The sequence below is a fragment of the Pleurodeles waltl genome, chromosome 7 (assembly GCF_031143425.1).
Source record: "Pleurodeles waltl isolate 20211129_DDA chromosome 7, aPleWal1.hap1.20221129, whole genome shotgun sequence".
In the NCBI taxonomy this organism is placed as follows: domain Eukaryota; kingdom Metazoa; phylum Chordata; class Amphibia; order Caudata; family Salamandridae; genus Pleurodeles; species Pleurodeles waltl.
The window spans coordinates 1,455,001,037-1,455,577,752 of record NC_090446.1 but is presented as its reverse complement, the minus strand read 5'-3'; the positions used below and the strand labels follow the sequence as shown (position 1 = coordinate 1,455,577,752).

The following is a 576,716-nucleotide window of genomic DNA, read 5'->3' as shown; positions in this document are numbered from 1 at the left end:
CACAGGAAGGCAGAGACAGGTCCATAAAGGAGACTGGGTGAGAAAAAAAGAAATGTATTCTCTGCTTAAAGACGAGAATTGATGTGGGGACACCAATTTGTTATCTAAATTACAGAGGGTTGCATGTTCCACTAGAAAATAACGAACACATCAATTTTCCAAATAGTTTCTATGAGCAAGTGCAGGTATGGGACCCCCTAAACCCTGCAGTAATGTTATGCCCCATGAAACATGGGTATAAAACTAGGTAACAGTGAGTGGATATTCATGCACTGGAGCAACAGCAAGGTACTTGAGTCAGAGAGTGAGTGCCCTGGTAACCATCTGGTCGAGACTATTTGTATGGATTTCGGGATATATGGATCCTAAGGGAGTAAATTCAGTGTTTGGCAGAGAAAAGATAGTGGGTCATCCCGAAAGAAACAGGTAGTCAGAGAAAAGCCATAACCTGAGGCTTGGAGACAGAAATGAGTCTCCAAAGTGTCTATCTATGTTCTAATGCACTGGGGCAGAAAGTCTCAAAGTCAATATAAACTGAAGTTCCAACCCACTGGTAATACTCTACTGGTGACTGTGCAATAGATATTCAGAGAAATGAGCATGAGATCTGTACTTGTTTCCAGTGGGTCTTTCTGTTTGAGATTGATATACTCAAGAGATATACATGGAGGAGAGAGAGCGTTGGAAAGAGACAGAGATGGAGAGGAGAGATAGAAAGAAGGAGGAGTAAGGTAAAATGAGAGGGGTGGGAACAAAAGGGAGCGAGGTAAGGAATAGAGATGGTCTAAAAAAAGGAGAGGATGTAAGGGAGATGGAGCGGTGAGGGAGGAAGAGAGGGAGTGATAAGGGAGAGAGATGGAGCGATGAATGAGGAGAAAGGGAAGAGAAAGCGTGAGGGCGAGAAAGAAGGAGCGCGTGGTGCAGGAGGAACACAGAGAAGGGGTGGTGAGGGTGGGGGAGAGGGGAAGGAAACAAATGACCATGAGAGAGTTAGAGAGAAAGGGTGTGAAGCAGGCGATGGGGTATGAGAGATAGAGTAAGACAATAGTAGAGGAAGAAGAGAGAAACAGGGAGGATGTAAATCTGTACTCCATTAGCATTGTTGTATTTCCTTCCATCTCTGCTTACTTAACTCTTTTGACCCTTTCCATTTCTCCACACTTCATACTTTTTTCCTATTACCCCTGTCGTTCACTAACCCATCATACACTGTTTTCCTACGTCTCTTATTTTCTATCCTTTAAATAGTCTCACCTGTCACTGTCTTAATATTTATGCCTTCCATCCAATCACTGCTGCCCTCTGTATCTTCTTTATTTCACCTTATTCTTATGTTCATTTCTACTCCTGCTCTCGTATCCTATCTTTGTCCATCTCTGTTCTCTTCCTATTGGTTCTCTAGTACATCTCTCACACCGTGTACCCTCCATCATTTCCAAACTTGCTGAGACACCTTCTGCTCTTCAACAGTGCCCCTGAATATCATATACTTCACCCTTTAATCATTTTGTTTCTCTCATTTCTTATTTTTGTTCACATCATCAGTCTCTTAAAGGTGTGCGCTGCCAAGCCATGGGACCTCAGCCGATCTCCGGCTTCCTGCTCTGGATCCTCCTCCAATGTGGTGAGTGACAAACTGAACGCAATGACTATTTGAGAATAGATCTTTCTACCTATCTGTGCACCCTGACCAGGTACAATTTCACACTTGGAACAATGTCTTGCAAACACGTTGTCTGAAGTTAATGTAGACTCCATTTGCATATAAATGAAAACTTTCTAGATGAACCACCTGCCCTTTTCCAATGTACGACCAGTCCCTCTGAGTCAACCAGTCATGTCCTCTCTTAAACTAAAATAGGTCAACTTGGATTATATTGTGTTCAACGCAATGCTCGGTCAACCAAATGCTGCATTGTCCCAAGCAATGATAGGTTATGCAAATTCATGCTCTTTCCCACGCTCTGATAGATCAGCTGAGTTGTGCCCTGACCCAACAAACGATAGGTCAACCTAAGTCATGCCCTGCACCAAGCAATGATGGGTCAGCAGAATCAGTCACCTGCTCCAAGCTATGATAGGTCAACTTGAATCAGCTGCCTCAAACTATTATAGGTCAACTAGCATCATGTTGTTTCCCACGTTTTGTTAGGTCAACAAGAATCATGCTCAGTCTATCCAATCAGTCTACCTGCTGTAGAACTACCCATATCCAAGGATTTGGAGGTGCTGTGAAGGAAGTTAGAACAACTTCTAGATGTGGAAAGGTGTATGGGATGCATCGCCACACATTAAGGCCCTCATTACAACTGGCAGTACTTTTCCCCATTTTATGACATTGGCCAATGTACCACTCCGTCTGCCACGGCGGTAACAGCTGCCGGGCTGGAGACTTCAGTCTCCAGCCAGGCGGCCGTCACTACCCCGCTCGCAGGATTATGGCGGTAGGCACTATCAGTGACAGGTAATTCCTTCCCTGTCACTAATAGGGGTCTTCCCTGCCCCCCCCCAGGTGTCCCTCCCGCCCCCTCCCCCTCCAGACCACCCCACCAAAGTACACGCACCATCATACACACTCATATACACACTCATACCCACATTCATCCACGCATGCATAAACCATTTACACACACATCCACACACACTGACATACATACAAGCACACACGCATTCACACAACACAACATACACGCACTCACACATCCATGCATGCACATACATACAACACACAACACACACCCACATTCACGCACACACAAACATTCACACACACCCCCACACACACACAAAACACCCCCCAGCCCCCTCCCCTGTCGGAGCACCCGACTTACATGATTTCAGAGGGTCCTCCGGCAGGAGATGGGATGGGCGCTGCCAGCAGCAGCATCCGCCAGCAGAACACCAGCAGGCCGTATCATGTATCATGATATGGTCTGCAGCAGTCTACTGGTGTTGCGCTGCTGCTGGCAGCAGCGCCACCTTACCACGATCCGCCGCCATTGCCTCAGCTGGAATTCCTCCATCCTTCTGGCGGAATTCCGGCTATGGTCATATTTTGGCAGACAGCTGGTAGCCACGGCGACGGTCTTTGGAGGCCGTCGCCGCGGTAGTAGGCGTTTTTTACTGCTAATGTTATAATGAGGGCCTAAGACTTCTGAAAGATCTTCAGTCATCAGACATCACACAAACATCACTCTTAAATGTTGACATGCATGGAATATGACAAGAATAATGCAGTAGAGAAATATTCCACAATGAATAGGCGAAATAAACAAGACACAAGCAGAAAAAGGAGAGGAAGACTGCCTGCCAAGTTAAATGTTAGGCCTTCATTATGAATACTGAATAAATCCTAATTGGCTGTTAACAGGAAACACCAGTGGAATCGGAATTACAAGTTATACTTTCGTTTTTGAAGTTCTTCCTGTCACTTTTTGCTTGGTAAAGGATGGATTCGCCGAGTAAAAACTGCCTGGAAAGTGGTAGGGAACATGCTACAATACACGTACAGACACCAATGCTAGTGTTAGGAATTTTGAGTATGGTTACCACATAAGTCCTTGTATTTATCAGGGGCACTCAAACCTTCTCCAATCTAGGAAACAGCCAAAGTTGCACCTCATTAAAATACACTACATCATGATGCAGTAAAAGTCACTTCTGAATCCAGATCTGGGTACCTCCCTATCACTCTTTGACTGTATCCCTGCCTTATTATTTTTAAGATTTAGGAAATACCCACCTACAGTAAAATGTGTATATTTTAATGTGAATTAAAAATTGCAAAAGGTGGGTAAGGTGGCAATTTAAATTATGTAATAAAAAAAACGAAGGCTCCAATTCACAAAGGTAAGCTTAAACCTGAAGTCTAAATTTGGACCTAAAGTATTTAGACATAAAGTCTAAGTTCAGACCTCAAGTCAAACTTTAGACCTGAAGTCTTAAGTTGAGACTTGGGGGCATATTTATACTCCGTTTGCGCCGAATTTGCGTCGTTTTTTTCGACGCAAAACTAACTCCATATTTATACTTTGGCGTTAGACGCGTCTAGCGCCAAAGTTCATGGAGTTAGCGTCATTTTTTTGCGTGAACACCTTCCTTGCGTTAATGATATGCAAGGTAGGCGTTCCCGTCTTAAAAAATGACTCTGATGCATATGCGTCGTATTTATACTCCCGGGCAAAAATGACGCCCGGGAGTGGGCGGGTCTAAAAAACCCGCATTAGCGCCGGATTTTAGCGCCTGGGTCAGGGCAGGCGTTAAGGGACCTGTGGGCTCAGAATGAGCCCAGAGGTGCCCTCCCCTGCCCCCAGGGACACCCCCTGCCACCCTTGCCCACCCCAGGAGGACACCCAAGGATGGAGGGACCCACCCCAGGGACATTAAGGTAAGTCCAGGTAAATATTTTTTTTTTTTTTTTTTTGTGGCATAGGGGGGCCTGATTTGTGCCCCCCTACATACCACTATGCCCAATGACCATGCCTAGGGGACAGAAGTCCCCTGGGCATGGCCATTGGGCAAGGGGGCATGACTCCTGTCTTTGCTAAGACAGGAGTAATTTCAATGGGGGATGGGCGTCGTAAAAAAATGGCGCAAATCGGGTTGTGGCGATTTTTTTGCCTCAGCCTGACTTGCACCATTTGTGGACGCCCATACGCCATTTTCCCCCTACGCCGGTGTACGTCGTTTTTTTCAACGCACACCAGACAGCGCCGGCGGCTAACGCCGGTTAACGTCATTGAATAAATACGGCGCCCGCATGGCGCTTCAGAATGGCGTTAGCCGGCGCTAATTTTTTTGGCGCAAAACTGCGTTGGTGCAGTTTTGCGTCAAAAAGTATAAATATGGCCCTTGACGTCCAACTTTAGACCTGAATTCTAAGTTTACACCTGAAGTATAGCTTTAGACCTGAAAGCTAACTTTAGACTTGCAGTCTAAGTTTAGACCTGAAGCTTAATCTTAGACTTCAGGTCTAAGTTTATCTTTGTGAATCAGGCCCTAAATATGATTTTATGCCTAAATTAAAAAAATGTTATTTTTTTGTCATAAACAACATGCATTTTTGTTATACATGTATTTTGTACCATTAAAAGATATTTGTATAGATCTTTAGAAAGTTAAAATAAATAAATAAATTTACTTTAGACCTGTCAGCTCTTGGTGTGGTTTCCCCTGTCTTTTTGGCTTCTGACCTCCTGTTCTGGATCTTGTGCTGAATTTCGTTTTTGCTGGCTTTAGGACTCTGGGTACTTTACCACTGCCGACCACTGCTAAAGTGCAAGTGCCCCCTGTCTAAATTATATTGGTGATTGGTTTATCCATGATTATCATATTGTATTTACTAGTAAGTCCCAAGTGTAGTGCACCATGGGTGCCCATGGCCTGTAAGTCAAATGCTACTAGTGAGCCTGAAGCACAGATTGTGCCACCCACATGAGTAGCCATGTGAACATGTTTCAGACCTGCCACTGAAGTGTCTGAGTGTGCAGTTTTAGCTGCCAGTTCAACCTGGCAAGTGCACCCACTTGCCAGGCCCAAGCCTTTCCTTTTACTATGTGTAAGTTGCCCCTAAGGTATGCCAAGGCAGCCCCATTGGCAGAGTGCAGTGTATTTAAAAGGTATGACATGTACTGGTGTGTTTTACATGTCCTGATAGTGAAATAGAGCTAAATTCGTTTTTCACTATTGCAAAGCCTATCTCTCCCATAGGGTAGCATGGGGATTGCCTTGAAATATCTTTTAAGAGTAATTTTCCATTGGGAGAAGATAGAGATCAGGAGTTTAGGGTCTCTGAACACAAAATTTTAAAATAACTCTTTGTTGAAGTTGGTTTTTAAATTGTAAGTTTGAAAATACCACTTTTAGAAAGGGAACAGGGTCAAGACTGAATTGCATATGGTGAGGTCCAAAGTTGGGTGGCATGGTGAGCAAAAGAATTGATGGATTAAAAACAGATCTGGGGGTGAATGTTTGATTGGTTCTGAATTCCATCCATCATTTGTGTTTGTTTACTTTTAGAAAGTGGCATTTACTTGCTAAACCGTTCTGTGCCTTTGCCTGGCTGTGGCATACACATCTGGGTCAGGATGAGAGTTGGGCTGTTTGTAAATTCCCTCAAGAGAGTCACACAAAGGGAGCTGGGTGTGCCTTGCATATCCTGATGGGTCGTCCTGGGCTAGAGTGGTGGGATGAGCTGACACTTGCACCTGAACAAGGCTTTGCCTGTCCTTACACAAAGCAGCCTCTAACCACCTGGTGTCTGGGGCCAGGGCAGCAAAAGCAGGGCCTTGTGCACTACAAAGACTTTCCTTTGAAGATTTCCTACTTTAAAGGCAGAAATGAGTATAAGTATTAGAACTCTGAGACCACAACTTTAGAATCCTTATGGACTATGGACAGTCTGCCAGGGAGAAGAGCTAGATGCTGTAGGAGGGACTGACACTCTGCCTGTTGCTTTGATGTACCATCGCCTGCCAGCCCTGCGGAGAGGAGGCCGCCGTGGAGCTGATGGTCTCCCCCCAGCCCTATTACAAGGTTTCCACTGGGCTGACCAGTGGAAACCTGAATCTGAGGTTTCCGCTGGTCAGCCCAGTGAAAACCATGTGGAGACATTGGCCTCAGCTTCTCAGGGAGCTGAGGCCAATGCCGTCACACAGAGGGTGCCCACAGCTCCCTCTGAATGTGCACTGTCTACCGTAGCAGACAGTGCACATTCCGAGAGTGCTAGGAAGTGGGGCCCCTGCACTGCCCACAACATGATCGTGGGCAGTGCAGGGGCCCCCCGTTCACCCCAAGCACTGGCTTTCTGCCAGCCTTTTCAAGTCGGGATCAGCACGGCGGTGCTGCATTAAGCACCACCATGGCTGAGCACAGCTGCAACTGCCTCCACACATTTGGGAACCTTGTTTCTGGCGGTGGCAGAGGTCCCCTGGTGGTCTAACCGCCAGGGTTGTACTTTGATGGTTCGATCACCAGGAGCACAGTGGTCTGACCGCCACCGTGAGTCTGGTGGTCTAAAGGACGCCAGACTCATAATCAGGCCCTTAGTCTTTGTGTATTGCTCCCAGACAGGGGGAAAAAGGCCTCTAGGTGTTGGCAGGATGGGCCGTCTCTGACTTGATGGGGGGAGGAGGAGTCACCTCCCTCACTTTCACATCACAAAGCCTCTGTCTGAGCACACTAACAAAGGGTTTGACACTAATCTGTTGTGATCCCAGGAAATCAGGGGCCGGAGCAGGAAGACAAGAAATTCTAAGAACCTCGGGTGGTGAAACCTTCAGGAACCTTCTCTTACTTCAAAGTGGACACCAGGTATAAATATTGGACCCTCAGACCCTAGTCTTCAGTACATATCTAAACCTGTGGAAGACTCTGATGAAGGACGGTTGCTCTGCTTTGCTGCAAAAAGAACTAACACTCTAATGCCCTGCTTCCCTCCTGCCTGAGTTAGAAGGACTGGACCTGCATCTTACACCACCACCACCAGAGTGACCCCAAGGTCTAGTTTCTGGCCTCCTGATCAGAGCCTCAGGGACAGAACAGGTTCCAATAACCCTGAACCTAGTACCTGGACTCTGCCAGCTGTGGGCCCTGCCCTCCAAAGTGGTGCCCCCCCAATCCTGGACCCGTGGAAGTGGGCCTGAAGGTGCTGTGCCAGACCAGCTGTAGTCCCAGTAGAAACACCATAGTGTGATGCATCGCCTTGCAAAACTCTACATCAGAACCGCTGCGCAACATGTGTTGGATGCAGAACTTTGCATTGCAGCCAGAACCACTGCTGTGTGACGCGTCCTCGATGCAGGCCTCTGCATCACAACTTCCTCATCAGGACTCCGCATTACATCCGCAATTTCTTCAGAAGCGGCCAGTGTGCAGCGCATCTTTGATGTAGGACTTTGAATCGCGGGACCCTCATCAATGGCATCCGTTGTGACGCAGGACCTGGCATTATAGCCCCACTGCTTCCGAGGACAGCTGCTGTGTGACCCATAGCCTCTGCTGCAAGACACAACTTCAATGTCGGTCTCCGAATCACTCCACGACCAGGATTTTAGGTGGGCCTAACTGGGTCCCAGTAGCCAGCTCATGCTTTGTGGTGGGCAGCCTGAACCTGTGACTTTGTCCTGTCCTAGCGTGACCAGATTACTACAGTTGGCGCTCTGTGCTTTTTGACACTATTTGTTATTTTGCCCTTAAATTATTTAATACATTTTGCTCTATTTTCCTAAACTGGTGTGGGATTTTCCTTGTGTTGTGTTTCATTTTATTATTGTTTAACTTGCTGAATAAACACATTGCCTCTAAGTTAAGACTGACTGCTCTATGCCAAGCTACCACACAATAATTTGGGGTTTGCTTGTGACTTCACCATGACAAGGAATGTGGTTGCTGCTTGCGTAAGATTTCAGCCCCCTCAACTAGTAACCCAATTTCTTACATTGGCCATGTCTGATGCTTGCCCCACTCCAGGTCTGAGGTGGATTAAATTACTACTATTTTGGGTCCTTGTTGACTGAAGTAACTTTACCCTTGTAAAGTTGGCTCCACTCCCCCGTTTCAGGGGTTGGAGACATGTAAGTCTACACTTTGTTATAAATTTACATTTTGAAACAGTTAATAGCCAAAAGTAGTGAATTAACTACGAAGAATACATTTTCATGTGTGGCATTATCCCATGTACATTTATCTTTGTGAATATCACTCTCACTATTCAGTCTTGCTAGCAGAACCTTAATCCATACCTTTGCTTTGCCTTTCTATTAACTCGACCATACTTAGATAAAACAAGTTTAAGGTACTGGGCCAGATTTATGTAACCTTTTCCTGACCTTTGCTAGCACAACTTTCAGGGTAGTTGCAAATTCAACAAGCATTGGCAATGCTGACAGGCCTGGCCATATTGAGCTGCATACTGCAAATGGACAGGCACACCTCTCACCTACTCTCACATGGTCACACCATTCAGCCAGTATTAACAAATATATTCTGTGCCTGATCCTGCACTCACTACCTCTGTACTCACACATTCACAAGGGCAAACTCTTCCCCCTGCATTCTCAGGGACATATCTCTGACCCTACAATCACACTGGTACATCGCCCACCCTTTAATCACACAGGCACACTTATCCCTGCACCTACAAGCGCATTTGTTTAATTATGCACCTCCAGGAGCACACCACTCTGCCATGCACTCCCAGAAGCATACCACTCCACCCATATGCGCAGGGGCACACTACCACTGCCTTTCACTCCAAGTGGCACATCGTTCGTCCTGCGCTCAGAGGGTCACATCACTACCTCCTCCTCTTACCTAAGAACACTTCTCCATCTACACTCACAGAGGCACATCTTTTACTTCACCCACATGGGCACAAAACTTACCCTGTATTCACAAATACTTCCTTCCTCCTTAGAGAAAGAACACTTAGGTATGGCTCTACATTTGCTATTATAATACTCGTCATCACCATCTGACCTCCACTTCCACCAACTGCGGTGAAAGATGGTAATAAAGGCATGGTGGTACTCTGTTTTTCGAGTTGCCCTGTGAATCGCCACCACACACTTACCCCTAATGCTCACCTATTGTGTAGGGTAAGGTAATGTTGAAGGCACTGATGGAGAAGTGGAACAAACACGCAAGTCTTGCCCACCCACCCAAGCCTAGTGCCTAAATCAGTAGCCTTGCCACCAAATCAATCTCTCTGTCTCTCTCTCACGCTCTCTCTCTGTCTCGCCCTCTCTCTCTCTCCACAAGTGCACAAGAATGCTTGATCTACTGCAGTGGTGGCTGGTAACATTTGAAGGTGGTGGGGCGTAAAAGTTGTAGCTGAGTGCACTGTTTCGTGTGAGCATAACGAACGAGCCCGATAGGTATAAGGGTGTTCTGGGAAGTTCTCCCTCCCCCGAGAAAATTTTGAAAAAGAGTGATAAATGGTGCATTTTCAAGCAAATTCGAGAAAGCAAGAAGGTTCATAAACCAATTGTGAAAGTGTAGTTATGACATCAATAAAGAGATTTCATACGATAATAATGTAGGTAGCTGCTTATTCAGTATAACCCCAGAACTTCATAATAAACATCAAGATAACAATGCTGAGTACCTCACAGATCTCTTTATTTATTGATATATCTTTAGAAATAAAATCTACTGAGGAAATACAAGCTATTTGTATTCGTCCAACTGGACACAGTGAGACAGCAAGGAATAAACATTAAAAGGTAGTAGGGCACTGTTTTCATCCTTGGCTTTCATCCCTTAACTGTTTGCCTCTGTTTCCCAGGTTGTTGATGTGTGCTGGACTCTTTTTTAGCTGTTTTTGTTACTCTGGGCACTTTACCACTGCTAACCAGTGCTAAAGTGCAAGTGCTCCTATACAAAATGTGTATGTAATTGGTTCATCCATGATTGGCATATTTGATTTACTAGTAAGTCCCTAGTACAGTGCACTAGAGCTGCACAGGGCATGTAAATCAAATGCGACTGGTGGGCCTGCAGCACTGGTTGTGCCACCCACATTAGTAGCTCTGTAAACATGGCTCAGACCTGCCACTGCAGTGTCTGTGCGTACAGTTTTAAACAGTATATTCGACATGGCAAGTGTACCCACTTGCCTGGCCTAAACCTTCAATTTTCTTACATGTAAGACACCCCTAAGGTAGGCCCTAGGTAGCCCCAAGGGCTGGGTGCAGTGTATGGTCAAGGTAGGACATACACTAATGTGTTTTATATGTCCTGACAGTAAAATACTGCTAAATTCATTTTTCACTGTTGCAAGGCTTGTCCCTCTCATAGGTTAACATGGGGGCTACCTTTCAATATTATTAGTGTAGATTCCCTTTGGGAGCAGATAGACATGTGGAGTTTGGGGTCTCTGAGCTCACAATTTAAAAATACATCTTTTAGTAAAGTTGATTTTAAGATTGTGCGTTTGAAAATGCCACTTTTAGAAGGTGAGCATTTTCTTGCTTAAACCATTTCTGTGACTCTGCCTGTTTGTGGATTCCCTGTCTGGGTCCGTTTGACAGTTGGGCTGGTTGCACCTCACACTAGACAGTGACACCAAGGGAGCTGGGGTGTAGTCTGCATTTCCTGATGAGCCATCTGTGCTAGGAGGGAGGGGAGGAGTGGACACGCACACCTGAAAGGGCTGTGCCTGCCCTCACACAATGCAGTCTACAACCCCCTGGTGTGTGTCCGGGGCCTGGCCTGGGCAAGGCAGGATTTCAGAAACAAGAGAGACTTTTCTTTGAAGTAGGCCTACTTCAAAGGGCAAGATGGGTAAAAGAAGGGAACCCAAAACCACAGACTTTAGAACACTTCTGGAAACCAAGAGGAACCTCTGCCTGGAGAAGAGCTGCAGAGCTGAGGAAGAAGAGCTGCCCTGCCTGTCACTGTGCTTGGTGGAGCTATCCTGCAGTTGCTGCTTCTGCCTGTGCTAGAGGACAAAGACTGGACTTTGTGTGCCTTCCATCTTGAGAAGAAATTTCCCAGGACTTGATTTAGAGCTTGCCTACTGTTGTTTGAAGTCTCAGGGACAGCAAAGACTTTTCCCTGCCAGCACCTGGAGCCTCTGCTGAGACTCCTACTCTGCCAAATGGTGCCCATCCAGTTCCTGGGGCCCTGAAAAGAGAAGCTGGTAGCCCAAGAGTGAGAATTCCACGCACTGACTGCCTTGCGGGGAAAAGATCGACGCAACTCCGATCTACGGCTGAAAAATCGACGACCTGCCAGCTTCACAGCTGAAAATTGATGCTCGCCTGCAACGCAACCGGAAGATCTACGCCCGCGGCTGGAGAAATGACACGCAGCATCGCTGATGGAGACCGGTGAGCTCTCAACCCGCGCTGCGCGTTTCTCGGATCATCATATGGCAGGATTTCTGACGCAAACATCGCTGTGCGTGCAAAAACGATGCAAGGCCTGCCCGGACCCGAGAGTGCAGATCGAATCGATGCATCGCTCTCCTGCGGAGAGAAGAAAGGACGTTCGCCAACTCGACTGAAGGAGAAACGACGCAAAGTCTTCCTCGTGAGTGATATCTACGCATCACAAGCCCTTTTTGCCGCTCCCTCGCCCGTGCATGGTTATTTTTGACACACCCAGGTACATTTCCACTCTAACAGCGTTAGCGTTATGTTTAAAACTACATGAAGACTCTTTTTGCTTTTTACTTGGTAACTTGACTTATGTATTGTGGATTTTTGTTGTTTTGGTCTTGTTTTGTTTAGGTAAATATTTTCTATTTTTTCTAAACCTGTGTTGTGTCATTTTGTAGTGTTTTCATTGAATTACTGTGTGTGTTGGTACAAATACTTTTCACCTAGCACTCTGAAGTTAAGCCTGCTGCGCGTACCAAGCTACCAAGGGGGTGAGCGGAGATTAGCTGAGGGTGATTCTCTTTTACCCTGACTAGAGTGAGGGTCCTTGCTTGGACAGGGGGTAACCTGACTGCCAACCAAAGACCCAATTTCTAACAGGCACCCTACAAGGCACTGTACATCTCATTGAGAGCAACCAACCATAACTTAAACATTAGACAGATTGAAGTCAGGCATATACCAGTGAACCTGTGAAAATGTCACACATAATCAATATGAAACCATGGCAGGTATGTAATGTTCACAAAATGTCATCTTTATAACTCTCTTCTGTCCATGTATTTATTTTAATGTATTTATTTGGAGCAGAGTTTACCACTGAAACGTACCCACGAGAACAGCCTTTATACATCGGATCTCGTGACCTCACTCAAAGGTGTGACAGGGACTAGTGGCTCCTATGGGCCACTGCGCCTAAAAACAGTTGGTGAAGGCTGACAAACACGTGCCAATTGTTCTCACAAAAGAGGCAGTCTCTCTCATTTTTAATTAAAAAGCTTCTTTCACTTTCTGCAAGCCAATGACAGGCGTGCTTCTCTTTCTTTCCGCAGAAAGGTCTCTCTTAAATCAATTGTATGCCTCGTGCTCCCATCTCAGCAGCGATTGGATGGCTCTGCACTTTGTGCACGCTGGTAAAGGGAATTTACAGCGTAATATTTAATCTCCTTGATTAAAAATACCCTAACACAGAAGTACTGTGAATCTTACAAGCGTCAACTCCAACAATCTAAATGTTCCTTGCTGTCTTTGGTGGGTAAAGGAATTACAGAACAGTTTAGTGTAATAAGGGGGCATGTGGAGTCTATTAGTTCCTGGAACACTCCCGCTCCCCTCCCCCCCCCACACACACACACACACACGAGTCATGCTAACAGTTTAAGTAGTGCTTAATTTGCAAATAAAAACGTGCTGGAGCCCTAAGCTCTCCTATGAAACACGAGGCTGCTGCATGCACGGAATACTCCGGCTGCGTAAACCTAAAGCCACCTCGGGCCTCTTTAAACCATTCACAGCCACTTCCTGCCCCTACAACTCACTCTAGCAGCTTTCTGCTTTCTCCCTTTGTGAAGATTTGTGTTTTTCTCTTTCTCCGTCTTTCCCATATGTATCTCTTTGCTCTACAGTAAATGCTTGAGACAAAGATATAAGCGCCGGCCCTCAAAAATAAATGCTGGTCATCCCTTCACCGGAAACCACCGGCTCAAATTAGGCAATGAGTTTAGGCATCCTTGATGAAATATGTGAAAGTTAACAGAATACAGGAGATGTGAATCGTCTAGCGCTGCCAGGAGCAGGGTGTAAAATTCAAACGCTGATGATGTGCCATCCTGGGTCTATTGATCAGGTTTGGAGCGCTCTGACCGTTTCTAGAAACATTTTGGCTATGGAAAGCATTGGGCTTCACATCGGACATTGACGCAGCCAAAACAAATGTACTGGAAGTTGCTCATCGTCTCTAAAAAATCAGGGATGCAGAATGATCTATTTCAATTAATTTGTTCACTGGAATGGCTGTTGCAATAATCATTCTAGGAACTTAGGTAGCTAGGATTTAAAGCTGTAATGGGTTCATGATTAGTATGGGAAGGTCATGCCTCCGAGACCCGTGGGTGTACTCACTTGTGCCTACCGCTTGCTGAAATTATAAAGCCTAACCCTCTGAGAAATGGTCGTTTTTGAATGCACTCCATGACAGTGCTTAATTTGTAAATAAAAACGTGCAGGTGTCGAAAGCTCTCCTCTGAAACACGTGGCTGTTGCATTCAGTGCTTAATTAGTAAATAAAAACGTGCTGGTGGCCAAAGAACTCCCCTGAAACACGTGGATGCTGAAATTAAAAGTGCGGACACAGAATACTAAAGCAGCGTAATCCTGAAGTCATCTCGGGCCTCCTGCAAACCATTTAAAGCCGCTCCCTGCACCTTAAAATCACTCTTGCAGCTTTCTGCTTTCTCGAATTTTGACGCTTTCTCGTTTTTCACTTACACCGTGTTTCCCATGTGTGTCTTTTGCTCGTAACAAGGGCTTGAGGCAGGAAAGTAAGCGCCGGCCCTCAAAAATAAACAAGAAGCACAAATTAAGCACTGGTTGCATTTAAATGTGCGAGCAGGGAACACTGAGGCAGTGTAATCCTAAAGCCACCTGGGGCCGCTGTAATCCATTTACAGCCACTCCCCCCCTTTAGCTCACTCTTGCAGCGTTCTGTTTTCTCCCATTGTGACGCCTTTTGTTTTTCTCTCCCTCCGTCTTTCCCGTATGTGTTTTTTGCTCGCTGGAAATGCTTGAGGCAGAAGAATAAGTGCCGGCCCTCAAAAATAAGTGCCGGTGCCCGGCACCGGAAACCACCTCCTCAAATGAAGCACTGCTCCATGATGTCTTTGGGTCGCTGAAAGGCTTGTAATCCCAATAGGAAATAGAACGCTGCCAACTACAAACCTCTGCCCGCAAAGCGCTAGTACCAACCATAAGCACTGCCTGCCTGCAAGCACAAAGTACAAAAGCGGAGTGGACAGGAGGACACTCGACACTGATTACATGTTTCAGGGGACAATCAACATTAATTCCACAGTAGAACGTCTCCCAGGGCTGTGTTTCCAGTTCTGTGGAAAGGAGACTTGACCACCAGTTTTTCCCACCCTCCCCCCAAACACTCGCTGAGCCATCTTCGTTGCCCCTATATACATAATAACAATAACAATATATATGTATTTATTTTACACAATTTATATTGTCCCACTGCCATCTACTTTTGCTCAGGGTGGTGTTAAAAGTGTCACTGACTGGTCCACTGAGTGTCCTCTCGACCCCATACTTGGGATTTTCGTTGTTTCGTTCATCGCACAAGCAGCACGAGTTAGGGTCACAGGTGTGGTCTATCTGACTCAGTCTGGCTCTGGTGCGCTGAGGTGGTTGGGGGGGAGAGACAGGGTGGCCGAGCAGCCCAGCAACGGTAGAAATGGCCAATCACTGTATGGCTTGACATAAGCCATTACAATGATTGGTCATGTTCCATAGGCAGAGCCTCCCACCACGCAGTGCCATATGCACGAGGCCTAGGCTGACTATGCCCAGCAACGCGTCACTGAGCCAATCCAGAAGCTGGTCCCTTGCTGTAAAACCACATGAGAGCAGCACCAGGATTGGCTTGAGTGGGCAAACTCATCGATCATTAGGAAACTGGGGTTCTGCGGTTTTGAGCAACCCCCGCTCCCTAATGTGCAGTAGAAAGAAGCCTCTAGTGCGCATGTCGGGCTGGCAGGAGAAAGGAAGCCATCCTAGATGCCATGGCCATGTTGTGTGTCTATCTAATTGAGGCCCCACCTACCTCCTTCAGAACTGCCACCGCACCCACAACTGGAAGGCTGACTGACATGAGTGGCGATTCGTGCTAATTTGAATGATAATGCTGATTTCAAATTTCTTCTTATAATTCATGTAGTATATATTTCCATGTAAAAGGTGGCCAAAATACCAGAGGGTCAACGCCCTAAGGCAGGAACCACCCTTGATCTACTGTGAAGGCGGCTGGAAGCCAGCCAGCATGATGTCTTTACCGGTGTTTGAGGGCTTCCCCTCCATGAGAAAACATTGAAAATGGGCCCGATTAGCATCCTGCCTTTCCACAACCCACTCATTGAACGGCTGGGTGCTTTTAGATTGCAATGACTAAGCTTACATTGTCACTGGTTTCTCATACTGGCACATGAGATAGTTCAAAAGGTCCAGCATCTGCTGATGTCCTTTGCCTGCATCCTGTAAGTCTCCGCGCCAAAAGCTGCGGTCCATGCGGCTCCTACTCGTCTCAATTACTGGCATGCGTGGCTTTTACATCAACTGCATTACTGTTGAGGACATTTCAAATGATTCTACTTGTTTCTTAGGTGTGGATATTCCTGGTGAGTATAGTGTTGTCTCCTGGTTCCAGTTGGTATTTTCCAGTAGCGGGATTCACACGTGTTCCTACTGGACAGATATAACATAATGGTTAAAACAAGACTCATATGGCTACAAACAATTTGTTCCTAGTCTGTTGGAATTTCTAACAAGAATGTATTAAACCGAGGCTGGAAACATTGTTATTAGGACTTCCACAGACAGGTACAAGCAATTCAGGCCCAGATTTACAAAGGTTTTGGATCAAGTTGGGTTTACTTTGGGTCAGGGAGGCATTCCAAGGGTTGAGCATAGCCGTTCTCGTGCACCCATCCATGGATTTTGATGCAAATCTATATCTACAAAAACTTGTCCACATGTGCCTGCCCGAGACTGGCATAAAGAAGAAAAATATCTTTATTTCTACTAGTTTTTTCTCTTTTCATGTGTGCTGCATTGTGTAGCACACAAACGTACAGGAAATAGCCCTAAAGCATAGTTTTTTGTGCAAGAATGAACTCCTTCCTGCACAAAAACTCTACAGTCCATAACACAGACACACTTGCACTATAGCACGAGGGTGCTTGCTTTTACACGACTGCAGTAAATGCACAAGCTCATGGAGAGACCAGAACTGTGCCAGTTCATTGTAAATGTGGCACAGTTCTGCTCTCTCCAGTTCACATTAAGCAGCACAATACAACTTCCCTTGCTTCCCAGCATTGCATGAACTCTTTCACATCTGGGCCTATATTTGTAGAGGGCACTGTGCACGACTTTACACTATAACATGCAAGAACTCCAGTTAGGACCAATGACATTATATGAATCAGGTGGCTGCTACTAGCAGCACTTTGTAGATTAACCTAGGCCATTAAGCGCTATATAAATAGTCCGCATGCAATGTTGTCCAAGATAACACCAGGCCACTAATTATGTGCAAGGTTGTATTTATTCACAATGCATTTTCTCACCAAAATAAGACATTACTCCACAACCATACAAACACTGCATCTAATTGAGGTCTGAAAATGTAAAGGTTAGAATCCCTGCACTTCCATTCAGTCCTTCATACAGACTTGATTGTCATTTTTTGGTAGAGCTATCAAATGTTATTTACAGCGGCACAAGACTGCCAGAATAGTTTCACAAGGAACGTGTTTATAATCTGCAATCTAAAACTACCTCCAGGTATGGGATTTTATCTAGTTTCTTCTAGGAAATGTCTCCATATGGCGCTAAAACATTTCAACTTGTTTTGCAAAAAAAATTATCTATTAATTTTCAGAAAATACTCGTTGTGTTGTCATGGAGGGACCCACGTCCTCTATACCCAAGCATTAAATAGCCTCAAACTTTACTCTATACTTATACAGCTATGAAAAAAACATTGTATTGGCAGTGCGATTACACTATTGAAATAAATAAGTTACATTCTTGTACATACCTCTTGGGTGTACTGGGTACCCCGGGCAATTGTTTTTCTCAAATTGAGAAAGACGCAAAAATACACAAGATGGATGGCAGTTGGGTAACGTAGACAAATGGTCCTTATTTGGTACCTGTACACACACCCCACCGTTACACGGCTCAGGCTCTCCATTTTGGCCTAGCACCCAGCATGTGAGCTCAAGTGATGTATTGGGCAACACAGGCCACAGGGTGATGGCTTTACTGCCTCCCAGCCCAGAGCCTTGCTGGACCATCCAGAACCCATTGTATCTCTGAATCTCTGAAAACAGAGCATAGATTGAAGACATTGTGCAAGGCCACAAGAACATTTCTATGCAATGAAAACGCATTTCTAATGAGGCACTTGGAGTAGGAGCCGTGCTTGTTTAGGCACTAGGGGCCATATTTATACTTTTTGACGCAAAACTGCGCTAACGCAGTTTTGCGTCAAAAAAATTAGCGCCGGCCAACGCCATTCTGAAGCGCCATGCGGGCGCCGTATTTAATCAATGACGTTAGCCGCCGGCGCTGCCTGGTGTGCGTGTAAAAAAACGAGGTACACCAGGCAGCGCCGGCGTAGGGGGATATGGGGCTTGGGCGTCAAGAAATGGGGCAAGTCAGGTTGAGGCAATTTTTTCGCCTCAACCCGATTTGCGCCATTTTTTTCGACTCCCAACCCCCATAGAAATGACTCCTGTCTTAGCAAAGACAGGAGTCATGCCCCCTTGCCCAATGGCAAAGCCCAGGGGACTTATGTCCCCTGGGCATGGTCATTGGGCATAGTGGCATGTAGGGGGGCACAAATCAGGCCCCCCTATGCCACAAAAAAAAATGAAAAAAAACACTTACCTGAACTTACCTTAATGTCCCTGGGATGGGTCCCTCCAGCCTTGGGTGTCCTCCTGGGGTGGGCAAGGGTGACAGGGGGTGTCCCTGGGGGCATGGGAGGGCACCTCTGGGCTCCTTCAGAGCCCACAGGTCCCTTAACGCCTGCCTTTTGCAGGCGCTAAAAAACGGCGCAAAAGCGGCCGTACGTCATTTCTTTTGACCCGCCCACTCCCGGGCGTGAATTTTGCCCGGGAGTATAAATCCGACGCACATGCCTCGGAGTCGATTTTTTAGACGTGAACGCCTACCTTGCATCTCATTAACGCAAAGTAGGTGTCCACGCTAAAAAATGACGCAAACTCCATGGACTTTGGCGCTAGACGCGTCTAACGCCAAAGTATAAATATGGAGTTAGTTTTGCCTCGAAATTGCGTCAAAAAAAACGACGCAATTCCGGCGCAAACGGAGTATAAATATGCCCCTATGAATCACATTAACTAGTAACACTCAAGTCAGAGACAGGATCCAACCCTAGGAACTGTAGATTTATCTACTGCTTAAGATGTTGGGTACAAATGGGTGATCGCAGTGGCAAAACGCAGCGTGATGGCCCCCCCTGCAGAATGTGATAAGGGGACCCTGAGGCTGCCAAATCTCACAGGTATTCATTGCCACTGGTCTTCATAGGGGCCTTCTGAACTTCCAAACCGCTTTGCTTATCCAGAGCATGGGAAGCCTAAAACAGACTTATTTAGAGTATTTTACGTGCTCTAAAAATGCTTTTTGCTATTGAGCAGATGTATTAATCTTCTAACCTATTTTCCCAGCTTGTGAGTCCAAGACAGCCTGAATTAGTTGACCCAGAACCAAAAAGATTACCCCTTTTGAATGCTGAGTTTGACTGTCTTCAGTGCCATAACACAATTTGATGACCGCAGAATGTGATGAGGGCCCCCTAAGTTTCCCATATCTCACAGATGTTCACTGACCTTGGTCTGATTGGTGTCCCCTGAAGGGTTTGGGGTTGTCTCAAGGGCTTGTGGCCCTCCAACGCCAAAGGGGCTGCAGGGGCTTGTATGAGCTCGGTCTCTCTTACTGATTGCTCTGGACCTTCAATGTGCAGTTCGAGAGATCACAGCTTAGCGCTGTACGTCTGTACTGACTAAAAGATTACTTCTATTCAAATTATACAAGTTGTGCTGGTGTGTGGTCTGGGTGCCTGTTGGACATCAGGGCCAGACTGAGGAACCAAAGGCAGCCCTGGCAAAAATGCTCATATCAGCCATCTTTCTTTGTCGCCTCCCGCAACTTCTCGCTTTCCATCCATCTATTCTCTCTCTCGTTCTCTCTCTATGTTGCCCATCCATCTCCCTCTTGAAGTCTCCTTGCGAATACTCAGGGAGCTGGGTAAAACAACAGTGACACCAGGAGTGGCCCCTAAACTATACACCTGCCTCCACAGGCCCCAGCCTTCTGGGGACATGCCTAATTGAATAAAAGGCCTGTTTGGCCTTAGCATGGCCAGGAGGAGGCAATTCAAATGCAGTGATAAACAACGTGTGTGTAACCCACATATGTTGGCTCATTCACCTTCTGAACACCAGCATGGTTATTTCTTGGGATGCTGCATCCTCCACACCCGCACACCCCTTTTTTTACAGCTCCTGTGGGTGGGAGCTGCCCCAACCTGGTTTGACCACAGAGAAGGGGTTGATTATTTACATGGTCACACCTCTGGTCTCACTATGATCCGGTTCAGGGAGGACCTGGCCCGGTAGTTTGTGCTTAGTTGTTCCCTATTGGACTAGGGTCGAGACTGGTTTACATTATGTCTGATTCCCAAATGAGGTGGCATGGTGGGCAAAAGAATAATCGGTTGGAGGGCTACCCCATGCGATTGCCGATAGTTGTAATTATTCCAAGCATTCCTCCCATCAGTTTTTGTGTGTTTGATGTAACTCCCTAAGGGGTAAACGCTATGCCCAGATCTGGCCCCGTGCTCACTGTGCCATGGGAACCAAGCTACACCCAACTGAATAGTCCCCATCAGGGTGAAATAAGTTCTAGGTTGCCAATATTGTGGTTTCAATAAGGACTTGGCCTGGCATTCAGGGTCGAGACTGATACGCAGATAGCTGGGTCCCACCTGAGGTCCATTGTGGGCAAAAAATACAACACACTGGAATGCTATCCAGAGCAGCTGTCAGTGGTAAGCCTTATTGCAAGCATTCCTCCTATCATTTTTGGGTGTTTGATTTACTGCCTTATGTGACCGTGGGAATGGCCAGACCTGGGTTCCAGGCTCACTGTGCCACTGCACTTACATACACCCTACTGAAGAGCCCAGATGAGGGTGAAACCAGTCTTGGATTGCTTGTGTTTCATTTCAGGAAAGACATGGCATGGTAGTTTAAGCTGGATTGTTCCTACTGGAGCAGGGTTGAGACTGATTTGCGTATGCCTGGGTCCAAACTGCTGGGCATAGTAGGCAAGAGAACAATGGGTTGCATTGCTACCCTGAGCAATTGTCAGTACATAGACGTATTGCAAGCATTCCTTCTATCACTTTATGTGCGTTTGATGTAATGCCCTAAGTGGCCAACAGTATGCCCAAACATAGGTCCTTTTGTAAAGGTGCCACTGGAAACAGTTACACTTGAATTAAGGTTTCAAGTCAGGGCAAAGCAGGTCATTGATTGCTTGTGATCCGGTTTAGGGAAGCTCTGGCCTTGCAGTTTGGACTGGTCACCCCTCTTTTGTTGGACAAGGGTCGAGATTGATTTACATATGTCCTGTCCAATCTCAGATGGCATGGTCGGCAAAAGAACGAAGGGTTGAAATGCTACCCTGCGCCATAGCCAGTGGTTAGACTTATTGCAAACATTCCTCTCATCACTTTTTGTGTGTTTTATGTAACACCCTAAGTGGCCAAGGCTATGCTCAGACATGCATCCATGCTCGCTGTGCCACTGGAACCAACCTATACCCAAGTGAAGAGATCCATTCAGGATGAAACTGGTCTAGGGTTGCTTTTGTTCTGGTTAAGGGAGGACCTGGCCTGGCATTCCTAGCTAGACTGTTTTAATTTGAGCAAGGATGAGACCTATTTGCTTATGGCTGGGTTCAACCTCAGGTGGCAGTTGCATAGTGGGCAAAAGAATAATATGTTGGATGATACCTTGAGCGACTTATTGCAAGCACACACAATATTTAAAAGTCCGCAACAGATTTTAAACTTATTGCAAGCATTCCTCCCATCACTTTTTCTATGTTTCACAACTCTTGGATAGGGGGTCATTCCAACCTTGGCGGTCGGTGTTAAAGCGGCGGCTAAACCGCCAACAGTCTGGCGGTAAAAAAAATGGAATTCCGACCCTGGCGGAAACCGCCAACAGAGACCGCCACTTCAACACACCGTCCGCCACGGCGGGACAAACAAACAGCGCGGCGGTCACCGCCAACAGACAGGCGAGAGTCAATGTACCGCCCACCCCATCAAAACCTACCAATCCACCACCTTTTCCGGGGCGGTAGCCCCGCCGATAAAAACACGGCGGAAGCAGCCATTTCGAACGGAAAACGCTCACCTCCATACACCACACGAGGAATCTGGGCAGCATGGAACCCGAACTCCACATCCTCCCAGCGATTGTCTTCCTGCTCCTCTACCAGGAGCACGAACGCCGGCGCAGAAGACAACGGTGAGTACTGCACCTACGACACAGGGGAGGGGGGAGGGAAAAAATTATGGGGACACACATACGCGACACACCCACCCCCACCCTCACCCACTACAACACACACATCAATGCATAGCAACAACTCAGAGTTACACCCCCCAAACCTCCCGGAAGAATGCAAAGACAAAAAGGAAATGATTCTAAACATTGGAATATATTGTATCACTGGCTTAAAAATATATCACACATCTAAAACCTTTACATACATAAATTTTAAAGTCCGATCATTGCAGCAGGCATTGTCCGTGGACCACTGGGCCCAAATCACATGGGCAAAGCCCACACAGGATACCTGACATCAACGGAGAGAACACTGCAGGGGCATCAGATAGCAAAACTACAGGCACCTCAGGGGGAAGGGAAGGGGCGCACCTCAGCCAGATGAGTCCACAACGCCAGATCCACGAGGGGCCTCCATGGCCACTGTTCCATCCTGGGGAGTGCAAAGCCACAGTCTCTCAAGTCTCTACAGTGGGTGGTTTGCCCACTGTTCCATCCTGGGGAGTGCAAAGCCACAGTCTCTCAAGTCTCTACAGTGGGTGGTTTGCCCACTGTTCCATCCTGGGGAGTGCAAAGCCACAGTCTCTCAAGTGGATAACAGTCTCCACTGGTTCTGGAGGGCGACTGGTGCCCAGAGTGCCTCGTGCAGCCCTGCCCGACACAGATGCGGGCCTGCCCCTTCCGCCAATGGGCCAGCGGTGCTTGAGACGGCCTTGCCCTGTTCAGCGGTGCTTGAGATGAAGGGCCCAGTTCAGCGGTGCTTGAGATGAAGGGCCCAGTTCAGCGGTGCTTGACACGGCGGTGCCCTGTTCAGCGCTGCTTGAGACGGCGGTGCCCAGTTCAGCGGTGCTTGAGACGGCGGTGCCCTGTTCAGCGGTGCTTGAGATGAAGGGCCCAGTTCAACGGTGCTTGAGTTGAAGGGCCCAGTTCAGCGGTGCTTGAGACGGCGGTGCCCAGTTCAGCGGTGCTTGAGATGAAGGGCCCAGTTCAGCGGTGCTTGACACGGCGGTGCCCAGTTCAGCGGTGCTTGAGACGGCGGTGCCCTGTTCAGCGGTGCTTGAGACGGCGGTGCCCTGTTCAGCGGTGCTTGAGATGAAGGGCCCAGTTCAGCGGTGCTTGAGTTGAAGGGCCCAGTTCAGCGGTGCTTGAGACGGCGGTGCCCAGTTCAGCGGTGCTTGAGATGAAGGGCCCAGTTCAGCGGTGCTTGAGACGGCGGTGCCCAGTTCAGCGGTGCTTGAGACGGCGGTGCCCTGTTCAGCGGTGCTTCAGATGAAGGGCCCAGTTCAGCGGTGCTTGAGATGAAGGGCCCAGTTCAGCAGTGCTTGAGACGGCGGTGCCCTGTTCAGCGGTGTTTGAGACGGCGGTGCCCAGTTCAGCGGTGCTTGAGACGGCGGTGCGCTGTTCAGCAGTGCTTGAGACGGCGGTGCACTGTTCAACGTGCTTGAGACGGCGGTGCCTTGTTCAGCGGTGCTTGAGATGAAGGGCCCAGTTCAGCGGTGCTTGAGATGAAGGGCCCAGTTCAGCGGTGCTTGAGATGAAGGGCCCAGTTCAGCGGTGCTTGAGACGGCGGTGCCCTGTTCAGCGGTGCTTGAGATGAAGGGCCCAGTTCAGCGGTGCTTGAGACGGCGGTGCCCAGTTCAGAAGTGCTTGAGACGGCGGTGCCCTGTTCAGCGGTGCTTGAGATGAAGGGCCCAGTTCAGCGGTGCATCGGATGAGTGTCCAGCTCAGCGGATCCGGCCATGGCATGGAGGTCATTCGCCACCTAACCTGTGGCTGGCGGTGCCTTCCTGCCCATCTGTCATGTGGCTGGCGGGGCCCTCCTGGGCTGCAGTACCGGGCCTGTGGGTGTCCTCCTGCCCACCTGGGATGGGGCTTGCGGGGCCCTCCTGGGCTGCAGTACCGGGCCTGTGGGTGTCCTCCTGCCCACCTGGGATGGGGCTGGCGGGGCCCTCCTGGCCAGCTGGGCTGCTGGCGGACTTGTCGGGCGTGCTGCCCTTCCCAGCCTTCCCTGTTTGCCTGTGGCCCTTCCCCACCTTTGGCGGTGTGCCAGGTGGCACCACACTTCCTGCCGGAGCCATGGTAGGGATTTTGGTCCCTGGTGTCTTCGGCCTCTCGCGCCGCCCACTGACAATCTTCGGATGTTTTACCGGGGTGGGCTGGCCGTGCCTTGGCTCCTTACTGAACTGGCTGCCCTTGAGGGTGGGGGACTCCACAGTCCATGGCACACTGTCTTTATAGGTCCCGCTTTTGTGGTGGCTGAGGTGCTGACTGGAGTCCTCTGAGATGGACGGGGTGGGGAGTTGTTGGAAAGAGGTCAAGTTTGGAAAGGAAAAGCATTTTAGGAACAGAGGGACGGGTAGGTGTAGTGGGTATGGGAGTGGAGGAAGAGGTTGTGGTTGTAGGAGTTTTCAGTCTGGTGTCTTTGGGTGCAGGTGCTTGGGCTGGATGCTGTCGTGAGGTGGATGGCTGTTGGGTGGGTGGCTGCCTGCGTTTGTGTAGCTTGGAAGAGGGGGTCACAGACACAGTGGGAGAGGACACAGGGGACGTGTAAATGGTAGTGGGGGTGGTGACTGCACGTGTGCAGGGGGGTTCTGGTGGGTGTGCTGGTGATGGACGTAGTGGCTGAAGATGTTGTGCATGCAGGTGTGAGTGGAGACGTGACAGGGAGGGAGGAGGGAGACGAGGAGGAGGGGGACACAGTGGAGGCAGTGGGTGTTGGTATGTCTGTATGTGGATGTTGCTTGTGTGAATGCTTGTGTGATGTGTGGTGCTTATGTCTGGATGAGCTTCCCTTGGGTGTTGAGGTGTGTGCAGGCTGGTCTGATGGTGTGTCTGGGATAGGCAGAGGTACAGGTGATAGGGTATGGGTGGAGGAAGTTGGAGGGGGGAGGCTAGAGACAGGGACAATTGCTGCCATCAGTGCTGAGGCCAGAGTGTTGAACGATCGCTGATGGGCAGCCTGACCAGAATGAATGCCCTCCAGGTATGCATTACTCTGGTGCACCTCCCTTTCTACACCCTGGATGGCATTCAAAAGGGTAGACTGCCCAACAATGAGCGTCCTTAGGAGGTCAATGACCTCCTCACTGAGGGCAGCAGGGGTGACAGGGGCAGGGCCTGAGGTGCCTGGGGCGAAGGAGATGCCCACCTTCCTGGGTGAGCGGGCACGGGCCAAACGCTGAGGGGCTGCTGGGAGGGCGGTGCTGGTGCGCTGGGTGGCGGCTGTACCTGTTGGTGCGGGGGGCACGGATGTTGCCGCCACCACAATGGAGCTCCCTTCAGAGGACGAGTCCGTGTCACTAATGTCTGCACGAGTCCCTGCTGTGGAGCTCCCCCCACCCTCCGTCCCACTGGTGTATTCGGAATCCATTGCATGGCCCTCCAGGGCCATGTGGGATGCAGCTCCCTCGTGCTCCGATGCCACTTCTCCTCCGCCTGATGATGCTAATGCACACATGAACAGGAAGACCACAAAAAAGAGGGGGGGGAGAAATAAAGACATGTTGAGTGCATGCATTGGCGACACCGTTGGAGGAGAGGACAGACACAGAAGCCCCCTGCACTACGCCGCGCACTTGGGGTCCACTACTCAATCCGTGGGACATGGCCTACAAGCCTATGGACGACAACTGCACACACAGATGACACAGGGCCATGGATAACTGTACTTGGCACCCTACAGAGGTGGGGGGTGGGGGCACAGGGCCATGCCTTTACGGAGGGGCCTAGCCTACAGAAATCGCCCTGGCCTAGGGATACCCACAGCCCTTCTCCCCCACCTAGACACCTCCACTGCGCGCAAAGTCAGCAGAATTAGGTTGTACTCACCCCCTTGTGTCTGCTGTGATGTCCTCACGCGCCCATCCCAATCGGGGTAGGCCACCGCCACGATCCGGGACATCTGGAGGGTCAAAGTACGACTGGCACCCCTCCCACGTTGGGAGGCCATCCCCAGCTGAGCCTCCGCCGTCTTCCTGCTCCAGCGTCGGATGTCCTCCCATCTCTTCTGGCAGTGGGTGCCCCGTCTGTGGTGGACCCCCAGGGCCCGGACGTCCTTGGCGATGGCACGCCAAATGTCTATCTTCTGGTGGGCGCTGACCTATGTGAAATGTACAGGGGGAGAAAAAGAGTCATCACCTTCTGCACCCTCAATGTGAGTGGCCCCCCATCCCTACCCTTGCCATGTGGCACATCCTGTCATCCGTCGTCTGATGCATGCCTCATTCGCTCCCCTCCCCACCATCTTTCATCCACCCAACTCAACACAGGCATTGGCCACAATGCATGGTCCCAGTGTACTTACCTGTTGGTCTGGAGGAAAGTAGAGTAGCGCATACTGGGGGAGGACCCCATCCACGAGTTTCTCCAATTCCTGAGCAGTGAAGGCAGGGGCCCTTTCCCCAGTGGCATGAGCCATTGTCTCTTCCAGACCGAGGTCACAGCAGCACTTGCAGTGTAGGTCCTCTCCTGTGGAAGATCAGGTATCGAGTGATTAAGCAGATAGAAAATGGCGGTCACGCCCGCGGCGGTGCGTACCGCAACCGCCGGCACACATCGTCATTAGCTCCTGAGACCCATAGGGTTCAATGTTAACCAATGCTGCTTTGCGTCGCGGTCTTCGACCGCCTACCGCCACGGTGTGCCACGCCAGCGCATTGACCTCACATCCCATTGTCACACTTCACAGGTTAGGCAGCCGCCATTTCAAGGGCCCACATGGCTTACTTTTAACTGCGTCACACATACCTAGGCCTTGCATCAACACTCCTACAAACCATTCAATGCATTGGGAATCGTTTTTTGTGCAAACAGTGGTTATGTACCTGTGGGCTGATTGACTCTGTGCTCGCTGTTGTCCTTCATAGGCACCGTCCTCTGGGACATGCGAGGAGATGGAGGAATCTTCCCGTGTACAGACCGCTGGTAGACCTGTCGACAATGGAGGAAAGACATGTCATACTGACATACAGGCTTGACCGAGCCACTATTCATGAACTGTGTGCCCAGCTGGAGCCAGACCTGATGTCACCCATCCGCCAACCCACTGGGATCCCACCTCTAGTGCAGGTGCTGTCAGTACTCCATTTCTTTGCAAGTGGGTCATTTCAAACAACAGTGACCATATCATCAGGGATGTCCCAGCCTATGTTTTCCAAGGTGTTGTCCAGAGTGTTGTCTGCCCTTCTGAAATACATGCGGAGCTACATTGTTTTCCCTGAGGTGGAGGATTTGCCTACAGTGAAAGGTGATTTCTATGCCCTTGGACATATCAGTTTGGGGGTTTGTGGGTGACGTGGGTGTGTGTTTTATATTGTGTTGGGTGTGTGGGAGTGGTGTTTGTATGTGTATCAGGTGTGTGTATTTGGAATTGTCCAATGTGGCTGTGTTTTGTAAGTGTGTGTGTATTTTGAGCGCAGCGGTGTGTACCGCCAATGGATTACCGCGGTTGAAAGACCGCTGCGTGGATTCGTGGGTCGTGATAGTGTGGGTGTATTTCTGTTGGCGTGACGGTGGAGGTTTGGTCATCGCCAGTTTCTCGCTGGCCTTTGGTGTGGCGGACTTTTGTGGATGTCTACATTTTGGCGGTTTGCCTTTTGTGGGTCAGAATGACCGTGGCGGTTTACCGCGGCCGCAGTGGTATTTTGGCATTCTTCTGACAGCGGTAAGCGGTTTTTACCGCCAAGGTTGGAATGACCACCATAGACTCTTCACAAGGGGAGAAGGGTTTTATCATCTAGGATTTAGGCAGAGAGGGTAATGACCCGATTTGAACACAGAGGTGAGAAAGGGATGAGTGAGAGGTCTTTACCTTTCTTTCTGCAGTTCACAGACTTCCTCATATCATTAATACAATTGTGGCAGTAGCAGCAATGAGTGATACTTTTAAAGTGAAACACATCCAGATGGATATTATTAAAGCACGTGGCAACTTTACTTAATTTCAACAACTGTATGCACTGGTCAGAAGTGTGAAATATGACTGTGGCATTTTCGAAGCTATTATAGCAGGATTAAATATTAAGCTACAGTGCAATAATTCTCATTGATACATCATCGGTGCATTGTGGGAGATGTATGCTATCATCTTGGGGTCATGTGACATTTGATTTAAAAACTCCTGGGTTGTGCACATCTTGAACCACTCACCTGTGATTAAGGCATTCCACCTAAACTCATCAGGATTTTTGCTCACTGCCAATTTTACTGAGAATAAATGCTTGGAAGTACTAAAACTGAGGCTTTGGCAATTTAGTTTTTGGATGGCACACAGAAATCTAAGGGCTTGATTTAGAGTTTGGTGATGGGGTTACCCAGTCACAAACGTGACTGATATCCCATCCACAGTATTACAATTCCATTATAGCCCATGGGACTTGTAATATGAAAGACGGGATATCTGTCAAGTTTGTGATAGAGGAACCCATCTGCCAAACTGTAAATCAGGCCCTTAATATGTCTTCAGTTTCTGAGCCTCAGCAGCGCATTACTGTACATGCGTAACATTACATTTCAATATTCCTCCCTTCATTAAAGGCTTTTCAAATTTAGACAAGAACACTCTAAATACATCCACACATCACAATCCCATCCACCTAAGATCAACAAACTCATCAAATAAAGGCCTTAACATAACCACATTCACAGTAAGCACAGATGACATAAATGACATCAGCTTTATGTCAGTATATCGAGCACAAAAATATTGTTCCAGAATATTGATTCTCTAAATATTGGGAAGGATTTACTACTCTTAATGCCACATCTCTATACATGAATATATATAGTTATAGATAGTAAATCTATAGTTAGGACCTAGTTTCCATAATAAATGCATTTTTTGTTTTGCTAACAACTTTGGTGCACTTTGACGACTCTTCATAACATTTTCAAAGCTAGTTTGCCACTCCCTTCAGCAGCTGTCTGGAAAGTTTCGGGGTGATTCGTCAAGTAGGAGCCAAGAAAAAGTTGGGGTCCCAAAACACATTTTCTCCATGCAATTTGTTATGGAGATTTTAGACACGACTACAGACCGAAGCACTGGATGGCATTACGCCAAATTTGGCAGAAAGCTAGATCTTGGTCCAGAAAGATCTCTTTTTCCAATCTGGTGCAGATCTGGTCAGTAGTTATAGAGTTATTAAAGAAAAAAAATGTATGTTTATCTAGAGACGCAGACCTGCTGCAGATCCTCCATGGATCTGGGTGGATTCATGGATCCAGGCATCAACATAAGTGCTCTGATTGGATGGCCATGGGTTGAGGTACCTGACCCCATGGGCACTGATGGTGGGGGGTGTGAGGGATCCCTCCTGGGCAAGAAATGTTTTCCTTTTGAGCTTGTGTTGATATATATATATAATCCTATTTAGGGGAAGTGTCAGGCAAACCTCAAATTAACCTATGCTCACCCTCGAGTAGCTTGGCACAGAGCAGTCAGGCTTAACTTAGAGGCAATGTGTAAAGTATTTGTGCAACACTTCATATAGTAAAACAGTGAAAACACCACACCTGGTTAGAAAACAGAACTTAATTTAATATATAAAACAAGACCAAAAGGACAAAAATCAAATAAGTGGAACTTGAGTTATGAATTTTTAAAGAATAAACTGTAAAATAGTGCTTAGAAGCAAGAAGTGCCAACCAGGGATATCTGGTTGTGCTAGACCGGGGCAAAGTCAAACGTTTAGGCTGACTGCAATGGAGCACAGGCCAGATACAGGGACCCAGTGAGATCTGCTGACCCAAAGTATCTTAAACCTGGTTGTGTCGCCGATTGCAGTCAAAGTGATGCACTGGTGTTGATCTTTGCAGTGGAGGAGATGCACTGACTTTCCCCACACAAGTAGAGAAGATGTGTGAAATATCTCCATGCAGCTGCAGCAATGTGGTGGCTGCTGTGGTGGTCTAAAGGTAATGCACCCATTCTGTTCCTGAAACAGAGTTGATAGTAGGTTGGTTGGAAGTCTTATAGGTCTCTGAGACTTCATATCAGGAGATCGGCCGGCTGGCCCTTGGAGTCACTTTGGGTTCTTAGTTGGGGAGATACAGGTCCAGTCATTCTCACAGCAAAGCAGGAGTTCACCCGAGTAGCAGTCCTTGTAGCAGCACAGCAGTCCTTTTTTCTTGACAGGGTATCCACATGCCCACATATGTATTGAAGAGGAGGGGTCTGATGCCCAGTTCTTATATTGAGTGGTGCCTTTGAAGTGGGGGAGACTTCAAAGAAGGGTTCTTGATGTGCACAGAGGCCCTCCTTTCCTGCCTTGTCTCCGGACTCACTAAAGGGTGATATACAGCCCTTTGTGTGGGGACAGGACACAGACTGTGTGACCAGCTCCTCCTTCCCATCCTCCCAGGATGGCCCATAAAACCCAGATGTCATCCAACCCAGACATGCAATCAGAGAAAGGCTGCAGGCACACAGGGCTAAGAGCAGGAAAATGCCAACTTTCTAAAAGTTACATTTTCAAAATTGTAATGAAAAATCCAGCTTTACCATTAAAGAGTCCTGTGCCCTCAGAAGACTGTTCTGCTGCTTGTAGAGCTTCTTTTTTACTTGAAATTAGGACCAACATGGTGACTCCAAGAGCTAGTCGGCTGGTCTCATGATCAGAGCCTAAGTGACAAAAAAGGCTCCAACTATTTTGAACTTACACCTGGACCCAACCTGACTGAGTCCCGACCCTCTAACTGATGCCACTCCAGTCATGGACTTTTCGAAGTGGTGCTAAAGGTGCCCAGATAGGCCAAGTCTGAAACTTGGGACTTGGAAAATATTCAGCCAAAAAGTACTCTGAGAACCGAAAGGAGACAGGAACCTAATGGCTCGCCGATCCGCCAAAGGTTGGTCCCCAGTTGGCCTGACTTTGCGGCAGCGTCCGCTGTGTTCTTCTCCACAGCAGCAAATCCTGTTCAGCAACTCCTTGAAGAAGGGGTATCTGGCCTTCTCGAGCCCTGAACATAACAATCTTCACCACAGCTTTGTCAAGTTGTCCTTTGTCAAAGGAGCTTTGTTCCTCGGGAACCACCAGCTGCTTTCCTCGCTGAACTTTAGCTTCTCAGACATTTTGCTACAAAAATTCCTCAATGGCTGAAGGTAAGTGGAGACTGGGCTCAATCCACTTTGTGTATCCCAGCCGTGTTTCATCGCAGTAGGCCATGACTTTCGACTTTGCTCTGGTTTCCTGTGAGTAGGTGCCTGCGGGTGGCGCTTTGATCTTTTAGGTGCTAGATTGCACTGAAAACTTTAAACATTCATAACTCTAGTTCTTCTGATTGGACTTTTGTTGTCAAAAAATGTATGACATTTTACAGTATTTTTCTTAATTGGTGTGGGTTGTTTCTTGTGTTGTGTTTTTACTTTATTATTGTTTAAGTATGCATAAATAAATTACACATTACCTCTAAGTTAAGCCTGACTCCTTTTGTGCCAAGCTACCAGAGGTTTAAGGACAAGGTAATTTAGTGACTTTTTAAGGTTCATCCAGACAAGGCCTATGTATGTTGCTTGAGAAGGTGACACTTACACCACCCGCAACCAAGAACCCAATTTCTCATTCACACAGTTGTGTGAACTAAAGTTATTTTAGGATATGCCTTGATTTGTTCTTTATAAATTATCCTAAGGATTCCATTCACAAATCTAAATGAATTATCTATGATGTTATGATGGGAATGCATCTCATACTTTCTTTCCTGTTTCTCCATCCAGGCGTTTCATCAGCAAATGACCTTGGCAGAGAGTTCATCACGGGCTTCATGCAGAACACAAATTCTACAAGAGGTGAAGACAGTCTGAAACTGATCATTACTACCTTCTCAGGCCCAACATTCGTCAGCATCAAGATCACCAACTCCCAAGTACAATGGACTGTCTATTTACAACAGGGGCAGACCCAGGTGGTGAGCGTCCCTCAAAGCTCTGAAATGATTGGAAGTGCCCGCTTTCCATCTAGCATCCTCATCAACAGTGACAACGACATCTCTGTGGTTTCTGTCAATGAAAAACCCCTCTCTGTAGGATCAGCTGCCCTTCTGCCAGTCCCACAGCTTGGCACTAAATACTATGTGGTGACCCCAACCGGGAAGCAAAAGTGTTCATATAAGGAGTTTGCAGTGATTAATTATGGGTTCAGGAACAAGATCATCATCAACTTCAAATGTCGGGTGATGTTTACTGGGGAGGTATTTTCTCCCAATAAAAAGCTTACAATCACGCTGGAGCCTTACCAAGCTCTGCAGCTACAGAGTGAAGACGACATGTCAGGCACCATGTTGATTTCAGAGAAGCCCATTGCAGTGCTTAGTGGTCACAGCTGCGTTGGACAGGACAACATGTGTGACCATGCATACGAACAGCTTCCGCCACTCTCAAACTGGGGAAAAGTCTTCCTTGTGCCGCCTTTGAAGGCCAAGCCCAATTCTGACTTTGCTTATGTTGTGGCCGCCCGTTGGAACACATACGTGACATACATATCTGGCCAGGCTAAGTACAGGAAGAAACTAGGTAGTGGTGAGGTTTTTGTAATAGAAGTCAAACCCTCAACTCCTATTTCTATTTCTGCCAGTGCAGTCATACAGGTCCTCTACTATCACACGGGTGATATGACACAGCCACTAGAGCACGGGTCATTTATCATCAGTCTGAAGGACACTTCTACATTCTGCACCTCCTACAGTGTCTATGGACTTGTGAACTTTGACAACTCAGCAGCCATTGTAGCGAAGACCTCAGCCACCAGCGAAATCACCTTAGACAATCAGCCACTCTCTAATATCCATTGGACACAGATTCTAGGGTCCCAGTATTCCTGGGGCTTGACCACCTTGGGCAACACACTTACCTCACACATCGTGGAGCATCCCAACACTGCATTTGCCCTCCTGAGCTTTGGAAATGCCTACCAGCGTGCTTACGGGACTTCAACCATCTGTACTCAAGGTATGTGTGGTAAACGATCAAGAAAAATCCAAGGGGTTCATATGTTTGAGGAGGTCATGGAAGGTGAAAACAGAAATGTATCTTTTACTGACCCTTTGGCAGTCTAATTCGTTTTTGAACAATGTCATAAGATTGATAAACAGGAGTGGTTGCAGAATGTATGCATTATTGTAATCTTCAACAGAGTCTGAAGAAGCACTAACATGCATCTTATAGTTTATCTATTCAGCCATTAGTGATTCGCACCAGGGTAACTAAGGTGCTTTGCCAATGGAGTTCAGATTTCATTGTTAAATCAGTTCTGTTTGAGGCTGTTTTGGGTGTATGGCTCTACAGAGTTGCCAATTGACGGACAGCATCCATAATTTGTATTTCAAATTGAACAACGATGTCTGCCATGGTCTTTACTGGATGCATGGAAGCCTTAGGAAGCATCAGTATCAGAGGTGGCTTAGTATTTGTTGTGAGAAGCCAGCTTGTTGGCCAGCTTTCGTATGAAGCTCATTTTTGATGAAGAAGCGAATGCTGATGCGGTCTGCCCAGTCAGGAGTGATGCCGATTGTTAGAAATGGGGTTTTTGGTTGGCAGTCAGGTTACTTCCTGTCCAAGCAAAAGCCCTCACTCTAGTCAGGGTAAGTCACACACTATCCAAGATTATCCTGTGCCCACCCTCTGGTAGCTTGGCACGAGCAGTCACGCTTAACTTAGAAGGCAATGTGTAAAGTATTTGTGCAATAAATCATACAATACCACCATATAGCACCACAAAAATACACCACACAGTGTTTAGAAAAATATATAATATTTATCAGGATAATTGTAGGTCAAAAAGAATAAAGTTGCAATGGAAAATTGTAGAGATATCACAGGGAAGTGATATAGAGTGTCTTAAGTCTTTAGAATGCAATACAGTGTCTTTCAAGCACAAAGTACCTGGTTTCTGGTGGAAAATCTCCTCAGAGGGCCACAGGAGAAGAGATGCGTGGAAAAAGGGGTGTGTGCGTCGATTTCTCCTCAGCACACACAGACTTGCGTCGGTCTTTTCCACGCGGGGAAGTCGGGCGTCGTTTTCCGGTGCGCAGACAGTCTCTTTTTGTGGATCGCGGGGATTACCAGATGTCCCGGGTCTGTACGTGGATTCTCCTGCTTGTTTTCCGGCTGCGCGTCGTTCTGCGGGGCTGCGCGTCGAAGTTTCGATCTCACGGTAAGCGTCGCGTCGATTTCACCTTGGAAGTCGGGCGGCGTTGTCCTTGCGAGGCCGTGCGTCGAAAGTTTGGTCTCACGGCAGGCGTCGCGTCGATTTCTCCTTGGAAGTCGGGCGGCGTTGTCCTTGCGAGGCCGTGCGTCAAAGTTTCGCACTCACGGTGGGTGTCGCGTCGATTTCTCCTGGAAAGTCGAGCGGCTTTGTCCTTGCGAGGTTGTGCGTCGAAGTCTCGATCGCCCCGAGGGCGTCGCGTCGATCAGCGTCGGTGTGCGGCGTTTTTCTCGCCGCGAAACAAGCTGTGCGTCGAAAGTTTCGGCGCACGGAGTGTCCAAGTGAAAGGAAGAAGTCTTTTTGGTCCTGAGACTTCAAGGAACAGGAGGCAAGCTCTATCCAAGCCCTTGGAGAGCACTTTCACAGCCAGACAAGAGTTCAGCAAGGCAGCAGGGCAACAGCAAGACAGCAGTCCTTTGTAGAAAGCAGACAGGTGAGTCCTTTGAGCAGCCAGGCAGTTCTTCTTGGCAGGATGTAGTTTCTGGTTCCGGTTTCTTCTCCAGCAAGTGTCTGATGAGGTAGGGCAGAGGCCCTGTTTTATACCCAAATGTGCCTTTGAAGTGGGGGAGACTTCAAAGAGTGGCTAAGAAGTGCACCAGGTCCCCTTTCAGTTCAATCCTGTCTGCCAGGGTCCCAGTAGGGGGTGTGGCAGTCCTTTGTGTGAGGGCAGGCCCTCCACCCTCCCAGCCCAGGAAGACCCATTCAAAATGCAGATGTATGCAAGTGAGGCTGAGTACCCTGTGTTTGGGGTGTGTCTGAGTGAATGCACAAGGAGCTGTCAACTAAACCTAGCCAGACGTGGATTGTAAGGCACAGAAGGATTTAAGTGCAAAGAAATGCTCACTTTCTAAAAGTGGCATTTCTAGAATAGTAATATTAAATCCGACTTCACCAGTCAGTAGGATTTGGTATTACCATTCTGGCCATACTAAATATGACCTCCCTGCTCCTTTCAGATCAGCAGCTGCCACTTCAACAGTGTATGAGGGCAGCCCCAATGTTAGCCTATGAAGGGAGCAGGTCTCCCAGTAGTGCAAAAACGAATTTAGGGGTTTTACACTACCAGGACATATAACTACACAGGTACATGTCCTGTCTTTTACCTACACAGCACCCTGCTCTAGGGGATACCCAGGGCACACATTAAGGGTGACTTATATGCAGAAAAAGGGGAGTTCTAGGCTTGGCAAGTACTTTTAAATGCCAAGTCGAGGTGGCAGTGAAACTGCACACACAGGCCTAGCAATGGTAGGCCTGGGACAAGGAAAAGGAGCTACTTAAGTGGGTGGCACAATCCGTGCTGCGGGTCCACTAGTAGCATTTAATCTATATGCCCTAGGCACCTGGAGTGCACATGACTGGGGACTTATAAGTAGATTAAATAGTTCAATCAGGTATGATCCAAAGTTACCATGTTTACAGAGAGAGAGCATATACACTTTATCACTGGTTAGCAGTGGTAAAGTGTGCAGAGTCTAAAAACCAGCAAAAACAGTATCCAAAAACGAGGAGGGAGGCAGGCAAAAAGTTAGGGGTGACTACCCTAAGGCTGTCAGGTCTAACATGTGTCCCCCCCAGCTGAAAGTGGGGAGAGCTACCCGACCTCCTGGGAGCTCTCATCGCTAAGGCGGAAGTACCTGGAGAGACCATCAGCATTGGCGTGGTCAACCCCTGGGCGATGTTCCACCGTAAAGTCCATCCCCTGTAGGGAAATGGACCACCTCAGAAGTTTTGGATTCTCACCCCTCATCTGCATGAGCCATCTGAGGGGCCTGTGGTCTGTCTGAACTAGGAAGTGAGTCCCAAACAGGTAGGGCCTCAGCTTCTTCAGGGCCCAGACCACAGCAAAAGCTTCTCTTTCAATAGCACTCCACCTCTGTTCCCGTGGTAATAGCCTTCTGCTAATAAAGACTACCGGTTGATCTTGGCCCTCCTCATTTAGCTGTGCTAGGACTGCCCCTATGCCATGCTCTGAAGCGTCTGTCTGCACGATAAATTCCTGGGAGTAGTCAGGGGCCTTGAGCACGGGGGCCGTGCACATGGCTTCCTTTAGGGCGTCAAAGGCTTTCTGACAAGCCTCTGTCCAATTCACCAACCTAGGTTGCTTCTTGGACGTGAGTTGTGTCAAGGGGGACACAATGGTACCATAGCCCTTGACAAACCTGCGGTAGTAGCCGGTGAGGCCTAAAAAGGCCCTCACCTCAGTCTGGGTTCGAGGTGGTTGCCAGGCCTTGATAGTTTCGATCTTGGCCTGGAGTGGCTGCACCTTGCCACCACCTACTAGGTGTCCCAAGTACACCACGGAACCCTGCCCAATCTGGCACTTACTAGCCTTGATGGTCAGGCCTGCCTGTTGCAGGGCCTGAAGCACCTCCTTGAGGTGGAGCAGGTGTTCCTCCCAGCTGGAACTGTAGACAGCTATGTCATCCAGGTAGGCTGCACAGAAGGCATCCTTGCCAGCCAGGACCCCGTTAACCAACCGTTGGAAGGTAGCGGGGGCATTTTTCAATCCAAACGGCATCACCCGGAACTGGTAATGGCCGTCTGGGGTGGAAAAGGCGGACCTTTCCTTAGCCCCCTCAGTCAGGGCGATCTGCCAGTACCCTGAAGTAAGATCAAACGTACTCAGGAACTGGGCAGCGCCTAGCCTGTCCACGAGCTCATCAGCTCAGGGGATGGGGTGAGCATCAGTCCGTGTGACTGAGTTGAGACCCCGGTAGTCCACGCAGAACCGGAGTTCTGGCTTCGCGCCTGGGGCAGTAGCCTTGGGGACCAACACCACTGGGCTGGCCCAGGGACTACTGGACTTCTCAATAACCCCTAGCGTCAACATCTTGGAGACCTCCTCCTTGATGCTGGCCTTCACCTTATCTGACAACCTGTAAATTTTGTTTTTCACAGGGAGACTGTCACCGGTGTCAATATCATGAACACAGAGGTGGGTCAGTCCCGGAGTAAGGGAGAAGAGGGGGGAGAACTGCTCTAACAGCTCATAGCAGTCTCCTTTCTGGTTTAGAGTCAGGGAGTCAGACAGAATGACCCCGCTTACGGACCCATCACCTTCTTGGGCAGAGAGGAGGTCAGGGAGAGGTTCACTCTCCTCTTCCATTCCTTCATCTGTGACCAGAAGCATGTTGATCTCCGACCTCTCAAAATGAGCTTTTAGTCGGTTCACGTGGAGCACCCTTAGGGGGTTCCTAGGGGTTTGGAGGTCCACTAGGTAAGTGGCCTCCCCTTTCCGCTCCTTTACTTCAAATGGGCCAGACCAGCGGTCCTGGAGAGCTCTGGGCTCTACTGGCTCCATTACCCACACTTTGTCTCCAGGTTGAAACTCTACCAGAGTGGCCTTCTGGTCATACCATTGTTTCATCACCTCTTGACTGGCCTCCAGGTTACTTTGGGCCTCTTTCCAGAAGCGGGTCATCTGATTGCGGAGGGCCAACATGTAGCTGACCACGTCCTGAGGGGGTGTCTTTGGAGAGTTCTCCAATCCCTCCTTGACAATGCTTAAGGGTCCCCTGACGGGATACCCATAGAGAAGCTCAAAGGGACTGAACCCTACCCCCCTCTGGGGGACCTCTCTGTAAGCAAAGAGAAGGCATGGTAAGAGGACGTCCCATTTACGCCTCATGGCCTCAGGGAGGCCACCAATCATGCCTTTCAGGGTCTTGTTGAATCTCTCCACAAGCCCATTAGACTGGGGGTGATAGGGTGTGGTGAACTTGTAGGTTACACCACACGCATCCCACAGATGCTTCATGTACGCGGACATGAAGTTAGTGCCTCTGTCAGACACTATCTCCTTGGGGAATCCCACACGGGTAAATATCCCCATCAGGGTTCTGGCTACCACCGATGCAGTTACGGTCCTCAGAGGGATTGCCTCTGGGTACCGGGTGGCATGGTCCACCAAAACCAGGATAAACCTGTTGCCTAAGGCAGTTTTGGGGTCCAAGGGGCCAACAATGTCGACGCCCACCCGTTCAAAGGGGGTGCCAACGACAGGAAGTGGAATCAGGGGGGTTTTAACCCTCTTTCCTGCTTTACCACTAGCCTGGCAGGTAGGACAAGCCCTGCAGAACTTGTCTGAGTGTGTCCTCATTTTGGGCCAGTGAAAGTGGTTGACAAGCCTGTTGAAGGTCTTGTCTTGTCCCAAATGTCCTGCCAGGGGAATGTCGTGAGCCAGACCCAGTAGGAAGGCTCGGTAACATTGGGGGACCACCAGCACACGTGCTGCCCCAAAGACCGGAACCCTAGGCTCACTGTAGAGGAGATCATTCTCCCAATATAGGTGGTGATTGCCAGAGGCGTCACCTGCTGCCTGGTTTAAGGCTTGTTTCCTCAACCCTTCTAGAGTGGGACACTCTTTCTGCGCCTGGCAGAATTCCTCCCTGGTGGGTCCACCCTCAACTTGCCAGCCAGCAAGCTCCGGTAAGTCACCTAGGGTGGCAATGTCTTCCCCAGTTGGCTCGGGAGTCTCCTCCTCAGGAGCCCCGTCAGCCACTGTGGGAACTTCTGGGGCCGGTTTCCCGCGCCCCTCGTCCCTCCTCTTGGCAGCTCCCTGGGCCATCGTTCCAGGCTCCAGGTGCCCTTGACTTCCCTCTCGGTCAGCCATGGACCGGGTGGTCATGCAGACCCACTCAGGTAACCCTAACATCTCCAGGTGAGATCTGAGCTCTACTTCTTTCCAAGCAGTATGCTCTAGATCATTGCCTAACAGACAATCTACAGGCATGGCAGGACTCACAGCTACTTTCAGAGTACCAGAGACCCCCCCCCACTCAAAGGGAACCCGAGCCACCGGTAGGTGACTCTCGCGGTTGTCAGCGACTATGACCTGGTGGAATGTATTCGGGATTATCTGCTCTGTGGACACCAGCTGACTCTTGATAGTAGTCATACTGGCTCCTGTGTCACGCAGAGCCTCCACCTTCTGCCCATCAATGAGGACCCACTGCCGGTACTTGGAAGTATTTTTAGGCATGTGGACCTTGGACATCATTTCTCCTTCTCCCAGGGACACTAGGGAAATCTCTACCTGCTCCCCAAAGCTAGTGGGGTCCATCTCCCCCCCGAGTGCTACACTAGTCAACCCAGGCGCCTGTCCGGTAGTGGACGGTGCCCTCTTGGGGCACTGTGGGTCGCCTTTGTAGTGACCATATTGGTAACACTCCATGCATTTGGGGCTAGATTTTCCTGACCTGTCAAATGTCCCTGGTTTCTTCCCAAATTTGGAAAAGGAAGGGTTGCCACCCCCTCCCTGGGAATTCTTTTGGGGGCCTTTAGAGAGTTCCTTATCTGTAAGTTTATCTCCCCCCTCTTTCTTCTGTTGGGAACCCTGACCACCTTTGTGGGAGTCCCCCCCAGGTACCTTTTTGGACACTCTGGTGCTAACCCAGAGGTCCGCCTCCTCAGCAAGCTTCCTGGGATCAGTCAGCTTACTATCCACTAGGTGCTGGCGCAAATCGGTATAAGTAACATTAAGCATATGCTCTCTCAGGATCAAGTCATATAAACCTTTATAATCTGCTACTTTGTTGCCCCGCACCCATCCATTCAGTGCCTTACTAGAGAAATCAAAGAAATCTACCCATGTTTGTGTGGATTGTTTGGTGCTGTCCCTGAACCTCTGACGGTATCCCTCAGGGGTCAGCCCAAACTTGGTAATTAAAGTGGCTTTCTGGAGTGGGTATGTGTTTTGATCCGGTGGATCCAATGTGAGAAGTGTGTCCCTCCCCAATGGCGGCACATAACCCCACATAGCTACCCCCCATTGCCCTTCAGGAACCTCATGAGCCCTTAGTGCAACTTCATAAGCAGCTAACCATTTATCTATGTCATCTCCCACCACAAAACTGGGCACCACATTTTTGGGTATACGAACCTTCTTTTCTCCAGCAGGTCCTGTCTGTATGCTGCCACCATTATTGCTGGATTCAGACTGTCTTGCCTTGATCTCCAGCTCCTTGAGACTCAGTTCATGAGCCAACAATAGTTTCTTTTCAGCCAACGCTCTTTCAGCTTCCACTTGTTTGGCTGTTCTTTCAGCTTCAATCTGTTTGGCTGCTCTTTCAGCCTCAGCTTGTTTGGCTTCTCTTTCTGCCCTCTTCTCCTCCTGTTGTGCCTCAATTTTCAGTTTCGCCATTTGCAATTGGAACTCCCTTTCTTCTCTCCTTTCCTCTGCGGTCAGGCTTTGCATGGAGACACTGCTCCCTGGTCTGGAAGGGTGCACAATTGCAGTGGTACCACCATCCATAGATAGTGGAAATCCTTCTGAGGGGCCATTTTCTGGCTCCTCTTCCTCATCATCCTCTAAATGGGCTTCTGCCCAGGCCCTCAGCGCCACTTGAAAGTCCTCCTTTCTGGAGGCCCCTTGGGTGGGTACCCTTAATGCCCTGCAGAATCCTCTTAGTTGTTTGACCGTGTATGTATCCAACTGGACTAGGTCAAAGTCCCCTGTCTGAGACCCAGTCAGAGACATGTTGAGTGAGGATTTAGTTTTTGAAAATTGTCAGGAAAAAAACGGATTTTCAAAAAGAGAAAAACACCAAGTTGACCTTCAACTGTGGGTATGTAGTGAAATACTTAGCTACTGTATGTCACTGCACAAATACAAGTCCTATCCTCACCGCTGATCACCAATGTTAGAAATGGGGTTTTTGGTTGGCAGTCAGGTTACTTCCTGTCCAAGCAAAAGCCCTCACTCTAGTCAGGGTAAGTCACACACTATCCAAGATTATCCTGTGCCCACCCTCTGGTAGCTTGGCACGAGCAGTCAGGCTTAACTTAGAAGGCAATGTGTAAAGTATTTGTGCAATAAATCATACAATACCACCATATAGCACCACAAAAATACACCACACAGTGTTTAGAAAAATATATAATATTTATCAGGATAATTGTAGGTCAAAAAGAATAAAGTTGCAATGGAAAATTGTAGAGATATCACAGGGAAGTGATATAGAGTGTCTTAAGTCTTTAGAATGCAATACAGTGTCTTTCAAGCACAAAGTACCTGGTTTCTGGTGGAAAATCTCCTCAGAGGGCCACAGGAGAAGAGATGCGTGGAAAAAGGGGTGTGTGCGTCGATTTCTCCTCAGCACACACAGACTTGCGTCGGTCTTTTCCACGCGGGGAAGTCGGGCGTCGTTTTCCGGCGCGCAGACAGTCTCTTTTTGTGGATCGCGGGGATTACCAGATGTCCCGGGTCTGTGCGTGGATTCTCCTGCTTGTTTTCCGGCTGCGCGTCGTTCTGCGGGGCTGCGCGTCGAAGTTTCGATCTCACGGTAAGCGTCGCGTCGATTTCACCTTGGAAGTCGGGCGGCGTTGTCCTTGCGAGGCCGTGCGTCGAAAGTTTGGTCTCACGGCAGGCGTCGCGTCGATTTCTCCTTGGAAGTCGGGCGGCGTTGTCCTTGCGAGGCCGTGCGTCAAAGTTTCGCACTCACGGTGGGTGTCGCGTCGATTTCTCCTGGAAAGTCGAGCGGCTTTGTCCTTGCGAGGTTGTGCGTCGAAGTCTCGATCGCCCCGAGGGCGTCGCGTCGATCAGCGTCGGTGTGCGGCGTTTTTCTCGCCGCGAAACAAGCTGTGCGTCGAAAGTTTCGGCGCACGGAGTGTCCAAGTGAAAGGAAGAAGTCTTTTTGGTCCTGAGACTTCAAGGAACAGGAGGCAAGCTCTATCCAAGCCCTTGGAGAGCACTTTCACAGCCAGACAAGAGTTCAGCAAGGCAGCAGGGCAACAGCAAGACAGCAGTCCTTTGTAGAAAGCAGACAGGTGAGTCCTTTGAGCAGCCAGGCAGTTCTTCTTGGCAGGATGTAGTTTCTGGTTCCGGTTTCTTCTCCAGCAAGTGTCTGATGAGGTAGGGCAGAGGCCCTGTTTTATACCCAAATGTGCCTTTGAAGTGGGGGAGACTTCAAAGAGTGGCTAAGAAGTGCACCAGGTCCCCTTTCAGTTCAATCCTGTCTGCCAGGGTCCCAGTAGGGGGTGTGGCAGTCCTTTGTGTGAGGGCAGGCCCTCCACCCTCCCAGCCCAGGAAGACCCATTCAAAATGCAGATGTATGCAAGTGAGGCTGAGTACCCTGTGTTTGGGGTGTGTCTGAGTGAATGCACAAGGAGCTGTCAACTAAACCTAGCCAGACGTGGATTGTAAGGCACAGAAGGATTTAAGTGCAAAGAAATGCTCACTTTCTAAAAGTGGCATTTCTAGAATAGTAATATTAAATCCGACTTCACCAGTCAGTAGGATTTGGTATTACCATTCTGGCCATACTAAATATGACCTCCCTGCTCCTTTCAGATCAGCAGCTGCCACTTCAACAGTGTATGAGGGCAGCCCCAATGTTAGCCTATGAAGGGAGCAGGTCTCCCAGTAGTGCAAAAACGAATTTAGGGGTTTTACACTACCAGGACATATAACTACACAGGTACATGTCCTGTCTTTTACCTACACAGCACCCTGCTCTAGGGGATACCCAGGGCACACATTAAGGGTGACTTATATGCAGAAAAAGGGGAGTTCTAGGCTTGGCAAGTACTTTTAAATGCCAAGTCGAGGTGGCAGTGAAACTGCACACACAGGCCTAGCAATGGTAGGCCTGGGACAAGGAAAAGGAGCTACTTAAGTGGGTGGCACAATCCGTGCTGCGGGTCCACTAGTAGCATTTAATCTATATGCCCTAGGCACCTGGAGTGCACATGACTGGGGACTTATAAGTAGATTAAATAGTTCAATCAGGTATGATCCAAAGTTACCATGTTTACAGAGAGAGAGCATATACACTTTATCACTGGTTAGCAGTGGTAAAGTGTGCAGAGTCTAAAAACCAGCAAAAACAGTATCCAAAAACGAGGAGGGAGGCAGGCAAAAAGTTAGGGGTGACTACCCTAAGGCTGTCAGGTCTAACACCGATAAACTCATTTTCTTAGCAACAGAAACAACCAAAGACCAAATATTCGTATTCCTCTTTTAGACAGTGGTAGACTCTTGGTTGTCCACTGTTGTTATCCTTGCATTAGGTTGGTTGATAGGTCACCTGCCCTGATGCTCATGCCCTGAAGGTGAATGGACACTTTGAGATTGTAAGGACATACTGTGCAAGGCAGTGAAGGTAGGCTGGGAAGGTACTGATGCATGTATTCAAGGCAGTAAATCTGCACAAATTAAACATCTGGAAAAGCTGGAGGTGCGCTTGATTAGCTGATAGTTAAATAAACTAAAAATGGCCTTTAGTTTTTCCTCATTCCTTCTTGTTGCACCCTTTGTTTAATAGCATTCCTCAAAAACAATACAATAATCAAGAGATATCGACTGTCAGTGAAGGAAGAATAACATATTGAGTCGAGAACTGAAGGAGTGCCTTGTTCAAGGGCAACAGCAAAAGCACGGCCACATGGGCAAATAAGCTGAGGAGGCTCCTGTTTGCCGATTCCAGTCCTGTATAGTTACGTGGAGATGAGTTGAGGGAGGGAGTCTGGCTGTATATAGCATTCAAGAATATCTGGGGAATAGAAGGGAGGGCTTATGAAGGGGGCGTGGGAGAGGGTAAGGAGTGCCCAGAATAGGTTGTAGGGCATCAGTATCCAAAGAAGGTAGTGACATATGATGATTAGCGAATAGAGAGGGCATAATGCTAGGGCCAACATAGGCCAGGGCCAGCAGTTGTGGGGTAAAGAGGTTAGTGGGCATGCACATCTCTATGTCAAGAGGCTATCATCTCAAGGGCTTACTGAGTACGCGGACGGTGAGGTTGGAGGAATAGATATGTGGTCCCTTGCCATGCTGATTTGTCTGCAAGCTTTTACGAGAACCATTTATGTAGGGCCACTTTATGAAGTTCCATGGTAGATTCTGTGTGTGTAGAAGATGTGGGTTGGCGCTGCTTGTTCTGAATCCTAGTTCCAGATTCCATGTACCAGCAGGGCACTATGTGCTCTAGTGCCTGTTGGGTACATCCTTGGGTTCCTTGCTCTGAATCGTAGTCCCAGTTCCCTGTACCAACAGGGTATTACTTGTTTCAGTGCCTGTTGGGTACAGCCTGCTCTTGATCTCTGTGTTCCTGACTTGATTTCTGAAGTCCTGTTTATAATTCCTTGTCTTGTTTGGTGTCCTGTACTCTGGTTATTCTTTCTGCTCTTGTTTTCTGTTCCATTCAAAATTTGGTCCATTGTCTATTGCAGTTCATATCCATTTACAGGGTGACCCCTGGCTTGGTCTCTGTTCTGATCAGGTAAGGGAAAGACTTCTGTAGTTGTGCTCAGGTCCTTTGGATTCTTACTTGTCTCAGTGTTGCTGCCAGTCTCTGTCCACTTTGTACTGAGTACAATAGTCTCTATACAGCAGGCCACTCTATGACATTGTTGTATGACTCTTGTTAAGAGCAAACTCCTGGTGTCAGTTCAAAGCCCTTTCCCAAAGCTACCAAGAGACCTCTTGTTCATATGTCAGTATGCCCCTACTTTGATCATACTTTGTTCTATCCCCTGTCCTGTGTTGTTTAGTGGCCACGGTTATACTTTAAGTAGCCTGGTATCACCTTGCCTTGTCTTCTTGCTAAGTGTTACCTTTGGAATCACTCAGTCCGGCCTTGGTTCCCTGACACTCCCAGTGCTGTGGTCACCCATCAGTGTGTGGGTATATACTTCAGGAACATCAGTGTCATTGTGAAGTAATGCCAAGTTGACTTAGGGTTCACATCATGTGGATGGAGCTGTTGCATGTGTGCCCATATGGCTACCCAATAGGTTTGGAGGCCCTACAATTCCACAGAATATGGTGTCTGTCACAGTATTCTTCTGAGCACCTCCAGCAGTTGCTGTGAGGTAGTAGTCTTGCCAGTGGAGCCTTTGCTGGGTTCAGTACCACCTGTGAAGGACTCTGAACTACAGGAATTTAAGTTGAGAGTCTTTGAGGACTCCGTCATGGCGCTGTAGCAGGGCCATCCAATCTTCCAGGGTGTACTCCCTGCAGAGGGCTGCCTGTCACATGGTGAGGGATTGATTGAGGGCAGGGCTTGACTGCACATTCTTTAGGAGGACTCTGTAAAGTACAGAGACTAGCTCCACAGCCCGACAGCCGGAGGCAGTTTAAAATGGATGAAGCAAGCAGCTCCAATGGGAGGGGACCCAGCCAGTACCAAACAGAGGCACTCTGTCAACTGGTGGTTTCTCCAGTAGTTTGACAGAGACAGGGCAAAATACGTCCTCAGGACTGCAAGTGAATTAAACATACTCTCATTGAGGATATGGTTGATGTGGAGCACACCATTTACACTGCATGTGGCCCAGTGGAATGACTTGTCGGTGATACAGAGGGCTGCGTTATGCCACACTGGTGCCATACTAAAGAGGCATTGGCCAAGGCCAAAGAGTTTATCAGCCACCTCCCACGCAGTGGATGTTGTTGTGAGAATGGTTTTGTCTCACCAAATGGAGTGTGATGGTGGTAGATAGCACAGGAGCAGTGAGCACAAGGGGCCAGATGTATCAAAGCTTTTTCCATTCGCAAACAGTGCGAATGCCCGTTTGCGAATGCAAAAAGCCCTTTCAGAATGTATCAAAGGCATTCTGAATGCAATTTTAAGGAATCGCTAAAATAGCGATTCCTTAAAATTGAGACCCTGTTTGGAGAGTCGCAAATTGCGACTCTCTAAATAAGAAATCACAAATAAGGAATCCTTATTTGCGATTTCTAAAGCACATGTATGAAGCAATTCCTTAATGCGAATTGGGCATTAAGGAATCGCTATTACCACCAAGTTGAACTTGGTGGTAACCATGTGCAAATTTTAAAAATGCATTTAAAAAAGAAATTTACATGTAAAGCACACATGCCCTTTTGGCATGTGTGCACCTTACATGTTTAAAAAAATGTTTTGGGGTGCAGCAGAGGGGGCCTTAGGCCCCCAGCACTCTGGACTTTGCATTTCCCTAAATTGCGAATTCCAGTTAGGAATTCGCAATTTGGGACATGCAAAATATTCGCAAATATGGGCCGACAGCCCATAGCTGCAATAGGGGGGCCGGTATCTCAATTTGCGATTCGGTAATAGCATTTGCGATTTTTTATAAATCGCTATTACCGAATCGCAAATATGATACAATGCATTTTGCGAATCAGAAATAGCGATTTCTTAAAAATCGCTATTTCCGATTCGCAAAAGGCTTTTTTCATACATCTGGCCCAAGGTGCCTTAAGATGGTGGTCAGTGCACAGATATCGATAGGGCTCCAGTTGGTAAAGGTGAAAAGCCAGGTTGCAAGAGGTCATGTGGGGCAAGCTGAGCCCCCAGAATCCGTGTCACTCCAGAGCACAGCAGCTTGCATTCTCTGGCAACGTCCACTAGAGGAGCGAACAGGGGACTCTCAAGGGCAGCATGCTGAAGATGTAGTACCTGTTTGCTACAGTTATCTTCACTGTTTGCACCTTGCCCAGAGGGAGAGGTTCAGGTGCTGACATTTAAGAAAATCAATTTTTTTGACTGTGCCTGAAGGGAGAAGAAATTGTCCTCCACCATCCACTGAAGGCCACAGTTCACTCGGATGCTGAGGTACCGGAGTCCTTTGATACCCCTTTCATGTCCTGGCTATGAAGGCGTGCTTTAGTGGTCCCCTTGGACATCTGGAGGGATTTGCACTTCACCCAGTTAATTTTGTAGAAACTATGATGAACATGGCCATCAATAGCAACAAATCAGGATGAAAGAGCAGGAGGAAAATCTCATTCACATAATGTAGCGCATTAACCATTGGTGCTCTAATGGTTATGCAGGTCACATCTGTTCGGTAGCAGATGGCCAGTAACAAGGGTTCCAGTAACAGAAGGAACATGAGAGGGGAAAGCGGACAGCCTTGTTGCGTGCCCCTATGGATCTAAAGCATGCTTGAGAGAAAGCCCCCACAAAGGACCTCCACCATGGTTGAAGTTGTATAGGAGTTGAACTCTGGAGATAAATTCATTTCCCAGTCCCACTTTGGCCATCACTCGAAAGAGGTTGGGCCACTCCACTTGATCAAATGCCTTCATGGCATCGAGGAAGAGTGCCAGTTTTGCTTCAGAGTCATCCTTAACATGCCACAAGACAGGGGCAATAGTCCATAGCTGGTCACATGAAGGGTGACCTGGGAAAAAGTCACCTTGGAATCCATGGATTAGTTGGGCGATAAAGATTCCCAGCCTCATCACCAAGATTTTGGCAAAGATCTTGGGGTACAGGTTGATCAGTGGGATCGGGCAGTAGCTGGTACAGTCTAATGGCTCATTGCCTTATTTAGAGATTACCAAAATGGTAGCCTTATTGTAAATCAATCCCAGGGAACTCTCTGTCATAGCCTCATTGTATGCTTGGGCCAAAGGGGGAGTGGTAGGGATCTGCCCATTCTGTAGAACTCCCCTGGGGAAACCATTGAGGTACTGGGTTTTTCAGAACCGGTACTGATCCGGTAACCCAGAGGTGCCAGGGTACACCCAAAGACCTCGGGTACTTTCCTGATTCAGACCACAGAAACTCAGAGTCTTCTAGGTGAAGTCAAAGATCGAATTTATTGGCTGCAACCAAGTAACAAGCGTCCTAGAAGTACAACAACACGGTTTGTATGTTCTCAGGAGACTGTGTGTCAATGCAAAGTCAGGTTTCCTTATATACAGTTTTTTAAGCTTCAGGCAAACATTCTTGACATTTTGGTTGGTCATTCACATGTTTTCACTACAAAGGAAAAAACAGTGTCATGATGAAACCTCATATTTCATGTCATCCAACCCATAATAAATTACCTGGCAAGGCCTAGTTTTTTACATCAGATAAGTGTGGACCCCCAATAAAAACGGGCACCTCCCCCTCGTAAAGTAAGAAGAAGAAAAGAGCAGGTGCAGGTGTGAGCAAGATTAGGCAGGGTGTGTGAGCGATAATAAGGGTTTTATGGCATGGTGTGCCTTGATGCTATCTGATTCGGCCACTGGGAGAGGGACTGACCAAACAGGTTTGGCCTGAGGCAATGGTTCCAGCTTGCCCAGGTCAGAGAAAAGTCAATCAAGGTGTACGTGTCCTTGGAATCAAATCTGACTGTATTATAAGCCTATGTGAGGGCAACTTTTAAAAATGGCTGCCGTGTATAAAATGGGAGCCACGAGTGCAGGACGAAAATGGCGATTTCGAGGTGAAAACGCTGCTGGAATTGAGCGAAAATGCTCATGCTTAGTGTACTAGTCATTATCGGTCTTTTGATACTAAAATCGTACTGCTGTGGCAAAGTAAATTACATGGGTCCAGAATTTTTAGAACCACACCGTCCTCACCCAGAGACTTACAGGTAAGCATAAATGATATGGTCTCCGCCACTTCCTCCTCTGTATTGCCTTCCTCCAGATAATGGCTCCTCTGCCATTAGGGAGGGGAAGCAGAGAGGCTCTAGGAAGCCTTCTATCTGCACTAGAGAGGTGGAAGAATCCGTGTGATTCAGTTCTGTATAAACCTTCTCAAAATGTTCCACTAAGTGCTGGGGGTGTGTCAGCAGAGCACTTGTCATGTCCTGAATGGGTGGGACCACCATCTGCGACTCTCACTGGCACAGATGAACAGCTAGCAGTCATCCAGCTTTTTCCCCCGGATCATATTTGCTGCGTCTCAGTTTCAGCACTTTCAGCCACACTGCTGAAGGAGGAGTTTAAGCGTGCTTTGGCCATCTCCAGTGCTCTGCAGTCGGCCATTGTCAGGGACGCTCTGTATTGAAGATGGAGGGCCTTTACCTCATCCCCCACAGTCTGGAGGTCTGCCTAAGTCTGACATTTAGCAACAGCGGAGTCTCACATAAGAATCCCCTTCAGAGTAACCTTCCCAGCAGTCCAAAGGGTTCTGTTTGATGCAACAGATCCGTCATTGTCCATCAGATAAGTATGAATGTGATCCCGTAGCGTATTTTTGCATTCAGGAAGGGCATACGCATAGACCCACAGCCACCACAGAGATGGGAGTGGTAATCGGAACAAGATCTATGTCCAGGCGTCCCATACCATGGTCTGTATTGATGCCTCCCAAATTGCGCAACTAAATACAAGTTTGAGTGCTATGTGGGCGGGAGAGCAAAATATATTACGTTTCTGCAATGTGCAACCGCCGCCACTCATCTACTAGGACACAATCCAATATAAGATCCCTGTGGGTGACTCCACATGGTCCAGTGTGGGGAGCAGGCCTGCCTGTGCAGCCAAGTACAGGTCCAGAGCCATATTTCTCTTACCACCCATAAGCAGGTTCGGTGCAGATGAAATTCAGGAGCATCTGTGAAAGCCTGGCCGAGAAGTCGAGTCTTATCTGCACTTGCGGCATAGATTCAAATGAGGACCGACATTCTGTCAGAATTACATATTTTCCCCAAGACCCAATGACCTTCCTTGTCCGTCCAAGTCTTGAACACTCTGCAGGGGACGTTGCGCAGATGAGGATAGCCACCCCACATTTCTTAGAGCAGCTGTGAGAGGGCGAGAATATTCCATCAGTTCTCACCTGACAACTACTATGAATGACTGTGCCCATCCAATCCCGTTTGAGTTTCAGGGACTCTTTAGGGGTCAGGTGTGTTTCTTGGAGCAGGGCAATGTCCACTCTGTTCTTTTGCAAGTTGTGCAGGACTTTTTTGAATTTGATGAAGTGTGACATGTCGTTGATGCTCAGTGTGACCTTCATGAAAGGGGAGGAAATCTTCTGACAGGTGCCTTTAATGGTGAGGTTAGTGGGTGGGGCTTCTCATGTGTTTGTGTTGAAACACTAGGTCAAACATTAAAGCTTCCCAGTGGGGAGGTTCGGATGAGGGAGGTTGGTGCTGATAGTGTAAATAGAGGTAATGACAAGTTAAAAAAAGAGGTAGGGAATTTCCTTCAGTGTCCTGAGCTAAGATCTGCACCCTTCAGCGCTCTTGTTAAGGAGAGGTAATTTTTGTAATAAAGGGGGGGGGGGAGTTTGCATCCCCGCAGTTTATGTCCAAGAGACAATGCGTTTGGCAGCTCAGGTTGGTGTCTCGTCTGTCTAACCTTAAGCTGCAGGCAGACTGGATGTTTGGGATGCAGGGCGGGGAAGAAAGAGGGCACCTGTAGCCTGAAATTTATGTTGGGGTATCCTGTTCTGCATGGGAAATTCTAGGTTTTGAGGGATAAGTTGACGGCTTAGCTTTGTCTGCTTAAAGGGAGCTGGGACTGTTCTAGGTATTACAAGAGGACAACAGAACACCAGTACAACATTGCATCAAAGGACATTCCACAAACCAGTATGGGACCTGCTCCAGTTCATCTCAGAAGTCAATGGTCTAGGGGATCGGCATACCCAGTCACTGCCAGGGAGCACAAGTTATATGCAGTCCATAGAGTAAAGGCGCAATGCCTCAGGAAAAGAGAGTCTTGTAGTGTGGGAGCATCCAAGACATCGCTGTTAAAAGTACAAGAATGAGATCGCTTAGGATTAGGCACTTTATCCATTCCAGGAGTGGGAATTGTTTGACAGGTGAGCTGGACTTGTCCCTTTCTCTGTCTCAGCTCAGAGCCTCCACCAGAGCCTCATGAAGACCTGCCTGGTCCAATTCCCAGTGCCGCAGTGCCAGAGTTTGGTGATGAGGTCTGCGTGAGTGGGGCAGGGACCAGGCCATCTCAACCATCAATGGGGCTTTGGTGGTATCTAAGAGGGCCTCCACACCCACTGAGGCCCCCTCATGGTCATCCAGGAATGACACTAGATTGACAGGGTCAGTGATGTCCATATTGTGTCCCTTCTGGTGACCAGCATCTGTGCTAAGTCGAGCAGGCCATATTTAAGCTCCTGATGCTGAAGTCTGCTTTGGAGGGTGAAAAACCTTTTGCACCGGATGTTGGTGGCCAGAGACTAACCTGCCATGATGGATATACCGTGACCATTGAGGAGTAGTGGGACTGGAGGGTGTTTTGCCACAAGGTTATTGGTTCTGGCCTGTTGATGTTGGAGAAGGCAAGCAATGATCGACAAGACTGCTGGTTGGGGGCTGTAAAACGAGACCTGACCCTTTGTGCTCTCTTGAAATCCAAGGGTTTAGGAAATCAAAGCAACAGCAATTTAGGCATCACATCTTTGCTTTCCATCCTGTCCGGACTCCTAAAAATACGAATATTGTGCCATTGCGATCTGTCTTTCAAACCTATGACCTCTTGTAGTAAGAAGTCTATATATCTTCCCCTATCCAGCAGGGTGGTGTGTTGCGTTTCAAGTTCCCATACACTGCGGTCCAGCGTGTCTAAGTGGGAATTTTAAGTGTTCACAGTCTGCTAGTGGCCTTATTCTTGGGAGTGTGGGGGAACCTGTGAAGGAGACAATGTCCAGGCATGCAAGGGATATCTTAGTCTATGACCTCCGCCATGTGAGTTGTTACCCCATGTCAATAGGCGGTTAGGTTTGTACAGGTCCATATCATGTGCATGAATTCTGCAGCTGCTTCTCCGCAAAGTGGACATTTAGCATCTATTACCTGAAAGTGTTTGTGGAGCCGTCAAGGGGTGAGGTAGGCCCTATGCAGTACGTAGAAGTATATTAGTTTAAATTGGGCGTTTCTAGATACCTTTGATGCTCTCTCTTATATCTGCTCCCAGGACTTCTCCGGTATCGGGATCCCCAATTTTGTCTCCCAGTTAATTCGCAGATCCTACAGGGGGCGTAATGCTCCCACATGGATTGCCCCATATTGGCACATTATTGCCTTGTATATACCTTCCGAGGTTATTATATAATTGCTGACTCCATGGGGCTGAGGTTCTATTTCCCCCGAATGCCAGTGCTTTTGGATAGCGTGAGTAACAGCACGATTTAGCAAAAAGTGACCTTGTGGGAGATCATATTTCTGCCGCAATACCTCAAACGGGAGCAGCCCCCCCATGTCTGTACAAGTCCCCCAGCCTTGTAGCCCTGCGTCTACCCAATCTCCATTGTGGGGCAACCATATTAACCATGTCATTGGTATGTCAGGTGAATAAGGTGTACCCGTGTCAGCTTTTTGGAGACATCTCTTCCAGCATTTGCATATGACGCAGTCCTCTGGGGTATCTGATTGATTTGGTCCAGTGAATTTTAATAGCGTTCCTGCCAATTGAGGGAGATGGGGACCGTTGAAGCCAAACCACCTGTTTGGAGTCGACGTCCTGCTATCCACTGGGTCAGCCATTGTAGTTGGGCCACCAGATAGCACAATTTGTAGTCTGAGACCGCCAGCCCCCCTTCGCCCTTGGTCTTTTTCATTGTGGTGAGGGCCACTCAGCGCCTCCCAGTCCCCCAAATGAACGCAGTGATCAGGGAATGTAACTCCCTAAAGACCGCGGCAGGTATCCATAGTGGCAGGACCCCAAAATAGTATAAGAGTCTCATCAGAGCCACCATATTGAGTAGTGCTATTCTCCCGCACACCGATAAAGGGAGTGTCTTCCAAAATTCTAGACTAGTTTTCAGTACTCTAGTGGCACTACCTACGTTACCTTCTAATAGATCAGCCCTAGTGTGATAGAATTTGACTCCCAGGTAGGTCATGTACCTAGGTTCCCAGGAAACATGTCCTAAGTCCTCTGGTGGATCGCAATCTGATGATAGTGGGTAGAGTTGTGATTTGTGCCAATTTACCCGTAGCCCTGATATGTTGCCAAATTGTTCTAGGAGCTTCTGAGCCCCCTTGAGTTCCGACACTGTGTCTCATAGAAACATAAGCAGATCCCCTGCATAAAACCCTACACGGTGAGTGGTGCCAGCGTGCTGTAATCCCCTCAGCAGCAGTCTCACTCCATCCAGTCTCAGGTGTTCTCTGAACCGCTTGTCTTGTCCTCCCTTTAGTGCCATATGGCAGTCTTCTCAGTCCTTATCTGGGTTTCTTTTAGGGGCTTCATATGATGTCCTCCGAGGACCCGAATGTTACTATCAGTAGTTCCACACTAGGTGCCGTCGAGGCTGCAGATTCCCCATCCGACTCTGAGTGTTGCACACCTTCCTCTGTCGCTGCAGATTGGGGGCTGGTCTCGCCTCTGCTCAAGGATGCCACGGCCGCAGTAGCTCTCAGGCTCTCTCTCTTCATCTCCTCCAAGGATGGCACTGCCTCACTACAATGGGGTCCCCCAGACCGTTGGCGCCGGCTCCGGGGTCGGTTCCCTCACTGTGTCTGATTATTGCCTGCTCCTGGTTGTCTATCTAGCCTCCTGCGGGGTCCAGTGTGCTCCCCGTCTTTCTGCCTGATTCAGCATGGCTGGGAAGAGTATAGCATAAGGGATGTTCAGTGATGGCAGTTGCTTCTTTATCTCCAAGAAAGTGGTCCCCAGTTTTTGCACATCTCGTGGAAAATCCGCAAAGATGGGGATCACACTGTTCTCCACCTTCATCTCTCCCCGTCTTCAGGCCTGCCCAAGATTATGGTCTCGATCTTTGTAGTGTAGCACTCTGCCCACTACTGGTCGCGGGGGCCCCCGGAGGCGGTGGTCTGGTCGCGGCTCTGTGAGCTCTCTCGAGGGCATAGAAAGGGGATAGGCCCTCTGGCGCCACCTCTGTGAAGATCCAGTTCTCCAGATATGAAGGCATGTCATTGCGCTCAACTTTTTTGGGCAATCCCACTATCCGGATATTGTTTTGGCGAGATCTATTTTCAGCATCTTCAGCGCAGACCGCGAGGGCCTTCACCTGCTGTTCCAAAGTAGTTAGTGGGTCTCCTGCTGCTGAGAGCGCAGGCTTAATGTCTACAACATCTCGCTCTGCCATCGTGATTCTCTCCGCTAGTCGTCTTTTATCTTCATGCAACAGGCCCACGTCTCTTGTCAGGCCGTCTATCTTGAACTCTAGGGCCTCTCTTGAGGCAGTGATGGCCTGCAGTATGTTTCACAATGACAGGTTTATAATCGGTCCCTCTGTAGATGCCACTTTTTCCATCCCTGTGTTGGGTGTCTCCGGGCATCCTGCCTGGGGCATATTATCTCCCGCTGTTTCCCTCTTCTTACTTGCTTTCCCCATGTTCATCGACGGGTGCAGTGAGTACTCCTGTGTAGAGTAATGCTGGAGGCAGCAAGGAGGGGCGACTCTCACAGTAGCTCTTCTCGGTCGCGCCCCACTCCCCCTGCCCTCTCCAGTTTGGATCAGCAATCTATGTGTCTATGTTGGCCACTTGCGCCTGTCAACTGCGGGGTAGCCATGAAGTCCTGTATCGGCACTCAATTAAAGCACAAATCTTAAAGGCTCTTGCTCATTCTGCTGCAACGCTGTCTCTTATGTTGGTGCTTACCAATCTTAGTTCAAGGCAGCGGTCTCTCCATTCTCCGGCAGGCTCCTCGCCCTCCTCTGCGGTTCCCCAGCTAATGGGCCTCAGAGCATCTAGGGAGGGGCCTGCTGCCCTTTGGTCAGCAGTACTTTCTGTCCCCCCTCTTCACTATTCACCCGTTCCGCATGCCGGCTCACCTCCGTTATTACTGGAGAAGCTGATTAGCGCTGCAGATGTTAAGCGCCGCAATGCAGTCTCTCATTGCCCTCGTTGTTGGCTTCCATCAGCTCGTTTAGGGCCTCAAGTCAAGCCTGGGGTGGGGGAGGAGTCGTCACTGAGTACCAGCCCCCCCTCCACTCGGGCTCCCCATCTCGATGCTGGCACCAGAAGAGGCACGGGGAGAGGGCGGTTGCCTCAGCCCAAGGCCATCCTCATTGCCTCTCAAGACCGGGCTCACTCTCCGTCTCTCATCAAGGCCTGGTGTGCTTATTTCTCCTCTCACCTGGTTCACAGTTGCGGCCACCCCGCCACCTCTGCCTGCGCTCTGCACCACTCCTGTGCTATTTCTAGCAGGGTAGGCCCCCGCCCGGACGCCGCCGTTCAATTCGGGCCACGTCCGCCATTTTGTTTACCGCTGCGTCCAGCCCTTCCCTCCGGCTTTAGTCGGATTCATGGCCTCCAGTTTCCCCCTTTCAAGTCGTGGCATACCCTCACTCTATTGAGGGGGTCAAAACTGCCACAGCTCTGGTTCTACAATATCAGGATGGGCTCGGATGAGGGAGTCCTGTGCCGGAGCTCTCTGCTTCTGCTCCCTACTCCATTGGCTCCAAGCCATGTCCCTGAGAGGGTGGCTACATTCGCAGAGATCTCCTTCAATAGGGCTTCAATATCTATTGCTAGTGCCTGGTGCAGAGGCTGTATGGTGAGGGTCAGGGGCTTATGGCGTGCCACCACTTCATTGAAGAGCAATTGGTGGGTCTCTGGCCTCTGCTTTGGCATAAATAAGACAACGAGCGCAGCTTGTTGGTGTCCTGAGGTGGGTGGATGAACGTGGCATCCCCAGAATCAGGAGTCTATAGTTAGTGGGGCTGGTGTAGGAGGACATTTGCCCACTAACAGGATGTGAGTGGAACCGAGCCAAGTGGGTGGGGGGCCTAGTCCAAGATCCAATGGCCTGGCCGGCTTATGCTGCAGGCTCTGGCAGAACCTTGCTGCAGCAGAGAGGTGTACACAAAGTGGCTAGTTGGCTCTCCAAGAGGGTCCCATGACCCAGTGTATCCCACCTGAGGCCACTGGGCACATAGTGCTCGGTCCCTCCATCTGATTACTACCCCACATGGATCTTAGAGCCGGCATGTTTCCAAGAGTGCCATGAGATGAAGTATAGGCCCCCTTGGAGGAGCCTAGTCTTCAATGTAGGCCCCACAAGGAGCAAGAGGGTGAGGAGAGAAGACAAGAAGAAATCAGCGCCTCTAATGGCTTATTCACTGGTTGTTGTCACACTTGTTTTTGCTAGTGGTGTGGGGTACTCTGTCTGGGGGAGGACTGCTTAGGGTGGAGGGAGTGGGCCTGGTCTCTCCTGAACTGTTTGTTGTGTTCAGGAGGACCTAGGCCCACAGTCCGAAAGCGCTGTTTGGGGGGTGTGCCAAGGCTGCTGGTCGTTCCCATGTGGGTGCAGATGAGGGTGTCAGAGCCTTGTTTCTGGTGGTGTTAATTGCAGCTTTGGTGTGAGAGAGACCAATCCTGGCTTTCGGGGGCAGGGAAGTGCTCCTCCAGGGCCCTGCACTCTCCTCACTCTCCCCACGCGATCTCTGTCAGTGGCCGGCTCCTAGCTCGGGAGACTTAGGCCCCGAGTCGTCGATTAGGGGTATGGCCAGGGTCACCGCTGTTGTCCAGGTGTGCATTGTGGGGCTGAACAACTGTCTCTGGTGGTACGACTCATCCACGTTGTGAAGGGAGCAAGTCCAGACCTCCAAGGGCAGACCAGCGCTTCTCCTGAGCCCCACACTTTCCTCACAGGATCACCGCCAGAAGCCTAATCCACAGCTGCCTGGTCATCTACTGTGGGAGGTTCCTAGGGTAGGTGGGGAGGCAGAAGTGTGGTGCATTGTCCTCACTGCTTGACCTCAGTAACACTGGCAGGGACCCCGGAAAATGGCATTTTGTGGGAGCCTCAGCAGCCTGCGGCCATCTTGGTCAGCACCTAAGTCCACCTCAAGATTTCCCATTCTTTATGGGTTGAACTATATTGTGGTAGTTGATCCTGTGGAGTTGATGCTGGTGGAGATCCTTATTTTGGCCATAACATTGCAACCCAAGCCCCCATCCCTGCTATTCTACTTTTAGAGAATACATTGTAGATGGATGGTCAGCAAACTGGGAATGTGAGCTATAGAGCAGTCACTGACTCAAGCCTCTTGGAAAGGAAGTAGGTATGAGCAGACACCTACAATCAGTTCATGAATGTGTACTGTCATACTGTCAGGTTTGCACTAGCCTGTCAATCTGGATCCAATAGGAGCGATGCTACTTCACATAACTTCCTTGAACTTCCTTGAACCCACTGATAACCATGCAAAGATTATGCTGATGAGTTGTTGACCCAGGGAAAGATAAATGAGAAAAAAGAGAGAAACAAAGATAACAATATCTTAACTCTGCCTGCTGTTACAACTGGGCTTAGTTAGTACTGCAGAACTATTACTATCTACAGCAAGAAATAACTAGTTTAGTATTGTATCATTTAAATCCCAATGTATTATACCTAATACGACAAATGATCTCCCTTGTAACATTCTCAATTTACCAACTATCTATGGGTGGTTGAGTATAGCATCACCATTGAAGGCTGATGGGAGTAATAACACCTGTTAAACTACAAGTTGAAACAAAATAAATAGTTATTTGCAATCATAACACTGAGATCATACAGAGTTTTATTTGCATTGTTATAAATTCCTAATCATCTAAAGCTATTTGCATTTATGTAAGCTGAAGGTTCATCTGTACCTTACTTTCTTCTAGTATAAATATGTTAAACGCTCTTTTTTTAAATGATGTAAGACATTATGCACAGTTAAGAGTTGGTACAGCCCACAGGTACAGATTGCAAGTAGGTTTTCAAACAGAGGCCTTCGAAGCAGGCTCCTTTCAGAAGACTGTTTCTCATCCGTGTTTTTTTCTTATCATGCTCATGGTAAGGAAACTGGCCTCACGAGTTCTGGAATAAAGTCCTGGACGTAGAGATTCAAGTCAGGGTAGGATGCAGCTCTTCCACTAGCCACGGATTAACCTAAAGCAGAGCTAGGGTAGAAAGTCTTCTTGCTGCCACACCCTGTAAAGATATTGCAATTCACCTCTGAGTTCAATGAACTGATAAAGGAACTTAGCCTTTGACCTTGTCCCTCTGTACGGTCAATGGTCATAGTTCTTTCTCCAGCTCAACTTCTGAGTGACTTTTAATATGCCTATAATGTACTGCACGGGGTTATTTATCCCATGTATTATTATTTGATTCCCAGCCATTTATAAAGTGCCAAAGGGTCAGGCAAGTGTTCTGAACACACCATTAGTGGTCCGACACCAATCTGTAAAAGTGGTCACACATCACTTCCTGTGCTCTTTTGCACAACAATTCTGCCACACTGCTTTGTGTAATAATATCCAAGATGGTTGAGGACATCTCAGGAGCCAAAGAACCATTAACGGCCTACAAACTTCCCTCGCTGCTGACCCGCTCAGTTCACAGGGATTCCATCCTCGTTTTCTGTTCCAACACTGGCAGCCAGCTTTTCTGAGCAATGGATGCCAGGAGTCTGCCAGAGAAAGCTGCCAGGCATAATACAACTCTCTCTGATGACTGGCAAATAACCAGAGGCATGCCCACGGCCACTACTGTCCCCTCTACTCCCTGTATGTTCCTTTGAAACTTGGGTACAGATGTTTTCCTTTAAGATAAAGCTGGACTCTCCAGGAAGAGGTTTGAAAAAAGATGTGAACAGGTCTTGGGTCTAACATCTATTTCATTGGGCCTCTGTAGATGGAGTAGGCACAAAATGTCCCAGCATCCACGAGTCACAAAAGGTAAATAGATAGCTCAAACGTGGTTATGAATTTGAGTAGCTTAGGCCACATTTCATGTGAGAAATATGTTTGACCTAAGAGCCAAGTAAGTAGTGAAGGCACAGTTCTATACACAACAACAAAGGGTCTGCAGCTAAAACTGCCACAGTGGTCATTGCAGCACACAGCTTGAAAGTCAAAGACGTCTTCCCATGCACGCCACTACTCCAGTCCTTACTGGAATTTGGAATGCTGATCCTGAAGAACCATGCTCTGTTATGGTCGACCCACTGAGACTTTAGCTGATTTTTAAAACGTCTTGCTTCCTTCATAGTTTCTTCTCCATCTCAAATCCATCAACCAGGTGTAATGAGGCCTTTGGTGGGTTGATGCTTGTTTACTGTGGCTGGAGCAAAACTGGGGAATGCAGTTCTAGAGACGCCAAGGGGGAATTTGACTCCAAGTAGTTCAGGAAATTACTTAAATATGCTGAGATATCAGTGGCGTAACAAAACATGAAGGCTCCCACCCCTTGCATTCTGGGCCCAGTCAGGCGCTAGTATGCCAGAGGTCAGCCATCTGTGCTCAGAGTGGGAGGTGGCCCCATGGAGCTCAGCCCCCCGGCACCACAGGAGCTGCCAGGGCTATTGTTACGCCCCTGCTAGATATAGCCAGTCACAAACAGTGGTAAGTACCAGACCTCTGGTTTATAGAATATTATGTTATGTAATGAAAACTTATAAAGCACATGTGCACCCAAAGGTTTCTTGGCGCTGTGGCAACCAGGAGGGAGAAGAGAGAGAGGACTCAGGCTAATCAAACGTTTGCTGAATGTTTCTGCCCGCTGACAAAGTGTGGAGCTGCTGATCGCTACACTCATATATAGTCTCCGGTGTCTAAACCTGGTAACAAAACATTCCGTACAATTAGGCTTAGTGACGAGGTGTCACTGATTGACATTCCGCCCTGGGCACTTCAGGGCTTAAAACTGAAGCACCCAGGTCCGAAGCAATCAGTGATGTTCCCCTTTGTCATGAGGGGGAGGACCTTGAGACACCTTTGCTAGGCTGAGGAGGTCACGCCCACAGGGCTGTGACTTCTTCAGCCCAGCAAAGTACAGCTCAGGCAGCCTGGTTCTGCACAAATAGTGCATATCTAGTTCCTGGCTGCCTAACCTGAAACTGAAGAGTGTCTGTCAGGCTGACCTTTGCTCTTGATGGGCAAAAGGTGGGAGGAGGGCGTGGCCCCTCAGCCCAAAGGAGGGACGCAGCTGGTTGATTTGTATACTGCACTAAGGGAGGATATGCAGGCGGTTGCGCAGGTCTGTAGTGTGTGGTCCCTAAGGTGCTTACACAAAGAGCAGGTCTTCAGCTTCTGGATGCAGTGGCATCTGATTTCTGTCAACTATTGTGAAGTTAGTGCTGAAATAGCTGTTGTCTCTTAGCATAAATGACAACCGCATGATACAAATAATATGACGGTTTCCTCTGCAGTGCTTACTGCTGCTCTCTTGCCATTTCCTCTGCCCTGCAAAATAGCATGTTACTATTACTCGACTTTATTTGACTCGGAAGGATGAAGGGCTGAAATACCTTTCTGGATTTTGTAAAGTGTGGTTTGGAATGTGCATGCACATCTCGGCAGGGAACCCAGAAAGCTCTAGCGCCGTTAGGATTCGAAAAACATCAATGTGCAATGCTCAGCATTCAAAAGGCCCTTCTGAAAGATTAAAATGCATGTGATGGAAAACAAAAACAGAGCATAGTATATTTTCTATATCAAATATGCGTTTATTACTAAATAGTGGTGCCTGAGCTTTCAACACATTCCCTTGTGTCTCTGTTTACTGAAAATCTTATAGTCAGATATGCTGGGAAAAGAGGCAGGCTGTCGTGTAGCACATTGGGTGGTGTGTTTTGATATGTAGCTCTTGTTTTACATATTTTCTCATAAAACTCTTTCCAGCAGCAAAAAAGGGGCCCTCCTGCAGCTTTGTGGCGTGCCAAAGCGAAGAGACGTGCATGATAATTAACGCCCGCCCGGTGTGTGTGGAGAACTGGGAAAGTGTCTGCACCGCGTGGGGAGACCCACATTACATCACCTTCGATGGGCGGAGATTTGACTTCCAGGGCACGTGCACCTACACCATGGTGCAGACATGCGGCAAAGACAGCACCCTCCCCACCTTCACTGTCCAGGCCAGGAACGAGAACCGAGGCTCGCGCCACGTGTCCTACATAGCTATGGTGACAACGCAAGTCTTCGAATACACCATCGCCATGGTGCGGTCCGAATACGGCCTCGTTCGGGTGAGGGTGAAACCGCCTTTTTCATTTCCACTGCTACCATTTCTGGGATTGCTTGCTGAATATTTTAAAAGACATCTTACTTGCATGTATGGCTGGAAGGAATAATATAATGAAGCACAGGGGTGTATTATTAGATGTGCAGTATCGGGTTTAAAGCGCCATATACCCATCGCCGGGGTGCGCTGTTCGAGGGTTTGGTTGCCACAGACATTTATTGTCATGTACCCTATGTGGGAGTCGTTGGCTCAGGGGTCTGACGTTTGCAGAGGGGTGCGCAATTCATGTTATGATGGATGTAGCGTGAGACGACACAGTCGCATGAGCACGGCCGGATTACCAAATAGGCAAAGTAAGCTCCGGCCTTTGGGCCCCATCTTTTTATGGGCACCGCCACAACAGATCAAAATAATAATCATTTGATTTTGAAAGAAAATTACAATGAAGCTTTCTGATATTGTTTCCAAAAGGTAAAAAACATGATTCAACTCAAAGAAACAAAACAACATTTTTACATTAAAGACTCTATGGAGTAAATACTGTATTAATATAAGGTACCCTTTAACAACTTAAAAAACATAAACCATAGACATCAGATTCACATAACAGTTTGTCTCTTAAAAGTTCATCTTCTGTCAGTTTGTAAAAAAGTTCAGTGCAACCTATCTACGTGTAATGTTTAGTTTTGTGTAATAAAGAGGTTTATTAAAATCGTTGGTTGGTAAGTATTAGGAGCAAATTCGTGAGGGGAAATCTTTGGCTGCCTAGGGGACTCCACAGGGTTTAATCAGTCACTACGCATGAGTGGATACTCCCCATTGTTATAGTGCATGCAGTTATTAATTTGAGATGTGTGTGTGTGTGTGTGTGTTTGGTGGGGGGGCGGAGGTGTATGTTTGGGGGGGAGGCAGCAGCACTCATTTTTGGCAACTGGCACTTATTTTTCCTATATCAAATTGTTACTGAATGCAAGAGAGGGAAAAACACACATATCCGAAAAACAGGGGAGAGAAAAGGACAAAACAATCACAAACAAAAAGCAGAATTCTTTAAATGTGAGAAAAAGAGGCAGGGAGTGCCTTGTAGTGAATTGAAGACTAGCAGTATTGGTATGCAGATCTTCTGAGCATGGCCTCCGACACCGGCAGTCTTTCTTTCACAAATTAAGCACTGGTGGCATGTATCCCATAGGAAGAGCCATCACAGTTGTAGATAAGTGGGTTCAAAAGTAATCTGTTATATGTCTACTAGGTACAGGGGCGCAAGCAGACCCAAACTTCGGGGGTGGGGGAGGTGGCTAGTACATCAAGCGACTACCACTTCACATAATACAGTAAGAGACATTCTTAGAGCCAGTATAAGAGCATACATTGCCAACATGTCAGCTCTTAATGTGCTAACACATGCAAACAGCATTCATGCATGCCTGTATTTTCACACATCAACACATTAAAGCCAGATCTACTGGCTTTGTCAATAGTTTCCACTTAGACACTAATCATTGCTGGAGCGTCTAGGGTATCCACCAGACCTGCAAGTGTCAGATGTCTGAAACGTGTTTCATACCACCAAATCTTGTGCCTATGTGCATGTCTGACACACAGAAAGGAAAGCCTTATAGTTAAGGTATGTTTTCTTACTAAAAGCAACATGAGACATGTAATAAACCAATGCTTTAGGAAACAAAGAAGATGTCTATGAGGGTGATCCCCAGATAAACACAAGAAAGTGCTCCTTCAGACTTTGACGATACTCTATTAAAGATGTGGAGCATTTACTGAGACAAAGAAAACTATATAGGGCTTCTATGTGAATGTCACAAAATAAGGAGTGTTCACAAACAGTCCAAAAGGAAGGAGCATTCACAGACTGGAATAAGCGGAATAGCTTTACAATGTGAAAACATGTCTAATTTACGTTGCTATAGCACAAACGTAGCTGGAGAGCAACAGAATATTATATATTATGTATCTCTTCCTCCACAGTATCTTTTTTCAATCCCTTCTCTATCACTCTCCTTCTCTCTCCAATGTTTTTCCTCCGGACTCTCTGTCAGAGATAGACCATGTCACAGACTAACCTCGGTGAGAAGCCCGTGGTAGTCCCTCAGATGAAAAGCTAGTCACTTGTATCTCGGTCCTCACAGAAGCTCAGATTGTAGATTGTTTTAAATAATATTGAAAGAGCTGAACTCTGCTTGTGAATTGGCTCAACAGAGTCTATGAGTCAACACAAATTATGCTGTGCAGGGGCTGAGCTCTATGTATACAGGGACTCTGCTCTGGTTCAATGCAAGAAATTAACTGTCTGTAATATCTCTGCTCCCTCTATGCAGGGGTTCAGCAATAGGTATGCAGGAATCAACTGTGGCATTTCGAGCAGAGAAGCTGACTCTGGAAACGGGGAAGGAAGTTCAAGTCTCAGCATCAGCTCAACTTCTTGTGATCCTGGGTAGATCACTTACACTTAATCTCAATGTGCCTAAAAAACTTATGTGACCTTGTGTAATGTAACTGGTGCTCATGTAACATGCCACACTACCACCAGGTCATGTTTGTGCTCTATAAAACTACAACAAAAGAAAAGGACAACATAATCTGTGAATGAGTTGTGCTCTGCAAGAGGATGAGGCCTGTTGATGACAGAGTCCCAATCTCTCTGCATGCGCAGGAACTATTTCTCTCTGTGCAGGAATTAATTCAAGTTTTATAGGTATTCAGCAGCATATCTAGAAGTGCAACTAACTTCAGTTTTGGTTTCCTCTACTTAAACAAACACTGAAACATAGTGCTTGATCCCAGGCACTTTTGATCCTAACATTATTACGTTGTGCAGCAGCACTCTGGACAGGTCATGCTTTGGCTGAGTTCACCTTGTCAAGTTCTAAGTAGGGGCCCTAGTGGAAATCTGGGAGGGTGGAACAAATCACATTTTCCTGTTGATGATGCTTGAAGAGCAAGGCCATTAGTTAACCATGATTTTGAGAAATTTCAGACAGAAAACCTTATTCATGTGCCTTTTGGAAAATAAATATGAGAATATTTAATTCTCAAAACTACATCTGATGGTCTCAGGCTACTTCATTGCTTCAGTGCTCAGATGGGGAATGTGGTTGTTTAGCATATTCACTCAGATGTCATCCTACTCAACCTCTGTGATTCCCTCACCTACATAAAATGTGAACTCGTGTCTCTGGCACTAATCTTAAGCTTTATAATTACCTATGCAGGCAGACATTCAAAAGAGGGGAGACATCTGGACTGTGTCTCAGAAGTAGGTGCATTAACACACAAGATTATAACTGCCGGGTTGAAGTTGACATAGGATAGTAAAAGGCAGGGGCAGCACTAGCTGACTACAAAAGTGAGTCAGCTTGAGAGACAGCAAGACCCAGAGGTTGGGCACCCAGGATGTGCTTCAATTGAGCCTTTGAAATTTGTCTGTGTGTTAGATTTGGAGAAAGATACCCTTTTCACCATGATTTTCAACCATCAACTACCACTTGCAGAGATGTCAAGGAGGCCTAATAGGTAAACCACACAAGAGCAGTGCGGTTTGGGGCACACCATGCTGCTGCACCAGAAAGCTTTGGTGGGTGCAGAGCCAGGTGCTGTCCATGCACAGTGACATGCCAATCTCTGCATGTTCAGCTACCCAATACTCAGGGCAAGAGACACACACAGCGTTTTATGAGATGGACGCTGAGACGTCAGAGCCGAGCAGCCTACGAAAAGGCACAGTGGAAAATTGCACTCCACGTGTGTCCTTAATATAATGCACAGGCCCTGCCCTACCCAAACTGAGCTATGTGGAATCATGAGGCAGAGGAGCACAATGACAGACGGCTCTCCTCTGCTGCCTGTGTACAGACTGTTAGAGTAAAATTAAAACAACTGTGACATGACATTATTACCAAGTCATGATGCTGACGCAAATACAGCCTTATAGGCCATTGGTGGCCTTCCTTCTGGGATAGAGCAGGTAGGCAAGAGCATTTTGCTCAGGGACTGTCTAAGGCACCATCTTTTAAAAGTCCCAGTCCCCATTGATTAGTGCTGGTGCCACCTACCAACACAAACCAAAGCAAACTAACTGCTGCCCAGACCCCTATTTACCAAAATCACTTTGCACACTTTTAGGACCAGGTTTACTAAGGACTTGCGTTGCCCTTTGTTAGAAATGGGGTTTTTGGTTGGCAGTCAGGTTACCCTCTGTCCAAGCAAGAACCCTCACTCTAGTCAGGGTAAGTCACACACAATCCAAAATTAGCCTGTGCCCACCCTCTGGTAGCTTGGCACGAGCAGTCAGGCTTAACTTAGAAGGCAATGTGTAAAGCACTTGGGCAATAAATCATACAATACCATAATATAGCACCACAAAAATACACCACACAGAGTTTAGAAAAATATATAATATTTATGTGGGTATTTGCAGGTCAAAACGATCAAAGATGCAACATGAATTTGTAAAGATATCACTAAAAAGTGATATAAGGTGTCTTAAGTCAAGTCTTTAAAAAGCAAACAAAGTCTCTTTCAAGCAAAAGGACCTGGTTTGGAGTGGAAAATCTCCGCAAAGGGCCGTAGAAGAAGAGATATGTGGAAAAATGGTGTGTGTGTCGATTTTTCCCCAGCACACACGGACTTGCGTCGTTATTTTTTACGCGGGGAAGTCGTGCATCGTTTTCGGGCACGCGGACAGTCTCTTTCTGTGGGTTGCAGGATTACCAGATGTCCCGGGGTCTGTGCGTGGATTTTTCGGCTTGCTTTCCGGCTGCGCGTCATTCCGTGAGGCTGTGCGTCGCAGTTTCGTTCTCACGGCAGGCGTTGCGTCGATTTCCTCTCTGGAAGTCGGGCGGCGTTGTCCTTGCGAGGCCGTGCGTCGAAGTTCCAGTCGCCCCGAAGGCATCACGTTGATCAGCGTCGATGTACGGCGATCTTCTCGCTGTAGAGCAAGCTGTGCGTCGAAATTTTTGGCGCACAAAGAATCCAAATGAAAAAGAGAAGTCTTTTTGGTCCTGAGACTTCAGGGAACAAGAGGCAAGCTCTATCCAAGCCCTTGGAGAGCACTTTTACAGCCAGACAAGGCAGCAGGGCAACAGCAAGGCTGCAGTCCTTTGTAGAAAGCAGTCAGGTGAGTCCTTTAGGAAGCCAGGCAGTTCTTCTTGGCAGGATGCAGGTTCTGGTTCAGGTTTCTTCTCCAGCAAGTGTCTGATGAGGTAGGGCAGAGGCCCTGTTTTATACTAAATTGTGCCTTTGAAGTGGGGGTGACCTCAAAGAGTGTCTAAGAAATGCACCAGGTCCCCTTTCAGTTCAATCCTGTCTGCCAGGGTCCCAGTAGGGGGTGTGGCAGTCCTTTGTGTGAGGGCAGGCCCTCCCCCCTCGCAGCGCAGGAAGACCCATTCAAAATGCAGATGTATGCAAGTGAGGCTGAGTACCCTGTGTTTTGGGTGTGTCTGAGTGAATGCACAAGGAGCTGTTAACTAAACCTAGCCAGACGTGGATTGAAAGGCACAGAAAGATTTAAGTGCAAGGAAATGCTCACTTTCTAAAAGTGGCATTTCTAGAATAGTAATATTAAATCCGACTTCACCAGTCAGCAGGATTTTGTATTACCATTCTGGCCATACTAAATATGACCTCACTGGTCCTTTCAGATCAGCAGCTGCCACTTCAACAATGTATGAGGGCAGCCTCAATTTTAGCCTATGAAGGGAGCAGGCCTCAGAGTAGTGTAAAAACGAATTTAGGAGTTTTACACTACCAGGACATATAAACTACACAGGTACATGTCCTGCCTTTTACCCACCCAGCACCCTGCCTTTTACCCACCCATGGATGTGTGCCCTAGGTGCCCTAGGAGGGGTTACCTAGGGCACACATTAGGGGTGACTTATATGTAGAAAAAGGGGAGTTGTAGGCTTGGCAAGTACTTTTAAATGCCAAGTCGAAGTGGCAGTGAAACTGCACACACAGGCCTTGCAATGGCAGGCCTGAGACAAGGTTAAGGGGCTACTGAAGTGGGTGGCACAACCAGTGCTGCAGGCCCACTAGTAGCATTTAATCTACAGGCCCTAGGCACATATAGTGCATTCTACTAGGGTCTTACCAGTAAATCAAATAGCCAATCATGGATAAACCAATCAATAGTACAATTTACACAGAGAGCATATGGACTTTAGCACTGGTTAGCAGTGGTAAAGTGCCCAGAGGTCAAAAGCCAACAGCAACAGGTCAGACAAAATAGGAGGAAGGAGGAAAAAGGTTTGGGGATGACCCTGTCAAAAAGCCAGGTCCAACACCCTTGCATGAAGCAAAGTGTTGCAAAGCAACACAATGCAAGTCCTTCAGTGATATTTACTAAATCACGCTGTGTGGTTAAATAAATCCAAAGTAAAGTATTCCATGAGTGACACAATCCCAGATTTACGAAGGTCTGTAAACTGGGATTCTGTTAAAATGGTGGTTCTTCTTGTCAGCAGTGATGTGGAATTTCTATCGCCCGACGCCGGACATCTTGTTTGGGGTCAAGGGCAACAAGTTTTTATGTTTACTTTGTCCTTGGGACAAGCAGGCCCAACCCTCTGCAGCACAAACCCTTTGGCTGCCTGTTTACAGAGAGTGGAACTCTCTACAGTTGAGGTAATGTGTTTCCAAAAGATGATGCTGTTCGAACTTGTATTTATGGTTCATTATTTGAAAACCTTCATTATTAGGGTGAGTGCTGTAAATAAATGTTTTAAGGTCACACTTCACTACTGACGTTGGTTCCAGTACAAATAAAAAAAACGTGTATACACATGTTTGAAAAGTTTAGGCTATGAGGCTAAGCATAATGCTCCCAGAATGCTCTCTGATTAGATGCAAATGAGGTGTCATTTAGTAAAATGTTTTGATGCATGCTAGTATTTCCCAAAAATATTTCTAATGGAAAATCAGTGTAACCATTTTCAACACGATTATGGGAAGCATGAAAATAAACAAACACTGACAAAGCCAACTGATCTGACATATTTTTCTAAGTCTTTTAGTTTCATCAATGCGTGTCTTGTTTTGACATGGCTTTTGTAACACTTTATTGTTGTGGGAGCTACCAGGCCCTCAACATTGTAACAAACACTGGCAAAAAAAATAATAAACGTTTTTGAACTCTAAAAGCACACATTGCCACCAGTGGCATAACAAAGGCCCCGCAGCCGCCCTCCAGGGGGGCCCTTCAGCACAGCACCTGCCCTGAGTGAGTCTGGAGAGGGGGCTCCTCCATGTTCTTTGCAAAGGGGCACCCTCCAGTTTCGTTACGTCCCTGATTGCCACTGTAGTTCCTGACACTGAACAAAACTACTTTGTGTGCCAATATGCTCCTTGTGGAAGAGAATAATGCGATCACTCACAGTAAAGCCAGCCGAAAGAGAGAGAAATAGAAGTTTAATAAAAACAAAATGTCTTTAACACCAGACCTAATTAGGGACCAAGACCCACATGTAGGTAGCTTTTTGCATGTCGCAAACAGCGACTTTCGCTGTTTGCGACGTGCAAAAAGCACATTGCGGTGCACAAACCCAGTTTTGCGATTCGGTAACCTGGTTACTGAATCGCAAAACAGGTTTGCGTCTCGCAATTAGGAAGGGGTGTTCTCTTCCTAATTGCGACTCGCAGTGCAATGTAGGATTGTTTTGCGAACGCGGGCGCAAACCAATCGCAGTTTGCACCCTTTTCAAATGGGTGCTAACACTTTCACAAAAGGGAAGGGGTCCCCCTGGGACCCCTTCCCCATTGTGAATGTCACTGTAAACATTTTTTCAGAGCAGGCAGTGGTCCGCACTGCCTGCTCTGAAAAAATGAAACGAAACGTTTAATTTTTCGTTTTTGTAATGCATCTCGTTTTCCTTTAAGGAAAACGGGCTGCATTACAAAAAAAAAAAACTGCTTTATTGAAAAGCAGTCACAGACATGGTGGTCTGCTGTCTCCAGCAGGCCACCATCCCTGTGAGGCCGCCATTTGCAAGGGGGTCGCAAATTGCGACCCACCTCATGATTATTCATGATGTGGGCATTTGCGAAGCCCTTGCGAATCACAGATTGTGTCAGGGACACCATCCTACATTCGGATTTGCGACTCGCAATTTGCGGGTCGCAAATCTGAACCTACCTACATGTGGCCCCAAATTCTTAAAGAAAGTCACAAAAGTGCACCCATGGTATATGTCGTACCCCTATAAAATATTTGTGAACTGTATTTTAGCATGGGTAAATACGCATGTGTAGATTTGCTCATGTGAAAATCTATTGAGCATTTGCAAGTTCATTTTCCCTCCAGCCACTTTCTTCCCAACCGTGGAAGAAGTTCTAATTCTGCCATTGTCAGGAGTAAATGTCCAACCTTTCTTATTATGGGAAAATATTAGAGAGAAGCTGGTGAAGATCTTTAAAACATGCAGGTTAGTAGGTTTGCAGACTCAAAGGCATTCCAGCCCTGGAACTATTGCTTACTGCTTCCTCCAGCCCCAGTATGCAGATCTGCAGAAAGGTGGAAAAATAAGGAAATTGCTACAGTAGGGATTGAAACTGCAAGTATTCAAGCCCTACTATGGTAGTAGCCCTGGCATAATCAGAGAGGCTATTATCAGAGCTCTTACATAATGAGATTGCTGCCATAATTTGGCGCCACACTACATGGCACCAAAGGGACAAGTAGATCTTTTTACAGGACAAGTAGATTTGAGAAGCAACCTGTCCCGTGGACAAGTAGATATTTTAATAAATTCCACACCCCTGTTGTCGTAGGCTTAATGAGGAGAAATATCTTTATTTTTCCATGTTACTTCCACTTTGTTTGTGTTTTGCATTATGCAGCACACATACAAAGAGGAAAATGTTTTTAAGGATTGTTTTTGTACAGCAAAGTATCCTTCTTGCACAAGCACAATCCTGCTCATAACACAAGCACCCTGCACCATGGCCCATGGGTGCCTGTGTTGATGCTAGGCACCAACAAGTGCTCCAGTGCTAGGAGACAGCAGAAATGTAGCACAGCTTTATAAATGTGGTACATCTCTGTTTCTCCCTTTCACACCACACAAAGCAGCAAGCTGTCTTGCTGCATTGCACGAAAGGTTAGTAAATCTGTCCCTTCCTTTTTAGCCAGTATTTAAATTTTTAGGAGCAAAATGAAGACCACCTCAATTGCCCCTCCAGCCCCTAACCCGTAAAAGAAAAATACTTTTGATACAAAAATCTGGACTGCCTAATGGACACTGAATCATTTCAATGCAACACAATTTAAAACATAAAAAAAAAAACTTTCTCCCCTTTTTTGAATTCATATAGCACTTGCTATTACATGCAATATAATGTGTGATTTGTGCCTTCTTTTTTTGGATGTACTTAGGCTAACAGTTGGTTGGGAACAGGGTATAGATTGCCTTTCAGTTGCAGATACTGTCTCATTCATCACAATGTTAATATGCAATCATTGTGTTGCTTTTCAAACAATGAGGAATGCTAAAGCACATGGCCTTGAAGAGCGAGAGCCCCCACCATGGGACCGAGAATTAGCATTTTTACAATCACTGGTGACCTTCACCCCTTCTTTGAAGACACTTTCCAGAAGAAAAGAAGCTGAATATGACTTTCTAAAGAAAATACAATGTTTCTGGAGCTGTGCTCTGCCCAGGAACACCCTGAAACAAAGCACCCACAAGCTGCAGCCCAGGCTGCAGCACACAACAGAAGCCCTTTTAGCCCAATGGGCGTTGCAAGCCTGATTAGTTACATAAGCCCGGTTGTAAAGGTACAGTCAAGCAGCATGAAAAGACTAAATAGAGATCCCTGGAGCATCAAAGACCAAGTCCTGGATGCAAAGTTAATCTGCTTCAGCATAAAATGCCTGGTAATATATGGCGAGATGGGATAGAACAAGTACATGGTGTGCATGGGGGTTTAAAGGATAAACAACTCATCCATTGGTGGTGAGATCTAGGTAATCCTACCCAAATACCTTCCTAAGTACATGCTTCTCACATCACAATGTTTGTATTCAAGGTTTAACAAAACCATGGTGATAATGATTATATATGTACATTATACAATGTATATATTATACAATTCTACAGTAAAGGAGAATCACCCTCAGTTAACTCCCGCTCACCCCCTTGGCAGCGTGGTACGAGCAGGCAAGCTTAACTTGAGAAGCCATGTCTAAAGTATTTGTAATAACACACACAGTAACTCAGTGCAAACACTACAAAAGGACACAACACAGGTTTAGAAAAATAGGTAATACTTATCTAAACAAAACAAGACCAAAATGACAAAAATCCAACATACACAATTCAAGATATGAATTTTAAAAAGAATAAGAGTCTTAACCCTTAGAAAACATGAGAACGCTGTTAGCGCACAAAAGTACCTGGGTAGCGTCACAATAAAGCCTCACATGCGAGTGTGCATAGGAAAAAGCCAGCGAATCGTTGATTTCTCACTCTCGAGTGAGAACGTGCGTCGTTGCTCTTCCGGTCTTGTTTGTGGGTGTTGTTTCTTCTCTCCTGCAAGAAAGCGATGCATCGATCCGGACGGGCACCTCGGGTCCAGGCAGGCTTTGCGTTGATTTTCCGCATCCAGCGATGTTGCGTTGAAATTCGGTCGCATGGTGTCCAGAAACCACACCGCAGGTGTTGCATGTTGTTTCGATCTTCCACACGCATTGCAGGTGGAGCGTCGATTTTAGCCGCGAGGCTGGTGGCGCACCGTTTATCAGCTGAGAGGTGGGTTGTGTGTCCGAAGATTCCCCGCATGGTGGTCTTTGCGTGGATTTTCAGTTGTTAGCTGCCAGCTTCACCTCTCAAGGGCCCAGGGACTGGATAGGGCACCACCTGGCAGTGCAGGAGTCTCAGCAGAGAGTCCAGGTGCTGGTAGGGGAATTCTTTGATGGCTCTGAAACTTCAACAACAGGAGCCAAGCTCAGTTCAAGCCCCTGGAGATTCTTCTCAAGCAAGAATGCACAACAAAGTCCAAGCTTTGTCTCCTTTCACAGGCAGAAGCAGCAACTGCAGGATAGCTCCCCAATCACAGTCACAGGCAGGGGCAGCACTTCTCCTCAGCTCTTCCACTCTTCTCCTTGGTAGAGGCTCCTCTTGATTCCAGAAGTGATCTGGTTTTCAGGGGATTTGGGTGCTCTTCTTATACCCCTTTCTGCCTTTGAAGTAGGCCTACTTCAAATAGAAGTCTCTGTTGTTTTCAAGATCCTGCCTTGCCCAGGCCAGGCCCCAGACACACACCAGGGTGTTGGAGACTGCATTGTGTGAGGGCAGGCACAGCCCTTTCAGGTGTAAGTGACCACTCCTCCCCTCCCCTCAACCCAGATGGCCCATCAGGATATGCAGGCTACAACCCAGCTCCCTTTGTGTCACTGTCTAGAGGAGAGGTGCAAACAGCCCAACTGTCAAGCTGACCCAGATAGGGAATCCACAAACAAGCAGAGTCACAGAATGGTTTGGGCAAGAAAATGCCTACTTTCTAAAAGTGGCATTTTCAAACACACAACCTGAAAACCAGCTTCACTAAAAGATGTATTTTTTAATGGTGAGTTCTTAGACCCCAAAATCCAGATGTCTATCTGCTCCCAAAGGGAATCTGAGCATTAATAATATTTAAAGGCAGCCCCCATGTTAACCTATGAGAGAGACAGGCCTTGCAACAGTGAAAACCAAATTTGGCAGTATTTCACTGTCAGGACATGTAAAACACATAAATACATGTCCCACCTTTAACATACACTGCACCCTGCCCATCGGCAGGGCCTACCTTAGGGGTGCCTTACATGTATAAAAAGGGAAGGTTTAGGCCTGGCAAGTGGGTACACTTGCCAAGTCGAATTGCCAGTTTAAAAATGCACTCACAGACACTGCAGTGGCAGGTCTGAGCCATGTTTAGAGGGATACTAATGTAGGTGGCACTAGTAGCATTTGAGTTACAGGCCATGGGCACCTCTAGTGCACTTTACTAGGGACTTACTAGTAAATCAAATATGCCAATCATGGATAAGCCAATGTACACATACAATTTATACAGGGAACACTTACACATTAGCACTGGTCAGCAGTGGTAAAGTGTCTAGAGCAAACAAAACAGCAAAAACAGAGTCCAGCACACAGAAACAATCTGGGAAGTAGAGGCAAAAAGTTAGAGGAGACCACGCCAATGATGCCAAGACTAACACCTTCTGATTTCACAGATCCTACTGGGAGTTGGGCCTGGTTACACAGCTGAAAGAGAAATATACAATTTTAATTTTCAAGTCCTGCATCATTAACAACCATCAACAGTAGGCATACTAGAATGTACTCTGATGATGTGTGCTGGGGTTTTGAGATGTATTGTAACATCATTCTCTTCATGGCCCCTTTAAACTATGTAAGGGATAGATCTTGCTTGGACAATAGCTCTCTCACCTCCAGTCAATCAAGTGCTCTGTATAAGCTATATACAAAATGACCAGCCAATTGTTCCTAGTTTTTCTTTCTTTAAAGGATTGCACAGTACCAGCGGCAGCCTTCACAATCTAGCAACCCTATGCTGCATTTAATAAATGCTCCATCGGCAGATCCCCAATCTGGTTTAAAGCCACATTCCAGAACAATTGTTTCATATGGAATGCAATTTCTCAGTGTAAGAATCCACTACAAAATAAGCACCCTACATTATTAAATCAGGATTAGAAAGATCTTTTGTTGCATTTGCCTTCGAGTTACCACTGTATTGCCTAATAAAAGGGGCCAAGGCAAAAGCCAAGGTAATACTACTGTATCTCTTGTTGCAACCATATGCCCCAAATTTGTAACTTACTGACAGGACATTCAAATTGGCACAACCAGCATGATGATCCACTCCCCATTGGATTGCCATAAAAAAATCAGCAGATCATCTACGAAAGCAAGTCTGGTACCATCTTGGCTCCGATGGAGGAGAGCATCTCCTTGCCCCATCCCCTTTCAAGAAATTGAAGTTGTGAAGAGAATACCATTCAAGATTGTAAAAAGCTTAACTCATGAATGATATCAGATTGTATAGCAGGGTACATAGCAATTTGAATATTTACTAGGTCACATAGCTACTGAAATCCAAATTCATAGCATTTTTTTAGACCAAGTTCAGTTGGTAGCACATCCCCATTTGAAAGTTACAATTTATAAATCACATTATATTTATTTTTGCAGGAAGTTAGTCTTGACGCAGAAAATGAACAAATAACCTGTAATCACGTTTTGCTTTGGAACCAGGCTAAACATGTATATCATTCACTCCTTACAATATCTGTACTCTGGGCAGGGTCTTGTTCCAAGAACAGTACCTTGCCACAGCCACATCCATAGCAAATTGGAAATGAAAATATCTATGTATTAAATAAACCTTATGGCTGAACCTGGCTGATTGGCTGCAGCTACTGCAAAAGTCAAAATACCAGATGTTCATGGCAAACAATTTGGGGGGAACATTGCAAAAGATAGATTTCCTTGCAATCCATATATACAGGTAGACTTTCATGAAAGTGGGGCAGCAGTGTAGTCCACAAGGCTACTGAGAAGTCCACATCTGGATGACAAAGTCCAGTGGGGGCAGAAGGGCGGAGCGACATAGAAAGCAAGAGGGAGAGAGGGAGAGAGAAATGGAGAAAGAGTGATTGGTAAAGAGAGAGAGAATGGTAGAGCGATGGGATAAGACTGAAAGAAAGGGTACAAGGGAGAAAGGCACCAATATTAACACAGACACTTGGAGAATAGAGAGCAAAGGAAGCAGGCCTGGTTGTGAAATGGGGTGTGAGTGAGAGTTTAGGGCGGTCGCTGAATGGAGAGCAGGTATAAGAGCTTGGTCTGTAACAACACTTGAAATAACTCAAGTAATTTATTTTTTGAGCAAGATAATATATCCTCAGCTGAAATATTGGAAACAAAGAGCTAGATAGCATAGGGCAGTCACTTTTGTACATGGCAGAGGAAGGAACATACTTACCAACCTTGCTTCTGCCATCTAAGGTAAATGAGTGACATGTTCTAATATTTTGATCTCCTAAGTAAAACCCAAGTGTGAAAACAAGGCAATTGTAGTGGATCAAAATCCCATACTTAAGTTGCAGGATCAGCAATGGGTTTCCCTCAAATACAAATTGCCCAGACTTAAATTCTTCCTGTAAGATGGAGTTTCTGTGTGATCACTTCCTGATTGCTCCATCAGAACAGTAGGTGAACTCCTATAAACTCACAATTGGCTGCCTGCTTTGCAGATCAAAATGCTTCTAAATTGTTGCTAAGGGCAAGAAAACATGTGCATAAGTTCTGTTAGTGGGAGTTAATGGGTTAGGAATATGGAGTTATACTATATATGCTGTAACATGTTTATTAGCTAAGTTTGCACCTAGAGCTTTCAAGAGGGGCATATTTGGCTAGGAACATGTATTTACATGGGACACGTTTGGAAGCCTCATCTGACTAATCCACGTTTATGCATAAAAACTCCCTGGAAATATGATTCTTTACTAAAGATAAATCTGTTAATGCGTGATGTGAACCTAGGAGCTCCACTAAATGTACACTCTAGGGCAGCTGTCTTAACCTATTGACTTCTGTGGAGCCCAGTGATTCGCCACTGGAAGTCGGGGACCCCAACCTAAGCAATTTCCATAAATACACAAAAATAAAGAAACAAGAAGTTTATTTATATGTTAGGTGATATGCCGACAAGGCAAAACAAACATTAAAAACCACTCCACAAAAATGAAATGCTGTGAAAGTTAATAATAACGTACATCTTAAGATTGATAATATAAACCGTTGTAAAGCTACTTAAAATGTCAGTTGAAAATGCAGTATTATAAAACATCAGTAAGTCTATCGACTCAGTCTACAAAATGTCACCAGAATTAGACAAGGAACGAGTAGAAAATTCAAAAAAACTTACAAAAGACAACTAATAAAGTGCATCCAATTTACTAGTGAGTCATTTATGTAGCTTAGTGCGAGGGGGTTGTGGGTGTTACACCCCCTAAAGAAAGTACACTGTAGTATATAGTTGGGTGCTTTCAGTCAGATATAGTGTGGGGTTTGTCGGATTTCGTCTGGAATTTTTAAGTACACACAGACAAAAACACACACATACTCACTCACTTTCTTGTCTCTGTTTCAAAGGTCTTAAAAATGTTGGTTAGTTTGATAGATATCGTCCTGTGAGTACTCCAAATAATACGTACTGTTTCTTGAGTCCACTCACGCCCAGCTTCTCGTATAATATATTTTAACAAGATATGCCAGAATGATTCTTGGGAAATTTGACGTTCACCCCCCAATTTTAGTGACCAAACTATGCCCTTGAAAAAATGTTACTTTAAATTCCATAATAAATAAATAAAAAACAGAAAAAATCACCAAATACTGGTTCTAATCTCATTTGGAGTATTGTCAACCACAACATATTAGCACAGTGCTTTCAACAATATTTTTGGGATATATAGGATATATTTCCTATATCAAGTAGATCAATTGATTAATCACAGCTTCTTAAAAATGTACTAATCAATAAGTAAGTCTTATGTTTTTGCATTTCTCCACCATTATTATTGATTTCTAAAATTCTCTATAAATAGGAAACAACATTTATTTTCCTATCAGATCCAAACATTGCACAAAATACAAGCAAATGAGAAAGGGTCAGTGCACTAGTTTGACAGACGGGGCAAACAATCACTCCTGAGTTCTTTGTTCCATGTTTATGGTTGATCATCCTGCATTTTATAAAAGCCAGAATCTGGTCCAGTCTTAACTTCTGCATCCACCTTCTTACACAACAAGATTTTATATGTTTTTTAAATAAGGTTGTAAAGCTGATGTATACAGTCTATGTCTAACAGGTGAGACAGTTGGTGTCTTGTACCATAGTCCTCAGAATCTTTTTAAGGAGAGACTACTTTAACTAGATAGTTTGTACTGATTGTTCACCTAGAATTGAAATTGTGTATATATCTAGATCTCCGGCTACATGCAAGGCCTTTACGTCAACTCTCCAGCCACGGGCAAGGCTTTTTTTTTATTGTAAATGTTGTTTAATTAGTTGCCTTAACAAGCTTTCCTAAGTCTTCAAGATATTAAGCCAATATTTCAATATGATTTGCTGGTACTTATAGCTAATGTTTGTTAGGTCCAGCTCTAGCCTTAATATGCTATTCACCGAACCTGTCATTAAACCAAGCCATTCTTTCCTAATGTTAATCTCTGTGATCTTGAGAACGTCTTATATTTTTTAAGGAATAATCTCACATACGTGCTGCAATAAATTACTTAATTTTGAATTGCAGGTCTCCCCGAATACTTCAACAGACTTACTAGTATCAAATTCATTTTTTAATGATCCTGTGTCCACTTTTCCTCTCAGTTCCTGTTGATCAGTGCGAGGTTTAATATTTTTAAAAAGCAGACCTAAATACCTGTTCTCTTTCACAGTTTTCAGTTGCTCTCCTTTACGCCACCCATTTCAGATTTGATTTCTGTTCAGAATATCATTGTTTTTATGGGTAAATCATTAGTACAGCAATAGTCTGAGAAAACGTTTAATTATCTCTGTAAACCTACTGTGGTTAGTTTGAATAAAATTGTATCATCTGGTAGAAAATACACAAAATGGTTTCACCTCCCAATTTTAGTGGAAACAAGCGAGCCAGTCTTAAAACTCCTGGGGCATTTGCTATAGAAATAAAGAGGAGAGGGGCTAAGATACAGTCTTACCTTAGCCCGTTAGATGTGTTGATTTTTCGAGATAAGGACCATACACCGTTGATAGATCAATATTTGCCACATAGAGAGATAGCTTTCTTTTAATAGTATATTCCTCAACTAGTACCTTCAGGGCAAAGCAGCCATCTGCTGTTGAATAGACTTTCCTAAAGCCTAATTGCGTCTTTAGTAGAACGTCTCTTTTTCAACCCATTCATCTAGAAACTGTAGCAGATGTTTAACATATATTTTGCTTGGTATAGCCTGTGATGTTTTCACAAAGTATTTATTTTGGACGTGTACATTAAATTATTTTGTAGATGGGAACCATCATGCTGCCTTTCCAAGGGTTTCATTATATTTATTATGAACAAAAAATCTGTAGTTAGGATTTCAGCCATTAAGTACAATTACCCACGTTTCCATAAGTGCTGGTGTTAAGGCACTCAGAACTGATTTATCTATAATAGACTCTAAATTTTGAACAGTCAACATCTGGGATTTGTTCATTATTGTTGTTATGTTTCCTTCCTGATGTATAATTATACTACTCCTCCTCTGTTTCTGCTCGATGTTTTACCCACAATACCTGAAATGGACTTGATTTTCCGGCGTTGGAGAGGCATGATTGGTTCAATCCATATTTTTGATTTCTCCGCCCAAGCAATCTTTCTAGGTTTTTTAGGAAGTCCTTCTTTATTGATTTATTAAATGTACCCTAGTAGCAGGCTCACTCTTTATGGTATCCCTCATGTTCCTATTAAGCTGTACTCTTGCTTTCTCTTTTTGTGACAGCAATTTCCGCTTTGATCTATTGACTTTGTTAACAGTTGCAGATGCGATATATCTAACAGTGCATATCAATTTTCCATATTTACCTATTAAACTTTTTGGGTTCATTTCCTTGTAGAAAATCAGGCGGTTGTGAATCATTTTGACCATTGCATTCTTTACATATGATGTCAATATAATCATTCAATTATTCTTGCAAAATATTTGGTGACTTTAATGCCATTATCCCTCATTTTCACTGAGTTGATTAAGTTAAATATGGGTAGGTATGCTTACTCTGCATTAAATCCCCAATCTCCATGTCACTTACCAGCTAGAAATTTCAGGAGAACATTGCTGCATAGTCTATAAAAGAAGACATACTTCCATTGTCATAAGGTATGTCTCACTGGTTCTTCCCCCAAAATCCATCCATTTATTATTGTAAGATTGAACATTTCTAATACTATATGCAATATTTTCCTTTCACGATCTCCCATTGTCTCACGTAGTATCTGTCCTGGTATGGACCAGTTCTTCTCTTTCTTCTGTTGGAACATATGTAAGGAACATGAACTTGGCATTTTTGTATTAAAATTTCCCAACAGCAGGATAGGAATTATTGTGTATTGGGCCCCTATATTTGAAATTGAATATAGCAGGGATTAAATTTGTTTCTCCTGAGAATTTGTTTTGGAGGTGCTTTGTAATCACAATTATTAGATCTATGCAGTTGGGTGCCATGTTCCCGATATTGAGATAGTAATGAAGTCAAAAGATTCTTCAAATATTCTCATGAGATACTAATGAAGTAAAAAGATTCTTCAAATATTCTCATGCTATTAAGAACTTTTTTATGGATGCTAAGAGCATCAACCCATCCACGTCTTTCCATGACTACCCTTTACCGGATTAATATTACGTATTAAGGAATCATTCATCAACACATCCTCTTTCTCCTATATTTCCTGCAGTGCTATAGTTGCAATGTCTTTCACACTTAGTGAAGACATAAGGGATTTCCAATTTCTTTTGTAACCAGCTATGTTCCAAGACATAATATGAGCAATATTATTATCAGGACCTCCACAGTAAGGATTTCGAGACCTGATGGACTAAATTTATTACTGCAGCAACTCACTCACAGTCTTGTGAATAGGTTGAAACATACTCATTAGTGTATTGTTAGACCTGGCAGGCTTATGGTGGTCATCCCCCAACTTTTTGCCTGCCTCCCTCCACTTTTCTGACAATGTTTTTGCTGGTTTTAGAACTCTGCATACTTTACCGCTGTCAACCAGTGCTACAGTGCATATGTTATTCCCAAGTGGCATATCTGATTTACTTGTAAGCCCCTAGTAAAGTGCAGTACATGGGCCCAGGGCTGTAAATTAAATGCTACTAGTGGGCCTGTAGCACTGATTGTGACACCCACGTAAGTAGCCCCTTAATCATGTCTCAGGCCTGCCATTGCAAGGCCTGTGTGTGCAGTTTCACTGCCACTTCGACTTGGCATTTAAAAGTACTTGGCAAGTTTTAAACTCCCCTTTTTCTACATGTAGGTCACCCCTAAGGTAGGCCAGAGGTAACCCATCGGACAGGGTGATATGTAGATAAAAGGCAGGACATATTACATGTGTGTTTTATATGTCCTGGTGGTGGAAAACTCCTAAATTTGATTCCACTATTGTGAGACCTGCTCCTTTAATTGGCTAGCATTAGGACTGCCCTCATATACTGTTTGAGTGGTAGATTCTGATCAGAAAGGGGAAACCAGGTCATGATTAGTATGGCCAGAATGGTAATAGAAAATCCTGCTTATTGATTAGGTTGGATTTTATATTACTATTTTAGAAATGCCACTTTTAGGAAATGAGCATTTCTCTGCACTTAAAAACCATCTGCGCCTTACAGCTTGTCTCCAATAAACATCTCGGCTGGACTGGCTGACAGCTTCCTTGTGCATTTCACCCAGACAACCACAAAACACAGGACACTCAGTCACACCTGCACTCATCTGCATACTGAATGGGTCGTCCTGGGCTGGAAGGGTGAAGGGCCTTACACTTACATGTCAAAGGCTAGTGGCCTACCCTCGCACAATGGACTGCCAAACCCCATACTGGGACCCTGGCAGACAGACCTGTACTGAAAGGGGAACTTGTGCACTTCAAAACCAATCTTTGAACTTTTCCCCAATTCAAAGGCAATTTTGGATATATATACTGAGTCCCCAACAAACTCAGACACTTCTGGATCTGAACCTACAACCTGTCAAGAGGAACTGCCTGGCTGCCCAAAGGACTCATCTGGACTGCTTTACTGAGAAGGACTGCTGCCCTGCTGTTGCCCTGCTGTCCTGCTGACTTTGCTGTGAAGTGCTCCCCTAGGGCTTGGATTGAGCTTGCCTCCTGTTTTCTGAAGTCTCAGGGCCAAAAAGACTTCATCTCTTCAGGAAATTCCTTGTGCGCCATAAATTAATGCACAGCCTGCCGGAAACGATGCACAGCCTGCCTTGCAATCAAGAAATCGTTGCACAGCTGAATCGGAACGATGCAGCCCGACTTCCAGAGTGGAAATTCTACACAGCACCTGCCTTCTGACAGAAAATTTGACGCACCGCCCTACCAGATCGACGTACAGCTGAACCGAAACGATGCAGCTGATTCCCCAATTAGAAAATTGTCACAGTGCCTGCTGTGCCGCAGAAAATTTGACGCATCGCCATCCCAGATCGATTCAACGCCTGTGACTTCTTCTAGCACGCCCAGGATTTCCCTTCATCATCCCTGGGTGCCAAAAAGATCCCTGCATCACAGTGAGGAACCAAGACTGCGCACCAAAAAATGACACAAGCCCCTTGTAGCATGGAAAGAAACTACGCATCATCTGTATTTTTCCACGCATCTCCTCTGCGGTCTCCATGTGTGTTATTTTTTATGCAAACCAGGTACTTTGTGTAATCAAGAGGCATCTGCTGATTTCTAAGATTTAAGACTCTTTTTAAACTTGTAAAAGTGATATTTCAACTAGTGCTTATTGAATCTTGATTGTTTTGACCTTATTTTAACCAGATAAATATCAACTATTTTTCTAATCCTGTGTGGTGTATTTTGGTGGTGTTTTCACTGTGCTACTGTATGATTTATTGCACAAATACTTTACACATTGCCTTCTAAGTTAAGCCTGACTGCTCAGTGCCAAGCTACCACAGAGTGGGCACAGGATCATTTGGATTGTGTGTGACTTACCCTGACTAGGATTGTGGTCCTTACTTGGACAGGAGTGCAGTTCTGCCAACTAGAGACCCCATTTCTAACATGTATAACTGGGTGTCTTGGTCAGATTTATTTAAAAAAGAACACATCAAATAAATACATAATTGTACTGCAAAGGTTGGAGCTTTTCAACATTTGGTTCTATTTCTAAAAGACTATTCAATTCAATTCATCCATGTTGGTTTTTGTTTTATTCATGGAAATTGTATTAAAAATAGTTGAACAATAAAAGGGAATTCAAGTTTAGATAAAAAGCACAGTTCTTGTTTCTTAGTCCTGCATCACTAAATATCATCACCAGTAAGCATTCTAGAACTCTACTTTGTTTGATGACGTGTGCTGGAGGTTTGAGATGTATTGTGACACCATTCACTGCATGATCCCTTTAAATAATTCAACGGATAGATCGTGCTTGGACAATGGCGCTCCCAAATCCAAGCAATCAAGTGCTTCATATAAATACTACAATAACCTACCAGTCAATTTTTCACTCCCTCTAGTGGTTCTTTTCTTACAAAGGATTGCAAAGTGTTAGCGGCTATCTCAGCAACCTAGCAACAAAGTGCTGCCAGTTGATAAATGCTCTAATAACAGGTCTGCAGTGTGATTTAAGGCCACACTCCAGACAAATTGGTGCAATCGATTTTTTTCTGTGAAAGATTACATTACAAAACAAGTCAATTTGATTCATTTGAGGACACAGGCCGTTCATACTAGATTCCATTTTCACTACCTGCGGTGCCCCAAAGAATTTGGCTAAGAACACCAACTTTTTAGCCACTAATTTCAGATTCCTCCTATTTACAGATAATTTCTACGTTTTCATTTTTCCATGTTGCTTTGTTTGTATTTATAATGTATCAATTTGATAATCGCATTTAACTTACTAGACAGTTGCTGACCCCTGAGGAAGCATCATGGACACCCAGCAATCCACAAACCACAGGTTAAGAACCGTTGTTCTAGGTTTGTGGATCACTAGTGATAACGTGTCCCGACCTAGCTAATTTATTTACACGGGGACTCGTTTTAGGCCAATTAATCTTTTGACCCTGATTGGGGACTCCTTAAGACGAGATAGCTATTTGGCATTTCAGTCAATAGATCAATCACTTTATCGGTATTCACAATAACGAATCGATTCGCCTTACCAATACCCTCCAATAAGACTGAAACACCATGACCTTTCAGCCAATAAATGATCACGCAACGCTAATAAAGGTTAAGATATTTATTCCCTATTAGTTACAATTCTAAGGTCATGTTTATTAGTCTCAATATCAATAAGCACATCAAAAGCATTATAATATGGCAACTTGAATAAGGCTTTATCAAAGCAAAAATCAGAAACATCAGAACAAAGCACAATGTCAACATGAATCAACTTTAGCAGAGTATCATTAGTATAGTATTCAACAAAGCAAAGATTCAGTCATTTGTCTATTTGCACCCAATATTAGTGAATTCCTTAACTAACCTCTAATTAGCATCAGCATGTTGGGCTTCATGCAAAACAATTTAGCAACACAAATTTAGAAAACATCTAACTATGGTCTCTATCAAAAGAGTAGTTGGTACCTAGAAAGAAAAGGCAAACAGACAATTACAATTCATTATCATATATTTACCCTCCGTAATGGGTCAGCATACAGAGTCAGTCTTCGTCCTCAGAACATCAGTCGATTCGCCATCAGCCAGAATAACCAGCAAATCTCGGCAAGTTCAGGAAAAAACTCTTCCCTCATAAGGAGAAGTGCGTTATAGGGCAAAGAGAGGATGAGGATGGTTTAGGGTATCAGCACAACAAATTCTTAAGGCAGGGTACCACAGCAAGAGTGTCCCTCAGTAAAAGGCATGTAATGGCTAGGTAATGGCGTCAAAGTGTTGAGGAAGAGTTCTGATTTCTCCTTGTGTCCCGTCGTTATATTAATCTTGTCTAACAAATTCCTAATTTCCAATTGGGCAATATTTGGTGCATCGTTATCTCTGTCCAATCATCCGTTGATCACCCTATTAGAATTTTCACCTACGACAGTTCTCATGCAGTTTATTGGTTCCTGTGATTGACGTCTTTAGTGGGTAGAATGTCAGGTAAGAAAAGTTACACTCGTTGCTCCAGTCAGTAGTTCCATTGTCTTTACCAGTTTAGGCAACCTTGTACCTGTTGCGAATTACACTGTTGCATTCGGCAAGAATGTCTCCTTGAGCAAGTCGGGTCTCATGAGAAAGAATTTACTACGGGTACACACACATCTCTAGCTTCTGGAAAAGTACAGTTTCACGCCCTTTAGGAAGACAGCACATTGCACATTAGAAAAACACAGTTTAATATGAGACCAGGCCGCTAGGCCCAGACCCTTGCTAACTAAGGCCTAGTGATTAATTCAGCAAAACCTTAATACAAAACTCATGATGCTAATACAGAATCATACATGAGTACATTATTAATTCATTATTAGTCAGTTTCATTAATCATCGTATATATTTGTCGCCACTCCCCGTGGGCACTTTTCAAACATGTGCATTAATATTTATTCTACCACGTTTTCTATTCAGCATCATTTATACATTATTTTGAAAGCTTTTCATGTTAATATTGAATATAAAAGCTACACTCCAACAATCCCTCCTCTGATGACTCTTGTCATCACACAAATCCTTTCTTTCAAAAAAATTTCTATTTCTAAATTCCGTCATCTCAATTTCTTCCCTTGGTTTTGCCTTATCATATTTTGCTCTGAACATTTTCTCCCTTTTCTTTTCTTCCCTCCTCGCATTACGTTTTGCCAATTTTGCATTCATTCTTTTACTAATTTTGCATGATAACCAAAATCCAAATAAACAAGCCAAAACAATCAATATTCCCTGTATTATTTTTGACAATATCCCATGCAAAATATTACTAAACCAGCTTCCCACTTTAGCAAGTCCCTTTTTAACCTTTTCCCAAACACCTGGTTCTTTCAGTTCCTTCAGATCTGTACTATCTCTTGTTAGGTTAGTAAGCATACTTCTAATCTCATTACTATTGTCAAGTATGTAGGCACAGCAGTGATGCTCATTAAGCATCTTACAGACTCCGCCATTCTTCGCTAAAAGAATGTCTAAAGCAAGCCTGTTTTGAAGAGTCATGGCCCTCTCCGCACCAAGTTCGGTATCCACCAGGAGAATAGCTCCTGTGAAATTTGTCAGCATGTTATCCACAATAGTAGACAACTTTCGAATCTTTATGGAGTTCAAAATAACTCCCGCTGAAGGAATTATTGCCCCAAATATGTCTCCTACTACACCAGCAGCAGTCTCTCTCTTTTCTCTAGTACGAAGTAATTCAGACACCCTCGGAAATTTCTTCAAGTCTTCTAGCTGATATATCTTTGGGAAATCTATCCCCAAATAACATGTCCCATACCATCCCTTTGGAAGACGGTAATAAGCATTAAGTCAGCATATATAATAGACCCCAGGGATCGCTGGATCCTGTCCATTTAAAATGAAAGTCCACTTATTCTGAAACAAGAACACATGCTTACATTCACTCGTTCCCACAAACACATTGTCATAATATGACTTAGGCCGGGTTATGCAAAGCTTACCTACATGTAGTGCATCTAAAGCTAATTTCCATTGTTCCCTAACTCCACTGTAACTTCCACTATTAATAAAGGATTGTTTCTGCAAGCCTTTCTCTAGTTTCCCCTTCAAAACCCTCCTTCTATCGTCAGTGTGATCTAGAAAGTTTTTCTCTACAGGTGTAAGCAAGCAAGTCAAATTTACTGCGGTGTGCATAAGATGTACTAATTGTCGACGTCGTTTCAAAGAACCCCTTGAACAACTTTATGGCATAATATTTAGCTACGCTATTCAAATCTTCTATGATAGGCACATAAGAGAAAACAAGATAGTGATTGGAGTAGAAATATTGTATTTCTTCCTGGTTATAGAACCGGGTTAGTAACAAAATACAACTTATCCCATAGGTTAAGGGTAAACTATGATAGGTAACTCCCTCTTGTACTGTAACAGGAATTTGTGTACACACATAACAGGCTTTCGCATCCATAGTATCAAAATATTCACTCAGCAAGCAATAGAAAACATTAGTAGACAGTTCTCCCTTTGTGTTAGTGCCTTCATGCAAATACTTCGTATCTTGCTCAAACCTCTCCCAAGGTGTTAGTGTAGCCGTCTCAGGAATTGTAGCATTGTTAGTCTCATTCTCATCCACCAATCGCATTTACACAAACAAAGCTATAATGAATATTACACATACAGCACCCAAAGCAACACCCAAATATTTACAACGCCTACTTCCCCCATGATCATCTCCTGTGCTAGGCATGATCTATAAAGAATCAGAAAGCAGAATGCTATAAGTGTAAACAACCAATTGAGGATGGTTTAAAACCCCTTTTCCCTTTTTCTTTTTTTTTCTTTTTTTTTTTTCTCGGCAATGTAAGCAAAGTCTCTCCTTGGCAAGTATTTACAGATTTTCATTCACTCCCACGATCCTTGTCAATTCGGTTAGCAGCTTGTCACAATCAGTTTTCAAAAGGTCAATTCATGTTAACAGTGGCACATCCGGTAACTTATCAGTCTCTTTTCTCAGCTTCTTTTAGCTCAATTTCAAATTAACACAATTTCTTTTCTTTGTAGCCAAACTCAGGTACCATAGTATTGACCTAGGACTTCTCGATCAAAACAAAATGCCAAGAATTCTTGTCGCCACTCAGCTGATGTTGCGTATGCCCATTCAGGACCTGTGTACCTTCTATTTGCTACTCTCTTTCTTTTCAACTTGAGCTCCCCCTGTAATTTTCCTTCGCTTAGGTCTTCCTTTCTTTGTTGTAACGACATCTTCTTCGATTGTCTCATCAACAACCACCTTTCCTTTTGTCACTTGCGATTCTGGCCACTTATCTCCCTTTAAAGTCCCTCTGTTGTCTAACTTTCAGAGTTGTAGCTCAATGCCCTCCTCTTGTTCTATGGTGTTTTCTCTTGCTGGACCTGCAATTGGCTCAGGAGGAGTCCGGGCACTCTGACTCTCTTCTGCCTCAACTCCCTCGCCTTCTGGGTCTGTCAGGGGCTCTACTTCAAACCCATATCCGTCTGCTTCTGGGAGAACCTCTCTTTGGGTCGGTCCTCCTGGCGCCTCAGTTGAGATAGGCTCACTGTCACTCCTCTAGGCCTCGTTTACTGTTTGAGTGACCAAGCCGTCCTCAACGGGCTCTGCTTCTGTCTCAGTTTCCCTTTGATTACTCTCCGGCCCTGAGACTTCCTTTTCTGCTGTTGTTACTTTCGACAATACCAAGTTCCTCATCAGTTGGACACGTCACCTTCCTTGTGTGACTGGCATAGATCCAGTTTGGAATTCCCGCACACTTCACAGCAGTAGTAGTCATCAGTATTACTTGATATGGCCCCTTCCAACGTGGCTCAAACACGACTTCCTCACGTGTTTCTTGATGACAACCCAGTCACCAGCTTTCAGGTTGTGACCTGGATCATTTATCGGTGGCAGTGTGGTAGCTTCCACCTGGTGAGAGAAAGAGCGGACCACGTCAGCCAGACCCTTGTAGTAGCCCAACACCATATCATCCGTGATATTCATAAGAGCGTTTGCAGGCACTGCGGGCAGTCTCATAGCTCGGCCCATGAGAATTTCATGAGGAGACAGTCCTGTTTTCTTGTTGGGTGTGTTTCTCATTGACATTAGCACTAAGGGCAACACATCAGGCCTTTTCAAATTTGTAGCTGCACACATTTTTGCCATTCTCGACTTCAGGGTACCATTCATCTGCTCCATTAATCCTGATGCTTCAAGGCGGTAACTACAATGCAACTTCTGTTCACTGTTCAATGCTGCACACAAGAGCTTAACCACCTCATTGTTGAAGTGACTTCCCCTATCTGATTCTAAAGAGATCGGAAACCCAAAACGCGGAATTAATTCCCTAATCAGCAGCTTTGCTACTGTGAGACTTTCATTTCTGCATGTAGCGTAAGCTTCAATCCAGTGACTAAAGATACACACAATCACCAACACGTATCTCAGACCTCCACACACAGGCATCTCAATAAAATCTAATTGCATTCTGCTAAATGGACCTCCTGCTCTCCCAATTTGGCTCAAATTCACCACTGTTCCTTTCCCCGCTTTCGTCTGTTGACAGATGATGCACCTGTGACAAATCACTTCTGCAGCTTGTCTGAATTTCGGGTTGAACCAATCAATCTTGAACAACCTGATCACGGCATCTCTCCCAATATGTGCCTGTCCATGGTAAAACCTTGCAAACTGTGACAGAAGACTGTTCGACAAATCCATTTTCCCCTCATCTGAAACCCACAAATCATCTGGTCTTTGTACACATTGCATCTTAAGCCAGGAGTGTTTCTCCTCTCTGCTGGCACAACCCTGCAACAATTTTAATTCCTCCAACTTGCCAACCACCCTTAATGCGTAACCTGTGCATGTCTCATTTCCTTCTTTCAGGTAACAATTCCCACTGATCCTTGAATGATATACAGTTCAATGCACAAAACATTGCGACTTGATCATCCGCATATCCATTTCACATTGACACAGTCTTGTGATTTCACATGAGCGCTGCATTTCTCCATGGCAATTTCAAGAGGTAACTGAATTGCGTGCAACAACTCCTTAATTCTTTCACCGCTTTTCACTGGAGAACCAGAGGAGGTCAGGAAACCCATCTGTGACCATAATTGGCCAGAGTCATGAACGATTCCAAGTCCATATCTGCTGTTGGTATAGCTAGTAACTTTCAGTTTGTCAGCGGCATGACAACCAATTCAGCCACTTGAGCAGAGTATACTCTTTCAAGCCAAGAGGCTTCTAGGATACCAGTGATTGCACACACAGCGTATCAGGCTCTCAGTACTCCTAATGAGTCTCTCAAACACTAGCCGTCAACAAAGATAATGTAATAATTTTCTTCCAATTGGGTATCTCGAATGTCAGGTCTCGGTTTGGTGCACAGTTCGGTTACCTCAAGACAATCGTGTTGTACATCATCAGCATCCTCAACTTCGGTATTTTCATTTGGAAGCAAAGTTGCTGGGTTCAACACAGTACATCTTTTCAGTGACACATTTGGTGACCCCAATATAATCGTTTCATATTTTGTCCGGGTCAGAAAAATCTCGACTGAATGTGGGACCATAACCGTTAAAGGGTGTCCCATCACTATACCTTCACATTGTGTGAGGCTTTGACCAGCTGCTGCAACGGCACGCAGACAACCCGGTAAGGCTGCTGCGACTGGGTCCAAAGTAGCTGAAAAATATGCTACTGGTCGGTTTGCACCTCCATGGACCTGTGTTAGGACAGACAAGGAACAAGAATCACGTTCATGACAAAACAGGACTAAAGGCTTCGTGCAATCAGGCATGCCTAAAGCTGGAGCCCTGCACATACACTCCCTCAACTCAATGAACGCCTTCATCTCTTTCTTGGACATAGTTATAATATCAGGGCCATCTTTAACTTCCTTAACAGTCAGTCTCGCCAGCTGCTTGGAGATAATTGAGAAATTAGGGATCCACTGACGACAGTAGCCCACCATTCCCAAAAACATCCTCATGTCTCTCTCTGTTGTTGGGGGACTCATCTGTAATATGGCAGTCACTCTTTCCTTAGAAATTTTTCTTGATCCCTTCTCAATTAGATGACCTAAGAATTTCACCTCTTTCTGACAATATTGCAGCTTCTTTGGGGACACCTTATGCCCATTCTTTCCCAAGTGGTTTAGTAAGGCAATGGTGTCATACTTGCAATCATCTCTAGTCTTGGATGCAATCAACAGGTCATCAATCTACTGCACTAGTGTCGACTGGAAAGGCAATTCCAATGACTCCAAGTCCTTCTTCAGGATTTGATTGAAGATGGAAGGTGACTCCGAAAACCCTTGAGGGATTCGACACCAACTGTAAACCTTGTCCAAGAATTTAAAACTGAAGAGAAATTGGCTGTCCTCGTGAAGAGGCAAAGAAAAGAACGCTTGGGACAAATCTACAACTGTGAACCACTCTGCATCGCATGGGACCTGAAACATAATCACAGCTGGATTTGGCACCACTGGGCACCACTTCACCAGTATGTCATTGATCTTTCTCAAGTCTTGAACGATTTGAACTTTCCCACAAGGCTTCCTCAGTCCCATTATAGGTGAATCACATGGGCTGTTCATTACTTCTTTCAGGACCCCTTGCTTCACAAAGTCTGCAATTATCTGTGTTACCTGTATGAGGACATCCTGCGCTATGTGGTACTGCGGTACCTGGGGACACACAGCATTTGGCTTCACATCAACTTTGATCGGTTCTACTCCTTTTATAAATCCCACTTCCTTTCCTGTCAAGTCCCACACTTTCTCTGTGACTGTCCCCTGCAGGTCTGCGGGCAAATCAGTCACTGTGAACATCGGGAAGAAGCTTATCAGAGGGTATTCCTCATCTGTTGTCTCCGTCTCAGGCTCTGAGACCTGACTATCATCCCCTTCATCGTCACTGTTTGTCTGCACCTCTATCCCTTCATTGGAACAAGTGATAGAACACCTTGTCTTACACAGTAAGTCTCTTCCCAGTAGGGACACCGGACTTGAGTCGCAAACCAAATCTGTGCAATCCCTTGAAGGTACCAATCTCAACCTGAACTGGATCTGTAATCGGGTTAGTCAGGAGCTGGTTTGCCACTCCTACTACCTTTATTGTATGTCCCGAAGGGGGCAATTTCGGAACCTCTGCACTTCTGACTGTAGAGCGTGTAGCTCCTGTCTCAACCAAGAAGGAAACCTTGTGACCCATCACTTTCCCTTGCACATAGGGCCCTCTCTGATCTACTTCTAGGGACGCTGCAAGTCTACACTCCTCATTATCTGAACTCTTATCCAACCAGTCATCGTTTATTCCATTCTCACCACGCAATAGGAACTGTTGTACTGCGTTATTTTGACTCATTCCTTGACCTGTGACCTGTTGAGGAAGCATCACCTGTTGCTGTCCCATTGGTGCTAAGGGCAACTGTATTTGCTGTCTAGGTACCATGGGAATCTGCTGTTGCATTTGCTGCATTTTCAGTGGTTGCACACGTGGCATCTGTACCTGTTGCATGGTTTGGAGACCCTGCATCTGACCCATATTATTCTGGAAGTTTGGATTTAGACCCCTCATTCTAGGTCCTTTAACATTTTGAAATGCATTGACATCATTGCCTTGTTGAACAACACCCTCCTGCACCATCATCGGGCACTCCCGCTTCCAGTGTCCGATGCCCGCACGCATTACATGGTAACACCTTCTTCATCCCCTGTACATCATTTTGAACTGTAACGGGATTTAAATCAGGACCACGGTTCACAAAACCTCCTCGACCTCTGCCTCTCTCTTGCGCCTGAAACATCCCGTTTCCTTGCGGCTGTTGCACCATCTGTTGTACTCCATTTCCCTGCATCCCTGCTTGCGCTGCCTTAATTTGCATCACCATCATTTTCTCCTTCAACTTTCTCTGCTTCAACTCAATCTCGTCACTACAGTATTTTGCATACTGCAACACCTCATCAATCGGCTTTGCTTGCCAACAGATCAAATGATTCTTAATCATCTGGCTAATCTCTGGCCTCAGCCCTTCAACAAACCTGAACACAAGGTGATTCATGTCTTTGGGCTCTATGACCTCTGTACCGCTGTAATGCTTGAATGCTTTCAACAACCTCTCATAGTAGGCATGTATCGACTCTTAAGCTTCCTGTGCCGTTCGATCAGTCTTCTGCCAATCAATATTCTGCGGCGACAACTTCTGCTTCAAAAACTCAATCACATTATAGTAGTACCTCATCACATCCGGAGATGGTGCTCCAGTAACCCTGTCCCTTACCGGTTCTGCGGTTGGCCAATCAACACTTCTCTTGCACTCAAGCCCCAAATAAGCAGGAACAATTATCTCAAACAGGTTATTCAGGTCTTCCCGGAGACACTTCGCAGGCTTCACAAACCTGTCTGTCTGCTGATATCACTCTATTGGCTTCTCCCTCCACCTGGGAAAGTCATTGTGAATGACAGAATGTCACCTCTAGACCATGGTACATGGACAAGAACCCCTCCAGCTGTTTCTCTCATGGGTAGCATTTTTATTTTACCGGTATCCGGTGCTGGCTTCGCCTGCTGCTGCTCCGAGCATTCACTCTTTCTTGTATCTCTTTTCTTTGCCCATCTGCCTTCCCACTTTTCTAGCGCTCCCCAAACTTGGGTGCTCAGCAGTATCTCTTTAAGGTGTGCCTTCATCCCAGTAGACCTCATGTGATCAAAATCCTTCGGCTTGAAGTCTAACCTGTAGCTCCTCTTCAGATGCTTAGTATTGTCTAAGTCTATGCCATATTTGTCTGCTACGTTTGCCAACCTCTGATGCACCTTGCTCACTTCTTTAGTTATTTTTGGGCACAAGTACCTAAATTCTGCTTCAGTGTAAGACTCTAGTCTGTTCACTCCCATGCGTCCTTCAACTAGTTCAGCTGCTTCCATGCCCAACCTCACAAAATTCAGGTACTTTTCATGGCCTCTGGAGGAACCCCTATCCGCCTGAAGTCTAACAGGGACCTCGACCTCTCTACCATCTGTTCCACTGGAGTCATCCCTTGAGAGCTCCCTACGAACCCTCTTCTTGTCATGTCCTGAGTCATTACTCTCTGATCACACACGCTAGGCTTGTCCTGCGCATACAGTGGTACTGGTGGACCAACTGTGATGGGTAAGGATATGGCGGCTGGTGCTGGCTTATTTCCCACAACCTGTGGAACATTTGCTCCCATGCTCTGAGTCATTATCTGTGCCGTAGCTAACTGCGGTCCTGTGACCGAAGTGTAACTCGGAACCCTCTGTTACTGCGGCTGGGGCAGTAAAAGTGGAGTTGGCTCAATCTGCACTAACTTTGGTCTCATATATGTCTGATCAGGCGGCACCATCAAGCTCGTAGTTGTTTCTAATATTGGGACATCAGGGTAGAGCCTCTGAACTGGTGGTGGCTGCAACTGCGTCTGCATCATTGGAGCAGTAGACACACTGACACTATTCTGTAGTGGAGCTGGTTTCGCAACTGTATTTACCTGTGCTGTATTCGCTGTTCCCTGGCTCTGTGTTGAGTTAATAGGACCTGCACTAGTACTTGGTCTATTATCATGCATGGCATATGGCGGTGGACGAACATGTAACAAATGATTAAGGAACTCATCATCATCTGAGTCATCTGCATCTGCCCAAGACCTTTTAGTCTCCTTTTCCTTGCTAGAACCCTTATCCGTTTTACAAGTGGCCTTTCTTCCTTGCGTGTCGGCTTCCTGAGTTATTGCCGGGAACATCCTGACTCCGTCTATTATCTCCCTTCTCCACATTCTGTGTTCACTATCCCACCTATCCTCCGCTAGTGTCTTTTCTGCTTTCCTCATTCTCCTCTCAAATTTTTGTTGCCGTTGTCGTATGGCCATCAGTTCCCAAATTGCTAAGGCCTTAAACTGTGCTGGTCTCGTAGGCGGCTTTTGCTCATTTAACGCCTTCCGCAAATTCTCTAAGATCATTATATTAAATGACCCGTTCTCTGGAAACGCTAAGCTCCCATCCTTTTCTGTTAATTTGCACCATTGCTTTAACCAAAGACATGGCGTGACTCCCTTCTGCTCCATTACGGCATAAGCCGGAGTATCCTCTGGTGGTGTAGGTACCCCCACACTCTCGGTAATGTACACATCTCCCCTTAAAGCGCTCCCTCGACCCTTGAAAAACTTAATTTTGGCGTCTTTTATTTCATTTATAACTGAATTAGGAAGTGACTTTAATTCCCAGAACACCCTTTGCCTACCTTCTCAACCAATTGCCTCTCACGGACGGCTACTACTCCGTGTGCGACTCTTCTCACTAACCGACCTCTCCCAGCGCGGCTCCAAAGACGTCACACTCACACACACACTGCTGCTGACAAAGTCTTGCGGCTAGTCTCCCTCACTCTCGATCCGCACAAACTAATGCAACCTATTGCGAGCACCAATAACTCAAATTTGCCGGTTCACTACAGGAAAGGTAACACAATTGCTTCAGAACTTTACAGAGATTTCACTTTAAGCCTCGGCCGCTACTCTCTCCTTCTCAGATCCCGCACACGCAAGCAGAATTTGACCCGCAAATTCTACTCTCGACTTGTCAATGGTTTGTCCTAGTGCACTTTAGAACTCGCCAAATCTCCATCGAAGTTTTCATTCACTCACATTGACTCAAGCTCGACTCGTCAACCACGCCTGATTGACCTATTAAACTGCGCAAATTACAACATAAACCAAGTGTCTCATACACCTATCAATATACTCTGGATTCTTAGACTACGCAGGGTCCGTACATCACCAACAAGCACATGGACAATTTTTGAGCACAAAGCGCCACACTCACATGAAGTTCGCTGACTTCCCTACTCTCATACTGTGGAGTACGCCTACTCCTACTAAAACATTACCTTGCCTAAAATACTCACAAACATCAAAATTCACCTGCGGTAGGCATAAGCTGTGCAAGATCAAGCCCTACGTTACTCACTCTATCACTAGAACGCCGAGAACATACCCAACTCACTTCGGCAGGCTCCGGGGTCCCGGGAAAGTCATTTGGGACTTAGGGGAACATCATCTTTCCAATTTGCATTATCGCAAAAACAACTCTAAAACAATGGTCCCTCGTATTAGGGCTCCAAAGGGCCGTAACCATTCTCTGCTACCAGTACTGATAACACATCCCGACCTAGCTAATTTATTTACACAGGGACTCGTTTTAGGCCAATGAATCTTTTGACCCTGATTGGGGACTGCTTAAGACGAGATAGCTATTTGGCATTTCAATCAATAGATCAATCACTTCATCAGTATTCACAATAACTAATCGATTCGCCTTACCAATACCCTCCAATAAGACTGAAACACCATGACCTTTCAGCCAATAAATGATCACGCAAAGCTAATAAAGGTTAAGATATTTATTCCCTATTAGTTACAATTCTAAGGTGATGTTTATTAGTCTCAATATCAACAAGCACATCAAAAGCATTATAATATGGCAATAAGACTTTATCAAAGCAAAAATCAGAAACATCAGAACAAAGCACGATGTCAACATGAATCAACTTTAGCAGAGTATCATTAGTATAGTATTCAACAAAGCAAAGATTCAGTCATTTGTCTATTTGCACCCACTATTAGTGAATTCCTTAACTAACCTCTAATTAGCATCAGCATGTTGGGCTTCATCCAAAACAATTTAGCAACACAAATTTAGAAAACATCTAACTATGGTCTCTATCAAAAGAGCGGTTGGTACCTAGAAAGAAAAGGCAAACAGACAATTACAATTCATTATCATATATTTACCCTCTGTAATGGGTCAGCATACAGAGTCAGCCTTCGTCCTCAGAACATCAGTTGATTCGCCATCAGCCAGGATAACCAGCAAATTTCGGCAAGTTCAGGAAAAAACTCTTCCCTCATAAGGAGAAGTGCGCTATAGGGCAAAGAGAGGATGAGGATTGTTGGACCTGGCTTTTTGACAGGGTCATCCCCAAACTTTTTGCCTCCTTCCTCCTATTTTTTCTGACCTGTTGTTGTTGGCTTTTGACCTCTGGGCACTTTACCACTGCTAACCAGTGCTAAATTGCATATGCTCTCTGTGTAAATGGTACTATTGATTGGTTTATCCATGATTGGCTATTTAATTTACTTATAAGTCCCTAGTAGAGTGCACTATATGTGCCTAGGGCCTGTAGATTAAATGCTGCTAGTGGGCATGCAGCACTGGTTGTGCCACCCACTTCAGTAGCCCCTTAACCCTGTCTCAGGCCTGATATTGCAAGGCCTGTGCGTGCAGTTTCACTGCCACTTCGACTTGGCATTTAAAAGTACTTGCCAAGCCTAGAACTCCCCTTTTTCTACATATAAGTCATCCCTAATGTGTGCCCTAGGTAACCCCTAGAGCAGGGTGCTGTGTAGGTAAAAGGCAGGACATGTACCTGTTTAGTTATATGTCCTGGTAGTGTAAAACTCCTAAATTCGTTTTTACACTACTGTGAGGCCTGCTCCCTTCATAGGCTAACATTGGGGCTGCCCTCATACACTGTTGAAGTGGCAGCTGCTGATCTTAAAGGAGCAGGAAGGTCATATTTAGTATGGCCAGAATGGTAATATAAAGTCCTGCTGACTGGTGAAGTCGGATTTAATATTACTATTCTAGAAATGCCACTTTTAGAAAGTGAGCATTTCTTTGCACTAAAATCTTGTTGTGCCCTTCAATCCACGTCTGGCTAGGTTTAGTTGACAGCTCCTTGTGCATTCACTCAGACACACCCCAAACACAGGGTACTCAGCCTCACTTGCATACATCTGCATTTTGAATGGGTCTTCCTGGGCTGGGAGGGTGGAGGGCCTGCCCTCACACAAAGGACTGCCACACCCCCTACTGGGACTCTGGCAGACAGGATTGAACTGAAAGGGGGCTTGGTGCATTTCTTAGACACTCTTTGAAGTCACCCCCACTTCAAAGGCACAACTTAGTATAAAACAGGGCCTCTGCCCTACCTCATCAGACACTTGCTGGAGAAGAAACCTGAACCAGAAACTACATCCTGCCAAGAAGAACTGCCTGGCTGCTCAAAGGACTCACCTGTCTGCTTTTCTACAAAGGACTGCTGCCTTGCTGAACTCTTGTCTGGCTGTAAAAGTGCTCTCCAGGGGCTTGGATAGAGCTTGCCTCCTGTTCCCTGAAGTCTCAGGACCAAAAAGACTCCTCTCTTCCACTTGGACGCTCCGTGCGTCGAACTTTTCGACGCACAGCTTGTTCCGCGGCAAGAAAAACGCCGCACACCGACGCTGATCGACGCAACGCCTTCGGGACGACCGAAACTTTGACGCACGGCCTCGCAAGGACAACGCCGCCCGACTCCCCAGGAGAAATCGACGCAACGCCTACCATGAGATCGAAACTTCGACGCGCAGCCCAGCAGAACGACGCGCAGCCGGAAAACAAGCAGGAAAATCCACGCACAGACCCAGGAGAGCTTCTACTCCCCGTTAACCACAGAAAGAGACTGTCCGCGCGCCGGAAAACGACGCACGACTCCCCGTGTGGAAAATAACGACGCAAGTCTGTGTGTGCTGAGGAGAAATCGACGCACACACCAGTTTTCCACGTATCTCTTCTCCTGTGGCCCTCTGAGGAGATTTTCCACCAGAAACCAGGTACTTGGTGTTTGAAAGAGACTTTGTTTGCTTTCTAAAGACTTAAGACACTTTATATCACTTTTCAGTGATATCTTTACAAATTCATATTGCAACTTTGATCGTTTTGACCTGAAAATACCCAGATAAATATTATATATTTTTCTAAACACTGTGTGGTGTATTTTTGTGGTGTTATACTATGGTGTTGTATGATCTATTGCACAAATGCTTTACGCATTGCCTTCTAAGTTAAGCCTGACTGCTTGTGCCAAGCTACCAGAGGGTGGGCACAGGCTGATTTTGGATTGTGTGTGACTTACCCTGACTAGAGTGAGGGTTCTTGCTTGGACAGAGGGCAACCTGACTGCCAACCAAAAACCCCATTTCTAACAAGGATGGTTTAGGGTATCAGCACAACAAAGTCTTAAGGCAGGGTACCACAGCAAGAGTGTCCCTCAGTAAAAGGCACGTAATGGCTAGGTAATGGCATCAAAGTGTCGAGGAAGAGTGCTGATTTCTCTTTGTGTCACACCGTTATATTAATCTTGTCTAACAAGTTCCTAATTTCCAATTAGGCAATATTTGGTGCATCGTTATCTCTGTCTAATAATCCGTTGATCACCTCATTAGAATTTTCACCTACGACAGTTCTCATGCAGTTTATTGGTTCCTGTGATTGACGTCTTTAGTGGGTAGAATGTCAGGTAAGAAAAGTTACACTTGTTGCTCCAGTCAGTAGTTCCATTGTCTTTACCAGTTTAGGTGACCTTGTACCTGTTGCGAATTACACTGTTGCATTCGGCAAGAATGTCTCCTTGAGCAAGTCGGGTCTCATGAGAAAGAATTTACTACGGTTACACACACACATCTCTAGCTTCTGGAAAAGTACAGTTTCACGTCCTTTAGGAAGACAGCACATTGCATGTTAGAAAAACACAGTTTAATATGAGACCAGGCTGCTAGGCCCAATTCAGCAAACCCTTAATACAAATTCATGATGCTAATACAGAATCATACATGAGTACATTATTAATTCATTAATCATCGTATACATTGGTGGCCACTCCCTGTGGGCACATTTCAAATGCGTGCATTAATATTTATTCTACCACGTTTTCTATTCAGCATCATTTATACATTATTTTGCAATCTTTTCATGTTAATATTGAATATAAAAGCTACACTCCAACACTAGAAAGGTACATAAGTGGTCAGGTGAACAATGTGATATATAGGATAAAACATTGTATCTTGTTCAGTCTTACATTAAGAGATTTGCAGGCTTCGAACATATGTTACAGACAAACATTCAATACATTTCATGATTGCATATTCTGAGACTATATTGCCTGACATCACCATTGGGTCTTTGGAACCATCAGGATACAGTGAATGTGCAAACTTCCCAGTGCAGATAGTGTTAGCATAGTCAGTGTTTTAATGCCAAGCTGTAACCTCAGTGGTAAGCCAGTGGTTATGGCGATAGTAAAATGTTTTGTAATCTTTTTTCACACTTTGCACTTATCCTATGAATGTTCTCAAGATAGTTTTTTCACACTTGATTTAAACTTTGTTCTGCTCAGGTGAATAATGTGAGGGGACCGCTACCCATCACCCTACGGGGTGGGACTCTGCAGATACACCAACGCGGCCAAAATGCTGTGCTGGAGACCTCCTACGGCCTTCAAGTGCTCTACGATTGGAAGTCCTACTTAATTGTGAGAATTCCCAGATTATTCCATGAGAATGTGTGTGGAATGTGTGGAAACAACAACCTGAACCCCAACGATGATTTCATGATACCATCGGGGAGGCAAGCTGATAATGCTGGACAGCTAGGGAGTAGCTGGAAGACGGGTGCTTCTGATGCATCTTGTAGTGATGACTGTAATGGGGCATGCCAGGTCTGTCCAGCTGAACGCACTATGAAATACGAGGCTCTGGAATTCTGTGGCCTACTAGCCGAAAGCACCACTGGGCCCTTCAGGCTCTGTAATACTCAGGTTGATCCTCAACCCTTTGTGAAGGGCTGTGCCTATGATCTGTGCATGAACAATGGATATCGGAATATTTTGTGCCAGACTTTCACAACCTATACTATTGCCTGCCAGAACCGAGGCATTCAGGTCTACGAGTGGAGAACTCTAACTGGCTGCAGTGAGTAATTTGTTTAATCTTGTTAATATTACAAGTTCATTACATCTGTTTGTCATGTGATTAGCTTTACAGAAGTTTTGTGAACCCTGGTTGACACCTGATTTTTGGTGAGTCTGTGGCATATAATATTCTCTCAAGGATCAGTTGGCACTGGTATGACTATATGTATCTATGAGTATATATGCTATTTCAACAGCGTAAACTTAATCAAAATGCACCAGTTATCTACAATGTGCAAGGCAAAGACACATTCTGTGTAGTATTAGAGGGATAGCTGCCTTCTAAGGGCAAACATTTGACTGTACTACAGCATAATGCAATGTCCTGTTATGTTGTTATGTTATATTATCAGTGTTTTATAGGGTGCTATCACCTGTGAAGGTATCCTGGTGCTTCATAGTTGATCTGTGAGGCCAGTCCTTGAGCGCTTATTCAAAGAGCTATGTCTTCAGGTTCTTGCAGAAATAAAGAAGCAAGGAGGAGGCTCTTGTGTTCTGGGAGATTCTTCCAGGCTTCAGGGACTAAGTATTAGAGGGCACAAACCCCTTCTCTTCTTTTGTGTATGCGTGGGGTGTGTGCTAGCGATAGGCTGGCAGAGCAGAGGTGTCTGAAAGGTTCATTCAGGTAGGCAGGGCCTGTGTTGTGGAGTGCTTTATCGGGTGAGGAGTCTGAAGTGTGTGCGCTTGTATATCAGGAGCCAGTAGACTTCCCTAAGGTGTGGCTTGATGTGGACTCGGCATTGGAAGTTTGAGGACAAGTCTGGCTGCTGAGATTTGGACATTTTACAGTCTTTTTGTGAGCTGGTTGGTTATTTATCTCTACGTGCAGGGTGTTCCTAAAGTCTAGGCTGCTAATGATGAGGGCTTGGGTGGTTGTTTTCCTGGTGTTGTCCAGCAGCTACTTGAAGATTTTTAAGCATCCTTAGGGTGATGAGGCAGGACAAGGATACTGTAGTGACTTGAGCGGCTATGTCAAGCTTGTTGTTTATCATGATTTCAAGGTTTCTTGCCTGTGAGCTATGCATGGTGGTGGGTCCCAGATGTGTGGGACACCGGGTCGAGTCCCATATTGAGGCTTCTTTCCTGAAAACCATAACTTCGGTCTTGTTGGAGTTGAGTTTAAGGCAGTTGGATTTCATCGAGGTGGACACTTTCGGTAAAGTTTGTGGTGAACTTTTTCCTAGTATTATGTGCTTTGACCAAATCAGTTGCCTGTTGTCAGTGTATGTGAGGATATTTATGTTATGAATCCAAACGTATGACGTCGACCGGTGGAGTCATGTAGATGTTGAAGAATGTCTGGCTGACTGAGAAGACTAAGGGACTCTGCAAATGAGTTTCTGTGCCTCAGAGGAGTAAGTGATGAAGGGCAGTGAGTAAGGAGCAGATCCACTCCAGTGTATGCCCCTGGATATATGCTTCGGGAAGTCCTTGGATCAGAATGTGGTGGGAGTCAGTGCCAAAGGCTACTGATAGGTCAAGGTGGATGAGGGCTGCGGTTTCTACCCATCGAGGATCATCTTGATGTCACCCATTGCTGCTTTGAGGGTGGAATCCATGCTGTTGTTTGGTCTAAATCCTTATTGTGTTGCTTCTAGAAGATAGGGGTTGGCCAGGTGGTTGCAGAAGCACTTATTACTGGCTTATTCCAAGACCTTGGTTGTGTAAGAAAGTAATTGGCAGGCTTAGTTGGGTCAGCTTAGGATTCCTTTAGGAGGGTGTTGACATCTGCATGTTTCCATGATTCTGTAAAGGTAGCTGTACTGATGTAGGTGTTGAGGATGGGAGTGAGGGCCTCACTGATAGAGATCGCTCCTTTTGTCGAAGGTGTGATGGTCAAGGATCTGTTGGGGCCTTGGAGTGTATTGTCTTCATAATTACTTTGGTTTCCTCTCTGCTGATGCTGTCTCATGTGGTGATTGTGTTGTCTTTGTTCATCATCGGGAGACTTCTGATGAGAGCCATGGGGTCTGGTTGTAGGGCAAATTTGCTATATATGGTTGTCACCTTGTTGCAAAAGAAATTTGAATGATCAACACACAGATCCTGGTTTGGGCTGATGTTGCAGGTGGAACAATAGGTGTGTTGAAATCCTAGACCATAGCAAAGATGTCTTTGCTACTCCTGGAGCTGGTGTTTATTTGTTCAACTAGGGCCTTCCTCTTAGTTTCTCGGATTAGCTGGCGGTACCTTCTCTAGGCTATTTTCCTGATCTAGGTTGCTACCTATGTATGTGGCATATGACACAGAGCAGCTGCTAGATTCCTTAATGTGGAATTGTGGTCCCTGGTAACATTTGATGAGCTCTAAAAAAAAGTATTTTGGCAACCCCTGGAATCTTGATATCTAAAGAGGAAGGTGGAGATCTACAGGAGATGCTAGTGCAATTTAGATTTCATCACGTTATACATATTATACTACCGTAGAATCGGTTTATGCTTCAGAGCACATTCTCAACCGACACACACACACACTATAACAAAGGCCTAGATTTACAATCGTCCATGCAATGCAGCGCTGCATACAAGATTGCAATGCTGTATTGCTAAACAGAGGAAAAATAGCCCCAACATCATATTTACCAACAGTTGCATGCAAATGATGTCATCAGACAAGCTTGAGCTAAAACCTCAATTTTAGCACAATACTAGGCCTTGTACAGGAACACAATGGTGACACAGTGTTGCCTTGCATGACATTTGTACTTGAGGTAAAACCCCCAGTCAAATAAAGACAAGTACCCAAGCGTAAGCCATGCAGGATTTGTAATTTTGTTGCATTTACAAATTTACTTCTCGTACTTTTAGGAATCTCTCACTATGCTCAGCGTTCTCTAGCACCTGGCTACATTTGGCATTAGTATTTCACACAAAGTCATGTCACACTGTCTTGGTTGATTTGCTTTTTCATGAAAACATGTGGGATTTTATGCTGCTGTGACCCATTTACCCTCCTTGTGCCTATTTTCAGGGGTACTGGCCTTCAACGCTGCTAACAAATTATTACCACAGTGCCCAAGATAACTTTCAATGAAAAATGTTTTTTTCGTGCTTCCGTTTGGGTCACTATGTGTAGGAATGGAATGCAACGCTAATTCACCTAAGCAAAAATATAGAGAAGTACTGTTTGTTGAGAAACACAACATTGTCTACAACATAAACATGCATTTCCTGTAATCATTACTTTCTGCCATAACAATGGGATGAGTACAAGAAAACAGAGCAATGGACAAGGCCTGTTAATCAAAATAGCTTTTTGCGCAGGACATGTGTTGAAGCTGGCATTCCTAGGTTTGACAGTTTACACATTCCCCTGCAATACATAAACCTGTGAGTGACGTTCTCCCCGGTAAAGTCGACAGCTAGATATCGACAGCTACCAGACCAGTTCCCATTCACAAGCATTGTGAGTTTTGTCTGCTTGAGCAGCTCACCAAAGCATTTTGCTCACTTTCCAAGTGATTAACTATGGGGCAAATATGATGCTTGAGTACCCAGGTTTGTTGACACTGAGCTTTTGCACTGTTCTGAAATTCTTTACCACTTGCTAGCAAATATAACACCATGGTGGAGTGTTGTCTGTTAGACTCCACACATGAGTTTCAGAAAGGATAGGTTGTCAGAAAGGATACGTTTATTTTCTTTATATAACCATCTTTTCTGTTCGGTGGTTGTTCAGTGGTGTTCTAGCAGGCCAGGTAGCCCAGTCTAGCTAGTGTTGGTCCATTAGACATTCAATCTTAAAGTTGTTTATCTTGAGCTAGCATCGCTTATGGGATGCCTTTATTCAGACAGTAAATTAAATGTTAAATCACCGGTTCATTATTCCACTGAAAGTACTTAAAGGTGTTGCCATTGATGGCCTCCTATTCTCCATTATACTGCACTGATCTCAGAAACTTTTCCCATGAACAGCTATATCTGGTGGTAAATTTGGGGCTGCTCTTGCTCTCTCTCTCTCTCTGCAAGCTTGTCAGCAGAAGCAGTGGAAACTGCAGGTACTCAACATTGCCACCAGCTGGAACTGGAAAGTGAGGTGTTAAAGCCCCCAGCTTTAATCCTGGATGTTAGTTAACGTATGAGAACAAAGTGGAGTCATTGTATCCCGGCATCTGATCTTGACTAACAAACCTAATCCTGTACAAGTCAGTGACCTGAATGTCTACTGAAGAGGATAATTTGACTGCAGGTCTTAAATACCATTGAAAGGCCAGGTTGAATTAGAAAAATATTTGAGGTTAGGCTGGGGCTAAAATGTTGTGGTCACATAAGCAAGACTGCAAACGTAAGATGGTGCTTTTATTTTGTCGTCTAGTTTCATGCTGTGGCTACCCAGTTCATATTAGATATTTATAGTCTGTGGCCTTGAGAAAAGGTCCACGGACAACCACACTTGATAATTTTTTTATTTTTTGGTGTGCTCTTTGAGGGCTCTCTACTCTGGCATTGGTCGGGGTGTGCTTACCCTGCCCCTTAATATTGCATTTTTGTGATGTGGGGCCTGTGCCTGCTGTCCTGTAATGGCAGCCGAATGAGTAATTTTACCCTCTCAACCAACCAATGAGTATAGATGGCATCCACACGGGTGACGAAAGCTTCCGGCCAACCAATGGAGAACCTTTAGTTTTTGAATTCTAGCCCATGAATGATGGTAGACTTAGACCTCGAACTTTCTGCAAACAAAAAAGGTGTTCATTAAAGTAGTGAGGGGAGCGGTGGGGGCGAGGCAAAATATCTGACATTCAGTTTCAGTGAAAAATGCATATACTCTGCTGGATTTCCATCTGCCGTTTTGCAAACTGCAAAAAGACCCCAACACTCCTTGTGAAGACACCTTAGAATTAGTGCTCTTGTATTTGCATTGCTGAGATGTGGTAAAGGAATCTGCTATAACGCTTAGGGGCAGAGCCATTGTTAATGCAACAGGTGCAGCACGGTCACGCTGACATCCAAGAGGCACAACTAGCCTGTAGCACTGGGATCAAACTTTTCACTGTTGTCTGTAAACAAAGCAATCAATGCATATCCTGGCCCATGACGGTGGGCTCCATTCATCCGTAGCTTGGGGGAGCTGCCCTACTGTGCTGGAGTGTGCAGATGATACCAAAGCCCTCGGGTGAATGGCAGTGGCCGCCGCATTGGAGGCCTGATGGTGACAAGGGCCACTGGAGACCCTGAAGCCACTAAGGGTGGTCTCCCCTGTGCCGGGAGGCCAACATTAATGCAGGGTGGCTGGTTGGACAGGATCCTACGAGTGTACTAATGAACATGCCTCCCATTAGTCGAGCTGTCTGCAGCCCGATCGCAGCCTGGAGATCAACCAGATGAAAACACCGACGATCGGATTGCACCCTAGGGTGCCTTGACTTGATTTTGGCAATGCTGGCTCCCCACACCTGCTCTGCTCTCTGCCTTGGCAGGAGTAACCCCACTGCTGCCTGGTGAAGGCTGCAAGGAGTGATAGGCCTTGCATGTGCAACATAGGGTGAGCTGCAAGAGTGTGGCCAGTAACATGGCTGACTAGACACTCCATTTAGAGCTCCTGCCAGCAACCAAAGGAATCCTGTGTGATCTATCGAAATTGGACCTGTTTTTCTCCCTGGATTCGCCAGTGTAGTTGCGGAGGCACATAACATTGCCTTAGGGTGCCCGACAAAAAAGAGAAAAGGGACAGGGACAAGAATGGCCTGTTTGCTCGCCTGGCAGCGCAACTGCGGCCTAGCCTGGGCACCTTCGGCCTTTCCTGGAGGCCGATCCCAATGAGGGAGCCGCCTGCTGCATCGAAGCCTGGGACTGGGTTGCCTTGCCCTGTATTGTCCTGGACCTACGGGAGCATATCGCCCTGGTGACGCAACGCCTCAGCGGGCCACAAGCCTTCTGAGGGCGGCCCCGGGAGAGACAGAGCCCAGGAGTGGTGACGTGGCCGGGGCAAGGCAGACTTACTGAAGGATAATGCCGGGGGTTACACCACTGAAATACTTGCCCCTGCTCCAGAAGGGAGAGATGAGGAGGGAGGGTGTTGGCCTGCGTTGGAGGGGGCTGATCCAGCAGGAAGGCTCCATATCAACGAGGCGTTGTGCCTCAGGAAGTGGCAGCCAGGATTCAACAGAACGATGTGGTAGACTGTATGTGCCTCCAGAGAACTGATCTAGCCACATGGTGCCCAGTGGGGCAGTGTTTTGCAACGTGAATGGTGCCCTGTGCCTGGGATGTCATGGCCTGAATTTGCAGATGGGCTCTAACGGGGACTTTCTGCCTTGCAACTCTGAAGGTGAGCCCGGCGCGTGAGGCCTGTGTGCGATGGCCATGAAGTTGGGAGATGGCTGGAAATGGGCTGGGCCTACTGTGGATCTGAACTTGAACCCAGTGGGCAAACAAAAATACTGAGTACTGTAAAGAACCCACAGACCTCAGGCACTACTAAGTTAATCTTCTGTTGGAATACTTTCCATAGTGCTGTGATCCTGTCATACATTACCTGGGAGCAGTGTCCCTGCTCACACGCAGTGCCAAACTGGGCCCCCGGAGCTGTGGGTGGTGCGGAGAGGGTGCTCTTCCTGGGACACACCGCCGATGGGGGGGGGGTTTCTTGAACTGTGTGCCATCCAGGGCGCTGCCCTAGCAAATGATTATTGTGACCAACGACATACTTCATTGAGGGCACATGTCAGCAACCCCTGTGAAGACTGTACAGTCGCCAACTGGGATGCCCCACCCCAAAAATAATCAGGCAATGATGCAAGAGATTCAGAGTAATTTGCATCCTGCAGTGCAGAGCTCAATACCTGTCCACAACCTCGGCCAGTTCAGGGAGATGCTGGGGCCTGTTGGGCTTACTCTGAATGGTTCACTTAGGGACCTTACTGATGGCCAAAGGCAAATTGGGGAACGACAAAGCAGTGCATCAATCTGAAACCAACAAAATCATTATTTATACCCAGATGACATTATCAACTGAAACTGGGGGGAAACTCAGACAAACAAAAAACAAGATGGTACCCCATCGCAGGCGACGGAGGTCCGGCCAAACTCAGAGGCACCCGGTCTAAACTGGCAACTAAAATAGACTTAATTGCTGTTAATGTAAATCTCCTGAGGACAGACCTTCGCAAGGTGGCAGAGAGAGTTACGACAACTGAGGAAAATGTCACAGAATGTAGCCGCTCTGAAACAGACAATATCATCTCTCGGAAACTATCTGAGAGACTGCAAGAATGAGTGGAAGACTCTGAAGGGAGATCAAGAAGGAATAATTTGGAGTTTCCAGAGAAGGCAGAGGGATGATCAATGGAACCCTTCTTGGAAGAATGGCTCTTGTCTGCCATGCCTATACAGAGACTCTCAATTTTTTTTAACCATTGAAAGAGCTCATCGGGCATTGGCTCCAACACCACAGCCCCGGGCACCACTGCGTGTGATCATTTCTCGTCTTTACAATTCTAGAGATCGGGACGCTATCCTGTGCCGTGTGAGGCTTAAGGGGCAACCACAATATGAAGGACACCTTATCTCAGTTTTTCCTGATTACAAAAAGAAAGTCCATAACCAGTGGAAGACCTATTTTACTGCCAAAAAGAGATCACAGGCTCTACGTTTGAGATACAGCCTTATGTTCCTGGTGAAATTAAGAGTGGTGCATGAGGGCAAAGTACACTTCTTCTTCAGTGCTGGTGAATCAAGTGAGTAGGTAGACACTCTGGCAGGAGCCTCTGACCATCCCGTCTCGGGAGAGTCAAGACAGACACAGAGGTCCAGGAACCAGGGTAAATGTGAGAATGTGAGAATAAACGGAGAACAACTGGACTGTTGGGTCGCATTGTGGTGGGACCAGATGGAACCCTCCCGGAAGCAGCTGTGATGATGGACCCCAGCACCCCCTATCAGGAGAGATGGAGCCTCCTGGCTCCTAGCTCGGGCACAGACAGTACGGAGGAGGGGATGTCCTAAAGGCACTTTAACTGCCATACCATAATTGCCTTTCTGATGTGGAACTCTTGATAGACTACATTTGAACTGACTATTACATACTGGCAGGGGCTGAAGGGACAAAGGGGATTAGGCGTGGTGGGAACCGCTTGAGTGCTATGGCCTCACAGTGCCTACGGCATTCTGACTTCTAGCAAAGCGTTGAGGACATGTATGTTAAAAGTGTTATTTTAGACGATTGGAGCACTTGTAGGATGGGTTTAGGGCGGAGTATGCATGTTTGCACCCAGATTCGTTGTGGCCTGGAAGAGACTGCTTCACTGCCCATGGGGTGGGGTGTGTTGGGACGCTGGTCTGGTTTAGTTGATGTTCAATTCATAGGGGACGATTGCTGCACGGATGTGTGGAGAATGTAGTGCTTGCAATGATGAGCTCTTACATGCAGGATGTGTGCAGGTATGGTGCAGGGGGCTGTCAATGGATGGCCTTTTTCCACAGACTACAAAAATGGATGATGTGTACAAATATCTGACATGGAATGTGAGGGGCCCGGCGTGCCTTGAGAAGCTCCACAAACTGCATGCCTACCTGAAGCGACACTGAGTGTCCATTGCATTTTTGCAGGAGGCACACATGGGAGGAATGTATATCGACTCTCGGAAATAGATGAAGTGCATAAATGTACACATCGTACTGAGGGCACGCACAAGTGCACTGATCTGGGTTGCACCTGGGGGTCCCCTTCCAAATAAGGGTCACGTACTCGACAGAGAGGGGATATATGTAATACTTCGTGGTAATCCAGATGGGTGTGGATTGTTGCTTATGAATGTTTATGCCTCCAATATTGATTTGGGGAATTTTACAGTGGAGTGGTGAGTGCTGCTGCAGCATTCTTATCAGCAGATATTGTCCTAGCAGGGGACTGTAATTGTGTATTAGATGGAGAATTAGATCGAGTGCCCCAGAAATTACACACAAAGACACAAATGATAGGGCAGTTGATAGATCTCCTCCGGGAGCTCAAACTGTTAGACCCAAGGAGACAGAAACATTCACATTCTAGGGTTTACTCCTGCTTTACACCTACAACAGGAGCATATAGCAGACTAGACTACTGTTTTGTGTCCACTGCGTTGAACCAACAAGTAAGGGATATCTCCTACCTGTCATGATATCTTTTGGGCCACTCCCCTCTACTGATGATGTGTCTGGGCAGGGGAAGTGGGCGCCCAGTGGTACCACTCTGGCATCTATGGGCAGAGGTGCCATTTGTGCAAGGTGCACAGGTCATGTTGGTACAAAAATGGAAGGATGGTGGCTGTGAGCTCTTGGGAGACCTTTACCTTGAAGGTGCATTTATCATCCAGGCAGATACCATTGACTCCTTTGGTTTGGAAACTAGAACAATATTTACAATAAGTAAAACTTGCAGCAACGGAACATGAACTGTGGCTATGCTTCCCGAAGGAACCCTCCCCCCCCACTCACAAACTGACCATGTTAAACATGGCAGGTAGCAGAAGATTGATCTCCCATCATTACACAGTGCTTAGAGAGGATCTTCCCAGACATACCAGAGAGCATAGAAGAAATGGGAGATAACACTGGGTGACACACTGACTACACATGAGTGGGAAAGAGTGCAGTCCGGGGGCAAATGAGGTGAGCTCCAATGATCACTTTAAATTAATACAGTATAACTGTACACACCAGATGTACTGAACTCCTAAGGTTCTGCCCTCATAAACAACCAACCAGATGGATGCATCCGCTGTGGTTCCCCAGCGGGCGATTTTCTGCATGTAGTATGGAGTTGCCCAACGTTAGTGCATTTCTAGGGAGAGGTAGTTCAAACTCTTGCTACAGTCACAGGGTGGGAGATATCATTCACGCCCCAGGCCCTACTATTTGGACTACTCCTGTCACCGAAGAGGAAGAAACTTAGTCATAGATATATACAGGGAGTGCAGAATTATTAGGCAAGTTGTATTTTTGAGGATTAATTTTATTATTGAACAACAACCATGTTCTCAATGAACCCAAAAAACTCATTAATATCAAAGCTGAATATTTTTGGAAGTAGTTTTTAGTTTGTTTTTAGTTTTAGCTATGTTAGGGGGATATCTGTGTGTGCAGGTGACTATTACTGTGCATAATTATTAGGCAACTTAACAAAAAAAAATATATACCCATTTCAATTATTTATTATTACCAGTGAAACCAATATAACATCTCAACATTCACAAATATACATTTCTGACATTCAAAAACAAAACAAAAACAAATCAGTGACCAATATAGCCACCTTTCTTTGCAAGGACACTCAAAAGCCTGCCATCCATGGATTCTGTCAGTGTTTTGATCTGTTCACCATCAACATTGCGTGCAGCAGCAACCACAGCCTCCCAGACACTGTTCAGAGAGGTGTACTGTTTTCCCTCCTTGTAAATCTCACATTTGATGATGGACCACAGGTTCTCAATGGGGTTCAGATCAGGTGAACAAGGAGGCCATGTCATTAGATTTCCTTCTTTTATACCCTTTCTTGCCAGCCACGCTGTGGAGTACTTGGACGCGTGTGATGGAGCATTGTCCTGCATGAAAATCATGTTTTTCTTGAAGGATGCAGACTTCTTCCTGTACCACTGCTTGAAGAAGGTGTCTTCCAGGAACTGGCAGTAGGACTGGGAGTTGAGCTTGACTCCATCCTCAACCCGAAAAGGCCCCACAAGCTCATCTTTGATGATACCAGCCCAAACCAGTACTCCACCTCCACCTTGCTGGCGTCTGAGTCGGACTGGAGCTCTCTGCCCTTTACCAATCCAGCCACGGGCCCATCCATCTGGCCCATCAAGACTCACTCTCATTTCATCAGTCCATAAAACCTTAGAAAAATCAGTCTTGAGATATTTCTTGGCCCAGTCTTGACGTTTCAGCTTGTGTGTCTTGTTCAGTGGTGGTCGTCTTTCAGCCTTTCTTACCTTGGCCATGTCTCTGAGTATTGCACACCTTGTGCTTTTGGGCACTCCAGTGATGTTGCAGCTCTGAAATATGGCCAAACTGGTGGCAAGTGGCATCGTGGCAGCTGCACGCTTGACTTTTCTCAGTTCATGGGCAGTTATTTTGCGCCTTGGTTTTTCCACACGCTTCTTGCGACCCTGTTGACTATTTTGAATGAAACGCTTGATTGTTCGATGATCACGCTTCAGAAGCTTTGCAATTTTAAGAGTGCTGCATCCCTCTGCAAGATATCTCACTATTTTTTACTTTTCTGAGCCTGTCAAGTCCTTCTTTTGACCCATTTTGCCAAAGGAAAGGAAGTTGCCTAATAATTATGCACACCTGATATAGGGTGTTGATGTCATTAGACCACACCCCTTCTCATTACAGAGATGCACATCACCTAATATGCTTAATTGGTAGTAGGCTTTCGAGCCTATACAGCTTGGAGTAAGACAACATGCATAAAGAGGATGATGTGGTCAAAATACTAATTTGCCTAATAATTCTGCACTCCCTGTATTACTGGAGACCCTACTTGCAAAAACACGTATTGCCATTATATGGTTTATGGTTAAATGCAGTCCCACCCAAGTACACGGAATGGCTTAGAGACATGGTGGAGCGGGCGGTGGCTGAAGAGGTGAGAAAAAAGCATATAAGAAGGGATGATAAGCTGGTGGATGACTTGGCTACATGGGTGCAGATGTTACAGTAGTTGCGTGAACCATTAGATGTGATGTCAGGGACCAGGGGGATAAGTGACGTGGAAACAATCACCCTTCCTACACATAGCCAAGAACGAGAAATAGGGAAACTGTTCTGATTTGGGATGGCCTGTGCCACCGAGTCACTACCAGACAGAAAGAATATTCAGTGACCCGGATCTAGGCTGTCATCGGTGGATATGATGGATAGACAATAACTCCTTGATGATTAGCACACACCTAACAATGCAACCTATTGATATTGGAACTGTTATGCATGTATAGATTGTGGAGAACAGGAGTGTACGAGTGTCACTGGGTGGGAGGGGATTTGGTTTGCAGGGAAGGTAGGTTGCACCATTTGCGCTGCTGTTGTATTGACAAGCTGCAACTGTTTTTATGACCATATTGGAAAAATGTAAAAAAAATGTTTTAATTAAAAAAAAGGTGCCCTGCATGGCCGCCCCCTCTGCACCCACCTAACAGACTCGCTCCCCGTGGGGATTCGACTCAGTGAACCTGCACATATCATCCACATATAGTTTGCTTTTTACTATTGGTCAGCTCCGTGATTGGACTGGTGCTATAGGCCCCTCTGCCTTGTTATTGCTGCCTGCTACAGACCCCGAGATATCTCTTGTTTGACACCAAATATCATCGTCTGTTGAGAAGGAGGCATCCCCAGCAACTGGGTGGGGACTGTGTGTACTGCAGGTGCTGCCCCCCCATAATCTGCTCTCCACCTATAGTACCACTGCTGGGTCTCACACTGACCCCGGGTGATTACTGCAGTGGCACAGGAACATGGGAAGGGAGACCCTGGTAGGTCAAGCTGAAATTCAAGCAGAAAAAGTCTACCCGCACATGACTCAGATGCTGAGAAAGAGATTCATGAAACCTCTGCCCGGAGAGCTGGTTATGCGCTTCTGTAAGAACGGCAAAGTGGCATTCAATCCATCGGTAGTAAAATAGTCTCCCTGGCCACTTAGATTGGCAGACTGGCTGACAGACTGCATATTAATGGCACGGAGCATCATATTTCAGAATTGGAGGACAGCAGAGCCATACATGCTACTCGTTTCAACAAATTGGAAAAGCAGCTCTCCCAGGTGGTGGCTAGAATGAAGATTTAGAGGTGTGGTCCTGTCATAACAACATATCCATCAGTGGGATAGTGGAGACCACAGCCATGGATCACCTAGAGAGGTCGGTGAAGCAGCTGTTGATTGACCTTTTTTAGCGCCTTAAAGTTTTCTTTGGCGTTTTTGGTTGAACGTACCAATAGGTTATTGGGACCAAGACCTCCCTTGTTGGCTCCACCCCTTCCAACTACTGAACTACTGTGATCGGGATGTGGCACTCTGGATTTCACCCAAGTGGTTCAGGACACCCGAAGGAAGTTCACAGATGTTAGGAAAATGCTGCAAAACCAGGAGATTCAATATGTCATGCTGTATCCGGCTCTGCTGCATAATGATGTGACTGGCAAGAGGCACATCTTCAGTTACCCAGGGGATGTGGGCTCCTTTGGTAAAAACAATTGCAAATAAAACAGCAGAGTGCCCATTGAGAGCTTGCTCTGGGAATGTCACGAGGCCTGTGCATGGACTCGCTATAGTTATGCCTCATTTTTCAGTATTCTAGAAATCATGATGGCTTTGCCTTGCATTGTTGTTGATTGCACATTTTTGCCTTCGTGCCATTATTTTGAAATACAGTAATTTCACTAGCTGTGCAGCCACGTTCTGTTTGTACATTCTCAGCCTGCTCACAAGTGCCAGGTGTTGTTTTTGTCCATTAAGCAATCATTCCCAGGCTCTTATAGACATAACACAGAAACTTTTCACAGTTTCAAGCTAAAGTTATAAATTAGGTCCTGTAGTGTTATTTTTAGAGAGGATGATTCCAGCACAGCTGACACATCTGGGGAACAGAAGCCCTCTGGGGGATGCAGCCTGTGTAAACCAGGCTTACGCTTCTCTATGAGGATCACTTGACTATGCAAACAGAGGTATGGGGTTCTGCATTCCCAGAGATCATAAATAATAATAATAGTTTTCCTGTACACACAATTACAGGGTATGCTCAGGCCACTAGCTTTGCATTATGGTGGCACTTTTTGTATTAAAGTTTCCTAACTGCCTTTCTGATTTTTATAATTATTGCCAGTATTGTAATTGCATTTAATTTGCTTCGTGATAGTGTTAACGCGTCCGTCTATGTCAATTTATACACATCAGGACTCGTTTTAGGCTGATGAATCTTTGGGCCCAGTGGTGAGACACCGTAGGACGAGATAACTGATCAAAATATCAATCAATATGTCAATAACATTGTCATCGTTTAACACCAAAATATCTCTTACTTTAGTCATTAATAAACATTCGGCGCAACCATGACCCTTCAGTCATGAATAACCACACCTTAATGGAGTTAATAAGTTTTATTCCCTATTGATTACAATCTAGTAGCAAAGGCATTAGTCTCAAAGTCAACAAACATATAAGCACGATTACAAGATGACAACCACAATAAACTTTTGATAATGCTAAGATCACTAGCATAGACAATCAGATAGATATAAGCGGATTATAACACATGAAACTTTCTAAGATACTAGTTCAGCATAGCACCACGTCAGTCACGTCAGTTTGTCAGTCAGAATGAATACCTCGTCTAACCTCTAATTAGCATTAGCATGTTGGGCGTCATGCAAAACAATTTTGAACACCAATTTGGAAAACTTCTAGCTAAGGTCTCTATCAAAACATACAGCAGTTGGTACCTAGAAAGAAAGGCAAAATGAATTTCCATTAGCAATTTTATAATTACCCTCCTCCGATTAAGTCAGCATTCAGGATCAGTCTTCGTCTTCAGGACATCAGTTAGATCGCCGTCAGTCTATCTAAGTTAGAGGCAAGACACTCTCCTCGTAAAGAGAAAAGTGTAAGGGGCAGCAGTATGGGCAAGGATAGTTTGTCTAAGTCTCAAGTCACAGAATAGTGTGACAGAGTTTCGGGATGTAATCAATATCATTCCCTACCTAATGGATTATTATTTCCTGTGTCATGGGTTTTTATCCCTTTCTAGTAATTCATTCCCCCAAAATTCTATTGGTTAGTTAATACACCACATAATTTTTAACCTATCAAATTATACATTAAGTAATGCATTTGTCATCTCTCGATAATATTTTGTCTTCTGATTGGTCTTCATAATCGGCTTTTCCGTAGGTGGCATATCCGGGGTTACTTCATCAGCTTGGCACACGTCTCAGGTTAAAAGTTCTCTTTCCCTCGTCTCATTGTCCTTGGAAGTATCTACAAATGTTTCGAAGCACAATCATTTTATACTAAAAGATGCTAGCATGCGGATGGGAAAATGTCCCTATGTTTCGAACTAATACAGAAAGAACAATAGCTGGGTCATGGTTGTTTGCAAGTTCTGCACACTGAAGAGACAGGAAAAATACGCTTTTATGAGAGCTACACAGCTTCTGCTTGGCTCATGCTAACTTAAGATATACGAGTTTCAATGAATGCAGTTGTATACGTTTTAATGTGCTCAGTTAGGCAAACTATAAACGATTATTCCTTACAGTTGACATTAGTTTATACATATGAACGATTCTCAATTTTTATGAATACGCTTTTAATGAATGTTTATTAATACAGCATTGTTAGACATAAGCATTTCACGTCTATAATATGTAATATCAAAATACGCTCTCTCAGTCCCTCCTCTGATGACGCTCGTCATCACAAATCTTCCAGGTTTTAACTTTTTACTTTACGCATAATGTGCATTTCAATACCTTTCCCCTTATGTGAGCTTTCCCATATTTCATTAAACATTTTCTCTCTTTCACTTTCTTCGTTTCTTTTGGTTCTGTTAGCCAAATTTCTTTTCACCTTTTCATTAATTTTGCATATTCCCCAAAATCCCAATAAACAAATCAGAACAATTAATAATCCCATCATGATTTTTGCAAGTACCCCATTCCAAATGTTGGTAAACCAGCTTCCCACTCGGGCAATTCCCTTTCCAAATTTCTCCCAAACACCAAGTTCTTTTAGATCCTTCAAATCTGTACTATCTCTAGTCAGGTTAGTAAGCATGCTTATAATTTTCTTACTATTGTCAGGTATATACGAGCAACAATGTCGCTCATTAAGCATTTTGCACACACCTCCACTCTTTGCTAAAAGAATGTCTAAAGCAAGCCGGTTTTGAAGAGTCATAGCTCTTTCTGCAGCAAGTTCTGTATCCATCAGAAGTATAGCTCCTGTGAAATTTGTCAGCATGTTATCCACAATAGTAGACAACTTTAGAATTTTCATAGAATTTAGGACAACCCCCACTGAAGGGATTATAGCTCCAAATAGATCACCAATGACAGCCGCCACTGATTCTCGTTTTTGTCTGGTATGTTGTAATTCAGATGTTTTAGGTAGTTGTTTTAAGTCATCAATCTGGTAAATCTTTGGGAATATTATTCCCAAATAACATGTCCCATACCATCCCTTAGGGAGACGGTAATACGCATTTAACCCACAGATGTAATAGATTCCAGGAATCGCTGGGTCTTGTCCATTTAACATAAAGGTCCATTTGCTCTGAAACAAAAACACATGCCTACATTCACTCGTTCCCACAAACAAATTATCTTGATCAGATTTTGGTCTATATATACAGAGTCTACCTACGTGTAATGCATCTATAGCTATCTTGCCTTGTGTTTTAATTTCATTATAAGCATAATCATTTGCATAAGTGCGTTTTTCTAAACCTTTTTCCAATCTTTCTTTTAATGCTTTGCGTCTATCATCTGTGTGATCTAAAAAGCTTTTCTCTACAGGAGACAGTAAGCATGTTAAGTTATTGCGATGTGCATAAGCAGTTCCAAATGTTAGTGTTGGCTCAAAGAATCCTCTAACTAATTTTATATCATGTTCTTTAGCTAACTTATTTAAGAATTCAATAACAGGCACAAAAGAAAACACAACATCCAAATTTGAATAAAAATATTGCACATGCTCTTGATCATAAAATCTTGTTAGTAGCAGGCTACAACTAATCCCATACGTAAGAGGGAGGCTATGATAAGTAACTCCCTCCTGCACAGATGAAGGAATTTTAGTGCATACATAACAGTCTTTCGCATTCATAGTTTCCACATACTCATTTAGTAGGCGATAGAAAACATTAGTAGAAAGCTCCCCTTTTGGATTAGTTCCCTCATGCAGATGTTTTGTGTCTTGCTCAAATTTCTCCCATGGTGATAGTTTATTAGTTGTAGTAGTAGTCTCAGGTTTTGAAGTTGCATTAATAATTTCACTCTCTTTCCATGGCATTCCTACAATCACTCCCACAATCATTATTGCACATACAGCACCTATCATAAGTCCTAACCAGCCACACACTTTACTTCCCTTGTTACTATAAGCCATGTTTGTATAGAATCAAACAGCAGATTAACAATCAACTCTGAGTAGCAAACTCTTTCTGCGTAATTTACAGCGTCTTCACTCAATCCAGGACCCTTTTCGTCAATTCAGGTTAGCAGCTTGTCGTAATCAGGTTTCTATAAGTCAAATCCAGGTTTAATGTCACTTTCCGGTAGTTTTTTTAAAATTTCTTCTCTAAGATTCTTGTTTATTATTTTTAGCTTTCACAATTTTCAATGTCTTTCTCTTCAATTTTCTTGTTGTATTTTCTTCAGGTACCGTAGTACTGACCTGGTATTTCTCGATCAAAACAGAACGCTAAGAATTCTTGTTGCCATTCAGTGGTTGTAGCGTATGCCCATTCAGGACCGGTATATCTTCTGTTTGCTATTCTTATTCTTTTTATTCTTCGTTCACCTTGCTGTTCTCCTTCACTCAGATCGTCTGCCCGTGAGGTATCGCTTTCCTCTATTATTGTTTCAATTGCTATTTCTCTTATTCTAAAGTGTGAATTTTCTGGCCAATTGTCACCTCTGTTCGTCTTACTTCGGCGTTTTCCTTCAGTACCTTGGACAGCACCCTCCTCTGATAATATGGTGTTTTCTCCTGATAGGCTTGGAACTCGTTCGGCAGATCTTGATTCGTTCTGATTTAAATTTGCCACTTCTTCGTCTCTCTCTCCTTGTTCGACACTGTATTCAGATTCTGAATTATATTCGTCTGCTTCTGGGAGAACCTCTCCTTGACTTTGTTCTCCTGCTGCCTCCACTGAGATTGGCACTTCGTCACCTCTCTCGAACTCACTGATAGTTTGAGGGACACGGCTGTTCTCAGCTGGCTCTCCTGTAGTCTCAGATCCTTCTTGACTGATCTCTGATTCTGAGACTTCTCCTCTTGAGGTTGCTGCACCGGAATTTTCAAGTTCCTCTTCAACAGGACACGCTACCCTTTTTGTATGACTGGCATGTATCCAGTTGGGAACCCCGGCACACTTCACAGCAGTAGTGGTCGTCAATATCACTTGATATGGCCCTTTCCAACGCGGCTCAAGACACGATTTTCTTACGTGCTTCTTGACAACCACCCAATCTCCAGCTTGCAGAGAGTGTCCTGGTTCGCCGATTGGTGGTAACGTGTTAGCTTCTACCTGGTGAGAGAAAGAGCGAATCACGTCAGCCAAACTTTTGCAGTAATCCAACACCATATCATCTGTAATATTCACTAGTGCATTTGCAGGTACCGCTGGTAACCTCATTGCTCTGCCCATGAGGATTTCATGTGGGGACAATCCTGTTTTCTTATCTGGCGTGTTTCTCATAGACATCAGCACTAGAGGTAATGCATCTGGCCACTTCATGTTTGTTGCTGCACACATTTTTGCTATTCTTGATTTCATGCACCATTCATCTGTTCGACTAGTCCTGAAGCTTCAGGGCGATAGCTACAATGCAGCTTTTGTTCAATGTTGAGTGCGGCACACAGAAGTTTAATCACCTCATTGTCGAAGTGTCTTCCCCTATCTGATCCTATAGAAACCGGAAACCCGAACCTGGGTATTAATTCTCTGAGTAGTAGTTTTGCAACTGTAAGACTGTCATTCCTACGTGTGGGATATGCCTCAATCCAATGGCTAAAAACACACACAATCACCAGCACGTATCTCAGACCTCCACAAACAGGCATTTCAATGAAATCCATTTGTATCTTATTAAATGGACCACCAGCTCTCCCAATGTGGCTCAAAGTTACCACAGTTCCTTTTCCAGCGTTCATCTGTTGACAAATGACGCATCTGTGACAAGTAATCTCTGCGGCATGTCTGAATTTTGGATTGAACCAATCAATCTTAAATGATCTGATCATGGCATCTCTTCCCAAATGGGCCTGCCCATGATACAATCGGGCAAATTGTGACAGAAGACTGTTTGGCAACACTAGTTTTCCCTCACCTGATACCCAAATATCGTCTGCTCTCTGTACACACTGCATTTTCTGCCAGGAACGTTTTTCTTCCTTACCAACGTGGCTTTGTAGTGTCTTTAATTCGTCTAAAGTATCAACTACTCGTAATGCTAGACTTAAGGTTGTGTCATTCTCAGGTTGTGGTAACAGTTCCCATTGTTCTTTAAAAGATATACAGTTTAATGCACAAAATCTGGCAACCTGGTCTGCATAACCATTCCCCATTGACACAAAATCTTGTGATCTGGTGTGAGCACTGCATTTTACCACAGCAATTTCAAGAGGCAACTGAATCGCATGTAACAAATCTCTTATCTGTTCTCCATTTTTCACTGGTGAACCAGAGGATGTCATAAACCCTCTTTGTGACCAGAGTTGACCAAAATCATGTACAATTCCAAATCCGTATCTGCTGTCTGTATAGATTGTGACCTTTAGATTTACAGCAGCATGGCAGGCTTTTGTGAGAGCTATCAATTCTGCCACCTGTGCAGAAAACACTTTCTCGAGCCAGGAGGCTTCGACTATACCGGATATGGTACATACTGCATAACCAGCTCTCAAGGTTCCTGATGAATCTCTTAGACAGGACCCATCAACGAACATAATGTAATCGTTTTCCTTTAACTGGGTATCTTTTATATCTGAGCGAGGTTTGGTACTGAGCTCAGTTACCTCCAGACAATCATGCTCAAACTCTTCCCCATCTTTTATTTCTGTATTCTCAATGGGAAGTAGAGTTGCCGGGTTCAGTACAGTACACCTTTTCAATGTGACATTTGGTGACCCCAGAATAATTGTCTCATATTTGGTAAGTCGGGCATTTGTCATGTGTTGTATCTTAGTTCGTGTCAGCAGAATTTCAACAGAATGTGGAACCAATACTGTCAGGAGATATCCCATGACTATGCCCTCGCATTGTGAAAGGCTTTGACCAACTGCTGCGACTGCTCGCAAACAACCCGGTAAGGCTGCTGCGACAGGGTCCAAAGTAGCCGAAAAATATGCTACAGGGCGATTTGCATCTCCATGGACCTGTGTTAAAACAGACAAAGAACAAGCTGGTTCATGACAGAACAACAAAAATGGTTTCTCATAATCAGGCATTCCTAATGCTGGAGCCCTGCACATGCATTCTTTCAGCTCTAGAAATGACTCAAGCTCTTCTTTTGTCAATGTGATTGTGTATGGTTCATACTTAACTTCCTTTCCTGTCAGTTTTGTTAATGGTTTTGAAATGATCGAGAAGTTGGGTATCCACTGGCGACAGTAGCCCACCATTCCCAAGAACATTCTGACATCTCTCTTTGTTGTTGGGGGATTCATTTGTAAAACAACTGTTATTCTCTCTTTTGATATTCTTCGAGACCCTTTCTCAATCAGATGCCCCAAATATTTTACTTCTTTTTGGCAGTACTGCAGCTTTTTAGGTGACACCTTATGTCCGTTTTTTCCCAAATGATTCAATAAGGCAATGGTATCATATTTGCAGCTGTCTTTGGTTTTGGATGCAATCAACAAATCATCAATGTACTGCACAAGAGTCGAATTGTAAGGTAGCACAAGAGGTTCCAAATCCTTCTTCAATATCTGATTGAAGATGGATGGTGACTCAGAAAACCCCTGAGGAATTCTCCACCAACTGTATACCTTATCCAGGAATTTGAAACTGAACAAAAACTGGCTGTCTTCGTGAAGTTGAATCGAGAAAAACGCTTGTGATAGGTCTACTACGGTAAACCACTCAGCATCACAAGGAACTTGGTACATTATTACTGCTGGGTTGGGAACCACAGGGCAGCATTTTACCACGATTTCGTTTATTTTTCTCAAATCCTGCACAATTCGAACTTTCCCACAGGGCTTTCTCAAACCCATAATTGGAGAGTTACACGGACTACTCAGGACTTCTTTCAAAACTCCCTGTCTGAGAAAATCTGCAATTATCTGTGTCACTTCAATAAGGACATCCTGAGTCATGTGATATTGTGACATTTGTGGGAACACTGCATTCGGCTTTATCTGCACCTTGATTGGTGTTACTCCCTTTATTAATCCAACCTCCTTTCCAGTCAAATCCCACACTTTCTCTATCACCGATCCTTGCAGATCAGCAGGTAGATCGATCAAGGTGAACACTGGGAAAAGGGTAATTAGAGGGTAATCTTCATTCATCTCTCCTCCTTCTTCCATAAGCTGACCCTCATCTGCCTCGTCATCACTGTTTGTCTGAACCTCTATTCCACCATTGGAACAGGTAATTGAACATTTGGTTTTGCACAATAAGTCTCTTCCTAACAAGGATACTGGACTTGAATCGCACACAACAAATCTATGCAGGCCCTGGAAATTTCCAATTTCAACCTGCACTGGGTCAGTGATTGGATTAGTCAGGTACTGATTAGCCACACCAACCACTCGTATGGTGCGCCCTGAGAGAGGTAATCTTGGTACCTCTGCACTGCGAACAGTAGAGCGTGTAGCTCCTGTATCAACTAAAAATGAGACTTTGTAGCCCATTACTTTTCCCTCCACATATGGGCCTCTCTGGTCTACCTCTAAGGATGCGGCGAGTCTGCACTCTTCACTGTCTGAGCTATCATCTGACCAGTCCCCACTCATCTCATTTTCACCTCTTAATGGGAATTGTTGTACAGTGTTGTTTTGATTTGTTACTTGACCTGTGACCTGTTGAGGAAGCATCACCTGTTGCTGTCCCATCGGAGCTAGGGGTAACTGCATTTGCTGTCTAGGCACCATAGGGATCTGCTGTTGCATCGGTTGTACTGACACTGTTTGGAAACGCGGCATTTGTATTTGCTGCATAGGTTGCACCCCTGTCATTTGTACCAAATTATTTTGATAGTTCTGATTCGGGTGTCTCATTCTTGAACCTCGTGAATTTTGCAATGTACCGGCATTGATACTCTGCTGAACTGTACCATCCTGCATTATATTTGGACAATCCCGTTTCCAATGTCCCACGCCCCCGCACGCATGGCATGGTGACATCTTTTTCACTCCTTGACCATCACCTTGAACAACAACATTATTCATGTCCGCACCACGGTTCACAAACCCTCGACCTCTACCTCTCGGCTGTGCCTGAAACACACCATTCAATTGCGGTTGTTGCTGTATCATTTGCTGAACACCATTTCCCTGTATTCCAGCCTGTGCAGCTCTTACCTGCATCACCATCACCTTCTCCTTCAACTTTTTCTGCTTTAACTCAATTTCGTCACTACAGTATTTCGCGTACTGTAATACTTCATCAATCGGTTTAGCTTGCCAACAAATCAAATGATTTTGAATCATTTGACTGACCTCCGGTCTCAGCCCTTCGACAAATCTGAACACAAGATGATTCATGTCCTTCGGCTCAATTGTTTCAGTACCACTGTAATGTTTGAATGCCTTTAAAAATCTTTCATAATATGCATGTATTGACTCTTTAACCTCTTGAGAGGTCCGGTCAATTTTCTGCCAATCAGTCACCTTCGGCAACACCTTTTGTTTCAAAAACTCAATTACTTTATGATAATATTTCATCACCTCTTCAGAAGGCGCTCCAGTCACTTTATCCCTTGCCGGTTCCTTTGTGGGCCAATCTACCCCTCTCTTGCATTCAAGCCATAAGTCTGGCGGAACAATAATCTCAAACAAGGTATTTAAGTCTTCCCAGAGACACTTCGCAAGCTTTACGAATCTATCTGTCTGTTGATACCACTCGATCGTTTTTTCTCTTAACCTGGGATAATCATTCGTAAAGGACAAAATGTCTCCCCTGGACCAAGGCACATGCACCAAAACACCACCAGCTGTTTCTCTCATAGGTAGGATTTTCACTGTCTCTAAGTTTGGTGTGACTGTTGTTTCATTAGATACTGGACTATCTCTTTTTCTATTATCTCTTTTCTTCATCCATCGGCCTTCCCATTTCTCTAGTGCTCCCCAAATTTGTGCGCTTTGCAGCAGCTCTTTCAAATGTGTCTTCATGCCTGCAGATCTCATGTGCTCAAAATCTTTTTAGTCAAAATCTAATCTGTAACTCCGTTTCAAATGTTTTGTGTTTCCAATGTCGATATTGTATTTGTCTGCCAAATTTGTTAATTTCTGGTGTACTTTGCCTACCTCTTTGGTGATTTTAGGGCATAAATACCTTAATTCTGCCTCAGTGTAAGACTCCAACCTATTTACTCCCATTGTTCCATCCACCAATTCAGCAGCTTCTGCTCCTAGTCGTACTAGATTTAGGTATTCATTGTGTTTCTCTTTCTCAGGTTCGATTGCAGCTGCTGTAGCCCTTTGTGATGTGCAGGTTTTCTCTAACCACTCATTTAGCTGTTGTACTGTAAAACCCTGCAGTGAAATGTTCCCTGCATGTATCATTGGAGTGTATGAGGTATTTGTACTCATAGTTTGGGGAGTCAAGACTCCCAATCCTGCTTGTCGCATTGCCTCAAGAGGTGCCCCTATTGGACTAAGGTCCATTAAGGGTCTTGATTGTTCACAAGCCTGTCCTCTCTGTGTCATTATTTGTGGAGTTATAATAGGCCCTCCTCTTATCGTTTCATGAGTTAGGACTCCCTGTTCACACATCCTTGTTTTCTCCTGTGCATATAACGGCACCGGGGGACCAACTGTAATGGGTAGTGATATAGCGGCAGGTGTCTGGCCTGCTCCCAAGCTTCTTGGAGCTTCAACACCATAGGTCTGATCTAATAATTCTGGTGCAGGTTCTTTTAAAGGACCCGTTACTGGGTTATACCCAGGTATCAGTTTTGGCGGTTGTGACACTAACTGCGGAGTTGACTCAATCTGCATTAACCTTGGCTTTGTATATATCGGGTCTGGCTGCACCACCAAGTTCGTATTAGTCTCAAGCACTGGAACATCGGGATAAATTCTTTTTATCTGTGGTGGAGGCTGTAACTGTATCGGCGGGTCTGGAGCAGTGGGTACACTGACACCATTCTGTATCAAAGCTGTATCGCTATTCTGCACTGTATCAGTAACACCCTTCTCTTTCGTCTGGTTCCCAGGATCCAAGCTAGTACTTGGAGCACTGTCGTTCACCGCGTAAGGTGGTGGACGATCATGTAACAGCCTATCCATAAACGCCTCATCATCTGATTCGTCCTCTTCTTCCCAAGATCTTTTATTCTCTTTGTGTTTGTCTTGGTTTTTGTCAGTTTTGCAAGAAGCTTTCTTTCCCTGTGTTTCCTCTCCTTGGGTTATTGCCGGAAACAGCTTCAACCCATCCACTATTCCTCGTCTCCACATTTTGTTCTCATTATCCCACCTAGCCTCTGCATAGGATTTTTCGGCTCTTGTCAATCTCCTGTGAAATCTTTCTTGTCTATGTTTAAGAGCCATCAGGTCCCAAATTGCCAAAGCCTCATATTGTGCTGGTCGAGGAGGTGGTTGCTGCGTACTTAACATCCACCTCAGATTTTCTAACACCTTTTGATTAAACGTTCCATGTTCGGGAAACGCTAGACACCCTTCTTTCTCTGTTAGTTTGCGCCATTGTTTTATCCACAAACACGGTGCAACACCCTTTTCCTCCATAACCGTGTAAGCTGGTGTACCCTCAGGTGGTGTAGGTTCCCCCTCAGTTGCAACGATATACACATTTCCTTTCAATGCGCTTTTAAATGCCTTAACAAAATTCATTTTATTTGATTTTTTACTCAGAAACGGCTTTGTTCCCAGGACACTCTTCACCTACCCTTTGCTCAACCTATTGCCTCTCACGGACGGCAGCCAATCCGTGCGCGACCCCTCTCGACATCTGACCTATCCCAGCGCGGCACCACTGACGTCACACTCACACACACTGCAGCTGACAAAGTCTTGCGGCTTGTCAACACCTCACTAATTCCTTACAACTCATACAAACTAATGCAAATTATTGCTAGCGCTTGAATGACAACACAAATCTGCCGGTTTACTACAGGAAGGGTAACACATTAGCTTCAGAACTTTACAGAGATTTCACTTGAAGCCTCAGCCGCTACTCTCTCCTTCTCAGTTCCCTCATACGCAAGCAGAATTCGTCCTGCAAATCCTACTCTCGACTTGTCAATGACTCCTTCTAGTGCACTTTAGAACTTGTCAAATCTCCATCGAAGGTTACACACATGCATCATAACTCGAAACTCGATCTGTCAACCACGCCCGATTGACCTACTAAACCGCACAGATTACAACATAAACCATTTTAACATCATACTCCGGAGTCTTAGACCTCAATAGGCCCGTATACAACAACCAACCACGTGGATAATTTTGAGCAACAAGCGCTGCATTCACATGAAGTACGCGGACTTCCCTACTCTCATGCTGTGGAGTACGCCCACTCCTTCTAAACAACACTTAATTTGGCCTAATCACACTCAAGTATTCACAATCACCTGCAAAGTGCATAAGATTTAATAAGCGCAAAGACCCTAACCACACCTACTATGGCGCCGAGAACATTCCCAACTCATTTAGGCAGGCTCCGAGATCCCAGGAAAGCCCATGGCAGATCTAGCAACTCATCATCTTTCCAATTTGCATTATCACAAGAAAACAATTGAACAGTGAAAACTCCGTCCTAGGGCCCCCAAGGGCCTAACCGTACTCTGCTACCAGAACTGTTAACGCGTCCGTCTATGTCAATTTATACACATCAGGACTCATTTTAGGCCGATGAATCTTTGGGCCCAGTGGTGAGACACCGTAGGACGAGATAACTGATCAAAATATCAATCAATATGTCAATAACATTGTCATCGTTTAACACCAAAATATCTCTTACTTTAGTCATTAATAAACATTCGGCGCAACCATGACCCTTCAGTCATGAATAACCACACCTTAATGGAGTTAATAAGTTTTATTCCCTATTGATTACAATCTAGTAGCAAAGGCATTAGTCTCAAAGTCAACAAACATATAAGCACGATTACAAGATGACAACCACAATAAACTTTTGATAATGCTAAGATCACTAGCATAGACAATCAGATAGATATAAGCGGATTATAACACATGAAACTTTCTAAGATACTAGTTCAGCATAGCACCACGTCAGTCACGTCAGTTTGTCAGTCAGAATGAATACCTCGTCTAACCTCTAATTAGCATTAGCATGTTGGGCGTCATGCAAAACAATTTTGAACACCAATTTGGAAAACTTCTAGCTAAGGTCTCTATCAAAACATACAGCAGTTGGTACCTAGAAAGAAAGGCAAAATGAATTTCCATTAGCAATTTTATAATTACCCTCCTCCGATTAAGTCAGCATTCAGGATCAGTCTTCGTCTTCAGGACATCAGTTAGATCGCCGTCAGTCTATCTAAGTTAGAGGCAAGACACTCTCCTCGTAAAGAGAAAAGTGTAAGGGGCAGCAGTATGGGCAAGGATAGTTTGTCTAAGTCTCAAGTCACAGAATAGTGTGACAGAGTTTCGGGATGTAATCAATATCATTCCCTACCTAATGGATTATTATTTCCTGTGTCATGGGTTTTTATCCCTTTCTAGTAATTCATTCCCCCAAAATTCTATTGGTTAGTTAATGCACCACATCATTTTTAACCTATCAAATTATACATTAAGTAATGCATTTGTCATCTCTCGATAATATTTTGTCTTCTGATTGGTCTTCATAATCGGCTTTTCCGTAGGTGGCATATCCGGGGTTACTTCATCAGCTTGGCACACGTCTCAGGTTAAAAGTTATCTTTCCCTCGTCTCATTGTCCTTGGAAGTATCTACAAATGTTTCGAAGCACAATCATTTTATACTAAAAGATGCTAGCATGCGGATGGGAAAATGTCCCTATGTTTCGAACTAATACAGAAAGAACAATAGCTGGGTCATGGTCGTTTGCAAGTTCTGCACACTGAAGAGACAGGAAAAATACGCTTTTATGAGAGCTACACAGCTTCTGCTTGGCTCATGCTAACTTAAGATATACGAGTTTCAATGAATGCAGTTTTATACGTTTTAATGTGCTCAGTTAGGCAAACTATAAACGATTATTCCTTACAGTTGACATTAGTTTATACATATGAACGATTCTCAATGTTTATGAATACGCTTTTAATGAATGTTTATTAATACAGCATTGTTAGACATAAGCATTTCACGTCTATAATATGTAATATCAAAATACGCTCTCTCAATAGTCAGTTGCAAAACATATATTCTGTACTTCCATTGCCTATTTTTTACTGTTGCTGTGAATATGTATGACTAAGGTAATGTGTGAAAAGGACTGACCTGTTTTTCACTGCCTCATGAGAGGAGGCTAGAATGTTGTGCCTTTTGAGTTGCTACAATTACTTGGTACTATGTAAGGTTCGGAGAGCAAATAAGGCACTGTGTTCTAAACAGTTGTTTTTGTGACTTCTGATTTTGCACCAGTGGATCAGCCCCTGCACTCTGACGTTCTGTTGTCCCAAATCACAATTCTGCAAATTCAGACTCCCTACGTCAGGAACTTGTCCCAGGGAGGGCAGTGGACACTGAATGGTCATTGGTCACTGCAGCCTTTCTTCTACTACATTGTGGTCTGACCATTCTAGACTTTTTAATGCCGAAATTCTACTCACAGAACTTTAGTTTTCATGTCAATATATGCTTTTGTTTGCTTGACATTCTAATGTTCACTTTATAGTGATTTGTGTGAATGTCATTACGGAGCGTTTCCTTTGCTATCACCTATTTCATGTTTGGGGATCTTACATGGAAATGGTCACTGAAAATTGGGGATTTCTGTGTGGGCGGGGGGGGGCGAAAATTGAGGATTTTTTATATAATATTGTTTGCATTGTTTTATTTAGTACAGTCACACACAATACACACTATTCATGCAGATTGTGGATAAGAATGGCCTAAGAACACATGACATACTCCTCCCTTGGACATGACTACTGGGGCGATTAGAAAACAAATACTGTTATCCTGGAATATCCAAGGTATCAACAACTCAAGTAATGGGAAATTGGTGATGGCATATCTGTAATGCCATGGCATAGACATTGCTTTTTTTAAGAAACGCACCTTCTGCTCGGAAGGATGCCTTTGTTTGCTGCCAAAAGGGAGTCCCATTGATTCTATTCATCATACAGCACATATTCATACAGAGTCTGCATTCTCATACACCACCACATCAGTTTCATGATGAATACAGCACACATAGACCTTGATGGGAGCCGGGGTTGTGTTTAACACATATGCCCCAAATACTGACCCACCCGAGTTCTTTCAGTCTCTGTTGTGGTCCCTGCAATGTGTCGCAGCATCTCCAATTCTAAGGGGGGGGGGTGTCAATTTGGTCCTAGACAACAACAGCACAGGGCCTTGATGCACTCCGAAATCCCACTCCTTTATAGTGTTGTTAGAAACTATAGACCTACTAGATCTGAAAGACATATGGAAAACTAAACACCCCACCACTCGTGAATACACATTCTACCTAGCACCCCACAGGATTCAATCCAGCATTGACAATTGGCTAGTCACTAAATTCATTATGGAATTGATTCAAGATGTCATTCATCTGCCGCACACATTGTCTGAGGATTCTCCTGTGCACCTGGTCCTACAGATATCCGGTCACGGGTTTCTACACCCCACTATCCATCCCCCCAACAGTGATTCTTGTGTGGGGCCCTCACGGATGAGCTCTTCCGGAAGGAATTCCATGAGGTAATTGAGGAATATTTCAGGCTCAACCAGGGGACTGTGGCTACTCTTTCCATACTCTGGGAGGCCTTCAAAGTCTATATTAGAGGTTCTGCTATAACAAAATATTTAGGAGTCCTGAAATCTATACGTACCCGGCTTACTAAACTTGAATAGTTCCTCATTTGGTCTATGTATGTGGACAATATATTGTTGTTTTCCTAACGACCCCGCATCCCATCGTTTTACTATCATCTGTGAGATTATACAGTTTAGTTGTTATTCTGACCTAGCTATCAACTGTGACAATTTTCCACTTACAGACTGCACTTTACAGGTTCCCCTTGAATACCCTATTTGGTGGGTAAACGGTAAAGTCAAATATCTGAGGTAATGTTATAGAGATTGACAAACAACTGTCTAATAAAATTATGGTCTTACATTAGAACGTATTGAAGTGCAGGTAGACCTGTGGATCAAAGTGCCTCTAACCAAGGCAGGTAGAATCTCCTTTATTAAGATGGTGATCCTTCCCCATTTTCGATCTCTGTTAATATCCCCATCTTACTTCTCCTCATCTTTTTTCATATGCTCCACAGCACTTTAACAAAGTTGATCTGAGCTGGGAAGCAACCAAACATTAGTTGGTGTACTTCTACATTGCCCTATGAGGGGGATGGCTTAGAAGTACCAGACCCGGAGCTTTACTCTCTAGTGGCGCTATGTCATTATGTAAGACATAATTATCGGCCTGATGACAGACTCTCTTACTTGTGGCCAGAGCAGGATCAAGCCAGAAACATACCCCTCCGGGTGCTCCTACCTGTGGGCCTGCCTAGGGACACATGCACAGTGAAGATGACTGCGTCTACCTGTTGAGCCTGGAAACGACTGAGCAGGCAACTGGGCGACCCTACACCCTTCCCCAGATAAATTAATTTCCAACAATCCCCTGTTAACTCCCATGACTGAGAAAACAGTACAACATGCACTGATGAGATGGGAAGTGAGAGAACTGGGCAAGTTTTTCCCCAACATAAGATTGTGACCCTGGAGCAACCTATTTGTTGAGCTACTCCCCCCTTTGAACCGTTTTCTCTATGTCAGGGTGGGACACACTCACTGCCCAACGGTATATGTCTAGCTTTCCCAATGAGCACCCATATTTTGTCCCCTTGACCTTGACTATTCGCTTCACAGAACCCACTAAATGGAATTCTGCCCCACCGTGGGCACCAATGTCCAGCTTCAGACTCGGTAAAAGATAACACCAGGCCCCAGCGTACATGCTGCTGCTGGCGAATCAAACCAATCTCATTGAACCACAAGCATAAACTCATGCACTTAAAATATTTGTAGCTCTTATATTCCACCCTAGCCCAGAGAGCCAAAATAGATCCTTTCCAGTCACATCTCTGTCTGCATTGATCCCATGACTATGCAGATTTTTTCCACCTGGAATAAAATTGCCCTGACATACAGGCCTTTTGGGGGGACGTTGCAGACACAATAGCAGATACAGATAAGTTCCTAATGGACCTTACACACTTGGTTGCCCTGCCGGGCTTTGTGAAGAGAACCCCAAAAGAAGCGGCAAAGTTAATTACGGTTGCATTTCTAATGGCGAAGAAGCACATAGCAATGTGCTGAGGACGTCAAAGTGTGCCACATGGATGGGCCTGAATAGGAGATCTGGTGCACTGCAATACCCAGTGTGAAATGGATGCACATTTACACCCCCCCTCCTCCTGGCTTAGGGACATCTGGGGCCCCTTCACAACTTATCTGGCCTGTATCAGAGATTTGGATACCCATTCTACTATGCCAGGTGACAATGAGGATTGATCCTCTCCCTCGCCCTATAATGATGATAACTGACACTACTAACATGCCACCTTTACAGAAGGTCTACACCTTTGCACTTTGCTTGCTATTTCGCCTTTGACTGTCCTGGTGAGATTTTTTTTTCGACACTGCGAGAATTGTGTTTGTCAATGCAGATGTGTTCATGTTGCCGCCATCCCGCAACCTATTAAGATATGACCAGAATATACTCTGATGTATATTTAGATCTGTTTGTAAACATAATAAAAGCTAATAAATAAAATAGAAAATAATTTATTTAATTTGATAAAAAAATAAAATTAATGAACACAATTAAAAGTATTTCAAAACATTTAATTGCATGTAACTTTGTTAAATTGATACACAACATGCGATGCTTACCCTTGTTTAGTATATGCTTGTTTGGTTCCCCTGTTATTCCTGTTCTCTTTAGCATGGACTGCCCTGGGGTCATCACTCGTACCCAATAAATATACTGCTACTTCTGTAGCTATTTATTCTTTGCATTGCTCGCTTCTGGTGTAGAAAATATTGCTTTTGTTTGTGTAATTTTGTTGATTTTATTATTTTGATAAAGTGAAAATAAAGTTGTTAAAAATTATGCACAACATTATAGTGTATATACATGTAAAACTTTCAACTTTACATAGACATTAAACATATTACAGATCAAACCCTTGTTAATTAAACCATCCAACATTACTCCAGGATAAAGCACAAAAATACATACAGTTCTATATAAAATCAAATCCAAAGAAAAATATCCTCTTCCACAACTGATATTACAAAATATACATATTACCAAAAATGCAATAATTCAGACTAAAAATTTACCAAAAAGAAAGTTCCATCTCATTTTATCAAATATCTTAAAAAATACTAATCTCAAAAATAGAAACTATGCTTAAACAATAGTTAAAAACTGAAGTATTCCAACACATTTGCAATCCTGTGTGAATTGCATTGGGACATTGAATATGAGCAAAAAAACAAAATGAAATGAATACTTAATTGTGTACAATTAAGCATCCATGACTACAAACAAAGGTGCATCATTCACAAGGTCCTTGTGGCACACTTTTTCACTGGAGTGCCATTTATTTATGCTCCAGTGGCACAGTGTGCCAGCCCGTATTACAAGGCCACGCAAAACCACCTTGCCTGACTTTTCCTGGCCTTGTAAATATGGGCCCTTTTCACGCTTAACACTGGGTGAAATGGGCATTCCTTGGTTCCCACAGCAACACCCATGGAATCTGACAGAATCTGACGCATTCCCAGATTTACAAGTCTGGTAATGTGTGAGATTCCTATGCCACCTCAGGGGAGGCGTTAAAGTGGTGAAATAGGGGGAAATAACACTATTTCTCCCTGTTTTTCCTCTTTCTATTTGTGCTGCATTCTGTACACACATAGAAAGAAGAAAACACCATTAATTATTGTTTATGTGCAGGTGCAGGAAGGTGTCTCTTCCTGCGCATAAACAATCATCCCTTGTCTTCATTGCTTGAATTTGCTTGCGAGAAAGTGTGACTCATAATTGTTGAATGTCACTCATAATTACACTGAAATTATGGAAATGGCACAAATAAGCAATTTGACCCCTTGGTAGCTATGACACTGGAGGTGCTAAGGCAATAGGCATCCTTGCTGATCAATCTCTAAGCAGCTGACCTAAATTAGAGTGTTTTCAATTGCCGCATTTGCCCATTAAAACTCGGAAGACAGCCAGTCCTAATTCTTCAATATGCAGATTACACAATCCTGATGGACAGGACTAGGGTTGGATTAAAACACCATCTATCTGCTCTTCACCTATCTAGCCAATCGAACAGGATAACAAATGTTTTTTGTGGGTATTGAAACTTCGGGATGCTGCCTCTGAATGGACAACCAGTAAAAGGGACATCACCATATAAGTATTTCGGTGTCTGGTTTCACAAAATTCCTGTCCACTACTTCCTGCTAGCTAATCTTAAATAGTGCCTGCCTCCATTAAATTTGCCATGCATAGCCTGTCTATGGAGCTCTCAGGTCCTTTGATTGTCCCATATCTGAACATGGCTTAATCAGAGTTTCTGTACTTTGTAATGCATGGGCATGAGGCCTTCCCTGGTAAAGTATTAAACTGCCCTGATCAAAAACATGGAGCCTCTTCTGTTCTGCCTATTGAATTCAATCTTACAAGAATAGTCAATGCTTTAATGCACAGCAGTCTCTAGCCATGCTGGCCAGCTTCCTTCTCATTTGGTACTGCATCAGGTATGCAGATTGAGACACTCTAAAATGATTTCTACGGCACAAGCTTTCAAGTTCGACAACTCTGTGCAAATCTCACTGCCACCTATGCTACACATTTTTCAAAGGTTTAGCCTTGGAAAAAGCTTGTGAATGGGTATGACTCAAAATGCTCCTAAATTTTAATGGCAAAGCAATTAACAAAATTATTTATAGCTGACCTGATTTGCAAGGTTTGCCTTAGAATCATATGCATAGAACAAATCACAGAAATCTCTGTAAGAATATTTTCCACTAACTTCAAACTAAACTACTTGAGTCTGATAAACAAACCTGATTGATATCTCGTCCGTCATATTTAAAGTACATTATATCTTAGCCCATTAGCTGATGTGTTCCCCACAACCCCACCCTGTACAGAGACCTTTTTGCTGCAGTGTGGCACTCTGAAGTGTGCTCTCCAAGGGTACAATGGTGTGCCCCCTGTTCTCCCATGGAGGTCTCAGGGACATCAAAGACCTCCCTTGAGGGACTTACACCTTCTACTGGTGTCATCGGGAGAGCGGTGCCCTCGTTAGTACTCGCATAGTCTGCTGACTTCATCGGACAGCAGCAGTGGAAGCACCGAAGCAAGTATACTATCTGGAGACCGGTTTCGCCTGGAGTGGTGCCTCCAAAGTATTGTCCTCATTTCAAGGACTGAGACCCTTCATCATGGGAACACACAATGCATAAGTGGCTGGTTTGTTGTGAGCGGGTTCATCGGTGTAAGACCCTGCGTGGCCTGCCTTTGTCGAGTGCATCACATTTCTCTCTTTTGACTCTTGACTGCATGCTCATTGTGTGTGGTGTCCGTGTCATGGGTGATGACCCTTGAAAGTGTTGGTGTCCCAGGAGCAGTGCTGTATCCTACCTTGCGTGGCCCGCTGATCTTACATATTTTGTGTGTGTAGCCAGATCGTCTGGTGCAACTCGTCATCGTGCACCAGACATTGTGCATCATTCCAGGGAGGCACGGAAGTGGTATCCTTCATGTGCGTGCTCAAGGATTGTCTGGTGCGAATCAGGTCATCATGCACAAGAAGTTGTGCCTCATTCAGGGAGGCATGACAATGAACACTTTGTGTTTGTGATCAGAAGTGTCTGGTGTGACTCAAGCTATCATGCACCAGACATTTTTGCCCTTATTCCAGGGAGGTACAGGAATGGAATCCTTTTTGTGTGTTTAACTGGATTGTCCGGTGCGGCTCAAGTCATCACACACCAGAAGTTGTGCCTCATTTCAGGGAGGTACTGCACTGAGCACTTTGTGTTTGTGATCAGCATCGTCCGGCATGGCTCAGGTCATCATGCACCTGAAGTAGCGACTAGACCCAGGGAGGTGCGTATTGTTATCTCTTCTTGTGCAACCAGGACCGTCTGGGGCTTCTCAGGTCATCGTATCCCAGACATTGTGCCTCCTTCCAGGGAGGTGTGGGATTTGGTAACTATTGCCTGGAGGCACGATGTGGAGCCCTCTCAGTGAACTTCCGAGTGGTGGTCAAACCTCCATTTGTTGACTATTATCTGCTCCACTGGTATCACTTCCTTTCCCTATATTGTCCCGAGTGCCTGAACAAGAGTGATTCTGGGCGTGTGCGACCTAGCACCAAGGGAAAGGCTGTTTGCATCTTCAGCTAGTAGGGGTAGTAGGGCCAGTTGGATTTGGAGGAAGGATTTAGGCCCAAGGAGGAGGGGGTCTGCGAGCGCAGTGATAGCTAATCTTCCAGATATCAGTGCACTGCATTAGGGTGCTCGGAGTGAGTGTATGTGACTGCGTAACTTACGAGCCACCTGATATCCATGGCACCGCTTGGCAGTGCGGAGTGAGTGTGTGGGAGCGATTGCGGGTGATTGTTACGGTAGTCCAACGGTGTTGTCAGACACCTTAATTGTTGGGAGATGACTTACACGGTTGACCTTAGATTTTACCTGTGGAACCCAGGCCGCAGAGCTACTTTAAAGTGCTGCATTGCTCATTATGTACATATTGCTACTATTGTTGTGAACCAGGGAGCACCCTAGGACTGTGTGTAATTTAGTGGGGGTAATCCCTATGTTGGGTCTTGTGCTGACAACGGTTGGCACCTCAAGTGGGTGCCGGGAGGTAATGCATTATCTTTCTCACATGCAAATGTCATTTTAACTTTTAACACAGTTGGGCTTAGTACTGCTAGTGCTGTTTTAAATGGTGATTCCTGCCCAGAGTTACATGTTATTCATGCTGTGTTAATTAATGTGTGTGCTGAATACAAAATCTATTTACATACAACTCAAGAGAAGCCTGACTGCTCTGTGCCAAGCTACCCAAGGGGGAGCACAAGTCATACAGTGAGTGTAATCACCCATTCCTGAAAGGAGTGGTGATTTATGCCTGGCTAGGGCCCAGCCTCAACCAACCAGCATGTGCCCGATTCCCCTATAGGGGACATAGAAAATGGACAAAATATAGTAACATTTTGAATTTTTTGAGGGGCTAATAGGAAATAGTACTCCACAAAAAGTATGCTTTTTTTCTAAAAATGGCATTAATGAAAGGTTTGCTGTGCTTAAGATACCATCTTCCCAGCTTTCAGGAAGATGCAGAGCTGAGTCAAAACAACAATTTTTTTACTATAGGTGTGGTAATTTTCAAAGAGGTAGCACATTATGCCTATGTTTTGTACTTTCAACCTACTTCCAGTTTGTGGTGGAACGGGTGTGAAACCCATGGGTGATCATGGAAAACTATAGATTTCTGAAAAAAAAAAAAAATCGGAATATGTCATATGTATGGATCCCTCAAGTAAACTAACGCTTGAAATATTGAAAATGAGTAGAAAAAATACCCATTTGTTATAACGTTTTTATCTGTAACCTGTTGTTACAATGGCTGAGTTATAAAAGAACTACACCATTACATGCACAGGACCCTTCTGGTTGTGGGACTATATAGGGTTAGCATGTGCTCCAAGAACCCAAAGTACCCAGTGCCAAAAACTAAGCTGCATCATACAGTGGTTTTTATTGGGGTACGGACTATAGACTAATTCATATGGCGAAATATGCAGAGTGGAAAATGGGTATCAAGGAAGAAACCTGAATTGGGCACAAGACATGGAGTTTAGGAGAAGTGGTTATTCGTACATCTCTGAATTAGTGGGTAGCTATGCTAGCATTTGATTCAAAATGTCTTCTTTCTCAAACCCTTGCTTACATTTGAAAGGCAGAAATGCAGTGAAATGCAATTGGTAATAACAAATGTGCTACTCTTCTATGTTTTCAAATGTCTTACAATAAAAATGGCCTAGTACCCGCAACAGGAAATGAGCCAAAATTCAACATGAACACATCACATTTTATCAAAGAAAACTGTCAATTTTTTGCAATGTAGGTAGCTGTGGAGTTTGGGCCCTGTCTCAGGTGGTTCCTAAGAAATTGAATAAAAACTATACACCTAAGGAATTCCAGGGGGAATTTCGTGGCTCTCACCAGCCTTTTTTACCCCAAATGTCTTGCTAAGTTCAAACTTTGACTAAAAAACACATTTCCCTCACATTTCTGTGATGGAAAGTTCTGAAATCTTCAGAGAGCCACAAATTTCCTTTCATTCAGCATTTCAGAAAGTCTCCTGACAAAAATGGTACCTCACTTGTACGGGTAGGCCTAGTGCCCACAACAGAAAACGGACCAAAATGCAATATGAACACATATGCCCTTGGGTGGGGGTGACCTTTGCCCAATTTCTAAAATATTATCCCTGGTGTCTAAGTCCCTGCTCATGGATCATGGTTCACCGCGATCCATGATCAGGGGTAAATTTGAAAAAAAGCATAATTGGAAAGAGGAGACTCTCTCATTTGGGTCAGCGTCTGGACTGTAAGTGAACTGCCATTTCTCCTGATCCCCTTGACAGGAGACAAAGGGGACACGATCTGGCATCCTTCTCTCCGTATCCCCTGCTTGTGTTTCCATTTTCTGGGGATCCACATGGCCTAGAAGCCAGAGCTAGTCTGGAGTCTGAACCTCTGGCCACTTACCATGTACATTTGTTGGGCAGGGTGGCCTTGTTTAAGATGATGGTTCTCCCATGCATGTTGTATGTCCTCCAGAGGTTCCCGGTTTCTGTCCCGCACCATTGGTTCATTACCATCATCTCCAAAGCATGTAAATTTACATGGGTCAACAAACCCCCCAGAATATCATTCAGTAAACATATCAGGTCCACATTCGAAGCTGGCCTGGTGATGACTGATATTTCCTATTGAGCCGCACAGACCCTAATGGTGAATAAAAGACAACAGGATGAATGGGAGGAGCTTGCCTTCAGGTCCGAGGTCTTGCTGATTGCCCACAGAGAGCAAATTATGTTTTCTGACCTACACCACTGGAAAGGACCTCCCCATCTTCTATGTTCCCTTGACCCCCACGCTGAACCTTTGATTACTGTTACTTCCTGGTTTCAGTCTGTTGTATCCACCCTTGTGGACTTTTATTTTGCTATAGGGACCTAGGTTCCCTACATTGACAGTATCTATGGTTGACCTCTCCTGGCATTGATGGTTCCTGACTGTACGACTGTATGTTATTTGAAATGGAGCCATTTGCTTCCTGCCCTTGTTTACATAATTGTTCATTTTTGCATATGGCTGCGGGGATGATGGAGGGCTTCACTTTGTTGCTGCTTGCCCCGAAAGGGAGGTGTGGGACAGTGCTATTACCTTTGGGTGCATACCTCTCTTGTGCTTGCATGCACCAATGCCTCTTAGCCATCACCTAAGTGCAGGGGAGCCACGTACTCTGGTTGACATTAATATACTCACGTGGATTTTTTAGGGCATGTGCACCATGGCTAAGCATCATGCCATCTTTGCCTGTCTTGAACGTAGAAAGGCTCATATTTCAATGCTTCAGGAGACGCATTTTACACATTCTGAAGCCCAGCGACCACAGCTGTGCTGTCGGGGACAGATGTTGCCACTGACAATTCAGCTTTCTCTCGAGGGGGCCATGATTTGGGTACCTCCTGGAGGCCTCCCTTCATGACCCTGGAGATCAGTATGCTGTGGCGCGCAGCAACTTGGATGGATCTGCCGTCGTCAACACTTAACAGTCTGTTTCTTAATGTGTTGTCTACTTGCCAAGCACACTGGGCCAATATCTCCTGGTGTTTAGGGAGGGACAGTAATTGCATTCCTAGGTGTTTCGTCTTGATTGCTCCGTACCACTGCCACAGGCCTTAGTGGCACATACTGCTAAGAGCTCTGCAATTGGCTGCAGCACTAGGATCTCTGTGACATTCAGCGCCAGCAAAATCCACAGGTAGGACCCATCCATTCTGTTCTACCTTCACAATCTCTATGTCCACCTTGATTGAATCCAATGCTCCACTTCACTCTGCATTGTGTTTACACATATTCACTACCTAGGGCATATGGCTTCCAATCACAATCTCTCTCTGATTGGTTTTAGCGGAAGCGTGTCTCTAATACCGACCTGGCGTATGCAAACCTGTCTTCTTGACGACACCCCTTTCTGCTTTCCGATCCTTGCTGCATGAAGCTTCCTCCAGTGCCATAGAACATGAAGCATTCCAAGTGGCAATTCGGTGTTGTTGTATCAAGACAGCGGCGGGTGAATGGAGGACCATTTATACTGCAATCTATTGAGGGCTCCTTGCTCTGCCTTGAGGCCCCCTGGCGGGTGCAGATGGTATGCTTGCACTCTCTGTGCTGCTGACACATGTCATGTGGACCTGTCTAACAGGCTGTGTTGCATTAATTACGCAGCACGTGCCGCAAATGTTTTTCTCTGAACTGGGTAAAACCTGGGACCTTGTTGGCATGACTGATTAAACAAGTTGATGCTCATGACACCATTACTTCCATCTGCACTACCCCTAATGTTTTACTTACATCCAGAATTACATATATGAGGCTTTTGTTGCTCATTACAGCACATTATATGGTTCTGCACAGGTCTGCTCCTGCAGGGATATTGTGTCCCTACAAAATCACATCGCTGTAACCCACATTTCTCGAGAGCAATAGCTGTAGTTTGATTCTCCCATCACTCAGCAGGAAATACGGGGGGCCGTGCTTGCTCTGTCCACAGGCAAGACTCCAAACCCAGACAGTCTGCCCCTTGAGTTTTAGTGGGCACACTCTGCTCTCCTAATCTTGAACCTGGATCAGCTACACAAACTCACCTTTGAGGAAGGCACCCTCACCTCTCGCTATGCAAAGCATTACTTGTGTCCATTTGTAAGCCTGGTAAAGACCCTACAGACCTCTCCTCACCATTCTCAACACTGATTAGAAACTCCTCAGCAAAATCCTTGTGAATCAACTCATTTCCTTCCTCCTACAGCTATTTCATCTGGACCAAAATTGTTTCATTCTGGGCAGAAGCACATCCGTAAGCCTTTGCAGGCTGTACCAGGTCTTGGAGTTTGCACCCTGCCTGGTTTTGGATCTTGAAAAGTCCGTCAACTCCTTTGACTAGCCGTATACTTTTGAAGTGCACCACAGGTTTGTCTGAGGGCTGCCTGTTACACTTGATTTGGCTCCTTTACACCAGCCCCTTTGCATGGGTCTGGACAGGATGCCTCATTTCTGCCTCTATAGCCAATCAGTATGTCACCAGGCAGGGTTGCCTCCTCTCCCCACCTTCATCTTTGCCTTAGATATGGGACCATTGGCCATCAGACTGTGCCGTGGAGGAGAGACATAGGGCATTTCCTTGGCAGTTTCTCTTTATGCAGATTACATTCTGCTTTATCTTCGGGATGCCAGCACCGATCATGATGACATAGCTCAGGCCCTCAGTGCACTCTGTCAAGCATCTGGGCTAAGCGCTTATTGGCACAAATCCTGTGTGTTCCCACTCTTGCTTCATCAACCTGAGTCCTTCTCATGGCAAGGCTCCATGTTTCATTATTTGGTGATCAGGATTTATCATGCAGAATGGGATTACTAAAGAAGTCACAGGCCTTTTGGACAACTCTTGCTGTTATTGGTAGGATCGCTCCTTAGAAAACGATCATGTTGCCTTAGCTCTCATATTACTTTGCAAACTTGCCCCTGCTCCTTCCATGGTCATTCTTCTGCACGCTGCACGTGGTGCTGGGCGAACTAACCTGGGGCAATGGCCATCACTGGGTGGCACTAGCAAAGGTGTAGTGCCCGACTGACCAGGGCAGTTTAAGAGCTGTGAACTTTGAACATTACTATTTAGCATCCCAGCTGCAGTGGCTCTGGCAACAAGCTCCACCTATCAGACACCAAGGTGGAGGAACCATCACAACATGGAATTCTTCAGTACCTCCAGGTCCTGGGCCAGGTAGGCATCTAAGCAGATGGTTTGCTAAAGCCCTCAGTGAACACAACTAGGTGCCCCTTTCCAACCTGAAGGATAAGTAGGAAGCAGATTTTGACAGGGCTCTCTCGTAGAAGGAATGGCTATGAAATTTGGGGTACCCTACTGAGGTGAGAAGAAATGCTTGCTTCAGTTGTGTTCAATGTGTTTTCCTCCATAGGGTCTACCTTAACCCCTGCTTAGCTGAATGTATATGTTCCTGATGCACAGGCCTTGCTATAAAGCACATACGGCAGATATGCCCCATGTGGTATGGTCCTGTCCTTTCCTCACATCTTACTGGTAAGCTGTAAGGGAGGGGGCACACTCCTCACATCCTTCCAGGATCTAATCAGAGATTACTCATGCCTGCCCTGAATGTCTGAACCCTTCTTCAAAAAACTCCCTAATGTCACCTGGCTTCACTCACTTGGGTGTGGTTGCATCCCTGCCCATGCCTCTGGCCTCATCTGTGGAATCGTGGGTTACTGCATTCATGTGTACAACACCCAATGTCGGGCTGCAGATCATCCTGATTTTGATTCTTGCAGCTATCCAGCTCGCTCCACTGCCTCACTGGCCTCTCCTGATGTCCAGTCAACCCCTCAGCGGCAGCAGGGTAGCCGCCTTTTTCTTTGTGCAGCAGGACTTCCGTTCTCAAGCCTTGGGTCTTCTTTGTTGCTGGCCTTCTTGTGCCCATCGAATCTGATCTGCAGATCTAGGGGTGCCCACTAAATACTGCATTTGGTAGGCGTTTAGGGGGTTGCTAGTGGTGGCCGATGGTCCATCTACCTTACGGTGGCTACACCCACTATGTGACCACTTCCTGTGGGCAGAGGTCACTTCCCCATCCCTGATTGGCTACTTTCCTACAATGCAAGATAGAGTAAAATGTAATGGAGGGATCACTTTGCATGCAACACCTTAGGGGTGCTGCAGGCTGGGGGTGGCCGCTCCTCCTTTCCTTTGTGCATTTTCCTGCTGCCAAAAGTAGGGGTTTGCAATGGGGGTGGCTACCTGCTGCTAGCAGCAGGGCTTGGGGGCGAGTTTCAAGTGCGGCAAACCTTTTGAAGCTCGCAAGCAGGGCTGTGCACATTCCTTGGGGAGGAGGTGTAACACCTCTGCCCAGGAAGGGCTTTGTTATCTGGACCCAGAGAGCAAGGGCTCTCACTTCAGGGTTCCAGAATCTTACCTCGGGTGGCAGCCTGGTTGTGACTGGCCAGCAACCATGCTTGGGTTAGTTAGCTTTTGCAGGGGTCACCTCTAGGGTGCTCCTGGGTACATTCTGCAATAAATCGAATACTGGTACCAGTTTGGGTTTATTGTCCTGAGTCTTTTGATACCAAATAACCCAGGGTTCAAAGTGGCCATCATGAACTGTGAAACTCGTATTGACCAGTGTCCACCACATGTATTTAAAATCACTGCCTTGTTCACTTTCTATGTCCCAAGTTTGGCAAGAACACAGTAGGGGCAAATTGCCCATGCATCCAGGCCCACCCATGTAGTATAGTGCACACTGCCTTAGGGCTGAAAGGCCTGCCAAAGGGGTGAATTAACTATATTGCATGTAGTGTGTAGGAAACAGGTCACACAGGCTGTGTGACATGTCAGTTTTGCATTTTAGGTTTGCATCAGGACACTCAGCCTGCAATGGCAATGCTAGGTGCACTTGGGTGCATGGTCTCTGAGGGTGGCACAATCTGCGCTGCTGCCCTCAGAGGCCTACCCAGTACCCAATGCCTTGGGTACCTAAGTAGCATTTACTAGGGGCTTATAGTGGCAGCTACATGTGTTGCCAATTGTGCCAATGCATTACAACAGTCTTGGGAAAGAGATCTGGCCCAGGGAACCAGGTTAGCAGGGGCCCTGGGCACTAACAACTTTGAAACAACATCAACTACCAGGCAAAAAAGTGGGGAGCTACCCATGTCAAAAGAGGCACTTTCCCACAACAGAGCACACAAAAATAGACCCCCTGCTCAAGCAATTACCAGAGCAGCAATCTCGCCTCTGCATCGCATAGACATATGGGCAAGACCAGATCATTATGAACAATGTGCTACACCCTTGGTGTCCCATTTTAAAAATACAAGTCACAATTACAAAATCCATCTTGTGTGTAGGTGCTCAAGCCTATAAGTAAATGAGCCATCAACACATTCCACCCTTCATGCTATAAATGAGGACCAGTAAAACCGGTCACAAATGTATATTAACTACATGCCAACAATGTAGTAAGGATGTGCAATATACCTTCTGGATCTAGAGAATGAACGTGAAGGCTTGTGGTCCCTCTCTCTGGATAAGGATCTTTCGCATGAACGTAAAGGCTTGTGGTTCCTCTCTCCGGATAAGGACCTCCCTCGTCTTCGGTCTCTAGAGAGGGACATGCCAAAAAACACAAGCAATACAGAGCACATTAGCAATGCCGAAAGTCAAGTGTGCTTAAGCAGTGGACCTTCAAAAGGCAGTCCCTTGAAGGGCAGGTTCAAATGGATCGAAATGTTTTTGCATACAGCTAACCTTCCCAATAAAAGCAAATAACTAGGCATTGAGAAACCTAACTAGGCATCCCTGGAAAGAGGAAGTGACAGAGGGGGACGTAGGACTCGTTGAGAAGTAGACCTGGAGCGTGTCAAAAGGCGATTTTACAGTTTAATTTAAGAAAGAAATATCTGTAGCACGTTACCTGCTCCAGCTGCAAGAAAAGCTCCTTCGTCGTGGCAACCTAGAACACAAAAATGTTTGAGTTCGCTAAAACATGTGTATGAATAGAAAAAAAAAAAAAAATAATCACCAAGGGATCCAGTAAACGAATGGCAAATACGATTCTTAGGTTTTAAACCTAGAAAAAGAACGTCTTCGCAAAACTGTGAAAAAGGTACCGAAAGCCAAGATGCCATTAACCTTAAACTAAATGGATACCCAAATGAGAACTATAAAAATAAGCAGCTTAAAGGTTCAGAACAGACCACATCAAACTCTATTGTGAAAAAAGTCAAATCTGTTATTGCAATATGTTAGTGTTTTACAGCCGTATTAATAGAACCCTAGGTTTGTCGGTTCATCCCAAAAATTAGAGTTAGCAAAGGTATTTTAAAGGTGGAAGAAGTTTCTCTTGCAATATGAGATCAATGAAGAAGACTACATTTCACATGCACACAACTTGAAATCCAATTTCTCCTTCACCTTTAAAGGTTTCCGATAACACAGACAGTATATTCAAGTACTATTTAATTGTGCACAGCCAGCCTTTGATTTTAGAAATAATGAATTATATATAAATTGCTTAAATTTTGTAACCAGCAGTAAACTCTATTCACATGAAAAAAATACTCGTTTTGGGTTTCAACAAGCTAGAAACGGTGAGGTGAGGCTGTTGGACTGACAGCCAAGTAGAATTTTCTGAAAAGGTTTGCCGGGTGTTGCGATGTATTTAGTTGGTTGGTGAAGGGGGTATTGTGGACTTTTCCTACTTTTAGCCGCTGCAAATGTTGTGCAGACATTTGACAATGTAAACAGCTGAGCTGGATGGCTGGGAATGAGTGGGTTGTGGCGGAGGATGCCGCAGATTTAGTTGATGGAAGAGAAGGCTGAGAACATTATGTTCGGGAACCAAAGGGCTGTGCAACCTGATGACTGGCCATGCCTGGGTCATGTGATACCACACCAGCAAAGGTGAATGGGGCGCACTGGTCATACAACACCGCAACTTAAATTCGAAGCAATGAAGGTACAACCTCAACAGATCTGCAAATGTAGTAGGATCGCCTAAATTATTCTTGCAGAAAAATCTAATTTTTACGCAATATGGCGGACAAGCTATGATATCTCGCACTCTATAACCACCAATACCTGTGGTACTGGAATACACAATAGTGGCTCCTAAAACACAGTAAAATGATAGTGATCATAACTGCAGCAAAATGACCCACACTGATCACATGTTGTACCAGCGTACCAACGTTCATTAAAAATACCTCAAATACTTAAAGATTGCAGATAATAAACGAGCATCTTGTAGGCAGCACGAGGTGTCTGTAGATGTTGAAAGGTTTTCTGCTGTAATCACTGGAGCACCAGAGTGGGTGCCTGCTCATACTCGGGGGGACTGGTGAGTGTGCTGCTCAGTTTACAAACAAAAATGAGCACTAGAGTGGGCCCTTGCTTAGGTCCCAGGGGGAACTGTTGAATGCACTGCTCAAAGCACACAGTGGTACTGACAAGAAGTTCCTGCAAAGGGGATGAAAATAGTACTAGGGCCTGGGGAGACTGATAAGAGCAAGCACACGAGGAACAACAGGAAATGGTGTGCAATAGCCAGTAGAAACTGTTGAACTGCCAAGCACCTGAATCAATAAAAGTGAGGGCGGAATGTAAGCCCCTTTTAAGATTATATTAAATTAAGCACAAAAGATTTCACAAGAACAGCACAAGCGCTGTGCAGGGGAAACCTTGTAAGAAGCACAGATAAACTGTTCCCTCACAGAAATATGTTAAGAAACAAGCATTTGCAATGCAATGGGTCTCGCGTTTGCTCAAGTTAAAGCTATTAGCGTTGTAAACTCCTAACCGGAATTTTCTTGCCACATAAACTGAAAATGAAAAGTAAAACCGTTTCACATAACTAACTGGACTTTTCTTGCCACATAAACTGAAAATGAAAAGTAAAACTGTTTCACATAAGTGAGTCGACGGCAGCCATGAGCACAAAGCAGACACACAAAAGGAAACAGAAGTTTGCTTGCAGTGAAACATATCACCAAAAGTGCAATTATCCATGTAACCGGCAAAAGTGCAGTTATCCATGTGACAGGGTTGATGTCATGCAAGCGCTCGACTACTGCCCAGCAAGATCGCACTGCCTACAAATTAAAGAGAAAAAGTAGTCCAAAAACCATCCTGAAAACATGGAGCCTGATATGTTTTCAGTAGTTGGTCAGTGCGCTCGAGGTGGGCCAAACACCAGAAAAGGCATGACGTATGCATGTCTTTCACTAATTAAATCAAGCAAATTTTAAAAGGAAAATCCACAAACCAACCAAACTGATGGGCGTGACATGAGCGTGGTTAAAATCCCACAGAGAGATTACACCAGGGACAGAGTGCTTTGCGCTCAACCCTAAAATGGTAAGCATACACAGCAAAATATACCTTACAAGATGCCTTTGTTCAAACTGCCATCGAGTGCTATTCAATGAGACCGCCACCTGATAAAACGTACACTAGCAATGGATGGAATTTTGTATTGTTGATGAAATGTGGTATGGAGAACAGAGAAAGAAATAGTGTGGTAATGACATGCTGTGAGCAGGATGCTGCAGCTTAGATTAGGGCTAGGTACTCAATAGCTCCGTGCATTTGACTTTAATATGAGTGTATACTTGTTGACTTTATACACAAGGCTGTATCCAAGTGTTTTTCACATAGCACAGCAGCTGGAACTACAGCTAAACAGTAAATGGTTGTGCTGGTTACAAGTAGCAATTGTGAAAAACTATGTAAAAAATCAAGGGGCACATATACTATTTTTTCGCACAATATGGCGCAGCACGGGAACTTGCTGCGATGTGTTGCATTAAAGTGAGAAAGCAGAATTGCTCCAATTTTACAAAGGTATGAGTATTTCTGCTTTCTTCTTGCACTGTGCACTGCCTAGCGCCAACACAGGCACCCTTGCACCATAGTCCAATGCTTGATGCATTACGGGCAGGATTGTTTTTGTGCAGGAAGGGATCCTTTATGGCAGCGGATAATTCATCCCCTGCCATAATACATGGTTCCCACAAACCACCTAAGTCCTTAGTCCATACTCTTCCATGTAAAAGAGAGAGCCTGTTTGCTAACATGAAGAATAAAAAATACATCTGTAGTGGAAAATTAAATACATACAAAAAACTGTTAGATATTTGTTACAATAGGATAATTAGAATTAGAGCTTGGAACGTGTAGAAACATACATAAAGCTTCTAAACTTTCTACAATTACTTAAGGAGTACAATAAACAAACATGTTGCCATGATTATCGCCTTTCTGGTTGTCACTGCAGATCTAATAAAACAAATAAGAAAGAAAAAAAACATTTTAATTCTGTTTTTAATATAAGTGTCAGCGCCATACACCAGAGCAAGAAGAAGGATGATCAACTATAATACACTGATCATAATAAGAACAGGGAGGAGGCATTCACTTCCCATTTTCTTAACTCTCCCAATGAACTTCCACTCTCTCCAACCCTTCACTTCCCCAAAAAGCAGTTAAAACCCCATTCAAATGGATCTTTGCTAGGCCCAGTCAGGCCACACATAGGTTCCCTCTATATTCATTCCATTTGCCCCACACTTTGGTCCACTTATATGGGCCCTCTCGCTTCATATACCACCCTTTTGACCAACATGAACTAATCCATATCCGTTTTCCAGTCTTTAAGTCTTGGCAGCAACTCCTTCCCCCAAAGCCGTACAATATTGCACTTCGTCACCATAAGCCCCGGGGTGACCCAGATATGTTCCATATGGCTCATATCAGACCTGTCCCAAATATTAAGGAGGCACCATTTGGCACTAGGTTCCAAACATTGTCCACTTCACAAAATATGAAACAAGCATTTGCAATGCAATGAGTCTCGCCTTTGTTCGGGTTACAGCTAGTAGAGTTGTAAATTCCTAATTGTACTTTTCTTGCCACATAAATTGAAAATGAAAAGTACAACAGTTGACATAAGCAAGTCAATTCAAAGCGTCACGGCTGCCATGAGTGTGAAGGAGAGACACAAAGGGAAAAATACGTTTGCTCGCAGTCAAACATATTGGCAAAGGTTCAATTATCCATGTAACAGGGTCTGTCCCCAAGGCGGGACAAACGTAAAGCATTTACCAATGTCACCAAAGGATTTTTGAAAGGCAAGTCCACAAAAAAGTGAAAGTGATGGGGGTGAGGGTGAGGGGGGAGTGGTTAAAATCCCACATAGATACCAACACGTCGGACCTAAAAAGGTGAAAAAGAAGACCTAGAAATGTTTAAAGTAAAAAACTCCATCCTTAGCACTGTGTGCAAGTGCAGATTCCTGCAAGCTTACAGTACTGAAAGTATTTCACATTAGTTTCTTCATTCATGATGCAGGCTGAGTTGAGGTAGCCTTGCATTTATAAAGGAAGTCTATGCCACAATTTTGGAGCTGAAAAATAGTAAAAGACAATGGGGGTCATTACAACCCTGGCGGACGGTGTTAAAGCGGCGGTAAGACCGCCAACAGGCTGGCGGTCTTTTTTTGAGTATTATGGCATGGTCATCCGCCGCTTCCCCGTTCCGCCCACCAGGGCGGAGACGACCGCTGGGCTGGAGACCTAGGTCTCCAGCCCGGCGGCCGTCACAACACCGCCGCCGGTATTGTGACCCGGCTTACGGCCGTGGATTTCCAGCAGTAGGAACCGCCATGAAATCCATGGCGGTAAGCACTATCAGTGCCAGGAAATTCTTTCCCTGGCACTATTAGGGGTCTCCCCCACCCTCCACCCCCACCCGACTCCCTCCCCTACAACCCCCACCACCCCTGCCACCCCCCAAAGGTGGCAGGGCCCCCCTCCCCACCCCGACCCCCGACATTGCCTTACACATACACACCCGACACGCACGCAGGCACCACCAACACACATGCACGCACACACACCGACATACATGCCAACATCCACACACACAGTCAGACACGTACACCCACATTCACACATTCACGCACACATCCACATAGACATACCTACAGACATACACGCACTCATTCCCAAAACATGCAACACCCCCGGAAGCATACACGCACTCACACCCCCCCTACATACACAGACACACATCCCCATGCACCCACACAAAACACAACACCCCCCCACCCCCCTCCCCTAACGGACGATCGACTTACCTGTTCCGTCGATCTGCCGGGAGGGGATGGGAGCCATGGGGGCAGCTCCGCCGACACCACCCCGCCAACAGAACACGGACGTGTTTAGCTGGGCAGTGTTCTGTTGGTGTGGCGGTGGAGGTGGAGCAACCTCCACTTCCCCGCCGCCCGCAAGTATGGCTGTTGGCTGCTCTCCGTCGGAAAAACAACGGAGGGCAGCCAACGGTCATAATACGCCGAGCCGCAAACCGCCACTACTGGCGGTCTTCCGCACGGCAGTCCCTCGGCGGTCTTGTTAAAAGACCGCCGAGGTTGTAATGACCCCCAATGTATGATAATGTAAGATAATGTGTAGACATCAGTCAATTTTGTTTAATCTTGAAACACCCAGCATGTTTGGGTAATGTAATGCTACAAGTGTTACTTTAAGGGAATTGAATACTACTTAAAAATAAACATGTTAAATTGTCCTCTGTGAGGTGTGTTTGCCACTAAGTTAAAGGCTTTTACTCCTGAACGGAGTTTTGCTTGTTATTTGTGTGCAAAAGAGTTCACGTTTTACACACAGGGTTGGCACTGACATGTGTGGTGTAACTATCCCCATGCTGTGTTGTGTGTGTCAATGTTGTTAGTCGTAAACGTTTCCTTAACCCTTTTGTTTACCTGTCTTTTATAAGTGAATCTGCTTTTCATCAATTGCAGTTATCCAAGCCTGTAATTTGTCCGCTCTGACATGAATGAGCACGTTGACATCATAGTGAAGCTCATTGGTTATTTGTGTGAAAACAGTATGTATAGCTTTCTTCTCAAGCATTAAATATATGTGCGGCAATTCTTGTCTGCACGAGATGACTTCTTTCTTGCCATGTCACTCTGCTTGAATAGCCAGAATATCTGCTGAAACTCTGTGCTTTTCACGGATAGTTTAAAAGCATGTTTTTAGTTGCTTACAAAAAATGGGATGAATTGACTCGCCTTGAGGAAATGCTGTACAACTGTAGATTCCTTGAGCAAGAAACTTAACAGAATAGGAGCCTTAAGTGCACAGTGTAGCAGCAAAGCACCAGAACTGTGGTGGGCTTGGAGACCGGAACCCCAGGTTCTTCAACTCATCTTCAAATTTGTGAGACCGACACCTAAGAAGCCTAGGATTAACACGTTTATCGACTCGAAAGCAAAGAGCCCATAGACAAATATCCGAGCAAGTGGGCAATCTCTTACACCATTCCAAACTGATCATTTCCATTCAACCTCAACATTATACAATAATATTTGCCTCGCAATTCAACAAAGCTCTAATGAAGTTAGCGGAGCAGCCTGAGGAGATTTATGGCCTTTATAAATTAGATAAGCAATGCCCTGTGTGCGATGTCATGAGTACTGGCAGGGAGTGCCCCTGAAGAGAGAAAGACACTCTGCGATTGGATGCAAGGACATATGGTGTTTGTTTAGTAAAATAAGCTTATTTTAAGAACCATTTGTTTAGTAAAATAAGTTTATTTTAGGAGCCAGGTACGAGGACAGCACTGGAATAAATCCAAAACAAATGTCAACAACATAGGGAGGGGTGGGAGGAACGGAATGCTGCAATAAAACACAGGCAGCTACCAGCCTAAAATACCCACAGTGAAAGGGGACCACCAAAGAAATGTAAAAAAAAAGTCCCATCACAGCAGCAAATAAAGAAACCAAAGTGGAACAATACAGTAGTAGATTACTGCTCTGAAACAGAAAAAGGAGGGAGAAAAAGGCAGAACTGACCACTAGCAAGCAGTAATTTTTAAAGGACACTGCAACCAGCAAATGACATTTATTCCTTTCACAGTATAAATATACTTAAGTATACACCAGGTCGAACGCTTACTCTTGACCTAAAAAGGAGCCTGGCTGGCCATAAAGTCTATGGCACTTATTATCTGCTACTCTACCCATTTTCACCAACAGAGTGCATGAAATATATGTTCTCTGAAGGACTTTCAGATGTACTATACAGAACCTTGACCTTATGGCTACTTTTTTTGGGGACAGCAGTGCTTCTTGCCATTCATCATCCTCCAGGCTAACCAAGTCCTGCTCCCACTGCTCCCTAAGCTGAACAAGTGTATCCGGGGAGTTGTTCATTATTTTTTGTAGTTAAGTGAGATTGCTTTGTGGGGCATATATGTGTCTAGTAGCTTGTTCTCCATTGCGGATGCCTCTGGGAGCCCCATTTCCTTTGGAAGGGCCATCTAGAGTGCTTGTCTTATTTGTAGATAGTGGTTGTATTCAATTTGGGTTGGGTGATAGTCTTTTTGTAGCTCCTGGAAAGGTATTACCCCCCAGTTCCAATTGGTCACCCTCCCTTGACAGTCCCATTAGATCACATTTGGCGAAACACGACTGTTCCCCAAGAGTACCCAGACTAACTGTGTCCGGGATTGGAGTAGCCAATGTCACCTTACCAGTCCATCCCAGTGACCTGAAAGTTGTGTGCCAAAGCTTTAGTGTCACTGCTGTGGGCCCACCAAAGACCGCAGGGTGGGCCTCACTGTATGTGGCCTGCAAATAGCCCCCTGACTGCATAGCAAATCTATCCATCTGGTATGCGGGTTCATTTGGTGGAAGGTACATCCAGTAGCGCACCCCTGTTAGTTGTGCAGCCCAGTAATATTTCCTGATGTTTGGAAGGGCTAGGCCACCATCATACCAGCACTCAGTCAATTTGTGGAGGGCAATGCGAGGTGAGGCCCCATTCCCGAGAAGTAGTCATACCTCATGTTCAATGTCTCTGAAGTAAGAGTCAGGGATTGAAACAGGGGTATTATGTAGCACATATAAACAGCATTGGAGTGGCATAAGTTTGAAGAGGGCTGCTCTGCCCAGCAGCGAAAGGGGAAGTGTTCTGCAGTGTAGGACATCACGTCTGAAATGTGTGAGTGGTGCCACTAGATTGAGCTCATAGAATTGATTGCTATTGGCAATGACATAGATCCCCCCATTTCGGAAACCATCTCAAACCACACTTATTGCACAGTTATAGGGCAGTTGTAGCTCATCTCCGTAAAGCAGATAGATTAGGGATTTTGCCCAATTAATTGTGTAAGCCGAGTAAGTACCAAATTGAGTGATTATGTGCATGAGTCTATCTAGGGTCAATGTCGGGTCAGATACATGTAGGAAGATGTCATCCGCATAGAGGGAGATTCTGTCCTCGCAGTCATCTGTTGACCTGAGTCCACAGATTAAATGATCCTGCTGGACCCAGGCTGCTAATGGTTCGAGAGTGAGAACAGACATTAAAGACGAAAGCATAGAGACTTGACGGGTGCCCCACCGAAGATGGAAATACAGGGGACCAACCCTCATTGACCGTTCCTTGTGCTAGCGCTTTTGCATAGAGTTTCACTCAGCTCAGGAAATGCGGGCCATAACCCATCTTGTGTAGTATTTCAAAAAGATATGGCCATTCCACAGTGTCAAGAGCCATGTTTCTGTCTAAAGAGAGCACCAAAGCACCTTTGCATCAGCATGTCCCAGTACCCCAGGAAGGCGTCTCTGATTGCAAGCCGTGTTTCTTCCTGGCATAAAGCCGGATTGATTGGGATGAACGAGTGTTGTGATTACCTGTATTAAACAAGTGGCCAGGATTTAAGCTAGTATCCTAAATTCTGTGTTTAACAATGAGTTAGGCATGTTTGAGGTGCAATCTTCGGGTGGCATTCCCTCTTTATGTATGACTAATTTATTGGCTAAATGTTGATCCTTGGGGAGCAATCCTTACTCTTGACTCTCCCTGTACAGATTAAGCAGGTAGGGGGTGATTTTGCGTTCTGTGAGCTTTTATAGTTCTGTTGGAATCCTGTTAGATCTGTCAGCTTTAGGGTGGACTTCCCCCAAACGTAATGCCTATCTGCCTCAATCTTGTCTGGATTTTTGTTCTGTTGGCCTTAGGATTCTGTGCACTTTACTACTGCTAACCACCTCTAAAGAGCATGTGCTTACTCCGCTAAACATAGTTTGATTGGCATATACCTGATTTACATATTTAATTTACATGTACTTACATGTAGGTCCCTTGTAGAGTGGTATACCATGTACCCAGGGCTTGTAAATTTAATTTATATAGCACCTTAAACTTTTCCCAGGCCTGCCATTGCAGCCTGAAGGCAGTACCCCACTGCCATGTCAATTTGGCATTTAAAAACCGTGGCCAAGCCTTAAACTCCCCTCGTATTACATATATAAGTCACACTTAAGGTAGGCCCTATGTAGCCCATAGGGACGCTGTGTAATTAAAAGTTAAGGCATGTGCTTGTTAGTTTTACATGTCCTATTAGCGAAAAACACCAAGTTAATTTTCTCACCACTGAGAGGCCTACCCCTCCCATAAGGTAACATTGGGGATTCCATATTAAAATTAATCAGTTGTAATTCCTAAACCAGAGGTGGTGGATATGTCATGTTCACCTATGAATTTGTAATGAAAAATCCTCTTTAGGGTACGGTCAGATTTATCATCATAAGTCTGAAAATGCTACTTTTAAAAAGTTGGCATTTTCCTGCCCTTACCCCTCTGTGCCTGTAACATCCCTTAGGTCACATGACTGGGTGTAGCTGACAGTTGGGACTTTGTAAATTCACCCCAGACAGTCACACAATAGGGGGATTAGCAATGCCTGAATGGGCCATTAACTGACTTGATGGGGGGCGGAGCTAAGCACAGCCTCACTTGCAACTGAATAGGCTTGGCCCTGCCACCACAAAATAGGTTTAATGATTCTGTATCATCAGTGCAGCCAGCTAGGAGCCAGAGCAGGGGTGCAGGAAATTCCTGGAACTTCAGAGAACCTTTCTAGAAACTTCACCCACTAGGGCTCTCAGATTGTACTCCTCAGTTCACTACTGGACCTGTAGAAGGACTCTCAAAGGAATGCCTGCTGCTGTGACCTACTGTGCACTCTGCCAGACTTCTGCTGTACTTGGAAGGATTGCTTTTCTGCCTGCAGCCTGCTTGGACCTTTCAGAGGCCAGCCCTCTTGTAGAGCCATGCATCCCCACCTACACCCAGGACTTCAGAATTGACTCCAAGGACTAGTTTAGCTGGTCTCCTGTTCAGAGCCACACTGTCATAACAGGCTCCTACCATCTTAACCCTCCACCTCGACCCAGCCTGAGTGATCCTTGAACCCCCAAGAGGTTCCATCCATTTCTTGGCCTCTGCTTCTTTCTCCTATGGCTGCAGTGGGCCATTCACACTTTTTCAATACCTCCCAGGGGCTCAGATACTGTCTTTTCCGAGTCACGCTCTCTTTAATTGCTGCCTCCGTGTGGCTGTCAGAAATGTCTCGTCGTATCTCGCAGCTGCGCCGCTCACTCGAGGCTGCAACCGCAGTCCCCTTCTATGTCACATGCCCAGCCTTGCCACTTCTCTTGAGAGTCACATGGGGTTGGCAATGTTGGCAATGTTGGATCGTTGGTATTCTCAGGAGCTACTGCCTTTAACACATAGGCTTAACTTCACTGGGGTGCGATTATGTATCAGATGTTGCAGTATGTGCACAGTCGATTGCAAGAGCCGCACTATGTATCAGCCATCTTCCCCGGCAGGCGGCCCCGCCCAAGAAAAGCAGTATTAATTATGCTCCATTACCTTACCTGTCTTTGCGCTATGCTGCTGGCTCTGGCAAGTTGTGACTGTTGAGTTCTTGCATCATTTCTTCATAATAGGCGACTGAGTGTGTCACAAGTCGCTGATTAAGAAGAAATTAAAGACAGGCTTTTTTTTTAAAGGGTTTGTAGAATCCAATATATTATACATATCTATTAGAAATACATCAAAAGTCAGAAGAGAGGGACACAGTGTTATTCATAAGGTCCCACACTTTTCCATGTCCAATTAAGAAGCTTTTTGTAGCCTAAGGACCTTTATAAATCATACTCAATATAATTTTCTAAGGTGTTATATAGGTTTCTCAAATGCACAGAACACCATGCATTGGTGAATTCAAACAATTGTAAAATAGATTAGGTGAATAGACAAAATAGTTAAAAAATAGATCCAATTTTTAAAACATATTTTTTGCTGCTAGATTAAATAGATCACCTCATAAGTATGGAAAGAAAGGAGAATGGAAGACTGAGGACAAAAATGGACATATGTACACCTCTCTAACAATGCCAGTTGGAGGGAACATTAAAAGAAATATGGAATAGGTGTGAGAAATTGGAGTACTAATTGTGAGGGGAAAGAAACCACCTCAAATAATAATCCCAATTCTTGCGAAGTTGAACCACAAAGTTCACTAAATAAATGTGTGCTTAACCCTCTGGTAGCTAGGCACAAAGCAGTCAGGCTTAACTTAGAGGCAAATGTGTGAACTATTTACACAGTACTCAACCAGTAATAATGTTAAAAACAACATTAAAAAATTCCAAACTAATATAGAATAATAGAGTAACGTTTCATAAATAAAATTACCCCAAAACAACAAAAAAAGAATTTGCTAGAACCAAAGATATGAACTTTTAGAGTTTAAATTAAAAATAGTTCTAGAAAGCAGAAAACGCCAACCATGGTTATCTTGGTGTGCTAAACCAGGACAAATCAAAAGTGAAGGCTTACTATAATGAAGCAGTGGTTAGACACAGGGACCAGGTTCATCCTGGTGAAATGATTTACCTGCAGACTTAGAATTTTGTCTGGAGAAAAATGGTTGTCGACGAGTCAACAACGGGGTAAACTGAATCAGAAGCAGGGCTCGATGACCGAGGTTGCTGGCAAGGGGGGCCATTAGGTGGATTTCCACAAAGGTAGAAAGCTCTGAGTGGGCATCCGGAGCGGCTCGTCCCCAAGAGAAAATGGGCGGTGCCCTGCTACCTGCAAGGAGCTGCTCACTCCTGACGCTCACACAAAAAGGAGGCAACTGCTCCTCACTGGCATTATACAATATGCATTTGAACATGATTGTGTTTTTATGCATTATGCCAGTGTGCGCAGCAGTCCAGAGCTCTCTAACGCATCACAGGAGGAGGAGGGAGTTGGTGGGGCAGAATCATTCATCTTCAGAATGCGGTGCATGTGGCAATCTGGAGATGAATCCCAGGATTGTGCGTTTGTGAGAGCGTCATTCAGCTACGTCCCCTCACACAGGCACAGTTCTATTGCATTTAACAGATATGTTGCACATGTCTTAATCAGAACAGAACATCTGTTAAAATGATGGGTGTCAGGGCTCAAATAAAAACATCCTGGTATCCATTTGGAAGTCAGCCATGATAGCAGGGGTAGGATTCTTGGCCCTGTCCCAGCTTGTGATAGGGTTGGAGTTACAGCCTAATCAGAAGCTTGGAGAGGACTAGGGATGTCCCTACTCTCCCCGGTCCCACCTCTCCGGTTCTATCTGCCATTCCTTTTGCAGAGTTGGGGTCCTGTCTGTACTTCGCTGTGGAGAAAATATGGTAATCTCTCTACCTGAAGCACTTAAGAAAGCAAGGCAATTAAAAGCATTTCTTCTGATATTGGTGGGTGTGCATTTGTGCTTGAATGTGTGAGCATTCGGTGTGTCAGCGTGTCTCCGTGTGACAGCAATATCTCCCATAATATGTGGTAAGACTTTTAGTGTTGTACAGGTACCACCTAGTCCCAACGTGCCAGACATGAACAGTGACTTCCCCATCCCCCCACAAGAGCCTTTGAAAGTGTTATTGGAATTCATTTAGAAGAAGGCTGCACACATATATATATATATATGTATATATATATATATTATTTTTTTTTAAAGCAGAGTTTTAAAGCTAAAATTAAGGAGGCTGAAATGTAAAGACAATGCTGTGTTGATGGGCACCATTAGGGCCTGGAGGAAAGGAAGGAAACTTTCTTCCATTGTGTGTTTCATTGAGGTGTGCGGACCACATCAGCATAGGGAAAGTGGTAAGACTCCACGTTCAAGAAGATCTGAGATGTCTGCATTATATCTCACCAATGGAAGGCATATGGTTGACATTGTAAGGGCCATGGAATATGTGTGCATGCGCAATTGAATGTGCATGCGCAAGTGAATGTGCTTGACCCCATTTAAAAACGTAAAACTACTGTGTTCAGATCAGCAGCTGTGCTTTAGTGTTCTAGTTCCCTAGTTTACATAGCTATGATCTGCTCATAGCAGTTTAAAGACGCATAACAAGGTAGAGCAAATCCGCTATCTTGTGATGCCTTGCACCTGCACTCTTAGGTTAAACAGTTTGAAGCTATATTTTCCTGCTTCAGGGTTAACCAATTGGCAATGATTCTGGAATTATTTGAATTAGGTGTCGCTCTGTGCCTATTTGTATTGATGTACATCATTAAATAATCCTTAACTGATCCAGCTAGAAGGTGAAAACAGAACAGTTGTAATTTTTAAAGTCAACCTGGATAGCATCAAACACAGAAGTTGTAAGAAGGTTGAGTATACCAAACGCTTATGCTGACGTCTGCTATGATCAAATAAGGAGTTTGGTTTTTGGGCAAGGCCAATTCATCCTTTTATCTTTCTGAGAAAGATAAATTGAATTTCATTGGTTGTAATGATAATGTAACACCAACTTATTTTAGCACTGACAATCACAGAAATTCAACGTGCAGCACCGTGGATAGTCCTTACATTCGGTAATGCAGCACTTGCTCTGGAGGCATCAATGAGAATAAATGTGTTTAGAGGTGTGTGCACAAATCGTCCAGTGTGCTGTTGGTACTCCTCTGCATTCTGGTGCAATTTGTCTACTATAGCCTTAGAACCCGCCGTAGCGGGCTCTACCGGCTATTAAAGGCCAGCTCCCCGCGTTTAAGCATTTAACAAGGGAGAGGGACTTTAATAGCCGGTAGAGCCCGCTACGGCGGGTTCTAAGGCTATTAGAACATTCTGCCACACAGGGCAGAATGTTCTATCAAAAAAAAAAATGTTCACGGAGCCCGAGGGGATTTAAATCCCCTCGGGCTCCGTGAGGCTTTGTTCACAGCTGTTGCTGTGAACAAAGCGAACATTGGAATGTTGGCGCTGCAGGCTTTTACCGGCCTGTAAAAGCCCTCAGCAGTCCATTGTCTTCAATGGACATGCCAACATTCCAATGTTCTAATTCCTGTTAGGCCCCTGTGTTGAGAGAAAAGGGCTTCGGGACACAAGTGAAGAGTAATCCCTCAACTTCAAGCCTGTAAGGTTGTGCTGGGTGGATGGGGGACACAATAAAACCCAAATGAGCGTTAGAAAAAAGATGAGAGAAGAGAGCATGGGAGGGAGTCAGTGCCAGAGTCATAGTAGTGGAAACCCCATTGAGGACTTGGGAAGGTGGAGAAAGAACAGATCTGTGCTTCTTTGGTGCATCCCACTACCACATGCAGCCTGCCTACAGAATGAGATGTACTTATGACCTCCTCCCCATTACTCTGAAACTGAGAACATGAAAGAGCTCTCAATTCGTGTCATTAAGGGCCTGATTTAAGAAAACTGGCCCTGCACCACTGCACCACTTTTCTTGCGCCCCTTTACGCCCCCTATCGCCACCGTGTGTATGCCATATCTAAGATACAGCGCAGTATGACAATAGGGTAACTAGTGTCAAAAATGTTACGCTAGTTTGGAGCTTTGCAGAATTAATCCTGCTAATCCTGCAAAGCCCATTGAGGCCCAATGGTGTGCCTCCTTGTTATGCCTGCTCTCAGCAGGCGTTAAAAGTGCTGAAAAAAATGCTGAAAAAAAATCTCTTAGATTTCTTTGCAGCATTTTTTTAGCCCCCCTAACAGGGAAATGCCCCCTTTGCTTACATTTTGCATGGCGCAGACATAATGTAGTGCAAAGGGTTACAAAGAGACGCAATGCATGCATTGCGCCACTTTGTAAATTTGGCATGACAATTTTAGCTTTGTTGGGCCAAATTAGTGTAAAAAAGAAAATTACACTAATGTGGCGCAAGGAGGCTGTAGGGGCTCTTAAGTCTGCCCCTAAGTTTCTTGCACAGGTATTCCTTTTGAACACTTCATTAGCATAACCAAAAAGTAATGTTGATTATGCATATATAATTGCTAGTTCAGAAGGTCTGTGAAGCATAACACATATCACTTCATGCTGTGGAAATACAGTTCTTTGCAAACAGTGGACACATACACAGTAATTGAAGGAATTTATTAATTTGATATTTTGCAATGTAGCCAATAGCTCTTTTCCTGCAATTGGTATTTTCCTTGGATTTCTGTAGGTCATCACTTGCAACTGTTCATAATTGTAGATGGAGATGTAATATCACACTCAAACATTTGAAAACTGGTCTTAGTTAAAGAATCCACATTTTGTTATCCAAAATGACACCCATGTTTCATGGTGTCGGGCTGTGTTGTTTGTAATTCGTACGTAGGCTTATATCTTGTCCACAGAGAATGGTAGAAGTGTTTAAGAAAGGTTGGAGGAAAAATGCAATAAAATGTTGACCAACCACTTGGAAGTTGATGACTTGCTGAAAATATGTTTTTAAGCATAGCAGTGCCCTGATGGTACCCCAATAAAATGAGCCTTTATACCTAGGGTTTTTGAAACAATTTCTTTAGTAAGGGTTGTCTAGATGCAAAATGCCCTCTTGCTTTCAAAATAGTATTTGGGGAGAACCCTCCCAACCCCGTCCCCTTAAGATGTTTTGTGTTAGCTCACTTTACTTGATCATTCCCAGCAAATCATGACCACTGTTACATATCACCACTTTAAAATTTCACCAGCTGCCACTGGTGGGCAGAGCCTGAAGCCTATGTCCAGGAAGGCCTTGGTGTCGATGGGATGCTGCTCAGCATTGGTCCCAATGAAGCTTTCTACCTTTGGGCTTAAAAAGTTGACTGAAAGTCAAAACTGCTTTTGCAGAGCACAATAGCACACTGAATCCATCTGGTGATTTAACATTAACCACTTTACTCAATGGCAGTCCTGGCTTTCCGTCTGCTCATTGAAACAAAAGTTGGCAGAGAGTTTTTGAATCCCAGCTTTTACAGCTTCGGCAGGACTATGTTATGACAGCAGCCAAGGGTACTGGGCAGCTTTGAGCATCACTTGAGGGCTAGGACGTACTCCAACTGAGAAAAGCAAGAGGGTCCAGGGCATGCTGTTACCCTGTAGCAGAAAAAGGAGGTCAGCCAACTGATACATGGAGTCAACTGCGCTGTCCTGAATTCAATGGGGTACAAGTTCAAAGGGGAGACCCTACTCACTTTTGCAGCACATCTTGTGTGTTTTACTGTAAACTGTCACATAGAAGCCAGCTCTCCATAAATCCAACATGGCAGAACCCATCTTCCCCTGGGCAGAGCTTATTTTTGTAGGCACTTCAAGCTAGCAGCATATCTCCATTTCTCATTGGGTTGGGAGACAAGCTGAGTGGGAAGACAAAGAAGGGCAAGCTTAGGTGTGGGCTATATATACCATTGATAGGGTAGGCATTATTTAACATTCATATATGGGCTGGGTACAGCACCCTAGGCTGTCAGCCTCAAGGAGGAAAACATCTCTCCACAGCCAAGGCTTTTCTCCACTATCTGAGAGCAATCCACACCTCACCATAGGGGAGCAACTTAACAGTCAGATGACACTGACAAAAAGGCACATTTGGCTTAGGCAGGGAAATGACAACTTTCTAAAAGTGTAATTTACAAAACAGTAATATAAAACCAAACTTTACCATTAAGTTGTATTTTAAATTACTATGAAGATGTGACTTTGAATCATCTTTCTAGCAGCTCCCAAACTGAAACTATGCACCATAGACTGTTATATTGCAACCCAGTATTTTTCCATGGGAGGGTCAGCCTTGTCACAGTAAAAAATTACTTTATAGGTTTTCACTGCTAGAACATATAAAACCTTAATTATTCATGTCCTATTTTTTTAATGCTATGCACCCTGTTCTATGGCCATTTAGGGCCCACCTTAGGAGTGACTATAAGTACTAAAGAGAAAGGTTTAGGCCTGGCAAAACGTTTATTTTGCCATATCAAAATGGGCAGTTTAAAACTTCAAGTTTAGGATTAAAGGGCAGACCTGGATATATATGTCTCACAGTGATACTTTGGTGGGTGGCACGTTGAGCGATTCAGTCCACTTCCAGCATTACATTTACATGCTCTATTTATATTTAATACTAAATACTTAATATTTCTAAGTAAATGTGCCACTAAGGTGTGTGCTAATTTTACCATCTTTAATGGGTACGCACAAACACTTTACCACTGGTTAGCAGGAGTAAAGTGCATAGAGTCCTCTGGTCAACAAAAATAGGTTCAGTTAGAGAAAACCAAAATCTGTAGGAAAACCATAGAAAAGATGATAATTTCCAGCAATAGGGAAAGCAGATCCTAGTGGTTTTTAAACCACTCCGCATACACACACACACCAACACTCATACCAAGATGAAAGGAATGACAGAGGAGAACAAGAATCGAAGGAAGAATAAAGAAAACATAAAAGTTGGGATTGGGTGGCAACCTTAAAATGAAAACCTTATCATACAGTGCCACCGCATTGAGAGGTGATCACTGCCGTTGGGAATATTAAGGTCAAAATGTCGAAAGCTCACAGTATCATGACCAAGATATCGTAGGGGAAAATATTGAACAGGCACGTGCCTAGAGGGAGGTAGGGATATAACATTCTTAACTCCACATCTATGCACTTTAAAGATGTATATATCACCAAGATCCAGATATATGGAGTTTGATATAGAAAATGTATACAAATTTACCTTCCGAGGTGTGGCCCCTCTATGTTTTGTTCACAATGAAGAACAGTTGTGAAGGGATGGATATTGCTATTTTGCAAAAGGAAATAGATCTCATGGAATCCAAATGTCAGAGAAAATGTATTTTTCTATCAAATGATCCATACTTAGATATTGTTTCTTTTTTCATTTCAGCCCCCGAATGTCCGCCAAACAGTGTATTCAAGGCATGCGGATCTGCTTGTCCAGAGACCTGTATGACTACCACCACTCTGGCCTCCTGTAACAAACCATGTGTAGAAACTTGCCAGTGCATTGAGGGCTTTGTGCTAAGCAATGGGATATGCATCCCTAGAAGCCGATGTGGCTGTATCTACGAGGGGCGCCTGTATGACCCTAATGGGAAATTCTGGTTGGAAAATTGCCAAATGCAGTGCTTCTGTAACCCTCTGAGCAGGCAGGTAGAGTGCAAGAAGAGCCGGTGCAGGAAGGCAGAGGAGTGTGGGGTGAAGAACGGAATACTTAACTGCTACCCAGTCAATTACGTCACCTGCTCAGCCTCCGGTGATCCACATTATACCACCTTTGATGGTCTCAAGTACGACTTCATGAGTACTTGCACATACCTGTTTTCTGGACTGTGTCAACTGTATACAAGACTAGAAGATTTCAAAGTCTATGTCCAGAATGAGAAGAGGAACAGAAAACCTGTTTCCTACACCAAGCTGGTGGGGATTACTACTTATGGCACAGAAGTGGTGGTTAGCAAAGAATACCCAGGAAAAGTCAGGGTAAGAGGAGTTATGTATGCAATAGTTTTTGCAATTTTCAATGTATTTCTTAGTGTTATTTCATTTCTGTAAATGCTATTGAACTAATTAACACAATTCAATGAGTTAAAATGTAAGTGCAGGGGCCCACTTTTTTTGTTAGGAGGCCACTGTCCCAGTTGGCCAATTATGGGATTGCCAAATACCAAGGACGCCTAGTTTCATTCCTCCCCATACTAGGTCCCATCTTTCTTCCTGTACCTTACTCTTCCTGTTTCCTGTCTCTTTCTCTTGCTCTTATGGGTTCTTTTTCATCCTGCTTTTCTGTCTCTTGCTCTGTGTGTTGGCTTGTGATAAGAAGAAACAAGAATGTTTACTTCCAAATCATTTGAGAATTCTGACATGTCACAGCTCGTGCTCTCAGTCAATACACAGTACCACCCGGTACATGCTGATCTACGTGACTTTTCTTTGTCTATTGCACAGATAAATGCATTTAAACAAGGAAGTAGGGAAGTTGGATGGGCCCGATGCTTAATCTGTAAAAGAACCAAATAGAGGGCCCAAAGTTCTGTTCAAGAGCTACGGCTGGCAAGGTGCGCAATACCAAGGCTCCATGGTTTTGCCTCCATATTATACATCTTTTATCCGCCACCAGTCACTCTCTGCCTCTTTCTGCCACCTTGCAGGCTCCTTTTCATCCCTGAAAAAGACAAAAGGCAACAGTGACTTCATTTAGCTGCACATCCCTCCAGTTCCTTCAAATCAAAGTGTACCTATTTGTGGTGCTCAAACACTAAAACACATCCGTTGCCACCATGTGTAAACTGGAATCAAAAGCAAAACCATTTAATAACAGAAACAAAAAATAGTGGAGCACACAATAACTCCATTCTTTTACATCAAACTATAATAGTAGTTATAGCCACCTGGCTACATTACATTGAGTAAGTATATTAGATAGGAGAATTGGTAAAAGAGTCAAATGCAAAGACAAATGGGTGTATAACTTTCTTAGTTGTTATCTTCTTTGATAATATTTATTTTCACAAAACAATTGTATAAATTGTCACATCCATAATTTATACAATTTTATACATGAGTTTTTAAAGTTTGGAAAGTTATTATTTGTTCGTATAGAATTCCATTTAACAGTAGATCCTAAATATTCAATCATTATAGATTCTCAGCCAATGAATGTAAACTTCAGCCGACACGTGTTTCGTCACATTCCAGGACTTTCTCAAGGCTGATGGGGTATCATTATAAAAATAGAATAATATTACACAACCTGTTCCATGTACCTACTAACTCACAAATTGTTACTAAGACCTTTAATATTTAGATTCCCAAATGTGAAAATCACCTTGCAATCCATTATCCTATAATACCTTGTGTCCCAAGATCACAGTGTAAAAAAGACATATGCATAGACGTATTCCAGCACCCATGAGTCCATTTAAGAAAGATATAGATAAAGAATTAGAAAAGAAACCCTTAGTGATCCCATATTCTATAAAACATGCTTTATTAATATTAATGTACATGAGTGAGAGATAGAAGTTGTGATACAACCATAGTATCCCATGCAGTAAGAATTCTAGAGGTACCTTTTTTCCATTCATTAATGTGTCTCAATTCCAGTAGAACCCAACACTAAAGGAAAAGACAAACAATTGTCAAAATTCCACATATTCCAAGCTATCTGTGTCACAGAATAAGCACCCACACATTGCACAAGAACCAATCTTATAGTTTTCTCAAATTTGTTTTTCAAAATCCTAATTTGACATGACGTTGTGTTCCATATTTACCCAAACAGGGGTTTTCAGACTCCGAAAGTAATCTACATCAGTGGTTCCCAACCTTCTGATTTCTGTGGACCCCCACTTTAACATTAATGGAACCCAGGGACCCCCACTGAATCATCATTGGAATCCGGGGACCCCCCCCTGAGTCATTACTGGAAGCTAGGGACCTAATTTGTCAATATTTGTTAATATTTTTTAATTTTCTAGGCTCTCGCGGACCCCCAGAGAAGGCTTCGTGGACCCCCCAGGTGTCCCCAGACCACAGGTTGGGAACCACTGATCTACATTATAAGTGCTTAGCTTGTGCACATCTCGACAAAGCAAACGACAAAGCACATTCAAATAAATATTATAGCAAAACACTGGAGGTTGTAAATGCTCAATTCTGGAAGGCTAATAGATAGTAACGTGTTTGTCCATAGTTTATCCAACCGAACTGTGTCCAATATATTTTAGTATCCCATAAAACAAGTTGAAAGCTATCTCTGTGTGTCGATATTATATATGAGTCTCCGCTGCAAGCTACAACTGCAATCTCATTTTACTTTTAAAACAAAGTTCATGTCCATAAAATATATTGCTATGCGTATGTCTCTTCGTAGCACACCTATAAAGGGCGGCCACCCTAAACTGATTATATCCTCTCGCAAAACAAAGAATTTCAAGCATAAATAAAAGTCGATCTCACTTATATTCAGTTAAAATTGGGTAATATTTAGTGTAGTCCCGTATCGCACATTTTTAGTAAGCTTAGTCAATCACTTTTCTAATCCGCCGTGGAGATCGACAACTCTTTAACATCTGTTTTACACTGTTATCACAATATTCTTACCTATGTTTCGTCTGATGCCACAAAAAAAGTACATGGTACTTGCGTGCAAACCGAAATCAATTCAGACAAGCCCATTTAAAGGGAAAACTGACCAATCCGTGCGCGGTTCACCTTTTCATCTCTGCCCTCTTCCTTTGTTACTGTTTCCGTTCAAGAATTAATTTAGGTCAACTACACCTGAAACCTGTGTTTTTAACCCTTGAGAAAGTCCGTTTCCTCTATTGTAAATCTTCACGTTTTACCCCTTCACTGGTGATGACAATATGGCCTCCCTGTGGTCAGTCTCAATACAGTGTGTCCCCATTGTGTGCTTTCATGTAATGTCAGCAGTACGTAAGAGTGGCATCTGTGCTACTTTTAGAAGTATGTTGGAAATAATGCCAATTGTGCAGTTGTTCGGCGGTGTTTGAATGGAACCTCTAGGTATGAGTGGCAGTGACCGAGCCTTAACAAATGTTTGACTACAGGACAGCACCTCCCATCAGATACATATGATTCAAGAATCACCTGACAATAAGGTATTTCTAGCGGAGAAGTTTTCTTTAGACCCGGTGAGAGCATCAGGCCTCACATTTATGCATGGAGTGCATGTGTAATTAGGCAGGGGATATATCAACTGCCTTGATGAAGGCTCCACACCTGTAGAGGCTCTTGGCGAGGGCCAGAACATGTTGCCGAATAAGGGGCAACTGAGACACCAATTCTCAATAGAACCCCACATTTGTTTTTACTCATACCCTCGGTACCCTAAAATAAGTAGTTTTTTTCTCTCTCTCCTGGAAACCTGCTTTATCCAGAAACATACTTTATATAAGAACTCCCAAATCATTCTACCAGGATGTGGATAGGTGCCGATGATGAAGCATGCCACTCTTTAGTGGGTGAGGTGCCTACTTCAGTTTCTTCTGGAAGTCTAAATTAGACTACGGAGTGTTTTTTCATCCCCATATCTAGTCCTTTTCAACCTAGTTGCCCTTTTATGTTTGTGTTGTGCAGTTGTCACATTTCTGAATCAGGACAAAGAAACAAGGCAGGAATTCCTAAAGAAACTATCAGTTCTATGTAATTTGATGATCATTTCTGGATATTTAAGAGGATATAAAACACATATATTTAAATAATCAGTGTTTGAGCTTTTTCAGCTCACTCATGTTAACATACGCATATGAACTCTCAAGGAAACCGGGGTTTAGTTGAGTCAATCAACTTGTAAAAGGGAACCCTAGCCTGCAGGCACCACAGTCTGCATAAGTCCTAGTCGGTATGAGCGGCTAATTGTGCCCCTGCCATGATCTGCTTATGACCTTAAGCGCTGCAACAAAGAACAATGTGATGGAAAGAATGCTTGAATCATTCTCAGCCACTGGCTATCGCTTCGGTCTTTATTCAAGTCCGCAATTTTTCACCCTCTGTGCCATCCTAGACTATACCTTCCTTATGCAAATCGGTCTTGACCATGCTCCAGTGGGAACAGCCCAGTCTGAACTGCCAAGCCAGGTTCTATCCAGACAGGAACACAAGCAACCCAGGCCAGTGTTGGCCTACTTAATTTTTAGCAGTAAGTCATGGCTAGCACAGGACACAGATCTGGGCATAGCTCTCTCACTTACGGCATCGCTATATTACAGGTATAACATCATTCATGACACATTAAATGACATCATTAATGGTGTCTCAGTTGACTTCATTGATGAGTTATCCATTTCAGGCATTGGCTCAACGGCCTGCCCATTACAATTTTGTTCATTTCACAGTATATTGAGAATGAGTACATATACTACAATGTAGTTCTTCTCTGTGATGGCAGCATCCTAAATATGGGGTTCTTTTTTGTTATAACTAAAAACTCTGTAGTCGAGGTTCAGCAGCATAGTGCTCTCCATCTTGAGTACCGACAAGGGCCTACTGGCACATTCGTAATTGGCAAGACATGTGGAAGTCTTGCCAACCACAATAGGGATTCTCACCAAATACACTGAAGCCCCATTTGCTCTCTGCCATGGAACTACAAGAATCACGGAAGGAGCCCTCTGCTGGTTTCAGCTTCTCTTCATCTAAAGCTGAATTTGTTGGAGTGTTTGCTGGTGCTTGGCACTGGCACTTATGGCCCGATTTAGATCTTGTTGGAGGGGTTACTCCGTGACAACAGTGACGGATATCCAATCTGTGCAAATCCAAAGCACTTAGAAAACAATGGGCCCTTAAGTCTCAACATCAGCTCATTTATATGACAATAAGCCACATAGTTGCACTGTCTGCCTATTCTCAGCAGACCATATTAGTTTTGCAATTTGATATGCACTAAGAAATTATAAAAGCATGACTTCCAGGGCATTGATATTTGCATTTAGCAGTGCTGGCACAGGCAGTGGTTATCCTACGTGATATGTTGGGCCCTGCACTTATTATTTTTCAAATTAGTCATTTTGTGCACCCCTGAGACCCTGCACAGAGAATGACTAGTAGTTCCTTTGCTAGAGAAGAGCTGTAGCTGCAGTGATATTTAATACTAAATGAGAAGGACAGATAGTTTCCAGCTCATTTAGGGGCATATTTGTGGGCCCCTTATACCACTGTTGCATCACTTGTGTGACACAACAGTGGCACAAACCTTGAAATCATATCTGTAAGGCCATGCAAAGCCACTTTGCATGGCTTTGAATGACTTCATATATATGGAGTAAGGCAAGAATGCGCAAATCGCTTTGTTTCCTTACTCTGAGCAAGAGAGGTGTTCCATTGGCATTGCCCTGGGTATTCCCACACAACACCCATGGATGTTGACGCATCCCATGATTTACTAGACCTTGTAAGCCTAGGGATGTGCCAAAACCTTACGCCTCCCCAGGGGATGCGCCACAAGGAGAAATATATTTATTTCTCCTTGTATTTTCCTCTATGTGTGCTGCAGAATAGCAGCACACCTAGCAATAGGAAAAAAGCCTCCCATGATTGTTTTGTGCAATGGGTGTCTGCAATGGGTGTCTGTGTTGTGCCTACAACACAGACACCCTGGCAGCATGCCTGCGTTGGCGATAGGCTGCCAAAAAGCCACCAGCGCAGAGGAAAGGACAAGAATGCGCTGCACGCCATAGATACAGTGCAGCCTTGCCCTTTACCTTTGATGCAGGGCAGCGCAGCTATGTGACTTGCTGCCCTGCCCTGTGCCTAAAGCTCAAAAATATGGGCCTTAGTATGCAATAATCCTGCAGCCACAACATGTTGAACCTGAGCCATCTGCATTAACTGCTATCTGGGTTGTGGGTCAGGACTTAACCCTGCTTGCAGCAAAGCTTTTATGCGCCTCATGCAGATGCATGTCAGCTCCCAAGGCCTCCACATGCAATATTATCGTGCCGGTAATCAAAAGCATCATAGGCACTATACATGACTTGGGACACAAACAGAACGCAAGAGGACATGTTGCTGTCAATGGAGAAGCAGATATCCGTTTTGGACTTATAGTAGGACCTTTGATTGCTGTTACATATTTCCCATGCAGAGAAAGTTTGGTTTAGCAAAGTACTTTGTAAATCTTCAGCTTCATTATTTGTTTGCAGTGCTGCATTTAAAAAAAATAGTTTTTCATTTCTTGAATGCTTTACTGCAATAACTGAATTATATCCTTCTATGCTTAAATCACCTAGAGGGTGCACGTAGTGTAGTTTTTTTTGTTTAATTAATTTATTTTTTTGCAATGCTGACTACCGATGCCATGAGCAGTCTGATAAAAAGTAGGAGGTGTCAGGAGTGGATAGCAAGGATGATACAAATTCACAATACAATAAAAGTTCAGTAACAATCACAGTGCAGATGAAGTCCTACATTAGTGGTCCACAACCCAACGTCCTGTCCTACTCGTTGACTTTAACCCTTATCTTTGATTATGTGCATCACTCTGATGCCTTTTGGCTAGTTTTGCACTATAGAAATATTATATACATACATAAATAATGCAGGAAATTACCATCTTTTGTGTAGAGAACCCACAGATTTTGTGCTATCCACTGCAGTGCAAGCAAGGATTCAGGTTTTAGGCCTACCATTGTAGCCCGCCTGGAGGAGTTTGAAAAGTGCAATTTGACCTGTCAAAATAAATGCTTCCTTTAAAATACTACTAAATCATCCCTAAGTAGGTCTTATATCCCAGAAGGTAATGCATGGTATTGAAAAGAAGGGCATGTAGAAAATTAAAGTTAACATGTCCATACAGTGACTAGCGCCTAAAACCTATTTACAATGTAGCATTGCTGACATTTCCATAAAAAAACAATTGGATGGGCTATTAAATTTAATAACGCCAACCTTGGCTGAGAAACACCTACAAATACAGTTCAATAACTCCTTGTAATATTTAATAAAAGCCCAATCAGTGGTGAATTTGGATTTTGACTGAATATTAATGAAAAGGTACTTTTAGAAAGTTACATTTTCCCTGCCTAAACTCTCCAGCGGCTAATTGAATTAGTCTCCTATTGCAGCCTTCTGAGAGTTCAAGCGTTGAATGAGGTGTAAAAAGTGCTACCAGACCAAAGACAAAGACAGGATGACCTGTCGGTCAGTGAGTCAACCCCACCCACACACTGGTGCCAGGCATAAATGTGGCATCCTCAAAACATTTTCTGGACATTTTCGGGACCTGAGAAACAACAGAAGAAGAATGGGTCTGCTGTCTTCAGAGAAGCCCCAATGGACTGGACCTGCTCCCTCTTGTATCTAAGGCAAACATTTGGAATCCAACGGTCAGGAGGATGTGGTGTAACAGCCAGAGCTGCCGACTTTGGAGCTGAGGAACCAAGTTTGGGTCTAGGTTTTGGCTCAACATCCTGTGATTCCGGGCATATCACTTACTCTTCACGTGCCTACCAAAAATAAATTTGCTCTTGAGTGATGTAACTTATGCTCGTATAAAGCACTCCAGTACCTTCTGGTCTAGTTTAGGGTTGGGTGGTTAACTTCACTCCTCTGAAGGAGTTCACAGAGTTCGGCAAAAACTCTGCTAATTGCTGCATGGCGAGTTTACTGGCACCTGCAGAGTACAAACCCATTGGCATGCATGTATGTCCTGTACTCCCATGACTCTGTTGGCACATGGAAAAGATTATATGTTTTTGGTTGGGTGGAGGCTGTTGCGTCAACAATAAACCCAGCCAGGTGCGTGTGTAACCTTAACCCAAGCACTTGATTCCTGCAGAAGACTGGGCAGCGCGGATGGATGTGTTTTTTGTGTGCTGCAGCCAGTATAGCAACAATAACCCTAATGAGGTGCCAGCCTGTTTAACATTAAACCACACAATAGCATTCACCCACTGATACTTACTGAAGACTAGGCTCCGCCTGTTTCTGTAATGCATGTGCACTGCCATGTTTGTTGAAAGTGCATTAGTAGTGCCATTAGGAGATTGCTTTACAGAAACGTGTTTAAAGAAAGTTGTTCCCGCCCGAACAAAAACCCTACGCATTATTACTGTTGAAAGTGAGACCTATACAGTTCTTGTATGTCATGAGGGCTCTGATGAGCACTTTGAGTTTGATGAAACTTAACACTGATCGAGATCTGTCCAGTCCTTCCTGCAACCTCTACAGTAAAGTTTGGTACAGCGAAACAGCCACTCTGCTGAACAATGATTGTAGGCTGACAAGGAGCAACTTTGAAGCTGTAGGCCTCATTAATTTCTCTGTGTACTTTTCTACCTACCACTTATTTGTGATCATGCACTTTCAGCTGCCTCTTGCTTGGGTGCGAAGTTACTGTGCTGGTTTCTTGGGTTAACTTCAGTGTTTATTTGTCTGAAACATATTGTCCCTTTGAAATAAATTGCAGTGGTAGGCACAAACATATTGCATGTCTGTTAGGAAGGACAGTATGTTCTATTTAGCGGCACTTCAGGGCATATTTATACTCTGCGCTGAATTTCTGTCATTATTGTTTTCGGAAATTCAGTGCAAACTTAACACTATGTTTATATTTTATTGGAGTTAACATCATTTATTGGATGCGTGAAACCACCTTACGTCATTGAGACACAAAGTAGGCATTCCTGTCTAAGAAATTATTTAGTGCCATTATTTAACACTTGGGTCAGAGCAGGCGTTTGGGGACCTGTGGACCCATGTCAATGGTCAAATACCATGGAAAGGGCCCACAGGTGACCACCCCAAACCCTAGGAACAGTTCTACCCACACCAGAGGGACACGAGAGGATGGGGGACCCCATCCCAGGTAAGTAGGGTAAGCATAGGTAAGTATTTAAAAACAAAATGTAAGTACCATTGGGTGCCCTGAAATGGGCCCCCCAGCATGGCCTTGGGCGCAATGGCCATGCCCAGGGGACATTGGTCCCCTGTGCTGGCCATTGGGGTGGTGGGCATGACTCCTGTCTTTTCTAGGACAGGAGTCATGTGGTATGGATGGTTTTGCGTCAGGAAATGACGCTAGGCTGGTTCCCAGCAATTTTTGCCTCTAACCAGCCTAGTGTCATTTTTTGAGGCAAAACCTCCTTCCCCCTTACTGTCACCCCCACCCGGCTAACGTCGTTTTACCAGATGCTAGCCCACCTTTAGCACTGGCTTGTGGGATTCCATCAATTTAGCACCCGGCTGGTGCTCTGGAATGATGCATTTTTGTGTCAAAAAATATAAATATGGGCCTTCCTGTTTCGGATTGTTTTACATTTTTTGTCATTTCCAAGCGCAGACTGGCTTTTTTTAATTTGTAGAGTTAGGCCCAAATTTACTAAGGACATGTGTTGTCCTTGCATCATGCAAGTAGACACCAGGCATTGCAAGCCCATAAGTGGCATTTACTAAGCCACACAAGAGTTGATTTGCGCCACCTTGTGTGACGTTGTAAAGAAACGTAACACAACACAGCAGCTAGCACTGTATTGCATTACATTCCGTAGTGCTGGGCATTACATGGATGGAGCATAAGCATGCCTGGGCATCCACCCATTGAATTTGACTTAATCCCAGATTTGCTAAATTCAATAAACAGGGTATTGTGCCTCTCTCTCGAGTAGAGTAACGAGGTGTTATATTTTTATTACTCCTCGTTACTTCCTCTTTATGATGCATTCCTGCAGTGGTGCTAGGCAGCACACAGTGCGCCTGCACAAGGAGGGAGCAGAAATGTGCCATATCTTAGTTCCGTTGACAAGTTCCCTTGCTGCGTTGTGCAGTACTTAAGTAGTCCCTGATATGAGGATAAATATATTGGATTTAAATTTTCTAGTGCTTGTGGTCCCGCTGACACATTTTTATATTAATGGCAACCGCATGAATAACCCTGTTTGTAGTTGATGGTATCAAACCCATCACAGTGAGGCAGATTGGGTGTGTGTGTATACAGATTGGTTGAAGTGAGGTAGCAACATTTTATTTCGATGTAAGCTACAGTTTTCTGCAATCAGTCAGCGACCCGTGCCTTGGGCCTTAATGCAGTAAAATAAATTCCCTGACCACTGATTGGGTTGTAAAATCCACCAAGAAAACAGTGGCATCTTTAAAAATCCAGTGTGATATTGAAGTATTTAACCCGCCCAAACTGGACCCTGAACTGTTCGAAATCGCCTCAAAGTAGATTTGAATAAAATATGAAGTTATTTTAACATCCCCTCACAACCCTCCCTCCCCCCGCCCCAGAAAGCCAAGTTTCTTGAAAGCATTAAAAACTTTCTTGCTTAACACTTTATCAGAAACGTTTGATTGAAACAAATGATTTAGCCCAGGACCATTCATACAACCAATGAAAGGCTCTCTGGAGGGACTAATCACGATCACTTAGTTCACTGAGGTCCAACCCTGCATGACCCTCTGCATTTGTGCATTCGCGTCTTCGGGTCTCTCTCACTGTTAGAAACATATGCCTATTCATAAATCCCACCTGCTGTAGGTCACGTAAGTCAATATCTTTTAGAGAAGGACAGGGTTTGGAAGTCCCCAGCAATTTAATGGTTTCATCTTTCAGCATGTTCCTCTTCTTTTAGAATATTGAAATATCGAAATATATATCTAGTGAGTCACCATGCAATGTTAAACCCTTTGTGAACTTAACTGTCTTCGATGTGGCCTTATCTTGCCCGCTTTTCCTTAGTAGTGTTTTGGTAATTTTGTTTGGCTACCTTTTTTCCTCTTAATTTTTTCAGTTCTTTTGTTCCTGTTTCTTTCCTTCTATGCTTCATTTTTCCCTTCTATCCTGTTTCTTTTCTTTTCCTTTCTTTCTTTCTTTATTTCTTACTTCCTTCTTTCTTTCTTTCCTTCCTTCTTGTTTTGTTCCTTCTTTCTTTTTTCCTATTTTTTCATTTGTTCTCTTTTATCATTTTTCTTTCCTTTTTCTATCTTCGCCTTTTCTTTCTCTCTCTCTTTCTTTCTTGTCTTCCTGTTTTCTCTCTTTCTTTCTCACCTTCCTGTTTCTTTCTCTTTCATTCTTGTTCTCCTGTGTTTCTGTTCTTTTTTTGCCTTACTCTTTCTTGCCTTCCTCGAAATTTCATTCTTGCTTTCCTATTTGTTTCTTTCTTTCTTGCCTTCCTTTTTCTTATTGTTATTCTCGCCTTCCGCCTTCCTCTTTTTTCTTCCTTCCTTCCTTCCTTCCTTCTTTCCTTCCTTCCTTCCTTCCTTCCTTCCTTCCTTCCTTCCTTCCTTCCTTCCTTCCTTCCTTCCTTCCTTCCTTCCCTCCTTCCTTCCTTCCTTTCTTTCTTTCTTTTTTTCTTTCTTCCTTCCTTCCTTTCTTTCTTTGTTTCTTTAGTTCTTTCTTCTTGTCCTTCTTTTCCAAAGGGAAGTAGCTGGCAGCCAAAGCCAGATGGATTGGCTCTGTTTAAGTCTGTGGTAGCGAAGACCTATTGATTTTACTAAAACTATGTGTATAACATAATTACAGATAGGGGTTTCAGCTAGACTTTGTCTGTTAGTCTGTGGTTCTCTCATTCATATTTTTCTTACAACCTCTCCAGCATGCATCAAGGGGTAATGTGTCAGTCCACTCCAGCCACTGGCTGGACCCACTAAGAGTTACAACTTTGCTGCCCTCTCACAAGGAGCACATCACCATACAAAGTAGTCCCCGTCAGTGCCAGGGAATACAATGGCAATGTGTGCATATTTGAGATCACAATAACATATTATTAACAGTCAGTTAAATCTCAAAAGTTTTACCTCATGTAGTATGGTAAGGTAGCGCGTTTTCATTTCCCAGGCGCTGTTTTTCTGCAGTTTTCTTTTCATGCAATTCTTGCATAGCCCTACTGCGAACAGGGTGGTAGCTAAACGATGGGGTGCAGTGGATCTGAGTTCATTATATAGTTGTGGGCTAAAGAACCACCACCAGTTTCTAACACTGTCAGTCATTGTGTCTTAAAGGTGTCCTTACAACATGCTCATCTAATCCTTGGCCTCTCTGCAGAACACACAGAACAGTGGTTCGATATGTGTCAATTGCAAATACCACTCAAAAGGAAAGTGTCTAAAGACATTGCACTAGTTGTAAAATATGGAAAGTGCCAAGGGAGACATTGTCTGGGGAGTAATATTCCCACCAAACTCTCTTTCTGGGAAGCTGAATTGCTTGCTTCAATTGCTCCTTGGAACCTAGCTTTGGCCTTTTGTGCATGTAGGCTTGTGTAAGTGCATATTTTTTATTTTTTAATTGGTTACTGCCTGTGGTTTTCTAAATGTCAGCTTTTCTTTTTCACCCTGTACGCTTTCACACATTCTGTACTGCTATTACACTAATTTGTATCGAACTTCTGCAGTTGACTTCCATTTTACCATTGTTTGATTTTAACACATAATCATGTATTTAAAGTGTTTTGTTTTTTTTGACTAGGCACGGGGCAACTGAGGTGGAGCCTCGAACCTAGTTCCCCTTTGCCATAGTCGGCAGCTATGGATATTATGCCACGCCCTCTCTTCAAATATTGCTGGGCATAGATCAGTGTGTTTGGGTGGAAATGACAGAGGTTTTTTTTTTTTTCACTTGAAGCGCTCTACAGCGGCAGAGCCTGCTTCTGTGAGCCTTGGGGCTGTATGCAGAAACGTGTGAGACACAGCAATGGTTGGCCTCTTCGACTAAACCTATATTTTGTTAAAACTTTATCCAACATCTTATCAGGAATATAGAGTTACCATTGACCATTCAGAAGGTAGGATCAGCTGACCAATTACAGAGAGGATCGTAACCATTGCCTCCTAGGCCCAATCACAGAGTACCTTTTAAAATGGCATTTATGTTTCTATGCTTTGCAATACTATTTTGCAAAACTATTTTTAACACATCATTTTCCTTATATAATGAAGCATTTTTTTATCTTATTCCATTTCGATGAAACTTGTAATGTGACTCAGTTTTAACTATTTCTTTTTTACGTTACTGTATTCACAACCATTCCAAGATGGTGGAAAGTTAATGATCTGTTGAAGAGGCATTAGTTGCTTGTAGCTTGCAGCAGTCTGCTTTTGATGTCTTTGCTGAAAGCCAGCTCTCCTTGTGAGTCCAGGCAGGCACAGAGACTCCACAGTAAAAGAGTCTGTCTGCAGGCGAGGGTTTATCAGTCCTCGCTAACAACGAATAAAAGTGGCAGGCTGCTGCAGAGTGCCGGCTAAAAAGCCAGGAGTGTCTCAAGGTGTCACACATGACAAGGTGACACTTAACAGCAATCACAATATCTCCCTACCAGTAGTCTCCAATAAACAGGGCCACTAGCATTATATAATTCTGAGGCTGCGACATCTTCTCCATAAATATAAATTAGTGCCATCTTTCACTTAATCTACAATATGTAGCATAAATTGCGTATTTCACAAATGTTTGTTTTACCTCAAACCGAGCAAAAGTTACTAAACATAAAGGGCCACACTTGGTTCTGTGCTGTGGCGCACCGGTAGAAAGGGCTAACTAGTCCCTTTTTAGTTGTTAATTGCTATATTCATGTGTTACACTGGTACTAACAATTTTGTCCAGACAGTCCGAATAGTTGTTGAAATGACAAACCAATTAATTTGTGTTTCCTTGCCACATAATTTTGTCAACACTGCTCTATAATTTGGTCCTTTACTTCCAGTGGCCCTAACAATAACCTGCAGAATGCAATGAATTATAGAAACAAAATGCCTGGGCTGGAAACAGGGTATCACTGTAAAGCGTGGTTATCCGATAACAGTTCAGGGTTGGGTCATAGTACTACCTTCATTTACATTTGTCAGAGAGAGGTGTCAGTAGTTGTGGGAGGTGTACTAAAGATATCAAAACTACAAGTGCCAAAATTGCACTATAAACGGGAATGAGTGTATGAACGGCCCACCTTAACGTTGTCAACCAGACCGGTTGAGAGCTGGGAAGTTGTCCTATACCATGCACAAGACAGCGAGGAACGATTAATTTTTTTTCCCTTTGAAAAGTCATTTTTTAAACCTGTTCCATCCTAGTTTATCGCTTGTGGTTTAGGCTTCTTATTTCTATGTACTGATGCAACACTTGTTTTAATATATTTTTTTAAACAATTTAATTATTCTCAACTCACTCCTTGTCGAGTGAGAGTAGTTTAAAGAGCTGTTTTTCCCTCTCATTCTGTTTTTTTTTTCCTTTGGCAGGCGTTTTCTAAGACAAGCATTCCAGTTAGGCAATTTCCCATTGATATTTCAGTTCATCTATCCTTAAGATCAAACCTTGGTGTCCCTTTGAAGAAGTTGTTTAAGGTGGACTTTCTTACTTTCATAGTTTATGCACTTATTCCTTTACCAATGATTTTCACAGACATGCTAGAAGCAGTGTGAACATTTCCACCAAATAGTTCTGCCTTTGAAAGCAACAAGTGAAACATTCGTGCATAATCAGAAAGCTTTGGGAACAGAGCTCACTTTGTTTTATTTGCAACCTGTGTGAGTAAGAGGTACAATGAGATTTCAGTCCCTCAAACCTGCGCTCTCCTCCTCTTCTTAGCGTGTCTTCCACATACACAAGTCCCCCCTCTTTATGGATCTATGGCCTGCATTCCCCTTCTTTCTCACACTCTTTCTGCTCCTCTATCTCGAGTTAATTCACCAATTCCTGCACAAACTACCTATCCCTCTCTATCTTCCTTTCTATCTATCCTGTGCCGCTCTCACCCCTATGCATTCACCATGCCACATTATTCCACTGCACAGATACACTCCACACCATGCAATTCCACCCCACACAATTCCACAACTAACAATTCCAATACAACCCATATAATTCCACTCCACATCACATACATCCACTACACTCCAAACCAAAACACATAGGTAAAACGACATTGCCATTTACAATGCCAAAATCTCTAACTCTGGCACATGCGAGACCTATTGCTTTGCAAATGCTTGCTTATTTATACATGCAAAAGAGCAAGTCTTCGACATTGATGACTGAGTGAAATAGTAATAAGTGCTCCCCAAGTGGAACACACCAAAGCCAGGAGAGGTACCGATTATTGTGACAATGTGTATTGGTGCAGAATAATAGACAGCCACAATTGTTGAAAATACAGTGTGCACACAGGGCAAGTCCCTATGTGAAATGAACAACTCATGGGTCTGTCTTTTAAATTGTTGATGATGTTTCAACCCATACATGGATAACAGGGTCTCATCAGGACATGTAATAACCTCGGGGATGGTTGACTATTCAGTAAGGCTAAGAAACAATTGGGCTTAGTCCTGAGAGGACAGCTGCATTGCAAGGGAACGAAAGGTCACATAAGTGTAGACAAGTCCAAGTCACCGGTGTGTTAAGGATGTATAGAATCAGGAAGGTACTCGCAGTACACCTCCGATGAGGCAAGGATGTTCAATGCAGCGTGGACCTTCTGTGGGTTCTGTTGCCAAAGGGAGCAGTGCAGTTGGTGATCCAGTTGTTGAAGTTGCTTGACTTTCTGGTCTGAGGAGGAACTAGAGGCCACAGGCAAGTGGCAGGCTAGGTGCCCATTTAAAAAAAAAAATACATTTAGGATGCTAAGTATTTCTTAGATGCTTGCCACAGGCCCTTTCAAACGATGGTTTGGAAATACTAGGCTGTGAATTATTGATTCCCCCTCAAACCTGTTCCTTTCATTACACTACACTTTATCTCTTTCTTCAAATTTTCAGGTTCCTTTCCATCCCTGCTGTCAACTTTAGTCACTGTTCTCCTATCGTTCGCTTTCTTCGTTTTCTGCCTTACTCTGTCTCTTGATTGCGATCCAAGTCTAAAGATGAAAATTAAGTCCTATTCACACAAAAATGATGCTGGTTCCCACCAACTGCAAACTCCAGCACAAACTGGTTGAGACCAGGATAACTGTTTTGCAAATCTGTTTGACTATTTCTACAATTTTATGTTTACTCTAAGCTATTGTGAATTGGGCTGTTCTGTTTCTTTGTCATAATCATAGGAGTCTGAGATCATAGAAAATATACTCCTTGCTGTGATTCTTTACTTTATCACCACATCTGCCTTCAGATATGAAACTAAAGTTCAACAACTTAACTTCCAATCAGCATTTTGTTATAGTTGTTACACCACTGTCTAACAGAGCTTATTTTATGGAACAGAAGTGTTAATTCCTAACAGCAGAACAAGCAGCCCTTCTCCCTTGATATATGGTAATGTCTTCAACTTATATGAAACTGTGCAAATCTATGAAAATACACATTTCATGAAAATGTGTAGTTCAACAAGGCCACTGCAGTGCAGATGCTCTTCTGTATCCCTTCTCTCTTCAATGTCTGTGGTTCTTAAATGACATTTATTTCTGATGACTTTCTGCATGCCCAGCAAGGGAGGTGGGACACTCGATGACACTTAGGAGAAGAAGTGGCATATGGAATACTGACTTTCAGTTTCTAGTTTATTTGTTATGGACAAATTTCAACATCAGGTCAGTCAAAATGCTTTCATTATTAATTGGCAGGTTTTAAATATGCCTGCAACAAGATCTCTTTTGAAACATCTAAGTTTGATGGGGCTCATTCACGAAATCATTTTGAAATATGTAGTACTCCTAAAGAACTATTTTACATACTTTTACATGCATGTGTGAATTAGCCCCAAAACATCTAAAATGGGATTAAAATGAGCGTATTTAGGTCATAGCCATATATAATTTGAACACATGGAAAGGAAAGAGCCCTCTCTTCACTTTTTCTAAAATGGAGTTAGACATTTTGTCAATCAATTTATGGAAGATTGTTGTGGCAATATATGCCACACTATTTATACATTTCTTAGATAATTCACAACAACATGTAAGAGTACTGTTGGAGTACTGCTTTACGCAATCTAAAATGCCTTTGTGAATACAGACCTTTGTATTTCTGTGCCTATGTTAAAATTTACTAACACCTAAATGGCCTATAATTCTATTGAGTGTATATGAAGTGTGTTCTACTGGTACAGTCCTTGTACATTGGGCTGTTGCTCAATTCCTTTGGAGACTTTGAGCCTGATGTGCAAACTTTCCATTCAGAAAAAAGTGGTCGCAAACTGCGCCTTTTTGAGAATGGAAAGGAATTTTTCAAACCAGTCTATGTACTAATAGGTTGGTTTACAAAATTAAAATCCTAAGGGGCCGCAGTCCAACCTACTATATTCACAAGGTAGTTCCCAAATTGCACCTCACTGCAAACAGATACCATCACTGAGATGGTGGCCTTCTGGGGTTAGCAGACCACCATGTATGTGATCGCATTTTAAATAAAATCATTTTTTTTTTTTTTAAAGCATCCCGTTTTCCTGAAAGGTAATGAGTCTGAATGTAAAAACACATTTTTAAGACACACAGTTGCAGTGGTCTATTCCCCAACAAACTTTTTTTTAACATTCACACAGGCGGAGGGAAGACTTCCCATTTGAGAATAGGTTACCGCCTCCTTTGAAGTGTTGATATAATGTCACTGTTTTCCAACCGGATTTCAGTTGCAAAGCATTGATGCATACCTTAACAAACTACTCTAAAGAAAGGACACCCTAAACATGCCCCTTCCAAATAGTTATTACTTTATAGCTTTCTAAATCCATCTTGTGCTTCTTTAATGTGTTACTGAATCTGAAATGGACTTAGTACATAAAAAAGGCATTTTACAGGGGAAACAGCCATTACAACGCGGTCAAATCACGCATGACTGTTATCACGCATGCCTTTACAATTCATGCCGTTACTACAAATACACCTTTACCATGCATGCCTTTATAACAAATTTCATTCTAAATACATGGAAGGTAAAGGCATTGCGTGGTAAAGGTTTAAAAGGGAAGCATTTATTTTTTTAATTGTGTAAAGGCATCAATGGTAAAGGCATTTGCGTGGTAAACGTTTTATAGGTTAGTAGGGGTAAGTATTATGAGCATCAATGGAGGTTATTATATCTATCCACATAATGAACTTAAAAAATACAATTAATTTTAAAATATGAAAATAACAATGATAAGAATGTAAATTAAATTTTTTTATGCTATGTGTCATTTTTAGGAGTAAAAATGGCACTCACAATTGAGATCGTAACTAGTGCTTGGTGTCCTTGGGAGATGATCATGTTCAAGAAATGGGCACTATGAGTAATAATGGAAGTTGTCACATCTAGCCACATAATGAATATAAAAAATATAATGAAGATTAAAATACAAAGATAATGATATGAATGTAAATGAAATGTTAAATATCTTCTATGCTACATGTCATTATCAGAAGAAAAAATGGCGGGTGTGCAAGTACGGTATTTCAATGGATGGTTACAGCTCTAGTGTTTGGGGCTAGAGACATGGATGAAGGGCTGTATAAATGAGGCCTATTGTAAGTTTTTGTAAGGCCCAATTGAAGGCGTAGCTGAAACACGTAGGCTGTTTAATTTTGTTACATGCACTTCGTACTTTATTTAATTTAACATTATGATTCCAAAGGAGAAATAACAATTAACATTAAATAAATACCTGGAATTGGACCGGGAGTCATCTGCTCTTGTGCCGCCATGTAACCGGTCCGGGGGAGTGGCCGAAAAGAGACCCGTTTTACCTGAATATATGATGTATATATATTTTTTTTGTATATATATTTATATATGTATGGGACTTTTAAGGGTTAGGGTAGCTACAGTTTTTTTGTCTGTAAGGGCGTTTTTAGGTTGAGTATGGGGTTTTAGCAGTACTTAATTTGTAAATAAAAACGTGCAGGTGCTTAAAGCCATCCTCTTAAATACGCGGCTGCAGCAATTAAATGAGGGAACACGGAATACTGAGGCAGCATAATCCTGAAGCCATCCCGGGCCTCTTTAATCCATTTACAGCCACTCCCTGCTTCTTCAGCTCACTTTTGCAGCTTTCTGCTTTCTCCTATTATGACGCTTTTTCGCTTTTCTCTTCCTCTGTCTTTCCCATATATGTATTTTGCTCGCAGCAAATGCTTGTAGCAGAAGAATAAGCGCCGGCCCTCAAAAATAAGTGCTGGTGCTCAGCACTGGAAACAGGAAGCACAAATTAAGCACTAGGTTTTGGATGGTAAGAGTTTTTTGGTAGTAAGGGCATTTTTAGGTTTTAGGGTGGGTATGGGTTTTTGAGTGGTAAGGGATTTGTAAAATGTAGGGTTGGTATGGGTTTTAGGGTGGTAAGCGTATTTTTAGGGTTTAGGGTGGGTATGGGTTTTAGGTTGGTACGGGTGTTTTTAGGCTTTAGGATGGGTTTGGGTTTTGGGTGGTAAGGGCATTTTTAGGTTTTAAGGTGGGTATGTGTTTATGGGTGGTAAGAGGTTTTTAGGAATTAGGGTCAGTCTGTGTTTTAGGGTGGTAATGGTAATTTTAGGCTTTAGGGTAGATATGTTTTTTTTGTGGTAAGGGGTTTTAGGGTTTATGGTGGGTATGGGTTTTAGGGTGGTAAGGGTATTTTTAGGGTTTAGGGTGGGTAGGGTTTTTGGGTGTCAAGGTGATTATATGTGTGTGTATATATGTATGTGTATATATATATATATATATATATATATACACATATACACATACACACACACACAAACATACATATAAACACATGCTATAGGGGTTATACTTACCAATTACATTTTTACCTTTACCAACCATGCCTTTACAACAACATTTTCGTGGTAAAGGCATGCACGGTAAAGGCATATGCGTGGTAAAATTTTTCGTTGTAAATGCACGCTTGGTAATGACACATGCGTTGTAATGACGGCATTGCAAAGGCATGCGTGGGAATTGCATGCGTGTTTTCATCATGCAACCATTTTGCGGTCACTAACCACTGTGAAATTGTGTTTCTGGGAATCATAGGCTTTAGGACTGCAAAATAGCTAACAGGATTCACTTTCTTTTTCTTTATGCTAAATACATTGTGAACTGCCTGAATATTTAGCCATCTACATTTACCGTATTTTATATGTGTTTGTGATTATTTTTCCTGTTACTTAATTGCTAAAGGTTTTTTTCTTACATTTTTTAAGAGCTTTATACTGATCACACTAAAGTTGATGACGTTGACAAATGACACTGCTCTTAGAGCAACGAGGTCTACAGATATTGCAGTTAGGGTAGTGTAGCAGTGAATAAGAAGTGATGCATGCTCATCCCTGACTCAATGCATAATGTTTGCCTGACTAAGCCTGAAGTCCACAATTTACTAGGTTGCTCTCTATCCCACAGCTTAATGGCCTGCTGATCAATCTCCCATATACTGTTAACAATGGAAAAATACAGATGTACAGGAGAGGTGGGAAGGCGGTGATCGAAACTGACTTCGGCCTGAAGCTGACCTTTGATTGGTGGAGCTCTCTTACCCTGACCATCCCTACCACATACATCAAAGCCGTGTGTGGGCTCTGCGGAAATTTCGACAGAGACAAAAGCAATGATTTAATAATTCGAGAGGACAGCGTGGCATCCAGCCCTACTGTATATGGAAACAGCTGGAAGTTGAAAGACATCGCCGGGTGCACAGAAGAACCTGTGGATGACTGCCCTAAAATGCGGCCCATGGTAGCCGAGCAGCAGCAGAGTTTAAATAACTGCGGCATTCTCCTAGACCCTTTTGGCCCATTTCGTGATTGCCGGAGCAAAGTGGATCCAGCAGGATACTTCCAAGACTGCATTTACGACTTCTGCTTCTATGAAGGAAGGCAAGACATCTTTTGCCAGGTGATTGCTGCTTATGCTGCGGACTGTCGGAGTGCCGGTGCAGCGGTTTACCCCTGGCGAAATGAACAGTTTTGTCGTAAGTAATTTCATTTGATTACCTGCTAACAAAGCAGGTGTAACTGTCAATAATTTGCTATATCTGAGGTTTCTTAGAAAAGCAATTTTCAATCTCCATCTGAACTGAACACTGTTGCTCTGGTTAGAAAGGTAGTTGGTTTATTATTCCTCGACCCAGTTCAAAGAAACGAAGAAAGTAAATGTGCTTGGATCAGCAAAGCAACAGTAACAAATCCACAAACTCGATTACATTTCACACAAATATATTATATAGTCCCCCCTGTGAGGTCTACAGGCCCACCTTGCAACCACATGTTAATGCTCCTGTTTTTCCCACATTTGGCATCTCAGGGTGTCCATTCACTCGCCCACTGAAACCTTGATATTCTTCCTCCTTCCTGCAAGATTCGGCCTGATGACAGAAGTCCCCAGTGGGTGACTCATGAGCAAAAGGTTGCTCGCAGTGTACTAAAGTGGTGCTGCCTGGTTAGCCTCATAGCTATGTTTTTGTTGGTGTTACTCCTGGCAGTCACTCATTCTCTCTAAAATAGAAGACTTGTGAGCCTGTCCTCATTGATTTCCCACTCTGCAGCTACTCCCCTCACACTTGTTTCCTGAATAAGCAGAAGTGACTAGAAGAAGCACAAGTGTTTCAGGATCACAGGAGGTGAGGCATTCAATCTCAATAATCCTTAAAGGCTGGTTTCTGTCTCTAAAAGGAGGCTGTAAGCTGACGTCACCACTGCAGTCAAGAGCAGGATTTGTTAGATGGCTGCTGGTGAGCAGAATGTCTTGGGAAATGGATGACAGACAGAGGGCCTGATTTAGAGTTTGGAGGGAGGGGTTACTACGTCACAAACGTGATGGATATTCCGTCCTCCATATTACAAGTTCCAAAGGCTATAATGGAATTGTAATATGGCGGACAGGATATCCGTCATGTTTGTGACAGAGTAACCCTCTACACCAAACCCTAAATTCCACCCAGAATGTCTTTGCTCCACCTGCGTTCCAGCAATTGGCAATAGACCTGTCTTGATGCTTCTATCTGGCTAGTAATCATGCCTTTTTATTTGTGAGCAGACTTTGTGTCAGTACAAACCTGTTTTCTGTACGTAAAATTCAAGTCACCTGTGCTGCTCCTGAAATGTACCATTCCACTAACACTTACTCCCTAATCATGAGTCAGAGGGAGAGGAATTACTATATGAAATTCTGCCCCACCTAATTCAGAGTGGGCCAGTGTTCCTCCACGCGGTCTTCCCAGGCATGGTACAGCATGATATAGTATGGTATGTAAATGGGATTTGTAAAATACGCTAATCACCTGGGAGCAAATCCAGTGCCCATAGAAGGAGTGATATGCACTGTCTACGAGGTACCTAGGTGAAAAGCCATGTTTTCAGATTCCTTCTTACAGCTCTGACAGGATAGGGAATTTGTTCCAGGACCTGGGGACGATATGGGAGAAGGCTCCTACTAGGGAAGTGAGTGCACTCATTGGGGTAATCAGAGGTTAAGGTGTGGAGTGCTTTCTAGGCAACAGTGTGAAATTTTAAAGTGGCATGCTTCTGAATTGGGAGCAAGTGGCGGTCCCTGAGGTGTGTGGTGATGCATATTCTTGGAGAGAAGTTGAGGGGAGATAAGTCTGGGTGCCATGTTTTTCACCACTTGAAGTCTGTTTGTGAGCCTGGTGGTGATGAGTGCTTGTGTGGCCTTTCTGTGGGTGTCCAGTGGAAGCCATTTTGAGATTTTTCTGAGCATCTTGCGGGTGTGGAAGTAATAACTGCTACCATGTTGACTTTACTGGCCATTGAGATTAGGCTGTGGACTATGATACCCATGTCCCCTGCGGCATTGTTTGTGGTGGGTGGAGGCCTTGGGTGTCAGGCCACCAGGCTGGGGTTGGGAGAAAGATGTGCTTGCCGAACAGTGCCACTTCTGTTTTGTCACCATTGTGCTTGAGGCAGCTTCTTTTCATCTATTCTGGTTTTCTGGACATGTACTTGAGCAAGTGGGAGTGTGCTGGACAGTGTCTACTCTGAGAGGGAGAGTGTGAACTGTGTGTCATCTGTGTATAAGACGATGCTGAGGCAATGTGACCAAACGATCGCAGTGAGAGGAGCCATGTAGACATTGAAGAGGATGGTGCTCAGGGAGGAGCCCTATGGAACTCAGAAGATCTGTATGGTGTTGTTCAACTGGAATGGGGCAAGGATGACTGTTTTAGAGTGTCCATTGATGAAGGAGCATGTCGCTTGTAAGGCAGGGATCCAGACTCCGGCCTCATGGAATATCTGGATGATGATAGGGTGAGAGACGGTGTCAAAGGCAGCTGAGATGTCCAGGAAGATGAGGCCTGCTGTCTCCCTTGTGGGTGATGTGGTGTATGCCATCCATGGGTGCTATAAGGGGTGTCTCTACACTGTATATGTCTCTGCATCCTGACTTAAAGGGATCGAGGAGGAGGTTTGTCTAGGGGTAGTGAGTACATTTTCACAGGACTTTCCCAGGGGCAAGGTAGAAGAGAGATGGGCTTGTAGTTAGACGTGGCCATTCGGTGGGCTAAGGGTTCCTTGAGGAGGAGTAGAATGTGCAACTGAACTGACCGTTTTGGCCAGTGTCCATCGCTCCCCTCTGGGTGGCCTCTCCTGCTGCTGTTGTCTCCACACAGAGACTGCCGGCTCTGTGTTCAAGGCCTGCCTCCACCCGCAGTCACCCACCTGCGCCCCATCTCTGGTGGCCTAGCGGCCATCAGTGTCTGTTATTTCTGTCTGCCTTCCATCTCTTTCATTCTTTTTGCTGTTTTTGCCTCTTTTTCTCTTTTTGCCGCGTTTTCTCTTTTGCCTCTTTTTTCTCTTTCACTCCCCTTTCACTCCTTCCCTGCTCCTGTCATTTCCCTGCCACTGCTGCCCCAGGCAGCCTCACCCCGCCCTCATAGCACTTCCTGCCCTCCTGCCTCCCACCTCCCAGGTGACCAGTATCCTCCCCTCCCCTTCTTAAGGGTGGACGCTGCGCAGTGAGGTGAGACTGAACTGACCTTTTTGGCCAGCGTCCGCGCTACCCCCTGCGTGGCCTCTGCTGCTGTTTCTGCTGTTGTCTCCTCACAGAGCCTGCCAGCTCTGTGTTAGAGGACCGCCTCCAACTGCAGGCACCCGCCTGTACCTCATTCCTGGTGGCCTTGTGGCCTTCAACGTCTGTCAGGTCTGTCTGCCTTCTATCTCTTTCATTCTTTTTGCAATTTTTGCCTCTTTTTTTCTCTTTTCTTCTCTTTAACTCTCCTTTCACTCCATTCTTGCTCCCGCACTTTACCTGCCGCTGTTGCCCATGCTGCCCGCCCCCCCTCGTAGCACTTCCCACCCTCCCGCCTCCCAGCTGACCAATACCCCTCCATCCTCTTGTTAAGGGTGGCCACTGCGTGACCGCGCACAGTGGGCTCTCTAATGGTGCATCGGAGGCAAGCCGATTTGTGCCCCTCCGTGTCTGACCGCGCCCAGCGCCATGGACCCTGGATCTCGCATGACCCATCGATACAACACCAGGACCCTCCATACTGTCCACCCAGGACGCCAGAGCAATTGTCACCCTCCCTGCCCCAAAGAAACCGACTGACCTTTGTCCTGCCACCACTGCCACCTCACATTCGTCGCATGCTGAATGTCAGCCCTCACAGCACCAGAACCATCTCGAAGCCACCTCAAGTGCATCCTCCTTAACATCCACTCCCTACACAAACATGGCATGGAGATTTGGGACCTGTTAGACACCACCTGCCCGGACATCGTGTTTTGTTTTACTGAGACATAGACTAACACAACACCCGGACCCAACATTGCCTTCACTATCCCAAGAGACTACAAGCTGCTTTGCAAGGACCACCCATCCAGATTAGGAGGCGGCATAGCTGTTGCCCACAAGACCACCCTCCGACTGAGGTTAAGCACACAGGAATTCACCCCCATCATGGAGCACTTTCACTTCCAAGTTCACACACCCCCAAGACCATCACCCGTGGCACCCTCATCTACAGACCACCCGGGACATGTCTGGCATTCAGCGACACCATTGTTGACCTCAGAGCCCCCCACACACTTGCTTCCAGCAACTACATTCTCCTTGTTGACCTCAACTTCCACTTCAATGATCTCAGTGACCATAACACCTCAACACTACTTGAGAACCTGGACACAATTGGGCTTAAGCAACTGGTCACCTCACCGATGCACATTGCCGGACACAATCTCGACCCCATTTTCTCAGCCAGCAGCAACATAATCATCAACGACGTGACCTCGCTACACTGGACCGACCACCACTGCATTCATTTTCCATCTCAACGCCCAAAGGGCAAACCTACTCAACATGCCCCACCTACAGAAAATTGAACCAGCTCTCAGAGGAGCAACTCACCAGTACCCTCAGCAACTCCCCAACCCAGACACAACAGACATCACCTCATCACGCAACCTCCATGAATGGATCACCAACTGCGCTGACACCTTGGCCTCTTCTCCAAGAAAGCCTGTAGGTTCAACCCCGCACTCCAGGAATCAAAGCGTTTATGCAGAAGGCTGGAGAAGAAGTGGAGAAACAGCAAATCCCGCAAGACCTGGCCACCTTCAAAGCCGCCACAAGATCCCACCACAGCCTCATCAGGTCCTCCAGAAAATACACCCTGCAGGTCCACATCAACTCTACCACCCACAACACCAAAGAACTCTACATGTCATGAAAGTATTCACCAAACCCCAAGCCGATACCACAGACATCCCTCAATTGCAGGATCTCTTTGACAGACTGGCCACCTTCTTCCACCAGATGATCTAGGACATCTACAACAGTTTCGGACCCCAAGAGTCTCTGAGCCCACCAACAACATCCCTACCAAGACCAGCTGAACCCAAACAAGCCCTGCACGCCTGGACCCCCCGCACAATGAAGGATGCCCACTCCATCGTCAGCAGAATTCACTCGGAAGTCCCGACCGAACCCTGCCCACACTACATCTTCAACAAGGCCAGCCCCTTGATCATGCCTGAACTCTGCAAGACCATTGACTGCTCCCTCGAGTCAGCAACCTACCCCGAAGACTGCAAGCCTGCTGAGGTTCGCCCACTTCTGAATAAACCCACAGCCGACCCGACGGAACTCAAGAACTACTGACCCATCTCACTGCTACCCTTCCCAGCAAAAGTCGCTGAGAAAGCAATCAACACTCAGTTACGCTAACACATCGAAGTCAACAACATCCTGGACGTCTCCCAATCCGGCTTCAGAACCAACCACAGTACTGAAACTGCCATGTTTGCAGCCATAGATGACATTCACTCACTCCTCGACCGCGGACAAACAGCATACCTCGTCCTACTGGACCTCTCAGCTGCCTTTGATACATTGTGCCACTGTACACTATGCGCCAGACTCCATGTGGCAGGCATACGCGGCAAAGGCGCTTCAATGGATAGACTCCTTCCTAACAGGCAGAACACAGAAAGTCAGGCTCCCGCCACACCTATCAGAACCCACTGACATCAGCTGCAGAGTACCCAAGGATCATCACTGAGCCCCACGCTGTTCAACGTCGACATGATTCCACTGACCCACATCGTCAGGAACTACGGCATGAGCATCGTCTCCTACGCTGATGACACCCAGCTGATCCTCTCCATGACTGAGAACCCCTCAACAGCCATGAAGAATTTCAGAGACAGGATGGAAGCAGTCACCGCCTGAATGAGGGAAATCTGCCTAAAGCTGAATCTTGGGACCATCCCTGTCAGCTTGGGACTACTCCCCGTGGCACTCTACACTCTGCAGGCCCCCCACCCCTACAAACTACACTAGAAACCTTGCCGTCATCCTCGACTCAACGCTCACTATGACCAGGCAGATCAACTCTGTTGCCACCACCTGCTACCACACCCTAAGACTCCTCCAAAAAAAATTCAGGTGGATACCAACCAACTGCCAGAAAACTGTGACACATGCCCTGATCAGAAGCGGACTCAACTACAGCAACATCATCTATGTTGGATCTTCCAAGAAGAACATAAACAAGCTGCAACAAATTCAAAACGCCGCCACAAGACTCATCCTTGACATCGTTCACTGTGAACACATCACAGAATACCTGAAGAACCGCCACTGGCTTACCGTTGAGAATAGGATCAACTTCAAAATTCTCGTACCCGCCTACCGAGCCCTCCACAACAGTGGACCCATCTATCTCAACCACGGCATCACCTGATAGTCCCCTTCCAGACTTTCCACTGGTTCCAACAGTCGCTCGCCAATGTACTCTGCATAAAGAAGTCCTCAGCTGGATGAAGATCATGCTCATACCTGGCAGCTAAAGGTTGGAACACCTTACCACCACACCTCAGACAGTGGTCAATGCTGTCTCAGTTCAAGAAGGACCTCAAGACCAAGGCTCTTCAACTGATCTCTAAGGTCCCTCTCTAGCACCTTGAGACCCTATGGGTGAGTAGTGCGCACTAGAAATGACTGATTGATTGAGTGGTGGTAGGCTTCCAGGTGTCCGGGAATGTGGTGGCTGAAAGGGAGAGGTTGTGTACTGGGGCTAGCGTAGAGCAGATGAGGTTCAATCCTTTGATGAAAATGTAGTGTGGGCAGGTGTCTGAGGGTGCTCTGGATTTGATGAATCTCATGGTGTTGGCTGTTTTCTTGGTGGTCCAGCATGATCCTTGGGTGTCTAGTGTGGTGTTTTTTGGTGGAGCTGAGGAAGTTGAGGGTTGCAAGATCTGACTGGGGGAGAGCTGTTGTAGATGTCCTGATTTTATCTGAGAAGTGAATGGAGAGTTTCTTGCAAAGGTTCTGTAACGGACTGACCACCGTGGAGTTGACATATGGTCATGTGAATTACTTGACAATGGTGAGGTTTACCCTGTTCTGTATGAGGGATGGGAGGGCTGCACTTTTGGTGTCTCTGATGCATTGAAGATAGATCTTGAGGGTTGACTTGAAAGCATCTCTAGCAGTGGGGAAATGGGTGAGGCACCATCATGCTTGCAATGGCTTTACATAAGCCATAGGTCTTTGGTGTTCTAGCTGGTGGGGCCAGGGAGTCCACTCAGGTGGTTATCCAGTTGTTGAAGTTGGAGATGGTGTGAGTGAAGCTAGTGGGCTTGGGTGGGTCTGAGGCTCGACCTAAAATCAGGTGAAAAGAAATTAATAAAGTAATGAAGGAAGGGGAGGAAGGATAAGCATGAGAAAAGAATAAAGGAATTCAGGAAGGGAGTAGTGCAGGCAAAAAACTATACATTCAAGGATAACTAAGAGAAAGATGCTTAAAAATGCCCACAAAAATAATTGTGATGTATAACAAAAAGGAAGGAATGAAGAAGGAAAGGAAATGATAACTTGGTGAATAAAGAAGGTAAAATATGGATAAAGAAATAAGACAGATGAGAAGGGATGCAATGAAGGGGAGAAATCAGTGAGGTAATTACTGAAGAAATGGATAAACAAAGCCATATTAGAATGAAGAAAATGATAAACAAGTGAGTAATCAGGGAATGATGAGAGGAAAGAGGGATGAAGGAAAGAATGAGGGGATAAAAAGATGTAAAAAAAAAGTAAGGGGATGCTGAATGGAAGTTTGGGCTATGAAACTGTGCTACAGGAAGGGTTGAATCTTGGTTTTAAGCCAGATGTAAGGCGGAACCCTAGCACTGTGGTAAAATGGAGCAAAGGTGTAATGTGCCCCAGTTTGTGAAGGTGTAATGTGCCCTCCGTTTGCGAAGGTGTAGTTTGCCCCAATTTGTGAGGGTATAATATCCACTGTGCAATGACTTTACCAAGTCTCTGTGTTGATTTAGTTATGATGATATTATAATCATAAAATCATGTTACCACTAGAAACAAGAAAGTATTCAATGTAAAAGACTACAATTTATGTAGAGTACACCACATAGGTAATCTCATAAAATCTTTAATTACCCAAACCAGTACGCACAATTAAACACTTAGCAGTCCTCATTTTATCTCACTTCACTGTGTCCATACTGATGTGTAGTATTTCTGGAATAAAGTGGGGTTGAAGTCATGTTGATAAGGGAGAACTTGAGTCTCTTGATTTGGTACAATTTAGAGTTATGAATCACAGTGTGATTGCCTTCTCTTTGTTACAGGAATGAACTGCCCCAAAAACAGCCATTATGAGCTCTGTGCCCCAGGATGTGGTGCGAGCTGCAGTGACCTATTCACTCCATTCGGATGTGACAGTTCTTGCACTGAAGACTGTGTTTGTGATGATGGGTTCCTACTCAGCGATAGTCAGTGTGTCTCCATCTCCCAATGTGGCTGTCTCTACAATGGGCTCTACTATAAAGCTGGCTCTGTGTTTTACCCAACGGGTTCATGCAATCTGCAGTGTTCTTGCACGAACAGTGGACTTGTGAATTGTACCACCTCCTCATGTGGCCCCAATGAAGCCTGCAAGGTGGTGGATGGTGTGAGAAGATGCCATCCAATAGGCTCAGCAACCTGTTCTGCCTCTGGGGACCCACACTACTTCACGTTTGACAAGCTGGCCTATGACTTCCAAGGCAACTGCTCATACATCCTGGCCAAGACCTGCTTCACCCGCCCCAACCTGGAACCATTCTCAGTTACGGTGGAAAATGAAAACTGGGGTAACAAGAAAGTTGCTGTCACAAAACTAGTATCGGTGGAGGTCTATGGAGCCATTATAACACTTACGCAGAGAAAACCTTGGACTATCAAGGTAGGTTAAAGCTAACATTCTGTTGAAATTAATAGCAAATTATGACTTATGTTTCAGGAATTATAGATGATGCACTTTAAACTTTGCATAACTCGCACTTTTATTATTTCCCTGCACTGTGTGTAGGTCAGGGCATATTACCACAGGGGAGGCATAGCACTTATGTATGCTTATGTGCAGCCAAACCAACTCCACCCAACTCAAAGTAGAATGTGAGTTGGGTGGAGTCTGTCACTGATAGAACAATCAGATCAAAGTGCTTAGCGGACGCATACAGAGTGAAGGGGGACTGCTGGCAATAGACCTGTACCCAACTTTCTGGGGTGCATCAAGGCCTTTCATGTGCAGTGAATAAAGAACATGTTCATATCTTCTCGGCCTGGCGCCCGCCACACTGACACAGTGTTAGCATTTGTATTCCTGGCTGCACCTGGAGGGTGGAGGTATATTTTAAATTGTAATTCTGAAAATACCACTTTTAGAAAGTTGGCAGTTTCTTACTTTAGCATTTTGGTACCTTCTGCCTGTCTCTGAATACATGTATTGGGTGGGAGATAGTTGGGCTTTGTGCATTCTCTCTAGACAGCCACACACAAAGGGAGCTTAAGTGCAACTGATTGATGGGCCATCCTGGGCAGGATGGGAGGGAGGCGCTGACACTTAACTGAAATATGCTATGACCTGTCCCACAAAATGCTGTATACCCTCCTGTAGTGAGTCTGGAGCCAGGGCAGGAAGGGCAGGGACTCTGTGCATGTCAAAGGCATCTCACCCACTTTTAAGGCAAAACTGAGTGTAAGCACTGGACCTCAGACACCACCAACTCAGTACACTTCTGGACCTGCGGATAATGTGCCAGGAAGAAGGATTGCTGTGCTGAAAGGACTGCCACACTGCTGAGTGTACATGTACCTGACTCCTGCTCTGCTGTGCTGTCCTGAGCCTTGCTGCCCTACTTACTTGGGAGTGAAAAGGACTGGACCTGCATCCTCCACTCCAGAACCAAAGTGATTCTAAGAGCTTCCTGGCTTGCCTCCTGAATGAAGTCCCAGGAACATAACATGCTTCCAATTTACCTGCCTCGGCACCCAGACTCTGCCAACTGTGGGTCTTGCCCTGCCAGGTGGTGCCAGTCCAGTCCAGGGCCCTTCGAAGTGCACATAAAGCGCTGCTCTAGTCGAAATCAATACGTGGCTGCTGCTGTGCGGATTGGAACACACACTGCCCCTGTTGCATGGATTGGAACCCATGTATTAGCCCTCATTTTGTGGATCTGATTCCACACATCGCCTCTCCAGCGCTGATCGACCTTGGTGCATAACCTTCGGAACTGGCACATCTTGGACCCGATGCATAGCCCCTGCTGCATGAAGAAAATTTACACATCCTCACTACTGCGTGGGCAGGATCGAAGCATTGCCTCCACTGCGGGGGTCAACACAGACAACTCACTTCAGCCTGTTCCTCACAGCTTCAATGTCGAATCAACCAGGATTATGGTATTTTTGTTTAGTGGGCCCAATGCTCTAGCACAGGCGGCCTGAACATTTGACTTTGTCCCAGTCCAGTGCAACCAGATATCTCTGAGAGAGACCTCTCTAAGTCTACTACTCCATGCGAGAACTGTCTTCTTTTCTTCATGACTGTAGGAAAGTAGCCTCTTTCTAGCATGGTTACCCCCACTTTTGTCCTGTTTGTGAGTGTGTGTCAGTGTGTTTTTACTGTGTCACTGGGATCCTGCTAGCCAGGACTATAGTGCTCATAGATAAAAACCTATATGTCAATGTGTTTTGGCTGTCTCACTAGGATCCTGCTAGCCAGGACCCTAGTGCTCATAGTTTGTGGCCTAATGTGTATGCTGTGTTGTGCCTAACTGTGTCACTGAGGCTCTGCTAATCAGAACCTCAGTGCTTATGCTCCCTCGCTGCTTTTAAATTAGTCACTATAGGCCAGTGACTACATTTACCAATTTCAATTGGCATACTGGAACCCCCCTTGTTAGTCCCTAGTATATGGTACCTAGGTACCCAGGCCATTGGGGTTCCAGGAGATCCATATAGGCTTCAGCATTTCTTTTGCCACCCACAGTGAGCAGACAAACCCTTACACAGGACTGCCACTGCAGCATGCGTGAAGTAATGCACACATTATTTCACATCCATTTTCACTGCACTTAAGTAACTTATAAGTCACCTATATGTCTAACCTTTACTTGCTGAAGGTTAGGTGCAAAGTTACTAAGTGTGAGGGCACCCTTGCACTAACAAAGGTGCCCCCACATAGTTCAGGGCCATTTTCCTGGACCTTGTGAGTGCGGGGACACCATTACACGTGTGCAGTACATATAGGTCAATACCTATATGTAGCTTCACAATGGTAACTCCGAATATGGCCATGTAACATGTCTAAGATCATGGAATTGTCCCCCCATTCCAAATATGGTATTAGGGAGCCGATTCCATGCATCCTGGGGGCTCCACCATGGACCCCAGTACTGCCAAACCAGCTCTCCGAGGCTTGCACTGCAGCTACAGCTGGAGCCAACTCACAGACAGAGTTCTGCCCTCCTGGGGTCTGGGCAGCCCAGTCCCAGGAGGGCAGAACAATGCATTTCCTCTGAAAGCCGGGTGTTACACCCTCTCCCATTGGAAATAGGTGTTACAGGCTGGGGAGGGTAGCCTCTGGAAATGCTTTGAAGGGCACAGATGGTGCCCTCCTTGCAGAAACCAGTCTGCACCCGTTCAGGGACCCCTTGTCCCCTGCTCTGGTGGGAAACTGGACAAAGGAAAGGGGAGTGACCACTCCCCTGTCCATCAGCACCCCAGGGGTGGTGCCCAGAGCTCCTCCAGTGTGTCCCAGACTTCAGCCATCTTGCTTTTCAAGGTGTGGGGGCACGCTGGAGGGATCTGAGTGGCTAGTGCCAGCAGGTGATGTCAGAGTCCCCTTCTGATAGGTCCATACCTGATAAGATAGCCAATCCCCCTCTCAGGGAAATTTAGGGTCTCACCCGAGGGTTCCCTTCAGATTCTGCTTGCAAGTTTCCTTCAGGAATCCTCTGCAACAACTTCAGACTCTTCTGACCCCATATCAACCGCAGCCTGCTCCAAGGAACGCTGTAACTGCAACAAAGTGTCTACAAGAGACACATTTCTTCAGCACCCTCAGCTCCAAGTCAGCAACAAAACAGTTTTCACAGTGTGCATGCTCTGGGGGACTCCCTGTCTTCATCCTGCACCCGAAGGACCGAAGAAATCTCCTGTGGAGCTCCAAGCTCCAAGCAGGCACCTTCCAAGGCGATGACCAGTACCCTGGGATTCCTCTCTCAGCAACGAGCGTGCTACTAAGGACACAGAGGGGCAGTGGCGGCCCATCCTCTAGGGCGGAGGTGCCACTCCCCCCACCTTTTGCCCCTCATGAAGAGTGTCTGTCAGGCTGAACAAAGGCCAGCCTGACAAACACTCTTCATTTTCAGCTCAGACAGCCAGGAGTCAGACATGCGTAATTTGCGCAGACTCCTGGGTGCCTGAGCTGAACGTTGCTGGGCTGATGAGGTCTCAGCTCTCATGGGCGTGACCTCCTCGGCTCAGCAAAGGTGCCTCGAGGACCTTCGACTTGGGCGCTTCAGGTTTAAGCCCTGAAGCACCCGGGGTGAGTGTCAATCAGTGACACTTCGTCACAGAGTTGGGTGGAGTCAGCAGTCTCACTGACCCCATCCCACTCTGTGACAAGGCTGGGACTGCTGCCTTCCCTCATTGGCTGACGTAAGGTCAGCCAATGAGGGAAGGCAGTAGTCCCAAACCTCCTGGGACCTGGAAGTTGAAGGTAAGTGTGTATGTGTGTGTGATGTTTTAAATTGAATGTTTGGTGCGCCCGTGAATGTTTGAGTGTTATGAGTGTTGTTAATGGATGTTTGAGTGTTTGTGATCTTTTAAAATGAATGTTTGGTGCATGCATGAATGTTTGAATGTTATGAGTGTTAATGGATGTGCATGCATGCGTGTGTGAAAGAATGAGTGTGTGTGTGATGTTTTAAAATGAATCTTTTGTGCGTGCGTGCATGTTTGAATGGTATGAGTGTTGTTAATGGATGTGCGTGTGTGTCTGTGTAAAAGAATGAGTGTGTGTGTGTGTGCTTCCCACCTGCCCCCCTCCCTCCTAAAGCTGCCGGCCGCCACTGCAGAGGGGGGACATCGTCAACATAGACTGTCCTGAGGTCCTGCTGGCGCAATTTGGAGGAGGTAAGACCTTGCCTTCTCACAGAACTACAGTACCCCTGTGTATTGTGTCTTCTCTGCCTCCTGAGGCCTCTGTGCACTGTTTGCAAACTTCCTTCATGCACAGCCTGGCCCAGGTCCCCAGCACTCCACCCTGCGACACTCAACTCACTGAGTTGTTCTTCGGCGGCATGGCACCTTCTTTTGTTGTGCTGCATCAAACGCATTGTGCACCTCATTTGAACCCGGATCCTGCGGCTTCTGGGGGTGCTGGCTGACATCCTGAGGGCTCTCTAGAGTCCTCTTCCACCTCACACAGAGTTGAGGCCCCCAGGTCCCTCCTGGGTCCATCCTGCGCCATTTTGATGAAAAACGCACTTTTGCCATAGCCAAGACTTGTTGATGCCTTCCAACACGAAATCTCATCTGCAACGATCTTCACGCCATGGGACATCTTTTGCATCATGCAGGAACCCGCTGGCATCTTCCTAGGATGCATTTCTGCAGTCTTCTACTAACCAGGGACTCTTCTTTTGCACCCTCTTCTGGGTTGGCAGGGTCTCATGTCCTTCCTGGAACTTCTTTTGACTTCTGGACTTGGTCCCTTTCTTTGCAGGTCTTCAGGTCCAATAATCCAGCAGTTGATCTTTGCAGACTTGGTTGGCTGCTGCAAAATCCCAAAAACGAGGTGTAGTGTGTTCTAAGGAAACTTGCAGTACTTTACTCCTGCTTTTCTGGGCTCTGGGGTGGGGTAACTTACTTACCTTTACTGTATTCTTACTCTCCCAGCGATTCTGCACACACTACACTTGTCTAGGGGGGAATTAGTGATTCACATTCCACTTTTTTAGTATATGGTTTGTGTTGAACCTAGACCAAGTTTCTCCCATAGCATTCTATAGGCTTTCCTACTGTTTGCATTGTTCTATGACTATTTACTTGTCTAATTTTGGTTTCTAGTGTATATATTGTGTATAATACTTACCTCCAGAAGGAGTATTGTCTCTAACATATTTTTGGTACTGTGTCACCCAAATAAGTACCTTCATTTTTGGTAACAATGAGTATTCCCTTTACTTGTGTATCAGTACTGTGTAACTATAATTGGTATTGCATGAGCTTTGCATGTCTCCTAGTTCAGCCTAAGCTGCTCTGCTATAGCTACCTCTATCAGCCTAAGCTGCTAGAACACTACTACTCCAGTAATAAAGGATAACTGGACCTGGTATAAGGTGTAAGCACTCAAGGTACCCACTACAAACCAGGCCAGCCTCCTACAATAACATCAACAGTTCTTTAACTGGTTTTAACTAGAACCTGAATGATTCCTTGATTATATCACTGCCTATTAAAACAAGCTGTTGTACAAATACCTCCTTTCATAAGAACCACTCCTGTTGCACAGCCAATCTTCATACGAGGAAACTTAAAGTCCAGAACAAATGTCGTTTACATTTTACATCATGACCCTAACCATGGAAAACAGCAAAAATGCACAGCCAAATAAAACTATTATTCAGCTTGTATTCTGCTTGTACCTAGTACCGAATGCAGCAAAAGAGCTCTTTATAGTTACCCAAAACCTGGCTTCTCCATAAACTCAACCCTTCCAAACTCATTGTAATCAGCTCTCCCTTCTTTTTTATCTCCTTGATCTATAGGATTCAATTCAAGAATGACTATGATGCTTTTGTTATTAACACTGGTCCTGCCTCCACAGGGCGAAATCGGTATAAACTCACTTGCTTCGTGAACATCTCACCATGCTGTGCTGTAAAAGGCAATTTTCACAAGTAAGACATTTGCTCTCATGCGGATATCTGCTTGGCAAATACTGTGAAACCGTTGTCTCCTCCTTTGATATCCATCATAGTGAATTGTTTCAACCAGTCTTTAAGCTAAGACAGTGAACTTATGCAGTGGAAAAGAACAATGGCTAAATCCCATCCAAATATTTTTCCTCTATTTGTTTATAATCCTATCTACAGAAGCTATTGGAGAGACTAGTCTGCACGCAGATACACTGCTCCGTCTAGGCCAATAACATCTTCAATCATCTTCATGCAAGTTTTAGGCCTAGCCTTAGCACAGAGATAGTAGATAACTTATAAGATGGTTTTCAGAGGCCAGTAGATCATGGTGGAGTCAGAGCTTTGGTCCTTTTATACCTCCTGCATCCTTCAACATCATTGACTACTCCTCACTCTCTACTTTCTGGTGTAAATAAGGGGGCTAAGCTCTTTTCTTACAGACAATTTTTTTCTGCTACCATCCAAGTTCCTATCCTTTAGAGGTCGGTGCTTTGAGATTCCTTTTTAGCATCTACATGCTGCCCCTACTCTTTCTTTTACCCTCCATGGGCATGCAGTTTTACTTATGCATCTTTGTTGTTTAAGATTTTATCGGCATGCGTAACCACCCCGGCACACAGAATACCATGAACGCTTTGTTAATCATTTTATCTCTCTGAATGGCTTTGAATTTTCTTAAATTATATAAATCAGGAAACTAATTTGAGCTCCATGTCACTCAAAACACCACTGGCAGCTGGAGCCCCTCTAGTTGGCCTGATGTCATGGCTTTTACCCCATCACCTTTAAAAGTGGTCTGAAACCCCAGCATCGAAACTGATTTGAATCTCTCCTTGTGATTCCAAATATCTAAGATCTCCAATTTTTGTGTCATACAAATTAAACTTTCTGAAGAGTATTCTAGCTAACTTATCCTTGTAGGCATGCCCTTAGGCCAGTCTAAATACAAAAAAGGGGTCTAGGGGCAAATGAAGGTCCAGCATACAATCTCCCAAACAATCTATATCAATATAAGGAGTATGCAGTTTTGCAAGTACACAAAAAGAGAAGAAGATATAGATTGGGGGTAGCTTGAGGCATCAGATTGCCCAGGAGCAGGAGCCCTCACACATCCAGAAGTTTGTCATGCTTCATTATCGAGCAGCTCCTTGTTGGGCCGGGGCTGCAATGCCCAACAGGCCCCGTCAAGGGGCTCTTTGCCAGGGTTCTTCTGTATTACACTGATGTGATGAGAGAGGTGCAGTGTTCAGTGTGGTTATGGGAGTAGACTGCTGTAAGGCGAGGTTTAAAATAACTAAGGGATCCCTAATCTTTTCAATGTGTAGGTGCCCTTGTCATCATTGAAAACTATATATAATAATAATGTATCAGTGGGAAATGGGTGCAAAGGTTCAGACTGGCTCAAATGGTAATGAGTAAAAAGAAGGTCGACATGTTTCTTGCGTTGGGCATTGCAGCCCCTGGCCCAAAAGGAGCTGCCCAATGACAAAGTATGACACTCTTCTGGGTGTGTGAGGGCTAGTGCTCCTGAGCAGTCAGATCCTCCGATCTAATGCCCCAGGCTACATATACCTTCCTGTTCTCTTTTTATCACTTAGGAACTTCATACTCCTTATTTTGACTTAGCCCAGTCTAGACCGGATAATGGAATTGCTATTTATAAATGATGGTCAGATAAACCTTTCACAGTGCTTCAAGTGGTACAAAATGTTGCTGCTTGGGGAGTGATGAGTTCCAAGATCACATTACCTCTAAACTCAGATTCTTTCATTGGTTTCCAACCAAGAAAAGAGTGCTCCTCATGGTCATGGTGCTTCATTTGTTGTGCAACAGGTTATTCATAATAAGTCACCTTCTTTATTAGCAAATACATTTAGCTTTCAGTGTGCACTGTATTCCATAGGCCAAGTGTTACTTGACATTCCAAAAATTAAAACAGTCTTTTTGGGGATAGGATCTACTTCGTAGAAGCTGGGAAAGAATGAAATAAACTTTCCTTTGAGCTGTGGTCATTACCTTCACTGCTCACTGTCTGAAAACAATCTGAATAACTGTATTTGTGAACAGTGTTATTTAATATCTAATCTGGATTCTGGTTGTTACTGCCTCTTGTAGTGGCAAGAATCTCTGGCACGCATGCACTTCTCAAATACACATCAATAATATACATAGTAACATAATGTAACAACTATTCAAGTACCCTTGACATGCTCCTGTCTACTCCATCTCCTTCCTCATACTTCCCACCCTCGACCCACTCCAATGCCAAACGGCTAAGCACCATCACATCAAGACCCCCACCTGAGTTAATTCCCACCTCCACGCACTCAGTCCTGTTTAGTCCTCAAATCATCAGATCACACGCCCTCTCATCAGTAGACTTATGCTGCCTGACACTACTCTTCACTCATCAATCGCACTTTAGACACTAGAATGTTTCTCTCTGCTTCTCATCAATAACCATATTACCTTTCCAAAACAAACTGACTGCTGCCCCTTCAAACCCTGCTAAGTATCTTTGAATCACTTTCCCTTTTTTCTCTCAGGGACACCTTGATGTTAACTACTTTCCTAGCTTCCTCCTATTCCCCCCTCTCATTATGGTTTCCAAATCCCACACTGCACACAAACATAACTATGTCACAGTCAACTATATAACATCTGCTCAACACAAACAGTTCTTATCTATACTATCCCCCTTGACCTCTCTGATGCATTTAGTGCCCTACTCTTTTTTTCCATGCTCTTTACAGTAGGTCTCACAACCCAAGTACACAAATGGCACTCTGAATGATTTTTCTCATTCTCCTGGTGTACATCACTCTCTACCATTCCTTCTTCTTGCTGGAATCTTGCAAGACTCTCTCCTTGCTCCTTTCTAACCACCTCCCTAGGAGACTTCATCTCATTATTTTTTTTTATTCCATCTATGCCAGCAGTAGACAAAGTATCTTCTACTTCCCACCTCCCTCTCCAGTCTCCATTTACAGTCGCAGACTCCCTAACAGCCATCTATCACTATCTGGCCATTGATCCCTTAATGCTGCCAACTAAGCACATAAGTAGCTATCTTCATGCTATTTCTCTCTGACACTGTCACGCCAACATCAACTGCTAGAAATGCTGGTGTTTACTTCAATTGAATGAGTCCTACACCTTTCATAACTAGCCAAACAGCCATGGCAGCCATATATAAAGCACTTAACAGTTGCAAAATTTGCCTCTACATCTCCTTCCACAAGACTCAAAGACTACTCTCAGTATTTGTCCTTAGCAAATTAGATTATTGCAATAGTCTGCTTTTTGGTATCCATTTGTACTCTTCCTGCCATTTGAAGAAGGTTATGAATGTCCCCATTAGGACTATCATTGAACTCCTGAGACAACCCAACCTCTCAACATGAGCACCAAAATTGGCCAGTTGTAATTAAATATTGTCCAGTAGGCAAACTATTAATTCTTATTTTCAAGTCTATAACCACCTACCACAAACGATCAACAGAGAAGTACCTCCGGGAAACTTTGCTAAACAATCTTAACCATATTGTCACTCCCAAAACTCAAAGTGCATTCTTATCGTTCTGCGCATTGCATCTACTCATACCTCAGCACTGGAACCACCTCCCAGCTGTGCTTTCCTCAGACTCTTCTCTCTCCATCTCTAAAAGTGCCTTAATTTCTCACTGCTTCAAACTAGAGAGTAACTTTAAATATTCTCTGATTGCTAGCCTTGGCCTTGCCCACTTCTGGTCTTTCCGTGTCCTTTCCTCCTAATGTAACTATGTACATAGCCTAAAAGTTTTGTTTGAGTGTTTATTGCCCCACAGTCACCATGAGACTGTATTATACTCACCATTTCCTTCACCTTTATTAGCCATTATTATTAGTTAAGTAATGCACAAAGCAGATGTAGTGTTTGCACTTGACCCTTTCAAAGACAATTCAGAGCTATTTTCCCCAAAAGTGATTTGAAGAACAATATTACAAAAAACATAGGGAGTCATTATAACAATGGCGGTAAGAACCTCCTACTGCCGCCGACGGCCGCCAAAAGACTGTTGCCGTGGCTACCAGCCGTCCGCCGGAATATGACCACTGCCGGATTTCCACCAGAAGGATGGGGGAAATCCGGCTGTGGCCATGATGGCGGATGGCAGTAAAGTAGCGCTGCTGCCAGCAGCAGCGCCATGCCAGTAGACCGCCGCCAGCTGTATTATAAGAATAATACGGCCTGGCGGCGTTCACAGCAGCTCCCTGTCCCGTCTCCTATCGGAGGACCCCCTGACTGCAGGTAAGTCGGGTGCTGCGACAGGGAAGGGGGTGGGGGGTGCTGTGTGTGTGTGTGTGGGGGTGTGTGTATGTCTGTGCGTGTGTGTTGCATGTTGAATGTGTGTGCATGCCTGGAGGGGTTGAGTGCATGTATGTTGAGTTGTGTGAATGCGTGTCTGCGAGTATGTATGTAAGTGTGTGTGTGAATGGATGTATGCACGTGTGGATGAATGTTGGAATGTGTGTGTGTATGCGTGTGTTAAGGGAGGGGGCGTGTGTGATGGGGGTCTGGAGATGAAGGGGTGGTAGGGGAAACCTAGGGAGAGAGAGGGGGCGGGGAAAACCTCTATCAGTGACAGGGAAGGGATTCCCTGTCACTGATAGTGCCTACCAACATGGTATTCTTGGTGGCAAGGATGCCACAAAAACCATGCTGGTAGGCGGTGGCATTATTCCGCTGGCGGGCAAGTGACGGCCGCTGGGCTGGAGAGTGAAGTTGCCAGCCCGGCGGTCGTTATGGCCGTGGCGGTCGGTGTGGTACATTGGCAGTCTGGCTTCAGCCAAACCGCCAGTGTCATAATATGGAGGAAAGTACCGCCAGCCTGTTGGCAGTACTTTTCTCCATATTAACGCCAACCGCCAGGGTCATAATGACCCCCATAGTTTGTACTGTGAGTTCCAAGGGGAGAAGTTATAATATTTTTCAATGCTTCGGGGTCAGCCACAGTACCCAGGAGCATTATTTCTCAAAAGCAGCAAATAATGAATGGCAGTTAGAAAACAGTATACCTGATTGAAACACTAGATTGATCACAGACAAATATTTGTGCCACACAACTTAAGCACTGCCAGATTCAGATTGCCACTGTCAGAGAAAAACAAAGTGCCATGTCTCAAATGTCAGCTCTGTGGTTGATGAGATCTCTGTTATCGTGGAGCTCCGGAACAATATGGATATGGTTGCACCAGAAAGAAAAAGGCATAGAAATTGAAAATATAAATGTCATGAATAGCCAACCTGTACATAGGATTACCAGATAACCCTGAGACCAGTTCTGTGCCTTGAGGTCCCAATCTAAAGAGTTTTAGTCTTAGTTCACTTAACAATTTCAAGTTGGGGCATTAAATTCCCTGCATCAGTCCTAACAATTGCAGTTACAATTTTAGTATTTTTTCTTCTCTTGTAGGTGAATGGAGTGACACATAACCTTCCATTTAGGCTTCCTGACGGAATCCTCCAGGTCTTTCAGAAAGGTATCAGTATCATTTTGAAGACAGAGTTTGGCCTGGAAGTAAGTTATGACTTGGTCTACCATGCCACAGTGACTGTCCCAGGGAACTACAAGAAACAAATGTGTGGCTTATGTGGCAACTACAACGGGAATAAAAATGATGAGTTCCTACTCCCCAGCAACACGCTGACCCCTGATGCGACGATCTTTGGCTCTGCATGGCAAGTCCCAGTGCCCAGCGTCTCCTGTGGTGATGGCTGTGGGGGTGCTGGCAACGAGTGCCCCGTCTGTGATCAAAATATTAAGGAACTGTTCAAACAGCCAAGCTTCTGCGGCATCTTGGTGGCCATTGGTGGACCCTTCAGAGACTGCTACCCCGTGGTCAACCCCTCTGTTTACTTTAGCAATTGTGTCTTTGACCTCTGCCAGGGAGGTGGAGACAACAGCATTTTATGCTTCAATATTCAGAGCTATGTATCGGCGTGCCAGGCCGCTAGGGTCGTAATCAAGCCCTGGAGGAGTAACACCTTCTGCCGTAAGTAACACATGGATAAATTAAATTAATGAATTATTCCTTAAGGTTGGAAATGTCCCAAGGGGAGATAATAGCAAATGTAGAAATGATTCATAGTTGAGCCGAAATAGAGGAGTTAATGGATGTTTCAATGGAGACGGGGGGGCACATGAATTGTAACGGGGAGGAGATAGTGGAAAGGAGGAGAAAGGAGACTGCAGAGTGTGAGAGTTGGATAAAGAGCATCGCTGTTGGTGGGTTCAGTGTTCAGGTGGTACACTGTAAGGGGGTGAAGGATTCATAGCCCGTGGAGATGGCATTAGGCGGGGAAGCGAGAAAGGGCATGGAGGTTCATTTTGCTTCAGACGCTGCTATTGGAGCTTCAGAGTTGTCACTCACTGTCAGTGACCATAGAAAGAAGACCTGGAGTACTGGCTCGCCAGTTGGCCTGCTGCCTCTGAGAGTTTGAAGGATGAGAGAAACGTGACATGTTAGATACAGTTGAGAGATCCTGTCTCTGATCCACCCCTCGGTACGCATTTCAAACATAGGTTTCGTGCAAGGCAGTACCCACCTGTGCCCAGAGCTGTAGACTTGTCCTTGTAATACCAGCAGTGTTTAATTTGTGCTTGTTGTTTCCGGTGCTGAGCACCAGCGCTTATTTTTACGGTCCGGCGCTTATTCTTCGCCCCCAAGCATTTGCTGCGAGCAAAAGACACAGATGGGAAAGCCTGATGAAGGGAAAAACGAAAAAGCGTCTCAAAGTAGAAAGCTGCAGGAGTGAGCTGAAGGGGCAGGAAGTGGCTTTAAATGGATTGACGAGGCCCGAGATGGCTTCAGGATTACGCCACCTCAGTTTTCCGTGTTCCCCCATTTACTTGCAGCTGCCGCGTGTTTAAGAGGAGGGCTTTGGGCACCGGCATGTTTTTATTTACAAATTAAGCACTGAATACCAGCACAAAAAAACTTTAAAGGAAACTCAATTTCCTCCAGCAACAATAGATTACCAGAGAGGGTCCTTTCCAGACACCAGAAACTCACTATTGAAAGTACATGACATCACTACGCATAAACATTCCAAATAATGATGTACTACATTTAAGGTAGAATACATTCTATCACAAAGGTATGGCATCACAATGAATATAGAGGACTCTACGCAGGTGTAGTGTGTAGCAAGGTCACATTCTAAAGACCATTTAAACAAGCATTGCCAAGACCAACACGGCATACACACGCAGTGTTAGCACATTGGAGTGAGAAATATGGAAAGGAGCCCTTTGGCAGGACAATGTAGGCACTCGAGTGGAGGGAGAAGGATACATCTGAACTACCAGTAGCATCAGTTAAGAGAGTACTGCTCCACTGGGCTAAGCCACAACACGATTGACTCAGTCCAATGAATGAAAGAGGAAGATCAAAGAAAGCCAAAGGTTGAAAGGGGCAGAGCAAAAACCAACTCTATGTATATTGTTAGCAATAGGTATTAATAGGTCTAGTAAGCATCTTCTTTCTTTACATACTGCAGCACTGGAATGCCCAGCAAACAGCCACTACTCTCTCTGCACGGATCTCTGCTCCTCATCATGTGCTCAACTCTCAGATCCATCAAGTTGTCCATCAGGATGCGCAGAAGGATGCCAGTGCGACGATGGCTTTTTCTCTAATGGTGATCAGTGCGTAAACCTGAACAGCTGTGGCTGCTTTTACAATGGAATTTACTTAAAAGTATGTCAATCATTTGCAGTGGTAACTCCATACAGAGGTGTTTAAACCCAAAACTGGGATTTTATTGTTGTTTCTGCTGATGTTTTGCCAGGGAAAGTGCTGCTAGAACGAATCATGTTATATGCCAGGAAGGTATTGAGAATGTCTGCTATTATTGGAGTCACACATGATAGATCCTCTCACCCCTAAAAGAAAGTTTCTCCAAAAAGGGAGAGTTGGCAAGTGTCTCACTCCATCTCCAGCGTGTTATGCTCTGTCAGACAAGAGGTGTTAGGAGTCACACCATCCTTCAGCAAATATTTTATCCACAAATTATAATAAAGTAGACCCACAACCTACTACTCCCAAATCAATACACACGCAATGATTGATATTTTACAGTTATATAATCATTTTCATGCAGTATCTGTCTACATAATTGTATAGAATGATGAGATTATTTCAAACACTCAGCAGATAACATGCAAATAAGGGTAAATGGTGAAAATGTCCGAAACAAGGTACAAAAAGATAAAGGTAAACAAGAACCTGTTATTCTATTCCTTACCCAATATGTCTATAAGGATTTCACCCATTCCAACCTAAATGACTATACAAATTATCTAAACTTTGCTATGCTAAGCCATTTATAGTTTTTCCGCATAATTTAAATAAGTTATGCTGCCATCATGCCAGCAATCATAATGCATCCCTACAGTATCTTCCCTCTGAATGTATCTACACCCACCCCTACACCAGTGCCTCACATGTCTTTATTGGTAATGGTGTTTTATGGAGCAAGGAGGGTGTTCCTGGTGCTCTGCTTGTGCTTTCTAAGATGGATCTATACAAGGCCATCTTCCCTTGCAGTTGTGATTGTAATGCCTGCCCTGGAAGAGTGGAAAGTGTACCTTCTCTATCCTGTTGGTTTTAACAGTGTTAGAAAACATGGAGGCCTAGATTTACTAAGCCCTTGCATTGCCACTGCACCAACAAGGCGACACAAGGCAATGCCAGGTCTTAAGTGGTATGTACTAAACAATGCAAGGCCACTTTGTGTGGCTCTGCGTGGCTTTGTAAATCCAGAGTAATGCAAGGCAGAAGCACTACATTGGTGCCCACGCATCCACCCATGGATGTTGCCGCATTCAAAGGTTTAATAAGGTTTACTGAGTGCAGCAAACATAGGAATGAGTCCAAATGCTGTGCCAATCTAACAGAGGCATAAAGAGAAAAAATATGTTTATTTCTCCTTGTGATTTCCTCTATGTATGCTGCATTCCACAGCTCACATAGAAAGAGGATTGTTTTTGTGCAGACAGATGTTCCTTCTTGCATAAAAACAATTCTGTCTGTAACGCAGGCACCCTTGGTGCAAAGGTGCCTGCTTTGGCACTAGGCAGCCCTCAGTGTGGCACTGGAGAAAGAGAGCAGAAATGCGCTGTACCTTAGTAACGATGGTGCACTCATGCTCTTTCCATTTGACACAGCACAGCACATCAAGTTGTTGCTGCCCTTCATTGTACCAATCGGTAGTAAATCTAGGACCCAGTTCCTAAACTGAAAACATGGCAATCAGCAAAAATTTATTAGCATTTCCATTCAAACAGTCTTCTTTCCTAGGCCCTACATCTCTTCGCACACTTTCTAGTATTAGAAACAATCAGGTTTACATGCATAACAAAAAAAATATAGTGGAGCACACACAAACTTAATTAATTAAGCATCTACTTATCAGTCTAATATTTAGTGTAGGCAAAACATTATCTAATACGGTATCAAATGTTAACAAAAGAACAAATAATCAATATCACATATCAATACATACACATCAGGGTGTATATCAATTTGTTATTTTTTGTGCTGATTTATTTAATACAAAATGCTCATTGTAAAATTCAAATACCTAATTTCAAAAGTTACTCATTTACAGAAATATACGTTTATGTATATGGCCTCATAAGTTTAACATAAACTCAAACAAACAAAAACAGACTAGCGGGTTCAACAAGATTATATTATTCAATAGCTGAAGATTTGCCCCTATTCAGCATTCACATGTAATCCAACAATTAGTGGCAAGATTTCATCTGCAGGTACTTCCACAAATGATGGTAAGATTCATCCTGAATTATATTTTTTTTAGCAACACTGAATATTAGACTGATAAGTAGATGCTTAGTTAACTATGTTTGTGTGTGCTCCACTATATGTTTTTGTTGTGATACCAATTGGTTTAGGTTTCCGATTCCATTTACAGACCTTGGCAACAGATGTGTTTTAGTGCTTGCGCACCATTCATAACGTAAGTGAACTGTAGGGATGTGCAGCTAAATGAAGTCATTGTTATCTTGAGTCTTAGGAATGTTTACATGCAGTCAGGCCTGCCTTGTATGTCACGTGCATTATGATCACTTTAGAGCCATGCCAAACATACAACTGCAAACAAGTGAGTGTTCACGTTTAGTACTGAAGTTGTATATGTGAGCCCCATCGCCTGCCACTTTTCACTGTTTACAAATGCAAGTACAACTGCTTCGTAATCTGTGCTGGACTGAGATGTGTCTCTTCGAGGAGTCTTAATATTGCATGGTCTGTACGAGAGTTTGCCTTTATTATTTCACCATTGTGTTATATGCGAGCCCCTGCACTAACCTATGGTCAGCATCCCCAGTCATAAAGGACCATATAGTATGATTGGATAGTTCACTCCCTTGAATTAAGCATTGCTTACTACCTAATTCTCCTTTAATACATCAGGGGACCTCCTTCTGTATTCCAAGAGCTCACCCTCATTCGGTGTGTATGGGTACAACACATCACAAAGCTAAAAATACTTTTTGTATGTTAAACATGAGAGTCAACTACAAACAAAAAAGCAAAAGGAAGCACTAGAGAACATTTGTGCTCCTTTAAAAAACTGAACTCAGTGAGATGAGGATTATTTTTCCCTGAGCTCTTTCTAGAGTTACACCTCTTTGTTCCTGTACTAGCTGAGTGTGCTGAATATCCTATGTTTTCTTGTGCCCTTCCCTCCTTTCGGCAGCTGTGTCTCAAAGTTTTCTTCCTCCTTCCACAGGTGAATGAGCAGTTCCTGCTGGAAGATTGCCTGCAGCTATGCACCTGCTCCTCCTCCACTGGAGTGGTCTGTGTGGCCCACAGCTGCTCTGTAAATGAGCAGTGTGAAGTCAGTGATGGAATCCGCAAATGTGTAAATACAGGTATGGTACACTATAGTGTTGTTCAGAGATTTGCTTGTAGCATAACTGCCCTACTGAAAAGGCCTTCAGAGGTTAATATATGTATATCCTTATGAGCCATCTGGGCTAGAGTGGAAGGAGGAGTGGTCACTTGCACCTGAAAGGACTGTGCCTGCCCTCACACAATCCAGTCTCCGACCCCCTGATGTCTGTCGGGGGCCAGGCCTGGACAAGGCAGGATCTTGTCAACAACAGAGACTTTCCTTTGAAGTTTGCCTACTTCAAAGGCAGATCTGGTTATAAGTAGTGGACCCAAACCCCCAGACTTTTATAACACTTCTGGATCAATAGGAACCTCTGCCAAGGAGAAGAGCTGAAGAGTTGGAGGAGGAGTACTGTCCATTTGCTGTGTGTGCTTTGCTGGGTTGGCCTGCAGTTGCTGCTTCTGCCATAAAGAGGGCAACAACTGAACTTTGCTGTGTATCCTGCTTGTGAGGTTTCTAAAAGGGCTTGAAGTAGAGCTTGCCTCCTGTTGGAAGTCTCAGGGATATCAAAGACTTCAGCTTCATCTACCTACAGCACTGGGAACTGTGTGTTTTGTGCTGCAACAGAAGAGAAACCACTGTGATGCCATCAACGACGCCGCTGCCTGCACCGTGACCTGACTATGCCACATGGAACCGTGCTCCACGGTGCAGCGCAACCCTGGTCTCATTGACGCCGCAATCTGACACCGTCACTGAGGTGCTGCTTGCACTGTGACCTGTAGGCCCACACTCCACATCGCCTTGCTCGCACCGCAGCCCTGGGCACCCCCGACGATGCACCACGCTGACACTGACACTGCTGCCTGCACTGTGGGCTGAGGCCACAGCTCGTGAGGTGCACAGAGCACCTTTCCGTCCCGCACTGCAGTCCTGGTTCACCGATAGCAGCACCATTGACTCCAGTGTCATTAACAGACATCCCTGTCTGCACCACGACCTGTGGGCTCTGCACAAAGTCCGCCCCGCACTGCACTGCCGTCTTGAGCCTACCGACGACAGCTTTTCAGCAACAACGAGGACGCTGCCTGCACCGCGACCTGAAGACACCACACGTTGCACTGCTCCGCTTCACAATGCAGCCCTGGTCTCACCGACCCGCTCCCTGCACCGTGACCTGTGGACACTGCATGTTGCATCTTCCTGCTTTGCCCCCGCAGCCATCCATGCCAACGTTCGTCATCAGACCAGAGTTCGATCTGCAACGCATGTGACTTCAAGGGCCCGACGACCCCTGCACCAACCTCTGGAACCGACGCCTTCAATGCCAGTGACGCGACACTCTGGATTTCATCACTAAGATCACGACCCCTGCATTTCCAAGGTACTGTTTACGAGTTTTCCCGAAACCGTAGCTGGCCTGCGACACCGCGGCTGGCCTGAACTGTTGGATTTGTTGTTCACGATGCTGTGATAGCCCCAGACATAGCTATTGACTTCAAGGAACTGTATTTTTAAGTAATTCTTGCAAAATTCATATCTTTATTATGGTATGTTGGAATTTTCTCGTTTTGGTCTTGTTTTACACAGATACATATTGGCTATTTTTCTAAAACGGGTGTGGTGTCTTTTTGTAGTGTTTTCACTGTATTACTGTTTGTTATGTGCAAATGCTTTAGAAATTGCTTCTGAGATAAGCCTGACTGCTCGTGCCAAGCTGCCAAGAAGGTGAGCAGGGGTTATCTGAGCTGGGTATCTCCCTTCTCCTGACTAGATTCAGGGTCCCTACTGGGACATGGTGCAAACCGACTGCATATAGAGACTCCATTTCTAACAGTAGTTATTCGCAATCATGCTCAAACCCTGATTGGAGTCAAGAAAAAAAGACCAGAAAATAGGCCCTGAGACCCTGGAGCGACAGATTGCCTCTTTAGAAACTTGGGCCCTGAGACAGGGGGAGAGCAGTCTTCAGTTGCACCATCAGCTCAGACTTAAGCAACGCGAGCTGTGTGACCTGGTGGAGGACAGGGCACAAACCCATGCATTAGCCAGTCAGAGACAATAATATGACATTGGGGATAAAGCCAACAAGTTGCTGGCATGGCTAGACCGGAGAAACTATGGACGAAACTGGGTCCTAGAAGTCTGAGGCGCTCTGGGAGTGTACCAAACGACCTGTACTGTGATAGCAGAAACGCTCGCCACATACTATGAGGAGGTATACAACACCATGACCTCCTGATCTGAGGAGGACTGCACCAACCTCCTACAGGATATGCCTATCCCAACATTGTCAGCCGAAGACAGACCACTCTAGAACAATGCTTAACAGTTGAGGAGTTAGCAAGACTTACAATCAGGGAAAGCAGTGGGACCTAATGCAAATGTTTAAATGCATGAATGAAAAAGTGGCAACCCATATGTTAGACATGTTCCCATGGGTCCCAAAAAGAGGGATCTCTGCCATTCAATGACAGGACTGCCACAGTCGTGGTTATGCCAAAAAAGGGCAAGCCGCCCAAGAAAGCCATTCGTACAGGCCCATCTTGTTTCTAAACATAAAGGCTAATGTGTTGGCAAAGGCATTAACAACCAGGTTGTGGAGGGTCATTACATGGGTGGTCCACCCGGACCAATCAGGCTTTATGCCACATAGGGACACCTGGCTAAACATGCGACGATTGTACGGAGTGCTACACCCCACAGATGCATAGGGCTCAGAGCAAGCTGTCCTCCTGTCATTGGACGTGAAAATGTCATTTGATAGCATTGATTTGGGCTATTTATTCGCAGCACTAGAGAAACTGGATTTTGGCCCTATATTTTGCAGTTGGGTCCAGCTCCTATACAGGGGCCAGTAACAAGAGTGCGAGTCAATGGTGCTTTGTCCTTGGTTTTTGTCCTTCATAAAGGTACACAACAGAAATGTCCTTGTGCACCTTACTGGGGACTTACAACTAAATTAAGTATGCCAATTGGGTATGAGCCACTGTTACCATGTTTTTAGGGAGAGAACACATGCACTTTAGCACTGGTTAGCAGTGGTAAAGTGTCCAGAGTCCTTAAGCCAGCAAAAATGAGGTCAGAAAAAGAAGAGGAGGAAGACAAAATGTTTGGGGGTGAGCCTGCAGAGAGACCGGTTCTAACATATCCCCCTTCCAGCCTAAAGCCAGGGCAGACTAATCGATACTTTGATGGACTTCCTTGCTTAAGGCGATAGAACCTGGACAATGGCCCAATACTGCAGGGACACTTGCCACTTAAATGCCTTTCTGACCTCAGTGAGGCTCCTGTGTCTATACTCTCAGGTGCCACTAGACTGACCCATGGGGAATCCTTCTCCTCATCTGGGGACCACTTCTGTGAAGCTCCTAACCTTAATTTGCTCACAGATGCATCCCAGTAGGCAGACAGTACTACCATGGGCAACAAGGTGATGTGACCCATTCCAGTCCTTGGGTCTGACTTGTGTCCCAACCCAGGGAAAACTCTGTCCACAACTCTGACACCAACCAACAGAGGCCACTGGGAGCTGTCAGTGTCAAGAGCCAGGCCCCAGGCCATCCACTACTAAGTGAATGACTTGAGTGGGGCCATTGGGTAAGCTTTTTCTTCAGTCTGGGGGCTGGCAGGAAGTTCCCTATGGTCTACTCAGGTTGCTATGACCTCTGAGACATCTTAGAATGGGGGGCAGTAGCCCCAGGGGTCTTGTACCCCTTCTCCACTCTACCTCCCACCAGTTTAGGGCTGGCATCCTGACACTGGACAATCAACCCAGGGTCTGTACCCTGAGGCTGAACAGAGGACGGGGTGAGTCTTCCCTCACCTTGCCCCTACATTTGGGCTCGCATACCCTCCACTGGGGAGTGGTACTGCCAGACAACTGAACTGTCAGGGTGCCCTTAGGGGTCACCCCTCTCAGTCCTCCTGACACTGTGGAGTTCCCATCGGGGGATGGTCTGTCGGTGAATACTGGGTTACCCTGCTTGGGTCCCCTGTGGGAACAGTCCAAGCTCTGGGGCTTGAAATAGGGCACCCTGAGCCTCTGCCCACCCCCACCTCTCCTCCTACCTTTAGAAGGGACATGGGACCCTTTTCCCCCTTTACCAGTCTGGGACCTGTCTGGGTCACTATGTACCTCCCCCTCACACTGTTAAGGGGAACCCAAACCACTGTCCTTAGGGTCAATCCCTAGTGCCTCTCCAGACACTCAGTTACGCACCCAGAGGTCTGCCTCTTTTTCAAGTTCGCTGGGGTCAGAGAACTTACAATCAACCAGGTGTTGGCATAGCCTTGAAAAACAGTGACTGAACATGTGCTCCCTGGCAATCAAACTGTACAGCCCCTTAAAAGTGCTTACTATACTACCCTTCACCCAGCCATCCAGTGCCTTGCAAAAGTGTCCCACAAACCACCACCCCCAGGACTGGTGTGACAGTTTCCTACTGCCCCTGAATCTTAACCTGCACTCGTCTGAGGTGAAGCCATGTCTCTTGATAAGGGTATCCTTCATGGTGGAATAACTCAACTGGTCTCTTCCATCGAGGGCCAGGAGAGCATCCCTCCCATTACCTGGTATATGTTTCCATAGGACAGCCCCTCAATCCTCCTCAGAGATTCTGTGGGCTAGTAGTGTGATCTCGTACACCTCAAACCACCTGTCTATGTCATCCCCTTCACTGAAGTCAGGTACCAAATCTCTGGGTGGGTTGACCTTTCTCTCAGCACTGGACATAGTAGTTTTGCTGCCACCACTGGACTCTACTTGCTGTGCTTTCATGTCCATTTCATTCAGACTCAAATCATGAGCCAAATAGATTTTTATTTCTGCCATGGCTCTTTCCGCCTCAGCTCTTCTCTCCTCCGCCAGGGCTTTGTCAGCCTCAGCTCTTCTCTCCTCTGCAGCCAGTTGAGCTAGCAGCAGCCTCAGGTCCCTCTCAGCCTGTCTGTCCCTCTGTTCCTCAGGGGACAGGCTGTGGGACAAGACACTGATTCCTGCATATGATCCAGTTGGGGACCCCTTCTCTGTGGGCTCCCCTCTCTCCTCTGGAGCCACTGCTAAGTCATTTTCCTCCTCCTCCTTATCCTTCTCAGGGCCATCACCCTCCTGGTCCTCTACTGCCTCCCTTAGCCAGCGTGCTTCCTAAAAGCCAGTAGGGCATCCTGCAGGTCCTGCTTAGTGGCCCTCTTTGACACAGCCATCCCTCTCTCTTTGCAGGAACACCCTCAGCCTAGCCTTGCTGAATGATTCAATGGAGACAATGTCCATCTCATCATAGTCTGCTGGGAAGTTGGAATCCATTTCCAATCTGTTAAGGTATCACAGGCGCAACACAAAAGTCCCAAGTTTATGAAGGAGATATAAGATTCAAATTTGGAAAAATGACCTATGGAGGGAAAAGGAGAAAACAACTCATAATGACCTTTAACTGTGGGTAGGTAGTGTAGACATAGCTATTCTGTGACACTGCACAAATACAAGTTCTATCCTCACCGCTGATCCCCAATCTTAGAAATGGGGTCTCTGGTTGGCAGAGGTATACACCCTTGTCCAAATAGGGACCACAATCCTAGTCAGTGTAAGTCACACACAATCCAAATTATCCTGTGCCCACCATCTGATAGCTTGGCAATGAGCAGTCAGGCTTAACTTAGAATGCTATGTGTTAAATATTTGTGCCATATATCATACAGTAACACAGTGAAAACACCACAAAAATACACCACACAGGTTTAGAAAAATACTTGATATTTATCTGGTTAAACTAAGGTCAAAACAATAAAGATTCAATGGGCACAAGTTGAGATATCCCTTTTGTAAGATATTAAAAAGTCTTAAATCTTAGAAATCAACAGTTGTCTCTTGTTTGCACAAAGCACCTGGTTTGCGTCAAAAATAACACGCACGGATGCCGCAGAGGAGGAGATGTGTGGAAAAATAGGGTGTGCGTTGGATTTTCTGAGATGGCTGCAAAGGGCTTTGCGTCGATTTCTGGTGTGCAGTCTTGCTTCCTCCCTATGATGCAGGGATCTTTTTAACACCCAGCTACGATGCGGGGAAAATCCTGGGCATGTGAGAAGAAGTCACAGGCATTGCGTTGATCCGGTATGTTGATGCATTGAATTTTCTGTCGCACGGCAGGCTCTGCGTCGATTCTTCACTCGGAAAGTCGGTAGTGTCATTCCGGTACGGCTGTGCGGCGATCCGGTAGGGCTGTGTGTTGAATTTCCAGCTGCAAGGCAGACACTGCATCGATTCTTCACTTGGAAAGTCAGGCTGTGCAGCGATTTTTGCCACACAAGGAGTTCCTGAAGAGATTAAGGGGGTCATTCTGACCCTGGCGGCCGGTGACCGCCAGGGTCACCGACCACGGGAGCACCGCCAACAGGCTGGCGGTGCTCCCGAGGGCATTCTGACTGCGGCGGTTCAGCCGCGGTCAGAAAGGGTAAACCGGCGGTCTCCCGCCGGTTTACCGCTGCCCCATTGAATCCTCCATGGCGGCGGAGCGCGGGGATTCAGACACCCCCTACCGCCATCCTGTTCATGGCGGGAAACCCGCCATGAACAGGATGGCGGTAGGGGGTGCCGCGGGGCCCCTGGGGGCTCTTTTGGAGAGCGCCCGCCGGCCCAGCGGAAATGTCTGAATGGCCGCCGCGGTCCGCCAAGGTCTGAATCACCCCCTAAGTCTTTTTGGCCCTGATACTTCAGAAAACAGGAGGCACGTTCAATCCAAGCCCTTGGAGAGCACTTCTCAGCAAAGTCATAGGGCATCAAGGCAGCAGGGCAACAGCAGGGCAACAGCAGTGCAGTGGTCCTTCTCAGCAAAGCAGTCCATATGAGTCCTTTGGGCAGCCAGGCAGTTCCTCTTGACAGGTTGCAGGTTCAGGTCCAGTAGTGACTGATTTGGTGGGGTCAGGGACCCGGTTTAAATACCCAAAAATGCCTTTGAAGTGGGGGAGACTTCAAAGAGTGGGTTTGAAGTGCACAAGGTCCCCTTTCAGTGCAGGTCTTTTTTCTAGGGTCCCAGTAGGGGGTTTGGCAGCTCATTGTGTGAGGGCAGGCCACTAGCCTTTGAAATGTAAGTGTCAGGCCCTCCACCCTTCAAGCCCAGGAAGACCTATTCAGTATGCAGATGACTGCAGGTGTGACTGAGTATCCTGTGTTTGTCTGGGTGAAATGCACAAGGAAGCTGTCAACCAGCCCAGCCCATATGTTGATTTGAGACAGGGTGTAAGGCACCGATGGACTTTGAGTGCAGAGAAATGCTCACTTTCTAAAAGTGGCATTTCTAAAATAGTAATATAAAATCCAACCTCACCAATGAGAAGGATTTACTATTACCATTCTGGCAATACTAAATATGACCTGGTTACCTCCTTCTGATCAGAATCTACTGCTCAATCAATATGCGAGTTTAGCCCTAATGCTATCCTAAAAAAGGAGCAGGCCTCGCAGTAGTGGAAAATTAATTTAGGAGTTTTCCACTATCAGGACAGATAAAACACACGTGCCTGTCCTGACTTTTACCTACGTAGCACCCCGCCCTTTGGGTTACCTAGGGCCTACCTTAGGGGTGACTCCTATGTAGAAAAAGGGGAGTTTCAGGCTTGGCAGGTACTTTTAAATGCCAAGTCGAAGTGGCAGTGAAACTGCACACACAGGCTTTGCAATGGCAGGCCTGAGACATAGTTAAGGGGCTACTTATGTGGGTGGCACAACTAGTGCTGCAGGCCCACTAGTGGCATTGTATCTAGAGGCCATGGGCACATATAGTGCACTTTACTGGGGACTTACAAGTAAATTAAATATGCCAATTGGGTATGAGCCAATGTCACCATGTTTTAGGGAGAGAGCACATGCACTTTAGCCACGGTTAGCAGTGGTAAAGTGTCCAGAGTCCTAAAGCCAGCACAAATGAGGTCAGAAAAAGAAGAGGAGGAAGGTAACAAGTTTGGGGGTGGCCCTGCAGAAAGGCCATTTCCAATATGGGACAAATGGTCAATCAGTGTATCTCATGTATTCTGCACAATTGTTTAATAAAAAGAAATTTAAATAAAAGTTTACTTTAAAGATCAGAACCTGGAGTGCTGCTTGTCTGTTTTATATGTCCATGTCAAATAGCTCCTTCCAATGTGAGTCGATACAATTCCAGCTCACATTTGGAATTTGTCATTCAGACATTCTGTCCCTTTTTTACAGACTGCCGATCAGTCAAATACTAGCTCTCCAGAATAAAAAGAAATGTACAAAAACAGAAACACAATGTAAAGCAGTAGTCCATTTCTCTATATGAACTTGCCATCACTCCAGTGTTCACAATTACCAGATAGTGGAACACTACAGTCTCTCAAACCCTGCCTTCATCTGTATTTAAACACCATAGACTTTTTTTCAAGTGAGAATTGGTGTGGTTGGATTAATTTCACTTGTGCAAGGATGTTGTATGCAAGTGTTCGTCCTTCAATCCGACAGTGAAGGCCAGGTATAAGCAACAGGGATGAGCCACCCCTTTGCAATGCAGGTGCTGAATGGTGGTGGAAGCAAACTCCTTCTGTGAGTTGGAATCTAGTGATAGACTGTATTTCCGCAGGAAGTACCTCAGACTAGGTGTGGATCCGTCTGGAATTTTACAAACTACAACACACAAGTTACCTTTTGTCAAAGCCTCTTCGGAACATTATCTACAGTGGCATCCATCATGTAAGAGAACTTATTTTATGCATTCTTGAGGATATATATTGAGCTAGTGATTTTGCAGTAGGTTTATAATGCATTGCATGTACAAGACAATCTCCTGCAAGACCTTCAGAGTCATCATAATGCAGAACCATTTCCACCTATTAAACAAGTATTATTGTCCAACGTCACATTCTGTGTGGAAGATTAGCCTGTCAGGTTGCAACAATTTTGCAGTACATTCCGGCTATGCAGCCTTTTGATGAACAAATGCTGAACTGTTGAGTCTGTAAAATGAGGAACTGGGTTACTGTATGAAAATGGCTGCACTATTTATATATGAAACATGTCTATTCTGTCACCTCTTTAATATGATTAGCAATTATATCACTGTTGCCTAGTCAAAGTGTTTGCATTGTTCTTTAAATCCTAAATGTGGGTTTATCTTCCAGATCCATGCCAGAGCATCACATGCAGGACCAAGGAATCATGTGTAATCATGGATGGACATGCCAGCTGCATACCCGATTATTCTGGCACTTGTTGGGGCTGGGGCGACCCACATTACCACACCTTTGATGGCTATAATTATGACTTCCAGGGTACCTGCACCTACGCTATTGCTAAATACTGTGGTAGTGACTATACCCTGGAACCTTTCACAATCGAGGAGAAGAACGACAATCGAGGAAACCAAGCTGTTTCATATGTGCGATTGGTTAAAATTTATGTGTATGGATACAATATATCCATTTACAAGGGAGAAAAAGGGAATATAAGGGTAAGCATGTCAGCACATCTAATTTTAAACAGTTAGAACCATAGTCCTACAAAATGTATTAGTAACATTAACGATTCAGCGATGTAATTGTAGGTAGGGGGAGACAACAGTGACAAAAGGCAATGACATCCTCTGTCCTTATTCTGTCCTGTTAGAGATCTAGAATCCCCTTATCTCTTTTGGACAGTGCCCTTGCAATCTTCAAATTCGTGCCACGTCACAGCTCTAACTAATACATACCTGTCTTATTATTCCTCATAACCTAAATCACTGCCATGTCCACTCACCTACCACGAAACCAGCTCTCTGCAAGGAAATGCCTTTTTGGCATAATCCTCAAAGCTTTGAGGTGGTGCTGCTGGTTTTTGGACCCTGAGAGTGCATTGAGTTCTGCTAACCAGACCTCAGTGCCAGTGCTCTGACCCTTAAAAGTATATGTCTGATTGACCTATACCCAACTGGTGTAACTTTACATACCTATAAGCCCTAGTTTTAGTGGTGGGCAGAACATGTAGAGTTTCACTCCGCAGAATTCCATGGAGCTACATTAAAACTCTTTGAGATTCCGTGGAGTTCCACATACCCAAAGGTCTGATATTTCTCTTTCCAGAAACGCTGAGGAGATGTTCGAAGCCTCCTATTCATTTGAAGCAGTAATCTCTGTCCATTCAGTTTTATCCCCTTTATTAAGGGACTCAAACAGAGACGGAGGAATGAATAGAGAGCGAAAGCGAATCAGCTGTGCGGTTTGCTCGCCTGGTTGCAGTTACAGACTCAAAGGGATGCATTAATGAGAGGTGCTAAAGCCGAGACTTGTCTGGGCCAAGCTGCGCCGCAGGCACAAAGGAGTCGGAGTAAACATTGCATGTAGGAAATGAGGCCAGGCTAATTTGTTGTGTTCTGCGCTGTGCATGGGAAAAGACAGGGTTACATGCACACTTTCACCCCAGCAAAATAACACCTAACAAGTAAGTTCTGCCACGAAAAGGAGAGCATGGAAGTGTCTCACATCAAATTCTACATTCAACATCTGGGCATCAATGATTTCTGACCTCTGTTAGCGCATCAGAGCCTTGATAAGTAAACTTACAAAGAGACGCGTTTAGGTGGACGAACCTTTGGACCACGTTTGGGGACTTCCCAGTACAAGATATCTTTTTGGCATCACAAATCAATAGTTCAATAAACCAATCAATAATTTCAATAACTAATAAGCAACCCAATCAATAACATTTAGTAAGAATCAATAAGTTGAACACACCATGACCTTTCAGTCATGAATAACCACACCAATTTAGTTAAGTGTTAGGATATTTATTTCCCTATTAGTCACAATCTAATGTCATTTCTGTTAGTCTCATTAGCAATTCATCTAATTTGTAATTCTTCAGATTTGCAATTTATAACGCAATTAATCAATGCATAAAGAATATTCATTTAGTATTAACACATTATTAATAAGAAGTAACTTAGCAAAGTCTCAGTAGTACATGATTCAACAAAGCAAGAACTTAGTCATTTGTCTATTTGCGTAGAATATTTGTGAACACCTTAACTAACCTCTAATTAGCATTAGCATGTTGGGCTTCAAGCAAACATTTTAGCAAACACGAATTTGGAAAACATCTAAGCTATAGCCTCTATCTAAATAGCAGTTGGTACCTAGAAAGAAAAGGCAAACAGACAATTACAATTTTGCATCAGATAGTTACCAATCCAACAGATCAGCAAACAGTGTCAGTCTTCGTACTCAGGACATCAGTCGATTCACCCTCAGCAGAGATAGGAGGGGGCAAAGTCTCGATATAGCATAGCTAAGGGATAGGATCTTCCCTTATATGGAGGAGAAGTAAGTATCAGGTAGGGACACTGTATAGGATGGTTTAAGGTAACAGGAAGAATAAACTGCAAAGTCTCAAAAGACTGGCCCCCTTTCTCCTTGGGTCGTGCAGTTAAATCAAAACTGTCTAATTTGCCCCTTAACTCCTCATTGGATAATAATTGGTGCGTCGTTATCTCTGTCCAATAATCCTTCATGCATTTCGTCAGAATTTTCCACAAACCACAGTTCTCATGTTGAGGATTGGTCCATGTTATTGACGTATTCATTGGTTGGAATATCAGGTAAGAAAATGTACACTTTGCGCTCCAGTCAGTGTCTCCATTGTTCTCTCCTACTCTAGTAACCTTGCACCTGTTACAAATTACACTGTTGCATTCAGCAAGAACGTCTCCTTGAACAAGTTGGTTCTCATGAGAAAGAATGTACTACGGCTACACGGACATAACTTCTGGAAAAGTATAGCTTTGTGTTCTTCAGAAAACAGCACATTGCACGTTAGAAAAATACAGTTTAATATGAGACCAGGCAACTAGGCCCAGACCCTTGCTAAGCTAAGGCCCTCAGTTAACAAACAACTCGTAATACATAACTCTAATTATGATGTGCTAATACAAATCCAAAACATTAGTACATAGTTAATTTCGGAATTAGCAACTTTCATTAGTCTTCGTATACATTGGTAGCCACTCCCCGTGGGCACATTTCAAACGTGTGCATTATTTTCTACGTTAACACATTTTCTATGCAGCTTTACCACACAATATTTTGCAAGCTCCTCATGTTAATATTGTTTTTAAAGACACACTCCAACACCTCTGATATCTAATATCCCAGGGTTGCTAGGTCAACCAGGCACTGCCGCCCAGTACCTACAAACAAGGAAAAAACAACCTAATAACAACTCTTGATAGTCAACCAAATCTGCCTTCGAACAGAGAGGACGGGTTAATCCTCATTGAAATTCACCATCACCCCTCACTGAATTGTGATGAAACAAAACACCAATGACTGGAAACAAAACCATAGTATTAAAAAGTTATAAATGACTTAACTGATGAGCATAGTGAGGAACAGAATATAAGTGTTTCAGAGTGATTGTGGTTTGAGCAGTAACAAGCAATGTATGACAAAATAAAACTAATTCAAATAAAGCATGTAAACAAACCGCCTCTCTGTACGCTTAAAAGTGAAATATAGGTATCTGCCCATCACATTGCCTGCATTTTATGTACACTGCAAAGCAAAGCCCTGTTCCTGTTAAGGGGGAAGAACCACTCACTGCCAGCTCAGGCATTCTCCTCTCCCGCTCTCTCCCAGCTACCTAGCTCCTGGGAGATATGCTGATAAGGAGGTCCCCTTAGCAGCACAGCAGCAGCAGGAGATGGCAGGCAGCCGCCAGAGCTGCTGCACCAGAGAGCTTTGGGGGGGCTACACAATCAATCATGCATCACTATCTGCTCCATGCTTGTAGTCCCCTTTATATTAACCACTGTCCGGGCCCCCAAAAAAAAGGGTGCGCATGTGCATACGCACGACTTACCACTTTGTTATTCAAAGACATCCAGTGCAAGACGGAATACATGCGACCCACAGCAGAGGGCGAGCTCTGGGACATATATTAATATTATCTGGGCTTCAAAGTGATTTAGCTCCCAGAAGCACTCACTGCCCTACTGTGACATTATTTTGAATCATTATTCATTGAATTGAGAAACAATGAGGTGAGTGCCTTACTGATTTGTTCAAGTCTCTTTAATTGCTGATTAACACCTCCGGCAGAGTGGAGTAGCAGAATGTATTTGTAATTCCTCATTACAAGGGTAACGCGGGACTAGTAAATTCCTCCAATTCCGCTGGCCGAGGTAAATATTCTGCCGAGCACTACTTAGTACATGGTACAAGTGGTGCCCAGGGCATGTAGGTTACAGTGCCTCTCTGACAGGAGCGTATCTTAGTTTGTTCCACCCCTCACCCAGCGCTGAGAGGCCTTAGGGAAGCCATGCGCTTTACAAATTCACAAAGTGCTTTTGCTCTCTCCTTAAAACATTGTAACATTGGCTCATGCCCAATTGGCATTTTTAATTTACTTATAAGTCTATAGTAAAGTGGTACAACATGTACCCAGAGCCTGTAATCTAAATACTTCTCATGGTCCTGCAGCACTGATTGTGCCACCTACTTAAGTAGCCCTCTAACCTTGTCTCAAGCATGCTATTGCAGAGCTTGTGTGCAAAGCTTTATACTGCCAGGTCAACTTAGAAAAATAACCCTTTTGCCAGGCCCAGACCTCCTTCCCTTTTTATACATATGGTGGACACAAGAGGGGCTGCTCTTTTGTTCAGGTGGACGTATTGGTGTTGGTGACAGAAAGGATAAACCAGTTGCCAAACACGTTTTTCCATAGGTGTGTAGCCCTCAGAAAGCCACACATCTAGGGCGGACTACCAAGCTCCACACACTGAGAGAGGAGTTCTGCCATCTTTAAAGCGGACAGAATAGTGCACTTTGGGATTGTTAGATACCACACACTGCAGGAAGTGGTCATCAGGTAAGAAAGATCCTAGTAGTCCACTGGCTAGTAACTGCATTGCCAAGACCTCTTTCTAAATATGGCACCTTAGACCTCAGACCCCATCAGGCCTGAAGAGGGGACTGATGAGGGACTCCACTGCTTTCCCCCGGACCTGGCAAGAAAGGCTGCACCAATTGCTGGCCTGTGCCTGATGATCCTTGGGATTACAAAGACAGCACTGTGCCTGTGGTGTCTGTCTCATGGAAAGGTCACTCTGAAACCCAGACAGAAGAGGTGAACTGCAAGAGTCAGTTGTCTGTCTTCCTGTTTCAGCACCAGGGACACAAAAGTTGGAAAAGCTTGTTCTGGCTAGTAGTAGTAGCCACAATCCCCTGAACGCCACTGGTCATTGATGTGCTGCTGAGAAGACCAAGTCCTGATGCACAAAAATTGCACCTGAGCCTACTGGACCTGGGAGAGTCACAAGAGTGCAGTTTGGTTAACCAAAATGATCACAAGCCTTCACCAAAGAGAACCGCTGGTTTTGCTGTGACTAGAGACATGGAATCCAGTGGCAACTGGCTTTTTCTGGACCAGAGAGGACTTCTAGGGATTCTGATCCCTGTGCTTAATCACCATAGCTGGATGTTCGACCAAAGAGTAGCCCCAGGAAGCCCCCCGTTGATGGCACAGCATCCTCAGCATCTCACAACATCTTCAGCATCCTGTATCCCCTCAGGACCACTTCAATAAAGTCTGTGGTAGTTCACCCATAGAGCATGGAACTTGACTTGAGACCAGTCCTATGACTAAGGAAGAGGTAAGATCACTTTTGGGCATGGCGGAGTTTTGTGCCAAATTTATCCCGAACTTTGCCAGCAAGGTTTATATTTGCGTGGAGTGAGGCATGTAATCAAGAGTTTGAGAACATTAAGAGGGATTTGAGCAAAGTAGCAAGTTTAGAAAGTTTTGACCCCAAGTCAGATACCTTTGTTACCACGGATGCAAGTAACAAAGGGCTAGGGGCTGTTTTATCTCAAAAGGATAAGAATGGAAGGGAAAGGATTATATTTTTCGCTTCCAGGTCATTGTCCCCATCTGAGGAGAAGGACTTAGTTATTGAGAAGGAAGCCTTAGCTTGTGCTTGGGCTCTGGAGCACTTCCGAGCGTTTGTGTGGGGTAAGGACATTACTATTCGGTGCAACCACAAACCTATAATTAAATTACTTACATGTGAAGGTAGTGTACTATCTTCGGCAAGAATATTAAGGCTATCCATGCGCTTAAAGGATTACACATATTGCATTATGTATGTGCCTGGTAAGAACAATGTAATGGTGGATTGTTTATCCAGGTTACCTAATCCGCTGGAAAGGTGTGTTGATGATCCATGGTATGAGTGGAGTGTTGTTCTCGTACAGGATTCTGGTAGCCCTGCTCTTAGTAAGGATTGTTGGAGGAAGGAAATGGAGGAAGATACCATTTTACAGTCTATTTTGAAATATGTTATGGAAGGGTGGCCTAAGAGGGACCAGTTGACTGAACAATGCAAGTGCTTTTGGGAGGTAGGAACAAACTCTCTGTTGTGAGGGATGTTATTTGGAGAGGTGATAGAATTATTCCCCCATCCGGGATAAGAGAAGCAATTTTAGAATTGTGTCATGAGGGCCATTTTGGCATTGTTAGAACTAAATCAGTGGTGAAGGAGTTGTTTTAGTGGCCAGAGGTAGACAAATCAGTGGAAAGATTTGTTAGAACTTGTCCTGTGTGTTCTTCCGCAGACAAGAGTTTATGTACCCTAAGACCACCTATGCAGCAAACATTTATTCCCAAGCAACCATGGGAGTATGTCGCTGTGGATCTCTTGGGGCTGTGGGTAGCACTCAAGAATTTGTGGTAGTTCTTATTGATTTATTTTCCAAGTGGCCTGAAATTGGAATATTGGAGAGAGCGGATACCACCAGTGTGTTGGAGTTTTTGGATAGGGTATTTCTTTCTGAAGGTATCCCTTCTAAGCTACTGAGTGATAATGGTGTACAATTTATGTCGGAAGCAGCTAAGAAATAGTTTGAGAGAGTGGGGGTCGAGCACAAGACTACTTCCTTGTACAATCCTAGTGGCAATGGCACAGTAAAAAGGTTCAACAGAGTTGTCAAGGGTATTATTCAATATGCTGTGGAAGGTGAAGAGGATTGGCATATTGCTATTTTTAAGGCATTGTGGGCATATAGGATTACTGAGAACGCGACAACAGGAGTTAGCCCTTTTGTTATTATGAGGGGAAGAAGTCCGAGGAGCAAATATAACCCAGCTTGGTTGGTAAAGACCGGTATCCAACACTGGTCTATGGAGATGGTGAGGGACAGTTTGGAAAAGTCACTAGAGAAGACAAAGTCTTATTATGACAAACTTCATCACATCAAGTCAGTGGAAATTAACGTAGGAGATTGGGTTCGGGTAAAAACGTTATAAGGTGAGGAAAGGCGAGAGCCAGTACTTTAATCCGGAATGAGTGATGGAGGTTTTGCATAATGCTGTCAAACTGAGTGATGGTAGGGTTTGGAATCTTAAGCGAATAGTACTACTTAAGGATGGACAAGAGTCTAGTTGCAGTAAAGATCACGGTAGCGGCAAGAGGTATGAGAAGGGACGGGCTGAGTGACTGGCGGATGAAGTTAAGGATCACAATTCTTCAGGTATGGATGCGCCTTCGTATATGTTGGATGATCATGCCTTGAGTGAAGTAGAGAATGTGATGAGTGACTCTGGAAGTGGTGGTTCGAGTGAATCTGATCAGGTGCAGGAATATTCGGAGGTTGTGTTACAGGAAGGGAAAAGGAAAGTGACACCTCCAGGTTGGTTGAAAGATTTTGTGTTAAGACACATAGCGATATCTTCAAAAATACATGGGTAGGTTCCTGTTCATAATTATTTGACCTGAACTTTAATTTTTTTTTAAAATTTTTATTTATTGTTTGAGGGTTAAAGAAGGGGGATATGTAGTGTGTTCTTGTTCCTAGTTAGAATGCTCTCAGCTGATGACCTAAGGAGATTCCACAATTTATTACGTGTAGTCTCCTTGTGTCAGTTGAGCCTGAGCTTCTCTCCTCAACGGACCTGTTCCTTCGTACTCCTGTACTTAATACAGCGTATATTCTTCTACCCTGCGTCCTGATCCTGAATGCGATACTACATCAGTGGTCCATCTTGTGTTGGCACCTCCTCTGGAGCACAGCCTCTTTACCATTTTTCTGATTCTATCCTTGCACTGCGTCCAACTCCTTCTCTCCCAAGCGCTCTTATGTTGCTTTCTTTTTGGTGCACTTTTTCTCCGCCCCGTTGCTCTCCCCTGTGTGCTGCTTTTTCCTTCCTCCGCCTACTTCCTGTTGCTTCCACTATGTGCTCCTCCAATGCCCCCTCCCTGTTTTTCTTTTTTTTTTTGGCGGACTGGCCCTCTCCTCCCTAAAAATGCTTTTGTGCTACTTCTTTTTCATTTTTCTTGTTTACCAATCTATCTCAGAACTGCCGGACTTTGCTTAATGCCTTGGTGCTGCTTGAACATCTTTGGTGAGTTAGGGAGGTGCTCAGCAGAAGGAGTTCACATTCCTCTTATCTGCCTCTCAAAATGTCTTATGTTTTGCTGACTAGAGCTAGTGTGGAGCTATCCTAACTATAAAAGAGGGTAGTGCCTTAATTCAGCTAAGTGACAACCACTTGATTTGTTGCTCCGGAGCTATTGGTATCCATGTGTTGCCCGGTTTCTACAAATTAAGGAGAGCTGTGGGTTGGATCAACAAAACTTCATAACATAGTGACTGAATCTTTCTCTAAAATCAGTAAATGCTTGTTCGGCTAGCGCACAGTACCACATCTAAAATCCTAAGTTTTCAGAATTATAGATGCTATTGCCAACCTTGAACATGACCACTCTGATTCCCAAGGAATTCGTGGAAACAAATCCAGCCCTTTCTCACAAAGAAAAGTAACAAATAATACTTTTTCAAAGGTTTATTGTAAAATCTAATCCTAGTTTTGAAAACATGATCTGCAATTATTAGACAGATAAGACACAGTACTGTAACAAACATTTTTAAAATGGTGAAAAACACAAATAATTCAACCATATTATTTTGTACCGAAAGTTACTTCTACCTTGCGCTTAGAGACCTATAATTGAGAGAGCATTCTGGCAGACCTAGTTGGAATGACGTAAGCCCATACCTTGGTGTCTGTTGCCGGAAGCCGCCTCTGTGCATTAAAGAATGCACTTGGTCTCGGTGGGCAAACGAGGTCTGCAAGGCTGCGTTCAGAGCTCTCCACAGAAAATCCAGGGTAACCCCATTGTGAAGTGTCTTCCAGCTGGTGTCATCATAGGGGTTGTTTAAATACTAAAACACCGTCCTTATCACGTTTAGCCAGAGATGCAGAAAACCTACATTACATAGTCTGGGGAAAAGAGTTGTCTCCTATGAGCACAAAACAAAGCAAGAGCATTGCGTTCTAGGATCTGCCCCTGAAACTAACTGTGCAGACCACAGAACAATGTCTGAATACATGCATGCATGGCATTTGCGCATGTTAGGGAAAAACATGTTTGATCCAACATCCCAAAAAGATGCTAAGTTAAGGAAGTTACTAAAATGGAAAGGAAACACAGTCCCTTTAACACATCCTACCAAAAACTATGGTCATCTGTATTTAAAACAGGCATTTTTTATAGACTGTCTGTCAATCAGACAATGCCCCTTCATTTCGTGATATCTTTTAGTACTCTAAACTTGATGGAGATTAGTTTTGAATCTTTGTTGCTTATTTAAGCATGTTTTGGTAAATCCATGTTACCAGCATTGAAGCCTAAATAAAACCTCGATATACAGGACTGTCTAGCAACTAGTATCTGACTTTGACAACCATTGACATCCACCTGCAGTCACGTTTCTCACTCGGGTGGAGAATTATTGGTCTCAGTTCGGCCGCTGCAGTATTGACCTGGATCCAATACCACTCGTATAAGGCCTGTGAAATTAATAGAAGCCAGTATCTGCACCCGAGCTGGAGGCGTGGGAGTTCTGGTGTGATATGACAGTATAAAGAGAAGAAAACGACCTTTCAATAGAAAGTAAAAATGTTCAACAGACACTTTTATGTGCGACAGTGCAATCAGCAAATACCAAAAAATCATGATGTGGTTAATAAGGAATAAGACAAAAATTTCTAACTTACTTATTTTTCCCATCCTTTCAAAACAGCAAAATCGAACACAACAATTTAGCTACATTTAAGTGTAGAGAATAGCAGTTAAGCTGTACACTTTTGCTTTGAAATTACAGTTTTAATTTGAGATAACCATAAGGTCCTTTAACAATATCAGGTGCCACCCGACTCCCATTAACAATACCCCCCTCACCTCCAACCTCTTGTAGGATGCCATTTACAAACCATCAGTCATCAACTCTTCTGATACAGGTGGTACACTCGGCAGATCTGTCCTCAATTCTGTGACACTCCAAACCTTGCTGTGGTAATACATGATGTTCACTTGAAGAACTTCTTACATTCTTCGTTTAATTAAACTTAAGTCGAACAAAACAAGAAGCCCCCCCAGCCACTTCAGGCACTGGGCAGTAACTGACTTCTCCTCCACTCCCTCCCAAACACCTTCCACATTCTCTGTTCTTCACCTACATTCCACCCAGAAAGCCTTAGCTTCTGCAGTATGAATGAACAACACATACAGTATATAATCTAATAATTAAATACATATAATATTACAATGTAACACTGAAAAACTACATTTGCTCCATTTTCCGATTCCATTTTTCAGTCTTTACCACTTTGCTTTCATTCATCCTACTAACTTGGCGTGCTATAATCACAATCACTCTTTGAGGCTCTATGAGGCTCCAAAAAGCGCACCAACTATTGGTGATCCAACCTGGTTTGTAAAATCCTAATTTAGTACTTCATTCACACATGTCGTACGACAAGATTCCCTTGCCTTAGTGCATATTAACTTTCTCTGAGGCCAACTTGTTTATATTGCAAACACCTAACACCCCATCAATGTACTTGGCATACCCAGACTCACCGTTGAATATGATATCCATTGGGACCACATCAAACACCAAGAGGAGTAATGAGAAGCTGAGTGGTGTACAATGTTAAGCATGAAACCTCCCTCTCTCAAGGAGACTTCATCCACATGTCCATATGACTTCTTATTTTCTCATTCACATTTAGTATTATTACTTTCTACTACACCATTGGTGTTTGTACTATGCAAAGGTCCATCAATTTCAGCACTAACCAAGATATTGCATCTCAGCTTACATGAAAGGGCCCCACTGTCTACAGTTATGATATTGGCAAATACTTTCTGCAAAATAAACGCAGAACTCCGCTAGCAGTGGGAACACCTATGACCCTAAATGAAAGCCATTTGAGAAAATATTGTCAAGTACCAGACGCTGCAGAGTGGTCTTCTGAGTCCCCTGCAAGGGCAGTTCTTGCCATGCTGCCACCCTGCACAGGATTGTAAACATGAAAGGTATTAATTGGCTCCTAGAGGGCCCGAATAAGGAAAAAACACCAGGAGTTAAAACTTTCTGGCAGTCCTGAGAGTGTTAATTAAAGATACAGAGCACTGAAGAATTAAAAAGCAAGCACCCGACTCCTCATGAAGAAAAAGTAAGGAGAAAAGAGCCAAACCTAGTGCAGAAGAAAATCCAATAGATTTGCCAGCAGCAATAACACAAGCAAGTGGGTGAAGACTACCACAAGAAATCAGGGCACATATGCATTACAACACTTCTTCATACAAAACTGTCTCCTTATATGAAGTGCAACTGGAAAAGGACCACACATCATCTTCAGTTGAGTTCCAAGCACGCATCCTATGCCACAATCACCCTCTTAAAACGGGTCTGTATAAGACTTGAGCACTCCCTCTTCCTCGAAATCTTGTCACTTGAGTGAGAGTTGAAGTATGAGCCTAACTTTCACCCAGCATGCAGCTCCACAGACCCGCAGCAGACATCCTAATCACTGAGTAGTTCGCAGAATGCACCTCCTGGTAGCTTGGAGACAGCAGGACAGTTCTGATTGTGTGCTTATCCACATACAAAGCATGCTGCTTGTCAGCACTGTCAAACATTCCTCCTTTTCTTCCCACAAAGGGGCAACGGTACACTTTGAATCTCAGCATGGATGTAACAGGATGGCTTCTTCGGAAGCTCCAATTTGAACAGGATGCAGTTGAAACAATAAAAAAACCAGCAAAGCAGCACGGACTGAAGATACATCTTCCTAGGGACACTTTCTAGCAGGATGACCTTTCCAGTGGATCAGAAATTGCAGATGACATTGAAATCTCTGGCAATCACACATAGTGACACAACCACAGCATACACACAAACACGTACTGACTTACACACACAACTCGCAGCTCAACATCACAGGCACAGGCCCCGTGGCAATTTGCACACATGGACATGGTTGACAGGTCTAAATGTACCGTCATTGTTGTGCCAGCATTCTTTTGCCAATGAATACAGGCACCATAATCACAGTTGTGCATGTGTGCAATATATGTTGTATGCTGGTGTGACTCATCCATGTCTGACCCACTTATGTCCCCGACATACGGATGTCACAGTCATTTAAAAAAATTAGTGTGACATATATGTCTGCAGTGCTCCCGAGCTCATGTGCAATGTCCTCCGCACCATTGTACACAGCCAATGCGAGTTACCTTCCTTTGTGTTCAGTGATGGGGCGGTCGTGTTTTCTCTAGGGTCCACTGGCAGCAGCAATGAAGGGTGTTGTCCAGTCACGTCCAGCTGAAAACAGGTGAGTTTCCAACTCTTTTGCCCCCCAATTCGCCAAGTCAGACTTGGAGGTTGGAGCGCCACTTTTCCTTGGCGGTAAGCAAATCCACATCTCCATGGCAGTAAATGTGGCTGGAGTCCCGCCAACAACAACTCTTTTCTCTGGCCCTGTGGCAGCGGATGGGCATCCGTGTCAGAGTCGGGGGGAACATATAAATCTGGCGGGCAGACCGCCAAGGTGTCGGATGGGTTTTCAGTATGGCATGACCATTACTGCCAACATCTAAATCAAGCTCATATTCTAGAGTATCAGAATGGGGTTTTAGCTACCAAAAGATTGTAAACTAAATACAAACTAGTCTTAACTCTTCTATGGCTGGAAATTACTCTGAAATGTTGGATTCTTCATGGCATGTCTGTGGTTGTGACTCACCAACCATTAGAGGGGAAGGTGTGGAATAATGATGCCTACCTTTTGTGAGATTGTCCTCTCAACTTCATTCTCTTCATATATCTTCACCTTTGTCAGTCTCTTCATTGCCCACATTGATTGCCATCATTCAACTCCCACCTTCTGGATTATGAAATGTTTTCATCTCATGCTGAAAGTCAATGTCTTTAGCAGGTCCCTGTGCGCTGGCCATTCTCCAGAAATTCCTGTCTTGGGGTTCGTCTGCAAAACTGACCTAAATTAATCTTAATTCAATATCTGACCTGGGAATACTTTCTAACCTCAAAGTCTCCTGCATTATACTTTTACCTCATACACCAGGATTTTTAATCAATAAAGTAATAATAGACCCATCATCACAATATGCGTTGGGGTCAAGGTAATTGAAAGAGTGGCCATTCTACCACTGATGAATTTCACTGAAAACAACACCCTCCACACCCAGACTGATAGTCTACACTCATGGATCAATATACTCTTTCATCCAGTGCAGAAATCTGTGTTTGATCATTGTTCAACTCAAAGCTATCCCATGGGGTGAGCATGCAGATAATATGTTACTTTATTCCAACGGAGTCACCTTCCATCAATGCCACAGACCAGAATATTGTCCTTGTGCTATCTGGAATGACAGATCGAAAAAAAAATTCTATTAATTCTTTTGAACCTGGAACCTGCCTTCAATCCACCACATGACTACAGTCTCCTGGTCAAGCTCTCTTAAACAAGAAGGCAGTGATGGGCATTTATTACAATAATTTTGTCTCCCTACTTATCTGTGCTTGCCATTTCTGGGATCCCATAGGGGTCCATCATATTTTGTTTCTTTATGGTCAACACATCGCTTAGGTCCCTTTCTATTTGATTCCATCCTATTGCCTTACTCGGAACTATGCAGACAATGTATAGATCTTGTTGAAGCTAGGACATTCAATCACCTCGCTCACCAGCTTATAAGCAACTTGCCTTCTCGCAGCTGACAACTAAATGATGAAGACATGTGTGGAACTGAATGGCAATGAGACTGACTTCTGAACTTATGACAACTGAACTGGGCACTACATCAATTCTAATTTAATTATCAAGTCCCCTATTAAATGATTGGATCCCATCTCTGGCTCTCATGCGCTGTCCCGTACTTTTGTTACATATGACCCTCTCCAACCCTTCCTACTCAGGCTCCAGTCTGCATTCTGACCGGATGAGCCAACTGTGCTATGATATCAACCCAGTGTCAGCTATCTTCTAGAGGTAAAAAACAAATACTATAGCCTTAGGTTACATATGTATGTGTGTGAATGTGTGTACCAAATTTATGCACATTGATAAATTTTTGTTGAAAAAACAACTTTGTCGAAAAATATCTAGTAGCTCATTGAAAGGGGTGCATTCCCTGAAATTAATTTTTTCAGAAGTCAAACAAAATGGAACAGACATAATAGGTTTGCTCAGGACTCCTTAATAGGCTACTGAGCAGATGCACATAGTTAAACGGTCTACCAATAATTACTGAACAAAAGGTGTATGGAAAACATTTAATGAAGAAATGTATGAAAATGAAGGGCCAGTTCCTACTCCCTTCCCTATCATCAAGCCCCACTAGTAGAGAGAATGCCCAGTGCTGTTATTTGTGAGAGTTACAATATAACTTCCTAAGTAGCCAGTCGTTCCGTACTCAAAAAGGGCAGTGCCATGAAAGGATCTCCATTAAGAGTCACATGAAGGAAAATCCATTCTTGGGTGTTGAGGGGACCAAACTAGAAATGGTGAATGTCATGGGAGAGCAGGATTTCAAATATGAATACTACAAGAGTAAAGCAAGATGTTTCTGGGCACATGCTCACTAGTTCTCTTTCTATTTCAGGTGAATGGCATTGCTACAAGTCTGCCTGTGGCCTTGGGTGGAGGCAGGCTGAAGGCCTTTCAGAGTGGGATGAGCGTGGCTGTTGTCACAGACTTTGACCTCAGAATCTTCTACGATTGGGACTCAAATCTGTACATTAGCCTCTCCAGTAGCTATTATGGTGCAGTCTGTGGTCTCTGTGGAAACTTCAATGACAAGACAGAAGATGACATGATAACACAGAGTGGCAGCCTTGTGAACTCCATCCTAGACTGGGCCCGTAGTTGGAAGGCACCTGATGCTGATCCCTTTTGCTGGGACTATTGCCCAGACCCAGGAAACTGTCCATCCTTTGATGAGAGCAATCCTGGGCCGTATGGCGGTCCTCAGTACTGTGGCATAATTATTCAAAGAGGGGACGGACCGTTTAGGGACTGCCATGCAACAGTCCACCCTGAAGACTTCTTCAAAAGTTGTGTGTATGATGTTGTCATGAATGGAGGAGCAAAGCAGATCCTTTGCAAAGCTCTTGAAACCTATGCAGCCACTTGCCGGAAGAAAGGTGCCTTTGTATATGACTGGAGGACACCAGCTGGATGCCGTAAGTAGATTTCAGATAGTCAATTTGTTTGTACTTCAAACTTTACACAAGCACAGCACATTCTAAAAGGCTCTCCTCCATGTTTATGCGGGCTATGGTCAGAGCTACAGAACTAGATCTTAGATTCTTGTGTGAGTGATGGTTTAGCTTCTTTTTGGTGAGGGTCTACTGTCGCTGTCTCCTTTGTGTCACGTTATTCATTAATGTAAAGAGGGAGGATATGGTTTATCAATCAGTCTTTATATAGTGCTCCACTATCACACCTGAGGGTATTGAGGCGCTGCTTGCTCGAACAGCAAGATCTTAAGTCTCCTTCTGAAGTCTGCCAGGGAAGGTGCTGCTCATTGGTGGAGGGGCAGGTCGTTCCAGGTCTTTGCAGTGATGTAGGAAAAGGAACGGCCCTGTGTGTAACTGTGACGGCTTTCGGGGGTGTGAGTGAGGGCCGGGAAGGTGGAGCGCAGGTTTCTGGCAGGGCTGTGGAAGTTCATTCAGTGGTTGATGTATGCTGGTCTTTTGTCATGTAGGGCTTTGCAGAGGTGTGTCAGTAGTTTGAACTGGCATCTGTTCTGGACGGGGAGCCAGTGGAGGTTCCTGAGGTGTGGGGTGATGTGGGTCCATTCGGAGAGGTTGAGAATGAGCCTAGCTGCTGCATTCTGTGAGGTCTGGAGTCTTTTGAGTAGATGAGTTGTGATGGAGGAAAAGAGTGTTTTACCTTAGTCCAGTCTACTTGTGATGAGGGCCTGGGTGACGGTCCTCCTGGTGGTGACAGGGATCCATTGGAAGCATGCAGAGGGCGTGGAAGCAGGAGGAAGTGACTGTGTTGAATTGACACTTCAATGTGAGTTTTCCGTTGATGCCTAGGTTGTAAGCGTGGTCAGTGGGTGTCTGTATGAGCTCGGAGGGTCGACAGCTATCATTCCATGGGGAGGTGCTCCTTCCGAAGATCAGCACTTCATTCTTGTCCATGCTGATCTTAAGTCAGTTAGTCTAGATCCGGTCAGCGACACAGGTTATGGCATTGCAGAAACTTGTTCTATAGTGGTGGGGTCTTCGGGGAGCAAGAGAATGAGTTGATGAGTGTCGTCAGCACAGGATACGATGTTGAGTCTGTGGGTTCTGACGATGTCTGTGAGTAGTGCCATGTAGGCATGGAACAGTGTGGGACAGAGGAGCGATTCTTGGGGCATACCCCAGATGATACTCTTGGATTCTGATGTGAAGGGCGGCCAGCAGATTCTCTGTGTTTGTCGGGTGAGGAATACGACAATCCATTTGAGGGCGTTTCCCTGGATGCCAACACTTTGGAGTCTGTTGATGCGGTTTGATGATATACGGTATTGAAGGCTGCAGAGAGGTCAAGAAGAATAAAGGCTGCTGTTTTTCCATAGTCGAGGAGGGATCTCATGTCATTGGTGGCGGCGATCAGGGTGGTCTGCATGCTGTGGTTAGTTCAGAAGCTGGATTGGGAGATGTCGAGCAGGTTATTTTTTTCCAGGTGCTCTGTGGGCTGTTGGTTGATGGCCTTTTTGAGGACTTTGGCAGGAAATGGGAGCAGCAACATGGGTGGTTATTTTGGAGTTTGCTGGGGTCGGCGGAGGGTTTCTTCCTGAGAGGTCTAACCTTGGTGTCTTTCCATATTTCTGGGAAGGCTACCATGAAGATGGATGTGTTAAGGATGCTGGTGAGTTGTGTGATGATTTCCTTGGATATGAGGTTGAAGAAGTGGTGGGAAAAGATGTGTGAGGGAGCTCTTGTGTGGCTGAAGGGCACAATGGCTGTAGTGGTCTCAATTGTGAGCTGAGTCCATGCTGTAATTGTGTGACTGTTGTCGGCTGGGGGGTGGAGGTTGAGTTTTGTGGGTTGGGGGTCGAAGTTGTTGCATATGGTGGCAGTTGTACTGTGGAAGTAGTCGGAACAGAGTGTCACAGAGTTCTTGGGAAGGCTGGATAGTGATCTTGGTGGCTGACGGGCAGGAGAATTCCCTGACTATGTTGAACAGTTCCCTGGTGTGGTTGGTACTGATTTTGATGCGGTCAGTGAGGGCCTCTTTCCTAGTGTTCTTGATTTGCTGGGGGTTCTTGTTGAGGACGGATTTGTAGGTGGCTCAGTGGGTGCGGTCTTTGGTGATGCACTAGTCCTTTGCAGTTGTGTTTGATGGTTTTGAATTCCGATGTGTATCACCTGGCTTGTCTAGAGGTTTTGTGCGTTTTGGCTGGTTTGATAGGGGCGACTCTGTCTGCAGATCTGGTGATCCAGGCGGAAAAGTTCTGGGTGGCTTGGTCTAGATCTGATGCTGCTTCGGGCTGTGTGGTGTTGAGGGCTCGTGTCCACTGGGTCTCAGTTAGTTACTTTTCTCCAGCTGCGGTGAGAGAGCCTGGGAGGCATGGTCGTGGCATGCTCGGAACATGTTGCGGTGAAGTGGATGTTGGCGTGGTCAGTCTAGGTGAGTTTGGTGGTGTGGCTGTATTTGATTCTGTCACTGGATGTGAAGATTGGGTCTAGAGTGTGTCCTGCGCTGTGTATGGGACTCTAGGCCAGTTGGGTGAGGCGATGTTGCTCATGCTTTCCAGGAAATTGGTGCAGTTGAAGTTGTTGCAGTCATTAAGGTGGAAGTTGAAGTCTCCAAGTGGGATATAGGGCTTGGAGTCGATGTCTAGGGGGCAATGAAATCGATATGGCGCTGCAGAATATGGGTCTAGGTCCAAGGAGTCTGTATGCAAGGGTGCCTCTGATGGTTGTCCTGGGGTCGATTTGGAGTTGGAAGTTGGGGTGTACCATGATGGGTGTCTTCGATAGTGGTGTATTGGATGGTTTCCATGTGGATGATGGCAATGCCTCCTCTGTGTTTTTTGATTGGTCTCCGTGAATCATTTTGTAGCCATCTGGTGTTGCTGTGGCAATATAAGGGGTTGAGGAGGGGTTGAGTCAGGTCTCAGTGATGAAGATTACATTGGAGGTGAGGGTGGTAAGGGAGTGTCAAATTTCAGTGGAGTGTTTGAAGAGGGAACAGGGCTTGAGTAGGATGCACTGAAGCAGCTCCAGGGTGTTCGTGGTCTTCCGGGTGGGTGTAGTGAGGGTTTCTGTGCGGGTGGTCCTGTGGTGCATGAAACGGCAGCAGCATCAGCTGAAGGGTCCTTTGGTAGATTGGGGAGAGGCAGTGCAGCAGCAGTTGTTGTGGTTTCCGGAGTCTTAGGAGTGGAGTTCGGTGTTATAGGAGGGGTGGGCAGCTTGAGGGCCAGGGTTCCTGGTGCTTGGCGTGGTCCGAATGCAAATGGGCACAGGCAGCCTTGCCTTTGGTGACTTTCTGCACCTAGGTGAAATGTCCGCTGCATGCCCGCACTGCGCCACACAAGGAGGCTAACATCGAGGGGACTAACAATGCTGACAATAAGTGAGCACAGAATTAAACCAAGGGGAAGACCCACAGCGAGGTGGGGAGCGGCAGTGAAGGGAGAATGAGAGCGGCTAGAGAGCGGCAAAGGAGGAGACAAGACCTGAGGAGGCTGCGAGCGGGAACAGGGCACAAGGCCTGCTCATATTTATAGCTCATGGTCTGTGTTTCCATTTTTTGTTTGCTGAAATAGGGTGCTGAGGGGTATTCTGGGTTGCATTTTATATTGTGTCCATCAAGGTGCTGTGAGTCTGTGGCTGTCTCTACTCTATTGCGGGGTGTGTGGCATAGCAGTGCTCCCGGACATTTTGGTGTTGACTGCTGACAGTTGATGTGGTTGATCCTAAGGGTCTTAGCAGTCATAACTAATTATTGGGGCGCAGTCTATGTATACACAGTCAAATGTAATTTAAAGGTCACAGGAATTAAGGACAGATGAATATACAATACACATCTCAGCTGCACATAATGAACATTTTTGAATATGAGACTAAGCAAGATGTATGACGGACAGTAAAGGACACGTGGTAGTAAAGTGCGCGATAAGGAATGGAAATAAAGGTAACTGAATGGAACACCTATTGCAAGTAACAGTCTCAGATTGAGAGTGTTTGTAAGCTGATATGTAAAGCCTGGCAGGTCCATAGAGGGAGACTATTGTAATGTTCTGGTGTAGCTTGGATCACTATGGCCCTCATTACGACCCTGGCGGTCGGTGATAAAGTGGTGGTAATACCGCCAACAGGCAGGCGATAACTACCGCCAAATTATGACCATGGTGGAAAGATTCATTTCCAACGTACCACACTGACCGCCAGGGCAGAAACAACAGCCTCCACGGCAGTAGCCACCTTCTACCAGACGGAAGTCAATGTTCTGCCCACCATATTATGACATACCAAACCGCCACCTTTTCCGGAGCGGTACCAACGACATCAAAAGCCTGGTGGAAACAGAGCTCAGAAGTCAAAGACTCACCATTGGAGACACAGGGAAGAACCACGGTGCCATGGCACCTGAACTGCATGTCTTCCAGATAATCTTTTACGTTCTGCTCTACTACAAACACCAACGCCAGCGAAGACAACAACAGTGAGTACAGCAGACTAGGAAAAAGAGAGTGACACACACACACACAACACACCATACACCATCATACACATATCTAGATGCATTGTAAAAACTATTTTACAGCCTCACTCAGCTGAATAATGCAAGGACAAAACGATTTCGCAAAAGTGAATGTAATGAGATCAACACAGTATGTTAGGCAAGATAGTAGATATATACATATGCACAGAAAAAGGGACCCAGCCCAGTCCACAACGTTCGTAGGCCACATGGCCACAGGCCAAAGTCCACGGCCACACATGTCACCTGCTTCAACACGGAGAGAACACTGCAGGGGCATCAGTTGGTAAATAGGCAGGCACCTCAGGAGGACGGAGGACGGAGGGGCACCTCAGCTGGGAGATGTAACAAGACTGCTGGTTCTGGAGGGGGCAACATGCCCTGTGCTTGATCCTGGGGAGTGAAGGGCCACAGTCTCAGGTGGGTGTCATACCCACTGGTCTGGAGGGGGCAACATGCCCTGTACTTGGTCCTGGGGAGTGCAAGGCCACAGTCTCCCAGATGGCTGTCATACCCACTGGTTCTGGAGGGGGCAACATGCCCTGTGCTTGGTCCTGGGGAGTGCAAGGCCACAGTCTTTCAGGTGGGTGTCATACCCACTGGTTCTGGAGGGGGCAACATGCCCTGTGCTTGGTCCTGGGGAGTGATAGGCCACAGTCTCTCAGCTGGGTGTCATGACCACTGGTTCTGAAGAGGGAAACATGCACTGTGCTTGGTCCTAGGGAGTGATAAACCACAGTCTCTCAGGTGGGTGTCATACCCACTGGCTTTGAAGGGGGCAGGCTGCACACCAGCACATGGAGGCAGGATTACATACCGTCCACTGGCGGTGACGGCTGCACAGTGGTGGGGCTACTGGTGGGGGGAGGCACCTGCCCATCCCCTGAAACCTCAGACGGCTGCACAGTGGTGGTGCTGCTGGTGGGAGGAGGCTCCTGCACATCCCCTGCAACCTCGGATGGCTGCACAACCATGGTTGGTGGTGGGGTCTTCCTGCCTGCTGGTACAGGCTCCTTGGTCTTCCTGGCTGCTGGGGCAGGCTCCTTTCCCTTCTTGCCTGCTGCAGCAGGCTCCTTGGTCCTTCTGCCTGCTGGGGCAGGGTCCTTTCCCTTCTTGCCTGCTGGGGCAGGCTCCTTGGTCTTCCTGCCTGATGGTGCAGGCTCCTTTTCATTTATGCTGCCTAGCGCAAGCTCCTTGGTCTTCCTGCCTGCTGGTGCAGGCTCATTTCCCTTTAGGCTGCCTGGTGCAGGTTCCTTCACCTTCGGGACATGTGGCCTGGATCCCTTTCCACCACGAGTGGGCGTGGTGACATTTTAATAGTGTTGAATCATCCTGTAGGAAGGTAGCCTCTTTCTAGCCTTGTTACCCCCACTTTTGGCCTGTTTGTGAGTATATGTCAGGGTGTTTTTACTGTCTCACTGGGATTCTGCTAGCCAGGGCCCAGTGCTCATAGTGAAAACCCTATGTTGTCAGTATGTTTGATATGTGTCACTGGGATCCTCCTAGCCAGGACCCCAGTGCTCATAAGTTTGTGGCCTAAATGTGTTCCCTGTGTGGTGCCTAAATGTATCACTGAGGCTCTGCTAAACAGAACCTCAGTGTTTATGCTCTCTTTGCTTTTAAAATTGTCACTGCAGGCTAGTGACTAATTTTAACAATTCTCATTGGCACATTGGAACACCCTTATAATTCCCTTGTATATGGTACCTAGGTACCCAGGGTATTGGGGTTCCAGGAGATCCCTATGGGCTGCAGCATTTCTTTTGCCACCCATAGGGAGCTCAGACAATTCTTACAGAGGACTGCCACTGCAGCCTGAGTAAAATAACGTCCACGTTATTTCACAGCCATTTTTCACTGCACATAAGTAACTTATAAGTCACCTATATGTCTAACCCTCATTTGGTGAAGGTTAGGTGCCAAGTTACTTAGTGTGTGGGCACCCTACCACTAGCCAAGGTGCCCCAACATTGTTCGGGGCAAATTCCCCTGACTTTGTGAGTGTGGGGACACCATTACACACATGCACTACATATAGGTCAATACCTATATGTAGCATCACCATGGTAACTCCGAACATGACCATGTAACATGTCTCGCATCATGGAATTGTCACCCCAATACCATTCTGGTATTGAGGGGACAATTCCATGCATCCCCGGGACTCTAGCACAGAACCCGGGTACTGCCAAACTTGCCTTCCGGGGTCTCCACTGCAGCTGCTGCCAACCCCTCAGACTGGTTTCTGCCCTCCTGGGGGCTGGGCAGCCTGGTCCCAGGAAGGCAGAACACAGAATTTCCTATGAGAGAGGGTGTTACACCCACTCCCTTTGGAAATAGTTGTGAAGGGCCTGGGGGAAGGAGCCTCTCCTGGCCTCTGGAAATGCTTTGAAGGGCACACATGGTGCCCTCTCTGCATAAGCCAGTCTACACTGGTTCAGGGATCCCCCAGCCCTGCTCTGGTGCGAAACTGGACAAAGGAAAGGGGAGAGCCCAGAGCTTCTCCAGTGTGTCCCACACCTCTGCCATCATGGATGCAGAGGTGTGAGGGCACAATGGACAGCTCTGAGTGGCCAGTGCCAGCAGGTGACGTCACAGACCCCTCCTGATAGGTGCTTACCTTTCTCAGTAGCCAGTCTTCCTCTGTGGGCTATTTAGGGTCTCTCCTGTGGGCATCTCACTAGATGACGAATGCAAGAGCTCACCAGAGTTCCTCTGCACTTCCCTCTTTGACTTCTGCCAATGATAGACCGCTGACTGCTCCAGGGCTCCTGCAAAACCGCAACAAAGTAGCAAGACGACTACAAGCAACATTGTAGCGCCTCATCCTGCCGGCTTTCTCGACTTCTTCCTGGTGGTACATGCTCTGAGGGCTGTCTGCCTTCACCCTGCACAGGAAACCAAGAAGAAATCTCCTGTGGGTCGACGGAATCTTCCCCCTGCTAATGCAGGCACCAAACTTCTGCATCACCGGTCCTCTGGGTCCCCTCTCATCCTGACGAGCGTGGTCCCTGGAACACAGGAGCTGGGTCCAAGTGTCTCCACAGTCCAGTGGCCCTTCTGTCCAAATTCGGTAAAGGTAAGTCCTTGCCTCCCCACTACAGACAGTAATCCTGTGTACTGCGTGATCTGCAGCTGCTCGGGCTTCTGTGCGCTGTTCCATGACTTCCTTTGTGCACAGCTTAGCCCAGGTCCACAGCACTCCATCCTGCATTGCCCAACTCACTGAGTTGGACTCCGACGTTGTGGGACCCTCCTTTGTGACTCTGAGTCGACCGCTGTCCTCAGATCTTCTAAGTGCCTGTTCTGGTATGTCTGCGGGTGCTGCCTGCTTCTGTAGGCTCTCCCTGAGCTGCTGAGTGCCCCCTCTGTCTCCTCCTCCAAGGGGTGACCTCCTGGTCCTTCCTGGACCCCAGCAGCACCCAAAATCCTCAACCGTGACTCTTGCAGCTAGCAAGGCTTGTTTGCGATCTTTCTGCATGGAAACAACTCTGCATCCTCCAGTACGCCGTAGGACATTTTCTGACCAAAGGAGAAGTTCCTGCACCTTCCGTTGTTGCAGAATCTTTGGCTTCTTCCACCCGTAAGGCAGCCCTTTCGCGCCTTCATCCGGGGTTTAGTGGGCTTCTGCCCCCCTGGACACTTGCGTGACTCTTGGACTTGGTCCACTTCCTTTACAGGTCCTCAGGTCCAGGAATCTGTTTTCAGTGTTTTGCTGGAAGTTGTTGTCCTCTTAGAATCCCCTATCTCGACTTTACTGTCTTTCTGGGGTATTAGGGTAACTTTACTCCTACTTTTCAGGGTCTTGGGGTGGGGTATCTTGGACACCCTTAGTGTTTTCTGACACTCCCAGCGACCCTCTACAACCTACACTAGGCCTGGGGTCCATTTGTGGTTTGCATTCCACTTTTGGAGTGTATAGTTTGTGTTGCCCCTAGGCCTATTTCTACCTTTTGCATTCTACTGTGATTCTACATTGATGGCACTACTTTTCTAACTGTTACTTACCTGATTTTGGTTTATGTAGATATAATTTGTGTATATTACTTACCTCCTAAGGGAGGGTATCCTCTGAGATACTTCTGGCATATTGTCACTAAAATAAAGTACCTTTATTTTTAGTAACTCTGAGTATTGTGTTTTCTTATGATATAGTGTTACGTAATATAAGTGGTATAGTAGGAGCTTTGCATGTCTCCTAGTTCAGCCTAAGCTGCTCTGCTATAGCTACCTCTATCAGCCTAAGCTGCTAGAACACCTCTATTATACTAATAAGGGATAACTGGATCTGGCACAAGGTGTAAGTACCACAAGGTACCCACTATTAGCCAGGCCAGCCTCCTACACATCCCCACCAGGAAATATAATTAGGAGACCACATATTATAGAGTTCTCTAATTTTTAAAGAGTTTTTTGCTCATTATTATCCACAGTTTATTTAAGATCCTTATCAAAACAAATTCCCAAATATATGATAGTATCTGGCTGCCATTTAAAACCTGAATTACCAATTAATTCAGAAGTACATTGAACATTTAAGGGGAATGTTTCTGTTTTGTTGGTATTCAAAAATATCCTACAACTATTGAGTACATTTCAGCCTCCGTCATAATGACAGGTAGAGCTTGAGGAGCATTCTCCGTGAACAACAACACATCATTGACATATAATACCACCACTTGTCTTCCTGATTGAAAAGAGATACCAGCTGTATCAAGGTTATCTCTAAAGGATGCAAATAAAGGTTCTGTATCCAAAAGGTCAAGAAGAGGCGATAGGTGGCAACCATGATGAGCATAAAGAGAAAGTGACAATGCTTGTGAGAGATGACCGTTAACTGTAATCAGTGTAGGGTTAGAGTACAAGGCCACAACCATCCTGATAAACTTCTCTCCCAATCGGTATCTATGTAAACCCTCTTTTAGAAAAGGCCAAGCAACGTTATCAAAGGCCTTCTCTGCATAGAAGGCCATAGCAACCTTCTAGGTAAGTGATAGTTTGTTTTTTTATTAAACATGGCAAAATAGCCTAATATTGTCTGTTTAACAAGCCAGTTTGTGATGTACCATTCTACTGCAAAATAACCAATTCCAGTCTACTTGCCATAATTTTAAAATGTACCTTACAATCAAGATTTATCAAAGAGATCGGTCTATAGTTCTCAACAGTTAGATAATCGTTTCCTCCTTTTGGGATAACAACAATTGTAGCTTCGGTTGCTGAACCAAGTATTGTGCCCGAAGAAGGAAGTAGAGGGTAGTCACTTTATTTACAAATGTTTTGTAAAATTTGCTAGTATAGCCATCCCAATTTTGAGGGAATGAATAGCAGCAATACCTTCACTTTTCCTAATCAGACAGTTAACACTAAGAGCATCCTCTTAGGAACGATGTAGAAGATTACATGTCTCTAAATAATAATTTATAGCAGCGGAGGTAGCCAGTTTATTAGAGTTATACAATTCTTCATAAAAAGATTTAAAAGTCTTAAGAATATCTTGTGTAGCCAAAACACCCTATCTTGCTAAATTCTTATTGCCAGGATAAGAGATTTAGGGCCTGATTTAGAGTTTGGCAGACGGGTTACTCTGTCACAAACGTGATGGATATCCCACCCGCTGTAGTACGATTTCCATAGGATATTATGGAATCATAATATATCGGATGTGCTATCCATCACATTTGTGATGGAGTAATCCCATCTGCCAAACTCTAAGTCAGGCCCTTAGATTTCATATATTTAAGATAGTTTGCTAAAGGTTTCTCAGCCATATTCCTATTACAAGCTTTACTAGCATCGGCCACATCAATCAATCAGTCTTTTATAAAGCACAACACTATGATCCCTAGGGATATCTGGGTGCTGAGGTTGAGATCAGTGTTGGAAAGCCAGGTCTTGACTTGCCTTCTGAAGTCTGCCAGGGAGGTTGCCTTTCGAATGTGGAGGGGGAGGTCAATCCAGGCTTTGACGGTGATGTAGGAGAATGCACTGCCCCTGCTACAGGTGCAATGAATGTGGGGGACATATGCGCAGGCGAGTGAGATGGAGCGCAGGTGTCTTGAGGGAAGATAGAAGTTCATGTAGGACGGTCCAAGTTTACGGAAGGCTTTGTAGGTGTGTGTGACTGTCTTGAACTGCCATCTTTTCTGGACGGTTAGCCAGTGGAATTTCCTCAGGTGAGGAGTAATGTGGGTCTGCTTGGGGAGGTCCAGGATGAGTCTGGCTGCCTTGTTCTGTATTGTCTGGAGTCTCCTGAGGAGCTGGGAAGAGATACCAGTGTAGAGCGTGTTACTGTATTCAAGGCAGCTGGTGATGAGGGATTGTGCGATGATCATTCTGGTGTTTACTGGCATCCATCTGAAGATCTTGCGGAGCTTGTGGAGGGTATGGAAACAGGAGGATGTGGCTGCTTTGACATGGTATTTCATGGTCAGTTGGCTGTCCAGGATTATGCCAAGGTTGTGAGCATGGTCATTCAAGTGGGTCCGTAGTTCTTCGGCCACCAGCTGTGGTCCCAGGTGGAGGGTTTCTTTCCAAAGATCCGTACCTCAGTTTTGTGGGAGTTCTGTTTGAGGCAGCTGTCTTTCATCCAGATAGCTACGTCGGCCATGGCATTGCAGACGTTCTTTTTGGTGTTAGAGGGGTCTTTAGTGAGCAAGAGGACAAGCTGAGTGGCATCGGTGTAGGTGATGATGTTGTGCCTGTGGGATCTGATGATGTCAGCGAGGGGGGGTCTTGTAGATGTAGCATGGGTCTGAGTGATGATCCATGGGGCACACCGCATATAATGTTCTAAGGAGCAGAGGTGAAAGGAGGTAAGCGAATGCTCTGGGTGTTTCCTGACAGAAATTAGGTGATCCACTTGAGGGGGTGTTGCTGAATGCTGCTGTTGTGGAGTCTGTCAATGAGGGTGTGGTAGATGACTGTGTCGAATGCTGCAGATAGTTTGAGGAGAATCAGAGCCACTGTTTCTCCTTGGTTGAAGAGGATTCTGATGTCGCCATTGCAGCAATGAGCGCGGTCTTGGTGCTATGGTTGGCCCGGAAACCTGATTGTGATGTGTTGAGTAGGTGGTTCCATTCTAGGTAGCTGATGAACTGTCGGTTGATGGGTTCTCAAGTACTTTGGCTGGGTATGCGAGCAAGGAGATTGGCCAGTAGTTCTTGAGGTTGCTGGAGTCGGCTGAGGGCTTCTTCAGGAGGGGTCTGATGTTCCATCCATCTAGGAAGGATGCTGTGGAGATGAAACATTAGGGAGATCTGTTAGTTCTGTGCTGAATATGTTGGATTCAAAGTTGAAGGGATGGGGTGGCAGGGGTCGGTGGGTGCCCCGGAGTGGATGGAGGACATGATGGTAGCGGTGGTCTGGATGTCAAGTGGGGACCAGGTGGTTAAGTCTGGGCTGGGGTCCGCTGGTTGGAAGAGGTTGCCAGGGCTGAGTGAAGTGGGTTGATGGTTAAAGTTATTGTAGATGTTGGCAATCTTGCTATGAAAGTAGTCGGATAGTGACCCGCAGGGTTATTGATAGGGGTGTACCGTGTTTTTTTGTGGCAGTCAGGTTGGAGAATTCCTTGATGATCTTGAAGAGTTTTTTGGTGTGGTTGTTTACGGCGTCAAGGCTGTCCGTAATGGCTGTTCTTTTGGCCTCCTTGATGCGCTGGTGGTAGTCGTTGACTGATGTTTTGTGTGTGGCTCTTTTGGAGAGGTCCTTGGAGATGCGCCATCTCTTCTCGAATAGAAGACAGTTATTCTTGATGGTTCTGAGCTCTGGGGTGTATCAGCTCGCTTGTCTTGCCATTTTGGTGGCTTTTGCTGGTTTCAGAGGGCCAACTTTGTCGGCGACTATGCTGATCCAGGCGGAGAAATTGTGGACAGCCTCTTTGAGGTTGGTTGATGTGTCGGTTGGTGTGGTGCTCGTGGTTACTTTTCCCCAGTTGAGGTGTGGACACTTTGGTGCTTTGTGATGGTGTGCTGGGTCTTGAATATGGTGAAGTGGCCGAATGTGTGGTCGGTCCAGGAGAGCTCTGTGGTGCGGATGAACTTGATTCTGGAGGAAAAGATGGTGTTGTGGGTATGTCTGACTTTGTGGGTGGGTTTGGAGATTAGTGGGGTGAGTCTGATGTTGTTGAGATTCTCCAGTAGGGATGTGGAGTTGGCGTCCTTGGGGTCCTCAATGTGGAAGTTGAGGTCACAGAGCAGAACGTAATGGAGAAAGTTGATGGCATGGGGGGCGATCATGTTGGTGATGTCACAGAAAGCTTGACCGGGTCCTGGTAGATTGTATGTGAGGGTCCCTCATATGGTTGCTTTGGCATTAATGTGTAGTAGGACGTTAAGGTGCTCCATGACAGGCGTTAGATAGTCGTTCATGGTGGAGCATTGGATGGTTTACTCGAATATTATGGAAATTCCTCCACTGTTCTTGTTGGGGCTGTCCCCGTGTATCATCTTGAATCCAGCGGGGGTGGCGACGTAGGGGCTGGAGGCAGAGGTGAGCTATGGTTCGGTGGTGAAGGCGACGTCTGTGGCAAGGGTAGTGATGGTGTACCAGCTTTCCGTGGCATGTATGCTGAGAGAATGGGCGTTGAGCAGGATGCAGTGTAGTGGTTCTGAGTTGATGGTGTTTTCCTGGGTAGTAGTGGTGTTGGGTCTGATGTGGGTAGGGTGGTCATTGGGGCAGAAGAAGGGGCAGTGGCAGCAGGCGAAGGGCCCTTTGTCGGTGCGCGGGAAGGACATGCAGCAGCAGGAGTCTTGCCATCTGATGTTGAGGACCAGGAGCTTGTCAGCGGAGTAGCAGCAGTTGGTGGGAGGGCCAGGGGTCCTGGCACTGGGCGCGGTCCTGGCAACAACCACCATTAACCAGGTCCTGGAGTGGGAGGATGTTGGGGGACGAGAGGGGGTCTAGAGTGGAAATAACGGCAGGATGCAGTGGGGCCTGATGCCAGGGAGCAAAAAGAGCAAGAAGTATAAAGGGTAGGCAGCGGGGGCCTGAACAGCGCAGCCATGCAGGGAAAAAGCAGGAAAAAAAGTAACCCAAAGCAGGAGCAGTGGGAGCTATACTGCAAGTGCTATAGAGCGCTTAGGAGTAAGTGCAGGGAGAGCTAGAGGGACCTGCTCAGTGAGGTCACTCAGCGGCTGCCATTAAGTAGGTTCTGGAGTGGGAGGGCTCCCGGGGGCCAGGAGATGGTGTATAGCGGGAAAAACATTGGGACGTGATGGGGCCTGATGCCGGGGAGGAGCAAAAAGAGCAGGAAGTGCGAAGGGGAGATATTGGGGGCCTGAACAGTGCAGCCAAGCATGCAAGACATCAACCCATGTTTAGCTCTCTTACTTAGGATTTTGTTGTAGTCAAATTGTAAGAAGCACAGTTGTGGTAAAATATCTGAACGTTTTGTATGCCTAAGTTGTTTGTCTAACCTAGCTATCTCTATTTCTATTTCCATTAACCGAGCGGAAGACAATTCATTCTTAAGAGATGTTTGTTGTTTCATAACCCATCTCAAGGTAGCTTTAAGGGCATCCTGTTTAGTCGAAGGTAAGGTATCTGAAACATGGTTTTCTACAAGAAAGTGATCAATCACCCCTGCTCTTTCTTTCTTGGTGTTTTCGTCCCCAATTAAACCATCAGTTAGTCTCAACTGGTGAGAAGGAGGTATGGGGTCAACTAGATCAAGTTTCAAAGAAATTCATGCATTATCTGAAATTATAATAGGTTTGATGGTTGGGCAATGAGCAGAGTGAAGAAGGTTTTAACTACCCAAATAATAGTCTATTCTAGAAAATGAATAATGTGGGGGAGAATAGAAGGTATAATCACAACTTGCAGGGTTAAATAAATGACAAACGTCAATTAGATCATTATTATTATAATAAATCTTCATCTGCTTATGAGAGTTGGGAGCCATACATTTACAAGCTGAGGTATTGTCATGGTTACCATCCATGGACATATTAATGTCCCCTAAGAATTATCCCAAGATTATCCGAAGATTGTCTGGAATTTCCACTATCTGTTCAATTTTTTCCAAAACATGTTTGCATTATCATTAAGAGCATAAACAGTAACCATGAAAAAATCAAGGTTTCTCTTCATAACCTTAGAAATGAACCATCTACCATGTTGATCATGGATATGCAATAACACCGTAATCCCAGATTTTTTTAGATATTAGAGTGCGGGGGACATACCAATATTCTTGATCCAAAGATTAAAAATTTTTTTATAGTATTCAAGCGCATCTCTTGGAGTAGTATAACATCACCTTTCAATATGTTAAGATCCTTTGTGTTCAAAGAAAGTCATAAGGAAGGTCAGAACATTGCTGTGGGAATATCCATAGTCGAGGATAAGTTTCAAGGATGGTAAAGAAATCCTCAGTAGACATTAATAAGATTGTTGTTCATGTACAAGTGTTGTGAAAGCATAAACAGAGCTATGCCTCTTGTAAACGGAGGCACAAGCCCCAGTGGGAAGCAATACAGAGATGAAGAACATGACAATAGAATAAGAGCAGTTAAAAAAAAAAACTAAGAAGGCCAAATGAGCAAAATTGCAACCAAACAGAGGCCATTTCCCTGAAGTTTAGCCACCCTCCACCCAGCCCGTGAAACGTGCTCAAGGCACATTACCCAACCCATGTTGATTAGGGACATTAAGGCCACAAGCAGGCCAGCCAGAGATAGTCAGGAACCACCCATTTAAGATAAGGCTAGTAAGATTGCACCATAAGGATTAAAACCTAATTTATATATTAAATAAATACATATCCTCAAAAACATTCTAATAAACAATTAAGAAGGTTAGAGAGATTAGAATCACAGTAGATTCTCATATAGACATTAAAACATAGAGTTCAAATCAGAATGTGTGAGTACTAAATCACCTAATTCTATTAAATCACATTTATGAAGATAAATTCATATCTCAAACTTTCCAAAAAACATAAGTCCAGCCGATCTGATCTAGCTTTTTCATGTCGACTAGGTTATCCTGAGATTTACCAGGGGTGATGTGTACATTTACAAGCAAAAGTGATGATAACCTGCCATTCTTCTTGGGCAAAGCTATCATTATGCAAATGCAAAGATTTGAGGAATTAATAAATACCTTTGGATTCCACAAGAATAAAACTAAATAATTCTCATGCTTTAAATCAGAACAGGCCCAGGTTTCTTGCAAGCAAATAATTAATGGCCTCTCCTTACTACAAAGTTAAGTCCACTCTGGATCCTCTTGTGGATCTTCATGTGTGATAGAAGCCAAACTAGCTGAAGTAGGGGCCATTAGTCATGGAGTGTTACCCTATGCATCCATCATTGAACTATCACAGTTAAGCACAGTAATAGGTTTGACCGGAAGGGTGTCAATTCCTCTTTTCCAAAAATGATCCACTGTCTTTAAGATCAACATTACAATGTTTTCTTTGTAATAATGTTTTTATTGTTTTTTATACATCGATTGAAGTCAATCATAATAATCATATCAACAACCAATGAAACAGTTACGATCACTGCCAATTCCAATCACTTGACAAGCAGTTTACATTTATTTGCACAATGTTTGGACCATTTATTCATTGCAAGTATTGTGTATGCATCTATTGACATTTGCTCCCCTCCCGACTTTGCTTAATTACCGGTTTACATCCTTATTCCTCATCTTCTGTCAATTCCCCTGATGTTTGTTTCTCCCCTCCTCATACTTGGTCTATAATGCTCCCCAGGCCTGTAGAGCGTCCTCTACTTTATTGTCTCTCTGACATCGTCTAAGGCGAGCTTTCTCTGCTATCACCCATTCTACCACATCCTTCTTCCAATGCTCCGCATTCGGTCCCAAGGGACCCATCTAGGTGATAGCCTCCCTACGTTTCACTAGCAAAAGGGTCAACTGGGCAAATTTATTCTCTATCTTTTTTCCCTTATGTGGCTATTTATTGCCCAATAGGCTGACCGCAGGGTCGTGCTGTATGTGTTTGCCACATACTGACTCCAGCTGCTAAGCCACAGTCTCCCAGAACGCCATAACTGGTGGGCAATACAAAGCCAAGCGTATAAAAGAAGGTGTATGTTCCGGGCATCAGAGGCAACCCCTCAACTTCATGGTGTCTATCCTATGGAAGAAGACTGGTGTAATAAAAGCACAATGAAGATAGTTAAAATGGACTAATACATGCACTACATGAAACTGTACGTACCAATGAGGCCAACCCGTGCCATCTGACTCCTCAATCTGAACTCCTAAATTTCCATCCTATGCAGTTCTAGCTGGGAACTCGGTTTTTGGTCAGTCATTTATCATAGCTTTGTATAAGTGTGATACCAAATATCTTGTCCCTCTGAGCTCCAGAAGTGCCCGAAATAGTAGCAAGGACAGAGCGGAGCTGGGTAACTAGGCCACAGCTCCGTAGCTATATTAGCTATATTAGCATGTAAAAAAAAAATGCCCATTCCCCAGGGCAAATGTTTCTTGTGCTGCCTCAGAGGAAATAAAGTCTTCATTAGGGTAAAGGTCTCCCAATACATCACATCCCTCTTTCCGCCATGCTGCCATGTCCACTGCAGAAGCCTGAGTACGAAAAGCAGGCAAGTCCCAAAAAGTAAACTCCTTAGCAAACAATACCTTCCCAGCACCACTTTTGCAGTGCGCTCCCTTAGGGTTGCTGTGTGCTTAATGAGATAAGACATTCTAGCTGAGTCCCGGCCACCAGAGTGGAGCAGATGTGGTAGTGTAGTAGCCCTGTGCCCTTCTGCCAATAATGCCTTTTTCCAATTTCCCCCCACTGCAAGCCAGTGAGCCGCATGTTGAAACTGAGATGCAAGGTAATACATCTTCATGTTTGGTGCAGCAAGACCACCCTCCAATGTAGGCACATGCAAATGTTCCTGACCCACTTTACACTTTACACTTTCCCCTTTCCAAACCAGTGTAGTGAACAATGAGTGTAGATAACTGAATGCTGCTCAGGAGAGAGTGGTAAAGGAGTGTTGTATTGTGTAGAGGCATTGGGGCAGATGGCCATCTTCCCCACTGCAACTCTTCCGATCATTGATAAGGGGAGGGTATTCCAGAACTGTATCAACGCTCTGAGGCCCTCTGTCCTTCTTTCTGTATTGTATTGCATGAGTTTCTGCTGAGGAGACGCTACCACCACTCCCTTTATGGAAACCTATCCGTCTCTCATCACAATGGAAGGCACGGCAAAGTTGTTGGGTCCGCCTTCCCCATCCTCCTCAGCGGTAACACCTGAGATTTATGCTTATTGATTCAAAGCCCTGTGATCTTCTAAAACTATCAAGATACTGCAATAATAAGGGCAATGGCTCCCTAGGCAATTTGAGGTAGAAAGGAATGCATATAGGGGCACTAAGAGAGTCATATCTCTCACTCGTACACCCCATTCCACCATCTCCTGCCTAATTTGAATCGCCAGGTGTTCTAAAGCTACTCAAAAAAGCAACAGTGACAATGGACAACCCTGCCATTTATGAAGTATGTATGCAAGTATGTTCCTGAACTGTCCCCCTCCTTGTGTAGTAGTTGATAATAGGACTTTAGTGAGTAATGCTCAAGTCGGTCCCACACAGACAGCACCTGCTGCTTCAGGGTGGCCTCTTTGCTTCTCCCCCATTTCTCATCTGGTGGCAGTCTCTGAACAGCTGCTAGGGCTTCCTCCTTGTGTAGGAGTTCAGTCTGGAGGGCTTTGCATGCCCCACATGAAAGGCCCACACATCGACCCCTTAGGACCGCCTTCAATGCCTCCTACTCAGTTGCGGTACTTTGTGTGCCCAACCAGTTTTCTGCAAAGTAATTTTTCAGCACTTCCTCCATAGTTTCCCACCCATATGCGTTTTGCAATATGTTGGTGGGGAATCACCACTGGCTAGGTGGCTGGGGGTCTATTCCCCAATCAAATGTATATACCATGGGTGCGTGATCTGATAAACAGCATGAGAGATGTTCCACCTCATAGATATTCAGGGCGAGGTGTCCTACTGTCAGTATACGATCTAGCTTATACGATGTACCATGTGTTGGTCAGTGAAATGTGCACTCCTGCTTTGTGGGGCATGTCTTCCTTCATACAACACTCAATCCTAGCTTCGTCATACCTTCCCACAATTGTGCCTTCATCTCATCCTCTGTTTTGTGCATTCTCACAGAGGATGGCTATCCACTTCCCCAACTATTATGCAATTGAAATCTCCCTTCCAGAACAGATTGATATCCGCCATGGGAGACATTAACGGGCACATTTTAAAGCCCCTATTGCCTCCTTGCGCCTCCCTAGCATCATTTATTTTTATGCTGAGGCAGCGTGAAGAAGGCCTTTTTCCCACCCCAGATTTACAGAGTGGCGCAATGCAAGCATTCCACCACATTGTATCCCCTTGTGTCACATTATGCCTGCGTCAGGCATAATGTATGCAAGGGGTAACGTTCCCCCATTGGGAGACCCAGAAAAATGGCGCAGTCACTTTACAAGATTTCACTGCGCCATTTTTCATGTCATTTTTATTGCTAGTCAATCAATACACCACAATAGGGTAAATAATTTTGACACTAACGTGCACCAGGAGGTTATTACAAGAATTGATTGTAGCAATCAGGCGACCAACATGTAGTCTCTTTAATGTCATTTTATCAAGGCTATCTGCTGAAAGGAATGGCCTTGACTACAAAATTCTGCTTCTACAAAAACTAGGCAGCCAGGCTTGATAAGTAAGTAGAAGCATTGGAGACTAAAAATTCTATACAGATATTAATGAGATTATCAGTGAGCATTAACGCAAACTTCAATACTGGTTCAAGTGCCAGCACCAATTCCTTTTGCAGTTGTAGAAGACGAAAATCGCTGCAAATGGGCTGCCAACTTCACCCGAGTTCACTCAGCTGCTCCAAACCACTACCTACAAGTCGCACCTTGGCTGCCAGCTGACCCCTCCACACCCAGAAAACGTAGCCTTGAACTCTTCTCAACCCCCTTACTCCCATGTGCAACCAAACCACGTTACTACCAATGACATTCACCCAGCCCAACCCTCCCTGCAGCAGCCACCCAACCCAACTCACCCTGCCTCTGTGAGGGGGGGGGGTCACCACTGCAAAGGGTCAAAAACTGAGGAGCACCGAGCACTGCATGAGGCAAATAGTGGAAAGGCAAGGAAAGAGGTGAGAATACTCCAGGAGGTTTCAGCACACTGCATCTGTAGGCCATTGTGACCTCTATGGCCTCTTTGGCCTCCTGTGGCCTCAGTAAACTCCCTGCAGACTTTGCAGAACAATGTGGCTGTGGCCACCTGCCCACCGCCACCGCTACCTTTGTCTGCCGAGCAACTCCTCAGCTGGTGCTCCAGCTGGTGGGCATTTCGGTGTAACAGACCAACAAACAGACACACTGGTGTGTGGCTCAGCACAGGGTGCCTCTTCCCGCCCTATTCCTCCCCATCCCCTGCAATTCCTTCCTCAAGCAGCTGCCTCCTCCACGTCACCCCCTCGAACCTGCACTGCTTGGAACACTCGTTACGCACATAGCACGTGATCACGAATGCACTCTTTTTCTCTCACAGTGTGCAGCATAAGCTGATTAGGTACCAGATTTGAGGACCAAATTATTTGCAGAAAATGATTTCTTTCATGTCAATAGAAACATAAGTTTTCAAGCTTGACAGAAGTCTGCACAAATGATGTGGCCAAAACTGAATGCAGTTATTACTATTATTATTTCATCTTGTAGAGCACTTAGCTACCCCAAGAGGTTTCCCAGCACTAAACAAATATAGTTTGAATTGAGCCCACAAATTAAAAAACAACTAGGTTTTTAAATTCTTATGAAACCTAGTCAAAGAGGTACAGATTTTCAGTGATTCCAGTAGGCCATTCCATAACTTCAGTACCAGGTATGCGAAAAGACTGACCTCCCATGCGAGGCAGGTGGATTCTAGGCACTTTGCAAAGGGACCTTTTAGGAGAATAGAACATGAATGCCGGGTGGTAATGGACCATCGGATCTTGAATATAACATGGTCCTGTACCGGATCAAGCCTTGTGCAGGAAGCACAAGGCTTTGAACTGTATTTGTTTATTCACAGCCAGCCACTGGAGCTTGCAGAGTAGGTTTGACATGGAGCTAAAGTTCGGATGGCCCTATAGCAGTCTGGCTGCAGAGTTCTGAACAATGTGAAGGCATCTGATGGTTGCCTTATCTCCCAGATGCAGGATATTCCTGGGATCTATTCTTGAAAGTATCAGATCTTGAATCACCATTTCTTTCTAGCTGACAGTGAAATCATCCAAATGATTTTTTTCAGCCACTTCAGCACTGCAAAGCAAGTGGAGGCCACCTACAGCACGTACAGGGCAAGAACACTTAGGTTATGAGGTAACAACTCCTAAGTTCCCTCTAGCATGTATATTTGTAGAAATCTGAGAATGACTGAATGCTCAACATCCTTTCACTCCCTGGAGACAAAATCTTTTTATGTAGAGGCATTGCAAAAGATACAGGCTTGTCTTATTATGAATTGTCAGGCAGGAGAAAAGAAGGAAAATCTAAGTTGCTTCTTATGTTGTCTAATAACTCTGGAACCTTCTTCCTTACTATGTACTTGCCCCCCAAAAAAGTACTGGAAGATCTGAGCCTGGACCCAAATAGCCCCACAAGGCATCCAACCCAGCTCCAATCATGGCTTTAGTTTGTGTACGTCCTTCACACATGTGCGGCTGGAGTTGGATGCAGGGCCTGCCGCCTACCCCTTCTAGGCATCCAGCCCCGCACCACACACGGCCTTTGCCTGTGCGCAGCGGGATTGGCTGCCAGGCCAGGCCCTCTGGCCAGTGGCTGCCACCAGCCCTCGCTAGGCATCCAACCCAGTGCCACGCATATTGAAGAGAAAACACCCTTGCTTTGCCTTGAATAAGTTCAGTAAGGTGGGAAGATTTGTCCTCTATAGAATCAGAGGTTTAACTGAGGTCCCTGCTATGTTTAAATGTGTAAGTCCTTCCCATTGATGTTTAATTTCTCTGAAATGAGCATTGGTGCCAAAATAAATCCTCACAGACTTATTTATTCAAGAAGAGGTACCAGTTTGGCGGAAACTGTCTACCAACTGGCCTACTTTCTACTCGCTAATTAGTAAGTGCCACCTCATTGGGTAAATGAATAGTGCACATTCTACACTACCTCTGCATAATGCACCATAAGGTAATGCCTCCAGTGACCATCTCTGTTGTAATTTTGCCAATGTGAATCAATAACAGTCTCACATAGACCGTGGGGGGAGCCTCAATTCCCCCGATGTCTCATTGCTCCCGCATGCAGGGAGCAGGAAGAAATGCTGCTCCCTGTGTGCGGGAGCAATTGTTTAATCTGTTTTCCTGTCCACTAGACGGCAGGCTGAAAAACAGATAAAAAGTTAGCTCCCAGCAAGCGGGAGCTGATTTCCTGCTCCAGGCCCGGTAGGAGCGAATTTACAGTTTGCTCTTGATTGGTGGGAGCTGTTAAAACTCCCACCAAGCAAAAGCAAACAATTGAGTCCCAATTGTGGGGATTTAGGGACATTGGGGGCTAGCCCTGGGGACTGAGAGGGGGACATGTAAAGCCCCCTTCTTTGTTTAGGTGGGGCCAGCCCCAGGGAGGTGGTTGTCCCCTGGGCGGAATATGGCCCAGGAGGGAGGCCACATGGCCACCCTCCCCTTTCAAGAATTCCCTTTGCCCCATGGAGATGGTGGTGACTGGGACATTTTTTCACTATGGAGGGGTTCCACGTGCCCCCTCTTTTTTTCAGGCAAATCCCCGGGGATGTGGTTGTCCCCGGGGCCTTAAAATGTCTATGGTCTCCAAATATTTTCAAATTGGTCTGGCCCTGTGAGTTGGTGGAGCCCTTAATGGCACATTCTGCCCACCTGCCCATAATGTATATCATATTATGCTCCGGGCACCTGGACCACCAGGGGTCACTTGTTTTTAAAAAAAAAAATCATGAGGGTTCACAGATCCTTTGTGATTTTCGCCACAAAAAATGCAAAATAAAATGCTTTTTGGGGCCAGACAGGGTACCTGTGGGACTCCAGCACCAGGCCTAGGGGCTCAGGATATTTGTACCCTGAACCCTTCTCTTCACTTTTTACCTTTTTTTTGGGACTCGGCTCTGGCCGAATCCCAAAATGGCTGCCAACCTTTCCTGGTTAAATTAGACAGCTAATCAGGTCTCAGCAAGAGATATGTTGGATCTGCAGAGGATCTGCATCCTTATATAGCTAAAATATATTTTTTGCATTAATACCTATAAAGTTACTGATTGGATTTGCACCAAATTAAAAAAAGCTCCTTCTGAACCAATATGAAGATCTAGCTTTCTGCCAAATTTGGTGTAATTCCGTAGAGCATTTCGGGCTGTAGTCATGTCTAAAAATCCCTATGGAAACTGCATGGGAAAATGCATTTTGGGACCCCCCTTTTTCTCAGCCTCCCTTTGGTGGTGCACCCTGAAACTTTGAGGACAGCAGCTGAGGAGAGTGGCAAACTAGTTTTGAAGATGTTGTGAGGATTTGTCAAAGGGTGCCAAAGTTATTGGCAAAACAAAAAACACTTTTCCCATGGAAGCTAGGTCCAAACTATAACTACCTCCTGGAAACCACCAGTAATTTCCTACTCGCCATGCCAAGTTTTTTTTGTTATAAATTGCTCAGCAAATATTACATTGATGTTATCAATTATATTAGCAAAGATGTCATTAGTGCTGTAATTTGTGGGGTATGTAGCAGTGCATAGCAAGGGTGTGATTTATAGTTACCTTAGGGCCCGAGTTATAGCTACTTGAGGTAACTCAAAACTATAACCGTTGACTTTCTATTGTGTTGTATGTTTAAAATGTGAGCCTAACTATAACGTCCCTGTAACCTTTGGGCCAGAATTTAAGAAAAGTAGTGCAGCATCCAATGCAGCGTCACTTTTCATGTGCCCCTTAGTGCCCCCCTTCCACCACCATGTGTGCGTTGTATTTAACCATGGCGCAGGGTAGGGTCAATAGCGTCAACATTTTTGATGCTATTGATGTACTGTGCAGGATTAGCTCCAAAATGTTGGCGCTAATCCTGCAGAGTACAAAGAGGCCATTGAAAACAGTGGTATACCCCCTTTTAATACCTGCTGTGTGCAAGCGTTAAAAATTGCCGCTCAAAATGGTGCAATGGAATCTAAGAGATACCACTGCAACATTTCTGCAGTCCCCCTAATGGGGGAATGCCCTCATTGCATACATTATGCCTGGCGCTGACATAATGTGGCGCAAGGGGTTACAAAGTGGCACAGTGAATGCATTGTGCCACTTTGTAAATATAGTGTGGCGAATTCGGCCTTGTTGAACCACATTAACATCATAAAAAATTATGCTAATGTGCGGAAGGAGGCGTTAGGCCCTCTTAAACAGGGTCTTTAAGTGAATTTCCAAGGTTTTTTTGTAGTTCTATTTATTAACTATAAAGTCCCTGTCTTTTTAACGTATAGTAATTTTCATTACTGTATGTTAATTCAACTACCGCCGCACAGGGCCTTCGGCTGCTCGCTGTGGTGGTTAGGCACAGGGCCTTTGGTTCAACTGCCTATAACCACCCAACCTTGCACTATGCACAAGCTTCTCCTGTGCGCAGCAGAGGTTGCCTGCAAGACCTGACCTGCAGCCAGATTCTGTGGCCAACCCCCCTAACCACCCAAACCCATGCTGTTCACAGTTCTTCGGCTGTGCGCAGCAGAAGTTGGCTGCGGCCTCTCTGGATGTCAGAATAGGTCAGAGAATGTGTATCTGGGGGCGAGAGTGGCTGTGAGAGTTTCTTTCTGGGTGTGAGAGTGCATACATCAGCCTTTCAGTGGGTGTGTCAGTGTGTGCAAGGATCTCTGAGTTTGTGCATGAGGCTGTCAGTGGGTCTGCTAGTGGGTGTGTGAGCATCTGAGTGGATCTGTGAGTGGGTGCGTAACTGTTAGTGGGTCTGTGAATAGGTTTGTGGAGGTCTGACTGGGGCTGTGTAAGGGCCTGAGTGCGTGTGTGAGTGAGAGAAAAAGATTGAAAGAGAGAAAAAGAGCGAGGAAGAGAGAGAGGGATTTTTTGTAGGTTTTGATGTCTGATCTACTTAGAATGAGATGTTCCTGTACAATTTAAAATAGAAAATGTATCTGGTATTTTTACAAATTAAAATAATTTGTAATTAAAAGAAAAGGGAAGCAAGTCCAGTTGAACTCGAACCCTGACTGCTCAGTGTGAAGGTCTAGCAAACTTCACACAATCTATTGCTTTTTTAATTAGGTTAAGCGTAGCAGCACACAAGCACTGCTTTTCTGACATGTTGGTATGCATCTGGGTTTTTAACCACACCCACCACACGTGCAATCACTATCACTCGTTCATGGGCTTGCCTTTAAAAAATCCTTTGTTTTCGTTGGTAACTACTTTACGTTTGTCCCTCCATAGGGCGGTTTTGTTACCGCCTTGGCCATCAACCCTCTTACATGGATAATTGCACTTTTGCCGATAACTTTGACTTTGAACAAACTTCTTTTTCCTTGTGTCTCTCTCTTCGCACTCACAGCAGCGCTTTGATTCGGCTCCCTTATGTCAACTATTTTACTTTATATTTTCAGTTTGTGTGGCAAGCAAAGTCCAGTGAGGATATTACAATGCTAATAGACCCATTGCATTGCACATGCTTGTTTTTATTATGTTTTTTTTCAGCCCTTTAGTAGCTATCTGAGACCATGAGGGAGCCCCCGTGGTCCCTACTGATTTATTTTTTGTTTATAATTTTTTTTTATAAAAAGCCCTTTTCTGCCTATCTGGCACCGCAGGGGAAGCCTTAGGGCTTTAACAGCAGCTCCTTGCGTGCTGAAGCTTTTCAGACCTGCAGGGGACAGAGATTAAAGCTTTGGATTTTGACAGCAGGACCTGCTTCACGAGTCCCGCTGTCAAAACCCAAAGTGTTTGCTGAGGTTTGGCTGTAGCTGCAAACAGCTGTGTCCCGGGGGTGTGCACCCCCAGAACATAGCAGGAGCTGGCCCTGGGGTGGAAGTCACCCCAGGGGAGGTGTTGGTCCTCAGGGCAGCGGGGTGAGCGCACAGGGAGGTAGTGGTCCCCGAGGGCAGCGGGGGGGACACGTGCCCCAGCATATTATTACAGTAACGCCACAGGTAGGTGGTGGTCCCCAGGGCAGCAGGAGGCAGCCGGGTGTCCCACCCGCATCTTATAACACAGCCCTGGGGGTTTTGGTGGTCCCCAGGGCAGCAGGTTGGCACACGGCCCGCGCATATAAATTATAAGCCCGGAGAGGTGGCAGTCCCCAGGGGCAGCGGGAGGGAGCCAGGAGCTGCCCCTCCCGGATTTGTAAGTAAATGCCCCCGGGACTTAGCCCCCCGGGGGGGCTTAGTTAAAAACAAGTACAGGAGCACAAGCAAAAATAATTTGTACTGCTGATTCATGACCTTGTTGCGAAGTTGTGGGAAAATGTTTTTTAAAAATGCTTTTTAGCATGTGGGGGGCTAAGGGGTCAGGGTGTTCGTACCCTGACTCCTTTTAGATTTTTTATGATTTAGATGGCTGCCAACACTTCAACCACTTCTGTTGTTGAAGTTTTATTTGTCAATCAGATCTCGGCACGAGATCAGGAGGGGGTTGTGAATCCTTCGTGTCCCTATATATACAAATGTGGATTTTCTTGAATTTCTCTGAAATTAATGAACGGAATTAATGACTGATGAATCATTGCATCTAGTTTCTAAAGAGTCTTACTGATACGAATAAATCCTTATCGCGGTTTGGATTTGCTTGTATTTACAGTGTATCAGTTTCTGGATGCAGTGACTCAATGTTATCTGCTTGGGCATGGACAGGCTGGTGCTAGCTGGTATATGCCAGGTGATCTGTACAATTCCTTTGTACCTGCACCTTCCTTATTCTCCTTAGAATAGTTTGATCCTCTTGCTATTAGACCCTTCTGCCCTGCCCCACACTTAACAAGGCCTTTTATGTATTTCACAGTGGATAGCAACCGAGAAGGGGAAATTAGGCCACTGATTCACATTAATTATTTTCACTGTAGAAACAAACTTATTGAAGTCATAAGTCATGTAGTATGGCAGTGCACTGACCTGGGCAATGGTCCCAAAAAAAAAAAAAATCTGGGATTTTTGTAGGCAGGATCATCAGCTCTAAGACTCTCATTATGAGGCAGGTGGAGCGGAATTACCTTAAAGAATTTTGCTCCACCTGACTCCAAGTAGTATTGTTTTCCTCACCCAGTTCTGGAAGCACCAAAGCAGATTTTACTGTACCCACAGGTGGTAAATGTCTATGTTAACCTCCTGGGAACGAGGAATACTATAAACTTCATACTTGTATAGCACACTACTCACCCATTAGGGTCTCAAGGTGATGTACGCATACCACTGTGGAACCCCTCCCAGCTTTTCCCTGTGAGGTGCCCACTCCTGGGCAACTTCCAAGGTGAAGCCAGGCATCCCAGTGTTGTTGTGGAGATTAAGCAAGCTATTGCCCAGAGTTACAGAGTAGGGCCCATGAATTAGATTAGGCACCAATGGGAGGATTATCAGGTCCGAGGAAATTGAGTCCAAGACCCACCAAGGCAGGAATTGAACCCTGGTCCCAGGTAAGATTTCTGCATCAGGGTCTGCCGCTCTAACCATTGAGCCACACTTCTATGTGATTGTGTGACCAGAAAAGTTTGTCCCACATGATAACTCCCATTTATTTGTGTTTAACTTATAATTGCACATCAATCTTATGTATTTACAATGCTAAAATCACATGTGACTTTACCGTGCAACTCTGAATGAGACCCTAAGTCAGCAAAACTTCCATTTCACATGTTAGGGTATCTTTGACTCTGTGTAAAAGGTTTCTTTCCACCTGTGAATTTGCATGAGTGGGGCTGACTAAAACGGATTTTAGTCTTTTGCAAAAACAGATCTCAGATTTTTGTATGATTATGAATTTAGATTGTTTGGTACAAACCAGACTACCCTTTTGTTAAAATGTGAGTGGTGGTATGCTACAGTCCAAACTGCAAATTTTTTGTAAGGAAAATTTGCTCCTCTGTTCTCCTGCGTTTGTGTGGTGTCATGTATATGATCATCTGTATATGTGTACATATGACTGTGCTGTTTGTGTTCACTGATGAATTATACACATCATTAATTTTGCATTGTGGAAACTGTCATTGTGTTTTTACTTGAGGTTTGAAAAGGATTGTCTGCCCTAACTGGGATATTGTCATAGTCCACCAATGCCTATTTAAGCAAGCAACATGGAAATTTCTGATGTTTATTACTGGAACATTATTAAAAATATAAGGTGACATTTCTACATTATTTTAGTAGTCTGTCTTCACTCTGACACTGTTGAAAGAGGGCAAAGGAGATGTCTGTATTCTGGAGCTTTGAGGACGTTGTGCTCACTGTATCTTGTATGCACTAATAGGTTGAGGAATTTGTTAAGTGCTGGCATATCCATTCTTTTTTGTATTACATAAGAGTTTTGGGTATCATCGTATTACACTTAGGGCTCGGGTTGGCTCAACGGATGTGTACACTTGCTTTTTGTGCCCATTGGGGCGCTATGGTATTACAGATGGGGCTGCAGATGCTTGTGTAGCCCCCTCTGTAATACTGATTGCACTGGGGTACATGTAGGGCCAGCACTTTCTTAATAGGACAGTTCCTTATTTGCATGGGACGTGGACCCATGCAAATGAGAGAATCACATTTCCTCTGAACTCGCACTGTATTATGGATGCAGACATAGAGGAAAATATGCCCGTAGGAAATGCCTTGAAAGTCAGTTAGGGAAGGCCTCTGGAGGGGAGAAAATGGGTCCCATTGATCTCCCCATTAACTTTCCCCCAGGCAGGGGCGGCTCCTTCCCTAGGGCGGAGGGTCGTTGCCCCGTCCAGCAGCAGGAGATGCAAAAACTTTGAAAATAATATGATAATCAACCATGTTTATTATTGTTTTATTTTTAAAGGGGGCGGGGCTATGGGGGTCACGAATGTGAGGGTAGTGCACAGAGCACTCCCCTCAGGGTGCATGCATGTTTGGCCGGCTGTCTCATGCCGCCCAAACACACATACGCACAAAGGCTCTCTCCAACTCGGCACTGTGCAGCTGCACCCGTCACGCAGTGAAAAGCAGTATGGGTCTGTGCCTGGGGGTCCCCTGCACTGCCCATGCGAAGTGCATGGGCAGTGCAGGGGCCCCCAGGGGCCCCGTGACTCCCCTTCCGGCCAGCCTTTCCATGGCGGTTCGTACCGTCATGGAAAGGTTGGCGGGAAGGGGACTCGTAATCCCCTGGGCAGTGCTGCAAGCAGCGCTGCCCTGGCGGATTGAAACCAGTGGCACAACCATGGCGGTAAACCGCCGGTCCAGGTGGTGTCGTAATCCACGAGTTTGACCCGCCAGCCTGTTGGCGGTACAACCTCCAAAACAGCCCTGGTGGTTGTAATGAGGGCTTAAGTAGGGTTCAATCAAATTTGTTGTGAAGATTGTCACATAAAAGGGCTTAATCACCTTCACATACATTCTTGTTTGTCTGTGTTTCTCCAAAAACAATTTTGTACAAAGATTACCATTCGCCAGGGTGAGAAAGGTCTCAGGTTTCTTTATGGAGTCATTATTAATATATTTGAACCAGGGTGTTTGTAATGCTTGGTCTAGGGCCAAACAATCTGCTACAATCAATTGGTTAGGTTCAGCTGCTTGTTTGGTCCAGATGAGAAACCAGTGGGAAAGTGGGCGCAACTTAACACGAGGGGATTCGTAGGTCATTATAGCGAATACAATTAGAAGTGCTTTTTGAGGCAGAGTGAAGTCTGTGTTGAAAGGCGTTCACATGCAGCTGTAAACCATTCAACTCCTTGGATGCCCACAATTCTGTCCCACAATGGAAATACATTTGCTTTGATAAAAAGCCAACTTCTCATTTAGAGGTCTAGATCGCAATTTGCTTGAAAATCTGAAAAAGTGTCAACAACTCTTTCGAAATGGGTTTCTTTAACTCAGTACAAATGTTTCCATCTTACAGTGGAGCCCAGGCACTGGAAGGCTTTAACTCTATTAAATAATATACTGTGGACGAAATGAGTCTACATTTTCACAGAGCAATGTCCACAGGTCATCCTGAATGATGTGGATAGATTTGTATCAAGATCCAGGTCTTCCATAAACTGGGAAAAAAAATCTAACAAACACTGTAAGATATTGGCTGTTCGGCCATTTGAAACTGCGTATGAGAGTAGACGCAATGGGCGAGTATCTATCTGTGGCATATTCTGCCACCTTGCTCTTGAACCCAGGATCATTAACATGCAATGTGAAGAGAAGGGGCCAACACACACCTGCCCCACCCCCTCTTATCCTAAAGTGACTTGTGCAGTCATCCTTCGCACCATCCCCTATGCAAGCTCTCATGATTGTATGGCTGTTAGAAATGGGGTTTTTGGTTGGCAGTCAGGTTACCCTCTGTCCAAGCAAAAGCCCTCACTCTAGTAAGGGTAAGTCACACACTATCCAAGATTATCCTGTGCCCACCCTCTGGTAGCTTGGCACGAGCAGTCAGGCTTAACTTAGAAGGCAATGTGTAAAGTATTTGTGCACTAAATCATACAATACCACCATATAGCACCACAAAAATACACCACACAGTGTTTAGAAAAATATATAATATTTATCAGGATAATTGTAGGTCAAAAAGAATAAAGATGCAATGGAAAATTGTAGAACTATCACAGGAAAGTGATATAAAGTGTCTTAAGTCTTTAGAATGTAATACAGTGTCTTTCAAGCACAAAGTACCTGGTTTCTGGTGGGAAATCTCCTCAGAGGGCCACAGGAGAAGAGATGCGCGGAAAAAGGGGTGTGTGCGTCGATTTCTCCTCAGCACACACCGACTTGCGTCGTTCTTTTCCACGCGGGGAAGTCGGGCGTCGTTTTCCGGCGCGCAGACAGTCTCTTTTTGTGGGTCGCGGGGATTACCAGATGTCCCGGGTCTGTGCGTGGATTCTCCTGCTTGTTTTCCGGCTGCGCGTCGTTCTGCGGGGCTGCGCGTCGAAGTTTCGATCTCACGGTAGGCGTCGCGTCGATTTCTCCTTGGAAGTCGGGCGGCGTTGTTCTTGCGAGGCCGTGCGTCGAAATTTTGGTCTCACGGCAGGCGTCGCGTCGATTTCTCCTTGGAAGTCGGGCGGCGTTGTCCTTGCGAGGCCGTGCGTCAAAGTTTCGCGCTCACGGTAGGCGTTGCGTCGATTTCTCCTGGAAAGTCGGGCGGCTTTGTCCTTGCGAGGTTGTGCGTCGAAGTCTCGATCGTCCCGAGGGCGTCGCGTCGATCAGCGTCGGTGTGCGGCGTTTTTCTCGCCGCGAAACAAGCTGTGCGTCGAAATTTTCGGCGCACGGAGCGTCCAAGTGAAAGGAAGAAGTCTTTTTGGTCCTGAGACTTCAAGGAACAGGAGGCAAGCTCTATCCAAGCCCTTGGAGAGCACTTTCACAGCCAGACAAGAGTTCAGCAAGGCAGCAGGGCAACAGCAAGACAGCAGTCCTTTGTAGAAAGCAGACAGGTGAGTCCTTTGAGCAGCCAGGCAGTTCTTCTTGGCAGGATGTAGTTTCTGGTTCAGGTTTCTTCTCCAGTAAGTGTCTGATGAGGTAGGGCAGAGGCCCTGTTTTATACCCAAATGTGCCTTTGAAGTGGGGGAGACTTCAAAGAGTGGCTAAGAAGTGCACCAGGTCCCCTTTCAGTTTACTCCTGTCTGCCAGGGTCCCAGTAGGGGGTGTGGCAGTCCTTTGTGTGAAAGCAGACCCTCCACCCTCCCAGCCCAGGAAGACCCATTCAAAATGCAGATGTATGCAAGTGAGGCTGAGTACCCTGTGTTTGGGGTGTGTCTGAGTGAATGCACAAGGAGCTGTCAACCAAGCCCAGCCAGACGTGGATTGTAAGGCACAGAAGGATTTAAGTGCAAAGAAATGCTCACTTTTTAAAAGTGGCATTTCTAGAATAGTAATATTAAATCCGACTTCATCAGTCAGTAGGACTTTGTATTACCATTCTGGCCATACTAAATATGACCTCCCTGCTCCTTTCAGATCAGCAGCTGCCACTTCAACAGTGTATGAGGGCAGCCCTAATGTTAGCCTATGAAGGGAGCAGGCCTCTCAGTAGTGTGAAAACGAATTTAGGAGTTTTTACACTACCAGGACATATAACTACACAGGTACATGTCCTGCCTTTTACCTACACAGCACCCTGCCCTAGGGGTTACCTAGGGCACACCTTAAGGGTGACTTATATGTAGAAAAAGGGGAGTTCTAGGCTTGGCAAGTACTTTTAAATGCCAAGTCGAGGTGGCAGTGAAACTGCACACACAGGCCTTGCAATGGCAGGCCTGAGACAAGGAAAAAGGGGCTACTTAAGTGGGTGGCACAACCAATGCTGCAGGCCCACTAGTAGCATTTAATTTACCAGCCCTATGCACATAAAGTGCACCTTACTAGGGACTTATAAGTAAATTAATAGTCCAATCAGGTAGGATTCCAGGTTACCATGTTTTAAGGGAGAGAGCATATGCACTTTAGCACTGGTTAGCAGTGGTAAAGTGCGCAGAGTCTATAAACCAGCAAAAACAGTGTCCAAAAAAATGGAGGGAGGCAGGCAAAAAGTTAGGGGTGACTACCCTAAGGCTGTCAGGTCTAACAATGGCGTTGGAACAAGAAATGAACAATAGTACGCTCAATCTACAAGGCCAACGTTTCTTGTCACTGCTTGTTCAGATTGACTTGATTGATTGCACTTGACAAATCCAAAAAGTGTATGGCAAACTTTTTTAACAATTGTGATGATGAATTCATATTAGAATATTGGGTGTTATTTTTAATAATATTTTTATATCTAAGGGGTCGTATATTATGTACATGCATTTTAATGCATCATGTATCTTTTATGGCAGAATATGTTGAGTAAAGATTTCTTGACTTACAAAATACTGTTTACAGAAAAGTTTATTGTGAAAATATATCTATTTCTGACCAATGTTACTAGCCCAGATTGCTTCAGATTGCACAGTTCTCCGATATATTAAACACTTGTCTTGGGGAAATAGGGCAAAGGAATATTTAACAAACATCAGTTTTGACTAATGCCTTTGGCCCATTTCCTGGAATATTGCCCAACAATCATGAGAGGTTCTGTAGTCCCCTTCTAAAGACATGTTTGAGCTGTTATTTCAGACTCCTAGTACGTGTCTGCCGATCCTTGTAAGGAATGAGCTCTCAGATTTTATAAACATAATCCCTGCGGAAGACCATCCCAAATACTTTATCTGTGGCCTTGAAAATAGATGCACTTCTGACAACATGTCTTGGTCTATAGTACACTTTAATGCACCAAACATTTTACATTTCCACTGTGGGAACAATTACTGCTATCTCTTCGATTCACCAATCAACTATAGTATCCTCATTCTTGTTTTACAAACTTTATCAAATTTGTGGAAATATTGTACAACAGCTTTCAATCACCATGAATGATTTATCCTACTTGCCTATCCTATCTGATCTTGTTTTCTGTTCCACATTGTTGTCTTCTTTTGAGTGATTTGATTTAAATATCCTCTTGGGAGGTGCACTCACCCTGCCCAACATCCCGTACCTTCATCCAGGGAGGCAGAACAACCAATACATTTTGAGAAAGTGCTAAGATATGTAGCCCTGCACTGGCGAACTTGCTGGCAAATGTGTCCACCAGTCAGATCTACTTGATTGCTTGGCCCTCTTGTATGGAGTGAAGGGTTACTAGGGCACCCTCAAGGATCCTCTGCCGGTCACTAAATTGGATGGTGAATTCTACATCCTGGGTTTGAGGTAAGAAAAGACTAGCAGCTTGGAGGGAGACTGAGGCAGAGCCACCTGCATCTCCAACGTTGGGGGCAGTAAATTTGCAACACCTCTAAATTTAAGTGGGAGCAATAGGCCTGCTTGGCAGTAAATTTGCAACACCTCTAAATTTAAGTGGGAGCAATAGGCCTGCTTGGTGATTACCTAAAACTCACCTATTTAAAGATCCATAAGTCTAAATAAAGACCTAAGTGTATTGGTCCACTCTAGTACAGTTGTCTTTTTTTAATATACCCCGCCCCCACATGATCTGTTGATTTAGGTTTTCTTTTTGCCTTTCTGTTTGTCTTTTGTTCTCCATTATCCTCTAACTGTTGAATAAGCTGCTTTCAAACATCTAGTCATTTTTAGCAACCAACATTGAGGTATTTTGTCTATCTATAAACATTTCTTGTCATTTGTATTCACACACATTGTGTACTTCTAGTTATTTTGCACACTTAATTTGATAAAATGAATCTCGGATATAAACAAATGAACAATCTAAGTAAATTCTCCTAAGCTATAATACTTCCTCTCTTCCCTTTCATGCTGCCTCAATTTGACTGTTGTTTCATTTTCATTATATCTTGCTAGCTTGATAGTCACTTTCAAGTAATGACCCCATTTTAAATATACATACTTTCCTTTGCAGCTCTTTCCTGTCCTGAGAACAGCCACTATGAGGCCTGTGGCAATGCCTGCCCTGCTAGTTGTGGTGACAGAAATGGCCCCATTGGCTGTATTCAGAACTGCACAGAAACCTGTCAATGCAACAGAGGATTTCTCCTAAGTGGTGACAGATGTGTCCCTGCTGGAAGTTGTGGCTGTACCTACAATGGCATGTACTACCAACCCAATGCAGCATTCTGGTCTGACACTAATTGCCAACAGCGCTGCACATGTGATTCATTACTAGGAATAGTAGTGTGCCAGAATAGCAACTGCAAAACGACTGAACGATGCATGGTGGTAAATGGCATTCTTGGATGTTACCCTACCAGCTATGCAACCTGTACAGCTTCTGGGGACCCTCACTACACCACCTTTGATGGCCGGAGATATGACTTTATGGGCACCTGCATCTATAAGCTGGTTGGAGTGTGTTCTTCTGACCCAACACTCACTCCTTTCACTATCAAAGTGCTGAACAACAAGCGGGGAAACAAAGCAGTCTCATACACAAAGACCGTCACTCTTGAGGTTTATGGCCAAGTTATAACTCTCAGCAAGGATGCACCTTTGAAGATACAGGTTTGTAAATATAATTTTTGCTCCATTATTAACAGAATATATTTTTCTTAAAAGGTCTAGTCTAATGTCTAATATAGTGTAATGTAATGTACTTGTAACAAAATATGAGGGTTTTCGATTGAACATCATTAGAACCGATAAAATACCATCAGACTAAATATTTCCTTTTCAGTAGCAAACCAGAAAACATTGATTTTTGTCATGCACATTTACTTCTTTGGTGCAGCCACTATCCCTAAGCACATTTCTGTGACAGATGCTACAGCTATATTTTTAATATATTTATTTTTTGGCTTGTTCAGTAGGAGATGGCCTTGCGCGAGATAGTACAAGCATGTCGATTAATGTTGCAAATTTCAGGGCAAAAGAGAAAGAAATTAGTTGCAATAAGTTCAAAACAAGGAAACCAGGTGTATGGCAAGTACATGTGGTATTTAAATGCCCCGTGTATGAATAAATTATCGCTGTAAGAGAGATGTGTTATTGATATACTGTCAACATCAGGTTGTCCTTCAGATAATACCATATCCATGATCATGCACAACATATAACACAAATAACTATGAACCATAAATAAACCTGGGTAGCTGAGGGTGGCAGTATCATTCACTAACAGTATCATTATGTCATTAAGTAATCACTTCAACCATCTCTTGCAGGCGAAGCACGTATACATCCCACATGGCGCCTATTCTCTGTGTCCCTGTAGTGTGTAGGTTGCTTCTAATAGCGTCTGCCTCCACGGTCATCCATCGGAGCACTGCCCTAAAGCCAGCAACCATTCAAGGGCGGTTGCGCTGCCTGACAGGACATAACTATCAGGCGCTTGAACAGCACCATAGCTAGGGGGCAAATAATAGCTGGACATCTATTACTTCTGAGATATGTGACATGATTTGACACCATGTTTGTATAAGCAGGGGACAATTCCATACCATGTGAAAATAGTGGCAATGTGGTGCCCACACATAGGGCATGCCGAGGTCACCCCTGGGAATATTTTGTGGAGGCAGTGTGGTGTTAAATAAGTTTGGTGCAAGTAGTTGAACTGGGTAAACTTCAGACGGGTATTGCATGACTCTTGCTTCACGTGCTGTAGTGTTGTTTACCACCTGTTTAATTGTCAGGTCCATCTAAAGACGCGTATCCCATTTAGTTTTGGTGTGGAACGCAAGGTCTCCTCTGGATGTCTGTGGAGCTGCATAGAGCATTGTGATCGCTCTGCGGCCATTCCATGTCTCAAGATACACTGTAGTCCCTGGTGAACAGCCGGGACGTCGCCCTCCACCTTCTGAGTGGCTCTGATCACCAGTACAAGAGCATTGTAGGCCAAGAATTGACAAGCACCCAGCCTGTTGCCATCTTGTAAGTCCTGAAATGTGTGCAACATCTCATTGATGTATAAGTACCCCATGTGGGTTATCGCCGATTCCCTCCAAGGCCCTAAATCATAATTCTGTAGTAGTACCCGCATTGCAGGCATGCCCCAGATCTGCAGTTGCGGTGCCTATGCGGGTGCATTCCGGTGTGGCTGTATAAATCTATTCCATCAGAATTTTGCAATTCATGCCAGCCTGCTGGTATCTTTTGGGCTGCCGACTTCAGGAGGCCATTCAATATATTTATACTATCTACTTTGTTCCTGATGAGGTTGCTCTCACTGGATACGTCCCCTGCCAGCCATCGTATGGGCCACTGCAGCTGCACAGCCGCAAAATAAAGTTCAAGGTCTGGCACCCCTAAACCACCTACCAGGAGTGGGCACTGGAGTGTGTTAATTGATACTTGCTTGTGCGGTCTCCCTATATAAGGTCAGATAGTAATCTCTAAAGAAGGCCCTAGTTATGGTCACTGGTATTGTTGCAAATAAATAAAACAGGCGCAGTAATCATAACATCTTTCCTATGGAGGCCCTGCTCATGGGCGACAAAGGCAAATGTGTCCAGAAACCCACAGGCTGACGGAGTAATGTCAAGGTTCTGCCATGATTACCGTTGAGGAGGTTTCTATCAGTGTGAATGATGTTCACACCTAGGTAACAGAATGTCGCCAATCTCCATGGTAGGTGGTCTGATTCTAATTCTGTCTCTTCTGTTTGCTCTGTGTGCTTAAGTGGGAAAATGCTCAATATACCCCAATTAACTAGAAGGCCAGTCATGCCCCTAAAGTGATCAGGAAGGGCATATAATGCTGGGAGGTCTTGCCCTGGGTCGCCCAGGTAGACCAGTACATCGTCCGCGTATAGCGACACCATAAGCCATCAGGAGCCCAGTTCACGGTAGGGCCACCAGTGTTTCCATGGCTAAAACATAAAATCACAGGGGAAAGGGAACACCCTTGTTGGGTGCTCCTACCAATATCAATTTATGTTTAGATCTGGTGACACGTCCGACCTCTGGCTTGTGGTGCTACCTGCACAACCTGTCGCGTAGGCGCTCATTGTTCTAATGAGACTACTGGATTTTGAGCGGCAGAATCGCCTGCAGTGTGGGAGACTAAGTCAAACCCACTGCTGGTGACACCTGTTGTTCCAATCCGGGTTTTGCTCTGGCTAACTGGCAGTGCCTCATCTCTACCCAAGGATAGTGATGACTGGGCGCATGACATACTTGGCTTCTCAGGGAAGTCGTGGTCACTCAGGTCTCATCCGGTTCTCTCATTTACAATTCAGTCTCATATATAAATGACAAAAGGAAGCTGTATATATTTCAATAATGAGTTTAATAAAACGACTGCATCTTAGATAGCAAAGCGTGAGCTGCAATAACCAGGACGACACAACATGACAGAATAAAATTTGTGACGAAAAGAGTGAAGCATAAAAACAACGCTTTCATATTGTCACTATAAGCAATGTACTAATCCCTACCTAGGTTATGATCGAGCACAGCATGTTAAGCTCTAAGTCTGCCCTTCAGGTTCCCCTGGGAAGACATCAACCCCCATACCTGAGCAAAGGCCTGCGGTCTGCGTTAGGATCTGCAGCGAAGCATTCTGCAATCAGCATACAGTCGTGGTTCACTGGCTGGAATCTCCCTCTATCGTGTGAGGGACAAGGAAGTGTTTTTATAACAACACAACTGATGTTCTGAGAAAATGTCCCTACCTAAGGATGTGTAGTTTCTACGAATGTTCTACGAATGTTGGAGACTATACTTCTACCACGTTCACCGGCAATGTACCGTGCTGTAGCCTTGGAAGAAGCACAGCGTGATCAAGAATGTTTTGTTTGAGAACAGAGTGCTGGCCTAGGCAAAAACAGTTAGGTAAACGGAAAATAAAACAAGACCGTAAAACTGATTATTGTAACAATAATAAGATGAAGCTGAATAAAATATATCTAGTTTAAAGTGCACAGCGTCCTAGTGTGTTAAAATAACGTGCATGGAGCTATAACTAAAATGGCTACACAACAAACATAATTCATTTCAGGAAGTCAGGGCCCACTCCCATGGCCTCTAAGACCAGCATCAGGTACATCCACCCAGGGGTGTTGAATGTTTTTTAAAAATCATGCGGGATAGCCACTGGGAGCTTCCTGGATCAGGCAATCACGTCGATGATGTGGCATGTGTTATGCGAGGTGGCCCTAACTGGGATGAATCCTTATTGATCCGGTCGGACCAGGGTGTATAGCAAAGGGAGTAAGCGATTAGCTAAGGCTTTACTGAGAATGTTATAATCAATGTTGAGCATCAATAAAGGGATATAGGAGTGCACCTCGAGAGGGTCTCTGACGGCCTTGGGTAGAACCACTATCAGAGCCTCATTGAGGGTAAGAGGGGGGAAGCCTGCCCTGCTGGTTCACCTCTGATAAACAGTGAGCAATTTAGGAGCAATAGTCGCACTGAATCCTGCATAATATTCTACTTGAATCCTCTCTGTGCCTTGAGTTTGTTGCACGCCATCTGATGTATAGCAGTATACGCTTCCTCAAGCTGCAACGGTTGTTTGAGGTCCTGAGCTTGGAGTTGGAGTAAACCAGCCTTTGTAAGCTATCGCCTGATGAGTTCAACAGATGGTCTGCAGGGATTGGGAATAAAGACATTCATAACACCGCGCAAAGGTCTCACATATTTTTGCTTGGGATAATACAACAGGACATTCCGTTGTATGGATTGCTCTTATAATGGTCCTTGGAATAACCCAGTGCAACAACCATGCCAATGTACGGCCAGGTTTATCACCGTCCCCATGTTGACTGGCCAGAGATGCCCTATAGTCAATATTATTAAGCCATTGCAAATTGCCACTAAATTGATTCCTCAGGTCATGTAGTTGCATCCTAGCGTCATTAACGTTATTGCTTCTCACTCAGCAGCACAGAATCGCCCCTCCAACTGTAGCACACTGGTGGAGGGAAGCCCGCTCCCCCCAGGGCGTCTTCATATAGTGTCCCCTTCATGGCATCCCATTCCATCCCCATAGATCTTGCAGTGCCCTCATTTTCCTCAAAATAGTGGAGTGTGCTAATGGTGCCTCTATATGTTTTGTTGAGTAGGGCCGTAGTCTGCAGGTGCCAAGTTAGTATGGGGGCTTTATCAATCCCCCATTGGAAAGTCACTTTAAGGGGACTGTGGTCAGACAGTGCCTAGGTATGCCAAGCTCTGTATTTGAGGCCATAATTGTGCATTGCAGAAGAAGTAATCAAGTTTGGTGTGGACTTGGTGTTCAGGGGCATAGTAGGAGTATTCAGCATCATCAGCATGCCCCAGGCACCAAATGTCATAAAGTTGTGTTGCTGTTGTCCATTCCCAGAAATGTTTTGTTGCTGTTTGACCCTGAGTCCCGGGAAGTGGGGGCACCGACCTGTCTAAGGAGGTACAGTGTACAAAGTTGAAGTCCCTTCCTTCAAATAGCTGGGGACATGTAGATAAGAAGCAATGCAGGGGATAAAGTGCATCCAAAATCTTTTTGAAGTTTATTAGGGGCATAGAGTGAGACTGTTGCTGTTGATGCCCATCTAATTTGCCCTTGAGGAGCACAAATCAGTTCTCCGGATTTATCACAGTCCTACTCTTGACAAATAGGACACCCAAGGCAGTCCAAATCAGCATCCCCTTGCAAATGTTGAGTACCAGCACCAAAGACCTGTCCAACAGCAGGTAACTTTGTCCAGCTCAGTGGCAGTAAAATGTGTCTCCTGTGTGCATGCCACGTGGACATGTTTTTACCTGGGAGAGGTGTATACCCGATGACAGCATACTGGGGTTGCCATCCCCCAGATGTTCCATGTCATTGTATTGTATATTGCAGCCATGATGTGTCTGTATATAGTCCCCCGCGTAGAGGCTCCAGAACATGTTCAACGAAAATTCTATTTGTGTATACAATCCCACATCAGCACCTATTACAAACCAAACAATAAACAAAAACAAAACACCCATTCTCTTGGCCTGGATACCAACAGGCATCGTGCCACACTATCCCCAATCTAATATACAATGTTCAAAATGTTGCTAATATATATTGATTAGTCCTTACGGAAGTCTATTCTGGAGTGGGCGTAGGAGTGTGCCCAATAAAGTCATACGTTTCCAGGCAGCTCGGCTCTCATTGATGAGTTCCGAAGACTATGTCAGGGGCAATGATGTCCTCCAATGATACCCGTGGATCCCCCACTTCCCAGCTACACCCCTCCAGTGAGCTCACTCACCAAAATAATGAGTTTCACTCGTCCGGAGGTTCTCTTCAAGGGGATCTCAGTGAGACAATGGTGGTATACCCTTCCGAGGCCATTGATCTATGGACACCCAGCACCTACTCCTGGTCTGAGTCAGACGCCAGTGCCCGGAATCTATTAATCCCTTGAAGCAATGCCTCAGCCACTACTTGCACGTATTCTTTTGCAGCTTGTTTATTGGTGGGCCATGCCTGAGACCTGCATGGGCAGCGTCGGCGTCCATCCCTCCTGTCTTAACAGCCTCGTAGTTCTCTGCCCTTGTCTACCTCTGACCATTCTAGTATGCCCTTGGATGGTAGCCAAGCCCATGCTTCCTAAGGAGATATGAAAACATGGGTGGTGTCCTTGTCTACCACTCTGAATTTCGCAGGGAAAAGTAGGGCATAGGGAAGGCCCAGGTCAAGAAGTTGTGCTTTCACACCTCCAAATGTGTTACGGTGACATTGGACTTCCGTGGTTAAGCCGTGATGGGGGTTCCCATTGTATGTCGAGCCTTTTATGCAAAGCAGTTGGTGGATTAAGTCTCAGTCCCTATAATTGAGCAACCGTGCAATTACAGGCCACGGCTGGGCTCTTGGTACAGACGGTCGACCATGTATGCGATGGGCACATTACATTGAGAAGAATTTTGAGGCACAGTTGGCCAAGACCGTTTTAGACAGCCATTCCTTGAGAAAGAGTTCTTTGTTGGGACCCTCCACCTTTTTGAGAAACCCCAGGAAGTAGAAATTGTTGCGCCTAAAGCGACCCTCAGCATCCTCCGCTCTGGCCTTGAGGCCCCCCACTTCCACCTGTAGGAGTTTGAGTTGGTCTTGTACAGAGATATAAGAGGGTGCAGGGACATCGGATGGATTCTGTCTCATCCAGCCTCTGTGTAAGCTTGGTGTGGTCCACCCACAGGAGACAGGTTTCCATCTTGATGGCCCCCAGCCTGGGCCTTTATACGTTTTTGGATTCTTATATGGCCTGTACTACTTTATCGAACATTCTAATATGATTTTCAAGCGTGGTCTCATGTTGTCGGATCTGGTCTACTGGTTGGGTGGAGGTAGTCAGGATATCCATGATGGAACCTCTGGGGAGATGCAGGTTTGACCTTTTTTGGTTTTACCATGCTCCTGTAGTCACTGTTGCCGGTGGTCACGCTACAGTGGGGATGAGGACACAAGTCTTTAAACTGGTTGCCCCTCCCTAGGTCTCTTAGTTTGGGGTTTATCCTTCCGTCGGTGTGTGACGATGTCCCATGAAGTGTGCCTCTCATCGGGCCCTCTGGGCCACCCGTAACAGGTGCACACTCTCTCCAGGTGTCAGGGAGACCAGATCCTCGGGGCATGCGCACATTCCCAACATGTCCACCACAAGACAGCTCCAAAACTCTGATAGAAGTATCACAGAGCATAAGAGAGTCCAAGTGGAGAAAAGGGGATTTGGTAGGGAACAGCTGGGAAGGAGACCAGTAGGAAGCAAAAGGTTAAACAGCACAACATCAGAATATAATCACATTGACTTTCACTAAACTATGGTTCTAAGCATTGTCTTACTGTAACCAGGGATACTCTAAGAAGTGACTTTAACCAGACCTCAAGAACACTGGGTACCTGGAACAAATCAAGAATGAATAATGCAATGTTTTATATGAGCTTTTCATAAAATGTCACATAATGTCTAGAAATACAAGAACCTTCTAGAATACTGTTTCAGAACAAACACTGCATTTTTACATGAGGACACAAGGCTATCTGAAACATTCCCTGGAAAACAATTGGAATTGTACTAGGAACTTAGGGGGTGATTCCAACATTGGCGGGCGGCGGTCGCCGCCCGCCAAGTGGGAACCGCCAGAAGACAGACCGCGGCGGTCATTCTGACTTTCCCGCTGGGCTGGCGGGCGACCGCCAAAAGGCCGCCCGCCCGCCCAGCGGGAAAGCACCAGCAACGAGGAAGCCGGCTCCGAATGGAGCCGGCGGAGTTGCTGGTGTGCAACGGGTGCAGTTGCTAGGCAGACACTGAAAATCAATGTGGGGCCCTGTTATTGCAAACATCATTAAAAGTGTTTTAGGTTAAAGTCTGCAATGTAAAAGGTTAACAAACTGCATACAAACACAATGCATGAATTATGCTCTTGCATAAAGGCTGAGTTTTTGCATTTTTGTCGCCCCTAGAGCGCGCACTGTCCTGATGTTGACACCAGGGATCTGCCGGGGAGGAAGATCCTTCGAGGATGAAGGAGTGACAAAATTCGGTTTGGGGAGTCATCCTTCAAACTGCCCCGCACTGGCCTACCCCTCACTGTCCAACCTTTAGCCGAGCAGTAGTAACACCATCCCCCCGCCCCCCTTGTGTAGGTCCTGTGTAGACTAGAGGGTCTCCACACCTGGAAAACAGGTGCCTCTGTTATTTTTCCAATGCTGTAGCTGGGGCTTCTGCTTTCCGCAGTATCAAGGCCCCAGCTGTTGAGTCAAGGCCAATCTTAGGATACTGGAAGTTCAATATAGGAGCCTCAGGCCTTTCCCACAGGCTTCAGCAACCTGCTGTGTTTTCAAGTGCCTTAATGCAGAGCACATGTGAGCTGGAGCCTTCTGAGGCCCTCAGCTGCCCCAGAGCCGCATGGTAAACAGGCTCCGATCCCACCGGCGGGGGCTGGCCAGTTCTCCCGGCCCCCTCCTTGCACCTAATGGAGCTCAACGCTGCAAATTAGGTGGGTTACCTGGGAGATCCATGGGTACTCTCCACTATGGTCAATTGGGCCCGGTTCCAGGCCCTCGCTGATGAGGCCTTTTTGTCACTGGCACTGCCACATCTGGTGTCAACAAGGGGTGCCAGGCACGCCAGGACAAGATACCTCATAGATGTCCTCCGAAGCCTACTATGTCCAATCTCTCAGGTGCTAGCCTTGAAGCGAGATCAGGCGGGCCCCAGCAACAGTCCCGTCCCAGCCAGTCACCGTCTCAGTGGCCCCTTCAAGTAGATGCTGCAGTGCTCCCTCCTCCTGGCTGACGGCACCAGGGAGGGAGTTGCCAGTCTCAGGGGAACCCACTACGGCAATGGACTGCAGGGTAAGCTCGGATGGGCCAGGAGTGGAGCAGAGCTTTGTTAGAAGGCAACTGCTCTTGACACCATCTTGCCAACACCTGACAGATGCTACAGCTATAACACACTTGGCCCATGTTAAGCCACTTAATGTGCCCTTTTAACCATCTACAGTATCCCTGACCCCTATGGACCTACTTCCACTCTCGTTGATGTCTAGTGACCAGCAGGACCTTAACAGAACTCTCAGCAGTGTCTGTATCTAGAGTAAGCAAAAGAACTATGATGACAGCTTCCTTCAGGGAAAGCAGGACAGAGCTTTGCTATCTGAAAATTCATGTCTCAGAATTGTGGCAACAAAGTTCACTGTGCTTATGGGTACATACAGAATCAATGTCCTGTCAGAAAGAACTGCACCTTCCAATCCTGTTCTTAGTTTTACATGGGGTGGTCTGAAAAAATGTGCCCAAACAAGCCACCTCCTCTATTAGAGAATGATCAGTGGATATATCATGTATATATTCAACACTCCATGGGCAGGCTCAGACACGGTCCATGCGCAGGAGCCGAAAAACAAGAAGAGGCAAAGATTGCTATGTGTTACGTAGTATGTTCTTCAATAAAACAGCTAACGTCACCCTTTCTGAGCCTGGACTCTGACAAAGAACACATTGATCTTACAGCCCCAGCAGTGCTCAACTCTACTATCTCAGTGTCAAAATGAATCTTGGAATCTAGGATACATAACCAGGCATTAACATCAACCCTACAAAACAAATGTGACTTGAATAAATGAAAAAGTGAACTTTGCTTCTTCCTTCCCTCAAAACAGAAAATTCACTAGAATAGAAAGTTGACCTCAGCACAAAGATTAAGGACCACGTGTACAAAGTATTTTTCTAGTCGTAAATGGGCCAATTCGCAGAATCGGCCCTTTTGAGACTAGAAAAGATGCTTTTTGGGAAGTACAAAGCCCAAATTGCGAACCAGTACCTCGTTACTGAATCACAATTTGGGTTTTGTGATTCGTTATTAGGAAGGGGTGTGTTCAGGGCATCCGTTCCTAATACCAAATCTGAATAATATGTATGATTGTTTTGTGACTGTGAATTTGGTTGCAGAACAATACACAGTTATCACCAATTTCAAATTGGTTTTAACCCACACAGAAACAGGAAGGGATCCCCACGGGACTTCTTCTCCTTTGTGAATCGTAGCGAAAATATTTTTTCAGAGCAGTCCGTGGGACCACTTCCTTTAAGGAAAACGGCCTGCATTTTTTTTTTAAAACTGCTTTATTGAAAAGCAGTCACAGACATGGTGGTCTGCTGTCCGCAGCAGGCTACCATTGCTGTGTGTGCTGGCCATTCACAATATGGTCACAAATTGCGACCTAGTTCATGAATATTAATGAGGTGGGTCGTTTGTGACCCCATTGGGAATCACTAAATGTGCCTGAGAAACATTTGTACATCTCATTTTGCGAGTCTCTAATTGAGATTCGCAATGAATCGCGATTAGAAAGTTGACAAATCCAATGGTTGTGCCTCTGGCCCAAAGTACCTTGTGCGATTCTCACACGAGTTCTTCTGTACTACCTCCACTGCTTCTTCATAGAATAGCAGAGTTTGCTGTCACTAAATTACCTATAACTTACAGTCTGCATGCAGGTATTTAATCTATGATCAAGGAGAGCAGGTATGGATCTAGATCACTGAGTAGTTATACATTTATTAGCTGAGTCCCTTCTCCTTTATTTCGAGACAAATAATAGGGCAATGTTTTTTGCCATTTGTTTGAAGAACAAATTAGCAGGACATTGTATTAAATGCGAACAATTAACCTCTGTTGCAGTTAACTCTGACATATTTTGCATGGAGTGGGATTAGGCTGCTGGAAATATATGTGTGAGTGCTGGGTAATGAGACAGCAATGAATGAGAGAGGAGTTCTTAGAAATAGGAAATTCAAGGGAAGGGTACAAAGAAGAGAGCTAGGAGCAGGGCAGAAGGAAGTTAGAATTTATAATCTGAATGAAGGAGGAAAAAATAAAATAAAAGGAACATTCTTCATTGAAAAAACAGCCCACTGGATGTTTCACAGCGCAAAAAAAGAGTTAATACTGATAGCCACTGATTTTTACAATTTTTGGAAGCCTTAGAAGACACTGAAAACACTCATCGGGATTCACAACAAATAGAAACTGAAAACAGGAAAGCCTAGCTATATTGTAAGTTTGTATTAATTCAACAAGAAATTCCATTTAAAAACAATGTGTCAACAAAACATGAGTATTCAGGCATAGTAGATAGTCATGAAGATTTACTGTTGTTTATTGGTCTAAAAACACACAAAATGGGATCAATATTGTAGAAGGGAACAATATGTGCCTTTATCCCAAGTGCAGGAAATAGATCAATGAGGAGAGGGAAGTGGGATAAGCATGGACTCCTCATACTTTTGAGTAACCGAGAATTATTGTAACATGGGCTCCTACTGTATTGTATGCAACCAGCCAGAGTGAAGGTTGCATGAGCACATGGGTAAATTGCTCTAATATATAGGTAGCCTACCAGCCAAAGGAGACAGTTTAAGGAGATTAAGATGATGCAGGGTTCTAGCCCTGCTGCATTGTAGAGGTGGTCTAATCCATCGTCAAAATGTCTCCTTGGGGATTACTAAAAAACATCATTTTAGAAATGGGGTCTTTGGTAGGCAGTCAGGTTACCCCCTGTCCAAATTATCCTGTGCCCACCCTCTGGTAGCTTGCCACTGAGCAGTCAGGCTTAACTTAGAAGGCAATGTGTAAAGTATTTGTGCAATAAATAATACAATACTACCATATAGCACCACAAAAATATACCACACAGTGTTTAGAAAAAATATATAATAAGTATCTGGTTAAATGCAGGTCAAAACGATCAAAGATGCACTAAGTAATTGTAGAGAGATGACTGAAACGTGATATAAAGTGTCTTACATTTTTTAGGAGCAAACAAAGTCTCTTTCAAGCACAGAGTACCTGGTTCGCGTGAAAAATCTCTGCAAAGGGCCGCAGAGGAGGAGAAATGTGGAAACAAAGGGGTGTGCGTTGATTTCTCGGGCTGCATACGGTGATAAGTCATTTGGGGCCAGATGTAGCAAGTTTGCAAATTGCGACTTGCAATTTGCGAGTCCATCTGACTCGCAAATTGCAAGTCGCAATTTGCAATGCAGTACGGTGTCTCAGACACCGACTGCGACTCGCTATGGGGTCGCAATGACCCACCTCATGAATATTCATGAGGTGGGTCGCAAATTGCGGCCCCAAAGCGAGTAGAGGCACTCGCAAACATGGAGGCCTGCTGTCGTCAGCAGACCTCCATGTTCGTGTTCGGTATTGCATCCCACTGCGAGTCGCAAATAGGAAGGGAACACCCCTTCCTATTTGCGAGTCGGAAATGCATTTTGCGAGTCGGTTCCGACTCGCAAAATGCATTTCTGCATAGGAAACTGCGTTTTGCGACTCGCAAACGGCAAATTTTGCCGTTTGCGACTCGCAAACAGTTTCCTACATCTGGCCCTTAGTTTCCACGCAGGGACGGCTGTGCGTCGATTTCTGGCACTCGGTCGTGGGTCCTCTTCTGGTTGCGGGGTTTTCAGACGCCCCGGGGACAGTGCGTGGATCTCCTGCGCTGGCAGGACAAAGTCACAAGAGCTGGGTCGATCCGGTGGGCGCTGCGTTGAATTTGCTACCGCACCGCACGTGCTGTGTTGATTCCCCTCTGGAAGTCGGGCTGTGTCGTTCCAGCTCGGCTATGCATCGATCCAGTGGGCCGTGCATCGAATTTCCGATCGCTACGCTGGCGCTGCATCGATCTTCTCATTGCGAAGTCAGGCTGCGTCGTTCCGGTTCGGCGTGCAGTGAAATTTTCACCGCTGTGCAGGCTGTGTGTCGTTTCTGGCAGGCTGTGTGTCAAATTTCGCCACACAAGGAGTCCTTTTTGGAGAGATGAAGTCTTTTTGGTCCTGAGACTTCAGGGAACAGGAGGCAAGCTCTATCCAAGCCATTGGAGAGCACTTCTTCACCTCAGCCAGACAGCAGCAAGGAAGCAGGGTAACAGCAAGGCAGCAGTCCTTCACAAAAAGCAGTCAGGTGAGTCCTTTGGGCAGCCAGGCAGTTCTTCTTGGCAGGATGCAGGTTCTGGTTACAAGTTTCTTCTCCAGGAAGTGTCTGAGTTGGAAGGGGCAGAGGCCCTGTTTATATACCCAAATGTGCCTTTGTAGTGGGGGTAGACTTCAAAGAGCGGCTTAGAAGTTCACCAGGTCCCCTTTCAGGTCAATCCTGTCTGCCAGGGTCCCAGTAGGGGGTGTGGCAGTCCTTTGTTTGAGAGCAGGTACTCCACCCTCCCAGCCCAGGAAGACCCATTCAAAATGCAGATGTATGCAAGTGAGGCTGAGTATCCTCTGTTTGAGATGTGTCTGAGTGAATGCACAAGGAGCTGTCAACTAAATCCAGCCAGACGTGGATTGTAAGGCACAGAAAATGTAAGTGCAGAGAAATGCTCACTTTCTAAAAGTGGCATTTCTAAAATAGTAATATTAAATCCAACTTCACCAGTCAGCAGGATTTTTTATCACCATTCTGGCCATAATAAATATGACCTTCCTACTCCTTTCAGATGAGCAGCTACCACTCAAACAATGTATGAGGGCAGCCCCAGTGTTAGCTTATGAAGGGAGCAGGCCTCACAGCAGTGTACAAACGGATTTAGGAGTTTTACACTACCAGGACATGTAACCTACATAGGTACATGTCCTGCCTTTTGCCTACATAGCACCCTGCCCTATTGGTTACCTAGGGCATACCGTAGGGGTGTCTGTTATGTAGAAAAAGGAGAGTTTTTGGCTTGGCAAGTACTTTTAAATGCCAAATCGAATTGGCAGTAATACTGCACACACAGGCCTTGCAATGGCAGGCCTGAGACAAGGTCAAGGGGCTACTTGAGTGGGTAGCACAATCAGTGCTGCAGGCCCACTAGTAGCATTTAATCTACAGGCCCTGGGCACACATAGTGCACTCTACTAGTGACTTATAAGTAAATTAAATAGTCCAATTGGGTAGGATCCAGTGTTACCATGTTTGAAGGGAGAGAGCATTTTCACTTTAGCACTGGTTAGCAGTGGTAAAGTGCGTAGAGTCTTAAAACCAGCAGTAACAGTACTCAAAAAGTGGAGGGAGGCAGGCAAAAAGTTAGGGGTCACCACCTTTAGGCTGTCATCATTTATTTATTATGTATTTATTGATGCATTTATTTATTTATAGACTTACTCATTTATTATTTTGCTTTTGTCCTAAGCTCTTCATTTTCAATTAACCTTGAGCTGTACAATAGTAAAGCCCTCTAAAACTCGATCAACTACATTAAGCAGAATGCCATGATCTGATCCCCTTTGTATCACACAAAGACCTATCAGTAGAAGTGGGGTGTAAGAGTCTGAAATCCTAAGTGAATAATTGATAACTATGGACAGTGTTTGGTATGTTTTGAAACTTACAATATTGTTCCATTTAAGGTAATGCCTGACATAGATGATTTTCTACTGAAAACGTTCCATTCTATTTGTGTAGGTGAATGGCGTTTTCGTAGCCTTACCGTTCTACTTCCAGAGAAACCAGATTGCTGCCTACATCAGTGGCTGGAACGGTGTTATCAAGACAGATTTTAGTCTAACTGTTACATTTGACTGGAACAGTGTACTCAAGGTGACTCTTCCGAACACTTATGCAGGAGCAGTTTGTGGCCTCTGTGGCAACTACAACAATAGGAAAGATGATGACCTGACAACGATGAGTGGAACCCAAACAACTAATGTGGTTGCATTTGGGGATGGATGGAAGATTGAAGATGTCTCCGGATGTTCACCAGAATGTACTGGTGGATGCCCCCTATGTAGTGATCAAGATTTGGAACAATACAAGGTCAGGAATTATTGTGGGATCCTCTTGGACCTTGCGGGACCTTTCAGGGAATGCCAGAAAACAGTCAACCCAACGCCCTTCTTCATGGACTGTGTGTTCGATACATGCCAGTACAAAGGAAATCAAGTTGCCACGTGTGATAATGTTCGTGCCTATGTAGCGGCCTGTCAAGCTGCGGGAGCCCAGATATATGACTGGAGAACAAACACATTCTGCAGTAAGTTTAAATTCTTTTTAGATTTCTTTATGGTTGATCAAAATTATGTTTAGAAAATCTTCCCTGATAATTGTTGTTTAACACTAATGGCCAGTGCAAAGTTCTCTCGGTACAGAGTCTATTCTGGCCTCATTAGGAATGATACCACTCTTGGATCCTGCAAAAATGTGGTGGTGCCCTTCCATGTGACAAATGTTGTATTCCTACCATCTTTTTCAGTCTCCTTCTGCTAGAGGTATCAACTATATCGTCCTGTTCTTGCACTACCCAATGCTGGAGGTAGAGCACAGTATTGTTTTGTTTATAGAACCTTACTTCTGAACCTAGCAGCCAACATGCATTATAATGTATTATAAAAGCTATTTCCTAGATCTACACCCACTACCATAAGCAGATCAGTTTTATAGAAAGCATGAATCCATATTGAGAGGTCCACCAGACACTAAATAGGCTATAACTCTCTGCTTGCAGGGTAAGCACGCCATAACAAAGATGGTCACTAGACCAGTGCTGTGTTCCATCAACTCGACTCACTGATGCTAGTCCCCTGAGGGTTACACTCTCTAATCATGACAAAACTGTCATCTGTTTTGTATTTTAGAAACAATGACCTCTGATACCCAATGATAGTGAAGCAGTACTCAGCATTGATCAATCACCTAAATGTATGCACATGAGGTAGGCAGAATAGTCAAATCTAAATATGGGAAAAGGCAACACAAATGGGATAGCTACTCGGACAACATACTGAGGAAAATTTAGGAGATTTTGGAAATACCACCAAACCCTGTTTCAGTTTTTGCTCTTTCGCTAGAGAGAGAAGCTGGAAAATGAAGTCACTTCAGGAGATCAGTAAATAGTATTGAATGCAGAGTTCTTAGACTGCATCTAAAACACCTCGCAGTGCACATGTGTGGTGTACTGGGCAGCTGCAGGAAAACTATGCTTGTGAATCTGTTTTCTCTGGGTAGGGAGGTAGGTGATGAGTCAGGCACCACATATCACACTCCGATTCTAAATGTCAACATTGGTTCTATTAAAAAAGTGCAGGCTTGGAATTGAAAATAGTTCTTTAGACATGATTGATCATTAAGAGTTAGTGTGCCAAGAAGAACCAAGAGTGGGCCAGCAGACAGTAGTACAAAATTCCCAGGCAAAGAGATTTGAATTATCAAGAATACTGGGAGAGATGTAGGAGAAACTAAATTACCTGGAGTAGGAAGAAACAGAACGGAAGTGGGAGAGAGAAAAAGAAAAGATATGGCAGGTAACGTAAGGCAAGAGATTCTGTGGTGCACATGGAGAAAAAAGAATCCCATGGAATCGGGAATCAAGAGGGACAGAGAAAAAAAGAGTATGGAATAGGCCCCAAGAAAAATGGGTTAATCCTTAGCAAGGAGTTTGTGGCTTGGATCAGCAGGTTTGGAATCTGCTACAGTGATTTCCCACAATGCTTTCCAAATAAAATTTCCCAAAAAACAGTAAGTCCAAATAATTGTGTGAGCTGCAGGGTAATGTTTCAAGCAGTCCAGAGTTACACTGTAGATGGAGGGGTGCAAACTAAAATATCTCTCAGACAATAACATATTTGAGTGCTAAGGGACTTTGGTAGAGTCTCAGAAATGAATCGTGTATGCTCCAGGTCACTATCAGGAACAGATTCTTACTTAGTCAAAGGACAAGAGGTTGGCTAACAAGTGAAATAGAGTGCTCTTCAAGAGCAACCCAGCAAATGACTTCAAATTTGAAATGGAAATCCAATCACAGTAGGAATTACTTTCCCCGGCTTCTTCCATGGGAGAGGCCAATGGGTGGTGTTAGATACTATGACACATGAGATTCCGCTTGGGCTTTAATTGGTCAAATAGCAGTAGGGGATGGGGTTTACTGGAATTGGTTCCAAATGTGCTGGGCAGAGAACAGGTTTCTGTGGTATGAGGGGTGATAATTGCAGGTGGAGCAATGACACTCAACACCAAAGAAGTACATTCCAGTAGAATTAACGTCTTCCTTTGGTGGGAATGTCAAAACTGTCAGCTTGGTTGGCTGCTGGGGCAACACTGATAATTGGGTGATCTAATGTTCCCAGCCAAAGGTAGGGGCATAAAGAAGAATCCTGTCTCCATCACACCCTATGAACACCCTTTAAAGTAGCAAGAGGGAAGAATGTAGCCCCAAGGGGAAATGGAAGGCAGAGCTGCTTTGCCAATGTAATTAAAACAAATCTCTATCTGTAATCTCTCAGAGGGAGCTGTGAAGACAGAACACACAGTGGACTGACCCAGGAGGGCAGGGATAACGCTTTTGTTATTGTACCATGTAGATGAATAGAAAAACGATTTGGAGGAGTTCCAACCAATGGCCAACATTTTCCCTTTCTTTAAAATATTCCTTAGAGAGAGAGAGACAGCTAAGAGGGAGGCAAAAAACCTCACAACTTTTAAAAACAAATAAATCGGGCCAGCTTAGTTTATAGCCCTGCCAAAAGGACTAGCAGATGTGCCTGCTCCTGAGGGAGGGATAGCCCTTGCAAAAGTGAAAATGACTTGAGGGGTTTCCCAATACCAGGACGTGTAGAACCTAAACCCACATGTCTAACTGTTTATATAAAATGCATCCTGCCCTATGAGCCGGTAGGTCCTACCTTTATTTTGGCAGGCCAAATGTGCAGTTTAAAACTGCGCTACAGGCTGCAGTGGGAGGCCTGAGACATGTTTTTAAATGCTACTGTAGTGAGTGACTCCATGAGTGCTGCGGGCCCACTAGTAGCATTTAATTTACAGGCCCTGGGGACATTTCACTGGGAAGTTACATATAAATTATATGTGCCAGTCGAGTGTAAGCCAATTTAACCATGTTTAAAGGGGGAGCATAAGCACTCTAGCACTGGTTAATAGTGGTAAACTGCACAGAGTCTTAGTGGCAACAAAAGTGAATTCAGAAAACAGAAGTGAAGGTAAAATGTTTGGAGGACCACCAACTCAAGGTGTAAGGTCTGACACCCCTTATTGTTACTGATGGGGACCAGTAAATCCTGAAGAAATTGCCCCCTTCCCTAAAAAGGTTCTGACACCCCATATCTTCTGAATGGGCTAATTTGAAAGAGAAGGACCATTGGCAGAGCTTTGGATAGAAGGCAGGAACAAGTTAAATACAGGAGGTCACCTGAGGAGAAAACCAATTTGTTCAACAGCGGAGCCAGTGGGGGCACTGCTGTTGGAAAATGAAGAGAGTTTCAGACAGGGTACATTTGCAACAGAGTAGCTTGTCCACCAAACTCTAAATAAAACTCTAGTCCTGGACATCTTCCCTGGTGATATAGATGATCATCAGTTCTTATCTGAAGGGGGGGCTCTTTCATATTAAACAGGAGTCATGACGGGTAATTTGATTTATATTCATTGGAAACAAAAAACGGAAGTCAGAGTGGAAAGGTGACTGGAAGACATGAGTCCACAGGAAGTCATTCTTTCGAAAGAAGCAGATCATATTACACATATGTGTAAATATTTAGTTTGCCTTTCTTGGTCGAAATGCTGACTGAATTAAATGGGCAGATGATTGCAATTGCAGGATCTGTATCCCTCACTTTTTCAGATTGCCATGGAGCTCTCTAAAGACCTTGTTTCTTTTCCAGTTTTATGGTACATGGCATACACAAAATGGCTACAGTAGAAGCGATCAAAGTGCTGTTTGAGGTAGTTGGAGTGGCATTATTGTGACTGGTAGGCCTAGACCTTGTTTGGAAATATTGACATACAGAGAGATTATGTCATTTGAATAACGAAGTATGGCTGGAGTTCTTTCACTTGAGTAAAGGATTTGGTAAAAGTGAGGTACAACTAAAAAGTTCCACCTGATAGTTCAGGTATGAATAGAGATTCTAAATTCTTTTGTGGGGTGTAAAGGAAGGTCTAGGACATATACAATTATTTCTGTTTATCTTTTTCAGCGCCAACATGCCCCCCAAATTCCCACTATGAGCTGTGTGGGAGTGGGTGTCCGGTGACCTGCTCTGGACTCTCCTCCCCGGCTGGCTGCGACGCCCCATGTACTGAGGGTTGTTTCTGCGACAGAGGATTCCTCCTCAGTGCCGACAAGTGCGTGCCCATTGCAGATTGTGGCTGTGTGTTCCTCTTTACTTACTACTCCCGAGGGCAGGATTTCTACCTTGGCGACAACTGTCAATCACGCTGTCGTTGTGTAGAGAATGGAGCTGTGGACTGTCAGACAAACGTCTGTGATGCCAATAGCATCTGTCAAGTGAAAAACGGAGTCCGGGGTTGCTACCCTGCAGGAGTGGGCAAGTGTGTCGCTTCTGGAGACCCTCACTACTTGTCGTTTGATGGAAAGAGGTATGACTTCCAGGGAACCTGCACTTACATATTGACACAACTCCAGAGCAACATCCCACAGCTGCCAAGTTTTACAGTAACAGTGAAGAATGAAAGATATGGAACAAGCAGTGTGTCAGTTGCCAAGACAGTCACGGTCTCTATGGATAGTTACAACATTACTCTGGATAGAGGAATAAGAGGAAAAGTGAAGGTAAGAACATAATAGGATTCAGTTTGAAGATTAGGCTTGTATACGAGCTAAGTACTGCCTAACTGTGTAACTAAATGTTTCCAGGGCAAAAATAATGTTTGTGGGACCCTAAAGACTTATACTTGTTGCCTCCATCTACCACAGCTTCATTTGCTGGGTTGATGGTGGCAAGCTGGGTAAAAATAACTTTCTTTTTAATTTTCAGACTCCAGCATTACTCCTTCTCCCCAATTTTATAAACTCTCCAAAGAATGCTGGTTCAAGCTTTGAAAAATCTGTTACAATGTTACAATGGCGCATATTCCCACAAAATTCTAGTAACATTCAAAACTAGATTTTAGAAATTCTGCAAATGTCTTCTGGATGGCCAAATAGCACGGCTAAAGGGAAGACACAGTGCGGCAGTGGACCTCATCTTAGGAGTCCTCAAACTGGGTCTAATCTTCCATACATGGAAGTCTGTCCAATGCTTGTCAGTCGACCTTGGTTTATAAAAGTCTTTAGCACACAACTTCCTTGTCAAAATATGTGAAACTGTGTGCTTGCTGGGTCCCTGTGGTCAGCTGTCATCTAGTTTTGTGGGTTCCATGGAACTAAGGGCCTGATTCGGAGTTTGGCAGCGGGGTGCTCTGTCACAACGATGATGGATATACTATCTGCCGATATATGAATCCCATTATATACTCTAAATCAGATCCTAAATGTAAATAACAAGGTTCAGGAGCGTTTCTGTAATTAGACCGAAACATTGAAATAAACGTCTGTTGGATATCCAGAAAAAATCCCTTCTCTCCTTCTAAGAAGCTTTAAAGAGCTGACTTTTTTTTAAAACAAAAACCCCCAGGTGCATGGTAGTTTCATAACCATGAATAATCTTCCTACTTACACAATGATCTCCATGCTTTCTGTCATACAATTTTTCTGAATTGCAAGACATATATCAATAATTGCTTGGTAGATTCTCTGTAAACTGTTAATACCATGCGGAGGACTAGCTGTACTTGGTATGTTCCTGCACACAAGATAAAACCTCACCGACCATATCCTCTGTCAATATTCTGTCAACTATCTCTTTCTCACATCTGACATCAAATACTCGCTTCATCCAGTGTTGGATGGTGGGGATGCACTTCCACTAGTATCACTCGTTTTCTCGTTTTGCTAAGCATTTACACTTGGCCAATAACATGGCTGTAGTTTAGTTCATCATCACTAGCACTCCTTAACCTATTGTAGTTGTTTAAATGCTTGCAGCTTTATCTAGAGTGTGCTCATTGCGACACCAGGCGACTAGCAGAAACACTGCATGCAAGTCTCTAGGTTTGAAGACCCACCTATATTAATGAGGCATAGAGAATGGTCAATTCTGCATTCCGGCGTTCAGTACTATCTAGACACTCCATTCAGTTCAACTCATTATCATTGGAACTTTGTTTTCACCTGTATCGTTGCTGTTTGGATTCACAAATGAAAACATCCTATTCCAATCTCTTCATAAATCAGTTCTTATCCATATGCATTCATATTATGCTATTTTTATATTTAAATTGTTCATATTTTACTTCTTTTCTTGCAGCTTATCTTTATATTGATAGTGGCTTTATAAACTAAATTATTTACTTTCTTACTTAATGGATTTGCTTCATTAAATGTTAAATACATATAGTTACAAGTAAAAAATTCAAAAATCACAGGCAGAACACAGCATAAATATCCATTAGACTGTATCAAAAGTAGACCACAACGTAAGGACTCATGGGCAGGGCACCCTATGGAGTCTTGGGCAGAGCTTCACATAATGAGCCAATTGTACAACACTATGCAAAGAAATTTTCGGACATGGTCCTCTCTGTAGAGTTACTGCCACACTTCACTCCTCCTGTTTTCTGAACTGTTTTGTTAGGTTTTAGAACTGTGCATTTTACCACTGTTAACCAGTGTGCTCACTCCCTAAAATATACTACAATTGACTTAACTCCAGTTGGCACATTTAATTGTCCTTAGTAAGGTACTACTACATATAGTCAGGTCCAGTAAATTAAATGCTACTAGTAGGCCTGCAGCACTGATTGCACCACCAACTTAAGTACCCTTCTAAAACATGTCCCAGGTCTGCCATTGCAGCCTTCGTGTCCAGACCTAACTCTTTCTTTTTAATCCATATAAATCACCCTCTGGTTGGCCTTCAACAGCCCATAGGGCAGGGTGTGCTGCATTTAAAAAGTTGGACATGTATTTTTATGTTTTACTTATTCTGATAGTAAAAAACTCTCAAATTCGCTTTTTTACTATTACAAGGCCTATCTCTCCCTTAGGATGATGGAAAAGTCAGATTTTAAGACACAATTCTGCAAATGCCACTTTAAGAAAGTTGGTATTTTCTTGTCCTAACCATTTGGTGTCTGGAGTCCGTTCCTGGGTCATGTGACTAGGTGTAGTTGGCAGCTGACCTTTGTATATTCCTGTTAGACAGTATCATAAAGGAAAGCTTGGGTGTTGACAGGAGTGGAACTGTCATCTCCAACACTTTCACTTCACTGCACGGGCTCAGCTCACACACAAGGACTTCACACTAGCATATTGTGCCCCCAGGCAGACTGGGGCCAGGCCATCGAGGCAGGAAATTCCAAACACCTCTCAACATCTACATGATCCTCCTAGCCAACATACTCCGAGCACACGGAATCACTATCCTCTCCTATGCAGATAACACCCAACTCATCCTCTCCCTCACCTGCAACCCCACCAACGCCAAAACCAACCTACGCTCCGCTGTCCTAGACACCTTCAACTGGATGACCACTAACCACCTCAAGCTCAACTCAAACAAAACCAAAATCATCATCTTCGGCCCCAGCAAAACCACATGGGACGACTCCTGGTGGCCCACCGCCCTAGGTCCCGCACCCACCCCCGCAACCCACGCATGCAACCTCGGCATCATCCTCGACCCCTCCCTCTCCATGACACAGCAAATCAATGCTCTTACCTCCTCCGCACTCTAAAAAAATCCTTCAAATGGATCCCCCCAGAAACCAGAAAGACAGTCACCCACCCACTCATCAGCAGCAGACTGGACTACGGGAACCACACTCAAACGCAAACTCCAAAGAATCCAGAACACAGCCGCGCGCCTCGTCCTTGGCCTCCCCCGCCACGAACGAATCTCACCACACTTCAAATCCCTTCACTGGCTCCCCATAGACAAGAGAATCACATTCAAGATCCTCATCCACGCACACAAATCCCTCCACAACATTGGCCCAACCTACCTCAATGAAAGGGTAAACTTCCACACTCCCACACGCAACCTCCGATCAGCCGACCTCGCCCTAGTCACAGTCCCCTGCATCCAGCACACCGCCACAGGAGGCAGGTCTTTCTCCTACCTCGCCCCCAAAACCTGGAACTCCCTCCCCACGACCTTCGCAAAACCAAAGACCTACTGGTCTTCAGAAAGAACCTCAAGACTTGGCTGTTCGACCAGTGACCCTCCCTGCCTCCCCCCCCTCCACCCCCCCCAGCGCCTTGACACCCTCACGGGTGAGTAGCGCGCTCTACAAATTTCTTTGATTGATTGATAGAGGGAAACAGTTCAGACTTTTCTCCCGTTTCAAAGTGGGCACTAGGTACAAGAAGAGGACCTTCAGACCCACTCTTAAGTACACTCCTGGACCTATTGACATTACAGAAGAAGGGCACCATGCTGCTTGAGGCCTGCTCTGCTTGGGTGAGCTGAATGACCTCCTGTTCTGAGTTACAGGACAAAACAAGTTACAGAGGCCTCTCTGCAACTGCCAGCTATTCTGCTGCCACTGAACCTGCCAGGCCTACATCTGGACCTACCTGAGTCCGGTTGACCGCTGCTGGAGTGAGTTCCTGATGCCCTGGAGGTGTCTCCCAGCTCCTGGACCCTTGGTGTGGTATTAGTTGAGCTTCTCCCTGAAGAGAGGGAGAAATCTGGATGTTTTGGGTTCTTCATGACTGCGAACGGGTCTGTTTGCTCCAAGATGTTGTTGCTCACTCCGACTGCCAATGCAAAGCTCTGGTGGATGTGACTCTTCAACCTATAGCGACCAGCAGTGATGATTGGCAATGCAAGATCCTCCTTCATGCTAGAGCATTGACAGCCTGTGGTGAACACAAACGCGAAAGTCCAGCAATGGCAGTCTGCAGCACCCAGCAGGATCTTCACGCTACAGCAACAATTGTCCACAACGCCTGGCCTGCTCTTTGAGCTATGGCGATGACTCCTTGGTGTCAAATAAGTTATTAAGTTATATTCTATTTTTCTATATAGGTGTGGGATTTTTCTTGTGTTGTGTTTTCACTTTATTACTGTTTGCGTGTTGCATAAATACTTTACATATTACCTCTAGATTAAGTCTCACTACTTTTGTGCCAAGCTACCAGATGGTTAAGCACATGTTAATTTAGTGATTTTTTATGGTTCACCCTGACAAGGATTGTAGCTCATGCTTAAGAAGGGCTCACACCCCCCTCAACCAACAACCCAATTTCTCACAGGAAACCTATAGCTATGACACCCAGCATGAGAACAGAAGTCATGCACCTGATAGAGAGCCACAACCAAACAAAGTAGAATCACACACTAATTCACAAGTGGAGCATCAACAACATACCTCTCCGTGAACAGCCCAAACATATTGATTCAACCTCACCATTACTTTGAGCAACTACTAATTTGACTTTTGATTTTGTCACCCAATTGAATAAGGCCGGCGTTAGAATAGAAGACTATCCAGTCAAAGCAGCAGTCACTTTGACATAATGTTCAGTTGAATTAATGGCCATAAATAAGTAATGATAGCTGCTGTACTGACATACAGCCTTTTAGCGTGTGAGCATGTAACAGGGACAGGCTGTTTGATGGAGAATGGCCTCTTTAAGAACACTGTGTAGTGTACCTCAAGAATCAAAAATCTATTGTTTTGAACAGCTAGAGGACAGAATGGGGCAGATTTCTGGTATAGTATATGAAAGGTAGCAAAACAAACCATAAGAACAAACCATAATCACTATATTGCACCACTACTAATGGCATACCTCAATGATATCCTGTTCCTTATGAGTTTTTCCTTGCAATGACCTTCTCATTCATGGCAGAAAAACTGTTCAGTTCGTTTGTCTGCTAACTTGGTTTGTTCAATTACTTTCTTTCAGGTCAATGAGGAACTCTATCTGTTGCCACTTAAATTAACACCAAGAGACATCATTATCAACCAAGAAGGAAACAACAGAGTTGTGCAGACTAACTTTGGCTTGAAGGTTCTTTATGATTCAATGTATTATGTACAGGTAGAGGTTCCAAGCACCTTCAAAGGACTAATGCGTGGCCTCTGTGGTAATTACAATGACAATCAAAATGATGATTTCCAGCTGCCCATTGGAATCGCAGTTAGCCGCGCTGATGACTTTGGTGCCGCTTGGCAAACAGATGTGAATGAATCAAACTGCTCCCGGGGATGCGGGAATACCTGCCCATCATGCAACACATTGAACACACAACTGTACAGCAGACCTTCATCATGTGGGATGATTGCAGATCCCTCTGGACCATTTAGATACTGCCATAAGCAGGTCAACCCAACAGACTACTTGAACTTCTGCTTATATGATCTGTGCTCTGTGACTGACCCCATGGATCTCCTCTGTAAGAACCTTCAAGCATATACTGCTGCATGCCAGGCTGCAGGGGCAAATGTCATGACATGGAGGACTGCAGGTTTTTGCCGTAAGTAGACAAATCAGAAACGCTAACAAGAAGAGGCACAATTGTACATGCACACTCATATTGGTACTTTCACATCTCAAAATCACTAAGTAAAAATTAATTTAGTTAATTTTAAGGAAATCCGAGGCTGCAATCTTCAGATCAATAGGACCATACTGGGACAGAGCGTGCAGTTTTTTGAAAGAGGTAGGATAATATTGTACATAGTAACTAGCTAAAAGAAGGATCTCCTCCAAATGGCATTTGCAATTCCGGAAATGTGTTTTAGAGGCTACTCACAAAGTAATATGGGCAAAAAATGTTTCACTGGTGCTGTCAGACAGCCTCAGCAATGTGACCCTGTCACATCTTTGCGCTGTGCTGGAATATCAGTTCAGTACAGTGGAAGAGGCTCTTGCCCAGTATTCACAAATACTTTGTCCAATAAAGATTCATGTGACGGGATTCACCTGTAAAGCCCTGCTAACCACTGCGTATGCACAGGTGGAAGCAACAGTTGTCAAAAAAGACACTATTTGCTAAAAATAACCAAGATCTGAAGGTGCTAAAGATCATACTACCTGCATCGTACACACTTTGGAGAAAGCTTTTCAGATAGCCCATTTTCTAAACCAAAACAAACACACATACATAGATTAGTGCCTGGTGTGCTCAGTCTTCTATGTTCAGTAGAAATTGTCATGCTGACACGATTCTCTCTAATAAATCAAAGCTGCTTACAAAACCTAGTATCTACTACATAGAATCTTTGTTCTTTTGAAAGATTTTTCTGCAGAACCAAGAAACATGTGTGGAGCATAATGAACACAAGTCAGCTGTCACCAGCACACAGAGTTAGGGCCTGATTACGGCCTTGGTCGGATGGGATACTCCGTCACAAATGTGACAGATATCCCGTCTGCTGTATTACAGTGGCACTCTATATTTGCTCACCTCAAATGTCTGTTTTATTTAGCAAAGTTCTTCAGAGTAGGATTAACACAGTGCCATCCACATCGAACCGAGTCATGCCCTAAGGTAAATATAACTCGCGCCCGCCATGCACAGTTTTTTCATCAAAAAGTTTACTACAAATATTACATTCATCTTACCAATGATGTTTTCAAACATGTAATGAGTGCCGTACTTTGTGGGGTAATTAGCAGTGCATGGCGAGGGCGCAAGTTATAGTTACCTCAGGGCATGAGTTGTAGTTATTCGGCATAAATCTAACTATAACAGGTGAATTTCTATGGTTTTGTACGTATAAAATGTGAGCCTAACTATAACTTCCCTGTAGCCTTTGTTTATTTCAAATGAATTTATATGTTTTTTTAACGTAATTTTCAATACAATACATTAATTTAACCACTGCCGCGTGCAGCTGCAGATGGGGAGGCAACGGGGCTCCCCTCCCCCAGCTGATTTCTAATTTTTAATAGCCCAATTTTTAATAGCCAACTTTTTACGAAACGCTTTTTTACTGCAGAACGCTGACTTTGCACAAATAAGCACATAGGGTCTGACACACACTTACGTTATATATAATTGCTGAGGGACAACTTTGCTTCATCTCTCCCTTCACCTGGGTTCGTGTTTAGTGGCCTAGGAGGTAGGGAATTATAGAATCTAGTCTTTGCCTGACATTTTTCCTCCTTTGAAAAAACACTGCTGCGACCGCCATTTTGTGTGGGTCGGCGGTATAGTTTTCGACATCCGGGCTATTTTTTAAGACCAGATTCAAGCGACCCTCGCAGCAGGTGCGCCGCTGGCACGCCAAAGGCATGCCAAAAGGAAAGCCCGTCTGCGCCAGAATGGGCCCAGGGCTCAGTTTCCCTGTTCAGGTCCATATAAAAGATGTTAAAATCAAATATAATTCGGATGCTCTTCATGCTCTAAGTTCTGCTACCCAGAGTATCTGCATTAACACTATAGACCCCAGGAGCCTTGAACACCAATGCTCAATGGGCTAGTGGTCCCCACAACTTACACTGGATAATTCAGCAGCCCAAGAAGGTAATAAAAGCTTAATTCTTTTAGTTAGCTGTCGCTCTCAAGTAGCACATAAACTTTACATATATCTACTTTTAGAACACACTAAACCCATGATTCTCTGCCTGACTGAAACTTGGCTACATGAGGGCTCAGCCCCTGATGTCGCCCTGGCATTACCAAACAGATATCAAATAAGCAGACTCAATAGAGCTAGAGGTAGAGGTGGGGGTATTGCATTAATCTACAGGAATAATCTAATGGTTAACTCACACCCACTAAAGATAACAGGATGTGAAATTATGCATTTTTCCATTAGCCTGAACCCTCAATTCACCCTATCAGGTGCTCTGGTTTACCGCCCCCCGGGTCCCACTGAAAACTTTCTGCAGTCTTTGGCAGAAAATATCACGGAACTAGTCTGCTCTAAATCCAATTTTACGTTATTAGGTGATTTCAACATCCATGCGGAGGAGGCAGATAGTCTGATAACTAAATCCCTGATTTCTGACAGGAATGCCCTTAATCTAGCACAACTGATTAAGGAACCACCACACAACAGAGGTCATATGATCGATTTGGTCTTTTCAAATGTCAAAGAACTAATACCCATGTCATCTCGCCCTCTGGCATGGTCTGACCATTTTCTGTTAAAGTTCGAATTAACCATTTCATAATACTCTTTTACCCTCCAGACGCTGGTATAAGCTTAAAGCCGATGCCTGGATTAACATTCTGGAAAGGAATAAGCCATCCAGTCAAAATAATGTCACAGACTTGCCAAAGTCCTTTAACAACTGGATCTCCGGTAGTTTAGACGTACTCCTACCACTCTCCGCCGAAGGAAGGGAATGCTGTAGGCAGAACTCCCCCTGGTTTACTTCGCATCTGCTGCATCTCAAAAGAGAATGCAGGAAATGGGAAAGGAAATGGAGAAAGTCACACTATTAAATTTTAAAACAAGAATACAAGAAAGCAATCCGGTCTTATCATACCGAAATATAATCTGCTCAAACTAGATATTATGCCTCAAAGATTGAGCAGGCGGCCAACTCACCTAAAGAGATCTTTTGTAGGTACCCAATTTAAAGACGATGGATTCCACAATCTCATCAGACTTTCCCCCATATCTGAAGATGACGTGAAGAGACATCTTTCAACTATTAAATCAGGATCCCCTCTTGATACAGCCCCTCCCCATGTGTTATCCTAAGGCGCTGTAGTGATGGTTCTCTTTATTACGAATCTTATTAATTATTCAATGGTGTAGGAAAGTCCTCCTTTTTTGCCTGATCACCCCCACTCTTTTTGGATAGGTACTGGTGGTTACTGACTCTTGGCTGTGCCCTGGGTACTGCTAACCAGTCCCAGGGCCTGTGCTCTGTGTAAAATGGATATGCAAATTAGGCTAATTATAATTGGCTAAGTTAACCTACCTATAAGTCCCTAGTATATGGTAGGGCATGTAGGTTTAGGGACCACAGCATAGGTGGTGCACACCTAGGTGCACTGCTGAGGTGCCCAGTGTCATTTTAAAAGCAAGCCTGCCTTGCTGGCTGCTTTTAAATTAAAGTTATATGCAAATTCGACTTTGGAATTAAAGGTACTTCCAAAGTCTTAAACTACCTTATTTTTACATATAAGTCACCCCTAAGGTGTGCCCTATGTGCCCCTAGGGCTGGGTGCCATGTAACTATAAGCAGGGACTTTATAAAAATAGATTTATAAGCCCTGGTGAGGTAAAAACAGCCAAATTCGTTTTTCCCTCATTGAAGTAAATGGCCTTCATAGGCTAGAATGGGCAGACTTTATTTTAAATTTTAAAGTCTCCTTAAATGTTACATACCAAGAATTTGGTATCAAATTAATTGTTGTAATAAATCCCACAACTTCCAGTTGTTGGATTTAATATAACTTGTTCAGGTAAAAAGTTTAGACTTTACCTAAAAAGTTGCCAATTTCAGCTCTGCATTGTTTTTGCTGCTTTGCTCTGATTGGCCAGCCTGCAGCAGCTTCTGCCAGGCTACTTTGATGAGGTGTGAAGTGGCCTGGCTTCACACAAAGGAATGTGCTTGGGGGAGAGAATCTCCCCTCAGCAGATGGTGAGGCAGGAAGGGGGAGGGCTGCCAAACTGGTCTTCAAAGGCAGAGAAGGACATCTGGAGCACCCAGCACACCCCCACATCCTGCAACCCCAGACAGCTAGGTGCCCCCTTGATTAGATTAGGAGAGGGCAGGAGAGGGGTGTGTTTATGATTTTTAGCCACACCAGTGGGTGGGCTCAGCCAGATGTAACCTCCAAAAATCAGATTCAGCCATGTTGGATTTTTAGAGACTGTTGCCTTTTGGGATGGATTTTTGCCACACTTCCCAGGAAGTGGTCATCACAGGGGGACGACCCTGTACCTGATTGGAGAACCAGGGCCCCCCTGCTTTTCACCCAGGAGCAAGAATAAAACTGGCAGACCTGCCCCCACACCTTAGATCCCCGCCAACTTTCAAGAAGAAGGAACTTAAGGAGAAGAAGGACTGCCCTGCTGGACCCCTGGCCTGCACCTGGACCCTGCACTCAGAAGGACTGCACCAGCTGCACACTTGGGCTTCACCACAAGAAGGACTTTGCCTGGCTTCAACTGGTTCAAGGAGGGACTCCCTGTTTGCTACAGGTGAAAAATTGCTATCCAGAGTCCCGTGCACCAACTCCTAAAAAAGAGACCAGTTGACCACTGCCCAGTGGCCAAAAAGGAGTTTGCGCCAGGTGCATTCTGGGAGTTGAAGTCCGCACCCCCCAAGGACCATCACAGAACTTCTGGACCCTTGGGGTGAGCTGTGGACCCCAAAAGAACCTTAAAAGAACATCTGGGTGAAGCCCCAGAAGTTTGGAGAAGATTTGACAAATTTTGTAAAAAAGCTCCAGAGAGGGACCGACCCGCCGCAGAAATTCTAGCCGGCTTGCCTCAACCGCGACCCGGCCTGACTTCGTGGTTCGTCCCGGTAAAGAAAAACATCCAAAAAAGAGACTAAGTCCGAACGTAAAAAGTTGACCGGGACCTCCCAGCCATCGTATCCGAGAAGGGCTCCACGGACGTCGGATCAAGATCCAGGTTTACCCCGGTCGAAGGATTTTCATCTCGAAAAAACGACCAAGTCCGAAGGTAGAAATCACCACCGAGGAAACCCACATCGCGTATCCGGACAAGGGCTCCAGGAGGTCGGATTCAACTGGCAGGTTCGTCCCGGTGAAGAAAAACTTCAAAATAAAGACTAAGTCAGAAGGTAACTTTTCAACCGAGGCCTCCCGCGACTTGTAGCCGAGCAGGGCTCCATCGCGGTCGGCCGGAAACTTTGACTTTGTCCCGGTCCTGGTGCAACCAGATGACCCGATTGGCGCTTTTTGTTTCTAAGCGCTAGAAAAATAATAATACTTTAAAAATGTATATCTCCGGTTCCCCTGAACCGATTTTAATCGTTTTTGTGTCATTTTAAAGATAAAAATATAAACTATTTTTATAAATTGGTTTTGGATTTTTAAACTGTTTCCTGTGTTTTATTTAATTACTGTTTTGTGATATTTGAATGCTTTACACACTGTCTCCTAAGTTAAGCCTTGACGCTCGTTGCCAAGCTACCAAGGGTTGAGCTGGGATTAATTTACTGAGACCTAACTGTACCTAGGTGGAGGTTAGTGGCTTGTTGCTAGGTGTAGGTACCTACCTGCCCTTACCAATAACCCATTTTCCAACATTTTTGGTGGCAGCGGTGGGATCCTGTACTTGTGTTCAGTATCACGTTACAGTTTAAGTAAAACAAATTAAAAATCCTTTAAATTGTCTTAGTGCAATTTTTTTTTTTTTTATTATTTTTTATTAATTATTAATTTGGATTAATTTCAATTATTGAATTTTTGTAATTTTTCTAAATTCTTGTTTCCAATTTTTGCAAAAAGTTTTTGTTGACACAAAACTAGGGAACCATGGAGCTTGATCTGGCTAGCCTACCCACACTGACAGTAGTCCAGCTTAGGGGGTTGTGTATTGAGAGAGGGTTGCCTGCAACCACTGACCTCAGGAAGCAAATCCTGATTAAATCCCTGACAGCATGGGCTGAGGCCCAAGAGGTAGAGACAGAGGAAGCTCCAGAGGAGGAAGAAAAAGGGGAAGATGCTAACTCTAACCACTCAGGGGAGGGAAGGCATCCGAGCCTAAGTGAGGAAGAGGAAGAACGGTCCTCAGTAGATACAGTCACTAGGGGCAGGCCCAAAGCTAGTGGTAGGAAGGGGGTCCCTTCAGGAGGAGAGAACCCATCCATCAGAGAAAGAGAGCTGGAGGCCCAGCTAGCATACATAGCTTTGGAAGCAGAGAAGCTGTCCCTAGAAAAGAAAAAGTGGGCAAGCAAAGAGAAAAGAGATGGTGGCAGCGATAAAGAGGCTGAGGTGTCCCTGGGTGGGGGTTTTGCCCCCAGATTACCCAAAGGGGTGGTTCCTGCCTATGTAGAGGGGGATGACATAGATAAGTGGCTGGGGGCCTTTGAGAGGGCCCTCCAGATGAGGAAAGTCAAGCCTCAGTACTGGGGTTCACTTCTTTGGGAGTTAGTTCCCAACTCTGGGAGGGATAGGCTCCTAACCATGAGTGGGGAGGATGCAGACTCATACCCCAGTATGAAGAGTTGCTTGACTAAAAAGTTTGGTCTGACCCCAGAGCAGTATAGGCTCAAGTTTAGGGACACCCAAAAGACAAGCACCCAGTCCTGGGTGGACTTTGTGGACATTTCAGTAAAGGCACTGGAGGGCTGGATACAGGGCAACAGGGTAAGTACCTTTGAGGGGCTGTACAATTTGATTATGAGGGAGCACCTTCTAACTAATTGTGTCCAAGAGAGGCTCCGCCAGTATCTAGTAGACTCTAGGTTGACCAATCCCAGAGAGCTGGGGGAGGCAGCAGATGACTGGTTAAGAACTAGGGTTAACCAGAAACCCCCAGGGGGTGATCAGAAAAAGGGAGGACATGGTTCTTCTCAGGGGAAGAACCAGGGGAAAGATGATAAAAAGCCCAAAGAGTCCTCACAAGAGTCCCCAAAAACTTCTCAGGGAGGGGGAGCCCCGAGCCAATTCACCTTTAAAGGGAAAGGGTATCAGGGAAAGAATTTTGATCCTGCTAAAGCAGGAAGGTTTCAGGAGCTTGCTAAGGCCGGCAAGTGTTTTGATTGTCATCAACCTGGACATAAAAGAGGAGATGCTATCTGCTCCAAGAAGCCCCCCACTGGTGGGCAATCCCAGGGGATTGCTAGTGTAGGGTTGGGGGTGGAAGTTGGCCCAGGGGTGGAATCAGGGTACACTGAGGTCACCTTAGTATCCGTGGGTGGGGTGGACATTGCAACTATGGCCACCTTACCTCCCATCATGGAGAGGTATAGGCAGAGGCCTAAAGTCAATGGGACTGAAGTGGAAGCTCTGAGAGATACAGGAGCCAGTGTGACAATGGTCACAGAAAAGCTGGTTTCTCCAGAGCAGGTCTTACCTGGTGTCTTCTACCAGGTGACTTATGCAGATACCAGAACCAAACTCCATCCCATGGCTATGGTGAGTCTGGAATGGGGAGGTGTGACTGGCCCTAAAAAGGTAGCTGTAGCTCCTGCCCTCCCAGTAGAGTGTCTGCTGGGAAATGATCTTGAAGCATCTGAATGGTCAGAAGTGGAGAGAAGGGTCCATGCACAGATGCTGGACCTCCCTGAATGGGTGTGTGCTGTGACCAGGTCACAGGTAGCACAACAGGGAAATGCTGGACACTTGGACCCTGGAACAATGGGCCAAGCCTCCAAGAAAAAGAGAAAGGGCACTGGGTCTGGATTGCCAGCCCCAACAAGTACAGAGGGTCAGGAAGAATCCAACCCTGAGGGGGAGGATCTGAACTCTGAGGGAGGGACACTTTCCCTGCAAACTATGCCTGACTTGGCAGAACTGCAAGGGGCAGGTGGGCCCACCAGAGAAGATTTGTGCCAGGGACAAAGAGAGTGTCCCACTCTTGAGGGCCTGAGGCAGACTGCTGCCATGCAAGAACAAGGGGATACCAGTGGGTCCCACAAGGTTTACTGGGAGGATGGAGTTCTCTACACTGAGGCAAGGGCCCTCAAACCAGGGGCTACTAGGAGAGTAGTGGTCCCCCAGAAGTATAGAGAATTCCTCCTTACCTTAAGCCATGATATCCCCTTAGCTGGTCATTTGGGACAGACCAAGACCTGGAACAGGCTGGTCAACCATTTTTATTGGCCCCAAATGTCAGAAAAAGTCAGGGAGTTTTGCAGCTCCTGTGTCACCTGTCAAGCCAGTGGCAAGACAGGAGGCAAACCAAAGGCTCCCCTGATACCACTGCCAGTGGTTGGGACTCCCTTTGAGCGGGTGGGGATTGACATTGTTGGTCCCCTAGACCCACCAACTGCTTCAGGTAACAGGTCCATTGTGGTGGTAGTGGACCATGCCACCAGGTACCCTGAGGCAATACCCCTCCGGACAGTCACTGCTCCCACAGTGGCTAGGGCCCTACTTGGTGTGTTCACCAGAGTGGGATTCCCAAAGGAGGTGGTCTCAGATAGGGGCACAAACTTTATGTCAGCCTATCTGAAAGCTATGTGGGATGAGTGTGGTGTTACTTATAAGTTCACCACCCCCTACCACCCACAGACCAATGGTCTCGTGGAAAGATTTAATAAGACCCTGAAGGGCATGATCATGGGTTTGTCTGACAAACTCAGGAGGAGATGGGATGTCCTCCTCCCATGCCTGCTGTTTGCCTACAGAGAGGTGCCACAGAAGGGGGTTGGATTCAGCCCCTTTGAGTTACTGTTTGGGCACCCTGTAAGAGGCCCATTGTGCTTGGTGAGAGAGTCTTGGGAAAAGCCTCTCAAAGAATCCAAGGAGAATGTGCTAGATTAAGTACTGGGCCTGCGGTCACGCATGGCTGAGTATATGAAGAAGGCAAGCAGAAACCTGGAAGCCAGCCAGGAGCTCATGAAGCTCTGGCATGATCAAAAGGCTACCCTGCCTGAGTATCACCCAGGACAGCTGGTGTGGGTTTTGGAGCCCATGGCTCCTAGGGCACTACAGGCCAAGTGGACTGGGCCCTATCCAATTCTGGAGAAAAAAGGTGAGGTCACATACTTGGTGGACCTTGGCACCCCCAGGAATCCTCACAGGATCCTGCATGTTAACAGGATGAAACCCCACCAGGACAGGGCAGACATGACCATGCTAATGGTCACTGATGAAGGGAAGGAGGAGGAGGGTGAACCTCTGCCAGACCTCCTGTCCTCAAAGGCAAAAGATGGGTCAGTGGAGGGAGTGGTACTCTCTCCCAAATTGACAGACCAGCAACAAAAAGACTGTAAGCAAGTTTTGGGACAGTTTGCTAGTCTGTTCTCCCTGACCCCAGGACTCACCAATTGGTGTGTCCATGATGTTGACACTGGTGACAGCTTGCCTGTCAAGAACAAGCTGTACAGGCTGTCTGACCAGGTCAAGGCCAACATCAAAGCTGAAGTGGCTAAGATGTTGGACCTCAAGGTAATTGAGCCCTCTGATAGTCCTGGGTCCAGTCCAGTGGTACTGGTGCCCAAAGCTAATCCCCAAGGTGGGAAGAAAAAATTGAGATTCTGTGTGGACTACAGAGGTCTAAACGCAGTCACTAGGACTGATGCTCACCCCATACCTAGAGCTGATGAGCTCATTGACAGGCTGGGGGCTGCCAAATTCCTGAGCACATTTGATCTGACCTCAGGATATTGGCAGATTGCCTTAAGTCCAAGAGCTAAGGAGAGGTCAGCATTTTCCACACCAGAGGGCCACTTTCAGTTCAAGGTGATGCCCTTTGGCATGAAAAATGCTCCTGCCACCTTCCAACGGTTGGTGAACAGAGTCCTATCTGGGTTGGAATCTTTCAGTGCAGCTTATCTGGATGATATAGCTGTATTTAGTTCCACCTGGAAGGACCACCTGGTCCACCTGAAGGAAGTGCTTCAGGCCCTGCTTCAAGCAGGCCTGACTATCAAGGCAAGCAAGTGCCAGATAGGGCAAAGCTCTGTTGTGTACCTGGGCCACCTTGTTGGTGGAGGCCATGTGCAACCTCTCCAGCCCAAGATCCAGACTATCCTGGATTGGGAGGCTCCAAAAACCCAGACTCAGGTCAGGGCCTTTCTTGGCCTGACTTGGTACTACAGGAGGTTTGTTCAGAATTTTGGGACCATAGTGGCCCCTCTGACTGAGCTTACCTCCAAGAAACAGCCCAAGAAGGTCATTTGGACCCCAGAGTGTCAGAAAGCTTTTGACACCCTAAAGCAGGCTATGTGTTCAGCACCAGTGTTACTGGCCCCTGACTATAGCAAGGAGTTTGTAGTACAAACAGATGCTTCAGAGGAAGGGATTGGGGCAGTGTTAGCACAAGTTAATGAAGAGGGCCATGATCACCCAGTTGCCTTCATCAGCAGGCGACTACTCCCCAGAGAGAAAAAATGGAGTGCCATTGAGAGGGAGGCCTTTGCTGTGGTCTGGTCCCTGAAGAAGTTGAGGCCTTACTTGTTTGGCACTCACTTCCGTGTACAAACTGACCACAGACCTCTCAGATGGTTGATGCAGATGAGGGGGGAAAACCCAAAACTGTTAAGGTGGTCCATTTCACTACAGGGGATGGACTTCACAGTGGAGCACAGACCTGGGACTGCCCATGCCAATGCAGATGGCCTTTCCAGGTTTTTCCACTTAGCTGATGAGGACTACCAGGGTGTAGGTTAGTACCCATCACCTTTCATCTGGGGGGGGGCAGTGTAGGAAAGTCCTCCTTTTTTGCCTGATCACCCCCACTCTTTTTGGATAGGTACTGGTGGTTACTGACTCTTGGCTGTGCCCTGGGTACTGCTAACCAGTCCCAGGGCCTGTGCTCTGTGTAAAATGGATATACAAATTAGGCTAATTATAATTGGCTAAGTTAACCTACCTATAAGTCCCTAGTATATGGTAGGGCATGTAGGTTTAGGGACCACAGCATAGGTGGTGCACACCTAGGTGCACTGCTGAGGTGACCAGTGTCATTTTAAAAGCAAGCCTGCCTTGCTGGCTGCTTTTAAATTAAAGTTATATGCAAATTCGACTTTGGAATTAAAGGTACTTCCAAAGTCTTAAACTACCTTATTTTTACATATAAGTCACCCCTAAGGTGTGCCCCATGTGCCCCTAGGGCTGGGTGCCATGTAACTATAAGCAGGGACTTTATAAAAATAGATTTATAAGCCCTGGTGAGGTAAAAACAGCCAAATTTGTTTTTCCCTCATTGAAGTAAATGGCCTTCATAGGCTAGAATGGGCAGACTTTATTTTAAATTTTAAAGTCTCCTTAAATGTTACATACCAAGAATTTGGTATCAAATTAATTGTTGTAATAAATCCCACAACTTCCAGTTGTTGGATTTAATATAACTTGTTCAGGTAAAAAGTTTAGACTTTACCTAAAAAGTTGCCAATTTCAGCTCTGCATTGTTTTTGCTGCTTTGCTCTGATTGGCCAGCCTGCAGCAGCTTCTGCCAGGCTACTTTGATGAGGTGTGAAGTGGCCTGGCTTCACACAAAGGAATGTGCTTGGGGGAGAGAATCTCCCCTCAGCAGATGGTGAGGCAGGAAGGGGGAGGGCTGCCAAACTGGTCTTCAAAGGCAGAGAAGGACATCTGGAGCACCCAGCACACCCCCACATCCTGCAACCCCAGACAGCTAGGTGCCCCCTTGATTAGATTAGGAGAGGGCAGGAGAGGGGTGTGTTTATGATTTTTAGCCACACCAGTGGGTGGGCTCAGCCAGATGTAACCTCCAAAAATCAGATTCAGCCATGTTGGATTTTTAGAGACTGTTGCCTTTTGGGATGGATTTTTGCCACACTTCCCAGGAAGTGGTCATCACAGGGGGACGACCCTGTACCTGATTGGAGAACCAGGGCCCCCCTGCTTTTCACCCAGGAGCAAGAATAAAACTGGCAGACCTGCCCCCACACCTTAGATCCCCGCCAACTTTCAAGAAGAAGGAACTTAAGGAGAAGAAGGACTGCCCTGCTGGACCCCTGGCCTGCACCTGGACCCTGCACTCAGAAGGACTGCACCAGCTGCACACTTGGGCTTCACCACAAGAAGGACTTTGCCTGGCTTCAACTGGTTCAAGGAGGGACTCCCTGTTTGCTACAGGTGAAAAATTGCTATCCAGAGTCCCGTGCACCAACTCCTAAAAAAGAGACCAGTTGACCACTGCCCAGTGGCCAAAAAGGAGTTTGCGCCAGGTGCATTCTGGGAGTTGAAGTCCGCACCCCCCAAGGACCATCACAGAACTTCTGGACCCTTGGGGTGAGCTGTGGACCCCAAAAGAACCTTAAAAGAACATCTGGGTGAAGCCCCAGAAGTTTGGAGAAGATTTGACAAATTTTGTAAAAAAGCTCCAGAGAGGGACCGACCCGCCGCAGAAATTCTAGCCGGCTTGCCTCAACCGCGACCCGGCCTGACTTCGTGGTTCGTCCCGGTAAAGAAAAACATCCAAAAAAGAGACTAAGTCCGAACGTAAAAAGTTGACCGGGACCTCCCAGCCATCGTATCCGAGAAGGGCTCCACGGACGTCGGATCAAGATCCAGGTTTACCCCGGTCGAAGGATTTTCATCTCGAAAAAACGACCAAGTCCGAAGGTAGAAATCACCACCGAGGAAACCCACATCGCGTATCCGGACAAGGGCTCCAGGAGGTCGGATTCAACTGGCAGGTTCGTCCCGGTGAAGAAAAACTTCAAAATAAAGACTAAGTCAGAAGGTAACTTTTCAACCGAGGCCTCCCGCGACTTGTAGCCGAGCAGGGCTCCATCGCGGTCGGCCGGAAACTTTGACTTTGTCCCGGTCCTGGTGCAACCAGATGACCCGATTGGCGCTTTTTGTTTCTAAGCGCTAGAAAAATAATAATACTTTAAAAATGTATATCTCCGGTTCCCCTGAACCGATTTTAATCGTTTTTGTGTCATTTTAAAGATAAAAATATAAACTATTTTTATAAATTGGTTTTGGATTTTTAAACTGTTTCCTGTGTTTTATTTAATTACTGTTTTGTGATATTTGAATGCTTTACACACTGTCTCCTAAGTTAAGCCTTGACGCTCGTTGCCAAGCTACCAAGGGTTGAGCTGGGATTAATTTACTGAGACCTAACTGTACCTAGGTGGAGGTTAGTGGCTTGTTGCTAGGTGTAGGTACCTACCTGCCCTTACCAATAACCCATTTTCCAACATTTTTGGTGGCAGCGGTGGGATCCTGTACTTGTGTTCAGTATCACGTTACAGTTTAAGTAAAACAAATTAAAAATCCTTTAAATTGTCTTAGTGCAATTTTTTTTTTTTTTATTATTTTTTATTAATTATTAATTTGGATTAATTTCAATTATTGAATTTTTGTAATTTTTCTAAATTCTTGTTTCCAATTTTTGCAAAAAGTTTTTGTTGACACAAAACTAGGGAACCATGGAGCTTGATCTGGCTAGCCTACCCACACTGACAGTAGTCCAGCTTAGGGGGTTGTGTATTGAGAGAGGGTTGCCTGCAACCACTGACCTCAGGAAGCAAATCCTGATTAAATCCCTGACAGCATGGGCTGAGGCCCAAGAGGTAGAGACAGAGGAAGCTCCAGAGGAGGAAGAAAAAGGGGAAGATGCTAACTCTAACCACTCAGGGGAGGGAAGGCATCCGAGCCTAAGTGAGGAAGAGGAAGAACGGTCCTCAGTAGATACAGTCACTAGGGGCAGGCCCAAAGCTAGTGGTAGGAAGGGGGTCCCTTCAGGAGGAGAGAACCCATCCATCAGAGAAAGAGAGCTGGAGGCCCAGCTAGCATACATAGCTTTGGAAGCAGAGAAGCTGTCCCTAGAAAAGAAAAAGTGGGCAAGCAAAGAGAAAAGAGATGGTGGCAGCGATAAAGAGGCTGAGGTGTCCCTGGGTGGGGGTTTTGCCCCCAGATTACCCAAAGGGGTGGTTCCTGCCTATGTAGAGGGGGATGACATAGATAAGTGGCTGGGGGCCTTTGAGAGGGCCCTCCAGATGAGGAAAGTCAAGCCTCAGTACTGGGGTTCACTTCTTTGGGAGTTAGTTCCCAACTCTGGGAGGGATAGGCTCCTAACCATGAGTGGGGAGGATGCAGACTCATACCCCAGTATGAAGAGTTGCTTGACTAAAAAGTTTGGTCTGACCCCAGAGCAGTATAGGCTCAAGTTTAGGGACACCCAAAAGACAAGCACCCAGTCCTGGGTGGACTTTGTGGACATTTCAGTAAAGGCACTGGAGGGCTGGATACAGGGCAACAGGGTAAGTACCTTTGAGGGGCTGTACAATTTGATTATGAGGGAGCACCTTCTAACTAATTGTGTCCAAGAGAGGCTCCGCCAGTATCTAGTAGACTCTAGGTTGACCAATCCCAGAGAGCTGGGGGAGGCAGCAGATGACTGGTTAAGAACTAGGGTTAACCAGAAACCCCCAGGGGGTGATCAGAAAAAGGGAGGACATGGTTCTTCTCAGGGGAAGAACCAGGGGAAAGATGATAAAAAGCCCAAAGAGTCCTCACAAGAGTCCCCAAAAACTTCTCAGGGAGGGGGAGCCCCGAGCCAATTCACCTTTAAAGGGAAAGGGTATCAGGGAAAGAATTTTGATCCTGCTAAAGCAGGAAGGTTTCAGGAGCTTGCTAAGGCCGGCAAGTGTTTTGATTGTCATCAACCTGGACATAAAAGAGGAGATGCTATCTGCTCCAAGAAGCCCCCCACTGGTGGGCAATCCCAGGGGATTGCTAGTGTAGGGTTGGGGGTGGAAGTTGGCCCAGGGGTGGAATCAGGGTACACTGAGGTCACCTTAGTATCCGTGGGTGGGGTGGACATTGCAACTATGGCCACCTTACCTCCCATCATGGAGAGGTATAGGCAGAGGCCTAAAGTCAATGGGACTGAAGTGGAAGCTCTGAGAGATACAGGAGCCAGTGTGACAATGGTCACAGAAAAGCTGGTTTCTCCAGAGCAGGTCTTACCTGGTGTCTTCTACCAGGTGACTTATGCAGATACCAGAACCAAACTCCATCCCATGGCTATGGTGAGTCTGGAATGGGGAGGTGTGACTGGCCCTAAAAAGGTAGCTGTAGCTCCTGCCCTCCCAGTAGAGTGTCTGCTGGGAAATGATCTTGAAGCATCTGAATGGTCAGAAGTGGAGAGAAGGGTCCATGCACAGATGCTGGACCTCCCTGAATGGGTGTGTGCTGTGACCAGGTCACAGGTAGCACAACAGGGAAATGCTGGACACTTGGACCCTGGAACAATGGGCCAAGCCTCCAAGAAAAAGAGAAAGGGCACTGGGTCTGGATTGCCAGCCCCAACAAGTACAGAGGGTCAGGAAGAATCCAACCCTGAGGGGGAGGATCTGAACTCTGAGGGAGGGACACTTTCCCTGCAAACTATGCCTGACTTGGCAGAACTGCAAGGGGCAGGTGGGCCCACCAGAGAAGATTTGTGCCAGGGACAAAGAGAGTGTCCCACTCTTGAGGGCCTGAGGCAGACTGCTGCCATGCAAGAACAAGGGGATACCAGTGGGTCCCACAAGGTTTACTGGGAGGATGGAGTTCTCTACACTGAGGCAAGGGCCCTCAAACCAGGGGCTACTAGGAGAGTAGTGGTCCCCCAGAAGTATAGAGAATTCCTCCTTACCTTAAGCCATGATATCCCCTTAGCTGGTCATTTGGGACAGACCAAGACCTGGAACAGGCTGGTCAACCATTTTTATTGGCCCCAAATGTCAGAAAAAGTCAGGGAGTTTTGCAGCTCCTGTGTCACCTGTCAAGCCAGTGGCAAGACAGGAGGCAAACCAAAGGCTCCCCTGATACCACTGCCAGTGGTTGGGACTCCCTTTGAGCGGGTGGGGATTGACATTGTTGGTCCCCTAGACCCACCAACTGCTTCAGGTAACAGGTCCATTGTGGTGGTAGTGGACCATGCCACCAGGTACCCTGAGGCAATACCCCTCCGGACAGTCACTGCTCCCACAGTGGCTAGGGCCCTACTTGGTGTGTTCACCAGAGTGGGATTCCCAAAGGAGGTGGTCTCAGATAGGGGCACAAACTTTATGTCAGCCTATCTGAAAGCTATGTGGGATGAGTGTGGTGTTACTTATAAGTTCACCACCCCCTACCACCCACAGACCAATGGTCTCGTGGAAAGATTTAATAAGACCCTGAAGGGCATGATCATGGGTTTGTCTGACAAACTCAGGAGGAGATGGGATGTCCTCCTCCCATGCCTGCTGTTTGCCTACAGAGAGGTGCCACAGAAGGGGGTTGGATTCAGCCCCTTTGAGTTACTGTTTGGGCACCCTGTAAGAGGCCCATTGTGCTTGGTGAGAGAGTCTTGGGAAAAGCCTCTCAAAGAATCCAAGGAGAATGTGCTAGATTAAGTACTGGGCCTGCGGTCACGCATGGCTGAGTATATGAAGAAGGCAAGCAGAAACCTGGAAGCCAGCCAGGAGCTCATGAAGCTCTGGCATGATCAAAAGGCTACCCTGCCTGAGTATCACCCAGGACAGCTGGTGTGGGTTTTGGAGCCCATGGCTCCTAGGGCACTACAGGCCAAGTGGACTGGGCCCTATCCAATTCTGGAGAAAAAAGGTGAGGTCACATACTTGGTGGACCTTGGCACCCCCAGGAATCCTCACAGGATCCTGCATGTTAACAGGATGAAACCCCACCAGGACAGGGCAGACATGACCATGCTAATGGTCACTGATGAAGGGAAGGAGGAGGAGGGTGAACCTCTGCCAGACCTCCTGTCCTCAAAGGCAAAAGATGGGTCAGTGGAGGGAGTGGTACTCTCTCCCAAATTGACAGACCAGCAACAAAAAGACTGTAAGCAAGTTTTGGGACAGTTTGCTAGTCTGTTCTCCCTGACCCCAGGACTCACCAATTGGTGTGTCCATGATGTTGACACTGGTGACAGCTTGCCTGTCAAGAACAAGCTGTACAGGCTGTCTGACCAGGTCAAGGCCAACATCAAAGCTGAAGTGGCTAAGATGTTGGACCTCAAGGTAATTGAGCCCTCTGATAGTCCTGGGTCCAGTCCAGTGGTACTGGTGCCCAAAGCTAATCCCCAAGGTGGGAAGAAAAAATTGAGATTCTGTGTGGACTACAGAGGTCTAAACGCAGTCACTAGGACTGATGCTCACCCCATACCTAGAGCTGATGAGCTCATTGACAGGCTGGGGGCTGCCAAATTCCTGAGCACATTTGATCTGACCTCAGGATATTGGCAGATTGCCTTAAGTCCAAGAGCTAAGGAGAGGTCAGCATTTTCCACACCAGAGGGCCACTTTCAGTTCAAGGTGATGCCCTTTGGCATGAAAAATGCTCCTGCCACCTTCCAACGGTTGGTGAACAGAGTCCTATCTGGGTTGGAATCTTTCAGTGCAGCTTATCTGGATGATATAGCTGTATTTAGTTCCACCTGGAAGGACCACCTGGTCCACCTGAAGGAAGTGCTTCAGGCCCTGCTTCAAGCAGGCCTGACTATCAAGGCAAGCAAGTGCCAGATAGGGCAAAGCTCTGTTGTGTACCTGGGCCACCTTGTTGGTGGAGGCCATGTGCAACCTCTCCAGCCCAAGATCCAGACTATCCTGGATTGGGAGGCTCCAAAAACCCAGACTCAGGTCAGGGCCTTTCTTGGCCTGACTTGGTACTACAGGAGGTTTGTTCAGAATTTTGGGACCATAGTGGCCCCTCTGACTGAGCTTACCTCCAAGAAACAGCCCAAGAAGGTCATTTGGACCCCAGAGTGTCAGAAAGCTTTTGACACCCTAAAGCAGGCTATGTGTTCAGCACCAGTGTTACTGGCCCCTGACTATAGCAAGGAGTTTGTAGTACAAACAGATGCTTCAGAGGAAGGGATTGGGGCAGTGTTAGCACAAGTTAATGAAGAGGGCCATGATCACCCAGTTGCCTTCATCAGCAGGCGACTACTCCCCAGAGAGAAAAAATGGAGTGCCATTGAGAGGGAGGCCTTTGCTGTGGTCTGGTCCCTGAAGAAGTTGAGGCCTTACTTGTTTGGCACTCACTTCCGTGTACAAACTGACCACAGACCTCTCAGATGGTTGATGCAGATGAGGGGGGAAAACCCAAAACTGTTAAGGTGGTCCATTTCCCTACAGGGGATGGACTTCACAGTGGAGCACAGACCTGGGACTGCCCATGCCAATGCAGATGGCCTTTCCAGGTTTTTCCACTTAGCTGATGAGGACTACCAGGGTGTAGGTTAGTACCCATCACCTTTCATCTGGGGGGGGGCAGTGTAGGAAAGTCCTCCTTTTTTGCCTGATCACCCCCACTCTTTTTGGATAGGTACTGGTGGTTACTGACTCTTGGCTATGCCCTGGGTACTGCTAACCAGTCCCAGGGCCTGTGCTCTGTGTAAAATGGATATACAAATTAGGCTAATTATAATTGGCTAAGTTAACCTACCTATAAGTCCCTAGTATATGGTAGGGCATGTAGGTTTAGGGACCACAGCATAGGTGGTGCACACCTAGGTGCACTGCTGAGGTGACCAGTGTCATTTTAAAAGCAAGCCTGCCTTGCTGGCTGCTTTTAAATTAAAGTTATATGCAAATTCGACTTTGGAATTAAAGGTACTTCCAAAGTCTTAAACTACCTTATTTTTACATATAAGTCACCCCTAAGGTGTGCCCCATGTGCCCCTAGGGCTGGGTGCCATGTAACTATAAGCAGGGACTTTATAAAAATAGATTTATAAGCCCTGGTGAGGTAAAAACAGCCAAATTCGTTTTTCCCTCATTGAAGTAAATGGCCTTCATAGGCTAGAATGGGCAGACTTTATTTTAAATTTTAAAGTCTCCTTAAATGTTACATACCAAGAATTTGGTATCAAATTAATTGTTGTAATAAATCCCACAACTTCCAGTTGTTGGATTTAATATAACTTGTTCAGGTAAAAAGTTTAGACTTTACCTAAAAAGTTGCCAATTTCAGCTCTGCATTGTTTTTGCTGCTTTGCTCTGATTGGCCAGCCTGCAGCAGCTTCTGCCAGGCTACTTTGATGAGGTGTGAAGTGGCCTGGCTTCACACAAAGGAATGTGCTTGGGGGAGAGAATCTCCCCTCAGCAGATGGTGAGGCAGGAAGGGGGAGGGCTGCCAAACTGGTCTTCAAAGGCAGAGAAGGACATCTGGAGCACCCAGCACACCCCCACATCCTGCAACCCCAGACAGCTAGGTGCCCCCTTGATTAGATTAGGAGAGGGCAGGAGAGGGGTGTGTTTATGATTTTTAGCCACACCAGTGGGTGGGCTCAGCCAGATGTAACCTCCAAAAATCAGATTCAGCCATGTTGGATTTTTAGAGACTGTTGCCTTTTGGGATGGATTTTTGCCACACTTCCCAGGAAGTGGTCATCACAGGGGGACGACCCTGTACCTGATTGGAGAACCAGGGCCCCCCTGCTTTTCACCCAGGAGCAAGAATAATACTGGCAGACCTGCCCCCACACCTTAGATCCCCGCCAACTTTCAAGAAGAAGGAACTTAAGGAGAAGAAGGACTGCCCTGCTGGACCCCTGGCCTGCACCTGGACCCTGCACTCAGAAGGACTGCACCAGCTGCACACTTGAGCTTCACCACAAGAAGGACTTTGCCTGGCTTCAACTGGTTCAAGGAGGGACTCCCTGTTTGCTACAGGTGAAAAATTGCTATCCAGAGTCCACTGCACCAACTCCTAAAAAAGAGACCAGTTGACCACTGCCCAGTGGCCAAAAAGGAGTTTGCGCCAGGTGCATTCTGGGAGTTGAAGTCTGCACCCCCCAAGGACCATCGCAGAACTTCTGGACCCTTGGGGTGAGCTGTGGACCCCAAAAGAACCTTAAAAGAACATCTGGGTGAAGCCCCAGAAGTTTGGAGAAGATTTGACAAATTTTGTAAAAAAGCTCCAGAGAGGGACCGACCCGCCGCAGAAATTCTAGCCGGCTTGCCTCAACCGCGACCCGGCCTGACTTCGTGGTTCGTCCCGGTAAAGAAAAACATCCAAAAAAGAGACTAAGTCCGAACGTAAAAAGTTGACCGGGACCTCCCAGCCATCGTATCCGAGAAGGGCTCCACGGACGTCGGATCAAGATCCAGGTTTACCCCGGTCGAAGGATTTTCATCTCGAAAAAACGACCAAGTCCGAAGGTAGAAATCACCACCGAGGAAACCCACATCGCGTATCCGGACAAGGGCTCCAGGAGGTCGGATTCAACTGGCAGGTTCGTCCCGGTGAAGAAAAACTTCAAAATAAAGACTAAGTCAGAAGGTAACTTTTCAACCGAGGCCTCCCGCGACTTGTAGCCGAGCAGGGCTCCATCGCGGTCGGCCGGAAACTTTGACTTTGTCCCGGTCCTGGTGCAACCAGATGACCCGATTGGCGCTTTTTGTTTCTAAGCGCTAGAAAAATAATAATACTTTAAAAATGTATATCTCCGGTTCCCCTGAACCGATTTTAATCGTTTTTGTGTCATTTTAAAGATAAAAATATAAACTATTTTTATAAATTGGTTTTGGATTTTTAAACTGTTTCCTGTGTTTTATTTAATTACTGTTTTGTGATATTTGAATGCTTTACACACTGTCTCCTAAGTTAAGCCTTGACGCTCGTTGCCAAGCTACCAAGGGTTGAGCTGGGATTAATTTACTGAGACCTAACTGTACCTAGGTGGAGGTTAGTGGCTTGTTGCTAGGTGTAGGTACCTACCTGCCCTTACCAATAACCCATTTTCCAACAAATGGCCTCCGGCGTAGTGCCAGTTTAGTGGAAGCATGCCATTGTTAAACCACTCTTGAAGAAACCCAATCTTGATCCTGTACTTTTCAGTAATTATAGGGCCATCTCACTGTTGCCTGTCTTGTCTAAGATAGATGAAAAATATGTCCATACTCAACTCCCTCATTTTATGGAGGACAACAATATCCTACACGCCACCCAGATGGGCTTCAGACCACCACATGGTATGGAGACCGCACTGATCGCTGTCACGGAAGAAGCTAGAAAACGCTTAGATAAGTGTCTGGAAACAGCTATCATCCTTCTGGATCTCAGCGCCGCTTTTGATACGGTGGATCTTGACATACTAACGGATAGGGTACAAGAGATTGGAATATCTGGGCTAGCCTTAGATTGGATTATTTCATTTATTAAAGATAGATCTTTTCAGGTATTAGATAGATCATACTTTTCAGACTGCATTATTAATAGATGCGAAGTCCCACAGGGGTCTTCCCTCAGCCCCACTTTATTTAATATTTACATGTTGCCACTTGCAGAAATAGTCAAGCCCTTTAGGCTGACCTTGGTGTCGTATGCAGACGACACACAGCTAGTTGTTTCTCTCTCAAAGGACTCCCGTACTATAGAGTCAGCACTTGGCCCATGTCGCCAAGCTGTGGCAACATGGATGACTAGAAGCAAGCTAAAATGAAATGATAATAAAACGGAGGTTATGTTATTTGGGCAACAAACAAAACCTATCCCTAACCCTTCAATGATTGATGGCAACGGTGTTTTACCCCCACCCAAAGAACTTATCAAAAGTTTTGGGGTTTGGCTTGATCCACAGCTTTCAATGGTCCATCAAGCTAATAAAATAGCTGTCACCTCGTTTGGCCTCCTTAGGCTGTTAAGGAGGGTTTTCACTATCCTACCCTTTACAGCCAAAAGAGTAATTGTACAAGCAGTGATCGGCTCCTAAATGAGCTATGGAAATGCATAGTTCATGGGCTCACCTGGCTATGTGATTAAAAGATTGCAGAAAGTCCAGAATGCTTCTGCACGTCTGCTGTTGAACATACCTAATCAAGAATCTATAAAAGCAGGAATATCCTCGCTACATGGGCTTCCTGTGGCCAAAAGGATACAATTTAAGACACCATGCCATGTGCATAGAGCATTGCATAATCGAGGTCCAGAAATGCTGAGGTCCTTAGCTTCCTTCTATTCACCTAACAGGTCACTCGGATCTTCTTCAGCATATCTGGCAGTGATTACTAAAGTGAAGAAAGCCAGATGGGGTGGAAGATCCCTGGCATACCAGGGGGCGAAGCTATGGAACTCTTTACCTACGAGCAATGAATCATAAACTATCCTTCCATAAAGCTTTGAAGACGTGGCTATTTAAGGTCTAACTTCCATTAATTTTTTACTCTTTGATGCTACTGTTTCAATTTTGAGCGCTGCGAGGCCTTTGGGCAGCTATGCTCTATATAAATTCACATAACATAACATTTCAACCCTGGGGAACCCATTCTCTGGCGTGTGCCATTAATATAATTAGTTTTTGGGGGAAGAGGGGACCACATGGCCCCCCTCCCTGGGCCAATCTCAGCCCCAGGGACCCCATCCTCCAGTGCCCAGCCTAAACATTTTATTTTTTCGGGAAGGGGGGTGGGCATTCCCCCACCCCCCTCCCCAGGCCGATCTCAGCCCTGGGGACCCCAGGGCCCAGCCTAAACATTTTACTTTTCGGGGGGGGGGGGGTTTGGTTGGTGGGGAGCGTCCCTCTGGGACCCCAGCACCACCCTGGCCCCCTTTCTTTTTTAAATATTTTATTCTGGGACTTGGCTGAAGCTGTGTCCTAAGATCGCTGCCAACACTTCCTTGTTGAAGTGTTGGCAGCCAATCAGATCTCAGCACGAGGTCTGGACGGTTAGCAGAGCCTTTGCGTTCCTATACATACAAATTAGTTTTTTCTTTAATTTCTCCAAAAAAATGTTAACAGATTTACTCCAATTAACAAAAAGATCGCTTTCTGGACAAAGAGCTACCTTCCTGTCAAATGTGGTGTAAATTTGTCTCGTGGTTTGGCCGCTATTCCTGTTCAAAGCAAAACTGCATGGAGAAAAAGTGTTTTGGGACCCCCCCTTTTTCTTGGTCCCCGCTTGTTGAATCACAATGAAACTTTTCAGACAGCAGCTGAAGTGGGCATCATACCTTTTTGGAAAATTTTGTGAAGATTCATCAAACGACTTCAAAGTTATTAGCAAAACTACAAAAATATTTTTCTTTAGAAACTAGGTCCTAACTAAAACTACCTAGTGGTGACCGCCACTAGGTCATATATATATATATATATATATACATATATATATATATATATATATCTATAGAATCAAAGAGGGAGAAGGAGGTTGTGGGTCTGGGTCTGTCCGCCTTATAGCCTATATACCATTACAAAAGAGGCCCAGCTAAAACAACTACCACAGAATGGACAGGAAAAAGGATTTTCCTGTTAGAAAAACACTCACCCACCAGGGTTACGCCTTGGTGGCATGCTTCATCATTGGGTTTCTTCCTGTTCCGCTACGGGGCGGGCGTGCTACGACCTACGGGATATGTGGGAGTACTGATGTAGTCTGGTCAATGTGAATCACAGGAGGGATAGGAGTAGTGGGGTCTTGGGCGAGTTAAACATTTTCTGTCTTCTAGTAATTCCAAAGAGTAAATAGAGCTCTCTGAGGTGGTATGATTCACAAGCATTTTCATTGCAACAGGTCTCGCATTTGCTTGAGTTAGAGCTATTACCGTTGTAAACTCCTAACCGGACTTTTATTGCAACACAAATTAAAAGAAAAACAAAAAACGCAGCACGATCACGCTATGTAAAATGCAGCGCAATCGCACTTTCAGCTCTGCATTGTTTTTGCTGCTTTGCTCTGATTGGCCAGCCTGCAGCAGCTTCTGCCAGGCTACTTTGATGAGGTGTGAAGTGGCCTGGCTTCACACAAAGGAATGTGCTTGGGGGAGAGAATCTCCCCTCAGCAGATGGTGAGGCAGGAAGGGGGAGGGCTGCCAAACTGGTCTTCAAAGGCAGAGAAGGACATCTGGAGCACCCAGCACACCCCCACATCCTGCAACCCCAGACAGCTAGGTGCCCCCTTGATTAGATTAGGAGAGGGCAGGAGAGGGGTGTGTTTATGATTTTTAGCCACACCAGTGGGTGGGCTCAGCCAGATGTAACCTCCAAAAATCAGATTCAGCCATGTTGGATTTTTAGAGACTGTTGCCTTTTGGGATGGATTTTTGCCACACTTCCCAGGAAGTGGTCATCACAGGGGGACGACCCTGTACCTGATTGGAGAACCAGGGCCCCCCTGCTTTTCACCCAGGAGCAAGAATAAAACTGGCAGACCTGCCCCCACACCTTAGATCCCCGCCAACTTTCAAGAAGAAGGAACTTAAGGAGAAGAAGGACTGCCCTGCTGGACCCCTGGCCTGCACCTGGACCCTGCACTCAGAAGGACTGCACCAGCTGCACACTTGGGCTTCACCACAAGAAGGACTTTGCCTGGCTTCAACTGGTTCAAGGAGGGACTCCCTGTTTGCTACAGGTGAAAAATTGCTATCCAGAGTCCCGTGCACCAACTCCTAAAAAAGAGACCAGTTGACCACTGCCCAGTGGCCAAAAAGGAGTTTGCGCCAGGTGCATTCTGGGAGTTGAAGTCCGCACCCCCCAAGGACCATCACAGAACTTCTGGACCCTTGGGGTGAGCTGTGGACCCCAAAAGAACCTTAAAAGAACATCTGGGTGAAGCCCCAGAAGTTTGGAGAAGATTTGACAAATTTTGTAAAAAAGCTCCAGAGAGGGACCGACCCGCCGCAGAAATTCTAGCCGGCTTGCCTCAACCGCGACCCGGCCTGACTTCGTGGTTCGTCCCGGTAAAGAAAAACATCCAAAAAAGAGACTAAGTCCGAACGTAAAAAGTTGACCGGGACCTCCCAGCCATCGTATCCGAGAAGGGCTCCACGGACGTCGGATCATGATCCAGGTTTACCCCGGTCGAAGGATTTTCATCTCGAAAAAACGACCAAGTCCGAAGGTAGAAATCACCACCGAGGAAACCCACATCGCGTATCCGGACAAGGGCTCCAGGAGGTCGGATTCAACTGGCAGGTTCGTCCCGGTGAAGAAAAACTTCAAAATAAAGACTAAGTCAGAAGGTAACTTTTCAACCGAGGCCTCCCGCGACTTGTAGCCGAGCAGGGCTCCATCGCGGTCGGCCGGAAACTTTGACTTTGTCCCGGTCCTGGTGCAACCAGATGACCCGATTGGCGCTTTTTGTTTCTAAGCGCTAGAAAAATAATAATACTTTAAAAATGTATATCTCCGGTTCCCCTGAACCGATTTTAATCGTTTTTGTGTCATTTTAAAGATAAAAATATAAACTATTTTTATAAATTGGTTTTGGATTTTTAAACTGTTTCCTGTGTTTTATTTAATTACTGTTTTGTGATATTTGAATGCTTTACACACTGTCTCCTAAGTTAAGCCTTGAAGCTCGTTGCCAAGCTACCAAGGGTTGAGCTGGGATTAATTTACTGAGACCTAACTGTACCTAGGTGGAGGTTAGTGGCTTGTTGCTAGGTGTAGGTACCTACCTGCCCTTACCAATAACCCATTTTCCAACATTTTTGGTGGCAGCGGTGGGATCCTGTACTTGTGTTCAGTATCACGTTACAGTTTAAGTAAAACAAATTAAAAATCCTTTAAATTGTCTTAGTGCAATTTGTTTTTTTTTTTTTTTATTAATTATTAATTTGAATTAATTTCAATTATTGAATTTTTGTAATTTTTCTAAATTCTTGTTTCCAATTTTTGCAAAAAGTTTTTGTTGACACAAAACTAGGGAACCATGGAGCTTGATCTGGCTAGCCTACCCACACTGACAGTAGTCCAGCTTAGGGGGTTGTGTATTGAGAGAGGGTTGCCTGCAACCACTGACCTCAGGAAGCAAATCCTGATTAAATCCCTGACAGCATGGGCTGAGGCCCAAGAGGTAGAGACAGAGGAAGCTCCAGAGGAGGAAGAAAAAGGGGAAGATGCTAACTCTAACCACTCAGGGGAGGGAAGGCATCCGAGCCTAAGTGAGGAAGAGGAAGAACGGTCCTCAGTAGATACAGTCACTAGGGGCAGGCCCAAAGCTAGTGGTAGGAAGGGGGTCCCTTCAGGAGGAGAGAACCCATCCATCAGAGAAAGAGAGCTGGAGGCCCAGCTAGCATACATAGCTTTGGAAGCAGAGAAGCTGTCCCTAGAAAAGAAAAAGTGGGCAAGCAAAGAGAAAAGAGATGGTGGCAGCGATAAAGAGGCTGAGGTGTCCCTGGGTGGGGGTTTTGCCCCCAGATTACCCAAAGGGGTGGTTCCTGCCTATGTAGAGGGGGATGACATAGATAAGTGGCTGGGGGCCTTTGAGAGGGCCCTCCAGATGAGGAAAGTCAAGCCTCAGTACTGGGGTTCACTTCTTTGGGAGTTAGTTCCCAACTCTGGGAGGGATAGGCTCCTAACCATGAGTGGGGAGGATGCAGACTCATACCCCAGTATGAAGAGTTGCTTGACTAAAAAGTTTGGTCTGACCCCAGAGCAGTATAGGCTCAAGTTTAGGGACACCCAAAAGACAAGCACCCAGTCCTGGGTGGACTTTGTGGACATTTCAGTAAAGGCACTGGAGGGCTGGATACAGGGCAACAGGGTAAGTACCTTTGAGGGGCTGTACAATTTGATTATGAGGGAGCACCTTCTAACTAATTGTGTCCAAGAGAGGCTCCGCCAGTATCTAGTAGACTCTAGGTTGACCAACCCCAGAGAGCTGGGGGAGGCAGCAGATGACTGGTTAAGAACTAGGGTTAACCAGAAACCCCCAGGGGGTGATCAGAAAAAGGGAGGACATGGTTCTTCTCAGGGGAAGAACCAGGGGAAAGATGATAAAAAGCCCAAAGAGTCCTCACAAGAGTCCCCAAAAACTTCTCAGGGAGGGGGAGCCCCGAGCCAATTCACCTTTAAAGGGAAAGGGTATCAGGGAAAGAATTTTGATCCTGCTAAAGCAGGAAGGTTTCAGGAGCTTGCTAAGGCCGGCAAGTGTTTTGATTGTCATCAACCTGGACATAAAAGAGGAGATGCTATCTGCTCCAAGAAGCCCCCCACTGGTGGGCAATCCCAGGGGATTGCTAGTGTAGGGTTGGGGGTGGAAGTTGGCCCAGGGGTGGAATCAGGGTACACTGAGGTCACCTTAGTATCCGTGGGTGGGGTGGACATTGCAACTATGGCCACCTTACCTCCCATCATGGAGAGGTATAGGCAGAGGCCTAAAGTCAATGGGACTGAAGTGGAAGCTCTGAGAGATACAGGAGCCAGTGTGACAATGGTCACAGAAAAGCTGGTTTCTCCAGAGCAGGTCTTACCTGGTGTCTTCTACCAGGTGACTTATGCAGATACCAGAACCAAACTCCATCCCATGGCTATGGTGAGTCTGGAATGGGGAGGTGTGACTGGCCCTAAAAAGGTAGCTGTAGCTCCTGCCCTCCCAGTAGAGTGTCTGCTGGGAAATGATCTTGAAGCATCTGAATGGTCAGAAGTGGAGAGAAGGGTCCATGCACAGATGCTGGACCTCCCTGAATGGGTGTGTGCTGTGACCAGGTCACAGGTAGCACAACAGGGAAATGCTGGACACTTGGACCCTGGAACAATGGGCCAAGCCTCCAAGAAAAAGAGAAAGGGCACTGGGTCTGGATTGCCAGCCCCAACAAGTACAGAGGGTCAGGAAGAATCCAACCCTGAGGGGGAGGATCTGAACTCTGAGGGAGGGACACTTTCCCTGCAAACTATGCCTGACTTGGCAGAACTGCAAGGGGCAGGTGGGCCCACCAGAGAAGATTTGTGCCAGGGACAAAGAGAGTGTCCCACTCTTGAGGGCCTGAGGCAGACTGCTGCCATGCAAGAACAAGGGGATACCAGTGGGTCCCACAAGGTTTACTGGGAGGATGGAGTTCTCTACACTGAGGCAAGGGCCCTCAAACCAGGGGCTACTAGGAGAGTAGTGGTCCCCCAGAAGTATAGAGAATTCCTCCTTACCTTAAGCCATGATATCCCCTTAGCTGGTCATTTGGGACAGACCAAGACCTGGAACAGGCTGGTCAACCATTTTTATTGGCCCCAAATGTCAGAAAAAGTCAGGGAGTTTTGCAGCTCCTGTGTCACCTGTCAAGCCAGTGGCAAGACAGGAGGCAAACCAAAGGCTCCCCTGATACCACTGCCAGTGGTTGGGACTCCCTTTGAGCGGGTGGGGATTGACATTGTTGGTCCCCTAGACCCACCAACTGCTTCAGGTAACAGGTCCATTGTGGTGGTAGTGGACCATGCCACCAGGTACCCTGAGGCAATACCCCTCCGGACAGTCACTGCTCCCACAGTGGCTAGGGCCCTACTTGGTGTGTTCACCAGAGTGGGATTCCCAAAGGAGGTGGTCTCAGATAGGGGCACAAACTTTATGTCAGCCTATCTGAAAGCTATGTGGGATGAGTGTGGTGTTACTTATAAGTTCACCACCCCCTACCACCCACAGACCAATGGTCTCGTGGAAAGATTTAATAAGACCCTGAAGGGCATGATCATGGGTTTGTCTGACAAACTCAGGAGGAGATGGGATGTCCTCCTCCCATGCCTGCTGTTTGCCTACAGAGAGGTGCCACAGAAGGGGGTTGGATTCAGCCCCTTTGAGTTACTGTTTGGGCACCCTGTAAGAGGCCCATTGTGCTTGGTGAGAGAGTCTTGGGAAAAGCCTCTCAAAGAATCCAAGGAGAATGTGCTAGATTATGTACTGGGCCTGCGGTCACGCATGGCTGAGTATATGAAGAAGGCAAGCAGAAACCTGGAAGCCAGCCAGGAGCTCATGAAGCTCTGGCATGATCAAAAGGCTACCCTGCCTGAGTATCACCCAGGACAGCTGGTGTGGGTTTTGGAGCCCATGGCTCCTAGGGCACTACAGGCCAAGTGGACTGGGCCCTATCCAATTCTGGAGAAAAAAGGTGAGGTCACATACTTGGTGGACCTTGGCACCCCCAGGAATCCTCACAGGATCCTGCATGTTAACAGGATGAAACCCCACCAGGACAGGGCAGACATGACCATGCTAATGGTCACTGATGAAGGGAAGGAGGAGGAGGGTGAACCTCTGCCAGACCTCCTGTCCTCAAAGGCAAAAGATGGGTCAGTGGAGGGAGTGGTACTCTCTCCCAAATTGACAGACCAGCAACAAAAAGACTGTAAGCAAGTTTTGGGACAGTTTGCTAGTCTGTTCTCCCTGACCCCAGGACTCACCAATTGGTGTGTCCATGATGTTGACACTGGTGACAGCTTGCCTGTCAAGAACAAGCTGTACAGGCTGTCTGACCAGGTCAAGGCCAACATCAAAGCTGAAGTGGCTAAGATGTTGGACCTCAAGGTAATTGAGCCCTCTGATAGTCCTGGGTCCAGTCCAGTGGTACTGGTGCCCAAAGCTAATCCCCAAGGTGGGAAGAAAAAATTGAGATTCTGTGTGGACTACAGAGGTCTAAACGCAGTCACTAGGACTGATGCTCACCCCATACCTAGAGCTGATGAGCTCATTGACAGGCTGGGGGCTGCCAAATTCCTGAGCACATTTGATCTGACCTCAGGATATTGGCAGATTGCCTTAAGTCCAAGAGCTAAGGAGAGGTCAGCATTTTCCACACCAGAGGGCCACTTTCAGTTCAAGGTGATGCCCTTTGGCATGAAAAATGCTCCTGCCACCTTCCAACGGTTGGTGAACAGAGTCCTATCTGGGTTGGAATCTTTCAGTGCAGCTTATCTGGATGATATAGCTGTATTTAGTTCCACCTGGAAGGACCACCTGGTCCACCTGAAGGAAGTGCTTCAGGCCCTGCTTCAAGCAGGCCTGACTATCAAGGCAAGCAAGTGCCAGATAGGGCAAAGCTCTGTTGTGTACCTGGGCCACCTTGTTGGTGGAGGCCATGTGCAACCTCTCCAGCCCAAGATCCAGACTATCCTGGATTGGGAGGCTCCAAAAACCCAGACTCAGGTCAGGGCCTTTCTTGGCCTGACTGGGTACTACAGGAGGTTTGTTCAGAATTTTGGGACCATAGTGGCCCCTCTGACTGAGCTTACCTCCAAGAAACAGCCCAAGAAGGTCATTTGGACCCCAGAGTGTCAGAAAGCTTTTGACACCCTAAAGCAGGCTATGTGTTCAGCACCAGTGTTACTGGCCCCTGACTATAGCAAGGAGTTTGTAGTACAAACAGATGCTTCAGAGGAAGGGATTGGGGCAGTGTTAGCACAAGTTAATGAAGAGGGCCATGATCACCCAGTTGCCTTCATCAGCAGGCGACTACTCCCCAGAGAGAAAAAATGGAGTGCCATTGAGAGGGAGGCCTTTGCTGTGGTCTGGTCCCTGAAGAAGTTGAGGCCTTACTTGTTTGGCACTCACTTCCGTGTACAAACTGACCACAGACCTCTCAGATGGTTGATGCAGATGAGGGGGGAAAACCCAAAACTGTTAAGGTGGTCCATTTCCCTACAGGGGATGGACTTCACAGTGGAGCACAGACCTGGGACTGCCCATGCCAATGCAGATGGCCTTTCCAGGTTTTTCCACTTAGCTGATGAGGACTACCAGGGTGTAGGTTAGTACCCATCACCTTTCATCTGGGGGGGGGCAGTGTAGGAAAGTCCTCCTTTTTTGCCTGATCACCCCCACTCTTTTTGGATAGGTACTGGTGGTTACTGACTCTTGGCTGTGCCCTGGGTACTGCTAACCAGTCCCAGGGCCTGTGCTCTGTGTAAAATGGATATACAAATTAGGCTAATTATAATTGGCTAAGTTAACCTACCTATAAGTCCCTAGTATATGGTAGGGCATGTAGGTTTAGGGGCCACAGCATAGGTGGTGCACACCTAGGTGCACTGCTGAGGTGACCAGTGTCATTTTAAAAGCAAGCCTGCCTTGCTGGCTGCTTTTAAATTAAAGTTATATGCAAATTCGACTTTGGAATTAAAGGTACTTCCAAAGTCTTAAACTACCTTATTTTTACATATAAGTCACCCCTAAGGTGTGCCCCATGTGCCCCTAGGGCTGGGTGCCATGTAACTATAAGCAGGGACTTTATAAAAATAGATTTATAAGCCCTGGTGAGGTAAAAACAGCCAAATTCGTTTTTCCCTCATTGAAGTAAATGGCCTTCATAGGTTAGAATGGGCAGACTTTATTTTAAATTTTAAAGTCTCCTTAAATGTTACATACCAAGAATTTGGTATCAAATTAATTGTTGTAATAAATCCCACAACTTCCAGTTGTTGGATTTAATATAACTTGTTCAGGTAAAAAGTTTAGACTTTACCTAAAAAGTTGCCAATTTCAGCTCTGCATTGTTTTTGCTGCTTTGCTCTGATTGGCCAGCCTGCAGCAGCTTCTGCCAGGCTACTTTGATGAGGTGTGAAGTGGCCTGGCTTCACACAAAGGAATGTGCTTGGGGGAGAGAATCTCCCCTCAGCAGATGGTGAGGCAGGAAGGGGGAGGGCTGCCAAACTGGTCTTCAAAGGCAGAGAAGGACATCTGGAGCACCCAGCACACCCCCACATCCTGCAACCCCAGACAGCTAGGTGCCCCCTTGATTAGATTAGGAGAGGGCAGGAGAGGGGTGTGTTTATGATTTTTAGCCACACCAGTGGGTGGGCTCAGCCAGATGTAACCTCCAAAAATCAGATTCAGCCATGTTGGATTTTTAGAGACTGTTGCCTTTTGGGATGGATTTTTGCCACACTTCCCAGGAAGTGGTCATCACAGGGGGACGACCCTGTACCTGATTGGAGAACCAGGGCCCCCCTGCTTTTCACCCAGGAGCAAGAATAAAACTGGCAGACCTGCCCCCACACCTTAGATCCCCGCCAACTTTCAAGAAGAAGGAACTTAAGGAGAAGAAGGACTGCCCTGCTGGACCCCTGGCCTGCACCTGGACCCTGCACTCAGAAGGACTGCACCAGCTGCACACTTGGGCTTCACCACAAGAAGGACTTTGCCTGGCTTCAACTGGTTCAAGGAGGGACTCCCTGTTTGCTACAGGTGAAAAATTGCTATCCAGAGTCCCGTGCACCAACTCCTAAAAAAGAGACCAGTTGACCACTGCCCAGTGGCCAAAAAGGAGTTTGCGCCAGGTGCATTCTGGGAGTTGAAGTCCGCACCCCCCAAGGACCATCACAGAACTTCTGGACCCTTGGGGTGAGCTGTGGACCCCAAAAGAACCTTAAAAGAACATCTGGGTGAAGCCCCAGAAGTTTGGAGAAGATTTGACAAATTTTGTAAAAAAGCTCCAGAGAGGGACCGACCCGCCGCAGAAATTCTAGCCGGCTTGCCTCAACCGCGACCCGGCCTGACTTCGTGGTTCGTCCCGGTAAAGAAAAACATCCAAAAAAGAGACTAAGTCCGAACGTAAAAAGTTGACCGGGACCTCCCAGCCATCGTATCCGAGAAGGGCTCCACGGACGTCGGATCATGATCCAGGTTTACCCCGGTCGAAGGATTTTCATCTCGAAAAAACGACCAAGTCCGAAGGTAGAAATCACCACCGAGGAAACCCACATCGCGTATCCGGACAAGGGCTCCAGGAGGTCGGATTCAACTGGCAGGTTCGTCCCGGTGAAGAAAAACTTCAAAATAAAGACTAAGTCAGAAGGTAACTTTTCAACCGAGGCCTCCCGCGACTTGTAGCCGAGCAGGGCTCCATCGCGGTCGGCCGGAAACTTTGACTTTGTCCCGGTCCTGGTGCAACCAGATGACCCGATTGGCGCTTTTTGTTTCTAAGCGCTAGAAAAATAATAATACTTTAAAAATGTATATCTCCGGTTCCCCTGAACCGATTTTAATCGTTTTTGTGTCATTTTAAAGATAAAAATATAAACTATTTTTATAAATTGGTTTTGGATTTTTAAACTGTTTCCTGTGTTTTATTTAATTACTGTTTTGTGATATTTGAATGCTTTACACACTGTCTCCTAAGTTAAGCCTTGACGCTCGTTGCCAAGCTACCAAGGGTTGAGCTGGGATTAATTTACTGAGACCTAACTGTACCTAGGTGGAGGTTAGTGGCTTGTTGCTAGGTGTAGGTACCTACCTGCCCTTACCAATAACCCATTTTCCAACATTTTTGGTGGCAGCGGTGGGATCCTGTACTTGTGTTCAGTATCACGTTACAGTTTAAGTAAAACAAATTAAAAATCCTTTAAATTGTCTTAGTGCAATTTGTTTTTTTTTTTTTTTATTAATTATTAATTTGGATTAATTTCAATTATTGAATTTTTGTAATTTTTCTAAATTCTTGTTTCCAATTTTTGCAAAAAGTTTTTGTTGACACAAAACTAGGGAACCATGGAGCTTGATCTGGCTAGCCTACCCACACTGACAGTAGTCCAGCTTAGGGGGTTGTGTATTGAGAGAGGGTTGCCTGCAACCACTGACCTCAGGAAGCAAATCCTGATTAAATCCCTGACAGCATGGGCTGAGGCCCAAGAGGTAGAGACAGAGGAAGCTCCAGAGGAGGAAGAAAAAGGGGAAGATGCTAACTCTAACCACTCAGGGGAGGGAAGGCATCCGAGCCTAAGTGAGGAAGAGGAAGAACGGTCCTCAGTAGATACAGTCACTAGGGGCAGGCCCAAAGCTAGTGGTAGGAAGGGGGTCCCTTCAGGAGGAGAGAACCCATCCATCAGAGAAAGAGAGCTGGAGGCCCAGCTAGCATACATAGCTTTGGAAGCAGAGAAGCTGTCCCTAGAAAAGAAAAAGTGGGCAAGCAAAGAGAAAAGAGATGGTGGCAGCGATAAAGAGGCTGAGGTGTCCCTGGGTGGGGGTTTTGCCCCCAGATTACCCAAAGGGGTGGTTCCTGCCTATGTAGAGGGGGATGACATAGATAAGTGGCTGGGGGCCTTTGAGAGGGCCCTCCAGATGAGGAAAGTCAAGCCTCAGTACTGGGGTTCACTTCTTTGGGAGTTAGTTCCCAACTCTGGGAGGGATAGGCTCCTAACCATGAGTGGGGAGGATGCAGACTCATACCCCAGTATGAAGAGTTGCTTGACTAAAAAGTTTGGTCTGACCCCAGAGCAGTATAGGCTCAAGTTTAGGGACACCCAAAAGACAAGCACCCAGTCCTGGGTGGACTTTGTGGACATTTCAGTAAAGGCACTGGAGGGCTGGATACAGGGCAACAGGGTAAGTACCTTTGAGGGGCTGTACAATTTGATTATGAGGGAGCACCTTCTAACTAATTGTGTCCAAGAGAGGCTCCGCCAGTATCTAGTAGACTCTAGGTTGACCAACCCCAGAGAGCTGGGGGAGGCAGCAGATGACTGGTTAAGAACTAGGGTTAACCAGAAACCCCCAGGGGGTGATCAGAAAAAGGGAGGACATGGTTCTTCTCAGGGGAAGAACCAGGGGAAAGATGATAAAAAGCCCAAAGAGTCCTCACAAGAGTCCCCAAAAACTTCTCAGGGAGGGGGAGCCCCGAGCCAATTCACCTTTAAAGGGAAAGGGTATCAGGGAAAGAATTTTGATCCTGCTAAAGCAGGAAGGTTTCAGGAGCTTGCTAAGGCCGGCAAGTGTTTTGATTGTCATCAACCTGGACATAAAAGAGGAGATGCTATCTGCTCCAAGAAGCCCCCCACTGGTGGGCAATCCCAGGGGATTGCTAGTGTAGGGTTGGGGGTGGAAGTTGGCCCAGGGGTGGAATCAGGGTACACTGAGGTCACCTTAGTATCCGTGGGTGGGGTGGACATTGCAACTATGGCCACCTTACCTCCCATCATGGAGAGGTATAGGCAGAGGCCTAAAGTCAATGGGACTGAAGTGGAAGCTCTGAGAGATACAGGAGCCAGTGTGACAATGGTCACAGAAAAGCTGGTTTCTCCAGAGCAGGTCTTACCTGGTGTCTTCTACCAGGTGACTTATGCAGATACCAGAACCAAACTCCATCCCATGGCTATGGTGAGTCTGGAATGGGGAGGTGTGACTGGCCCTAAAAAGGTAGCTGTAGCTCCTGCCCTCCCAGTAGAGTGTCTGCTGGGAAATGATCTTGAAGCATCTGAATGGTCAGAAGTGGAGAGAAGGGTCCATGCACAGATGCTGGACCTCCCTGAATGGGTGTGTGCTGTGACCAGGTCACAGGTAGCACAACAGGGAAATGCTGGACACTTGGACCCTGGAACAATGGGCCAAGCCTCCAAGAAAAAGAGAAAGGGCACTGGGTCTGGATTGCCAGCCCCAACAAGTACAGAGGGTCAGGAAGAATCCAACCCTGAGGGGGAGGATCTGAACTCTGAGGGAGGGACACTTTCCCTGCAAACTATGCCTGACTTGGCAGAACTGCAAGGGGCAGGTGGGCCCACCAGAGAAGATTTGTGCCAGGGACAAAGAGAGTGTCCCACTCTTGAGGGCCTGAGGCAGACTGCTGCCATGCAAGAACAAGGGGATACCAGTGGGTCCCACAAGGTTTACTGGGAGGATGGAGTTCTCTACACTGAGGCAAGGGCCCTCAAACCAGGGGCTACTAGGAGAGTAGTGGTCCCCCAGAAGTATAGAGAATTCCTCCTTACCTTAAGCCATGATATCCCCTTAGCTGGTCATTTGGGACAGACCAAGACCTGGAACAGGCTGGTCAACCATTTTTATTGGCCCCAAATGTCAGAAAAAGTCAGGGAGTTTTGCAGCTCCTGTGTCACCTGTCAAGCCAGTGGCAAGACAGGAGGCAAACCAAAGGCTCCCCTGATACCACTGCCAGTGGTTGGGACTCCCTTTGAGCGGGTGGGGATTGACATTGTTGGTCCCCTAGACCCACCAACTGCTTCAGGTAACAGGTCCATTGTGGTGGTAGTGGACCATGCCACCAGGTACCCTGAGGCAATACCCCTCCGGACAGTCACTGCTCCCACAGTGGCTAGGGCCCTACTTGGTGTGTTCACCAGAGTGGGATTCCCAAAGGAGGTGGTCTCAGATAGGGGCACAAACTTTATGTCAGCCTATCTGAAAGCTATGTGGGATGAGTGTGGTGTTACTTATAAGTTCACCACCCCCTACCACCCACAGACCAATGGTCTCGTGGAAAGATTTAATAAGACCCTGAAGGGCATGATCATGGGTTTGTCTGACAAACTCAGGAGGAGATGGGATGTCCTCCTCCCATGCCTGCTGTTTGCCTACAGAGAGGTGCCACAGAAGGGGGTTGGATTCAGCCCCTTTGAGTTACTGTTTGGGCACCCTGTAAGAGGCCCATTGTGCTTGGTGAGAGAGTCTTGGGAAAAGCCTCTCAAAGAATCCAAGGAGAATGTGCTAGATTATGTACTGGGCCTGCGGTCACGCATGGCTGAGTATATGAAGAAGGCAAGCAGAAACCTGGAAGCCAGCCAGGAGCTCATGAAGCTCTGGCATGATCAAAAGGCTACCCTGCCTGAGTATCACCCAGGACAGCTGGTGTGGGTTTTGGAGCCCATGGCTCCTAGGGCACTACAGGCCAAGTGGACTGGGCCCTATCCAATTCTGGAGAAAAAAGGTGAGGTCACATACTTGGTGGACCTTGGCACCCCCAGGAATCCTCACAGGATCCTGCATGTTAACAGGATGAAACCCCACCAGGACAGGGCAGACATGACCATGCTAATGGTCACTGATGAAGGGAAGGAGGAGGAGGGTGAACCTCTGCCAGACCTCCTGTCCTCAAAGGCAAAAGATGGGTCAGTGGAGGGAGTGGTACTCTCTCCCAAATTGACAGACCAGCAACAAAAAGACTGTAAGCAAGTTTTGGGACAGTTTGCTAGTCTGTTCTCCCTGACCCCAGGACTCACCAATTGGTGTGTCCATGATGTTGACACTGGTGACAGCTTGCCTGTCAAGAACAAGCTGTACAGGCTGTCTGACCAGGTCAAGGCCAACATCAAAGCTGAAGTGGCTAAGATGTTGGACCTCAAGGTAATTGAGCCCTCTGATAGTCCTGGGTCCAGTCCAGTGGTACTGGTGCCCAAAGCTAATCCCCAAGGTGGGAAGAAAAAATTGAGATTCTGTGTGGACTACAGAGGTCTAAACGCAGTCACTAGGACTGATGCTCACCCCATACCTAGAGCTGATGAGCTCATTGACAGGCTGGGGGCTGCCAAATTCCTGAGCACATTTGATCTGACCTCAGGATATTGGCAGATTGCCTTAAGTCCAAGAGCTAAGGAGAGGTCAGCATTTTCCACACCAGAGGGCCACTTTCAGTTCAAGGTGATGCCCTTTGGCATGAAAAATGCTCCTGCCACCTTCCAACGGTTGGTGAACAGAGTCCTATCTGGGTTGGAATCTTTCAGTGCAGCTTATCTGGATGATATAGCTGTATTTAGTTCCACCTGGAAGGACCACCTGGTCCACCTGAAGGAAGTGCTTCAGGCCCTGCTTCAAGCAGGCCTGACTATCAAGGCAAGCAAGTGCCAGATAGGGCAAAGCTCTGTTGTGTACCTGGGCCACCTTGTTGGTGGAGGCCATGTGCAACCTCTCCAGCCCAAGATCCAGACTATCCTGGATTGGGAGGCTCCAAAAACCCAGACTCAGGTCAGGGCCTTTCTTGGCCTGACTGGGTACTACAGGAGGTTTGTTCAGAATTTTGGGACCATAGTGGCCCCTCTGACTGAGCTTACCTCCAAGAAACAGCCCAAGAAGGTCATTTGGACCCCAGAGTGTCAGAAAGCTTTTGACACCCTAAAGCAGGCTATGTGTTCAGCACCAGTGTTACTGGCCCCTGACTATAGCAAGGAGTTTGTAGTACAAACAGATGCTTCAGAGGAAGGGATTGGGGCAGTGTTAGCACAAGTTAATGAAGAGGGCCATGATCACCCAGTTGCCTTCATCAGCAGGCGACTACTCCCCAGAGAGAAAAAATGGAGTGCCATTGAGAGGGAGGCCTTTGCTGTGGTCTGGTCCCTGAAGAAGTTGAGGCCTTACTTGTTTGGCACTCACTTCCGTGTACAAACTGACCACAGACCTCTCAGATGGTTGATGCAGATGAGGGGGGAAAACCCAAAACTGTTAAGGTGGTCCATTTCCCTACAGGGGATGGACTTCACAGTGGAGCACAGACCTGGGACTGCCCATGCCAATGCAGATGGCCTTTCCAGGTTTTTCCACTTAGCTGATGAGGACTACCAGGGTGTAGGTTAGTACCCATCACCTTTCATCTGGGGGGGGGCAGTGTAGGAAAGTCCTCCTTTTTTGCCTGATCACCCCCACTCTTTTTGGATAGGTACTGGTGGTTACTGACTCTTGGCTGTGCCCTGGGTACTGCTAACCAGTCCCAGGGCCTGTGCTCTGTGTAAAATGGATATACAAATTAGGCTAATTATAATTGGCTAAGTTAACCTACCTATAAGTCCCTAGTATATGGTAGGGCATGTAGGTTTAGGGGCCACAGCATAGGTGGTGCACACCTAGGTGCACTGCTGAGGTGACCAGTGTCATTTTAAAAGCAAGCCTGCCTTGCTGGCTGCTTTTAAATTAAAGTTATATGCAAATTCGACTTTGGAATTAAAGGTACTTCCAAAGTCTTAAACTACCTTATTTTTACATATAAGTCACCCCTAAGGTGTGCCCCATGTGCCCCTAGGGCTGGGTGCCATGTAACTATAAGCAGGGACTTTATAAAAATAGATTTATAAGCCCTGGTGAGGTAAAAACAGCCAAATTCGTTTTTCCCTCATTGAAGTAAATGGCCTTCATAGGTTAGAATGGGCAGACTTTATTTTAAATTTTAAAGTCTCCTTAAATGTTACATACCAAGAATTTGGTATCAAATTAATTGTTGTAATAAATCCCACAACTTCCAGTTGTTGGATTTAATATAACTTGTTCAGGTAAAAAGTTTAGACTTTACCTAAAAAGTTGCCAATTTCAGCTCTGCATTGTTTTTGCTGCTTTGCTCTGATTGGCCAGCCTGCAGCAGCTTCTGCCAGGCTACTTTGATGAGGTGTGAAGTGGCCTGGCTTCACACAAAGGAATGTGCTTGGGGGAGAGAATCTCCCCTCAGCAGATGGTGAGGCAGGAAGGGGGAGGGCTGCCAAACTGGTCTTCAAAGGCAGAGAAGGACATCTGGAGCACCCAGCACACCCCCACATCCTGCAACCCCAGACAGCTAGGTGCCCCCTTGATTAGATTAGGAGAGGGCAGGAGAGGGGTGTGTTTATGATTTTTAGCCACACCAGTGGGTGGGCTCAGCCAGATGTAACCTCCAAAAATCAGATTCAGCCATGTTGGATTTTTAGAGACTGTTGCCTTTTGGGATGGATTTTTGCCACACTTCCCAGGAAGTGGTCATCACAGGGGGACGACCCTGTACCTGATTGGAGAACCAGGGCCCCCCTGCTTTTCACCCAGGAGCAAGAATAATACTGGCAGACCTGCCCCCACACCTTAGATCCCCGCCAACTTTCAAGAAGAAGGAACTTAAGGAGAAGAAGGACTGCCCTGCTGGACCCCTGGCCTGCACCTGGACCCTGCACTCAGAAGGACTGCACCAGCTGCACACTTGAGCTTCACCACAAGAAGGACTTTGCCTGGCTTCAACTGGTTCAAGGAGGGACTCCCTGTTTGCTACAGGTGAAAAATTGCTATCCAGAGTCCACTGCACCAACTCCTAAAAAAGAGACCAGTTGACCACTGCCCAGTGGCCAAAAAGGAGTTTGCGCCAGGTGCATTCTGGGAGTTGAAGTCTGCACCCCCCAAGGACCATCGCAGAACTTCTGGACCCTTGGGGTGAGCTGTGGACCCCAAAAGAACCTTAAAAGAACATCTGGGTGAAGCCCCAGAAGTTTGGAGAAGATTTGACAAATTTTGTAAAAAAGCTCCAGAGAGGGACCGACCCGCCGCAGAAATTCTAGCCGGCTTGCCTCAACCGCGACCCGGCCTGACTTCGTGGTTCGTCCCGGTAAAGAAAAACATCCAAAAAAGAGACTAAGTCCGAACGTAAAAAGTTGACCGGGACCTCCCAGCCATCGTATCCGAGAAGGGCTCCACGGACGTCGGATCAAGATCCAGGTTTACCCCGGTCGAAGGATTTTCATCTCGAAAAAACGACCAAGTCCGAAGGTAGAAATCACCACCGAGGAAACCCACATCGCGTATCCGGACAAGGGCTCCAGGAGGTCGGATTCAACTGGCAGGTTCGTCCCGGTGAAGAAAAACTTCAAAATAAAGACTAAGTCAGAAGGTAACTTTTCAACCGAGGCCTCCCGCGACTTGTAGCCGAGCAGGGCTCCATCGCGGTCGGCCGGAAACTTTGACTTTGTCCCGGTCCTGGTGCAACCAGATGACCCGATTGGCGCTTTTTGTTTCTAAGCGCTAGAAAAATAATAATACTTTTAAAATGTATATCTCCGGTTCCCCTGAACCGATTTTAATCGTTTTTGTGTCATTTTAAAGATAAAAATATAAACTATTTTTATAAATTGGTTTTGGATTTTTAAACTGTTTCCTGTGTTTTATTTAATTACTGTTTTGTGATATTTGAATGCTTTACACACTGTCTCCTAAGTTAAGCCTTGACGCTCGTTGCCAAGCTACCAAGGGTTGAGCTGGGATTAATTTACTGAGACCTAACTGTACCTAGGTGGAGGTTAGTGGCTTGTTGCTAGGTGTAGGTACCTACCTGCCCTTACCAATAACCCATTTTCCAACAAATGGCCTCCGGCGTAGTGCCAGTTTAGTGGAAGCATGCCATTGTTAAACCACTCTTGAAGAAACCCAATCTTGATCCTGTACTTTTCAGTAATTATAGGGCCATCTCACTGTTGCCTGTCTTGTCTAAGATAGATGAAAAATATGTCCATACTCAACTCCCTCATTTTATGGAGGACAACAATATCCTACACGCCACCCAGATGGGCTTCAGACCACCACATGGTATGGAGACCGCACTGATCGCTGTCACGGAAGAAGCTAGAAAACGCTTAGATAAGTGTCTGGAAACAGCTATCATCCTTCTGGATCTCAGCGCCGCTTTTGATACGGTGGATCTTGACATACTAACGGATAGGGTACAAGAGATTGGAATATCTGGGCTAGCCTTAGATTGGATTATTTCATTTATTAAAGATAGATCTTTTCAGGTATTAGATAGATCATACTTTTCAGACTGCATTATTAATAGATGCGAAGTCCCACAGGGGTCTTCCCTCAGCCCCACTTTATTTAATATTTACATGTTGCCACTTGCAGAAATAGTCAAGCCCTTTAGGCTGACCTTGGTGTCGTATGCAGACGACACACAGCTAGTTGTTTCTCTCTCAAAGGACTCCCGTACTATAGAGTCAGCACTTGGCCCATGTCGCCAAGCTGTGGCAACATGGATGACTAGAAGCAAGCTAAAATGAAATGATAATAAAACGGAGGTTATGTTATTTGGGCAACAAACAAAACCTATCCCTAACCCTTCAATGATTGATGGCAACGGTGTTTTACCCCCACCCAAAGAACTTATCAAAAGTTTTGGGGTTTGGCTTGATCCACAGCTTTCAATGGTCCATCAAGCTAATAAAATAGCTGTCACCTCGTTTGGCCTCCTTAGGCTGTTAAGGAGGGTTTTCACTATCCTACCCTTTACAGCCAAAAGAGTAATTGTACAAGCAGTGATCGGCTCCTAAATCAGCTATGGAAATGCATAGTTCATGGGCTCACCTGGCTATGTGATTAAAAGATTGCAGAAAGTCCAGAATGCTTCTGCACGTCTGCTGTTGAACATACCTAATCAAGAATCTATAAAAGCAGGAATATCCTCGCTACATGGGCTTCCTGTGGCCAAAAGGATACAATTTAAGACACCATGCCATGTGCATAGAGCATTGCATAATCGAGGTCCAGAAATGCTGAGGTCCTTAGCTTCCTTCTATTCACCTAACAGGTCACTCGGATCTTCTTCAGCATATCTGGCAGTGATTACTAAAGTGAAGAAAGCCAGATGGGGTGGAAGATCCCTGGCATACCAGGGGGCGAAGCTATGGAACTCTTTACCTACGAGCAATGAATCATAAACTATCCTTCCATAAAGCTTTGAAGACGTGGCTATTTAAGGTCTAACTTCCATTAATTTTTTACTCTTTGATGCTACTGTTTCAATTTTGAGCGCTGCGAGGCCTTTGGGCAGCTATGCTCTATATAAATTCACATAACATAACATTTCAACCCTGGGGAACCCATTCTCTGGCGTGTGCCATTAATATAATTAGTTTTTGGGGGAAGAGGGGACCACATGGCCCCCCTCCCTGGGCCAATCTCAGCCCCAGGGACCCCATCCTCCAGTGCCCAGCCTAAACATTTTATTTTTTCGGGAAGGGGGGTGGGCATTCCCCCACCCCCCTCCCCAGGCCGATCTCAGCCCTGGGGACCCCAGGGCCCAGCCTAAACATTTTACTTTTCGGGGGGGGGGGGGTTTGGTTGGTGGGGAGCGTCCCTCTGGGACCCCAGCACCACCCTGGCCCCCTTTCTTTTTTAAATATTTTATTCTGGGACTTGGCTGAAGCTGTGTCCTAAGATCGCTGCCAACACTTCCTTGTTGAAGTGTTGGCAGCCAATCAGATCTCAGCACGAGGTCTGGACGGTTAGCAGAGCCTTTGCGTTCCTATACATACAAATTAGTTTTTTCTTTAATTTCTCCAAAAAAATGTTAACAGATTTACTCCAATTAACAAAAAGATCGCTTTCTGGACAAAGAGCTACCTTCCTGTCAAATGTGGTGTAAATTTGTCTCGTGGTTTGGCCGCTATTCCTGTTCAAAGCAAAACTGCATGGAGAAAAAGTGTTTTGGGACCCCCCCTTTTTCTTGGTCCCCGCTTGTTGAATCACAATGAAACTTTTCAGACAGCAGCTGAAGTGGGCATCATACCTTTTTGGAAAATTTTGTGAAGATTCATCAAACGACTTCAAAGTTATTAGCAAAACTACAAAAATATTTTTCTTTAGAAACTAGGTCCTAACTAAAACTACCTAGTGGTGACCGCCACTAGGTCATATATATATATATATATATATACATATATATATATATATATATATATATCTATAGAATCAAAGAGGGAGAAGGAGGTTGTGGGTCTGGGTCTGTCCGCCTTATAGCCTATATACCATTACAAAAGAGGCCCAGCTAAAACAACTACCACAGAATGGACAGGAAAAAGGATTTTCCTGTTAGAAAAACACTCACCCACCAGGGTTACGCCTTGGTGGCATGCTTCATCATTGGGTTTCTTCCTGTTCCGCTACGGGGCGGGCGTGCTACGACCTACGGGATATGTGGGAGTACTGATGTAGTCTGGTCAATGTGAATCACAGGAGGGATAGGAGTAGTGGGGTCTTGGGCGAGTTAAACATTTTCTGTCTTCTAGTAATTCCAAAGAGTAAATAGAGCTCTCTGAGGTGGTATGATTCACAAGCATTTTCATTGCAACAGGTCTCGCATTTGCTTGAGTTAGAGCTATTACCGTTGTAAACTCCTAACCGGACTTTTATTGCAACACAAATTAAAAGAAAAACAAAAAACGCAGCACGATCACGCTATGTAAAATGCAGCGCAATCGCACTTTCAGCTCTGCATTGTTTTTGCTGCTTTGCTCTGATTGGCCAGCCTGCAGCAGCTTCTGCCAGGCTACTTTGATGAGGTGTGAAGTGGCCTGGCTTCACACAAAGGAATGTGCTTGGGGGAGAGAATCTCCCCTCAGCAGATGGTGAGGCAGGAAGGGGGAGGGCTGCCAAACTGGTCTTCAAAGGCAGAGAAGGACATCTGGAGCACCCAGCACACCCCCACATCCTGCAACCCCAGACAGCTAGGTGCCCCCTTGATTAGATTAGGAGAGGGCAGGAGAGGGGTGTGTTTATGATTTTTAGCCACACCAGTGGGTGGGCTCAGCCAGATGTAACCTCCAAAAATCAGATTCAGCCATGTTGGATTTTTAGAGACTGTTGCCTTTTGGGATGGATTTTTGCCACACTTCCCAGGAAGTGGTCATCACAGGGGGACGACCCTGTACCTGATTGGAGAACCAGGGCCCCCCTGCTTTTCACCCAGGAGCAAGAATAAAACTGGCAGACCTGCCCCCACACCTTAGATCCCCGCCAACTTTCAAGAAGAAGGAACTTAAGGAGAAGAAGGACTGCCCTGCTGGACCCCTGGCCTGCACCTGGACCCTGCACTCAGAAGGACTGCACCAGCTGCACACTTGGGCTTCACCACAAGAAGGACTTTGCCTGGCTTCAACTGGTTCAAGGAGGGACTCCCTGTTTGCTACAGGTGAAAAATTGCTATCCAGAGTCCCGTGCACCAACTCCTAAAAAAGAGACCAGTTGACCACTGCCCAGTGGCCAAAAAGGAGTTTGCGCCAGGTGCATTCTGGGAGTTGAAGTCCGCACCCCCCAAGGACCATCACAGAACTTCTGGACCCTTGGGGTGAGCTGTGGACCCCAAAAGAACCTTAAAAGAACATCTGGGTGAAGCCCCAGAAGTTTGGAGAAGATTTGACAAATTTTGTAAAAAAGCTCCAGAGAGGGACCGACCCGCCGCAGAAATTCTAGCCGGCTTGCCTCAACCGCGACCCGGCCTGACTTCGTGGTTCGTCCCGGTAAAGAAAAACATCCAAAAAAGAGACTAAGTCCGAACGTAAAAAGTTGACCGGGACCTCCCAGCCATCGTATCCGAGAAGGGCTCCACGGACGTCGGATCATGATCCAGGTTTACCCCGGTCGAAGGATTTTCATCTCGAAAAAACGACCAAGTCCGAAGGTAGAAATCACCACCGAGGAAACCCACATCGCGTATCCGGACAAGGGCTCCAGGAGGTCGGATTCAACTGGCAGGTTCGTCCCGGTGAAGAAAAACTTCAAAATAAAGACTAAGTCAGAAGGTAACTTTTCAACCGAGGCCTCCCGCGACTTGTAGCCGAGCAGGGCTCCATCGCGGTCGGCCGGAAACTTTGACTTTGTCCCGGTCCTGGTGCAACCAGATGACCCGATTGGCGCTTTTTGTTTCTAAGCGCTAGAAAAATAATAATACTTTAAAAATGTATATCTCCGGTTCCCCTGAACCGATTTTAATCGTTTTTGTGTCATTTTAAAGATAAAAATATAAACTATTTTTATAAATTGGTTTTGGATTTTTAAACTGTTTCCTGTGTTTTATTTAATTACTGTTTTGTGATATTTGAATGCTTTACACACTGTCTCCTAAGTTAAGCCTTGACGCTCGTTGCCAAGCTACCAAGGGTTGAGCTGGGATTAATTTACTGAGACCTAACTGTACCTAGGTGGAGGTTAGTGGCTTGTTGCTAGGTGTAGGTACCTACCTGCCCTTACCAATAACCCATTTTCCAACATTTTTGGTGGCAGCGGTGGGATCCTGTACTTGTGTTCAGTATCACGTTACAGTTTAAGTAAAACAAATTAAAAATCCTTTAAATTGTCTTAGTGCAATTTGTTTTTTTTTTTTTTTATTAATTATTAATTTGGATTAATTTCAATTATTGAATTTTTGTAATTTTTCTAAATTCTTGTTTCCAATTTTTGCAAAAAGTTTTTGTTGACACAAAACTAGGGAACCATGGAGCTTGATCTGGCTAGCCTACCCACACTGACAGTAGTCCAGCTTAGGGGGTTGTGTATTGAGAGAGGGTTGCCTGCAACCACTGACCTCAGGAAGCAAATCCTGATTAAATCCCTGACAGCATGGGCTGAGGCCCAAGAGGTAGAGACAGAGGAAGCTCCAGAGGAGGAAGAAAAAGGGGAAGATGCTAACTCTAACCACTCAGGGGAGGGAAGGCATCCGAGCCTAAGTGAGGAAGAGGAAGAACGGTCCTCAGTAGATACAGTCACTAGGGGCAGGCCCAAAGCTAGTGGTAGGAAGGGGGTCCCTTCAGGAGGAGAGAACCCATCCATCAGAGAAAGAGAGCTGGAGGCCCAGCTAGCATACATAGCTTTGGAAGCAGAGAAGCTGTCCCTAGAAAAGAAAAAGTGGGCAAGCAAAGAGAAAAGAGATGGTGGCAGCGATAAAGAGGCTGAGGTGTCCCTGGGTGGGGGTTTTGCCCCCAGATTACCCAAAGGGGTGGTTCCTGCCTATGTAGAGGGGGATGACATAGATAAGTGGCTGGGGGCCTTTGAGAGGGCCCTCCAGATGAGGAAAGTCAAGCCTCAGTACTGGGGTTCACTTCTTTGGGAGTTAGTTCCCAACTCTGGGAGGGATAGGCTCCTAACCATGAGTGGGGAGGATGCAGACTCATACCCCAGTATGAAGAGTTGCTTGACTAAAAAGTTTGGTCTGACCCCAGAGCAGTATAGGCTCAAGTTTAGGGACACCCAAAAGACAAGCACCCAGTCCTGGGTGGACTTTGTGGACATTTCAGTAAAGGCACTGGAGGGCTGGATACAGGGCAACAGGGTAAGTACCTTTGAGGGGCTGTACAATTTGATTATGAGGGAGCACCTTCTAACTAATTGTGTCCAAGAGAGGCTCCGCCAGTATCTAGTAGACTCTAGGTTGACCAACCCCAGAGAGCTGGGGGAGGCAGCAGATGACTGGTTAAGAACTAGGGTTAACCAGAAACCCCCAGGGGGTGATCAGAAAAAGGGAGGACATGGTTCTTCTCAGGGGAAGAACCAGGGGAAAGATGATAAAAAGCCCAAAGAGTCCTCACAAGAGTCCCCAAAAACTTCTCAGGGAGGGGGAGCCCCGAGCCAATTCACCTTTAAAGGGAAAGGGTATCAGGGAAAGAATTTTGATCCTGCTAAAGCAGGAAGGTTTCAGGAGCTTGCTAAGGCCGGCAAGTGTTTTGATTGTCATCAACCTGGACATAAAAGAGGAGATGCTATCTGCTCCAAGAAGCCCCCCACTGGTGGGCAATCCCAGGGGATTGCTAGTGTAGGGTTGGGGGTGGAAGTTGGCCCAGGGGTGGAATCAGGGTACACTGAGGTCACCTTAGTATCCGTGGGTGGGGTGGACATTGCAACTATGGCCACCTTACCTCCCATCATGGAGAGGTATAGGCAGAGGCCTAAAGTCAATGGGACTGAAGTGGAAGCTCTGAGAGATACAGGAGCCAGTGTGACAATGGTCACAGAAAAGCTGGTTTCTCCAGAGCAGGTCTTACCTGGTGTCTTCTACCAGGTGACTTATGCAGATACCAGAACCAAACTCCATCCCATGGCTATGGTGAGTCTGGAATGGGGAGGTGTGACTGGCCCTAAAAAGGTAGCTGTAGCTCCTGCCCTCCCAGTAGAGTGTCTGCTGGGAAATGATCTTGAAGCATCTGAATGGTCAGAAGTGGAGAGAAGGGTCCATGCACAGATGCTGGACCTCCCTGAATGGGTGTGTGCTGTGACCAGGTCACAGGTAGCACAACAGGGAAATGCTGGACACTTGGACCCTGGAACAATGGGCCAAGCCTCCAAGAAAAAGAGAAAGGGCACTGGGTCTGGATTGCCAGCCCCAACAAGTACAGAGGGTCAGGAAGAATCCAACCCTGAGGGGGAGGATCTGAACTCTGAGGGAGGGACACTTTCCCTGCAAACTATGCCTGACTTGGCAGAACTGCAAGGGGCAGGTGGGCCCACCAGAGAAGATTTGTGCCAGGGACAAAGAGAGTGTCCCACTCTTGAGGGCCTGAGGCAGACTGCTGCCATGCAAGAACAAGGGGATACCAGTGGGTCCCACAAGGTTTACTGGGAGGATGGAGTTCTCTACACTGAGGCAAGGGCCCTCAAACCAGGGGCTACTAGGAGAGTAGTGGTCCCCCAGAAGTATAGAGAATTCCTCCTTACCTTAAGCCATGATATCCCCTTAGCTGGTCATTTGGGACAGACCAAGACCTGGAACAGGCTGGTCAACCATTTTTATTGGCCCCAAATGTCAGAAAAAGTCAGGGAGTTTTGCAGCTCCTGTGTCACCTGTCAAGCCAGTGGCAAGACAGGAGGCAAACCAAAGGCTCCCCTGATACCACTGCCAGTGGTTGGGACTCCCTTTGAGCGGGTGGGGATTGACATTGTTGGTCCCCTAGACCCACCAACTGCTTCAGGTAACAGGTCCATTGTGGTGGTAGTGGACCATGCCACCAGGTACCCTGAGGCAATACCCCTCCGGACAGTCACTGCTCCCACAGTGGCTAGGGCCCTACTTGGTGTGTTCACCAGAGTGGGATTCCCAAAGGAGGTGGTCTCAGATAGGGGCACAAACTTTATGTCAGCCTATCTGAAAGCTATGTGGGATGAGTGTGGTGTTACTTATAAGTTCACCACCCCCTACCACCCACAGACCAATGGTCTCGTGGAAAGATTTAATAAGACCCTGAAGGGCATGATCATGGGTTTGTCTGACAAACTCAGGAGGAGATGGGATGTCCTCCTCCCATGCCTGCTGTTTGCCTACAGAGAGGTGCCACAGAAGGGGGTTGGATTCAGCCCCTTTGAGTTACTGTTTGGGCACCCTGTAAGAGGCCCATTGTGCTTGGTGAGAGAGTCTTGGGAAAAGCCTCTCAAAGAATCCAAGGAGAATGTGCTAGATTATGTACTGGGCCTGCGGTCACGCATGGCTGAGTATATGAAGAAGGCAAGCAGAAACCTGGAAGCCAGCCAGGAGCTCATGAAGCTCTGGCATGATCAAAAGGCTACCCTGCCTGAGTATCACCCAGGACAGCTGGTGTGGGTTTTGGAGCCCATGGCTCCTAGGGCACTACAGGCCAAGTGGACTGGGCCCTATCCAATTCTGGAGAAAAAAGGTGAGGTCACATACTTGGTGGACCTTGGCACCCCCAGGAATCCTCACAGGATCCTGCATGTTAACAGGATGAAACCCCACCAGGACAGGGCAGACATGACCATGCTAATGGTCACTGATGAAGGGAAGGAGGAGGAGGGTGAACCTCTGCCAGACCTCCTGTCCTCAAAGGCAAAAGATGGGTCAGTGGAGGGAGTGGTACTCTCTCCCAAATTGACAGACCAGCAACAAAAAGACTGTAAGCAAGTTTTGGGACAGTTTGCTAGTCTGTTCTCCCTGACCCCAGGACTCACCAATTGGTGTGTCCATGATGTTGACACTGGTGACAGCTTGCCTGTCAAGAACAAGCTGTACAGGCTGTCTGACCAGGTCAAGGCCAACATCAAAGCTGAAGTGGCTAAGATGTTGGACCTCAAGGTAATTGAGCCCTCTGATAGTCCTGGGTCCAGTCCAGTGGTACTGGTGCCCAAAGCTAATCCCCAAGGTGGGAAGAAAAAATTGAGATTCTGTGTGGACTACAGAGGTCTAAACGCAGTCACTAGGACTGATGCTCACCCCATACCTAGAGCTGATGAGCTCATTGACAGGCTGGGGGCTGCCAAATTCCTGAGCACATTTGATCTGACCTCAGGATATTGGCAGATTGCCTTAAGTCCAAGAGCTAAGGAGAGGTCAGCATTTTCCACACCAGAGGGCCACTTTCAGTTCAAGGTGATGCCCTTTGGCATGAAAAATGCTCCTGCCACCTTCCAACGGTTGGTGAACAGAGTCCTATCTGGGTTGGAATCTTTCAGTGCAGCTTATCTGGATGATATAGCTGTATTTAGTTCCACCTGGAAGGACCACCTGGTCCACCTGAAGGAAGTGCTTCAGGCCCTGCTTCAAGCAGGCCTGACTATCAAGGCAAGCAAGTGCCAGATAGGGCAAAGCTCTGTTGTGTACCTGGGCCACCTTGTTGGTGGAGGCCATGTGCAACCTCTCCAGCCCAAGATCCAGACTATCCTGGATTGGGAGGCTCCAAAAACCCAGACTCAGGTCAGGGCCTTTCTTGGCCTGACTGGGTACTACAGGAGGTTTGTTCAGAATTTTGGGACCATAGTGGCCCCTCTGACTGAGCTTACCTCCAAGAAACAGCCCAAGAAGGTCATTTGGACCCCAGAGTGTCAGAAAGCTTTTGACACCCTAAAGCAGGCTATGTGTTCAGCACCAGTGTTACTGGCCCCTGACTATAGCAAGGAGTTTGTAGTACAAACAGATGCTTCAGAGGAAGGGATTGGGGCAGTGTTAGCACAAGTTAATGAAGAGGGCCATGATCACCCAGTTGCCTTCATCAGCAGGCGACTACTCCCCAGAGAGAAAAAATGGAGTGCCATTGAGAGGGAGGCCTTTGCTGTGGTCTGGTCCCTGAAGAAGTTGAGGCCTTACTTGTTTGGCACTCACTTCCGTGTACAAACTGACCACAGACCTCTCAGATGGTTGATGCAGATGAGGGGGGAAAACCCAAAACTGTTAAGGTGGTCCATTTCCCTACAGGGGATGGACTTCACAGTGGAGCACAGACCTGGGACTGCCCATGCCAATGCAGATGGCCTTTCCAGGTTTTTCCACTTAGCTGATGAGGACTACCAGGGTGTAGGTTAGTACCCATCACCTTTCATCTGGGGGGGGGCAGTGTAGGAAAGTCCTCCTTTTTTGCCTGATCACCCCCACTCTTTTTGGATAGGTACTGGTGGTTACTGACTCTTGGCTGTGCCCTGGGTACTGCTAACCAGTCCCAGGGCCTGTGCTCTGTGTAAAATGGATATACAAATTAGGCTAATTATAATTGGCTAAGTTAACCTACCTATAAGTCCCTAGTATATGGTAGGGCATGTAGGTTTAGGGGCCACAGCATAGGTGGTGCACACCTAGGTGCACTGCTGAGGTGACCAGTGTCATTTTAAAAGCAAGCCTGCCTTGCTGGCTGCTTTTAAATTAAAGTTATATGCAAATTCGACTTTGGAATTAAAGGTACTTCCAAAGTCTTAAACTACCTTATTTTTACATATAAGTCACCCCTAAGGTGTGCCCCATGTGCCCCTAGGGCTGGGTGCCATGTAACTATAAGCAGGGACTTTATAAAAATAGATTTATAAGCCCTGGTGAGGTAAAAACAGCCAAATTCGTTTTTCCCTCATTGAAGTAAATGGCCTTCATAGGTTAGAATGGGCAGACTTTATTTTAAATTTTAAAGTCTCCTTAAATGTTACATACCAAGAATTTGGTATCAAATTAATTGTTGTAATAAATCCCACAACTTCCAGTTGTTGGATTTAATATAACTTGTTCAGGTAAAAAGTTTAGACTTTACCTAAAAAGTTGCCAATTTCAGCTCTGCATTGTTTTTGCTGCTTTGCTCTGATTGGCCAGCCTGCAGCAGCTTCTGCCAGGCTACTTTGATGAGGTGTGAAGTGGCCTGGCTTCACACAAAGGAATGTGCTTGGGGGAGAGAATCTCCCCTCAGCAGATGGTGAGGCAGGAAGGGGGAGGGCTGCCAAACTGGTCTTCAAAGGCAGAGAAGGACATCTGGAGCACCCAGCACACCCCCACATCCTGCAACCCCAGACAGCTAGGTGCCCCCTTGATTAGATTAGGAGAGGGCAGGAGAGGGGTGTGTTTATGATTTTTAGCCACACCAGTGGGTGGGCTCAGCCAGATGTAACCTCCAAAAATCAGATTCAGCCATGTTGGATTTTTAGAGACTGTTGCCTTTTGGGATGGATTTTTGCCACACTTCCCAGGAAGTGGTCATCACAGGGGGACGACCCTGTACCTGATTGGAGAACCAGGGCCCCCCTGCTTTTCACCCAGGAGCAAGAATAATACTGGCAGACCTGCCCCCACACCTTAGATCCCCGCCAACTTTCAAGAAGAAGGAACTTAAGGAGAAGAAGGACTGCCCTGCTGGACCCCTGGCCTGCACCTGGACCCTGCACTCAGAAGGACTGCACCAGCTGCACACTTGAGCTTCACCACAAGAAGGACTTTGCCTGGCTTCAACTGGTTCAAGGAGGGACTCCCTGTTTGCTACAGGTGAAAAATTGCTATCCAGAGTCCACTGCACCAACTCCTAAAAAAGAGACCAGTTGACCACTGCCCAGTGGCCAAAAAGGAGTTTGCGCCAGGTGCATTCTGGGAGTTGAAGTCTGCACCCCCCAAGGACCATCGCAGAACTTCTGGACCCTTGGGGTGAGCTGTGGACCCCAAAAGAACCTTAAAAGAACATCTGGGTGAAGCCCCAGAAGTTTGGAGAAGATTTGACAAATTTTGTAAAAAAGCTCCAGAGAGGGACCGACCCGCCGCAGAAATTCTAGCCGGCTTGCCTCAACCGCGACCCGGCCTGACTTCGTGGTTCGTCCCGGTAAAGAAAAACATCCAAAAAAGAGACTAAGTCCGAACGTAAAAAGTTGACCGGGACCTCCCAGCCATCGTATCCGAGAAGGGCTCCACGGACGTCGGATCAAGATCCAGGTTTACCCCGGTCGAAGGATTTTCATCTCGAAAAAACGACCAAGTCCGAAGGTAGAAATCACCACCGAGGAAACCCACATCGCGTATCCGGACAAGGGCTCCAGGAGGTCGGATTCAACTGGCAGGTTCGTCCCGGTGAAGAAAAACTTCAAAATAAAGACTAAGTCAGAAGGTAACTTTTCAACCGAGGCCTCCCGCGACTTGTAGCCGAGCAGGGCTCCATCGCGGTCGGCCGGAAACTTTGACTTTGTCCCGGTCCTGGTGCAACCAGATGACCCGATTGGCGCTTTTTGTTTCTAAGCGCTAGAAAAATAATAATACTTTTAAAATGTATATCTCCGGTTCCCCTGAACCGATTTTAATCGTTTTTGTGTCATTTTAAAGATAAAAATATAAACTATTTTCATAAATTGGTTTTGGATTTTTAAACTGTTTCCTGTGTTTTATTTAATTACTGTTTTGTGATATTTGAATGCTTTACACACTGTCTCCTAAGTTAAGCCTTGACGCTCGTTGCCAAGCTACCAAGGGTTGAGCTGGGATTAATTTACTGAGACCTAACTGTACCTAGGTGGAGGTTAGTGGCTTGTTGCTAGGTGTAGGTACCTACCTGCCCTTACCAATAACCCATTTTCCAACAAATGGCCTCCGGCGTAGTGCCAGTTTAGTGGAAGCATGCCATTGTTAAACCACTCTTGAAGAAACCCAATCTTGATCCTGTACTTTTCAGTAATTATAGGGCCATCTCACTGTTGCCTGTCTTGTCTAAGATAGATGAAAAATATGTCCATACTCAACTCCCTCATTTTATGGAGGACAACAATATCCTACACGCCACCCAGATGGGCTTCAGACCACCACATGGTATGGAGACCGCACTGATCGCTGTCACGGAAGAAGCTAGAAAACGCTTAGATAAGTGTCTGGAAACAGCTATCATCCTTCTGGATCTCAGCGCCGCTTTTGATACGGTGGATCTTGACATACTAACGGATAGGGTACAAGAGATTGGAATATCTGGGCTAGCCTTAGATTGGATTATTTCATTTATTAAAGATAGATCTTTTCAGGTATTAGATAGATCATACTTTTCAGACTGCATTATTAATAGATGCGAAGTCCCACAGGGGTCTTCCCTCAGCCCCACTTTATTTAATATTTACATGTTGCCACTTGCAGAAATAGTCAAGCCCTTTAGGCTGACCTTGGTGTCGTATGCAGACGACACACAGCTAGTTGTTTCTCTCTCAAAGGACTCCCGTACTATAGAGTCAGCACTTGGCCCATGTCGCCAAGCTGTGGCAACATGGATGACTAGAAGCAAGCTAAAATGAAATGATAATAAAACGGAGGTTATGTTATTTGGGCAACAAACAAAACCTATCCCTAACCCTTCAATGATTGATGGCAACGGTGTTTTACCCCCACCCAAAGAACTTATCAAAAGTTTTGGGGTTTGGCTTGATCCACAGCTTTCAATGGTCCATCAAGCTAATAAAATAGCTGTCACCTCGTTTGGCCTCCTTAGGCTGTTAAGGAGGGTTTTCACTATCCTACCCTTTACAGCCAAAAGAGTAATTGTACAAGCAGTGATCGGCTCCTAAATCAGCTATGGAAATGCATAGTTCATGGGCTCACCTGGCTATGTGATTAAAAGATTGCAGAAAGTCCAGAATGCTTCTGCACGTCTGCTGTTGAACATACCTAATCAAGAATCTATAAAAGCAGGAATATCCTCGCTACATGGGCTTCCTGTGGCCAAAAGGATACAATTTAAGACACCATGCCATGTGCATAGAGCATTGCATAATCGAGGTCCAGAAATGCTGAGGTCCTTAGCTTCCTTCTATTCACCTAACAGGTCACTCGGATCTTCTTCAGCATATCTGGCAGTGATTACTAAAGTGAAGAAAGCCAGATGGGGTGGAAGATCCCTGGCATACCAGGGGGCGAAGCTATGGAACTCTTTACCTACGAGCAATGAATCATAAACTATCCTTCCATAAAGCTTTGAAGACGTGGCTATTTAAGGTCTAACTTCCATTAATTTTTTACTCTTTGATGCTACTGTTTCAATTTTGAGCGCTGCGAGGCCTTTGGGCAGCTATGCTCTATATAAATTCACATAACATAACATTTCAACCCTGGGGAACCCATTCTCTGGCGTGTGCCATTAATATAATTAGTTTTTGGGGGAAGAGGGGACCACATGGCCCCCCTCCCTGGGCCAATCTCAGCCCCAGGGACCCCATCCTCCAGTGCCCAGCCTAAACATTTTATTTTTTCGGGAAGGGGGGTGGGCATTCCCCCACCCCCCTCCCCAGGCCGATCTCAGCCCTGGGGACCCCAGGGCCCAGCCTAAACATTTTACTTTTCGGGGGGGGGGGTTTGGTTGGTGGGGAGCGTCCCTCTGGGACCCCAGCACCACCCTGGCCCCCTTTCTTTTTTAAATATTTTATTCTGGGACTTGGCTGAAGCTGTGTCCTAAGATCGCTGCCAACACTTCCTTGTTGAAGTGTTGGCAGCCAATCAGATCTCAGCACGAGGTCTGGACGGTTAGCAGAGCCTTTGCGTTCCTATACATACAAATTAGTTTTTTCTTTAATTTCTCCAAAAAAATGTTAACAGATTTACTCCAATTAACAAAAAGATCGCTTTCTGGACAAAGAGCTACCTTCCTGTCAAATGTGGTGTAAATTTGTCTCGTGGTTTGGCCGCTATTCCTGTTCAAAGCAAAACTGCATGGAGAAAAAGTGTTTTGGGACCCCCCCTTTTTCTTGGTCCCCGCTTGTTGAATCACAATGAAACTTTTCAGACAGCAGCTGAAGTGGGCATCATACCTTTTTGGAAAATTTTGTGAAGATTCATCAAACGACTTCAAAGTTATTAGCAAAACTACAAAAATATTTTTCTTTAGAAACTAGGTCCTAACTAAAACTACCTAGTGGTGACCGCCACTAGGTCATATATATATATATATATATATATACATATATATATATATATATATATCTATAGAATCAAAGAGGGAGAAGGAGGTTGTGGGTCTGGGTCTGTCCGCCTTATAGCCTATATACCATTACAAAAGAGGCCCAGCTAAAACAACTACCACAGAATGGACAGGAAAAAGGATTTTCCTGTTAGAAAAACACTCACCCACCAGGGTTACGCCTTGGTGGCATGCTTCATCATTGGGTTTCTTCCTGTTCCGCTACGGGGCGGGCGTGCTACGACCTACGGGATATGTGGGAGTACTGATGTAGTCTGGTCAATGTGAATCACAGGAGGGATAGGAGTAGTGGGGTCTTGGGCGAGTTAAACATTTTCTGTCTTCTAGTAATTCCAAAGAGTAAATAGATCTCTCTGAGGTGGTATGATTCACAAGCATTTTCATTGCAACAGGTCTCGCATTTGCTTGAGTTAGAGCTATTACCGTTGTAAACTCCTAACCGGACTTTTATTGCAACACAAATTAAAAGAAAAACAAAAAACGCAGCACGATCACGCTATGTAAAATGCAGCGCAATCGCACTTAGTGGAAAATAAACAGGTAAAGTAGTCCGGAAATCATGCTGAAAACATCAAGCCTCGTATGTTTTTAGTAGTTTTCCGGTGCTGTGTCAGTGGGCCAAACACCGTAAAAGGCATGAAGTATGCATACCTTTCACAAATTAAAGCAAGAAGATTTTAAAAGGAAAGCCCAAGAATAAATTAAAGTGACTGACGTGACATGGGTGTGGTTGGAAGCCCAAAGAGAGATTACCGCATGGGACGGAGCGCTTTGCGCTCGCTCATGAAAAGGGGCTGCGGAAGGGGGGGATGTAATCTACCTGACTTCCTAGTCTACATACTTCTGAGCCTTACCGCTAGGCTCCTCTTCAGGACAAAGGTGGACTCCCTGGTGTCACTCCTTGTTTGACTATATCTAATGAAATCATAAATAATACATGCTCTGTGATATGGTGCAATTCACCTCACTAATGTGGTGTCATAAGATGATACCTATCATTTATGGTGTCCATCATTGATACCTGTGGAAATTCAAGAGAGGCATAGTTATCAGAGCCCCATTTGTAATGTATATGTTGTTTGTGGGTGTGGTGCGACCAATTTGCAAACTGCACCCCTCGTGAGAAACGGCACTTGTGAATATCAGGACTGAGAGACCTGGGCCTCTTTTGTAATGTTATATATATTGTTAGAAATGGGGTCTTTGGTTGACAGTCAAGTTACCCCCTGTTCAAGCAAGGACCCTCACTCTAGTCAGGGTAAAAGAGAATCACCCTCAGCTAACCCCTGCGTACCCCCTTGGTAACTTGGCAGAGCAGTAGGCTTATCTTCAGAGTGCTAGGTGTAAAGTATTTGTACCAACACACACAGTAACTTAATGAAAACACTACAAAATGACACAACACCAGTTTAGAAAAATAGGAAATATTTATCTAAACAAAACAAGACCAAAACGACAAAAATCCGACATACACAAGTCAAGTTATGAATTTTTAGAGATTAAACTCAAAAATAGTGCTTAGAAACAAAAATGCTTCGATGAGATGTTAACACGGCGTCGTGACGGAGTCATTCCCAACAAGCCGACACCAGCGGCGCCGGACACGGAGTCGTATAAACCCCCAAGTACAGTACCTTTGGTGAAGAGTGAAAACAAGCTGATGCGCAAAGTCGGGGATCGCGGCGTCTGTGCGAAACGTTGAATCTGCGCACTTCGAGCGGCGTCGGTCACGACATGGTACGGCGACTTCCACGGAGTCGCGGACTTCAGCGGGGCTGCAGTGGCGTCGGGCCTGCGAAGAGCGTCGCGTTCCAGCGAAGGTTACGGCGTCGGGTGCAGGCGGCGTCACCGGATTCAGCAGCGGCATCGGTCCGGAGTCGTCCGAAGTCGATTTCCTTGGATTTCCACCAGCTTTCCTTTCAAGTGCCCAGGGACTGGATAGGGCACCACTTGTCAGAGCAGGAGTCTCTCTAGAGACTCCAGGTGCTGGCAGAGAGAAGTCTTTGCTGTCCCTGAGACTTCAAACAACAGGAGGCAAACTCTAAATCAAGCCCTTGGAGATTTCTTCACAAGATGGAAGGTACACAAGGTCCAGTCTTTTCCTTCTTACTCTGGCAGAAGCAGCACTGCAGGAAAGCTCCACAAAGCACAGTTACAGGCAGGGCAGCACTTCTTCCTCAGCTATCAGCTCTTCTCCAGGCAGAGGTTCCTCTTGGTTCCAGAAGTGTTTCTAAAGTCTGTAGATTTGGGTGCCCTTCTTATACCCATTTTAGTCTTTGAAGTCACCTTTCTTCAAAGGGGGCTCACACCTACTTGTGAAATCCTGCCTTGCCCAGGCAAGGCCTCAGACACACACCAGGGGGTTGGAGCCGGCATTGTCAGAGGCAGGCACAGTCCTTTCAGATGAGAGTGACCACTCCACCCCTCCCTCCTAGCAGAGATGGCTAATCAGGAAATGCAGGTTACACCCCAGCCCCCTTTGTGTCACTGTCTAGTGTGAGGTGAAAAACAACCCAACTGTCAAACTGACCCAGACAGGGAATCCACAAACAAGGCAGAGTCACAGAATGGTTTAAGCAAGAAAATGCTCACTTTCTAAAAGTGCCATTTTCAAACGCACAATCTTAAAATCAACTTTACTAAAATATGTATTTTTTAAGTTGTGAGTTCAGGGACCCCAAACTCCACATGTCCATCTACTCTCTAGGGGAATCTACACTTTAATCATATTTAAAGATAGCCCCCATGTTATCCTATGAGAGAGGCAGGCCTTGCAACAGTGAAAAACGAAGTTGGCAGTATTTCACTGTCAGGACATATAAACCACATTACTATATGTCCTACCCTATCCATAAACTGCACCCTGCCCTTGGGGCTGCCTAGGGCCTACATTAGGGGTGCCTTACATGTAAGAAAAGGGAAGGTTTAGGCCTGGCAAGTGGGTACACTTGCCAAGTCGAATTTACAGTGTAAAAATACACACACAGACACTGCAGTGGCAGGTCTGAGACATGATTACAGAGCTACTTATGTGGGTGGCACAACCAGTGCTGCAGGCCCACTAGTAGCATTTGATTTACAGGCCCTGGCACCTCTAGTGCACCTTACTAGGGACTTACTAGTAAATCAAATATGCCAATCATGGATAAACCAATTACATACAATTTACACGGAGAGCATATGCACTTTAGCACTGGTTAGCAGTGGTAAAGTGCTCAGAGTTGAAAAGCCAACAGCAACAGGTCAGAAAAAAATAGGAGGCAGGAGGCTAAAAGACTGGGGATGACCCTGCATAAGCAAAAGTCCATATATATATATATATATATATATATATATATATATATATACACAAACAGATATATGGTTATAGTTAGCCTCAGATTTTACACACAAACCATAAACATTCAGCAGTTATAGTTTTCAGAGCTAACTATAACCTACGCCTCCACAATGCACTGCTTATGACCTCACAGACCTCACATATTACACAACTCATGACATGCTCAGTGACATCACTGACAATATCACTCATTTTTAAATTATATTTCCTAAATATAGCATCTCTGTAACCTTTGATTTTTTCAGTGAATTTCTAACTTTTTTTATTCTATTTCCTAACTATACATCACTTTAACCAAATTGCAACCCATACCCTAAATCAGCTATTTGGGTTTCACATCTCTCTGGAGACAGACTGAAAACCACAGCTACATCCTTTTTCTGGCTTTCCTTCAAAAGAAGAAATTGTCAAAGTGTAGATGTCTTTTGCTGAAGACAGAAGAGAAGGGCTAGAGCAGGACAAAGAAAAAGATTCAAATAATTCCTCAACTGTTAGAAAATATTTTCCATCCCTGCAGGAGAAAAGAAAATTCTCCCTCAAAGTTGGTCAATGCAATATATTTAGCAAAAACGCTGTCAAGGGGTATGGTGAAGAAGTATTCACATGGGACATTGTCCGTTTGGAAACACCTGAAAACCATATATAGAAGGATATATCACAACATGATAAGAGAGAGGGAAGGTGGTGCATCATCAGCAGCAGCTGGACCATATGTAGGACCCTTACTTCTTGACCAGATGGTCACCATCCCTGTTGTTTCACTGAAACTGGAAGGCATGGTCACTCATTGTAGCAAATGCCGAATGCCAGTTGCACTAAGAATGTCATCTGTTGGTCAGTTTATGGATGCTGTCAACAAGCATAATTCTTAATTTTTTTCACCTCACCTTTCCATCTTCCTTTCCTCTTTAAATACACATAGATAGCTGAAAAGCAAAAATGTAATTTTACATTACACACAATTACATAACATACTATAAGTAAGTGAGTAGCTACATAAGTGGTTATGTCAGTGTGTAACAAATTGTGTAAGTGTTTGATTATGGGTGTATAAATGGGTTTATGAGTGGTTGTAAGGGTGGGGAGTGACTGGGTGTGTCAGTGGCAGAGTGAATATAAGAGTGAGTGTGTCAGTGTCTCCTTGGGTGTTGGTGAATAGCTGTGTGGGTGTTTGACAGGGTGTGTTAATGACTGAATGGGTGTCTGAATATGCATGTAAGCAGCTATATGAAGTGGTAACTGACTGTGTTAGTGGTTGGTTGTGTAACTGTATGTCGAAGTGTCTCTGGTAGTGGTGGATAAGTAAGTGCTGTGTGGGTATGTGGTTGGAGGTGTACGTGCTTCTTCCACCATCTGACTAGGTGTGTGAGTGGCTCTATGCTTTTCTAAATAGGTATGTGAGCAAATGTACGGTGGGTGGCTGGGTGTATAACTGGGAATATGGGTGTGTAAGCACATGTGTAACTGACTTTCTGAGTGCTTGGTACCTGAATAGCTGCATGAGTGCGTGAATGAATGTGACAGTGCCTGCATGGGTGTGTGAATGACTATGTAAGTGGATGTATAGGTGAGTAAATGGGTGTGTGAATGGTTTTATGGCAACGTGACTGAGTGTTTTAGTGAAAATCGGTGTATATGACTAGTGGGTGCATAAGTGCTTTTGTAGAAGTGTAACTGGGTGCGTAAGAGCCTGCCTGACTGTGTGAGTGGGTGCATATTGCATACTACTAAATTACATACTATAAGCAAGTACCCATATCTAATTTCAAAAATGGGTTTGTAAGTGGGTATGTGAGTGGCTGTGTGAGTGGGTGTAGTAGTGGTTTTGTGGGTGTGTTAATGGATTTCTGAGTGTGTGAATGAGAGTGTGAATAAGTGTGTTAATGGGTGTGTGAATGGGTGAGGTAGTGGTTTCGTGGGTGTATTTGTTTTATTTTTATTTTGATCTGGATCAGCAGATCCATCATGGATTCACACAGGGGCATTGAGCGCCTCGGAAGATGTGCGGATCCTCACGTACCCCCAAAAAACGTTTTGGGCGATTTCTTGCCCATGAGGGGGCACTCTGAGACTCCTCAATCAGTTCTATGGGGTCAGGATACCTCTAGCCTGACCCCTTATATTATATTTGACTTCAATTTTACCCCTCCGGACCTGTGTTTAGCTTCGCAAAAGGACAGCAGAAACTTTCGTGTCAGGTTGCGGGCAGCCGATCACAGCATTACTGCTGGCACGTGGATCCATGGATCCGCTGTGGTAGATCCATGATGGATCCACATCTCCAGATATGCATAAATCTTTTTTCTTTTAAAACTCATACTGAACAGATTTACATCAAATTACAAAGAAAGATCTTATTGGAGTAAGATCTAGCTTTCTGCCAAATTTGGTGTAATTCTGTCCAATGGTTTGGGCTGTAGTCATGTCTACAATGCCTATGGAAAATAGCATGGGGAAAACACGTTTTAGGACCACCCCATTTCCTTAGCCCCCAAAAACTGGTACACTAGTTTTCAAAATTTTGGAAGGTTTGGCAAACGCACCAGCATTATTGGCAAAACAAAAAATGCCTTTTCTTTCGAAATTAATTCCTACCTATGACTCCCTCCCTACTGGCAACCGCCAATAGGCAATATATATACACATACATAAGTATGTGTATGTGTGTGTGTATATATATATATATATATATATATATATATATATATATATTAATATACACAAAGTGACACACAAATGAATTAGAGAGCTCAAATAGGTATTAGATGGATATGCATTGACCCCATTCATAAAGTGCCATCCCTTTATCCTATGAAAGTATAATCCTATTACAATCATCCAGCCTACTCCAGATCTAGTCCTTAGGACATAGAAGACTTGGAATGACTGAGCTCTGCAAATCAGAAACAATATCCATCAAATAAACATCAACATTTGATGCCGCAGAGTGTGACCATCAAGGAGTTAAAAGTGCTGTCTTGCCCTGACAAAAGATGAGAAAGATTTATTAAGAAGAACAGAAATAACCCGGCAAGTACAGGGAATTTAAGCAGATATCTTCCCAGGAGCTTATGAGCCTCTAACATATGGAAACAAATGTCCACTGATTTGAGTCACACTCGCTGTAGATGTTTGTGGATTTGTCTGACCCTGCAAGTTGAATCAAAGGTGGACATTCCAAGAGGAAGTAATGCCCATCTTTGGGAAGAATGGAAGCATTGTCTTCTCCAAAATGGTGGACTCAGCAACAGAGCATGTGAGGAGGTAACGAGGTCTTCAGAAAGGTAAGGCAAACAGAAAAGGGAACTCCACACATTAACAAAATACTTTAATGCACGTGTAAAGGCAGTAATAGAACTAATAGGCCTCAAGTGCCTTAAAGGAAGGGCAGTAGATCACCAAAGCACCTCAGGCACAAATGTAACGAGGAACAAAACAGCACCTGTGATCTATACAATACTGTCCATCTTCCACATTACTAGCATTTTGAATCCCCTATCCAATCTATTTTATACATATATGAAAAGAGAGTTGTTATATCACAGCCACTGGATGCATGTAATTGATGCATCTGAAAGAATGACCAGAGAAAATGACTCCGAGGCAGGCACAGTAATGTGTTCACTGAATCATGTGGCATGTTTTTGAAATCTATCAGCTAGGATTGGGATGTGGTGCTGAGACTCATCATCAGCATAGCAGTTGGCTCAAGTAATGGATATGGTGGCTGATATAAGGGTTGATCAACTGAGAAATAAGGCTTGAATGTTGAGGCGAAAGTACAAGCAGACCTAGGAGCTAAAGTTCAAAACAAGGAAGAAGTGTAAACAGTGCAGCAAGGGAATATTTACAGCAAAATGAAGAATTATGGAATTTCGAAATAAATGCACTAAGTGAAAAATCAACAGTAGATCAGGCAAAACTGAAGTATAATAAACTGAACTGAAATAAATTAGGCACAAACCAAGACATATGAGTTAACAAAAACCCCACCCAGAAGGCCAGAAAATAAGGAGAGGCGGTGATAACACGGAACTGAAAGCAGCATATATATTTTAAAATGTCTTTGTTCCAGACGATGTTTATGCTGTACTCCTGCCAAGTGTTGGGAGTGGAAGATCAGATTCATTATGTTATCCATGATAGTTTTAGATAACATCCCAGAGCAGATGAACTTTCACCACAAACATAAAGATCTGACAATGCCCACCTGTAGTAGGTGGTGACTCCAGATATGACATCCACTTGAGAAGTAGAGAAGTAATACTATATTTAATAGTATAATGCAAGGGAGATGAAACTCCAACCACACCAGCCTGCAGCTCTCCTTCACCAACTGCCACTCCTGGAACACCATGGAACCTGGGCATTCCAGCAGAACCAAAGAGAGCAGAGGGAGTGGAGTGAGCAGATCATACCAACATTACAATAAATATAACAAAGAGAAAATGTAATTCCAACACATATAGTTACAACAAGTATTTACATTAGTAATTAACTACAAATATTACACAACCCCAAATAAGGATACAGTATACTACACCACTCTTTGCCAGAACCACCAACCACTGAGTTGAGAGTTAAATGTAGTGCCTGGAATATGTTGTCAACACATTACATAGACCACAAAAACCTAGAGTCAGATGGTGTTAAGTTACATGTTTAACCATGATCGCCCCTAACCGACACTCCTACACATCTTGAAACATTACTGCAATGTGGTGGTGTTGGAAGGTGGATTATTAGTAGATGAGTATAGGTTCCTATAGTAAGCAATAAGGCCACAGTCACACATAAGGTCCAGTCAAGGTCTCAAAATATGAATACTTGCTCAACCCTTGGTAGCTTGGCTGCTTGCAGATAGGCTAAACTTAGCAGACAGGTGTGTAAACCATTTAAAAAACACCAACACATTAAATAAGTAAGGGACAAAACACAATAAAAATCCCACATCAATTTATAAAGATAGGTTATATTTTCATGATTAAAATGACACAAAAACAACAAAAGTTCAATTTAGGGAACCAGAGTTATGAAGATCAAAAGTAAAACTAGCACTTAGAAGCAATTAGCTCTCAAGGAGTTAAAAAAAGGTCACGCTAGACCAGGACAAAGTCAAGAGTTCCAGCCATGATGTAGTACTTTGCACTTACTTCTAGAAGTGTTTATTGATGCACGAAAGTGGTCCACAGCACCAGCCAAGGGTTCAGAGGCTCTGGTTTGCCTCTTGGGGTCCGGGACTACAATTCCCACAATGCACCTGTTCAATCCCAGTGAAATCTGGGTGAAGCTTGTCAGCTGGAGTTGTCCTTGTTGTTAGCCCTTCCAGCACCCTTCTACAAGTTACTGATCAGGGAGTCCACTCCTTATCCTTTAGGACAGGCAAATTCCGTTTGTTGAGAAGCCTGGTGAATGCAGCAGGTGTAGTCCTTATGAGTGCAATGCTCTGCTGTGCGGTCCAAGGGTCCAGCAGGGCAGTCCTTCTTCAGTTGTTTCTTTTGGGTTTTTAGGGTCCACAAAACCAATCAAGGAATCCAGAATCTCTGAGTTGCTCCTTGGGAACTGAACGTTGAACGCTGTCCAGGTAGGTTCTTTTTGGTAGAGATTGTGCAGGTGGAGCTCTGTTACCTGTTGCTTTCAGGACGTCCACTCCTTCACTTTTTGAAGCAAGTCAAAGTCCTTAGGGCTGTAATTCCACAGTGTGTAACTGAAGCAGTCGTTCAGAGTGCAGTCCTTTGGGGTGCAGGTCAGGGTTCCAGCAGGGCAGTCCTTCTTCTCCTTGTATTTTCAGGCAAGGATCTCAATTGCTGGGCAGCTCTTCCATATTTTTTGGTGCTCCTTGGGTGACAAGCAGGGGGCACCCCTGGCCAATGGGGTGCAGGATGCCACCTTCAGGAATGACCACTTCCTCCAAATTGTGGCATAATCTTCTCCCAGAAAGCACTATTCTTTCAAAATCCAAAATGGAGAAAGTCTCTCCTGGAGGTTAAGATCTAGCTAAGAAATCCCACTGGTGTGGCTAAGTTTCCTTAACACTCTCAGCCCTCTGCTGACCTAATAAACTAATTAATGGGGCTCCTGTCTAGGGGTGCAGAAAGTGGGGGTGAGCCTATGTCCTGTCCTAACTATCATTCCCTCTCTGAAGACCAGTTTGGCCACCCAGACCCCTTCCTGCCTTTTGCTGAGACCACCAGATGTCCTTTTGTTTCAATGCAGGCCACTTCACACCTCATTAAGAAAGTTTGGCTCAGCCTGGCAGAGGCTAGCCAATCGGAGAAGGGCTGTTGGAAGGCTGGATTTTGGCTCATCACAAAAACAAGTTCCATAACTTATTTTCTGTGACAGGTATAGTGAATCTATCAGTGGCAAATTGTTGAATTTATTCTAACTAGCATTTTAAGTCTATGAATGAAATTTGTAGCTCTTTCCTATCAATAGTTATAGTTTAACAAAGTATTCCCATGTTAGCCTATGGAGCTAAAGTACTACAATGAGAAAAACAGAATTGACAGTTTTTCCCTCACCAGTGCATATTAAACATATTTAATAATGTTTGTTCTTATAATTACAAGGCACCCTACCCCTGGGGCCCCAAGGAAAGACCATTGGGTTGACTTATATCTATACTTGTAGTTTAAGGCTTTGGAAGTACCTTTATTTCCAAAGTCGAATCTGCATATGAATGTAATTTAAAAGCAGCCTGCAAAGCAGGCCTGGCTTTGAAAGTGACACCAGGCCACACTGCAGTGCACACTTAAGTCTATTAAATCTGCTGGGCCTTTGAACCTACATGCCCTACCATATACTAGGGACTTACAAGTAGGTTGTCAGTACCAATTGTAATTACATCTAATTACCAACCGTACACAGGCCCTGGGTCTGGTTAGCAGAGAAACTTTCTCAATTTTGGGTTTTGAAGGAGTAGTGCTTTCTGGGAGAGAAATATGTCACACTCTAGCGCATTGGTCAGGGGTGCCCCCCTTGTCGTCGCTCAAGAGAATTGGATAAATATGGCAGAGTTGTCCAGCAACTCGCATCACTTCCTGAAACTACAAGCGGAAGAAGGACTGCCCTGATGTAACCGTGGCCTGCACCCAAATGCCTGCATTCTGCATGACTGCTTCTGCTGCACATTGAGGAACTACAGCACTAAGGACTTTGCCTGGCTTCCAGATGTGAAGTAGTGGACTAACTGAAAGCAACAGGTTAAAAGAGCTTCACCTGCATCATTCCCACCAAGAAGGACCTAGCTGACCACTTTCAACTGAACTTTTGAGGATTTGTTATGTGCATTCTAGGAAACGTTGTCCCAGCATCTCAAGGACATTCTCAGAGCCTCTAGACCCTTGGATTGGTGTTTGGAGAACTTTGGATCAAACTGTCGATCACCTGTCAACAAGAGTCAAGTTGCTGCCACCGAACTGTGTTTCCCCATCAACAAGATTTCCAGGAGTTGACCAGGACCTCGCGCTGAGCAAAGCCACCAATGTTGCATGTAAAGCTGGCCTGATGAACAGCCTTGCCTAACGATGAGTGAAAAAGCTTCTGAAAAATGACTAAGTCCGAAAGTAAAATTTTGATTGAGGCCTCGCAATCATTGTATCGGAGCTGGGCTCCATTGCAGTCGTCCTCAACCTTTTACTGTGTCCCTGTCAAGCACAGCCAGATTTTCAGAGCTGTTCACCCTCTGTGGCCAGGGTATGCCCAGGCGTGGGTCCCAGGCTCACTGTGCCACTGGATTCAAGCTAGCCTAGCTGATGAGGGATGATACCCCGAAACCAATTCCAGGATGCTTGTTTCTGGTCCACGGAGGACTGGCTTGGCATTTCGGGCTGGTCTTTACTCATGGGGAGAATGGTCAAGACTGATTGGCATATGACTGGGTCCAAACTGGGGTGGCATGGTGAGCAAAACAACAATGGATTTAAACCAGATCTGTGACTGGAGGGGAGTGGTTGAAAAGGTTCAGCACTCCGTCCATCATCTTGTTGTGTTGCTGTGTTCACCCTAAATGGCTGGGGTATGCTCAGACATGGGTCCCTTCCTCACTGTGCCACTGGATTCAAGCTAGCCTGGCTGATGAGGGGTGGTACCCTGAAACCGGTCCCAGGATGCTTGTTTCTGGGCCAGGGAGAACCTGGCTTGGCAGTTCGGGCTGGACGGTTCCCATGGAGGGCAAGGTCAAGACTTATTTGCAAATTGGTGGGTCCGAACTGGGGTGTATGAATACGGTGGGTGATTGTGAAGAGTGTATGGCGCTACCTGTCAGTTCTCAATAGTAAGCTTGTTAATTCTTATTCCAAAATCCCAGATGGTGCGCTTGTAGGGAAAAATCACCCCTAATCCCTGCAACTCATTGACCACTCACTGATGACAATATTCATGAATAAAAGGCACACACCCAATAAATGTCCACTTTCAAATCCATCTTTAATCTTCGGTTCTTGTATTCCAACCATGTACTCCAGCCATTTCTTGCCAGTTGCTGCCAACACGTGTCTCATCAGGGTTGTACCCTGTGACTTTGCCAGGGCTGCAAACTCCTTGTTAAATGTCCTTTTGTGATCTACTTCTCATCCATAAGATCCATCGTTGTATCCTGCTAAACGTATCCTCTGAGACCCCTTGTTGTGAAATCTTTTCTGATTCGATCAATTCATGAATATTGTCATCAGTGAGTGATCACTGAGTAGCACCGAACTGGGGTGGCATGGTGAGCAAAAGAACAATGGATTTGACCCATGACTGGGGGTGAGTGTTTGAAAAGGTTCAGCAATCCATCTTTCATCTTGTTGAGTTGCTTTTGGATTTTATGCACTAAAAAAACATGTATTCTTTAATAATTCATATATCTGTTTCCCTAAATTGGATTTTTGTCATTTTGGTGCCATTGTACTCAAAGAAATATTTACTATTTTCTTAAACTGGTGTTAGATTTTTATTGTATGTCGTGTCCTTCTTATTTAATGTATTGGTGTTTAAATGTTCTACACACCTGTCTCCTAAATTAAGCCTGCTGGCTCGTTTCCAGATACCAGGGGTTCAGCAAGGGATTAATTTAATGAGACCTGGACTGGACCTTATGTTGTGATTGTGGCCCTATTACTAGTGGTGGGTACCTACCAACCCATACCAATAAACCCCCTTCCAACAAAAACGATCTTCAAAACAAATACTAGGAAACAACTCCTGGATTCAATAATCCCAAAAAAAGGAACACCCTTCCACTCTGACTTTTCAAGTTTGCCAAAGAATAATGATAGGCTGTGGATGCTCCTTACAGTCGCTTAACAATCCATGCACAAATCCCACTGTCCACACTCCTTAAAGCTGTGTCAGTTTTGGTAGGCCCTGAAAAGAATAAGAATGTACATTTTTAACTATTCAACCAAAATGCCACATGCAAGCAAACCAGCGATTGGTGTGTGGAAAAAAGATCAAAGGCGAAAGTTTCTGTATTTGAAACAACTCACTAATTGCAGCCTGAAAACTGATTCCTCCAGAGTGTACTGGTTTATTCCACGCATGTGAAATAATGGAAAAAGAAACTTGATCTTAAACTTATGTGAAATTTCACAAGCAACATGCTGCATGATACAGATTTTATTTTAAACATTTCTTTATTAGTTTTTTTGATTTGTTACATATCGTCCAATTGTGAAGATTACAAGAGAACAATTATGTGTAAATTAGTACAGAAGATTCAAGTTTATTCAGGGTTGTCTTCTTAGGACACTGAAAGATAGTATATTGGAATGAGACCAAACAAGAGAAAGAGAAGTTAAGAGAGTAATATTCAAATTAATATAATATATTGAGAGTATATTTTCCAGTCACATCTTTCTGATGCTCACCACCCTCCCCAAAAGGATCTGGGATCCATTCTGCCAATGGCTTCTCCTTAAGGAACATTATGCAAAGTACCCAGTATCATGAGATTAAAGCTATAGACAAAGCCACCCCACACATACCCAACATGTCCTGTCCTGAGGCAGGTGCAGAAACATCCTCAACATGTATCTGTTCAACAAAGTTTGTTGCGCTGAGGAAGGTGTCCGTGCCCCATACCCTGTTTTCCAGAACACCATTCCAGCATGAAAAAGGACAAACAGGAAAAGCACATGGAAGGTATCCCCAGAGTGCATAGAGATTTTTGGGTCAGGTCCAAGGATATTGGCAAATAATCTCCCATATAGCGTTTCAACAGTTGGGCATGGTAAACTTTATTTTTTATTTTAGATTTGTTTTATTTATTTGCTTACCATTTTTCAGACCTGGTCGACTGGATGTAGTTTCCCCTGTCTTTTTGGCTTCTGACATCCTGTTATGATCCTGTGCTAAACGCTGTTTTTGCTGGCTTTAGGACTTTGGGCACTTTACCACTGCTGACCAGTGGTAAAGTACAAGAGCTCCCTGTGAAAATTGTGATTATGATTGGTTATCCCTGACTGGCATATCTGATTTACTAGTAAGTACCTAGTAAAGTGCACTAGAGGTGCCCATGGCCTGTAAATCAAATGCTACTAGTGGGCCTGCAGCACTTACTGTGGCACCTACATGGGTTGCCAGGGAAACATGTCTCAGACCTGCCATTGTGGTGTCTGTTTGTGCAGTTGTAAACTGCCAGTTTGACCTGGCAGGTGTACCCACTTGCCAGGCCCAAAACGTCCCTCTTACTACATGTAATTCACCCTTAAGTTAGCCCCAAGGCAGCCCTATAGGCATGGTGCAGAGTACTTTAAAGGTAGGATATGTACTAGTGTGTTTTACTTGCCTTGATTATGAAATACTGTAAAATTCTGTTTTCTCTATTGCAAGGCCTAACTCTCCCATGGGTGAACATGGGGATTGCTTTGGAATGTCTTTTAAGTGCAGTTTCTCATTTGGAGAAGATCAGGATATTGAGTTTGGGGTATCTCAACTCACTATAAAAAAATACATATTTTTGCAAAGTCGGTTTTTAGATTGTAAGCTTGAAAATGCCATTTTTAGAAAGTGGGCATTTTCTTGCATAAGCGGTCTTTGCATCTGCCTGGCTGTGGAATACACATCTGAGTCAGACTGACAGTTGGGCTGTTTGTGAATTCACTCTAGACAGTGACACAAGGGGAGTTGAGTTGTGTCCTGCATATCCTGATGAGTCTCCCTGGGCTAGAGTGGGAGGGAGGAGCAGACACCTGCACTTGAAAGGGCTGTGCCTGCCCTCACACAAGTCAGTCTCCAACGCCCTAGAATGTGTCTGGGACGGGGCAAGGGAGAGACAGGGTCTTTTGCACTATAAAGACTTTCCTTTGAAGCTTGCCCACTTCAAAGGCAGAACTGAGTATATGTATTGGACTGCTGACCCCACAATTTTAGATTACTTCTGGATCAAGAGGAACCTCTGCCAGGGAGAAGAGATTGGTGCTTGAGGAGGACCTGCCTCTCTGTCTGTTGCTTTGCTGGCCTGCTGCTGCTGCTTCTGCCTTTAGAAGGGAAAGGACTAGACTTTGCTTTCTGAAATCCTGCTTGTGAAATTTATTTAAGAGCTTGGACTGAGCTTGGTTCCTGTTCTAAATTCTCAGGGCCATCAAATACTTCACCTGCCAGCACCTGGGGTCTCTTGCTGAGACCCTTTCCCTGCCAAGTGGTGCCACATCCAGTCCCTGGGCCCGTGAAAGGAGAAGCTGGTGGACCCAAGGTGAAAATCCATGCACCGGACCCGAGCAGCAGAAAAATTGATGCAGCACCCGCACCGCGGCTGAAAAACAGACACAGCATCTGTGAAACTGACACATAGCCAGTTTAGTGTGTATTCATCAATGCCATGCATCTGGATTTTCCACGCATTGTCCAAGGGCATCAAATGTTCAACATCAGCGCACAAACCTGAGGCTGCCTTCACAAAAACCGACGCAATCCTTTCCTACGAGGAAAGTATTGATGCATCGCTTACCTAGTGGAGAAAGAATTGACGCATGGCCTCCCTTGCAAGTAAGGAATCAACGCATCGCTTGCTTTCCGATGCACGCGGGCCCCTGTGGATTTATTTTTGATGCATACCAGGTACTTTGTGCTAAAATAAAGCATCCATTGATTTTTATGGATTAAGATTCTTTTTACTTTAAAATGTGATATCTTTACTTGTGTATGTTGGATTTTTGTCATTTTGGTCTTGTTTGATTTAGATAAATATTGGCTATTTGTCTAAACTGGTGTGGAGTCCTTTTGTCGTGCTTTCACTGTGTTACTATGTGTGTTTGTGCAAATACTTTACACATTGCCTCGGAGATAAGCCTGGGTGCTTGTGCTAAGCTACCAAGGGGGTGAGCAGGGGTAATCCGAGCTGTGTATCTCCCTTACCCTGACTAGAGTGAGGGTCACACTTGGACAGGGTGTAAACTGACTGCCAACTAGAGACCCGATTTCTAACACTGTTAATCTAGCACTATATAGCACGTGAATGGCGTTACCAGGAATGGTGAATTGTGAATATTTTTAAGCCATGCCACATTTTGTCTTGGACATAGGATAAGGGCTTGCTTTAGAGTTCTCTGGCAATAGAACATCCACTGACATCTCAAGTCAATTAGTAAATACAGAGAATACACCAACTGATGCTCCTTCACCATGCCACCCGTATTCAGCAGGCAGATTCTTCTCTGTATTCTGGACTTCACTGCAGGTCAAACTGGGAACCAAAATCATCTGTGGCGAAAACGTTCAAACCAGCCCCACACCTGAGGAGGAGACTGCTAAAATTGAGCCATCTGAGCATGGTGCGTCATGGCAGCCCACCCTGCTCTGAAAGCAGCCACCTAAGCCTGCATCCTACCGGGGAAGTGCCAGAGTGGCAGCAAGGCCAGTCCGATCCTGATTACCTTCATGTAGAAAGTAGATGATTTTTCATTACTGGTGAACTTTATGTCAGGTGCCAGTAATGTGGAATGAATGAGTGGTTGAGTGACTTTCATTTTCACATTTCTGAATACCAATACTGTACTTAGGTCAGACACACCTGGCTTGTGTAACACAATCTACACTATGGTAAAACTCTGGAATAAAGATAAGCTTATTTTCCTTGCTGAATGTTCATATCTTTGATTGAGGCATGCCATACATTGCATTATGGGCATGAATTATTGTATAAAACAAGATGTCTTGTTCCATTTGCAGCCATGGCTTGTCCTGCTAATAGCCACTATGAGATCTGCACACTGACCTGTGATGACACCTGTGCCTCAGTGACTGAATCCCCCAAGTGCAGTGGACTCTGCTTCGAGGGCTGTCAGTGCGATGGCAGGTTCCTATGGGATGGAGACACTTGTGTGTCCATGGACAATTGTGGCTGTGTCTACAACGGGCAGTACATTCCGGTAGGTGATCCATCACAAACATGGCTGCTGCTATGCCCATGTATATTGCTATGAACCAATGGCTGTTGCTATAAGCCTATTGCTGTTGCTATAAATTCATGGATATGTCTATGAACCCATGGATTTTTCTACTAACCGATGGATGTTGCTACAAATACCACTATTCCTTGTGCAGTGTCATATGTGGAGACAAGAAATAGAGGTGTAACTACATGGATACTAAAAAGGGGAGTGTTGGGTAGCAAAGAAAGTACAATGCCTAGGGCGACCCAGCACCTACAAAACAACCCTAGCCACATCCTACGCATGTGTAGGAGAGCATAGACCGTGCTGCACACGAAGGAAGCATGCACCTGTTTTCTATAAGCAAAGCTTTTAACAGGCAAGGATAATCCAGACACTCTCCACTTGTAGATCATGACTTCAGTGGTGGTGACCAAAGACCATAGTAGCCAACATCACTAAGGGTGATCCTTTGTAAACGTTTGCTCATTTATATCGCATTTCATCCCCAATACCATCACTATTGTTTTTTCTAAGTGCTGCAAATAGCAGGTTATTACCCATTGCAATGTAATGTGTTAGTAATGCATGCTTTAACTCACTGGGAGGTTCACGGCGCAGGATGTCCAGTATGTTCGCTGCTCATATTCTACCAGGAATTACACGATAGTCACATAGGCCCATATTTATTCTTTTTTAGTGCCACATTTGCGTCATTTTTTGACGCAAAAGTGGTGCAAACTTACAAAATACAATGGCCCATATTTATACTTTTTGACGCACAACTGCACCAACGCAGTTGTGCGTCAAAAATTTGACAGCTGGCTAACGCCATTCCAACGCGCCATGCGGGCGCCTTATTTATGGAATGACATTAGCCGGCGCTGCGGACTGGTGTGCGTAAAAAAAAATGACTCACACCAGGCAGCGCCGGCGTATGGGAAAATGGGGGTTGTGCGTCAAAAAATGGGACAAGTCAGGTCTGAGGCAAAATTCAGGCCTTAAACCGGTTTTGCGCCATTTTTTTTTACGCCCATCCTCCATTGACATGACTCCTGTCTTAGCAAAGACAGGAGTCATTGCCCAATGGCCATGCCCAGGGGACTTAGTCCCCTGGGCATGGTCATTGGGCATAGCGGCATGTAGGGGGGCCCAAATCAGGCCCCCCACTGCCACAAAAAAAAATCTGAAAAAAATACTTACCCGAACTTACCTTTACTTCCCTGGGATGGGTCCCTCCATCCTTGGGTGTTCTCCTGGGGTGGGCAAGGGTGGCAGGGGGTGTCCCTGGGGGCAGGGGAGGGCACCTCTGGGCTCCTTCCGAGCCCACAGGTCCCTTAACGCCTGCCCTGACCCAGGCGTTAAAAAACGGCGCCCATCAGGCTGTGAGACGTTTTTTAAGGCCCACCCCCTCCTGTGCGTCAAAATGACGTCAGAGTATAAATATGGGGTACAGGCCTTAAAGTCATTTTTTGGAAGGGAACGCCTACCTTGCATATAATTAACGCAAGGCTGGTTCCCCCTTCCAAACAATGACGCACATGGTGGAATTTTGACGCCCCCGGGGTCGGACGTCAAAGTATAAATATGGGGCAGGGTTTGCGCCGATTGTGCGTCAAAATTTTTGACGCACATTCGGCGCAAACAGAGTATAAATATGCCCCAATAATATTTTGTACGTTTGCGCCATTTTTGCGTCAAAAAGCGGCGCAAATGTGGCGCTAAAAAAGTATAAATTTGGGCCATAATGCTTTCTTATGTAAATCTGCTCTCTCCAAGTGGCTCATTTTTGAAGGTGGAATTTAAAATGGAGTCCAATCAATGACAGGGTGCAGTACTGTACGTAGATGTAGACTACAACATCCCACATTTCTCCAAGTTGTTGAAATATAAATATTTAAAATAAAGGTTTTATTGAGTTCGGTCATTGAATATACAAAGGTTTCCTAGCTTGCAAAAGTAATCCCGTTATCATTTTAATTTTTACACGGGCTTCACTCCAAAATTGCTTACTGATAAGGTATCCAAAAAACTAGAGTTCCTAGGGTTCTCATTATAAGAGGCGCGTTAAAGTCCCTGGAATCCATCACCACCCACCCACCCACCCCCTCTGCCCCCACACCCACACACACCCGAATTACCATTGCCTAGAGTCCCTTTAATTCCAGGACTGGATATATTACAGGAATTATACTGTTTTGTGCCGATTCCTGCATGGTTTTTCCCAGTGTTTCACATGGAGATTTCCTCTTGCTTCAGTAATCAAAATCTCCATATGAAACACAAACACTTTATAATTTTGGTGGGCCCAATAACTTCCGTCGGAATTATTAGGCCAATCACAATGAAGGCCACAGTGTGTATGGAATACTACACCTCAAAACATTGATCATTCCCCTTTAAGTTAAACTGTATGCATCTTTACTTGTGACCAATAGGATCTGCACTGAATCGTCAGTTGTGTAAATTTAAGATTAATGTCCAGCTAAGTGTGTTCACATCTGAGCAGTACTGCAACCACACCCTTGAGTTCAATTTCTCAATCATCTTTCTCCCTGATCAAGTCTATATTTGCCACTCAAGTATTCATCCTAAATAAAATATGGCACCATACTATGAAAAGAAGGAAACCAAAACAGACAAACTGACATCTGGCACAAGATCACCGCAGAATTGGTATATATAACAAAAGGAAGGTTTAATCTCTTGGGACCTTGGTAGAAGATTGCCGCTTAATTTTGTTTGGTATGTGTTGATTTCAATTCATCGAAAACGTTGTCTTTCAGATCTATGTTCACCCGACGGGCTTTCGCATTCCAGTCCTCGCTTTCATCCACCCGGTCTTTCTTTTACATGTAAATGAGGTCCAACCGGACATCAGTGCTTAATTTGAGCCGGTGGAGGGAACCTGCGCTTATTTTTGAGGGTCTGCACCTATTTTTCTGAATCAAGCAATTACCGCGAGCAAAAGACATAGATGGGAAAGACGGAGCAAAAACAGACGGGAAGCTATCCCAAGGGAGAAAGCAGAAAGCTGCAAGAATGAGCAGAAGGGGCAGGGAGTGTTTGTAAATGGATGAAAGAGCCCGGAGTTGGCTTTAGAATTTAGCTGCCTTAGTATTTTGTGCTTGCACATTTCAATGCAGCGATCGCGTGTTTCAGAGGAGAGTTTTGGGCACCTGCACGTTTTTATACACAAATTAACCACTGCTGGAAATGTTTCCTATTATTGTCACAAAGATTGTCTCTGCTCTGTCCATTGCTCAGTCGCCTTGCTGTACCATTCCCTTTGATAGAACCTAGAGCATAACAGTTCAAACGGATGCACCCGATCAGTTTCAACTGCCCATAGCATCTGACCAGAATGCCACCACCATCAGCACCCTACAGTTCAGACCAATATCGCTTACACCTGTACCCACAAACACTTAAGAGCGCTTCGTGAATAAACAAGTGTTTTTTCTATCCGCAACAAAACTAAAGGCCAGATGTACGAAATTGCAATTTTGCATTACTTAATATCGACTTCATAGAAATCGCTATTCAAGAGATGCAAAATGCAATGTATGAAGATACCGATTTCCTAATAGCGATTCCTACTATTAGGAAATCGGTATTAAGAAGTCCCAATGCATTTTAGACAAGGGCCCGGTTTTGCATATCCTAAATAGCAATTTCCTATTAAGAAATCATTATCTAGTAAATGCAAAACCAGGGATGGCAATGGGAAAAAGGACCTCCTTGGTCCAACTCAAAAATAAGGGTGCACCTGTAGAGCAGAGTAGTGCTCTATTGCAATTTATAAAGAGCACTTGGTAATTTTTTTTTTAATTGCACATGGTTGCCATCTACTTCAAGTCGCTGGTTATTGCATCTCGTAAATGTTCAAGTTGCATTTAAGAAATGCATAGTACATCAGAATGGGAATCGCAAATAGGAAATCCCTATTTGCAATTTCCTATTCTGGGAATCTCAAATTGCGATTTCTACAGGGTAAAAATCACAATTTGTGACTCCTTAAAGGGCTTTGTACATAAAAAAAAGCCCATTTTGCATTTCTCAATGGCCCAAAATACCGATTCGGACTCTTAAGAAATGCAAACTGGCTTTGTACATCTAGCCCTAAGTACCATACTCTGCACATGCAGGGTTCAGACCTTCACACAGAACAGAATCAGCATTGTTAGCTGTTTCTGATAACTTCAGATTATACTAGATAGGGAAAGCCATCAGATCTAATTTTATTAGACTTCTCAGCAGCTTTTGACACCGGATGCCCCTTTATTTTGCTGCAAGGACTATTCGAGATAGGAATCTTTTGTTAAGCACTCAAATGGCGAAGGCCCTTGTTGAAAGGAAGATCTTTGTATTCCTACCTAACCTCACCAAACTATCTGGTGTCTCCGCTTGAGCCTGGTTGCCGGTGGGGGCAACCAGTGCTTATTTTTAGGGACCAACACTTATTTTTCCACCTTAGATATTTCCAGAGTGCAAGAGAGGGAAAACCCACAAATCAGAAAGACAGAGTAAGAGAAAGAAGGGCAAAACCAGCACAGAAGGAGAAAGTAGGAACCTGCAAGAAAAAAGGGTTGGGAGGGCCCAGTTGTGGATTAAAGACGATCAGTGTTGGTATTCGGTGCGCCAACATTTATTTGTACTGGCCTCTAGTTGCCGACCAGAGCTTCAGCACCGGCACTTGTCATTGCACAAATTAGGCACTGAGTACTACAAGTACATTCATTGATTCCTACACTACTTAATATATATATCGGTCCTCTGGCTAGGCAAGTCTGTTCTTCTATATTTTCCATATGATCATGGCACACAACTAATTACTGGAAACATAAACTAAAGCCAAGAAAAATGTAGAGCCTGAATGTCAGCAGTGGCCAAAAGGTGCCTCATTCTGACAAAATGGTGAAAACACTAAAGTGATGTTTTTCGGTAAATACACCATACCCTGGTCACAACTTTTGGTGGACTCCGGAACTTGGTGCAACTTCAACCCCTGCAACAAAAGCCAGGGATCCTGACATTAAAGTTGACAATCAACTCTCATCCAATGCCTAGGTCGCGTCAGTAGCAGCCACCTGTGTAAATATCTTGAAATCTCTCCAAGGTGCAGTTCCCCTACTGCCTGCTCACAGTCGGAAATCATGGTCCATGCATTCATAATATCCTCACTATGGTAAACTTTGTTACACACATGTCTTTGGATCTACTATTTATGATTGTTGTTTATCTCTATCTTAATTGTGATTGTTTATGCATTTTGATGATGAAATTGTTATTTCGAACTATCAATAAACGAACTATAGTAATCCTTTATAAACTGGCCTGCAGAAATATCGACTTTAAAGACTGCAAAGCGTAGAAACTGTGCAGCTTATGTTAAACACTGAAAGACATGACTCTGTGTCTCCCCTATTTAAGAGAATTGCATTGTCTCCCCAGTGAAAAACTGCTAACTTTTTAAGCACTTTGTTTGACATTCGAAGCCCTACACGAGAAAGGCCCTATACTTGCAACACGGCATCACTTTTTACAGACACTGCAGGATTCTAGGATCATCAGCCTCCAATCTTGCGAAAATCCACACATTTTCTACAGTCAGATTTGGGGGAAGGTCCTTTGCATATAGGGCCTCTTTTACAAGGATTTTGGGTGCCTTAGTGTCATTTTTTTTTTACGCAGAACAGTTCCCCACCCCACGCCATATTTAAAAACTGGTGCAATGTCACCATTGCGTCAGTTTGTAAAGGCATGCGCCACATTATACTTGCGCCAGGTACAATGTATGCAAGGTAGGCATTCCCTCGTTAAAAGCCCTGCAGAAATGGCTCAGTAAAATCTACAGAATTTCACTGCACCATGCTGCGCCAGTGTAGCCTAGTTTTTTTTAACACCCGCTCAAGGCAGGCGTTGCAGGTGCTGCTCTGCTGTTGTCTATGGGGCCTCTTGAAATTGCTGGACTTGCGTCAAAATTATGATGCGGCTCCAGCAATGTTAAAGTTTAGCTCCATAACAGTGTTAGAGTTTCTGACGCTGTTGCGAACACTGCGCCAGAGAGCACTGTATAGTAAATACAGCGCTCCCACTGCATTGTTAGGCGGGTGCAGGGTGGTGCAAGATAACTGGTGAATCGATAATGATGCGCCAGTTTCTTGTAAATGAGCCCCATCGAGTGGCCAAACTCTGAAAGGAACTGCCCACGGTTAAAGCAGCCACATTAGTAGAAGCCACCTTCAGAAAAAAAACGAAAACCTGGCTGTTATAATACCATTGTTCTCAGTCACTTACTGCTGTTCATCGATCCCTAGTGCCAGGACGCTCGATTGTAAGCATCAGTGAGCTTTAGAAAATAATACCGCACTCGTTCATCACCAACACAGCAAGGCCACCAGGCTGAGGAGTACCAGTCAGTCAAGCCCAACAATGTGGAAGCATGAGAGAACCTCTCTTTTATGTTTTAGGCTAATACAGAAGTCATCCTGAGATGCTATTCACGCACTGAGCAACCCAGAATTGCAATTTCTCCAAGGCATTCACGAATTAAGCAACACAAAACTGTAATTTTTCCAAGCCATTCACGCACTGAGAAACACAAAAGTTCAAATTCTCCAAGCTGGTCAAAGTGGAGTGAACAGATAAAAGTTTACAAAATAGAAATATTTTGGGGGAAATTTGACAAAAGCCGTATAAATGGTAGCAAGCCACATATTAGGTAATCATGACAAAGCTTTGCATTTAAGCATGCACCAGTTCCTACCAAATTATCCTTCTACAGGGTCTGAAAAAAAGCATAATTAGGATATTGTTGACATGACCTCTTCCTCAGCTGTAGTGATGGATGGAAATGTTGTTTCTTGGCTTTCAGAATGGAGGATCCATCACGTCAGCAGACTGTTCTCAGAAGTGCACCTGCCTTGGAGGTGTCAGTGGGGTCCAGTGCTCCGCGTTCAGCTGCGCCAGCGGATTAGCCTGCGCGGTGAAGGATGGAGTGCGCGGATGCTACAGCTTGTACAACCAGTGCACCTTCCCACTTGCAACCATTCTCAGGACACTTCAGAAGGTGACCAGCATAGGCATGGATCTGAGCTACACCTGCAGCTTCACCGATCCGGACTTCTACCTGGTGATGTTCAACTACATCCCATCCATACAGCCCGGTGGGGTCTCCCTTTCACTTGTAACAAAGGGCCCTCTGATTGAACTGAGGAGCAGCCAAGAAGTCAGGGTAAGTGAGGCCAACTCGAGGAGATGACCTGCAGAAGTTTAGTGTAAGTGGTGAGTTTCTGAAAGATGAATGCAAAGCAGTGACTGAGTCTGTTGCTACCAAGAAAATCTTAAGATTTATATTGTATAATTGAGACAATAAATCAGGCAAATGAAGTGTCCTAAGGGTTATTGAACACGGTAGAACCGCAGTCAAATCCCTGTATTGTCTACGCTTCCTATGATTTGCGGCAAATAATTTAAAAAAAACGTGTAATGTAGTCCGGCTCCGTTGTGAAGTGCTCTAATTCCCTCGAGCCACTTTTGCAAAAAAAAATAAAAATAAAATACAGTTCAGATCTAAGGAGTGAGTGTAATTTTGCGGCAGTAATGCAAAAGCGCTGTTTACATTCCTGCTGATTGTGAACCCATAGATTCCGCAGTGCCACTCTGTGATTCTTTGCTGGTACACCGAACATTTAAAACTTACCACCAGTTTAGGATGCAGCATTAAAAAGAAGTAACCAAACAGGGATGGTTATTCTAAATCATTGCTGCCAAACCACTAAACACTTCATTAATGCTTCACAATAAAGGTAACACCTCTGCAGGCAGTGAGTGGCCTGCCTTTGTAAGATAGAGGCATTTTTAAGAGGCCAGGTTGGATTACCTGTATATGAAGGTAAGGTAAATTAGGATTCATCCTAAGAGCTTCATTCTGGCGATGGTTGTAACTATTTGTTACTGTTTCCACTTGATCCTGAAACTCCTAGATGTATAAAATGACTCAATATCTGAGTTTTGTCTAGTGAACAGTGTTTAAAGAAACGCCTAGTAAAGTTTGCATGGGGTAAAGAGGTTTGAAAGAGTTAAAATGTGTAGAAATGAAGGACCAGGTGTTCAAATAGCTGGTCACACAATACTGGTCAGAAATTGCAACCAGTATTTCTGAGACCTGTAAAGAACTTTACAAACGTAGCAGTATGCTAACAGGTTTATTCATAAAAAATGTAACTGCAGTGGGTTGCAACATGACCTACCTCATGATTATTAATGGGGTAAATTGCAAAATGCCACTTACTACAATTGGAGGCCATTACAGGGTTGGTGGCCTGGTGGGGTCAGCAAACTACCTTCTTTGCCATTGGTTTGAAATAAGGGAACAGGCCTGCACTCAAAAAAAGAAAGTTTGTTTGATTTAGAGTCACCAACAAACAACGATTTAACCCGTTGGACGTACATGTGAAGAAAACACAATAATCAAGTAATAAAACAAACTCACTTCGAAGTGGGACACACTACTAGAAAATCTAGATATATAACAAATCTGCCCAAAACATTATCTGAAGCAATGGTTCCCAACCTTTTGATTTCTGTGGACCCCCACTTTAACATTAATGGAACCCAGGGACCCCCACTAAATCATCATTGGAATCTGGGTACCCCCGCCTAAGTCATAACTGGAAGCTGGGGACCTAATTTGTCAATATTTGCTAATATTTTTTAATGTTCTAAGCAGTTGCGGACCCCCTGAGAAGGCTTTGCGGACCCCCAGGGGTCCCCGGACCACAGGTTGGGAACCACTGATCTGAAGCATTATGGGGGTTATTACAACTTTGGAGGAGGTGTTAATCCATCCCAAAAGTGACGGTAAAGTGACGGATATACCACCAGCCGTATTACGAGTTCATTATATCCTATGGAACTCATAATACGGCTGGTGGTATATCCGTCACATTTGGGACGGATTAACACCTCCTCCAAAGTTGTAATAACCCCCTATATGTTCAACCTAAGTCTAGAAAATTAGCAGAAAACTGTTATAAGTGCACAACATGGCTTCTTCTTTTGTGACATTGCCATCCAGTGTTCATTGGTAGTAGTACATCTTCTTTGGAAATAGCACGTGCAGTCTATACACCACACAACTATTTAACAGTGGGAAATAACAAAGCATTATGGCTAGGTAAAAACATAGTAAGCGCAAGGACACACGTTCAATCACTTTTGAATTCGATACTTTATTTATATAGTATACACATGAATGCATTATGTGAGCCGGGCTTCTCGCCACTAGGCACTCTCAAGCATCTGCTGTGCATCACTGCGACACGAGGAGAGGCAGAGTGGTAGACACGAGCTGTCTGCTGTACCTTCTTTTTGAAGATTGATTTCTTGATAGGTTGATATCTTGATATCATCGATTTAACACATTCGACGTACAATAAACTCACTTCAAAAAGCATTTCTCTACCTTCCACCCTTTGAGATTTGAAATTTGGGGCAAATACATGAAATGATCGAGCAAAGCAGACTATTTTATTAGTCAATTGAATGAGCAGCAGAAGTATGTTTAGAGTTGAAATCAAGTGATTTCGAATCAGTTACATAAAAATGTTATTGTAACATTGTCATGAAACAATAGGTGTTTTTTTACATAATTAGAGTGTGCCTTACAGGGTGACATGGTGATTTTTCGGCATTCTCTGCAGCAAATGTCAGAGCTGGGTTGTTTCAGGCCTTGTGAAGGTTACTTGCTGTGTCATCTGACTCTGCTGCCGCAGTTGTATATTTGCATGTGCACTGGTGGCAGTGTGAATATGTATGAGATTGACTCCCCTTTTTATTTATTTTTTAAGATATCAAAATTTAACCGGGAACGTGACATGTTACTGCTGTACTGTAAAGGGAGTGGCAACATTTTCATTTTTTGACTGCAGATAGAGGAAGAAGGGAAATTGAAGTGCTTTAGTTAGATGTAAGGCCACTGGAATTATGTGGCAGGAAAAGACCAAATTATGAGGCAGGGTGTACCAATTTATGTGGCAAGAAAAGTACAGTTATGAATTTACAGCACCTATACCTCTAACTGAAGCAAATACGAGACTTATTGCATTGTAAATGCTTGTTTTATTTGCAATAGAGCACATACATGCCCCTTAGGCATACGTGTGCTCTACAGATGCACCCTTATTTTTGCGGTGCACCAATGGGGGCCTTTTGCCCTAGCCTTGGTTTTGCATTTCCTAAATATCAGTTTCCTAATAAGAAGTCGCGATTTGGGAAATGCATAACCGGCCCATTGATTCAAATATAATGGAATTTCTTAAGAGGAATCGCTATCTATCTATCGCAATCCTATCTTGTAGGAATCACTATTAGGAATTCGGTATCTTTGTACATTGCATTGTGCATTTCTTCAAAAACTATTTCCATGAAGTCGCTATTTAAGAAATATTAAATTGTATTTTTGTACATCTGGCCCTAGGTTACCAAGTACTTTGAGGCCTCCGTAGTTTTTCAATGTTTTGCAGATTTCAGTTTCAAAACATTGATACAAAGCATACCGATGTAGCATATCATACACAGCATAGCATACAGATTTGTTCTTTGGAAGGGATGCCTACAACACATCCCTTCTAAACTGTATTCATCCACAATCCTATTTTAGGAGTACAAAAAGTGTAGCACTTCTCAATTGGATTAGTACATAAGAAAAATAATTTTTAAGGTTGCAAACACCTAATCAGAGTGTTTGTGATTATAAAAATTCTTAGTACAGATGGTCTCAAGTGCTGTACCTTGAATTCCACACCTAATCTCTCAATTTGAGCAGTAACATTTAACACCAAGGCTTAACTGGCATAGCATGGTATTGGATTATTCAGTAATTCCAGATCTTGGAATGAGACCCCAATTTAGGTTTAGGGCCAATAAATGAAATGAAATGGGCCTCATTTATAAACCCATGCTATGGGTTGCCCATGGAAATTGTGAGGACCAACTCATTTACTCCCTCATCTCCTTTGTTATCTCATTCCTAAGTATTGGTAAGTTGACCACATGCAATGCAGTTATCCACCACCTCCAAGCTTTTTACTATTTCTGTTTGATTGTCTCAGGCCAATCCCTTCTCCCCCACCTCGTCCTGTTTTTTTTTTTTTTATGCAAGAAACCCTTTTGGTTTTTGGGAGTTGCTGGGGCAGTCCGTTTATTTCTCTCTCTTATTTTTTGGGAATTGCTTTTGCCTCTTAAATTGGCGATGCTATAGCTAGGATCAGTTCTTTGGTTTGAAATACAGCTCTAATAAGGTAGACAATGGTGAAAGAGGCACCCTCTGCCTTTTTGTTTTTAATTGTGGGTGCCCGCTGCTCTAAATAACTATGAATCCAGCTCGGTTTAGTAGGCCTGCTCTGGACTTGTTTTTTCATGTTGCCTACTGAGCACGTCTTCCCAGATAGAGCTGTAGACGTGCCACAGGTGCTTTTTTCCCTCTTGATTCCAGCGTGGCACAAGACGCCTGTGCTGGATTCTGCTCATTTGTGGGGTTTTGCCCTCCCCCCCCTCATGGGAGATATTTTTTTAGATGCTGCTGAGCAGTTTTGAGCAAGGATAGAGGAAAGTCAAAGGATTCTTATCCGAAGAGAGGCATTCCTGTGACTATCCAGGTAGGACTTTTCTGTGAAAAAAATCGTCCTTAGCTCAAAATATTCTTTCATGGGGTCTGATTAATTACTGATTTCTGCATTTGATGTCTTTTCACAATTTTATAACACCTTTTGTCTTGTTTGTAGTACTGGTATTACTTAAAAAAGAAATAAACCACAGTTAAAAAGAAGAGGACATTTGTGCAGGCAGTGTCAGGGATCCTTTCTTTAAGGATCCATAAACCCTATCTATACTTCTTGTTAGACCTGACAGCCTTAGGGTGGTCACCCCTAACTTTTTGTCTGCCTCCCTCCACTTTTTAGATACTGTTTTTGCTGGTTTTAAGGCTCTGCACACTTTACCACTGCTAACCAGTGCTAAAGTGCATATGCTCTCTCCCTTTAAACTTGGTAACATTGGATCATACCCAATTGGACTATTTAATTTACTTATAAGTCCCTAGTAGAGTGCACTATATGTGCCCAGGGCCTGTAGATTAAATGCTACTAGTGGGCCTGCAGCACTGATTGTGCCACCCACTTAAGTACCCACTTAACCCTGTCTTAGGCCTGCCATTGCAAGGCCTGTGTGTGCAGTTTCACTGGCAATTCGATTTGGCATTTAAAAGTACTTGCCAAGCCTAAAACTCCCCCTTTTCTACATATAAGACACCCCTAAGGTATGCCCTAGGTAACCCATAGGGCAGGGTGCTGTGTAAGCAAAAGGCAGGACATGTACCTGTGTAGTTGACATGTCCTGGTAGTGTAAAACTCCTCATAGGATAACATTGGGGCTGCCCTCATACATTGTTTGAGTGGTAGCTGCTGATCTGAAAGGAGTAGGAAGGTCATATTTAGTATGGCCAGAATGGTGATACAAAATCCTGCTGACTGGTGAAGTTGGATTTAATAATACTATTTTAGAAATGACACTTTTTGAAAGTGAGCATTTCTCTGCACTTAAATCTTTCTGTGCCTTACAATTCACATCTGGCTGGGTTTAGTTGACAGCTCTCTTGTGCATTCACTCAGACACACCCCAAACACAGGATATTCAGCCTCACTTGCATACATCTGTATTTTGAATGGGTCTTCCTGGGCTGGGAGGGTGGAGGGTCTGACACTTGCATGTCAAAGGACAGTAGCCTGCCCTCACACAAAGGACTGCCACACCCCCTACTGGGATCCTGGCAGACAGGATTAAACTGATAGGGGACCTTGTGCACTTCTAAGCCACTCTTTGAAGTCTCCCCCACTTCAAAGGCACATTTGGGTATTTAAACAGGGCCTCTGCCCCTACCAACTCAGACACTTCCTGGAGAAGAAACGAACCAGAACCTGCATCCTGCCAAGAAGAACTACTTGGCTGCCCAAAGGACTCACCTGCCTGTTTTCTGTGAAGGGCTGCTGCCTTGATGTTGCCCTGCTGCCTTGCTGCTCTCTGGCTGTGGTGAAGAAGTGCTCTCCGAGGGCTTGGATAGAGCTTGCCTCCTGTTCCCTGAAGTCTCAGGACCAAAAAGACTTCATCTGTACAAGAAGTACTCCTTGTGCGGTGAAATTCAATGCGAAGCCTGCCAGAAAGGACGCACAGCCTGCAACGCGATGAAAATTTCACTGCACACCAAACTGGAACAACGCAGCTCGACTTCGCATCAAGAAGATCGACGCAGTGCCAGCGTAGCGACTGGAACTTCGACGCACAGCCCACCAGATCGATGCACAGCCACGCCAGAATGACACAGTCCGACTTCCAGAGAGGAATCAACGCAGTGCCTGCCGTGCGGTAGAAAACAAGACGCAATGCCCACCGAATCAACGCAGCTCCTGTGACTTCGTCCTATCAGTGCAGGAAATCCACGCATCATCCCTGGGCCGTCCGAAAACCCCACAACCCGTAGAGGATCCACGACCGAGCGCCGGAAATCGACGCACAGCCATTCCTGCGTGAAAACTAAACAACGAATCACCATGTGCGGCCTGAGAAATTGATACACACCCCTTTGTTTCCATGCATCTCCTCCTCTGCGGTTCTTTGCAGAGATTTTGCACGCAAACCAGGTACTTAGGGGCATATTTATACTCTGTTTGCACCGAATTAGTGTCATTTTTTTTTACTCTAATTCTGTGCAAAACGAACTCCATATTTATACTTTGGTGCTAGACCCCTCTAGCGCCAAATTTATGGAGTTAAAGTCATTTTTTGAAAGTGGAGACCTACCTTGCCTTAATGAGATGCAAGTTAGGCGTTACCGTGCAAAAAATGACTCTATGGCCTTAACGCCATATTTAGGGGCATATTTATACTCTGCGGCATGTTTATACTCTGTTTGCACCAAATTAGCGTCATTATTTTTACTCTAATTTGGTGCAAATCTAACTCCATATTTATACTTTGGTGCTAGACCTGTCTATCACCAAGGCCCTGATTTATACTTTTTTTGTGCCGCATTAACGTCATTTTTTGGCGCAAAAGTGGTGCAAACTTACAAAATATTGGCCCTTATTTATACTTTTTGCTGCAAAACTGCACTAACTCAATTTTGCACTGTGAGAAAACAGGGCTGATTGCAGAGGCCCCCTAACTTTTTGCCCCCATTTTTCACTTTTTGCTGGTGTTTTCCTGACTCTGATGGTGCCCTGGGTACTGCTAACCAGTCCCAGGGCCTGTGCTCTGTGTAAAATCAATATGCAAATTAGGCTAATTATAATTGGCTAAGTTAACCTACCTATAAGTCCCTAGAATATGGTAGGGCATGTAGGTTTAGGGACCACAGCATAGGTAGTGCACCCATAGGTGCACTGCTGAGGTGCCCAGTGTCATTTTAAAGGCAGGCCTGCCTTGCTGGCTGCTTTTAAATTAAAGTTATATGCAAATTCGACGTTGGAATTAAAAGTAGTTCCAAAGTCTTAAGCTACCTTATTTTTACATATATGTCACCCCTAAGGTGTGCCCTATGTGCCCCTAGGGCTGGGTGCCATGTAACTACTGTATAAGCAGGGACCTTATAAAAATAGTTTTATAAGCCCTTGTGAGGTAAAAACAGCAAAATTCGTTTTTCCATCATTGGAGTAAATGGCCTTCATAGGCTAGAATGGGGAGCCTTTATTTTAATTTTTAAAGTCCCCTTAAATGATGGATACCAAGAGTTTGGTATCAAATTAGTTGTTATAATAAATCCCACAACTTCCAGTTGTTGGATTTAATATAACTTGTTCAGGTAAAGAGTTTTAAACTTTACCTGAAAAGTTGCCAATTTCAGCCCTGCATTGTTTGTTCTGCTGTGCTCTGATTGGCCAGCCTCTAGCAGCCTGGCCCGGCTGCCTTGATGAGGTGTGAAGTGGCCTGGCTTCACACAAAGGAATGTGCCTGTGGGAGGGAATCTCCCCTCAGCAGATGGTGAGGCAGGAAGGGGGAGGGCTGCCAAACTGGTCTTCAAAGGCAGAGAAGGACATTTGGAGCAACCAGCAACAGCCCCACATCCTGCAACCCCAGACAACTAGGTGCCCCCTTGATTAAATTAGGAGAGGGCAGAAGAGTGGTGTGTTTAGGATTGTTAGCCACACCAGTGGGTGGGCTCAGCCAGATGTAACCTCCAAAAATCAGATACAGCCATGATGGATTTTTGGAGAATGTTGCCTCCTGGGATTGATTTTTGCCACACTTCCCAGGAAGTGGTCATCACAGGGGGAAGGACCCTGCACCTGTTTGGAGAACCAGGACCCCCCTGATTTTCACCCAAGAGCAAGGATAAAACTGGCAGACCTGCACCCACACCTCAGTTCCCTACCACATCCAACAAGGAAGAACTACAGAAGAAGAAGGACTGCCCTGCTGGACCCCTGGCCTGCATCTGGAACCTGCACTCAGAAGGACTGCACCAGCTGCACACCAGGTCTTCACCACAAGAAGGACTTTGCCTGGCTTCAACTGGTTCAAGGAGGGACTCCCTGTTTGCTAGGTGAAGAATTGCTAACCAGAGTCCCCTGCACCAACTCCTGAAAAAGCAACCAGCTGACCACTGTCCAGTGGCCAAAAAGGCGTTTGCGCCAGGTGCATTCTGGGAGTTGTAGTCCGCACCCCCAAGGACCATCTCAGAACTTCTGGACCCTTGGGGTGAGCTGTGGACCTCAAAAGAATCTTAAAAGGACATCTGGGAGAAGCCCCAGAAGTTTGGAGAACTTTTGAAAAAATGCTCAATAAAGGGACAGACTCAACCGTGACCCGGCCTGATTTGCTGGTTCGTCCCGGTAAAGAAAATCTCCGAAAAAGAGACTAAGTCCGAAGATAAAAAGTTGACCGGGACCTCCCAGCCAGCGTATCCGAGGAGGGCTCCAGGGACGTTTCATCAAGATCCAGGTTTACCCCGGTCGAAGGATTTTCACCTTTAAAAAACTACTAAGTCTGATGGTAAAAATCTCCACCGAGGATTCCCGCATCGCTTATCCGGAGAACGGCTCCAGAAGGTCAGATTGGACTGGCAGGTTCGTCCCGCTGCAGAAAATCTTCAAAAAAGAGAGTAAGTGTGAAGGTAAACTTTTAACCGAGGCCTCCCGCGGCCTGTAGTCGAGCAGGGCTCCATCGCAGTTGGCCTTAAACTTTGACTTTGCCCCGGTCGAGGTGCAACCAGATGACCCGATTGGTGCTTTTTGTTTCTAGGCGCTAAAAAAACAATAATTCTTTAAAAATTCATATCTCTGGTTCCCCTTATCCGATTTTATTCGTTTTTGTGTCATTTTAAAGATAAAAATATAATCTATTTTTATAAATTGGTTTTGGATTTTTACACTGTTTCCTTTGTTTTATTCAATTACTGTTTTGTGATATTTGAATGCTTAACACTCTGGCCCTCATTCTGACCTTGGCGGGCGGCAAGTCCCGCCGTCAGGTTACCGTTCCGCGGTCGTAAGACCGCGGCGGTAATTCTGACTTTCCCGCTGGGCTGGCGGGCGGTCGCCTTCAGACCGCCTGCCAGCCCAGCGGGAAAGAGGCTTCCACGATGAAGCCGGCTCGGAATCGAGCCGGCGGAGTGGAAGCTGTGCGACGGGTGCAGTTGCACCCGTCGCGTATTTCACTGTCTGCGCAGCAGACAGTGAAATACATGTAGGGGCCCTCTTACAGGGGCCCCGCGACCTCCCCTACCGCCATCCGGATCCCGGCGGTGGATGGCGGTAGGGGGGGTCGGAATCCCCGCGGCGGTGCAGCAAGCTGCGCCGCCGTGGAGGATTCAATGGGGCGGCGGTACACTGGCGGGAGCCCGCCAGTGGTGCCGGTCCGACCGCGGCTTTACCGCCGCGGTCGGAATCCCCATTGGAGCACCGCCGGCCTGTCGGCGGTGCTCCCGCGGTCCTCCGCCCTGGCGGTCTTTGACCGCCAGGGTCAGAATGAGGGCCTCTGTCTCCTAAGTTAAGCCTTGGCGCTCGTTGCCAAGCTACCAAGGGTTGAGCTGGGTTTAATTTACTGAGACCTAACTGGACCTAAGTGGAGGTTAGTGGCCTATTGCTAAGTGTAGGTACGTACCTGCCCTTACCAATAACCCATTTTCCAACATGCACCAAAAAGTTTAGCACCAGCTTGCACCATTTCTGTGCACCAGCCTGGCACCATATTTATGGAATGATGCAAGCCGATGCAAAGGGTAGGCTAGAGTAAAAAAAACAAATAGTTTAGTCGGGTGGGGCTGGCAGTATAGAAGAAGAGGGTTTAGCACCAAAAAATTACTTTAGGCAGGTTAGACTAAAAAAAAATTACTCTAACCAGATTAGCGTCATTTTATGGTGCTAAACCTACCATGCCACATGACTCCTGCCTTAGAAAAGGCAGGAGTCATGCCCACCACCCCAATGGCCAGCACAGAGGACGGGGTCCCCTTGGAATGGCCATTGCACCCTGTGCCATGTATGGAGGCCCATTTCAGGCCCCCCTATGGCACTTTCAAAAATAAAATGCAATCTTACCTGTACTTACCTGGGATGGGGTCCCCCATCCTCCGCAGTCCCTCTGGTGTGGGTGGGGTTGCCCCTCGGGCCTGGGCAGGGCACCTGTGGGCTTATTCCAATGTGTTCCACCATAGAAATAGGCCCACAGGTCCCCTAACGCCTTCCCTGACCCAGGCTTTAAAAAACAGGGCAAAGCAAAATTTGCCCCATTTTTTGACCCCTCCTCCCTCGCACCATTTTTGCATGGGAGTATAAATATGGCGTTAAGGCCATAGAGTCATTTTTTGCATGGGAATGCCTACCTTGCATCTCATTAAGGCAAGGTACGTTTCCACTTCCAAAAAATTACTTTAACTCCATAAATTTGGCACTAGATGGGTCTAGCACCAAAGTTGAAATATGGAGTTCGTTTTGCAATGAATTAGAGTTAAAAAAAATGACGCTAATTCAGTGCAAACAGAGTATAAATATGCCCCTTAGCGTCAAAAAATGATGCTAATCTGGTCAGAATCATTTATTTTGACTCAAACCTGCCTAAAGTCATCTTTTTTTTTTAAGCTAGCCTACCCTTTGCACCGGCTTGCACCATTCCATAAATATGGTGTCCAGCTGGTGCTAAAGAATGGTGCAAGCCGCTGCAAAACTTTTTGGTGCAAAACTGCCTTAGTGCAGTTTTGCACCAAAAAGTATAAATAAGGCCCTTAGTGCTTGAAAGAGACTTTGTTTGCTTTTAAAAGACTTAAAACACTTTATGTCACTTTTACAGTGATATCTCAACATATACTTATTGTATTTTAATTATTTTGACCTGCATCTTAGCAGATAAATATTATATATTTTTCTAAACACTGTGTGGTGTATTTTTGTGGTGCTATATGGTGTTATTGTATGATTTATTGCACAAATACTTTACTCATTGCCTTCCAATTTAAGCCTGACTACCCAGTGCCAAGCTACCAGAGGGTAGGCACAGGATAATTTGGATTGTGTGTGACTTACCGTGTCTACAGTGAGGGTCCTTGCTTGGACAGGGGGTAACCTGACTGCCAACCAAAGACCCCATTTCTAAAACGTCTCAGGTTACTTTCTGCTCAGAGCATGTTTGGCATTCCTTGTTGCCTCATGGGCAAGCATTCTCAGAAAAGACTTTGGGCCAGAAATGTCATTTATCCAAATAACGATTACCTAATTGTGATTATCTGTGAATTTAAATTACATAATCACAGTTTGAATGTATGAAACTCCAGGAGTTTCATTTAGCGATTCTCAATGGCTCGCAGATTGACCTACCTCATTAATATGCATGAGGTAGGCCGCAATTTGTGACCCATTGTGAATGGCTATAATCACAGGGATGGTGGCCTGCTGGCCTCACTAGACCACCATGTCTGTGATTGCTTTTAAATAAAGCAATCTTTTTTGTTTTTAATGCAGCCTGTTTTCCTTAAAAGAAAACCGGATGTGTTTAAAAAAGAAAAATGAAAAGGTTTCTTTTCATTTTTTAAGAGTAGGCAGTAGGCCGTGGGACCACCGTCTGCTCTTAAAAAATGTTTTCGCATGTATTCACAAAGGGGAAGGGGTCCCTTGGGACACCTTCCCGTTTGCAAATGGGTTACCACCTACTTGAAGTAGGTGGTAAAATGCGAATGCTTTGTGACTGTATTTTGATCACAAAACATCCTTCATGCCGCTACAATTCAGTATTAGAAAGAGACGCCCTTGACACACCCCTTCCTAATACCGAATCGGTATGTTGTCGGTAACATTGTTACCGAATCGCAAATTAGAATTCATACATACCAAAATGATACATCTAACCCTTAATTCTTCCCTTCTTCTCCAGGGTAAGGAGCTCTGTATGGTGTAATGGCTCAATCTTGTGAAAACTCTTGCTTTTCACCTTTAGTAGAGAAGATAAAGCAGGAGATTGTCAGGTTACTGCCAGAGGCTTATGGCCATCATAGAGGCAGATGACTTTATCTGTTTCATCAGATGACCCTCAGCTATCAGTCTCTTTTCGTATCCTTGGTTCCTCTTGGGCCTCTCCACACTATGATGAAGAAGATTTGGGTTTTCCTCATGATTCTGTGGCCAACAGGGGGAAGCAAATTCAGAAGAAAGATATTAAACCATTGGTCTGTTACCTTTCATCCAATCACCTGTCGGAGGACTCTTACCATGGGGGTAAGACTTCTGAGTTATGGGCAGCATCACCACCACGTGTGAGTAATTAAGTCGGTCCTACTCTAGATGGAAGCTGTCAGCCTGACTGCATCAGCTAGCAGCACCTCACCCAAACCCAGAAAACAAACGTGATTTGTGGCAGCCTAGAAACATGACACACTGACTCATCAGAGAAGTCATGGTCGACAGATCATAACCCTTTTCTCTCACGTACACAAACTCATACGAAGGCAGACAAAGTGATGCAAGAAAAGTTTCAATACATTTTTTGACTTGAGCTCTGATTATGAGGAGCATGAAACACAGTACATTGATGGCTGTGACCATAAGAGAAAACAATATAAATATTCCCAACATCATGAAATAATCATGAATCTGGTGATTCCTGCCTACGCCCTAATATCTAAATCTGAGAGCATAATGGTGTTTATCGCTTCTGCCTGTCCCTGTCTAATGAAGGAGCCCTAACCCGATATATGAAAGGCGCCAAGGATCTGCCTGTTATTCTGCTGGCAATCCTTTTGGTTGGCTTGAAAGACAAGGCCAGGATAGATGAAGCTACCAACGAAATGGCGCACAACATATGATGGCTCTGGTTGGAATGCCCTCTACCCTTTTTCGACCTATATGGTGTTTATATAAAAAAAAGTTATGTTCCAAGAATAAGCCTCATGTTATAATATGTCCATGATTAAAAGGCTGACTCCATAACTTGTGGAGCGACAATCCTAAGTAAACTATCATGTATAAACATGACAGCCGTGAGCAGGGCACACAGTGAAAGGCATGCAAAGGACAGATAAATGTAATACACAAACAAATATGTTTTCTCAGAAAAGCAGCAGAAAAAAATATAAAACAGCAAGCTGAAAAGTGAGCAGTGCTGAAATATAGTAAAATGAATAAACAAATAAAATGTTTAAGTTGGTAAAAGGGCACAGGCCACAAGCCTGGAGCTAAAATAAAGGTGCCCAAGCTAGCACTAAGTGGAACCCACAACACAATGGTTGCCTGCTGAGCAATCATCTACTAGTGAGGAATGCTTCTGTAAGTTCCAAAGGCCTTCTGTTCCAAAGTTCCCAGTCATCTCAGCCATCCAAAAGTTGTTGCAAGTAGAGTGAAAATAACCTGATAGAGACACAAGTCCAAGATTTATATGGAGACTTCTTCCTTTTGCTAAGGAGGACTGAGAAAGTCCTCAGTCTGTCACCCCTGACAAGCATTTGGCTGATTTGGTGGAAAGGCCATATTTCCAAAGGGCAGTGTCATTTCAGTTCTAGTGGTGCTCTGAAGTGCTCGTATGCAGGTCTCTCTTTGTCCTTGAGGTCAGAAATGTATTATGTTTATGCCTCCCACTCCCGCTTTGAGGATTTTTAAAGCCTCTCAGCAAGTATTCAGAAAAGTGAAGCCTTTTATGAGTTGTTAGTATGTATAGCGGACCAGGTTAAGTTGCATATGCAACCCTTTCATTCTGAACACACAAAATCAGATGAGAGCAATAGAGGTTTTAAACTGGTTAAACCCAGAAGGTTTCATGTCTCTTTCAACAAGCCTCTGTGCCTAAAACAGCTCAGGAGAATGCCACCTCTCAAGAGTCATGTAGTAGAAAAGGAAACCTGGGGCCTGATTGTAGAAGATTCAAACCCTGTGGCGGTAACCTATAGCCTCCTTCAGAGCCACCAGGAGGCTATGGTGATAGAAAAGTGAGTATCACAAGTGAGTATTGATAGTCATTTCTTAAGGGCAGAAGATTTGCTCCTTCTAACCCCTTGACCTAGGGATGAAGGTTGAAGAGAAGCTTTGATAGACAATGTTCTTTCTTTTTTTTAAAAGACAGCAAAAGAATGTATACTTTCAAGGGAGCTGAAGGCTGATTGGTATTCAATTGCAACTTTGGACTCAAATGCTTCTTGGCAATACAGAATGATCCTAGACCTAAAAGACCTCAGCAACTTCATCCCCATGGTACAATTCCAATTGAGCTCTCTCCAACATGTTATTCCCTTCCTCTCTTAGAGGGACTTCCTAACAAGGATAGACTTATAGAATGGCTACCTACACATACAGATTGCACAAAAGCTACAGCTCCACTCAGGTTTTCTGTGGGGTAGGGCCATTGGCAGTTTCAGGTCCTTCCCTATGGTCTAGAAACTGCACTATGCAGTCTGACTCTCATTCATAGAATGGGGATATGGGTTTATCCCCGTCTCTATGACTTATTGATTCGGACACAGTTCCTTTCTCTGGGGTTGGACTACACCCAAACAGTTTTTCAGACTCTACAAAACTTTAGGTTCGTGATCAATGAACCCAAATCCCTCCTAGCCCCTTCCCAGAGCTAGGAGCTGGGCTGGCACCACTTGTGGGGATAGGACTTGCAGCAGACAGAGTCGAGGTGCTGGGTTCAAGATGGTTGGAGCCTTTTTTGTCCCTGGATCTCTGATAAGGATGCCAACCAACTAGCCCTTGGAGTCACTCTGCTGGTCCTGGGTTCAAGATTTAGGTCCAGTCCTTTAGCTCAGACAGCAGGGCAGCAGAGAAGCAGTTCTTCTGACAGAGCAGCACAGAGGTTTTTTTGAGTCGCTCACAAGACCAGAAGCGTACTGAAGAGTTGGGTCTGAGGGTCCATTATTTTGACCTGGTGCCCACTTTGATGTAAGAGAATGTTCCATAGGTTCCCATCCTCAGAGGTGTCTGGAATTTTCACCCCTCCTGTCCCTGCCCCAGCTTTTCAGAGGTCACAAAGGACTACAGTCAAAACTCTTTGTGAGTGTGCTGGGTAGAGCCTTTATGATGTGACAGATCCTCTTCATCAGGTCAGAGATGGCCCAACCTGCCAGCTAATATTCCCATTTGTCTCACTGTCTGGGAGCAATACACAAAGACCAACTGCCAGCTACACCTAGTTATGTGGCCCAGGATTCAGCGTGCAGCCATCACATTATTGGGACAAGACATTACCAACCTAAGAGTGTTATTTTCAGAATTGTGACTTAAAGTTCGACTTTACCATTAAAGAAAGGTTTACTTTACTATTGTATCAAACTCAACATTCATACCTGCTTCCAATTGAACGTTATCACTTATTAAATGTAATATGTTAACCCAATGTTATTCTATGGGAAAAGAAAGCCTTGCAGTAGTGGAAAACAAATTTAAGAGGTTTTCACTACCAGGGCATGTAATGGTTAAAAGATTGTGTACAAATTTTTAAATTTACTGCATTCTGGCCTATGAGCTATTTGGGGTCTACCCTAATGGTGACTTGTATGCATTAAACAGGAAGGCTTATGCCTGACAATAGGTTTATTTTCCCAGGTTAAATTAGTAGTTTGAAACTGCACACACAGCCTCTACTGGCAGGCCTGGGGCATGTTGAAAGAGCTACGTAAGTGTGTGACACAGTCTGTGCTGCAGGCCCACTAGTAGAACTTATTTCACATGCTCTGAGTGCATGTAGTACCACTTTACTAGGGGCTAACAAGTATATTAAATGTGCCAACTGGGTGTAAGTCACTTTTACCTTATTTAAAGGAGAGAGCACAAACACGTCTGCACTGCTTAGTGGTGATAAAGTGTGAAGACTCCCAAGGCGAACAAAAACGGGTTCAGAAAACTGGAAGATGAAGACAAAATGTTTGGGGATGACCTAGCAGAGAGGGCCAAGTCCAACACTCAGTGAGTAAAGAATGCTATGAGGAATTAAATGAAGGAGGTAATGTTTGGATTACTTACCAGTTATCTTTGTTACTTCAGTTCTTCTTTCTCGTCCTAGTTACTTCCTCTCTTCCACATCCTTCCAATAAAAAGGCTTCAGATGTAGTTCAGGAACAGATGGGGGATGGGGGGATGTGTTATAATGGTTGGCCTGATGCAATCAAAAAGCAATAAGTAAAAAGTTTGGGAGCTGGTGAATAATTGCATTGCATAGGGTAAACCTCTCACTAAGTATGTACTGGGAAGAGAAAGGAAGAACCTGGTAAGTAAACCAAGTATTAACTCTCATGTTTGGCCTAAAATAGGATTAGGGCAAATGACTGAATTAGCACTACCCAGAAGCAGGTAAAATCAAGGTATGTGTGGAGAATCTTTTTGTTCACCTGTTAAGTTTTGTGAAGTTTCTGCTTTTTGCCCTTTCCTAAGGAAGACATCCTTCCTGGTTCACCTTGAACCTAGAAAATATATTTTTTTCCAAAATGTAAGATCAATTTCAGAGGTTAGTGAAATCATCTTCCTGCTAAACAAATCATGTCAAGCAGAAAAGCACATGAAGAATATTTCCCTGCAAGATTATTTTTTTATGCATAGTGGGAACTGCTTGTAGATTCTTCTCTGCAGGTTTTCCGGTTGCTATGTTTATACACAGTGACAATGTACAGATTGGCATTTTTCGAGCTGCCCAGTAAAATGGTGTTGTAGTATCCCTCCCCCCCCAAAAAAAAAGAATTACTGATACTGATTGATTCATTAATTGGCAGATATAAGGGCACAAAGTGAGATTGTGCCCTTGGGATAAACAACGCCATCAGACCTCCATAGTTGTCATTTGGTGACCCAGTCTGGGCTCTTTGACATTTCATCAGTTGTTTTCCCATTTAAAACGTAAATATTGCATGTGGGGGATTTTCCACTGAACCCCTTTATTCTCATCTGGCGGAATATTCCAATTTACGGTCCTCGGGTATTTACAAGAAACTTGCAATAAGAGGCTGGGTGTCTCCTTCTCAACAGCGCGCAACTGAGATAATGTGGTAGAAACGTTTTTCTACAGGTTTTACACTTTGCCCCCATTACGGGAAGGACTCAAACATTCTGGGTTTTTGTGTGCATTGCCCTTCATGTGTCTGGACTAAATATCCCATGCAGCACTGTGGGTGCAAAAAGAGAAAGAAAAACTGTTTGTACCAATTATCCCATAGCTGCAAAAACATGTGTACCACAAATTGCCGCAAAAGTCACAGTTTTCACGCCGAGTTAGCATAGTGATGGGTTGTGTGTCCGTAGGAGCCAGAGGTGGTGGCGGCCGGTCCTGCCTGTTAGGAGGTTGTCCTTCTTCTTGTTCTCTTTCTGGAGTCCTCGTTTCCCGGCTTGGACCATTTTGTCATCTTCATCATGCCTACGCTCCATATTCCCGTCCATGCATGTCAGTTTGCTGTAGACTCTCATCCACTCCAAGCCACGACCCCCTCCCCCCCCTCTTGACTTCTAGCCGCCTCCTCTTGCATCCTTCGCATCACTGTTACTCAAAACCAGTACCTCTTTCAGCCTCCTTCCTCCGAAGGATGTGCCCTCATTTGTATGTTTGGGCAGCAGAGAATCGGGCACGAGGGAAATACCTGAAAACTGCAGAACTTGCTTTGGAGGAAGGAATGCAGCGTAGGGTCCTACCTAGTTCCCTCCTGAAACCACTCCACAGTGCATGGAAGCAAGTGGGGTATTCGAATTGTGTGGCGCGCTGCATGGTGCACCAATGTGCTCCATCACAAATGTGCACATCCCGTGACACACAACACTGGACACACACACTGTAAAGGAATCCTGCATTGCCTCTGCCTGTGATGTATCGGTCTTTTGAGTCAGGGGAACCTGCAATGTCCCCATGTTGTTATCTGGTGTCTACGTAATAAAAATGTGACCTCAGTGTGGCATTATATAATATCTAACGTGTTTGATACTGGCAATGCAGGTTCATTTTATATCTGTCCTGTAAGGAATCATATTCTGAACCACGAGAGTCCAGTTGTTTTGTCATAAGGTATTTGGATCCCGACCGTGGGCGAGTCTTCCCACTGAAGTCTCACCTACACGATTTGACCTCTAACCTCTAGTTTCCACCTTTTAAAATATGATTCACTCCTGCATAGAAGGGATAAGAGGCTCTGCATAGGTTACACAAGAACAAGTGCACAGATATTTGCACACATGTGCACACTCACAGAAACACCGCTGCCTGACTCAGCCTGGCATCTGGGCACAGCTGTGTACAACAGTAGAGTTTGTGTCATTCCAATCAGGCGAGTTTGGACCGCTCATATACTCAAAGCAATAAAATATAAATACCTCGCAATATATCCCTTAATGGTATCACCCCATAATGACCAAGACATTAGTTTACATGATTGTTAGAAATGGGGTTTTTGGTTGGCAGTCAGGTTACCCCCTGTCCAAGCAAAAGCCCTCACTCTAGTCAGGGTAAGTCACACACAATCCAAGATTATCCTGTGCCCACCCGCTGGTAGCTTGGCACGAGCAGTCAGGCTTAACTTAGAAGGCAATGTGTAAAGTATTTGTGCAATAAATCATACAATACCACCATATAGCACCACAAAAATACACCACACAGTGTTTAGAAAAATATATAGTATTTATCAGGATAATTGTAGGTCAAAAAGAATAACGTTGTAATGGAAAATTGTAGAAATATCACAGGGAAGTGATATAAAGTGTCTTAAGTCTTTAGAATATAAACAAAGTCTCTTTTAAGCACAAAGTACCTGGTTTCGCGCGGACAGTCTCTTTCTGTGGATCGCGGGGATTACCAGATGTCCCGGGTCTGTGCGTGGATTTTCCTGCTTGTTCTCCGGCTGCGCGTTGGTCTGCGGGGCTGCGTGACGAAATTACGATCTCACGGCAGGCGTCGCGTCGATTTCTCCTCTAGACTTCGATCTGCGGGGCTGCGCGTTGAAATTACGATCTCACGGCAGGCGTCGTGTCGATTTCTCCTCTAGAGGTCGGGCGGCGTTGTCCTTGCGAGGCCGTGCGTCGGATCTTCGATCGTCCCAAGAGCGTCGCGTCGATCAGCGTCGGAGTGCAGCGTTTTTCTCGCCGCGAAACAAGCTGTGCGTCGAAATTTTCGGCACACGGAGCGTCCAAGTAAAAGAGAGAAGTCTTTTTGGTCCTGAGACTTCAGGGAACAGGAGGCAAGCTCTATCCAAGCCCTTGGAGAGCACTTTCACAGCCAGACAAGAGTTCAGCAAGGCAGCAGGGCAACAGCAAGGCAGCAGTCCTTTGTAGAAAGCAGACAGGTGAGTCCTTTGAGCAGCCAGGCAGTTCTTCTTGGCAGGATGTAGTTTCTGGTTCAGGTTTCTTCTCCAGCAAGTGTCTCATGAGGTAGGGCAGAGGCCCTGTTTTATACCCCAATGTGCCTTTGAAGTGGGGGAGACTTCAAAGAGTGGCTAAGAAGTGCACCAGGTCCCCTTTCAGTTCAATCCTGTCTGCCAGGGTCCCAGTAGGGGGTGTGGCAGTCCTTTGTGTGAGAGCAGGCCCTCCACCCTCCCAGCCCAGGAAGACCCATTCAAAATGCAGATGTATGCAAGTGAGGCTGAGTACCCTGTGTTTGGGGTGTGTCTGAGTGAATGCACAAGGAGCTGTCAACCAAGCCCAGCCAGACGTGGATTGTAAGGCACAGAAGGATTTAAGTGCAAAGAAATGCTCACTTTCTAAAAGTGGCATTTCTAGAATAGTAATATTAAATCCGACTTCACCAGTCAGCAGGACTTTGTATTACCATTCTGGCCATACTAAATATGACACTCCTGCTCCTTTCAGATCAGCAGCTGCCACTTCAACAGTGTATGGGGGCAGCCCCAATGTTAGCCTATGAAGGGAGCAGGCCTCATAGGCCTGCTCATACAAGCAGGCTTGTAAAAACAAATTTAGGAGTTTTACACTACCAGGACATATAACTACACAGGTACATGTCCTGCCTTTTACCCACACAGCACCCTGCTCTAGGGGTTACCTAGGGCACACATTAAGGGTGACTTATATGTAGAAAAAGGGGAGTTCTAGGCTTGGCAAGTAATTTTAAATGCCAAGTCGAGGTGGCAGTGAAACTGCACACACAGGCCTTGCAATGGCAGGCCTGAGACAAGGAAAAAGGGGCTACTTAAGTGGGTGGCACAACCAGTGCTGCAGGCCCACTAGTAGCATTTAACTTACCAGCCCTATGCACATGAAGTGCACTTTACTAGGGACTTATAAGTAAATTAATAGTCTAATCAGGTATGATTCAAGGTTACCATGTTTTAAGGGAGAGAGCATATGCACTTTAGCACTGGTTAGCAGTGGTAAAGTGCGCAGAGTCTAAAAACCAGCAAAAACAGTGTCCAAAAAGTGGAGGGAGGCAGGCAAAAAGTTAGGGGTGACTACCCTAAGGCTGTCAGGTCTAACATGTGTCCCCCCCAGCTGAAAGTGGGGAGAGCTACCCGATCTCCTGGGAGCTCTCATCGCTAAGGCGGAAGTACCTGGAGAGACCATCAGCATTGGTGTGGCCAACCCCTGGGCGATGTTCCACCGTAAAGTCCATCCCCTGTAGGGAAATGGACCACCTCAAGAGTTTTGGATTCTCACTCCTCATCTGCATGAGCCATCTGAGGGGCCTGTGGTCTGTCTGAACCCGGAAGTGAGTCCCAAACAGGTAGGGTCTCAGCTTCTTCAGTGTCCAGACCACAGCAAAAGCTTCTCTCTCAATAGCACTCAACCTCTGTTCCCGTGGTAATAGCCTTCTGCTAATAAAGACTACCGGTTGATCTTGGCCCTCCTCATTTAGCTGTGCTAGGACTGCCCCTATGCCATGCTCTGAAGCGTCTGTCTACACGATAAATTCCTGGGAGTAGTCAGGGGCCTTGAGCACGGGGGCCGTGCACATGGCTTCCTTCAGGGTGTCAAAGGCTTTCTGACAAGCCTCTGTCCAATTCACCAACCTAGGTTGTTTCTTGGAAGTGAGTTCTGTCAAGGGTGACACAATGGTACCATAGCCCTTGACAAACCTGCGGTAGTATCCGGTGAGGCCTAAAAAGGCTCTCACCTCAGTCTGCGTTCGTGGTGGTTGCCAGGCCTTGATAGTTTCAATCTTGGCCTGGAGTGGCTGCACCTTGCCACCACCCACCAGGTGTCCCAAGTACACCACGGAACCCTGCCCAATCTGGCACTTACTAGCCTTGATGGTCAGGCCTGCCTGTTGCAGGGCCTGAAGCACCTCCTTGAGGTGAAGCAGGTGTTCCTCCCAGCTGGAACTGTAGACAGCTATGTCATCCAGGTAGGCTGCACAGAAGGCATCCTTGCCAGCTAGGACCCCGTTAACCAACCGTTGGAAGGTAGCGGGGGCATTTTTCAGGCCAAACGGCATCACCCGGAACTGGTAATGGCCATCAAGGGTTGAAAATGCGGACCTTTCCGTAGCCCCCTCAGTCAGGGCGATCTGCCAGTACCCTGAAGTAAGATCAAACGTACTCAGGAACTTGGCAGCGCCTAGTCTGTCCACGAGCTCATCAGCTCGGGGGATGGGGTGAGCATCAGTCCGTGTAACTGAGTTGAGACCCCGGTAGTCCACACAGAACCGGAGTTCTGGCTTCGCACCTGGGGCAGTAGCCTTAGGGACCAACACCACTGGGCTGGCCCAGGGACTACTGGATTTCTCAATAACCCCTAGAGTCAACATCTTGGAGACCTCCTCCTTGATGCTGGCCTTCACCTTATCCGACAACCTGTAAATTTTGTTTTTCACAGGGAGACTGTCACCAGTGTCAATATCATGAACACAGAGGTGGGTCAGTCCAGGAGTAAGGGAGAACAGGGGGGAGAACTGCTCCAACAGCTCATAGCAGTCTCCTTTCTGATTTAGAGTCAGGGAGTCAGACAGAATGACCCCGCTTACTGACCCATCACCTTCTTGGGCAGAGAGGAGGTCGGGGAGAGGTTCACTCTCCTCTTCCGTTCCTTCATCTGTGACCAGAAGCATGTTGATCTCCGACCTCTCAAAATGAGCTTTTAGTCGGTTCACATGGAGCACCCTTAGGGGATTCCTAGGGGCTTGGAGGTCCACTAGGTAAGTGGCCTCCCCTTTCCGCTCCTTTATTTCAAATGGGCCAGACCAGCGGTCCTGGAGAGCTCTGGGCTCTACTGGCTCCATTACCCACACTTTGTCTCCAGGTTGAAACTCTACCAGGGTGGCCTTCTGGTCATACCATTGTTTCATCACCTCTTGACTGGCCTCAAGGTTATCTTGGGCTTCTTTCCAGAAGCGGGTCATCTGGTTGCGGAGGGCCAACATATAGCTGACCACATCCTGCGGGGGTGTCTTTGGAGCTTTCTCCAATCCCTCCTGGACAATGCTTAAGGGTCCCCTGACAGGGTACCTGTAGAGAAGTTCAAAGGGGCTGAACCCTACCCCCCTCTGGGGGACCTCTCTGTAAGCAAAGAGAAGGCATGGTAAGAGGACGTCCCACTTACGCCTCATGGCCTCAGGGAGGCCACCAATCATGCCTTTCAGGGTCTTGTTGAATCTCTCCACAAGACCATTAGACTGGGGGTGATAGGGTGTGGTGAACTTGTAAGTCACACCACACGCATCCCACAGAGACTTCATGTATGCAGACATGAAGTTAGTGCCTCTGTCAGACACTATTTCCTTGGGGAATCCCACACGGGTAAATATCCCCATCAGGGTTCTGGCCACCACTTGTGCAGTTACGGTCCTCAGAGGGATTGCCTCTGGGTAACGGGTGGCATGGTCCACCAAAACCAGGATGAACCTGTGGCCTAAGGCAGCTTTGGGGTCCAAGGGACCAACAATGTCGATGCCCACCCTTTCAAAGGGGGTGCCAACGACAGGAAGTGGGATCAGGGGGGTTTTAACCCTTTATCCTGCTTTACCACTGGCCTGGCAGGTAGGACAAGATCTGCAGAACTTATCTGAGTGTGTCCTCATTTTGGGCCAATAAAAGTGGGTGACAAGCCTGTTAAAGGTCTTGTCCTGCCCCAAATGTCCTGCCAGGGGAATGTCGTGAGCCAGACCCAGTAGGAAGGTTCGGTAACATTGGGGGACCACCAGCATACGTGCTGCCCCAAAGCCCCGAGCCTTAGGCTCACTGTAGAGGAGATCATTCTCCCAATATAGGTGGTGATCGCCAGAGGCGTCGCTTGCTGCCTGGTTTGAGGCTTGTTTCCTCAAACCTTCCAGAGTGGGACATTCTTTCTGCGCCTTGCAGAATTGCTCCCTGGTGGGTCCACCCTCAACTTGCCAGCCAGCAAGCTCAGGTAAGTCACCTAGGGCGGCAATGTCTTCCCCAGTTGGCTCGGGAGCATCCTCCTCAGGAGCCCCGTCAGCTACTGTGGGAACTTCTGGGGCCGGTTTCCCGCCCCCTGGTCCCTCCTCCTGGCAGCCCTCTGGGCCATCGTTCCAGGCTCCAGATGCCCTTGACTTCCCTCGCGGTCAGCCATGGACCGTGTGGTCATGCAGACCCACTCAGGTAACCCTAACATCTCCAGGTGAGACCTGAGCTCCACTTCTTTCCAAGCAGTGTGTTCAAGATCATTGCCTAACAGACAATCTACAGGCATGGCAGGACTCACAGCTACTTTCAGAGTACCAGAGACCCCCCCCCACTCAAAGGGAACCAGAGCCACCGGTAGGTGACTCTCGCGATTGTCAGCGACTCTGACCTGGTGGAATGTATTAGGTACTATCTGCTCTGTTGACACCAGCTGACTCTTGATAGTAGTCATACTGGCTCCTGTGTCACGCAGAGCCTCCACCTTCTGCCCATCAATGGTGACCCACTGCCGGTACTTGGAAGTATTTCTGGGCATGTGGGCCTTGGGCACCATTTCTCCTTCTCCCAGGGACACTAGGGAAATCTCTACCTGCTCCCCAAAGCTACTTGGGTCCATCTCCCCCCGAGCGCTACACTAGTCAACCCAGGTGCCTGTCCAGTAGTGGACGGTGCCCTCTTGGGGCACTGTGGATCGCCTTTGTAGTGACCATACTGGTAACACTCCATGCATTTGGGGCTAGATTTCCCTGACTTGTCATATGTCCCTGGCTTTTTCCCAAATTTGGAAAAGGAAGGGTTGCCACCCCCTCCCTGGGAATTCTTTTGGGGGCCTTTAGAGAGTTCCTTATCTGCAAGTTTATCTCCCCCCTCTTTCTTCTGTTGGGAACCCTGACCACCTTTGTGGGAGTCCCCCCCAGGTACCTTCTTGGACACTCTGGTGCTAACCCAGAGGTCCGCCTCCTCAGCAAGCTTCCTGGGATCAGTCAGCTTACTATCCACTAGGTGCTGGCGCAAATCTGTATAAGTAACATTAAGCATATGCTCTCTCAGAATCAAGTCATATAAACCTTTATAATCTGCTACTTTGTTGCCCCGCACCCATCCATTCAGTGCCTTACTGGAGAAATCAAAGAAATCTACCCATGTTTGTGTGGTTTGTTTGGTGCTGTCCCTGAACCTCTGACGGTATCCCTCAGGGGTCAGCCCAAACTTGGCAAGTAAAATGGCTTTCTGAAGTGGGTATGTGTTTTGATCAGGTTGATCCAATGTGAGAAGTGTGTCCCTCTCCAATGGCGGCACATAACCCCACATAGCTACCCCCCATTGCCCTTCAGGAACCTCATGAGCCCTTAGTGCAACTTCATAAGCAGCTAACCATTTATCTATGTCATCTCCCACCACAAAACTGGGCACCACATTTTTGGGTATACGAACCTTCTTTTCTCCAGCAGGTCCTGTCTGTATGCTGCCACCATTATTGCTGGATTCAGACTGTCTCGCCTTGATCTCCAGCTCCTTGAGACTCAGTTCATGAGCCAGCAATAGTTTCTTTTCAGCCAAAGCTCTTTCAGCTTCCACTTGTTTGGCTGCTCTTTCAGCTTCAGCTTGTTTGGCTTCTCTCTCTGCCCTTCTCTCCTCCTGTTGAGCCTCAATTTTCAGTTTTGCCATTTGCAATTGGAACTCCCTTTCCTCTCTCCTTTCCTCTGCGGTCAGGCTTTGCATAGAGACACTGCTCCCTGGTCTGGAAGGGGGCACAATTGCAGTGGTAACACCATCCACAGATAGTGAAAATTCCTCTGAGGTGCCATTTTCTGGCTCCTCTTCCTCATCATCCTCTAAATGGGCTTCTGCCCAGGCCCTCAGCGCCACTTGAAAGTCCTCCTTTCTGGAGGCCCCTTGGGTGGGTACCCTCAGTGCCCTGCAGAATCCTCTTAGTTGTTTGACCGTATATGTATCCAACTGGACTAGGTCAAAGTCCCCTGTCTGAGACTCAGTCAGAGACATGCTGAGTGAGGATTTAGTTTTTGAAAATTGTCAGGAAAAAAATCAGGTTTTCAAAAAGAGATAAAAACCAAGTTGACCTTCAACCGTGGGTAGGTAGTGAAATACTTAGCTACTGTATGTCACTGCACGAATACAAGTCCTATCCTCACCGCTGATCACCAATGTTAGAAATGGGGTTTTTGGTTGGCAGTCAGGTTACCCCCTGTCCAAGCAAAAGCCCTCACTCTAGTCAGGGTAAGTCACACACAATCCAAGATTATCCTGTGCCCACCCTCTGGTAGCTTGGCACGAGCAGTCAGGCTTAACTTAGAAGGCAATGTGTAAAGTATTTGTGCAATAAATCATACAATACCACCATATAGGACCACAAAAATACACCACACAGTGTTTAGAAAAATATATAGTATTTATCAGGATAATTGTAGGTCAAAAAGAATAACGTTGTAATGGAAAATTGTAGAAATATCACAGGGAAGTGATATAAAGTGTCTTAAGTCTTTAGAATATAAACAAAGTCTCTTTTAAGCACAAAGTACCTGGTTTCTGGTGGAAAATCTCCTCAGAGGGCCACAAAAGAAGAGGTGCGTGGAAAAAGGGTATGTGCGTCGATTTCTCCCCAGCACACACGGACTTGCGTCGTTATTTTCCACGCGATGAAGTCGGGCGTCGTTTTCCGGCGCGCGGACAGTCTCTTTCTGTGGATCGCGGGGATTACCAGATGTCCCGGGTCTGTGCGTGGATTTTCCTGCTTGTTCTCCGGCTGCGCGTCGGTCTGCGGGGCTGCGCGTCGAAATTACGATCTCACGGCAGGCGTCGCGTCAATTTCTCCTCTAGACTTCGATCTGCGGGGCTGCGCGTTGAAATTACGATCTCACGGCAGGCGTCGCGTCGATTTCTCCTCTAGAGGTCGGGCGGCGTTGTCCTTGCGAGGCCGTGCGTCGGATCTTCGATCGTCCCAAGAGCGTCGCGTCGATCAGCGTCGGAGTGCGGCGTTTTTCTCGCCGCGAAACAAGCTGTGCGTCGAAATTTTCGGCGCACGGAGCGTCCAAATAAAAGAGAGAAGTCTTTTTGGTCCTGAGACTTCAGGGAACAGGAGGCAAGCTCTATCCAAGCCCTTGGAGAGCACTTTCACAGCCAGACAAGAGTTCAGCAAGGCAGCAGGGCAACAGCAAGGCAGCAGTCCTTTGTAGAAAGCAGACAGGTGAGTCCTTTGAGCAGCCAGGCAGTTCTTCTTGGCAGGATGTAGTTTCTGGTTCAGGTTTCTTCTCCAGCAAGTGTCTCATGAGGCAGGGCAGAGGCCCTGTTTTATACTCCAATGTGCCTTTGAAGTGGGGGAGACTTCAAAGAGTGGCTAAGAAGTGCACCAGGTCCCCTTTCAGTTCAATCCTGTCTGCCAGGGTCCCAGTAGGGGGTGTGGCAGTCCTTTGTGTGAGAGCAGGCCCTCCACCCTCCCAGCCCAGGAAGACCCATTCAAAATGCAGATGTATGCAAGTGAGGATGAGTACCCTGTGTTTGGGGTGTGTCTGAGTGAATGCACAAGGAGCTGTCAACCAAGCCCAGCCAGACGTGGATTGTAAGGCACAGAAGGATTTAAGTGCAAAGAAATGCTCACTTTCTAAAAGTGGCATTTCTAGAATAGTAATATTAAATCCGACTTCACCAGTCAGCAGGACTTTGTATTACCATTCTGGCCATACTAAATATGACACTCCTGCTCCTTTCAGATCAGCAGCTGCCACTTCAACAGTGTATGAGGGCAGCCCCAATGTTAGCCTATGAAGGGAGCAGGCCTCACAGTAGTGTAAAAACGAATTTAGGAGTTTTACACTACCAGGACATATAACTACACAGGTACATGTCCTGCCTTTTACCCACACAGCACCCTGCTCTAGGGGTTACCTAGGGCACACATTAAGGGTGACTTATATGTAGAAAAAGGGGAGTTCTAGGCTTGGCAAGTAATTTTAAATGCCAAGTCGAGGTGGCAGTGAAACTGCACACACAGGCCTTGCAATGGCAGGCCTGAGACAAGGAAAAAGGGGCTACTTAAGTGGGTGGCACAACCAGTGCTGCAGGCCCACTACAGGGAGTGCAGAATTATTAGGCAAGTTGTATTTTTGAGGATTAATTTTATTATTGAACAACAACCATGTTCTCAATGAACCCAAAAAACTCATTAATATCAAAGCTGAATATTTTTGGAAGTAGTTTTTAGTTTGTTTTTAGTTTTAGCTATGTTAGGGGGATATCTGTGTGTGCAGGTGACTATTACTGTGCATAATTATTAGGCAACTTAACAAAAAACAAATATATACCCATTTCAATTATTTATTATTACCAGTGAAACCAATATAACATCTCAACATTCACAAATATACATTTCTGACATTCAAAAACAAAACAAAAACAAATCAGTGACCAATATAGCCACCTTTCTTTGCAAGGACACTCAAAAGCCTGCCATCCATGGATTCTGTCAGTGTTTTGATCTGTTCACCATCAACATTGCGTGCAGCAGCAACCACAGCCTCCCAGACACTGTTCAGAGAGGTGTACTGTTTTCCCTCCTTGTAAATCTCACATTTGATGATGGACCACAGGTTCTCAATGGGGTTCAGATCAGGTGAACAAGGAGGCCATGTCATTAGATTTCCTTCTTTTATACCCTTTCTTGCCAGCCACGCTGTGGAGTACTTGGACGCGTGTGATGGAGCATTGTCCTGCATGAAAATCATGTTTTTCTTGAAGGATGCAGACTTCTTCCTGTACCACTGCTTGAAGAAGGTGTCTTCCAGGAACTGGCAGTAGGACTGGGAGTTGAGCTTGACTCCATCCTCAACCCGAAAAGGCCCCACAAGCTCATCTTTGATGATACCAGCCCAAACCAGTACTCCACCTCCACCTTGCTGGCGTCTGAGTCGGACTGGAGCTCTCTGCCCTTTACCAATCCAGCCACGGGCCCATCCATCTGGCCCATCAAGACTCACTCTCATTTCATCAGTCCATAAAACCTTAGAAAATCAGTCTTGAGATATTTCTTGGCCCAGTCTTGACGTTTCAGCTTGTGTGTCTTGTTCAGTGGTGGTCGTCTTTCAGTTTTTCTTACCTTGGCCATGTCTCTGAGTATTGCACACCTTGTGCTTTTGGGCACTCCAGTGATGTTGCAGCTCTGAAATATGGCCAAACTGGTGGCAAGTGGCATCGTGGCAGCTGCACGCTTGACTTTTCTCAGTTCATGGGCAGTTATTTTGCGCCTTGGTTTTTCCACACGCTTCTTGCGACCCTGTTGACTATTTTGAATGAAACGCTTGATTGTTCGATGATCACGCTTCAGAAGCTTTGCAATTTTAAGAGTGCTGCATCCCTCTGCAAGATATCTCACTATATTTGACTTTTCTGAGCCTGTCAAGTCCTTCTTTTGACCCATTTTGCCAAAGGAAAGGAAGTTGCCTAATAATTATGCACACCTGATATAGGGTGTTGATGTCATTAGACCACACCCCTTCTCATTACAGAGATGCACATCACCTAATATGCTTAATTGGTAGTAGGCTTTCGAGCCTATACAGCTTGGAGTAAGACGACATGCATAAAGAGGATGATGTGGTCAAAATACTCATTTGCCTAATAATTCTGCACTCCCTGTAGTAGCATTTAACTTACCAGCCCTATGCACATGAAGTGCACTTTACTAGGGACTTATAAGTAAATTAATAGTCTAATCAGGTATGATTCAAGGTTACCATGTTTTAAGGGAGAGAGCATATGCACTTTAGCACTGGTTAGCAGTCTAAAAACCAGCAAAAACAGTGTCCAAAAAGTGGAGGGAGGCAGGCAAAAAGTTAGGGGTGACTACCCTAAGGCTGTCAAGTCTAACAATGATCTTAATTACGTAATTTAGGGAAACTGAAACGACATGATATTGGAATCATACACAGTAGCACATTATTAATGTCGTACACGCAGATCTAATAGATCGCTCAACACCCAGCGTGAGCATTAACAAACTTAGGGGGTCATTACGACCTTGGCGGTAACCGCCATGTGGCCGCCAATGCGGCCGGACTCACGCGGCCCCCATTATGACATTCCCGCCGGCCCAGCGGGAATGAGGCCGCAACATAGGAGCCGGCTCCTAATGGAGACAGTGAAAAGCTGGCCGGGGCCCCAGGACACCCCTTACCGCCAGCCTCTTCCTGGCGGTGCAAACCGCCAGAAACAGGCTGGCGGTAGGGGGGGTCATAATCCCCAGGGCAGCGCTGCTTGCAGCGCTGCCCAGGCGGATTATCACCACCGGAGCTAAAACGGCGGTAAACCGCCGGCCCCGGCGGTGCGACCGCGGCGCTACCGCCGCGGTCATAATAAGGGCCTCCATACCACCAGCGTGTTGGTGGTACGGACGCCACATTACCCCTGGCGGTCGTAATGACCACCTTAATGCCTATATATATATATATATATGTGTGTGTGTGTATATATATGTATATATATCATAGGATTATCAACTCAATGTATTTCTTCTTTTACATATGTATATACAGTGTAATGATAATTCCAAGGGAAAATGTGCTCTACTGATTACGACGACGCAGTTCAAGACCAGAAGAACATGACAGGCCCTTCCCCCAGATTTCATGTCACTGGCAAGACTGGCAATTAAGAAGATTTTTTTATGATTAATGATAAATTCTTTTTTCAAATAGAAGGGACTTGGAAGGGGTGTTTTTTCGCCCCAGAGCTGGTCTTCTCTTAATGGTGCCGTTAGAAGAAAGATGTGTGTACAACAATAACCCCTTCAGTGCACAGATAGCCACACGGATCAGATATATCCGCAGATTTTTTCTGTAAGCGGTCTGGAGATGAGCCTGACTTAGACTATTTTTTTAATGGATGAACAATCGTGCACTGGACATAAATCTCAAGATGAACAAAGCCACGTGAGAGCACTTGGGAAAATGTTGTCCACATCCCTCTATAGAAAACCAACAGAGTTACCATCCACAGAGTTTATGAGACAATCCCCCTCGTGGGCAAATCGTAGGCATGAGGCGTAACTACTGGAGCAAAGAAGACTACTTCAACCATGCTGAACTATTCTCTGGAACTTGAGGGATGAAGGATATCCTACCAAATTTACAGAAGAATCCCTCAAACGGGCTTGGCTTACCCCACCTGGACTATTTTAGTGACAAGAGATAAAATGCCACTTGAAAGGCCTATCTGTGTCCACCTATTGTCCAGGCAACAACCGGTTAAAAGAATCTCTGAATCAAATCTGACACATTTGATCCGATCTAAAATGCAAGTTGAAATGGCCTTTCTTTGCCCTGAAGAAGACCCACTGTATAGGCACACAACTAATATGGGCTTGTTTGCCAACAGAGTTTTCTGTCAAAAATGCTTTGAGGGAAGATAGGAAACTGGCTCCACCGTAAGGACCTCACAAATGTGGGACTTGTTCTGTTTGTGAACAAACAGTAGAAGGCTCTCAATTCCTTTTGATTTCAAGAAAGTGGTCTCACACGCAGTTTTACAACTGCACGGCAAACAGGCATTGGCAATGCCAATAGGTCTCGGTTATGCGAGATCTATTGGCTTTGTCAGTATTTTTTAGCCATGTTGTACAGCAGCCCACCTGCTGCGGCGCATAGCTTAAAGTATTTTTTAAAAAGTGCTATTGTGCAGTCAACTCTGGCAACATTATACCTTTTTTTCCTTTCAATTGTGCTACACAGCAGCCATGCAGCTGTAAAACATAGCTTTAAAAACATTGAAAATCCAAAAAGAAGAGCTATTTTGCTTGTTAATGCTTTCTTCGCAATGTTGTACCGCTATATGTCTGCTGTGCAGAGTTGAAAGTAAAAATTAAAAAAGCCATATAAAGCAGCCACTGTCGACCAGACCAAGCAATAGCACTTTTTACAATTTTTTACCCATGCTGCACAGCTGTACATCATGGCTAAAAAAATAGGCAAAACCAATAGATCTCGCATTTGAGAGACCTATTGGCTTGACCAAATGATTACTTCGGCCAGGCTCCACGGCATGGAGAGACAGACGACAAAGTGAAAGCACAGGAGAATACCGCCATTACTGGGTTAAATGAATTGTCTGAACTTCACAAATACATTTGTTCGAAAACCTCTACAAAGTTTGATGCGTCCCCCTTCTGTGGCTTTAAAACTATGATACTTTGATTGACATCTCAAATGATGTCATCACATGACATCATCAGGCCAGGCGCACAGGAACATCATTGCTATTACCGCAAGACTTAAGGCAGACACTGTGCCCTGTGACGAGTGAAGACACACTCTGTAGCTGGGAGTCCAAAGTTATATCAGGACGAAGAAGCTCACTGCACATAAGTAAGCATCAGTTTGGGCCAACGTCAGATGCAACCAATATCTGGCCTAATGATACAAAACAAGTATTAACTTTTCTTTCTGGAAATTCAACAAAAGACGTAGCAATTCTGACAAAAAGCCGCAGAAAACCTCAGTTTTGAAAAAAATGCCATTAAGTGGGCCTCAATAAAGATCTGCAGCCTTGATTGTCAACAAGGTATAAATACATCCACTCTAAACAATTTTAATTTTTCTCTCCATGTTTGAATGTTGATTTTATTTTACAGTAATCAAAAACTATACCTTGTCTGGTTATCACACCTAAGATACTTGCAATCTAGCTTTCTCTATTCACTCGGGTGGCACACTGATTTTTATAGCATTGCCCTTAATTTCCCCTCAACAGATCCTCCAGTTCCGTGTTCTTGACAGACCCTGGAAGTGTTAGGGTTGAAACGTGTCAACACTTCCAGCAAAGGGTATCTGGCTTGAAAGACATTTCAAGGAAACATACCACAAAAAAACAGATTCATCAAATGACTGGGTTTCCCAAAGAACTATGCTTGAGTCCCATATCCTAATCCTATGCTATGATTATGTATACAGGGAGTGCAGAATTATTAGGCAAGTTGTATTTTTGAGGATTCATTTTATTATTGAACAACAACCATGTTCTCAATGAACCCAAAAAACTCATTAATATCAAAGCTGAATATTTTTGGAAGTAGTTTTTAGTTTGTTTTTAGTTTTAGCTATGTTAGGGGGATATCTGTGTGTGCAGGTGACTATTACTGTGCATAATTATTAGGCAACTCAACAAAAAAAAATATATACCCATTTCAATTATTTATTATTACCAGTGAAACCAATATAACATCTCAACATTCACAAATATACATTTCTGACATTCAAAAACAAAAACAAAAAAAAATCAGTGACCAATATAGCCACCTTTCTTCGCAAGGACACTCAAAAGCCTGCCATCCATGGATTCTGTCAGTGTTTTGATCTGTTCACCATCATTATTGCGTGCAGCAGCAACCACAGCCTCCCAGACACTGTTCAGAGAGGTGTACTGTTTTCCCTCCTTGTAAATCTCACATTTGATGATGGACCACAGGTTCTCAATGGGGTTCAGATCAGGTGAACAAGGAGGCCATGTCATTAAATTTCCTTCTTTTATACCCTTTCTTGCCAGCCACGCTGTGGAGTACTTGGACTCGTGTGATGGAGCATTGTCCTGCATGAAAATCATGTTTTTCTTGAAGGATGCAGACTTCTTCCTGTACCACTGCTTGAAGAAGGTGTCTTCCAGGAACTGGCAGTAGGACTGGGAGTTGAGCTTGACTCCATCCTCAACCCGAAAAGGCCCCACAAGCTCATCTTTGATGATACCAGCCCAAACCAGTACTCCACCTCCACCTTGCTGGCGTCTGAGTCGGACTGGAGCTCTCTGCCTTTTACCAATCCAGCCACGGGCCCATCAATCTGGCCCATCAAGACTCACTCTCATTTCATCAGTCCATAAAACCTTAGAAAAATCAGTCTTGAGATATTTCTTGGCCCAGTCTTGACGTTTCAGCTTGTGTGTCTTGTTCAGTGGTGGTCGTCTTTCAGCCTTTCTTACCTTGGCCATGTCTCTGAGTATTGCACACCTTGTGCTTTTGGGCACTTCAGTGATGTTGCAGCTCTGAAATATGGCCAAACTGGTGGCAAGTGGCATCGTGGCAGCTGCACGCTTGACTTTTCTCAGTTCATGGGCAGTTATTTTGCGCCTTGGTTTTTCCACACGCTTCTTGCGACCCTGTTGACTATTTTGAATGAAACGCTTGATTGTTCGATGATCACGCTTCAGAAGCTTTGCAATTTTAAGAGTGCTGCATCCCTCTGCAAGATATCTCACTATTTTTGACTTTTCTGAGCCTGTCAAGTCCTTCTTTTGACCCATTTTGCCAAAGGAAAGGAAGTTGCCTAATAATTATGCACACCTGATATAGGGTGTTGATGTCATTAGACCACACCCCTTCTCATTACAGAGATGCACATCACCTAATATGCTTAATTGGTAGTAGGCTTTCGAGCCTATACAGCTTGGAGTAAGACAACATGCATAAAGAGGATGATGTGGTCAAAATACTCATTTGCCTAATAATTCTGCACTCCCTGTAGTATGGTTTAAAAGGATTTTTTCACTGGCATTGAGCCCTTCAAGATTTTAAACAATTGGAATTGGAACTGCATTCTTTGCATTCATTAATATTATTACATCTGTGCCTTTTCACAAAATATTGGTGACAGTTGACTATATATCACATATGGGCATTTAGGTTGCCAGTGGCCACACTTTGGGCAATGATGTATTAGTTTTTTTTAGTATGACGTTAGTAATATTCAACTGTGTATGATTCCAATGTCATGGTGCCCTAATTTTCTTAAATTAAGTAATGAAGTAATTGAATTGCATTCCCTCTGACCATGTCATTTATTGTCTTGGTCATTATAAGGTGATACTACTAAGGAATATCACACACGCTATCTATATTTTTTGCTTTCAATCTGTGCACCGGTAGCACAGTGTCAAACTGAACCCAGAATAAATTGTTTATCGCCTGCTAAGACTTTATAGCTAAAAGTTAATAAACCAAGGGGGAATCCCAAGAAAAATGCTCCATTATTTTATTTGAAGTCTAAATACTGTAGTGGTTAAACAGTTTTTACACTTTGGGTTAAATATATCTAACCCATAACTCTTGATTGGCTTGCTGCAGGAAGTCATTGATGTACTTTTGGTCAGCTTCAAAAGCCACCAACCATAAAAAACATAACTCTCACATAAAATACTATCCTTTCGACATCCCAAAATGTAAAACAATATAAAAGAGAATCTCACAATGCATCTTTAAATTTCAACACATACACAAAGATCAAACTGAATTTACATATACTTAATGCCATTAGTTGGATAATTTGTCATTTGTGATGACGTGTCTGTGTGTTTGTATATATCTGTGTTTATATTATATAAATCTATGGCATATATATTAATGTAAAAGACAAAGGTTAAAGCTTATTTATCGTTTACAAAACATAATTTATTATTTCTATACAAAACCAACCACAAACTACATAAACACTGCACATTCAAAAGTTAGACTTAGAACTTTATATTTGCACAGACTTATAACTTTATATTTGCACCCTAGCCAAAACTTTATATAACTTGTGCACCTCTGTACACAGTGTTGTTAACTCGCTAGCCTGCAAAATTAACTATACCTCAGCCCTCTACCATGCACACTTTTCTCAGAAATTATGGCCCTCATTATGACCTTGGCGGTCGGTGGTAAAGCAGCGGTAAGACGGCAAACAGGCCGGCGGAAAAAAAAATGACGGTCATCCGCCACTTCACCATTCCGACCGCCATGGCGGTGAGAACCGCTGGGCTGGAGATTGCGGTCTACAGCCCGGCGGTCGCCACTAGACCGCCGATGGTATCAGGACCGTGCATACCGCCATGGATCTCGGGTGTTTGGGAACCGCCATGAGATCTATGGCGGTAGGCACTATCCTGGCACTGATAGGGGTCTCCCCCACCCCGCTACCCTCCACGAATCCTCCCCCAACACCCCCCTGCCACACCCCAAAGGTGGCACAACCCCCTCCCCACCCTGACCCCGAACATGCACATATACACACCCCTTCACACACACCCCCAACATGCACATATACACACCCCTACATGCACACATACACCCCAACAACACATTCCCGCACACATACAAACAGACATGCACACCGTACGACCTGCACACATTTTCCATACACACAGCAACCCCCGCACGCATAAACTCACTCACTCACCCCCTGTATACTCTCACACGCACACCCCCATGCACGCACACAACACACAACATCCCCCCACTCCCTTCCCTAATGGACGATCAACTTACCTTGTCCGTTGATCCTCCTGGAGGGGACGGGATCCATGGGGGCAGCTCCGCCACCAGAACACCGTCACCAGAACACCGCCACGCCGAATCATGGGACGTGATTCAGTGGGCGGTGTTCTGTTGACGTGGAGGTTGAGCAACCTCCACTTTCCCGCCGTCCGCCAGTATGGCTGCTGGCGGCTTTCCGTCTGAAAAAGGACGGCGGCCTGCCAGCAGTCATAATACGCAGTGCGGAAGACTGCCACCACTTTCGAAAAGACCGCCGAGGTCGTAATGACCCCCTATGTCATTTCAACTGTCATGAGTGTTGTTAGAAATGGGGTCCTTGGTTGACAGTCAGGTTACCACCTGTTCAAGCAAAGACCCTCACTCTAGTCAGGGTAAAAGAGAATCACCCTCAGCTAACCCCTGCTTACCCCCTTGGTAGCTTGGCAGAGCAGTAGGCTTAACCTCAGAGTGCTAGGCGTAAAGTATTTGTACCAACACACACAGTAACTCAATGAAAACACTACAAAATGACACAACACAGGTTTAGAAAAATAGGAAATATTTATCTAAACAAAACAAGACCAAAACGACAAAAACCCACCATACACAAGTCAAGTTATTAATTAAAAATCAAAAAGAGTCTTTAAGTAGTTTTAAAAACACACTAGCGCTGCTAGAGTGAAAATGTGCCTGATGTGCGTCAAAAATAACCACGGGCGGGCGTGCGTCGAAAATAACTCCGCACGGCGGTACTCGAGTCAAAAATCCAGCCGCACGATGAGTTGACGATCCAGCCGCGCAGGTTGCGATCTCCCAGCCTCCGTCAGCGATGCTGCGCGTCGTTTCTCCTGCTCCGTGCGTCGATTCTTCGGTCGCGTTTCCTGCGAGCGTCGTTTCTCAGCTGCGGAGCCGGCGTCGCGTCGTTTTCTCAGCCGCGATCGGATTCGCGTCGATCTTTTCTCCGCACGGCGCTCGGTGCGTGTATTTTTGTCCTTAGGCTGCCAGCCTCTCCTTTCAGGGTCCCAGGAACTGGAAGGGCACCACAGAGCAGAGTAGGGGTCTCTCCAGAGACTCCAGGTGCTGGCAGGAAGAAGTCTTTGCTATCCCTGAGACTTCAACAACAGGAGGCAAGCTCTACATCAAGCCCTTGGAGATTTCTTCTTCAAGATGGAAGGCACACAAAGTCCAGTCTTTGCCCTCTTACTCTGGCAGAAGCAGCACTGCAGGAAAGCTCCACAAAGCACAGTCACAGGCAGGGCAGCACGTTTTCCTCAGCTATCAGCTCTTCTCCAGGCAGCGGTTCCCCTTGGTTCCAGAAGTGTTTCTAAAGTTTGTAAGTTTGGGTGCCCTTCTTATACCCATTTTAGTCTTTGAAGTCACCTTCCTTCAAAGGGGACTCACACCTTCTTGTGAAATCCTGCCTTGCCCAGGCAAGGCCTCAGACACACACCAGGGGGCTGGAGACAGCATTGTCAGAGGCAGGCACAGTCCTTTCAGATGAGAGTGACCACTCCACCCCTCCCTCCTAGCAGAGATGGCTAATCAGGAAATGCAGATCACACCCCAGCTCCCTTTGTGTCACTGTCTGGTGTGAGGTGAAAAACAACCCAACTGTCAAACTGACCCAGACAGGGAATCCACAAACAAGGCAGAGTCACAGAATGGTTTAAGCAAGAAAATGCTCACTTTCTAAAAGTGGCATTTCCAAACTCACAATCTTAAAATCAACTTTACTAAAAGATGTATTTTTAAATTGTGAGTTCAGGGATCCCAAACTCCACATGTCCATCTACTCTCTAGGGGAATCTACACTTTAATCATCTTTAAAGGTAGCCCCCATATTATCCTATGAGAGAGAGACAGACCTTGCAACAGTGAAAACGAAATTGGCAGTATTTCACTGTCAGGACATATAAACCACATTACTATATGTCCTACCTTATCCATACACTGCACCCTGCCCTTGGGGCTACCTAGGGCCTACCTTAGGGGTGCCTTACATGTAAGGAAAGGGAAGGTTTAGGCCTGGCAAGTGGGTACACTTGCCAAGTCGAATTTACAGTGTAAAAATACACATACAGACACTGCAGGGGCAGGTCTGAGACATGATTACAGAGCTACTTATGTGGGTGGCACAACCAGTGCTGCAGGCCCACTAGTAGCATTTGATTTACAGGCCCTGGCACCTCTAGTGCACATTACTAGGGACTTACTAGTAATTCAAATATGCCAATCATGGATGAACCACTTACATACAATTTAAACAGGAGCACTTGGACTTTAGCACTGGTTAGCAGTGGTAAAGTGCCCAGAGTAACAAAAACAGCAAAATCAGAGTCCAGCACACATCAACAACCTGGGGAACAGAGGCAAAAAGTTAAGGGAGACCACGCCAAGGATGAAAAAGTCTAACACGTGTCCCCCCCAGCTAAAAGTGGGGTGCAACTACCCAACCTCATGGGAGTTCTCATCACTAAGGCGGAAGAACCTGGACAGACCATCAGCATTGGCGTGCTCTGTACCGGGTCGATGTTCCACCGTAAAGTCCATCCCCTGTAGGGAAATGGACCACCTCAACAGTTTTGGGTTCTCACCCCTCATCTGCATTAACCATCTGAGGGGTCTGTGGTCGGTCTGAACTCGGAAGTGAGTCCCAAACAAGTAGGGTCTTAGCTTCTTCAGTGCCCAGACCACAGCAAACGCTTCACGTTCTATGGCACTCCACCTACGTTCCCTGGGTAGTAACCTCCTGCTAATGAAGGCTACGGGTTGATCTAGGCCCTCTTCATTCAGCTGTGAGAGTACTGCTCCAATACCATGCTCTGAGGCGTCTGTCTGTACAACAAACTCCGTGGAGTAGTCAGGTGCCTTCAGCACAGGTGCTGTGCACATGGCAGCCTTCAGGGCATCAAAAGCGTTCTGGCAAGCCTCTGTCCAGATCACTTTCTTGGGTTGCTTCTTAGAAGTCAACTCAGTTAAGGGGGTAACAATGGTACCATATCCCTTAACGAACCTCCGATAGTATCCTGTGAGACCTAAAAAGGCTCTCACTTCAGTCTGGGTCTTGGGAGGCTCCCAAGCCAGAATCGTGTCAATCTTAGGCTGTAGGGGTGCCACCTGGCCACTCCCCACCTGGTGTCCTAAGTACACAACAGAACCCTGCCCTATTTGGCACTTGCTCGCCTTAATAGTGAGGCCTGCCTTCTGCAGGGCCTCTAACACTCTCCAGAGGTGTTGCAGGTGTTCCTCCCATGTGGAACTAAACACAGCAATGTCATCCAGGTAGGCGGCACTGAACTCATCCAGTCCTGCCAACACCTGGTTGACCAACCTCTGAAAGGTGGCAGGGGCATTCTTCATCCCAAAGGGCATCACATTGAAGTGGAAGTGCCCATCGGGGGTAGAGAATGCTGACCTCTCCTTTGCCCCTTCAGTTAAGGCAATCTGCCGGTACCCAGATGTTAAATCGAACGTACTGAGGTACTTGGCAGCTCCTAACCGATCAATGAGCTCATCAGCTCGGGGGATGGGGTGTGCGTCAGTCTTGCTGACCGCATTGAGACCCCGGTAGTCCACACAGAACCTAAGTTCTGGAGTGGCACCAGGAGCAGCAGCCTTTGGAACCAAGACCACTGGGCTGGCCCAAGGACTGCTGGAGTGCTCAATAACCCTGAGGGCTAACATTTTGGAGACTTCCTCCTTAATGCAAGCCCTCACCCTGTCAGTCACCCTGTAAACCTTATGTTTAACAGGTGTACTGTCCCCAGTGTCCACATCATGTGTGCACAGGTGTGTGACTCCTGGGATCAGGGAAAACAGCGAGGCGAACTGTCCCAGCACGTGGCGACAGTCCCTCTGCTGTTCCTCAGTCAGGGAGGGGGAGAGGATCACTCCCTCCACAGACCCATCTTTCTCTCCTGCAGACAGGAGGTCAGGAAGAGGTTCACTCTCTTCCTCCACCCCGTCATCTGTCGCTAGGAGCATGGATAGCTCAGTTCGCTCAAAGTGTGGTTTGAGGCGGTTGACATGTAGGACCCTCAAGGGGTTCCTGGGGGATTGCAAGTCTACCAGATAGGTGACCTCGCTCTTTCTTTCCACCACCTCAAAAGGCCCAGTCCACTTATCTTGGAGAGCCCTAGGCTCCACTGGTGCCATGACCCACACTTTTTGTCCAGGCTGAAACTCGACCAGAGTGGCATTCTGGTCGTACCACCGTTTCATATCCTCCTGGCTTGCTTCCAGGTTCTCCTGAGCGAGACTCCTGAAGCGGGCAGTCTGGTTTCTTAGTGCCAGCATGTAGCTAAATACATCCTGGGGTGGTTTACTAGGAGCTTTCTCCAAAGCCTCCTTCACCAGACTGAGCGGTCCCCTCACAGGGTGGCCATAGATGAGCTCAAAGGGGCTAAAGCCAAGTCCCTTTTGAGGCACCTCCCTGTAAGCGAACAGAAGGCATGGCAAGAGGACGTCCCACTTACGCCTCAAGGGCTCTGACAGGCCCTGAATCATGCCTTTCAAGGTGCGGTTGAATCTCTCAACCAGACCATTACTTTGGGGGTGGTAAGGGGTGGTGAACTTGTAGGTTACCCCACACACCTTCCACAGAGACTTCATATAAGTGGATATGAAGTTTGTACCCCTATCAGATACTACCTCCTTGGGGAACCCCATGCGGGTAAAAACCCCCATCAAGGCACGTCCCACCACGGGGGCGGTGACCGTCCTTAGAGGAATAGCTTCTGGGTACCGTGTGGCATGGTCCACCAAGACCAGGATGAACCTGTTGCCCATGGCTGTCTTGGGATCCAGAGGCCCCACAATGTCAATTCCTACCCTTTCAAAGGGAGTACTGACTACCGGTAAAGGTTGGAGGGGAGCTTTGCATTTCCCCCCACTCTTACCACTTGCCTGACAAGTCTGACAAGATCTACAATAAGCAGCTGACTGCTTGTTCATCAAGGGCCAGTAAAAGTGGGAGACAAGCCTCTTATAGGTCTTGTCCTGCCCTAGATGTCCTGCCAAAGGCACATCATGAGCCAAACCCAGTAGGAAGGTCCTGAAGCCCTGGGGTACCACCAGCATACGAGCTGACCCCGGCTCAGGAACCTTAGGCTCACTATACAGGAGGCCATCCTCCCAATAAATCAGGTGAGTACCTGGCGCCCCGCCAGCCGCCTGGGCTGCAGCCTGCTGCCGCAGTCCCTCAAGAGTAGGGCACTCCTTCTGCGCTGTGCAGAATACTTCCCTGGTGGGTCCCCCTTCCTGCTGCCACTGCGACAGCTCAGGGACCTCCCCCAGTTCAGCCACCTGTTCCCCTGTAGGTTCCGGGGCATCACCCTCAGGCTCTGCCTCCTCCCGGACCGTGGGAACTTCTGGGGCGGGTTTCCCGCGCCTCCTGCCTTTCCTCTTCTTGGCGGTCCCCTGGGCCACTGTTTCAGGCTCCAGGGGCTCTTGACTACCCTGATTGGCTGCCATAGACCGGGTGGATACGCATACCCACCCAGGCAGACCCAACATCTCCAAGTGAGACCTGTGTTCCACCTCCTTCCAAGGGGAATCTTCCAGGTCGTTGCCTAGCAAACAATCAACAGGCATGGTTGGACTCACAGCTACTTTCCAGGAACCTGAGACCCCCCCCCATTCAAAGGGAACCTGCGCCACTCTGCAGAGGCGCTCAGAATTGTCTACTGCAACTACTTGGTGAAGTACCCGGGGATCAATCTGCTCTTCAGACACCAGGTGACTCCTCACTGTAGTCATACTGGCTCCAGTGTCTCTTAGAGCCTCCACCCTCTGTCCATTGATGGTCACCCATTGCCTGTACTTCTTAGTGTTATCAGGCACTAGGTTTCTCTGGACCATCTCACTGTCCCCTAGTGAGACAAGGGTCATTTCTGCTGGTTCCCACCCACCTGAAACCAACTCCTCCCCAAGCGCTACACTGGCCAAACCCTGGGACGGTGCACCAGTGGGTGCCGGTGTACTTTTGGGGCATTTGGGGTCCCCCCTCACATGACCCACCTGGTCACATGAATAGCACTTACGTAGGGGACCACCGGCCATTGGCTTCCCTTTGCAGAACCATGGCTTCTTTTCACTGGGGGGTTGGGAATCCTTACCCTGGGAATCAGTTTGGGGCCCTTTAGAGAACTCATCCTGTTTGCCCTTACCCCCCCCCCTTTCTTCTGAGAGGGACCCTGCCCACCCTTGGCGTGGTCTCCCCCATACCTCTTTTGGACCCTGGTGCTCTCCCAGCGGTCCGCTTCCTGTGCAAGCTTCCTGGGGTCAGTCAGCTTGCTGTCAATGAGGTGCTGGCGCAGCTCTGGAAAACATAAACTGTACAAGTGCTCCCAAGCAATTAAATTGTAAAGCCCCTCATACGTGTTTACCTTACTGCCCTTCACCCAACCATCCAGTGACCTGCAACAAGAATCAACACATTCCAACCATGTTTGGGATTCCTTTCTCTTGTAGGATCTAAACTTCTCCTTGTACTGCTCAGGGGTGAGACCATACCTGGTAAGTAAGGCCTCCTTCATGGCAGGGTAGGTGAGACTCTGAGCATCCCCTAAGGCCGTCAGTGTGTCCCTCCCCTCTGCCTCAAAATGCTTCCACAGGGCTGCCCCCCAATGAGCTTTAGGGACCAGGTTCATGTGGAGAGCTGACTCATAACCCTTGAACCACAAGTAGATATCATCCTCCCTCTTATAATCCCTCACAAGGTCTTTTGGGATGTGTACCCTTCTCTCAGGCTGCACTGTAGAATTGCTGCCACCATCCCTACTGGACTGACTCCTCTGATCAATCTCTTTTAAACTGAGCTCATGAGCCATGTTTATCTTCCTTTCCTCAAGGGCCAGCTTTCTCTGTTCCACCTCTAGACTGAGCTTTTTCAGCTCCAACTGGTACTCCCTCTCTGCCTGTCTGTCCTGTAACTCTCCAGGTGTCAGACTCTTGGAGGACACACTGCTACCTGCCCTGGAGATTCTCCCCTGAGACATAGCAGGCCCACCCACTACATCAGTGTGAGTGACTTGCAACTCCTCTTCCCCCTCTGGCTCCTCATCTGTGTGCCCCTCAGCTGCTTTGGCTGTCACCCAGGCCCTCAGCGCCTTTTGCAGCTCATCCTTCTTGGATGAGCTCTTAATGGGACAGCCAACATTACTACAAAACTGCTTCAACTGAGCCACTTTGTAGCTCTCCAATTTCTCCAAGTCAAAAGCAGCTTCAGCTAGGGCATCTCCAGACTGAGACATGATGAGAGGTTAAAAAAAATATGCACAGTTCCAAAAACAGAAAAGCAAGTTCTCAAATGAAGTTTCAGAAAAGTCAATCACGGAATCAGCGAAAAAAAAGAAACTGAATGCAGAGAAAAACAGTCCAAGTAAAAAAACAAAAATCACAAGACTAGTAGTATGTGGTCACGTAGTGGTCTGAGATCAAAACAGTAGTGTACACTTAATTACTGTATGTCAAGTACAAATACAAGTCCAAATCCCACCGCTGCCACCAATGTTAGAAATGGGGTCCTTGGTTGACAGTCAGGTTACCACCTGTTCAAGCAAAGACCCTCACTCTAGTCAGGGTAAAAGAGAATCACCCTCAGCTAACCCCTGCTTACCCCCTTGGTAGCTTGGCAGAGCAGTAGGCTTAACCTCAGAGTGCTAGGCGTAAAGTATTTGTACCAACACACACAGTAACTCAATGAAAACACTACAAAATGACACAACACAGGTTTAGAAAAATAGGAAATATTTATCTAAACAAAACAAGACCAAAACGACAAAAACCCACCATACACAAGTCAAGTTATTAATTAAAAATCAAAAAGAGTCTTTAAGTAGTTTTAAAAACACACTAGCGCTGCTAGAGTGAAAATGTGCCTGATGTGCGTCAAAAATAACCACGCACGGGCGGGCGTGCGTCGAAAATAACTCCGCACGGCGGTACTCGAGTCAAAAATCCAGCCGCACGATGAGTTGACGATCCAGCCGCGCAGGTTGCGATCTCCCAGCCTCCGTCAGCGATGCTGCGCGTCGTTTCTCCTGCTCCGTGCGTCGATTCTTCGGTCGCGTTTCCTGCGAGCGTCGTTTCTCAGCTGCGGAGCCGGCGTCGCGTCGTTTTCTCAGCCGCGATCGGATTCGCGTCGATCTTTTCTCCGCACGGCGCTCGGTGCGTGTATTTTTGTCCTTAGGCTGCCAGCCTCTCCTTTCAGGGTCCCAGGAACTGGAAGGGCACCACAGAGCAGAGTAGGGGTCTCTCCAGAGACTCCAGGTGCTGGCAGGCAGAAGTCTTTGCTATCCCTGAGACTTCAACACCAGGAGGCAAGCTCTACATCAAGCCCTTGGAGATTTCTTCTTCAAGATGGAAGGCACACAAAGTCCAGTCTTTGCCCTCTTACTCTGGCAGAAGCAGCACTGCAGGAAAGCTCCACAAAGCACAGTCACAGGCAGGGCAGCACGTTTTCCTCAGCTATCAGCTCTTCTCCAGGCAGCGGTTCCCCTTGGTTCCAGAAGTGTTTCTAAAGTTTGTAAGTTTGGGTGCCCTTCTTATACCCATTTTAGTCTTTGAAGTCACCTTCCTTCAAAGGGGACTCACACCTTCTTGTGAAATCCTGCCTTGCCCAGGCAAGGCCTCAGACACACACCAGGGGGCTGGAGACAGCATTGTCAGAGGCAGGCACAGTCCTTTCAGATGAGTGACCACTCCACCCCTCCCTCCTAGCAGAGATGGCTAATCAGGAAATGCAGATCACACCCCAGCTCCCTTTGTGTCACTGTCTGGTGTGAGGTGAAAAACAACCCAACTGTCAAACTGACCCAGACAGGGAATCCACAAACAAGGCAGAGTCACAGAATGGTTTAAGCAAGAAAATGCTCACTTTCTAAAAGTGGCATTTCCAAACTCACAATCTTAAAATCAACTTTACTAAAAGATGTATTTTTAAATTGTGAGTTCAGGGATCCCAAACTCCACATGTCCATCTACTCTCTAGGGGAATCTACACTTTAATCATCTTTAAAGGTAGCCCCCATATTATCCTATGAGAGAGAGACAGACCTTGCAACAGTGAAAACGAAATTGGCAGTATTTCACTGTCAGGACATATAAACCACATTACTATATGTCCTACCTTATCCATACACTGCACCCTGCCCTTGGGGCTACCTAGGGCCTACCTTAGGGGTGCCTTACATGTAAGGAAAGGGAAGGTTTAGGCCTGGCAAGTGGGTACACTTGCCAAGTCGAATTTACAGTGTAAAAATACACATACAGACACTGCAGGGGCAGGTCTGAGACATGATTACAGAGCTACTTATGTGGGTGGCACAACCAGTGCTGCAGGCCCACTAGTAGCATTTGATTTACAGGCCCTGGCACCTCTAGTGCACATTACTAGGGACTTACTAGTAATTCAAATATGCCAATCATGGATGAACCACTTACATACAATTTAAACAGGAGCACTTGCACTTTAGCACTGGTTAGCAGTGGTAAAGTGCCCAGAGTAACAAAAACAGCAAAATCAGAGTCCAGCACACATCAACAACCTGGGGAACAGAGGCAAAAAGTTAAGGGAGACCACGCCAAGGATGAAAAAGTCTAACAAGTGTTGTTATGAATACTATGTTTTAAGATGCTATATATGATCTATTATGATAGTGTATAAGCAGTGCATGGGTAAGGCGTGAGTATAACCAAGCTTTACCCCTTGTTTTTTCATTGAATTCCACTTTTTGTATAAAAATGTGTTTGAATGGAGTGTCGTGTTGTGGAGTGGAGTGTCGTGAACAGAGTGTCGTAGAGTGACATAGAATGAGTAGAGTGCTGTAAAGTGGAGTTGCATACAGTGGAGTAGAGTGTTGTAGAGTGGAAAAGGGTGGTGTGTCATTGAGTGGAGTGTCATAGAGTAGAGTTCAGGAGAGTGTTGTTGAGCAGCGTCATAGAGTACAGTGTTGTAGAAAGGACTGCCATAGAGTGGAGTGTAGTACAGTGGAGTGGCACAGAGTGCAGTACAGTGTTGTATAGTGAAGTGTTGTAGAGGGAGAGCAGTTCCCCACCTCAAGGAACTATTTGCCCTGGGGACCCAATCCCCTGGGGCTAAAAACATTTATATTAGGGGAAAGGATGCACTGCCTCCCCCCACCCAAGCACAAAAGTGGCCCCACTGGGGCCATAGAGTAATTAGAGTGGAAGGGGTGCGTGGCCCCTGTACCCTTAAGCCTTAAAAGGTCCCTCGGACCCCATTTCCCAGGGACAATGCATTAAAAAAACAGGGGAGTGGGCTGTGCAGTCTCTCTCACCGAGCAATAATGGGCCACAGGGACCCCATCCCCCCAAGGCCAAATGCCATAAAAAAAGGAAATGTGGATACACCCCCCCGATCCTGCCCTAGCCCCAGGGACCCCATCCCTTGGGAGCTGTATTCTATTGTTCAGAGGAGGGGTGCTAAGCAGCCCCCCTCCCTTATCCTTAATAGGATCTCAGGACCCGATCTTCTGGAGTCAGATGCCAATAAAAAGGAGAGGGACCACGTGGTTCCCCTCTGCAAGACCTAATAGGCCCCAGGGACCCTTTCACCCAAGGCTATAAGCATTAAAAGCCACTGGGTAAGGGGGCATGTGGTTCCCCCTCCTGAGCCTTAAAAGGCCCTGGGGACTCCATCCCCTGGGGCCACTTGACCCCACAAGCCTTATTAGGCTCTACGGCCATCACCCTGAGCCTCTCTGAACCCCAGAGACCCCATCCTCTGAGGCCAGAGGTGAGTACCCCAGTGCCTATCCAGGGCACCCACAAACCATTAGTTTAGGTGCACTGGGGGAGCCCCATGGACCCAGCCAGCTCTCTGCCTGGTGCGGAAGTCAGCATTGCTCCCACCCAGAGGAAGCAGCAGTCTTTGTATGCTCCCTCCCCGCTGGAACAATATCTTTTCTGTTCCCACATCTGGACAGGTAGAAAAACCAGCCCGCCTAGCTGGAGAATTAAAAATGCTCGTGCTGGGCTGGAGCAAACTTATTGTTCCCTGCCCAGAAAGCTACTCTGTCCCGGGGGTGGGCTCTCTGGGACACAGTAATTGAGCCAGCCCACTCCCCTTAATTAAGGTACCCAGCTCCAGTGGATGGGGGCCCCTGGGCCGAAATAGTATGATGGATTGGGGCTCCACTCACAACCCCACCTCAATTTATTAATAAAAATGTTGGCCGCCATTTTCTTTTTTCTTTCTGTTTGCCTCAATCCCATTTTACTTCTGCTTTGGCCAGGGGGAAGAGGTTGCCCTCTGGGCACCTCAATAGGGCCTTGGGTGGCAGGGTATGCCTATCCTGCCCGCTTTAATAATTTTTTTTAAATACAACTCACGACAGAGGACTAAACCCCTGAGTTCCGTAATACCTGCTAGCAACATTTTTCTTCTTGTTGCTGACAGCCAGCCAGAGGACTCGCTCCCATGGGAGCAAGTTGGCTCCAGGGTAAAAAAGGCCATTATTTGTGGAGTTTAAAATCACCAAAACCACTGTAAAGGGATCAATACCAAATCACAATAAAGTACACTTTGTGGACCAAGATCTAGCTTCCTGCCACAATTTGTTGTAATTCCGTTCAGCAGTTTTTGAAGTTAACATTTCTTTAAAAAATGCATACGGAGTTTGCATTTTGGGATCACCCCCTTTTTTTCAAGCGCTGCTTGACGGATCACCCTGAATCTTTCCAGCACGAACTAGGCAAAAAATAGCACTTTTTTGGAAAAATTTTTGAAGATTTGTTAAACAGCATCAAAGTTATTAGTAAAACTAAACCACAATGGGTAATATATATATATATATATATATATATATATATATATATATATATATATATATATATGTGTGTGTTTGTGTATACATTCACATAACAAGGGTTAAAGTGTTGTTATAAAAACTAACATTTAAAACTGAAAAAACATTAAAATTTTACTGCTTATGGCTTTACATATTACATCATGACAGGTTAAATGAATGCAGTACCCGAAATTAGATCATTGATGACAACACTGTGCGTGGCAGTGGCCTATAACATCCCTTTAACCTTCGCTTTTTCAGTACACACGCACGTGCACACACACAAACACACATACATACATATTGTAGAGAGAGCGCTCTGTATAGGATCAAGTTGTACATGTTACCCATTATCATTTTTCACAGTACACATTTAGTTTGGGGAAGTCAGAACAGAAATACTGTTTTCATTAAGGTGCAGCTAACAGTGGGTTCCGATTGGAACTAAAATGTTTAGGTTTTGTTTTCTTTTCTTGAATAATATTGTTAATATAACTATAGGAAATGGTGCAAGTCATTGGATTTTTCAATTTCTGTGACTGCACCATTTACAACATAAGTATGGATTTACTGCATTTCCTACATAATGTGTCACATAATTTGCAGATATCATACTGCTGTTTTAGCTGAAATGGATCAAAATGAATGCTGCCAGAGAATGTGCTGCATTATTCTAGTATCATTCAAATACGGGAGAAAATATTTGTATCAAAAACATATGATAACAAGCCAGGGGAGATGTATTGACCAGTCGTCTACGTAAGTTTTTCTTTTGAACACAGAAATTACAGACACCATTTGCTAACATTATAAATGTATATTTATAAAAAGCTTAATATGAAGGAAGTGTAGTGAATGAGTAATTATAAGTGAACAAAAAGAATAATTATGTACACAATATACAAGTAATGCACCAATCGCCCAAAACCCCGTTGGATTACTAAATTCAGGGACTGAAACCCAAAATAATAATGTATAAGAGTTTGCATCTAACAGTGAATGCTAAGGGTGGGCGAAAGTTCAAGTGGACATTTCGACCTCTCTATTAGGATGAATCCTCTGGGGCCATCATCAGGACAAGATAAAGACGACACCTATAAGGAAAGGTAACCAAAAATCAGTCTTGTCTCAATAATCTAACTGTTTGAGCAAATGGTAAACAGTCGAAAAACAAATCTTATCAAACCTGAATTTATCAGAGGCAAAAGGTCCAAATGTCCATGAAAGAAACCCACTCATATTTCTCTTTACGGGAAATGAGGAAAAACCATGCTCATTCAATAAAGGGAATATATCCCCTGCAAAAAAGAGAAGGAAACAGAGAAGTGTTAAGGAGAGAGGAAAAAGAAAGAAGGGAAGAATTATGATGCGCACTGACAGCGTGGGTAAAAAGAGCTAGGTATATCAGAGTGTCCAGGCAAGGAGACGTAGTAAAACTATGGTGGTCATCAGAACAAGTGAGCATGTCACCTTATCATATATTTTTGATAAAACATATTTTTCTTGGTGGAACTCTTGTTTGAATGCCAGTATTACCCGTGTTCTAGGGATTAAGGGGTGCCCCTTCTGTTTCTGGCATTATCCTTTACTGTGACATTGGTAAAGCTCTACAGAGAGGCTTGTGAACTGTTATTATGATGATGAATTTCATAGGGAAATTTGAAGTATTTTCCATATTTTAGAGCACTGTGCTTTGAGAAAAGAGAGGAAAACACTCTACACCACACGTCTTCCCTAGAAGAATCAATAATCGCAAATGGTGTGGTGGCATAGAACTCAAAGTATGATGAGTTGTCTACTTGTGATAGGCGAGACCATTTATCACGTCCAAAGATTGTTTGAGAACGCAGCCCTAATCCAGCAAATGGGGTATTTCCTTAATGGAGGAGGTGGTCTCACACGCTTATAGTGTCATGCTTCATCCTTGATCACCTCTCCCCACCCTGGTAGGACAGTGCCACCAGGGCGGACTCAACCTCTCGGTGAGACCTATGCCAGAGGGAGCTCTTATATATCAATTACTAGACAAAGTCAGGGATCCAGATCTTTGTTAAAAATACCTCCTAGACTATCGGTGTCGTTCACCTTTATTAGTGGTGTCTGTGGGTGTGATTAAAAACACACTAGGACAGTAATAAGAGCCTAATTACCCTAACGGTCTACTCAAGACAACGCTTGCCTTACTCCATATCTATGAAGGCAATCAGATCCATGCATGCTTTGCGTGGCCTCATAGATATGATTTTGTCATTTGTGCTGGCGGAGTATCACAAAATGTGATGCTTTAGTGGTACAAGGGTCTCATAAATGTTCCCCGTAGTGTGGAATATGTATGAATATGTAAGAATATGCTCTTCTCCATGTATTGCGATGAAAGCATTTGTACAACTGAGGAATATGTTCATTGGAATGTAAGGAAATAATTCACTAACTACCATCAGAGAGGTCCATCTATAGATAGTAGCACACTACGCCACAATACTAAAAGATATATTGTGCCCTTTTACATGTTTTTGAAAAAATATTGTATTCCAGATACCATTTTTTTGTACTACCATTTGTTATTTGTTCCTTCCAGGTGAATAATATTCCCGTGGTACTGCCATATTCTTTGGCTACTGGGACATCCATAAAAGCAGTGTCAGACGGTCTTATTCTTGAAAAAGGAACCCTGCTGAGAATTACAGTCAGTCTTGGTGGATATGTGACCATCGGTGTGAGTCCTTCTCTGGCCACTTGTGGGCCCTGCAGTGAATCTAGCAACACAGTTATATCTCTGGAGCAAGTAGGTAAGGACAATTCAGTGTTCCTTTATAAGTTCCGATTTTTAGCTAAATATCTGATGTAGTAGATGAAGGGTCCTATCTTACAACCCTGGTTGGCCTCTGCTTCCTGCCTCAAATCAGCTTTCCATATTGAGATGTTCTGAGTGGCAAAGGAGGAGAGGAAATAACGTTGTAAACAACCAGGAAATTTACAGTATTGTCCACTGTACTTAGAACTATGCACCACATGCCTCAGGTTTCCCTCAGAACCCAGGACCACTCACAGAGAGTAACCATAACTATACAAAAGGACATACGTGTCTACTGACACTCATTTAAAGGGTGTCACCATATTTTCCATCAGATTTACCCTCCTAAAAAATATTTACTTCTACCCAGTGTTTCGGAGTAAAAAACATGAATGTGGGGACGTGAATGTTTTCTTGAAAGCTTGCTGCTGGTGCTGAAATATGCCTGGTTGTCAATTACCAAGGATGCCTAACTTTGATTTTGCCTCATGCCTCTTGCTTACAACATTCTACACTTTCAGCCTTTTTGTCATACTTTTAAAGGTTCTTTTCAGTGGCCGCCTCCACAAATCACAAGGTGTAGAGCAGGAGGTGATGGGAGGGGGACGGAGGTGGGAAAAGAAATAAAAAATTTTTTTAAACATAAACTTACTTGTTCCTGCTGCTCACCTTGCAATTCGCCTCTGATGGTGTTGGTGTCCCAGGAGTCCCTGGGACACCAGCTCAGGCTGCCAGTGCAATCCTGGTACTGCTGTTATGCTACACTTAGCATGAGAGCAGCGTCAGGATTGGTCTGAGCGGCTTGTTCTCTGACACTGCATGGGACAATGCCTGGGAGTCTGTGCAGTTTCTTAAACCTGGCTGTGCTACGCAGCGGGTTGTAGAAACCTAAGTGCGCATGTCTGTTTGGCAGGCCGAAGACGGCCGGCCAAACAAACATGCAAACTTAAGTGCACTCACTCCTTTTCCTGTTTTATTTTTCAGCTGCTGGTTGTTAGCCGGGGGTTCCCTTACATCCCTTCATTCTCCCAATGTTACAGTTTGCCAGTGCTTCTCTCTCTCTCTTCCTACTGCCTGCTTTTCTCTTTCTTGTTCTAGTATAAAGTCTGATAATCAACAAAAAAACTAGGCCTGGGCAAAATTCACAAAAGTGTTCCTTATGCGATTATGCGTACGGCTTTTTACCCAAGCGCACACCTTGCTTGAAAACATTTTGCAAGATACCAAAGGGAGATGTTGGCACAGAAAATGTAGAACAAGAAGCGTGTGTGTGAATTATTTGCTGCATGTATCATGTTCGGGTAAAGAACAAAAAAAAAATGGGAGATACAGGCAAACCACATTTTCCAACAAAAATGTAACTTCGCAAATTTTCATGAAATTTCCTAAGGAAAAAAATACAGTTTGACACACTCCCGAGATCAATCCCGATCCATGAAAATGAGTTCTGGTGCCCCAGCCTGCTGCCTTCGCACAAACTGAGCACTGCCCCTACTAAAATATGTAATGCCTCATAATGAGGGACTTAGTAACCTTTTGATCAGTGAGCCCACTCCAGAGTTATTTATTATCGGGTTAACAGTAAGTAAGAGGGGGAGCAGAGTTACAACGGTAATACAAGTGGGACCTGGACGGCCCCCTTATAAATGAAGACTTAACCTCAGAATGTGTAATTCTGGGTCAGACTCTCCCACTAATTCCACATTTTTTCCCAGGCATTCACAGATTTAGTCCGCTTGGTTGGGTGAAAGAAAACGCATCTGCAGTGATTCTGCAAAACTCATATTTCTGATGGGGCCAGTATGCGACGAAAGCAGCCACTTTAAAATTAAAAGGGGGCTTGCACTAATGCTCTTACTGCTAGGGTGTTGTGTATTATCTGGTACCCCCATCGTATCATTTATCCCCTGCTCTTTGTCACTTTTCGGAAACAAAAGTCTGCCCGAGAAGGGTCAGACAGAAGTAACCGATCTCTCATCGGGCTGAGTTAGGGAATGCAGGATTCAACTGGATGCCAAACTCAGCTCTGGCTGTAAATCACCTGGAACTTGTTAGGTCGAGCATAGCAGCGCACATGCGCTGCTTTTCTGACGTGTTGGTATGTATCTGGGCTTTTAACAACGTCCACCTCACGCCCATCACTATTACTCGTTCGTGGGCTTGCCCTTCAAACATCCTTTAATGACATTAGTAAAGGGTATACTTTTGTCCTTCCTTGGGGCGGTTTAGTTACCGCATTGGCTATCGACCCTGTAACATGGCTAATTGCACTTTTGCCGATCAATTTGACTGAGAGCGAACTTCTTTTTCCTTTTATGTCTTTCGTTATCGCTGATGCTCATGGCGGCCGTGGCGCTGTGAATCGGCTGCTTATGTGAAACTGTTTTACTTTTGATTTTCAAGATATGTGGAAAGAAAAGTCCAGGTCGGAGTTTATAATGCTAGTAGCTTTAACTCGAGCATATGCGAGACCGATTGCTTTGCAAATGCTTGTGTTTTGTTGCAGCTGGTCATTGGTGCATGAGGACAGCCAGACAGAAAGTGCGATAAATACATAGAATGAAACGTGATCTATAGGCCAATCAAGTTAATATACATAGTAAAAGCAAGGAAAATATTTGCCGGAGCATATGGAATCACATAACGAAATAAACACAAGGGGGAAAGAATGAAAGAGAATAGAAACAACAGCAGGGGCTGCAATATGGGGCAGACCAATTTCAAACAATGCAAAAGATTAAAGGGTGAAGGTAAAAGAAGTCCATGAAGAAAAGCAAGATATAACAAGCATTTTCAATGCAACGGGTCTAGCATTTGCACTAGTTAGAGCTATTAGCTTTGTAAACTCCTAACCGGACTTTTCTTGTCACACAAATTAAAAGAAAAAAAACACAGCGCGATCGCACTATGTAAAATGCAGCGCGATCGTGCTGAAATTGAAAACGGAAAAACCGAGCGCGATCGGGCTATGAAAACCCCAGCGCGATCATGCTGCGTGGAAAACAAACAGATATAGTAGTCCGAAAACCATACTAATAACATCGAGCCTCGTATGTTTTCAGTAGTTTACTGGTGCTGTGTAGGTGGGCAAAACACTAGATCATGCATGACGTATGCATGCCTTTCACAAATGAAAGCAAGCGGATTTTAAGAGGCAAGACAACGAACCAATGAAAGTGACTGATGTGACCTTGACTCGGTTGGAAGCCCAAAGAGAGATTACTACAGGGGATAGCGCGCTTTGCGCTTGCCCCTAAAAACAGGGAAATAAAGTGTTTTGTTTTTTGTATAATCAATATGTTACAAGGTGTTAATGACAAGTAAATAACTTGCACAGTTAGTTGAATAATGTTTGGTTAGATCATGGGTATTTGCAAACATTTTCCGAGGGGCTACAAAGTTTGGTCTGTGATGTGACAGAGGGCTGCATAGATACGAGCAGCGTGGCGGTCAGAGTGAGGGAGTGGTTGGTGGTAAAGTGGTTGTAAGGGAAATTAGGCATATAAATGTATTGCCTTAATTGCACAATGTGAATCCAAAACCTTGAGATTAATCCCGGCTTCTCCACTTAATCAAATAGTGTGATCTAAGACAATTTGTTATTTCACTTTCCCTCCTTGTTCTTGATTATCACACAAGGACCTCGAAATACATGACAACAAGGTGTGTGCTGCATAAAACCTTCTGTATTGGACTTAATAAACTATAATGTTGTTCATGTAAAATAGAAATCCAGGCCACCCAAAAAGTGCAAATAACAACTAGCCTGTCTTAGTACGCAATTGCTATTGTTGTCAGGGTGGGAGGAAAAATATATGTTTGTGAATTCATGTTTGAAAACTATCACTTTTAAAAAATACTTCTCAATGCACTGATATAATCTGAAGTACCAAGGTGAAGCGATTGGCATGTTAATGAAATGCCCCATTTGAATTTTCAACGGATGTTATAATACTTTTAAACGTTTGCTGCAAGATTTCTTTAAAAATGAAGGTGTTTCTAAAGTTAAGTGGTGCAGGATACCCTAGTAATTCCTTTCTTTAACTTCCATTGACTTTTGAATAACGCTTGCCTGCTTATTTAACATAATTTTAACTCTTGTATTAAATCGAGTAAACAGCAGGCCAGTGCTGCTCTTGACCAGGAGGCCACAAATAAACGTCTGGAGGGCCGCATGCGGCCCACAAGCCGTACTTTGAGTATCACTGGGTTTGATTCATAGAACCTTGTTGGCATTTTACCAGTCTGCCCTATATTTTTATGTCCATGCTAATTAAAATAAAAAAAAATTAAATCTGTATTTTTTCCTTTTGACATATAAACCTAAAACAAGAAGCACACAAAGAAATTATTTATAAATATCCATTGCTTCTATGATTGTAAGAAATTGGATTATTATTTGGGGTTCATACCTGCCCATCTCAAGGAATAATCACAATTTGAGGCAGTGAAAACCTTCAAAGACACTAATTAACCAAAGCCCACCCCCTGATAGCAATGGCGCAGAACAGACAGGCTTATTTTAGGGCAAGGTGTGACATATTTATCCATTGTCAGAACAGGCAATAAAAATCCCAAACTGAAATAGAAACATGCAGTAAGATGTAATAAGTAAAATGACACCAAAACAAGAATAATCCATTAAGGGGTACCAAAGATATGATCTTAAAGATTAAAGTGATAATAGCACTGAGAACCATTATGCACCAATGATAGTCAATGGTCACAATAGAGTTTTACTTTGGGACTCGGTCCGTGAAATTGAAGTCAAAATCCTTCAGTGAGTCAAGCTGGCAGACTGTATCCAACGATGTGTTCCATGAGGCTGGGTACCTTATCACACAGCGCCACTGATTTGCTGCTGCGGAGAAGCTCAGAGTGGGAGAAACCTTTTTCTTCAAACCAGTGATTCCATGCCTTAGGTGGATAGACTTGGTTTGTTCATTTCGGTTCTTCAGATGTCTGGAAAACTAAAAGGTTTTAAGTCCTAGCTTTTTAGCGGTGGTATGACAAGTGGAGTTACACACAGACAAGGTTTCCAGGACCTGAGGAACAGCACTTGGGAGTCAAGCCTCACTCCAGCAGAGCCCATCAGAAGGTTCCAAGTCAGGTCCAGTTGTTACTGGTCAGCTGGGCATTTCAAGAAAAGTCCTCTTGCAGCTTGTTGTGGCCTGGGGGCTACACAAGTCAGCCAGCTTACACTTTGAGTCCACTTTTTTGTCCTGTTTACAAGGGGAAGCATGTCTTATCCTTCAAGGCTTGTCTCTGGTTACAGACAGGAGACCCATTCTTCTCTTCTTCCATGGGCCCATAAATTGTTCTAAAAAGAGTGTCTGTAGGTGCCATATTGACACCTGGCACTAACTAGTGTATAACTCCTGGGTCCTGCCAAAGCAATAGGTAAACGTTCCCAAGGATACTTCTACCCTCTTTCCCACAGTGCCCCCTCACTCTTAAAATCCAAGCTGGGGGAAATCATTTTTTCTTCAAGCAGAGTCTCTGAGCCCACCCAGAGGTGTGACCAGGGTAATAATCACTGTTCTTCTCTGAGGTCACCCTAAACCAGTTCTGGATGTAGCTTTCCCACCACTGTGTTTGGTGCCTGCCTGATTAGGAGCACAAAAGCCAGGGCCTTTCCAGGTGTTGCCAAACATTTGCCTGTGAAAGGGGACACCCCTTCAAAGTAAATTAAGTTTCTGGGCCTACCCCACTGGTCTTCCCTGCCAGGGGAAGTTAAAAACACCTACCGACAACCAAGCCATTTTCCTTGCCCTGGGAGCAGTTTTCCTCCCATTCATCACAGCTAATTCCTGACTGTGCCACTGCTTATGAGTGAATGCAAATTAGCCCCCATCAGCTTCAAGCGGGTAAAAGGTAACTTTCTACAATATACCTTTTTCTAATATTGATTTAAAATATGACTTCACACCATTTGTTGGGATTTTAATGACTTTTAAAAATAGTTGGTCATAATTTTTCTAGCAGCACCCCAACCGGAGATATCAGCATTTATTTTTACTATTGTTCCTCACTGTTGCTCTTTGTGATAGCAAGAATCCGAACTTTCCTGCATGTGCACTTTAACACTTAAAAGTTACTGTCAGGGTTTATAGTTATAGACACTGGTGTACTAGGTGGTTGCTTTAGGTGGCAAGTGAAAGGCATGCCAAATTCAAGGGAAAAACTTTAAATTTAAAAACAAAATGAAAGCAATAAAATACCCTGAGACTCAATATGTTATTTGGTTTTGGTGGTGGACATGCCTTCTACTTGGTTTGGTTAGTGTGCCAGGTACCAGCAGCCAATCTAGTGTGCCACTAATTACAGCATATGCTCCCCTTGTTCTATAGCATTTTGTATTTCATATTTTGAAACAATTCAGATTTGGTGAGTAATACGTAATGTCCATATTGGTTAAGTGAACGCAATCATTTTTTCAAACATTGTGCACCAATCTTTTTGTTTTCCAATATCTTTTTGTATGGGGATTGATATACCTTATTCCCCATGTTTCAAAGGTTTCATTTTGGCCACTCATTAATTCCATGAAAATATATTATAAAAGATTATTTTTTAGAGCAGCACAGTACAAACAGGGCTGTGTAAATAAACATTTACTGGTAACTGACTCATTGAGGAATTTCAGCACACAGATGATCAGTGGAATTCCCCAAGCACTTAAAGGAAAACTTTACATAACAAGCTGTATATGTACACAGGAAGAAGTATAAAGCAGTGAAACATAAAAACATACATCCTACACAATAGTGAACCTATATTAATCACTATAGATGTTGTGTCCCTGTATACATCAATATCTCATGATTTGGGAATGAAAACAGTGAAATATTTTTTACAACAGAGAAATATTCACTTTCTAAAACATTCGGAAATGTTAGAAATATATTTGCGTAACAATGTATTTATCTTTAACCATGACATCTACCATCAAATTTGTGGGACTGCTATGGGAGTTTCATTTTCTCCAAGCTATGCGAATCTGAGCATGGGGTGGTGGGAGAAGTGCATAGCTTGGGGTGAAGAAAATGAACATTACATGGAGAAAGTTTTGGTCTGGTTAAAGTACATAGAAGACCTATTCATAATTTGAATGGCACTGAAGACATGTTTGTGGAGTTCTTTAACAAACTGAATAGTAACAATATAGGACTCCAATTTACATACAAAATGAGTAAGGTCTCTATATAGTTCTAAGATGTTAAGGTGTATATAGAAGAGAACACACTGCAAACAACACTGTATCGTAAACCAACAGCTACGAATAGTATCCTACATGGATCAAGCTTCCACCCTAAACCACTCCTAAAAAGTATCCCATATGGGGAATTTATCAGGATAAAGCGAAATTGTTCCAATGTAGATGATATGGAAAAGAAGTTTGAAGAAATGGAAGTAAGGTTTTTAGCAAGAGGATATAAGATCAGAGATGTAAAACAAGGAAAACAGAAAGCAAGACAAAAAACTAGAAAACAGACTTTGGTCTAAGTGGCAGATCAAAGACCAGTGGGGGAAGATGATAAGATACGGTTGATTTTGGACTACAGTAAAGAAAATGCACACATTTTGAATGTCTTAAATAGACACTGGTACTTGATAAAAAAAGATATGGATGTTGGCCCAAAAGTGGGAGAACGACCCTATGTAACATATAGGAAAGTACCATCTTTGAAAGATAAGTTAGTGAAAAGTCATTTTGAATTGCCATCCATGTCCAATTGGCTATCAACTTCACAAAAAGGTTTTTTGTGTTGTAATAAATGCAAAGCATGTAAAATTGGTAGCAACAGAAAGAAAATAGAGGATTCTCAGGGCAGAGACTTTATAATTGATGAAAGGATTACATGTGACACTACGTTTGTAGTATATGTGATAGAATGTCTCTGTGGCATGAGATATGTGGGCAGTACTATATGTCCTTTAAAAAAAACAAATCTTAGAACACATTAGGGCAGTACAAAATGGTGATGGTAATTATACAATGACTAAACATTTGAAAAAACATGTTGGAGCTGATTGGCTGCATATGAGATTTTTTGGCATAGCAGTGGTTAGAAAACAAGGAGGAGGAGGTGACAGAGTACAACAGTTGAGATGCCTAGAATCTATGCTGATTATCAGATTAAAAACCAAGACCCCATTTGGGATTAATGGGGATGAAGAACTGTATTGCCATCTCTAATTCATATTTACCCTCTCCCAGAAATTTTAAACCTTGGTCTCTGAATATTTGTATTTGGTTTCTGGTTATTTTGATTGGGCTTCTGAAACATATTGCATCATGTGGGATTATTACCTTGAGAGAAATGACTAATACCAAAGTGAATGTGAAGAGAGCTCAGTTAGCAAAGAAGGGATAGTTCTACAAAGAGAAATCCCTTTAAAAGCACTAGATTGCTAGAATACTATCTGAACTATACAACTGAGAAACAGCTTTAAAGTGGTATAAAGGTAGAGGCCCCTCCCCCCCTTTTCTCCTTCCCCGTCCCTTCCCCCCCTCTCTTTCTAATTAATGTTGTGTGAGATTCTAAAAATTCTAAATTGGTGTTTGCAAATGAGAGAAGGTCAAAAACATGTTTTAGAAATATTTTTTAGATATATTTAGTCTTGTTTTACTTATGTGGTTAGTGGAGTTTGTAATACGTTTAAGTTGTTTTCACTATTTAGTGGTATAATTTTAAATTTGGTGTGACTACATATCCCATAATGCCCCATAATGGGATGTAATAGGAGAAACTATAAATTATGTGTAAATGGATCACTTGTCCACCGTGATCAAGACCTTGTTGGTTGAAACGCGTAGGTGGTATTTTGGTTACTCGTTTTCTGATGAAAGAATAAAAATCAAACAAAAGGATTCCTGTGAGTGCCGTGTACGACTTTGTGTCATTTGGTGGAGAATTGATTACAGGGTAGGCCGATCCCTGACACGAGCACCGACGTTATGGAGCGCGCCCAGACAGGGGCCATTTGGAGAAAGATATATATATATATGTGTAACACCACTGACCCGTTTGAATGGCCTTTTATTTGTTAGAAGTTTACAGTCTCGTTTAGCATTTTTTATATCATTCGACAAGATTTCACATCCGGGTCCTTTAGGGGATACCAAATATAATGCCTCATAAGGGCTATAATATTTGGTGTCCCCTATGTGTCTCGGGTTACAGCTTACCCAGATTACATTTGATATTACCTTCTGTTGTCAGGGTGAACACAGTATTTTCCTGCCAAATAGTACCCTTCCCTTTGCTTTCCCACATCTTTTACTATGGGGATACTACGGGTCCTGCATTGCTGTAATATCTGGTATCCTCTACTTTTCAAAGATTACCTTTTAGCTACTGACCAATTTAAGTTGTTTTTTATTTAATAGCAGACTACAGTATCTTTTCAATTTTTTTATTTAATTCCACAAGTTTTCACATATGGTTCCTTTAGGGGATACCTAATATCATAAGGGCTATAATATTTGGTATCCCTTATGTATCTCGAGTTAGAGCTTACCAGGATTCAATATGACATGGCATTCTATCGGCTGGGTGGACAAAGTATTCTCCTGCCAAATAGCACCCTTCCCTGTGTTTTCCATAATCTTTAACTTTAGGGATACGTCTTCTGCATTTCTGCAGTGTCTTTCACTTTTTTATTTAATTCCACAAGCTTTCACATTTGGTTCCTTTAGGTGATTCTAAATGTAACGCCTCATATGGGCTGTAATGTGTGGTATCCCCTATGTTTATATGGTTAGAGCTTACCAGGATTCTGTTTGACGTGGCCTTCCGTTGGCTGGGTGAACTCAGTATTTTCCAACCAAATAGCACCCTTTCCTGTGTTTTCCAACATTTTTAACCCTGGGCGTACCACAATTTACAGGTCCTGCATTGCTGTAATATCTGGTATCCCCTACTTTTCAAAGGTTACCTTTTAAATACTGACCAATTCAAGTTGCCTTTTATTTGATAGCAAACTACAGTATCTTCTAACATTTTTGATTTCATTCTAAAAGCTTTTACATCTGTTTCCGTAATGGACACCCAATATGATCCCTCATTTGGGGTATATTTTATATCCTCTATGTTTGACAGGTTATAGCTTACCAGGATTACATTTTATACAGCCTTCTGTTGGCTAGGTGAACATAGGCCCATATTTATACTTTTTTAGCGCCGCATTTGTGCCGCTTTTTAACGCAAAAGAGACGCAAACGTACAAAATACAATTGTATTTTGTAAGTTTGCGCCGCATTTGCGTAAAAAAATTACGCAAATGCAGCGCTAAAAAAGTATAAATACGGGCCCTAGTATTTTGACATGGTTCTGCGGGTGAGCACATATTTTTCTGTTAATTGGAACCTTTCATTGTGTTCTCCACTTTCTCTTTCAATGGGAATACCAAATATTATGGCTCATGCATTTCTGTAATATCTTGTACCCCCTACTTTTCAAGGGTCACCTTTTAGCCTTTGACCAACTAAAGTTGCCTTTTATTTGATAGCAGATTACTGTATCTTTTTGTATTTTTGATTTCATTTCATAAGATTTCACAACTGGTTCCTTTGTGGAATACCAAATATAATAGCCCATATGGGCTATAATATTTAGTGTCCTCTATGTTTCTAAGGTTAGAACTTGACACATTACAATTTGACATGGTCTTATGTTGGCTGGGTAAACACAGTATTCTTCTGGCAAAAACCACTTTTCCATGTGTTTTCCAACATGTTCTACCACAGGGATACCAAATAGGACGGGTCATGCATTGCTGTAATATCTGGTATTCACTACTTTTCACAGGGTACCTTTAGCCATTGACCATCTGAAGTTGCATTTTATTTGATACCAGATTACAATGTCTTTTTACATTTTTGATTTCATTCCACAAGCTTTCACATCCAGGTCCTTTGGGAAATACCAAATATAATGCTGCATACGAGCTATAATTTTGGTATCCCCTAGGTTTCTAAGGTTTGAACTTGATACATTACAATTTTACATTGTTTTATGTTGGCTGGGGGAACACAGTATTTTTTGCCAAGTGCCAACCTTCCATGTGTTTTCCAACATCGTTTACTATTGGAATACCAAATACTATGTGTTAGAAATGGGGTTTTTGGTTGGCAGTCAGGTTACCCTCTGTCCAAGCAAGAACCCTCACTCTAGTCAGGGTAAGTCACACACAATCCAAAATTATCCTGTGCCCACTCTCTGGTAGCTTGGCACGAGCAGTAAGGCTTAACTTAGAAGGCAATGTATAAAGTATTTGTGCAATAAATCATACAATAACACCATATAGCACCACAAAAATACACCACACAGTGTTTGGAAAAATATAGAATATTTATCTGGATAATAGTAGGTCAAAACGAACGAAGATGCAATGTGAAATTGTAGAGATATCACTGAAAAGTGATATTGAGTGTCTTAAGTCTTCAAAAAGCAAACAGAGTCTCTTTCAAGCACAAAGTACCTGGTTTACAGTGGAAAACCTCCGCAAAGGGCCGCAGAAGAAGAGATACGTGGAAAAATTTCTCCCCTCCACACACGGACTTGCGTCGTTATTTTTCCCACGGGGAAGTCGTGCGTCGTTTTCCGGCGCGCGGACAGTCTCTTTCTGTGGTTCGCGGGATTACCAGATGTCCAGGGTCTGAGCGTGGATTCTTCAGCTTGTTTTCTGGCTGTACGTCGTTCCGGGTGGCTGTGCGTTCTCACGGCAGGCGTCGCGTCGATTTCCCCTCTGGAAGTCGGGCGGCGTTGTCCTTGTGAGGCCGTGCGTCGAAGTTCCGGTCACCCTCAAAGGCGTTGCGTCGATCAGCGTTGGTGTGCAGCGAATTTCTCGTCGTGGAGCAAGCTGTGCGTCGAAAATTTTGGCGCACGAAGAGTCCAAATGAAAAAGAGAAGTCTTTTTGGTCCTGAGACTTCAGGGAACAGGAGGCAAGCTCTATCCAAGCCCTTGGAGAGCACTTTTACAGCCAGACAAGAGTTCAGCAAGTCAGCAGGCCAACAGCAAGGCAGCAGTCCTTTGTAGAAAGCAGACAGGTGAGTCCTTTGAGCAGCCAGGCAGTTCTTCTTTGCAGGATGTAGTTTCTGGTTCAGGTTTCTTCTCCAGCAAGTGTCTGAGGTGGTAGGGCAGAGGCCCTGTTTTATACCTAAATGTGCCTTTGAAGTGGGGGAGACTTCAAAAAGTGGCTAAGAAGTCCACAAGGTCCCCTTTCAATTCAATCCTGTCTGCCAGGGTCCCAGTAGGGGGTGTGGCAGTCCTTTGTGTGAGGGCAGGCCCTCCACCCTCCCAGCCCAGGAAGACCCATTAAAAATGCAGATGTATGCAAGTGAGGCTGAGTACCCTGTGTTTGGGGTGTGTCTGAGTGAATGCACAAGGAGCTGTCAACTAAACCTAGCCAGACGTGGATTGTAAGGCACAGAAAGATTTAAGTGCAAAGAAATGCTCACTTTCTAAAAGTGGCATAGATATAGGTAATATTAAATCCGACTTCATGAGTCAGCTGGATTTTGTATTACCATTCTGGCCATACTAAATATGACCTTCCTGCTCCTTTCAGATCAGCAGCTGCCACCTCAACAATGTATGAGGGCAGCCCCAATGTTAGCCTATGAAGGGAGCAGGCCTCACAGTAGTGTAAAAACGAATTTAGGAGTTTTACACTACCAGGACATATAAACTACACAGGTACATGTCCTGCCTTTTATCCACACAGCACCCTGCTCTAGGGGTTACCTAGGGCACACATTAGGGGTGACGTATGTGTAGAAAAAGGGGAGTTTTAGGCTTGGCAAGTACTTTTAAATGGCAAGTCGAAGTGGCAGTGAAACTGCACACACAGGCCTTGCAATGGCAGGCCTGAGACAAGGGGAAGTGGCTACTTAAGTGGGTGGCAGAACCAGTGCTGCAAGCCCACTAGTAGCATTTAATCTACAGGCCCTAGGCACATACAGTGCACCTTACTAGGGACTTATAGGTAAATTAAATAGTCCAATTGGGTATGATCCAATGTTACCATGTTGAAAGGGAGAGAGCATATGCACTTTAGCACTGGTTAGCAGTGGTAAAGTGCGCAGAGTCTAGAAACCAGCAAAAATGAGGTCAGAAAAAGAGAAGGAGGAAGGCAAAAAAGTCTGGGGATAACCCTGCAGAAGGGCCATTTCCAACACTATGGGTCATGCATTGCTTTAAAATCTTGTATCCCCTCCCTTTCATGGGGTAGCTTTTAGCCATTGATTAAGTGAAGTTGTGTTTTAATGAATATCAGATTACAGGATCTTTTTACATTTTTGATTTCATCCACAAGCTTTTACCTCCAGTGATACCAAATATAATGGCCGATGTGAACTATAATAATTGGTATCCCTCTAAGTTTCCAGGGTTAGAACTTACCAGGATACAATTTGATGTGACCTTTTGTTGGCTGTGTGAACAAAGCATTTTTTCTGTCAAACAGCACCCTTCCTTCTACTTTCCAACATCTTTTGCTATGGGGATGCCACATATTACACCTCATGCAGTGGTATACTATCTTGTACTCCCTACTTTTCATAGCTTACCCTTTAGAGATTGAAAAACTGAAGTTTAATTTTAGTTGATAGCAGATTACAGTATTGTTTCACATTTTTATTCAATTCCACAAATTATCACACCCGGTTTCTTTTGGGGATACCAAATATAATGGCCCATATGGGCTATGATATTTGGTAGACCCTAGGTTTCTAGGGTTAGAATTTACCAGGATACAATTTGTCAGGGTCTTATCCTGGCTGGGCGGACAGAGTATTTGTCTGCCAAATGCCACCCTTCCTTGATTTCTCCAACTCTGCTTACTATGGGGATACCAAATATAATGGCTTCTGCATTGCTGTAATATTTTGTGTCCCCTACCTTTCATGTGTTACCCTTTAGCCATTGACCGATTGATGCTGCTTTTTATTTCATAGCAGATTTCAGTAATTTTTCACATATTTGATTTCATAACACCAGCTTTCATATCTGGTTCCTTTGGGGATACCTCATACAATACCCGATAGGGGCATAGTATTTGGTATACCCTATGATCCTTTGGTTAAAATTAGCCAGGACGCAATTTGTCTTGGCCTTATGTTGGTGGGTTGGAGACAGTATTTTTCTCTCCTTCTATAAGGAAAGCAAATATTATGGCTCAAGCATTACTGTAATATATTTTATGTCCTCCTTTTCAGAGGTTACCATTTCAACTTTGACTAGTTCAAATTGACGTTTATTTGACTTCAGATTACAGAATCATTTAGAGCTTTTGATAGAATTCCACAAGCTTTCACATCTGGCTCCTTTAAGAGATATCAAATATAATGCTGCATATGAGCTGTAATATTTGCTACCCCCTATGTTTCATGGATTAAAATTGACCAAGGTACAATTATATATGGTCGGAGGCTGATGGGGTGAACACAGTGTTTCTGTGATAAATCACACCCTTCCTTGTGTTTTCTACAGTTTCCTTTTGTGAGGACACCAAATATTACGAATCACGCATTGCTGTAATATCTGGTATCCCACTACTTTTCAGTGCTGACCTTTTAACCACTGACAAGTTCAAATTCCCTTTTATTTGTCAGCAGATTACAGTGTGTTTTAAAACTTTTGATATCATTCCACAAGATTTCATTTCCAGCTCCTTTAAGGGATTCCAAATATAATGGCCTAAATGGGCTGTAATATTTGTTGTCCACTATGTTTTGAGGTTTACAACTTACCAGGGTACACTTTGACATGGTATTATAGGGACAGGGTGAACACAACACCTTTCTGCTAAATTGTACCCTCCATGGAGATACCAAATATTATGGCGTATGCATTGCAGTCATATTTTGTTTCCCCTCCCTTTTAAGTGCTACCATTTAACATTCATAATCTGTGAGCAAAATAAAGTAGAGATTTTGGGCTAGATGTACCAAGAAATGGGTTTGCGAGTCGCAAACCCATATGCAGGATGGTGTCCCTGACACTATCTGCGAATCGCAAGGGGGTCGCAAAGACCCACCTCATTAATATTAATGATGTGCGTCACAATTTGCGACCCCCTTGCGATTCGCTGCACTCACAGGGATGGTGGCCTGCTGGAGACAGCAGACCACCATGTCTGTGACTGCTTTTTAATAAAGCAGTTTTTTTTTTGTATTGCAGCCCGTTTTCCATAAAGGAAAAGGAGTTGCAATACACTCGAGAAAATGAAATGTTTTTGTTTCAATTTTTCAGAGCCACTAGTAACTCTCCCACCTCTGCTCTTCCACTGCCTTTAGCAACGCTTCCACCTTTGGTCTTCCATAGTCTTTAGTAACTCTTCCACATCTGCTCTTCTACTGCCTTTAGTAACTCTTTTACTGCCTTTAGTAGGTCTCACACCTTTGCTCTTTTACTGTCTTTAGTAACAATTCCACCTCTGCTCTTCTACACCTTGAGTAACTCTTCCACTTCTGCTCTTCCACCGCCTTTAGTAACTCTTCAACCTCTGCTCTTTCACTGCCTTCAGTAACTCTTCCATCTCTGCTCTTCCCCCGTCATTAGGTCTTTATTATCTCTTCCACCTCTGCTCTTTCTTGCCTTAGTAACTCTTCCACCTTTGCTCTTCCACCACCTTCAGGAACTCTTCCACCTCTGCTCTTCCACCACCTTTGCTCTTCTACCGCTTTTAGTAAATCTTTCACCTCTTCTCTTCTCGCCTTTAGTAACTCTTCCACCTCTGCCCTTCTACTGACTTTAGTAACTCTTCCATGACCTTTAGTAACTCTTCCATTTCTGCTCTTCCATCACCTTTAGTAACTTCTCCACCGCCTTTAGTAACACTTCCACCTCTGCTCTTTCACTGCCTTCAGCAACTAAAAAAGCTAAAAAAAAGCTAGGTGGACTGTCAGAACCAACCATTATAGGGACTCTTTATCTTCCGGGAATTACCCGAGAAGCACACTGATTGCTCGTTAGACCTGACGCTCATAGCGCAGAGGTCACTAGTTTAGCCCCAGCCAGATCTGACCTTTGGTCGCTCTAAAATTTGGCTGAGGTAACTAGGTCAACATATAATGCAGGGCCCAAACCTATGCTCAGGGTCGTGTCATGGAACGTTGCAGGTCTGTGTTCTAAGCTTGACAACTCAGACTGGGGAATGTTTATCGACCAATATGATGTTTGTCTCTTTCAAGAAACCTGTCTCACCTCAAAAATGTGGCACACAGGCTTTGCTATTTACAGCATAAAGGCAGTTTCCTGTGGCAGGGGCAGACCTTAAGGGGTGTTGAGGACATGGGTGGGAATGCATATTGGCTGTACTGTAGTAGGTAGGGAGGCAATATCGAGTGACATTTTGTGTGTCACCATTTAATTTCCAGCAGGACACACTGTTTGTATCTATAACATTTACTCTCGACCCATAGTTAACAGATTAGAGTCCACAACTGTGAGTCTACCTGCTTCCCAAATGGCCAGATCACCGGTAGCTACCTTGTCGATTGTGAGAGATTACTTTAATTGTCAATTTCAGCCCTTGGATACCTACAGTGGTGAGCTTGTGATGGAAGAGGACAGAGCCTGGTCCATTCCTATCTTAACCATCAGCCCTATCAAGAAATGATCTGCTCTGGCTATTCAACTTAATGCCCTGACTCTGAACTAGAACATTCGTGCATGTAATGGGAGAACTCAGTCAGACAGGGATGAGAAGCATACCTAAAATAGACTGCTCAGTACAAGTTTAATTGATTAAATATTTGTTGATTTCAGACTCTGGCCTTTTGTCATGGATATGGCAATCATTAATAGACATGACAGTGATCATAATGCGCTTGAACTTGTCATGGACCTTCCACAAATCAGGCATGCAACCTCATGTGTGCAATCCCTGGATGGTAGGCTCCAATTAGCCTCTAACAGGCGCGGGATACAGTGCTTAGTGACCCGCACCAAGGACTCTTTGAAATTCATTTATAACTTTGTGGAAAAGAGTCTTTGGATTCCTTGCAATCTAGATCCCAACCTGGACCCGCGTACTTTCTTAGCTAAGGCCGGGGTAGTTCACAATAATCTATTTAAAGATCTTAAAAAGTATTCTTCGAAGAAGTAAGATCCCTGGGAAAGAGGAGGAGCCAGCCCTCGTGGTTTACCATTCATTGCTGAACCACTAAATTTGCACTGAATAGTTCTATCAACTCACAGGACAGGTGTGAGATTCAAGCTAGGAGAACCACATTAAAAAGTATTATTAATAAAGCTAAAAGGGAACGGGATCAAGGGAGGTGGAAGTCACTTTTTGTGACTACAAGAGATAATGATCAGACCACCTTTTGGAATCTAGTAGCTGCTGGCAACACAGAGGGGATTTGCACAATAGAAAGCAACATAGCGGCTGAAGCCTGGAAAGCACATCTCTAATCTATACTCACTATCTCCAAGAGAAAGTGATTCCAATGTATTGTCTAGATTCACACCCTCGCCAATTCAAGATAGGCCCCTTGACAGCTGTGGGTCCCCCATTATTACCTGTAAAGAGGTGGAGCAGGCTATCGGGAAGATCGTCCCACACAAAGTCCCAGGCATTGACAAAATCCCCAGGGACTTGTTCTCTCCAAAATCGATGTTTGGGGCCTGTATTTCACAGTTGTATTGAATGCCATCTTAAGTGGGTTACGCATGCCTCCATTTTGGGCAGGGGCGGAAATCTTCCCTATTTATAAGAAGGGTTCTCCATTGGTTCCAGCTAATTATAGGCTCATCAGCCTCATCAACATCACTCAGAAACATTTTAGTTAAATTATTCTATCAAGGCCACAAGATTGGCTAGATGATAATGCTGTGCTTTGTCCTCTGCAAGCATGCCTTTGCACCTGCACATCCACGATTGATCAAGTATTTAGGTTGCCACTGTTTTATTAGAAAACTATTGTCCTTGAAAGGGGCAGACTTTACACTGTGTTTGTAGACCTTAGATCCAAATTTGATTTGGTCAAGAGAAACTAACTGTGGCAGGCCCTAGCTGAGTTGGGTGTCAATGCATATTTAAGCCGCATTATTGAGAGGCTGCACAAACAGAATTTTGCCCTGATATGTTGTGGGAAGGTAGGTGAGGTAACAGAGCCTTTTCCAGTGTTCAGGGGCGTAAGACAGGGTTGTGTCCTTGCCCTGACTCTTTTTACTTTGTATAATAACGGTTTGGTTGCCAGCTCAATACTTGTAATAATGATGCTCCCAAGTTAGCCAACATGAGGTTTCTGGCCCTCATGTTTGCAGATGACACTCTCCTTTTATCTAAGTCGCCGATGGGGTTTCAAAGAAACCTGGATGAGTTCACAAGTTCTGAGTTCAGGGTGGGTTGGATATCAGTGTTAGTAAAATGAAGAAAAAAAAACATGGTTTTCAACCTTTGCCACACCAAATGTCCTAATCCCACTTTGAATGAAACCCTGCCAGAACAGGCTCACTTATTTGAATACCTGGGCATTACTCTTAATGAGAGGCTGGATTGGGTACACCATATTTCTAAACAAAGGCTTAAATTCAGCAACATCTTGGTGGGCTGTTAAAGGTCCAGCGGGGGTCCTTTTCTAAATCTGTCTCCCTGGTTGTCTAGTTGTATTCTTATCAGGCCTTGGGTGTGGCCCTTTACAGTGCTGTATTATTGGGGCATAAGTCTGCAAAATCCCTAGAAATTGTTGTTTTTTTAGGCAAATGTTGTGCCTCCCACTAGTATCCCTTTGTTCCTGCTAAGGTTTGATCTAGAGCTTAGGCCAAACACAGAGAAAACCACAGCTAGACCCCTAGTCTTTCAGCAAAAACTCTGGGCCACACCAGAATTATTGTATTATCATAATTGACTGGAGGAAATTCTCGGACAACCTAGTGCCAGTAATATCCCCTCGATCAAATACATACAAGATACCCTCCTGAGTATTGGACTAACAAATCTGTGGGAAGACCCAGAGGGTCTGGTCTACTTATAAGCAAATTGGAGCTCAAAAGGCAATTTGAGATTTTTAAGCTAGAATCATTTTTGGATGATGGTGAACTACAGTTGGCTAGGAAACTGTATGCACAGTTTAGGTATGGACCCCTACCACTTCGTACTTACACCTCACAATGGGTGGGCCCTGCAAGCCCAATTGAGTCAGCTTCTCCTTCCTGCGGACATGTCAAAGAGAAAGCAGCCCACATGCTGTTTTCTTGCCCAACGTTTAGAAACGTGTCACCCAACATGAGGTGGTTATGCAGAATATTACAATCAGATACCATCAAACGCATTGTCCTTGCTGACTCAAGGTACCAATTTTCCAAGTGGCAAATTAGGAGGAAAAATGTTGTCACATCCCTGGACATTTTTTGTATCCTTCGCTTTTTACCCTGACAATGTACGTTTGGCTGCTGGGACTACATTTTACACTTTATTGGCACATGCTAATGGATACTATTTTAACATTTCTTGCCGGAGTAGCTCATACGTTGGCTTTTAAAGCTTATGTTCTCTCATTTTAATTATGAATGATTTATGAATATTTATTGGTAATAAATTGTGTTATTTATTTATTCAACCACATGTTTTAATTGTGCTTTCTCTTTCATGGCATATTGCTGAAATAAAGAGTATTGAACTGAACCTATTAAAAGGAAATTTTCATTTTTTATTTATTTTTGTTTCCAACTTAAGTAAAATGTGTTGTCATTTGTAAATGTCTTTGATGAATACATACTTCTGTATTTTATGTGCATTTCATTGTGGTTCAAATCATCAACAATGGCCTCAGTGTGGGGGTTCCCGGATTCCAATAATGATTCAGTGGGGCTCCCTGGGTTCTAGTAATGATAAAGTGAGGGTCCACAGAGGTCATAAGGTTGGGAACCACTGTGCTAGACAACAGATTGAACCTGTTGAAATAAACCCTTTTGTAATCATAAAATGAGATTTAGGCAGAATGTCAGAAATAAAAATACTGTGGAACAAAATATAATGGTAAGAATATTGAGGACAAAAATATTGTGAAGGTAAGTTACCATAGGTAAGCAAGGTTTGACTATTTTTAACTCCACATATATGTACTTTGACAATATGTATATCTTCAAAGTACATAGATGTGGAGTTAAGAATAGTAAATCTAGACTTGCCTATTTGCACTTACCTTCTCTATAGTTTGGGTCTCGATATTTTTGACATGATATTCCTTTCCACACAATATTTGTTCCCGATAATCTGTCAGTGATCCTATTAAAGTTTATTTCTTGGTGCAGTGATTGTGTGTGAAATTGAAAAGAATGAAGCTCGGCTCTCAAATTACCACTGTGTTTCTGAATCCCTGTTTAGGGAGTTTTAGTAGCTCAAAAGCTCAGGCACCACTTCAAGTATGTATTGGGTTGCTCAGGGCTACAACCTGTCTTACACATTCAAGCACTGGTGCATTGAACTAAGTTCACTTGTGTCACCTGTTGGTGTTATGAAAACAAACCTTGTAGATTTAAGACAGAGTATTAGTTTGCTCAACGTTAGGACATGTATAGTACCCAAAGCACCTTTCAAGAGCCCTCATGCACAAACTACCTAAACCTCAAGTGTGCCTCAAGACACATCAAATGGAATTTAGCACTGTACAGGAAAACATAAGTATTCACCATTTGAGGCTATAAATACTGTGTATTAAATATTGTTTACCACAATATTGTGTTCCAATGCTAATGAAGATTGCAAAAATATAAAAAAATATTGTGAACAGTTGTATCATCCAAAAATATAAATTTTGTAATATATGTACAGTTTCAAGTAGTAAATGTAAGTTATACAATGTAATGTAAGGCACATAAATTACTACAATATATAAAAACACACATAAACTTATGTGTGGGTGTTAAAGAAATACACTGGTTTACACAGGTGTACAGAGTTGACTTATGTATGGTAGAGTGAGGGGCATATTTATAATGCCCTAGCCCCACCTTGCGCCACATAAACGTAATTATTTTTTATGGTAATGTGGCCCAATTAGGCCGAAACCCCCATGCCGTATTTACAGAGTGGCACAATGCATAAATTGCACCACTCTGTAACGCTTTGTGCTGCATTATGCCTGCGCCAGGCATAATGTCTGCAAAGGGGGCGTTCCCCCGTTAGGGGAGCCAGAACAATGTTGTGAGGAAATTTATGAGATTTCCTTGCGCCATTTTTTATGGCACTTTTAACACCTTCTAAAGAGCAGGCGTTAAAAGGGGGCTTCCATTCTTTAGAATGGGGCTCTATGAACTCTGCAGGAGTAGCGCCAATATTTTGGCGCTGCTTTTGCAGAGTACATAAATAGCATCATTAGAAATTACTCTATCTCTCTTGCACCATGGTGTGCCGTATTTTAAATATGGCGCACACATGCTGGCGGTAGAGGGGTGCTAAGGGGCGCATGGACATAGAGTGTCGTAAGGCTGATTGGAGTGGCGTGGAGAGGATTTGGGTAGAGTGGAGTGGTGTACACAGGAATAGTGTGTTTTGAAGTGGCATAGAGTGGAGTGGCTCATCGTAGGGTGTTGACAAAGTGTCATAGGGTGGAGTAGAGTGGAGTGATGTACAGTACAGTGTGGAGTGTGGTTGGGTGGAGTGGCATAGAGTGGAGTGGAGTACAGTGGAGTAGTGTGTCATAGAGTAGAGTTGGAATAATGTATCATAGAGAAGCGTGGAATAAAGGGGGGTGGAGTGCATAGAGGGAGTTACGTAGTGTGTCTTAGAGTGTCATACAGTAGCACAGTGGAGTACAGAGTTGTGCAGTGGAGTGTAGGGGCATACAGTCTAGTACAGTGTTGTACAGTCTCAAAGAGTGTAGTAGAGTGTTATAGAGTGCAGTTGTATAGTGATCAGTAGAGCACTGTAGAGTGGAGTGGCATCGAGAGGAGTGTCCTACAGTGGCACTGAGTGGGGTAAAGTGTTGTGCAGTGGAGTCGAGAGGAGTGGCGTAGCATGGAGTTGAGTAAAGTGTAATGGAGTGGAGCTGAGTGGTGTGGTGTGGCGTGTCATATAGTGTGAGAAACTGTCATAGAGAGGAGGTGCATAAAGTGTCATGGAGTGGAGTAGTGGAGTACAGTGGAGTAGTGTGTCATAGAGAAGAGTGGAGTAAATTGAGCTGGAGTGGTGTAGTTTAGAGTGGCATAAAGTGGAGTACAGTGCTCTACAGTGGCATACAATGTAGTACAGTGTTGTACAGTGGAGTAGCATAGAGTGGAGTATCATGTGGTCAAGTGTAGGGGTATAGAGGGGAGGAGAATGGAGTAGAGTGGCGCCCAGTGGCGTACAATAAACTAGAGTGCCGTACACTGGAATAGACTGGAGTACAGTGGAGTAGCGCAGAGTTGAGACCTCGGGTGGCAGACTCGCAGATCCTTTATGCCAATCGAATGAACATCATGGTAAGCCAGGTTGGTGGATTGGCAGGTGCTGACTCCATGTACCACTACAGTAACGATGATTGCTCTCACTGGATATACCACAAATTGGGCAGTGCCAGGACAAGTGCCTCAGGCATGCTGCGAGAGTGTTGGTAAGCACACTGTTGGCTGTCTTGCAGTTTCTTGATGCAATTCCACACATGAATCTCTCCGGGAAACAGGTGACGTCACACTACTTCAGACAGCAGAGACTTGGCTCCCACTGTCACTTTACCTCCTTTTGGTCACTCTACAGCCGGGAACATATCTGGTCTTCTCCTCCTAGACAGTCTCTCCTCCCGTATGGCCAGGCACAGGTACTTTCCTTCCCTCTCTGAGCAGTCAAACAGTCTTTGTGGTGCTAGGCAGACCCATACCTTCTCCAGCTATTCCAAAAGACTTCTGGAGATATACTCTCAGCTCTGTGAGACTGGCTGTCATGCAGGCACCAGCCCTGGATTACAGCACCTCTGTGAGTACTCTGCAAAACATTCTCTCTCCCAAGTTACCTATTTCTGAAATTACATGAGTTGCAGCATTAGGCACTGTGACAACACCAACATACATGATGTATAGCAACAAAATCATGTGACAAAGCTTTTCTGGCTGGAAATACATTACATCTATTACACATCACAGGTGTCAACTACGCAAGGGTCAGATGTGACCCCCAAGGTTGTCTACACGTGCCCACAACATGGATTTGGCCAACTCCCAATAATCTGCTCCTCAAAGGTCCTTCGAAATGTAACACTCTGTTCCAACCTCCAAAAATACCATCAGTGACGTTGGACAGTGCACCACTGTAATATGCCATCTGTGCCCAGCAACACACTACGCTGGTGATTGTGTAGTACAACCTACACAACAAGTCTGCTTTGGAATGTTTGTGATATAATCTGACACATACATTGGTGTTGTGACGCATTTACCAGGGCCCAATAGTGTATTTCCAGCTGCCAAAATGGTGGATGCCTTACCTTCTTCACTGGACTTTAGGAACCTCCCGTGGCCGCTGGGGGAAGTTGACCGCAGAGTGGGTGGTTCCAAATGCGGCAGACAAAGCCATGAACTAACATTGTTGTCTGTGATGGTTGAGGAAGAATGGCTGTGCCCCTCAGTGATGATCACTCAATTGACTCCTGACACTGCTGCCATCAACACCTCCTGTACTTCAGCTGCTTTGTGCCGCCTCTGGGAGCAATCATGCCAGGCCAAGCAGGTGAAAGGGCCCTGCTTTCACTCCTGAGGTGCTGGAGAGACTTGTTGAGGAGGTCCTTCCACTGTTTGGTCAGCTCCATGGCTCATCAAAGGGAGAAGGTAAGAAGCTCATAGGCATATTTGACTCTGTTCAACACCGTCCTTTCCTTTCTCATAGGCTACAATGTGCCTTTGTGTGCCCGTTAGACTTTTTGAGTGCCTGTTGTCACATGTAGTGTGCTATACGCAGGATGCACATTGTGCAGGCAGATAGTGGAGATTGGTGAGTGATGTGTGATAATGCGTAGATCCTCCTTGTGTTGCATTTATATATCTAGGCAATGAGACTTTACAGCCATACAATGACAAATCTTTGGATATGATGGTTTTAAATGTCAAGGGACATATACGTGCATCGCAGCATGAGCTGCTTATGTATAATGTTTGAGCCATTTGAGGATCTTATAAGCAATGTGTATAGTGCCATAGAGCACTCAGCCCATATCTGGTCTCGCCAAACTGTTATATGAGAACTATATAAAACTTACTGTGCCCTTCAGAACCCAAATAGAGCATGGTCACATGATGTACTGCCATGCAGGAAAGTGATGGAAATGTGAGTGTAATGTAGGATCTGTATGCTCAGCCTGCAGAGGCCAGAGCCTGTCAAATGTATATTCAAGTATGGGACATAGGCCAGGTTGGGGTAGAATTACTGGCTATGCAACTGTGGCACAGGACCCACTCCCTGTAGACCTGCAAATCCTGGCATGTGGCCAGAATAAGTCTCCAGTGGCAAGACTTGGCCTTAAGGCCGTTGTCCAATGGCTAAATTACAACTGGGTACTGAGGTAACTCCCTGACCTAGTACACATGCACATTTTATCTCATTGACAATGTGTGTCATTGAGTTATGACAGGTCCCTTACTCCCACAGCTTTGTTGTCACATTTACATAAGCTATATTTGTCCAGTACTGGCATACTGCACAACACCCAAGCCAACAGTGCAGATAGTTGGTCAATTCTGAGGAGGGCATGATCTGTGACTCATTAGCTTGGTTACATGCAGTCCATCAGACCAGACGTCCCTTAGTATGTTAGATGCCGTCTCTGTAGGATTGCCACATTTGGTAAAAGGTGTTCTATGCTACAAGTACATACCACACAAACCCACTCTGAAGTGGTATGAGTTTACATTGGGTAGCCCACAAGTCCACACATGCACAGAAAATAGTCTTTTCTGTGCCACTCATGGCAGCCCTTTCATTGTCACAATGGTGTGTTGTGTTTCAATGTGGCTCACATCACAGTACATGTTGCTTGACCCTGGGCTACCTGATGTCAGTAGGCTTGCTTAGTCAATATAGGCCGTGAGCAAGGTAGTGGGCTAGTCTGCAGATGTTTCCAAAAGTGTGTAGTTATGTCCCTGTCCTTATCGGCGTGTGCTTTAAACTTGTGGTGTGTTGACAGTTAGAAAGTTTCAGTGCTTGGTGTTTCTGAAATGTGTGTGACACATCCATTTGTCCAAAAATGGATTTGTAACCTTTTGCTTTGTCTCTTGCATCCATACAGGTCAACGCACATCAGAAGAAAGGGATTTGGAGACCCATCGCCCAAAAGGTGCAGACCGTGGGTGTCCATAGCTGGCAAAGCGCCCACTGTCGGAAAATGTGGGAGTGCCCAGAAGATAGTGGAGGCCCAGTTGGGGCCACCCTCCTAACGTGGGCATGGTGCACGCCAGACCCTGACCCCCGTGATGGCCCGCATACTGGCGTGGCCTACCCAGAGTTGATGGGTGTTTGAGGGAAGCATAGCAGTTACACGGGGGTGATTCCTGACATATTCCTATCCTGATACATTGCCATGTAGAAGTGTTAGGGGCAGCAATCGCCTCCTGAAATTTAGTGAAGTTTTATGCACAATACACAAGATGTGTGGTTGTTGGTGTAGGTATGGTATTTGGTGCATGCTAATATGCTTTACCTACTTTCTTAGTGATCAGGGACAAAATTGAATTCAGTACACTGCCATTCTACTTTTTTGGGCAGACACATGGCTGAGCCCAGTGGTGAATCAGCTCTTGTTGCTTCATGTAGCGGGTGTCAGTGGTACCCAACAATCCACTTGTAATGTATTAGTGTGTCACCCCCAGCTTCACAGAACATGAGTTAATAGGTTTTTGTACTCAGCTATGTGTCTGCTAAAGAAGGCACATTGGCATCTGTATCCAACATGCCACATATCTTCAGTGTTTCATGAGTGCTGCCTCTCATGTGATGGTGGCCGCATACATGTGACATGGCATACGTTGTCCTTTGTGTACAGTCACTGAGCAGTACTTTCTCTTGGTAAGTAGGGAATGTACAGTTACATGATTTGGTGACATCACTGTTGCCATCAATATTTGTGCCTAGATGTTGGCATGTGTACTTTGAACGTTTATATTAACCTTTCCACTACTGTTCATATATGATCTACCTGTTTTCATGGGATGATGTTTGCTTCCATCAAATGTGTGTGCATGCCTGTATCTTTTGAAAACAGTCTAATATGATGGGTCTACAGATCATGTGGTACCACAGACAGGAGTGTGTCAACACTGATTTTTGGGTAACGCATTCCCTACCCTGTCAAACCATGTAATTTGTCAGGATAAATTGCAGATTCAGTGAAGGACATGAAAGGAAGACCTACAGTTATTAGTCATAATGTGCATTTCCATGCCATTGAGGTTGAATATTTTGGTAAGTGCTTTGCATATGAACATTGATGAATGTTCTTTACCTGACTGTTGACATACATCAGGGAGTGACGTGAAAATGTTGGAATCATGTGAGCGTGTGCACTCAGTAATCTAGTGGAATCTGTGTTTCCATGACAAAATGGTACAGTAATGTGCCTTCCTAGTGAGAAAAATGTTAAAAGCCCTCTTCAAATAATGAAGATTCCCTGAGCCACTGCAGCATTCAATGGGCAATTGCCTTTTCGTCATGCAATGTTTGAAGTGTTTTTCCAACAGTGCCAATCAAGAAAGTTGATTTTCCTGAGCTAACTGATCTCTTGTGCTATGGACATTTGTTGACATATCTCCCACACATATTGACTAGATTGACTCCAGGGTACTTTCTGTGGAAGGTGTGTTCTCCGGCAATTCAACACTGGTACAACTTCCATGAGACTGTTTTCACAAGGGGCATAAAATGAAGTTGCCATTGGTGTGTTTGATCAGTGCCACATGGGTGTTTGGATGTCACCTTCTTCCAGCTACTGTACTTCATACTGAAACATGGCTGGACTATTTGCTCATTGTGCCATCATGATATGGTATTGTGTATGTGTTCATTTGCTGATTGCATTGCCTTGTGTGGAATCTGTGAGTGTGATCTTGGAATTGCATTGGCTATGAGCTTAGATGGTTACTTGGCGGATGATACATGTGCCAGACCATTCAAGGTGACATGGTCTCATAGTTGATCTATGGGTATTAAGAATGGGCTACTTCACTCAGCTAAATTGAGTGGCCAATGGTAATCATTTGTTTCTGGCCCACTGTTTGCAGTTCATGTAACATGCATACATAGGGTGTGCAAATGTTGAGGCCACTTTGTAGGACCTTGTGGCTTGGGGCAACTGTACATTATGACAATGTTTGTTTTTCAAAGCTGTTGTTCAAGTGTGTTCTGACATATGGACTTACACTATTTGTATTTGTCATTTCAGCATCTTCTCATGCAAGTGGAGGAGACAGGGGCAAAGCAAGTGGGAAAGCAGCTGACCATGGTACCTCCAATCTCGACACCACCAACACGGAGGGACCCAGTGGCCCAAAGGGTGCAGGGACTGCCACAGAGGAGTCCGATTCCACATTGTCATCAGACTCTAGCTCCAAAGGACACTCCTTGGTGGTGGCAGCACTCCACCACCCCCACTGCCATCCCCACCCTGATTGTTGCCCCACCCAGTTGTCCAGACCCGCTCCCCCAAGAGGTAAGGCATCTCCTTTGTGCCAGGCACTTCACCCCCTGCCACTGTTCCCTCTGCTGCCCCGGGTGAGGAGGCTATTGACCTCTGAGAAGTATCACTGTGGGTCAGACAGCCATTCTGAATTCCACCCTGGTGCAGGGCAGCCAGCTGAAACAAATGACCAGCTGCAACAAATGATAGGCATTCATAGTGCAAAGTCTGGCCTACAGAGGTCTTTTCAGGCTCTAGCCTCCTGACTGACAGCAGCCTTCCACCCCCTCAGTCCTTCCCCCATCACCTTCCTCTTCCCCATCCAAATTCCCCATTCGCAGACCTGTCCCCAGCACACTCACACATACACATGCACACACGTCAACAGACACAAGCACCACACATACAAACAAATGCACAAGCCACACAGGCACGCAAGCACTCAACAGACGATCACCCCACTCACACTCACTGCCACACACACACCATACCCACAAACACCACCCCAACATCCACAGACACAAGCACAACAGAAAGCATATCCACAGACACCACCCCAACAGACACAAACACAAGCATCACACACCATACCCCCAGACACCACAACAACAGCCACTAACACCACTCTCTCATTTACCATCACTGACAGATCAATGCCACACAAAAAACAAATGCCCGCACTCACACATGTAACAGTCACCACCAAAACAAAAATACACTCCGGACACACATGCACCAACAAGCACAACATCCACAGCCACACATGACACAGTCACTCCCTCTACCTCCAAAACCCTACCCCCCTTCAGAGTTCCATCCCATTTTCCCAAAGAAAGACTGCTCTGTCCTCCCGCCTTCACCCCTGCTAAACCATCCCCCCCTCCCAAAGCCAATATGTCCACAACTCAAGTGATGCCTTCCACATCCAAGTCCTCCCATTTGACCCCTTGGTCCCTACCCCAGAATAAGCCCTTCCCCTTGCAAATCCAAAAGAGCCCACCTCTCTCCCAAGGTAAAGCCAACCCTTCCCAAGTTGGGTGCTAGTTCTGGGCCCCCGATGCACAGTCCTTCCTCATCCCTTTCTGATTGTTCTGGTATAGTCTTTAAGGGGATGGGGCCTGCCTCCATTGATCTCCAGCTCAGGGATGCAACATCCTGCACTTCGCATGCCACCAAAGTGCCCTGTGCATCCACAATTGATTTAAATTTTTGATGTGGCTTCCCCCATACCCGGAGATCGCACCAGCTTGTATTTCATGGCTTAGTGTCATTAATGATGGCTGAGCCTCACACCACTCATTCTTGGAGCTGTACACTTCCATTAAAACAATCGACTTGGGTTTTTCTCTGTGGTAGGTGTTTTTCCTCCTGCAGATACAACTTTACTACCGTGAGCAGAGTCAGAGCCAATATCCTCAACACTGCAACCACTCCAGTTTGCCAGGGATCAGTAAACAGTATGCCTTTCCATTGCCTGGCTGCCCTGGTCTCAGCGTCCAGACCCTGTTTGTCGCATCTAAGTAACAATGCAGTCTTTCAGCCCTAATTTCAGATTAATCAATGCACCGAATGTTACTTGTTATTTGATGGCTCTGTTTATTCATTTTCATTTCTTCTGCATCATGATGCTGTTGAATGTTGTTCTCCTGAGGCTTCAGACAAGTGCATCCCATCTTGGCATCCTCATACCAGCCAATATCCTTGTTGCTGTTTTGATGCCCATGTTGCTCACATCTTAAGCATACACCTTTGGACTCACAATTAGTGGACCTGTTGCGGGCAGATTTTCTCCCTTGCCATTGCACCAGATCAATACTGCTAGCATACATGGATGACTTCCAATTGGAGACCAAAATGGGGAAACTACTACCCTGGTGCTTTTGGATTTGTCAGCTACATTTAACACAGTCAACCATAAGATCCTGCTAGATTGTGTTGTGGCAGATGGCTTATGGGACTCAGCACTGTAGTTTCAAAATTCTTTCCTAATAGGCTATTTGTGTAGAATCTAGCTGTCATCCTTTTTGGGCAAGAGTGTCCCTGTTCATTGTGGAGTACACCCTTTTAATATTTATGTTCTAGCCTGGTTAATTAGCTGATTTTTAGTATCTGTAAAGCTTAAAAGCTACAGCTGTGTCCCTGGCCTACTCCAGACTCAGCTACATGGGATTATTTAATTATTTCCTTCATAAACTGCCTATACTCCAAAATGTGGTGGTCTGGTTGATTAGCAAAAACCTTTTGATGGGGAAATACAGAATTAAATTTAGAATACTTTGTACTGTCTTTAAAGACCTCCACAAACTGGTCCCTTCCTTTGTCACAAAGCAAGTTATCAGGTATGTCCTCACATGTTCTTTCAGTGTTCCTTCTGCTCACCTTCTTACAGTGCCTACATTTGCCAAAGAAAGAGAAGGGGCTGCAGTTCCAGGTTTGTGCCCCCACAATGTGGAACCGCCTCGCTGCCTTCTAAGAATGATGTGCTCTCCATAATACAAACCCTAAAGACCTGGCTCTTCAAGCAAGTATTCTCAAATCCATTGCAGGATTCTCTGTTTAGATAGCGCTAAAAAAACAATGTTTTATGAGTTACAATTACAAGAGAAGTATCTTTGAATCCTCAATATACAAACGAAAAGGACTAATGCTTACTCCAAATAGAGACTTGCGTTTACAGTGTAAAATCATAGAACAGTGATACCAGTGACATATTTCATTTTTACTCACTCATTTCGTGTACTATTCAATCATTTCTGTCTTTTATGCTGTCAGCAACTTATGCCCATTAAAACCGAAATTACTTTGAATGTACATGGTCATAACAGATTAATGTGCTCAGAATGCAGATGATTTATGCATTTGTTTAAAACTTTGAACATTATTCTACCATAGAAACTGAATAAATAAATACATACTTGCAGCAAAAAGTCTCCGATTTCCTTTATCTTTTAGAAGCAACACTTGAATAATTGTAAGAAAGTTCAATGTATTAATCTCCTTTCCCTGTCGAGTAGAAATAGTATGCTCTGTATTTTAAATGTCAAATATGATTCAAATGTTTTATTTCCCTAGATGAGACTGGCATCAAAGTCATGATCTTTAGTCTATTCCAAGATGAGACTTGAATAATGTGTCTTTAACTGAATGCTTTATAATGGAACTGAAATTAAGAGACTTTGCTCACCACCTCCAAGTAGCTCTTTTGAACTCAAAACACAGAAAGTGCAAGAGCTGGTAAATGTGTCCCAGTCTCGGCAAATTGCAACCCAGGACAAAATCAGCACATTCACTTGAGCCGACCCAGATCCTGGATCTGGCTCAATAACAGCTACGGGTCATGAACTTGAAAGCCCTTTAGCTTATGTCCTTGGAGAATTTAAGAAGGCCTTCTATTTAGTCAACTGGGCCTTATTCTTTTGGTTTATAAATACCTTTGTTCAGACCTTGTTTTAGGCCCTACGTGCCAACATGAGGGTGAATAGCGCATTGTCTAATGCCTTTCCCATTAGGTGGGGCACTAGGTATATATGTCGTCACTCTACCTTGCTGTTCACCCGGATAATAGGTTCATCGGAAGAATGGAATCATAAGGAGCCTCCATTCTGAAATGCTGCAAAGGGGGAATAGAGGACCGTATATCACTGTATGAGAATGATGTGTTACTCTACTTCTGAGACACATCAATAACAGGAGATTGAGTGATTAAAATTCAAATTTCTTCAGTATTACCTCTGGCCTTGTAGTCAAATTATCTAAATCTATAGCAGTCCGGATGAAGGGGAATATTGGTTCCTGGGATAAGTTGACACAGTTGTAACTTTGCTGAGACAGGTTAAAGTATCTGTAAATGGATACCTGTCTATTTTTTTAAAGTAATTTTTATTGATTTTCATTACGGTATCACATAAGCAGATTGCAGTGTGACTGATCTGTGTTACATATCTAAGAGTAGAAATCCCACTTCGAGTTCTGCGCATACATTGCAACATATCAAGTTAGAAAGAAGTAATTGGTCCAAATTATAAACAATGAACAATAGTAGATACAGGTCACAACATTTACAGATATAGGTGCCAACCTGCAAGTCTCTGTCTTACCTTAGAGTAATCTTCTTACATATATTCTCTCACTTTCGCACCAGGAGTGCGCGGTGTACACGCTGGGTGTTCCCAACCTATGTCGTGGTACTATTATTCGTGTGGGGCAAAGCGTCAAGGGTAGAAAACAAGGGAAATCACCAGGCTCATAGCATGCATTAGAAGCTAAAAAGCTGATTCTGCTTCCCTCAATTAGAGAAACTTTCTTTAAACTCTTGCAGCTCATGCAGCAGTGACCCCAGTCTGCAGCCACAGGGACCCTGCACAACCCTCGAATCTCCTCTCATCCATGTGCAACAGATTCAGCCGTACCACACTTGAGCTTCTCAGCGCACCAATATTTTATCCCGGTAATGTGTTGCCTTCCAGTGCATGGCGATAGATCTGCAAACTATAAGCATCAGCAGATCTATAAATTGGTTTACAGGGCTCGCTACTTTCTTGCTTTTAAACAGGTCCAGGATTCCACCCACAATAGTGTAGAGATCTCTCCGCACACTAATGTCGGTCAGTGCGCTCATGACCTCCCTACACAATGCTGCCAGTGCTGGGCAGTCCCAAAACATATAAGCCATGTCTGCCTCAGTTTGAGTCAGACCTAAATACCCTGTGCAGCCTTGCTGGGGTGAGATAAGCCCAATGCAAAATATTGTGCTGAATGTATTGAAGCTTGACATTATGAGAAAGCTTGCACTGATATATCAGTATCCTGTCCCATTCTTTCTGTGTCAAGACCCAACCTATGTCCTGTTCCCAGCTCTCTCTGGTCACTAGCAAAGGGACCTGAGATATATAGGCCAAGGCACATGTAAACCAGGTGATCAGCCGGTGGCCTTCGCCTGTGCTGTGAAGTGTATCCACTAGTGGATACTGCTCCATTCCCTTGTTGACTATCTGCCAGTGTCAGTTCATCTCAGCTAATAGCCTGCCATATGCCAGAAAATCGCCTGCTGGTAGGTCACATTCAGTTTGTAATTGTTTGAATGGTATGAGGGCACAATTCTGGCACTTCACCCCATGCCCCTGCTGCCCTGAGAGAGGAGGTGATTGACCTCCTGAGGAGTAACTCTGTGGGTCAGACAGCCATTCTGATCTGCATTCTCCTCTGCCTAGTTCACAGAAAGGCCCTATATCTCTGATGCAAATCTCAGGGGAATATTGTGCATTTGCTGTCATCAGCCACACGCTCCTACTAATGCTGTTGTGTGCTTCCTGCAGCAGATTGTTGGATTCATGGGGATTTTCCTTTGTGGCAGGAAGGGACGGCCAGTGGAGCTGGACCGCCAAATAATAATGTTTGAAATGGTGGTGATAGTGTGCGGTATGCTGTCACCTCTAGTGGATTCTTGTCGGGCTGTGGGAGGGATACAAGCAAGGAATCTTGAACCATCGGGGGAAGGCGACTGGCCATGAGGGCATCCTGATACAGCTTGAGCAGCTTGGGAGCCAGGAGATCCTCATAGGTCTTATAAAACTTGAGTGGGAGCGCATCTAGTCCCGATGTCTTACTCGCGGCCAATCCCCTAATGGCTTCTCTGATTCCTTGCAGCGTGATAGGCACATTAAGGTCCTCCCGGACCATGGGATTTACAACTGGTAATGCGACCCTATCAAGAAAGTCTTGGACATGGGCCTGGTGGTCTGCAAGAGGTGGATCGTAGAGGTGTTGGTAATGAGTGGTAAATGCTGCATGTATGGCCTCTTGACTAGTTGCCAGGTGGATCGGAGTCAGTCTAAGCATGGTGATAGGGGTAATTGGTATCACACTTTGCAGTAGCCAAGCCAGAAAGAGGCCGGACTTGTACTGTTCCGCGTGCATTTTTGCCTGTAAGGCCCAAAAGGCCAGACATCGTAGCTGTTCTATCAGTTGGGCATGCCTTTCTGCCATTCTGTGGCTGCAACCACGGCCAGGTCGTCCAGCAGAAGCTGCAATGCGTGGTCCTGCTTCAGAATGCAAAAACAAACCAGCATCAGCACAGAAGAACCTCAAACTTGGAACAGGAAGTCATTCGACTCACCCTTGGAGACATTCTGGAGTTTCTGGGTCAAAACAGGAAGGCTGAGCTCAGCAGGGCAGTTCACAGCCACAAAGCAGGCCTTCAAGACACAAAAACATTGTTTGAATTTGAGATTATTCTCTATTAGGTCCTTTTTGATGGGCACTGTAAGCAAGTGACAGTCTGTTCACTACTAATGTACTGCTAGACCACCGCATGAGTAAAGACTGCTGATTTGCTCAGGGGTTGGAAGCACAAAGTAATGGCTGGGTACATTTAAAAGAAAATAATAAGCACTTTAGGCTATGCCTGAATGAATCAGTTACTTCATGATAAAAGCAACATGAGAGAATATGCAAGCATAATGCAAACATTGAATGCTATAGCTGATGTGTTCTGATGTTTATACTTGCAAAGCAAAGTGAGGTCCACTAGAGGTGCATTTTATGGCACAAGATGAGATTGAGGATAACTTCCCAGACAGCGGAAGTATATTACCTGCATCCCTATAGCTGGAGGGAAGATACCCAGACAATGAGGTGAAGAGGATGAGTCGAGGCTACATTTAGAAATTCCAAGAGGGCTTTTGTTTATCAAGGCGTTGCTGAATACTCCTCCAGAGAAAAGTCACCTGGTGAATGACAAGGGTTGGGACACCAGCCTCAGCTTTTCCAAAGAGATATAGCTTTTAGACTCGTCTGCCTGTCCCCAGTCACTGCATCAGGAAAATCCAAACCACATTGTGTCCATGCTGTTGAGGTTCTGAGCCACCCCCAGTGTTTCCTATAATGAGAAACACAATCTTACAGAAAGGCTGCCCCGCCACAGTAGTCTGAGAAATATACTTGAAATAAAACCTCTACTTTATTTTTCTCAAGGAATATGAATGTTAAAGGGTAAGCATTAAAAAGTAGGGGAAACACGATATAACGAAAATGCATAAACCATCATATTTGGTCTCCCCATAGAAAAAGGTAAGAAAACACAAGGTTAAAAGGTCAGCCTTGAAAAGTAGGGGGATACCGGATATTTCACCAGTCATGATTTGTAATATTTAGTATCCTCATAGAAAGAGAGATTGGAAAACAAAGTGAAGGGTGTGATTTGTTTCAAAGACACTCTGTTCACCCTGCCAGCAAAGGACAATATAAAATTGTATCCTGGTAATTGTAATCCAAGAAACATAGGTGATACCAAATATTACAGCTCATACGCACATTAATATTTGGTATCCCCTAAAGGAATTGGATGCAAAAGCTTGTGGAATGATATCAAAAGTGCTAAACGATACTGTAATCTGCTGTCAAATAAAAGTCCATTTTAACTTGCCAACGGTGAATATGTAACCCTTGAAAAGGAGAGTATACAACATATTACAGCAACGCTTGAGCAATAATATTTGGTGTCCCCATAGAAGGAGACAATGAAAAACAAAAGGAAGGGTGCAATGTCACAGAAAAATACAATCTTCAGTCCGCCAACATGAGGCCATGAACAATGGTGTTGTGGCTAGATTTAGCCCCAGAAACATAGGGGATACCAAAAATGATACCCCTATAAGGCATTATGGGGGTCATTACAACCCTGGCGGACGGTGTTAAAGCTGCGGTAATACCGCAAACAGGGCGGTGGATAAAAAAAGGGAATTATGACCCAGGCGGAAACCGCCAACAAAGACAGCCACTTTAACACACCGCCCGCCACGGCGGTACAGACAAGCAGCGCGGCGGTCACCACCAACAGACAGGCGGAAGACAATGTACCGCCCATAGTATCACAACCCGCCAATCCGCCACCTTTTCTTGGTCGGATTCACTGTGGATAAAAACACGGCGGAAACATCTTTTGCAATGGGAAAACGCTCACCTGAACACATCCCACGAGGAACGAGGACTCCATGGATCCGGAACTCAAAATACTCCCTGCCCTTGTCTTTCTTCTCCTCTACGACCACCATCTACGTAGGCGCCGAAGACAACAGTGAGTACTGCACCTATGACATGGGGGAGGCAAAAGTTAGGGGGACACCCACCAAACACCGCCACCCCCAACCTCGCATATTACAACATACACACCAATGCATCCACAAAAATCACAGTAACAACCCACAATCACCCCGGAAGAATGAAAAGACAAAGCGAAATCCGTTCAAACATTGTAATGTTGCAATATACATGTCTTTCAAAAATATACAGATATATACGAAATTCAGTCAGACTGACCACAATCGGAGAGAACACTGCTGGGGCATCAGATAGAAATACTACAGGCACCTCAGGGGGAAGGGAAGGGTGGGCACCTCAGCCGGATTACTGCAAAGCCAGATCCACGACGGGGCTCATTGATGTATCCTGGGGAGTGCAAAGCCACAGTCTCTCAAGTCTCTACAGTGGGTGGGTTGCCCACTGTGCCATCCTGGGGAGTGCAAAGCCACAGTCTCTCAAGTCTATACAGTGATGGGGTGCCCACTGTGCCATCCTGGGGAGTGCAAAGCCACAGTCTCTCAAGTCTCTACAGTGGTGGGGTGCCCACTGTGCCATCCTGGGGAGTGCAAAGCCACAGTCTCTCAAGTCTCTACAGTGGTGGAGTGCCCACTGGGCCATCCTGGGGAGTGCAAAGCCACAGTCTCACAAGTCTCTACAGTAGTGGGATGCCCACTATGCCATCCTGCGGAGTGCAAAGCCACAGTCTCTCAAGTCGATAACATTCTCCACTGGTTCTGGGGGGGACTGGTGCCCAGAGTGCTTCATCCTGTGCAGGACTGAGGTAGTGGATGCATGTCACCACTGGTTCTGGAGGGGGACTGGTGCCCAGACTGGATGAGTCTCCCCATGAAAGTTCCTGTCCTGTCACTGTCCCAGCTGCACATGGGATAAGGATGCCTGATGTGGCGGTCTATTCATTCCTACCCGGTGCGTGCCCTGTTCAGCGGTCTTCACCATGGCAGTCTTTGCCCTGCTCAGCGGTGCTTTGCCATGGCAGTCTTTGCCCTGTTCAGCGGTGCTTTGCCATGGCTGTCTTTGCCCTGTTCAGGGGTGTTTTGCCATGGCGGTCTTTGCCCTGTTCAGCGGTGCTTTGCCATGGCGGTCTTTGCCCTGATCAGCGGTGCTTTGCCATGGCGGTCTCTGGACTGTTCAGCGGTGCTTTGCCATGGCGGTCTCTGGACTGTTCAGCGGTGCTTTGCCATGGTGGTTCTGGACTGTTCAGCGGTGCTTTGCCATGGCGGTTCTGGTACGGACATTGGTGTGTGGCATGACGTTCCCTACACTGGGCATTGGTGTGTGGCATGACGTTCCATCATAGCACACCTGGGCTGTGGCAGCCGGGGCCCTCCTGGGCACTGACTCCGACGGTGGTCTCCTGACCAGTGACAATACTTGGGCCCTCCTGGACTGTGACTGTGGCGGTGGTCTCATGACCAGTGACGATACTTGGGCCCTCCTGGGCTGTGACTATGGCGATGGTCTCCTGACCAGTGACGATACTTGGGCTCTCCTGGGCTGTGACTCCGGCGGTGGTCTCCTGACCAATGATGATACTTGGGCCCTCCTGGGCTGTTACTATGGCGGTGGTCTCATGACCAGTGACGATACTTGGGCCCTCCTGGGCTGTGACTATGGCGGTGGTCTCCTGACCAGTGACGATACTTGGGCCCTCCTGGGCTGTGACTCCGGCGGTGGTCTCCTGACCAGTGACGATACTTGGGCCCTCCTGGGCTGTGACTATGGCGGTGGTCTCATGACCAGTGACGATACTTGGGCCCTCCTGGGCTGTGACTATGGCGGTGGTCTCATGACCAGTGACGATACTTGGGCCCTCCTGGGCTGTGACTCCGGCGGTGGTCTCCTGACCAGTGACGATACTTGGGCCCTCCTGGGCACTGACTCTGGCAGTGGCGGGGGTCTCCTGGCCAGTGACGACGGTGCTGGCGGTTGTGTCTCGACCGCCGGGAATGATGCCGCCCTTCTCTGCCATGGGCCCATATGAGGCATTATATTTGGTTTCCCCTTAAGGAACCAGATGTGAAAGCTTGTGGAATAAAATAAAAAATGTGAAAAGATTCTGTAGTCTTCAATTAAAAAAAGTCAACTTGAATTGGTCAGTGGCTAAATGGAAAAACCCTTGAAAATTAGGGGATACTGGACATTACAGCACTGCAGAAGCCATAATGTGTGGTATCCCCACAATAAAAGATTATGGAAAACACTGGTAAGAGTGTCATTTCGCATGAAAATACTTTGTCCACCCAGCCGGCAGAATGCAATGTCAAATGTATTCCTGGTAAGCTCTAAACTGAGAAACATTGGGGATACCAAATATTATAGCCAAAGTTAGGTATTATGTTGGTACCTCCTAAAGGAATCAGAGGTAAAAGCTTGTGGAATGAAGCCAAAAATGTGAAAAGATACTGTAGTCCTCCAAACAACACATTCTGCACTTTATGCTTTTCTGGCAGTTTTACGTAAGCCTAAGGTAACAAGTTTTAAAATCAATCTTTACTGCACATAACATTAGAGATTTTAAATCTGCTATAAGTTTTCTGTTTAGCCTGGAAGCCCCATGTATGTGTTTTAATGTGGCCTAATTTATTTGTAAAACAATCTGCATGCTTAAGGAAAAAAATGAGCTAAGAAGGCGGGGACTGCATGTGTTTGAATTCTTCCCCACAATGTACCTGTTTTTGGCCTCTTTTTATGGTCAATTTTATCTGTATTGGGGAATAAATCTTTGCAAGATTCCTGAATCTGCACTATTGTTTGTATTGGGCTATGATTGTTTGTTCTTAACCATGTATATTTTGAAAATATGGTTTGTATAGGTTTTATTATGTGCTTTTGTGTCCTATGTTGATAGCACCAAAATAAAACTTTTTGATTCACTGAAAAAAATATATATACTGTTGTCTGCTATCAAATAAAAGGCAACTTGAACTGGTCATTGACTAAAAGGGTAAGCCTTGAAAAGTAAGCGATACCAAATATTACAGCAAAGTAGGAGCCGCAGTATATGGTATCCCCATAGTAAAAGTTGTTAAAAGACAGAGGAAAGGTGCTTTTTAGCAGGCAGATACTGTGTTCACCAGCCAACAGAAGACCATGTCAAATTTAATACTGGCAATCTCTAACCTGAGAAACGTAGGGGACGTCAAATATTGTAGTCCATATGGGCTATTATATTTGGTATCCCCAAAGGAACCGTCTGGGAAAGCTTGTGGAATGAAACCAAAAATGTGAAAAGATACTGTTGTCAGCTATCAAAGAAAACGCAACTTGAATTGGTCAGTAACTAAAAGATAACACTTGAAAAGTAGGGGATACCATATATTACAACAATGCAGGAGCCGTAATATGTGACATCCCACAGTAAAAGATGTTGGAAAACACACAAAATGGTGCTATTTGGCAGGAAAATAATGAGTTTGCCTAGCCAACAGAAGGCCATGTCATATTTAATGCTGGTAATCTCTAACGTGAGAAACATAGGGGATAGTACATTTTATAGGCCATATGAGGCATTATATTTGGTATTCCCTAAAGGAATCAGACGTAAAAGCTTGTGGAATGAACTCAAAAATGTGAAAAGGTACTGTAGTCCGCTGTTAAACAAAAGACAACTTGAATTAGTCAGTGGCTAAAATGTAACCCTTGAAAAGTAGGGGATACCAGATATTACAGCTACACAGGAGCCATAATATGTGGTATCCCCACAGTAAAAGATGTTCGAAGAATGAGGGAAGGGTGCTATTCAGCAGGAAAATACTGTGTTCACTCACCCAGTAGAAGGCCATGTCAAACGCAATACTAGTAAGCTCTAACCCGAGAAAAATAGAGGAAAAGGAATATTATAGCCCTTATGAGGCATTATATTTGGGATCCCCAAAAGGAACCCGATGTGAAAGCTTGTGGAATGAAACCAAAAATGCAAAAACATACTATATTCTGCTATTAAATAAAAGGCAACTTGAATTGGTCAGTTGCTAAAAGGTTAACCTTTAAAATTAGGGGATAACAGTTATTATAGCAACACAGAAGCCATCAAATGTGGTATTCCCATAGTAAGAGATCTTGCAAAACACAGGGAAGGGTGCTGTTTGGCAGGGAAATACTGTGTGCACCCAGCCAACAGAAGGCCATGTACAATTTTTATTGGTAAGCACCAACCTGAGAAACATAGGGTATACCAAATACTTTAGCCCACATGAGGCATTATGGGGGTCATTCTGACTCCCGCGGGCGGCGGAAGCCGCCCGCCTGGCGGGAACCGCCAGAAGAGCGTACCGCGGTCAAATGACCGCAGCGGTTATTCTGACTTTCCCGCTGGGCCGGTGGGCGACCGCCAGAAGGCCGCCCGCCGGCCCAGCGGGAAAGCCCCTTCAACAATGAAGCCGGCTCCGAATGGAGCCGGCGGAGTTGAAGGGGTGCGACGGGTGCAGTGGCACCCGTCGCGATTTTCAGTGTCTGCAAAGCAGACACTGAAAATCTTTATGGGGCCCTGTTAGGGGGCCCCTACACTGCCCATGCCAGTGGCATGGGCAGTGCAGGGGCCCCCAGGGGCCCCACAACACCCGTTCCCGCCATCCTGTTCCTGGCGGTAAGAACCGGCAGGAACAGGATGGCGGGAAGGGGGTCGGAATCCGCAGCGCCGCCATGGAGTATTCCTATGGCCAGGGGAAAACCGGCGGGAAACCGCTGGTTTCCCTTTTCTGACCGCGGCTTTACCGCCGCGGTCAGAATTGGCCAGGAAGCACCGCCAGCCTGTTGGCGGTGCTTCCGTGGTCCATGACCGCCAGGGTCAGAATGACCCCCTATATCTGGTATCCCACAAAGGAACCTGATGGGAAAGCTTGCGGAATGAAAGCAAAAATTTGAAAAGGTACTGTAGACTGCTATCAAATAAAAGACAACTTGAATTGGTCAGTGGCTAAAAGGTAACCCTTAAAAAGAAGGGGAAAAGATATTACAGCAACTCAGAAGCTTAATATGTGGTATCCCCATAGTAAACGTTGTTGGAGAACACAGGGAAGGGAGGCAGCAAAACAATATGTTCACCCAGCCAACAGAAGGCAATATCAAACTTAATATAAGGTTATTAAGGTAACCCTTCAAAAGCGAGAATACCTGATATTACAGAAACACAGGAGCCCTTAAATGTGGTATTTCCTTAGGAAAAGATGTTGGAAAACTAAAGCTTGGATTCTGTTGGGCAGAACAACTAATGTATTTGTCCAGCCAACATATGGCCATGTTCAATTGTATACTAGTAAGCTCTAGCCCTAGAAAAACAGGGGACACCAAATAATATAGACCATACAGGCCATTATGTTTGGTGTACTGTAAAAGAACCAGATGTGAAAGCTTGTGGAATTATATAAAACATGCAAAACAAGACTGTAAACTTCTAGTAAATAAAAGGCCATTAAAACTGGTCAGTGGTTAAAAGGCAATCTCTGAAAAGTGGGGAATAAGTTAAATCAAAGCATGAGCAGTTATGTTTGGTAACCCCACATAAAAAGATGTTGGAAAACCCAAAGATTGGTGCACATTGTTACAAATAAAAAAAATTGTGTTCACTTAACCAATTTAGACATCTTGTGTTACTTACCCATGCACCCACTTTGATTTGTTTGAAAATGTAGATTGGCTGCTGATACTTGGCACACTAACCAAACCAAGTAAAGAGCATATCCACACCAAATCTAAATAATATATTAAGGCTAAGGGTATTTGTTAATTTTCACTTTTTTAATTTGAGTGTTTTTCTCTTGAATTTGGCATGCCCTTCACTTGGCACCTGAAGCAACCTCTTAGTACACCAATGTTCATAACTTTAAACCCTGACAGTATGTTTTATGTGATAAAGTTAAGCTGGCGCTGCAGGTGCTGAAAAGTCCAGCTTCTCTGTGGCTTGTTAACTATTGTACTAAATTTCCACACAACACTTTTATTGTTCACAAGCCATCTTATCCTCTCTGTTTAGCCACAAAAGTGCTTAGCTTGAGACACTTTTTCATCCATGGTGTCAATCTTAACAGAGAAACTGCAAGTCACAGGATACTCGATGTAGACTAGAAAATGAAGCTCTCATACTGATGAGCCACTTGACACTGTGGTTACACCAGAAAAAGAGGTAATTTGGAACAGCCAAGAGTTGGCACGTAAAATGTATTTGTAAAAAATGCCCATATTCATTTATAAGAGGCATGCTTCGTTTTAATAATCATTGTAGGAAATGACCATATTTTGTTTGACGTCCCTCCAGATTTTTTTACATATCTGCTTTGTTGGCTATGGAACTCCATGCAATTTACTTCTGCTAGTAGAGTGCCTGTGCACACTTACGGATATGGTTTATTCAGCTTATTCCTCATTGGAACATTTAACTTGCCTGGATGTCCCTACTAAATGGTGTGAACACATGGTCTGGAAATTTAATGGTACTAGAGGACTGCAGTACCTATAGTGCCATCAACTACAGCGGCAGTGCAGACATGGCTTCAGGTTTACTCTCTGTATCCTGGTGTCTGCACTGTAAAACCTACTGTGCATTCTTTCAACACAACTTTTTCTGACAGGTAAAAGCACTCCTTTTAAATATCAAAAAAGTCACTTCATGATGGCCTTGTAGCCCACAAGGCAGGGTGCATGGTAGGATAGTAGAAATATTTACTTAACATGCCCTTATAGTGAATATCACCCAAAAGCTATTTTCACAGTAAGAAGGCTCTTGCTGTCCCAAAGAGAAATACTGGGAAGCAATAGTAAAAGTAATTGTTGGTGTAGGAAAGTAGGCCCCTTCTGACATAGTTACCTCCACTTTTTGCCCGCTGTCAGTGTGTATTGGCTCTAGTACCCTGGGATTCTGCCAACCAGTTCTCACTCCTAAATTTGGTTGGTAAGTAACTCTCACACCCCACAATTGGCATATTGGTGTATCCCTGTATATGGTACTTAGGTACCCAGGGCATTGTTACACCAGGGCCCCCCCATGGACTGCAGCATGTATTGTGCCACCCATAGGAGCCCATGAAAACAGTATCTGCAGGTCTGCCATTGCAGTCTGTGTGAAATGGTGCATGCAACTTTCACCCCTGATATAAGGTTCCTTTTATATTGCGATCACTGCACTTCTGATGCCATAAGTCACTCCTAAGGTAGGCCCTTCAGCCCAAGGGCAGGGTGCATGGATCTAAGTGTGAGGGTACCCTTGCATGAGCAGAGGTCCCCCTACAAACCTCAGACTCCATTTTCCAGGCATTGCAAGTGCGGGGAAGCCATTTTAAAGTATGCAGTGGACACAAGTCATCAAAGTTGTCCAGCAACTTAATGGCTTCACCAAACCTGGTCATGTTTGGTATCAACTATGTTGGAAACATGCAACTACACTGCTTGCAGTGATAGTTGCATGATACCATGTACTCTGGGGGTTCCCCCATGTCTGCCTGTTCAGCTTTGCAGGGTCTGCATGCAAGCCCACGCTGGTGCCGACCCCAGCCACTGTTGTGCCCCCTACTGCTGAACCTAACTCGGGCAGGGGAAGGCAAAACAAAGAATTGTTTGTAGAGGAGAGGTGTTACCACCTCTCCTTTAGAAATAGGTGTCTCTGGTCTAGGGTGGGGGTGCTTCAGAATGCTACAAGACTGCTTTGAAGGGAATATTTAGTGCCCTCCTTGAAAAACTAGTTTCCTCCAGTGCAGAAGCCCCCAGCTCCCACTATTTCGCAAAAACACACAACGGACAGGGGAGTGACCACCCCCCTACACAGCTCCTCTCCTAGGGAGGAGCCCAAAGCTCTGCCAGGTGGGCACTTGATTCTGCCATCTTGAAATTAAGATGAGGAGAGGCCCCTGGGAGTATCTGACTGGTTAGTCCAGTAGAGTGGCGTCCCTGACCCCTCCCCCTGATAGGTTGGTCACTGCAGAAGTCATCCAACCCCCTTCCTGGGTTACGTAAGGGCTCCCATGAGGGTAGGACTCTAGATTCATCTGCAAGATTCTTCTTCCAGACACTTCTGCTACTTGGACAGTGGATCCTGCTGGACACAAGGACTCTGCCTGCACTCGAACATCCAGAAGGAATTTCCCTTGGAGTGAAGAAGTCACTCCCCTGCATCCGCAGGCACCTCAACATCGATGACTGGTTTGTGGATCCTGCTGTCCCACAGACTCTTCAAGGCTCTACAACACAGGTGGTGGTTCTGTGGCTCTCCAGAGGTCCGACTTATCTTCTTTGACACTGAGAAGATTGTGGTCTCTCGGAGATGCTGGTACAGAACCTTGTCTGCTTGTTGTTGCCAAGGCTTGTTGGCTCTTCATTCCGAAGACCCCCTAACTCCAAGAAGCCCCAACCTCCAGCATCACACTGCTACAAGACCAACATCCTCCGTGCAGCTCCTGCAACGTGGGCATCCATCTTCTATGTGCTGATAAGGCCTCCTTGTGACTTTCTGTGCCTGCTTCCAGAAAGTCCACCAGGGGTCTCCATCAATTCCTTCTGCCTCTCCTCCTTGCTAAGGGCTGTGAAGGGTGAGTCCTTTGGACCTTGCTCGTCCACATTCCTGCAACATTTTTTGCATTTTCCAAGCCCTGTTGGTGGTCCTGCTGGCCACTGACCCCCTCTGCAAATCGACGAGCAGCATGGAACAGCTTGTGGAGGACTCCTGGGATCCTTCTACATCACTTGGACACCACAGCTGCATCTCCACAACAACCGTCCAATAGGAAAGCATCTTCAAGAAGGTTAGGCATTGCCCTCCTGCACTCATGGGCATCCACAGGTGGTCTGAACTCTGTCTCCTCTTTCCTCAGATACTCCTCATCCAGAATCCATGCCTGGTTTTCACCAACCTGGTCCACAGGTCGTGACAGTAACTGGACAACTGAGGTCCCCATTGACTTCAGCAAGAGGTTCTGACACAACTTCACCCCTATGCACCTGGGCTCCCTTGTGTTGGTACTCAACTTCTCTGGGTATCCACTAGTGGGGGCACACTTGAACCTTCCTTGTCCTAGTGGGTTTTCCCTGGGAAGGGTCCTGAAACACCAAAACTCCAACTGCAACTTCCCCATGTTATCCAGTGGACACCTGACCTGAGATAAAATCTCTGCACACGGGTGCCTGGGGAACACTAACTACTTATCTCTGGTGTTTTAGTACTTCCCAAGTCCCTAAGATGTGGCAGTCTTGGTTGCTTGTGACTTCATCATCCCGTTTTGTTTTGTATATAGTTTGGCCTCCCTATAGGGGGCCCATGTTAATCTATGCTTTTTCCAAACTGTTTTGAAGTATATTTTTGTGTATTTATATCACCGGACAGGAGATATACCAACGTAGTTAGTTTAGTGCCTGTGTTTTACTACTGTATTTTTCTAACACTGGTGTTGTACTTTTTGTGTGTAAATCACTGACTGACTTTGTAGTATTTGAAATTGTTTGCCAACCTCCCTGATAAGCCTTAGCTGCTCTCCACAGCTACCCTTTGAGAGCTTTGGTTGTTAGGAACCACCAACAGTATCACTGAGCTCTGTACAGGGTGCCTCACCTATAGGTGTACACCATATACTGAGCCAGCCTCCTACAGTTGGTATCTCTGGTTAGGGTCCAGCTGGAAAAATTATGAAACAACTATTTTTAATAGTCATTGAAATGTCAACTCAATGATAGTGAAGTTGTATTTTTAATGAATATTAAGGAAAGGTATATTTTAGAAAGTTACCTTTTCCCTGCTTGAAGGTGCTGGGTGCTACTTTGTGTTTGCTCTTAAGCAGTGGCCCAGCCAGTAATTAGCTCTGATGACTGGTATGAAAACTGATCCTAGGTACAATTGCTTGGGTGTAGGGAGGTGTTTTTCTCTTCCCCTGGCAAGAGGACTTGGGGGGGGGGCAGGAACTTAATGTATTTCAAGGGTATGTCCCCTGTAACAGGCAAATGTTTTGTGACACCCGGAAGGCCCCAGCTTTTCTCCTCATAATTAGGCTGGCACCTACTGCAGTGGCCGCAAAGCTATCTCCAGAACTGGTTTAGGGTGATCTCAGAGAAGGAGAGTATTTATTACCCTGGCCAAACCTCTTGGTGGCTGCAAAGGCTCTGCACAAAGAGAAAATGATTTTCACCATCTTGTGAGTGAGGGGGCACTGTGGGATTGTTTACAATAGGGCAAACAGGAACACCTTCAAAAGCGGGTAGGATTAAACATGGAAACTTGTGCCCATTCACTTTGGGAGGAGCCAGGCGTAATATACTAGTTGGTGCCAGGCATAAATAAGGCACCTCCACACACCCTTTTTAGAACTCTAATTCGACCTGTAAAAGTAGATGAGAAGAGAAGAGTAATGGACCTGCTGTCTGTAACCAGAGAGGAGCCTTGAAGGATTAGGCCTGCATCCCCTTGTAATCAGGACAGAAATATGGGCTCCAAAGTGTCAGTTGGCTGACCTGTGTAGCTACAGGGCCACAACAAGCTGCAAGAGGACTTTTCCTTGAAGTCTCCAGTGGACCATTAACAATTGGAACTGACTTGGAACCTGCTGATGACCTCTGCTGGAGTGAGTCTCCAAACCCAAGTGCTGTTCCTCATGTCCTGAAAAAACTGTCTGTGTCTAACTGCATTTGTCATAGGGCCTCTGAAAAGCCGGGACTTACAAACATTTTGGATTTCCAGACCTCTGGAGAACAGGAATGAACAAGCTCATTCTATCCAACCAAGGCACGGCCTCGGTGGTTTGAAGAAAGAGTTTCCTCCCACTCGGAGCTTCTCCGCAGAAGCAAATCAGTGAGCTCCGTAACGTACCCCGCATCATGGAACACATCGTCCGATACAGCCTGGTGGCTTGACCCATTAAAAGTTTTTGACTTCAATTTCAGAGACTCAGGCCCTCATTACGAGACTGGCGGTCATAAGACCGCCAGCCTCACCGTGGCGGTCCTACCGCCGTTGAGCCTGCGGTATGGACCGCCAGATTAGGGGTTGTGGGGCTTGGCAGATGCCAAGCCTCCACAACCCCACCTGGCCTGCCGGTGCAGCCTGCCATCTGGATTACGGGGTTGCACACCGCCAGGCTTTTTGTGGCTCTCACGCACCCAGCAACAGAAACCTTCATTCCTGTCATCGGCACACACGTCACCACACATGCACACATCCACCCACCCGTCCACACACTCACAGACACCCCCCACCCCTTCATGCACACATGCATTTACATACACACACATTAAGCATATGCATACATGCACTCAGACACCCCCACTCACTCACATTCATCAACACAGACGCCCACACTCACTCGCATTCATCCATACAGACATATACATGCGCACATACATACACTTGCAGACATGTACACATTTAGTCATCCCTCGCCGCCATCACCACACCAGCAGGACTCCGCCAAGTCGTATTTCGGCTTGCAATACAGAGGACAGAGTCCTCGACTACTGCCAGCACTCCTAATAGGGTGGTCTGCTGACCGCAAGCACTGGCGCTTGTCTGGCGGGTTGGGCTTTGGCGGTCAGTGGAACTGAACGCCAAAGTCCAAATGAGGGCCTGAGTCCCAATGCAAAACTCGATTGTGACTGTTGACTATCATTGACACGTAAATGTTTTCGAGACTGTCATCACTTTAATCTTTATAAAAATATATCTTTGGTACCTCCTAATGGAATATTGCCTTGGTGTCATTTTACTTGTTAAACGTCACTCTATTTTTCTAATTCTGTTTGGTATTTTTATTGCTTGGTTTTTTGGCTTTATATTGTTCTGACAGTGGATAAGTATGTCACATTTTGCCCTAAGCTACGCCTGTCTGCTCTGCACAATTGCTATCAGGCGGTGGCGCTCATGATAATTAATGACTTTAAAGGGTCACCCTATTTCAAGTTGCGATTATTCCTTGAGGTGGGCATTCTTCCACCACAAATAATAATCCAATTTCTTACAATCATAGAAGAAATTGACATTTTTCAATTATTTAATTGTGTGCTTCTTGTTTTAGGTTTATATGTCAAAAATAAAAAATACATAATTGTACTGCTTTTTAATTAGCGTAGACACAAAAACATAGGACAGTTTGGTGAAATGCCAACAAGGTTGTATGAATCTAACCAAACATGCACTGTTATTGAACGTACTGTGCAAGTTATATGGTTGTCAATGATACCTTGTAATATATTATTTCCCATTTTAATATCTTGATATTTCTCATTGTCTATTTTTACCTTTGCCCTTCATTCTTTTGCCATTAGCTTTCCCCTTAATTTAGCCCCTGCTGTTGTTTCTATTATCTTTCATTCTTTTCCCCCATGTTTCTTTCGTTATGTGATTCCATATGCTCCAGCAAATATTTTCCTTGCTTTCACTATTTGTATTAACTTAATTGTCCTTTAAATCACTTTCATTATTTGTATTCATCGCGCTTTCTGTCTGTTTCTACTCTTGCAGCAATGACCAGCTGCAACATTACACAAGTTCCAGGTGATTTTCTGCCAGAGCTGAGTTTGGCATGCAGTTGAATCAAACATTTTCAAGCTTACGCAACAAGAATTTTCCATTCTATTAAGGACACGGAGGCGAGGATTATGCTTCTCTTTCTTTTACTGTAAACACACAGCAGCCAATAAAAAACTTGAACTACATTTCCCATGAGACCACAGCCTCAACATCACCCCCCCATGAGGGTCTATCCTCTCATATATATGCCCTAATCCACTAAGTTCATCCTCTTTCTTTGCTCATCAAGAGGATAACAACTCCAACTAATGAACTCCAACCATGTCCTCTTAAGATCGAGGGAACAGCACAACCGGTGCAACATACATCCGAGAACCTCATGAACCACCTCCTGGAAACCGTTCAGGTAGTCTTGTTATCTGAAAAAAGGAAAGATAGTACCATAATATCTACGTCTGAGGATAACGCCATAATACCATAACAAATCAGGAGGGACATTTTATATCTTAAAACATCATGTCATAAAGATCCATAAACATTCAAATAACGGGTGGGATAATCCCTGCCTCTGTGTCCTTAATGAAAATTCTTGTTGCGTAATCTAGAGCTTTTTTGATTCTATGTCAGGACCGGAGGCTTTTGATTATGCTAGTTTAAAGATGATCTACAATCCCAGAAGCAAAATCCACTATAGGTTTATGATAAAAAAGTTTAAAGGTGGAGTCTGAAGACCAATGAGCCACCAACATAATATCTTCCAGTCTGGACCCTGAATCAAAAGCTGTCTATGCCATAGTCCCTCTAACAGAATGGGCCCCAAAGATCGAAATGTCAATTCCTGCTTCTTGAAGTAACCATCTGACCCATCTTGGCCAGAGTCGCTGAAGAAACAGGGCCAAAAGGTTTCTGCAGAGAAATCAATAACTGTCCAGTTGGATTCCTATGAAATTCACGGGTGACATCCTCGTACACCTTTAGACATTTAACTACACATAATTTTGATTTATCTCTAAAACTTGGGTAAGAAATACAAGTAGAATTTGATTTTGTACGTTTTGAAATTGGAAAAGAAACTCCTGTAGGAGTAAATACTCTACCTGCAATGTCCAGTGCTTTAATGTCTGGCACTCTCCTGCATGAAATAAGACACAATAACAATTTTGCTGACAATTGTTTCCGCGATAGACCTTCATTAGCTGGCCATGCTACCAAACATTTTAGAACTATATTAAATTCCCACAAAACCAAATATTTAGGTTGAGGGGGACGAACCAAACAAATAACACATAGGAGTTTACAAATCAGCAGGTGTTTACCAACCGGTTTACCATCAATTCTAGGATGTGTAGCAGAAACAGCTGATCTAAAATTGTTAACCGTTCTATAAGCAAAGCCTTGAGTAGCCATATGTGACAAAAAATCTGCAATCATTTGCACAGATGCCCCCACGGGATCCACGTCCCTCTGACCGCACCAATCCAACCATCGCTTCCAAGCAGAAGCGTATTGTTTGTGTGTGCTAGGGGCCAAGGATTAGTGCTCTCCGAAACCTGGGAGATTTGCTCTGATCTCCTGAGATCCTCCATGCCATGAGTGATAACTGCCCTTCCATAATGAGAGGATGTGGAAGGCCCATCGGATCTACTAAGAGATCCTCCGATCTCTGAATTCGCACTGGAGGAGTGTAACAAAGAACCAACACCACTGGGAACCACTCCAGCAAGGAGTCACTAGGACCATCTCCGCCTTTTGTCAAAGGACCTGGGAGAGAACTTGGGGAATCATTGAAAAAGGGGGAAATGCATTTGCCAACTGCTCTGTCCAGGACTGAAAAAAAGCGTCCAAACTGAAAGCTTGTGGGTCTGGCCTTAACTGTAAAAACACAAAAGCTGCGCATTTAGAAGTGACGCAAACAGGTCTATTGAAAAGGGACCCCACAGAAGATTTAGAAATTGAAACAATCTGGGATGCAACCTCCAGTCGCTGACATCAGGAATTCCAATCTGCTATCACGTTCGTTTTGCCCGGAATATACTTCGCTGTGACAGATATCTGGTGAGCTAGACAGAAGTGCCAAAAATCCTTCGCAATTTCTGCTAGCATCTTGGACCAGGTTCCCCCCAGTTTGTTTAAGTATCTGACGGCAGAAATGTTGTCCATTTTCAAGAGGATACAATGTGCTCTGATTGGAGACAGAGTCTTCACTGAAAAGGAGCCTGCTAGAAGTTCTAGACAGTTGATGTGCATTTGAAGTTCCTCCGAGGACCACCGCCCCACCATCTCCATCTGTCCACATCTGGCTCCTCAGCCCCATCTGCTGGCATCTGACTCTATGACAATCTCCGGAACAGAGGCAAAGATTGCTCTGCCGTTACAGGCATCCAAATGAGTCAACCACCACTGAATTTCTGTCCAGGCTTCTTGTAACAAGATGACTTGCTCCAAATAGGAAAGACCCTTGCGCAGATGCAAGATCTTAATTCTCTGAAGGGCTCGATAATGAAGGGGGCCTGGAAAAAAGGCCTGAATAGATGAGGCAAGGAGGCCCACTAATCGGGTTAGAACCCTTAAGGAAATCGAAGGAACAGACAACGCTCTCCTCAATTCCTTCTTGATGGCTAATCTCTTGGTCAAAGGTAATTTCTATTGCGCTGAAATTGAGTCTTTTCTTGAACCCCAAGAAGTCTATCTGCTGGGATGCAATCAATTGGGATATTTCCTTGTTTATGATAAACCCCAAATCCTGGAGCAGTTGAATTGTCCATGAAAGATGAAGAAGAACAAGACTCCTCTCCTGCACCATGATTAGGATGTCGTTGAGATAAATTATGAGACAAACACCTTTTTCTCTGAGCCATTGCACCACTGGGCGCATAATCTTGGTAAAAACACCAAGGAGCTGAGGACAGGCTATTTCCTGATCTATAAAGAAACCCTCTTGTTGGGAAAAATGGAGAGGAGGTGGAATGGAAGAATGTTCTGGGTTAGAGTAAAATTCCAGATGATAACCTTGAATTGTTTCTAACACCCAAACATCTTGTGTGATTAGAGACCAGTTGTGTACAAACAAGCTCACTCTGCCCCCCAGAATTACTTCCCCAGCAAGAAGAGTTACCTGCTTGAGCGGGGCTTTGGTTGTATTGTCCTCCTCTGTGGGGACCTCTGGGGTGGCGACCTCTGTATCCTCGTCCTCTTGCAGGATAGAAGTTGGGATTAGTTTGGGAGCCTGAGGAGCCTCTGCCTCTTTAATATGCTCTGGAAGCCTGAAGATTGAAACCGCCTGACGTTCAACCTCCAAAACATCCAGCCCTGCGAAAAAGGCCACTATTGAATACTTTTTTGATCGAGGTTTGAGTTTTACCTATGGCCAAATCCTTAACAAATCTATCCCCAAATAGAAGTCCATTCGCTAAAGGGCCTGCATCAGAAGGGGCCAAATCTGCCAATTTTGGATCTATGCGAAGTAGGAGAGATTTCCTACGTTCTGTGGAAATGGAGCAGTTGGCCTTTCCTAATAGACAAATGGCACGTTGGGACCATTCCAATAGAATCTCAGGATCTATAGCTTCTTGAGTCTCTTTAGCTTGAACAGCCAAATCCAAAATCTTCATAAGAGGTCCAGAAATATCTAACAATGTATCCTGACAACCTCTCCAGGCTCTGTCGATACCCTTCTTGGGGGCTTTAGCGTACTTTTTTAAAAAAGTCACCATATGTAGATCAAGATCCGGAGTTTCCGCAACTTTAAAAGGAAGAGCTGGCCAAGGGCATTTGGACCGAAGAGTATTGGCAACATCTTTTTCAAAACCTTTTCGGAGCCTAGACTGCACATAATCTGCCACTTCTTGACATAGCATCCATTCAGTGGATCTAGGATGTATAATAGCGTCAGGGTCAAATTGTAAATTTTTACCAGAAGATGGCATTACGGGATCTTCGGCGTGATGAGCCGTGCGCTTGCGCTAACCATTGGGTTTATCCGGTATCGGGGACGCATCAGAAGCCAAAGTATCAGAGTCAGCAGAGTGTTGACTAGTCTGGACGGAGGGAGTAGCGTGATTTTGGAAAGCCCCATACTCATGATCATTCAGGACCGTGTTAACAATCTGATCTGTAAGGTCATTAGATGACCGGCTTGGCTCAGTAATATTGACCTCTACCAGGGTGGAGTTCCCCAAGCCTGCGCCAAAGCGCCTACCACCATAATTAAATATAGGCTGTGCAAAAGGACGTTTTGCCTTTACCAAGGCATTATTAACGGAGTCCTGCACGTGAAAGTCTAAAGCTTCCACAAGGCACTCTTCCATGTGTTGGTCATAATGATCAGCATCATACTCCCCATATTGCTCATCATCCATATACTGGGCCATGATCAGTCTGTGCACAACAATATAAATTAGAGGTCCCAGTTGCACAGGTATCAGTGTTAAGGGGAAAAAAAAACAAGTGCCACACAGAAAATTACTTTGCAGCCGAAAGTTTCAGAGGAGGGAGGCACAGAAACCGCAATTTTCCCTAGAGCTTTGCTCTAATGCAGTGGTTCCCAAACTGTGCGCCGCGGCTCCTTGGTGCGCCGTCAAAATTAGCCAGGGGCGCCGCACACAGTCTGGAAACCACTCGGAGGTGCTTTTAATCGGTAGCTTTTCACCGTGGTTTTGGAAACAAAACCCCCTGCATTAATTATTGTGACCAGCGGAGGGCGCCAGAGTACCATTAATAATATCCCTATGACAAAAGAAAAGAAATAATTTAAAATAAATGGTTTTCAGGAACCTGAACGAGAGAATTAAGAAGTCAAACTGTAAATAGTGTAGGTACAGGTACAGGCTGGGATTACGTTCCCCCACCCGCCAAAAAAAAGTAACATAATGGGGAGCCGTGGCCAACACGGCCAATAGGTCAAAGGAGCCGGGGATCGAAAAAGTTTGGGAACCACTGCTCTAATGTATTATTGCAGCCCCTCTGGGCGTGTTCCTGAAGTCACGCTGTGAATGTGCTCCGTCAGCAGCACAGAAGGGAAGAAACCGTCCTCACTCGCTGAAAATCTTGCTCACACTCAAAGAAGTCGTTTGTGCGCATGCGTGAGTCCAGCGAGTGAAAGCGGACTGATCAGGACGTGCCCTTCAGCCCTCTTCACCGGCGGGGCAAAGCGCATTATAATAGCGCGCGAGCACGTTATTTAAACTGAAAAATAAACATAGTAGAAATACATTGCAAATAGATTAAAGCAATCGGCATGCAGCGCAGGAAGGCACGAGGCCAGGCTGAAAGGTACAAACAATATTTACATAGACAAACAGATCGGGAAATTAAGTACTTAGCTCTGTGCATGAAGCAGCAAAGAAAGGGGACGGACTTAGTGGATTAGGACATATATATGAGAGGGTAGGCCCTGATTGGGGGGTGATGTTGAGGCTGTGATCTCATGGTAATTGTAGTTCAAGTTTTTTATTGGCTGCTGTGTGATTACAGTAAAAGAAAGAGAAGCATAATCATAAGCCTCCGGTCCTCACATAGAATCATGCATCCCCTAACTCAGCCCAAGGGGAGATCGGCTGCTTCTGTCTGACCCTTCTGGGGCAGACTTTTGTTTCCAAAAAGTGCCGAAGAGCAGGGGATAAAAGATACAATGGGGGTGCCAGATATTACACAACGCCGGCACCACTCATCGATTGAGGATCAAAAACCTGTGGTCTTCAGTCATTTCATTTCTGCCTTTAACTATAGGCTAAAGGTCACCGGAAAGATCGTCTAATGCAGTCTGACAAATCTAATAAAATGTTACTATGCATGAGAAACCTTAACCAAAGTAATTCTGTGCTTAAGTGTCCTTAAGGTTCACACCATACAAAGAAGTGATTCCTGAAAACGTCAGAAAACATACTATAATAGTGCATTGTTGGTGCCACGACCATCTGAAATCAGATTCTTTTGGCAAAAAAGATGGTCCGGAAAACTCCAATCCTGGTAGGTCTGTGTAGTAAGAGTTGAATGTGGTTAGTCTGACCTCAGGTATTTCTGCCTTACCTGAGTTGGCTCTCTGCAATGTAGCCCCAGCGAAGATCGCTTGACACTTCCAGCTGGTTGGAACACTTCGGGGAGCCCAGTGGTCCTAACTCCCTTGGATTGAGGTGCTTCCTTGTCATTGTTCTCCATGTCAATGTGTGTGCCCTTTGGCACAGAGTTGAACTTGCTCATGGTCTGTGCTTCCTTGCTCTGCATGCGCCCCTTTTCAGGACAGGATCAAGCATCCAGCAGAGTGGGTATAAGATCCCGCTCGCTCGAAGACCATGTTCACCTCACCCCCACAGCAGAGACCTGATATCATGTAAGAACCCTCCTTACCGTCTGAGGCTGAGAATGCGATTGGGTGAAAGCACACCCTGCCAAAGACTACTATTGTTGGCAAGGCCAGAAATCCCAAGGGAGCCCTCTTTATCCACGCTGTCAGTCAAGGCGGTAACCGAATGCCATTTATAGTCCCCTCCTCAGGAGTGGGGCAGATGTAAGCTGGCCAGGCAGAACAGCATGAACTTTGTAGACCCCTTAGGCAAGGACCCTCTTGCACGTCCTTCAGCTGCCCAAGTGACTTTCTTGTGATTGGAGACATCTGTGACATTGGAACCAACTTCTAATTTTTTCAGCCCTTTTTCTCCAGGGATTTCCTCTGTTCTTGAGGCTGCTGTGGCTCGTGCTACAGGCACCTGTCCCTCAGCTACTCTCCCACGAAGGAACTTGCTACCAGATTATCAACCCTCTAGCCCAACAACACTAGTGATACTGAAAAAGGAATGCCAATTTAACCGATTCTGGGAAGCCATCTTCTGAATGATTTGCAGAGGTGGTTTCACTCACATTGCAGTGAAAGGGGCACAGTACTATCAGTTGAAAATCCAAAACTGGCAAAGGACAACCCACTTGATTCTCTCATTGTGGGAATTGCGTAGGTTGCTTTTGGATGTGGAGAGGAACTGTTCTGTGATAAACTCCCTTAGTTGTGCAACAAAGTCTTGGCTTTTTCCGTAGGGTGGTAGACAATGTAGATCTTGACAGGGCTTGAATCTTCTGCACTTAGTTTAACTCATAAGTATCCAAATGTGGAGCATTTCTGGACACTTGATATTTGAGCTAAATTGGCAGACTGTGTATGACAGTAGCACCTCCTCTGGGATTGTCAAGATGTTTGATCCCAAAGCAGAACTGGAGTTATGAATTTTTAAAGTTTAAGGTAAAACTAGCACCTAAAAGATCAAAGCGCCAACTGTGGACATCTAGTTGCGCAAGACTGGGTCAGAGTCAAAAACTATGTCTGACCGCGATAAACTGCTGTTTAGATACTAAAAGTGGTTTGAGCCCAGTCAGCGCTTACCTTCGGACTTTAAAGAAATTTTTAGAAAAATGTTCTGAGAAGGTGTACTTCAGCGGGTGTCAGAGGAGGGAGCATCATTGGGTAGCCTTGAGTCAAGGCCGCAGTGAAGATTTCCACGTTCGGATTTAGGGCCAGATGTAGGTAGGTAGAAATTTGCGACTTGCAATTTGCGAGTCATAGCGACTCGCAAATTGCGACTTGCAAAACGAAATGCAGAACGGTGTCTCAAACACCTTCTGTGACTCGCTATGGGGTCGCAAAGACCCACCTCATGAATATTAATGAGGTGGGTCACAGTTTGCGACCCCATAGCGAGTCCATGCACTCACAGGGATGGTGGCCTGCTGGAGACAGCAGACCACCATGTCTGTGACTGCTTTTTTAATAAAACAGTTTTTTTTTCTTTTTGCAGCCCGGTTTCCTTAAAGGAAAACGAGCTGCAAAAAGAAAAACTTCCAAAACCATTTGGTTTCGTTTTTTTTGGCATTCACAAAGGGCGAATGAGTTACCACCTACTTTAAGTGGATGGTAACTGCGAGTTGGTTTGCGACCGCATTCGCGGTCAAAAAGCAACTCAGCATGGCGATGCGGTCGCAAATAGAAAGGGAACACCCCTTCCTATTTGCGAGTCGCAGCCTCAAATTGCGAGTCGGTACAGACCCGCAATTTGAGGTTGTGCATCGCGTTAGGCCTTTTGCACGTCGCAAACTGCATTTTTCGCAGTTTGCGACGCGCAAAAGGCTTCCTACATCTGGCCCTTAGTCTCTTTTTTGGAAGTCGAAAATCCACAGTGGGACGATGAAGAGAGCTGTAGGTAAACATAGTTCCGTGAGGCTGGATACTTCTTTGGCGAAGGACGGCTGAACGGGATTTGCTGCTGCAGAGAAGGAGGTAAAGTGATAAGCCTCAAAGTAAATGTGGCTGGCGATCCGCCTCAGGCGGATAGGCGAGCAGGTTGGTCCCCACCTCCTCCTGGTTCTCAGAGCAGTTTTCAGGTTTGGCCATCTGGGCACCTTTAGGATCACAACCAAAGGTCCAGGAGTGGTGGGACACCACTTTGGGGTTTATAACTCACTTAGGCTGGGTCCAGGTGTAGGTTCAAGATGGTGGGAGTCTTTTATATCCCTATGGCTCTGAACAGGAAGCCAGCAAACTAGCCCTTGGAGTCAGTCTGGTAGTCCTGGGTTCAGGTGAAGATCCTTGGCTCAGCAGGAGGTCTGGCCTATGAAGATTCGACCCAGGCTCCAGGTAGCAAAGCACTCTTGCATGTCACAGCAGTAGGTGTTCCTCTGTGAGTCCTTTAGCAGGTCAAGGGGTGAACTGAAGAGTTGTGTTGGAGTTCCTATTTTTATACCCTAGTTCCCTTCTTCTGGAAGATGGGAGAAGCTTCTAGACTGTGGCTTTGAAGTACATCATGTTACCCATGAAAGGCTGCAGGGACAAAAGGATTAAGGTCAGAAAAGTAGCAAACTTTCTAAAAGTGGCATTTTCCAAATTGTAATACAAACACAACTTTACTATTAAATAGGGTTTTCAACACAATTCTAGAAAAATCAAACATGACATAGCTACCTGCTCCCAATTGGAAATGTAGTAACAAACATCCAATATTATCCTATAGGAGGGGTAGCCCTCCCAGAGGTGAAAAGTGAACTTTGGAGTTTATCACTACCAGGACATGAACAACTAAAATGTACATATCTAACATTTTAGTTACAAGGTACCATTCCCTATGGTCTACCTAGAGCATACTTTAGGGGTAACATATGAAATAAAAGGGAAGTTTAGAGCTTGGAAAGGAAGTATTATTGCCAAGTCTATATGGCAGTTTAAAACTGTAGTCAGGCTGCAGTAGCAGGCCTGGGGTATGTTTTAAGGTTCTATTTAAGTGGGTGGCACAATGAGTGCAGCTGGCCCATTGGTAACATTTGATTTACATAACCTGGATATGGTATACGACTCTGCATGGGACTTACAAGTAAATTAAATATGCCAGTTGGGTATGAACCAATTTAACTATGTTGTAGATGATTGAAGACAAGCACTTTAGCACTTGGTTGCATTGGTAAAGGACACAGAGACCTAATGCCAACACAAATAAGTTCAGCAAAATGGAGGAAGAGAGGCAAAATGGGGGAAAACACCCTAAGGCTGACAGGTCTAACAGTGTGAGGGTTATCGGGGTCAAAATAAGGTTGCCGAGGTTCAGTCTTTTCACAGAAATATAAGCTAGCTTGTTTTTGTTAGGATTGCCAGAGATAGGAATTAATCTGATTTTTGACGAAACTCGCTTGACAAAACCTTTTGCATTTACATGGTCAAGGGGGTGGAAAGAAAAAAGGGGTGTCCCAAAACAGGCTTGGGCACTAATGCATTTTCCATAGACTTTGTACTGACTTAACAGATTTTGCAGAAATTTGGTAGTAACATAGATTTGGATGTGTAGATGATAATTGTTGGTGTTTGATGTCAGTAGGTTCAGTAATACTCAAGTTATAAGGCAGGAAATCCTACCAATATCAGTTATCATGTTATACTGCGATACATGGTGATCACTAAACACAAAAAGGTAATGAAAGGCCTTCCAAAACTAAAAGGTTGCCATCTTGATTACAGTACAGTTTGACTATGTCCTGTAATCGCATAGGAACTACGACCGATTACTTATGCTGTACAGCGCAGCACCAAGTAGGACACTGCAGTATTAGGAAAGGAAAAAATATTATGGAGTACTTTGTTGCTACCACAGTAGTGTCTAGGAAGTACTGCTGTGCATTTTTTTTTTTTTTTTTTTTTTTATTACACATATAGTTAATAATACATAATGTAGAGTGGTTTTTAAAAGAGCTTTCGGTTGTTTGCAAAAATGAAATGAAAATATGGTTTCTCAAGTTGGCAAGATGGACACCATTCTAGACGATTTAGTGCTGCTATTGAATATTTGATATTTAAATGAAAACAGAAGACAGCTTATTGTCTTGTTAACATGCTTGCAATGTTTTTCAAATTTAGCAATATCTCAGACTAAAGTTGGAGAATGCAAAATGTGTGTTTGGAAACAGGGATGTTAATATAGAAAATGTCATGTCTATTTCTAATCCATCTCTTCTTAAGTGGCCTTTATCACTATCACCGCATTGATAATCATAAAGTGCTCACATCCACTAAGAATGGAAACTAGGACTGTCAACCTCTATCCCCAAGCCATTGAATGTCCACTCTTTTCACACCTAATTTAGATTTGAAATATGATTTCTTCGTTTGCTCCCTGGCACAAAATAAAAAACTATACTGTACACATATAAATACCTAAAAATGCATACATTGATGTTTTACACATTAAAAAAAACATAGATAATAAATGAAAAAAAACAAAGGTTAAAGCATAGTTATGGTTATGAATATGTTATTTATTATAACTATAATAGCAAATGAAAATATACACAAACATTACAAATTGCACAGTTAAAGTTGTAATTATACATTTTCATTTCTACCAAACAATGTTATAACCTTAAAACCTCACAAGGCTGTCAAATGTTTTTACACAGCACATAAAGCTATAACTCACCATTATCCATGCAGATATTTTTTTACATAGTGCCATCAAAGCTTTAATAAGTGTTATAAAAATATGCAAACTACCCTAGTTGGGGTAGTGCTCTATAAAATAGTATAGATCACCCAATACACTCACCAGGACATGCGTATGGCATAGAAAGGTGCTTGTTTGGAGACTGCAGGTTTACTAAGAGATTGATGGCAAATCCCTCGCCCTACCCCCTCTCTTTTGTAACCCCCCACCTCCTTTTTTCTCTTCCTAGATTCTGGATAGGAGACTGGGACATCATGGTGGTACGTTATACAGGATGTTCCCTTTTGGCTCTAAGGATGATGCAGTGGTAGAGTTTTTTTCAGTTTTGGATTGCTCAGGTTTGTGAGCTGAATGACAGCGTCCTGAAGAGACCCCTTTAATGGTGTGGGGTCAAAATGACAACAGGAATCCCCTATTTAGTTAAGGACTACATTTGATATCTAAGGAATTAGGCTTTATGCACAAGCTACCCCGTTGACCAACAACTTTGACTGTACTAAACCTTTGGGGAATGTACAGTGTCTTAACGTTTTTGTCATATTTTGTTTGTATGTTTTGAATCCCAGATCTGTGACTCGGGGTTGGTGTTTGAACACTAAGTCCATAATTTTATTTTGTGGTGTCGCCATGAGTTGAATATTCAACCAGAGGGATACAGTGGAGAGGAAATAAGCATGCTAGGCTAGTGCCCTTTCATTTTCAGGTTCAAGCGGTGTAAAACATTTGGCATCAAGTGGAAGTTATTACAGAGACATCGCTGCCCACGCAAGTACAAGTATCAATATAATAGTAGAGGTAAAAACCCTCCCTGATTTAGCAGGTGCCGCTCAGTCAACAAGGTCTCCTTTGAGGCTGCCCGCAGAAGTTGGCAAATATACGGACAAAAGAACATGCCCCCTCAGGGGTCAGCAGAGTATAAATTCAAAATCCACTATGCCTGGGCAGCTTTGCCAACTATCACAGGTTAATTTAAGCAGCAAGAGAAATTAACTGGGTACTAGACAGTGTGAAGGTGGCTACAATGAACAAAACAGGCACACAGAGCAAATCCAGTCCTTTCAAACTGTACGAACACTTACAAACCTATTCACCAGCTGCTTTGGATTCCGGAATTCACCTTAAGGTCCCCCACAGTTGTTTTCAATCGCTCTACTATTTTAAGACTCATAAAAGTACTTCCGGAACCACACCATGTAGCCTCGAATGACATTGCTGCAATAAAATTTATCCAAGCAAGAGGCAACCAACATATGGACCCAATACTCACTATCTTTTCACCACCGGTCATCTCCAAACGGATTATGTAGAGGAAGAACCTAATGAAAGCCTGGGGTATTGAGGTGGTCATCTACAAAGGCGAGCGATATCCAACCCTGGTACTAGGCTCTCAACACCTGGAAAAGCCTAAAGGCACGTGGTCTGTGGTGCAAGGAGCACACGCTGCCATCCATCACAGCAGAGTCACAGAAGAAATGACTAGTGAGAGGAGACTATCCAAGACCCCGTTGAGAGTTCAAATATGGAAAGAAGAAGGGAGGAGAAGAGTGGTTTTAGGTCAGCAACTGCATGCTTAAAGGGAATGGGCAGCGACGGCATCACCCCCAGGACCGATGAGCAACAGCTGAATAGTCAAAGAACAACCCTCACAAGGTGTATTAAACATCTGTTCATGGAACATAGGTGGCCTGCAGGCAAAGTTGGAGGATCCTGCAGTAGCAATTTTTTTTAGTTCATTTGATATTATACTCCTACAGGAATCCCGGGGAAATGGAATCAATGCTGTTAATAGGATTCACGAGAATATCTCAGTCCAGCCCAAAAACCAACAGGCCTGGCAGGTCGAAGGGAGGTCTAGCAATCTATGTTAGCACGAGCATCTTAGTAAAGATCTCAGAGCACACGGAGGAAGATCTACCTTTTCAACTAGTCAGGCTCGATGGATGGGGAAAGAATCGACAGGAACCACTGATCTTAGTCAATATATATATATTAATCCAAAAAATAAAACAATTGAAGCAAATAAGTTACTAAACCAACTGATAAGGATAAAAAGCACAGTACAATCGGCATACTGGCTAATTTCGGGTTATTTCAATCTCAACCTATTCCACAACCCCGGTGAGGATCATATCCAAACAGTGCCAAGGATGACTAGCGAAACACTCCCAATAAAAACCAGGAAAGACAAGTTAGGGGAGAGTTTTATATGCACCTGTGAATCGGTGGGCCTCTTTGTGCTAAATGGGCAGAAGACGCCCGACATCCCTCCGGCATGGACAAGATCCTCTGGGAAAACAGTCTCCCAACTAGACTAGACACTGGTGACTCCTACTCTGTACACGTTAGTGAGTGACTTCAGCATTATGGACTGCACGGAAAGTGATCACAGGCACTTGGGATTCGCTCATCACCATATACTAGCCAGAGGAAGCAGTAGCCCTGGATGGGGTGATTGGCACTGAAAATCTAAAGCGACTCAAATGGTCTTCAGACACTATTGAAAGCCAAGCAGAAGAGGCTCTACAAAAGCTAGAATCAATGGCCACGAGAGGGAAAAACTGACAACGGTCTGGGAGAACTTTGCCACCGATCATATGAACAAAGACTTCAGAAAACTCAAGAAAGGGAGCACAATTGAATTATTGCCAACATTCACACTTACCGCAGCCAGTCCGCAGAAGGAAAGCAGCTGTAGGTAAACTACTAAGGCGACTGCGTAAACTCCCAGACAATGGATCACTACCGGCAGCTTTGCGACAGCAAAGGAAACTGCTTAGAAGGGAACTATGGACCTTTAAAAAACACCAGCAGGAGACGCTTTGGGCCAAACTACACTTCGCGTCTAAAACATCTGACTCCAAAGGTTTTTGGAAAATCATTAATACAATGGACAAGGGTCCAAAGGCAGCTAATTACGCAAACATAACAGAGGAAGCATGGGTATACCACTTAAGGTCCCATCTAAAAGAGTTGCCCACTGAAGAAGGACCACAAACCCAGGGGTGCATTAATAACTGGGAACCCGATGCTCCGGAAGTTTTGAAGTTCGGTCCAAATGGTTTACTGCAAGCACTATTGAAACAGGAAACGGAAAGATGGGCCAATTTCCTGGCTGCAATGTTCAATCATGTGCTCACAACAGGTATTGTCCCGGCAACCTGGAGAAGCTCTATAATGCACCCCATATACAAGGGTGGGAAAGCAGCTTCTTCAAGCGATTACAGATTAATTGCTCTCTTAGATGTTGACCTCAAGTATTTCTCATCTTGTGTGCTAAAACACTTAGGGACCTAGATTGCAGATAAAAATATTTTGCCCCTAAATCAAAGCGGCTTCACCAAGCACCAAGCAAGGTTTACAAACCTAATGGCACTGGGACTGATCAACAACAGAGCAAAAGCAACTGGGACTCCCACCTATTTGTGCTTTGTTGACTTTAAAGCTGCTTTTGATTGTGTCCCCCGTGGCAAACTGTGGGCCAAACTACAATTTTGGGGGTTACCACCCACTATTTTAAATGCCATCGAAATGATTTACTCCGATACATGGGTGAAGGTTAAACTGGGGGGAGGCTCTCACCTATCTAGGGCTGTTAAAACAACAGTCGGTGTTAAACAAGGCTGTGTATTGGGCCCATCACTCTTTAATTTGTACATGGCAGATCTTTCTGCCAAGTTAAACAATCAATCATCCCATTTTTCCTCTCTGGATGGCCAACAACTATCTAATATGCTATAGGCAGATGACCTATTACTAATTAGTAACACAAGAATAGGCATGCAAAAACTGCTAAACAAATTAGAAGAGTATGCAAGAACAAATGAATTAAAAATCAATCATAAAAAATCTAAAATGATATCTCTAAATCGCAGACCCACTAGCCAGCATAAATGGTACTTGAACGGAAATACCAGAGAGGAAGTAAGCTCATCAAGATACCTAGGAGTCGTGATCGATGCCAGATGTAATTATGCGCCACAAAAAGAAGCAATAAAAAATAAGGCGCAGGCACTTTCTTACGCCTTTGGCAAGCTCTCAAACTCAATCTGTGGTCATGCTCTGAACCCATTGACAGCCATAATAAGAGCAAAATTACTGCCAACCCTCAACCATGGGGCCGAAATGATGAGGAGGATGGAGGTAGATCTCCTGGAAAAGCTTTTGATAAAGACATATAAGCATGTTTTTCTGTTACCAGGGAATGCCTCCCCAGCCCAGGTCAGACTGGATTTTATGTTGGTCAAGCAGTCGCTAGCCCGTCCTGCGGCATTTATCAAATGGTGTTACAAACTGATCCAAAGGGGTCATTAGCTAATCTAGTCTGGCAGGAAATTATCTTAGAAAGAGGGAATAGCAGTTACAAAAGGTATCTGGAAAAGAGTAAAAGTCTTTTGAACTTGGGTGAGGTGTGGGACCAGTCACTTCTCACCCTGGCTTTTAACAAAGCAGTGAATGAATCAAGTAAATTACGCAGCTGGCTAGAAGACAGGGAGGTTCTGGCTAAAAGGTTGAATGGTTGGTTGATTCTTAACTCATATAAAACTTTCAAAGAATCGCCACTTATGGCTGCCCCCTACTCACGGAAAATCAAGCAACGCTTTCTAAGGCTCAGGCTGGGTGAAGTCCCAATGCTAGACCTCATGCCAAAATGGCAGAAAGGGCTGTGAATAGGCACCGACAAGTGTCGCCTATGTCATCTGGCTGAAGAAAACTTGGTGCATGTGGTCTGCATTTGCCCAGCTTTGGCTGTTGAAAGAAGACGTTTACTGAAAAAAAGAACTAAGGGCCATATGTACGAAAGCTTTTTCCAGTAGACACAGAATGGGTAAAATCCTTTCGTACATCTGGCCCTAAATGTCTTAGGGATCATATCCTGTAGACAAGCACTAACCAAAGCATTCAATCAATGAAATACCATATTGAATATTAGGCTGGTTCAATTTCTGGAAACATTTTCCTACAAAAGTTCCTCTGCCGAAACAACCCAGTGATAGGGAGGACGAAAATGGTAACAAAATCCTTTGACCCAGTATGAATACATTAAAGAATGGAAGGTTCTTAGGTAACATCGCAGGGTAAATAGCCAGCGCGGTAACAACGTCTTGTGCCAATAAGCAGAATTAAGTAGGGGCAAACCAAATCTGTAGAATGTATTATACTATTTTTATCTCATAACTTTTATTGTAGCATAAATGTCTTACTGCACCAATAGTGTTCTGTTAAATTTTATGTTGACAGAATATTTTTTTATGGTTTTAATTAACTAATAAAAAAAAACATTCATTAATTCAGTCAGTATTGGGAAAAGTTGTATTGGTCAAAGTTTAGTGATACAATAGGAAAATTGGACGGGTTTTGAGCACTGAATAATTTTGAAGGAGGATGCACAATCAAAAGTGTACAATGTGAGGAATGTTTCCCTCAGAGTGAGGCAAGAAGTTAGTAAAGAGTTAGAAAAACGTGTTCAAAGTGACATTATTTAACCCACTGAAACCTCTAAATGGATTGCCCCAGTAGAATGGCACGCCAATGGGTAAATTTAGTTATGTGTTTTTGACATCCTAATAACAATATAGTTGTAGACCACTTCCCCGTGCCAAAAACCAGAGAATTGTTGATGATGATTAAAAATGCTCAGTATTTCTCAACTATCGACCTTTCCTCTGCATTTCATCAGATTCCCTTGAATGAAGGATGCACACATGCTTTCAAGTTAAATATATGCCTTTTGGTTTAGCATCCCCTGCAGTGGTGTTCCAGAGCCTTATGTTTAAATTGTTTAACCAAGTGAAGGGAGTTTATTATTTCCAAGATGACAGTTTGACTACTGGAATGGATACATGTGAATATGTTGGATGTTTGGAAACTGTGTTGTGAATTTTGTGGGAAAAAGGTTTGACTGTACCATATGCGAAATGTAAATTTGCGGTAGAGAGTGTAACATATCTAGGACATAAGATTAGTGTTGCTGGTGAGCCTATTAAACAAGCACCTCCAGCTACAATCTAATGATGATGTTAGAATGTTTCTAGACATGTCTGAGTTCCGTTTGAAATTTGTACCTAATTTTTCCAGTAAATGCTTCAATATAAGACCATTGCTAAGAAAACCAAGCAATAAGTACAATTGGAATGAAGAATGTCAATCTGATTTTGAACAAATTAAGACTGATATAGCAAAAGCACCAACCCTTCAAAGATTTGATCATAAGGCTAATAATATTATAATAACAAATGGCAGTGTTTTGTGGCTTAGTGCTATGTTGAGTTAAAAAGATGAAGTTGAACAAGAATGCATGGTTGTCTTTCCATTATGGTCGCCCGCCAAAGTAACCCCACCAAAATACCGCGGGGGTCATTTCGACTTTCCCGCTAGGCCGGCGGGCGACCGCCGGCCCAGCGGGAAAGACCCTGCAACAATGAAGCCGGCTCCGAATGGAGCCGGCGGAGTTGCAGGGGTGCGACGGGTGCAGTTGCACCCGTCGCGATTTTCACTGTCTGCAAAGCAGACAGTAAAAATCTTAATGGGGCCCTGTTAGGGGGCCCCTGCACTGCCCATGCCACTGGCATGGGCAGTACAGGGGCCCCCAGGGGCCCCACGACAACCGTTCCCGCCATCCTGGTTCTGGCGGTGTAAACCGCCAGAAACAGGCTGGCGGGAAGGGGGTCGGAATCCCCATGGCGGCGCTGCAAGCAGCGCCGCCATGGAGGATTCTCTGGGCCAGAGGAAATACGGCGGGAAACCGCCGGATCCCCTTTTCTGACCGCGGCTTTACCGCCACGGTCAGAATGGCCCTGGAAGCACCGCAAGCCTGTTGGCGGTGCTTCCGCGTCCCTCCACCCTGGCGGTCCATGACCGCCAGGGTTGGAATGAGGGCCTATGTTTGTAATCAACCACAAAGGAAAAATATTCTGTCACAGAGCGTAAAGCTCTAGCTGTTGTGAGTGCATTAGAATTTTTTTAAACATTTGTGTGGGGAAGTTAGGTGTGATTATAAACCCTTAATTAAACTGCTCAGTTGTGAATGTTTGGTTAACCTGGCGGCAAGGCTTGAAAGGTTGTCGATGTGGATTAAGTTTACAGGATGGTGTATGTTCCAATAGAAAAGAAATGTTGTGGCTGATTTTTATCCAGCATGCCAGTACAAATGGTTGAGTCCCAATGCAATGAATCAGAACATTTCCATATTGCCTTGATTAACAATTTTGGTATTGCTGCTGTTAGAAAAAAGGTTTGAAAGATTTAATTTGAAGATGACAAAGTGGTGTGTAATGTGAGGAAGTATATTAAGAATGCTTGGCTGAGCAACCCAGATTGTACTGGGAACTGAAGAGAGATTTGATGGTGGAGTGGTGTTCTGCTCTATTCAGCCTGAGAGGAGACAAAATAAAGGGAATGCCAAGAATGAATCACTCTTAGTCTGAGTAATGAATTTATTAAGACACTTCTCAAGTCTCATGCACAGAAAAAATAACATGAGTTTTTATTTCAGATGCAGAAACCTTGTTGCACAAGCTGTGTGCAGAAAAATACCCGCACCATCAATTTGGTGGTGTGTGAAGCTAAGCTAAACACAAAATGGAGTCAGTGGTCAAGATGGAGCTGGTGGTTAAATACAAATAGCATTACAAGGGGTTATACATTGGTAGAATTGGAAAAATACCTTCATCAAGTAGATTAAGGTTGAAAGCAACAAATTCATGAAAGTCATTTAGGTATAGTGAAAATGAAACAGGCAGTAAAACATTTATATTGGTGACCTGGTATGGATGCTGCTACTGAACTGCTGGTAAGAGAATGTCAGAAATGCGTTGGGGCTGATAAATGTCTCAAAACAATGACCACACCAATGGTAGTGTTTGAACGTCCTCATGTACCAGGGGAGTCCATTGCTATGGATAATATGGGTCCAACTGTTGAAGAGCACAAGTGTGTCATGGTAGTAATGGCTGTGTTTTCTAGGTGGCCTATGATCATGATGTGAGAAAGGTTGATACTGACCGAATGTTAGAATTTCTTAACTACGTTATTCTGGAAGAGTGAGTACTGCTAATGGAGTGAGACTTACGCTGAGTAAAGTCAAGACGTTTCTTGTGGGAAATAGTGTGGCATATCATACTACATCATCATACAATCCCAGCTCTAATGGAATGGTTGAGATATTAAACAGATCGTTAAAGAGGATTATCCAACTAGCCAACAGAGGCGAGATGAATTGGGAAACACAGGCCTGATTCACAAAGGTAAAGTTAGACAAGACTAACTTTACACCTGATGCCTAAGTTTGACTTAAAGTCTAATATCTAAATTTGCACCTGAAGTCTAAAGTTACACCTGAAGTTGAAGTTCAGACCTAAGGTCTTGGGGCATGATTCAGAAAGAGAAAGTTAGACCAAAAGGGTACGTCTGAACCTGAAGTGTAAGTTTACACCTAAAGTCTAAATTTACATCTGAAGTTTAAGTTTACATCTGAATGCTTAGTTTAGATCTGAAGTCTAAGTTTAGACAAAGAGTCTAACTTTACTACTTTTCAGTATTCACAAAGGTAAATTACTACTAGCAACTTTACTACTAGTACATTTACTAGTAGTTACTTACTTTTGTGAATTCCGAAAAGGAGTAAAGTGAGACTTTTGGTCTGATTAAAACTTTTGATCGAAACTTAGATTTCAGGTCTTAACTTAGGGCCTTATTCACAAAGGTAAAGTTAGGCATTTGTTCTTAGTTTAGACAAAAAGTCTAACTTTACTTATATTCATTAAACACAAAGGGTAGTAATGAGTAGTATCTTTACCAGCAGCGATTTCTCCATGAGGATGGGGGAGCATACCCCCCCACCGTCCACTACAAGGTGCAATAAATGTGAAGACTAAAATGGCAATGAAATGATTTCACAAGGCGTGCTGCAACCAGTCAGCCTGCCCCGGAGCTGGGAGAAATCAAAGGTGTGTCCTCTGCTGAATGAAGGACTAAAGCAGTCATGGCCGGACACTGCAGACTTGCGCTGGCCAAACTAACATGTGCCTTTTGAAGCTCTCCACCTGGCTTCCTTGGACCAGGTAGAAACAAAACACAGACCTGGAGGGCCTGAAAGAGCATCTAGCCAGTCTGCTCCTGGTGCTGCTCTATATGCTAATTAACAATTAACATGCATGAGAGCAGTACCTGAATTGCTTAGGGAAGTTTCCTCCTACACTTGTGCCGGTCGGAGCCACTGATTGCGAAGCATATAGAGGACGCAGCCCGTATAAGTACATTTATTTTATTTTTAATGTTAATATAATACATGCGAGTGTTTCTGTTTTGCATACGTGTGCTATGTTTCTGTTTTGGATATGGTCAATCAATCAATCAATTAAGGATTTATAGAGCGCACTAATCACCCGTTAGGGTCGCAAGGCGCTGGGGGGGACTACTGGTCGTAGAGCCATGTCTTAAGGCGTTTCCTGAATGTCAAGAGGTCTTGGGTCTGGCAAAGGTGGAGCGGTAGGGAGTTCCAGGTCTTGGCGGCCAGGTGAAAGAAGGATCTTCCTCCGGCGGTGGTGCGGCGGATGCGGGGGATGGAGGCGAGGTCGAGGCTGGCAGAGCGAAGATTGCGGGTGGGGGTGTGGAAGGTGAGTCTGTCGTTGAGGTAGGCTGGGCCTGTGTCGTGGAGGGCCTTGTGTGCATGGATGAGGAGTTTGAAGGTGATCCTCTTTGGTACTGGTAGCCAGTGAAGGTCTCAGAGGTGGGGGGAAATGTGGTTTGGTTGTTATTCCTTCATATAGGGCATTTCCGTAGTCCAAGCGGCTGCTGACCAGAACGTGGGGGACAGTTTTCCTGGTTTCGATGGGAATCCACTTGAAGATTTTGCGGAGCATGCAGAGAGTGTTGTACAGGAAGAGGAGATGGCATTGACCTTCTCAGTCATGCTGAGTGTGGAGTCCAAGATGAAGCCTAGGTTGCGTGCGTGGGTGGTGGGTGAAGGCGCGGTTCCTATGGAGGTGGGCCACCAGGAGTCATTCCAAGTTGAGGCGTTGGTGCCAAAGATGAGGATTTCTGTCTTGTCTGTGTTTAACTTGAGGTGGCTTGATTCCATCCAGCTGGCGATGGCGTGAAGTCCGTTGTGGAGGTTGTTCTTTGCAGTTGTAGGGTCTTTTGTGAGGGACAGGATGAGCTGAGTGTCGTCTGCGTAGGAAACTATGTTGATGTGGTGGGCTCGTGCAATGTTGGCGAGGAGGGCCACGTAAACTTTGAAGATCCTTGGGGAACGGCACACATGATTCTGGAGGCTTCTGACAGGAACGGTGGGAGGCGGACTCTCTGAGTTCTGCCTGAGATAAATGACGAGATCCAGTCGAGTGCCTTGTCACGGATTCCAGCATTGTGGAAGCATGTGCGGAGAGTGTGAAGACATACCGTGTCAAAAGCTCCGGAGAGGCCCAGGAGGATGAGTGCTGCTATTTCTCTTTCATCGAGCATAGGCCTAATGTCATCTGTGGCAGCAATGAGTGCAGTCTCTGTGCTGTGGTTTCTGCGGAATCCGGATTGGGAGGTGTTGAGTACCTTTCTGTCTTCCAGGAACTGGGATAGTTGGCTGTTTACGATTTGTTCGATTACATTGGCTGGGAAGGGGAGGAGGGAGATCGTCCGGTAGTTCTTGGGGTTGTCTGGGTCAGCCTTTGGTTTCTTCAGCAGGGCGTTGATTTCTGCGTGCTTCCATCTTTCTGGGAAGGTGACTGACTCGAAGGAACTGTTGATTGTTTTGCAGAGATGGTGGGCGATGATGATGTTTGCCTTATTGAAGATATGGTGTGGGCAGGGGTCCGATGGTGATCCGGAGTGGATGGAGGCCATGGTGGTGGCGGTGCTCTCTCTGTTGACGGGGGTCCAGGTGTGGAGGAGGTGGGTGATGCTTAGAGTGTTGGGTTATTGGGTGTTTGTAGTCTGCTGGTGGGTCTGGGGTTTGAAGCTATTGTGGTTTTCTTCTATCTTTCAATGGAAGTGGGTTGCCAGTGAGTTTCAGAACTCCTGTGATAGCGGGGGTTCATTGGAGCAGGTCCTGGGGGTGAAGAACTCATTGATGATGCCGAAGAGCTCTTTACTGTTGTGAACGTTGGCGTTGATGCAGTTTTTAAAGTGGGTCCTTTTGGTAGTGCGGATCAGTTGGTGATGTTTGCGTAGGGCATCCTTGAAAGCGATGTGGTTGGAGTTGGTAGGGTCAAGGTGCCAGGTTTTTTCCATTCTGCGACACAGCCGTTTGGATTCCTGTAGTTCTGGGGTGAACCAGCTGGCCTTGATTCTGGCGAGGGTGTTGGCGCAATCTTCTATCCAGCGATGCAGGTTGGTGGTGGCTGTGTTGGGGTCTGGGGTCCCAGGCGGTGGGGCCCAGGCGAAAGTGGAGATCAGTTGATCCGTTGATGTTTTGCTCCAGTTGCGTCGGGGGGTTGTGTGCGGTGGTGGTGAGTGACTGGTTTCTGGTAGGAGAAGTGGATGCAGCGGTGGTCCGTCCAGCTGAGTTCGGTGGTCCGTCCAGCTGAGTTCGGTGGTGTGGCTGAAAGAGACGCGGTTGCTGGCTGAGAAGATGGGGTCGAGTGTGTGGCCTGCGGAGTGGGTGGGTAAAGTGACGAGTTGCTTGAGGCCGAAGTTGGCAAGGTTGTTGATTAGGTTGGTGGTGTTGATATTGTTGTTATTTTCTAGGTGGAAGTTTAGGTCACCGAGGAGGATGTAGTCTGTTGAGGCGAGGGCTTGGGAGCTGATGGCGTCGGCGATGTTGTCGCAGAACTGCGGTCTGGGTCCAGGGGTCTGTAGACCAGTGTTCCTCTGAGTTTGTTGTTGGCGTTGATGTGGATTTTGAAGTGGATGTGCTCGGCGGAGTTGATGGTGTCGAGGGAGTTGGTGGAGACTCTAATGGTGTTTTTGTGGACTATGGCGATTCCTCCTCCTGGTCTGTTGATTTAGTCTCTTCTGGTGATCTTGTAGTTTTCTGGTATGGCTATGGCTACGTCTGGTTCCGAGGTGGAATTCATCCAGGTTTTGGTGAGGAATGCGACGTCGGGCGAGTATGTGGTCAGGAGGTCCCAGAGTTCAATTGCATGTTTGTGGACGGAGCGGGTGTTAAGTAGGATGCATCTTAGGCGGTTATCTGTTTTGATTTGGAGTTTGGAGGTTAGGTTGCAGGTGAAATTGAAGGCTTTGCAGGAGAAGGGTCCTTTGGTGCGCGTCAGTGTGGACTGGAAGCAGATGGAGGAGCGTCCTGGATTAAGGGCGTGGAGTTCGTTGGCAGTGTAAAGGTGTTCAGTGGTGCGGGAGGCGTGTTGGTCAGGGGGTCTGGTGCTGGGCGCGGTCTTGGCGCAGACGGGCACAGATGGGCTTGCCTTTGGTGCGCCTTTGGCGTGCCAGCGGCGCGCCCGCTGCATGCGTCTGCGCTGCAGCCGGCATAAGAGGGGAGGTGGGAGAGAGTGGCAGCTGGGAGGAGGGAGGGAAACCTCCAATGGGAGTGCGGGGGCGAGGGCAGCAGGAGTCAGGAGTGGGAAGAGCTCCGAGGAGGAGGTAGGGGGGTGGGGCCGCGGGGATGCAGCGGCGCAAACCTTCCGGGAGAGGAGAAGCCAAGAAGCCCAAACAAGCCCAGACAAACCCAGACAAACCCAAACAAGCCCAAAACAGTGGCAGCACTTATCGGAGCAGTGGTGAGGAGGAAGCGACCTGCCTGCAAGGATGCAGGGTCAGGGGTCGCTTCTAACCTGGCGCTGCGGCCGGCATAAGAGGGGAGGTGGGAGGGAGTGGCAGCTTGGAGAAGGGAGGGAAACCTCCAATGGGAGTGCGGGGTGCAGCAGGTGTCAGGAGCGGGAAGAGCTCTGAGGAGGAGTCAGGAGGGGGAAGAGCTCTGAGGACGAGGGAGGGGAAAGGGGCCGCGGGGAAGCAGCGTGCACGAACCTTCCGGGAGAGAAGAAGCCCAGACAAGCCCAAACAAGCCCAAAACAATGGCAGCACTTACCGGAGCAGTGGTGAGGAGGAAGCGACCTGCCTGCAAGGATGCAGGGTCAGAGGTCGCTTCTAACCTCACGCTGCGGGCGTGATAAGAGGGGAGGTGGGAGGGAGTGGCAGCTGGGAGGAGGGAGGGAAACCTCCAACGGGAGTGCGGGGGTGGGGCAGCAGGAGTCAGGAGTGGGAAGAGCTCTGAGGAGGAGGGAGGGGGGCGGGGAATCAGCGGTGCAAACCTACTGGGAGAGGAGAAGCCAAGAAGCCCAAACAAGCCCAGACAAGCTCAAACAAGCCCAAAACAATGGCAGCACTTATCGGAGCAGTGGTGAGGAGGAAGTGACCTGCCTGCAAGGATGCAGGGTCAGAGGTTGCTTCTAACCTCGCGCTGTGGCCGGCATAAGAGGGGAGGTGAGAGGGAGTGGCAGCTGGGAGGAGGGAGGGAAACCTCCAATTGGAGTGCGGGGTGGGGGCAGCAGGAGTCTGGAGCGGGAAGAGCTCCAAGGAGGAGGGAGGGGGGCGGGGAAGCAGCGGTGCAAACCTTCTGGGAGAGGAGAAACCAAGAAGCCCAAACAAGCCCAGACACAAGCCCAAACAAACCCAAAACAATGGCAGCACTTACCGGAGCAGTGGTGAGGAGGAAGCAACATGCCTGCAAGGATGCAGGGCCAGAGGTCGCTGATAATATATGGAAGTAGTGGGGAACTTCGCTCGCCCCACTACTTCCATATATTATCAGCCACTGCTGAGATTTACATCAGTACTTGGGGTGGAATCACCACGCTCAGGACAGAATCTCTGCACTCAGGGTGGCATCTCTGCACTCGAGCAGAATCTACGCACTCATAGAGAAGACCCGCCTGAGTGTGTAAATTTCACCTCAGGAGTGGAGTTTCCTCTCCGGGTGTGGAGTGGAAACTCTGCACTCATGGTCGAGATTCCGCCTGAGTGTGGAGATTTTGCCCCTGATGAAGACGAAAAGATACCACTAGTCACTTGCCTTTGTGAATACCTAAAGTTGTAAACTTAGACTTTTGGTCTAAGTTTACCTTTATGAATTGAGCCCTCTGACTTTAGGTGTAAAGTAGGACTTCAAGTGTAAAGTTAGACTTCAAGTGTAAAGTTAGACTTTAGGGCACACTTTACCTTTGTGAATCGAGCCGTCAGTTTAGACCTAAAGTCTAACCTACTACTTTTCGATATTCACAATGGTAAGTTAGTACTAGTAAGTTTACATCTAATAAGCTTACTAGTAGGAAAGTTATTACTAGTAAAGTTACTAGTAGTAAAGTTTTTTGGCCTAAGTTAGGCTTTTGGTCTAAACTTAGAATTCAGGACAATGTTTCTAACTGTTTGAGTTCTAAATTTTTATTGGATGTTGATGTTTTGCATGGTGATTTAGAGAAGGGAGATTTTGGCCAAGGTCATTTGGAACAATTATTAATGAATGACACTAGGGAAGATTGAAATGTTGGAGGAGAAGGTGTGAGTAGTGAGCTGGATGGAAATAGGAATGTGTACCTGTTGAAGCTCAGGATTCCAATCAAGATTCCAATCAGGATGGTAAGGATTATCACTGTGATATATGAGTGTTATTAGATATTGATGTATTTTGTTCAGTTGAATACAGTAGTGTGGTTATATTGTTATTTATATACCAATTTTGTAGAGTCTTCTAATTTTTTGTGTCATTTTTTATTTTACTAGCTTTGCTTTTTTGAGGGGTAGATGTGTTGTGCTGCTAATATGTTTACTATTCCAGTGTAGAATGTTCAAGATTAATATATATTGGTTGGCTGTGGAATATAAGTGGAATGTAAATGAGGAGACAACCTAGGTGAAGCTTGCTATGGCTGCTGTGGCTGTTCCTGCAGGTTGCTGTTGTACGAGAAGAATAAAGGTGTTTGTATACTACTTCCTTGTGGCTCATGTATACACTACAACACATTGTCAAAACTTTTGTAACTTACCACATTGTTAGGAAGTACCTGGTAACATCTGATATTCATTTAAGTTGGTTCCAAGTTGGCATTTAATGTGAAAAATGTTCTAGCAATTGAGTCTCGCCTTTCGATGTATTGTTGAAGGATGAACGTTGTGAAGTGTTCGGTGTAAGGTAAAGAAGTAATTGTGTGTTTTCAAGAGGGGAATGGCGATACATCGGGGGTGTTTGATCTGTCAGGGAAGAAAGTCAATGCATGTTTGCTGTGTTTAGAATTGCCATCATTATTTAGACATGGTCTGGGGTATATGTGCCCCAGGACATGAGGGAGTTGTTATAGATGAAGATGGGAGTGGGGAGGGGGTAGTAAGCTGAAAGGGGCTTGGAGATGGCAAGGGGAGACAAATCCCAGGGAGAGACGAGATTGTTAGGTGAGAGTTCCTCTGTTTAGTAGGGAAACATGATAGAAGGAGTAGAGAGGTGAGAGTTTCTCTATGTATTGATGGAGGGGTAGATGGAGTACAAAGGGGGGTTTATTAGGAGGAGGATAAATGCATTTAGCATCCAGATTGAGAGGCTAAGAGCTGTGAGAGTGAGTCATTCTCTTTGGTTTGCTGCTTTTCTGAGATACGTATAGATGTACTGGTGACAGATAGAAGGACAATGCCTGGGGGGACTGGGTCGGGATAAGGCAAATGTCTAGTGCTGGGGACTGGTAAGAGCTAAAGGGAATGGGTAGATGGGGTAGTGGCCACCCTGAACTCTTGATGTTCAGTAGAGTATTGTAGGGCAAACTGTTCATAATTGAAGTTCGTCCCAATGGATGTAGAAGTCCATTGGATCAGCCAGGTGGTCCTGGCCAAAAAGGGTAGCAGGAGCATCAGACAGAAGTAACAACAAATCATGAAAGTATGATTTAGGCAGCTACACTTGGGCTACCAGAACCATCAGCGAGAGGGTTTATGGAATAGGAAACAAAAAGAATAAATGCAGATAAAAACACATTCAATCTGACTTCAGTCTTACAGAACAGTTTTGATGGAAGATCTTCAACTGGAGAGTATTGATGAATATTCAGTCTATTCACAAAGATATGCACTATGCACAGATTCAGTGACCCATGATCTGGCAAAATAACACATGTACCTGGATTCTTTGGATGTTTGGAATAGGGGTGGGCGGAACTCGCACAGTTTCACTCCACAGATTTCCAGAGTCACCTTAAAACGTGATTAACGGAATTCGGTACATTGTGCTGCTCATGCTGATTTTTAGTGCTATGAGCTTGTCCTGCGCTGTACATTCAGTTAGAACGGCACCATGTGGAGCATCAGAGGGTGGTACTGCTTTCTGCTGCCTGAGTAGATTTTCTACTCGAGCGGCAGATTCCTCAACGTGTGGGGTAGCGACCTGCCAGTACTGCTGGTGTTGACAAATCTTGTCAGGAGGCAGTCTAGTGCTCGATTTTCTCACTGGCGCTCAACAACTTAACAGTGAAAAACTCTGCCAAGTGGAGTGCGGAGTGGGCAAACTCCACCGGAGGAGCAGAGTGTACCGCCCACTCATAGTCTGGAGTGACTGTCTGGTATCCACAAGATCTGCATCTTTTGTTTATTTCTAAAACACAACGCTACCAGAACCACGTCATGTTTCTAAACATCCTCAGCGTAAAATAACACAAAGCCCATGAAACATACAAATTCAGTGTTGCACATAGATTTACATCTATTAGTTAATCAAATAGAGGAACATAACAAGTACCTTTTCAGTTTTTATTGAAAACTGTGGAGTGATTTTGATAGTTGTTTTCAGAGCTTAATTCTAGCATCACAATCCTACAAACCTCTGTAGGAATCGCCCCCTAGCTTCACACATCACCATCAAGGATTAACCAATTTAAGATCAGTAGTAGAACATAAAGCTCTGATGTATACCTGCCTTTGAAATTGATAACCAAATCACCTGGGATGTGTCTTAGAATAGATTTTCAAGACAGTCAAAGTACCTAACTTGAATCTGTTCGAATAGATGTAGCCATCCAAGGGGATCCTAATATTTAAAAAAATAACAAGGAAAAAATCAGATCACAAATTGCGCAAATTGCATGGTACTGGACAGCCTAAAGGTTATTAAGGAAACACTGAACCACCTTAAGATAGACGTTTGAGCAATAACAGCCTAAAATATGCAACACCTTGAACCTGCTACAGAAGGCTACTAATTGGGAAAATTGTCAAATTTTTGATTGCTGACCACTTTAACTATAACTATAGTGAACCTTTACAAATCAAACAGCAAATTTGAGTAAAATATAAATCATAAATTACTTATAGATTGTACAACCGGAGAAGGCAAGTCTAAGGTACTAGGTCATTTTGGATCTGATCATTACAGCTGATCAGTATTGCAAATCAGGATCTCTGTTTTTCCACAACTAGGCAATAATTCTCAGAATTTCAGATGGCAGGTTAACAGCAATGAATGAATGTCCTTAGAGACCATCTAAATATCCACAAGATATGTTTGTCATGCATGTAAATTTGAAATGGTCGATCATGGGCAATGGTTTGGCTAGTCATAGATTATACCCCTGCATCATTTACATAAATGACAGACAATCCTACTAGTTGGAAAATGTGCCTGACCAACAAGATACAGTCTGTCTCAAAAATAGTTGGAATTACACTTTGGGCCTGATTTAAAACTTGGCAGTCGCACTGCCAAGCCGTGTCAATGACGGACCAGAAAAGACCATCAAGGCAACTGTGTTCTGCCTGCCGTATTTGGATGCTACATTTCGGCAAGCAGATTGAATGATGATGGATTGCTGACAGAGGGAGACGAGTGTGGATCCCAGTGGCCTTCGTACATTGGTAGGGGCTATGGAAGTGAGGTAAATGACACATACACACTGTCCCTTAGCCATATGCGTACCCCTGCATTTCACACTACACAACACACAATGTACACACAATAACCCATTGCCATACCAACACAACACAACCTGTACATGCCGAAAACACACATTGACATACCTCAATGACACAATATACACACACCCTTGCCACTGCACCCACACATGACACAACCACAACAAACACACCTACACACTCAGCTAGACAAACACACACACAAGCACAGCTACACACAGCATGAGAACAACTGCCACACAACCACACTCACATTGTGTCACACAGGAACACAGCAAAATGGATCACACATGCAAGAGGCATGTATACAGACACAACCTCACCATCCACTTCAGCTTCCCAAATCTCAAAGAGACAATATACACATTTGTGTATGTGTGCAATATGCATGTTGTGCCAGTGTATCCCCAGCTATGTGTGACACTATTGTGTACCCCACATATGCATGTCACAGTAATTAAAAAAAAATACTATGACAAATATATGTCTACAGAGGCCCGACCTCCTGTGCAGTGCCCACCCAATGTACATTGGCAATGTGGCATCTCTACCTTAGAGTCCAGCAAGAGGGTGTTGTGTTTTCTTCGTGGGTCAATGACAGAAGCAATGGCAGGTGTAGTCCAGTCAGGTCCAGTCAAAGACGGGGGTGAAATGGGGAAAAAAGGTGAATTTTCACCCCTTTACCCTCCAATCTGCCAGTTCATACATGGAGGTTGGACTGCCACTTTGTTCTTGGCAGTAAGGCACATCAAAATCTGCATGGCGGGAAGGGTGTCTAGCGTTCTGCCATCAGCCACTTTTTCCTCTTGCGTCGTCGACGTGGGCAGTCTTTGTTGGCAGAGACAGCAATTCAAATACAGTGTTTTGTCTTTAGGGCTGCCAACATCTAATTACGGCTGGTGGACCATTGCAGCGGTGGATGGGTTTCAGGCGTAAAGTTGACGGCGGGACCATTACTTCCAAGATCTAAATCAGGCCTTTTGCCTTTTGCCAAGCTTCTGGCAGTGAGCAGGCCTCCTAGGAGAACCAGAGCATTTGCGAGGAAAGAGTGCTTTTGAGATGCTTGCTGACTTTCTGTGGAGATGTTTAAGCAAGCCCTACCCAAGCACTGTTAGCTCATGTAATTCCAGTGGTCAAAATGCCATAAATAAAGTATGGGAACTGTGATGCTGTGAACTGAAGTTCAGTTACAGCAATACTGAAAACTAACAATAAAGTTTGGGTTTTAGAGAAGACTTTCTGACCCTCTCCCCTAAACATGAGTAATGTCTAAAGTAATCTAACTTAGGACCTAAATTAATCACAAGTCCAGAGAAAAATCTAAAAAAGTTGAGGGGTGCTGAAAAAAGGAAAAATGATATGAGTATGGATATAGAAGGAAAGGTTTCAGCGTTTCGGTAGCTCTGTCTAGAGTCTTCTAGAATTGGAAAAATAAGAGTTAGCCTAAGCCGCACTTAGCAAAGGAGGCAGAACAAGAAAGATAGAGATCTTTGCTTCTCAAAATCCAAAGGAAAGTCAGCGAACCACCTGTGTGAGCAATAGTTAATATTATATGAACACTTCTAAACAACCCCCCCTTTTTCATGCCGTCGGGAGTTCCACTGTCCTTTCCATTCTCCCGTTGTAAGCTGAAACATTTCTGTGTTCTCAGAGAACAGTCCAGAGAATGACATCAGGATTGGACACCTTTTACACAGCTGAATACGGACTGTCAGTTAACGCTTTGTCTCTCCATGTTCCTCTGTCAAGGTCCTTTTCTCAGGTTCTCTAATTCTAAGACAGTGTTATATATATTTCCAAATTAACATTTCATGAGAAAGTCTCTGCAAAGAAAAAGACATGCAAGCAGAAATGGAAAACAGCATTTTATTCCGAAAGAAATTGAGCCTTAGTCATGTCACGTTCAAACATGTAGTGCAATAACACACATTTAAATATGTGCCATTTGTGTACCTGTAACTAAAAATAAATGAAAATGTCAGTAAATAAGTTCAAATGAATTTCAGGTTACAAGTTTAGATAAATGGAAGGCAAATTTAAGTATTCAAGTATAGATGCAACTAGGAACTACATTATAATTTAAATGTGAAAACACGAATGCACATATTTACATGTATCCTTTCTGTTTCTGATGTTAATACATTTTAGTAATGGGGATGGTTTTATTCAATTTCTAAAGAATACGTTTCATTTAGTAAGATTAAAGCACACAGAATATATGAATTGCTAGTTCTACAGTGAATGCACTTCAGTGTAGACAGGGCCACTGGAGTTATGTGATTGTGTGATCACTGTGATTTTCGCATTATTGCAACTTTGACGCATTTGCCATCTAATTGATCATTCTCTGCATAATCTGCAGATTTTAACAAAAAAAATTGTTTCTAGCACAAACGGTTCAAAAGTTACTAGCATGCAATGTAGTAGCAGAGAGCTAACAGAGCCATCTTTTTTAAACAAGTATTGTGGAGGTGTAGACAATATTGCTCAAGTGAGATGCACATTATGCAAAATGTCCTGTTCCTTTTGGACAAGTAGGTTGTTTAAGTGTCTGGAGGAACTAATCAGGAAGAGTTGTTCAAATGCAGTGACAGTGTTGTAGAGCCATTTTAGTGAGGTCTGTGGGCACGTTATTTTAGCAACTAGGCCTGCTGCTGGTGCCCTTTAGCCCAGCAATGTTTCATTTTATTTTATTCTTTTAGAATTGGACACATATGTGGTGTTGTTTTATTTTCCTTTACCTTGTTGTCCTTTCACCTAAGAAAGCATTACATTTCTTAGCACAGCATCCTTTCACTCTGTGCTTTCTGAAGGTTGCAGCAAGATAGGAATGTTGGCACAATTGGTACACTGCGTCTCAAACATCATCAAACATACACTTATTTTTACGTGGGAACACTTTCTCAGAACATCAGTTGTTTTTCCTGCCCCATGCACCTTAGAGGGAGGTTTCAGCCAGATGACCTTGACTGCATGCTGTCTGACTTTGTTACAGCAGCTCACTGAGATCACCGGTTCCCTGGACCACATGGGTATGGTGTCTCTATAGATAACAGGCTTCTCTTCTGCTGACATACTCAGGTATGGGGGATGATGTCTTCCCAGGGGGGTCCTAAAGGGCAGACTAGGGTTTATTAGGGTTTATTCTGCTGTGCTCCAACATAGCTTAGGCAAGAATGATGTATATTGTGCATAGTGATAGTATGGTGGGAGTTGTCCTGTCTTTCATTTTTCTTGTCACCATTTTGCTTCTAGTATGTTTCATTGTTTTAATTATTGCATTTCATGTTATTTTATCTAAGACGCAGCTGATTCAATAAATGTTATTGAACAATTTCCTGCCTCTGATGGTCTTTGTGTGAGTCTAATGTAACTGAGACAAAATATTGAGATCTGATCCACCACAATTTCCCTGCGAAGTCACAATGTCATGCGCCCAGTGCCACAAATCATCCCCGCTCTTGGGTAGAGATGAGGCGCTGCTAGCTGTCCTGAAGCAGATTAGGCCAACAGTTGTCACATGGTGTAGGATTGCACTCAGTTCACCACAATTCAGGTGATGCTGCTGCCCAAATTCAGAATCCTCATGGGTACAATGAGAGCCAACATGACATGGCGCCACCAACGTTTGGTCAGGGACTGAGTTTCAGTTCCTCCTGTTTATCTCTGTCTCACTATGTGTTAAAGGCACCTCAATACTATATACGGAGACATCCGTGGTATTGAGGATGTCCTCCTCAGCTAGATAGGTAGTACCTATTCAGTGCTGTAGGTTGTTCACACTTGAACCTTAAAAGGATCGATTCTCATTTGGTGTCCTTATCTCTGAACAGTTACATCTATCATAGCGAACCCACAACGGGTGGTAATTGCAGTAAACATGCAACTTCCCCTCACTGCTCATTTGTTAGCTAATGGCCTTACAGCCCAGGGGGGCCTGTTACATTTGTAGGTGAGCAACTTCCAGCCTATAGAACAGAAATGTTTTATTCTTGGGTCAACTTTCCAGCAGTCAGTTGGAACACTAATACAGTTCATCATTACAAACCTGCTCATATACCTGCACAATACAGAGCCTACCCATACTTAGAGATACCTCTATCTTTTTAAGACCATCATAACTGGCTTGATGACATTCTAACCCATACAATACTACACATTATGTCCTCTGAACAATTATGGTCCCACCTGGCCTGTATTTGCCACATATACACTGTATCCTGATGCAGGCACCTTGGGGGTAGCTGAGGTTTGGCGCTTATACTTTGAACTTACAGCAATATATAGACACTTAGGCCCTCATTTCAACCTCAGCGGTCATTTTCCAAGACCGCCGAGGTACCGCTGTGCTGAAGACCGCCAGTGCAGGCAGTTTTCCGCGCAGCAAATCATGACTGCTGGCAGCCCTGCGTCCTCTTTCGTATGGAGAGCCACCAGCAGTCATACTGGCGGTCTACGGGGAAGTGGAGGCTGCTCCACCACCACTGCCCCGTCATCAGAACACCGCCCACCGAATGCCAACCCAGGATTCGGTGTGGCGGTGTTCTGGTGACGGGGAGCAGACAGCGGAGCAGCCCTCATGGATCCCGTCCCCCCCCCGGGGGGAGGACTGGACAAGGTAAGGTGATCATCCGTTAGGGGAGGGGGGTAAGGGGGTGTTGTGTGTTGTGTGCGTTCATGGGTGTGTGCGTGTGAGTATGTAGAGGGGGTGTGTGAGGGCGTGTATGTATGCGGGGGGGTGTTGTCTGTCTGGAAAATGTGTGCGGGTCAGTCTGTTTGCATGTCTGTATGTGTGCGGGTATGTGTTGTAGTGTATGTGTGCATGTAGGGGGGGGTGTATGTTGATGTTGGGTGTAGGGGTGGGGGGTGTGTGGATGTTGATGTTGGGGGTGGGAGTGGAGGTGGGGAGGGGGATCCTGCCACCTTCGGGGTTGTAGGGGGGTCGGGGTATGGGGGGAGGACTCGAGGTGGGGGAGACCCCTATCAGTGCCAGGGAAGGAAGACACTGGCACTGATAGTGCCTACCACCATGGATTTTGTGGTGGTTCCAAACCACCTGAAATCCATGGCGCTATGCAGGGTCCTCATACCGCCGGCTGTCTGGTGACGGCCGCCGGGCTGGAGACTGAAGTCTCCAGCCCAGCGGTCATCACCACCCTGGCGGTCGGAGTGGAGAAGTGGCGGATGACCATGGAGGTAACCGCCATGGTCATAATTCAATTTTTTTTCCGCCGGCTTGTTGGCGGTATTACCGCCACTTCTCCCCCGCCGGCCAGGGTCGTAATGAGGGCCTTAGTATAGTTTGTAATGTAAATATTAAATACTAACCCAGTACGAGCTGCCCCAGCGCAACCCACGCAGTCACACCAGGCATTAACCCTGCGACTGTACATTTGATCATGGGTAAGGTACCCACCAAACGGGAAGAAATTCCAATTTGGTTAGCTCAAAAAATAAATTTGCTGGAAGCAGTATTTCCCCATACGGGAGCTCAAGATAAACAAATAATTCTCACTTTGTGCTTGCCATTTAGGATGGGTCCCACAGTTACTTATAACTGCACGGTATTTGCCATGTTCTATACTATTGCACACGGTACACCAACACTTGTCAATCTTCCGGAAGTGTTAAAACAAACTCACGATGAATACGGGGCTGCCCCGGACCTGGATTTGGGGGTGAAATTAATGGGGAATTTTTCCACTGTATTTTCAGTAATATAAAGTAATCTTAAAGGGGAAGCAGTAGCACCTGTAGTGCTCATGCAGCTCTGGGGTGCTCCTGTATAGGATCAAGAATGTAAGCTGCCAAAGATTATCGCTGAGACCTACTCTAGTATTGGTCGAGATAGTCTGGAGGCCAGAGCTAGTAAACCACAATAACAGGGTAAATCCAATAAGGATTTTAACAAGCAAACACCTGAGGGTTCTAAAAAATGCTGGGATAAACAAAAACAAACACCTAAAAAAGAAAGGGGAAAATCTCCGCATCCAGAGACCCCTCAAAACTGCTATAACCTTTGTAATAGAGATAATATAAAGACTCCTGATAGATATCAGTATACTGATACACGCCAATCAACCCGTTGTTCCCCTTAGCTAAACCAGACCTTTTGTATAGAATAGTCTTAGACTACAGACATTTAAATTGTCACACATGCACATTTGCCATTCAAAATGCACATAGTGCAGCACTTACTAACAATATGGTGTGCAAAAAATACAAAACAACCTTGGATATTTCGAATGGTTAGTTCTGCCAAAACATAGAGCCTGAAAGTAGGGATTTAACAAGTTTTAGTGCTTTAGGCTCACAGGAAAAAAATTGCTGACTCCCACAGGGGTATAAAAACAGTCCAGGTTGTTTTCAGCTTGTGTTACTTCAATTTTACCCAATGATCCTGAGGCATCGTCCTATGTAGATGATAGCTACCTTACGGATGATGACCTCTTTCAACATATAGGCTGGATAATCCGTAAAAAGGGATTTGCCAAAATGGGCTGCAAATTTAATTTTAGAAAAACAAAAAAAGCCTTCCTTAGTGTCCTATTTATGGGATACGAATTATCAGATGAAGACAAGAGCCAAGTGCCCCAATTTTTAAAAAAATGTGCACTATTGCAACCACCAAACACCATACAAAACCTCCAGTCATTGTTGGGCTTTTTAAACTTTGCCAGAACTTACATTCCAGATTATGCACACTGCATTAAACCATAATATGACTTAATACGTGCTGACTTTTCAAGCAAATACAGGACAGTCAAACACCCATGCATTCTCAGAGCATTGCAACAAGACATGCTGGCTGCTAAACACACCGAAAAGACAACAAAAAACATTTGGTCATCAGAGTAATTGATGGTGCCATTGGTTTCCCCTATGTAACGTTCAATGATACCATTCTTAATGCATACAAATCACATCTGTATTCCACAGCTGAACAACGCTTTGCTCCCACAGAAATAATTCTGACTGCTGCTCAGGTGGCTGTCATTAAAGAGAGACCTCTGGCCAGGGGAAAATGCATTATTGTTGTATCTCCGAGACCAGCTCCTTGAGGCTGTCACAAAAGCCTGCCTTCCCAGTGCCAATGCACTACATCCACACTGGATTCAATGGGCAATGTCTCTGACAGCTACTGATGTTGATTATGTTTTTGACCCTAAGTTACAAACTCAAGAATTTCTCCAGTATAAACTATAATACCCAGTTCCAGCAAACACTTTGCCTGTTGAACAATATCAAATAACTATGTACACTGATGGCTCAGCCGAACCAGCAGTAAGCAGCAAACATCAGTACTCCGCCGCCTGGGCAGTTGTGAGTGGCTACATGAAGGATGGTTTATTCCATCCACAACATACCTACAAGCATACCTAAGGGGATTGCACTGCACAATTAGCAGAGCTCAAGGCTCTGGTGATGGCTCTGGAACACACGGATCCAGGACAGTTAACATTAATCATCTGTGATTCGTACTACTGTGTCCAGTCCTTCAATGAATACCTGCATTACTGGTGTCAGAATGGTTCAGAGTTTCAAAAGGCAACACCATAAAACACATAATACTGTGAGGGAAAGTAGCAGATCTGGAAGAAACACTACCCAATTTCCATGTAGTTCAAACATTGGGACATCAATGTGTTGGAATACACATTACAGGATTACCTTGGCTGATGAAGCGGGCAAGTCAACAGTAGCTCAGGCTTCTGTTGCTGTAATAACTCGTTCACGGGCAAGGTTGGATGATGCAACATTGGCTGCTGTGGAAGCTTCCGCTGAAAGTAAGCCCATGCCAAAGGCATATCCTGCCAAGTATTCCTACTGCATATCTAGCCTAAATACTGCCCTAGTAACAATACAAGGGGTGGGTGATCCTCAACCAAGATCAAAGACCTGAGTTGATTAAAGCAGCAAATGTGGAGTTGCTTCTGCCCATGCTGGTGTGGCGGCTACTATTTCGTTATTACAAGCAGGTTATTGGTGGAAAGGTCTATACAGACTAAGCAGTATGTCCTTTGTTGTGACATCTGTCAGCAAATAAAAGGGTCCACCGTCATACCCCAACCGCAGACACCCCTCTTGATTTCCAACATACCTGGACCATTGTGGTCCCTTGACACCTGATGGTGCATACAGATATATCCTAGTCACTGTTGACTCATGCTCCAGATTTCTGTGGGTATGGCCACAATGTAGTGCTGACGCTCCATCTGTTATTAAAGATTTGGAAGTCTTTATTTGCACATATGAGGTTGCAGCTTTCCACTCGGACCACAGCCCTGCTTTTACCTCAAGGGCCTTCAGGGACACCGTGGCTTCGTTAGGGGTCCAACTTTATTATTCGTCTCTGTATCATCCCGAGGGAAACAGTGTTGTGGAATGAAGAAACCAGAACTTAAAGCAATCCTTAACAGCTAGAGTACTAGACATGGGTTGTAGTTGGCTGAATCACCTGTATGAAGTCCAGAGAGCACTAAAAAATCTGCCCAGAAGGTACATGAGAGAGCGTATCTCATATGAATGCCTGTTTGGAACACAAATGTATGTTCCAGATCTTGATGGTCCTGGTGCGGAGGTGGCAGATATTTCTTTTGACATAAATTAACATGTCACTGTCTTGCAGGACTTACAACAGGTCCGTGATGACAACACATCTGCCAGTGCCGACACCTTGGGAATAAGGGATGCACCAGTAATACCTGCCATCTAGATTTCAAAAGCTGGGGATCTAATGCATGAAAAGATTGCTGTGAAAAAGGAGTGTAGTCCTTCTTATCGTGTACCGGCTCCAGTCATGGAAATACACAGTACCAGAATTGTTATTCTACCACTACTGCCTGGTTCTAAAGAAAAACTGATTTGTCTCCATCTTTTTTGTAAACATATATTATGATTTGTGATAGGCAACAATAACACACATTGACATCAATGAGTAGCATAGATCATAAATTCTCAACTTGCATAGTGGTAGTATTAGCAGCTATTCACCCTGTTATAGAACTTTAGATATAATTGGCGTTAGTATCTTTGTTTTAACATGGCTTTTTCCATCTTCTTCAGTAGGTTCTTATTAAAGATCGTATCCCCTCCACCAGTGCTGGGGCCCTGACAGCCTAGGGCGCCCGATCCGCAAAGTGATGTGCATGACACTGTAATACTTAAATGCGCCTGATACCTGGAACTATGCATATATATGGAGAGTGTAAAGTGTTCAATTAACATGTAACTTATCCCCTCCCGCCCCCCTCAGTTTATGACCTGTGTTGAAGGTATATCCCGTCTGGTCGTGCTAAATCCTCCCCGGTCGTGCTAGCCGCGCAGTGTGTCCTAGATAGTTCCCCTGGTGACCCGTTCTATTCTTGTTAAGTGCCACGTGGTTTGCCCCCTGCAAGGGCATCAGTCCACCAGTGTGTCAGCCTGCCTGGGGGCTTCCCTGCTCCAGTCCAAGTGCTCCCTCTGTAATGCTATGAAAATCTGATCCCTATCCTCCTTCGTCTCTGGGGACCCGCATCCCTTCCTAATTCCATGTGAATCGCTGTCCCCTCACTTTCGGCCCATTTCTTAAGCTCCCTTCGCCAGTCCCGGAGCCGCGGGCCCCCTGGGGACTTCCAATTCTTCATCAGTTCCCTTTTGGCTAATATGTACACAAGGTCTTGAAATCTACTAGTGGCCTTATTCCTGGGTGTGTGTGAAAACCAATGAAGTATGCATCTAGCGGGTGTGCGGGTAATTTCAGTCTCTGTGATGTTAGCCACTTCTGCAATCACTGTGTCCCAATAAGACTCTGGTCGGGGGCAGGACCAAAGCATGTAGAGGAAATCCGCCGCCCCCATATCACAACGGGGGCATTTCGCTTACCTTATTCCAAAGTGATCCCGTAGTCTAAGCAGGGTGAGGTAAGCTCTGTGGAGTATGTAAAACTGTATAAGCTGGAACATAGTGTTTCTGAATATCTTTGGCGTTCTCTCCAGAATACGTGCCCAGTCTGCGTCTGGTATCTGCGTCTCCAAATCATGCTCCCACTTCTGCTTTAATCCTAACAGGGGAATCTCCTCCACTTCCTCAATCACCCTGTAGAGCCTAGTGACCACTTTATGGGTGCACCCTGTAGTCAGCAAGTAATTACTGAGGCCATGTTGAGGAGGCTCTGCAGCTCCCATTCCCCAGTGTCGTCCCACGGAGCGAGTGATTGCGCAGTGTAGTAGGAAATGGCCCTGGAGGAGGTAATATTCCTGGCGAAAATCTGCAAAGGGTAAGAGAATGCCCCCTCCGTACAGCTCGCCCAGCCGCTTGACCCCCGCCTCAACCCAGGTGAGTAGTCCCCTTTTCACTCCCACCCCGGGAAGCCTGCGAAGCCAAGATAGCGGAAGATCTGGAGAATTCGGCACAGTCAATCCCGTCTTACTGAGGCATTGCGTCCAACACCTGCGGATAGCGGTGGATTCCATGGATTTCGTTAGTCCTCTCCCTGTGGTATTGAAAAAGATTCCGGCCAGATCTGCCGCAGGGGGAACCATCAAGCCTTCTGTGTTTTCCCCAGCGCCACCGTCCCCTATCCATCTCGCTAACCACTGCAGCTGCTCAGCAAGGTAGTAAGCCTCGAAATCGGGTACCGCCAGGTCCCCCCTCACGCGGGGTCTCTTCAGTGTTGCCAGTGCCACCCCGGGTCTGCTCCCACCAAGATAAATGTGGTGATCGCCGTATCCAGCTCTCCAAATAAGACACACAGCACCCAGAGAGGCAATGCCCTCAAAATAGTAGAGCAGTCGGGGCAGGGCCACCATCTTGATGAGGGAGACCCGTCCGGCCACAGATAGCGGGAGCAATCCCCAAAAGCCAAAGCTCGACCTCAGAGCCCCCACCGCCCTTCCAATGTTATCATCCAAGATATCTGGCTGGGAGTGGAATACTTTCACACACAAGCATGTGATACAACGCAGCTCCCATGTCACTCCGCCCAGCTCTGTTGCCGGTGCGGTGTTCGCTGTCATTGGGAATAAGAATTACTTTTGCCAATTGACCCGCAATCCTGAGAGCTGTCCAAAATGCGCCAGCACAGTCTGCGCCCCCTCCCTTTCCGGACCGATATTTCGTAAGAATAAGAGGAGGTCGTCTGCCTACAGCGCAATCACGTCGCCTACCTTGTGTGATCAGACCTTGGTACCAGCCATCCTTCCTGGCCTGAGCGTCCAGCGGCTCCATCGCCAGGGCAAATAATAGTGGTGATAACGGGCAACCCTGTCTTTTTCCCCTGCCAACTGAATATTGCGCCGAGAGGCGCGTGCCTGTTTTAACCCTTACCTTGGGGTCTGCATAGAGCAGCTTTGTCCAGCTAATAAAGCCTTCCCCCAGGCCCAATGTGAGAGAGGACCCTGTATAAGTAGTCCCATTCCAGGCTGTCAAATGCCTTGTCTATATATATGGGAAGGACCGCAGATCTCGGATCATGAGAGGTCGCCAATTCCATGAGGGACAGCAGCCGACGTACATTTTGGGTGCTACCCCTAGTACAGATGAATCCTGCTTGGTCCGAGTGAACCAGCTGCGACAACCAGCGGTAGTAATCTCGTTGCTAGTACCCTGCATAGTATTTTGTAGTCCGAGTTGAGCATGGACACGGGCCTATACGCCCCCCTTCGTTAGGAGGTTTGCCTAGCTTGAGCAGTGGGACAATTAAGGCTTCGCCCGTCGAGGCCGGGAGACAGCCAGTCACGCGTGCCTCATTATACAACGTCGCCAGCTTTGGGATGAGTGTCCGTGCATAACTGGCATAGAACTCAATGGGAAGCCCGTCCGTACCCGGTGTTTTTCCACGAGCCAAGCCCGCTATAACCATCCCAATCTCTGATATTTCGTTATCCCCACCCAGGGCTCCACGATCCTCCTCGGTCAAAGCCGGGGCGACAGTGCCGACAGGAAATTTTGCAGCTCTACTCCCGTCCCATGAGAGGAGCTGGTGTAGAGTGTGGGGTAATAGTCGTGAAAATACGAGTTTATGTTAGCTTGATGAAAGAGATTTGCCCCCAATGGGGTGGTGATCTCCATTAAAAGGGGCCCTCTCTTGGCTGGGTTAGCCAACCATGCCAGCAGCGCTCCTGTTCTATCTCTGTCAGTGTGGGCCCCAGTGATGTACTGCTTATAATCAAAGCATCAGAGCGTCTCAGTGTGCTCTGCTATTTTTTCCCTGGCTTCACGCTCTTCCCTTTGTCTCCTAGGGTGTTCCAGTGCCAGTGTCTCCCATGACCTGAGGTCTCTTTCTGCGATTGTGATGTCTCGCATCAGGGACCCTCTAATCCCAATGGAAGCCACCATGCAACGGCCTCGAACCACTACCTTAAATGCCTCCCAGAGTATTTGTGGTGAAGGTGCAGTGGGCTCATTGTCCTCAGAGTAATGGGTTATGTGGTCCCTGATCTGCTCCTGAAAAGCAGGGTCTGTCAGCGAGTCTGGTGTAAGTGTCCAAGTGGGTATGCATGTGACAGCTCTTGTCCAAGGCAAGTGCAACTGTAAGGGGTTGTGATCGGAAAGGGTTCTCCCCAGATATTCTACTCCTTGTGTCTGCGCATGTACCTCTGAAGTGCTCAGGAAAGTATTGAGCCTGACATGGAGGTCATGCGCTGCAGACTAATGGGAGTATCCCCTGGGGTTAAGTGTTCTCCATGTGTCTATCAAATGCCATTCTGCCTGCCAGTCTGTGAATTTTCTAGCAAGGGCATTGTCTATGCCTGGGTTAGCCACACAATTAAAGTCTCCCCCTATCAGCACTGAATGGAGCATGTGCGGCGCCAGTATGGTTGTTAGTTTGTTGAGAAATGCGCCCTGTTCTGTGTTAGGAGCATACACGGTAATCAGTGTTATATTGCGTCCGCCCAAGCGGCCGGCGGTCACAACATAGCGTCCGTCAGGATCTATTAATGTGTTAGTGACCTGGAACGGGACCCCCGCCCTGATCCAGATTAGGGTGCCCCTTGCGTATGCCGAGTAGGTAGTGTAAAATTGTTGCCCCCTCCACCTCCTTTGCAGTGCTGTACCCTCAGCGGCCGTCAGATGGGTCTCTTGTAACATTGCTTTGTGCACCCCTCGTCTGCGTAAGTAGGAATATACCTTGTACCGCTTGGTCATATTATGCATCCCTCTTATATTCCAGGAGATTACCTTATATTCTTGCTGGTCACCCATAACAGAGGTCCTCCGGCCCTCCCCTCCCGCGCGACCACCACCCAACCAGGCGATCCTGCCCAGCGTTTCTCATGGGCATTGCCTCGTTACAGGTAAAGCTGAGAACATTTTCCTCTACAAACAACCAGAACACCCCTAACTCCCCTTCCCCAGGGCAGGTAGTGAAACAGTTCCCCATCCAAACCTTACTAAACATAAGTCAATTCTAGGTGGGCAGGCAGGTAAGATCTCATGAGACAACTGAGAATTCAGGTCCATGGGCCGAGACTAGTTTAAATATTGTGCAACATGCCTCATAAAGCGCATGAGCCTTGAAGTCTGGGGACTGTGAGAGTTCGGGTATCAGCTGCCGAATGCCGGGGCCATCCATCAAATGATGCAGTCCGTGGTTCCCGGTGTCAACGCAGGTAGTTCCAGGCTCATCACGGCAGATCCTGCCAACTCTGCGTCAGAGTCCAATCCTTCGGTTCCCCTCATCGTGCCAGTTGATCGCGGGCTGCTCCCCCCCCCCCCCGGCTGAAGGAGGCCACAGCTGTCGCAGGTTGGGTTCTCTCCACTTGTGCTTCCTCCTGTATGGGTGCAACAGTCCTCCGCTTGTGCCCCTTCATTTCTCTGCGTCCGCTACCTGGTCTGGGTTCTCAAGCAGCCCCCTCCTCTGTTGTGTCCTCCCGCTCCTCCAGCCAGTCTCTCACTTCTTGTGGCGTGCAGAAGAAACGCGCTCCTCCGCCATCCGTCACTCTCAGTGTAGCTGGGAATAGCATTGCATAGGGGATGTTCTATTGCTGGAGGCGCTTTTTGATTTCGGAGTACGTTGTCCTTCGTCTCTGCACCTCTCTGATAAAGTCAAGAAAGATAAGGACCAGTGAGTCTTCCAGCCTTATTTCTCTAGTCTTTCTGGCCTGTGCCAGTATGTGGTCCCGGTCCTTGTAGTGTAGTAGGCGAGCTATTACTGAGTGCGGTGCTGCCCAGGAGAAGGGGCCCTCGCAGGGACCCTGTGCGCCCTCTCAAGAGCAAAAAATCGTGACAGGTCCTCAGGTGCAACTGCTTCAGAGATCCAACGTTCCAAGAACTCAGGAAGGTTGCGCTGAATGACCTGCTCAGGGAGGCCTATGATGCAGATATTGTTTCTTCTGGACCAGTTTTCCACATCTTTGGCGCGGGCCACAAGAACTTTTGTTTTGCTTCTCCAGCTTAGTAATGTGGGCCTCTGCTGCTGTCAGCCCCAGACTGAGGTCGCCCAGCGTCTGCTTTGTCGCCGTTACTCTCTCCGCTAAGCGACATTGGTCCTCCTGGAGCAGGCGCAGATCAACCGCTAATGAGTCTATCTTTGTCTCTAGGCTCTCCCTGGTGAATGTGAGGGCCTGCATGATATCACCCAGCGAGGGGCTCCCGGGTGGGTCCCCGCTCGTGCCAAACCGCGGTGTGAGGACGGAGCGCGGGTCCGCTGCCCTTCCGCCTCGCCCACCGCCTCCTTCTTCTTCCCAGTTTTGCCCATCATGTGTGGGGGTGTGGGGGATCTCTATTTTAAAAAGACCACCCGATGATGCCGCGCCACTCACCTCATTGCGTCGCTTCTGGGCGATGCGGCACGGGGCACTAGGCCCAGTCAGGCATCCGCCCAGGCCTCAGACCTCTACAGGGCCACAACCATGGTCCTTCTGCCTGCAAGGCTCATCTCTTTTCCGTGGTGGGGAGAAGAGATGTCTTCCGGTGGCCCCACAATCCTTCTGGCCGCAGGCTGTTCCCCCTTCACTCTCCTTTTATTAGATTGGGGTCCAGGGCCCTCCAGGTTTGTTTCAAAACGTCAGTACTGTAAATATAGGCCCTCTGTTCAACATCTGCCCCTGCCTCGCTGTTCAATCCAGGCCCCTCTCCCATTTACCGGGGCTCGGCGCGGCCGCCATCTTGGGGTCAGGCAGCTCCCGGCCTCCTCCACCTCTGTTCGCCTGTGGTGCTCCTCTCCGCCCAGGGGGCTGCTCCCACTCCAACGGCCTCAGCAGTAGTCTCTTACCTCGCCAGGCATCAATACAATTCAAGCCCACCCAGGAGGAACAAAGATCGTAGAAGCTAGCTCGGCCGCCATCTTAAAGTCAGGCGGCGCGCTATTGCCTCAATCATCGCTGTGCAGCTCCTGTTTTTTCCGGGGCTGGGGGCCTCCCAATGTTTGAGCCCCTCGTCCTCAAGACCTCTTTCAGCAGGATTTGCTGCCAGTGTGTCGGTCAGCGTCATCAGGATGAGCCTGTATCAGAGATACCGGTCTGGAGCTCTTCCTCGTGGCTGCTCAGTCCATAAGCACCAAGCCACATGTCAAGCTACACTATATGGCCAATTCAGCACAACAGACCTAGAGGACTCATGTGTAGTCCCCAGCTCCCTTTCACTACAGACCAGGATTGTCCTCTACAGGTTTTGTCCAGCAATGCTGGATGTTACTGAAATTCAACTCAAACGGATGGAATAGTTTACTATGAACCACCAAGAGAGACTCCTGCTGATTCTTCTCTTCCAAACATGGCTCCAGTTTTTGCACAAACTGCTTCTGAATATTTTGCTGACATCAATGAATCTTTCACCGACTCATCTGCCTCGTCTACAACAAGACTTTCAAGAGCACGTAAGCTGATAAATTGGCTCAGAATAAACTATTTCATTCATCCATGGAACTATCTGTGGCTCTTATTAACTTTTCGTGTCTTCCTTCTTTGGATTGGGTCTGTCATTGTCTTTTTCTTATTAATACACGTCATTACCTTCCTGAACGCTCTACAGTTAAACTGGTGAATAAGGTCCTAAAACTACATTTTTCCTCCCATAAGGTCTGCAGAGACTTGTCCCTTGTAAACATTTCAGCTATACCAACTCCTGATGGGATTGTTTGGGATAGAGTATTTTTTTTATATATATGGCCCGATGGAGATTATTCAAATTCCATATGTAATTAAACTTTCAATGAATTATATAGTAACACCTGGAGTTGTTTCTGACGACTGGGATGTAAAAACAGTTGAGTCTATGTTATCTAGAGTATTTCACTATATTTGAAAGTGAAGATGTTTATCAACCGAAAAATAATTATGGAGACATGTTCTGTACAATTATTATGGGCATCATTACATTCACAGAACAAGTACCTCAAAACTATTTTTAACTACACACAAAGGGAACATTGTCCAACTCTGCCAATGGGAAGTTCTAAAACATACTCTAAAAAGTGTGCATGTTTTTCTAGTCAGTGAACTGCTCTGCCTCCCGTAGCTCCACCTGTAAGTACAGCCCTCGTTCCTCTGAACTCCTGATCTCTGTCAGGAGTTCTAGGCCCTCCTCCACCCGCAGGCTTCTGCCTGTGCCTCATTCCTAGTGTCTAGTGGGAGAACTCTGCTTTCCTACTAGGCTGCCCTCTGCCTCTCTCCTCTTTTTCTCTGCTTCACTCTCTGTGTGCTCTCTCTTCCGTGTCTACCCCCTTTGTTCTCCTTTTGCCGTTCTCTCTCGACAGTGCTCCTTTTGCCTTTTGCTTTACACTCTTTCTTTGCATTTCCCTCTCCTCACTCTGCTATCTCTCACTCTCGCCCTTCCCCTCTCTCTCTCCCCTGCCGCTGCTGCCCCTGCGCCCCCACCGCCATTTCTATCGCGCTGCACTCTGGGCGCTTCTGCCCTGCTCTCTTTTTTTGCGCTGTTTTTCACCCCACTCCTGCCTCCCAGCTGTCCTCTCCTCCACCCCCACTTAAAAGCAGCCACGCGCAGCCCGTCTGCACTCATCTGTATCTGGACTGCGCCCAGCTCCGGAACTCCTGGTTCTAGCCCCCCCCCTGCCGCAACACCCGACTCCACTATGACACCACCACCCTCCACACACTCAACATCGGCCGCTCATCCACCTGCCATCAAGCCACCCCGCAGCTCACCTGCGGACCCTTCTCCTGCAGGAACTGCTCCTTCACCAGCCTCCACGCCAACGACCCACCCACCAAGGCAGGACGCAACCACCTCAGATGCATCCTACTCAACACCCGCTCCATCCACAACCACGCTGCCGAACTTTGGAATCTATTCGACTCAACCTCCCCAGACGTCACCTTCCTGACGAGACATGGATGAACCCCTCCTCAGCACCCGACATCACCATAACCATCCCGGATGGCTACAAGATCACCCGCACCAACAGACCAGGACGAGGCATCGCCATCGTCCACAAGAACACCCTCAGAATCACGACCAGCACCGAAAATACCCTCAGCGCCGACGAACACCTGCACTTCCAGATTCACACCGACCCAAATACCACCCTCAGAGGGACCCTTGTTTACATACCCCTCTGGCCCCTGACAGCAGACCCTGTTTTTTCCACCAGCAAACACGTCTCCTTCAGCCACACCATCAAACTCCACTAGACCGACCACCGCTGCATCCACTTCTCCTTCAAGAATCCCACAACACACCATCACCGGCAACAGATTCCCAACCGCAGATGGAACAAGGTCACCGAAAACCAACTGACCATTACCCTGTCCTGGAACCCACTTATCGACCCCACCGACACAGACACAGCAGCCCGCAACCTCAGGCAATGGATCCACGACTATGCCAACACTCTCACCCCGATCAAGAAACCTCCTAACAGTCGCACCGACAGAAAGGCCTTCTGATTCACCGCCAACCTCCAAGAATCGAAGCATACATGCCGAAGACTCAAGAAGAAGTGCCGCCGAGATCAGACACTAGATAACCACAGTGCCTTCAAGAATACCATCCGCGGACACCACCAACTCATCCGAACCGCCAAGAGAACCGACTGCAAAGAACACATCAACCACAATGCACCCAGCAACAAGGAGCTCTTCAATATCGTGAAGGAGCTCTCCGGTTCCAACATAAACGGCATCCTGCAACCACAAGACATCTGCAACTCCTTAGCCACCTTCTTCTACCACAAGATCGCAGACATCCATGACAGCTTCAATAGTCAGACCCACCATCAACCACCGACACCACAGACTCACCACCCACCAGCCTCCTGATCTCCCTGACCCACATCAACGACAATGACACCATCAAAATTATGAACACCATCCCCTCCGGCTCTCTATCCAATCCCTGCCCTCACCACATCTTCAACAAAGCAAGCTCCGTCATCGCACCCCAACTCCGGAAGATCATCAACAGTTCCTTCGGGACCGCCACCTTCCCGGAGAGCTGGAAACACACTGAGATCAACACCCTCCTCAAGAAACCGAATGTGGACCCAAAGGACCTCAAGAGCTTCTGGCCTATCTCCCTGCTCTCCTTCCCAGCAAAAGTCATAGAGAAAATTGTCAATAAACAACTGACCTGTTTTCTCAAGGAGAACAACACTCTGGACCCATCCGAATCTGTCTTCTGCAGCAACCAGAGCACCGAAACCGCTCTCATCTCTGGCACCAATGATATCAGGACCATACTGGACAACGGCGAAACCGCGGCCCTCATCCTCCTGGGCCTCTCAGCTGCGTTCGACAACGACTGCACCACACCCTATGCACACGCCTTAGCGATGCAGGGATCCCCGACAGAGCCCTGGACTGGATCACCTCCTTCCTCACCAGCAGAACTCAGAAAGTCCGCCTCCCTCCATTCCGCTTTGAAGCCACCAAAATAATCTGGGGCGTACCCCAGGGATCGTCCCTCAGCGCGACCTTCTTTAACATCTACATGGCTCCGCTCGCAAACATCGCCCGATCTCACAACCTCAACATCGTCTCATAAGCCGATGACACCCTGCCGATCCTCTCCCTCACCAAGGATCCAGCCATTGCCAAAACCAACCCCACGAAGGAATGAAGGCCATCACCGAATCACAGAACAGCTGCCTGAAAATGAATTCTGACAAAACTGAGGTCCTCATCTTCGGCTCCACCCCCTCCACATGGGACGACTCCTGGTGGCCTGTCACACTGGGAACCGCACTGACACCCGCTGACCACGTACGCAACCTGGGATTCATCCTCAACTCATCACTATCAATGACCCAGCAAGTCAACGCCATCTGTTCCTCCTGCTTCAACACCCTCCACATGCTTCGGAAGATGTACAAATGGATCCCCACTGAAACCAGAAGGACGGTCACCCAAGCCCTCATAAGCAGCAAACTGGACTATAGCAATGCCCTCTATGCAGGAACCACAGCCAGGCTCCAGAATTGACTGCAACGCATACAGAACGACTCCGCACGCCTCATCCTGGACATCCCCCCCCACTGCCACATCACAGCCCACCTGAGAGACCTACACTGGCTCCCATCAACAAGAGAACCACGTTCAGACTCCTCACCCACGCTCACAAGGCACTGCACAACACCGGACTAAAATACCTCAACAGGTGGCTGTCCTTCTACACCCGACCGGACAGCTTTGCTTCATCGACCTTGACCTCGCCACCGTCCCACGCATCCACAAAATGACCGCCGGTGGCAGATCTTTCTCCCACCTCCCCGCCAAGATGTGGAACACTCTTCCCACCCACCTGTGACAGACATAGGACCTACTTACCTTCAGGAGACATCTAAAGACATGGCTGTTCGAGCAGTAGCAGCCCCCCTCCCCTCACGCCTTAAGACCCTCACAGGTGAGTAGTGCGCTTTACAAATACTCTGATTGATTGATTGATTGATTGGACACAATGTCAAAAAGGCTGAGTCGTACTATTTTAAATTGCCAATAATGGAAATGTACCATATTTTATTAACTGATACAAAATTGATATATTCTGATTTCTTTGTTTCCTGGTTGGCTATAAGAAGCTATGAATATTGGCTGAAGTCGATTGACTAAGAATGTATGGGGACCTAAAACTTGGCAAATAAGGGGCAAATAATGGGAAAGGAAGCTTTATTTAGAGCATGCCTGATACCTGTTCAAATGATATTTTGAAATGAAACTGAACAGCAGACAAGTTGTTTAGGCTTGGCAAAAATTAAGGAATTAAATGCTCCCAGTATCCCTGCCCCTGCCTCAATTTTATAAATGGCAAATATACATTAACATAAATCAGCTTGATGGGTGGGTCCAAAACGTAACACTTAACACATCACTCTCACGTCCTGGTGGGGAGGTATTGTGGCCATTGGACACAAATGGTTGTCATGCGCGCTTTGTTAACTCCACAGGGATTTTAGAATGAATAGACCAGACCCTCGCTATGTATCATCAGAACATTTGGGTATAGTTACCAACATATAGTAAAGGGAAATTGTGCAAGCAATGGTTAAAAAGTTACTCATTAGATGCTGTTGAAGAACACCTCAGTATCCTGTCTAACAACACAGACTTGAAGGATTTCTTGTCTGACCGCATATACACTTTAAACAACATTGTTTCAGACATTGTGCAAAGTGACATTACATTTATACAACATTGCCAGAGTCAGCTTAGGTCCATTATGCAGTTAGGATGGACACTACAAACATTGAAATCTGGTCATGTTCCCCGGCAAATTGTCAGCCAGAGGGACATTTTTTCAGCATTGAATTTGACGCAACAGCGACAAATGATGGCTAAGAAGGAAGCGACTTATGTTGTGTTAAACATTGAGAAGTTGAAAAAGTTGCCTTTTACTGTGGCTGAAATACCATCTGCTGAATGGTTAATACATGGGGTTATCAATCTGCCTATTTCAACAATGCAATTCACATCCTGCTTAAAACACATTTCAGTGGGCAGATATGAAATGCTAGGATATAGTTACATTCATGAGGGGTGGGAGCTACCCTTTTCGCACAAATGTCTCAATGGCATGAAAGAGGTCTTTCTTTGCAGCAGTGACAATTGTCACTGTAGTTTCTAAGTTTGCGCCGCTTTTGCGTCAAAAAAAGCGGCGCAAAAGCTGCGCTAAAAAAGTATAAATATGGGCCTGAGAGGGGAAGGAGGCACCTTTTGAGTTTCTAGAAAGGGAAATCAGGGCATTTCATTAAACTGGTAATCACAATTACACAAGACCTGTCTGGCCGCCTACCGTTTAAAACTATCAGAGGATCTAATTCCAAGGAGCATTATGTAAGACCACAGCTATCTTGACTACCGTTAATGAGAGAGATCACATGATAAAATAAAAACCATTCTATTTTGCCAGAAATAGTGCAAGATTGTTTGCTGGTTTGTTGCTGGAGTGCCCACTATATGCTCAAGTAACTGGCTGCTTTCTTGCAGTTTGGTGCCATCTAGTAGGCACCATAAGGCATCAGTAAGTGAACCTGTAATATTACAAAATATGAGGAAAAACCAATAAATAGCCTATGGTGAATAAGTGATATTGAGCGGGTGACTTTTGTTCTTTAGGGTACCCTCAATTACAAATATCTCCATACAAACAAATGGCCAAGGTTATATTGTGCACTATATTTACATATAGTATAACTCGTATAACCAGGAAAAATCACTCTGACTACTTTGTTAATCTTTATGTTTTTTAAACGGGTTAATTTTGCTACTGGGGATTGAAGTAACATTACCTGGCATGACTATTAGGCATGTGTTTGATTCGAATCCCATTGCTTGCTCTCTTGCAACCACTTTGTATGTATATTATCCTTCACATTATGCAGCACTAAGTCATTTAGTGCTGCGCTTGCATAACTTTTGTGGTGTAATAGCACTTTTGCGTCAGCTTCACTCGAATAGGGTTGCTTTGCTTTTATCCTATCTTTTGTTACCATGCACATTGGCTAAGACACTCACAGATCTACTGCACATGTGATAGTAGCAATGCAGAAGAAATAACACAAGGTTAATTTTACTTGCATGCTTGGTGTGAAATACTATGAGTGTAACGGAGAGTGGCCTGATTCACAACACAGATGCATTCAGCAACACACGTTGAACTGATAATAAATTAATGTAAATGTCCATTGCCAGGGGCATTAAGACTCGTGAGAGTCCTGTGCAATCTTTGTAACTCCCACAGAGAAAATATATTGCTTATCCATATAAAACACCACAGTGTAGGGTAAAGGATTGGAGGGCCATTCGAGAGTGTGATGGGTGGAGTCAGACTTTTTTTTTTTTTTTTTTGCTGTTCTCTCTTTAAGAAATTGGAGTATTAGTTGAGGTGGAGTGAGATCCCTCCTCAAATGATAATCACAATATTTCTCATTGTGAACCACTAATGTCACTAAATAAGCCTGTGCTTAACCCTCTATTAGCTGGGCACAACAACAGTCATGATTAACTTAGAGGCAAGGTGTAGAGTATAAAAACAGTAATAAAGTTAAAACAAAACACAAGAAAAAACCCACAACAATTTACAAAAATTGCAAAAATCCTTTTTAAACTATGAATTAAAAAGAATGGCAAAAAGCACAAAATGCCAACCACGGTTAACTCGTCATGCTAGAACGTGTCACAGTCAAAAGTTGAGGCTGACAGCAATGGGCGTAGATCGAATAAAGAGACCAGATGTATACAGGTGGAAGCTTATCTTCTGACTCAGCAACTTTTATTGAGAAAAAATGGTTGTACAAGAGTTGTCAGTGCGACAAGCTGGGTGGCTGAAGAGCGGGGTCTTGATGTGGTTGGCAACAAAAGTGGAAAACTCCATGTGGGCAACGTCGAACGTTTGCGCTAAGGAAGGCCTCAATGTTAATGGGTTTCTGCTCGCCGTTGTTCCAGATGAAGCCCTATATGTTTGGATTTAGAAACTTTTCGGGAACTTGGATCTTGTTCAGTAGAGAAAACCAGCAAGCTGAGGCTGACTGGCGATTCAATACATGGAGGCGCGTGTTCGATGCAAGTACCAGTCTCCGATGGTTTCAGAGGCAAAAAGTTGGGAATATGTGTCTAAGTCCCATGTCTTGCAGGTTAGGAACAGGAGAAGCACACTTCTGGAGACATGTTTTACAGAGCTACTTCCGTGGTTCAAGCACTGCAGCCTCCTACTAGCACATAAGTTACAGGCCCTGGGCACATATAGTTGCGTAAACTAGGGACAGTACGTGAGAGCAACATACATGTGCCAATTAGGCTTATGCCAATTTTTGTATCACATTTGGAAGGGACAGCAGAAGCTTTTTATCACCTGTTAGCAGGAGCAAAGTGTGCAGTCCTATGACCAACAAAAGCGTATTCATCAAAAGAAGACAAAACATTTGGGGAAATGCTGCACAAAGAATGGTTATTTCTAACACTCTTGTAGTGGTCAAAGGACAGTGAGTTAAACAAAGGAACATAGCTGTATCTCACTGCATGCATCTTAGGGTAACACTGGACGACAAGGTAACAGAAATATTTTGAGCCACTCTCTGAATATCTTTTGGACTTTGGGCCTGATTTTGAGTTTGGCGGATGGGTTACTCAGTCACAAACGTGACAGATATCCTGTCCCCCGTATTATAATTTCCATAGAATATAATGGAATCATACTATGACAGATGAGATATCCATCACAATTTGTGATGGAGTAACTCCATACTCCAAACTCTATATCAGGCCCTTTGTTCTGTATTGATTATGTCATCAGGTGCAGTCTATGGGTGACAGGCAAATCAGCCGACACTTGTAAATGAAAAGAAGCATACCACATCCAAGCTGGCTCTTGTTTCTCATCCCCTTCACTTTTTCCTTGAAGTCCCTGTCAGCACCTCAGTATTTGGGTTGGGCTGTTGGTGGAGCCTCAAAGAGAAGTGGGCAAACTAATAACAGCATAGGTGTCACAGTGGTGGAACAGGAGTACTCCCTCGTACACCAGGGGTGCAAGTACATTAAGAGAAGGCATCATTAGGTACCCAAGTCCTTTAAGCAAAGAAATACCTCAAGACTTGGCTCACTTGCTCATTTGTTGTATACAATTTGTTAAGAGAATAGTATTTAACAACACATGAGAGGTAGCTAGTTTTGGAATGGCCAGGATGTCTTCGATTGATACTTACCTTAGACAATGCAGTTGAAGGTTACTTGGGTCTGCTCAAGTTTGCACATATACTTGTAATAGAAAATGACACATACACAAATTGGAAATTTAATTATGTACTTGTTCTTTATTTTTCTTTATGTTGTTTTACATAACAGACCTGGCTTATTCGGTCAAATAGCAATTTACGCATGTTATGTGAGATTTACTTTTTAGAGAACTTTTACTATAGGCTTTCCAGTGCTAATGAATATTAAAATCATATAACATAAGGAAGGAGGAGAAAAAAGGGGGGACAGAAAAGTCAAGGATAGACTAGTGAATCCAGAAGAGATACTGGATTATGACTAAAAAGTCAGGCTTTCAGCCCTTTACTGATTTGTCTCCATGCACAGATAGTAGGGCATTGAGTTCCAAGCCTTGGCTGTCACAAGACAAGACCCACTCTCTAAAGGCTGATAAAGGGCAAAGAGCAATGTGCTAGTTATACTTTGTGGTCATTCAGTATAGAATGGACTGATGGACTGCTTTTGCATTTTTGCTCGAATGGAAATTATGTTTAAAAAACAAAAGACAAAATGTGCCTTGCAAAGCAGGAAATGTTTGTTTAATTAGTGGTTACGGCCGGGAGAGCAGTTACAAAACCTGGGCCTGAGAACTGTCTCTCAATGTACATCAGTTTGGAGTAACTTTTATACATTTCTCTGAGTACCTTAAAGTAATAAAAAAACATTCCTTTCTTAGTGAATAATGCCAACAGTTGTCATGGAGTCGTAAATAAGGTCCTGATAATGAATGCAGGTGGGCCTCGACCTTGTGTGGAGACAATGTGGGCCAGGTTGCAATGTGTCCAGATGTCCGGTCTGAGCTGTATGTGATTGCTGCATGTGCTGTACGTGCTGCTTTCTGATTGGCTGAGTGTTCCTAACATCATGTGGCATCTAACCTTATGGTGTTTTGGGGAATACACGCACCCCTCTGGCCATGTGTGTTTCATTGGGGCCAATCTCTGGGATCATTGTTGTGTTGCTGCTCTTATCTGTGGGATCTGATATAAGTTTCCTGTATGTGAGTTTGCCTACTGCCTGTGTGTTACCTCACCTGTGACCCATCAGTCAGTATCCTCAGGCTAGGTCTCAGAGCCTGCCTGACCACATACATGCTTACTGGGTTTGACGGAGAGTTCACGACGGGTGCATCTAATAATGGTGATGCAATTCTATTTGTGTATATTAATGTATCATTGTGTGCATCAACACGGATTATACCAATATTAACATTCCCCCCTCTAGTTGAATTTTCAACTACACCATCAAACCCACACATCATGATAGTCACCTTGTTGGGGGCTTGTTGTCCCACTTTCCTATCTACTTGCAATCTACCCAATTTGAGGACTGCCTTTTTATAGCAGGAAACTCCACTTGCAGGAAACCACAGAATAAACAATAATATGATGAAAACGGGCAACAATGACATGCACAGACCGGTCAGCCACTGGGGGGATTCAGGAGAAACAGTTCATAAACCACTCCTGCTCTGGGCCACCTCCCTCTTCATGCATGTCTTTCTGTAGATGGTGCAATACAAGATGCACTGAACTTCGTACATACCCCACCATCCATTGCAATCATTAGGTCTAACAAATACCAATGTTGCATTACCATGCAGGGGATGGCTCTTGATTCCTTGATTGCATTAAGGCTGAGCTCAGTATTGGTCATCATTTTGAGCATCTCCCATCTGATTATTTGCAACCATCGGGCGTTTGCGTTGGTCTTCAAGGTGAAGAACAGTATGGGCCATCCTACTGATATTTATGCATCTGTAAACCATCTGAATTCCTCTGGGATGCCCTTGTACTGAGCCCCGCCAAAATAATCAGTTCTTTCTCTCAAGCCTGATGCAACATAGTTGTCTTCTTCCTTAGCAGGTGTTGGTACAGTTCTGACAGGTCTTCTCCGGGAATTACGAGGGTCAAGGTGTGCATGGTGATGAGGGAGCAGAGGCCAGACCATCGAGGGACGACCTGTGTGTAAACAAACTTTATGCATTACCAGTAAGTGTCCATCAGAGTGGAGGTGCCCCATTGCATGTCCAGAATGTGCAGGATTTTGCCACAGTTTTTATTCATACCCAGTGGAATGGTTCCTTTGCCTCCGAAACATAATGAATACAGCAAACATTTCTGTACAATTAAGGGTTTACCTTCCCTTCTATACATATATTCCTATCTATCTCAGTGTCCCAGATTTCCTAACACGGGATATCGACGCTGTTATTCAACCTTTCCCCACAAGACCCATTTCCCTTCGTATCATCAAGGTGGATGACCCTGCACTGAACTCCATGTTTGGGATCCACTTGTGGCTAATGAAAACGGCCCCAGATATGCTAAGGGCAACCCTGGGACCACAGTTGGGCGTGGAAGTGGATGTGTTTGTACACTGGTTAGTCATTTTGCTACCTTCAAGAATCTCTTTTCAAGAAAGTCTTGGAGCCAAACACTATCCTCCCCTATGGTACCTTCCCTGTCATCCTGTCTAGCTCAGTTTGGATATTGCTTGGCTCGATGAGAAGGTACAGTGCTGTGGGACTGGTGTCATAGTGGGTCCAATTTACTACTACCCTGTGGGACTCTACTAGGTTGTATTTTGGCACTGATCCTATATAGGTACAGGTGGAGAAGGCATATTGCTTTTTCAAGAGCTATCTCTTGGGGTAAGTAAAGCTCATCTGCGCCTACTGCATGTGGTATCAGCGAACAGACATAACATGACCCATCTGATGTCTTGGAACCCACTGCAATCACATGCTTATACAATGTGTTGTATTAAGGGTGTTATGTAGTGCATGTGGAATGCTAGTGTTGGGTGTGGTGTGATTATAAGTGATGTGGGAGAGGTCCCTGTGCAAGCGGGGTGATTATTTCTGAACTGACTCAGTTAGACAAGGCTGATTTTTGGAAATGTATGGGTGCAGTAACACTCCTAGTAGAGAGTATATAAATGTATAAAAATGCATGACTTGTAGAACATTGTAGGTCTTGAGGTAATTCTGGTGAAGATGTCTGAAGTACTTTGGTGATGGGAGTTTCTCAGTTGTAAACAGTTTGAAAAAGTTCTTTGGAGCAGGGTGTGGTTCGGGATCCCATTGGGGTATTGATGTTGCTAGTTCTTGGAGCAGTTTGTGACTCTCGATTATGTTGGGGGTACTAGTGAGGCCACTGAGAAAGTGATGGTTCGCTGTGGAGGTGGTGGCTCAAATGCAGACCTGTCGGATAAAAGCTAGGTTTGGTTGTTATAAAAGAAAAAACGCATTACATCCTTGTATCTTGCTAATTATTTCTTAGGAATTCCTGTACTTTCTGCATCAGAAGGTGTCTCTACTCGGGGTACCTAGTTTGAAAATAATGGGCTATCGTTTATAAGTCTATTTCCTTTTTATGAATTGTTGGACCTCCCCCTTCTCGTGCCTAAGTGTACTTCTCGTGCCTAAGTGTACATCTGTAAGGATGTTTTACAGGGTGACTTATGAGCATGTAGATAATTCTAATTATTAACTGGCACTCTTTCGGTGTCGCCAGCCCTCCAGTACCTTAGTGTGTGTGGGTGTGCCATCGGTGTGGGCAGTGTGTTCGACCTACTCATGCACAGGGGTTGTATAAAGAAGAGGTGTGTCATACTGAACGTTGGTTGGCATTCACGGGCCCTGAGGTCATGTGTGTGCCCCTTTATTCCCGGCATGCAGCATACAGTGTGACCCTCCAAGTGGCACCAGGTATCCTGACTACACCTTTTTCTTTGGGATAGCTTTCGACTTCTTTTTAGTGATCTTTGGGCAGTTCCCTCAACCGTCGTAGGATAAGTTATTTTTAATTGTAGCGAACCAGAGGGGTTCGCAGAGTTTTTCTACAGCCCCTGTGTTCCTCTGATTTGCAGTGTACCAAACTGGGATTGTTGCTCCCTTCAGACAGTGTGCGTGAGGCCTTTAATGTTAGATAATTGCTAGGCCTGAGGCTTGAGTGAGCATATCTCTGTGTTCCATTCTACTCAGGGCTGTAATGGATCTGTCGGTCTACCTTTTCCCTGGCACCCCACTCTCCCTCAGACCATATCTTATTTGGACCTGCCATTCCCGGCTGCTACTTGGAGCTTTGAGGCAAAGGAGGAGGCAAAAGCATTGCTGCATTGAAAGAACCCCTTGAAGTTTGTCCGGACAATGGGAATGGACTAGTATGGCTGGATGTTCTGGCAAACGCCCTCTATTGACTCGACGCCATGTGGTGCCCCGCAGCCTGTCAGAACCCATGCATGTGCTGTGAGGTTTGTGGGGTCTTCGTTACCCCAAGCACACAGGAAGCCTGGACCCTGGCACTGAAGGACACCTTCATATTTGAACTAAAAGGGGGCCCCCATTTGGCTGGGGGCCACTAACTTTCTGTGGGCACTATTGCTACTAAGACTACGCAACAAAGACTTTCCAGTCCTTGCTTGGTGCCCGAGAATGGGGACCTTTGGACTTGGTTATTGAAACCCATCCCATTTCACTTGCAGGTGTACAGACCTGGGTGCCTGCTTTTTAAGCACTGGTCAGGGAGCTGCCTTGCCCCCCTTTGTCAGACTTCCCTTCCCATGGAGTGTGGCCAACGACACCCTCCTGGGGGATCAGCAGCAGAGTGGGTCCTAGGCACCCTGAATGGCGGATTCTATCCAGTGAGAATGCCCAGTCGACAGCAGTACAGCAACCCTGAGCTTACCAAATGCAAGTAAAGGTTTAAATCTCCAATGTTATCTCATTGGTCCTTCTTTGAGATTTGGCTACAGTGAATTTTTGGAATATGTGTGAAATGGATGCTTTGCATTGGGGGTATTAAGCTTTACTGTGCATGTGGGTTCTGTGCCTGTGTAAGCGTATTACTTCCCAAAACAGTTACCCATCCCTGCTGTGGCACCAGTCCTTGTTGGGCTGGGTTCCCTGTCTGTGGTTGTTGTTGCCATGTGTTGGTCCATCTACCTGCTGCGGTGGTGCGCCATTGGACTGCCTTTCCTGCAGTTCAATAAAAGGTGCATTCAGGTTTCCCTGGGCTTGGTTTTGCAGATGGAAATTTTGCTGGGCCTAGCCCCGGGTCATAAACTCCTGCTCCAGTCGCCGCCTGTCGGCCATGTGGCCAATTCTCTGGCAATAGTAGCACTGTACAGAGCTTGGCTGCTGCCACCCTCCCTAGTTTCTATCGTTATATATATATTGAAACCCTCTAGCATCTTGCGGTGAAGCTTCCTACAGAACTGGTTCCATTTGCACGTTTGTGGCTAATGTGGCCCCCTCGAGGGCAGTGTTCCTCAGTTTATTTTAGAACAACTTAGCGGCGTCCCTCTGGGTCTGCTCCTGTTTTTCCCTGTCCTTTTCATGTATCCTTTTGTGAAAATGCAATATGCATGATTATATCTCCCACCAGGGCTTGGTGTGTAGCCCGACTACGCTGTCAAGTCCACCTTGTATTTCAGTGGGCAGCCCCTTTTTGAGGATGTTGTAAAAGAATATGCCCTCACCCATTCTCTCATCCTGTCTAGAAAACCGGTTATGGTCTCCCCAGATTTCATGGTTTCTGTCATCAACCCTCCTACTGTTGCGTGTGCTCTCATTATCCTAATGAGACTACTGGATTTTTGGGCGGCAAGATCATTCACAGTGTGGGGGACTAAGTCTAACCCACGGTGAAGGACCCTTGTCACCCCAAATCCGGGTTATGCTCCGGCTAACTAGCAGAGCCTTATCTCTCCCAAAGGGAAGAGACAACTGGGCAGCCGAGCGCATGACATCTTATTACTTCCCAGGGAAGTCGTGGTCACTCAGGTCACAACCGGTGCTCTCAGTACGGTTTCATATAAAAATGACAAAGGCAGTTTAAGCTTTAAAGATCGGTTTAATAAAACGACTGCATTTTATATAGTAAGGTGTGAGCTGCAATAACCAGAACGAAACAACACAGTAGGATTAAAATAGTAACGATGAGAGTGAAGCACAAGAATGAGGCTATCATAGTGCAACTATATTAAGTTCTCTCTAAGTTATATTATGAGCACAGCATGGGAAGCTCTAAGCCTGCCTTTCAGGTTCCTCCGGGAGGACATCAACCCTCATACCTGAGCAAAGGCCTGTAAGCTGCATCAACATCTGCAACGGGGCAGTCAGCATCTACTTGTAGGTTCCTGGTCGGAATCTGCCTCTGACCTGTACTAGGACTAGAACGTGATTTTATAACTAACACGCAGATGTTCTAAGAAAATGTCCCCACGTAAGGATGTGTATCGTCTACGAACACCAGAGACTAAACGTCTACCACGTGTACCGGCAATGTACCTGACTGTAGCCTTGACTGAAGCACAGGGTGAGAAAGAATGCAGTGTTGGCGAACACAGAGCTGAACTAAGCTAAACAGTGTGATAGAAAGAATAAAACAAGACCGTAAAACTGGTTATTGTAAAATAACAGTGCGAGGCAAAATAAAACGTGTCTAGGGCAAAATGCACAGAGCCCTAATATGTTAACCTAACGTGCATAATGCTATACTAAAAATGGCTACACTACACTACATCTGGGCAGTCAGGGAACATTTCCCTTAGCGCAGTCCATATTTGGTGCCTGTATGAATTGAATGTGTTCCAGCCATGCTCACTGTTTTTCAGCATGATTACTGGGATGCAGGCTCAGATGAACACCGTGTTAGTCTACCCTCCAATAATGCTATTTAGCAGACTTTTAACATCACCTATCACTGGGCTATCCCTACGGTGTTCTTCATAAAGCATGAGATTTATTTCCATGCCCCATCCAACAATGGCAGCAGTTTGGCTCTTAGTCCTTCCTTATCCATCCGAGCCCATGGCATATAGATGGTCCCTGGCGTGCCCTTCTGCAGTAGTGGGCATATTCTCATTTTGGCAGCTCCACTGGTTTCCCCTCAACATAGCGTTCCCATCTCCTTAGACAGTCCTGCATGTAAGGGGAGTTCCATTAAGGATCTCCCCCTTCGTGCCAGGTGCAATCTTCCACAACAGTTATGTCCTTTGGTTTGATGGATTCTTCCTCCGGCCAGGATCTAGCATACTGGTCTCTCCCTTCGTTCCAGCGGCCTAGCAGGTGACAAAATGATCGGGCAAAGATCTCTCCTTCCTCTGGAGCTACTATATCCCTTCTTGTTATTTTATCTGTCCTGTGTGTTTTGGAGGAGCAGCGGGCATCTTTGTCGCTGCTGTCCTCTTACGTCTCCTCTGTCTGAGCTGAGTTTGTAGAAGGCTACCTTGGTCTCTAATTTCCTGGTCAGAAACCTCTCCTCTGATTCTACCTCACAATCTTCCTCAAACGGGCTCCATATCTACCCCTGCTCGCCTCAGGTGGAGGGCATTCTGCTCTACTCCCTTGTTGAGCTTCTAGGGCGCGAGCTCGCTCTCTCTTCTCAGTTCATGAGTTTCTTCTCAATCCCACCTAGATTGCCTCCTTCGTGCTGAGCTATGCACTGTTCTTCTTAGTCGGGACCTGCCCTCACCCTCGTTTACTATTGTTTCTTCAGCTACCTGAGCATACCCTGTGTCTCCCCTCTGGTCATCAGATCCCAGTGGACTGGGTTCCCCGGCACCAGTCGGAGTGTGTGTGTTCTCCATGCCGCCGAGGTTTGGTGGGCCGAATGTAACTGATGGGGGGGTCCAACTTCGTGGAGCACTAGCATCAGACTGGGTGGTGTAGGGACTGCCTAGGCTTGTTGGCCTATTGGTCTGCCATGCCCAGACCTAACGGCTTGTTGTTTGGTAGGGATCCCTTGGGCTCCCTCGACTGGGGGATTGATGTATCCTAATGCGGGAATGGCAGAAAAACTGCATTACTACATATGACAGGGGAAGTGCGAATTGCAGGTTAGTGTTATCAGCTTAAGCTTCCTCGAAGACAGCCCATAATTCTAGTAATGCTTCTCTTTTGTCCTTCTTTTGCCCTGCATATTTGGTTTGTATAAATATTTTCATGTGTTAAATTATGTTAGTGTCAAAGGATCCCTCTTTTGGCCATGGGAACGTATCTGCCTGTGTGTGTGTGTGCCATTTGTGGCAAAACTTGTCAAGCTTTTTAACCTGTGTGGGGAATGTAATTTGCATATGCTTAGTTTAGGGACTTTAGAGGCGATTCCATAATGAATTTGGGTAGTTTTAGGGGAGAGTTACACTTCTAGCTTTTATTTTTATGGAATTATATGCGTCTATCTTTCCTGGTTTTCTATAGAATTTTAAGTTTTATATTGGTAGTGGGGAAATATGTATATGGGGACTACTAGATATAATATTTATAGCTGGATAAAATAAACATTTGACAATCAGAAATATCAATGCTTATGAAAGATCACAACCAAGGAAAAAGTGCAATTGATAACTCAATTAAATTTACCATCAACATAGCGCACCTCACTTTGATATCAAAATGCAATTTGTGAGAATCAGCACCACCTTCTTACACATTAAGTCAATGACAAAACACAACACATAAGACAAACACAGTTGCATTATTTACCAGTGTCACAATATCAAAATGACAGCATTTCAACCAGAACAAAGCACAGAAAATAAAAGAGAAAACAACCTTGTCAGAAATACCTTAGTCTGCCCCTAGCTGATGCTATCCTTTAACTAGGGGAAGGGCTGTGCAGTACTTGGACTAGGTGAGCCTGATAATCTTGTTGATATCTGCTCCGGAGCAAAGATAGCAATGACTTATGCAAACAAAGAAAGAAAGAAGCAACTATAGGCCCTTCTTGGCCAAACACAAGCTATGCCTAATCTCATGGATCCCAATCGTTCTTATCCCCTATCATCCGAATTACAGCCTGTGTCACACCCAGAGGTCCTGTGTAATATCTGTGACACGTTCAGCGGTCCAAGCGAACACACCTCTCACTTCTTTCAGCTACTAATGATGTTAAGAAACTGGTAACACTGAGAAAACCAGTATAGTCTAGTGTTAGACTTGGCATCCTTGACGAGGTCTCCCCTAACGTTTTGCCTCTGTTTCCCAGGTTGTGGATGTGTGCTGTTTTTGCTGTGTTTGTTACTCTGGGCAGTTTACCATTGCTATCCAGTGCTATAGTGCAAGTTTTCCAATGTAAAATGTATGGGTAATTGGCTTTCCATGATTGGCATATCTGACTTACTAGTATTTCCCTAGTACAGTGCACTAGAGGTGCCCCAGGCCTGTATCAAATTCTACTAATGGGGCTTCAGCACTGGTTGTGAACCCCACATTAGTCGCCCTGTATACATGGCTCAGACCTGCCACTGCAGTGTCTGTGTGTGCAGTTTTAAACTGCCAATTCAGCTTGGCAAGTGTACCTAAACCTTCCCTTTTCTTACATGTAAGCCACCCCTAAGGTAGGCCCTAGGTAGCCCCATGGGCAGGGTGCAGTGTATGTTAAAGGTGGGACATAATGTCCTGACAGTGAAATACTGAGAAATTTGTTTTTCACTGTTGCAAGGCCTATCTCTCTCATAGGTTTAACATGGGGGCTGCCTTTAAATGTAATTAAAGCGCAGATTCCCTTTGGAAGCACATAGAAATGTGGAGTTTGGGGTCTCTGAACTAACAATTTAAAAGTACCTCTTTTAGTGAAGTTGGTTTTTAGATTGTGTGTTTGAAAAATGCACTTTTAGAAAGTAGGCATTTTCTTGCTTGAACCATTTTTTGAGTCTGCCTGTTTGTGGATTCCCTGTCTGGGTCAGTTTGACAGTTGGGCTGTTTGCACCTCTCTCTAGACAGTGACACAAAGGGAGCTGGGGTGTAGCCTGCATATCCTGATGAGACATCTCTGCTGGAAGGGAGGGGAGGAGTGGTCATTCACTCCTGAAAGGACTGTGCCTTCCCTCACACTATGCAGTCTCCAACCCCCTGGTGTGTGTCTGGGGCCTGGCCTGGGCAAGGCAGATCTTACAAACAAGAGAGACTTTCCTTTGAAGGCAGAAAGGGGTATAAGAAGAGCCCCCCAAACCCCTGACAATGGGAAGTGCTGCCCCTGCCTGTGACTGTGCTTTGTTGGGCTATCCTGCAGTTTCTGCTTCTGCCTGTGAATGGGGACAAAGACTGGACTTTGTTGTGCATTCCTGCTTGAGAAGAACTCCAAGGGCTTGAACTGAGCTTTCCTCCTGTTTTGAAGTCTCAGGGCCATCAACGACTTCCTTTGCCAGCACCCGGACTCTCTGCTGAGACTCCTGCCCTGGCAAGTGGTGCCCTATCCAGTCTCTGGGCCCTTGAACAGTGAAGTTGATAGAACAAGGACCGAAATTCACGCAAAGACCGCCGTGCGGGAAAACTTTTGATGCACCACCCTCCCCACAGCTGATAAACGACACGTCGCCGGCCTCATGACTAAAATTGACACCTCACCTGCATCGCAGCTGGGAGAGCGATGCAACGCGGTTGGAGAAACGACACGCAACACCCGCAGTGGCTGCTGTTAATGACGCAAGCCCCAACGCAGCGTTGTTTTCTGGACACCGTGCGACCAGATTTCATTGCAACATCGCTGGCCACAGAAAATCAACGCAAAGCCTTCCTGGCACCGAGGTGCCCGTCTGGATCGATGCATTGCTCTCTTGCGGGAGAGAAGAAACGACACATGCTGACCCGACCATAGGAAGAACAAAACATGTTTGGCTTGTGGGAGAGAAATTGACAGAACGCTGGCCTTTTGTGATGCACGCTCGCCTGTGCTGCTTTATTTTGAAGCTACCCAGGTACTTTTGTGCGCTAACAACACTCTCACTGTTTTCTAAAGGATTAAGGTGGTCATTTTGACATTGGCGGTAAAAACCACCTACCACCGTGGTGACGGCCACCAAAATACAGTCACCACGGGTACCATCCGTCTTATGGTCACTGCCGGACTTCCGCAGCTAGAAGGGGGGAAGTCCGGCAGTGATCATACTGGTGGACGGTGGTAATCTGGCGCTGCTACCACCAGCACCACCACGCCATTAGAACCCCCCCAGCCGTATTATGTCCAGTAATACGGCCTGGCGGTGTTCTGCTGGCGGGGCACTGCTGGTGGTAGCAGTGCCCCTTCCTGTTCCATGCCGGACGACCTCCTAGCGGGACAAGGAAAGTCGGGTGTCCGACAGGGGAGGGGGATGCGAGGGTAGGGGTGTTGTGTGTGTGTCTGAGTGTGTGAGTGCTTGGGTAAATGTGTCTGTGTGTGTTGTGTAGTTTGCATGTTTGTATGCATGTGACTGAATGCGTGTACGAATGGTGAAGTGATTGTGTAAGAATGTGTTTCACTATGTCTGTAAGTATGCGTGTATGAATGCGTGTATGCTGTGTGTGTATGAATCCGTGTATGACAGTGTTAGTGAATGAATGTATGCATGGTGCGTGGAAGTGTCTGTGTGCATGTATGCCGAGAGGGGGGTGAGGGGCACTGTGACTAGTGGGGGAGGGGGATGATTTGTGCATGTTTGGCTGTGGGGTCAGTTGTGTGGTGTATACGTGTATGGGGTGGGGGTGTGTGTTGATCGGAGGGGGTGGTCGGGGTGTGTGTGTGTTGATCGGAGGGGGTGGGGGTGTGTGTTTTGATCGGATGGGGTGTGGGTGTGTGTGTAGATTGGAGGGGGTGGGAGGCGTATGTGTTGATCGGAGGGGTAGGAGGGGAGTTTGGATTGAGGGGTGGGAGGCATCTAGCAAGTGTTGGGGGTGTGGGGGAGCCTCCTACCAGTGACAGGGAAGGAATTCCCTGTCACCAGCAGGGCCTACTGCCATGGTTTTCGTAGTGTTGCTAAGGCCACAAAAACCATGGTGGTAGGCAGGTTTATAATGCCGCGGCGGTACTGTGCTGGCCGCCAGGCTGGAGATTGACATCTCCGGCCCGGCGGCTGATACCACCATGGCGGTATAAGTGGAGAAGTGGCGGGTTGGCTGCAGCCAACCAGCCATTCTCATAATGTGGTGGTATGTACCGCCATCCTTTTGGCGGTACTACCGCCACATTAACAGTCACCACCGGGGTCATAATGACCCCCTAAGACTCTTATTCTTTTAGAAATTCACATCTTGACTTGTGTATGTTTGATTTGTGTCATTTTGGTCTTGTTTTGTTTAGATAAATATTGCCTATGTTTCTAAACCTGTGTCATTTTGTAGTGTTTTCACTGAGTTACTGGTTGTGTTGGTACAAATACTTCACACATTGCTTCTGAAGTTAAGCCTGCCTGTTCATGCCAAGCTAACAAGGGGGCGAGTGGGGATTAACTGAGGGTGATTCTCCTTGAATAGAGTGAGGGTCCTTGGTTGGATAGGGGGTAACCTGACTGCCAACCAAAGACCCCATTTCTAACACCTAGTAAGATTGAGATGGGGCCCTACATCACACCTAGATCCTATGCGGACCATTTGTGTCATGCCTAGTGGTCCACATGATCAGCAACCCAAACAATATTCAAAATGATTCAAACAATATTCACGTTCCCTGACAATCAGAAAAAGGTGAGTTACGCGGGTTATGTTTTTTCCTAGTTTGCCATACGCCAAATGCTAGGGCTAATGCTCTGATGTAGTTGCAACTATGGCTTTAGGATGGACCTTTGCCTCATGAATTCTGCAGAACTTCCAGTCAATTTCGGTGTCTGCTCACCTTTCCTTGTTGCGTAAATGTGAATCTGTCCAGGAGGGGCCCCCTTCCTGCAGCTGCAGTCAGGTCCAAGGTACCAATCAGCTCCTTTCTAGCTCACTAACATGTTGTTTGAATGAGAATTTACCTTTAAAAAACAAAAGATGAGGCATTTGGCAAAGCATGGTTAGGTATTTTTATTAAGGAGTCAAGAGAACAGTTACAGAACTAGGCACTGAAAAAGTGAGGACTTATTAGGATATCATTAGTAATTATCACTTCAGATACAGCTTTGTGATGATTGGTGTTCTATTGATATTAACTCTATCTAGAGAACACTACCTTTTCTGCCTGTTCTATCCAAGCATTTAACTGAGCATCCCTCAACTAACATTAGCTCAACAGTAGCTTGAGAGGCTTCATGATACCAAATTCCTGACATGATCAATATGTTGGGTTATGATAAAGGGTAAGATTTCAGTAAGAAAAGCAGAGGTTGAAAAGCAGTTTATGAATTCTGTTTTAGAGTAGTGATTCGGTTTGATGATAGCCAGGTCTGTCATATGTGGGCAAGTTTATTTCTGTATACATTTTTATATTTTTTTGGGAATCTCTGTGATCCTTTGTACAGTAACCTGGATAATTTCTGATGCCCACCTGAGGGTTGCTTGTTTTGTGATTTCTTCTCTACTGAGTGTGTGCTAAAAGTTATGGGGTTAACTAGAATATACCTTGTTTGGATATTTGGATAGGTTCCTTTGTTTTTTTTTTACTTGGACAGAAGTTGGGATTCATGTGCACGGAAGAGTAAGATTTAGTTTTTGAGATGCTGGTGAGTCCAAGGTTTTATCATGGGATATGATGAAGTCTTCTGGGCGGATAATGGATTTCTACTAATAAACTAAAAATTCGGTACTTACTTGTAATCCTATCAAGAGTAACATAAAGTGGTGGAGAATTCATTTTGTGCAGTCAGTATCTCTGAATTTAATTTTGAGTCACTCCAAATTGTGCCATAAAGTGCTTGGAGTGAGCTACATCAAAGTCTAACAACATAGGTGAAAAGCAGAATATGTTGTCTTGGAATAGGCCATGATCCCCAAAATCTATGCTCCTTAAGGAGTGTTATGAGGCGAGATGTCTTATACAATAGAAGGTACATATGTAATTTGATTAAAAAAAGCGCTGGACACCAGGATGTAAGCTATCTGATGAGCTTATACAATTAATATCTTTGTTGCCGACAAATGAGGCGTACCATAGAGGAAACTGTGTATTTATGTAAAACAAGCAAGCTAGAAGGAAGATTACTTTAATAAGGTGAAAATCAGCATAACCTATTGGACAAAATAATACCAGAGTCTACCTTTTCAATGAATAATAGCGATCTCACAAAGCCAGCTACTCACTTTTAAGCCAAATAGAAGATATGGTTGCAAGGAAAATTGTCTGCCAGGCTATATGTTTGGGCAGCTTATCATGGACAAGAGAGCACAGCGCCAGTGTAAGGTCTCATTTTCCCATGCACCACTGATCATTTATGAAAGCCAGTGTTGACAAGCACCTCATTGCCACATATGTTTTGGAATTGTCACTTTGGACAAACAGATGCTTGAGAAGTACATGATGTATTTTGTAAGTTTGCGCCGCTTTTGCGTTAAAAATGCGGCCCTATAAAAGTATAAATATGGGCCTTAGTATTGAGTTGAACCAATATGTATGCTAATGGATGATCCCTGGTCACATAGGTGGAGTTGATGTCAATCTGGTTTCCAAATGCTATCGTGGGGTATCATAAGGTCTGTGTAAATACTGACCACACTTGGTGCAATCACAGATAAGAAAGCTTGTAGGGCCATGAGAAATCAATATATTTATTTTGGTGGGTAAATAAAAAGTCCCATCATTTTTTTTTTTTTATATAGGCCGCAGGACTCTCCAAGGAACTCAGAAACATTTGGTATCTCTGAAACGCAAAGCTTTGCGGTAGCAGTGAACCATGTTTAGGAGTGTGCACATAACACATTGAAGGTGACAGATGGGTTTAGGTTTATTGCGTAATATCACCTCTCTGTGGTCCAGTAGGTGATATTTTGCAGTGTATTTACGATTTGGGCGGCCACATATCATTTCAGTGCAGGAAACCTGACGGCCAAGCAGCATATGGAATGACAGGTATATTACTGTGCCTTGCTTGGGAAGGTTTACATTCGCCCTGACTGCCATCTGCCTCTTTGGTGGAGGGATGTTTTTTACACAACTCACTCCATTCAAGAAAGAATTTTGGGAACAGGACAGAGTGTGTTGACTCAAAACTGTCAATAAGACCAGGGACAAGCAGAGGCTAAGCCATAAACTTGTGCCCAAATCTGCCAATGTACAGAGAAGTAAAAGTACATAATTTGTAAAAACACAACCACCTGTTGAACTTTTGTCTGTATCTGTGATACATTCAACACAGTTTTTTGTACAGGCAGGAGCTGGGGGACTTGGAGGACATCTTCATATCATAAAGAACAAGAACACAGTTCTCCCACTATCGTTGTGAGTTGAAAGTAAAAGGTACTGTGGCACCCAAAAGTAGTGGAATTTGAAATCCTGCCAGAAGACCTGGAGGTGTCCATGGGGAGGAAAGGTGTTGTGGCAGGTCCCACAGCTGTATTGGTCAGAGTACCCAGTGGTTGAAAATATTCTGAGACCATTGGCAATGGAAGACCTTTATGCTGGATTATTTCTGCTACAAATTGTATGGGATTTCTACTGTAGGAATGGGATACTTACACATTAACAGTTAAGACAACTGAATTGCTTATTAAATGACCTAAAGAAATATTACTGTGCTCAGTTGTTGTGTCTCAAATTTTTCCCCCAAACACAGGATTTACCCTCTAAAGGATATTTGGCTATTAAGCATCTAGTAAATACTTCAAAAAATCGGAGGCTGTCTCGATAAATAAATTAATATTGAGTTATTTTGTGCGCAAGGTCAGAATTGGATGCTTGCACAGATCAGAATAACTCTCAATATCCAACCATTTGGGAGAAGCCATAGATGATATGCGATGTTCTCCATAACTAGCAATACTAAATCATCCATTCCAAAAAGGATCTGAAGTCTACTATGGATTCAGGCTTGGGTTATCAGGCAAAGGATATCCAACAGCAGCTTTACACGATTCCAAAATAATTTGAACTATATTTATGTAGGTATGTCTGGATGATACATTTTAACACATTGATTTTACCTGCACACTCATATATAAAATGTGTCATTTCTGCAATTTAAAGAAAAAGGCCAAAAACTAAACTTAAAAGACTGCTGACAGCAGAACACAGACTGTCACTATATCTTGAAGGTAAGAATATACAGGAAAGTATTGATTTACTAATCTTAACTATACATCTACTATTGTTGATGTCAAAGTAAGAAGATCAAGAGTTTTTCCACCTGAATGATTTGTTCTCCTCTACCGTTGTATCAGACCATTGCTTCAAAATGAAAAAAATGATCTACATATATTGTGTGAAGTAATCTTTTCCAAAATGAAAAGCTGTCATCGATTATGGGTTGGAAAGAAATAGGTTGATCTCAAATCAGTTTAGGCCTGTGATAGGTTGACCCAGAGATGTTTCAATAATGACCCATCCCAACTTTGTTAAAAGGGCTGCTATGAGCAAAATACAGAACAGTATGCAAAAAAAAACTCAATATCAGGAAAACTCACTATTTCTATTGAGTTATTTAGCAACTTCTGAATTTTAATTCTGGTGGTAGTCCAATTTTAGATGAATGAGAGAATTCCTGTAGTCCTCAGCTTCATACATGCAGCGGTCACTAACCATAGTCATATGATTCATCCAAGGGACAAAGGCATATTAATTATTTGTAGTTTGCTTTTTTTTAAAGTGACCATAATGGGAAAAATGAATGAGAGCTTTTGTAAGGAGCAAAACAGCTGCTCCAATCAGGAGCATCCCAGCTCTATTTGCATATAGGTTTAAGAGAGCGCACATCAGGCTTTTTCCATAAGAAAAAAGAAGAAAGGAGCAAATCAGAGTTTCTTGAAAAGATGGGTTTTCAGAAGTGCTTTGAACATAGCTTCCAACGGTATATTACAAAGGTGATCAGGAAGGGACTTCCACAGTGTTGGTGCCAGAAAGGAGAAAGCCACCAGTTCTGGATTTATTAATTCTTGCAATACATAAAAGATTTTGATGGGAGGATTGAAGATTTCTGCAGGGTTTATAACTTCTGATCTTGTTTTGTATGTAGCTGGGACCTAGTGAGTTTATGGCAGTGAAGGTAAGAAGAAGTGCTTTGTTTGTTGACTGATAAGAAGTAAATGAAGGGTTTTCAACCCTATGTCTAGTAGAGCTGTGATGTGGAATATTCATCACAAGGTGAGCTGCAGCACTTTGAATCTGCTAAAGTCTGTTAACAGGCTCTTGAAGGGCCCCAGGAAGGAAGAAATTTGAATAATCTAGCCTTGATGTGATAAGCGCTTGTGTAATACTTTTATGTGTGCTAGCTGGAAGGATTCAAACAGTTTCCTTAGTGATTTCAAAAAAGAAAAACAAATGCTGACAGTTGCTTTGATATGAGGCTTGAAAGAGAGTGAGACATCAATTTTAACTCCCAAGTTCCTGGCCCCTACGGTGGTGATGGGGGAGTATCCAGCTCAGATGGCCAGATGTGAGCTGTACCTAGTGATGATGTTGTGCCAAAGACTATAATCTCAGGCTTGTCTGAGTTCAAGCAAAAGCAGCTCTTGACCATTCAGTCTACCACAGCCAAAAAGCAACCATAAAAGTTGGCAATGACAGAGTTATCCAAATCATTAGAAGGAAACATCAATTGCGTGTCGTCAGCATATGACACAACATTAATACCCCAGGCTTGAGCCCCAGCAGCTAGTGGAGCTATAAAAATATTGAATAACATAAGGCTGTGGGCCGACCCCTGTGGGACTCTGCACTTTACTTCCTTGAATTGTGACGTGAAAGGGGAAAGAAAGACAGCTTGCTCTCGGTCCTTAAGAATTTTTTATATCCAACTGAGGGCTATGCCAATGATGCCTATCTCTTCCAGTCCGAGTAACAGGATCTCATGTAAGACCGTATCAAATGCAGCCGAAAGGCCCAGCAGAACTAAAACCGTTGTTTTGCCATAATCTAGCTGGATTTTGATAATGTCTGTCACTTGAAGGAGAGCAGATTCAATGCTGAATCTTGCCCAGAAACCATGCTGAGAGGGATGTAAGCAGTTATTGTCTGTAATACAATGGGTGATGTGTGCATTAACCCAGTATTCTAACATCTTACCCATCATTGGGAGTAAGGAAATGGGTCTATAAATATTTGGATTTAGAGGGTCCAAAATGTGTCAGTTTCAGTAGAGGGATCACCATAGCCATTTTTCAGTTTCATGGTACCATGCTGGTTTCTAAGGAAAGGTTAAACAATTTGTTAATCTGCAGATTAAGGGAATTTATTGCACATTTGAATATTTGTGGAGGGCAGACACCTAGAAGGGAACCAGATCTAAATTGTTTATTTAGCCTTTCCAAGTCCTCTGAGGATCATATGTCAAATGAGATAAGCTGTGGCCGAGTATCCAGATGTTTTAGAGGAGAGTTCAAGGGATAAATAATTTGACTGTCTTTAAATGTAGAGTAGATTTTAGTTACTGTGGGGCATATTTACAAGCCCTGTGTGCCACCGGAGCATCACTTTTTTTGACACTCCGGTAGCGCAGACTGCCGACCCATATATGAAGCCATGCAAAGCCACTTTGGAAGGCATTTAATGGCCTCATAGTTAGGGAGTAAGGCAAGGCAGCACAAGTCACTGCATTGCCTCAGTCTGTGTCAGGGGGTATTCCATGGGCATTGTGGTCGGTTTTCCCAAATAATACCCATAGGCTTTGAGGCATTCTCAGATTTGAAGGACTTATAAACCTCGCACTGCATCAAAATTCTGTGCCTTCCCAGATCAGGAATAACAAGGAGAAATATCTTTATTGCTCCTTGTTTTTTCTTCTTTCCATTTGAGCTGCATCTGCAACACGCATAGAGGAAAATGCCTCCATGGATTTTGTCTGTGCAGGAATGTGCCCCTTGGGTGTGTGAGAGCCCTTTCTACTGATCACTCAGATCCTTTGCACCTAGTGCAGCGCCACTTTCCTTGCACCCCTTAGCTCCCCATTACTGCCACCATGTGTGCGTCATGTTTGATGTGTTGCCCTAAACAGGGTGAGTTTGCCCAGACGTGTGTCCCATGCAACACTGTCACTGGAACCAAGCTATACCTGGCTGATGAGTCCATAAGTAGGGCAAAACCAGTCCTGGGTTGCTTTTGTTCCGGTCTTCCTGGCTTGGCAGTTTGGGCTGGATTATTCCCATTGGAACAGGGTAAAGAAAGACCTGCATATAGTTGGGTCCAAACTGATGTGGCATGGTGCAGAATAACGATGGACTGGGATGCAGCCCCAAGTAATTACCAGTGGCTGAGATTAATTTAGGCATTCCATCCATCATTCTTTATTATACTTTGACTATAACCCAAACAGTAATCCTGAAAAACTTAAACTCACAAAGATCACCTAGTAAATTAACCATGGATCTTTGAAACAATGCAGCAGCAGAAGAAAGACCAAAAAGCATATGGCTGGCATGATACATGCAAAAGCACTTAACAAATGAAGTAACATCTTTAGACTGAAGGTAAGCGGAGACCATCTTTGTCATCATAATATGTAGTGTCGTCAGACAATGTTAGCTGAATAACAAGTCTGGCAGGAGATAGCGTATTCAAGAAAAGCAAGTTTATTACAAGTAAGGAACTTTAGCTGCCATCTAGAAGCACATGTATTCACTTGCAAAATAACATTTGGCGATAAAACAAGTATGAGGCGCTTTAAGGGGCAGAGTATTGTTCACCAACATAACCTCTAGCATATACTTTATTTCTTCTCCACCCCTGTTGGTACATTACGGAAAATTGGCAGCGAGACAGAAAGATGTTTCACCCAAGTTACCCTATCAGTTATTTGTCTACGACCCACCCTTGATTACCCCTGATGTTATCACATAACTTGTATACCACAGTGCCCTTGAAATGGGATCAGAGTGCACTGTTCTGATCAAATTCCACTGTTATGTATGCATGCCATAGATCCATTTTTTAGCATTTAGGAAAATGTAAAGTTAACTGTACAAGCCTAATTCACGCATGCAATTCTAATATATATATTTTTGTTTTATTACAGTAAAGCTTGGCCATGTGCAATAACGCCCTAATGCATAGAAACTGTTGAGACGAACACACGTGAGTAGTCCAACCACAAGTCATCTAGGGGTTATATTTTAAGCATGTCCTTCATGAGTTCAAATGAGAATTCCCTTAAATGTTTCCACTTAATGGGTTTTGGAATGGAATGGGGGGAACAGAAAGCCAGGCATTGTGAAAAAGGGGTGACAATGTTGAAGTGAGATGAAACCTAGCTCTCACACTGCTCAGACAATCTAACTCACACATAAAAACTTGTGTCAGTAAGTGATCTTTGCTCATCCTCCATAGCTTGACCTAATGAGTGAGTGAATTAAAGGTAGTTACAGCAACCACAAATAAGTACCCTGCTGCTGGACTGAAACTGTAAGACAGACAGGTTGATTAGCATTGAAATGGAGTCGTAAACAGTCAAGTTTTGAGGGACTTGTAGAAGACCCGGTGATAAAGATATTTCTAGTATGTGTAGGGACAGCATCCAGGTCTTGAATATTAAGTAACAAAAGGAGAGTCTACTTACTGTACATTACAATACAGTGGGATTTCAATAGAATTCATTGTTATGCTGGAAGCCACCATGGAGCAAAGAGATGCATAGAAATATGGCATGTGCAACTTTGAGCGATAAATAAGAATGCAGCTATGTTTTTGATGAACTACATATTTGAATAGGATATTGGTGAAGACCAGGGTAGATGTAATTGATTGTATGTTACAAGTCCCTAAGTGCGTGTCTTAACCCAGGGTGGAGACAATACAAATTAAATTATCCTTGTTAATAAATGCTTCAATGCAAGGAATATTAAGATTAACAAACGATGCCAAGGTTACATGTTTGACCAGTATGAACACATGAAAAGCCCAAAAAAGGAGGCCACTCCCCGTAGTACCAGATGGAACTATGTACCCCATCAGCTTAAGCTGGGATATGTACATGAAGGTGGCAACTTCTTTCATACAATTCTGAAAAGCTGTTGAAAGATAAATGGTATTTGTGCATCGTCTGGACCACAGTATTAGCCGTGTTTAGGCAGCGTATGATTAAATTAAACAAGGCATACCTTGCCATTATCTTTTGTTACAGGAAATTGCAAGAAGAGAATACATTTTACATGGTTTCTTCTGCTCGCAGTTTTCTATGTTTGCACTATTGTATGTTTTATACTCAGTAGGGGTAATAAAAAAATTAAACGTACACATGAGTAAATGTACACGCAAAGTTACTCAGAAGTGTATACTTACATGTCCCTGATTCCTGAAACAAGGGATGGAGTCAGTAAAAACATCATACAAAATTGTAAAGTTACTGCTCATAGTGTAGAACTTTAGGTACCACATTTTTAGCGGAGACCTCTTCAACCGAGATGATCTCCCTATGGTAACGTAGCTAACATTGAAAAAGTGTATTCAAGTTTAACAAATTAGTTAACATATTGTTATGTTAAATGTTAATGTAAAACAATATATTTATTTTAAATATAGAACAAAATACTATTAAATGAATTTTTGAATTCAATAATTGATCTCAGTTTATTAAATTAAAATTATATTTAACAATTTATGAAAAAATAAACGTCTAAAATAGTTATATTTAATTATTATGCATTATAGTTAATAAAGGTTATGTACAGAGTTCACTACATTGTTTGTTAAAACAGTACCTTTATTTTTTTTTATCAAAGTAGTAGTGCACCTTGTGAATATTTATGGGCTTACTGTGGTTGATGCATGTTCTTCCTATGGCCCTTCCCTACTCCAAGCTAAATTCCACACATTTATTTGTAAATATTCACCATTTTACAGCCACTCCCCTCTGTCCCTCCCAAATGTACTACTTAAACATACACCTACCTGTGCTGAGATCTCCTCAGTTGAGTGGAGATGTCAGATAAAAAAAGATAGGGGCAGGGGTGGTTTAGAATTCCGTGAGTAATATTAGGTAGTACTTTAGTAGTACTACTGTAATGCTACCAAACATCTAACAAAATGCAATTTGTGAACAGACCTCTATCTGTTTTACTCAGGGAGCTAAAAATTATCACAAAACAATTGCCCTCTATGTTTTTCATACTAGACAAAATTACAAAGTTTTGGTAAATAACATTTTGCAAAAAGAAGCTGTTAAATTTAAATGTATACTAGTTTCTAAATGATGAACCTTGTATCCCTGTGTTCGAAGTCACAGAACGATAACACCATGGACTGTGTTGCATCATGTGTATTCATTTGCGTTATAGTCTGCATACTTTTTCTGGTACTTGCTGCATAATATACTCAATACTGCTGCGCAAAGTGGGCCCTAATACACTATTATTCCATTTGCAAAAAAGTGGTCAGATTGCACACTGACTTTTTGTGAATGGAATAGAATTTTGAGAGCTGTATAAAAATATTTTGGTTCACAAAATACCAAACGTCAGGGGGATGAAGAATGACATGCCTAATTAATGTTGATTAGGCAGGCTGCAATTTATGGCCCCCTATAATTTTCCATAATCACAGGGATGGTTGACAGAAACTATCAGCAGACCAACATGACTGTTTTTGTGTCTAAATAAGGAAAACTGTTGTTTTTAAACATACCCTGTTATTCTTTTTATGAAAACTCTCACTAGAGCAGTGGGCTCAAGAACAGTGCCTACTCTCAATGAATCTTCCTCCTTGCAGTGAAATGTTTTGTCCTTCCCTGTTGCTCATCACTTATCACCTAAATTTGGGAGTCCGTAACAGTTCTGCAGCCAAAACTGTGAAAAGCAATTTGTAATCCATTACTAAATTACTCTTTATTTAAGAAACACGTTTCTGAATTAGTGTATGTATTTAGTACAAATAAAAATGTTTTTTTAACTATAACAAGCACTCTAATTTAATGACTCAGAGGAATTACAACTGTTAAAAAAATTGTACGTAAGCCTTTTGGTCCTTCACTGCTACCTAATTACACCTGCCTTCACTTATGACGTCTGGTCTGACCTGGGAGGGACAGTTATTTTACTCACTCCAAAATTTTATGCTTTAGGTTTTGATGCAGCACTGGGCCATATCTCTATCTCTGTGGTCCAATGAATCTTTTCTTTCTCTGTTCTGAAGGATGAGGAGGCAATGCATCAAATTACTTAAATTAATTACAGTGTAAGTCAATGGTCACACATTCAATTCCAGAGACCAACTTAAAGTTGAAAGGACTTTATTTCAGACTCAAAGTCAAACTACATATATCAGTCTCAAAAGCATATTATAAATGTACAGAATAACCAAAGGAGGATCAAAATATCGTACAGTATGACATTTAATCTGCATATAGATTCAATAGCAACAATGCAGAAAATAAGGAAACAAATTTGATGCATTAAATTCGAATGAAATTTTCCCGCCTAACCATTTGATCTAAAATCCTAACTTTGCTAATATGTAAAGGGTTCAGAAAGAAAGTGGTCAGCATGACAGAAAGTCTGTAGAAGTTTCCATCAAGAGAGGTATTGAGGTGTGGCGTAAAGACACATAAAAATAAATGGTCAAGGTATGTATCTCAGTGATGTCTGCTCTCAGCTAAAGACAGAAGGAATCTGACTCTTGCCACTAACTAAACCACACTTAAATCTTATTTCTTGCAAAGGTGATCTAAAAAGAAATACCTTTCCCAGTTCAAAAACATAACTTCAAATTACATGTCGTAACTTTCACTTTAGCCTTCAGAAGTCTTCAACGTTGATCTTGGTACACCCTCAGGCTTTGGAATTTCACAAGAGATACAACTGCCAACCCAGGATACTCCTCCCGTCCTTGATAAGAATTCCTCTGGCCTTTTCTTATCTTCCCACACAATGACCTCACTATTAACCTGGTCTTGATTCCTGACACCTGCAGCTTTACAAAAACATGCAAAAAGCAAACTTTTCACTGAAGGTTAGAACACATGAAAAATATACGGGTCTTCATTCTGGGCAAACTAATTAAACACAAATACACTTTTCAGGTTAAATAAATCCTATACATCTCTTATGTTGAAATCTAAAATTATTCGAAAGAATATTATTTCTAAAATACTATAACATAAACATTCTTTCAAATCATGATAAAATATGGCATACATAAAACATTGCATTCATCTGTGCAGTTTACTCGTATGTCTTACAGTGCACCGCATTTACATTAAAGTGTTTCTTGAATTATGCAGAAAATCAACCACCCATTCATTTCCTGTTTTAAGAGATGTAATGGCACTGCCAAGTTATGCTTTCTCAACCCTCCTTCTGATGACTTTTAGAGTCATCATAAATCCCTTTCATTCTTGAATGAGGCTCTCTAAAACGTGGTTGTTTTCGCCTTGTCTCCTCCAAATGCTTCATATCATAGTATTTATACTATCTTCCAATTCAACCTTAGCTCTCTTTCTCTTCCAACCTCTCTAAACCTTCCTACTCTGAAAGCTTTTGTATCCAACCAAGAAACTATTCCCACTATCGAAATATTCAACAATAGCCTCAACAAAAAACCTACAATTCCACTTACTAAACTCCTAAACCATCTGCATACTGTACACAGATAAAATACACTCCAGGAATCACATGATCCTTTCCATCCAAAAAGAATTCACTCTTTCCTCTGACATCAAAAACATGCTCATAGTTACTCTTCCCTACGAACAATGGATCTATATGGCTACGATCAATGTGTATGCACTCTAAAGCAGTGGTTCCCAACCTTTTGACCTCTGTGGACCCCTACGTCATCATTACTGGAACCCAAGGACCCCCACTGAATCATTCTAGGAATCTGGGGACCCCCACTGAGTCATTACTGAAAGCTTGGGGACCTAATATGCTAATATTATTTAATTTTCCTAGCAGTCGGTGACCCCCTGAGGAGGCTTCGCGGACCCCCAGGGGTCCCCGGACCACAGGTTGGGAACCGCTGCTCTAAAGTTTAAGCTAGTAAATTCCCTTGCATTTGATGTTCTATTTCTTCCATCTGTGTTGTGTGCCAAGATCGTCATCTGTTTTGGATTTGGTTCTAATTCCCTCCTCCGATCTTCAACTAAGTTCAAACATTTATTTTCTATTTCAGTCATTGAACAGGTCAGATTGTGTATATGTGCATATGCAGTGTCTAAAGGTTTTAATGATACAAAATATTTTTCTGCAATCTCTGTGCCCTCAAAATAAGAGTTCTTATTCAGATGGTTATAAAAAGGAACTTCTGCCACCACTAAGTCATAATTCGAGAAACATCCCTAATTGTAAAATATACTCAATTGCAAACTACAATAAATACAATAGGTTAATGGGCAGTGATGATGTGTGATGCGCTCTGTTACTTAAGCAGGTAGCAGCGTACAGACATTGCGGCCCCTAGCATTCATTGTATTTACATATTCGTATAGCAGCTCAAAATATACTTTGACTGAATAACCTTATCTAGACTCATCTAAATTTAATGCTTTTTCATCTAACATGTAAGTATTATTATCCTTAGGACTAATAGTTTGTGGGGAAACAACAGGAGATAATGTATTTTCTTCTGAATGTGTAGGGGAAAATGTTACTACAAATAACACTATTAATATAACAAGGAAAATAAGCAATAAAGCTCATAATATGTATTTACATCTATTTTTATTATTTGGCTAATGTCTTTAGAATCAGATCTTTTATTAAACAAGCACTTTTCAATGGGTCTTGCGCTTGCTTGAGTTATAGCTCTTAGCGTTGTAAAAGCTTAACTTGACTTTTCTTGCCACATAAATTGAAAATGAAAAGTAAAACAGTTGACATAACCAAGCCAATTCAAAGTGCCAAGGCCGCCATAAGCGTGAACGCAGAGAGACACACAGGGAAAAAGAAATTTGCTTGCAGTCAGACGTATCAGCAAAAGTGAAGTTATCCATGTAACAGGGTCGATGACCAAGGCGGTAACAAAACCACCCCAAGGAGGGACAAAGCTAAAGCATTTACCAATGATAACAAAGGATTTCTGTGAGAAAACAGGGCTGATTGCAGAGGCCCCCTAACTTTTTGCCCCCATTTCCCACTTTTTGCCTGTGTTTTCCCGACTCTGATGGTGCCCTGGGTACTGCTAACCAGTCCCAGGGCCTGTGCTCTGTGTAAAATCAATATGCAAATCAGGCTAATTATAATTGGCTAAGTCAACCTACCTATAAGTCCCTAGTATATGGTAGGGCATGTAGGTTTAGGGACCACAGCATACGTAGTGCACCCATAGGTGCACTGCTGAAGTGCCCAGTGTAATTTTAAAGGCAGGCCTGCCTTGCTGGCTACTTTTAAATTAAAGTTATATGCAAATTCGACTTTGGAATTAAAAGTAGTTCCAAAGTCTTAAACTACCTTATTTTTACATATAAGTCACCCCTAAGGTGTGCCCTATGTGCCCCCAGGGGTTGGTGCCATGTAACTATAAGCAGGGACCTTATAAAATAGTTGTATAAACCCTGGTAAGGTGAAAACAGCCAAATACGTTTTTCCCTCATTGTAGTGAATGGCCTTCATAGGCTAGAATGGAGAGACTTTATTTTAATTTTTAAAGTCCCCTTAAATGACAGATACCAATTGTTATAATAAATCCCACAACTTCCAGTTGTGGGATTTAATATAACTTGTTCAGGTAAAGAGTTTAAAACTTTACCTGAAAAGTTGCCAATTTCAGCCCTGCATTGTTTTTGCTGCTGTGCCCTGATTGGCCAGCCTCTGGCAACCTGTCCAGGCTGCCTTGATGAGGTGTGAAGTGGCCTGGCTTCACACAAAGAGATGTGCCTGTGGGAGGGAATCTCCCCTCAGCAGATTGTGAGGCAGGAAAGGGGAGGGCTGCCAAACTGGTCTTCAAAGGCAGAGAACGACATTTGGAGCAACCCAAAAACACCCCCACATCCTGCAACCCCAGACAACTAGGTGCCCCCTTGATTAGATTAGGAGAGGGCAGGAGAGGGGTGTGTTTATGATTTTTAGCCACACCAGTGGGTGGGCTCAGCCAGATGTAACCTCCAAAAATAATTTTCAGCCATGATGGATTTTTGAAGAATGTTGCCTCCTGGGATTGATTTTTGCCACACTTCCCAGGAAGTGGTCATCACAATGGAAAGGAAACTGCACCTGATTGGAGAATCAGGACCCCCCCTGTTTTTCACCCAGGAGCAAGGATAAAACTGGCAGACCTGCATCCACACCTCAGATCCCCATCAGATTCCAACAAAGAAGAACCAAGGGAGAGGAAGGACTGCCTTGCTGGACCCCTGGCCTGCACCTAGAACCTGCACTCAGAAGGACTGCACCAGCTGCACAATTGGGCTTCACCACAAGAAGGACTTTGCCTGGCTTAAACTGGTTCAAGGAGGGACTCCCTGTTTGCTACAGGTGAAACATTGCTAACCAGAGTCCCCTGCACCAACTCCTGAAGAAATCAACCAGCTGACCCCTGCCCAGTGGCCAAAAAGGAGTTTGTGCCAGGTGCATTCTGGGAGTTGTAGTCCACACCCCCAAGGATCATCTCAGAGCTTCTGGACCCCTGGGGTGAGCTGTGGACCCCTAAAGAACCTTAAAAGAACATCTGGGAGAAGACCCAGAAGTTTGGAGAACTTTTGAAAAAAAGCTACATAGAGGGACCGACCCGCCGCGGCAACTCTAGCCGACTTGCTTCAACCGCGACCCGGCCTGATTTGCGGGTTCGTCCCGGGGAAGAAAATCTCCAAAAAAGAGACTAAGTCCGAACGTACAAAGTTGACCGGGACCTCCCAGCCAACGTATCCGAGGAGGGCTCCAAGGACGTCGGATCAAGATCCAGGTTTACCCCGGTCGAAGGATTTTCACCTCGAAAAAACGACTAAGTCTGAAGGTAAAAATCTCCACTGAGGATTCCTGCGACACGTATCCGGAGAAGAGTTCCAGGAGGTCAGATTGGCGGACTGAAGAAAATCTTCAGAAAAACGACTAAGTGCGAAGGTAAACTTTTGACCGAGGCCTCCCGCGGCCTGTAGCCGAGCCGGGCTCCATCGCTGTTGGTCTTAAACTTTGACTTTGCCCCGGTCGAGGTGCAACCAGATGACCCGATTGGCACTTTTTGTTTCTAGGCGCTAAAAAACAATAATTCTTTAAAAATTTGTATCTCTGGTTCCCCTTATCCGATTTTATTCGTTTTTGTGTCATTTAAAATATAAAAATATAATCTATTTTTATCAATTGGTTTTGGATTTTTAAACTGTTTCCTGTGTTTTATTTAAGTACTGTTTTGAGATATTTGAATGCTTTACACTCTGTCTCCTAAGTTAAGCCTTGTCGCTCATTGCCAAGCTACCAAGGGTTGAGCTGGGTTTAATTTACTGAGACCTAACTGGACATAAGGGGAGGTTAGTGGCCTATTGCTAAGTGTAGGGACCTACCTGCCCTTACCAATAACCCATTTTCCAACAATTTCTTAGAAGCAAGCCTACAAACGAGTGTTAGTGATGGGTGGGGTTAAAAAACTCCAGATATATTACAACAGGCGAGAGCACTTGCACGCTCAACCTAAAAAGTACTGCAGCAGCAAAATATTTGTTTGTTGCTTTCACCAATGCGAACAGCAACAGAGTTCAAAGTTCGTTAAGCAAAAACGTGTAAATCTTCTAATTGACAACCCTCTTTCTTCTTCTACTGGGACCGAGGAAATCTTTCAAATTCTCTATCCCAGGCAATATAAACATCTCTAATATTTACACAAACCAAGTTCATTGATGGCTATGAAAATTCAATATACAACTCAACCACAATGTTCAGTCCATGGAGGTTCAGCCTTACCAGTATGTTGGTTCTAACATTACCAAAACTCTTTAACTGTCACTGTGTCATTTGCAAAGTAAGTTCACACTGCCGAAGAATACCGACTACGCACTGTTGCTCTGTTTCATCGTCTTAATGCCACACCTTCATCTTCACTTTCACTCAGGTCAGAGCTTTCAGTTTCTTCAGAAATCGTTGGTGGTACAAGTTCTTAAGGGAGACTCATTTTCCCTCTTTCCTTACTTCTGGGTCAACAGTCTCCAGGTTCCACTCACTTTCTTCCAGCATTATTTCCTTCTTCAGGATCTGATTCCAAGTCCAACTTAGTCACTACAGTCCAAGGTTCGTTTGTCTCTGTTTTGGTGTCAGTCGTGACTTGCTCAAGACCCCCATCAACAAGTGCTGTTTCAGGCTCAGTTTGGTCTTTGACAGCCCGTCTGTCCTGCTCCTGTCATCTCTCTCACACCACTGGTTCTTCTGGAACAGGTGCTATCGTGTTGAGGGGCCACTCAACTCTGAGATTGTAGAAAGTGTATATCTAGTTGGGGAGACTAGTACACTTTACAGCAGTCGTCGTAACCAGGATCACCGTAAGGCCCATGCCAACGAGGTTATAAACACGTCTTTCTGACATGCTCCTTTACCAAGACCCAATTGCCGGGATTAAGGTCATAACATTGTTCTGTTGCCACATAACAAACCTATGACACTATGCTTCGGCCATCAACCTGAATTTTGAGATGAACCAAGTCTGGCTAAACAATCTTGCCATAGCATTTATACAAATATGAGCTGGCCCATGAAAATGTCTACCTATGGGAGGTAGCAGACTATTTGGCAACACTGGTCATCTATCCTTTGAAACCCAAACGTCATCATCTCTCCTGACACAACCTGCTCTGAACCAACTCTGTTGTTCCTCCTCAGAAACATCTTCCTGAAGCCTCTTCACTTCATCCATCCCACTTATCAACGGTTGTTAACAAGAGGTTAAAGTTAGTCTCATCCATTCCTTCATATGTGAATTCATCATTAAATGTACAAACATTGTGGGCACATCATTTTGCAACCTCGTTGGTGTGCCTATTGCGCAAGGTCACATAATCATCTCAGAACAATGTGCAGGGCACTTAACCACTGTGATTTGCTCAGGCAAATGTAATGCGTTGAGGAGGTTTCTACCTTGTTTGCCATTCCAAATCGGCAACTCAGAAGACGTTGTAAAGCCTCACTGGGACCACAGTTGTCTGAATCCATGAACGGCACAAAAGCGGTACTGACTATCTGTAAAGATTGTCACTTTCAGTTGATCAGAAACACAACATGCCCTAGGAAGAGCAATCAACTCGGCTACTTGGGCAGAGAATATTGCTTGAAGACAGGAAGCTTCACCAATTCCAGATGCTCTTAAGCTTCCTCCACTGTCTCTTAAGCATGAACAATCATCATAGAGGACATAATCAGATTCGGATAATGGTTCATCTCGTATGTCTGGTCTTGGCTTGGTACATAGGGCCAAATGTATCAAAGGGTTTTACCCATTCTATGTCTATTGGAAAATGTGTTGATACAAATGGCCCATAGTTCACTAACATCAAGACAATTGAGGTCCCCTTCACAGTCTTCAGTAAGTTCCTGATTCGATACTGGAAACAGAGTGGCAGGATTCAAAACCCCACAATTTTAATAGGTACATTCTCTGCAGTCAATATCACCTGTTCATATCTATTGAGTCGACTGATTGTGGAATGCTGTCTTCTGGTTCTAGTCAACAAAAGCTTCACAGAGTGGGCTACATACTCAGTTAATGGGTAACCCATAATAGTATTTTCACACCTCTCTATGCTAGTACTGACCACTGCTACACATTTTCGATATCCAGGCAATGCAGATGCACCTAGATCCAAGGTGGCGGCTGAAAAATGTACCACTGGTCTTTTAGCGTTTGCATGCATCTGAGTCAACACTGAGAGAGCACAGACCTCCCTCTCACTGCAGAAAAGTGAAAAAGATTTGTTATAATTGGGCACCCTAGAGTCAAGCATGACAGAGACATTCTCTCAGCTCTAGAAACACAACAAGACAGTTGTTATCCCATGGTACCAGATCTGACACATTCTTATATGTCAGCCTCTGTAAAGGCTTGGTCATCAGGGAAAAGTTGGGTATCCACTGTCTACAGTAGCCCACCATTCCCCAAAACATCCTGACTTCCCTCTGTATAGTTGGCGGACTCATTTTCAGTATGGCTGGAATTCCCTCTTGTGACACTTTTCTCACTTCCTTTTCAATGTGGTGTCCAAGATATTTTCCTTCTTTTTGAAAATAATATAATTTTCTTGGTGATACCTTATGTCCTTTCTCAGCCAGGTGAATCCGCAACGCAATGGTGTTATGTTTACAAGCTTCCTAGGTATTTAACACCACCCTTAGTTTATTGATGTATTGAATCAAAACTGAGCTGCGAGGCATGACCAACGATTCGAAAGTTTTCTTTAAAATCTGACTGAAAATAGATGGAGATTCACTATACCCTTGCGGGAAACCACACCACTTCAAAACCCTGTTTCCGAACCAGAATGCAAAGAGGAACTGACTGTCCTCATACAACAGTATTGAAAACAAGGCATGACAGAAATCAATGACAGTGAACTACTCAGCCTCACATGGAATCTGAAACAATATTATAGCTGGATTCGGTACCACGGGGCAACAAGAAAGAACAATGTTATTTATTTTCCTAAGGTCCTGTACAATCCTATATTTTTGGTTTTTGAAGACCCCATAATGGGAGAGTTACAGAGACTTCCCATTATCTCCTTCAGAATTCCATGCTGTTTCATTGATTTGATCACAGGAGATATAACAGCAATCACTTCTGATATCAAATTATATGGGGTTCTCAGGAATTTGACATTAGGCTTAACAGAAATCCAGACATCTTCCACACCCTTAATCAGTCCGATACCCTTCACCTAAAAATGCCACACCTCATGTCTAACAGTCTCCCTCAAATCTGGAATCAAATCATCAAGTTTTAGCAATATCAGCAACATGCAACACGGTTGATTTTTCATTAGCTTGAAGAAAGCGTCCTAATCATGGGCTAGCAATGCAAGTATTCCTGCTGGAGTTAAAAAGATAACACAGTTCAATTTTGAAAGTAAATGACTTCCCAAGAGATTTACTAGAATGCAATCACATATTATAAACTTGTGTTTATCCTCAAAAGATCCTATTTTCATTGTGACTGGGACAGTTACTTGAACAGGTTTGTTTATTCTCTGCACCAACAATTTGGATTATTCCTGAAAGGGGTAGGTTTGGGACTTCTACTGTTCTCAATCAAAGTAGAACGGGTAGCACCAGTATCGACCAGGAATGACACAGGACGGCCATCCACTTCACTATCTATAAATGGTCCACTCTGGTACACTGTACACACAAGTACGCAGTCTTCCTCCCCCCTCAGGCACCATCAGGCTGACTGATCAGAGCCATTTCCCTCGTTCAAATTGAACAGGGGAAATTGTTGAAATGGATTATTATCCTGTGTCAGATTCACATTCATGCTCAAACCCTGGTCCTATTCTGATGCGACCCAACAGCGGTTTACTGTGGCATCCGAGGTTGAGGGACTTGAATCATTGGAGCTTGGGGCACATTAAAACTTTGACTTCTGGCTCTTTGCACACACTGTATCTGATTGGGATTATTATTCTGAGAAGGTACAAATCTGGCATTTTGAACCTGATTGTCTAGATTTAAGCGACATTCCTGCTTCCAGTGTTCCACCCTATTGCAGATGTGATGCAGAGTGATCTTTTTAGAATATATACATCCAATCCTGTACCTGGATCTATCGGGACTCCTTGACTGCTACCTTGCATGGGACTTTGTGGTTGCTAGTATACACCTTGCATTGTACCCACATTATTTACAGCTATGGGAGTCTGGTTAGTTTCTTGAATTGCTTTAATTTGAGCGACCGTTAGCTTTTTCTTCATCTCTGTCTCATCATGGCAGTGCATTGCATAGTGTAAAAGTTAATCAACAGACTTATTCTGCCACAGATCAAACATTGCTGAATCATCATACTGATTTGTGATGTCAGTCCTGTCACAAACCTCAACACAAAATGTCCCATATCCTTTGATTCAAATGTCTCCATATCACTGTATTGTTTGAAAGTTTGTAATAACCTCTCATAATAAGCATGAATCGACTCCTTCAACTCTTGTGTCGTTCTATCAATTTTGACCCCATTAGCACCCTATAGATGCACTTTCTCTTTCAGGAATGTCATGACCTCCTGATATTTCTTTATAACCAATGGCAAAGGCCGCTTAGTTATGGCATTTCTATTTGGTTCTGTTTCAAGCTATCGGAGAGCTATCTTACAATCTGTCCAATTCTACTGTCAACTTTGCTACAAAGGTCTCTCTTTCAGTGTTAATGGAATTGTTCCTGACTCACTTCTGTTCTTGTACTCTCTCTAGATAGCTACCGCCAGAGTGTACATACTTCTCCCAGAGCCTTCTGATTTATACATAGGAACTACAGGGCCAATAGTAACTGGAACTGCGAGAGCATCAGTGGTACTCATGTTGGGATCAACTGGGACACACTCTCTCAAACCCTCACTTCTCAGTTCGCAAGGCACACTAGTGGGAATGGGTTCCACAGGACTAAGAGCCTTCCTAGCTGGAGCACTAGGGAAGGTTATTATGCCACTGCCTCCTGTACCATTGTCTCTACCCTCACTTCTAGCTTCATTATATGGGGGTGGACGTTACACACCCAAAAGACTATTTCCAGAATCATCATCACTGTCTATTCTCATGTTGTTGTGCTCTTTTTGCTTCTTCTCCTTTTGTTTTCTGATCTTCCTTTCCCCTTCTCTCTCAGTCACATATATGGTCAAATCCGGATCCCGCTTAACCCCTCTATCATATCTGTTGTCCATCTTTTCTGCTCAGCGTCCCATCTAGCATCTGCATACGTACACATAGCTAGCTTCACTCTACCTTGGTATCTCTGTCTTTCCCTCGCATGGGCAGCACATTCCCAAGAATTAAGTGTTTCCTTTTGTGCAGATGTAAGCAGTGGCTTCATTTCTTATAGCACTCTCCTCAAATTTTCAATAATCCTCAAATTAAATGTGCCTTATTGTGTGAATTTTCAAAGGGCCACCCTTTTCTGTGATCTTGTACCATTGACCAATCCAAACACATTTGCAAAGCCGTACCTTAACTGTGATATAATTACCAGGAATGCCTTTAGGAGGGGCCACTTCGACCTCTCTACTAGGAATATGACAATCGCCTCTGAACTGGTCTCGCAAAATTTTAAAACATTTCATTTTTCAACAAGTTTCAAAAGGCTTTAATTCAATAAAAACAATGTTGTATCCACTATTCCTTGCTCCAATGCAATCACCAATCACAGCGCGACACCGTATGACGTTGTCCACCAATAGCAGCGCAGCACTACACCAACTGACCTATACCACTGCAGCACTCTATTAAGTGAGAACTTGCTTCCCATAGCAGTCCCGCTCCTTTACAGTCTGCACATACTTGCTCCACAATATCACATGCACACACAAAATACACTACCTTTGTCTTTTCTGCTGAACATGAATATTTACAAGCCCACAAGAATGTTTCCAATCACTTCTGATGAAACCTCGACCTGCGGGGCATCATCAAGACCACTATGGCTTCACTCTGTGCATTACGATCCACTATACCAATCACCTCACATTCACACAAAGTAAGTCCATATCTTAACTATGCCCATGACGACATCTCACAATGACACAACCTCTTAGCAGACAATATAATATGGTGTCTTCTACACCTTTTAAACTACATAGCGATCTTAGGGCACGCTGGGCCCAATAACCTCTTCAATTTCTTTATAAAGCACCACACTCACACTGCAAGCAAAAACATCTCCACTAGACACCACTTAAATTCACATAATCACAGCAAACTAAACGCAAACTGCCGAAATGTGCAACCCTATTATTACTCACTGGTCTTCTGCCAGTACAACACTCTTCTGAATCACCACAATTCCGCTGGCTTTCCAAAACTGTATACAAGCATCTAAATTGGACACTGGGGATCGACTGCTCTAGAGCCTAATTCCAGTTCTCCTCACTTCGGAAAGAGAACTGTCCTCGTCGCTACCAACGTATCCTGCACTGGGCCCTGTCTCTATCTCTAGGGTTTGATTAATATTTTCTTTCTCTGTTCTGAAGGATGAGGAGACAATGCATCAAAATATTCAAATTAATCCAGTGTCACACATTCAATTCCAGAGACCAACTTAAAGTCTTAACTGTGGTAGTATCCATGGGGTTGAGAAAGAAAGTGGTCAGCATGACAGAACTTCGTAGAAGTTTCCATCTAGAGATGTATGGCGGCATTAGGCCACATAGAAATTCAAGTTCAAGGCATGCATTTCAGTGAGGTTCACTCTCTGCTAAAGACAGAGGGAATCAGAATCTTTCCACTAACTAAACCACAGTCAAATCTTGACTCTTCCAAGGGTGATCCCATAGCAAATACCTTTCCCAGTTCCAAAAACATAACCACAAATTACAAGCTGCCAATTGACACTTTAGCCTTCTGAAGTCTTCAATGTTCACCTTGGTACACCCTTGAGCTTTGGAATTTCACAAGAGTTACAGCTGCCAACCCAAAATACTCCTCCCATCCTTGATAAGCATCCCTTAGGCTTTTCTTATCTTCCAGCACAATGTGCTCCCTATTACCTTGGTCTCAAATACTAACACCTGCAGCTTTAGGAAAACATGCAAAAAGCAAACTTCACATTGTAGGTTAGAACACAGGAAAAATGCACAGGCCTTCACTCTAGTCAACCTTATTAAACACAGATGCATTTCTCAGGTTACATGAATTCTTATGTCAAAATATTAAATGATTATAAAGAATAATATTTCTAAAATACTATAACATAAACATTCTTTCAAAACCATGATAAAATAATGCATACATGAAACATTGCATTTATCTGTGCACTCTACTCGTATGACTTACAGTCCATCACATTTAAATGAAAGCCTTTCTTACATTATGCAGAAAAACAACCACCCCTTAATTTCCTGTTTTATGAGACGTAATGGCACAGCCAAGTTACACCATCTCACTTTCCTTCCCCAACAGGAAATCACCTACCTTACCATGTTTCTTGACCTCTATTAAGTGAGACTCTCAGCCTGTATTTTTCGGTATTTAACATATGTTTCTTCCTTCCACACAGGTTCCCTGGTTGCTCGATAACCAGGGCCTTGGCAATCAAGGAGATAAATTAAATGTATGCAGGCGCTTGGCAAAGTCCTATGGCGGCGCAAGTGTAAGAAGGAAAATGCAAACCTTGCCTGAAATGACCAATGTTTTCAGTGTGGCATTCAGACTTCAGATGCAGGCTGTACATTTCTTTGCTTGGCAGTTCAGGTCCTTTCATGGTTATATACAGTTGGTCCACTGGGAGTTTCAATGTTCTTGAGATTAAACCTGAGAATAATTCGGTAGAGTTTCAGAAGGAGGAGGGTCTGAGAACCTGACTTGGAAGGACAGCAGTAATTCAAATTAAATATTTCAAGAAGTGAGGAATACATATTAGAGGTTCTCGTCTTGAAGCACCATCAAATGGAATATTGTGAGTTTTAAGTTAGGATTTATCTTGCTTATGGTGCACAAGGGATCCTTAATTGCTGCAGTAGTGGTTACTCAGAAGGTGTTTGCTGAGGATAATAACTTTATTGATAGTGGTCTTTCATGTTCCGCCTTTTATCATGAGCAGATTCTGAACTGTTAAGCTATTTCATAGGCTCAGCTTAAGTTGGTAGGTCCGCATTCTTTCAAATACCTACACTGTTAAGCTGTTAATGACGTGTTCTATTGGTATACTGTCTTTTTCTGCATCAAATTGATATAGAAAGCACTCTAATGAGGAAGAAAGGTAAAAGCATGATTTCTTTCTGGCAATACTCATTATAAGTGAGGCTACCGCTTCTTCGCTATGAGGCTTATGGCACCTAAAAGGGCTTTTAACCAGGCAGTGGCTCAGGAAGTAAAGTACATACCACAGACTATAATCAGTTCATGAACATGGGATAAGTTGTCTATTAGGAGAGGGAATTGAAGGCACAACATCTGTATTGAGTAAAGAATCGGTATTTAATCATACATTACCCTTTTGCATGGATACCTCAAGTTCTTGACTTTTGCAATTATTTTGGCAATTGCTCCTCATATCTTTCTTAATGATTGTTTAGGTGTATCAGTGTAATCCTCTGTAGAGTATAATATTGTGTTTAGGCCCAAAGAAGTCAAAATCAAATAAATTTGATGAACTGTTCAGATTTTATTGTATATTCACTTGCAGTGGTGGCTGGTAATTTTACTAGGTAGGGGGTTGGGGTAAGGGCACATGCATGCATGCATACACCTCACTCACACCCATTCATTCACACATGCATGCATACTCATTCACATCACTCACTAACAAATATATATACATCAATGCATGCATGCACAAAACATTAAAAAAACACATAAACTTACCTCAGTGGCGGCTCTCTGACAGGGGAGCTTTGGAAGGATGACACTGCCGCCTACCCTCACTGGCTGACTTTAGTTCAGCCAATGTGGGAAGGCAGCACTCCCAATCTTGTCACAGAGTAGAATAGGGTTAGTGAGACTGCTGACCCCACCCCACTCTGTGATGGACCATCAGCCCCTGAGCACCTCAGGGCATAAAACTGAAGCATCCAAGTCCGAGGCAATGTGTGACTCTCCCCCTCATTGTGAGGGGAGAGCTGCAAGGCACTTTTGCCAGTCTGAGAAGGTCACGCCAACGAACTCAGAAATCCTCAGCCTTGCAAAGTTCAGCTCAGGCATCCAAGAGTCTGCATATTTAGCTCATGTCTAGCTCCTGGTTGCCTGTCCTGACCCAGAAGTGTCTGTTAGGCTAATCTTTGTTCAGCCTGACAGACACTCTTCTTGCATGAAAAAGGTGAGGTCCCTCAGAACGTACAGATGAGCTGCTGCTTCTCACTTGCATTCTGGGTATTAGTCCTTTGTGAATCATCTTACGATGTTTGCAACTCAATAACCTTAAGATAGTGTTTCTTTGTCTTTTAGTTTATCCATCTTTTAAAATCCAAACCCACTGTACATCCTTTTCCACTGTGCATTTTGCCCTTAATCAAGCACATCATCAGGAGTAGGTGTATACGTTTAAAGAAATTGCAAAGGCTGCTGACAGCTACCAAGATGTCTTTCAGTACTTGTACCAGCACCTTGTGCTTAGCAGAATATTTATGTTTATTCCGTTTGTCTAATGACAACATTGTGTATCAGTGGTGCAAAGGTTCCCCAAATGATTCAAAGGAACTGTCCTTATCAGGTTCTTACGAAGCTGTAGTGCTGACAAGTGATTATGTATTTTGGCATAAGGAACCGTGGCAGATTGAGCAGACAATGCTCTGTCTTCACTCTCTCTCTCTTAGTATTCATAAGGATGATGACTTTCATACAGGCAAGTGATAGTTCAAAATAGGCGCCAAAAGAAATGATATATAGGTGGTCTGTGAAACTTAGCGAGGGTTAGCAGCCATGGTTGAAATTTTGAAATACGAACAAGGGTAGTTGGTAAGACCCAGCAGTCCAATTTGCTTTTTGAAAAAAACCTGTTGTATTAATGCACTATAATATATGACCTAAGATCTTATGCTTACGTTTAGCTATTCCTGTTACTTATTATGCATCGTTCCTGTTACTTATTATGCGTCGTATATTTGAAATATGTTCAAATTAAGGTTGTTAAAACAAAGGCCTGCAATACACTTCCACTGATCTGGTATGGTATGTGAAGTCCATAGTACAGTATGTGAAGTCAGGCACTGTACAATATTTAGTGTATAATTTGGCTAATGCAATGTTTTTCCCTCCTAGACATGCTGCCAGGACGGACCCTTTGGTGCCACCTAGACGACTACTGTGACTTCCATCTTATCCTTGTGAAACTTGGGATTCTTCACAAATTTAAAATTGTATTTCTTTCAATATTAATTTTTAAATCATTTATCAGTAGTAGTAATTCACTTTGGACAGAATCTCCAATGTCCCATCCCTCATGTAAGATGCATTTTAATAAATTCAGTACTATTCCTAATGTACGCTTTGGCTTGGCTGAATATGATGCGGCGATCCTCAGCCTGTACCCCACAAATAAAGAAGGACCAAGTTGTAACATTATATCTACTGAGTTCTCTTTTCCTTGAGACTTGGAACCAAATTCTTCCTCTTCTAGGGTTTCGGACAATAAAACGTATATGTTGCTGGTGTACATCTTGCTTGTGTCCCTCCACTGGAATCCTATGTGAGACTAGACCATAGGCCTGATTTAGAGTTGCGCAGAGGGGGTTACTTCTTCACAGAAGTGACGGATATACCGTCCTCCATATTGCAATTCCATTATAGCCCATGGAATTTGTAATACGGCGGACGGAATATCCGTCAAGTTTGTGACGGAGTTACCCCTCCGCCAAACTTTAAATCAGGACTCAAGTTATTTATTCATTCCCGAATGTCGGAAGAAGTACCTCAGCCCCAGTGTGCGTAATATCTAAGGACAGTGCAACAGCACTGCCTGTCCCATCATTTTCATAGCATAGTTACAACTCCTTCCTAAGCTCATAATGTATACATAACATTCAAGTTATATGCAATGTACCTGCGCATAGAGCAGTTCCTTGTGTTGCACTAGTTTCTATTGCTGGGATTTCAGTTAAAACAATGCACTCTAAGAGCTGTAGTCTTAGTTTATTTCAACTGACTCACTTGGATTAAAGCACCAGTCAATGCTAGACTGCAAAAGGAACAGAAGATTGGTATAAAGTGATAACTTGATCCCCTGCAGACTGCCAACCACAAACCTACTCGAGTTGTTCCATTCTCAAAGTCTTAGTCCAATGCCTAGTAACTCCTACCTCTTCCTATGCTCCATCAGTTTTTTCAATTTCCAGTGAAAAAAACACAAGAACAGTTCAAAAGTGTTGTTGCACAAAAATATTTCGAGCACTGTGGAGAAATGTTGATTGCAAAATACATTTGCGCTGTCTTACAAACAAGCTGCAGCTCCTCCAGTGGCATGGTAGCAAATAACTCGATTTCTTGGACGACGGTAATTAATAAGATAGCCTGGATTTGCTCGAGCTTACCTACCAAGGTATACTCGAACAGATACTTACCGTGCAGAGGCCACCCTCTTACATATGCCAGAAACAAATAACACACATTGTTCTAGTTTGATTGGTTTTAATAGAACAATATACTCGATGCATTAGTTTTCTTAGCAACTAAATACGGAACTAGAGGGAGTGCAGAATTATTAGGCAAATGAGTATTTTGACCACATCATCCTCTTTATGCATGTTGTCTTACTCCAAGCTGTATAGGCTCGAAAGCCTACTACCAATTAAGCATATTAGGTGATGTGCATCTCTGTAATGAGAAGGGGTGTGGTCTAATGACATCAACACCCTATATCAGGTGTGCATAATTATTAGGCAACTTCCTTTCCTTTGGCAAAATGGGTCAAAAGAAGGACTTGACAGGCTCAGAAAAGTCAAAAATAGTGAGATATCTTGCAGAGGGATGCAGCACTCTTAAAATTGCAAAGCTTCTGAAGCGTGATCATCGAACAATCAAGCGTTTCATTCAAAATAGTCAACAGGGTCGCAAGAAGCGTGTGGAAAAACCAAGGCGCAAAATAACTGCCCATGAACTGAGAAAAGTCAAGCGTGCAGCTGCCACAATGCCACTTGCCACCAGTTTGGCCATATTTCAGAGCTGCAACATCACTGGAGTGCCCAAAAGCACAAGGTGTGCAATACTCAGAGACATGGCCAAGGTAAGAAAGGCTGAAAGACGACCACCACTGAACAAGACACACAAGCTGAAACGTCAAGACTGGGCCAAGAAATATCTCAAGACTGATTTTTCTAAGGTTTTATGGACTGATGAAATGAGAGTGAGTCTTGATGGGCCAGATGGATGGGCCCGTGGCTGGATTGGTAAAGGGCAGAGAGCTCCAGTCCGACTCAGACGCCAGCAAGGTGGAGGTGGAGTACTGGTTTGGGCTGGTATCATCAAAGATGAGCTTGTGGGGCCTTTTCGGGTTGAGGATGGAGTCAAGCTCAACTCCCAGTCCTACTGCCAGTTCCTGGAAGACACCTTCTTCAAGCAGTGGTACAGGAAGAAGTCTGCATCCTTCAAGAAAAACATGATTTTCATGCAGGACAATGCTCCATCACACGCGTCCAAGTACTCCACAGCGTGGCTGGCAAGAAAGGGTATAAAAGAAGGAAATCTAATGACATGGCCTCCTTGTTCACCTGATCTGAACCCCATTGAGAACCTGTGGTCCATCATCAAATGTGAGATTTACAAGGAGGGAAAACAGTACACCTCTCTGAACAGTGTCTGGGAGGCTGTGGTTGCTGCTGCACGCAATGTTGATGGTGAACAGATCAAAACACTGACAGCATCCATGGATGGCAGGCTTTTGAGTGTCCTTGCAAAGAAAGGTGGCTATATTGGTCACTGATTTGTTTTTGTTTTGTTTTTGAATGTCAGAAATGTATATTTGTGAATGTTGAGATGTTATATTGGTTTCACTGGTAATAATAAATAATTGAAATGGGTATATATTTTTTTTTTGTTAAGTTGCCTAATAATTATGCACAGTAATAGTCACCTGCACACACAGATATCCCCCTAACATAGCTAAAACTAAAAACAAACTAAAAACTACTTCCAAAAATATTCAGCTTTGATATTAATGAGTTTTTTGGGTTCATTGAGAACATGGTTGTTGTTCAATAATAAAATTAATCCTCAAAAATACAACTTGCCTAATAATTCTGCACTCCCTGTATATAAGAGGTAAAAATATTTTTTTGGGGGGCAGGGGCAGTGGACGGAGTTTTGGTCTGCAGCAAACATTTTATTTGAGGCAGAAAAAGTTCCAAAATGTCTAAGTCAAACTATCTTGAAGCTCAGCAGAGTATGATAGGTATGTGCACGCTCCAAGCTGCTGTCTGTGTGTATGTTGAATCTAAAAAAAAGTGAAGAACGGGCTCATAGTTGCTAACTCCATGTATGCGTTTGTTGAATCTAGAAAGGTGAAACTAAAATCTTCCCAAAGCCGTCTAGGGCGACCGGCAAAATGAAACCAGCTGACACGGACGAATAAAAACAAAATAAATGAGATTGACAAGGATGCTAGCCAATGGTAAGCAGTGGGTATGCTCTTAGCCCATTTTCGAGGAGTGGTATGCACAGCAAAAGCTGGGCTGCGCTTCTAAGTTAGGAACCATGCAGGCTTGTTCCAACAATGTCAGTTTGATAAATACTGTGAGCAGACAACTCTTTCCAGCAGTATAACTGTACTCGGTGTGCTTTCCACTATAAGAAGACTCAGTGAGGTAGTAAAAGTGCAACAGACCCTAGTAGAAGCAAGGAAAATGGGTCCCCTTCCACCGAGTTTAGAAGTAAAAATGGTATGCCCTCCCCCCCTCCCAGCGTATCACCCTATGAACATTCAGTCATACATAGATCCTTGTAGCAGACAACATAAGTCCAGTGAGACACAACACCTTCAACCCACTTGGGGTCTTGGGGATAGAGTGACATGAGGCACATTTTTCTTCGTAAAGCCATTTTGGATATGTTGTTAAAATATGTAAAGCTTTGAGTGCAGCATTTGTGGTGTACTGCTGCCTTCAAATACAATACATCTGATAGATGGACAGCAGAGATTATTTCCCCCCCCCTTTAGCCCCTCTGCTTAATTTACCTTTTCTGTTTTTGCCTTAAAGATAAATTGCTTAGTAATCCCTTTGGCCTTAAAATGTAGATAAATGGGTGCCAGAATACATTTTTACAACTCTTCAGAACTTTGCAGAACGCAGCGTTGGATAGGGTACTTTGAGGCACATGTTTAGATGATGATTTCTGGCTGGTTCACGAGGCAGGAAGAAGTCTGTGCCCTGTGAGAGCAGTACCACTAAGAACAGGACACGAGATTTAGGGATTGGATTATATAAAGTCTGAGTAAAGTATCAAAAACAACAACAATTATCATTATTAGGTATATGTATATAATAGTGCTTCAACAGCTGTCAATAACTAGTGTGTAAGGAATCACTCACTGAGCTGAATGTTCCCTGTCTAAACCATACTGCTGTGGGAGACGAACCCCCCAAATCATCTGAACCCCAATATCTAATACACCCCGATTTTTACTTCAGGCAGTCGAGCTCCAGAATCTCTCACTGATCTAGCGGTAAGAGGCTACACTCCTCATCATTAAAAACATTAATTTAGCAGAGTACAAATCAGAATAAAACTTGGGACCATTTCATAACTGAGTTCTTGATCAAAATATGGAAAAATAGCTTTATTACAGAATTGATAATAAGAACAATAAACAGGAAAGCATAAATCTGCCACGATGACTCAAAATACAGAAATATAATATCACAAAACATAGCAAAATCCACATTGAGCAAATAAATCTATAGAGATTCTAAGGCCCGTATTTATTCTTTTTTTGCCCCGTGTTTGCATCATTTTTTGACACAAAAGTAGCACAAACTTACAAAATACAGTTGTATTTTGTATGTTTGCGCTGTTTTTGCATCACAAAATGCTGCAAATGCGGTGCTAAAAAAGTATAAATCAGGCCCTAAGTGTCAAATTCATAAAGTGTGCTGACAGCATCCTAAGAAAGGAAAAGTCTCAAAATAATCGGACAGAGTCTCAGGAGGAAAATGGAAAGTCTCCCCTGATAACGCGTCCCAATCTAGATAATGTATATTGCACAGGGACTCGTTTTAGGCCAATGAATCTTTTGACCCTGATTGGAGACTCCTTAGGACGAGATATCTATTCAGCATTTCAATCAATAGATCAATAGCCTAATCAATATTCACAATTACAAATCAATCAAACTATTACTAACATTAATAAGAATCAAAACACACTGTGACCTTTCAGCCATGAATAACCACACAAATCTAGTAAGATTTAGGATATTTATTCTCTATTTGTTACACTCTACTAGTAAGTTTATTAGCCTCAATACCAGTAAACACATCAACAAAACGAAAATATGACAACTTGAATAAGACTTTATTAGAGCATAGATCATGAACATTAGAACAAAGCACGACGTCAACATGAATCAACTTTAGCAAAGCATCATTAGTACATTATTGATCAAAGCAAGGATTCAGTCATTTGTCTATTTGCACCAATATTAGTGAACTCCTTAACTACCATCTAATTAGCATCAGCATGTTGGGCTTCATGCAAAACAATTTAGCAACATGAATTTGGAAAACATCTAACTATGGCCTCTGTCAAAAGAGCAGTTGGTACCTAGAAAGAAAAGGCAAACAGACAATTACAATTTCATCATCAGATAGTTACCCATCCAATTGGGATAGTACACAGAGTGAGTCTTCGTCCTCAGGACAGCAGTCGATTCACCATCAGCCAGGATAGAACAGGTAAGTCTCAGAAGGTATAGCAAGAAAGAACTCTCCCCTCATAAGGAGGAGAAGTAAGTATCGGGCAAGGAAGAAGGTGAGGATGGTTTAAAGTATCAAACAGTTAAAGACAAAGCCTCTCAGAGTAGCTAGGGGTGGCAAGGAAGAATAATGGATTCGAGGGTGGCAGGGTAAGGCGAGTAATGGCTGATTTCTCCTTGTGTCACGCCGTTATATTAAATCTGTCGAACAAGTCTCTAATTTCTAATTGGGCAATATTTGGTGCATCGTTATCTCTGTCCAATGATCCATCACACACCTTACTAGAATTTTCACCTAAGACAGTTCTCACATAGCTTTTTGGCTCCTGTGATTGACGTCTTCAACGGGTAGAATGTCAGGTAAGAAAAGTTACACTTGTCGCTCCAGTCAGTAGCTCTATTGTCCTCTCCCAGTAGAGGCGACCTTGCACCTGTTGCGAATTACACTGTTGCATTCAGCAAGAATGTCCCCTTGAGCAAGTCGGGTCTCATGAGAAATAATTTACAACGGTTACACACATATCTCTTGCTTCTGGAAAAGTACAGCTTCACATCCTTCAGGAAGACAGCACATGGCACGTTTAATATGAGACCAGGCAGCTAGGCCCAGACCCTTGCTAACTAAGGCCTAGTGATTAATTTAGCAAAACCTTAATACATAACTCATAATGCTAATATAAAGTCACACATTAGTATAATATTTAATTCATCATTAGTCAGTTTCATTTATCATCGTATACAGTGGTGGCCACTCCCCGTGGGCACATTTCAAACACGTATATTAGTCTTACATTAACACATTTTCTATGCTGCTTTATTATACATTATTTTGCAAGCTTTTCATGGTAACAATGATTATAAAAGTCACACTCCAACATTCCCTCCTCTGATGGCTCTTGTCATCACACAAATCTTTCTTTTACAGTTTATTCATCTTCTGAATTCCTTCATTTCAATTTCTTCCCCCATTTTGGTCACATAACATTTTTCTCTGAACAATTTCTCCCTTTTCTTTTCTTCCCTCCTCTGATTATTTTTCGCCCTTTTCAATTTAATTATTTTGCTAATTTTGCACGCCAGCCAGAATCCAAATAAACAAGCCAAAACAGTCAATATTCCCTGTATTACTTTTCCCAATATTCCATGCCAAATATTACTAAACCAGCTTCCCACTTTAGCAATTCCCTTTCCAACCTTCTCCCAAACTCCTGGTTCTTTCAGTTCCTTCAAATCTGCACTATCGCTTGTTAGGTTAGTAATCATACTTCTAATTCCATTACTATTGTCAGGAATATATGCACAACAATGTTGTTCATTAAGCATCTTACAGACTCCGCCATTTTTCGCTAAAAGAATGTCTAAAGCAAGCCTGTTTTGAAGAGTCATAGCCCTCTCCGCAGCAAGTTCAGTATCCATCAGGAGTATACTCCTGTAAAATTTGTCAGCATATTATCCACAATAGTAGACAACTTTCGAATCTTTATCGAATTCAAGATAACTCCCACTGAAGGAATTATCGCCCCAAATATATCTCATACTACACCAGCAGAACTCTCCTTTGTCTAATATGATGTAATTCGGAAACTTCTTCAAATCCTCTAACTGATATAACTTTGGGAAAACTATCCCCAAATAACATGTCCCATACCATCCCTTTGGAAGACGGTAATAAGCATTAAGTCCACATATATAATAGATCCCAGGGATCGCTGGATCCTGTCCATTGAACATGAACGTCCACTTACTCTGAAACAAAAACACATGCTTACATTCACTTGTTCCCACAAACACGTTGTCATAATATGACTTTTTTATGACTTTGGTCGGGTAATGCAGAGTTTACCTCCGTGTAATGCATCTAAAGCTAATTTCCCTTGTTCCCTAACTGCACCATAACTCTCACTCTAATAAAGGATAGTTGCTGCAAGCTTTTCTCCAACTTCCCTTTCAAAGCCCTTCTTCTGTTTTCCGTGTGATCTAGAAAGTTTTTCTCTACAGGTGTAAACAAACATGTCAAGTTATTGCGGTGTGCATATGATGTACTAATTGTTAGCGTTGCTTCAAAGAACCCCTTAACTAGTTTTATGCTATAGTATTTAGCTACACTATTCAAGTCCTCTATGATAGGAACATAAGAAAACACAAGGTCATGATTAGAATAGAAATACTGAATCTCTTCCTGGTTATAGAAACGTGTTAGTAACAGGCTACAGCTTATCCCATAGGTTAGAGGCAAACTATGATAGGTAACTCACTCTTGTACCGAAAAAGGAATCTTCGTACACACATAACAAGCCTTCGCATCCATAGTATCAACATACTCACTCAGCAATCAATAGAAAACATTAGTAGATAGTTTCCCTTTTGTGGTTGTTCCCTCATGCAAATATTTTGTATCTTGCTCGAACCTCTCCCAAGCTGTTAGTGTAGCAGTGGTCTCAGAAATTGTAGCATTGTTAGTTTCACTCTTCTCCACCAAAGGCATTCCCACAATCAATACTATAATGAATATCACACACACGACAACCAGAGCAACCCCCAAACATTTGCAAAGCCTACTTTCATTATTATTATTTCTAGTGTTAGCCATAATCTGTAAAGAATCAGAAAGTAAAGTGTTATACGTGCAAACGACAACCAACTGAGGATGGTTAAAGCCCCTTTTGTTTTTCAGAAAAGCTAAGCAAAGTCTTTCTTTAGCAAGTATTTACAGCTTTCTCATTCACTCACAGGATCCTTGTCAATTCAGGTTAGCAGCTTTGTCAAAATCAGTTCTCAAAAGTCACTTCAGGTTAACAGTGTCACATCCGGTAATTTATCAGTCTCCTTTCTCGATTTTCTTTAATTCAATTTTCATATAAACACAGTGGCCCTCATTCTAACCCCGGCGGTCTCAGACCGCCGGGGCCAGGGTCGGCGGGAGCACCGCCGACAGACCGGCGGTGCCCCGCAGGGCATTCTGACCGCGGCGGTTTGGCCGCGGTCAGAAAGGGTAAACCGGCGGTCTCCCGCCGGTTTACCGCTGCCCTTAGAATCCCCCATGGCGGCGCAGCTTGCTGCGCCGCCATGGGGGATTCTGACACCCCCTACCGCCATCCTGTTCCTGGCGGTTCGCCCGCCAGGAACAGGATGGCGGTAGGGGGTGCCGCGGGGCCCCTGGGGGCCCCACAAAGTATTTCAGTGTCTGCCTAGCAGACACTGAAATACGCGACGGGTGCAACTGCACCCGTCGCACCTTCCCACTCCGCCGGCTCAATTCTGAGCCGGCATCTTAGTGGGAAGGTTGATTTGCCCTGGGCTGGCGGGCGGCCTTTTGGCGGCCGCCCGCCAGCCCAGGGCAAATCCCAAAATACCCTCAGCGGTCTTTCGACCGCGGAGCGGTATTTTGGTGGGGGAACTTCGGGCCGCCCGCCGAAGTTAGAATCACCCCCAGTCTCTTCCTCTGGCTAAACTCGGGTACCAAAGTACTGACCTGGAACTTCTCAATCAAAACAGAACACCAGGAACTCTTGCTGCTACTCAGCTGACGTTGCATATGCCCATTCAGGACCTGCGTATCTTCTATTTGCTATTCTCTTTCTTTTCAACTTGTGATCACCTTGCAATTCTCCTTCGCTAAAGTCTTATTTTCTTGTTGTATCAACCTCTTCCTCTATTGTATTGTCAACAACCACCTTTCCTTTTGTCACTTGCGATTCTGGCCACTTATCTCCTTTCAACGTCTCTCTGGTCTTTGATCTCCCTTGTGGCAACTCGTTGCCCTCCTCTGTTTCTATGGTGTTTTCTCTTGATGGACCTGCAATTGGCTCGGGAGGAGTCTGGACACTCTGGCTCTCTTCCGTCTCAACTCCCTCGCCTTCCGGGTCTTTCAGGGGCTCAACTTCAATACCGCATCCGTCTGCTTCTGGGAGGACCTCTCTCTGGGTCGGACCTCCTGGCGCCTCAGTTGAGATAGGCTCACCGTCACTCCTCTGGGTCTTGTTTGTTGTTTGAGTGACCAAGCCATCCTCATGGGCTCTCCTTCTGTCTCAGTTACCCTTTGATTACTCTTCGGCCCAGAGACTTCCTTTTCTGTTGTTGTTACTTTTGACAACTCAATTTCCTCATCAGTTGGACATGTCACCTTCTTTGTGTGACTGGCATGGATCCAGTTTGGAATTCCCGCACACTTCACAGCAGTAGTAGTCATTAGTATTGCTTGATATGGCCCCTTCCAACGTGGCTCCAAGCACGACTTCCTCACGTGTTTCTTGACAACAACCCAGTCAACAGCTTTCAGGTTGTGACCTGGATCATTTATCGGTGGCAGTGTGGTTGCTTCCACCTGGTGAGAGAAAGAGCAGACCACGTCAGCCAGACCCTTGCAGTAGTCCAACACCATATCATCTGTGATATTCACAAGAGCATTTGCAGGTACTGCTGGCAATCTCATAGCTCGGCCCATGAGAATTTCATGAGGAGACAATCCCGTTTTCTTGTTGGGTGTATTTCTCATTGACATTAGCACTAAAGGCAATGCATCAGGCCATTTCAAATTTGTAGCTGCACACATCTTTGCCATTCTCGACTTCAGGGTACCATTCATCTGCTCCATTAATCCGGAGGCTTCAGGGCGGTAACTACAAAGCAGCTTCTGTTCAGTGTTCAATGCTGCGCACAATAGCTTAACCACCTCACTGTGGAAGTGACTTCCTCCATCTGATTCTAAAGAGATCGGGAACGTGGTATCAATTCCCTAAGCAGCAATTTCGCTACTGTGAGGCTGTCCTACGTATGGGGTATGCTTCAATCCAGTGACTAAAGATACACACAATCACTAGCACATACCTCAAAACTCCACACACAGGCATCTCTATAAAATCCAATTGCATTCTGCTAAATGGACCTCCTGCTCTCCCAATGTGGCTCAAATTTACCACTGTCCCTTTCCCCTCATTCATCTGCTGGCAAATGATGCACCTGTGACAAATCACTTCTGCAGCTTGTTTGAACTTCGGATTAAACCAGTCAGTTTTGAACAACCTAATCATAGCATCTCTCCTAATATGTTCTTGACCATGGTAAAACCTTGCAAACTGTGACAAAAGACTGTTCGGCAAAACCATTTTCCCCTCGTTTGAAACCCACAAATCATCTGGTCTTTGTACACATTGCATCTTAACCCAAGAACGCTTCTCATCCCTGCTGGCACGTCCCTGCAACAATTTAAATTCTTCCAATGTGTCAACCACCCTCAAAGTGTAACCTGTGCATGTCTCATTTTCTGTTTCAGGTAACCATTCCCACTGATCCTTAATCGATATACAGTTCAATGCGCAAAATCTTGCGACTTGATCCGCATATCCATTTCCCATTGAGACAAAGTCTTGTGATTTCACATGAGCGCTGCATTTCACTACGGCAATTTCATGAGGTAACTGAATCGCGTGTAACAACTCCTTAATTCTTTCACCATTTTTCACTGGGAACCAGAAGAGGTCAGGAAACACCTCTGGGACCATAACTGGCTAAAATCATGGACAATTCCAAATCCGTACCTGCTGTCAGTATAGATAGTTACCTTGAGTTTATCAGCGGCATGGCATGCCCTAGTAAGAGCAACCAATTCAGCCACTTGAGCAGAATATACTCTTTCAAGCCAAGATGCTTCTAAGATACCAGTGATTGTACACACAGCGTATCTGGCTCTCAGTACTCCTAATGAGTCTCTCAGACATGAGCCATCAACAACGATAATGTAGTAATTTTTTCTTCAAATTGAGTATCTTTAATGTCAGGTCTCGGTTTGGTGCACAGTTCTGTTACCTCAAGACAATCATGTTCTACCTCATCAGCATCTTCAACTTCTGTATTCTCATTTGGAAGCAAAGTTGCCGGGTTCAGCACTGTACATCTTTTCAAGATTACTTTTGATGACCCCAATATAATCATTTCATATTTTGTCAGTCTTGCACTTGTCATGTACTGCGTCTTGGTACGGGTTAACAAAATCTCAACTGAGTGTGGGACCATTATTGTTAAAGGTTGTCCTATCACTATGCCTTCGCATTGTGTAAGGCTTTGACCAACTGCTGCTACTGTACGCAGACAACCTGGTAAGGCTGCTGCAACAGGGTCCAAAGTAGGCAAAAGATATGCTACAGGTCGGTTTGCACCTCCATGGACCTGTCTCAGGACAGACAAGGAACATGCATCACGTTCGTGACAAAACAGAACAAAAGGCTTTGTGTAATCAGGCATAGCTGGAGCCCTGCACATACATCCTCTCAACTCAATGAATGCCTTCATTTCTTTCTCAGACAAAGTTAGAGCATCTGGCCCATCTTTAACCTCCTTAACAGTCAGTCTCACCAATGGCTTGGAGATAACTGAGAAATTCGGAATCCACTGACGACAGTAGCCCACCATTCCCAGAAACATCCTAACGTCTCTCCGTGTCGTTGGGGGATTCATTTACAATATGGCGGTGTTAGACCTGACATGCCTTAGGGTGGACACCCCTAACTTTTTGCCTGCCTCCCTCACTTTTTGGACTCTGTTTTTACTGGCTTTTGGAGTACCACTGCTAACTAGTGCTAAAGTGCATATGCTCTCTCCCTTTAAACATGGTAACTTTGGATCATACCCAATTGGACTATTTAATATACTTATAAGTCCCTAGTAATGTGCACTGTATGTGCCCAGGGCCTGTAGATGAAATGCTACTAGTGGGCCTGCAGCACTGTTTGTGCCACCCACTCAAGTAGCCCCTTTACCTTGTCCCAGGCCTGCCATTGCAACGCCTGTGTGTGCAGTTCCACTGCCACTTCGACTTGGCATTTAAAAGTACTTGCCAAGCCTAAAGCTCCCCTTTTTCTACACATAAGTCACCTCTAATGTGTGCCCTAGGTAACCCCTGGAGCAGGGTGCTGTGTGGGTAAAAGGCAGAACATGTACCTGTGTAGTTTACATGTCCTGGTAGTGTAAAACTCCTAAAATCGTTTTTACACTACTGTGAGGCCTGCTCCCTTCATAAGCTAACATTCGGGCTGCCCTCACACATTGTTGAAGTGGCAGCTGCTGATCTGAATGGAGTAGGAAGGTCATATTTAGTATGGCCAGAATGGTAATACAAAATCCTGCTGACTGGTGAAGTTGGATTTAGTATTACTATTTTAGAAATGCCACTTTTAGAAGGTGAGCATTTCTCTGCACTTAAATCTTTCTGTGCCTTACAATCCATGTCTGGCTAGGTTTAGTTGACAGCTCCTTGTGCATTCACTCAGACACACCCCAAACACAGGGTACTCAGCCTCACTTGCATACATCTGCATTTTGAATGGGTCTTCCTGGGCTGGGAGGTTGGAGGGCCTGCTCTGACACAAAGGACTGCCACACCCCCTACTGGGAACCCTGGCAGACAGGATCGAACTGAAAAGGGACCTGGTGCACTTCTAAACCACTCTTTGAAGTCTCCCCCACAGCAAAGGCACATTTGGGTAGAAAACAGGGCTTTTGCCCTACCACCTCAGACACTTGCTGGAGAAGAAATCTGAACCAGAACCTGCATCCTGCCAAGAAAAACTGCCTGGCTGCTCAAAGGACTCACCTGTCTGCTTTCTACAAAGGACTGCTGCCTTGATGTTGGCCTGCTGCCTTGCTGAACTCTTGTCTGGCTGCAAAAGTGCTCTCCAAGAGCTTGGATAGAGCTTGCCTCTTGTTCCCTGAAGTCTCAGGACCAAAAAGACTTCTCTTTTTCATTTGGACTCCTCGTGCACCGAAAAATGAGACGCACAACTTGCTCCGCGGTGAGAAAATCGCCGCACGCCGACGCTGCTCGGCGCGACGCCTAGGGGGCGACCGAAACTTCGACGCACAGCCTCGCATGGACAACGCCACCCAACTTCCAGAGAGGAAATCGAAGCAATGCCTGCCGTGAGAAAGAAAATTCCACGCACAGCCTCCCGGAACAACGTGCAGCCGGATAACAAGCCGAGGAATCCACGCACAGTCCCTGGGACATCTGGTAATCCCGCGACTCATAGAAGGAGTCGGCCCACGTGCCGGAAAACGAGTGACGTTCCCCGAGTGAAAAATAACGACGCAAGTCCGTGTGTGAAGGAGCGAAACCGACACACATACCATTTTTCTTCCCGCAGAACGACGCACGTCTCCCCGCGTGAAAAATAATGACGCAAGTCCGTGTTGAAGGGGCGAAACCGACGCACACACCATTTTTCCACGCATCTCCTCCTCTGCTGCCCTCTGCGGAGATTTTCCACTCCAAACCAGGTACTTTGTGCTTGAAAGAGACTTAGGGGGTCATTCCAACCCTGGCGGTCGGTGATAAAGCGGCGGCCAACCCGCCAACAGGCAGGCGGTCAAAAAAATTGAATTCTGACCCTGGCGGGAACCGCCAACACAGCCCGCCACTTTAACACTCCGACTGCCACGGCGGGACAAACAAACAGCGCGGCGGTCACCGCCAACAGGCAGGCGGCAGACAATGTACCGCCCACCCTATCACAACTCACCAATCCGCCACCTTTTCCGGGGTGGGAGCCCCGCCGATAAAAACACGGCGGAAACAGACTACGAACGGGAAAACGCTCACCTCTATACACTCCACGAGGAATCTGGACAGCATGGAACCCGAATTAAACATCCTACCAGCTATTGTCTACCTGTTCATCTACCACGAGTACGAACGCTGGCGCAGACGACAACGGTGAGTACTGCACCTACGACACAGGGGAGGGGGAGGAGGAAAGGTTACAGGCACACACATACGCGATACACCCACCCCCCCCACCCCAAATACCTACACACCAATGCAGAGCAACAAGTCAGAGTGACACCCCCCAAATCCCACGGAATAATGCAAAGACAAAATTAAAATGAACTTTAAAATTTAAGTATATTATAGCTCAATTGAAGTTATGGAAAATATGCAATATGAAATATACATATTAAAGAATGAACATAGTGAAAAATATATACATAGGCAATAAGTCCTGCACATTTTGCCAAAGTTCCATAGTCCGTGGGCCAATGTGCACAAACACATGGGCAAAGCCCACACACGAGACCAGATACCATTGGAGAGAACACTGCTGGGGCATCAGATGATAAAACTACAGGCACCTCAGGGGGAAAGGAAGGGGGGGCACCTCAGCCACATGAGTCCACGACGCCAGATCCACGAGGGGCCTCCATGCCCACTGTACCATCCTGGGGAGTGCAAAGCCACAGTCTCTCAAGTCTCTACAGTGGGTGGCTTGCCACTGTTCCATTCTGGGGAGTGAAAAGCCACAGTCTCTCAAGTCTCTACAGTGGGTGGCTTGCCCACTGTTCCATTCTGGGGAGTGCAAAGCCACAGTCTCTCAAGTCTCTACAGTGGGTGGCTTGCCCACTGTTCCATTCTGGGGAGTGCAAAGCCACAGTCCATCAGATGGATTACCGACTCCACTGGTAATGGAGGAGGCATGGTGGCCACAGTGCTTCGTGAAGCCCTGCTCGACACAGAACCGGCACTGCCAATGGGCCAGCGGTGCTTGAGACGGCGGTGCCCAGCGGAGCGGTGCTTGATAGGAAGGGCAAAGCGGAGCGGTGCTTGACAGGAAGGGCCCAGCGGAGCGGTGCTTGATAGGAAGGGTCCAGCGGAGCGGTGCTTAGAGACGGCGGTGCCCAGCAGAGCGGTGCTTGACAGGAAGGGCCCAGCGGAGCGGTGCTTGATAGGAAGGGCCCAGCGAAGCAGTGCTTGAGACGGCGGTGCCCAGCAGAGCGGTGCTTGACAGGAAGGGCCCAGCGGAGCGGTGCTTGACAGGAAGGGCCCAGCGGAGCGGTGCTTGAGACGGCAGTGCCCAGCGGAGCGGTGCTTGATAGGAAGGGCCCAGCGGAGCGGTGCTTGACAGGAAGGGCCCAGCGGAGCGGTGCTTGACAGGAAGGGCCCAGCGGAGCGGTGCTTGAGACGGCGGCCCCTGTTCAGCGGTGCTTGTCACGGCGGCCCCTGTTCAGCGGTGCTTCTCACGGCGGGGCCCTGTTCAGCGGTGCTTGTCACGGCGGCCCCTGTTCAGCGGTGCTTGTCCTGTGTTTCTAGGGAACCAGA

At 45.1% G+C, this 576,716-nt stretch overlaps 1 protein-coding gene and 1 long non-coding RNA gene across 2 annotated transcripts; both read left to right on the top strand.

The window, feature by feature from the left end:
- The first annotated feature begins 202,362 nt into the window (after positions 1-202,362).
- On the top strand, positions 202,363-207,334 carry LOC138246475 (uncharacterized). The gene is made up of 3 exons (XR_011194297.1): positions 202,363-202,469; positions 203,977-204,176; positions 207,235-207,334. It is a non-coding gene; the product is annotated as an uncharacterized lncRNA (long non-coding RNA).
- Positions 207,335-284,827: 77,493 nt separating this feature from the next.
- On the top strand, positions 284,828-561,261 carry LOC138247077 (IgGFc-binding protein-like). The gene is made up of 8 exons (XM_069201822.1): positions 284,828-284,834; positions 285,405-286,000; positions 291,185-291,755; positions 363,398-363,597; positions 370,478-370,837; positions 421,101-421,311; positions 542,206-542,264; positions 560,986-561,261. Exons 1-7 carry the CDS (start codon positions 284,828-284,830, stop codon positions 542,226-542,228), a joined length of 1,968 nt encoding a protein of 655 aa, XP_069057923.1. The 3' UTR covers positions 542,229-542,264; positions 560,986-561,261.
- Positions 561,262-576,716: the final 15,455 nt, after the last annotated feature.

What these genes read in the sequence shown, in the direction of transcription:
- LOC138247077 (XM_069201822.1), top strand. An exon ending in GAGGACTGCAGGTTTTTGCC is followed by an intron (nt 291,756 to 363,397) that starts GTAAGTAGACAA and finishes TTCCATTTGCAG; the next exon opens with CCATGGCTTGTCCTGCTAAT. An exon ending in GGAGCAGCCAAGAAGTCAGG is followed by an intron (nt 370,838 to 421,100) that starts GTAAGTGAGGCC and finishes TGTTCCTTCCAG; the next exon opens with GTGAATAATATTCCCGTGGT.